The 459174-nt window shown below is 49.2% G+C and overlaps 3 protein-coding genes and 1 pseudogene across 6 annotated transcripts; 1 reads left to right on the top strand and 3 right to left on the bottom strand.

Moving 5' to 3' along the window:
- Positions 1-28905: 28905 nt before the first annotated feature.
- TLR4 (toll like receptor 4) lies at positions 28906-36322 on the bottom strand. The gene is made up of 3 exons (XM_010195927.2): positions 36166-36322; positions 35183-35349; positions 28906-33409 (listed from the first exon to the last, which is right to left on the bottom strand). The coding sequence occupies exons 1-3, from the start codon at positions 36268-36270 to the stop codon at positions 31150-31152; spliced, it is 2532 nt and encodes an 843-aa protein (XP_010194229.2). The 5' UTR covers positions 36271-36322; the 3' UTR covers positions 28906-31149.
- A 6638-nt stretch (positions 36323-42960) lies between these two features.
- LOC133627313 (uncharacterized) lies at positions 42961-124991 on the bottom strand (annotated as a pseudogene).
- A 225-nt stretch (positions 124992-125216) lies between these two features.
- ASTN2 (astrotactin 2) lies at positions 125217-444332 on the top strand. Its single transcript, XM_062011422.1, has 23 exons — positions 125217-125547; positions 177008-177195; positions 207226-207610; positions 224141-224290; positions 233294-233401; positions 246506-246652; positions 259374-259541; positions 269897-269981; positions 270122-270196; positions 270641-270778; positions 300409-300559; positions 312093-312259; positions 313550-313738; positions 330878-331002; positions 331353-331457; positions 332942-333121; positions 354790-355055; positions 361400-361533; positions 362657-362805; positions 415079-415220; positions 436514-436614; positions 437533-437716; positions 444095-444332. The coding sequence occupies exons 1-23, from the start codon at positions 125217-125219 to the stop codon at positions 444330-444332; spliced, it is 3906 nt and encodes a 1301-aa protein (XP_061867406.1).
- TRIM32 (tripartite motif containing 32) lies at positions 339258-347077 on the bottom strand. 4 transcript variants are annotated; one of them, XM_062011426.1, is made up of 2 exons: positions 347040-347077; positions 339258-344049 (listed from the first exon to the last, which is right to left on the bottom strand). In XM_062011426.1, the coding sequence occupies exon 2, from the start codon at positions 343979-343981 to the stop codon at positions 342038-342040; it is 1944 nt and encodes a 647-aa protein (XP_061867410.1). In that variant the 5' UTR covers positions 343982-344049; positions 347040-347077; the 3' UTR covers positions 339258-342037. The 4 variants fall into 4 exon arrangements, with proteins under 4 accessions (XP_061867410.1, XP_061867408.1, XP_061867409.1 ...); XM_062011424.1 differs by having other exon boundaries at positions 339258-345030; positions 347040-347070; XM_062011425.1 differs by lacking the exon at positions 347040-347077 and adding an exon at positions 345866-346899 and having other exon boundaries at positions 339258-345030.
- Positions 444333-459174: the final 14842 nt, after the last annotated feature.

Consider the following 459174-nt stretch of genomic DNA (forward strand, 5'->3'; position numbering starts at 1 on the left):
CAGGGAGCACCCAGGGTGAGGACACAGGGGTTTTGTTTTGCTGAGAAATGCTTCTAGATTTAATCCAAACCAAGAGGGACAAAGCAGGGAGAGGAGAGGAGAGGAGAGGAGAGGAGAGGAGAGGAGAGGAGAGGAGAGGAGAGGAGAGGAGAGGAGAGGAGAGGAGAGGAGAGGAGAGGAGAGGAGAGGAGAGGAGAGGAGAGGAGAGGAGAGGAGAGGAGAGGAGGGGAGGCAGCTGGCTCGATGGGGAATGACTGGCTGCTGTGGAACTGGGAGGGAGAGACTCACACTTAAAATACTATGAGATGATTATAGCCTGGATCAATATTCAGGTGTTTGTTTGCAATTGCATTCCCTCCTCTCAAACAGTTGCTTTACCCTACAGGGGAGAGGGCAGTAAACACAGCTTTGGGGATGGTGTCTAATGATACCAGCAGATCTTTACGGAGATGCCAGAGGAGTTATGGATTAAATCTCAGCATCTCAAGCAGCCACTGTGCAGCCCTGAGGACAAAGCCTAAACTTAAGGATCCCCATGGATCTCTGAGTGACACCAGCAGCAACACTGGTGCCAGAGCTTCCTCAGGCAGGGCTGTGATTGATGGGAGTGCTAGAGAATCTCAAGCCTCACCCTTCCAAAGCCTGTATTTTTCCAAGAGTTGATCAAAATCTTATCATTTTGGTCAGGGGAGCTATCTACTAACAAAATAGAGGTTTCCCATGAAAACATTTCATAAGGATATGTCCACAGTGCTGAAATTTATAGTGATGGGGGCAAGAACACCCCCAAGTGACTTATTTGAACAGTGTTTGCTCCAGTTCTCATTTTGATTACCTTCATTTTGACACGTATTTTAATATATTCATATTTTCATGCTTTGACCTTATCAGAAGGAAACGCTTCATTCCATCTAAATGAAGGGATTACAAATGGGCTGGATGAAACTCCTGCCTGTTCTGAATCTGAAAATGTGACAACTTCTGTTTCCATTGAAAAGTTCCAAATCTCAGCATCTCATACACATTCAAAGCAAACTCTGGGAAGAGTGAAAAGGTCTTGAATGAACACCAATTAAAAGTCCAGGACCACTCACCAAACAGTAGCCTCTTTAGGCAGGTTTCCAGCCTTCATTAAGGCTTCTAAACTCACAGCTAATTTTCATGCTGGATTCAGACTCTTCACGTCTGAGAGTTGGCTTGAATGGTGGGTTTTAAACACCTTGAAATCCAGTCCCAGGTTCTCCAGGCACATCTGATCCCACAGCCCTCAGCACATCTTTCAAAACTCCTTTTCTGGCTGGAGCTGGGGGCTTTTAGCAGTCCATTAGCTGTAAGCAGCTTCTTCACAGGGGTTTAAGAAAAACACAGAATGCCAAAATAAAACCTGTGCTTTAAAAAACCCAACAAAAATAAACAGTCACAGCAATTAGCATCCTTTCAAGTGAGTCTCTTAGGGCTGTGGCTATGTGCTGTGACAGAAGCCAGCCAGCCAGAGGGGTAACTGAAGCACAGTCTGAGAGGCCAGAAAAACACATCTTTAGGCTTCAAGTTTTTTGTATTTCCACAGATTGCAAAGGGATTCACACCAGTAATTCCCAAGGGCCAAGTGTGAAATAACTAAATCATGTACACATGCCAAATAGAGGGGGGAAGCATGTGTAGTCACTTTAATCTACTGGACAGATTTCTTGCCATCCAACATGACAATTAACTGCCTTATTTTCATTTTAAATTAATATGAGGGCACAGAAGCCAGAAATTTCAGCATGTGACTCCCAGTTCTACAATAAATGCAGCCAGATCCCATGTCTTGACTGGCTCCACCTTTTCTGATTTATGTGACAATTTGTTCTACTGGGAACTGTGACAAAACCTGGGCATCTCTGATGGATGGGATGTCACCAGTGAGCAAATTCTTACCTGGGAGCTTTTGAAGCAAGAAACACACACTTATTGTCCAACGTCTTCATCTCAGCTCCGTTGTTATGTCTTTCAAGCACTCCCAGATAAAGGCCAAGTGTACACTTAAAAGTTTGGCCAGCAAGAGCTATATCAGTTAAAAGGGTGAACAGCTTTTTTAATTTATTTTTGTTTTGGTTTTATGACTTAAATGTGGCAATAAAACTATTGGCCAGTGTTCTGCAGTTGGCTTGCTGAACCGAGAGCAAATTAAACCGTGAAAGCAGTTTGGTGTGTTTTTTCTTTTCCAGGGGAAGTTGGTAGAAGAGCTGCTTTCTAGGATAGCTGTCCAGGCAAACCTTTGAGCTTTATCCAGAGGGAGAGTTGGGACTTGTAAAACTGCTTTTCTTACCTTGGGAGAGACATCAACTCAGATTCTCTCTCACGCTGTATGAAGAAAAAGTCATCCTTTGCTGAAATGTCTCCTTCCAAGGAATTTAACAGATGACTTGGACAAATAAGCACAGAAACAGAGTTAGGAAAAGGTGGCATCTAATCTAAGGTAAATCTATTTCCAAACAGGAGTAAGAGTGGCACAGAACAACTGGGAGATTCAGGGCTCAAATGATGCATCTGGGCATTGAGTGTACACTTCTGAACATGGGGGGAAATTCAGCATGAAGGGATAATTCCACCCTGCCTGCCCATCTGACCCAGTAATCATAAAATTACTGCCCTCAGCCTAGGAAACCTCCCTGTGCTCTGCCTGTGCTGAGCTGTACGAGCATGCTGCTAATCATGGTTGGCTCAGCATGGGGTTTTTTATTTAAGATACATGAAATCAAGTCCTCTCCATCTAGTTCTTTCCTGTAGTCTCATTTGCACTTGAAACCAAGAGTTGTTGGTTGCATGAAGTAGGACAGCAAATGATGTGCCCAGGACGGTGAATACCTGTCTGTGGGCAGCTGCTTCCCAAACCACCCCAAACCTCCTCCCCACTGTAACACATCCCATCCAGGGCACTAACAAATAAGTTGTCCCAAGGCTTTGGGACTCTGGTAGGGTTTTTTCAGGATCATTAGCAGCAGGAAACACTCTGGAAATCCTTGTTATAAATGGTGGAAGAAAGGAAATATGTGTTCCGCTATAAAATGCATCTGAGTCACGGGCTGGTCCTTCCAGTAGAGCTGCAGATCTCCTTGCCTTAGGCAAAGGCTGTATCACAAACCCAGTGACCTTACAACAAAGATCTGAAGCCTCACTTACAGGTGAGAGGAGGCAATATTCCCCTATTGCACAAAGCTCTCTCCCTTTGGAGGTGGCACAAAGACTGCTGGTACCAGGAACCTTGCAAAACTCAGGCTACTGCATCCGGGAATACACTTTATTAATAACCATTGTCACAGCAATCAAACATTGCCCACAACAATGTTCTGTGGTTCTCCACAAACAATGTCAGGCCCTCACAAAACTTCTCTCTTAATCCAAGTGCCAGACTGCCTGCACTGGTGACTGGGTTTCTTACTATTTCTGCCTTTAATAGCTGCAGCTGATTAGATTGCTCGGAGTAGCCCATGTTCAGCAGTTTAATGGGTACCAGCCCAGACAGACTAATGGATCTGGAGACCAGGAAAGAGCAGGAAGGTGAGCTGAGTGGAGAATATTGAGGCTTTTAAGGCACAAAAGTAGCAGCTAGACATGGGGGAGCTGACTCCCAGAGCCTCAGTGGAGACAGATATCCTCGCTGATCGTCCTCAGTCATTCATCACACGGCGACATGCCCGTGAAACCCGGCCATTTCTGGAAACAAGTCACCGAATGCAAAGCAGAGATGGAAAGGGTTCCTAGGGCTCAGGGCCAGACACACAGACAGGTGAATTATTGTAGAGTCTGAGCTCATAGGCTTTTCCCTCTCCTAAAAAAGTGCATTTCCATTCCTGATGCCTCCAAGACCACCTGGGAGATCTCAGTGCCTCAGAGAAACCAAATGTCCTTGCTCCCTACAGTGTGGTCCTTTCCTTCTGGCTCTTAGTAGTCCAAACCAAGAGATACCTTCTCCCCTTCTCGTAACTATCAAACCTTAATTAAAAAGGTCTGCTAGGGAGAGACAAGTTTTTGATTCAGTCCTGTGCAGGGACTCAGCCAAAGGTGGTTTTAACCTGCACATCGTTGCTGGGAGGTGACTTACCAGGGCCAGAGCCACAGAGGACAAAATTCAGTCTGCTTTGAGATACATTTCTGGGCAGTGCTGTTTGGGTTCTGGGAAAAAAAACCCAAAACAAACCCACAAGTGTTTGAGGCATCTACAGAAACAGAGTAACTAGTGAAGGAGTTGCTAAAAATTACTCTCATGGACATTCTGTGAAACACTTAGGGTCGTTGTTTTGCTTTTTGGTAAGAGAAAATCCTGATTATATAGGAAGGAAAGAAGATAGAAGTCAGGGATATTACATGTTCTCTTTCAAAACTATTCATAGAGCAATATTTATCACCCCCACACTGACTGTGAAGTGGATGGTCCTTTGCCATCTCCTCTCAGGTATTAAGAATTCTGGGCAATGAAGAAGAGTTTGCACCAGCAGGAATACAAACAGGGAACACCTAGGAATCATTTGAGTCACCAGCAGAGAGGGAATTGCCTCCTGGATCTCTCAGTGATATGATGCAAGGGGGAGCTGGGAGATGTGAGAGTGTTGAGAACACATGGGGGATCTCATAATTAAGCAAAAGGCTTTCTCTAAAGTCCCCACTGATGGATATCTTCCTTCAGGCTGGGAATCAGCTTGTGTCATTTGGTTTTGTTCCACCAGACATAAATAACACCTCTCCTGGGACTTGTGAGCACGGTAAAAATGGCATTTGGCAGAAAAATTGCAACAAGGACAAGGATGCAATGGAGACCTTGAGTAAGGGATGCAGGAGTCAAGGCAGAGACAAATTGCCAATTTATCCTGACCTTCCCTTGGGGCATCCCTCCCCCGTTCCCAAATCTACAAAATGAGTAAGGCAGAAATCAATAACACAGCACAGTCTCAGAGAAGATGAGGAGAGCAGCAGACGGGCAGGACAGTAGATCAGGAAAGAAAACCTTGTAGGGAAACAAGCTTCCTGGGAAGGGAAGAGAGTGACAGTAGATGTTACAAGGGATGCTGTCACTGTGACAACACATGGGCAATTCTAAGCCAAAAGGTTTCTGTGCATGTTGCAGGGGGTGGCAAATCATCCTCTGGCTGCTGGAAACCAACACATAAGGAAAGGAAGATGTCTTGAGTCAGAAAGAAAAGCCCTGGGATTATTTAGGTGCACTGGAAATGCTTTACCTTCTCACTCATGCTGCTGGGTGTGCTGGTTTCCAAAGTCAGGCACCGAATTAGTCTTGGACCCAAAGGATGGAAGACAAATGATGCTGTTTAAAAAGTGGTCAGGCCTCTGGAAATCCCCTAGTCCTCCCAGCAGGGATGAAGATTTGCTGCACCTTGAGTTTAGAGGACAGGCCATGTCTATGGGGGCATTTGTGAGCCTCAAACTGCCCAGCTTCACAGATTGCCAGGAAGAAGTTGTCCCAGGCCCAGCATCAGTCAGCAGGTTTCTCACACAGCAGCTCACACAAAGTCCCCAGGTCATAGTATGAGAGACCCTCAACAGTCCTCATCCCTGGTTTACCACTCCTCAATTATGCCAACAAGTTTATTTGTGGGACTGTGAAATGGAATAGGAATTTGTTTAGATTATCAACTGGATTAAAGCCTTTATCTCAACCTCGATGAAAAACCTTCACGAGCACTGTTTCCCCCTCCATCACACACACAAAAAGTGGAGAGAAGATGAGCAACAACATTTCAGACACTGGGGAATTATATCAGACTTTGCAGTCTAGTGATGGGGTGAGCTTTCCAGAAACTCTGTCTCTTGGGGTTTAAATATTAAGTTCATACCTGCAAATGAGCAGTCAGGTTGCTGATGGGAATAATCTGCATTTCTGCATAGTGTTCCTTGGACAGAGAAGTGTCCCTTCCCCTACAGACCTGAACTTGGACAGAGAAGTGTCCCTTCCCCTACAGACCTGAACTTAGTCAGCTACTGCTCTACAACAACGTTGTGCACCTTTTCACTTTACTTAACCTAAATTGCATCTTATCCCTGGCAAATGTAACAGGTGGTCTGCAAACCCTCTGAAGAAGAGCCATGATAGAATTCAATTTGTGTTGACTGCAGGCTGGCCAGGATTTACAGCCACACTCAATCCCACACAATGCACTTGATTCTTTTTATAGTGCAGTCTGAATGCAATAGTGTAACAGTCACGTTAGAGGGAGTCAAGCAGAAGCTAAAGAACAGGAAAGGATTTTATAGGTACAATAAGATTTATGAAGAGAGATGTTTCTCTGGAGAGGGAAGTGAGGGACTTTGCAAAAGCAGCAGAACACCACTGCTCTTCCCCAGATGCTTTTAACAGTGAGAGGAATCTTGAGGGATTTTTAGCACAAAATAGAAAGGAACACAAAGTGTTGTTGTGTTCCAATGACTCAATGGCACAGAGGTGTCCAAGGGTTTAGGCATCTACACACCCTAATCCTCCTCACCATACACTGCTTTCATGGGATACAACTGCCTGCTCACTTCAGGGATGATGGGGATTAAAACTTCAGGTCTAGGAAGGGTATGGTGGGAAATCATCTCCATGGTTAAACTTAGAAGACTATGCAATGCAAATATTGCTGCTGCAGTTAATGGTCCCATCAGAAGATCAATGCCTAGGGCTTGTGGAATGTGATTGTCAGTGATTGACCACAGAGACTGGTTGTTATCTTAACTAGCAACATGAGTTAGCAGAAGGGGAAAACATCAGCTGAGGGTGCCATATCTAGCAGGGCATCACAGCACAGCTGAGGATGATTTTTGCATCTATCATGTAAACTGTTATTTTAACTGCAGTTAAATCCTCATTGGACTGCAGACAAAAGCCTGTGCAAAGGCTGGGGTAGCACAGCACTTCTTGCATGTCACTCAGTTTCCTCTAAAGTCAGGATGTTGGTATTTACCTGTGAAACCCATAAAGCATTTGGAGACTCTCAGATGTAAAGATATGTGTGCTAATGGACCTCTGCTAACAACTGCTAACAAAAAACAGAGAAGCCTCGTTAAGACCTCCATCGCAGGGGGTCAGCAGAATATCCACAAAGCCACAGCTGCCTCAAAGCACATTTCTGAAATGACAGGGAATTCCTGGGTAGCAAAGTACTTTTGGAGGCCCCCTAAATACTTCTGAGGCCCCTAACCCCACCCTGTGCCCCTCTGAGCTCGCACAGACCTTTTGAAGTGTCTCAGTGGCAGAAGATGTTGCAGTCCCGTTAATTCCTCACTGCCATCCTTCCCCAGCCGCCAGCCCCGCAGCAGCTTCACTCGCTCCAGCTGCGATTAATTGGAAGATCTCCCACTGATTCCTGATTAGCTGCTTTTGATTAGGGTTTAATGACTTCACTTGGTCCCTAATTCACAGGGATGAGCTTTGAAATGCCTGTGAACTGCTCAAACAGAATTACACTTTCTCCCACCCTGGAGCCATCACTTAGCTCTGTAAACAGGAGCCTCCCCTCCACCCCCCTCCCAAACCTGCAGCCCCAGCCCTCCTCTCTGCAGCCAGGGATGCCAAACTGGGACTCCCCATGGCTAGAAGGAGTTGGAATGAAGTGCAAACACGGGGATTGATATTTTAAAGCCACCTTGAGACCTAGGTCATCTATAAAACTCAGCATTTTGAAAGTAGCTTAGCCACAGAGGTAAAGCATGCCTGGAAAACTTGGGCTAGAGCCAGAATCATGGACCCTTGGGCTGTTGTGTACTATTTTAATCAATAGGACAGAATAAATAGTATAGATAGAATCATGGACTATCCTAAAGTATAATGGGATGTTCAGGGATGGCAGAGACAGATATATTTTGCACTTCAGGTCTTCAAGGAGTGCAAGAACTGATGTGATCTGGCCTTCAGTGGGGAACAGCAGTGACACTGCACACTGGAGATGGACATCTTCAAACTGCTGTGTCCAGATCCAGGATTGAATAGTGAGTAAAAGTCTCAATATCCGTATAGTCCTGCATCCTGAAGGGGTTTTGGTTGCTCTCTCCCCCTGAATTCATCTTCCCTCTCTCTTGCCTTCTCCATGCCAAAACTCTTGTTCAATGCCTGAAGGGAGTAGGCAGAGGTGAGGGAGTGTGCTGTGGCACAGAACAGAGATAAACCCAAACACAGCAGGGCTGACTGGTCTAGCCATGCTCCTGGGAGCTCTGGTACCCTATCTGCTCCTGGGGAAGTAGGATTTGCATCTCAGCTTGACCTTGGAGACTAAGCCGAAGGTCATGTCACACTGCCTGCCTTGTCACCAGCCAAAGAGGTTGTAAACACTGGTTTCTGAGGCTGCCTTGCCTTTTGAAGATCTGAAAGTGCATTTATCTTCCCGAGACATGCATTAATCTATTAACTACTGGTAAAGATAAGGGGTTGAAAAGAGGCTTGGAGGGGGAGGGAGTAAAATAGAACAGATTGAAATAAAATAAACAAAAAAGTAAAATGAAAATAAAATTAAATAAATTAAATAAAACCAAAGTAAACTAAAGCAAAATGAAATTAAACAAAATAAAGGAGCCCTTTTCATCTGTAAGGAGATGTTCACAGACTCTTTCACAGTGCCTGAGGCATGTCCCATCACACAGCTGCCTTATCACAGCTCTGCTCTGCACCAGACTCACCCCAACAGTGTGAGGTGACAGCTCACAAAGTGTCCGGGTCTCCTCACTGTGCCCCAAGCCCCACAGTTGATCTCTTTAATCACCACATCTCTGCGACAAGGCAGAAAAGCAACTCAGCTCCCAGCAAGACAAATCCAAACAGGTTGTTTATTTTCTCTACAGGCAGCTTCCACTCTGTGCCTGGGAAGAGCTGAGCAGGGCCAGAGCTTGGGGCTCTGCAGAAATAACCCCTTGGTACTCTGTAGCTGGACCTCAGATCCTGCTGTGGGAGGCAGAGATATTTAACAGAAAATACATCTAGGTTATAATCCCAGCCACACTGAGCAGATCACCTCCTTGCTCAGTTTCCCCAGCTGGAAGAAAATGAACATCATCCTTCCATGTTAAGGAAGTTGGAGATAAGGACATTCTGAGCTTTGTTTTGGATTCCTCTCTGCATTCTGCTGCTCTGCTGTCCTCCCTGCTGAGCTGCCTGCCCTTCCTGGCAGCAGCCTTGTAGGTTCATGACTGAAAGGTTGCTAGCAAAGAGAAAAAAAAGAGCACAAAAATGACTCCTTTTGGAAGAAAGAACACTGCTGCTGACAAGAGGGGAAGAAGGAGCTGGTTCCCCCTTAACCTTCAGGAGAGAACCCTCAAAACTTTGGGAAGGGAAGAGACAGGAGGGGTCCTCAGGGCCACAGCCTCAGGGCCTTCACAGCTGAGGTCTCGGGGCAGCATGGCCCAGCATCTCCAGCCAAGCCCAAGCATGAGCTGCTTCTCTCCTCTGTGGCCAAAGATGAAGGAGAAATTAAGGAAAGAGAGGGTGGAGGGAAAACGCTGCTGAACTAATAAAGAGCTTTGAAGGAGATGGGGAATTGAGTCAGATTCACATTAAAGGGCAAGGAAATGAATGCTGAGATGAAGGCACTTGCAATTTCAAATGTATCAAGCTGATAAATAAATAAAAGTTAAAAGAATGACTTTCAATTACATTTGGAAGAGAAAAGTAGGGAGAGCAGGAGAGAAAGACAGAAAAACACTGACAAACCCAGAGGCTGTGGAGCACTGGACCTGTCTTGTGGGACAGGACACTCCTCTCACCTGCCTGGGAGAGCCCCAGCCAGCCAGCAGCAGCAGCTGCAGGTCCCAGGAACATCAGATCAACGTGGTTTTAATGCTTCAATTAAGGTTCATTCCGTTCAGCTTTAAAAAGCGATTTATCCCTACTAAGCTGCACTGGGTCAGAAGCAGGGATAGATGGCAAATCTCATTTGGAAGCCAAACACATATGTTGCCATCATTAACAGTCCCTTCCCATTAATGAGAATAATATTGTTGGCTTATAATGTTGCTTTCATTTAACAACTGGAGAAGAATCAAATGCTTTCCCCTGATTTTGGTGTGGTGCCAGGAGCTGCCTGTAAAATCCAGATAAGAGTTCTCAGCACAAACTTCTGATAAGGGAATTAACAGGTAACCTTTAAACTTTGGGAAAGGAGGGGATGAGGAGGAGAGGGAAAGCATTTGTGATCTCTTAGGTGGTATTAGCTTGCCAGGCTGAATCCCACCAGACCCAGCTGCCATGCTCCCTGGATCCTCTTCCCTATGATCTGTCTATTCTGGGAAATTACCCCTTTCCATAGCTGAGACTGAGGCCTTGTCTCCTTAAGGAGTCTCCCTTTTCCTCCTCTTACTGTTTTTCACCTTCCCAGAGGCCACTCTTCACACTACTCCTAACATAGCTCTTAAGTGGAAACTAATTCCCCACCAAATCTTTTGGGATTCTTTCACCTTATTTTTTTAACATTGCTTTGCCTGGATCATCCACAAGTTCAGCAGAGCTAAAACTGGGTTCACTAACTCCACATACAGCTGCACCTTGAAGATTCTGTGAAGAAGAACACTCTGTCATGGTCAGGATGAAATTCAGTAGGTGAAATTCAATGGGTGAAATTCCCACTGAAGAAAGGTTTGTCCACATTGCCAGAGCTCACATTCATGAGAAGCTGATTCACCAGATACAGGAAATCCTGAGACATTTGAAAGTTGGAAGAAGAGGACGAGTCCATTCCTGTTAGCAGTTCAAGATATACATCCAGAGCACACTTAGTTTAGGAGTACTAAAGTTCATTCAGCTTTGGCCACCATTTGTCTGGACAGGTTAACTTCAGGGATACTTCTTCCAGCTCTCCTCTGTAACTACTCATTCCACTCCTGGAGAACCTGTGCCCAAGGGAGATTACATGAACAGCTCATGATTGTGGAGCAAATGAAGGTCAGAAGAAGAGCAAAGATTAGAGTATCAAGTCATATCTCCATCTAGCACTGAATCCTTGGAGTGGCTCCTGGCCAAGTCACTCTGTGCTTAAGACTTTTAAAAACAAAGGGATGATCCAGTCAGCTGGTAAACAAGAACATATCTGTGATCCTCCTAACAATGAAGAGAGGATTTTGCCTATACATCCCTATTGCCTTCTGGTGTTCAAAGGGGAGTAAGGCATGGGAGCAGAATGACTCCTCACCAAAGCACCAGGATTTAGCAAACTGCTCCTTCCTCCTTTCAAATACTGACATTTTCCTTCAGTAGCTGCTGCCTAAGCCAAGCCAACTAGCTTGTGAAGGCCAGGACAAAATCCAGAGGCTCAAGTAGAAATATCAGAGTTATTCAGAGGCTAAAAGGAATTTCATTAGTTTGCCCAATATTGCTGTTTCTGAGCTTTTATATCCTGAGAGGCAACACCAAAACAATATCAAAGGCTGTTCACAACAAACTTTTTGCTTGCACAGAGGCAGGTAAGCTGGAATCCCCCAGCTTTGTACCATCAGCAGCACGAAGGCACTGGTCTCTCAGTTTGATCAGGCCATCGAAGTCCTCAGAGTCTGAGAATGGCTGAAATCCTTGTCACCTTTGGATATGGCTCCTCAACATTTACATTCTCCTTTTTGATTGCCCCAAAAGTTCTGTCCTCTGCATTGCCATCACCACACACACTTGGCCCAAGAGTCATACAATCACAGAATGATGGGGGTTGGAAGGGACCTTTAGAGCTCATCCAGTGCAACCCCCCTGCAGAAGCAGGTCCCACCTAGATCAGGTCACACAGGAATGTGTCCAGGTGAGTCTTGAAGACCTCCAAGGAAAAAGCCTCCACACCCTCCCTGGGCAGCCTGGGCCACGGCTCCCTCACAAAGAAACTCACTGTTTCTTGAACAGCAAGAGCTGGGCAGGGATATCTTGCTAAGACATCTCTTGCTGTTTGAAGAAGGCTGATTCCTCTCAATTGAAATGCTTTGAAGAAGAAGAGCCAGTTTGATGAATTTCTTCTGTCGGGGGGGAAAAAAAAGTGAGACTAAGACAACCTGTTTTAACTTTTTATTCAAAGTAATTTTGTTGTGAAATTTAAGCTGATTATAATAAAAACATTATTTTTAAATGAAAAAGAGGTCACACATGAAACACTTTGATATCATCAAAATGAGGTGGTGCAGGCATTTCCTTTATTTTTTGTCAACTCACAAAAGTCTTAGCGGTTTTGACTTTTCATCCAGGACAAGGAATTTTAAGCCTCTCTGTTTCTTTGCCTGATAAGAAATCGTTTATTGCTCATTTCTAAGAGAAAAATAAAAAACCAAACCCAGAGCCAGCCTTTCAGTTTCTACTTCTGCTTTGAACTGAGACTGGGAGTTAACTAGAGTGATCCAAAGTTGTTAAAAACCAAGAGGAAAAGCTTTCATATTTCAGACTTCAATCTCTCTGTGCTCCCAGCGGCCAGAGAAAATGCCATTAGCCTTGGAGGTGCTTCTGGTAAATAAAGAAAAGGGGAGAAAGAAAAGAAAAAGCAAGAGAAAAAAAAAGACAGACAAGAGAACAGTCTCTATCCTTTATTTTTCTCGTGTCTATATATTATAAACCACTTTCTCAAAGGCGTGAAAGTGTCTCATTTCAGCCCACAGAGTCAGGGGAGTCTGAGTTTTTCAAAGTCGCGTTTTGAAAGGGACGAGTGACTTGAAAGCCCGTCTCAGCCGTGGTTTGCTAATACGGGGCAGTTCACGTGGGTCCCTGTAATGCCGTGCTCCCTGCAGAGATCCCTTCAGCTCTTCTTATTAGGATTGTGTGAGAGGCTGAAGGAAAACAGCATAACTCTGCGCTGGCTGGAAATCTCAGACACGATTTGCACATCAATAGGCAGAAGGAGGGGACAAATGCTTGCTTATCAGATCTCCCGGGCTTTGAGTTTCTCACTTCTTCGCTATTTATACGAAAGTATTTAAAGAGGGGCAGTTGTTCCAGGGAGGTGAGTAGATCTCAGAGCCGTCACTGCTGTCCATCACCGAAGGGATCTGAAGTTTCAGGACTTTTGCTTTTATAAAGGTAGAACTGCTGATATTTTTCAGAAGGGAAAGAGGAAAGGAAAGGAAAGGAAAGGAAAGGAAAGGAAAGGAAAGGAAAGGAAAGGAAAGGAAAGGAAAGGAAAGGAAAGGAAAGGAAAGGAAAGGAAAGGAAAGGAAAGGAAAGGAAAGGAAAGGAAAGGAAAGGAAAGGAAAGGAAAGGAAAGGAAAGGAAACTCTTCTTCCTACTGGTAAAATCTGAGTAATTGTGAAGTATGGCAAGTTTTGCATTAAAAGAAACTTGTTTCCTAGACTGTAAGAAGTGACAACTCTGATTCTGAGTAATGTCTTCTATTAATTCTTATTTTATAATCCACTCTATTCTAATAAAGAGGAACCTGTAGCAGGTCTCCTGCAGGTCCTGATAGAGCAGACAGTATTTCCCAGGTCACACACGAGCTCATATCTCAGTAACAACTAGAGTCTAGAGTCCCTCTCCTGGAGAGCTGGTCACAGGCATTTAAAGTGTTTTTAGGCAGCAGGGATTTAAGAACAATTTGGAAAGTAATGTTTGCTACAAGGATGCTACATAACCAGTCCAGGTGAAGTGCACAAGGTCAGAGTCACCCCACTTTGTGCCATGATGCAGGGAGGAAAGGAGAGGGTCTTGAGTTCTGCACACTGTGCTGGAGGAGCATTGTGAAAACGCATCACAAGTGAGACATAGCAAGATAGTTTGAATGCTTCCAGAGAAATGGTTCCCAGAGTGAGGCATCTGCTTCTGGCTCTCCCTACTGAGTTCCTTGAAATGCTGGCATCACAGAATTCAAATTTGAAGTCACTGGGAGTTTTGCAACCAAGTTGAGTGCAGTCTGAGATTTCAGCCTTTCTGAGAAACTCTTTGCAATAGGCAGTCATTGCAGCAGTGAGGAGAGCATGAGGGAGAAGGGAAACCACAGCACAGCTCAGTGGAGCAGGCAGGTAGTTAATGGTACAGTTGTTTTGCTCTTTAGAAAGCTAGTTCACTTTCAGTTAGCTGCCTCCAGAAAGCCAAGACTGGCAGTGCCACCAGAATCTATTTTGGGTGGAAAAAGCAGCACAATGATGCTTCTCCTCTGCAAGGAAATATGCAGAACAAGCACCTCAGGAAGAGCTGAATGATGTTGATTTTATTGGCAGAAAACAAGACACTGGGAAGCTGATTGTTATCCTTTGGGCAAAAGTTCTACTGGAAACTAGCCTAATGTCAGTGGTGGATACTGTTCACATTGCAGAAGACATTCCCAAATTCCAAGGACCCAGCTGCATGCCACTCCAAAACAACTGTGTCCAGCAAGGTGACCATCCAGCCACACACTAATTGCCTCCACTTCTTTGCTTTCCTTGGTATGGAGCACACGCCTTGATAATAGAGATGCTTCATTTAGAACCCCCAGGGAGTTGCAGCCCCTTTCATGAGTACAGACATCTGTGCAGAAGGAAGGCAGCTCTGGGGTTAGTGATGCTCCCACACTGCTGTGCTTGGGTGGCATTTCTGCAGATATTTACAGTTACACTCCTAGGGAGCCTAATAGTCCCATCTGGAAACATCAGAGCTCAAAGGGGGATAAAAGTAGTTGTGGCAATTCCAAGCAGCAGGAGATGGATGTATGGGGCTTCATAAAAGCCATTACAAGGATGTGACACAGACAGTCCCCCATCTCCCCTTGCATCAGAAACAAGGAGAGGTCACAATATGGCTCCTGAAAGAACACACAGGCATGAAGTGCCTGCATTGTGCCTGAGGCTGGAGTCAGTGTGCACCTCTCCTGCACATGTGTGTATATGTATGTGCACGTACAGAGATCAGAGCAGCTGCATCTGATCTCCTGAGTTCCTCCAAGGCTCCTACAGTGGGAATGGCCTGGAGGTCCTCATTTTACCAGGGAATTGCATTTGCAGGGAATAGGCTCAGCAATCCTCAGTGGAGTGTACCAGAGGCATTGCCTGCCTGATGCCAGGGCAAGGTGAAGAAGTGGGCGTTCAGCTACTGCTCTGGGCTCCCTTAGGGCTTTGGGATGTGCTGAGCCTTTGGGAGCAGCACAGACATGGGATGGCAATGCTTTGACTGTTTCCTAATCTCCTCTCTAAGATCATACTGCTCCCAGACATTGCTAAGGCTGACCCTTGCTACATTGATGAAGTATTTTATATCCCTGCCAAGCAAAAACTCTGTCAGCATCATCCCCTGTGATCTCCAGGAGTACTTGCATAAACATGCAGCTTTACATCCTCCTTAGGCACAAGTAGATACCTCTAGGCACATTTAAGTGCTAACTCCCTCAGCTCACATCAACCAAGAGCCAGAGACGGATCCTTCACTCACACCATCACACTGTACCTGGAGCATGTGATTGTCACAGGAAGACACATGTGCATACCACAGCACAAAAAGGGCTTGTTTCCATGTAGCCAGCCAGATCTCACCTTGCTTGTGACATATCAGACCAGGCTAAACTCCCAGTCACCCTCTGAGGATGGCTATCACACACAATTTCCAAGGTTTTGCTGGGATGAATGGAAACAGGGAAAGCAAGCTTGTTGCAGAATGACAGTTATCTGAAGATGCAGGTTTTGCCATCTCTGTCATTGTCTGATCCTCACTGCTGTGCAGACAACCATCAAAGTTGTGACTGTAGTGGCTTTGCCAGACCTCTCTTGCACAAAAGAACACGGTAACTTGTAAAGTGAGACTGTTCACTAGGACTGGTCATGGTCACGCACAGCTCCCAGTGCTGCACAAGGCTTTGGCTTGTGGTGTTTTAGGAATATCACCAAAAAAATATTTGAGTTGAAAGTTTTCACCACCCTCTCATGGATTTATTTGTTTTGCCATCGGTCCAATCCAGCAGCAAATCATGATTCAGAAAAGGAAAAGAGACGAAGGGGGCATTTGCTTTTCAGTAAAGTATGTGATAGGGAGCACCCTGGTGAGTCTGCTTAGGAGAAAGGAGAAGCTGTGTTTCCCAGGGAGAAAATCACAAGTGTTCATTCAGGATAAGAAAGCCAAGCAAAGCACTGCCTAAATAGAGCCCCAGCAGACCCTAAGTGATCGGTACTCCAACATGGTTCCCCAGAAAAGCTGCTCTTTCTGAAGCCCTTGCCATCTGCCTTCCAACAGCACAGGAGCCAGGGCCACCAGCAGGTTGGAGGGGCAGTGCTCTTGTGCTCTGCCTCCCATCCCTTCTGTGGTGCTTCTGTTTCCTCATCCTTTTGTTACCAGCCAAGGATATTGTGAAGGTGAATGCAGTATCAACAGAGAAGGGTTCACACATCCTTGGAGGGAAGGACTGAGGATAAATGGAAAGTTAAAAAAAAACCCCAAAAAGTAAAGCACAGCAATAGTATTGTTATGAACAAAGCAAATGAGGCCACGTTATTATGTCTCTGTACTGAGCACTGATGAGGCTGCAGCTCGAGGGCTGTGTTCAGTGTTGGGCCCCTCACTGCCAGAGAGACACTGAGGGGCTGCAGCGTGACCAGAGCCGTGCAGCATTGCTGGGGAAGGGGCTGGAGCACAAGGGTGCTGGGGAGGAGCTGAGGCAATGGGGATGTTCAGCCTGGAGAAGAGGCTGAGGGGAGACAGGAGCACTCCCTGACAGGAGGTTGCAGTGAAGCACAGGTTGGTCTCTGCTCCCAAGTAACAAGTGATAGGACAGGGTAAAATGACCTCAAGTTGTACTGGAGCAGGGGAGGAGGTTAATTAAACATTGGGAAGAGCTTTTTCCCTGAGAGGGTTGTCAGCCCCTGTGCCAGGCTGCCCAGGGACCTGGAGGAGTCCCCACTCCTGGAGCTATTGCAAAGCCGTGCAGCTGAGGTGCTGAGGGCCGTGGGTTAGAGATGGGCTTGGCAGGGTGAGGGATTGGACTCCATGATCTTGAAGGTCTTTTCCAACCAAAACAATTGTGTGGTTCTATGATTCTGTTCTGGGCAGGAACACAGGGCTGGGGAGCATCTGGCACAATGTGTCACTGTTTGGGATGCAGTTAACTGGGAAACCAGCAGCATCCTTCCCTGGCAAGGGCAGTCAGATCAGAGCTCCCACAGGCGGGAAGTCACAGAGGTGTGAAAGCAACAGCCAAGGGAAACAGTCTGGTGATGTGGCCCAGATGAGTAGAAGTGCTGGATTCTTACAGCTTATCTGCACAGCAAAGGGCTGTCAGGATGGCAATGCTGATAACCTGCTCTAGTAGGGACACAAAACATGGTGAAAAAGAGCTTCTTTTGGTGAAATACACAACACATCACCCCTCCTCTCTGTCTGGCACTGGTGCAAGCAATAAGAGTCTTTCTTTCCTATCAGTTGCCAGTGCTGGTTCTTGCCTTTCCCTGTCCCCATAGTCCAGCATCTCCAGTCCATTCCAGAGCTGCCAGGGCAACCACTCCTTGCCCCTCTTGCAGAGCACCTGACTGCCAGCCCTGAGCATCCTTAGCAGGAGGAGCTGGACACATCCAATACCAATTGTGCTATGAAGTAGCCCAACTTCTGTGCTTGAACAGTGAATGTGGTACATTGTCATCCAAAGCATTCAGATGGAAAGGGATGTAGACTTTGTGACAGCAAAGAATAGGGTGTGGAGAGCCAGTCCTTGCTAGCACAGCCAAATTGCTATTGTCAGGAGATAGTTTCCTCCCTTCCAACACCAGCTTTGTTTACCAGACTGTGGCAGAAGCAAACACGGGCAATTCCACAGAGAAATCACAGCCCCACACTGCCTTCAGTCTGGAATGCACCCAGAACTTGTGGGTTTTGCTGTTTCTTGATGCAAAATAAAATGAAGGGGGAAAAAAAAGTCAGCAAATTGGAGGGGGTCCAGGAAAAGGAGATAAAGATGATTAAGGGTTTAGAAAGATTGACCTATGAGGAAAGATTAAAGGAACTAATTATATACAGCTCAGATAAAGGATGAGTAAAGAGGTGATTTAATAACGGCCTGCAAATACTCAGGAAGGTGTCAACAGTAAGGAAGGGGGAGGAATTATTTAGAGTCCTTCACCAAGGAACAACAGGAGTGATGGAATGAAAGGGGAAGGTGACATGGGACACTGGCATAACAGGGACAAAACCAGAGATTTCTTTAGGAGCAGCAAGAGAGTTAGGAACACAAATACTCTGAAAACATTCTGGCCTTCCATCCTTAAGTGATGGAGGAAGGCATTGTCAAAGGTGTTTCAGTGCTTAAAGCTGCAAGGAAGTACTTTAATAGGATTTTCAGATGCATTTGAGCAGGTTGGGCAACAGATTTCAATAGGAATTGGGTACTTAAATAGTTTCATCAGTTCCATTATATGCATCTTTGCACAAAACAACTTGGAGGTGTAGCTCTAGGGCTCATCAGAAGCCCCCCATAGGAGAAGATTAGAACTGGATCCCAAGCTGCTAGAGCAGAGTGGAAGTGGACTGGCTGACCCGCAGGAGGACTTTTGTAGGAAACCATCTCGCCTTGGAGGTCATTGTGCATTGATCTGCAGAGTCCATTGGCAAGTCAATGAGATTTAGACTCACAGGCCCATTAAAATGAAAATTTAAAAATGCCTTTGGCACTTAAACACCTTGTTCAGTTGGGCAGGTCTTTGCTGCACAGCAGCTGTGGGTTATCAGTGCCCAAGGTGAACAGAGTCATGGTGAAAAAGCCTACCCAGAGCAGCGTGTTCTCCCTCGGGCTTCACTTGAGTGTGTCACCGGCTCTCTGTGAAACATGTCCCATATTTCCCTGTGCTGCAATTCAGTCCTCTGTTGTTTTCCTGGGAACAGGGGACATCCCCAGTAAGTGGCATGAACAATCATCTGGATGGAGGAGGGGTGGGATAACGTTAAAAGAGAAGAAACATTGACAGTGTAAATTGAAAGTCAAGGGGTTGCCAGGATGACAGCCCCACTGGAGTTTCTAGCTAAAAGCACTGTGAAACTACAGGGAGGAAATGGCAAGTGTGAGCTTAGAAGAGGATTATTGACCTGAAAGCTGTCTTCCCAGTACCCCATGCAGACATGAAGCAAAGCTTCAAGACCAATCAAGGAGCTCAGTCGACACCTACTTGGTGAGGCTCTCCAGTGTCACGCATCCACCATTGTACCCAGAACTATCCAGTTAACAAACTTGGTTGATGGGAACTCTGACCATGCTGGTCACAGTGAACTCACATCTCTGCCCCAAGCTCCAAAGAACAAAATTGCACAGTGCACTTGCTCTGTCATCATTCCCCAAATATACATGCAAATACTCCCCCAAAAAAGATAAAACAAAATAGACTCCAGAATTGACAAAATGTGAGCTTGCCCAAAACCCAGCCATTTGGCTGCCACAGCCCTGGCAGCTGCAAGTTTATATTCTGTGTGGGAATTCTGAACACAGTAATAATAGGAGGCAAGGTGAGAGAAGAGAGGTTGTGACTCGTTCTTGTTATCTCCCTGAAGGGTTTTCCAGGGCAAATATTTTACAGAAAGTTTTCATTAAACCACAGACTTGTCAATTTAGCCTAAAATATATATGTATGTATTTTCAAGTAATTGCTTAAAAACAGGGACATATTTGAAAGACTGGTTTAACCCTTTCACAGTACTTGAGTCCACTTGAAATGATGTGAAAGAGGAAAGTTAAATACAAAGATAAATGCATAAATGGCCAGAGTTGCTATGGAAATGTAAGAGGATGGAAATTGAAAGTCAATAGAGGACTAACTTACTGTTCAATTTTAAAAATAGTCTTTCTATACAGAAATGGAACATTTTTCAAATCTCTGTTGGCCTGTATTATACCAAATGGGAAGTGGTTTTGTGGCTGGGTACATCAATTTAATGCTGCGTGCTAGATCTGCAAACCGTACGGTCAATGGGATACACTAAGCAGGACCTTTTTCTCAGGTTAATGCTCATTTCCATCACAGCTACAGAGCCCTGGTGATAAATGTCAGCCATGAAAAGCACAGGTATGTGGGTCAAACTCTGTGGGATATAATGACAAATAATTTGTAGGGATTTCAGGTCAAGTCTGTTTACTTTTCTAACAGTTTCCCAAGGAAACAAAACTTATTTGATTGGGCTTGCTGGCCCACGGGCAGTGCATAACAGCTTTCTAAACCTGCTGGCCTGCAATCAGATTAGATGGAAGAAGAGATATCTCAGAGGAATTAAGTTCTAAGAAGCTTTATAAGGGAGGATATACTCAAATTAGCATTTCTTCCCATTGCCTTTCCACCTCCATCCCACTCCCAGGATGTGATATGAGCTCAGCCACTCTATCAGACACCAGAGAGTGCACATGGGACACAACCATAGGAAGCCAGGCTTCCTCTGTTTCACTGCTTGCAAAGAGATTTGTTTTATGAAGATAAATGTAACACAGGATTCTGATTCCATTCAGAGAGGGAGAGGGAATGATGTTTGAACAGCATAAAACTCCGTCCATGAACAGCATATCAAGTGGAAAGTGGGGCTGAGCTTCAAGCCATCCACACTGATGTTCTCTTCCTGTTGCCAGACTGTACTGGGGCTGCTTGTTAGATTTATTCATCTACAAAATGTTCAGTGCCATTTTGACCCTGGCAGCCCACTATTCACAGCTCATCCTGTTCCACATCTCAAGGACATGACTCTTTTAGCCCTTTATTCTTCTCTGCCTGTTTGCAGTGCCTTTTTTCCTCACCTCTTACTCTGCAGCCCTCAGACGCTGTAGGCAACTGACCCAACACACAGCCCTGAATGAGAGAGCAGAGCATCACTGGGACATGCTCCTGCTCATGGATCCTATGAAATGGAGCCCTGTGCCCCTCTCGTGTGCTGGACATGGATTCAAAGCACACAGGTCTCAAACAGTGAGCTTCTGACAACTGAAGGTATCTCAGTGACTTTGGTGCAGCAAACCTAACAAAAATTAGCAGATGTAGAAGATACTGAGGTTGAGTTTCCATTGCAAAGAGCTGCCACAAGCTCTCCACTTGGTAAAATAATTCTACCAGTTCCTTTCCCTTTTCTTCTAAGTCCAACTCCCCAGGCCTAGCTTCATCCTCTTCTGCAAGGGGTTTGGAAGAAATCCATGGCACCAGCAGGATTCTCACCAGCCCCATCTCCCAGCCCACTAGAAAAAAAAGCCTTTAAAAATAGCTACGTGCTGCTGGGTGGGATTTTCTTCTGCAGGTGCTGTGCATTAGAGAGCGAGATGAGATTCTAATCATAGCTCCTTCACAGGGGGAAGGGTTCAGAGTTTAGCTGCACAGCACCAGCCTCATTTTCACAGCAATAACTTTATATTCTCTGGGTGTCAGTGGGACACATATTGCTGTCATTTCCCTGTGCTGTGTTTGGATATCAGCTGCAAAGAGCAACAATGAAGCCCAGCTATCTCCACTTCATCGCTCTAAGCCAGAGAGCACATTTGGTGGTCTGCTATATCTGCTCTGAGCTCAGCCCCAATGGTGACCAAGGAGCTTTTGGCCAGCTCATCCCACAGGGGAGAGGGTCCCTGGCCTGATAGATGCTCTTCTCTCCAGCTAAAGGGGTGATAAAAGAGGTATCCTCATCTAAACAGTTTGAGGCTTCATTTCCCCAACACACACACAGATCCCACTATGTGTCATACACTCACTGAAGTGACTCTGAGGTCAGTGCCAAGAACTGTCTCTTCCCCGCCACAGCCCCATGCAGGCTCATCAAAAATTCCCCACACCACAAGACAAATGGTTTTCCCCAAAATTAGTCAAAACCACCAAATTTCTCTTACAGCAAGTTCCCACCAGCCTGCTCAAGGTGCACAACCTGCTTGACATGTGAGTGCACATGTTCTCTAGCTGACTATCTCACCAGAGTGCCAGCAGATGCACCTTCTGCCAGGTACCTTCACAAAAAGAGCTGTCAGTCCCCAGGAGGAGAAGGTCCTTGCCAGAGCCTCAACATGTGCATCTCTTCAACAGAGCAGACTGGAAACCTCAAGAAATGGAGGGATTTCTGACAAGGTCTCCCAAACTAGTTCAGGAAACGTGTCTGCCATCTGCTGAAGTTCACATGACTGAAATGCATGTGGGAATTGCATCATCACCACACAGCACAGGCAATAGCACCTTCTCCTTTCATTTTCCTCTTTATCTGGTGTGATCTCTACTGAGCTATGCCCACTGCATTCTGCCAGCTCATACAATTAGGGCTGTGGTAGCTCTGCAGTAGTACTGTCTTCCTCATTTCTCTCTTGTGTTTTCAGAAGTTTGAGTCTAGGCACTTACAATGTCTTGAAGGGGCACAAAGCAACATCAACTTATTTATGGTTAAAGAAGCTTTCTAAATGGAGGTCCAAGCCAAAACTCCACTCCCAGGACTCTTGCTGCCATGAATAAATCCTGGTAAAGCTCTGGAAGGGATGCATTTTGGCCCAGCATTCATATCCCTTGGTTGTTTTGCCTGTTGTTCCTTCCTAAGCTCCAGATTTTATGATGATGTTTCATTTTTAGCCTTTTGCTGTGAAATTAAAACAACTAGTCTTTATATTTTGCTTTGAGGGAGTGGAATCAGTTGGAATCAGGCCGGGTGCACTCAGACCAACAGCCTGGCATGACTTAGGGAAGGATGTGAACTTTTTGGGATATTTAGGCCAGGTCAACCCTGAGCTGGTTCTCTGGATACCCAATCTGGAACACCATTCCAGCCAGCATCTACCCTGGGTTCCTGGCAAATCCAACCAGGCTAATCTGTGCCTGGTCATTGCAGGCTCCTAGAGCAAAACCTGACAAAATCACGGTGGTCATTCACCACCTGCACTGGAGCAGCCACCACCTCACCCTTGAGGAGTTTTAAAATCAAACAGTTTACTGATACATAACTGTATCTTCATGTCACCCACAGCCAGAAAACCACAGATGACAGCAAAGTCACCCCAGTATGACCACGTTGCTGTGACATACCCTCAAATGCACACTTCCACATACACAGATGTTTCATCAGTTGCATGACAGAGCTGGCAAACCTCATCTCAGAGCTGCTTTGTCCTTACAAGCTGCAGAGCTATTAAGCCCCCTTTGCAGCCCCATATGCATTCACTTCATGCATTTATCCTGACAGCCCTAGTAAATTCATCCTGAAAAGAAAAGAAAACCCTTGTTTCCCCTCCTGCTGAGCTACTGCTTCTTGTTAAATGTCGTTAAAAGCAGAACCCACAGTAACACCAGTCCTTGCTGAAGGTTGAAACCACCTTGACTGTAATCCTGGCATGGCACTGGATGGGAAAAACAAAAAGCAAAATACTAGATACTCCCTTCCACTTCTCTGTCAGCTACACTTTGCATCAAAATCTGCTTTGTGTGTCACACAGTTATTAAAGTTGTGGATTGCAGTGGGGAGTGTGTGTGTGTCTCAAAAACTGGGTCACCCAGAGAGCACGCCATGAAAACTCTGCCCTGACAAATCCAGGCTGCTGAGACTCAAAGATACCCCTTATACTGTTTTTTAAGCCTCCCATAATGCTTTGAAAGGAACAAATAATACTACTTTCTCCTGTATTTTTGTGTCTTTTATTCAGCAGCTTCCTGAGGTAAATAACCTCCGGCGGGCAAACCTAAGGGGATGCTCCTATCTCACTTGCTGTCTGCTCACACTGGAATCATGATATATTTTGCTTTCATAAGGCTCTTTATAAAGCATTTCTGTGGTTTTTTTTTTTTTAAGAGCTATCAAGGAGGACAAGCAACTCCTCAGATTTGGCTCAGGATCTGATCTCAGCATCTTGTCGTCCTTCTCTCCCCCTCACAGCCCAGGGATACAGGGAGAACACTCCCCAGCACAGAGGGGACTTCCACGGGCATCTCCCAGGTCAGAGCAGAGGGCTGCTCTCCAGCCATGGCACTTTTTAGCCAGCAGGCACCTTCTTCTTTCCATCAGGGCTCTGAATAACACAGCTCAGGCAGTTGCTGTCTGAGGCTGAGGGGTAAATCCCATCACCCGCCTGCCCTCAGCAGGGCAGTGAGAGGCGGGGGAAACTGGCAGAGCTTAGAGTGGGGCTGGCCCAGCTCAGCACCAGGTGACACAATGGAGTGTTCCAGGGGACAAGTGGCAGGGAACTGAAACTTGTCAACTCTGTGCAGGTCAGAAAGACGTGAGCCACAGTCACAAGAGGAGCAGAGAAGGGGAAGACTGTAAGGTTTCTTATTAGCAGCTTGTTTTAATACTTACAGCATCAGTGAAGGGATGGCAGAAAGAAATTCCTCAGCAGGGAAGGCTTTACTGCTAAGGCAGAGCTGCAAAGAGTGTCTTGGGGGCCAAATACTGCTTTTTCTTGTGCTACTGTCAGTGCACTTATTTCACTTAAAGAAAGCAAAACTTAAGTGCCTGTGAGCAGGACTGGGGACAGGAAACAGGTTGGAAGGGTCTGACTTCAGCCACACATTTGCTGGCATGGGGAAGAGATGTAGAGAAGGATTTCAAAAGCTCAAGATGGAGGAAATGGAGTTGAGGAACAGAAAGTGCAGTTTTCATGGCCTCTGATCTAGGCTCTACCTCTTGGTGCTTCACTCCAGCAAATCACAGTGTGCAGGCTGTGATCCTTGTTTTACCGACAGAGAAAAAGAGGCAAAGAGAAGGCAGCATTTCCCCTGGAAGGGGGCTGAGCATTCAGAGGCAGGCAGGGATGGTAGTGTGCCCTTCCTAGCAGAATGTACTGCTCAGAAATGAAAATAGATTGCAAGCCAGATGCAGGGGAGGGGACACAGGTTCCACCAAACCCACCGCTGAGAGAGAGCCCATGAGAGAGGAGAGTGACTTTAAGGTATCACTTTGTGAATTCCCAGTGTGGGAGCTGAAGCACTGCAGAGCATCCCAGCCCTGCCACATCAGGCAAGTTTGGGTTTGTTTCAGGTTAGTAAAGAGGAGAAGTGCTCACCCAGGGCCCAGAGCCTTTGGTGATGCATTAAACCGGATGGTTGGGCTGTAGTGAGGAGAAGAGTCTCCTCCAGCCTGCTCTGTGTCCTCTGGCTAATGTATTCAGCAGTGAGTTTAAGGGATCTCAGGAGAATGAATTGTCAGAGCATTGGAAGCAAGTGATGGCAGGGGAATTACTGCTAATCCTTCTTATGGGACACAACACTCCAAAGGATTAAAAGACTGTCTTAAAAAATGGTTTTTTTAAGAAAGGACACCTCTCCTTTCCTACATTTTGGGTTGGTCACTTACTGCTGCCTGTGAGCTGAAACAGAAAAGAGAAACTTTAAGGAAAGGGAAAGGATGAGAGAAGGAAAAGAAAAGAAAAAGACTGGAGATTAGATCTGGAGAACAGCCTATCTTACCCTCTCTGGGAGTGTAGGCTGCAATTAAATCACTTTTGCTTAACAATACCCCATCGCTATTTGCATAGCACTCAAGATATGGTGATAAGGGATGAAGGAACTAGAAGTGGTTCTCTTATCACAGTGTTTATGGGCCCAAGCTTCAGGAAGGGGTGACCACAGCCAGTCATAAATGGGGCATAAGACATTCTGCTTGGAGGATTTGGAAAGTATAGGACCTGTGTATCCCTTCCCTGCTGCACATCTGATTTGTAAACGTTGCCAACACTTTACTTTCATCACCTATTCAACCCTCTCCTTAATTCACCACCTCAACTGCAGTCAGTGAAGGATGCTGCTGCAGAAGGGGCAGGGCAGGGTGCTGTGGAGTGCCTGAAGCCTTTGGGGAAGTGGAGTCCAGACTGTGTCCATCAGTTCACAGCACAGAGCCCCTGTGTGAGAGGGACTGTCTTGGGACTGTCTCTCCTCCTATAACTTTAGTTCTGTAATTGAGAATGACTGTAAACAGAGTGAAGAATAACAAACTGTGACCTGGAGGATTTTGTGTACATGCTGGTTCACTCCCTCTATATCTTGGGTAGCCTGTCAGGCACAAAGAGAGATCTGGGCTGGGCAGGGCTGTGGCTCTGCAGAGACGCTGAAGTGCTTTCATTCCAGTTACCTTGTCCAGCTGGAGCCCTCAAGGGCTGCCAGGCTCTGTGTGTCCCCTGCAGAACAAGGCTGGTACCCATGTGATGCTCATTTCCATCCCTCCTGTCCAGACCCACATTAGAGCAGAGTGAGGCCAGCAGACATACTAATACCACTGCTAAAGCTGAAGTGGTCCAAAGTTGTAGTTTGGTCAGCTGGTAATTACAGATGTACTTTCAGGTGCTAAAAGGAGAGGCTTGTTCCCTCCTTCATTTGTATTTAAATACATTTAGATGTTGACTCAGTTTCTCATCATCATTTTCATAAAGGTAGTGCTTACTGAGTCATCACAAAACTTCAGACTTCCAGGTGTTTTAGGCATCAATGCTGGAAACACCAAGCAACTTCCCATAACTGAGAGTCACCCAGCTGCTAAATTGTGGCCACTGTCCCCTGAGATCCTGCACCACTCTCTCCTATTCTTTTTATTCCTTTTTTTCTTATTTTTCAAGGCTTCTGACAGAGCTGTGTCACTAATGCAATGGGTCCATCTTTGAGCTTGCAGCAGCACAAAGAGGTCCAGGATGGCTGATTATCGACTTTGCCCTCTACACGACCTTGAAGCAAAGGAAGGTTAGTGCTGCTGGCAGATGGGCTCTTCTTCTGCAAATCATGCTTTGCTGTCATTTATCCCAATTCTCAGCCTGAGCTGCAATAGCAAAGAACAACTTGTTAAGGCATAGCTTCTTTCCTACCCTGTTCAATTGCTCTCGGTCTCCGGCAGCTCACATCGATTGACTGCATGTACTCAAGATGTTTTGCAAAAGGCACTTAGTGAAATTCATTCTGGTGATTCTTCAGTGATTTTCACTGTCCAGACTACTTGTGTGATACACTCAAGTGCAGATTTAACTTCCAGAGGCCCAGGGTAAGAGTTGTCACAGAAGTAGAATTTCCTTTTTGTCCAAAGTGTGAGCTTCCCCACAAAAAAAAAAAAGAGAAATTTGGGGCTTTTAATCGGGTAGGTGGAAACATTTTAGTTTTGTTTCAGGAGCCTTGTGAGATTATGGATCTCTAAAGGTCCCTTCCAACCCCTACCATTCTGTGGTTCTATGATCTAAAATTATATAAATAGAAATCTCCAAATTCAAAGGTACCCTGAGAAACAACAGCAGCAGCCTAAACCAACAGGGTGTTTTTTCAGTGATATTGTGGAGAAAATTAACTTCTACTTGAAATCCTTTTTTTCCATCCCCTTCAGAACATTGCAAAAATCATTGTTTCCATGCAAAGTGTGTGTTCCAAGACTACAACCCTGTGCAATGCTGAACCAGAAAACCTGCTATGATGACTTTTGTTCCCTAGAGTCACTAGGCTGCCTCATTAGATCACATGAACCACCTACGAAACGGCATTTCCCACAGGACAAGCACTCTTCCAGAAAAGTTTCAACCTGTTCCTGTCAAGTACCAGTCAATTCAGAGTAAACAGCTGCTTTTTCTTGTTTTGTGGATTTTCTAAGTGAGGCTGGAAGTCTGTGCCAATAGTTGGGGAGCAGTCAGGAGTGCTGCTCCTGCAGCCAGCCCACTCCAGGTGGGTACCAACGCCAATGGCTTGAGTTTTCAGCTTTTACATAATGTCCTTGCTACAGCATGGAGACCACAAATGCAATCATGTTAATGAGGGCATGCTCTTTCCACAGCCCTCACTGCAAACCACATCTTGGCAATGATGCCAGCACATTGTGACAGCCTGGCCCTTAGACATCACCCTCTGCAACATGGGTGAGACCGCAGCTCCATCTGACCTGGCATTTTGCATGGGTCAATGAGGCACATAGTGAAACCAGGGCACATCCCCATTACAAATGAAATGAAATAGCTTGGAGGCAGCAGCCCTTCAGAGCTTCATCTCCATCTGTTTTTATGACCTGGGTGAAATAGATGCTTTAATAACTGGAAGATGTTCAGTTATTTACATGAGAGATGGATGCAGACCTGTATGGATGTTTGGTTGGCTGCTCATTTATTCCCCTAAACAAGTAAATAACATCAAAGCTACCTGCTGCACAGTGAATGCTTTCAAACAACAATGCATGCCAATGTTTGGAGACGTGAGAACATTCAGAGTTTTCCTCTAGAAATTTGTTTTCTATAATGAAAGCAAACAGCTCCATGTGTCTCTGATTGAACCACAATATTTCCCCACTTACAGTGTTGGGGAAAAAGTTGCTTTGAGTCCTTCCAAAAATCAAACCTACTGTTTCTTTTCTGGGTAAACAGTAACAATATAGTTGCTCATACAGCCATTTTCCTCCCTGACTCATAAACCACAGAGTTAGGAGAAGGGCACTGGCAGGGCAGGGCTGTGACCCCTCAGGCTGTGCAGAGGAGAAGGCTGGGAGCCCCTCACCCAGCAAAGCCCATGGCTGCCTGGATGGACCATTAGAGCACATGGCTGAGCCTGGCATCAAGGGGTGTGGATGGCATCAGTTTGCCCTTCTGAGTCTTCTTGTGCCATGTAGCTGAAAAAAAAATATGTAATCCTGCTTCTGGTGGTGAAGGTCTTGGCATTAAAAGAAAACAGCTTGTGTCTTCAAAGCACTAACTACTGATGAGACCAAGAAAATCTCTGAATGCTTGGAGGGAAGCAGAAGTAATAGTGGCTGTGGGGCTTGCAGAGGATGAACCTCTTCCAAACTCCCTTGTCTGAATACTCCAGCCTCCAGACTCTCTCTCACTGCACTATCTCATTTTCATATTCAGAAGCTGTGATGGGTTTTGTGCTTTCCCTTGGGCAGTAAGAAAGTATGGGGCCACACAAAGCCATCTCTGCTGTGGAGACTTGGAACAGGAAGAGAAGAACAAGTGACTGGTTTCTTTTTAAATTGTACAGCCAAGATCCTCCTCTCAGCATCACCCCAGCTCTCCTCCTGAAGTTGCTTTGACATTCAACATTCTCTTTTTAAACAATACCATTCTAAACCCTTATTATAATGCCCAGAACCACTTGCAGACTTTATGAAACTCATTATTATAATTACAATCAAGAATCATAGGACTCTGTGCTTTGTGCCAGAAATACATACACATTGAATTGTTTGTAGAGGAGCTACAGAGAGAAAGAGAGGAAGAAATACAGCTTCAGTGCTGATCAATTCAAAAGCAGGAACTCCTACCCCATCTAATTTTTTCTCTTTTGTTTTTCAATTTAACTTGTAGCTGCTGAAATCCAGGGGCTAATATTTGCTTTGTTCTCCGTGTTCTCCTTTGGCCTCAATCCAAGGAGCCTTGAGCTGTGCCTTGGTTGACTGCACCTCACCTCAGTTCCAGCAGCCCCTGGGTGAGGAGGCAGGTCTGCTGGCAAGATGCAGTGCTCAGGACCTGACAATCACAGCAGAGATAAGGAGTACCCCACTTTGGAAATTGCTGCAACAGCACTTGGCAAATGCAAAACAAACTCGCTGGGTAAGTGAACTCAGTGGTGAGTTTAGTTTTATTAAAGCTTTGTCTCATGGGTCATGAGAAACCTTAGAGAGGGCTGTGGGGTTTTTTTTGGTAGTGTTATCCCAATAAACTACTGTCACAGCACACAGACGGAGAACTATGATTCAGCTTTTGCCAGCAGAAGCCCTGCAACTAGCTCTCACCTTTCCCAAATAGTGTCTGATGTTGATCTCACTTACCACGGGCTTCCAGGGAGGTGTCACTGACTGGTGCTTAGAAAAGTGAGATGGATCAGGCCCTTTCTTCTGAATAAATATCAGATCTGATTCACCACTCAATTGCTTCTGTTTTACTTCTGTGGAATGTCATTGATTACAGAAGGATTTGCGAGTTTAAAACTAGAGTAACTCAGTGATTAATCCCAAGCAAAGCCTTCCGTAAACAGAGAGCAATGCTCCAGCACCGTTCAACATTCAGCACATCAGCTCTGTGATGTGATCCAGTGGCATTTAGCCTTTCCTTCCCTTTATGCAGGACAGGGATGGGATACATGTAGTTTAGCTAACCCAGATTGTCCTCCCCTATCTTTTCTCCCTGCAAAATGTCAAGCACATTCTCAGTGAGCAAAGGCAAAACACCCCTGTCCAGTGACTGTCCTGTTCAATGTAGCAGCTGAGCCCAAGTAAAGGCTGACCACACGTGTTGAGATGCCCAGCAGGGCCAGAGGTTGCCACAGCATGATGAAGGAGAGAGGAAGAGGGATTCTCAACCTCATTGTTAAGTCCAAACAGATCTGAAGTCCATTTCAACCTACGTGCTGGAGGCTTCAACAATGAATAAAGGCTGGTCTGAAGAGTGGAAAAGCTGATTCTAGAACTGGTTGGTTGTAAACATCAAAGCACTTTGCTCAGGCTCAATCTTGCTCATATAAATCAGTCCCACATAATTATCTAGAAACACTGGATGAGGAGAAGTAGCTGGACCAAAGAAATACCTTGATTTAAAAGGTGTTAAGCATTCTACAAGTTCTTCTTGTCCCACTGATATTTGGATCCCACAAGAAAACCTCCAACCACTCTCTCAAGTGGTCTATAGTACGGCTAGAAACAGAGTTCCAGGTGATGGAAGTATTGGAGGGTTTCAACATTTGGTTTTCTTCTAAAGAAAACTAAAACAAATATAGTGGGGACGTTTCCTCACCAACAGCAACCTCTCCCCACACTGGTGACATAACTGCTCGGCTTCACTGCGTAACTGCCAGGTGGCCTGTGGCTCTAGGGAACCTCCTTTCCTTCTGTAGGGTTTTTTCCCTGAGTCATGGTGCCTAAGGAGGAGGACTCAAGACTTTCAGGATCCAAATCTTGCTTCTGTTCCCCAACACTATTTAGAGCCAAGAATCCTGTACCTTTGCTCTCCCATGGAGATCCTGGGGTCCACTGAAAGCAACAGACTCTGTGAAGTTACACTGTGTAAATGGTCCCAGGACCCAAATGTTTCTTCAGTTAAGCAAATGACTGTGAGAGTAATCTCTCTATCCACCAACCCACCAGAACCTTGTGGATTGCTCCACTAGCTTTGCCTGACAGCTGCAGACCACCATGGAGCTCAAGCACATGAAGCTCTTCTATCTGCTGTCACTCCAGCTTGCAGTTCATTTGAGCCCCAGTGGTGACCAGCAAGACAGGTATTTCTTTAGTGCTTTTACAGTGCCTCCATGGACTTCCTCCCACTCTGAACAGCCACAGAAGAACCAACTTCTGGGCACCAGCCATTAGCCAAGGCCAGGCTGGGAGACAGGAAAAAAAATGATCTCTCTTCACATGAGCTTTACTTCCTCATGATTCCACTTTTTGCCTTCTAGTAGGACTCCTGTCAGCTGCCTCCAGAAGATGTGCCTGCTTATCTCATTATTTTTCCACTCCAGATATGTGTTTCTCCTCAGGTATCGGGATAGCCCCAGCTTCTGCCTCAGCAAGGCTTTATTCACTTCTTCTAGTACAATCATGATGATTCCAGCTTTTCCTTCAACAAGCTGCCAAGACTGGGCAATATCAAACTCATAGCTACACCACTTACTTTCAAGAAAGTCAGGAGAAATGACTGCAATGACATTTCTGCTACTCAGAAAACCTTCTTGGATGATATTGGTGACAATAGGTACCCCTGGTAGGAAATCCCTGTAGTAAAGACAAAGCTGGAAAGGAGGTCTTCCTCCTTCTAAGGGTTCCACCAGCTCTTTTATCACCCAATCTTGGTCTTTGCTGGAGTGGATAACAAATGCATCGTAGGTATCACCCCGTTCTGCAGATTGCTTACACCCACTGAGCAGCACCAATGCATAGTACAGCTGGAAGTAGTACTTGTAGATCAGCAAGATGAACACCACTGCAGCAAGTAATGTGATCACTGAGAGTGACACCATGCCTGCCTTGAGTTGGCAGGAGGATGTATCAAAACTCGACAGGCTCACGTTCTTCATGTATGCAGGTGTGTGGCACAACATCAGCTCCTTGTTCTGCAGTAGCTCCTGCTTTTCCTTGATCCATTTCAGAAAGTTCAGGTACCCACAAGAGCATTCAAACAGGTTTTGAGAGATGTCTAACAGGACCAGATTATCAGGCAGGATTTCCAGGGCTGAGTCCAACAGAACACTCAGCTGGTTGTTGCTGAAATCCAGGGCTCTGAGGGCTTGGAGTGGCTTGTAGACTACAGGATCAAAGATCAGTAGCTTATTGTTGCTGATGTTTAGCTCTTTTAGTTCAGAGAGGGCATCAAATGTACTTTGATCCACCTGTACTAACTTGCAACTTGAAATATCCAAGGTGTGTAGGCGACTTAGGTTTTTGAAGCTGTTGGCCAATTTATTGTTCTCAAAGGAATTGCCTGCCATCTTGAGCACTTGCAAGGAGTTCAAGCCACAAAACGTACACCGGGACTCTACGTGAGTTTTAGTATAGGAAATGTCGAGGTAAATGAGTTTCTGGAGGGATAGAAAGACAGGGTAGGAGCCAGGACCAAACAATTTTGTGTGCTGAAAGTCCAAATACAGCAAATTCTTCACATTAGTGAAGTCTCCAGTCAGGCTGATTTCCGAATTGAAGCTTAGGTTCAAGTGTTTCAAGTTGGGACATTCCTGGAAACGAGAAGAGCAGCAGCCAGTGAAGGAGAGGCGATTCTCACTCAAATCTATCACCTCCAGGTTGTGCAGGCTCTTAAATTTCTGCCGGAAGCTATTGAGGTGTTTGCTCTTGATAATACGAAGCACTCTCAGCTCCTTGAAAAGAGACAGCTTCACAGCAGGTACTTCTCTAAACCTGCATTTCTTGCATTCCAGTTGTTTCACTTGAGAGCGCGCAGGAACCTCTGACACCTCTTCAAGTCCAAGGTCCACCAACCGAATACTAGAGACGTTGCCTATGCAATTAAAAAGAGTGTCTGTGTTATTCTTAAATCCTCTGAAAGTGATTAAGACAAACTCTTGCATTTGTACCTGACATAGTCCATTCAAGAGTCCACTCTCAAAGCTTACCAGTTTCTGCTTGTCATTGAATTCTCCAACTATTAGTCTGTTGACCTGTAAACCAGTCAGGCCTTGAAGAGAAGTGTGCATCACATGAAAGTTCCCAAAAGAGGACTTTAGAACCAGCTCACCAAGGTGAATCTTTCCAAAGGAGCCTGGCTCTATGTATTTTATATCATTCAAGGAAAGCACCAGTGTAAAGTTAAGCCTGTTCACTTTTCTTAGGGCATCAAGGTCTCCTTTGGAGATATATGTGATGTTGTTAGAGAGGAAACTCAGGTGCCTGAGAGAGGTCAGGTTGGTGAAATACTTGGGAAGCTTCAATGAAGCGATGTTGTTGTAGGCCAAATTCAGCTCCTGCAGGGTATGCAAGTGTCCAATGGGCAGGTCAGTCAGAGAGACTATGTTGGCTTCCACCAGTACTAATTTTTTCAGAGATGTTAGGCCATAGAAGGCTGCTGTCCCCAGGTACTGGAGGGAATTGGCAGTTAAAATCAAGGTAGAAAGTCTGTGAAGACCCTTAAAGGAATTATCTTCTATTGTATGGAGTTGGCACCTGTGGGAAGGAAAAGAGAATAAATCTGTGTGAAATATCATCCCTTTCATGCTCTCTAATGCCACAGCACTAAGCGTTGGTGCAGCAGTCTCAGTCTCACGGTGGGGGTTGATTTGGCTTTACTTCACTGGGCAGAGCTAGCACTCCTGAACCACTGAACCAATTAGGTTGAAAAAGGCCTTTAAGACTACAGAATCGCATCTGGTTAACCCAGCACTGGTTAACCCAGCACTGCCAAGCTCACCACTAAACGACATCCCTAAGCACCACATCTACACCTCTTCTTAGTATCTTCAGGGATGGTGACTCTACCACTTCCCTGAACAGTCTGTTCCAATACCTGATAACCCTACAGGTGAAAAAATATCTAATCCAAACCATCCTTGGTGTCACTGGAAGCCATTTCTTCTTGTCCATTCACTTATAGCTTGGGAGAAGAGACCAAAACTCACCTTGCCACAACATCCTATCAGGGAGTAGCAGAGAGTGCTCCTGACTCCCCTCAGCCTCTTTTTCTCCACACTAAACACCCCCAGCTCCCTCAGCTGCTCCTCATCAGACTTGTGCTCCAGACCCTTCCCCAGCTCCAGTGCCTGTCTCTGGACATGCTCCAGCCCCTCATTGTCCTTGTAACGAAGGGTCCAAAACCGAACACAGTATGAATTTGCAAAGGGAGCACTTTCACAGTAGACTTTCTCTCATCTCCTCCTCCTCCTTCTCTAAGACCAAAGTTCAACTGAAAAACAAGAGATCTTGAGCCACAGTGGAGGTCAAATATTCACTCAAGCAGCAGGAAAAAATTCTAGTTTTCTATTTAGATCAAAGTAACATCACAATGATCACCATTGATTCACCAGCACTCCCTTACGCCTTCCACCCTCACAGCCTTCAGGCTGTTGTCTCAGCCACATTGGAGCAGATCCAGTGGCACCATCATGATGCAGCAATGGCAAAGCTCACAGCTCTGTCAGCAGTTTTGTTGATGATATCTGAAAGGGAATAGACCCCAGGCCACGTTGGCTCTAAAGGAGAAAAGGAAGACTGGAAAAAGAGGACGGCCACCTAAAGATGGTTTAATTTGAGAAGACTCAGAATTTGAGATCCAAATCCACTCTGCAATAAATTCAAGCAAATTAGTTTTGGAATTCAGCTGGTGCCTTACAGCAAACCTGCTCTGCCACTCAGCCACTTCAGAGCTGTAACTGTGATGGGACTGAGCGACATTTTTCAGTGAAACAATTTATCCAGAGAAACTGTTGTCTCAAGTCAATGGAAATTATCCATCAATTCAAATTTGCTAATAAGCCTCCCCCATCTCCTCCCCCAGATATGTGAGAAGAAGGGAAAAAAGAATATGTTGATATTTTAAAGCAGCCTTTTAGAAAATGAAGGTACCTTCATTTTATTTTTTTAAACCCTGATGAGAAAAACAGCTCACCCCAGATGTTCCACTTCAGAGTTTCTGTAACAGTGAAAACTCTGACATTTTACTTGTTCAGGGAGAAGTTAAACATCTTCCTCCTCCTTCTCACATCCCAATCTACAAGATCAGGCTGACAGATTCAGCTTTGCACAGAGGGTGTGTACTCAGGGACCAGACTAAAAGCTGCACATCATTTGACCACAGGGATGTGCAGAGAGATAGACATGGGGATAAAGTCCCAAGTGAAAAAAAATGGACAGTCAAGATCAAGAGATCCCAACGACAAGCAACAATAGCAGCCCAGCTGGTGAAGCAAGGTTAACCAGTATCCATATAAAAGAGCTCATTACCTTGAAAGATCCAGAAGCTGCAGTTCAGGGACTGATGAAAAATAATTTGACCCCAGAGAATTCAGATTGCTGAAACTGAGATCCAAGTGCTGGGTGGTATTTGGGACTTCAGCAGGAACTCCAGAGTTGTTCAATCCTGTGCATCTGAAAGTTTTGTTAGGGATGACCTGTAACAGTGGCAGATCCAACCAAAGTCAACATCTGCTCTTCATGGAGTACCAGAAAACTACACTGTCAGGAAAGCAGGAGCAGAATGACTAACCTAATAGTTAATTTCTCAAGCAGGTGCACCGAGGTTTAGGAAAAAATATTATATAGTCTAACTTTCTTTTTTACTTGTGACAGAAACAGTCCTTCTCCCCAGGAAGAGCTACATTTCTTTCTGATTGAAGCAGGTACAAAACTACAGGACGGTGTTCCTTGAGGCTACGGATGAACCAGCAGCAACCTTTGAGAGAGCCAGCAAAACAAACATACAAGGATGCACTGTGTGTCCAGGGTCAGCTCTCAGCTCTCTGACACTGAGGAGAAGCAGGCAGTTCTAACCCAAGTTATTCTGCAAGTAATAATTGCCAGCAAAAGTTTGCAAAAGGCAGCTAATCAGTGCCAGGTACTTTGGGTAATGGTGGAACCACTCTACAGTATAAATCAGGCAAAAATAATCTATTTTTCAGAAATTATAGACAAGACTTGGATGTCTTCCAAGGGAAACATAATCTATTAGATTACCTGTACTACAGTAACCTCAGAGGTACAGAATACCAACTAGAAGTAACGGTGTATTGTGCTGGTTCTGTTTCTCAGATGTTGTTTGAAACCAGCACTTACTTAAAACAGTTCAATTGCCTTGGTAACAACCTTGGAAAAATAATGGGCTTTGTAAGACAAATAACACACAACAGACTTGATGTACAGATCTCCCAAAGAGAGGGGAAATCACCAGAGAAACAGAAAGATTTTGTGTTTGGTTAGAGATCACGTACCTCTAGGCAGAGACTGAGGAGGCAGCCTGCCAGCTGTGATGGGCCGAGCACCAGCTGCAGCAGCAACATGAGTGTCCACAGGGGAAGAATTCCTCTCCTGGGCATCTTCAGGAGGCCAAACGTGCAGGAGAAAGCAGCATGGGTATCACTCAAAGACCTGGGGAGAGAAACCTCCTAAAATGCCAAGTATCATGTTTTGCCACTCCTGCTTCTCGCTGCACGTCACTGAGAGTTGCAGCAAGCACGGAGGGAAGTGAAACTGCTAGCTGTCTGATTTCTAAGTTGTGGTCTCAGTGAATTGTTCTTGCAATTGTTTTTTTTAAAAGTTTTTAAAACTATAGGAAAAAATGGGAAGTAATGAAAGGGATGGTCTGGACTAGAAATGAAGTAAGAGTATGGGTTGTATCAATGTGTCACTTTATTGCCTCAGATTAGCTGAAGTCAAACTGGTACAAAGAAACTTTTGTGGAGTTCTGAGTCAAATTTTTGGAAGGTCATTCTTCACACCCATAACTCAAATGCATGGGATAGAGCAAATGACTCTCTGCTTTTGTAGCCCTGCCATACTCCCAGCTACACCATACTGGCAAGTAGTAGAGAAGCACTCAGCTGTGGCACATGTTAACCTGAGCCAGGTAACAATAGATTTCTCTATGGCTGAGCTCTTATGAACATACCTCTAGGTTTTATCCATCTGGTTGGACCTCAGTATTGCAATAATCACAGGGAAAATCTGCATGTGGCCAAGCACAAGGAGTAAATTCTGGAAAGCCATAGAGCAGCCTCACCCCTTCCTTGGGTGGGTGTGTTGCTGGGAGTAGCACGCTGGGAAAAGCACAAACACCCCAGCTAAGCTTGAGCTGCACCTGACCCGGTCGTGCCTCAATCTGTATTCGATGCCTTATTACAAAAGTGACTGCATCTCAACACCATCCTTAATTTACAGTGCAAACACAGCTATTGTTTCTGGAAGAGGCTTTGTAAAACCTCACAGTTGGCAATATTCATTTAAATCAGCTGTGAGCCTTCTAATGAAGCTCTCTGCCTTCATTCACTCTGATAAATGGTAGTGCATTCGTGTATCTGCTCCTGTCTTTCTGTAGATAAGAAAGAAGTGTTACTAGGGATCCAGCTATAGGGTTGCTGGGTATTATTAATACCACATAGAGAGGATGCAAGATGAGGATGGGACACCAGTCTAGAATTAGATGGAACAGGGAATGACTAGTCATGGAAGCCTGTGAAAATGACTATTAAATATAAGCTGCAATATCCGTTCAGTGAGCAAATCACTTCTAAACAAAAGCTTAAATAGGGCAGGAGAGGGGGAAGAACTGGACTTTGGTAGGTCAGTAAAGGGCCACTGAGAGATGGAGAAGTCCTAAAATAACAGACTATCTCTTCCATTTAAAAAAAACCCACATGGCAGCACAATGGGAGCTAAAACTGACACCCCGATGTGCAACCAGATAGTGCCCATTAAACCAGCAGACAAAAAGTTTGTTGAAATTGGGCAACTTCTACAAAATGCCAGTTCTGAAAAGCCTCTTGTGATTGCAGGTATTTCCTTTTACAGATGGAATCAAAAGTGAATGGAAACAATTGCTGGCTGCTTCTGTGCCTGGATTAAGGAAATTGGCAGCATCATGTGTCTGCAGAGAGGACAAATGAGTGCATCTTTTAGTATTCAATATGCAGAATGAAGCAATCCACACTTAATTTTTATCTAAAGCTGAGATGAGCCTGAAGTATGCTCTAGAAATTACCATTTCAATGGAGACTTACTGAAGATGCTGGAGAGTTTGGGAGCATCACAAAACCCATCCAACAGCCACGCTCAGGGGTCAAGTGGAAAGTACATCTTGAAGGACATTGAAAGAATGTGCCACTTCTAACACAAGGGACATTTTCACAATACACATTATAATTACTTCAAGGACAAATCCCATAGAAACTGCAAGGGATGAGCCACAAGCAGAAAACATGGAAGCTACCAAATCAAACCCAGCCACCAGTTTAGAAAGTCAATGCTGGTTAACTTCATATTCTTCAGCTTGCATACAACAATGTGCAGTGACTGTAGACAGCCAGAATGTAATTGCCTCTTTTGGTTCACAAGAAACAAAAGTTTTATTTGGAATCTTTTAAAGTGACAAGAATAACATCTAAACCAAAACATGATTCACTGTGCTGGGAATTTACTGGTGGGATCATCAAAGATCTCTTAGAAAGGAAGTGTTGCAGAAAATCTTTGTTTCTAAAAACATATGCCCAAGTAATCTTTGTTCTCCTGAACATTGTTGTAATACAGGTAACACAGCTGCAGTGTATACTCAGCTTCTGTGATCTCAAGCAAGGTATTACACAGCATGACAGCCACAAGACAGCTGGGCTGACAAAACAGCTTTTACTTGCATATATTTAAAAAATAATAATTTGGGAACTCCAGCCAAAAAGAAAAGTTAGCTAAACTTTTGGGCAACTGCTCATAGCCATGACAACAGATGGCATCTATGGTGATTTCAAGGTCACAGCTAACCCAGTAGCACAAATAGATCAACAGCTATCACCTGGAAGGGAGGATGTATTTGCCTCAGCATTCATCCTGAGCAGTTGCTCGGGTCTACCTGCAAAAGGAGGCTGAGGAACATGGCAAGAACTATTTCAACAATACACAAATGAGGTCTTATTTTAAGCGAAAGGATCACATGTAACAACTATTTTATTGCAAGCCACAGATCAGATGGGAGAGAGCACTCCTGAGATACACTTATACAATGCAGTATTTATAGAGCTAGAGATTGGGAGCACCACAAGAACTTCCAGAAGTAACTGAGAAGCTCAGGCATGTGATCAGACTACACCAGCGGACTCAGTAGCGCTCTCAGATTGGTTGCAGCACCAGCCATGTGTACCTTTCCAACTAGCACAGTATCAGGTCATATAATTCAGCTTAGCAGTCACTGTGGTGAATTAAGGTTAAATCACATCAAGTTGCAGCTGGAGTTGAGGCTCAGGGTGTGCAGACAGTTACCAAGACTGTGAGGTTCAGCTGACACATCACCAGTCCTTCTACTCAGCAAGTCAGTCATCTGTCCAAGCCTGGCAGGTTGTCTGAGTGGATAGGAAAAAGCAAAAGGAAATGTCTCAAAAATGTAACAGTATGTTGAATTTTTCCCCAGCCATTCTGGTGGGGAAAACAATTCATGTAAAGGAAAAAAAGAATCTGAAAATGGCTTTAAGATGCTGCTGTTGCAAATTCCACAAAGACATTGCTTCCTGGAACTGGTGAATCACTACCTCGCCTCACACAACCAACCTGGCAGACATTGGACAGAGTGCTGAACCACACACACCCTGCACCAAGGCTGGTGAAGGGGCTGAGAAACTGATTTCATCAGAACAGGTTCTCACTAATATGTCTTGATGCCTAAAACTCACTTGTGATGCTTCCCCATACAAAGTGGATGTAATAATCTTGCACTTGTTGGAAGATGAGTCTGGAAGACCCATTCCCATTTCTTCTGGATCTTGTGTCTTTGAAGAAGACAAAAATGTTCAGATTAAGAGAGAAACTATGTTTAGTTTGGGGTATTAGACAGCTTTGCTGTTGTCTGTCTGAGCGATGATTGACTCTAGTTACAGATCATTTACCTGCTAGTTTCAAAGCAAGGAGAATCAGTAATGCAGATTGCTTGTCATGTCTGTGACTAAGTGACAGGTAAGGACACGGAGGTGGAATCACAGTCAGTCTCTACATGCTATAATAGCACAGAGTAAGCCTCAGCCTATTGCAAATGGTTCCATCTAAACCAAACAGAATCCAGCATAGCTAAGGTGTTTCCCATTGCAGAGAAGTACAGATACTGGTTTGCAGAGGAAAGAAAAAAAGAAAACCAAAAGCTACTGTCCAAGTTAGTTTGATGTAAAGCAGCCAAGCCTACATTGAAGTAGGTAATATGTGTCATCAAATGGGCTATTCCCCAAAGCCAAGGTCATATGAATACCCCAGAACTATTCCAAAGCTATTAGGGAAGAACTGTGTCAAGTAACCGGGGACAAATACACAACCAGAAGAAGTGATTAATCAGTGTCAAGATAGTCACTATCCGTGGAAGCTTCTCCATATGGATTACACCAGGTCAGCTAGGAGCCCTACATTTTACTGAAGTCAGTGTTTAATCTAAATGGCTGGAATGATTTCAGACAGATGGTAGTGCCATCCAGATTGCTTGCCAAGCATTGGTGGACAGGCACTGACTGACAGTGGAGCTCCCTTTACCTCTGGAGAGAGGCAGGCTGGCACCAAACAGCCCAGCAGCTCCCAGCCCTTCTGCCTCAGATGAACCTTGGTTGCCCCTTGACTGGCCACAGAACCATCAACATGAGGGTGCTGGCAGTGCCTCTGCTTGGAGGGACTGCTATTGCCTTCCCACAGCCCTGAGCAAGGTGGATTTACCACCTCAAACCAATGCTTTTGCAACTGAAGCAACACTAGGTCTCATTTTCTTTTTCCTTTTCCATTCATTACATCCTTATTATGGTATCTCTTAGCCTAATTTACATGTATTTTGTATTACTTTGGCTTTGCATTATCCTGCTTGCTTCCCCCAGTTCTCTTGATAACAATGACTCTGATATAGGGTGAGGGTTTATTCAGACTATCGAACACAAAACGTGTGTAGGACCTGGAGGACTACAGATCTGAGACTTTTTAAACTGGACACAGGAAAGGTTGATTTGGGGATGCAGTACCAACATCAAAGCATTGCTCCAGTACTCTGAAAAAGTTTGAAACAAGAGACAGCTCTGAGTCGTGGCTACCTGGAGAGATTACAGAACCCCATTTTGAAGGAAAACCAGCAAAAAGCTGTGTAGCAGACCAGCTTTCTGCAAGTACAGAGAGCACTGCCACAGGCAGTGACCGATGTGAAGACTCTTGAGCCTCATGTGTACAGTTTCACTACCATGACTTGACAGTACATGACAGGAAAATGTTGCAACAACTGCAGCAGAAAGTTCAGACACAGCTCCTGTAAGCTGTGGCGGAGATCTTGTGTACACATTACCTAGAGAGAAAATGTAAACCATCTCCTGGGGTTAGTCCACAGCATGCTTTATACATCAGCTTTTAGACATTAAAATTTTTATGCCATTTTACTCCAGCAGGAGAAGAACACAGAATATTAATTGTCCACTGAGTTGAGAGCTCACTTCCATTACTTTCAAAGCAATAAATTCCAAAAGAGCAGTCGAGCCAGATCCAAATGCATATTTGGATGCATTTGGAACACCATATTTTTTGAATCTGCAAAACCTGTGTGGCTATTAGGTGTTATTTAGACAGCAAAGACTTATTTGTGTACAGACTAAAAGCTGAAACCGGTGTTTGGCTGACAAAGAGGAATTTATTAGAATACTCTTTTTCTCCTAAGCTGAGTTCAGTTCTACTTGCACATGCAAGATCAGGTCATTCCCTTTCAGCCTTCAAGTGACCTTTCTCAAACTGAGCTGCTTCCAGTTCTTCCACAGAGCAAGACAGCTTTGGGTGAGATTTGTCAGCATTTCTTTGCATGTACCAACTGGGACAAAACTATTCCAGTTTCTCATGAAGGAGGAATCATGTTGGCCAAAAAGACTAGCAGTGGCAGCAACATGGAAGACATGAAAGCTTTGCAGATCATGAGAGACAGGGTGTTATGGAAAGCTTTCAGAAGACAAGGCTGAGATACTAGAAGTTACCCAGCATAAGGAGAGGCAAATAGCACACAGACTGCCCTGAAAGCCTGGCCACGGCAAAGAGCAGGGAGGAAGGAAATGAGAGGGAAAGCAGAAGTTGTATGGGTATTGTGCTTGTGCTCCCACACCCCAATTGCTGCTGCTATAAGACAACTTACATCAGGCTGCATGTAAGCCAACTGTGCTCTTAAGAGTTTGCCCTCTAACAGCTAGGCAGCAGCGTGAGTTATTCTCACTTTTCCCAATGAGTACCTGGCTGAAGGGACTGCAGCAAAATAGTTGTACCACCAGAGCCATCAGCTTGTAAGTGGACCTAGAAGTGAAATGTGGGCATGAGCCAGGCACAGGTAAGGGGAGGTTTAAGGTGACTTCTGAAATGGGGAAGAACTTCAGCACACAAAGTAATACTTTGCAGGGTGGCTCCATGTTTAGGACAAGCTGGAAGAGACATGGAGAGCTCTGGACAACATGCTGAGGGCTAAAAAAAAAAAGAGGGGATTACATGGAGTCATAAATCAATGAGAAGATCTCAGAGGAGATGATCAGGTAATTCTCACCTGTCCTGACCAAAAATCCTCTTTCCACATGACAGTGCCAACTCCCTGAAACCAGAAGTGTGTTTATTCACAAGTAGAATAAAACAAATGTTTCATTTTTCCTGAAAATATTAATGTTTCCCAACAATTAGCAAGACACTGAAATCTCTAAGTGTTCAACCTGGCCCTTTTCCAAAGTGACAGGCATGACTGTCTCTCTTTCACTCTGATCTGCTTAGGAAGGAGTTGAAATCCCACGGTAGGTATTGCACCCTCACCCCCTCCCTTCTTCAAGGACTGAAGCCCAGCTTAGCATCTGCCTTTGGTGCTTTTCACAAATAACTTATGAGCACAGGATGGCCGCTGACAAAACAGGAGGGGGCTTTCACCCAAGGTGAAAAGGTTGTGCAACACTCCACACTCCATCATGGCAGTCAGCGGTGGAAACCAGAGGCCAACAGAGGAAACAGCAAGTGCTCTGAATCTCAGGGATTCATCTCTCACCCCACATGCAACCTGCTCAAAACAAGCTGGAATAAGAGTAAAGCCCAGATGGGATCATCAGTGGTGTCTGGAGGGGACAGCAAGCAGCACAGCCTTGTCTCAGCAGTTCTGGTCCTGGTAGGAAGGGGATGGCTATGTTAGCTAACACCCCATACTCAATCATTTCCAGCAGCCAGTTCCTCTCAGCAGTGACATTATGCTGAAAGAGCTGCAAGGACAAGTTACAGATTATTCCTTACAGTGTCTCTCATTCTGCCCAAATTGCACTGGATCCAACCCAATTTTGCCTGCAGCCCCTTGCAGGACTTCCACTACACAAGACCCTCAGCACCAAGCTACCACCATTGAGAGCTACCAGACCTCACAATTGCTTAACTCCCAGCTTTGTCCAGTAGGTTCCTCTATGAAGAACACCTGATTTTGAAGGGGAAGCACTTTCTACCTCCTTTTTCCATGAATGATCCATATTGTAAGTGCAGTGTGTAGTATTGTCATGGTTGCCAAGGTAACCAAAGCCTGCAATATTGACCTCTGGCCACATATGGAGGTCTAAGTTCAAAGCAATGATTCCTGTGGTGGCATATGTTTGGGAAGGGAAAAGAGAGAACATCTGTTTAGGATTTCAAACTCATACTTTTACATTACTGACACCACCAACACCTTGGTTGCTGGGACAAGAAGCTTCTTCTGCACTCAATATAGCAAAAAAATATGTAAATAGAACAGGACAGGTGCGTGGATGGTGCTCTCAAAGCTCAGATAAGGAGCATCTTATGAAAAAGTGCTGTAGAAGATGAGAGCTAATGAACATACGAGCTCTGGGTTGATGAAACATAGCTCCATGGAAATAAAAAAGATTAGAATGGAAGAAATCAGCACACTTTTTAACAAGTCCACATCCATGACACAGCTGTACCAGATCTCTGCATTTCTTTCTTTTTCTCTTTGTGTGCATTCCCTGTCAGTAGCCCGTGTGTGATACTTCACTTTTAATCTGTGTATTAAATTCCTGTCCCTGGCCTGTGCACTACAAAACTTCCTCCTGCTCACAGAAAGCCAACGTGGGCAAGTGCAAACTCAAATGCTGCCTTTAAAGCCTTGTGATTTGGCAGCACAGCCACCATGTTCACAAGCAGATGAACATGCTCTCTGGTCCCTTGAGCCCAGCCAACCACTTCACACTCCTCACCTGGATTGTCCCACTTTGCACCTTCCAAACATTTTAGCAGAGATATAGACTCTTTTTTACAGCATTGCTTCAGCAGTCAGGAGACTTCACATCTAATCTCAACATCAGCCAAGAGTCAGTGCATGACCTTGGCCAAGGTTATTTTATCACACCAGACCTTCAAGGCTCTCCTGCATTGGCTGTGGATTATAAACATCCTAGTAGTGCCTGGCAGGCTTAAAGTTAATTAAAGACTGCACAGCACCATCACAAAGATCATCAGGACCAAAGACAAAGTATCATTAGATTCATTAATGAAATAATCCTCTGTCGTGCAGCGAAGCGGAAAAGCGCACTCCAGAAGCAGTGGGCATAACAGGCAGCCTCAGGCCAGAGATCTGGGAGAACAGAGTGTTTTAAGGAATGCCAACAAAAAATCCTCCCATTTGACTCCAGTTAATTATCAACAACGGTCTTCAGACAGGGAAAGCACAGGAGCATGTATGAAAAGGCTTATATGGCAAAGCTGCTCGACAATCAGGTTTTCTGAGGGCTAGAGCTACGGACAGAAACTCCAAAGAGCGATTTGAATGCAAAATGGCAAAGGGTGATGAGGCAGCCTGGAATGAGAATAATGCTGCAGTGCTGTGACAGGTGGGGAAAAGTCTTCCTCTCCTGGGTAGGATCAGGGCCTCAAACCTGAAGCACCATGCTGTAAGAAAGGACTGCGTTTAGTAGGGGAAGGCACTAGCTAATCTCATGAAAAGGTTTTTCTTCCTCGTGCAGGGCAGTGAAGCAGTAAGGTACGAAGGAAGACACAGAACACTGATGCTCATCTGTCTGCTCTCCAGTGTAGTATCATACCTTACCTGACTGCAGCAGTTTGTACCTCATTTTATAGGTGTCATATGGGTTAAGAATACTCAGATGAGAGATGTTCCTGTTCCACTCCTGGGTTGGGCTGGCACCAAAACCCCACCTTTAACTGCAAGAAAGTTATTCCATTACCTGAGCTGATGCATCCTAGGTGTTATATTTGCCAGGCAAGAGAGTTAACTGCACATTAGTCAATCTCTGCTTAGTAAGGATTCAATATCTTATGATAATGTGGTCAAAGTCAATTATTTTCCCAACACACTGGCCGTGTATGGAGTAACAATTGCTCACCACAAGGCACCTTTGGCACCATTAGCTGGCAAAAGAGCAGACTGCAAGACATTAAGTCCTTCTCTGACAAGTGTCTCCATCAGGTTAGATCAGCATCCCCTCAGGGCCTTTTTGATGTTCCCAGGTAACTTCTTTGGTGTCCTCAGAGGAGCAAAGCCCTAACTAGTAGGACCCCAGCTGTTTCCTAGACAGATGAGTCTCACCTTAGTTATTATAAAGCAATACAGTGCCATCAACATCGTGAGGGATCTCTAGTTAGTCAGAGGACAGAAGACACTAAAGAAATCAAAAGAAACTCAAGTGAGGATGCCCAACAGACTAGTAAGAATGAGGGTAGGCCTCTGCTTAAGTCATGCAGTGTATTTTAGAGAGAAAGAATGAGAAGTAACAGAATAATTCCTCTAATGAATTGGAGGAAAGCAGAAGGGCCTAAATGAAATGATTCTATGAAAGCATTTGCCAACAGCTGCCACAGTCTATTTTGCTTTCTGTGCTCCCTGAATGCAGGCAAGTAGAACCAAGGGAGGCACCTGACTTCCCAAGCCCTGACTGTCACACTTGGGATGGACCCAATTAGAGCAAGAGAAAATAAATAGGATGGGCAATATTGAGAACAGAGATCAGGGTGTGACAGAAGTTATAAAGAGGAAGCTGTGATCTAGCAGCTTACGTTTATCAGTACAGGAGCTGCTTGAAAGGGCATGTGTAAAAGGGAGAAAAAGAGAAACCTACTGAGAGAGATGAACAGTGACGGGAGTGAGAGGCAGAGAGGGCTGTGAAGTTGAGCACTAAGAGACAGAACATCAAGTTGCTGCTGAAACCAGGGCTCTCAACCCAACTATCACTTCCCTCACATGCCTGCTCCCCCAGCACTCCTCTCCAGCTCAGCTTCATACCAGGCAAAGGATGTGGCTAACTCCTGCTGTGGAAGAAGCTGCAATGTGGTAAAAACAGAGAGAACTGGAAGACAAGAAGCTGAAGAGTCATCTTCAGGGAAGAAACCTAGCCCCACCACTGCCAATGAGCCAGCTCTCCTTTTAGTTCTGCTCTAAAGAGGTATTTCATCCTTTCATAAAGTGTCAGCACACTTTATATGGGGAAGTCTGTTCAAACAGCATTCTGGTCATACTCAACTGCCCAACTCTGCCCAAACTGAGGTATTTTGCCACATAAACGGCATATGCCTTTATGACCAGTGCTACCAGCAACCCAAGCTGGTCTGTAGCACCTTGCACTGGAAAAGGTAAAAAGGCACTAGGCATTGACTCACTTGGTATCTTCTCTCTGTTGGTAAGTTCCACAGCAGTTTCTCCTCCATCTATAAGAGAGGTGCTGTCAATTTTGCGGTCCCCAGCTGTATTTCCATCTCCTCTGCCCCCTAAGGTGGAGGCTCTCCAGCTGCACAGTGTCTGCCCAAAACATAACAATGCTGAGGGCAGAGCATTACAATACCTGAGCTCTGCAGTCCAAAAGGTAGTTCATGGAACCACAGAGCTTTTTCAAGTCCTCTTCTAAAAGGTCTGCCTATGAGCAAGTATAAGGATTTGCTGGTCAGGAGGGGCTGTCAGTGAGATTCAGACCTACCTAGAGAGGTTCAGAGAGGCAGCAGTTTAGTGATGAGTGGGGCAGTCACAACAATATCAGACACAGGGACTAGGGCAGCAGAAATAGGCTGCATAATGAAGAGCTTTGGAAAGCTACTGACCTATCCTGAAGTACTTCCCAGAAATGCCCCACCGTCCTTGCTGTGGTTTGTAATCCACTTTCTGAGCAGCAAAGTCTTATTTCCCTCCAGTAACGGCCTTCCAGTTCCTCTCCTTTTTCAGTCATTCCTCTTTCTGTATACATTTGGGGATGACTTATTCATCCTTTTGTTGTTTATCCACAAGAGAAGATAGGGGCCAAATTCCAGTTATGTTTCCAATTTTATTTATTCATTCATTTCATGAAAAAGCTCATGACACCTATGGCAGAGCCTTGCTGCACACTAATCAGTCCAACAGAGCACCTTTTCCTCTCTATTTGTCTTTCAGAGGACATTTTACACATGCTTCTGCTTCATATAATTCTGCTGTCCTGTTGGCTCACTTGCAATAGTGTCGAGATGCCATTGTGCAACAGTTAGCAGAACTTAGCTCCATTTCCCTTCCTGCATATCTGCACACAATCCTCAAGCTGCCAGTCTCCACCCATCAGCAACCACTGAGACACTGATTCATCTCTCAACAAAATTCCCCAAACAAATGACATGGCTAACAAACCTCCCAAAAGGCTTTTTCCACATATAGTGTCTCTGGCAAGTACCAAGATGCTTCCTGTGGAAGAAACAAGATTTATTTCCTCCTAGCCCTTCCTAAAGGCTTTCAGATAGTGGCATGCGAATCAATGATAGGTCAAGGGGTCACTTAAAGACATCTACAAATGTAGGGTTTTGAACTCATGACCATGTTGTCCTGTCTCCCAGTTCATGACCACTTCAGTCCCATGTGTAACCAGCACCCCTTGCCCCCAGCCCCTTTACCCAGAGGAATTTAGGTTTCGGTGGATGGCTAATGCCGTTATATCAAACTGTTCAGGACCTTGAACAGCTTCAGTTTTAGAAAGTCCTCAGCCTCAGGTAAGCCTTATTCATCACTCCACATAGAGACAGACAGAATAGCAGTGAGATGCCCACAAGGCACTATGGAAGTGACCATCAGCACCTGGCAGTCTCTGCTGCAGTCTAGCTGAGGCATTCACAGGCTCACTGGTGCTGCTTCATCCTGCTACTGCTCTGTCTGCCCTGCCCTCAAGTCACTGCCAGGCAGAAACACAGCCCTTCAAGTCCCCAAGGATTCAAATTGTTGGCTGAACTGTTTTTCAACCAGGTTTTATCCTGGGAGGGTGGTTGCCTCTTCTTTCCACAGAAATGAATTGTTCCTCACCACTAGCCCAGACTGCAATGGCACTGAAGTCAGAAACTGGAAATGGCAACTTACAGGATGTGATTTTGCCCTGAGTTCATCAGACAGCAGCACAGACTCTGTATGCACAGACCTGTGGGAGGCTGTGGCAAAGCAGGGACAGGAGCAGCAGCTGCCCAGCCACAGCACTACAGCTGAGACCACTCCCCTCTGCAGCCCCCAGGACCTCTCCCCACAGATAGCATCTCCTGAGCCCCTGCAGTCATCAGAGCTACAGATGAGCAGACTCGGTTTTCAGAGCTTGGAGCCTCCAAGTGGCTGTATTTGAGTTAGCCCCTTGCTAGCCAAAATTAAACAGAGCCTTCTGGTGATGAACCCTAGGAAATGCAGCATCCTTTCTCCCAGCAGCTAAGGACACCTGTTTGCAAGCTCAGGCCTCACAGCTCTCCAGCAACCACCCACATCAATCTGTAAAATGACACAGTGGCAATGCAGAGAGAGAAGGGGATTAAGCATAGCACTCCCTGAGCTGGTCCAGCCCTTGGCCCCATGACATGCTTGCTCCCCATGGGGTTGGCCTGGTTCCCCTTCCCTGGCACCCACAGCCCTCCTGGCCATCCTACTGCTGGGGTTTGCTGTGGAGTCCCACATCACTGGTGTGGGTTCCCTCACTCCTTTCTCTACATAGCAATCAGCTGGCTGCTCCTTAGGATGTCACAGAGGACAAGGGATTGTGAGGGTCATCAAACAACCCTTGTTGCACAAACACTGTTATCCCACAGTCAGGCAGGCAGTGGCATGCAGCTGCAACTCAGACTGTTGTTCTTGGGTACAAAGCCCAGAGGACAAAAGCCTTTGCTGAGGTCAGCAAAAGCTCATGGCAATAAGAAGAAATGTAGGTGCAGGAGAAATCCTCCAGTACTGGCCAGGGCTGTTTCTCAGGCTGAAATCGAGAGGTTCATGGCAGAGAAGGGATCAGCCAGAAGTAGCTCTGTAACACAGACAATAGCTCATCTGAGCAGCTCTTCACCTTGATCAAGGTGCTGTGCTGATTCAGAGTGTGAGCACAGCTCACCCCAAGTGAATCTGAGACTGTGGATGCAAAGGGAAAAAAGTCCTCTGCCATCTAAATAAAATTACAATGGGCACACCTTGGTCATTAAGCAGCAGTGACTTTTTCTGTGACAAACAACCAGTCTTTCAATGATGAAATTAGAATTGGGTTTCTTTTGCTCTTGGAGGGAAGTCACAAGCAGTCGCACACGCATGTACAGGCTCTACATCTGGATCTTTCCTGGGCCTCCTTCGCACACCACACAGAGGCTTTCATCAGCTGATTACCTCTGGGTTACTACATACATTCACACAGCACAGGTAAACACCCACCTCTGGACTCTAATCCTGCAAAGGTCAGAGCAGCATTTATCAGAGTGTGACTACTGGATGTCCCCCACACACAGAGGAATTTGTGCATGACACAAACCCTGCTTTAGCTTCCTACAGGCCTGTGCACATGTAGCACACACTGATTGAAGCCTGTGCCCTCATTGCTGATGCCCATGTGTTGGAAACACATATCAGCCCTCCTTATCTCAGTCTATGAGGACACCTAGGGCTGTATGTGTCTGATTCATGCATACATGTCTCCTTTCTCCCCTCTTCTGTCACTTCCCATTTTTGGATTCTCTCCAGTGAACCAGGAGGATCCCCCTCCTTCTCTATATCCCCAGCTCAGCAAAGCCCTAGTGCAGGGGGACATATCAGTGAGCACTAGCTGGGAAAGAGCAGGGCTCAGCATGGTTTTCTTACCTACTCAGAACCAAATCACCAGCTTTTTCCACTGGAAGAAGGCAGTCTTCTCCCTATAGATCTGGCATTCATGCTGTCTCCGTGTGCATCCTGCAAAACAGTGGAGACACAACCAGTCAAAAACACAGCTGATAAATTTTCACCTGGCACTTTTGTAGAGACTGACAGGCCAAGTGCCTGTTCCCCAAGCCCAGACTTCCCAGTGCCATGCCTCTAGCCCTGCAGCACTAGTTCCCCCACACTCTGTCTGCTGGCCCACAAGACCCCAGTGTATGGAGTACGGCATCTGTTTTGTTGGGTGCTCTGGCCAGCAAAGGCATTAGAGAAGCACTCAAACTCCCTTCCAGCAGGTCTCACCCCTGCCCTGAGCCCCAGAAGCAGGCTCTGAACCAGAAACAGTGATCAGCATAGTACAGCTCACCTCACCACCTGGACAGGACCCACAGTCACAGTTAGCATATCCAATAAGCACTGAAGGCACCTAAACGCTTTCCCAGGGATGTTTCCTTCTCACAATCCCATTGTTTGTTCCTCCAATAAGGGAAAAGAGAGTCCACAAAGTGCTGCTTTGACTGCCAAGCAAGAAAGTCCTGTGATCAGTCCTTGTAAGCTGTGAAGTCTGTAGCATTTAACTGACAGCCCTAATTATATAGGGACATCAACATGGCTCAAAGAGAAGATTGTTGGTTCAGGCTGGTGAAAAACAGGAATAATATGCCCCTTTCTTAGAAGGACCTTGTAGAAAGTGAGAGCTCATCTCACCCATCTGATGGTGATCATCTAATTATCCTCAATGAGCTACATACAAATCCCAGCTTAGCAGAGGGAAGTGCACTGTAATGCCTTCAATACACTCTCTCCTCCCTATACCCTAGCCTGACAGGGATAGAGAGAGAGAGATAGCTCATCTATTCTGGCTACTGTGGGCATGGGAGTGCATTGGTTGAGTGCCCTTCACAGACTGCTTCCTTTGCTTAGAAATACAAGGAAAGAGTTCTCTTAATGTTTTTCCTGCAGGAAAGCCTTGAGGACTCACACTGTACTCTCACTTATAAATAGCCTTTCTGTTTCTCCTGCTCTGTCAAAGTTTGCAGTCAAAACTAGGTGTAATGCTTTCAGTTTCCAGCTAGACTTAAGGAGAAAATCTTCAGGTCTGAGCAAAAATTTTGTATTTGCAAGTTCCCATCCCTCTTGTCAGTCCCTGGAGTTGACACCAGCCTGGCACATTTAGGAGTTTATTGCTGTTCACTGCTGATGTGCTTTCCCTAGGGACAAGCTAAAGCCAAAGGAGAGAAAGCAAGTACAAGGAGCCTCATGACCAAACAGAGCAACCACAGGGGAGTAATTCAATATTTTGCTCTTAAGTGAGGAAAAGAAGCAGAGCCAAGGTAGGCAGAGGATGCTGTTTCTTTCTTACTCCCAAGACACGATCATCCAAAACCAAGCCATTGCTTCTGTTCTGCATGCAGACTGGAGCAGAAGCTGTAGGAGGAGAAGCAGTTTGAGAAGAGATCTCTTGTTGCTTGACAAAAACGCAACTGGATTTCTTCATGTAGTTGAGACTCTCATCAGCACCTCTTTCCTTGCATTGAGCAAAATAGTCCCAAAAGCCTGTGTGGTATATGCAAAATGTGTCCTGGCTGCCAAAGGGCTTTGTTTACCCATTTCTACTTCTCTCAAGCTGTTTTGAATTCTTTTTACAGAGTTTTTTTTTTTTTTTCTGGGTAACGTTTTTCTTTTTCCTCTCACTTCCATTTTAATTAAAGTATTTGTGTCCCCAGCAGGAAATGTAAACCCTGCAGCAGGCAATCCTGATATCTATTTTAAAAGAGGAAAAATTATTTATCAAAGCTATTATCTTCAGATATGCACAGAAGCAAACACTAGCCCTGTTGCAAGATGCCAGGAAAATCAAAGGAAAAAAAGAAAAGAGCAGTGCTATTCCTTAAAAATCTAGAAAAAAAACAAAGTGGTGAATGAGGTCTTAATTCTGTGCCTAGAAATGAAGGGTCAGATTTTTGGCAAAGAAAAAACATTCCTCTTAGCAAATAGCAAAATGCAGGAGCCTTTCCCTAAGAAACTCCAAGAGCTGAACTCTGGAAGATCTGCTGCTGGGTACTCTGACTGATGAAGAGCTGGGTGCTCAGCAGTACTGAAAACCTCCTTTAGTCTAAGTTTAGTTGGAAACTGAGTGCTGCTGAAGATGTGATTTAGGTTGTGTGTACTGACTGTATCCTGGGCTTGGAAATCAGTCCTTAGTGCCTGTGCCATATGATGTTCTTGGAGATTTGAGGAGGAAAAAGACAATTTACTACTCTGTGCCTCAGTTTTCCCATTTACAAAACAGAGATTATCACAGTTCAGGCTACAAACCTGAAATCAGTGACACGGAGCAGCTGACCAAGAAAAAGACAAAAATACCTAAAGACATGAGATAGTCTCTATTTTTCAGAGAGCAATTGGTTAGTTGAGATACACTGTGATTTCTGTCCATCAGAGACTGCGAAGTTGGGAAAAAAAAATGGCCTAGAAAATGAGAATGTGTTCATGCTGATTTTCTTTCCCTCTTCCCACAGCACTCCCAGCCTCTGCCTCCTTTGCTCCAGAAAAAAAAAATACCAAACAACAAATAAATTAAAAATCAGCTTCTCTAAATATTGTTTCTCTCACATCAGCCCAGCAGGAGAGGCAGAAATCAAATTATAACCACTGAAATAACTATCAGTGCTTAGTGCCAGGGAGGTGGGTGGAGACAGTGGAACATTTTGCTTTAGGTTTCAGAACTAAAAAAAAAAAAAAAATCAAATCTATCTTTATTAAAATAAACAAGTGCAAAAGAAGAAACAGAAAGAAAATCAATCACTTGCATTTACATCAGGGAGATACCAAGCAAAGAGTGTTCCATCCAGAGAGACGGTTGGAAGCTGCAGAATCAGAGCCCCTCTATCCTTCTCCTCTCTTGGAAGAGGATTTTTACCCTTCTCTCCTGATTTTGTGCTTTCTCTCCTGGCTGTGCTTTGTATGTAGCTTATGAAAAAGTCCAAGAGAGAACTTTTTTTCCTATAGGGACAACAGAAGGCGGCAAAGCAAAGCCATTCGCCTTGTGTCTCCCAGATGTTCCAAGACAACCTCTCTGAAGGGGATCACACCGTTTGCAATAGCTACAGAATCTGGCAATCATTTCAGTAGAACTTGCTGGCTTTGTACCTCTTCAATTCTTTGCAGATAAGAACAGATAAATACCAAGATTGTCATATCCAGATATTTTTACAGAGTTTCTCTTCTGCAGGGATTATTTCAGGAAAAAGCACGTGCTATATGGAAATGCTGTTGCAGCCTTTCTGTTCCTTTCTACATCTCTTCCCAGTTTTTGGCTAAAGGATCGATAACTTCAGGAACCAGCAAACGAACAAATTCTCTCACTCTCTTCCAAAACTCAGCTGCCAGCAGGATATTATCATGCAAGACCTGATTCTTCAGTTCTGACCGGTGTGTATTTGAAGACCTCTCTGACTGTGAGCTCAGACACAGCAGCAACGAGGTGTGAGCGAGCTCAAGGCACAGGCAGCTTTCCTCATTACACACAGGCAGATGCATTTGGGGCACGTTGGCTTACAGGTGCTAGTGCCCACATAGCCCTAGATCTACCTGTCTTGCTGCCTCTCTGAACACAGACAATATCTTTGGGGAAGTTTTGTCTGGGCCTATGCAGAGAGGGAATGGTCTCAGGCACGTCAGGAAGAGAAATTCCCCATGTACAGCTATGAGGAACCACTGCACGAAGCACTCAGTGTGCATTTTGGAAGATGCCAGCTCACCAACACATGCTCAGGCCCACGTTGCAGCACTACATGTACTTGTGTCTCCTCCAGTCCCAAGGAGATGGGGTGATCCTGCAGCAGCAGCCAGCAACCCGGACTCAAGGCTTTGTCCTAGTTGGGAACAGCAGAGCATTGGGTGTTGCCGTCCCCTAAACCTCCCTCTGCACCCTCTCTCTGGAAAGTCGCTGCATCCGCAGCAGCTTCACTTCCACGCAGGGGTTAAAAATCCACTGGAGGTGCAGAGGAGGCTAAGGCAGTTTCGCGCTCCTGCAGTGCCATCATGTGCTTTAGGTACGCACTGCAGAGACACTCCTGGCTGACAAAACTTCCAGGAACTGGCTGACAAAACTTCAGTATCTCTGGGTGTCCCTGGAGGTGGCATGTCCCAGCATGTGACCACCACAGCCACAGAGGCAGTCACAGGGCAGCCCTGTGCTGTGACACTCTCTGAGGAATAAAATGTCCAGCCCCTCAATGTGTTTCTTGTAGTGACAGGCCCAAAACTGAACACAGCACTCAAGGTGCGGCCTCACCAGTGCCCTCATCCTTCCTAAAGCAAGTGGCTCCTGGGGCTGCTCCCGGGCACCAGGCTGCATTGCAGCACCTTTCACACTTCAGGGCCAGAAAGGGACCTTGTCCTTCCTCACCACCAGGTGGTCTTAGTCACAGTGGCCTTTGTGTCCCCAGAGCAACAGCTTCCCCAGGCCTGTCACAGCTGTGAGGCACCAGCGCCCAGCAGCCCCCTCAAGCCCAGCGGCCATTTTTAGTCCTGTACCATGTTGGCCCATCCTTATTTCTCTGTCCTTCTCAAGCACTGCAGACCCCAGGGAAACATGGCAATGGCAGAGATGAGCCAGGGCCACTCCCATGGCATGAATCCCAGCTCTGCCTCACAGCCAGCAGCACCTACCTCTACTCTGGGCCCCTCTGCCATTCCCTGGGCTGGGGGATGAAATTCTTGAAGACGATGAAATGAGCCCACAGAGGCGGGTGGCTGGGGGAGTTTGTTTTTCTGACAAGCTGCTTTTTCAGGCTGTGTACCTGCCACAGCCTTGGCAAGATGTTCCTGGGAGAAGGGAGGGTAAAGGGTGAATCACTGCCCCACCATATCACCCAGTGGAAAAGCAGAGGAGCGAGGTGGGATGGCAGGGGATGCTGTTCCTGTGGAGAAACTCAGCCAAAACCCTTCCTCCGTCAAAGCTTTTTTTCACAGAAATTTTGATTTTTTTAATACAACTAATGAGGAACTGAACTATATAGGCTGGAAGTGTTATAATTAGCTTTGGTGATGCTCCCATCTCAGCACCCAATATATTTCTGATTCCCTCTCACACGACAGTTCTCTAGCTGGACTGCCCTCACTGCAATGGGTGCCATTGGCTGGCCATGTTCGGTTATTACTTTTTAATTTAAAAAAAAAGAAGATATTTGGGAGACAGTAGGTTCTTTGCCATCAAATGATAAAGTAAAGGACCTGCCCAAACCAGATTCTGACAAAAATTTCTCCTCAGAGGAAATTTATGCCAGCATAAATGGATGAAAAAAGTTATTAGAGTGGAATCACAATATTTTACATTCATTTTGTAGCAGTCTAAATGACAGCAAAAACATAAGCAAAATTAGGAGTGTTCATATATTTTCATTTATTTCCTTTTTGCATTTCCTTACCTTTCCTAGCCTACTCCATCTGGAGGGAGATTTCCAGCCAGGCATCCCTGGCAAGGAGTCAAGGGCAGAGGGATGCTCTCAGCCCAGTGTCCAGCGCTGATTTTGGGCAACAAGAGAGAAAGAAAACAGGATCTATTTAACCTTATGCTCTTTGATAAAGCTTTATAGAAAAGCACTGTAGTAGAGAACTCTGACACTGCCCATCCCACAGACACCCTTAACCATGTGCCTTCTATCACTGAGCCAAAAACATCCTACAGCCAACTATACTCTCAGTCCCTTCTCTGCTTTGGCATATGTTTAATTTGAAATCACGTTGACAACGGCAGGATGCAAGCAGTTTTGCTTAGATGCTTTCCTGATGTGGGTGTCTAGCTACTGATCAGCCCTATCCCTTTTCCTTCCCCCACTTTGAGTCACACTTCCCATTTTTTTTGCTGGTGGTGGTGTCTATTTTAATAGATGGGAAAGAGATGCCTCTTCAGATTTGCTGTGCTGCAATCAGCTACCACCTAGCTAGGAGCTGCTGGATTGCTGCATTCTAATTGCCCCTTGCATGCCTCAAAAATTTGCAGCCAGAGGCACAATAGGAAGAAGCTGGTTTTCAGGTCCTCTACATGCCTGGAAAGGCAGCAGGCAGCCTCACATCTGCTCAGCATCCACTACTTCTGCAAGGGCCAAGCCTGTTTCAGTGTTTTGGCCCAGAGGCAGAGAAAAAACAATTTTGGTGGGAGATAAGCAGTATGTTTTCCATTCAGACCTTCCAAAGAGATATTAGACAGGATCAATGGAGCAAACTTCTCTTTAAACACCATCTGCAAAAGACAGAGATCCAGAGTTAACAGGGAAATGAGCTGTCTAATGAGAAAGTACTGTCCTTTCATTTTATCTTTTCCCCATGCCAAAGCAACCAACCCTTAGGAGCATAATGTGCCTTGGTGCATACAGAAGCATCCTTCAGTGGATCAGAGACATTGCACAGGAACTGGGGGGAACCCTTTTTTGTCCTAGAGCAGACTCATGGAGGGGAAGTCTGAAGCAGGAGTTTGCCATCACATCCTGGCTCCTGGCAGTGATGGGCATTGCTCCTAATCCCACTGACCCCTCTTGAAAGCAGGTAAAGCCCTTCCTGTACAAGTAGGAGCTTTTTGTTTCTCATATTTACACAGCATGTCTGCAGGAGGGCTAAAACAAACCACCAGAGCTGACAGAGATAACAGCTCTGTCAGATATCTCTTGGTAAATTGAGCTAAGATGCTGCATGACCCTCACTGTCAACTGGACACTGCTTTCCCACTACAACCAGCCAATCTCACCACGGATGTCTGCAGGAGCCCTCGCTCCCCACACGCTGCCAGGAGAGGCAGAGGAGGAAGCACGAAGGCACAGCAAGCAAGCTGCCAGCCACCCACTTACGTCTGCCAAACTTCCCAGCGCGCTCCCCCAGCCCAGATGAATAGTGTAGGTTTGGTCACGCCACTGAGGAGCGTCACCACTTCCAATCATGAGACTGACTTAAAATAATTAACGATGGCAAGTGAAAGATGCTTGCTTCCTCTTCACTTCCCCGGGGTTTAGGAGGGTTTTGCAAGCCTTTGGAAGTGTAGTTTTCAGGTTTTTCTGGGATGACTAAAAGTTTGCATTTGCTTTAGTGAAACCTTGTGACTCTCTTGTCATTAGAAAATCTGAAGAATAGGACATAGAAGTTAATAGGAAAAAAAAAACAAACCAAAAATCACTGTATTTGCAGTAAAGCCCACCAGAACAGGCTACAGGAAAAGAAACTCTTTGGTCAGTCCTGTGTATTTACAAGATTTTTGCTTGCCTGTGTGTTTGCAGGATTTACTGAAATGCAAGAGGAATGGATATAAACTGATACAGGGACAGCAATGTGGTTTTTAAGCTCTGTAAGCTACTCATATAACTTCAGCAATGGGTCTTGCTTTCTGTGCCACTGCAGCTACATCAGCTGAATCGGTGACTGCCACCAGCATCACCTTCCGCATTTGCAAAGAGATTGTAATAGAATTGAGGACTGTGGCTACCTGCCAAGCTCACAACTGTTGGTATCAGAGGCAAAAGTTCTCCATGGGCACATGCAAGCTGACATGCCCTGTGAAATCAGACTGTCCACAGTAGACTTACCAATTCTGGTCCCCTTTAGCCCAGGCATCTCTATGCTGCTCCCTGTTTTGTGAGCCAAACATATCCAAGGGATGGGAGGTGAAGAGAGAATGATTTTTCACTGTCTTTTTAATGCAAGAACCAGGAACATCAAGTTAAATTAGTAGGTGATTTGCTGAAAACAAAATAAGATGTACAGCTTCACACAGGAGAACAATGGGACTGTTTGAGTGAAGATTTTGTGGATGCTCAAAGTTTATATCACTTTAAAAAATGACTAGGCAAACTCCTGGAAGAAAATTCCAGTCAGAGCTTGAAACCACAAAGATCTCCCTGGGCTGCAGATTGCTGGAGGCTGCTAGAGAAATAGCACTACATGATTGACCTATTCCTACACATTTCCTGAAGCACACACTGTTGGTCACTGCTGGGACGGAATTCTTAGGTGGATGCACTTGTGCTCTGACCTAGCCTGGTCATTCTTTTTCCTTACTTATAGCAGTGTATCAGCACTTATGGGAGGCAAGATCTGTGCCACTGAGAAGCTGTTTTGCCGATTTTCTGGGAAAAAAAAAATCCTCCTCATCAGGAATCAGTGGTAGGACCTTAGGATGGTGAGTCAAGAGTCCAATGACTGTTTGAGCAAGAATATCCTCAAAACAATATCAAGGCTTTATTAATAAGCAGCACTGTCAGGTAGCTCGGATGGAAAAACACAGTCCTGCTCTCAGCTCCAACGGCTCAGCCTGGCAAGGAGTGTGACTGCAGATTGTGAGTGTCTGTTTCCTTTTCTTTGTTTCCTTGTTGTCTTTTTTAAACAATCTGCCAATTCATCATTAAGAAATTAAATATTTTATAGCTGCTGTGATGTTGATGACAGGTGCCAGATTGATTGGTTTTGGCAGAGGAAATTTGCTGCTCATTTCTTCCCTTTGCAGCAATAAGTTGTGTGCACAGGGGTAGAAAGAGGGAAGAGCTGAAGTCTCCAAGCTGTCCAGATCTGACCCAATAAAGAGTTTAAAAATAGGTACAATCTGGAAACATTTTGGTGCCAACAACAACAACAGCAACAAAAGCCCAGCTAGAGTGGCTGCATTTGCTAGTCCTTTGCACAGCGGGTGGAAAGGGAGAGTCTTTGGCATGGCTGGCAGAGATGTCAAGGTTGCCCTGACTTACAGGACCCCCAGGACAGAGCTCTCTCAAACCAGCCACGGTTCTCCAAAAGGTATAATCACGTAATTAAGCCAGTAGCCTTAGAGCCAGATACCTTGAGCTCTGTTCTGGCCTCTGCCACTGACTTCCAATACAGCCCCAAGTAACTCACTTTATCTCTCTCCTGAGGAAGTTAATGCACCTCTTTTTTCGAGCCTGGCCTAATATAGACAGCTTCTAATTAAGAATCAGCTTATCTGTACAGCACCTGGTACATCAGGGAAACATCAGCCAGTGTGTTCCAGCAGACCTCCTCTTCCTACGTACAACCTGCCTGTACTCAACTTAGCCCCATCCTGAACAGACCCCCATCTCATGTCCTGGGAGAAAGAGGCTTTGGGAAATCCATGCCCATCTTTGATTGCTTCTCCCTCCTTCTTCTCCACTGCCTTTCCCATAAGCCAAGTTCCCCTGGGGCAACCTGGTTTATGCAGCACTCTGCTGAGGAGACAGACGAGACACGTTCCCAGAGATGACACTAACAAGATTTACTACGTGACTGAGGCTTGCAATCGGTGGTGATAACTAGAGAATTACCCTGATAAATATTTGATATGATTTGGAGAGTAATAATAGATTTTTCTTTCCCACGATTTCCATCAGGTAGAAGCAAGAGGAAAGAGCTGCTGAAAAGGGGAAAGTAATTGTGGCATCCATCTTTCTGGCTGTGGTTACCTGTCCTTTGTAATAGATCAGTGGAGAACAGGGCAGGGGGAATGTGGAGGGGCAGAAGGTGACAGGGCATCCCTCAGCCCCACTGCATTCAAGATCTGCTGGCAAGTCTGTGGCTCTGGAAGGATTGAGTGTGGGACAGTGTGTGTGTGACAAGCCAAACTGAAAGATGGAGTGGGAAAAAGGGAGGCTAGAGAAAGAAAATAGTATGGAAAGATCCAGGGCAGAAATGGAAAAGGGCTGTGCTGGTGATGGGGAGAGAGAGCTGGGATGCAAACGGGAGCTTTCTCTGTGCTGTTGGATGTGACAGGATATGAGGGCTGGCTGCTGCTGCAAAGGTAAGGCATCCTTTTGTAAACTGTTTCAGGGGGAATGTCCATGGGCAGGTGTGAGCAGTCTGTCTGAACTCCACAATGCCCAGAGCCAGCCTTGGAACAGCCACTGCCAGGCCAGAGGAAGGATTCATGCCTGTGTTGATCAGCCTTGTTCTCAGGCTGCAAGGAAACCTGATCTAAGCTGCACCTTTTCTTTAATGAGAGTACCTCAACACCACCAAATCCCAATGAAATTTCAACTCATCAAAGCCAAGATATTTTGTTAACCTGTGCCTCAGAGCAGCAAATATCTCTAGCAGAGAAGGTCAGACACAAAACACGGCCTTGAAGAGTGTGAAAGCAAATCTTCCCCTTCTCCCACTGGTACAGGACAATCTTGGAGACCTCATAGTTTTTGCTGTCATCTGATATCAGGGCAGCAGAACCACAGTGCTGTCCCACAGTTCTAGGGCTCCTTGCACACCCTCAGCAAAGGTCAGTAGCTGGCATCTAAGGGTTCAGTTTTTGTCTTGCTGCATCTGCCTCGAAACTGTGTTTAAGACAATAGCTAAGTCCATAGCTTGTGAGAAATGACAGTTCCTCACACTGTCAAACACAGAATAGGGAAATCCTGCCAGGACTCTCGAGCTAAGGATCTGGGGTACCCAGCACAGCGGTCTGGTACAGTGAGCCCCTCTTCCTGGCTCTGACACCAACCCACTATCAAACAGAATACAATTCACTTCATCCCTTCGTGCCTTCATTTTCTCTCCAGCCCTTCCTCTGCCTGATGTAGCTGTTCCCTTTGGAGCAGAGGTTTGAGAGTACCTAGTACAGTGGCACCTGGATCTTCAGTTTCCAGCGGGATATAAATCGATGTGTCCTGATTTCCTGAGAGGCTGTCACTGGTGTAAGCAGCAGAAGCGATCTGCCTCTGAAACAGTGGGCCTCCTTTCACTTTGGTGCCCCATTTGAGGCCTCTGACACTAAGTGTTCATCTCATTCTTTATTCCTGTCCTTATTTTGTACTCAAGTCATTACTCAGGCTGCATTCAGTGACACCAGCTAAAGAAGATTTTAAGATAATGCGGGGAAAGCAAGTGAGAACAAAGATCACAGCAAGGAAAGTGCTACTTTGGCATGTTCACATAACAGCTACTCCGTCAGGTGGAACATGACAGTTATTGTAAGAATCTCTTCATAAACCCTAATACACACTCAATTATATACTCTTAAGATTCCTTTTTTGTTCAGTGCCATTCATCTAAAGAAGTGTCAGATGGAGAAAGGCAATAATCCACAGAGACATCAATTCATTTTATCCACATACTCAGGGATAGTTATTAATAGCAGAGCTGCTGGTTAATTGCACGTGTCCTGTTACAGGAGATCAATCACATATAGAAGAGCTTGAAAACAACTTAGTGTCATTTTACACAGAACTGTTTAGTCAGGGCTATGCTTGTGTCCTTGCTGGACTTGTACAACTTTTTGTGAGAGTTAAGATTTACTGTGGTTGAACTGTCATAGAGACATTGCTTCACCCTCTGAGTTTACAGCTAACTCTGGTCTATCTACACAAGCCTGTGCTATACCTTAGCACTGTAGTGTTGACACAGTTTGAGGGACCAGCACTTGCAATATTGATATGCACAGCCTTGATGTCTTCCATATTAAAAGACAACAGGAAAAGAAAGCTAAAGCCTCAGCAAGAGGCTGTGGACCAGGTGGTTGTCTCTTCTGCAAGCCAGCAGCAGGAAGAGAGAAGGAAATGTGCAGCACATAACAAACATAACTAACGACCCTGCTATTGATAAATCACCCATCTTTTATTTAGGATCACATAAAATTCCTAGGCAGGGATAGAGATCTTATTGCATGAGATGCTGCACACACATACAAACAAGACTTCAGGCTCTTCTAAATCTTTTTTGCTTTGTTTTGTTATATCAATAATAACAACTCCACAACAAAATGAAATGTGAAAAAGTGGAGGAGAGGAGCCCCATCAAATGCAAAGTTCATTTCCACCTCCCATCTGTGTCATCAAATCCCAGTCCAGTTTCCACCACTTCCAGCTCCCAACAATCTTCGTGGGCTCTTGAAAGGAAAAACAACAGCTTCCATCATCACATCATAAAGGTCAATCTCCCCTTCAAGCAATCACCTTCATAAGAATGACGAGTTTAATTTTAAGGACTGAATCCTAAACAATAAAGCTACAGCTTACACTGCTAGGCTGAAGACATTCAAACAAGGCTCTGTCTCCAACGATGGATTCATTCAAATCCAGAGAGAGGGAACTGAAGGAAAATTTGATAAAGCCTTCTTGATTTTTTCCTTCTCTGCCCATTAAGTTGTCACCAGATGCCTTAATTACTTATTATTATTAACAAGAACGTAACACACAAATTAAACCTATGCCATGCTTCATCTCATTTGGCCAGTAAAGTAATTTTACCCACTGTGTTCTCCAGAGGACATGGGATGTACTTAATCTAGTCTCCAAATCTCTGAAATAGCTCCGGCTCTGGGCCCCAATTCTGTTGTGCATTTGAGAAAGAGCCTTGCTCTAAATCTTGTGGGGTGATGAGACAGGAGCTTCACCGAGTTCAGACAGTTAGCAGAGATTTTCATGTCTCATTCTGAAACCAAGACATCCAAAAAGCATATGGAAAATGTGCCTGCTGAGATCCCAGACTAAATAATATTCCCCTTTTTCTCTGAGCGATACATCTGCAACCTGTTTTCACAATACTGATACAGAGGGGAGGTAATTCTTATCCTGTCATGGACTGAGATGTACACAGGCTCTGAAATGCAAATATAATTTAGCTTTTGCCTTTATTTCATGGAAATAAGTTAGCAAAGCATCTTTTTGAGGGGAGCAGCACAGTGAATCAGTTGTCAGTTCAGCTCTGCCCTCTCTCCACATTCCCCAGCAGTGGTTTGTGCATGACACTCAGAAGGACAGGCAACGAAATCCTGTTCCCTCTGCTTTGTAGCCTTGTGCCTGGGTGTGCAGGATGGATGAGAAGACATGTGGAGAAGTCAGATATGGCTCCATTTCTTATCCCTCCTGTATGGAGGTAAGACTCTCTAAGCACCAGAGAGGGGAAAGCAAGGCTCTTGGAGCATGATGAGAAAATGAGTCAAGTGGTTTCGCAGTGTACAGAGGAATTAGAGAAGCATTGTGCTGAGAGGGTTGACTGAATGCTGGTTCAAGCACTCCAGCACCACCGAAGTCACTGGCTATAAACCAATTCAGAGCAGCTGAGGCTGTAAATGTGTATGTGTTTGGGAGACCTGCATGTTCTGCCACTAAAACAGACTCCTAGAAAGGCTGCCAGCTGCCCTCCTGCCCTGGCCTTTCTTCTCAGAGCCACTTCCATCTGTCTGTGCTTTGAAAAGGTCGTGGTGCCACAGCCACGAAGTGCTGAGCATTGACCTTTTATGGAGGTAACAAATCCTGACAATTGGAGGTTCACCATCAACCTGCCAACATGGTGATCCCACAAGAAGGGGAGGAGGGCTTCCTAATCTGGTAGCTCAACAATGACAAGGGAAATAGAGCCTGACACTCTACATATGTATCTGAAAGAGGACTCAGGCCTTAGCAGAGCTCTCTTACCCATACAGACCTGCTCTAGCAAGAGCTCGTAAGCTGACAGGGCGAGGACAGGGGTAGGGGCAGGAGTGGGTGAGGGAGAAGCCACTGAGAACTTACTTGTGTGCTGGGCTCAGACAGCTCTGATGGAGTGAGGTAAGGATGCCCCTGTCATTCAGACTCAGGGATCAGATAACTCACATCTCAGGTCATGCTGAATAAAGCACCAAATGCAGAAAAACTCCTGGATACTTTTTACAGCTGTAGACACTGGCTTTGAACCACTCTCACTCCCTGTGCCTGAGTTTTCTGTTCTGATAAATACAGATGATGATATTTTTTTAGGAGATATGGCAAGAGTAGACCCAGGAGACCGTTGGAGCCACTCTGTGGACACAGAAACATCACCAACTGATGCAACTGGTGCTTGAGAACATAGCATAGGAGCAAAGGTGCCACTTGCTGCCCTAACTGCTTGTCCTTATGTCCTCTGAAGCTAAACCATAAACCCCCAAGCTAAATCCTGCCTACTAGCCCCTCTCCTGCCCTGTGTATGGAAAGAACTCAGGTTAAAGAATCTGGGAGCTGCAGGCAGGGAAAATAACCATGGCAATTGCAATTGAGCAGATTTTACAGGGGAGCACTTTCATCAAAAGGACAAACTTCCCCTGCATGTATGTTAAAGAGCTGGGGCAGACAGACATGCAGAGCCCATGCCAAAGGCATGATACAGTCCTCCACTCCCCTGCATACAGACAGGTTAGCATTTCTTTAAGAGGCAGCAAGTCACTGACAATCCCTAATCCATAGCTCCAGCTTCCTCTGGGCCCAACAGGTTCCCCAATGCCTGGTACCTGCTAAGGCAGCCATCACAGCAGGGAAAAAAAAAACTCTGTAAAAATTGCCTGAAGCATTTTTCTCCCCACCATGCATCTACATGCAATTACAACACGTGTGCTGCTAGTGCAAAGCTGAGAAGAAAACCTGCAGGCTCAACAAAGCCTTCCCCTCTCTTCCTCCCAGCCCCTTCCAGGGATATATCACCTTGATTGCTCAAATCTGACTGTTTCCCAATCTTTTTTTTTGTCTCACATTGACCTCTCAGCATGGCAGGCAACAATAATCAAAGCTGTGACCCATGTGATAGCCCCTGTGCCAGACGAGGCATTAACAGTTCCTTTAGATTTAAGCCCAGTTCATACCCACCCAGTAAATAGCCTTCCCAGGGAGCTCCTCCTCAAATCCATAGTCAGCTCATCAGACAGCACTTGTCCCAGTTTCACAAAAGGCTTGAAAATGAGACAAATATAAAGTAAAAGCAAAAAAATAAATCAAAACATACACTAGCTAAAATGACCTTAATACAGGAGCAATAGACAAGAGGGGAAAACATGCACAAATGGTATCAGCACATCTGATTCCAAATGCCAGCTTACCCTCTGCAGGCAAAATGCAGAGGTGATCGTCTCATCATTTGATATAAGTTTGGAGGAAAGTGGCAAGAACCCAGAGCTTTAAAAATGTGATAGCACAGGATAGCAAGCAGATCACCATGGCCCTGGACAGACAGCTTGTGTTCATACACCATGCTAACTCTTCTGTTGACCTCTTTTCCCTGATTTTGTTACCTGTTCTGGCTACATTAGACTTGAGATTTTTCTGTGTGAGCTGCAATTATCACTTTAGTTAACCATATAGATGTACTGACTCTCTGGCAGGAGTCTGAAGAGATTCTCAGGAGCATCAGGAATGAGAAAGCTGTCCAGAATACTAGGAGAGGCTCAAGGGGGAAGTGCCCTGCCTGGGAGCACACAGATATCAGGGACCTCCTAGGTTAGCAGGGCCAGTCTTGTCATTGCAGCTGTAAAAGGAAAAGCTCAGACCTCAAACCTTCTCTTTTGCTTCTGTATCTTCCACCAGCAGGCAGGGAACCTTTCCTCCTAACTCTGGTGTGGCTATGTTCATGCCCTGGTTGCTTCAGGAGCTGTATCACATCATCTTACTGAGCCATTTTACCTCTCTGTAACTTTTCCTGTGCCAATCTGTGTTTTACCAAATTAAACATGCTGTTCCTGACTCTTTTGCTCTCCTCTTTGTGATGTTTTCTGTCTTGTATGTCACCTTCCAGCCTCCCTTTGCATTCATGCAAGGTTAAGCTTATCCATCCTGACCTGAAGAAGCCAGACACACAGTCAATGACACCATTTTTTTGTCTATATTTGCTGAAATATTCCTCCTGATATCTTGAAAAATAGTATTTGCCTTTCTGTACCTGACAGTCAGTCTGCAGTCACTTAGACCACACAGACCTTGATCATTTGCAGCTCATCACCTCCTATATTATATCCGAGGTTATCACAAGTCCTCAGATTCGTGACCTGTCATCTCAAACTTGTTGTTTTCCATCTCATTTCAATCATTCTTATTCTCAAGGTCACTTCATTCTTTCAGACTCGTACTCTCATTCTCTTCTGCATTGGCAAAACTTCCAGTTCTGTGTCGCTGGGTGATTTTAGCCTGCTTCCACTGATCTTGCTTCCACTGTCGAGACCATCCACAAGCAGAAGAGATCTGTTCCAAAACTGTTCTGTGAGAAACTCTCTTGGTAAATTCCCTCCAGAGAGTGACACTTCACCTTAGAGTTTGCTAATCCTCCTTTCCTCCAGCTTCACTTCTAATTTCCCACATGGCACCTATCAGACCCCTTACTGAAGTCCAAATGAGATCAGCAGCATTTCCTTTGTGTAGAAAATCAGGTATCTTATCAAAACAAAGCTATCATGTTTGTCTGACATAATCTACGACTCCTAAACCTGTGTTGCAGCTTATCTCATTGCCCCTTTATCTCTGGGTATTTAATTGTTCTTTCCTTCAAAATTCACTTTGAAATCTCAAAGCAAGGTTAGACTAAGAGGCTTGTAGTTAACTGGATAACTTCTCCACACTTACTGCTTCCACTGTTCTCTGCTATTGTGGCATGACCCCCCACAAGACATTGTCACCTTTTCTGCTGCACCTACAACTTGAATGTACCTATTGCTTCTGACCTACAGCTCCTTGGAGCTCAGTTCACCCAGATGCAGTCCAGCTTTAAAGCCTGGTTAGGGGTATATTACAGGAGAAAGGAGCTGCCTGGGTAAACCCAGGCTGGTGGTGATATGTAACATACAGAGGTCTGTGGGAGAAGTATTTTGGGACCTGGGCTCTGCTGACATTCATCACACATGTGAATAGAAAGTTGGCTTTACTCCTGGTGCAAACAGGTGCTAAGGAGGTGTGAACAGGATGTTTCCTTTGTGAGCAGCTTTAAAAATGTTAGACTTATTAGCAAACGTTGTCAAAGTGCTGCTTGCAAAGTTGCCCCCTGTCACAAGCACTGCCAGAGCTTTAATGTTAATTGGACAGATTGTCTGGTTTTGAAGAGAAAGCTGTGATTAATGAAAACAACTGTTAACAAGGCTGAAGGAAAGCAGACCCTTCACCTTCCTTCTTTTGAGAGGAGGTAAACAACAACTGCCCTTAAGAAGTAGCTGGCTGAGGGCTGCCCTTAAGAGCAAGGCCAAAACCAAGCTGCAGCGACTGAGAGGTGTGAAGGTGCTTCATGCCTTCAGGTGGAGGCAGGACATCCACAGCCTCTCTGTAGCTTAATTCCTGGGTAAGCCTTCCTAGGTTTATCTGCGATTCAGAACTGACTGGAAAACACAGTCCTGGACCTGAGGTATCTTTGGCCCCACACAGGTTCTCATGGTCTTTTGCACTCTGGGACTTTGCTCTCGCCTGCCATGGGTGCAGTTTGCTCTCTTAGTTCAGAATGGCTTTTATGCCAATACTGCCTGCTGGGTTCCATATTTATACTCACACAATTGGCCTATTGGATATAGAAGCTGAACAGGATGAATGCTTTTCTTTACCTTTGGTTTTCCTTATACATGAACCCTTGATCTCTGCCTACCAGCCCTCTGGTGCTAACACTCTTCCTGAATTTCAGACATGGAGCTTAAAACAGACAGGACCTTCACCCTCCATTATACACCTCCCATCCAGGAAAGCAGTCCCTTAACACACAGAGGCTAAAATATTTCCTGTTGGTCTCAGAGGGAAATTCAATGATTGTGCATAGGGGTATCCAGCTTTCCTTTGGCTTTTGTTTCCAACTTTCCTTCTGCAGAAGAAGGTGGTAGCGTTTGGTGCCTGATCCCTACTTTCTGCTTCTCCAGTGAATTCACTGAGGTATCTCTATGGAGACATTCAGCCCTGTTACCAATACTTAGGTCTTAATCTTCCTCTCCCTATAGTCAGCAGCAAAACTTCAGGCTGACTTCAAGAGAACAAAGTTCAAGCCTCAAATTTCTGCCTTGAGCAGTGAACTAAGAGTTCTCTCCCCTCTCTCACGATGTGCTCTCACTCTGAGGTCTCTGGTCATTACTCTCCTTGCTGCCTCATTACCAGAATGTGCCATTAAAGTTTCGCTCACTTGAAAATGATCTCTTATTATCTCTCCATGGAAATTGCCCCGGCAACAAGCTTCCTTCAATATCTATCAAGCCAAAGAAAGCCATTAGAGAAATTACAGTGAGCTGCATGGATGCTCACGCCCCTTCCCCGGCAGGTAGGCTCCCCTGGCACACCACACCACGTCCACATGCTGCTCTGGCTCCATCATGAGGCCAATGGAAGAGCAGCCAAGTGTCTCTGTCAAGGACAGAGGATGTAGTGCAGGAGACGTGGGGTGGAGGAGTCCTGGAGCCCAAGCCAAAAGTGATAACAATTGAGGCGAGACCACTACTTACACAAAAGTTGATGTGCTGGGGGTCTGATCCTCTGTGCCCAGCACCACAGGTACTGTTTAATAGCTAAAGAAGAAGGGAATGACCCAGACTATCTGTACAAGGTTCACAAATAGTCATTTCTGATTGCTTTAATTTTGGAGTGTCTCCCATGAAATGCCTGGAGAGTCTCTTCATTCTGGACATCCACTGTGCTGTTTTTTCTGGCTTCATTGCACTGAGCTGCCTTTCCAGTCCACAGACACAAGAGTCATGTCAAGGGCATGATTCATTTCACCTGCTTTAGACAACAGCACAGGATGAATTGCACCCCAGAGGTATCTGTTTCTCTCCCCTGTCGACAAAAGAAGACAGAATAGCTCACTGCTGTGGGTATCTGTGTTGCCAGATGAAGCAGATTCTTAGTGTATTATTTCCAGAGGTGCCAAAGCATTTGGATTAGGGACCTTGAAAAAAATCAGTAACACCAAGTGATTATTTGTTTCTGAAATATAGCCCAAACCTGTGCAGAGAGAGGACTTTGTCTTGTGATACCTGGGTGTTTGTCAGTGGGAGGTATCTGGCTTCATCAGACTACTTGAGGCTGAATTTGATCTTTACAATGTTACAAAGCCCTGTGAATTCACATGGTGTGGCAGCAGAGCAGGTCCCAGGTCCTTCTTTATTCTATACACCCTCCCATGACTCCAAGTCACAGTGAAGGCACAGGTTTATTATTTTTATTTCTGTTTCTCTCCCTCAGCAGAACAACAGCACTGGCCTGTGTGCCACCTTTGACAACACCATAAGTATAAAACACTCAAGGCATTTTCAGACAAACAAACAAGAAACAAACTGTGGGAGCAGGGCCCTGCTCTGCCCTTTCTATCACCAGACTCTGCAGGTTGCATTTCCACACTTAGCAAAAGGTCTGATTTGCTACTTGCAGCCCTGAAAAGAGTGAAAGGAAAAAGAATAGGGGCATGTCTTCCTTGCTAGTCAGAGGTAGGATTTTACATGCATTATAGAAGTGCATATGCATTACAGCACCTCCTTGCCAAGCACTGCATAACCTAACTGCAACGTGTCTCCACTACCAGGGTTACATCTTGCCTTTAGTCAAGACATACTAGAAGGGAGGAAGGCAAGAGGTTACCTTCCAGGCTAGTGACAGGAGCACTGAGTTTGAATGATCATTATGCTGGAAGCATAGACTGATTCCCAAGGGTGTTGCATGTTGGATATCTTCTTTCCTCTAGTTGGTATTGTGGTTCTTTCCCATGCTGCACAGCCCTTTGCTGCCTGCATATTCTCCTACCTCTCTGTACATCTCTATTGTAAAAGCTGTACCTTCCCTGAAATGACTAAAGCTGCCTTGTCCCTCCTGCCACCACCTTTTGCAAATATAGGCCACTGAGCTCTATATTAAGCAAAAGCTAACACAGAGCTTTTTCCCTGAGGGTTGTCAGCCCCTGTGCCAGGCTGCCCAGGGAGCTGGGGGAGTCCCCAGCCCTGGAGCTATAGCAAAGCCATGGAGCTGAGGTGCTCAGGGCCATGGGTTAGTGGTGGGCTTGGCAGGGTGAGGGGACTTGACTCTATTGCCATCCATGTAGGACATTGACTCAGGTACCCACAGTCTGCCCCTGAACTGGATTATCTGCTTGGTGATGGACCCCATCATTCAACCTGGCTCCCCAAGGGCTGCAATTGTCACTGAAAAATAGCTCAAACTCCATGACCCCACCTTATTCCATTTGTACAGCTCCCCTTACCAAACTGCCTGAGCAAAGTGGTGTTATGGCTTAGCCCAGAAGAAAAGGGGTGAGAAAGAAAAAGGTAGATTGAAAGATAAATGGGAAATTAACAAAGTCAAAGTGTTTCTGGTACTGAAAAGCAAATGAGAGTCATGGGCAAAGAGAAGCAAACCATGGGCATGTGTCACATTCTTAGTCACTTTTGTTAGAGGACAGCAGTTTATTGCTAGAGCTTCTCAGAGCCTGCCTGGTGTGTAGGTCCCCAGGAAGCCTAATTTTTGATGCTGGAGCTCACTGTACTGTAGTGAAAGCTGTATGCAGGGGGAGTGTTGATAAAACACATTTGCATTTACCCTCATATAAATTTTATAGCCCCAGCAAATGTCATTGTGGTGATTTCTCTTGTTAATGCATTGAGATGGGTTCACTGAAAAAAAAACAACCAAACCTCAACCCAAACTGGCTAATCTCATGCAAGAAGGGACAGGTTTTGCTAAGCACAGACCAGAAAAAAGGTCTCTGGAGGCTTAAGCAGTGTTTATGGAACTTGGTTGGGAGTTTACAGCCTGCTCAGCTGCAGAAAAGGGATGTGGCCTGAGATGTTTGTTAGCTTACTTGGTCATAAAACAGCCAATTAAGCTTGATACTCCCATGAGAGGATTTCATCTATTTCAGCTGAACCCCCTATGTGCTCCCTTTCTCCAGCTGGCCAGCAGCCAGGTCTGCTAGAGCAGCTTTGGTTTTTCTTGTACCTGGAGAGGCTTGTAAGCACTCAGTTGGTTTCCACTTACACTCTGTAATAGAGCTGAAAATCAGGACTCCTGGGTTCCTTTCCTCCTTCTATCTCTGCCTCGAGGTATGGCTTCAAAGAAATCATTTCCCTTTCCTGTGCTTGCCATCTGTGAAACATAGCTAATGATACTCTTCTGCTCTGAGATTCTCTATAGTCACAGTTGTCCCAGACTTTCCCAGTTCAAAAATGGTTTCCTGAGATCTGATTGTGTTGAAGGCTGATGTTTGCTGATCTGAGGCAGAGCCACAGCTAGAGGGTAAAAGATCAAGAGATGGGATATGAGATGTCTTGGGTCAGCAAAGATGATAGCATCTGAGGAAGGGTATGAGGAACAAAAGGAAGGATCTAACTTGGTTAATATTACATCAGGAATGGTCTTTCCAATGTGTTCCTCACCAACAAGAGAGTAAATTCATTTTCTGCTCCCTGAAACTTGTTGGGAGTTCAGGTTTGATACTCCAAACCACTGAAACCTCCAGGATCATACCTGGGTCTTGGTTTGCAAAAATAGTCTAGCAATATATTCAACTCAAAGTAAATCTTTACTGGTTGGATCACATTAGATCCTGACAATTATGATAGCAAAGGGGCTGTCAAATGTCTCTCCAGGCACAGGGATACTGAGTAGACAAAGTGCAGCTCTAGAGCTTCAGGGAACAGAAAGAGATTTGATCTTTGGGAACTGGGATTTGAATTTTCTGCATTAGGTAAACAGCCACTGCCCATGTCTCCCAGCTGTTGAAGCAAAGATTTGGCCAAATTTAGCCTGAATATACTTAGCACAGTGTTTACTGGGTCATTTCACATTGGGGAAGATGTCAATGTTTAATTGAGACTGAAAAATTGAAGGGAAACAAAGGTGACTGAAGGCCTAAATGAGGTTTGTCCCTGACTACCCCATGTGGCTAGAATTCTCAGAAGGTATTTGGCCTGGGGAGGAATGTTAATGGCAGGAGTATTTTAGAATTATACAAGTTATAGTGAAAAGGAATTTATTGCTCTTCTTGCCTCGTCTCATAATATGAAAACTATGGTCTTATTCCATTAGATTAATGGTTAGGCCAATTTATTACAGGTTAAAATAAAAAAAAACCCACCACACCTGATGTACTGTGTAGTCACTTCATGTAATTCACTACTGCAGGAGGTCAGAGAGTGATATGCTGGAGTTGGAAAAGAGCTCTGTAATTTTACAGCCATTAAGACCATGTCATTATACCTGTGAATGGGAGAATGGAAATCTCAGACTTCAGAATGCAGAGGAAGAATAACCTTAAGAAAGAAATCTCCTCATCTTCTCCCATCACCTTTCACACTACTGGGGAGTTGTATTAGACTGGATTATTGCCATTACCCTTGGAATTGCCTGTGCAGCCACTGTAATGTATGCAGGTGCTCACCAGTGCAGTGAGGCACGTCAATGAACACGGGCTCATTCAGTTTACTGAACAGCACCATGTTTCCTTGCAGCCTCTGAGAACCCACTTGCTCTTTGGTTTAAGGAAATACTTGCTGCCTGTACCCTGAAGTGCAACATCCACACTGTTCCCCATAAGCAGATCTCCTCCATCTCCAGGGAGTCTGGCCAGCAGCAGAAAAGAAGAAATGCAGTGTGGTTTTGGTGGCACTTGGGTGCCCTTCAATTTACAGTCTTTTCCTCCAGAGGCTCCTTTGTACTGGATATCTCATGGTTTGAGAGGAAAGTGATGGGGATTCATCATGGCACCTTCCCCATGGAGAGTCAATTCCACATCAGCTTCCTAAAAGCAAGCTAGCAGGAACTCTAATTCCATGGAGACAAACACCAGGAGCAGCCAGAGGCTGCAGGCAAGTCATCTCACCCTCTAGATTTTCACAGACCCTTGAGATCAGATGAGCTGGGAAATCTGTGGCTCCTCTCAAGTGTTCCTTTTTCCCAGCAAGAACCACAACGTCACACTCCTACTGTCTGCACAAATAGCTCCTCAAACAAGTTTAGATGAGGAAGGTGATCATAGAGGGCATCCTAGGTCCTGGGAAGATGTCATGGATGTGGCAAGCACACTGTGAATAAATAGGAGACTTTCTTGGGTGATATATCTCCTTAGTTCATAGTTCAGGGCCCAAGCTTCACCTTCCTCCCCAGCAGCTAGAGACATTCTTGAGAATTAGCCCCAGGTGGGAACTCAGTGAATTTTTTCATCTGCCTTTAGCTTCAGAAATAGAATTCATCTGGATTTAAATTAGCGTTGTTTTCTGTGTTGTGTGAGAAACTGGGGCATAAATTCATGTTTCAGTCAGGTTCTAATTTGATAAGGAATTAAAGCCTCATAAATAAGGCACAGTATTTATTCAACATATTTGATGAAGACATCTTCCCTATAGCTCCAATACAATCTCTTTTATAAGCAGAACAGTTAAATGTAAAACATTTTGTATGCCATCAGTGCACAAAACTCATGGCCCAAGTGCTCAGCTGGTGCAGACTGGCACGGATTAGTGGCTGGCAATGCAAACACATCCACTGATCCTGCACAAAGAGGTGGCAGAGCTGACCTTTCTTTGCTCTTGCATTTCTCTCTAACACTGCTCCCAACTTGTGCAATCACACTTGCATCTCCCTACAGCTTCCCCATCTCCAGGTGGGAACCTTTGCCATCATGCTGGGTGTGGGTAAAGGGTTCACAGTACTGCAGTAGTGTGGTGTGAGTTATTTCCTCCCCTGAATTCTTGAAAACTTGCTGTGCCACCCTACTGCCTGTATTCATGGAGAGACACAGTTGGATGCAAAGCAGTGGAAATGTGCTGGAAGGTATTTCCTGGACTTAGGTGAGAGATCAACCCTCAAACCTCCAAAAATGCCTTAAGGCAGAAGCAGCCAGCTCAGGACCTGAAGCTAAATGTGGTTTATCCAGCCCCATGGCTTGCACTTCCCTTCTTGCTTCACTGCACTTTCTGGCCCTGCTGAGATTACAAGAGGAACACACACCTCTGCTCCACACACTCCTGCTGCTGGCTGTTGGACTCTCTTGCCAGCCACACCAGCATCCCAGGGCCCAAATGGCCTTTCTCCAGCTCAACTAATCTGTCACTGCTGAATCTGTCAGCTGGCAGATAATGTATGTGCACGAGCTCTGAGGTGGGCAGGGAGAATGGCATGGACCCAGGGCTTACAATGCACATGGCCAGTGGAGGGGGGGGGGTGAAAGCTGCAGACATGTTGCTTTCCCCATTTATAGCAGAAGGGAGGCTGGTGGTTTTGTAGAAGTTTTTTCTGATATTGAATTAATCCCAAATTTTCACTGTCTCCCTGCAAAATTCCCCCACCCTCTGAGCAACCTGCATGGATGACACCTGCCAGAAAATTAAAACCAGGGTATTTGGAGAAAAGCCAGGTTCTCAGAAGACTATCTCGTGGCCTCCTAGCTTGATTTGGAGAGTAAATTCCTCCCTGCCCTCAGTGCCTGCTGCTGTGGATGAGCAGATCTGCAGTCACAAGGTCTTCCTGTCAGATTGATCCGGTGATGTAAATCCACAAGCTCTGTGTGTGTGTATGTGCACCCCAGAGTCCCCAGCTAAGCCCCATCTGCACAGCAGAGAGGAGCTGCAAGACTGCAACCTGCATGGCAGGAGCCCAAGTTGGCACTGCTTCAGCTGGAGACCATCCACCAGTGACAAGCCATGTTAAGGCTGTGTTTCACAGCTTGTGAATCCCTGTCAGCACCTGGGTATCTCTGGGATCAATACAGCAACCAACACTCCTCTCAGACCTCTAGCCTTCATGTTAAACAAAGCTCCCTGTAATTAACCAGCTCCAAAAGTGCTGCCCCTTCACACACGAGCCATCATCCCCTCCCTGCAGGGCAAGCTGTTCCTTTCAAGAGACATGGGTCAAACACCAGGCAAGACTTTCAGTAAAACACATTCAAAATGATGCTATGGCAAGTCATTATGATGATTCCTGTGACCAGTCAGTGACCAGACTCTCAAAGCAGTAAAGCTAATCTCTTTGTATCAGTGGTAGGATGAATCTGAAGTCTTGCATTCATGTCCAGTTACCCAGGTCAAGTCCCAGACCCGAATGCATGGACCCAACATGCTCTAGAAAGCTGTGTGTTGGAGCAAGTACTGCCCAGTGCATAGGGCAGGAGAGCAGAAAGGCCTGACACTGTGCTGATGGACCAGACAACACATAGCATCACTGCAAATACCACATTGCCCAGGAAGATGGAGCGTGCCTCTGTAAGGCACACTCTAATTGCACAGGGCTGTGACAACTCTCATGGCACCATCTGAATTACTGTGTCAGCTGGACACTTAGCACCAAGAAAATAATAACCACTTCCAAATAGGGTACATCAGTGCTGTGGATGGCCTTTGATGGCTTGGGGACCCAACTGAAAGAGCAGGTGTTTCTACTTGATGCTTTTCTTGTGAAGCCAGAGAAGCAGAATCCCTGCTGCATGTTTCTGGTGACACAAGAAAGTAAACAGTAATTTACCACCCACTCTGCTCTCAAGTCCTTTCTAAAGAATTGGGACCTGACATTACATCCTTGAGCCTGACAGAAATCACTCTGTGGTAGTCAGGTTTTTGTAAAGCTCGCCTGAGGATCTCCTGTCTTATGTGGTGGCCCAAAAGCTGTCAAACCTTTGTGTCTAGTTTGGAGACTGGGGTGTGGGTTTTTTTGCTGATTTACACCTGCAGATTTGTTGAAGATTTTAGTATGGTAATTAGAGACAAACCTCATTTTCCTGTCCTTTACATGAAGCTTCCTCTGATCTGCACCCTCGCTCCAGTTTCAGCTCTTTGGAGCAGATCATCTGTGCATTTTCTCCTGGGCTGCCTCCACACAGGGTTAGATCCTCCATCAGAACAGGGAGAGCTGCCCCATCTGCTTGGCATGGTGATGCTCCCTCATGGGGTGCTCAATGGGATCGCTCCCTGCTAACTTCAGATGGACAGAAATCAAGCAATTAGTATAAACAAATTGTCTGGACTTTTTTCTATGGTCATTGGCATATCCCAGGACAAATTACTGCCATCATACCATGGGTGCCTAGGGAAGGAAGGGTTGAATTACCAGCTCATTAGGGCTATGCAAAACAGCAAGAACAGGAAACTCGCTTGATTTGGCTAAAAAAAAAACCTGATCTGCCCCTGGGGTAAGTTAGTAAAGCTCTTCTAAAGCATGCCAGCAGCACATTTGGATTGATCAATAGCCCTGGCTCAGCTATCCTTCATACACAGTAGTGCTCATCTACAGCAATTACCTAAAAGCCTGGGAAGGAGAGGAGATCAAGTAATTTCACAAGGGGATGGGGCCTTTGCATTGATTAAAAACCATAATGGGATCTTTGAGATGGCTTCAAAGTTGCCCCTGAGGTACTTCATCAGCTAGAGGCAGAAAGTCAGAGCACTGCTGGGGCTTTGCCTCTGTTCTCCAGCCTGGAGAATGAAATGTAGTCAGGGGACCTCTTTTAGGTGAGGACAGTGCTTCTCTGGGAGCCTTGTCTCTACAGCCCAGTTAAAATAACAGTGGATCAGAGACTGAAAGAGATGTGCCAGAGATTAGAGAGCATGGGGACAGGAAGAGGGGCAGGGCCAGCATGTTTAAATCGATGGAACAATCAGTCAGGGGCTAAGGCAATTTCAAGATTAGGCCTCCTTTATGGAAAGCAGTGATCTCTTTTTGATGAAAAAGCCATCCCAGCCTATTGTTGTAATCTTACCTCTGCACATGCAGTTTCCTTGTGTCTTGTGGCTGACCCACTTCCTTCAGCTCCTTTGCTTGTTTCCTTCAAGTGCAGTTTTAGCTCCAAACCACATAAACACCTTGTTTAAATTGCTTTAATCTTCAAGTGCTCTTTCTATTGATTTGAAACAGTTAAGCTGTCAATCAGCCCTTTCTCTTCACACTGTGGACCAGGGAAGAAGATTAAAATAACAAACAAACAAGAGACAGAAGGGCAGGGAAGTTAGTCTGAGTATCAGGTGGATGCTGACTCTTAGGAGCCTAGAAACAGGGGGCAATGAGGTCCTTCCAAAGGCTGCACTCTATAGAAAGGCCCTATGCAGAAGAGAGGAGAGGGTGCCATGCCCTGCAATGCCCTTTTCTTTCAGCTTATACATTCAGACAGTCACACTGCTAATGGAGGACCTGGGTATGTCTTCTTGCTAAGTGTTGTGCAAATAGTTCTAGGAGACAAACTCAGTCTCAGTTTGCAGCCAGCACTGATAAGAGACAAAGGGAAAAAAAACAGATAAGACAGGTAAATAGATGCACAGAGAGAAAAAGCAGTTTTGTCCAAGGGCAGTGCATGAATCCAAAGACTGTTCCTGATGAGGATCTAGCACCTCATCAAAAAACCCTCAATAAAAACATCCAGGGTGACTTTTTTTCACACAGCAGTGAGGGAGGGAATGGACCTGCACTCTTACAGACACACATGGCATCTGAAAGCCAGGCTGCTGGGCTGAAATGCCATTGAGGAAGGACGTTTGAGCTGGACCACTGAAGCTGCCGATGCTCTTGCAATCAGTGGCTATATCCCCTGGCACCTTCCCTCACTTGGATAGCATACCAGGCCATCTGCACTCAGGACAATCCTGATGGCAAGCTTGAAGCAGCAAGCTATTATTTCATCATTACAGAAAGGATAATGACAGGGCCAGAGAGGCTGATTGCTGCTGGAGAGGTCAATGGTCAAGGAACTAAAAATGAGAATAAAGATGAGGCATGGCACATGTGGCTTTGCAAGAGGTGTGCAGCTGGCTTAGCCTTGCTCTAGTCAGCATATTGATCACTAAAATGAAGCTGAGGGTCTCTAGTCAGAGTCTTCAAAGTGGAAAGCACTGAAGTCCAGTCCAGTGCTGGTCACATACTCTGAAAATCCATCAATTAGTCACATTATGCAAAGCCAATATTAGGCACAGCAGCACTCAGATGCTACATGGGCTTATTCTGCTGAGGAGAAACCCCTCTGGGGACCCATCTGTTTCTGACCCTCCCCATAAAAGCTTTTTTTTACAGCTCAATGAGTGTGATAAGGACTCACCCTCAGATTTCATGAGAGAGAAAGCAAATTTCCCAGGACTCTTCCCCTTGTACCCAGTGCAGAGGGGTTTTCAGGGAAATGCTTCTCCTGCAATGGATGCTGAAACCTTCTGAATGTCGTGGCCTGGGATGGACGGCAGACGAGGGTGAACACAACCCCAGAGAGGCTGGCAGGACCCAGGGGTGAGAAACATTGCTTGCAGCAGTGCTGTGCTTTCTCCAAGGCAGAGCTGCCCATCCCACAGCTGGAGCACACAGGGATTCCTGGGAAGGGATCACAGAACAAAGAGGCTTGAAATCGACTGAGTCATTCATTTGAATGTTTAAAATAATAATAATAAACCCCTCTCTTTGAATGGGTTTCTTTCCCCTCAAGCAATTCAAGCAGCTGCTCGATTTCCATTGGCCTCCAGATCCTTCTATTGATATGCTATAACAATTTGCATGTGGTGGAAAGGTTGCAGGAGAGCTTGCAGTGGGAGGGTCACACCTTTGTAGCTACAGGGGCTGAGAGGGTTTCACTTTCTTCTTCTGACTTTTGGGAGCAGAAGCAGGAATAGAGATTGGGGCAGAGAGGTCACAGAAGAACCAGAACAGATGAAAAGAGAAAAGATCACTGTCTGCACAAAATGAAGTGACTGTCCTGCAGACTACAGACTTCTATATTACATTTCACTGGTCCAGTCTCAAAAGGCACCAGTGTTAGATCCAGGGGAAGGTGCAGCTCCTGGGGGAAAATACTATGTGAAGAGAAGAATAAAGGTAGCATCATGAATTTAAATAAGGAGTGGATTTAAGGCCAGACAGACACTGGTGTTTCACTTCTGTCTGTACAAATACTTTCTGTTTAATCCCTTACTAATATTCTTTAGTCAAATGGCAGAAGAAGGGGAAGGAAGGCATCAGGAAGGTGAATGTGATTTTTGGCTGGGGGAAGGAAGCTGCTTCTGCACAGGAAGCTTTGGAAAATCCTGACACCTTAGAGCGAACCTTCTGGAAGCTGGAAGAAGACAAGTCTACACAGGGAGCAGTGTAATGTGGAGAAGGAGGGATGTTTGTCAGCTCTCCCTTTCTGATGATAAAACGAAGTGTCATTCCAGGAAAACAAGCAGATTTCAAGGAGGGAAAAGAAAGAGGCTATAAAACAAGTAGGCTTTTTAAATGCATATACACAAAATACAGAGACTGGATTGATTTCATGTTTTTAGAGGACTTCAATCCCATGAATAAAGATGGCTGTGCCCAGCTCCCCTCTCGCAGCCCTTCCCAGCTGGCTCACAGCCATCGGGCACCTCAAGAAGGGCCGGAGCACAGAATGAAGCAGCCAGAACCAATGTTGTTGGATGAGGACTAGGAGAAACAAGACAGAAAGAGGCCTGAGGAAGAGGTATCAACTAAAATAGAAAAGGACAGCAGCAGGGCCACAGCACAATGACTTAATTTGTGGATTTGTTCTGCTCTGTAGGGGCGGGCTGCTGTGACACCCACGCACTGAGGAACAGCTGGCAACATCTGCCACTGCTCCTCCTCTTCTCCTTCAGCTTTCAAACACTTGCTGTCCTCATCAGTTCTTCCTGCTTCTCCTCCCCTTGCACTTCCTGACTGCTGTAGTTTGCTTATTTTTAATGAAGTCCCTTATCGGGGCTTCAAAGAGGAGGTGCACAGGAGTAGGGAAGAGGAGGGAGTGGTGCCTTCCAGTCTTTCAGGTTAAAATTGCAAACACACACACAGATGCATATGCCTTGAAAAAGCAAAGCAAGGAGGGAAATCAATAGCCCTGGTCAAAACTAATTTTCAGATCTGAACGAAGCTTGTGATTAGTAGAGCCCCACAGAAGCCACTGTTTCCAGTCTTGATCTGATCCTTAAATGTCAGCCTTGCAGAAGCATAGAAAATTAGGGGTGAGCAGGACTTCCAGACGTCACCTAATCCATCTGGATTCAGTTGGGAGGGATGACTGTGTATACAGGAGGAGTAAATTCAGGCTACTCTAATCTCATCTCCAAAATTAGTGATTGTCATGGTTTTTTAAGCTCCATTTCATCGGATGACACCTCAGCACCACAGCCAATAAACAAGCAGTGATGGTGTGGGAGGGTGAAGGACCAGCCAGGGTAGATGGGGACGTGTGAATGTGAGAGAGAGGAAATGAGGAATATAACGCTCTGGCCACGTGAGCTCATTTCTGAAGGTGGACACAAGCGGTGATTAGCAAAGCTCAACTTAACTGCTATTACCTCCTCCCTGGCTCGTGATGTAAATGTCAGCTTCATGCAGCAGGGAGAGAGGAGCACTAATGGCTGCAGCAAAGAGAGGAGGGGCAAGGAACTTCCAAATGAGCTTGGCATTTTCTTAACCTGAAACAAAGGGAAGCATTGAAAGGCCAGGGGAGGAACCTGCTGGAGTGGCTGAGAGGGCTGTAAACGAGGAGCAAGACCTTGCTTAAACACAGCCACTTGTAATGGGCTGTGGAGCTGTGGCAGAGGGAGTTTGCATTGGGAGGGGGTGCCAAGAGGGTGGGTGGAGGAGCAGATGTGTTCACACTCCCTTTTGGCAAAGGGGATAATAACATTTGCCTTCTTTAAAGGGAATACTGATGAATAGTTAGGAAGCCTGAGCTGGGCTGGGCTGCTTTCCATAGGCTCACTGTCTTCTCTGAGGGCTTTTTATAATGGAGGATCTGAGAAGCAGAACCTCTCTACCCAGCAGGAATGATTCCTTTTCTTTCAAAATTCAAAGACATTTTTCATCCTCCTCAGGGCAAAGACGAGATCTCAAGATTTGGTGGGCAGAACTGGGAGGGTGAGCACAGAGACAGGTTCCCTCAGATGAGTCAATATATTGATGATCAGCACAGTCACTTAAGACATGGTAAAAGCAGATCTGAGTCTTTGCCTCAGCCTGGTTCAGAGTAAGGCTGATGTAAATCACAGCTCTGTCACTCTTTGGGTGACAGTCCTGTGTAACCCACCGCCCTGATTCAGCTCTGCATCTCTGTTAAACTCTAACTGGAGTAAGTCTATCTAACCTGCATCATTCACCCCCCCAAAAAAAACAACTGATGTCAACCCATGAGCATTTTCCAACACAGATCCACTTCAGGGAGATGAAGGCATAATGAAGGATCTGTGGTGCTGTGCCAGACCAAAGATACCTTAACCCTTGCCCCAGAGAGCAGACTGCAGAACTCCAGAGAGGATCTGAAACCAAGACACAAAGAATGGCCCTTTTCATCAGCCTGTTTCCAAAGGTTATGTCTCCAACTGCCTGTAGTTTGTGCCACTGGAAGAATACTTGGGCTTGAGGTGCACCTCAACCCACTAAATCTCCTGGAACTTTCCTTGAACCATCACAGAGCTGCCACATTATTTGTGCTGCACGCAGGTACATGCATGGCTTTGAAAAAGCTGTTTATTACTGGTAGATCATATTTTACCCCAGACCTGCTTGTAAGGTTCATTATTGATTTTAATGTACCTGTGCCAAGAGGCAATGACTGGCAGCTTTTTAAGGAGAAGGAAGGAAGATTAAACATACTCAATCCTTGTCACCTTAGCAAACATTTATCCATGCAGTTGGGTGTGATGAGAAGCCTCTATTCCAAAGAAGGAATTAAATTTTAATAGGACAGAAACATGTTTGTAGGGCTGTTGTGGCCCAGGATCAGAACAGACTACAGGGAAACACAGGAGGCTGATGGCAGAAGAAAACTAGAAGGTAACTTATGCCTGAAATGACTGTGATAGCAGGGGAGGAGGTGATGCAGGACAGGACTGATGGGGAATGTGAGAGCCACCGACTACAGAGAAACTCTCTGCTGAGGAAGGAGGCAGAGCAGCCCCAGCATGGCCCCAACTGTGGGCACTTGCTCACAATGTGATGCTCAGGTTAGAATGAAAGTCAGAAAATGCCAGCACAGACAACAAGGTTCCTCACTGGTTTACCCTCACTTCCATGGGCTTCCCCAGCAGCAGGGCTTACAAGTAAGCCCCTTCTTTTCAGATGCATTTTGCTCCGATTGGGGAATGTTTAATCCTTGCAAGTAATGCCAGCCAAGCTCAGTGCTAATGAGAAGGTCAATAATCTCCTTGCTTGGGTGGAGAAAGGCCAGCACAGCAAGTAAAACCTCTGCTGGGATCATCAGCTTCCAGCCCAGCGTGCTCAGGACCAGAGTGAAGCCTGCAATGAAACATGCACTGATGAGCTGGGCCAGGGGAGGCTGGCAAATGGCTCAGCCAGCTCACACCTCACTGGCCCTGCTCGGTGCTACAGAGAGGGCACAGCAGAGGTTGCTGCTCTCCCTCCATCCCAGTGTGCACCAAGGTTCCCTCCATGCTCCAGCAAAGCACTCACTTTACCTCGTACCCTTTAGTGGCCTCCACAGCTTCTTACTTCCAGTCATTACCAGACAAGGTCTGGATTTAATGAGGCCAGAGTTCACTGGATGAAATAAATGCAGGTTCCTGAACCCTTTAAACCAAAGCTAATGAAAAATATATGCTCCCTCACTCCTGCTCTCATTTTCACATCCTGCAAATTATCTGTGCTAATGCACGCAGGCCCCTGCTCCTCCGCGCCTGCAGATGCTGAACTTTGAGGCTTTGTCACATCAGCCAGCACCAAGTAATTCTGCACAGAAGTCTGACATTTCCAGTGGAAAAAAATAAATTGATTAAAATTCAACAGGCATGTAGTGTTCAGCTTTTAAAGGTCGGCAAATCTAAGGAACTATCAACTGTAAAATAATTCAGCGTTTAGAGGGGAGGGGCAGCTGAAGGGGGGGTCCTGGCAAGAGGGAGGGAGTGCAGAATGCTGGATCATTTGCTGCCTGTGTTTCCCCGTCAAGAACTTCATTACAGGCAGTTTAATTATTGTATAATGGAAAGGGCTCATCTTCCAGAGCATCACAGCCAGATTCCCCTTGGCCTCCCTGAGCCCTGGGTAGTGCTGCCATGAGGAGGGGACTCTGCAGCAACCAGGTGTTCCTGGGGTGAGTGTCTGAAAGGGACCTTGGAGAACCAAGATGGGTGATGTTGCTCCTGCTGCTTCTCATATTGGAGACTGGATCAAGCTCATCTACAGAAGACTTTCAGTTGTCCAGTAGAAGGATCAGGCTGTTGGGTGCAACAGTGGCAGAAAAATCTCTGCTGAGAGAACTGCTTTCACGTGGCAAGTCTGAATTTACCCAGGCACAGGTCACCTTTCTAGCACGCTGCTGTCAATTTGGTCCTGCATGTCTCCTGGGACTTCTCTGTTACCAGCAGGCTCCACTGAATACAGAAGCCAAGATGGACAAGTACAGCCCCACAAGTGAGCTTCAGACATGAACACTGACCCCAAAGGAAAACAGGTCAGGGGTTCAGGAGCTCATCTCACTTCACTGGAGGTCTTCCAAGACCCAAATCCCTTATCTTGAAGTTCCTCCAGTTCTGCCATCTGGATTTTACTTTTTGAGGTTTATACCACCCAGTTTTGAGTAAGACTAGATTAGACAAACAAGAAGCAAAGTTCCTTTGCACCAGCCTGGATGAACCACCACCATTTATGTGAACAAGAAACCTGGACACAGAACTCTTCAGCCTGAGCCTTCTTTGACAGGTTGCAAGTTACTAATTAGGACACTTTCCCTCCCTTGATTGCACTGCACATGTATAATTCATATTATCTAATGTTCTCCTCTTCCTTCTCCCACCCTCTTGTTAAAATCTTTGTGCCTCACTCTTTGTGCATGAACTTGAGACCAGCTCCTTCCAGCCTGGAATGTGCTTGGTTTCACTGTTAAGTCAAGAAATGCATCCCAGTGGAAACATTTCCTAGAGCTTAGGGGCAGAGAGAGCAGAGGAGAGTTGGAGCTCATCTGGGTGGGATTTGGAGCAATGACCTGTGACCAGTGGGCACTTGGCCTTCTGCTGGACCCACAGTTTTGCAGGACATAGCCAGTGCCTTTCCCAAGGACAGATCACAGCCTGTTGTACAATCCAACTGTGACCCCTACAGGTCTCTGAAAGGAGAATTACTCATCTCCTCAGAGGCAGGCACAGGGAGAGAGAGGAGGAATCTCTTCTGTCCTTACCACTCAGTGTCCCTGAATACCAAGGTACAGTTTATATGCCTGGGATTCATTATTCCTTCTAACACCAAACTCTGCCCTGACACAGGTGTCATGCCATTGCTTTTAGTGGGAACAGGAACACTGTGACTGAAGGGAAAAACCTCATCTATGAAACTACTGGAGAATGGTGTTCTCCAAGCCAGAGACCACCAGAAAGACTCAGCTCCAGGGAGCAAAAATAGATGTGAAAGGAAAGTAAGAGGACTCCTACTGCAAGATGGCTGTATGAAGCTTGTCCAGGGAAAACTGTGACTCAGCAACAGGCCAAACCAACCTTGAAAAATTGAAATAGGGGGAAAAGAAAGAGAAGGGCCAACAGGCACTTAGCTGTTGCTCCATCTATTGCCCACATGCTGCTGTGTGTCAGTACAAGAGAGGCAGAGAGGGAACATTGTGTTGTCTTCATTTAAAATATTCCCAGCCTAATCTTTGCTAACTCAGCTCCATCCCTGGGCCTCTGTCTTGCCTTGTCTCAACAGGAATCCAGTACAGCACATCCCTGGGAGCTCCTGGGAAGGTATTTGCATTACAGGAGAAGTCTCCCTGCCCTTTACCTTGTCTCATGAGTCTCTTTTGTAAGCAGTAGGACACCCACGTTCCCACACTATCTCCACCCATTATATCAGCTCACTAGAGGGATTCAGCACTTTCATCTCCACACACAAGACCTGGACTTCCCTTCTCCAAGAACACAAACAGCCATAGTCTTCAACATGCCCTGAATCATGGTGGGTGAAGCCCATCACGAGTATCATCACATCATGAGGCTGAATGGACACTTCCCCCCATGGCCAAGACTCTCCAGATCTTACCTCTTCTGTCAGGAAACCCTACAGCTGGAAACTTGTGCCAGGGGAAGAGGAGGAAGCCCTGCATCTCCACATCCCATCACTGTGGAGCTGGGGAAGGTGGGTATCACAACTCCCCTCCAAACAAGGCTCACCACAAATCCACAGAAGCCAAGCTGGCTGCTCTGCCTCCTTCCCCCTCCCACTGCTACACAGCAGCCAAAAAGCACCATGTTGATTATTCAAGAGTGGACTCTTAACAGCTCTAATCAGTTAATAATCCAATAACACACTCAGCTGAGCTGCACTCTCAGCTCCCAGGTCCCTGCCGCTGAGAGAACATTTACAGCTGCGTGGTGTTGATAATAACTGCCCAGCAGTCAGGAGGAAAGCACAGCAAATGACTCCCTGCTTACTGCTGCCTCGTGCTCCTCAGCCAGGCCAGAGGCAGAGGGAACCTTTCCTCCCAACTCCTCCTGCCTTGCCCTGGCCTCTCTCTGCTCACACTGCTGCTCAGAAGTCTGCTGGTGGGTTCCTGCCTTTTGCCTTCCATGCAGCCGTGCAACAGCTCCTGGGATCCTCAGGAAAATAAGTTGCTTGTTCTCTCAAGCTACCCCACTGGCAAAGCGGCTTCAAATGTAATAAATAAAAGGGGAAGCATCAAATGCATCACTCTGAGGGCATTTGAAATGTAAGATGCTAGAGACCAGCCAACACAGCCTCAGGCCTTTTCAGTTCTCCAACACTTCAGCACAAACTGTGAGCATTCAGCCTGGGTGGCCTGGAGCCAGCACACAGGGAGAGACAGTAAATGCAGAAATATCCCTTCCTCCACACCACCCCAGTTTTCCATCCCCAACCCCATCCTGGGGCTGGCAGAAAACCATTCACACCTGCTTCTCACTGCTTTCACAGCCTGGTTTCTCAGATAGAGAGGCTGTCTGAGACTCCTGGCAAAGTCTTCTCTCTTTGCCTCACCTTCCAGTCATCCATTTGTCATAACTCCTCCTGCCCCTCATCCCCTCAGGGCCCATCCATGCTGCTGCTGTTCTCACTCAGGGCCATGGGAATGGGACACACACATCCTGATGCAATAGGAATGCAGGGACCAAAAGAAAGCCCATTAAAATCCAGAGCCCAAACCTCCCTCTTGCCTGCTCAGCACGTGCAGAGGAGTTGGTTCAGTGTTTCCCCCTGTGCTGCTTATTTTGGCTCCAGCGCAGATCCTAATAGATTGCGATAGCTCTGATGGCACTCTTCTGCTCTATTGTGTGTGTAATCCTCTCTCTAAAAAATAGTACTGCCTGATTATATGCTTAGACAAGAGGCTAGAAAAACCCCAGGGACACTGAGATTCTCTGCAGAAGAATCTGGGAAGAGCTGAATTTGGGGAACTGAATACAAAGTGAAGAAGTGCCACTGGCTCACTTCATCCCTGCTTTACAAAACTCCTCACAACTATAATGCTGGGTATGGAGGGGGGTTGGGGTGCCTGCAGACGTGTGGAGACACCTTGTCTGGTGGAGTGGGCCAAAAGGATAGAGGAGCACATCTCCAGGGCTGCACAGGCTCTTAGAGATGCAAAATGCAGAGGGAGATGAAACCACACATCATCACCCCACCGGCAGTTTTGAGGTCCTGGTCCTTCACTCCTCTCCAGTCTTTTCCAATTTCACATGAACTGGACTGGTGCACAGCAATTTAGTTTGATCACTCTGGGCCATGGAAGAGCCACGTAGGTCTTGACCAGCCTCATTTCATGCTGCAGGCACAGGGCTAATCCACAGGGAACTGATTGATGAACAGCCTTCACCTCCCCTCTCCCAGGGCCAACCTTTCGGATACTTCTGGGGTTCATAGGACCAGGACCTGAGGGAGGTGAGAACAACTATCCATGCATCAAGACCAGCTCTTGCCAGCTGCTTCCCTGTACCAGAGCCTTTGAGCCCCTTTTCTGGGGTTTGGGAAGTGTTTTTAGGCAGATTGTAAGGAGTGAGGATGGGCAGAGCTGGGTACGTGGACAGATGGGCTGGAGGAAACTATGCAACATGGCACTTAAACATCTCCAGGGCTTCCTCAGCTCTTTCTCCACATTTGGCCCTTGATCTCTTTGGTACATTCACTCCACAGCCTTGACGAGGAGGGGCCCAATTAGTAGAAACAGCTTTACAGCAGAAACACTGGGCTGAGACTCCCCACTCATTTCACGTGTCACTGGGCCCTGCAAAGCCTTCAGTTGGTAACAGCTTTCAGCGCTTAGACAGGAGCCATCAGCCCTGAGCTGAAGGCTGTGTGCTCTGTTACAGCCCCCTGCACCCTGCCCCATCCCAATGCCACCCCTGTGTGCCACGGGCATCCCTCCCAGGAGGTGGTGAGGGGCACAGAGGTTTCTCCTGCTTGCACAGAGCACCCAGCCAGGAGCCCCTGTGCTGATTTCCCAGTGTGGTGAGGGATAAAGCCCATCTCTCCACAGTGGGCATCTCAGCTGAGCATTCTTTGGGGTGCATTGGCTTGAGCTGTGGTAATCAGATCCTGGCAGGCAGGAGCTCTTATTCAGGAGAGGCTGTGCTGGGAACAGGGGGAGGCTGCAGGCACATCCCTAAGGGCTGTTGCTCACTGCCCTCCCATTACCCATCACTTACTGGAGCTGGGGAGGGCAGCACTGGCAGAGAAACACCAGCCAGTTTGGGGAAGGAAGCACAGAAAAAGAATGCCAGCATAGATCAGGCAGCAGCATGGAGGTTTTGAAATAGTACCTCAGCCATTTGGGCAGTAGCTGGCACGATGAGGATCGACCATCCCCTGGGAGCCTCACCTCTTGTGAGGGCAGTGTCCCTGCTGCCATCTCCTGCGCTGCTTACAGTAGGGAACCCTGCAGGGACTCCCAGGCTGTCTCCTGCCCAGATTGAGCTCACACCTGGGCTGGGGTTTGGCATGACCTGACCCACTGGCACTGCCACACTCTGCTCTACCACCACACATCCAGGGCTCCCAAATCGAGCTTGGCGTCGCATCCCCTCGCTGCTGCTCTGCCCCCTCCTTCCTGTCACTCGGTGACATAATGGAATCAAATTAAAGCCCCATTTACCAGTTTTATTGCCTATTATTTATAATACTCCAGCTCCAAAGTGCTGTTTTATAGAGTGCTTAAGCTGCCATTGCTGGATAGAGTTTGCCATAAATGTCTCCACATGCACAGAACATAATGTCCTCGAGTCGTGCAGGAAAAGGGAAGAGATTATTCTCAATTATTTCATATAGTCTGTTTTATTGTCTTATTGTAATAAACTGTCATACCCTACAACACTTTAAAATCAATAGTTTGCATTAAAAGTAATGAAAAGTAGTTATTAATCCCGCTTAGCGCTTCCGCTCTTCCGCTCACCACGAGCCCTGCGAATGATTCATTTCCGATCAATAGCAGCATTTCCCAGGCTCCTGTGTGCCTTGCTGCTCTCACAGCCCTGCCAGTTAATGAGAATGGAAGGAAGGAGGGGAGGTTGAGGCTTGGCTATGCCTCAGTTTCTCCCCCCCACCATCCCTGGCCATGTGACAGAATGGTTTTGTTTGAGATTTGAGCTTTGGTTTAAATGCAAACAAAGCAGAGGAGTGGTTCGGTTTGGTTTGGTTTGGTTTGGTCTCCCTGAGAGCTGCCAGATTTATGGCACATGAGGGACTTCTCCAAACACAGAAATCAGATCCATGGTACAGGCTCAGGGCAGGTTTTTTGCTCATCACTGGACTAACTCAGCTAACATGAGGCTTTTCTCCTTGACCAAGCTGTGACTGAGTCCCTGCTCCTGAAGCACCCATCGGTGCCATCTCACAGGCCCCAGGTTTGAAGGGATTTATCTAGTTTTCTAGAGCCTCAAAACAGGCTCCAGGACACAGGACATGTTGTGGTGTCCACTCATTTACTGTACATGGTACGAAATCTGGATATGTTGGGACATAAAAGAAGCCCATGGTTAGGGCCCTGCATGCATGCTCACACACAGTGCCAAAGACCTTGTGAAGATTTAGGAGGAGCCTGGACCCACTCATCCCTGAAAACACAGTAAGCTGCATCCTGAAGCAGACCCAGCTTCTCTCCAGCATCGAGACACATCCAAACAGCCACCACCAGTGGTTTCCAGCCCCTGGTAATCCCCAACATCTCATGTTTAAGCATAGTTCTGAGACACAGACCTTACCTCCTGCAGGAACAACTCACATCCTCCATCCCTGGAGCAGGCTGGACCCCCACGTTCCTAAAACACACGCCCTGCATTGCTGTAGGACATGTAGCAGCCAGGGAAGGCAGAGCTGAGCAGGGCTGTGATTTTACAGCTGCTCATGGGCAGGGCATGACAAACATAGAAACAAACCAGTTGTGCTGGATTCCAGGTGTCTTTGGGATCCTGCAGTGCAAATCTCAGACCAACTGGACAAGTTGAACCACATTTGAGCAGATTTCAAGTGGGGTTTTTTTTCCCTATTTTTAATAAAGCTCATCTTCCCTCTTGTTTGTCAGAAACACTTTAAATGCTGTATGGGCAGAAGCAGGAATTACCTGTGTCTGCATTCACTCAGGGAAGAAGACATAACCAGGCACTTCCACTCAAAGCAATCAAGAGTTTCCTTACTTCAGCCAAACAGCTCCATTTCTGCAGGCCCCAAAGCATCAGGCTGCACACCCAAAGAGCCACAGCAATCAGGAGAGCAGCTCCAGGAGCTCTGGCTCTGACCCAGGCTGAGGGAAGAATATCAAACCACCAAAGCAATGACTTGCAAGAGAGGTAAAGCATCCTCTGTGTGTGCTGCTTCTCATTAGCTGTTAAGTATAGATATAGGTGTCTTATTTAGGAGTCTTTTGCATTTGATGCTGACATTCTGAGTGTTCCTAATGTCTGCCTGTTTCTGGCAGAGCAAGGAATAACACCTCAAATCAGCAATCCTTTCTTATTCTGCAGGGATCCCAGGAAGGGGGCTGGGGCACAGCCAGGCACAATGAGAAGTTCTACCAGTACTGTGTCCACCTTGTTCTTTAATGTCTGACTCAGCCATTCCTCACCTCTCCCAGCTTTCCACACACCCTCCTGCACTGGAAGCTCATTTCCCAAGTGTCCATGAATGACAGTGCCTCCCAGGTTCATCTCCTTTTCCCTAGATAAAGCACCCTGGCACTTTGCAAGCATCCTGGGCATCACCCATGGAGGACAGGAGGGCTCTGCTGCCCAGAGACAAGATCTGGGGAGGAGATGGGAGAGGGTGTCCAACCTCCCTTAGCAGTGTGCCAAGATGCCAGAGCATTTGAAGGGAGAGGAATGGCAGTCACTGTCCTGGCAGCTCAGTGAGATGGGTGGGAAGGATGGATCTTTTTTCCGCTACCTAGATGATAGGGCTTTAATCTGGCTTTGACATTATCTGAAATTAAAATCGAGCCTGACATGTGGACAGTGACAGAAATGAATTACACCTCTCTGCTGCCACATAATCCCCTTCTAATTCCCCCCCTCCCACCTTTATTCAGATGGGAGATGGTTTAAGGAGAGAAAGAGGAGGCAAGAAATCTTTTCCCTCTCTCCCTTTGCAGGCAGCATCTCTTTCAAGGCCTCTCCCAGCACACATCTGCCAGGGCCACACACCTCGAATCACCCACCAAACCTCTCCCCTGAGGAGCAGAACCCTCCTCAGCACCATGCACTGATGGCTGCTGACTTGGCCAATCTCAAGACCAAAGCAGAGGAAGAGAGTGCAGTGATGCCTCAGTGCAAAAGGGAGCAAAGAAACAAAAACCTGCATACTGGAAAAGCAAATGGCAAAGTGAGGACACAACTGTTAATGCACAACAGCTTTGTGTGTTCTCTCCTGCCTTTCTCCACCCCTCAGCTGTGGATCAAACCTGCACAACAGAACCTCATAATTTGTTCACCTTCTGAATTAACTGTGGCTGTGCTGGGGGTTGGGTCTCTCATTGCTCCCCTCCCCATCACTTCTGAACCTGCAGCCAGTTTTAGCCAATTTAACAGAGTGGCTAATGTAAAGCTACTGTGGTCTGACAAGTTGCATGAGAAATAGGTGGTGAAGTAGAGGAGACAGGAGCATTATTACACATCAGAGAGCCCACAAACAGCAGCACCACAGGAAATCTGGCTCCTTCCATCCTGCCGCCTACACAGCGAGTCCCTCACTGTGCCCCTGAGCCATTCAGGAGAGTTTTCCTACCCAATCAAACAGCTGTGAGCTCAAGGCACCAAAACAGAACAGAGTGAAGCAGCCACCTTTGCAGGCCAGTGTTCCTGAGCAGAGGGATGGCAGCCTCTCCACACTCTGTGCTTGACCAGTGATTGTCACCATGGTGAGGTGGCCCTTGTGCCATCCCCCATAAGCACCCAGGAGCCTTCCCTGCCCCTGGGCAGCTCTGTGTCCTCACAGGAGCTAGAGCAAGACTTTGTCATCTTTGAGGCCCTTCATGCTTCTCACAACAAACTGTTCCTATCACCCCTTCTTTTCCCTGTCTCTGCCAAGCTGCTGCCTTTGAGACGGGATGTAGAGGCTGATATTGGCCCTTGGTCATTCCACCCCCTCCATGCCTTTGTTCTTCCCCATCACACTCCCCCAGCTTGCTCATGCCCCAGTATCCCAACACACTACACCCTCTCAAATGCTCTCTCCTTCCCACCACCACACATCTCTGAGCAGCTGCAAATGAGGGTGTGAAAGCCTCACACCCCAAAAGAGACCAACTGAAAGACCTGGGAGCACACTGAGAGGAAAGCATGACATTGGGGATGCTGGTACCCTTTGGCTCCTTGCTGCAGCTCCAGAAGGACACTGAGAAGTGGAAGTGAGGAGAAGTGAGATTGGTGAGCTGTTTGCTCCTCAGTCATGGGTTCAAACCCATCTCAGAGCAGTACTCACTAAAAGCAGGGGAAATTCAGTGCTCTTAATGGCTGTACAGCATCTCTCCCTTCCTCAGCCAGCCAGCAGCCAGTGAATACACACTGACCTCCCCCACAAATCCCCATTTCAGCAGAGGAGGTATGACTGAGGGCAGCAGACAGCCTCACTGTTCCCATAGCTGAAGACCAGCTACTGGTGTGTGCATCAAGTCAGCCTGTCTCAGTGGGGTGAAGAGTAATTTTCAGTGTGGGTTCTTTGTCTAATGAAAGCTTCTACATGGGAAGAAATTATTTACAGAGCCCCTCCTTCCCCAGCTGGATCCCCTCCTCCATTCACACGTTCCTCTTCCCCAGATCTAATGCAATCCCTGGCTGTGAGTGAGCGTGGCTAAAATCAGCTACGGATCTGCAGCACAATTCAATTTCAGAGCCATTCCAGCCAATAATGGCTCTAAACAAAATAGAATATGTAATTCACATAGTAATATCACCTTAATTACATTTTTTTTGAACAGTCTTTTCTCTCTTGGTCTCTCCACCCTCCAGCCCCAATAAGCATCCCTAAAACTAGAGAAAGAAGGTCATCTATCTCTTAAAACATCACAAGGGACAGGAGGGAAATTGCACGAAGCACAGATTACAGGTGCAGGGAGTTTTGCTGGTTCTGTGGAGCAATGTTCTCAGCCTCACCTTCTCCTGCTGGGTAATTGACTTTCCATGGAACCTTTAGAGGGGCTTTTATTTTTTCCAATTTAGTTTTTTGCATTGTAAATTAATATAATGCCAGTGAACTGGCCCTGCACATGGAAATCTCCTGTGTCATCCTCTTAATAAGCATAGGAAAGAGACAGTGGGGCTGAGTCCTGATCCCCCAGTCCTACTGTGATGCCCACGTCCCACTCTATGCTGTGTAAGTGTTGAAGCTTGCTCATGTGTCTGCTCATGTCATGACCCATGGGTAGGAGTTTGTGAGGAGCTGCAGCCCTTGGGAAGGACTCACTCCAGAGGTTCATTAAGGAGTGTATCCCATGGGAAGGACTCCACGTTGGAAGAGGGGAAGAACATGAGGAGTCCTCCTTCCCTGAGAAGGAGGAAGCATCAGGGACTATTTGTGATGGTCTGACCATATCAGATGTGATGGTCTGGCCATATCAGGGAGGAGGTGGCGATGTGAGAAGCAGAGACCTGAGCCTGGGAAGAAGGGATGTGGAGAGGGAAATGCTGTGTGGGCTTAAACCATAACAAGTATAAGCTTTGGGAAAAAAAACAGTCATCCAGTCTTGATAGCCAAGGGTGGAAAAATCAAGGACTGGAAAGCATTAAATCTTCTACTCCTGCACCATGGAAAGGATTTTTGCAACAGCTCTCTACTACAGTCTTGTCATGACATGTCTGTCAGCAACAGTCCTGCATCTGACCAGAGAGCATGGGCACAGTCACATCCGACCCTTCTCACTAGAGTCTGCTGGGTACCTCATCTCCTCTGGCAGAGTATGAAATCCAGAGACAAAACTGCAGCTCTGAGTGGAACACCAATGTATTGCAGACCTCTGCATCATGAGTCTCCAGCATCTGAGCAAAAAGATGCAGCTCCCTTAGCAAAAGCTGTCAGGGGCCGATCAGCAGCTGCATGTGACCCATGCAGCACAGGGAGGGGGAATGGATTACATGTGCATCTTCTGTGGGAACAGCTGATCCCACCCACAGCAGCAGGAAAACAGCTCATAGCACCTGTTGAGTGAGTGCTGGAAGGAGCAGGATCTGACAGCACCTGCCACACAGGGACTATTCTCTTATCAGGGACACAAGCCATAATCTTGACTGAGATTCCCAGCAAAAACCTTACTGGGAAGCTACAGCTAACAATGCACACAGCTGTGACTTAGTAAGTAAGAGCCAAGCCAAGAGCAAGAAGCCATTAAGAGGTAATAGTGTGAAAACACTAATGGCCTAGAGCCAGATTTGAATTAACAGTCCAGGACAGAGGAAGCCTATCAACACTTCTTAGCTTCGCCTTTGGTTTGTTATAGGACTGCAGTGCTGTCAAAAAGCTGGGAGAAAAAAACTGTGGCTTATCCTGTCAAGGATTCTGCCCCCACCACTGAAGTGCATTAACCTCTGTTTGGAAGATCCTCTGCTCACTGGTCTTCCAGGCTGGGAGGCTAATGAAGAAAGGCACTGAACAGTAGAACAGAAAATTAAAGCCCATTAGGGCTTCCCATATGAACTTACAGACAACCTGAAAGCGTGTCACATCACAAAGACATCTGAGTGACTCGGGCTGAAAGCAGGTCCTACTGTATCCTTCCCGTTTGAATTACTCAGCCTGAAGCAATTACCCACTGAGTATACCAGAGAGCCTGTGCCAATGTGAGTGACAGATGAACATGCAATGGAGTCCACTCCCTGAGACCTCCTCCAGCATAGCCCGGAGTAAGCACCTACCACAACAGGAATCTGACTGACTTTGTGATGGGCCACAGGAGCTGTTTCATGCACCCTTTTCCTTTCCAGCTCCTACAGACCTTTCAGCAAGCTCTGGACTCTCTTCTCCTAGCCCCTGAAACCTCCTCCTCCTGCTTTCCACAGTGGTAGCCCATTCCACATAGCAGCAGGACAGGCAGAGAGTCCTATACTGAAAACCCCAATGCTCTAGCTACAGAAGCAAAGCACAGTCATCATGGCTCCATGCTGAGGAGCTGCTCCTGAGAGCCTGCTGTGGAGAAGCAACCTGGCTGGCCTGTCTGTACCCATGAAATGACTCTCTCAGTCACTGCTTTCTGCTGCTGGTTCCCATAAGCAGAGTCTCAGCACACCAAAGTATCAAACTTGCTTAGCTTTAATCTGTCTTTCCTTCCCCAGTGCTGGATGCAGCCCAGAGCCCAGCTCTGTGCTGGCTGTTATCTCCTCCTCGTGAGCCTAGATCTAACCCTCTGCAGCACGCACTGCTGATGGCTCCCTGGTGTGTTTTTGTGCCAAGCATGAAATAGGCTGCCCTTTGCTCTCATTTCCAGCCTCATAGATGAGGACAACAATACCCTTAAGAGTCAGCTTCAAATGACCTTGCAAGACACAAAGCATGTGCCATTTCTCTGGGGAGACTCTACCTCCCATCCCCTGTACACTGTGGGTCAAAGCTCCAGTCTACTTCTGCTCAGATAAATGCAAGCCCTGGGAAAGCAATCATGAAATGCCATTCATTATTGAGGGGAAACTGGGGAATAGGTGGAAATTACTGGCAAAATGACTTGAAAGCCCTCCCGGTTTTTTGAACATTTCTCTTTGGTTTCTTGCAGATTTAAAAGGTTGCTAGGAGCTAATGAACCTCAGATAGCAAAGCTGTCTCTTGTTTGTTTGTCATTTTGAGTTTTTCTGGTTGATTAAGATCCATGCTGGCAGCAAGGTATAAAACAGCAAGTTTCTGTGTGTATAGTGAGGTCACGTTTCCTACCCTGAAAAACTGCTGAACTTACCAGGAAAAGCTGTTAGTCCCAAGGACTAACAGACCAGCTCTCAGCAGAGGATGCTTCTGTGTGCTTCTGTTACCCACAGTTACCGTTTTCTTACTCCTGGTTCCACAGGCTTTCAGCATTCACCAAAACAGGGGTGCACCAGAGAACCTGCACCCCAAGACAGATCATGCTAGGGCTGCCATATATTTGGAAGTGGTTAGATGTGTCTTTTTGTCTCCGAGAACTTCATCTGTGGTGAATTTGAAGACTTTCTGTGCAGTGACAACAGAAATCCAAGTGTCCAGATCACTTCCACAGCACAGCTACAGTGAGTCCTGCACACCTGGACACGTCACCCCTTTGTCCAGATATGTGGTGCAATGCTTGTAAGCACCTGACACACCAAGCTGAAAGATGTGACATGCAAAAAGACCCATTGCTTGTGAAGCATTTAGCTCTGCCAAAAAGTCCTGCCTGGTGAGCCAAAAGCAGACAGGACGTGCTGGTCTGCACGTACTCTGCATGTGAACAAGAAACATGCCACAGCAGAGCTACTGGGATGTGCATACTGTAGAATCATGGACTCATTTTGATTGGAAAAGCCCTTAAAGCTACTGGAGTCCCAGCCCTGCCCTCACCCTGCCCAGCCCACCACTAACCCTTGGCCCTCAGCACCTCAGCTCCAGGGCTTTGGGATCCCTCCAGGGCTGGGCACTTCCCCAGCTCCCTGGGCAGCCTGGCACAGGGGCTGACACCCCTCTGAGGAAAAAATCAGCTCCAATCTAAAGCTCCAGTGGTGCAACTTGAGGTCATTTCTTCTTGTCCTATCACTTGTTACTTGAGAGAAGAGACCGACAGGAAGCTTGGTGACTCTTGGATCTGCCAAGTTCTTTCTAGTTTGCATTCATGCTAGCAAATGCTAACCAAATGTATGTTAATATCCCTATTTGCTACCATGACTGATGACTCATGCTAGTCCTGTCTCACTGGAGAGTCCTTGAAGGCTGCCTCTTGCTTTTATCAGTAGAATCATGTCTCTCCTCTTACAGCTCCAGTTCTGGACCCAAGTGACTATGGTAAAAAAAATAAATCAAACTCCATTTTCCTGCTTCTGCTCCCAACCTACTCAGAGCTAAAGGACAATTGCATAATTGTTCTCCTTCTTTTAATCTCCCTGCTCAGCAGAGCTGAGGGTTCACAGCACAGTGCTGAGCAACACCCTTTGTTCCTGCTGAGATGGCTGGAGAAGCTTGAAGGTGCCTCAGCATTTGCTGAACATTAGACCTCTCCCAAGAGCTGTGACTGAAGTGGGAACTTGCTGTTTCTCCCCATATCACAAGTGAAATAACTGGGGAGATAAATCTTTCTTGATGGAAGCCTTTCTGACTGTTTTGGCACCAACTGCACCATCTGTGTGGTTTTGCAGGCACTTCAGGGGCTCCTTCAGACGTACCATTGGATGCTCATTGTTTTGTCTCTTTCAGAGACACTGTAGAGTTACAAGCAGCCTAAAGCCAGTGGAGTGACCTTACAGACACAGCTTAAAATGTTTTAAGGGTTAATGGCCTTGTTTGCACCAGGCAACTTGGCATGCTCAGCCTCAGAGCTTGATATTGTCCACACCTACGTCCTCCTCATTGGGGTGAACAATTTGGGACTCTTACCATAAGGTCCCTGTGCTCACTTCTCACCAGTGCCACCCTGAATGGGCAGCACATCTCTGAGTACAGCTACAATGAGTTGCTATCAACCCTCAGTGTTATAAAGCTCACCATCAAAATATGGGAAAGGCTTGGACCAGAGCACAGCCAACATCTGGGCCAGCCAACAATGACCAGCTTGGATATACCTACATTATCCTGCAAAGTACTGGCTTTAACAGGCAGGGATGGGTATCCTGAAGGGAAACACCATCAAGAGGATGAGTTCCCCTGTTAACCTCAGCATCTGTTTATCATGGGAAGCCACCACCATCGTGTGACTTTGCAGCCTGCTCTGCACCCCAGCAGGAAGATTCCCTTTATCATCCCAGAGCTCAGTCAACCAGCATGAGGGTGTTTGCTCTCCAGTCCAGGCACAACAGAGGCTGCTGAGGAGCCAACCACTGAACACACCAAATTTGCAGCTTCTTTCGAAACTCTTACCTAGCCCAACACAAAACTGTCTTGAAATTCTGAAGCAGTGAAGACCAGGGAAAAGCAATTCCTTTTCCACCTACTCCATCAGCAAGGCATCAATACTCTTGCCTTTCCTTGCTGTGGGCAGAACTCTATTGAGTGGCATTAGCACCCCAACTCTCACCCTCCCACTGAAACGCTTCCCTGCTCCCACAGGGAATGGGGAGCAGATGTCAAACCACACTGCAGCACAACAAAGTGGTTCAGCCCAGAGAGTGAAGGTGGATTCCACACTCCAGTGAAGCCACAGGATGGATTTTGGTAGACAGAATGCAATTATCCAAATCATAATTACTCAGGACATAACTCTTTTGAAATAGTAACAACATTTAGCACATATAAAGCATTACACATGTTCAAAGCACAAATGGTAATGCTTATGCCAAAAGTGTTTGAACTTCTAATAATTAATAACAAGCAAGGAAATTGCATAGCTGGGAGGGGTTTTTCCAGCTTTAATTCACACAAGCATCTTTCTGCTTTCCCCAGGAGTACTTTGCTCAGACTTCTCCCTGTGTTCTGCAGATTCCAGCTTTTCCTCCCAAAGCTGGGTCAAGAAATAATGCCTTTAAGAAATAAATCAATCTCCATGCCATAAAAAAAGACTGATGAATCTTAGAAAAACAAAGAAAATGACATGAAGGTGGGATTCTATAAGTGAACCACTATTTAGAATTAAATCAGATACAGGTACCCACTTTCACATATATTTTACATATAAAGGAATCTTTACCTATAAAACCCACAAAAGCTCACACTTTGGATATGAACTTTTGGTCCAGCCCAGCTCCATCCAGCTCATGATGATGGAACTTACCTCATGGTGATGTTTCCTGTTTCCCAAGATGTGGGAGGACCAGGTTACATCACCCCATGACTCAAGAACCACATGGAGGTGGCTGTAAAATACATGGGTTGGTAAACTTCCCCTTCTGCCTCCAGCTACACCTCTGCTTTCAGAAAAGCCTCGGTGTCATTTGAGATCCACATATGGGATCAAACCTTGTACTTGTGGGAAGTGCAAAAGACCCAAACACTTATCAGCTGGTCAAAATGGACAGATTCTTCAGGCTACCCATGAGATTTAACCTGCCCATGCACAGCTTGTCTGCAAATCCACACCCTTCCCATGCAAAATTGTGTAAAGGGAATTTGCTTGCAGCCAAACCCATGCAATGAGCCCTGACTCTCTGAGCCTGGTTGGAGCTTCTCTCCCTGGAGCAGCTGGGAGAGTCTGGGATGGTTTTTGATGAGAACAGTAGGCATTGTGTTGGGGGAAAAAAAAAAAAAGCAGCCATGTCTGGACAAGTTTTGCAGCCAGAATTCATTTCACTCAATTCTCCTAAAGCATCAACAATGGCCAACATTTGGAGCACCAGTGGCACATTGGCGGCCTCACCAGAGCTCCAGGGCCTGCTTCTCATTTGGATATTTACATAAATTCCCATATGGCAGGGAAACACAATAAATAGAGGTAGGAATGTCATTTTGTAATTTTCCATGTGTTTGAGGGGTTGTTTATTCCTGCAAGTGGCCAAGTACTAACTGCCTGAATCAGTGCAAAGGGCTGAAGCCTTAGGTTTAGGTTAAGCATGTGCTCAGGGGTCTGGTGCTGGAATGCTGAGCCCCTGCACTCAGAGACAGCAAGAGCATCTGGATACATCATCTTAGAGATGCTACAAGGATATGAAGCTTGGAAACTGGAGGGAGAAAGTGCTGGAGGAACAGCCTGGGCCATGGTACAGAAGCAGGAAGATATCTTGTTGAAATGCAGTCCATGCCTGGGCTCTGGTTGTGCATAGCAAGGAGGCTGCAGCCTTGCCTTGATCTGGCAGGGAGCAACCCCTGTGCATACATATAGACACCCCCATACACTGCACACACACACAGCCTGGGTCTCTGGCTCCTTCTCATCCCTCAGCTTGTTTTCATTAACAGAGGATCTTGAAGGAAAACCTGCAGCATCCCAAGCCCACCTTCCAGATTGGCCCTCAACCTCCCACAGACAGGGAGGCAGAAGAATGGAAGATGATATGAGGCCTTCTGGGTGTGGGGAGGAGAGAGAGATGCAGGAACTGTCCTGAAATCTGTCTTATTGCTTCTTTAAATTACAGGCCAGGGAAACAAACAAAAAATCCCCCCAACCAAGGCACTAGCAAAGCAGTGACTGCTTCAACTGCCTTTGCTAGGCAGAATTAAACCAAGCAGGCTGCTTGAACTTTCCCACTGCAGGATTCTGGTGGCGTGGAGGCTTCCTGAACTCACCTTGCCCAAATTTCAGCCCTCTCTGCTGCTCAGAGCTAGAGGGGAGATTGACTCATTTGGTTAAATATAAAAACACTGCTATCTAAACTTTAATGGCTTTGTTTCTCATTGCTGCAAGCAGTGGTTCATATGTATTCCAAACAGCACTTTGACTGCAAATGTACCGTTTTGGAAGCTATTCCACCTGAAAAACAATATCTTTCATCTCTGCCTTGTGCTGTTGGGGGCTGGGAACAGACCCTTCCTGGCTCTGGCAGACACTGGGGAGGTGGTGGGGTGAAACAGAGAAAAGTAGGCTCTGTGTTGAGGATGCTCCATGCTGCATCCAGCCTCTGCTGTCCTGGAGAACCTGGCAGCAGCCTGCAGACAGGCTGAGGATGGAGAGTGGTGTGCTGAGGCACTGGAAGTGCTGACAAGAAGGACTTCAATCTGTGATGGAAAAGAAAGTACTTGAACTGTTGAGGTGGAGGGAATGATGCTGAGTCCTTCTGCACCCAGGACTTACTGAGGAGCCAGATCAGCACTATCAGAAGCTCTGTGGTCCCTGCAGCCTTCCCATCCATGGGCTACCCAGAGGCTCCCCCACACATCCAGAGCAGACCTCTGGCAGTTCCTCCCCATATCTCTTCCTCCTCCCTCCTCAGTGGCACAGGGGAACAGGGAATGGGGGATATGATCAGTCCAAACAGTCTCTGATGCTTCCTCTTCCTCAGAAGAGGACTCCTCCAATTGTCTGCTCACATTCTCCTCACACTCCTAGCTCTAATGTAAAGTCCCTCCCATGGTATACACTCCTTAATGAACCTCTGGAGTGAGTCCTTCCCAAGGGCTGCAGCTCCTCACAAACTCCTACCCATGGGTCCTCCTCCACAGCAGCAGAACTCCAGGCATATGCTGCTCCAACTCCATCTCCTCACAGAGTCACAGCCTCTCTGGACACTGTCACCCCCAGTGTTGGGTCCTCCACGAGCTGCCAACAGCTTCACCATTGCCGTCCATGGGTTGCAGGGGCACAGCTGCCATCTCACCACGGGATGCAGGGGAGTCTCTGCTCCAGCACATCTCCTCCTCTCTTCCCTCATTGACCTTGGGGTCCACATGGGTCTGAGTCACAGCTGGGGAAAGTTTTGAGGAAGTTCTTGGTACAGGAGCCACCACAGGAGCCCTGTAACCAGAAACAGCTGCACACAAACCCATGACAACTGCCCACATGCCACATCTTCATGATGCTGCAGAGCTGTAGCAGGCAGCAAATGCACAGCTGGATGCAGCTGGGCCAGCCTGCTGGGCTCACAGGCCTGCCCATGAGTGCACATCTGTTCCATTTGCCTACACAAGTGCCACACAGATCACAGGTTTATCTGTGTTTATGCAAGAGAACAGCCACAGTAAGGGCGGGGATAGGTAACTTCTGCAATTGTAATCACTTTAGCCCTTCCCTTTAAAAAGCAGCATGGTTTTGCTGGTGGCCCCACTTCTAATGTTGAGTTGCTCAATTTGTCAGGGTCTTTTTTGCCTAACCTTTGAGTGACAGTTCCCCACATCACTGCTGCTTCCACAGAAATTGCTGACGAACCTCTCACCAGTTTTTACTTCGTGGGATCTGGTTTAAAAGGGCCAGACAAAGCCATCTGAGCTGGGGGTCACAAAGGGACGGTCCAATAACTGCTCCTCCAAGGGGTAATGTATTCATCTCATGCATCTAATGACTTTGTGGTGTTACCCTAGCAACTAAAGCTCAGAGATGATGCAATCAAATTTGGGAACGATGTGATTAGAGATGACAGGCGAGGGGAAACAAAGGGAAGCAAAGTTGCTGTGGCAGCTGGGATGCAGTGCTCAGCATGGAACGCGTGTGTCGGGGCTGGGAGATGTTCTTCCAGGCAATTACACTAAATATCATATTCTATGTGCCAGCTAATTACAGAATATCATCCAGTGCCTGCCGTCCAGCCCAGCCCTGCTCTCCCCACTTTGGTGAGGCCCAGAGAATGGGACTCTCATTAATTAACCCATCTGCGTTTGATCTGCTCTTACGTTTTCACTTGGCACCTGCCCAGCAGCACGAGCTACTCTCTGCTTTTCCCTCCCTTCCTCTCTGCATAGTCCCTTCTCCACATCACAGCCCCACTCTCATCCAGAGACCTGCTGTTCTCCCCTGGCATTCCCAAGGATCCCTCTGAGGGAGAAGTCGTGCTGATGAGCATCTTAGAGGGGAATGCTTTGCACTGGGCTGCATGTGCACGCTGCAAGCGCTCAGCCAGCCTTTAACTCAATATGCAACAGCCCCAGTAGGCCTCTGCCCTCCCTGATGTCTAATAACTCCATAATACAAAGTAAAAATGTCATTCAGGTCTGCACTGCTCCAGCACAGCTGCCCAGATATTCTGCTGGCTTCACACACCCAATGATTTGACGTCAGGTGCATTGCTGAGCCATGAGTTGCACAGCACGGGGGGACACCCTGCCCACTCCCCAAGAGGCTCTCACCCCCTTGTTTGGTGGGGGGATGGCAGGGCAGGATGTCCACAGGCTCTGTCAGACCCACACTTCAGTCTTGGCTTCTTTACCTGCCATGGAGATGCACTCAGGGCTCTGCTGCTCTGCTCCTGGAAACAATTGCCCTGGAAAGGAGAGAGAAACAACTGGAAATATGGGACACAGGGACTTGCACTGTAAATATTACTGATGATTCATAATCTTTTGGGGTTTTTTTTCTCAGAATTTCAGGTTTCTTAACTATTATCCCTCTCACAAGAAGCCCTGGCTGTTCTTTTGACAGGTTTGTGTGGCCCAGCAGGCACTTCTCATTCATTTTCACTTTAAAAACAACAGATTCAATTCTCTATTGCTCAGTACCTGGCGGTGTCATTACCCTGTGCTGAGGATGAGGAGAGGGAAGAAGAAAGAAGAATCACTGCTGCTGTGAAGTGACACCTCTTTTGCAGCCATCCCTGCTGTCCCCAGCTGTCATATGTATCTGACAGCAACCGAGAGTCACCTCAAGGGTGCAGAAACCAAATGTTTCCAAAGCGGCATTGAGATGGACATGAAACCAGCAACACTTCTCTCCTGGGCCCTCTGGCCTCCTCTCCACTGCCAGGAAAATATAGGGTAGCTTGAATTGTGTGTTACCTGACGTGTTAAGGTCCTTGTGGGGACAGGATGCCTTGGGGGATGGTCAGGATGAACCAAGATGAACCCCACGTTGTCTGTGTGTGCAGAACAGAGCAGGCTGTTCCTGAGTTAGGGTTGTAATGTGTGAGTGAGCCACTAGGTAAATGTGATAAACCACATCTGCCTCTCACCATGTTGTCTCTCTGCTTTTGGCATCCCAAAAGGATCCTTCCCCTACCTCTGTAATAACTTCACCTCCAGGTAGGAGCTGAGGGCACAGAGAGGGGAAGGAGGTTTTGACTCACCTCATGTCTCATTTCCAGTCTCTCTAGAAAGCTAAAGAGAAGGCTCCACTGTCCATCCCCCTGGAAGGGCCCTGGGACCCTGTGCTGGCTGGGAGGGCTGAACCTCACCACAGCCAGCCCTGTTCCCAAAAGCCTCCCACTTCCCTTTCCTTCTCTTGAACCAGGGGATAACATCAGTGAGGTGCCAGAGGGGACAGTGGAGGTGGGTCCAAGGTTTGCGCTTCTGCTGCCATCTCAGGGACACCTCTCCAGCCCCACACCTGCATCTTTCTCCTTACCCTCAAGCAGGCAGCCAGCCCTGCTCTGCTGGGCTGATGCCACAGGCACCACCTGTGCCACAGGTCAGTGGGGAACCACAGAAAAGCCACTTTCTACAAAGCAGCACTTGAACTTAAATCTCCTCCTCCAGCCCTCTGGCTCATCCCCACCTTGCACCCAGGAGCAAGTTGTTTGAAATGGCAGGGCTGGGATGCAGTGAGCCCTGGCAGGTTGAGGAGCACCCTGGGCCTGCACAGTTCAGACAGATAGTAGGTTGCAAGAGAGGGAGAGCAGCTGAGAAGGCAGCAAATATAAGCAGGGGAGCTGCTATTGCCAGATGGGACACAGGGAGCCCAACTTAATTTGAATTGCTTGCAGGCTTAGCAGCCAGGCAGAAAGAAATCATCACAAATCCATCTAATGCAAACTAATGCTGGTCATTAGAAAGCAGGCTAGAAAAGACATTAGGAAGAAAGTTTCCGAGCCAAAATAGATCATCTCTGAGCAATTTCATCTTCATTTACTGTTGTTCTCCAACCTGTGGAAGGGAAGGTTGGTTTGTGGGATATTTTTCCCCCCAAAGAAAAGGTACCTCAGGATAATCTTGCTTGTACTGTGGCCAGCTTTTCAGCAATGTTGGGCAGAGGGCAACGCTTGTGGCTGTCAGCTAAAGGCTCAGTCACTCAACGGCACCCAAAAGCCAAGCAGTGCTTCCCTCTGCACATGCATCAAGGGTAAGACCTGCAATTGGGTTTATGCAGTTCTGGAATGGAAAACAGAACAGTCCAGCCCATGACTGGCACTGACCACATCCCCCTCCCCACGAACACAGCTGCTTTAACGAGAAACAAATGCTTTGTGATGACCATTTGTGAAAAAAACCAAGCTAATCAATAATTTCCTCTCAGCTGCAGACCTTGGATGAGCTCTCCCAACCCTCCTGGCTGCTAATGGAAGGCAGCAGCATGGCTGAAGGGACAGCACACCATTAAAATGTTACCTTTCAGAAACCTGTCTTTCCCCAAAACAGCCTCTTCTATTATTTAAAATAGCTTCAGTGTCAAGGCTGTTTCCAAACACTTTTCCACATTTGCTGTCTCATACTTCATTCCACTGCACAGGAGAATTTCTTAGCACTTAATATTGGGCATCAGTTGTCACATAACTTGTCTTACCAAAGACTGATAAGGAAAAGAAACTGTGCTGTAGGAAACAAGCTGCTCCCATCCTAACCCCTCTGTATGGTGGGATCAGGAATGGCTGTGGGAAGGCCAGACACCCACCCTGCAGTCTGCTGTCACAAGGGGGCTGGGAGCCTTGGGGCATCACAGGGAACAGGAGCTCCTGCTCCAGGGCACTCCAGTCAACTCACTGTGTACCATTTTTTGGAGAAAGAAAAAAACAGGCCTCTCCTGTCTGAAATTGCTCAGCATTAATTTTTTGCTTTCCTGAGTCAGGGTAAAAACTTTCTGCACGTCTCAAAGTATCAACCCACTGCAGGAGCCTGTGAATGACATGCAAAGAGCATCTCTTCAACACATCCCTTGAAGACAGACACTGTCTCATTATTGGAGATTAACTAAAATGGGTTTTAGGGAAATGGCCTCTTGTTTTGAGGTCTTGTCAGGTGGAAGAAGGCTCAAGTGAAAGAGACTATAGGATGGGAAGTCTTGGGAGCAAGTGCCTTCAGGGAGAGTCTGTGATTCTCTTTGGGACTGTTAGAAAATGAACCCCCTGCTGTTGCTTTCTATGGGCTTCCAAATGAGATTTCAATAAACTCTGTTAATTTTCTATGAAACTCCCATCAGCTGCCTTTGCCCTTCTGCAGCTGTTTACAGCACTTCTGCAGACAGCTCTGGGGAACCAACATCTGCCCCTCAGCCAAAACAAGTGAGACTTTCCACCAGAGCTGGTTCATAGACTGCCAGGCTGGACAAGATTGTCTCTTCCCCTGCCCAGCTCCTCCTATATTCTGAGACAAAGACATTGATCCTTTTTCTCTGCCAGGGCACATCTGACATCTCATCAGATTTACCTGCTTTGCACTGGTCTATTTGACCAGTATAGAGAGGTCTTGGTTTAAACTAGGTGACCATTTCTTCACTGCTGACTCAGCAGACAAGACAATCATTGTCACCTCTCAAAGAAGGAGGAATCTGTTGGGTGCTGATAGATCTTTTCCTTCATTGAATCCCAACACCTTAATGGAGCAGCAGATGCTCAGCAGTTGTTCCCTGCCTGAGCTCAGTCTCTGGAGACAAGAGCAACCAGCTAAGCAGAGGAGAGCAACCATGAAGAAGCTCACTCAGTGCCATCAGTCCAGCATGGGTCTCTACTGCAGTCCATGGGGAAGACAACAGCTGTTGTGCATTCATCTGAGCTCATTTTAAACCACCCAGCTTAGGCATTGGTGTGGCTGGAGTAGGAGGAGTGTCAGCAGGGGCTGTAGAAGCCAGGGAAGACTATGAGGAAGGTGACTAACCTTTGCTGAGGATCAAAGCACACTGCTTACAGTCCCCATGTTCAATAGAAAGTCTTTGTGATGGTGGGGATAGAAACAACTATTTTGCTGCCCAGAATGGGTGAGACCCTGAAGCTGTCTCCTTGCATAGCTCCAGGATTTGGCACTCCATGGAGGTGAGGCAAGTCATTAAGCAATGCTTTCAGATGATGCCTTTGCTATATATTAAAAGCAACCAATTTTCTTTCTAGGTGTTTTGTTTTTTCTTCCTCTATCTGCACTTGTAGTTATTTCTGTCCTCTCTCTTACCATCTTTAGCCTGCCTTATAATAATTTGCAAATTACAAGAGTTGCAGGTGGCAGAAGCATCATCTTTTGCTGGTTTTCAGTACAAAGTGTCATGAGCCCACCTGAGCAAATGCAGCAGAGGCTGCACATATACCAGCACACTGTGCCCTGCACACCCTGTCCAGGCTCTCGGTGAGGAAGGAGTTAATGTGTTTATCTTGCACAAGCAAGACTGAAGCCAGACTGGGCTCAGCTGGAGAGAATCACTTTATTAGGGGAGGTTATAAGAACAAGAAACTCTTAAAAGACTCTCTAGCAGAGTGTAGAGCTGGTGGGGAGTTGTGTTGTTTGAACCTGGGAGCAGGCTCTTGTTGTGAAAGCCTCTGTTGATGCCTTTTAGGGGCAGATTTCAGCTCTTGGTGTTGAGCATTAAAGCTGTGTTTTTGAAGGCAGTAGCAGGCAGGGGCAGAGTGGCACAGAGAAGGGACTTTGCAGTCACGCAGAACTTTTGATGTTGTTCAGACTGGGAACAGCTCAAAACCTCCATGTTCTTCACACAACAGTATTCCCAAAGTAGAGGTGGTTTGGGGTTGGTTGGTTGTTTAATTATTTGATAAAAAGTAAAGGTTGTTTTCCAAAGAGTTAATTAAATTATTGTATTTCTGGTCAGTCTGCAGGTTTAGTGTCAAATTAACAACAAAAAAGGAAATGTGTAGGATCATCTAACTGCTGTTTGACACTTAAACTGCTCCTTCCTGCCAGGTGTGGTACACATGAGCAATAGTTCTGCCAAGCACAAGATTCTGTGTCTTTTCTGACTTGGAAGAATTAAAAGTTTAAATACAGGTTAAAAAAAAATCCCTCCCTGGACTTGAGAAAGACTCAGACTGACTGAGACCAAGGCTGCAGGAAGAGTGCAGCCCAATTGCCTGCCTGGTCAATACATCAGGTGGAAAACCCTCAGGGAGTGTCCCAAAACACATGGTTGTTTTTACTGTGAGGTGTGGAGGCTCTTTCCTTGGAGGTCTTCAAGACCCACCTGGACATGTTCCTGTGTGACCTAATCTAGGTGGGAGCTGCTTCTGCAGGGGGGTTGGGCTGGATGAGCTCTAAAGGTCCCTTCCAACCTCACCATTCTGTGATTTCCCAGGGTGAGCACCAGTCCATGAATGTCCTGCCAAGCAACCCACAACCTGCTTGCAGCCCATGGTCTCTCCTTGCAGCCTTTACTGTCTCACCTCAAAACAATCCCACCTTCTCTCTCATCACATGGTTGCCCCAGCATTTGCAGGCTGTCACCAATCACCATCTTCAAACCTCATCCTTTTAGCACAGGATCATGCACGAGTGTTTTGGTTTCATCTGGGGGCATGTACTTTGTGACAGTTGTGCTGCTGCTGTTCACCTCCCCTTCATCCCTTCCCTGACATGCCAAACCCCCCCCAAAAAAAAAAGAAGAAAGGAGCTTAAACATATTTTGTGGTTAAACCACTTTTTTTCATGTTGGCTGGTTCCCACTGGGCTGAAAAGCAATAAAAAGTCAGGAAGAAGTATGGGCTCCCCTCTCAGCTTTGTCATATGGATGAATAGCACAGTAAAAAGAGCTGAATGCTATCGGTTAAAACGAACTCGCTGCTCTTCCAAGTACGTTTTGCAATGCTCTGATGCAAAGGGGTGGGGGATCAGATGGTGAAAAGCCTCTCCCAGAGATGGAGCCTTTGTCAGGCTAAAGATTTTTGCATTAAAAAGAAATTCTGGTTATAATCACTCTACACACAGCAACATTTTCAGTTGCCCCCCCTCCCTCTGCCCTCACCCCCCTCACTTTTCTGTTGCACTGAAATAAATCTCAAGGTAATGTAACTTGCAGCAAGGCTATCTTTGAGCATCTTGGAGGCTCTGTCAATAAGAGGCCAGGCAAGTAGCAGTAGAGTGCAAAGATCCTCTTATTATCTCTCTTTGCAGCCATTCCTGAGCATTTCTGTCCCCTGTGTTCCTCATCAAGACCATGATCATGCTGATAAGGGTGGAGGGAGGGAGAAAACATGGAAGGCAAATAGCAAAAGTAGATGACAAGACATTGTACTGTTTTGCATTTACACCTGGAAAATCCTCTGGTCTGGAATGTTAATATCTAATTGCAGATAAAAGTAGAGGAGCAATTGCTAGAGAATTTCTCATTAAGATACTCAGATACTTAGAAATCACTTCTCACTCAGGTTTTGATCTGCTATTGTCAGGCAAGCTGAAAGCAGTTCACTTCAGGCTCCATTGTGTGAGATCCCTTTCCAGCAGCGACAGCTGGACTGGAGTTTTCAATAAAATGGGTTTTTCTATTCCCTTTCCTTTCTCTCTGCCTCCCCCTCTCCCTTTGAATTGTTTATTTTTGAGTAAAGCCAACTTCTCAAAGCCCAAACCCAAAGAACATCCCCACTTTGATAAGATGGTTTAGCCTGGTCAAGAAGGATACATGACTAAACCCTCTTACAAGGGGACAGAGGCCCCTTGAACAGGAGATTAGCCAGGACTGCAGAGTGCCTGGTGCTCAAGCCACTCTGATGACACAGATGCTGTAAAGGTCAAGTCTCTGTTAGGTCAATCAAGAGTAGGGATTTGAATCTGTGTCCCTCACGTAACCCCAGTGACTCCAACAACCGTGTGCTGTGAAGATGACAAGCTTGTCAATGATCTCAGGTTCAGAATGGGCTGACATTTAAATTTTAACCAGCTTCAGAGATTGGAGAAGCCATTTTCTGCCCAAACCTACCCAGATCCTCTCCCTCAGGCTCTTCTCAGTGATGTCCAATGACAGGACAAGGGGCAAAGGGCACAAATCTCAGGCAAGTGTAAAATCAGTTGGTTTATAGATGTATCACCAGAGTAGTGGAAAGGGTCTTACTCAGACATGCTCCTGCCAGCACAAAGGCTTTAACTTGGGCAGCTATGGCCAGCCTCAGCCTTCAATAGAAACAGAGCAGCTATGCTCTGGTTGGCTTTGGTTATGTTTCACTGGGGAAATGTTGAAGAAAAATAAAGGAATGGAGTCTTATCCCTTGGTATCCTCACAGGGTATCTTTGTGCCCATCCCACTTCACCTATCTTTACCCTGGACAGGCAGAAAGAGAATGGGGGTTTTCTGGGTAGACTGGGAGTTTCTGAATACAAAAACACTGCTGAACCCTGGCACTGGATGCTGCAGGTGACAGCTGGGGCAGGAGGAGGTGAAAGGAGGAGCTGACCCTTCCCTTGGCAGCCTTGAAGAGGAGACACCAAAAGGAGGGATGTGGTGGAGACCTCAGCCTCTGCTGAAGGAAATGCTGCATTGCAAACCCAAGGGCTGAAGGGACCTTAGGAAGGTCCAAGCCCTGCTCAAAGCAGGTCTGACTTGGTCAGGCTGCTCAGGGGCTGGTCCCATTGAGCCATGAACACTTCCAGGGTTGGAGCTTCATCCAAACTCAGTCACTTGTTGTGAAAGGTTTTCCTTGTATCTGGGAGAAATTTCCCTTGTTGCTACTTGTGACAAATGTCACTCACCCTTCACCAAGAGAAGAGTCTGGCTGCTCTGATTACACTGAAATTCGGGTGTGAGGAAGGGTCTGACTTGTGGAACTTGGTGCTACAGAACAACCAAGGAGGGCAAGGGCTTCAGAGGATTGGGAGAGTGATGGACAGATAATGGACATCCATAGATAAGTGGATAAAACGCTCACAAGGGACATAATCCCTTCTGTTCCTGGTGATAAGCCAGATGCTGACTGATAGAGGCAAAGAGGAAAACCCTTCTGGGAAGGTTATTCCAAACCTGGTGAATTTAAGCCATGGATGCTTGCAGAACTGGTTGTGGCATTCTCAGGGTCATTAGGGGTTACCTCTGGAAGCACCAGAATATTAGAAAGAGACAAAAAACAACTCACTTTTAAAATGTGTTGGGAATGTTGGCAGAAGTGGGGATCTGGTTTAACTTCAGCCCATTAAATTATCCTATCTACAGGTATCTGGGAGGCGCCAAGGAGAAGAGTCTCTGTGACCATGGAATTGTCAAGGAGACTTCTTCAAACACTTCCATAACCAAACAGAGAAATGGATTGAAAATAGAACAGGTTGAGATTCAGCTGGCAGAGCCAGAAAGTGATGTGCCTGGGGATGATGGACTGCACAGGTTCAGCTAGGCTGGAGCTAGGCTTCAGTTCAGCAGGAAAAGATCTCAGGTTTATTTTGTTCCACTAAGTAAATATGAGTCAGTGATATCAAGCTGGTACAAAATGGCAAACATCACCCCAGGTTGTATAAGAAGGCAGATGATGCAGGAGATGTGCATTAATCCTAGGGACTGATGACACCACAGCTGAGCTCCATGGCCAGAGAGTCGACCACGTAGGAAGGAAGAAGTGGGAGTATGGGACAGAGATCTAGGGGAAGCAACAGAAATGGTAAGAGCTGGAAGAAATCATTCCCAAGGAAAAAAGTCATCTAGAAAAGAAGGAAAGCAGTACATCAGTTTGAGTAATGCAAGGCTTGCTGGTAGAGCCAGTTTTGGAGGAAGAAGTTGATGGCAATTTCTTTTATGCCTGAGTCTTGGTTTGGACTGAAATCTTTAGCCCTGGGCAAGGCAGCTCGGAGCAGACCTGGGAGAAGAGATCGTTGGACTGATCTGAAAATTGGTGGGGGGGTGTAAGTAAGGTTTAGGATACACCCAGGCTTTGTGTCTCTGGAAACTGCCTTGTGTGGCACAGCAGCAGTCTGCTGGGGTGGGATAACCAAGTCCTTTGGCAGCGTCCTGGCTGCTGCTGGCAGCTCAGCAGTGCTGGATAGGGAGGATGGGGAGATCTGAGAAGACAAGAGCCCTCACCCTTGGTTCCATGTGCTGCCTTTTGCAGTCTTGTTTTGAATTTTTAAGGAAAGAGATCCTCCAGCACCACTCATGAGTGCCACATCTCCCTGGTTTTCAGGGTCAGGAGGTGAGGGGGCACAAGAGAAGGCCCTCAACAGTCTGGCAGCAAGCCCAAAAGCAGCACCTCCACCAGAGAGCAGCAGATAGCAGGGAAAAGTCCTGTTGGACCATCCCAAATGGACCCCCAAAGACTGAATAGAGAAGCCTTCATCTGCAAGCAGTCTTCATAGAGCTTTTGCATCCTGGAGACTCTCTTTGATGAGTGTCTGGGAGAAATCAACTTTTTTCCCTTTGCAGAATCACTTACAGAGAAACAGGAGCATATAGTAGCTACTCAGAGATGGGCAGAAGAGTGGAGAGAAGGCCCAGCCCCACTGCTCTTCAGTCTGCTGACAGGACCAGTGCCAGACAGCCCCGTGCTGCTTCCAAGAGCCAGGCAGCAGAAAATGATTCATGTCAAGTGAGTGCAAAATGCTGTGCAGACAGTCAGCCTCCTATTGTCTGTGTCCTCGGATGGTTGCCAAGCCCCAGTGCTTCGGTGAGGGCAGGGGGAAGGAGCCTGGGTTGGTTGACATCTGCTCTGCTCAAGCTACAGGAAAGAAGAAGGCTACAGGGCTATGTGGTGTTCTCCTTCCCCTCAATCCATGGTTGTCCTCCCTTTGTCCTGAGAAGTTCTGGCATCCTGGTGGCAATTGGCCATCTCTGGTCATCCAGCAGATTGCAGCATGATTCAGTCTTAACCCCCAGTTGTCTGCACTCCACCACAGAACCCACCATGGGTGTTTGTAATCGGCATAGAGGATTGCAATGATGTTTGTGAGACACAAAGATGAGGTGCTGAGAGTCTTGGCTTAGTGGTGGGCTGGGCAGTGTGAGTTGAGTGGTTGGACTCCATCTTAAAGGTCTTTTCCAACCATAATGATTCCAGGATTCTACAGTGGTGTGAAATGCAGGAAGGAAAACTTTCTGGCTTGGGGGGTCCTTCTCCTCTCATGCCACTTGACTGGTGAGCATGAGAATGACCTTGATCTCACCTGGGAGCACAGTGGAAACCAGAAGAAACCTCTGGCAGGACTCAGAGACCCTGTAAGAGAAAGAGATAAGAGCATGGGGAGTTCTACATTGATGAAGAGGATAATATCAGTACTGACAAAAAAAAAGTGGCTTATGGCACTGTTAAATACGCTCTCCCAGCATATGCTAAGTCATCAAAACCAGGCCATTTTAAAAATATCCAGCATGCTTGCAGCAAATATCAGCCCATGTGATGTGCATGCCTTAACCCAAGGAGACTTGCAGTCTCATTTAGAGAAATCCAGGAAAGACTCTGCTTTCTGTCACCCAAGGGCAAGCCTCAGTATCAAAAGAGATAACATCCACGGCTATAAAACACTGTGTATATTTATCCAGACACTAAAGGCCATTTTTATAACTTCAATCTTGGTTTACTTTTCAATACTCTTATCTTTTTTGCCATGTTTTGGGAAATATATAAGGATTGGCTATTGAAACATGCAGCTTTGTGCAAAATATTTAATCGAAGCCCTTAATTGCGAGCTGTAAATGTAGCACCAGTGACAGACTGTAAAGCCAGAAACCATTTGGTCAACACACAACAGCTAACAGGAGTGTTTCAGGGGGGAAAAAAAAGCACGTAGGACAGTATTTTAGCAGAGACATGAGTTTTACTGCAGAGAAAATGAATAAACCTTTCAGAAAATATAGGAAACGGGCATGTAGGAATGTGCTATTGGATCCATGAGGCATATGATAAAAATCAGGCTGCTTTCTTATCTTTTTTTAACGAAGGGGGAAAAAAACCCTTTAAATCAGCCAAGAGCAGCGATATATTATTCTTACTGAAAGTAATTTTGCCTATAAAGACTTTCAAGACTTCAAACAAAAACTCAGGAGTGGAAAAGAGTCTCTGGAAGATGTTAGTGACTCCTGTTCGACTCGTGTTTCCTCTTGTCGTTGTAAAGCTTGGTTGATTCCTTAAATGTCTGAAATGACAAGCTTCTCCTGAGATGTGCAGTTGAGAGTGTTGAGCGTCTTGTGTACAGACAGCCACAAAACAACCTCCCTGCCGCATTTGCCACACGTCTGGTGAGATGCTTTATGTACAAGACAGCAAGGTCAGATGCTGCTGCAGTTGGTTACTTCTATAGCAGTAGCTGAAGCACAAGAGTATTTATATTAATTGGGGAATTAGTTATCTGTCGAGAGGCACCTCACTAAATGCTGTAAAGAAGAAAGGACAATAACTTCTTTAATGACTGCTCGAGTTGAAAAGCACTCTTTAAGAATTAATTAAATGAAGAAGGTTATTTTGAGAGCTGGAAGACTTTCATATATAAAAATAAGGTTGTTTGTACTTATTGGAAATGGGAGCTCAGTTGCTGTTAAACCTAAAACTAAAAGCATGACTCAGAAAACTGACTGAATAAAAGCAAAACTCTCTAGATGCTCAGAGGATTGCCCACAGCAAGAACAAAGGCAATTACAAGTGTAGTGCACAGACATTCAATGGATTACATATTCATAACACATTACCAGCTCCTTCCCCCAAAAAAGAGATGACAGCAGCCAAGTTTATATCGAATGGCATGTTCCCCTTTCCACAAAGCAATGGGATCAAGAAGGGTCTGAAAACTGAATGGAGCTGAAAGCCACATGTTTGTCCTGTCCTTTGCTCCCAGGGTCCTGACAGGCTCGGTGTGCAAGCAAGAGAATCCAGCAGAGGAGGGGAAGCACAGCGTGGTCGCTGTCCAGATGAAATGAAGCCATAAAATTCCACCACAAAACTTTCTTTGCATTTCTTGGGGGCTGATTTAAAAGGATATCAAAATGCTCTTACAGTTCACAACATTGAGAGCACCTCCAGTAAACACCAAATGGGTTAGAAATGCTTTGTTGTAGTGCACATTTGTGGCTAAATGTGTGTGATGGGCCAGGACAGGGGGACTTCATTCAGATGTAAGAACTTTGATATCCTTGGATATGCCTTTCTTCAGGCAGACCTTGCTATGGTTTCCTTTGAATAAGTGACTTAAATATTTGCACTGGCTTCACAGGGTTTACTTAAGATTATTCATGTTTCTTATTACTAGCTGTTTAGATTATCCCTGATATACCAAAACAGGATTTACCAGACTCCCCTCATACACATAGACAAGCCACATCTACGCCTTGGTTTTTATCTACCATTAAAACAAGATTACAACTCATTTTAGGAAAAAGGTACTTAGATTGCCTCCAAGGGTAAATTCACTCTTGTCATATATTATCTGTGTTACAAAGTCTCCTCAGAGAGAAGTGGAGAAGAAACCGTAACCGGAATAATCATCATTTATTGCTTCTGATCTGCTTTGGTTCAGAGTTTGCTTTTGCTTTCTTTGGCAATAAAATAGCTACACATCATTCACAGAAACTGTTGTGTTTGTTCTTTATGGAGACAACTTTTGAGGATGGGCTGAGTCATGGCATCACACCTTTGAACTTCCACAAAGGGCAATTTTAAAGATGAGGTCCTCCTGGTCCATGTCACTGAGGCAAAGTCCAGCGACTGGACATGTTGCATCTATTCCTGAGCAGGCAAAAAGGTCCCTTCCTCCTGCACCTGCTAAAAGGAGATATTCAATACCTAAGATTCAAAACCCTTCTCTTGCCATGGGGTGAATGTCAAGGTGTAACACCACTTTTCATGTTGGTTGCACCCTCAAATTCACAGGACAATGCTACCCAGAGCCCCAGGGCTATGCACAGCCACAGAGACACTTCCAAAGCCTGGTCCTGCCCCATCACAGGAATGATTGGTCTCCTTATTCACTGGAGATTGAGTTATGGGCATCATCTGCTATACAGACAAACATGTTCCCTTACCATGGGGCCAGGGCCAGCAGAATAATGGGCCCTAACAGCCTGACCAGTCCCACCTGTCCCCAGCTTTCACAGCTTTTTTGTATTTAAGCCCAGACCCAGGACTTGAGCTTCCTTCAGGCTGTGCATACAGCTCTCTACATCTGTCATGGGTGTGCTGCTTTGTCCCCACAAACCTCCCTGCTGTGATGTCCCATGCAGAGCTGCCCAGCATGTGGGAGACCCCATGTTGGAGCAAGGGAAGACTGGCCAGGAGTCTTTCCCCTCAGGAGGGAGATAAGTGGCAGAAGCCATTGGGAAAGGACAGACTGGACCCCCCCATTCCCTGCCCCTCGGCACAGCCTATGGGGGGAGGAGGTAATGACTCTGGGTGCAGGGCTTCGAGCTCAGGAAGAGAGAAGAGGTGGGGGGAAAACAGATCTTAAAAGTGATGGCTGCACTTTCTTTCATCATTTGCTCTACTCTATATAGATTTTTAGTGGAGAAGTCTTGTCTGTTTTGCCCCAAACCATAAGTGGCAGATGAGGCCTCTTTGTCCTTAGGGGATTCCCAAGACCTTTTCTACTTAATTCTGATTGTAGTCTTTTGTTCCTAGCTGGGTCTAAACTGCTACACTTGTGCTCCCTCTGCTCCTCTGCAACTTGGATGCTCTTAAAGCTGCTGACAGAGCTGATCCCTGCAGAAGGCTACTGCTCCAGCACCACTGAGGACCATCACATGTACCTTGGCAACGTGAGCCATGAGCAGGAAGGGCTATTTGAACTTGAGCAAAAACTTTGCTGTTGAGGTGAGGGAGCCCTGGCCCAGGCTGCTCTGGGAGGATGTGGAAGCTCCTTCTTGGGGGGTTTCCAACCCCCCCTGCACATGTTCCTGTGCTCCCTGAGGGGAACCTGCTTTAGCAGGGGGTTGGGCTGGATGAGCTTTGGAGCTCCCTTCCAACCCCTGTGATTCTGTGATCTCCCAGCTGGAACAGGAGTGAGGCAGGAAGGCTGCAGCTCCCTGCTCTGTACTGTTTGCTTCACTGTGCTGCAAAGGCCATGCAAATACTCCCACTGGGGCTCAGGGATGTTGTTTGTGACCGAGTGGACGTGCTAAGCAGTGGCTGCCATTTACTTTGTGTTCATAGATCAGACCCAGTGCTAAGGGCTGTTCCACTCAGCACAGGATAAACAGTGGGTGAATTGCATAGATCCGAGGGAGCAGCTTGTGCATCTCATCATATTTCTAAAAGGTGCCAACAGAGGGCATCTGCTGCCAGGCAAGCAGCCTGCAAATTCCCTCTGCAGCCCTCTGCCTGCCTTCACGAGCAGCATCTCACGGCTGTTTAACCCTCTCACACTTAGGCTGAGGTTAAGCTTTGTCAGAGATTTTAACCAGCTGAGCTTTTCTTTTTCAGTGGATGTTTTCCTTTGGACAATGGAAAAGGAAGGGGGCAAACAATAATTCACAGCTGCAGTTTCTTGGTCAAGGTAAGACTTTGATAATGAGTGTCTAAGGGCAGTCTCTGCACAGCCTGGCAGAGCAACAGCCACGTTCAAAGTGAAGGTGGATGCTCTGTTGTCCTGTGCAGCTGTAAACAAAAACAGAAGCACTGTTGTGTTGGTGTTAGGGGAGAGCAGATTTCATGACAAATGTCCTGGCTTTGGTGGATTTAAATAGTCAGTTTTATTTATAGGTGTTTATTCCTGGTGTTTAATCTACTTGTTTCATGCCTCTTGTGGACAGTCAAAAAGAAATCGAACTTCTAAAGCCTGCTGCTCCCTCTGGTAAATACATATTGATGTTTAGGCTGTGGAGCAAGCTCACTCTGAGCATGCTGTCACTCTTCTTTTTGTTAAAACTTCACACCAAAACATCTGAGATGTCCTAAGGTCTGGCAGCCCATCTGATGGCAAGCTTGTGAATCCAGTTTTGATTGGGGCAAGGGCTGGTGTTAGGGCTTACATGAGGGATGGAAGAAGTGTCTTCAGAGGCTTCCTCCCTGCACAAAACCATCAGCACGTTAATAGGTGTAGGAGCTAGGCAATTGTGCCTTTAAGCAGACTGAAAACAAAGGTCTGTCTGAGCTGAGTGAGGGCTGAGGTGTGAAGAGATTAGACTTTTTAGTAAAAATAAGGATAAAGCACAAGACAGACACTCTTAGTTGTGTAGTTCTCTTGAATTAATCTGAATGCAGTGTGGCCTCTTGAAGATCCTGCAGAACCTCAGCAATGAGGGCGCTGGTGATTGCTGGGCTCCCAGAACTATACTCTGTTCTGGAGTTTCCAGCTGCTTTGCACATAAAACATATCTCAAAAATGATGGCTGGTAGGGCTGGCCAGCATAGCCATCTGTTCTTAGGAAACACCTGTCTCTGCTTCATGAAGATCAAGCTGCTCCAAGCTATGCCATGTCTAGCCTGGTCCACCAGTGTCTGTTCTGGGTCTGGTTTAGCTCTTAGTTCAGCAGTATATATGTTTTACATTCCAAAAAGCACATATTAGACTGCAGCTTGAAATACATGAACATGATCTTTTTAGAAGAAGCGTTTCCTTGTGTCGATTATTTATCCAGGATGTCCCAACTGGCCACCCTACAAAAGACCTGTATGTATAGGTCATTTCAACTTCCCATTAAGCCTTGAACAAGGGCCAGAAACATACAGCCAAACTTGATTTATGGGCTGCCATAAAGATTTAAGAAATTTATGATTTGATTAATCCATCCCATATATCTCTTTCTTTATTACCAGTAATTCGTGCTGTGCATCTGAGCCTTCTGAGCAGTCGTTTGGCTGCCTCATGCATGCCAATGTCTCCTAAGGGTTAAATTCTTTGGTGCACCAACCAGACAATAAACTGTTGTGATCTGCTGGTTAAATATGTATTCAGCAGTACTGGAGTCTGACTTAGCCAATAGATTTGTTCTGGTTTACCAAGGGAGTATGTATTTAGGGCACATAGTATGTGAAGAACGTTACTAGGGGGTGTCTGGAAAATCTTTGCTGAAGACACTGATATTGCAGGTGACAAAAGCTTGTGGAACATTAACAAGCATCTCAGTGCTCCTAGAGATAAATGCTGAGCCTACAGAGAGGACAACCAGCCCTTCTTACACAGGGGGACTGATGGTGAGAGTCTTTCCTAGCAGGGTGAAGCGCCTCGGCAGCAGGGCTGGCTGCTGAGAACCGGTCCCTGCTGGCAATCGTTGTTTTCACTCAGAGGGCGGTGGGGGTTTGGCACAGGGCAGGAAAAGCAAATCAACTAATTAACTCAATGAGGGAATAAAAAAATAACATACCTCAGATTGAATGAGGATGTGACCTGGGACTGGAGCTGCTTCTGCTGCCAGTAAACGTGTTTTCTGGTTTTTTTCTGTAATGCTATTGACATTTTTAAATGATCAGAATATTTCAGAGCGCATTTAACGAGACAGAAGTACTGGATTTCAATACTGTCAACTGCAGAGAGCAGAAAGCAGGTCCTAAATTACCTTCAAAATCATAACAATTTCCAAAGTGGAATACTTTCTAATTTGCCTTCTGTTTTTTCCAGCTCCTCTGAGTCGGTTGGCTCGTCTCCTCCCCTGGGAGCAGGGCTTGGGAAAGGAGGAGGAGAGGGGTGATGCTGGCTGCATGGAGGGGAAGCAGCAAGCACACACCTGGCAGCCCTGGAGCACATTCCCTGTGCAGGATCCAGGTGTGTGAGCTTCCCCTGCCTGGCCCTGCTGTGCTGCCTGGGGGGCTGGGGGTCCCCTCTCCCCAGCCCCTGCAGTCCTTGGGCTCTGCTGTGGGGAGCTGGGATGCCACTTAGCAAAAGCCCTAGTTTCATCTGTGATGAGGAGTCCTGTCTATTGGGGACTGGTGAGAGTCAAGCATGGTTTCATCCAGCAGCCTTTAATAATGCCTCAGTTCTGTTCAGCTGCCCACAATTTCAGCCAGCCATCTCTTTCTGAAAAGCCCTGCATCTTCATTACCTTCCCCTCGAGCCATCTGGTCCCCCAACCTGACCTTTTTAAAAAAAGATTGGTTAAAAAAACTGGAGCAGTCCCTGGACAGAAGACCTTGTGTGTCACGTTAAAGCCCAGAGCAAATTTTTATGTCCAAGCTGTAAAACCTTGAAAATAAAGATTTATAATTGAGATTCTGGCTGAAGCAGAGTGAACAGAGATGGTCTAATTAAATTCTGTGGTGGATATAATTAACCCATTTATTCATTTATTACCCTTTATACAGCTTGTGCAGGCAACACCATCACCACTTGTTTATGAAGAACTTGCTACCTGGCTGCTTGGCTTGGGCAGTGCAGCAGCCAGGCCCATTGTGATGGTCTGGAGGGGCTGCTCATGCACTACAAACAGGTCTGATCTGACAGATGCTTTTTCAGAAGCCAGCCCAGCTCTTGAATGAGTCAGCTGAGAAGGAGCAGGTTGTAAGCAAAGAGACTCTGGGTTCTGCTTTTAGATTCCCAAGCAGAGCTGCCAGGTGACTGATCAAGTCAGGTGGTCTGAGAGAAAAGAGGTTTGAGTTTGGTTGTTTTAGAGCAGAGTGACTCTCTGGTGTTCTGCACACCCGGTACCATGGCACTGAATTCTCACTGTGCACTGTCAAGGGCTGCTGTAATATCCACATTGACATGTGTGGATTTCTGCTCTCTCTCCTTCATAGCTCAGTGTGGAAATGGCACTTGCAAACTTGTAAGGCAGTTACCTACTCACACATCCTTTGGGACAGCCTCATCTGACTAAAAGCCTGTCTGGCTTTCCCAGTCTTTCACCAAAGACTCATTTCTCTTCACTTTCTTGCAGCCATCCCGAGATGAAAAACAATGAATCAACCAGAGATTATTTTTCATGAAAGTTTAATCAGGCACTGTCCCCTTCCTCTGCCTCTGTGAGCCAACCTTGCTGAGCACGTAGGGCTTGAATATGGAGTAAAAACCATCTGCTTGAGAGGCAAGAAGAGCAGGGAAAATCCTTTGCTTGCTGGCATCTATCTGGGCAGGCTGTCCTGCTGCAGATGTGCCATTTGCAGTTCAGCCTCTGGGTCCCTCAGCCCATCCATCTCCTGAGCAGTGAAAGCCAATACCTCTCATTCCACCACTCTCCCCTCTCCTTCCCCACCCTTCACTGCTGCTTAATATTTCATACATCAAAGAAGTTTCACTTGTAGTGCAAAAACTGATTAATTAAGTAGAATGCAAGGGTTACATGCTTTTAAAGTTTCTTTCATCTTGAGAAGGAGAGGAGCCATGCTGGAGGCTGTTACTGTTCATGAAACGGTCAAGGGGTAGGTGAGGGGGCTATGTGATACTGATGGAGGGATGGGACAGCCTCACCCCCAGGACTTTGGCTCAAGCACCAGGCTGCTTTCCTGTTGTCCCTGGGCTCTTCTTTCCTCCTTAAGTCAACTCACTTGGCTGGCAATGAAGCTCTTTGAGGAGGGGACTTATAGCAAGTTACCTTCTGACTCTGGGTGCTTGAGGATGTGCCTTTTCAGTGTGGCTTTGGTCCCCAACATGCCTGTCATGCTGCTGATCCTGCACACAAGTGATATCTGGCTAAACTTCCAGCATGCTCCAGGGTGAGTCCTGGAAAGGGAGGTGATTCAGGATGATACCACTCAGAGCAAAACTAGAAGACACCCTGATGCCATGTTCATGGGCACCTGACCACAACCTTCCCATGTGGGTAAGTCAAGGCTGTTATTTGCAATGTTTAGTCTGTACCTTGACCCAAAATGCTTAATGGCCTTTCTGAAATGTGCAAATTGTGCAGCCCCCTGTTACTGCTGAGCCCAGGGACTGTTTCCCAGCATACAGCAGTGCCTCATGGCTATCTGGTAAAAGGTGAGAATCAACTGCTTGTATCTCAGAAGAGAGAAGGAAATTCAGCCACTGCTGGCTGCAGAAGCAGGGCAGCTAAAGCTAGCAGAGTTTCCCCTCAGGGTGCTGCTTTGGAAGTGGTCAGGAAGCTCCTAGTTTGATGCTGTGTCAGAAAGACAACATCTCCTGCAGCTTTGAGCACAGCAAGGGGTTGGTTGGCTCACTGTTAACCTAGAAGCAAGAATGTCACCTCCTGAATTCCAAAGGGCACTTTCTGCATCCCCTCGCTCTCTCTCTCTCCCAGGAGGTGTTTCTATGAATTGCTGACCCAGCCTGTCTCTTGCTTTGCTTGCGAGAGCTGACAAAAGCACAGCTTGAGCAACGTGGTCGTCAGCCACAGTCAGATGCCATATGGCTGTGGACCAGCACTCAAACACCACAGCTAAGAACCAACATTAATTCTGGGGTGTTTCCTTCAGAATATAAAAAACCTTTCTCACTTCTCCAGTGCAGCTATTGATGCTGATGTGACTCTGACAGGGTGAACTATAAGCCTGTGATTACATCATAACTCTAGGGCTGGCTTTCTCCTCCACTTGTGATATGCATTTACAGATGTAAATGGTTCTCTATATTGTTAAACACACTGTGCACTTTCCTGACTGCTGCTGCATGTACATATCTTTGGTAATAGGGCCAATTGAAAACCACTTGAGAAAGCTGCTATTGATATCTCTGCAATAACCCTCTCCTCCTTGCCAGCCAATAAAAGATGCATTACTTCTGGGTGTCCAGAAATCCACCTCAGAGGATTGAAAGTCGAAGAATGCTTCATCTGTGACCCTTTAAACAGGAATGACTTCCCCCCACACACACATCTTCCCTATCCTTTTTAAACTTAGATAATATAGATATTTAAGCATTTTCCAGCAAAGCACCAGCACAACGTTCTCCACAGAGATACAAACTCATGGGTTTGCCTGAATCCCACTTCAAGTACTGTCATACAAGAGAAAATAGCCCTGGGGCTGAACTTTTCTGCTTGGGAATGAGAAAGAAATTGAAGAGTATCTCAAAACTCCTGCTTAAAAAAAAGAATCCACTCAGGTGAAAACTGGGAATGACTGTAGGCAGATGCAGACATAAGGTAGGCCTAGTTCTGTGGAGCCAAGGTTCCTGGTTCACATGACACAACATATGCTCTGTCTGCTTCTAGAGGCTGCTCCACCTGATAACAGCCCACTACTGCTGCTCAATAGTGGAGAAACTCCAGCTCCTGTGCAGAATGTCTGTGCATTCTGTACCGAAAAGCCCGTGCTTGGCACTTACAGATGAGACTTCTGCAGGCCTCGGTATTTCTTTTCATCTATTATGGTGCCAACTCATTATTTTCTTGACTTTCTACATGTAAGAGAGGGCAGAAAAATCCAAGGGTAGGAAATAGAAAAGATTTGTCCCTCAACTGCACAGTCAGCAGCTGAGGTGAGAATGGAGCTGGTGTCTCCTGACAACCCGTGGATCCCCTGCCCGCCCCATCACACCCTACCCAGATGGGCCTTGTCACTCTAATGCATTTTCACTTGTAAGACATTTCCATTTTCATCTCGGAGTTTTTGCTAGGAATGGCAGTTTTTGCTGGTGTCTCAGCTCTGATGCTATTGAAAGCGATGGTCAGGCAGTCAGTGACCCCCCTGAGGAAAGGCTGAATCCACAAAGCAGAAGAAAAAGATATGGAAAATGGGTCTCCTGTAGAAGTAGAAATTTGGGTTATGGACTATGACATTGGCTTGAAAATCTGCAGTTTGCATGGACTTAAATACCCCAACATTTGCAACTTTAAGCAAACTTCTGTAAGTGTTCCTAGGATATATTGCTAGCCAGTGAAACTTTCTCTGTGTGATGGGCTTTACCCTGTTTATCCCGTTTACTTTTCTGTTGAATGCTGCTCAAGGCAGCTAATAGAACCCCATAATCTCAGGTGTAAACCAGGACTAAGGTGTTTCCCTTTGGTGGTGTTCAAACAGAGAAGTTTGTGTTTAGCTCTACTCTTTGGAACTAAAAAGCAGGTAGAATTTCTCTCCCAAAAATGAGAAGAGAGATTTGCCTTTACACCAGGAAGGATCTCTGCTAATTTGAAGCTGAATGTACCCATGTAAAGGCAGCAGTTAGCAGAACATTCCACTTTATTGTGGGGTTGACATTTGTACAGGAGGACTTGAAGAAGTCTCAGTGCTTCTGAGGAGATAGTAGTCTTTATGAATACAGACAGCAAGGCAAAATAGGATTGAATGATGTACATAGAGCTGCTCAGATCTTTGGGTAGGGGCACAGACAACAGCTTGTCCCTTCCAGGTCCTGTTTTCCACTTACTTGCCCAGAGTCAGTCAGTCAGCAGCAATGCAGGCATTTACAAGGGGCAATCGGTACAAGCTGGACCAGAAGAGGTTTCAAAGAATCATAAGGGAAAAACTTCTTCCTTGTTGAGGTGAGGGAGCACTGGCAGGGGCTGCCCAGATGGGCTGTGGAGTCTCCTCTGGGGACATTCAAACCCAGCTGGATGAGTTCTGTGTGCCCTACTCTGGCAGGAGGTTGCACTGGATGAGCTTTCCAGGTCCCTTCCAGCCTTTGTGATTCTGTGATCTGAACCCATGTCTCCTGATCATTGCTTTCTAGCTCTAAACCCCAAAAAACAATCACCTCATTGCTCAGTGGCATACGGTTGATCAGAGAAAATCTGGATACAGGTAAAACATCCTCCCTTCCAATTCAGCCACATCCACAGGGAAACTAAAGAAACCTCCACATCCTCAAGCACTCTGCCCAGAGCTGTGACAGCAGCAGGTATCTCTAGATCCTATTCCCACCCCAAGGACAATCCTTCCTTGCCTAATCCCTCTGGTACCCAACAGCAAAAACATTCTCTGCTTATGGCTGCAAGGAGATCTGAGTATCAGGCTCAGGGCTTTAGAAAGAAATAGATACTTTTCTTTTTCAGGGTTTCCACCCCAAACAATGTTAAAAGTGCACTTAGACACGCTGCCTTCAGTGAGTCATTGGGTGTACCTACTTGCTATTGTTTGTTTGTTTGTTTTACCTCGGAAGTATTTGCATAACTAGGAAAAAGAAACTAGCACACACTCTGCTAAAGGCTGGAAATTGACACACGTGCTGTAACAGCCTCAGCCAGACCAAAATATTTCCCCTTTAAAAAAGGAAAAAAGGAGGAAACTTTCCCCCCCTGCTATTACAGTTTTCCCAGCTGACATTTAGGGCTGCATTTTTGCTTGTAGTTTTGCAGCATGCCTGGAAACTGCATCCTTCCCAGTTAGGCAGAACTAACCTAATTAAATGTTTTCTTAGTAGTTGCCTGCTTGCTGGTGAGCACTTTCTGATTTCTCTCTGTTCCTGGTACTGGAAATAAACACGGTACTGCCTCTGACACCCTCACGGCAGGGGCTGCAGCTTGCTCAGGCTGAGAGCTGGAGCTGTGGCTGCTCCTGGAGCGAGGACGGACCCCCGGGAGCTGGGCTTGAGCTGTTTGTTTACTGGATTTCACTTTCTTTGCCATTCCGCCCTTGCTGTAGTTTTAACATTTGATGACCTAGGTATCTCAGAAGGCTGATTTGCCTCAATAGGCATGCGACGAATTGATCTTAATTAGCGTGTGGAAATAATATAAGCCAGAGCATTAAGCGCACTTTGTTAGGGTTTTGACATCTTCTTTTGTATGTATGTCTACAAATAAAATCAGGTAGATTAGCAGTCACTGGGAAATTGTTGTTGTGAGTCACTGCCTCAGAACTGCTGCTGGCTGCCTGTCTCCGTTAGTCATGCCCGACCGTGGGCAGAAGTTCACGCGGCTCAGGGCTGGGGTTAACCGTGGCCGTTTTGCCTGGAGGGATGGGGTTTGCCTCCAAGCTAATCCACAGCATTCCATCTTCCCTGTGTGACCAGGCAGTTGGCTCTGTCGGCTCAAAGCAGACTGTGAGCACAAGCTGTGGCTGTGGAGCTCACCTGGTTTGTCTTGAAGCCCTCAAGTGGCACTGGATGGATGGATATGGGAACTTGCGAGCAGACCTCAGCATCTGTTATTCCTCTGGCTCCCATTTAAGTATCGTTTGTTACAGATCAGGTCGAAAACGTGTCTGTTAAGTCACCGGTTTGTTTCCTCCAGGCTTGTCATTGGAAGCCATCCAATGCGTGCCCTGAACGCCGGAGGTGCCCGTTCACTTACGAGACGGTAATAACAAGTAAAAGCTCACAGGAAGCACATTCCCGTGCTACTGCAGCCCGGCCACTGCCCAGAAGGAAGGGGCAGCCCGCAGGTGTGCGTGGCCGTGAGCCAGAGCCCCTGGCCAGCCGCGGGCTCCGTGAGGGCGGGACGAGGCGCTGCAAGCCGAGGGCAGCGGGAGCGCAGGCCGGGCGGCGCGGCGCGGCGGGCGGCCCTCAGGGCTGAGCGGCCGGTCCGGATGCCCGAGGAGCCGCCACAGGTAGCGCGGGCCCGGCGGGAGCGAACAGCGTCCAGGTGGCAGGGCCCGAGCAGCGCGGAGCGCATCCAGCCGGGCCGCCCCCGCCGCGGGCAGCCGGCGGGCTCCAGCGGGGAGCGGCGGCGGGGCCCCGGCACGGCGGCGGCGGGCGGGGGGCGGCGGCGGGGCGGGGCGGGAGGCGGAGCCGGGCGGCGGCGGCGGCGGCGGGCTGGGGCGGCTCAGTGCGCCCGGCTCCGCTCGCTTCCCCTCGCCTCGCCTCGCCGCGGCTCTCCTGCGCCTGGCTCCGGCCCGGCATGGCCGCTCCGCCGCGCCGCCGCCTCGCCGCCGCGCCGCCCCCCCCGCCGCCGCCGCTGCTGCCGCTGCTGCTGCTGCCGGTGCTGTTGGGCGGCGGGCCCGGCGCGGCGGCGGCGCGGGAGCCCCCCGGCCCCTGCCGCGTGAAAACAGTCACGGTATCCACGCTGCCGGTGCTCCGGGAGAACGACATCAGCTGGAGCGGTGCCCCGCCGCCCGCCGCGGCCGCCGCCGCCGATTCCCGCTTGCTGCTCTTCGTCCGCAGCGAGCTGCCCGGCCGCGTCGCCGTGCAGGACGACCTGGACAACACCGAGCTGCCCTTCTTCACCCTCGGTAGGTGCCCGCCCCGCTTGCTCCAGCGCTCCCGTCCCGTCTCGTCCCGCCGGCCCCCCGGCCCCGGAGCATCCCGGCGCGGGCAGCCGGCTCCGGGCTGTCATCCTGCTGCGCCGGGGATTTCGGTCGCCCCCCTGGCGCCGTGCACAGCCCGCTTGTGGTTCGGAGCTTTCTAACCCTGTTCTTGCGGCACCCCGCTGTTTGTTGGTTTTCTTTTTCCTGCTGGGAAAGGATTTTTTAGCAGGGCCTGAGGACTGCTACCTTTTAAAAGCCCAGGGAGTAAAGCGTCTCAGCTTAGGCTGTAAAGTGATGGGTGATGCCTCTTGTGCTCCAACTTGAACGCTTAGTACCGGAGAAGGTGCCCCCGAGCCCTCGCTAACGGAGGACGCTGGGTTTTTATGCCAGAACCGAATCTTAAAAATGCTTCATCTTAATTCTCGAAGCTCGCTCTTGCTTCATGCCACAACTCCAGCGCCGGGCTCTGTGGCAAACGCCTGCAGACTTTCCTCTTCTCTCAGTTTCTGTGGGGAGGGGGATGGGTCTAGGAATAATTATGTTGATTTACTTTTATCTTGATGATAGATCGTGTTGTCTGACATGGGATGCCTGAGCTGCCTCTTGTCACTCATGCTTTTCTGCGCTCCAATCAGCCTGGGAATCCTCCAAGGGAGCTGTTCAGAATGGTGTATTGGCAGCGTGGTGTTTACTCTGCCAGGTCACTGAAGGTTTTATGTTGATCTCTTCCTTATCCACTAGCTTTCTTGCTTTTCGATGCCTGAACGTAGGGTAATTCAAGCACCTGCTTCAATTCGGGTGACTTAGGGTCTGAGATACTGCTTCACAGCCCTGGGTTGTGACTTCCAGCGCATCGCCCTGCCAGCACCAGGCATGTGGAGGCATCCCCGTGTGCAGGCTGATCCGGGAGGCACTTACCACAACTCCCTTCCCATACCTCGTGGAAGTGCCTGCCTTTCACTGCGTGTGATGTGCCAGGGTAGGAAAGTGATGATCTGTGTCTCCCCGTCCTGTCATTTTACCTTCTGTGAAGATTTGTTATAGCTGGTGCCTGTAATAAGTAAGTTGATGGTACTTCTTGAGCCTCTTGGGCTCTGCCTTTGCCACGCAGCTTTCTTAGACATGGTTGGGCAACTGCAAACATCTCAAACAAAACAGATACTCTGTTTCAAGTAATAAAAGTGAAAAATCAAGGGTTTGATACAGCAGGAATGACATTTACTTTGCAGTGATTAAAAGTAACAAGAAATTTCTTGGTTCACCGAGTTGAATTTTCAGATGAGAGCACAGTTTCTTCAGGGATTGGGTGTGAATTGCCCACTGATCTAAATATATCAGAAGGCAAAGAAACCCCTCTGTGTATAGCTGAGGTAATAGCTCAAGTTGGAGGAGAGAAATTTGTCTTGATAGATCAGAGACATGATCTTCTACAGCAAATCCTATTTCTGTGAGTGATGGCCAGTAAAGAGACTACGTCTTGATCTAAAAAATTCTCTTTTGCTTGTCTGGGATATTGGGTATGCATGTACTCTTGAATATGTAGCTTGCCTTGTGCAAAAAGTGTGGGTTTTTTGCTGTCCCTTCATGGACAAAAGACCCCAAAACACCCCCTCCCGTTTCCCCGAACCCACAGGCAATCAGGCACATTGGAAGATAAATGGAAGCTCTGCCCATGGTGGGATGGCTTCATCACGGTCCTGAAATTAATCAGCACGTTGCCTCCAGAGAAGGTAAAACACTTGTCCTTCCCCAAGGTCTAGCTCATGAATTGCACTGGATGCTCTGATATTTCAAATTTGTTGCATTTCTTCCAGTCTCCTGGTGTGGCAACTGAGTCTCGCTCACAGTTAACTCTTTTCTGGGTGAGAGCTGTAGATGATTCCTGTTGGCTTGTTTCACTAGTGCAGGCAGCGAGGCTGGAGTAGTCTGTAGTGGTTTTATCCCTCTGCATCGTTTTCTAAGTTCATTAGTGGCTGGGAACCCGAGAGCAGCTGCTGCTGCCGCTTTATAATGGGCTCTTGGAGGTGACAATCACATTGCACATAGGAGGTCAGTTGAATGGCTTTGGAGTGACTTGGGGGGTGGGAATTGCTTTAAACAGTGGCATTCCTATGCCAAAATCTCTGATAGCCCTTATCATTAGCTGATTTCTGGTGCTTATATGTATTTATTCATGTTGCTGACTATGTTTAGTGGCTGGCTGGGCCTGAGCTCAGAAAGATGCGTAAGAGCTGACGTCCTAGTGATTGCAAATGTGTTGAGGGCTCCTGAATGTCTTTGAGTGCAGGCTCCTGCTGCTAGCAGAGACCCCTTTAGGAAGACCTCCTAAAGCACACACCTCAGGACAATTCCCCTGATTGATGTACTGGAGGGATTTTTGAAAGCAAAAAAAAGAAAAGCATGAAGCAGGCAGAACTGAGTCCTGATGCTGATACTCTGGAGTGAAATAAGTTGGGAATAAATCGAAGCCATCCCATTCTGCAGGACTTAAAATTCTTTCCAGGCCTGGAAGCTCAAAATACAACATTGTCTTACTTGGTAGCAATGAGTTTGTTTAAGCAGGCAATCTGTAGTCCTGGGCCTGCTCAGCAACTCCCACCTCCTGATGCTGGAGCGGTTCCTGTGCCTCTCATCGCTCCTTTGCATTAAAGGAGGTGGGAGATCTGTAGCTAAAGGCTGGCAGGTGCCAGAGCCTTGTCTGTAGCACTGTGAATCTTGGAATCATAGAATTGCTTCAGTTGGAAAAGACCTTTAAGATCATCGAGTCCAACTGTGAACGTCACACTTCCAAGTTCATCACTAAACCACATCTCTGGTTCTTTTTAAGGCCAACCTAAGTTAAAATAGGCTGAGGAAACAGATGCTCTGAGTTGGTGGCTGATACAAAGCATATGCAGTGCTCTGTGTCCCTTTTCTTTAAAGGATTCCTGCTTCTAGGGAGGAAGCAACTTTTTCTCTTCCCTGACAACATGAGACTTTATTCCCTTAAGCAGATAAAGCACAAGCTCCTGGGGCTGCCTCCCTGCCTGCGGGGAAGCCTGGCCTGCAGGAGCTGCTGCAAGACTGAGAGGAAAGAGGAGAGTGATGCCAGGAAATCCCCACACAGCTCTGCCCCTCGCCCCACGGCACTGCTCATGTGTCTGGCCTGCGACAGGGTGGTGGGTGGGAGCCTGGCGATGCGCTGCTGCGAGTGCTGCCCACATCCCACTCCTGCAAGCAGCGGGTAGGTCAGCAGGGAACGGTGTCATTCTCCCCCAACAGAGACAGAAAACTTTGCTTTCTCTTTACATCCATCAGGGCCTGCAGCAGGGGACCTGCAACCAAAACACCATCCAGCAGCTCTAGTGTCCCATCTTTAGTGGGTGTCTCAGTGTCTGTGTTTCCTGTGTCAAGGTTTGTTTTTTTCTCCCTGGTGTTGGAGACAAGAAGGATGTTTCTGCCCTTACCCCCCGGTTCCATTACTATAAAATTACCTAGCAAAGCACAGTGGTGGCAGGAAGTGACAAATGTAACTTCACCACAGTGCATTGTGAATTGCTGCGCATCCCCTTTCCTGAGCAAGCACCTGCCCTTTCCTTCACCTTGGCTACAACCCATGCTTTGCACTAGGATTTTCTTTTTTCCTCCCCCTCTAATTCTTCTCGAGTTTTGCTGGCAAATGGTGCAGCCTGTCATTGCCTTTATTCCTGCACGCTGAGGTCTCTCTGAGGTACGGATCTTGATTTAGTCAGCAGCCATGTGTTGGGTACAATAGCTGCTCCACAAGCAGCGTAGCCTGCTTGAAGTGCAATTGAGGGAATGAAGCAGTTCGCTTCCGAGCTAATTTAGATGAGCTCTGCCTATGTGTGAGCAGATATATATAGAGGAGAGAGAAGGAAAGAAGCAGACAAATTTTCACCACTGCTCTTACCCAGTAGTGGCTTACATAACAACAGTTTACTACACACTTCTCCCAAATGGCTTTAATGGATGCTGTTTGACGGGTGTCTGCAGTGCCACAGGTTGCTCTGTTTCAGTGGTTGTCAGGAAAGTTGCTTGTGCATTGATGTTACCCGTGTCCCACCACAGCCCCTGTGCGTGGTTGATGATTGCCCCCCTCTTCTCAAAGCTGTGCAGCTCCTCCATCTCCTCAGCAGTTCAGTGCCACGGCTTTTTTTCTTCTGTCTTAACTTTTCCTGGAGCCATATTGTAATTTGAACTTCTCTTCGGTAGGGTAAGAACGCATTAAAGTGAGAGGAAGCACTTAGCTCCCTGCAGATGTTTGAATTTACTGCTTTTGCTGAAAATACTCCAGCGAGGTGTTGCCACTCTTGTTTTTGTCAACAACTCCTGGTTTTGCAGAGTGGGGGAGTGGTGGAGAGGGTTACCCAGGGGAGCGTTGATGCCACTGAAGCTTCTCAACACCTTCTCTTCTCTGTTAACTGCTTCCTGCTAGACTCGAAGAGCTGCATTGCATACCTGGCCAGAGAGTTGATTAATCAGGTGTTGGGGGGTTTTTTTGGTTGGTTTTTTTTCTTCTTCTGTCTGTTCCAAAGCTAGTCCAAGGGGTAAAGAGTCACATCTTCCGCCAGGAAAGTGGAGGGAGCTAAAAAGTGGTACAGTAAAGTAGTACAGTGAAGATGAGATGGATCACTGGGCTACTTGGTATAGGGACTGGGGGAATGTAGACTTGGAAGCTACTTCCCTTTCCCTTAATGCCCATCCACATCTCTGTGTGGCTGTGGGATCTGGGTCAGGTCCCTGATAGTGGAGGCTGCTTGGAGAGGGTGTAGGAAAGACAGAAAACCTCCTGGTAGCAATTTCCTCCCCTCCTTGTATAAAGCTATGTGATTGCTTAAGCTTTCCAAGCCTCTGATTTCTCTAGTTGGGAAGGGAAGGAAGAAGAGCCCAGCTTGGCATGGGGTGGTACTGCTGATGTGCATCCCTGCCCGCTGTGGTTGCAGGAGAGAAGAGCTCAGTACCACCCAGAAAGGCTGTAGGCATGAAGTGGGTCAGTGCTCAGCTGACTGCTTCCTTAAGGCAAGGCTGAGTATGTCTTGTCTAGCACGGGGTGGAGGGTGTGGGCTTGCTGGGATTTTGCTCTGTCTCAGGTATTTTCAGGGATGAAGATCAGAGTTAAAACTGGACTCTGTAACTGAGTGGCAGGCTGTGCTCGGAGAGCTGCTGCTTTCCAAGAGTACCCATCTTGACCAGCTAGTGGCAACAGAAGATTAACTATAGAGAGAGGAGCTGGTTTTCTGCAGCGTGTCAGGCTGGAGTAAAGGGAGGAGGCAGCCAGCTGGGGATCTCCTCTGCTCCCCTCTTCCTCTCCTGTGATGGCAGGAGGTTTTTCCATGATGTGCATGTGCCAGAGACCTTTATTGCTCTTTTGCTGAAGGAAAAAAAAGGACATTTCTTCAGATGTAGGTGAGGAGCTTGGATCTTCCTTTGGGAGCTGTGCTGGTGAGTGGCCTCCACTTGCTATCACACAGACACTAGCTCCAAAACCTGCTGCCTTTTCCTTTCTTAGCCCTAAAAGTGTGAACCCTGGCTGTGTGATGGACAAGCCTTTGTGCCTCAGTGATACAGTGCTGATGTGTGGTGTTGGCTGGCTGTGAATCCGGGCTGAACCCTTGGGCTTTCCTGTGTAACAGGAGTTGAGGCTCGGGACTGGCTGGGACAGGAGGAGAACAGATTGATGCCACTGTGGGAACAACAAGGCATTGATCTTATTTTACCTTGACATATATGTCAGCAGTTGCAGGTGGCTTGGGAAACACCTACCATCACACCAAAATGACTTGTAGAGTGTGGGGGTAGGCTGGGGCTGGAAAGAGAAGAAAATAGAAATGCCTTGATTGAAGCCTTTCATGGTCTGTAGCGCCCACAGCACAGCCCGTGTGGAGAGTGGGCTCCTCTGCTTGCAACCACTTGAAATGGGGAATGAGGAGCCTCCCCAGTGCTGCCCCTGTCACTCCCTGTGAGGTGGGTGATGGTATCGAGTGGGGATGATTCTTGTGCATAACCAGCTTAAGAAATGGGGCCACTTAAAAGAATTGAATGCTTGTGCTGCTGCTCGGGTCTCGGCTAATGCAGTTAACGTTTCCAGTGTCCAGACAGTATGGAGACACTTAATGGTATTGAAGAAGCAGAATGGCATGTGGAGGGGACAAGCAATGATCTTGGCTGCCTGCATCTGCACTGGCTGGGTGAGGCTTTCTGGTTGTCTCCTGGGAAGGAGACAGCTGGGATAAAAAACATCACAGAACAAATGATTTTGGCCCATCGATCCCTTAGAGCTGTGCAAGAAACACTGCTCTTGAATGCATCGAGAGTGCTTGTCCCTCTGTGGTCTGGGGAGGAAGGAGGAATTCCTTGTAGGAGGAGGTTGGGCTGTGTCTGCCTTCGAGAAGATGGGGAGATAAGATTTAGAGTCAGGGCTCTGCCTGTGGGCAGGGGCTGCTGGTGAGGAGGGAGACAGAAGTACGAGTTCCCCTCTGTTTCTCATTATCTTTTCCCCACCAGTTTTGCACTCCTCCCTCTGTGCTTCCACCTCTCCTGTCTCTGTGCAAGACAGAGTCTGTATGAAACCACAACTGGCTTTGAAAGCAGCAGCAAAAGGGGAGAAATTTTCCATTAGCAGCATCAGCAGTAAAAGAGATTTTTTCCCAGTCACCTGGTAACTGCTGTATTTAGGAAGATTACTGAGCTGATGGTGTTGCTCCAAGACATATGTATGGGAGTGATCCTGTTAACAGGGCTGGGCAAGGGCCAGCGTGCCTGGCCACAGGCAAGGAGGTGAGCTGCTGAAGGTTAGCTGTGCATCTCTGCAGGGAGAGGAGAGCTGCAGCGCTGAGAGGGTCCCGCAGCGCCTGGCACCTTGAGGCACCAGCCTTTGCTCCTCAGTGCATGAGAATGCAACAGCAGTGGCATCACAGCTGAGGGAGTGAGCTGTGGGGGGGAGTGGAGCAGGGCTGCCCGTTGCAAGGCAATACCTGGCTCCAGCCTGCCCTTGAGGACCCGCTGGGTATTTTGGACGCTGATGCCTTTCTTTCTGGATGCCTGAGATATGCCTATTGAGGGATGCTGCCCTGGCTGCAGAGACCCTATGGACTAGCTGGGTGTGTGAATCCCCCCTCCTCAAAAGCCCACAGCCCTGGGCTGCATGAGTGGGGTGCAGGGTCTGGATTGCCCAGGCTGTGAGCACGCTCGCAAGAACTCAGCTGTGCCCATACCTTTGAGGCTTTGGTTCTATTTCCTTTTTCCTCTCCCTTACATCTCTCTATGGGGTAGCCTCACCTGCAGCTGGAGCCCTGGCTGTGCTGGGTGGCTGGGCTCCCTGGCCAGCCTGGGGGCTGCTGCCTGCTGAGGCACTAACGGGAGCTGCTGTGGCAGACTGTGCCTGCGGCTGCTGCAGTCCCGACTGTGTCTGTCCCCAAGGCCGTTCACAGCCCAGATCCTTCCCTCCCTGCTCATTCTGGTTCCCAAATAACTGGGATTCCAGGGAGCGTGGAGCATCCCTGAAACGTGGGTTCAAGTGACAGACAATAGGAATTGGCAACAGTAGAGGAATTTATTGTTTTCTTGCCTCTAGCCCACTGTTCAGCAACATCAGCTTCCTGACGTGCCACTCCTGTGTCTGCAGCGTGCAGGGATGGCAAACACAGGGTGTTCTGTGCAGGAGCAGGGAGAACTGGAGCAGGGCATGTTTTCCACAGCCCAGGACAAGTCAAGGAGCACCAGGTCTGTGTGCCACAGCTGAAAAGCCTCCACATCTGCTCATGGTCACTGTGTTGGTATTGCTTTTGTTGCCTGGGGGTCTGACGGGAGCTGGTGTAAAAGCTGATGCCACTGGCCTAACTTGTGCAGTGTGTCCCCAGAGCAAGATCTGCTCTCTTGGAGTTTCCCACTCAGATGGGCTTCCTGGAGTGAAGGGGGTCCCGTAGCAGAAGCTATCAGTTGTTCTCACCTCAGTCTCAGTTGCTCAGTGCTGCCTTGCACAGGCTGCTCCTTGGGGGTAGAGGGATGTGGAAAACCTCTCACCTTGGCTTGCTGGGTCTGAGCAGTCCCCTGTGGGGTGGTTCAGTGTGAGTGGCCCTGGAGAGCTTTGGGGCTTGTTGGGATGTCCTGATACATCCCTTTCCTTCTACCTCTATCAGCTTTTTTTGTCCTTTGTATCTCTTCATCTATTTAAATTAGAGGAGTTTAAACTCTTTCTCCAGCCCTGTAACTTGTCCAGGGAATTCCTGCCACACTTCTCTTAAAGCCTTCTCATTGGCATCATGCATCTTGTTCCTCCAGCTCTTATGTCTTAGACAGAGGGAAGTGCCCAGGAGAAGCAAGATGTTGGGAAGGTGAATGCATGTTCTCCTCCTGCTCTTCTATGCCATCCACGCTGGGCAGCCCATGGTCAAGCTGTGTCCACAGGCTCATTTGTAGCATTTCAAGCATCAATTAGGCTTCCAAAAAATGTGGAAACTGATTTCTTCCCTTCAAGGAGCAGACAGAAGTTTGCAGTAGAGACAGCCTGAGCCAAAGCAGTGCACTGGGGTTTACCTCCATGTGCCTGGGGCTTGGGCTGGCTCAGGCTCAGTGTGGCAAACATCTCCCATCATCTTCTGTCTGGAGAAGCACCTTCTGCTTGAGGTGGGCAACTCAGGGTCTCCCTGGGGATGCCAGCGCTCAGTACCACTTGATTGAGGTAGGCTAAACTCACAGGAGCCTCCTGGCCCTCACCAGAGATGGCTTTTGGGACAGGGGCTGAGCAGAAGGTCCAGCTGAAGCAGAGGGGTGCTGTAGAGGAGCCGATCACAGCAGTGGCGTTTTGGGGACTGAACAGGTATTTTTGGGAGTGAGACACATTGTAGGCTGAAGACACATCCAGCAGTGATGGTGTTGGTCTTATCTGTGCAGGCAGGTCCTCGCCTGCTGCTGCTGCTGGAAGGGCACTGGCTGCTCCATCTACCGTGTTCTCATCAGGGGCTTCAGCATTTTTCATCCCCTGCAGAGCTGAGGGAGGGCTGTAGGGGTGCATTCGTCACCTGCAGAGCCCCTGGGCTTCAGCTGAACTTTGTGTTCTAGCAATAAAACCGTGCTAGAAAATGTGTGCTGTAACAAAGCCCACGGATATAATACATCCGTATCATACTGTACCTTTCATCTTGAAGGATTCCCAAGGAGCTTTACAAACTCAGTGTGCTGCAGCCTGCCAGGGTGACTGAACACTATCAGTAAAGGCTGCAGTCTAATCTCTGCTGTAGCATGTTCTCCCCCTGCTCCCCTTCGCAGGGGGAACTTTATGAAGTCTGATCTTGGACTAGCACTGCATGGGGTGTTTTCCTCCAAACCTGAGTTTGTCAGGGAAAAAAAAAAAGGAAAACCATGTAGCTGTTTGTTATGCAAAACCAGCAAAGAAATATTCTTCCTGGGGCAGTAGGAGTGGGTGGGAGTTACTTTTGTGCAGCTTTAACAGCTTTGGATCTTGGCAGAAAAAGCATTTGCAGGTGAATGTGCCCTCCATGCAGCCCCAAAAAAAGGGAATGTGCCCTCCATGCAGCCCCAAGAAAGGGGATAATAAAGTTTGAGTGCTTGAGAAATTGCTTCTGGGTGTCAGCAGGGTGACAGAGTTCAGCTGCTGGGCACTGGGGCTGCTGCTGGGGCAGCTCCTTGAAGGGAGACTGTAAATGTAAATGTGTGCCTGAAATACTTGATGTGTGAGAGTCTGTTGGCACCCACTGTCCCCTCCTGCCTGAGCCAGCTGGTGACCTGTCCATGTCCTGCAGCCTTTGGCAACATCTGGGCTGCTGCTGTCTCCCACCAGCTGCAGGGTGAGAGCAGGAAAGGGTAATGCAGCCCCTTGCCTCACTCACCCTTGGTGGTATCCAGCTCCAGTTGGGTTTATTTTCATCTGCTCTTGGCTTACCTGGAGCTGTGGAGGTGGTGGGAAGCATCAGAAACTGCTGTTGAGGGTGGCAGAGCCTAAAAATCAAAACTGGAAGTGTGATAAGGGCACTAAACAAAGCTGTCATCAGACGCATACGCTTGAAAAGCGGAGGTTAGCTCGAGTCTGGTTTTGTTTGGAGTGGTACACACTTAGCCTGTTTTGTTTAGCAGTTTGTTTATGGGATGTATTTTCCCATCCTGTGTAGCTCCTCAAATGTAGGCTATAAACAAACTGTAAAATCAAAAGCAGCCCTTACGTGCTCCCATTAAATGCATCCTGGTGTGCAGGAGATCCAGGGTGCGTGATGCTGCCAGGGCTGGAGTGCCTGCCAGCACAAGGGCCTCAGGTAGGGAGCAGATAACCCACCGGCAAGGGACGTTATTCTGTTGTGTTTTGAGCATGGAAGCTGCTGTGGGTGCCCCTGAGATTTGTTCTTGCATTGAAGGCTCCAAACCTTCTCCTCATTCCCAAGGAGTGCAGGTGTTGCCATCTGCAGCTCCTTTAGCTTTGCCTCGTTCCCTGGACTCCGTTGAGGTAGTTGCTCAGGCAGCATTGGGATGTTGTGTTGCCAGATTGGTTCATAGATCCTGGCCATTAAGAGCCTTCAATATTCAACATAAAAGTCCTTTCCAACCCCTACAGTTCTATGATTTCAAAAAGGCAAGAGATGCCTGTGGCCATTCCTACTGTAGCTGCTGCAGTTGCATGCCTTGGACTGGATTGACAGCCACAGGTTTCTTGCTTTACTATTTCTGAGCATGATCAGAGGGGCTCGAAGGGTATTTAATGAAATAGCAGCAGCCTTGTCTTTTAACACAATTGAAGAAACCGGATCTGCTTGAAGACACAAACTCCATTCCACTGCTTTACATCTTATCACATCCCAGCACTTCTTCCTCCTCTTCTGTTCTTTGCTCTCCCTAGACAAGCAGCACCGTTGTCCTGGCTGTGTGCTGGTTTCTGCTGCATCGGAGCAGAAATGCATTCCCCGGTGTCCTGGCAGCAGCAGGAGGCTGGGGACGCTGCCTGCAGGGGCTGCTCGCAGCCAGCTTGGGGTCTTGCTGGAACATGAGTCGCGTTGCTCCTCCTCCTTGTCCTCAGCTTGGCTCTGCCTTTGTGGCAGCGTAGCTGTCAGGCTGTTCCCTCGGTGTGCAGGAGCAGGGACGAGCCTTGGGATTTGGGCAGGATGAGCTGCAGGTGTGGAGATACTGCCAGCCTCCGCTTCTGTCCCCCTGGGAGTGTGTCTGCTGCCCCAAATCCTGTCTGCTGCCCGAAATCACACGTGCTGCCCAAAATCCTGCATGCCAGGGGCGGTTTTCTCCGCTGCCTGGGCTCGCTTTAAAGACTGTTGTAAAACCTTTTCCCTCCTTGCCGATGAAGGGTTTTACAGCATGTTGCAATGAGCCACTTAAACACAAAACAGGAAGGAAAAAAATCCTGTTTGCAGCACTCCTCTAAGCTGAGCTGGTGTGGCAGCCCCGGGGCCTGCTCAGGGGTGAGATACAGGGTGTTTGTAGGCGATGCTCAAGGAAAGCTGAGCCTCATGAGAGCTGTCCTTCTGCAGAGCAACTCAGGGGCGTTTCTCTTGTGTCTCTCAACTGCATTGCCTCTCCGTGTTCCTCACTGCTTGGCACAGGCTTCTCTGCCAGTTTGGGGTGTGCCTCAAGTCATGTAAACCCAATGTTTTAGTAGATTTTGGTCTCCAGCAGGAATGGTGCAAATTTGTCTGTGCATACCTGGCCCACAGCTGAAGCAGCTTTGTGGTCACCTTCCTGGCAAGATTGTCCCAAATTACCCCGTGTCCTGTAGCTCCTTTCTGTAGGAAAACACCTTTCTGCACAGTTAAAAACACCACCTTCCTTCCCAGCCCAAACCCCTTCCATTAGCTCCTTTCTGCAGAAAGGAGCTAATGGAAGGGGTTTGGGCTGGGAAGGAAGGTGGTGTTTTTAACTGTGGTTCCAAAGGCAGGGATTTTATGTGGATGTGGGGCTGTGGTTTTTAATCACTGCTTTTCTGATCATCTCTCTACAAAACTGCTCTGAAGGCACCTAAGGGCAAACCAGCAGGTGTTAATATTCTTCTCCTTTTGCTGTTGTTGGGCAGGAGAAGAATTTAGATTCAAGAGAAGCTGTTATTTGTAACGGTGCTTCTCACCTGGGCTGTGTGAGCTGCAGGGCAGGTGAGGCCTGGGCGAGAGGAGAGGTGCTCTGAACCCTCCTGGGGAACATGCTGCAGCTTTAATTTGGCTGGTAATGGCCAGGCAGCCTTTCCTCAGTCTTCATGCTCTTGTTCTTCCAACTCTATGCAAATATTTGCAGTGGTTTGGGAGCTGCCTGGGGAAATTTTTATTCCTGGCATGAAGTGATTTAGAGGGAACCAACCAGGAGAATGGTCTCACAGTGGGCACCATGATCCACCCTGTCCAGCAGCCTCTGCTGTGGTGGCCAGCAGAAGGTGAGGAATGGGGCACGTGTTCCTGGAGCATCCCATCAAGGTTTGCTCCTGTGTTCCCATGGGGTGCTTCATTGCACAGAGTTGCAATATGCATCTGTGTGTTCTGACTGAGCTGGAAGGCTCCCACAGCAGCTTCTGAGGGGGCTCCTGCTGCAGCTCCACAGCATTGGCCCCTCTGGGAAGCCTCTCTGTTGCTGGGGATGCTGTGTTGGTGCCCTGCACAGACAGTCTGCGGTGAGGGAAGAGGGAGGTTTTCCTTTGAGGTCTCACAGACACACCGAGTGCTGACCAAGGGCCGGCACAGAGGGAGGGACACTTCTGTTAATTAGCACTAGATGAAAGGAAAACTTGTCTTTATTCAAAGAGCAGCTTGTTCCAGTTTCATCACAGCTCCTCGGTGCTGAGCTTTAAAGTTCGGTGTACGTGTGAACAATAAGTTTGGGAGGATGTTTTGAAGCCAAAATCGCAGCATTGTTATGAAAATGCTGGAGGGGAGCTGTGACACTGTTCTGAAGATGAAAGTACTTTTACAATCTTAAATTGACATATTTATAAAAAAAAATAAGGAAAGAAAAATCAAGTTTGTACAAAAGACAGCTCTCAGCAAGGCTTCCCCTGGCCAAAGCCAAACGTGACCGTCAGTGGAGGCACTCTGAGGAGCTGCTGGCGTTGGCTCTCACACAGGACACCCTGTGTCCACTGTTGAGGTTACTGGTATGTGCTGGGCAGGGTGAGCTCTATGCAGCTCCTGCAGAGCAGAGGGAGCAGTGAGTACACCCCTCCCTTGGGTGCCTGCCTTCCCCCAGGCAGCTGAGGGATGAGCAGAGCAGCAGGAGGATGTGAGATGCAGAGATGCTGCTGGAGCACTGACACGTGCCAAGCATGGACATGGGCATTTCTGACCTCAGCAGCTCTTGCTGCAGTTGGAGTTGGGCTGTGAAAACACATTTTTCACAGTTGTTTAGGAAGCATCTGCATAATGGGTTAGCCAAAGAGCACCCTCTCTTTCATGAGTGAAGGGAGAGGCTGGAGCTGGCCAACTCCAGTGCCAGCTCTGTGCTGCTCCTGCTCCTCCGCCATGCCCCACAGCTTGGTCATTGCTGCTGTTTTATCTGTCTCTCAGGCACTGGGAAAGGTATTCTAGGGGGTAGATGCTGGCCATGAAACACTGTTATCAGGAGGTCTGAGGACTTGCAGCAGTTTGGGCTCTACCGCAGCCCATCCCAGTGTTGCAGCTCATCAGGTCAAGCTGCAATCCCTTGGCCCAGCTCAGCTGCTCCTTTGTTGCCTCCTGCACAGAACAGTCTCCTGCACCTCATGAAGACAAAGTGTACAAGAGGGTGTTCAGGGTATCTGATGAGCCTGTGCTAATTGCACTCCCTTTTGCTGGCTGCCTGCAGCTCCAGGTTGGGATGGCAAACAGCATCTTTGTCACTCACCTACCACCATTTCTTGGGATTTTCTCTTCTGTCACCTCCTAAATGCACCAGCTTGTGGTGATGAGGTTTTTTCCTTCCCATTAAACTCTAGTTTCCATTGCACTCTCTCAGATACCCAGAGGCCTCTGAGCAGGTGCCCTGTAATTAAAAGCAATCTACTGCACTGTCTGAGGGGGCTGTGCGAGCTCCAGGGCCACAAGCCCTGGTCTGCTGCAGAGGAGCTGTCAGGCAGTTCCTTCGTTAGAAAATAGACACTAAAAATTCCTCTGACACCCCCAACTTTGTCTTCCTGCCAGCCCTGGATTCCAGATTTATTTAAGGGTCTTTTCTTTTGGGCTCAGGTGGGTGTGGAGCATGTATTTTTTGCCATGTGAGTCTGACAAGCCCTTGGGGAGGATGAGTGGGTGTCTTGAAGTGTTAGGGAGAAACTTGGCAAGGGCTTCAGCTCCAGGGATCTCTTTGCATTTTTGGCTGCATCTGCTTTTTTATCCTGCTGCTCTTTAACTTTTCTGAACCAGCAAAGTCACATCCCAGCAGAGCTGCCATCCAGGAATAGCACTGCTCCTGTTCCTCGAAGGCTGGCTGCAGAGATTGGATGACTTCTGTGGTTTCTCCTGAGGATGCCAGTGCTGGATGGGACAGTCCTGGGCTCCCTCTGCCCAGCAGCCCTAAATCTAAGTGTTAACTGTGGATGGGGATGGTCTTACCTTCTCTTCTTCACAGAGCATGGTCTTCCACTCTCAGAGATAGGCAGGCAAGTGTTCAGAGCTGGCTGCACAAAGGGACAGCTGTATGTGGGATACCCATGCTATGCCTGGGTGTTTTCCAAAAGGAGAGGCTCTCCTGACCCTCTTCAGTGTGGTCTGTTTCTTGTTGTGTTGTATTCCATGCTCTCAGCTTGGATTCTGGCCATGTATATGGGATTTGGGATCTGGATTCAGGAGATTCAAGCAACCTCTTGGTTGTGCTGGATGTTAAGGGGAAGAACTTCCCTCCATGTTCTTTCTTGCAGCTAAAGGAAGCATGTGTGAGTGCACAGGTTCAGCTGGTGGAAAGCAGGGCTTTTGAGTCCTGGGATTCTCTTCTTGGCTTTGCTATTTACTCATGAAATGACCTTGACTGAGGGAGCACACTTTACTTGCCTACTGTTTGCAAGATCCTGGAGGGGCTTCATTTTTGCATTACTGAGATGGTGTAAAGTTCCTGTGTGGAGGTGGGTGGGAGGGAGGGAGGGACAGACCCTCTCTGCTCCTTCCCTGCCTGCAGGCTGACAGTGCAGAGAGGGCTGAGCAAAGGAGACCAGTGGAAGCACAAAGCCAGAAGTGGAAGAAAGTGGGTAGGTGGAGGAGTGATAAGTGCACTCAACAGACCAGGGGCTGCTGCTTCCCCAAGCTCCATCCACCCCATGGCCTCACAAGCAGCCAGGCAGCGGGACAGTGAGATGCTGCTCGCAAGACTGATGGCTGTATTGTCCCATTAGAATTGGAGGTTTTCTCTCTGCTTTAGTGTGCTAAAATGGATCTGCACCATTGGAAGTTCCCCTCCTCTCCCCCACGTGTACACACTCTTCTCATCTCCGCAAGAGTGACAGCTTCTCTAATTAGGCAGCTGAGGAGGTAACCTTAGCAACTCCATGCTGGTGCTGGGGACCATCTCCAGCTACTCAAGGAGATGGAGTGTCTGGTGTTCAAATGGCCTCTCATGTGGACAGGAGAGCTCAGGCTGCCTGTATGCCCATCCTCTGCCCCTGACACCATCTCACATGGCTGGTGGTGTCTGCTGTGCTAAGCGAGAGCCAGCATGGGGAGGTAACTGTGTCCCATTGCTGCCTGCACTGTTCTGGTGATGCACAGGCTGGGTGCACTACCCACTGCAGCTCTGGAGAAGTGCTTTGGTATCTGTGGGCACTACTGGAAGGGAACTGGTGCAGGAGGAGGTGCTGAGACTACTTCTGTACTGGTGCTGTCTGTGCTGCAGTGAGTGGGGGCTTGGAGCTGCTTGGAGATCCAGGAGAGCAGGAACCTGCCGTCCAGGAGCACTGCATGGGGCCTGCACTTGGCTTGTCCATCTGCTTTGGTTGCAGGCGGTGGGAGCTGACACCCTGACAGCAGAGCAGCACTGGCAGGGGCTTGGAAAGGGGTTGTGAGAGCAGGAAAGTCTGTGCTTGCTGCAAAAGGACTCATGGTGCCCTGAGAGCCAGAGTCCCTTCATCCTCCCCATCCCCTCCACCTTCCCCATCCCTCCCTCAGGCTGAGGAGGTGATTGCAGCACTGAGCACTCCCTTAAAATCTGAATGTACCTCCTGCCCCAAGGGCTGGAATGGGCCTGGACTACTCAAAACAGTGCTCAGAAATACTTTTTTACAGCAGCTGGGAGCGAGCCAGGCCAAAAATGAGCTGAGGCCGCTGAAGGGAGATAAGCTGAGACGTAAACTGTGATTTTCTGCCCTGTGAGCCCTATGCATGGATTTCATCTTTTAATGGAAGTGCAGTAAATAAAAGCCATTTTCACAATAAGCTGAGCAACAGGTCATAAGCGTCTGAGCCACTGAAATTGATAGAAGCGAGCTAAGCGTAACAAATCTCCCAAAATTGCACCAGACTCCACTTGTATCTAGTCCCTTCCTGCATCTCACCAATTATAGCAAACCACAATTATTTCTGAGCCAGAGCTTTCTCTGAATAAAACCTCAGTCAAACTGCAGATGCTTTATCTTCTTTTCAAATAGATTTGTACCGGAGGAAAAACCCCCAGTGGGGAGAAATCCCATTTGAAGGGGCTTTCCCTAGCAGTGTTTGCAGAGACAGTAGATGCTGGACATGCATGGAGGTGTAAATTTGATGGATCCATAGTTTACTAGCTCTGGCTGAGAGAGGGATTCGGGGAGATGTCAAGCACATTCCCTTTTAAGTGTCACTTGTGTCTTTGTTAGGATGAAGCATGGCCTGGGGATGTGCTGGCACCAGCCGCTGCAGCAGGACCCACTCGCTTCTGGGATGCTCCTCTTGATGGGGCTTTGTGGACCATTGACTTTTTCTTCCTCTTCCAGTTATATCCATTGACTTTCTTTCCCCAGTCCTCATCACAGAGCTCTGTGCTGATACCTGGCAATGCTTCTGGAGTATAAAGCAGACTCTGAAGTCCGCACTCAAAACGTTAATGCTTTTGTCCCATTTAACCTCCATGGGTTGTTTGAATTTATTTGTGTTTTTAAAAAGGTGCTTGTTTTATCTGTGGAGATATGGCACCTCAGGTTTTACCTGCTCAGCTTCCAGTTCAAGTCAGAAGCCTGGACTTCACCATTGTTTCTGTCTTCCTGGTGTCTGAGCAAGTTGTCCCCAGTGCCATACAGAGCGGAGGGCTCACAGAGGAGGATTGTGCAGGGGGCTGTCAGTGTGTGTGTGGTCACTCCTTGTCTGAAAGGCTGTGCTGAGGCATCAGGCACCTCAGCTCTGATGTTTTTCTGTGTGTAGGAATTAATTGTGTTGCTTGGGACCTGTTGGAAGTGTGCCCCTACTGTTAGATGCTGCTAGAGATGCTGACAAAGAAGTGCCACAAGATAGCGGGTGTATGAAGCTTAACTGGCTTTCTGATTGATGGCATTAGTGTTCCCTACTGAAAAATCCCTGGGAAGCTGGACAGTTTCTGCCTTTGGATTTCTCCAGAAGGTTTAGCTGAACAGCTTCTCATAAAGTACATGGAGGCTGCTAATGTGGCAACCTCCTGGGCCCATGAAAGAAATGACAAGGTCTTAAATTGCCCAAGGACTAATTTGTCTCTCATGGTGATGCCAGTGAAGTGCATCACTTGGGGCATTTTGCAACGCCTGGAAGCCTGTGGGATGGGCCAGGGAGGCTGGATTCCCTGCCAAGGCTCAGGGCCCTGCTCAGTAAGGCTTTCCTTGCATGGGGAAGATGAGAAATCACCAACAGGGAGCGATGAGCATTGTTCAGTGATGCATCCTCCCCTGTCACGGTGGGGCAGAGTTTGATGGATTTACTCTGTGTTAACTTTGCATGAAGAAAACTGTTGGGTTTGTTTTGTTGGGGTTATTTGGTTTTTTTAGCTTTAGACTTGGGAGTGATTTTTTTTTTTTCCCCTTGGAGGGTTGTTAATGAAAAGCACTGAACCAACTGCTCTTCAATTTAATTTGCTTGCATGAGCTGGCAGCCCCCTTCCAAACACCTCCCAAAAATGTATGTCAAATATTTGTTGAGACTCTTCCAGAGCTGCCTCCAAAATGGGCTGCACACAGGATCCTTCCTGCAGATGTTCTCCATAAACTTTGCAGCTTGATGCTTACAGGCAAATACATGTGTGGAGGTGTGTGTGTGTAGCCAGAGTCTTCTTTTCTAGTTTGGAGGAGCATGTGTGTGTGTGTGTGCAGTGTCCTCAGCTCACGAGAGCTGCTGGGCAAAGCAGCCCTTGGAGTTGATGTGAGCCCTGTTTCTCTGCTGAGGCAGCAAGTAGAGGGGGGGGATGCATTGAGAAGCTGTGAAACACCATTATTTCAGATCTCTGTTGGCAGCATTGGAAGCAAATCAACTAAAATACAGGATCAGAGTGGTTATTCGGTACATCCCGCTTCCTCTGGCGAGGGTTCAGTGCGCAGAACATGTTCATTTACTCGCCTAAACAGGATTTCATCGGCCACCCCCTGCCGTGTGCAGTGAATCCAGCCCGAGATGCTTGGGCTCTGTAGCAGCAGCAAACCAGAGCTCCCCAAGAACCCTCAGCAAACTTGCTCTTGCTCTCTGCTTCTTGCAGCCTCTCTGGAACGCAGTTGGCCCCCGTGAAGCTCCATTCAACTTGGGAAGCAGTGCTTTTGTTTCCTTTTGCCTAGCCAGCTGTAATCCCTGCCTGGCTGTGCCCCTGACTGGGTAGCCATTTATTTTCCTTAATCTTTTATGAAGCACTTTTATCATAAGCTCTCTGAAAATCCGCTGAAATTAGACCCTTTAAATCACCTTCATCTATTTTAAAGGCTTTCTTTTGCAGATAATACTGCCAGGTTGCTTAGCATGCCTCTTTTCCACCATCCCTTAAGGAAGTTGCGTTGCCTTGACCTGTTCAGATTATACTTTGCTGCCTTTCTGTAGTGTCTGACCTCTAATTAGACTGCGAGTGAAGTTCTTGCTCTCCTGCAGTTTGGTATTTAGTTCTGTGGTCCTGGAGCCGTGGAAAATAATGTAATAAACCCAAAAAATAATACCACAGCTGCCTTAGTGTTTGCACAACTTCCAGGAGAAGCATCCACAGCTTGGTGGAGACTGTGGAAGTTACAGCAGCATTCAGTACACCCCTGTACCTGAGCTAAGAAGCCTTTTTGGATTCTCCAGGATGCACAAGTTTTGCTGGGCAACCACAACTTTTGAGAAACATCACCCCTCTGAAGTAGCTTTTCTGATGATTCATGCCAGCTTTGATTTGGAGGGGCATTTTTTCTTGGAGATGCTGACCCCCATGAGATGGGGAGAGCTGTGGATGAGCTGGCTGCCCACAGACAGGGCTCTGAGGGAGGAGGGAGGCTGGTACCCAGCCCAGACTGCTTGCTTGCTTGTGTGCTAAAAGCCCATTCACTAGGCCCATGGCTGTGGCCTTTCCCTGGTGTGGAAGCTTGTGGAAAAATAACATTGGTTGACCAGCTGTTTGTATTTATGAAAAGAAGGCTATTGAGAATAAAGCCCCCCATCCTGCAGGCTCAGGTGTAACTGCATCCAGCAGCTGAAGGCTGCAATTGGACAAATTCAGGCTGAAAATGGAGCATAAATCTTCAAGTGAAATTAGATGCCCACTCTCTGGTGTGGGGGGTTGTGCTTCATGATTGCTGTGGTCTCTTCTGCCTGCCTATGTCTTTGAGAATAGCTGGTTTCTGGAAGGAGCTGCTCACTTGTCAGCTCTCTCCTGTACTCCAATTGCTAGAAGGCTACAACAGGTCCTAATATTACTCTTTCTTTTCTGTGTCCCACAAACAAAGCAAGTGTCTTCCCACACTTCTCAGGAAGGATAGGACACAGGAGGGATGTCTTTGGATAGAAACATCTGTCCTCCCCTGCATCCCTCCTCCTTCTCCCCCATCCTCTCACTCCATTCTGCAAGGTTAAATGCCACAGCAGAGAAGGAAATTGAGTTTTGGTGTCTGTGCTCCCAAAGGCTGCTCTCAGCTGGGGAAATGCATCATCCCACTGGGCTCTCCAGCTAATCTCCTGGGATTGCAGGATGGAAGGCAATGACAAAGACCACAGGGGCTGCGACTGGTGCTCCCGGTGCCCTCGGGTCAATGGGATGCTGGTTCCATCGTGCACTTACAATGGAGTGGGTATCTCCTAGAAGCAAGGATTTATTCACTGTGTCTGGCCTGGCAGGGGTGATTTGGGATTGTACAGAACAAGCAATCAGATTTCCATTTTCTGAGGGCAATGCCAAGCACAAATGTATGAGCTTATTTCGTCTTTTTTTTATTGTTTAGAAGAAAAGAAACGTTGCAGCCTGCACAGGGGGCGAGCTGTGTATTAGAAATAGAGGTTAAAGTCTGGGAACAGAGCTACAGGAGCCTTGTAGGAAAGAATCCAGGATATTTTCCCCATTAATCTCAGGGTGGAAGAGCTACTGACTCCAGGACGAGCTTGTAGAGAAGGGAAAAATCACGTTGTTCCCCATGTTCTCACCTCCAGTCTCCTTTCTTGTAGAATCATAGAATCATTATGGTTCGAAAAGACCTTTCAAATCATTGAGTCCAACTCCTCCCCTCACCCTGCCAAGCCCATCACTAACCCATGGCCCTCAAAACCTCAGCTCTGTGTCTTTTAAATATCTCCAGGGATGGGGACTCCACCACCTCCCTGGGCAGCCCCTTCCAATGCTTAATAACCTTCTCAGTGAAAAAGTTCTTCCTCAGCTCCAATCTAAACCTTCCCTGGTGCAACTTGAGGCCATTTCCTCTTGTCCTATCATTCATTACTGGAGAGAAGAGGCTGACACCCACCTCACTACAACTCACTTTCAGGTAGTTGCAGAGAATGCTCGTGTCTCCCCTCAGCATCCTCCAGACTGAATGTTCCAAATTCCCTCAGCTGTTTCCCATCAGACTTGTGCTCCAGCTCCTTCCCCAGCTCCACTGCCTGTCTCTGGACATGCTCCAGCCCCTCAGTGCCCTTCGTGTAGTGAGTAGGGCTCAGTGAATTCTTCTCTGATTGTTCAAGTTGCCATCAGCTGATGGGAGACTTGATCTCCTGCATTCACTTGGCAGGGTGTGGATCAGGGAGAGAGCCACCTGCTCACATGTTACATCTTGTGCTCTGCTGACGAAGGACCCTTCAAAGGTTTCAGTGTTTATACACATGTATGTGTGTATAAAAAGGCATATTTAAACATACTGGCTAATACATTAAAAATAAGGGTTATTGGTTGCACAAATTGCTGACAACATTGCTGTGGCTGTATTACAGCCTAACTTTTCACTTGATTGCTACCACATAATTTTTAGCAAATAACCACAGCATACTAACTTAAATATTGTCACAGAATCCTTTTAATAGGCAAATGAGATAATTATAATCTCCTTGGATAATAGGATAGTTTCTACCAACTAACATGCATGTAATGCATTTTGCTGATTTCAAGCAGGCTTTGGAGATCTGCATTTTCTTTAGTGGTAGTTCTGCAAAGCCTGAAAAAGACCTTTCACTTGGATCAACAGCGAAGCCTGCAAATGAGCAACTGTCCTGGTGCCCTTCTTCCTGCTGAAGCTGTTGCAGGGTTGCTTTTGTCTGGGAAGAGTTTGTCCATGGCAGGGAATAAACTTGGAAGTTACGTGCAGACTTTAGCCCTGCTCTGAGCACACTGGTGCTGTGGTTCTGGGTTAAGTGGCTAAGCAGAGCTTGTGGCTAAGCAAGTGTTTCTGGCATGGTGCTGGCTTTTAAAAATGAACTCCCAATCTCTTGCAGCCCCCAAACATGAAATCTTCTCAAGGTTGCCTCCCAGCTCTGCAAATTGAGTTTTGTGTCTAAGGAGCGGCAAGCAACTGCAAACTGATGTGATCCTGGGGTCTGCAGGCAGCTGCTGCTGGGCACAGGCAGGGCTTGGCATTTGGTGCCCACCAGCTCTGTGGCATCTACTTTGTCTCTTTCCCCTCTGAATGCACCCCATGAGTATTCACACTCCCCATGAGTAGTTGGGTGCATGGGAAAGGGCAGGAACCGGAGGGGTTTTTGCTTCTATCTTGTCTGCATTAAACTTTTCCTGGCCCTGTTGGAGGTTTGCAGTGAGATGATAGAAGTGACTTTGATCTTGAATTGTTAGAGTGAAAGCTGGCAGCTCCACAGTCATTTGCTCTGATTTCAAGATGAAGGGATGGGTGCTGGGCTCAGCTGGCGGGAGCTGTCGCTGTTGGGTGCAACTCCAGGGAAAGGATTTGGGATGCAGAAGGTGCCTGGGATGGAGCTGCTGTGCCTGTGTGTGGGATGGCTGGCTGCCTTCACGCTGCCTGTGGAGGGTCACAGCCCAGGGGGATGTGATGCACACAGGAGAGTGAGTGGTCACAACATGCACATGGCACATTCATCCCCTGCAGCATCTCCTGCTCCTCCAGTCTCAGAGGCCAGTGGGTTGGCAGGTCCCAGGGAGATCCAGCTCTTGCCAAAGCAGCATTTCACAAAGCAGTGGCTCCTCTGTCCCCCCTGATCTCTTTGCTGCTCCCTGTCCCCTGTGATGGATGCTGATGGGGAAGGAAATCACAGCTGCAGATTGAGCTGTGCTGCTGTACCTTGCCATCACCTAAGCTATACTTTTTTTCCTGCTCTCGCTTGCACCCTGCCTCGGATGATTGTAGTGGGGAGAACGCCTTGATTGCTGACAGCTTCTCAGGAGTTGCGGCACAATTGAATCAGTTCCCTTTCAGTGCATAGAAGCCCTTCAAATTGTAATCACAGGCCATTCTCCATCTCTGCATTGTATTCAGCAGGCAGCTGCAAGCCAGCACTGTCCTCCTCCTTCCCCTGGAACCCCCTGGGCCGTGTTGGCGCTGATCCCCTCGCTCTCACCCCCATCAGGGCTGCTCCTCAGTAGGTGTTTGCGTGCCCACTGCAAATAAAAATTGTGATGGAGTGGGTTGGGATGGTGTGGCAAAGCCAGCAGGAGCAGGTGAGGTGGCTTCTGGGGACAGCCAGCACCAGCTGGGTCAAGGGCTGTGGGTTAGGGATGCTGTATTTGTGCCTCTGCATCCCTCTTACAAGTGGAGGGATGCAAAGTCTTGTGTTGGAGGCAAAACGAAGGTTCTGTCAGGCTCCTGTTCTGCCTGCCTTGAAACCTGAGGCAAATGGTCATGGTGCTCGGAGCCGTAATGCTGACTTGACTTCAAGGTGACTCTTCTCCTGGGAGCAATCTGCTGTTTTTTGGGGAAACCAGAGGCATGAGCTGGGGAGAACCACCTCCCTCTGTCCTACCCCACCAGCCAAATCTCTGCTGCTTTTATGCTCTTCTTTTTACTTTCTCTTCCCCTAACCCATCACTTTCTTTGTGTGGAATGATTTTTGCTTCCCTTAGCTTTCACTGTTTCCCCTCAATGTCTTTATGTTCCCTTCAGAAACTTCTGTGTGGCTGTGCCCGTGCCCAGGAGGATGCTTCTCCTGCCCCTCAGCTCCGAGTGCCACCTGCCCAGTGATAGCAAATGCAGCAGAGGGTCAACATGTCAATGGAAAATTGAGTGTGGAGAGAATTAGGGCAGCAAGGCATAATAATAAAACCTATTGCTGTTGAAACCAAGCCAGGAGAAGCTATAGAGAGTGGGCTGGGTGCCAGCTCTGGGGGAAAAAAAGTATGATGCAGTGTGGCCCAGAGCTCATCTATCTGGAGGTTAGGACAGGGCTGGGATAAGTTTTTGGGCATGGAGACAACAGAGCTGATGCTGGCTGTGGCAGAGCCTTAGGACCACCTCCCTTTAAGAGCCCTGCTCCTTTCCCCACAGTTCCCAGTGCTCACCATTGGTGCTTACTGGTCTGGCTTTGGTCTGACTGCTGCCAAGAGTTCTTCTGAGGGGATGAATCTGGAAAGATAGTAAATACTTAGTGGGAAAGAACAGCTTGAATGTGGTTCTGTGCTTGCAGGGAGCAGGTTGGGGAGAGAACAGGTTTTGTCCTGCTTGTGCTTGCATCACACACTTTCTCCAAGGGGAAAACCTAAAACTTGTTAAACTTGAAGGGCTCAAAGTCCTCAGTGTGCAGCGTGACAGGGGAGTAATCACTGTGGTCTCCTGTAAACACAGGCCCAGTATGTGTGTGCATTTGTTGTGACAGGAGCGTGGGTCCCGGTGCAGCAGCGCAGCTCAGGCACGTGCTGTGCTTGGCTTTAAGCACCGGTGTTGCAGAGGCTTCAAGCCAATGCTTTGCTGAAGAGGAGCTGATGGGCTCAAGACACTGTTTGCTTTGTTGTGATTGTGTGGTTTGGTTTTTTGTTTCTTTTTCATATTGGGAAGAGGAACTATCTGAAGGTGGTGGCAGTCAATTAAAAACCCCAGACCTCATCCCCTGGCTGCTGTGATCCTTCCTTCCCCCCCCCACTATGCCCCGTGGGTTCCTTCTGAATGCAGAAGTTAGCAATGCTAACAACGTCCTTATCACAGACCGTGTCTTTAAGGCAGCCTGGTTTCTCTCCAAGGCTGTCAAACTTTCTTTTGTCCCAAGAAGTCAAAGCAAATGGTAGGCAGCCAGCTAGAACATGCATTCCTGGGGGATCTGCTTTCCTTGCCAGAGAAGCAGGCTTTCTCTTACGAGGTCTTGGCATATTCCTGAGCCCTCTGACTGTGCAACTGTCACCATTATGTGCTGCAGTGTGGCACGATGGGATGTACTGGGAAGCCAGGTCAACAGCCAAGGACGTGCAGGCATCCCGTGTACATCCCACACCATCCTTGCTCGACGCTGCACGGCATCTCAAGGCTTCAGTGCCTCATAGGAGCACCCAAGCCTGAAACACAAGGAGAGGGGACCCTTTGCCATGGGACAGCGTGACCTCCAGTTTCACACATGACTTTGTGCTGGCAGGAGTGTTGGTTTCCCCAGGAGGATGACCAAAGCTTAGCCCATTCTGGGATTGCCACTTCCCATGTCATAGCCAGGAAACAAATGGCCCTGGCTTCAGCTTAAAGATTGCAACCTCACATCAGCTGGGCTAGAGCAGCTCGTATATTCTTGTTTCCCTAAATGAAGGATGCACTCAAGCAATTGAAAACAACTTGTGGGCCAATCTGGTTCCATTATGTCTAATGGAAGCGGCTGTACGTGGCGCGTCGCGTGTGCTGATATCTTAGAGAAACAAAGAGGGATTTTCCCATTATTCAGAGAATGGATGAGACGTGAAATGAACTCCTCAGAGGCGTTTCAGTTTGTCACAATAGAGCAAAGTGAGTCACGTTTGGAGGATTTGGGAACAAAATGTGTGCCATTTCTTGTATTCCCCTGTTTATGTGCTCCCTCCCTCTTCTGTCCCGCTCCTCCCTTTGCTCTTAAAATCCATCAGCAGAAACCCAAACTCAAAGCACTCTCACTTATACTCTTTTGAGTCATCAGTGAAGGTCAAACTGCAGCCCCTGCTCCTCCCTGGATGGGGCTGCAGGAGAGGACTTGGTCAGCTCAGCTATCAGTAGAGGCTCCTGAAATGGAGTTTTATTTGTCATTTTGCTTCTGAGCCCAGAAGAGACATTTGCTTGTGTCTTAAAAGCTGTCAGTGACCATGAGGAGTAGCTAATCCAGTGAGCCAAGAGCATCTCAGCTCTTTCAAATGTGGTACTTGGAGCATTAAGAAATAACCAAGTGTCCTGTGAGCTGGAATAATTAATCTCATATTGATAAGTAAGCTAATGGATTCAATGGACTATGGAATGTTGTATTTGCAGCTCTGGGGCTGCGTGATGCTTCCTAGCCAGACAGGAGCATCCAAAACTTTGCTCTCGGCTTTCCCTTCAAAAGATATGTCACAGAAGTGTGAGGGGTGAGGGGGAAGGCAAAGGAGGAGCACTTAATTTGCATCCTCCAGCTGGCTGAATTGGGATGAAAACTGCCATTTTACTTTGAAGTGCTATTTCTCATGGCCGAATTGCAGGTTTAGGATTCTGCTGGACAGGTGTCCTGCTTCCAGCTCTGCACCGTCAGAAATGAGGGATGGAGGAAGCTGTTGGCTTCTGCATAAACCCAGTGAAAGCATGTGGCACTTGCTCAACAGCACTGCCTGTTCAAATGCCTTTTGCTGGCACTGCCACGTTTCCAGAGGCCAAATGGTACCACCCAGAAGGTCTGTCCCAGCTCAGGCAGGGGTAGATACAACCTGAGTCCAGGTAGGGAGCAGCACAGTGCTGTGCTGTCCCATAACATGGGACCTTGTGCCCAGCCCTGGGTCAGCACTTGCCAGACACCTCCCTTTTTCTGGTTATTTATGCTTTTGAGGTAGACTTTTCTTTCCAAAGCAAGGCAGGGAGCTGGTGTCTGGATGGTGATGTAGAGGCTGACAAGGGCAGCAGCTTTCCTTGGTCAGACTGTACAGATTTTGAAAGGGGTGTGAATTCTTTCTTTCCTGGCCAGCATGAAATACAGCAGTTTGTTTCTCCTTAAGCAGTGTCATTTAATTTTCTCCTGTAAAAATGCTGTCGAAAAATAAATCCTTTATGGGCAAAACTTAATTAGAAAGCCTTGGCTGTAAATCTCTTGTGGGGCTCTTGGAGCCTCTCGGACTGCAACCTGGCCATGGCAAGGAGGGGAGAGCCCCACTTTCAAGACCTTCCTCTGGAGTGCTTTCTGCCTCTTGTTGAGCTCCTCTTAGCTGCACCTGAGTTGCTGATTAAGAATTGCCTCAAAAAGGCATCTTCAAACTCTTGAAGGACTGTTTCCCAACTTGACAAATCAATGCATTAAGATCTATAAATATTTAATCACTGTTTGCCCTCCAGTGAGGCGGGCCCTGCCCCTCTCTGCTCACCTCTTCACCAGTAAGACCCTTCCCTGCAATGCCAAGGTAATCCATTTGCTAATGATCACTGTGTGACTGTGCCTCTTCTTCCCTGGTAGCACGAGGTCAGTAGAAGCAGCAGTCCCCAAAGAGCATGGGAAAACCTTGGCAGGGTTTTCTGCTACAAGCAAACCAGCAAGGTTGAACCATACAGCTTGTGAGGGTGAGGGATTTTTACTTTGCAATATTCTCCCTTCTCTCTGAGGCACCTGCCAGTGCCAGTGTGTGAGGGTTTGGAACTGAGCCTTTACCAAATCCAGGGTAAGCTGGAGGCAGGGGGTGTGTGGCATTGGGAAATGAGGGGCCATCAGGTACCTCAACTGAGAAGGGGTGATGTTGGCACTGGTTTGGCAGCCATGAGCCTGTTCCTCTGCCAGCTGTGGCCCTGAACTGCAAAATACAACCCAACCCCAAGCAAGCTCTGGAGCTCTCTGGGAAGGAGCTGCAGGTAATGTGCCTTGGGAAAAGGTTCTTTATCACGCTCAACATCTTCATAATTATTTTTTTCCTTTTTTTTCTCCACACTGCAATTAAATTCAAGGTCTTGTATCATCTGCTGTCATCATTCACTGGGAGAAACTGTGGATGTGACAGCAGGAGTGTGTTGGGAGGAGGAAGCCAGGATGCACCCTGAGCTGGGGAGAGGTGGGAGGGCAGTCTGCGCTGAGTGCTGTGCCCAGAGCCTTCTAGGGGAGGCTGCAAGGGGCTCCTGGGACGTGCTGCCCGAGCTGGGCTGATGTGCAGGGGGCAGAGGTGCTGCTGTGGTGCTCTGCAGGCACGAGGAGCCCAGTTTCTCAGCAGGACTGGTGAGGCTGACACTTCCAATGGGGTTTTACTGCACAAATCTCGCTGTGGGAGGGGGAGCAGGGCAAGTTACATGGGGGAAAAAAAAAGCATTTAGGCAAAAGCTGATAGCAAAGTTTGTAGCAGAGAGGGAGGAAAACTCCCAGCATGAGCTGCAGGGTGTTGCAAGAGCCTTCTCCCCACCCTGCTCGGCAGCTTGATGGCTTCTCATTGTGCTGTTGCATACCTGAAGTGTTTGTGTTTTCCCCATTACTTGTTTGGAAGATTTCTGGGGCTGTTGTCCTGAGCTATGGAAACAGGCAGGAGCTGGGGCAGCTGCACTGCTGGCTGTACTGGGGCTGGGCCAAGCTGGGCACAGGCTGCTGCTTCCCAGGGAAACATCCTCCTGCCTCTCTTCCCAATCTGTTAGCCACTGCCTGTCTCCAGAGGTTTGGCTGTTCTTGCCTCCTTTCCTGGAAAGGTGACTTGTGAGGGGCTTGAAGATGTTAAAGCCTTAAACTGAGCAGGAATGAGGACGTGAGTGCTTCCCCAGACCAGCAGCCCTGTGCACAGGGGTTTGGGCAGGGAGAGCCGAGCCCTGCCTTGTGGCTACCAGAGCTGGATGTTACTGGCTCAGTTTTTGTGTGCTGTAATTCTGAGAAGCCCTAGCGATGTTGGTTGGCTTCTCTGCATCCTTGGGAGTAGGTATGTGCCCTGAGATGCAGTGCTGGATGCCTGTTAGTGCCTTACCAGCAGTGCTGGGAGCAGGAACAGGTTGGATGGCAGCTTCCCCTGTGGGAACCTCAGCAGGGTGTCCCCTCGTCACTTGCTGTAAATGGCTCCATCTGGAACCTGCTTTATTTTCATTTCTGAAATTGAAAATGAGAGAGAACCAAATCTGTGGGGTTGGCTGGCACTGTTTCAGGGGCTTTTGAGAGCCCTCCATCCAGGCGGTGGCAGGAGCCATCCCGTTCTGCACACAACGCAGTGCAGAATGTCTCCGTTCCCCACAGCCCTCCCTGCAGCGGCAAGGAGATTCCAAAAACCCTCATCATGACAACTCTGACACTTCTGTTCCCATTTGCTCCAAAATTACCTTTCAAATATAGTTCAGTTCTCTCCAGCAGAAGACCTGTCAGAGAGACTCTTCCAGAACAGCTGAGAGAGAGAAAATACTGAAGCAGCATCCGTCCCTGCTATCTTTAAAGGAACTAAACGTGGCACATTTCAGCTCCCGGTGCCTGTGCTGTGCTCTCTCCTCCTGCAGCATGAATCCCAAAGGGAGACAATGTTCTGAGTATTATAATTTGATGATAATAATTCAGCATTTACAGAATCTTCTATCTCTGAATAACAAAGCATGTCAGGAAAAAAATGTTATCCCTAGTGACAGGTGGGGGGATGAGAGGTGAAGTTGAGTGAGTTGAGCTGGAGATCTGGGCATGAAACCTGGGGTTTCTGACATCTGAGTTGGAGGGTCTGACTTTCCTGATGCAGGGGATGTCACCCTGAGGATGCTGATGGGATGCAGAGGTGTTGGTGAGTTTACAGCCCTGTGTGCAGTTTGGTGTCCCATCTTCTCTGTGGCGGGCTCAGCTAAGGGCAAGGTGCCAGCAGTGGGGAGAGGGTGTCCCAGAGCTTTGGAAACAATGGGCACACATTTGCATGCTTCCAAAAAGGATCCTGATGCCATAAGAAGCTGCAAAGCTTCAGAGAGCAGGCTGCTTTTGCTGTCCTGCCCTTGAGGCAGTATTCAGACATCTATATGAAAGTGATGTCCATATTATCATTATACCTAATTGTCCAAACTCCTTATCTGCACAACTTCACGTCTGAAATGACCAAATGAGAGGTTGAGGAAGAGAAGGGAAGGCGGGGGGGGGGGGGGGGAGGTCTGCAGTAGTGAGTGAAAACCAGGGATTAGAACAGAAATTGTCTTATAATTAAAGTTGTGGAGCTGCTGCCGCCGCAGTGTAATTGCTAATGGGGATCAGTGAAGCGCAGATGAGGAAACGTAAGCTCCTGCCTTTGGGTGAGCAGCAGAGCAGGGGTGAGGAGCCAAAATGATGCTGCTTGGCAGGACAGCTGGGGAATGAAGTTAGGACATGAGCACTGTGGAAGGAAGGGGATAGGGGAGTGATGCTGTGCTGCTGCAACTCTTGGAAGTGGTTCAAGCTGGATTCATGGCATGAGAGAGTCTTGGAGAGGGTTGTGAGTGCTGTCAGGTACGGCAAAGGCAGCTCACAGCCCCTCCTGCCTGCTGCTTCGCTCCAAAAGCAGCTGACCTGTTGTTTGTGTGAAGGGAACCTTTTATTTGGTGAGCACTGGCCTCTGCTGCTTCATTTCATGCTCAGTGCTTGGAGATCAAGAGCTGTTTCTTTCCAAGACCTTTATTAAATGCTCCTGAGTTAGTGGAGCTGGGTAGTTAGCACTGGAAGGGAGAAGGGGGAGCGTTTTCTCTGGTCCAATACCTGTGCTGTTTTGTTGCATTCCTCTGCCTCTTCCATGTCCATGCTGACAGTTTTTCATTTATTAATGTTGGCCAAGTGTGGGTTTTTGGGAGGGTTCTTAATGGTGACACAATTAGAGCTGTGCATCCATAAAGCACTCAGAAATGAGCAGTTATCCGTGTCTGCTCCCAGCAGAGGCCACCGAGTCGCTGGCTGCTGAAATGAGCTTCAGTGCCCCTGGTTTGGCTCTCACGCTCAGGGTCAAAAGGAGTTGGTTTTATTTTTGCCTCCTATACAACTGATACCATCTCTTCTCATTTGGAGGCTTTTCCCACTGACCTCTCTGCCCAGTTGCTGCCCAGGGGATGGAGGACGGCTGCATGTGGCTGTGGTACCAAAAGGCACTGAGAGCCTCCTCATCCTCCTCCCAGTGCAGGAGCATAGGATAAGCTTCTCCACCAGCAGAAGTTAAACTGGTGACAGCAATGACTTGTTTCCTGTCATACTGGGGAGAGTTAAGGTGGAGAAATGTTTCCTGCTGCTGTGTCCTCTGCACCTGGGATGGGGTAGTGGGGAGTGCCAGGCTGCAGTAACTAGTGCTAACGAGCTTCCCTGCAATATGCGAGACACTTACAGGAGCAATGGGAATTTCTGCCTGACCTCAGCTGGTGTGATCAACTGATGCCCTCAAGCATGAAAATAAATAGCTCTGACTCATAAGAACAAGTGGTGCAATTACTTTAGCTAGGATAAAATATTTGTAAGTATCTAATCCTTCTCTGTACCGTGTGCAGAAGCGAGTACTTATCTCCCTGCTGCTCCCTCTTCCCTGCAGCAGCAGCACAGCTCCATGCATACAAGGGCCCTCTAAATTCCTTGTGTCTCGGTGCATCTGTTCCTGCAGCCATTGCTTCAGGCTGAGGTGATGAGAGGGAGGTTCAGCCCCGGGGGTTGCTGTGAGTGGAAGTTGTATCTCTTAGTTTGGGGTTGTTTTCTGGCTTTGTCTTAACAAAACAGGGCAGGAGAGAGTGCTTGGAGGTCTTCAGAAGGAGCAGGAGGCAGTGTGGTGAAGCCTGAGAAGGGTTCCCTGGCTCTTGGCTGTCTATGCATGGTGGTGAATGCAGACACTAGCAGCTTTAGGATTTCTCCTGCAATCACTGGTGCAAAGAGAAGGGGCTTGTTCTGGCTCAAAACAGGGTGTCTGGCCAGCAGTGGCAAGGGCTGTCTGCCAGGCTTGGAACCAGCTACTTTCCTTGCCTCTCTTGCTTGGGAGCAGTGGAGGGGAATGGGACTCAGTCATCTGCGGGAGGTTGCTGGGGAGGCAGTGGTGAACCCTGTTCAACAAACACATAAAAGGTGGAGTCAGATGTAAACTTTACTTCTTATTTTTCTCCATGGCATTACCCACAAGCTGTATCTCTCCTGGATTTGCTCAGTGTTCCTTTGTGCTTTGCTGTGGATAGCTGATCACTGCAGCTCAGCAGTGGAGAGCCCTCACCCTGCACGCCTCATCCCTCCTGACCTGCAGGTGACAGGAGCTTGGGACCAGCCTTAAACAGCCACATCCTTGGATGCATGGACTCAGAAAAGAAACTGCTTAATAGGCAGGATGCTGGAGTGGTGCTGGGGCTGCTGCTGGCTGCAAGCAGCTCACTTTGCCCAGGTCTTGGCGTGCAAATGCCGCCTGATGGATGCTGAGGTGGGAGGAGGGAGCAGCGGTGGGATGTGAGTTGTGCTTCTGAAAGGGCAAGGGCAGCACCATTCCTTCCACTGGCCAAGTTTGGGTGGCTTTCCCTCTTTCTGTCCTTTGCAGTGCCCCGGGCTTGTTCCCAGGGCCAAGGCTGATCCCAAAGCAGAGCTGGGCTTTTTCTGACTCAAGCATTTATTCATTTTATTTCTTTATTTGAAACGGGTTTGAACCAACAGTGATTTAATGACTTTTTTTTTCCCCCTAAAATGTAGGGGTTTTGGCTTGGTTTCAAGCATTCCCTATTTCAAAACTAATTGTCAAATGAAGCATTAAGTTCACTTTAAGGTTTTATTTCCTTAATGCTTTCAGCAAACAGAAAAATGATTTAATCCCATTGCAGTGCCCCGATGTCCAATCTGCCTTTGGTACTGCTATATCTGGACAAATGTATGTGGCAATACATTCCTCTTTTTTTTTTTTCCCTTCTTTTTTTTTCCCCCCACCGATTTCAGAGTCAGCAGGAAAATACTCCTGACTTCAGCTGTACTCATAGAGCATTAGCATCTCGCAAGGACCTGACCCAAGCAGCTGGAGGTGTGCAGGTTCCTGCTGTGCACTGCCTGGCGGCTGCATCTCCATGTACCATGACCAGGGGAAAGGACTTCTTGTTGAAGGAAAGCTCTGTAGCACTGGACAACTGTGTTCAAACTGCTCCAAGGCAATCTGAGTCTAGCTTGGAGCAGAGCTAAAACTAAGGTTCAGGATCTGGGGTCCAACATTGCTCTCACTGCTCTTTCCCATCCTCTGAATCCTGGTGCTGCTGGGGGCTGTGGGTTTGCCCTCTCACTGGCATCCCCAGGCCATTGTGAGCCTGGGTCATGGTATCACAGAATCACACAATCTTAAGAGCTGGAAGGGACCTCGAAAGATCATCCAGTGCAACCCCTCTGCCAGAGCAGGATCTCCTAGAGTAGGGCACACAGGAACTCGTGCACTTTGGACCAGATGAGCTCTGCCTGAGCTGGGACTTCATCTCTTGAGCCTGGGACAGTGGGGTGAAGTGCTCCCAGAATAATAGGTTCTGCTGTGTTTTAAGGAAACTAAAAAAAGCCACTTCTTGTAGCTGCTTGTCTCTGGAAGATGTTTTCCCATGGAGGGGAAAACCCCAGCCTGGAGTAACGGCAGTTTTTGGATAGCAAATCATTGGTGCAACAAAGCCAGTGTTTGAGACCTTGAGGACAGTGTTACGCCTGTTCAGCACCCACCATCAGGACTAAGTCTCTCCAGAGCACTCACTGCCCAGCAACTTGAGTATTCCTGCCAGGTTCCCTGAGCAGGCCTTGAAACAGAAAATGCCTCCAATGCACACAAACTAATTACCGCGGCCTGCCCCTGGAGAGCGCGTGTGATTTGAGCTGCGAGTCCTGTATCTTGATCGTTCCCTGGGAAAGAAACAAAAACAGGCTTGTACCCACGATCCCTGTGGACTTGAGAAGATGTGTGACTCTGGCTTGATTGCATTTCTCTGTCTGCCACCGTGATATTAAAAACATGTAATAAACACGTTGGGAGCGCGGGTTGCTGCGCCTGCGCCGGGCTCGCTTTGACAACCGAGGGCTGGAGTTCACCAGGAAAGTTGCTTCTTGCAGCAGCCCCAGCATCATCTGGTCCAGGCTGTGAGCTGAGCTAACACCACAAGTCACCAGCTTCCCAAGGGAATAATTTCCTGGACCTTAATGCTAAAGGCTGGCCTGGAGAAAATTGGGCTGTCCTGTCACCAACCTCCAGGCTTCCATGCTTCTGAGCCCTTAGAACCGAGAGAGAGACATACTTTTCCTTCTTTTTCCCCTTCAGAAGGGGGCTGTGTTGATCCACCTATCTTGTGCATCACAAAGGCTGTGTTTTGCAGTGTAGTGGGTGTCTCTTTTTCCTTGCCATCTTTCTCATCAGAAGTGACAAAAGCCTCTCCTTGGCACCCCACAACCTTCCCACTGAAGTGCTAACACCCCGGGAAGGCTTTGGCTTGAGCAAAGCAAGTGCTTCTGATGGAAACCCATTAGCTGCTGTGTTTTCTTTCCTCTTCCTCTCTTCCTTGCTAGAACCGAGTGCTTTGCATCATTTCCCTCCTTGTTTCAGCCAACAAACACGTTTGTTTCTCCTTAATTACTTGGGTGTCAATGGGGTGCTTCATCACTGTCTCCCCTCAGCCAGTTCCTGGTTCCTTTTCATTTCAATATGTAGCAGGTAATCAGAAGCCTCAATTGCAAATCCTGCAAAATCCTTCAGACACCAAACTGAAAAATAACCCAAAAAAGACCTTGAGATGACTTTCCATGTCCAAAGAAATTAAAATTAACTGGACTGATTTGACTGGCCCGAGGGGAAGAAGGTATTTAAAAACAAAAAGCCCCAAAAACCTGACAAATGAGCCAGGAGAGTTTCGAGTGTCTCAGGTGAACGGGAACATGAGAATATGTATTAGTTATAAATGCTTGGTGCAGGGTGCCTAAAATGGTTATGGGAAAATAATCTGTGTGTGTGCATGAGGAATGCATGTGAGATGTGCAGGGCTGCAGTAGGAACTGGGAGATGGTATTCCGAGCTCGGGTCACTTAGCTCGCTCTTGTGCACTTGGCTGCCTGCATGAAGATTTATTTTGGTGGTGCTGGCAGCTCAGCCCGAGCCTGACCCTCACTTCTGCTGTGTATGGCAGAAATGCAGAGAGCTGCGGGGTCTGCCGTGGAGCAAAGGGATGTGGGGAACCAGTGTCAGTGGTCTGGTGGCTGTGAAGCACAAAGTGGCTTGCCTGAGGTTGTGTGGGCTGGTTTTTGTGGAGGTTGTGCTTCAATCCAGATCCCCTGAGCTGTCACTGCTGCATCTCACCTATGAGACATCTTCCATGTGGGCAAACAAGCTGATGGATGTGGGATGGAAGGTGGGTGGAGATGTGCCAGGATGGTCCCCATGGGATTTTGCTTTGAGCAACCACATTCCCAGGGCAGTTGCACACTGCTGTGACACCAAGAAGTGTGACCCCTCCCGTATGCTGAGGAGATATGTGTCCCATGACAGCCCAGTGGAAAAGCTGACATCTTCTGTCTACTGCTTGAGCATGCTCCTTGTCTTAGCTGGTATGTGGGGACATGAAGAGACTGGGTGAAGGCAAAGTGGCCAAAAGCAGTGTGTCCAGAATGGGGAAGGTGCTGAGTGTATGGACTTGAAGGAACTTACCATCTCACTGACTGTGCAGGTGTGCTGGGCTTTTGTAGCAGCCTTCATTCCTCATCCTCCCTGCACTGCTCCAGGGGGTAGTGGAGTCATGAGCAAAGAAGTGTGAGAGCAGCCTGGTGGATACCAGCCAAGGTTAACCCGCCTTGGACAGCAAGCAGCGTGAACTGTCACCCAGCCCAGGGCAGGGTGCCTGTGTTGAGGTCCTTGGGATTGTGTGTTAGAGGCTGATTGCAGTCCAGTGCTGCAGGAGAAGGGATCCCATGTGCTGCAGCATGAAAGGTCTGTGCTCTGTCACCATCCAGCCCTTTGCTGGGTCTCCAGGACTACTTGTGTTTGCCTGTGGACTCGCTTGTCCCTTGTGAAGTTGGGCAGCAGCATTATCTTGACAAGAGAGAGAGAGATTTAGAGCTCTGTAATCCATGCTTGTCCATCCTAATTACTTTCCTTATCAGCCTTCAGGAGAGTAACTTTACAGTGGTAATTAGCCTCTTCAATCCCACCCTATCTTAGTAATTAACACATAGTTAGAAGGGGAGGGGAAAACCTCTGTTTTGGGCTGAAAAGGATGTTCTGGGAGGAGAGTGGCATAGATTCCTTAAGCAATCAAACGCAGCCCGGAGAGGACAGCCTTGGGGATGGCACCAGGAGGCTGTGTGCTGAGATCCTGTGAGACAATGACAACAAGTGGCAAGCAACGTGAGCCAAAACTGTGTTTATATAGTGTGAGTTTGGCTGTTTAATTAAAGGAGCGCTTGGCAGGCGCCGGTGATGCGGTACCAGAGCGGGGAGCATCAGCCGTTTGCATGGGCTTCACCTGGAGCTGCCAGCATCCAGCCCTGCTGAAAATGAGCACATTCATCATCTGTAGTGTTTGAGACACAGCACAAAAAGGGCAGTTTGACCTAATACTGCCCTATAGCAGCTGCAATTACTGGAGTATAATTCATTTCAAATGGATCCAGAGATTTCTTTCCATTAACATCCAGAGTGGAAAAAAAGTAGAGAGTGGGCAGGATTCACAAGCCAGACAGTGATCAGCCCAAGAGCCATTGCAGGCAGGGGATAAGTTGCATTTTGCAGAGGCAAAGGCCAGGACTGGACCTAGCAGGCCTCCTATGTGCTGCTCCGGGAAGATATTGGTTTTCATTTCTGGTGTTTAAATGAGGATCATAACCCTGAGTACAGGTAGCAATATAGTGTGTGATGGGCAGATCTCTCGCAGGAGGACTTGATGCTCAACTTATTCCAAGTAGAAGGGCTTTAGTTCACGAAACTCAAATCTCTTTGGGGTAGTGTGTTGGGCAACTACTCCATTCTCATATGTTTTAGGACATGTTGCTGGGACAAGAGACTGTGTTATTGGTTTGGACACTCAGTGCTGTCTCAATTTGAAGATCTTGCTGTGTGTATCAAGTCTTGATTCAGTCATATTATGTGCCCCTTGGAATGCAGCTGTTAATCAGCAAGGTGAGTCTGAGGAGCAGAAGGTGCTTTTGCGTGCTATGCTGGTTCTGGGGATGAATGCAGCTGGGGCACCCGTGCTCCAGAGCTGACCTGTGTCTCTGAGGAGCTTGTGAGTAAATGTACATAAAGGGAGGATGGAGCTGAAAGCTTTTTTTCAGCTGCTCCTTTAATTTTCAGACATCTTCTATCTAACCTGACTCTGGGAAAAAACACATCTTGGTTTTTATTACAAGCCCTGAAGGCTCATACTAATAGGTTGGTTTAGAGCTGTCAGTAATACCTTCCAGAAAGCAGAACTATGTGAAGGCTAAACTCTGCCGCTGCCTTCTCAGTATCTCCATCCCCGCTGACTTTTTCCATTGCTGCTCCCAGCCCGTTCCCTTGTGCTGGAGCTCCAAAGATTTGCTTCTGCCGGATCAGCCTGTCCAGCTCGACCATCTGACATGGGCAAGAGGATCTCAGGTCCTGGTTCAGCCCAGGTTTTCAAGTAGAGGTGCAGGGATATGGAGGGAATCACCTATCCAAAGAGCTTCCCTCCTTTCCCAAGCCATTGCCATGAAGATGTATTTCCCTTGTGTTTTTCCAAGACAGATTCAATCCCCACGGTGTGAGTGGTGCCAGGCAGGTGTCAGGGTGATGGATGGGCAGAGGCACTAAGCAGTTGGGTAAGGATCCTGCTTGGTTGTGCCCCTTGGCTCCCTGCCCCGCTCCTGTGCTGGGGACATGGCCTCTCTGTGGTCCACATTTCCCTTCCATCATCATCATGCTAAACTGAAGAGACAGCTCCATTCAATAATTCAGCACCTCACATTGTCTTTGTAATAATTAAAGAAGGGGAGAAAAAAAACCCCTTTGTTTTGTTCTTCCTCCAGGCTGGAGGGAGAGTAACAGAAGTGATGGAGGCTGTTGGGTTCCTGGGGCAATGCTGTTTGTCTGACCAGATACAGAGATGGGTACAAATGCCTTCTTGCAGCCAGATGCAGAGCTTCAGAGAGGCAGGGAAGTGGGGCAGGCAAAAGCCCTGTGATGCTGTGAACATTGTGTTGGAGAAGGCTTTGTGAGCAACCTGTGCAAGGGCCAGAGAGAGTGACAGCTAAGATTTTACAGTTTTCTTTGGTTTTAATTGTGTTTAAGTGATTCTAATGCTCAGGTCTGGCTTTCAAGTGGGATTTGATCATTCAGAAACTGAGTTGTCAGTGCAAACTGGCAAAACTAGCTCTTAAGCAATTGAACGGTTCCCTTCCCATCCGTGTAAAACTTGGCCTCACAGAATGAATATATATCATGGTTCCTTTGGCTGTAAGGTGGGATGCTGGATTTATCTTCCATCTATCCAGGCATATTTTCATTCTTGTACAGACATTTTTGGAACCTGAACAGAGGGTGCTGTGCAAGTCCAAAGTGTTTCATTGTTTAGAAGTCACCGGAGTATCTTGTGTTCATTATTTTAACAATTGGAGAGAGGGTTTTATTTTCTCCAGAATCATAAACACAATCTTCAGTGTGTTTTATGAAAACAATAAAGCTAAACTCTAATAACCACACATTTTCCTTGCTTTATGTGCACACATCCTTGGGGAACAGGGCCTCAAGGACTCATCTTGCTCTGCTTTTAACAGAGTTTTAATGTGCTCAAGTTGGTAAGTGGTGGAGAGCTAGATTATGAATTTGCTTCGGTACCTGAAGGAATTTTCTTTGCCTTTAAAAATGCTCAAGGTGGGCAAAAAAAAAAGGCACCTCTGGAAGAGAAACCCAGTGACGCAACGTGAAGATTCTAACACAGAAAATCAGGCTTCATTTAAATGCTGTGTATTGCAAACTCCTCTGTACAAGGACTAATTAGCTTTCTTGCATCTCTTCCCTAGCCTGTGAATAATACTGTTTTCTTTTAGAAGAGATCTGAGGCTCTCAGAGGCAATTTATAAAGCAGGATGCTGTGCTACAGACGGAGAACCGGAGCAGGGAGATGAAGGGATGCAGTTCCCAAAGTATTTAGCCACCTAATGGATTTTTTCTTTTTGAGTGAAGAAGTAGGTTAGGGCCTGAGCTCTGTCTGTGGTGGTGGTGTTTTGATTGAGAACTCAATTAACGAGAGAGTTTTCATCCAGGAGTATTGAGAAATGCAAAATACCATGGAGATGCTCCAGTTTTGAATCCTTTTTGGGGGAAGGTGCAGGGGAGAAAATCCCATCTTTTGGCATTTCTTCAAAGAAGACCATGTGGCCAGGTGGGTAAGTGTCCATGTGAGCTGTAGTCATGCTGGGACAGCAAATAGCTGTGGGCTGGGCTGGGCCTGGTGCTTGTCTTTGACCCCTTGATTGTAAGCTATGTTCCTTGTTTATGGAAGACATAGATGGAGAGGTTATTTTCCCATCTCCTTCATGGGAAAACTTCCAAATGGTCTTTTTGTTCCACCACAGATGAGGATAAAGTTCAGAACCTCAGAAAAGCCTCTGGAGCAACTTCTCGATTTATTTGGCTTCATTGTGATGCGAGTTTGACTTGCAGGCTGTGTCTGCCCTCCAGAAACCCCAACAGGGCCCAGAAGATCCATAAATACCTGAATTCATGAATTTCTCTGGGGTGAGTTGCAGAGCCAGGGGTTGAATAGAGGGTTCTTTGATCTCAGCTTCAGTGTGGCAGGGATGGGCACTGTAAAGGAACTCCATACTGCACTTATGGCTCATCCTTTCAAGCACCATGTACCAGGAGGAGGAACCCCAATATATGGGGCATCAGGAGGAACAATCTGCATCTGTAGATCTAAATGCCAAAGGGCTTCTCTGAGGAAAGATGGACCTGTACACCCAGTGCACAGATGAGCTTGGAGTGGAAAATTGTCAGGGAGGAAGGAGGAGGAAATGGAAGGTGTTACTGCTGCTGACAGGCAGAAGATGGTGTTTGAGTGCAGGCAGGTGCCTCTCCTTGAGAGTGGAGAGCTTTGAGCCAGCACTGTGTATGGACAGTGGGCCCCATGCCTATGGTCCTGGGTAGCAGGAGTTAATTAGTATGGGCTCTAACACAGCAGTGCTGGCAGCACCGTCACCTTCCCAAGCTACCGTGGAGTTCTCACGTGCAAAGTCCTTTGATGCTTGTCTGTGAGTATCAGGGCTCTCTGGTTTCCAAAAGGAGCTCTCCGCAGAAGAGTGATAAATGTGTTTAATTTTTGCAGAGCTTGTAGCCTGGTTTTATCCCAGGATCCGTCTCTTGAGGTTTTATTAGCTGATGGTGTCTGTAGGAAAAAGTCAAAGTGACTAGACAGGAACAGCCGTGGAATTGATGTAGGAAGCAAGAGCATGTTTTGGAGATAATGTTTCTAATTCTTGCCCTTGCTACGTGCTGAGTTTAGGCACTGCCTTTCCAGTTCTGCTGTAGTTTTACAGCTGCTGCCTGCTAAAAAATCCTCCTTCTGGTCTTCTGCTTAGGCAAGGAGCAAGTTGCATGCTCTGACTGTGATGGGTCTCCTGCTGTGCTCCATGGGAGAGTCCCTGGGGCACAGAGACCAGTGACAAGAGAGGTGACAAGAGCCCTTCTTCCCTGTGTGTGGCTATGATAAACCTTGTGCAGGGGAAAGCTTGGCTTGGCTTGTAGAAAGCTCCAGGTGACAGGAGGAGTCGGTTTGCTCCAGGTGTGCTGGTGTGGGGAGATGATCACCCTGCCTTTGAATCGGGGAGAGAGACAATTTGCAAACATGTGTTGATGCATTCCTGTAGGAAGCCAGGCACTAAATCATCACCTTGCAGCTTGCATGCAGATTCATCCAGGGAACCTATTTAATTAGGGGATAAATTTAGAAATCAATTATTATTTGCCGAAACAGTTTCTTTCCCTCTAATGAGGCTGCAAAGATTCATTCCCCTCTATCTCTTTCCCATGACCTTTGTGTATGCAGATCAAGGGTGGAAACGCTCCATATCTCCTCTTTCTCAGTGTAGTGCCTTTTGGGACAGCTGCCACAGGGCTTTCCCTGAGACTGTGTTAGGACAGCAAGTGTGGGTACAGCCATGAAAACATGCTGCTTTTGGTGTGGCAATGATGGGGGCACCAAGTGCACTGTTACAGGGGAACATGCATTAGCTGTTCCTAAAGGGACAGGGGATGGGCAGCAATCTGACCTTGATGGGAAGGGAAAAATGAGGGTGAAGGGCTGGAATGGGGTGGTAGGGCTGTTGTTAATGGTGGGAGGGAAGGATGGGGGCAGGAAAAGCCTCATGAAGCATTTCCAGTGGTGGGGAACACTAGGCAACCTGTGTGGGGAAGGAGTGTGGGTCCGTGTGGGTGGTGGTGAGTTGGGAAAGGTTCTGCAAAGGTTAGGGCTGCAGTGCCAGCAAAGCTGTCTGTTTGAACAGATGTGGCATTGACAGGCTCGAGCTACCACCAGAACTGGAGAAACATCTGGGCAAGTGCAATGGCCAGAGGCCTCTTTGTGCACTGCACACCAGCACCATCGCAGGCCATTCCCCAGCCCTTGCCAAGGGCTGGCACCCCTGCACAGTGATGGGGTCTTCAGCAGCCTGGCACACCTCCTAGTGCCCAGGATTGCTGTCTTACTGCAGCAGGCAAAGAGCTTGTGGTGAGACATGGCCTGCACACCTGCATCTCCAGCTGCACTGCAGGAGAGAGGGCTGCAGCTGGTGCCAAGCCAGGCTGGTGATCCTGCTTATGAGCACAGTTGCTGCTTTGGGCTCTGCCACTTTGTCACTTCTAATCTCTGACAAATTGCTTAGCTTCTCTTTTGCCTTGCCCACTTTCATATGGGGAAAAGTTATTTTGCCCCTGGGCTGTGTGAAGCCTCCATAAATTTGGTTCCTTTTATTATTTTGGATATTAATGCCTTCTCATCTTACAACACCACTTTCTGAAGCCTCCAGCAACTTCTCTCTGCTCTTAGCTCAGCTGCTTTGAGTCCACTTCATTTCAGTGTCTGTCAGTCCAGAGAGAGGTGAGGATTTTCACAGCGACATCTCAGTAAACCCTTTTGCTTCTGGGGCTGAGGCTGCCTGGGTGGTCTGTCCTGCTCAGGGGGGTCTGGCACTGCAGGATGGCATCCTTGGGGAGCCACAGCCTGCTCTTGCATTGCCCTTGCTGTGCTGCTCTCTTTTCCTGTGGAAACACAGTGATGCTTGGCCAATGTTGATGTGCCCCAGGCTAATGGCATCCCTCTGGGGTAGATAAATATGCAGGTTACTCCTGGATAAAAGTGTAATATTGGTCTGTCAGAGAGATGTGAATTTCCTTTGAGATTCCAAATAATTGTTTGTCAGAGCTGAATCTGGGGCTTGTGTGTAGCCAAGACAACCTGGGTGCTTGGTGGTACCTTGGAAACCTGGAAGGCTTTGGGGGAACTGGAGGAAGCCTCTCCCAGAGAAGGGTTCATACCTTTAAATCATTTTTGGTCATGGTGGATGTCTGCCTTGGCAGCAATGGAGGAGACCCTGTTTTAGGAGCCCTGTTGTGATGTACATGGAGGGAGTGCAGCAAATGTCCATTCCTGGTAACTGATATTTTTGCCTTTTGGGGCAAGAATATACCCAGAACTTTCAGGCTTCTTGGCTTTTGCTGCACCCACCTGGTGCTCCAGGTGTCACATAGACTGCAGAGCCCCAGTTACCCATTGCCTTTTTTTTTCCCTTGAAACTGCGCAGCCAGCAGCCAGCTCCTCACCTTTGCACTGCTGGCTCCTGCTCTGTGGAGAGGGACATCCAGCCATATCTCAGGAGATGGAACTGTCCTAGTGTCTATCTCTCTAGAAAATGGCTTCTTCCCTCCTTTCTTTTCCTCTGCTCATCCCACCCCATGCATGGGGAGTTTCTGCTGGAACCCCCCAGTGCTCAAGAGCTTATTGAGAGGGGAAGTCTGTGGAGGAACCAGGCTAGAAAAATTAGTTTGCTTCACAGTTTGAGCAGTACCCTGAGCTATCAAACTACCTTATCATTTTATGAGGTATGTTTCCCAAAGAGAGGCATTTAAAAATGCATAGAGGTTATAAAGCACTTGGCTAGTTTTAATCAAGCTCCAAGCACTGCTCTCCCCTCGAGGCTGGTGCTGTTGGCTCACTCGCTCCCTGGTGTATGCTGTGCAGAGCTCTGGGTGCTGTAAAACCAATGCAATTCTCTGTGGTCAGCTCTGCCTTCTTGCAGTGCTCTTCAAGTCACCTGAAGAGATCATGTTGCCCTTCTGCTCCTGCCTCAGCTTGCAGGGAGGAGACACATGGTCCTCACTGCCTGACCTGTCCCTGCCTGGCAGCCCTCTGCCCCTCAGTGCTCTGTTCTGCTGCCAGCCCTCAGAAACTCAGTCAAAGAAAAAAGTTACAGTCACTGCTGTCATCTGCACAGGGAGGAGTCCACAGGGGTATTTTTCCAGACATGGCATGTTTCCCTTTTGCACAAGCCTTATCTAGTGCCATGATGTTGTGTGCCCATTACCTGGAGGAAATCAAAGACATTGATTTCTTTAACAGGAATTAATAGTTGGACCATCAAAAACTGGTTCTTTGCTTTTCAGATAGACTTTTTTCCCCTCATTTGTCAGGTCTGTCTCTTGTTGGTTTTGAGGATCTGCAGTAAGTGGCAATAGAAGACTTTTGCAGCTTTTCTCATGCATCTCTACAACAACTTACGTGGGCCAGCAGCTTTCTGCTGTTACAAGAGGAAAGACTCATCTCGTCCTTCTTCCTCACACCTTTGAGTTCACTTTTAAAAGTGAACCCTGTGTCTCTTTTGAGTGAGCCAGGAGAGGCTTCAGAGAAGTGCAAAGCTTGAGCTATTCAGTAAAATCCCAAAGCCACCTCCAAAGCAAACTCCTGTGCCCTGATTGAGGGGTGAGGGTTGGGGAAGGAGAGGGGGCTGCTAAACAAAATCTGCATGAAGGCACCGTGTTTACACCCATCCTTCTTGCAAGCTTGCCCCTTCATCTCTGCAGGTGATACAAAAGGGGCTTTGAGTCTTAAAGTTGCCTTTTCATTCTGGCTGCATCAGCCAGGTGGACAGTACCACTGAGGGGCTACAGCTAAACCCTCCCAGTGCTCCTCCAAGCCTGCATGTCTCATCTCCTCAAGGAAATTGCACCCAGGAGCACTCTGCCACCTTCTCTTCCAGCATTCTTCTTTCAAGCTGAGAGGCCCCATGGTGCTGAGCTGTGTGTGAGTAGTTTCTGTAGGACCAGCTTAACGTGCCGTGGCGCCGGCTGCCTGCACAGTTGGCTTCTGCTGCTGGTCAGTGGGAGTCTCTGCTGACAAATAAAAATGGAATTGAATGGAAGGGAATTGAAAGTCAAAAGGGCCCTGTAATAATTTCAGAGTGCCTGAGGCGCCACACAGAAGCCTTGGCATTATAAATAAGGGTAATGTACTAGAGACTGAATTGCAATCAAAGCGGCTGCAAGAACGTGGAGCGTGCGCTGAGCTGCTTTAAGGTGCGTGGAGTCAGATTATGATCTGTGGGCAGAGCAGGCACATCAATATCTGCTCACTGACAGATATAGGGACCCTAAAGCCTGTGATTACAAAGGCCTAAGGGATGTGGGGATGGTGTAGAGGGCTCCAGGAGTGAGAGATCTGTGTTGGAGCAGCCCGACCTTCCGCTTGTCTCAAAGTGTTTCCAGGAGCTGAGCCCTGGAAGGGGCTGAGCTGACTCTGTCCTTCCTGACCCTCTGTGTGATGATGATGCAGTCTGCTGACCTCTTGCTGCATTTCATTCCAATAACATCTACCTCAAATACTCTCTTTTAAAAGAACACAAACACAAACAGCACGTTTGTGAACAAGGTTGGTGAGATGAGACGAAGAATCCGAATGTCGTGGCTGAGTTCACTGCTCCTGGCATCAACTGGAGTAAAATCAGAGCTGTCACTGGGCCCACAAGTGTAACCCCAGCTCATGGCAAATTGCATGGGCTGCCCTCTAAGGGCTGGAGCTGGGCTGTGAGGGTTAGGCAGGGAAGTGTAAGGGTTGGCATTGGTGCCTGCTGGAGCTGGGCAGATGCTGTGGGCCACGCTTGCGACAGCTGGTGCAATTGCATGGCTCTGATAGCTCCATGGGGAATCATGAAGGCAGCAAGGAGAGCTCTTCTTGAGTTGAGGCTTAATGTCTGATTTCAAGAGCTGGTGGCTGAATTTACCAGCTTGATGTGTTTATTCCTTTACATCCCTCTGAGCCACTGTGGGCTCCATGTGTCCTGTGCCACATGCAGGATGGTAATCCCCTTTCCTGCAAAGGTGAATGGGCTTGGGAAGAGCACCAGGTGAAGAGGTGCCATGTACCTCTGTGATGGGGGTGCAGATATACTGCCAAACCTTGCTCCTATCAAATTGCAGCCTGAAAGGGAGAGTTTTACTGGTAAATGGGTGTAAATCTGCAAGCTGAGATGTATATGGTAGGCTTCCAGGTCTTGGAGCAACTAGGGGTGCTGATGTTTGTTAGGGAAGAGTTGCAGGGATGCTTGGTGGCTCCTCATTGTTGCTGCAAGCATTGACAAGCCAAGCCTGGGAGTCATCTCTGCATGGGTCAGAGTCCAGGCAAAGCCCTTCTCAGTTGTTTCTGAAGAGTCCCTGGTAAGGAATTTTGGCCAAGGCACTGTGAAGGTGGGAACAATACTTTCTCCTTACAGTCTTCTATACTCATGATGCTCTGCCAGCAGCATGGGACAGGGCTGTGCACTAGCTGGCACTGAAGGTCAGATGTCCTGGGACTGTATGGGGGTACTTGTACTGCTCACAGAGGTGACAGAGCAGGTGGTTGTGCTGCTGGTGTGTCTGTCACAGCCCTCACTAGGTGGGATGGGCAGGAGGTACCGACTCTGCTGTCCCTGGCCAGCACCAGTTCTCCTGCAGCATGGAGAGATGCTCTGCCCCAGGATGCTCTGCCCTTACCCTTGCCTCTCCACCTGTCCAGCCTGGCTGTGGGGAGAAGCAGGCTCTCCATCCAAACTGAGGAGGCTTTCTTGTTTTTTGGGTTCCTGTTGAGTGTGATATGTGCCCTCACCTTCAGTTGCACTGCTCTGATTGTCAGGGATCCTTTGGTGACAGCTCAGATCTTACACATCTGTGTGGTCTTAGAGGTAGCTGGTCCCAGGAGTGTGCCCAAAACCTGTGTGCTGCTTGTTGTCCTTACAGGTGGTTTGAGCATAGCCTTAAAAATAGCCCAACTGTGAACCCCATCATGCCCATCCAACATCAGGCAGAGCAAATGAGATGCAGAGGGAGCCCCCCAGCCTGCCCTCAATGTTGGATGGGTGCCCCACAGACTCCCCCAACACCAGGGCTCCCCAAAGCCCTTCTCCATCTAGCACCAGCCCCAGACACATGCCATGTCCCAGCACATATGCACAGTGCTGAAGCCCCCCTGAAATGCCCTGAAGGTAGAGCCCTGTGTTCCTCACAGACAGGAGCTTTGAAAAGGGATGATCAGAGAGAGCTTGTCATCTTTTTTTTCCCCCTTTCTTCAACTTCTGAGCTCCTCTATTGCTTTTTACAGTCTGCAGCTGCGTTTGTGTGTTGCCTTAGGGAGTGCTGAGGTGGGAGCTGGGGAGTAGATGTAGAAGGGAAGGAACATGTTAAAAAATGAGCAGAGGGGAAGGGGGGGGTTGGGAATGAACTGAGCTAATGATTGGGATAAAAAAACCCCAACCATATTGCCACCAAAAGACCCAAATCCTTAGAACTGTTAGGGCCTGTTTGACTGCAGAATAGTCCCCTGGGGAGCATGGGGGAAGCCCCACTGCTAAAGTCGTTTTGCAGCTAGTCTGCACAGAGCTTGATAATCTATTCTGCAGGGAGCAATCCTGTGCTGGCAAGGGCACTGGGGAGAGCTCTCTGTTTATGACTTTCTGCATAAATTTGGTTTATTAGCATAAGTGGTAGCTAGCACAGAAGAATCCATAAACTAACACTTCACTGGAGGTTGGTGCCTCTGGAGAGCATTAACCCAGAAGAGCCTCTGGACTAATGGCAGGAGAAATGGGTTTGGCAGGATTGGGGGTGACACATGGGCAAGGGGAGGCCGACACAGTTGTCAGTGCTGGTTTTTGTGCAGGGTGGGATGGTGTTCCTGAGTTGCCTGCTGTAAGTGGAAATACAATCACTAACCAGATCTCCAGCTTTTCCTCTGCCAAGAGAATGGAGATGATGAGTTGTGCAGGTGAGCTGATGGAGGGTGCAGGTCCTGCTGGGACAAGGAAGGTGGTGAGGAAAAAGGAGGAAGGAGCCTCGATCTATGCCCTGGGAATTACTCACAGGCTTCTCACTCATCACACCAAGGATTTGGTCCTTATAGTAAAAGCGACCAGCAGATCCCAGGGGGCTGAGCAGTGCTGGGGAGCAGAGAGGAGGGGAAGTGCAAGGAGGGTTTGGTTATCCAGGGGTGGGGGACTGTGCAGGGCTGAACTGCCGTGAGGAAAACGGCTTATTTGAATAATGACCTTCAGGAATTAAATAAAAATACAATAATCATGGTAGATTAGCAAGAACAAGCCAATTAAATACAAAACAGGCTTTGTAAAACACCGTGACAGATAAGGCAGGGCTGCAGCTTCCCAAATAACTGATGAATGTTGAAGCATTGCATAAGGTTGGGGGTGAGGGGCGAGCTGGGGGGAGACAGTGAATATTTCAAGCCTGACAGCCTGCCCTGGAGAAGGCAGAGGTGAAAAGGCTATCTCTGCCTGCTCCCTGCCCTCGGTAAAACAGAATGGGGGAGAGGAAGGGGGGAGGTGGGTAGGGCAGCTAGGAGCCTGAAGGCATGGAGTAACAATCCTCCAACTTTAATATCTGCTGTTTCATTTTATATTCATCATGTCAGCATAATCTGCTTTTATGGGAATCGTCTTGGTTCCCAACCAAATGCATTTAGGCCCTTTTGCTTTTAAGTTTGATTGTAATACGAGCTGAAGACTCCAATGAAATGTTTATATGTAAGGACTGTAGCAACAGTGAAGGGAAAAATAGAATCAGAGGGTGGGTGGGAAGGGGTTTTGCTGTGGTCACTGCTGTCCCCTGCCTCTCCCCACCCTGTCATGGGAGGGTGACCCTACGAGGGGCACGAGCCTGGGTTGGGGGCTGAGCTCTGGGAAGGGTTTAGTTTGGATTGCTTGTTTGGTTTCTAAGGGAAAAGTGGAAATTGTAGGTTTATGCAACCTAGAGCTTGAGGGAAGGCAGAAAAGGAGGAAATGCTCTGTGTAGCCTTTTCTCAGGTGGAGGCTGTAAGGTGATGGGGCTGTGGGGATGAGGCAGTGCTGCCCCTGGGCTGCGTGATGGAGATTAAGAGCAGGTGTGAGGAGTTGGGAGCAGGCAGCTGGGGGAGGCTGGAGAGGAGACATCTTTGCCCATATTCCAGAAGGAAGAGGCTCCTCAGTTCCTCTGCAATGGGATGGAGAAACTGGATTGCTTGCAGGCTTTGGGTGGACAGAAGGGGTCTGGCTGGCTGCTGCAGGGAAGGAGGACCCTCGCCTTTCTCTGGTGTTCTCTTTTTGAGTGCAGTGAGCAGGTAGGAAGATGGCATGGCAGATGTTTGATGGTCTGTTGGCTGGTTTACTTGGTGTTTTGCTTATGAAGCTGTGTTTGAACCCTGTCTGAGAACTCCCCATCTGCTCGATGGCAAGATTTTATGTAACTGTAGGTGCGGGTGCTTTTTCCATTGCTGCCTGCTTAAACCCTCCACTCTATCTCATTCTGTTTTGGTGCAGAACACCTTTAATTTGCTCCAAAAGCATTTGAATGCTGTGATAACAGGCAATCTTGCTGCAGACTATCACATCCTTTCTGATGGACGGGCTATCGCTGCTGTAACTACTGTGTAGATAGTGGAGTGACAATGTGTGTCCAGTGAAACACGGGCAGGGTAATATTCACGTCAACTATATGAGGCCAAGAAACTTGCCTGTGTTTGGATACTGAAGGGTTCAGTAGCTATCAGGACTCAAAAAGAGTGGTTTCTCTTTTTGAAAGCAGGGAATGTGATTGAAGGCTCATGATGTCCTGGCAATGCTGGGAGCAGTAATGGCCAGGTTTCCTGCACCAAGGGCTGCGGGGGTGAAGAAGCATCCAGGTATTTATAAATGTATGGTAAATGGTACCCAGGCAAGGCAGCTGGCATCAGAAATTGCCTTGCTGCTGGGTTTGCTTAGAATTGTGAAATGAATGTTAAATTGAAGTTTCTACTTTTGGAAGAGACCTTTTGAAAATGAAACAGGCTTATCTTCAGTCTAGGCTAAAATCCAAACCATTGCCTGTATCTCAGAACTCCCCAGAAATATGCCTGTGATCCTTTCAGACGTCCCATGTGAAAATGTGTGCGTGAGGGGCAAAAGTCTGGAGACAGATTGACCATGGAGTTCTTCTCCCTGCTTCCCTAATGTGATGTAGCCTTTGGGAACCTTAGCAATGGGGTCCTGGTGGTTGTGCTGTTATCTGAGTGATCTCACCTCCATTCCTGAGCTCTCTTGGGAGGGTGTGTGGCAGAGACGTGTGTGTGGTGAATGTGTGATGCCATAAGTCCTCCTCCTCTACGGTGACTGTCCCTCTGAAGATGGCTTTGCATAACCAGTGTCCTACCTCTTGATGCTTCTGTGCTGCACTGTGGCCTGTTTGCTTCTGTGGAAGAGCTGATGATACCTATCCCAAAGCTGAAGTAGTTCTTGTGCTCCTGAAAGTAGCATTTGTTACCGTTTTAATTAGACAAGGAGACGGTTTTCAGTGCAGACCTTTGAAGTATTGCTGGGAAGATGACTGCAATTAAGGAGCCCTCATATTCCTCTTGTTTTGTTCCTTTAGGATTATAAAAAGACTCATGCTGCAGCCTCTCTGGAGGTGAGAGACACAAGACTCATTTGGTTGTATCCCCAGGTCTTGTGCAGGCTGCTGTCCTGCAGTGTGAGCTGCAAGGCTGGCTTCATTTACAGGGTAATGAGTGCAAGCAACACCTCTTGCTGCTGATTTACCCCAGCAAAATGCTGCTTATATTAAAGGAGGGAAGGGATTGTTAGGAGTGATCTCTCAGGAAGGACAGAGATGTGACAGGGAGTTGATGTGTCCTCTCTGGGGTGTGTGGGGGGGAACTTGATGGACCTCACTCGTGGTCAGGAGCTGTTGGGTTTTCTCCTTGGAGTGCTCAGGTGAGCGTAGAGATTGGGGATAACAACCAGCACTGTGCTCAGGAGGCAGAGATAATGAGCACAGCAGCCAGCTCAGGTGTGTCAGCAGTGTAATTAGTGAGGTGCTGAATCAGGGAGTTGGCAGTAACGGGGTAACCTTGTCCCTGCCCTCAGCTGGGCTGTGTGGTGACGGGGGATCCAGCAGGACCAGGGGTGTGATGGGGACTTTGTGGTGAGCTCTGTGGTTGGCTTAGTCCATGATGCAAGGCCAGGAGCTTGCTCCTAGAAAATGTCTTGATTTCAGGGGTAAGAAACATTGTTCCTGAAGGATGGAGAGGTTTTTGTGCTGGCTTGGGATGTGGGTCTGTAGGAAGTGGTCTTATAGCCTATATGTCTGTTCATGAGCCAGCACCCAAGTGTCTTGAAGCATCTTGTCCTGGAAGGTGTGGGTGACTTCTCAGGATAGCCTGAGCCAGACTTGTTCCTTCCTTTGTCCCCACTAGAAGCTGGAACTGGATGTGCTTTTGCCCAGCTGGGTTCAGGAAAATGAAATGCAAAATGCCACCAATGCTTTGCCCACAGGAGAACAAGCCCTGTCCTTCCTACTGACCTTGTGTGGCCAAGGTGTGGAGGAAGACTCCATCTTCCCTCCTACTATGGTGCCAGGGGAAGCTGAACTGGTGCTGTTGGCCCTTCTGGAGCAGCCACATGGTGCAGACTGCAGGTCACAGGCCATTGGAGCCCCTCACTCTTCCCAAACAGGAGGGGATTGAATTTGGTTCTCCCACAAGGTGGGTGATTGCTGAAGCTGTGGGCCCAGTGACCAAGAGACCCTGGTTTGCTTCCCATTGCTTATATTGTGAATGGAAAAACAAACACACACAAAAGAGGTGGTGGAAGGAGAAATATTTTGGCTCATTTTGCCTGACTATTTCTTTTTCGGTTGTGATTCAGCTGCCAAACTGCCAAATCAGTTCTTTACTGAGATCCATTTGAAACTTGATGGGCAGCTGTGGAGCTGTCAGCACTCCTGCCTGTGTCTGCTGCTGCCTGGTCAGGGCAGGAGTGCAGCTGAGCCTTGGGGCTGCTGGCCTTGCTTGTGCTGTAATCCCAGCTCCCAGGGGGCTTAAGCTGTACATGGGATGGGGATCAAGTGGGCAGTAAAACTAGCAGAAGGCTGCACAAGACCAACAGACATGCAACCCCAAGGTCAATAGGTATTTGTCAAGCCTGGTGATCATTTCTTCTTGCTGGTGTTCAGTAGTCTGAGCTGGAAATGTCCCTGTGAAATACAGCTGCAGTGCTACCTCACAGCCTGGAAGAAGGTTTCTGTTGCAAACACCAGCAGCGTGGGTACCGGTGTCTGGGCTTGGGCTTGCTTGGCACCAAGCGTCCTTCCTCCCAGTGCTGAGCAGCAAACCTCCCTTGGGCTTGGATGCTGATTTGTAGGAGTTTCTTCCATGTACCTCATGTGTCGTGCTATTTACTGTTATTGCCTTCCTACCCTAGACTTTGTGACCCCTTCCTTTTTATTAAGGAAGACAGCTGTTACAGTTTGTATCATAGATACATAGAATGGTGGGGTTGTAAGGGACCATCCAGTCCAATCCCCCTGCAGAAGCAGCTCCCACCTAGATCAGGTCACACAGGAACGTGTCCAGGTGAGTCTTGAAGCCCTCCAAGGAAGGAGCCTCCACACCCTCCCTGGGCAGCCTGGGCCAGGGCTCCCTCACTGAAGCACTGAAATAGTTTTTTCTTATGTTTGAATAGAACTTTTTATGTTCCAGCTTCATCCCATTACTCAGGCTCATCCTGTAGCTCAGAAGCAGTACCAGGGGTGACAGAAGTGCTGCTTTCCAGGATTGCTAAGAATACTACCTGTTAGTATCAGAGAGAAAACTGATCCTCACTTGTGTGTTCTGTCCCTGCAGAGATGTCTGGGACCGTGGCTGACATTTCTCTGGTGCACTGGAAGCAGCAGTGGCTGGAGAATGGCACCTTGTACTTCCACGTCTCCATGAGCAGCGCCGAGCAGCTCTCCCGGGCCACCCCCCCAAGCCTGCAGGAGCCTTCCGAGATCGTGGAGGAGCAGATGCACATCCTGCATATCTCAGTCATGGTGAGTCAAAACTGCCACTGGCATGGGAGGGGACAGAGGGCCCTGTGGGATGGGACAGCAGCTGGCAGCCAGCTCGTGGTGGGAGGGTGGTGATGAGGAGCAGAGTGGTGAGTCTGGTTTTGCAAATGTCTGTGTCTCTTCTTGGTTGGGCCTCCAGGGAGGGAGAGATGGGTTTGAATGGGCCAGGAAAGAAAAGAGTGGTTGGTCTTTTAAGAAAAGGAAAGAAAATATCAGACTATAGGGGAGAAGCTGTTGGGAGGGTGACAGGGAAGCTTGTGGTTGCTCCTGCCTCTGCTGGCAAGTGCTGAGGTGTGTCAGTGCAGTATGGCTCCGTGGTCTTGCCTCTGGGCATGTGCAAAGGCAAGATTTTGGGCTTGGTGGTTTCTTTCTGAAGCTTTCTGAAACAATCTAGTGATATTGTTTAGTGATATAGTGTATGCCACCATAGATATACAAAGTGATATAGTGATATTGCATCTAGTAACAGGACAAGGGGTGATGGGATGAAGCTGGAATGTAAAAAGTTCCATTTAAACATAGGAAAAAAACCTGTTTTACAGTGAGATGAGGGAGCCCTGGCCCAGGCTGCCCAGGGAGGGTGTGGAGGCTCCTTACTTGGAGGTCTTCAAGACCCACCAGGACACGTTCCTGTGTGACTTGATCTAGGTGGGAGCTGCTTCTGCAGAGGGGTTGAACTGGATGATCTCCAAAGGTCCCTTCCAACCCCACCATTCTGTGATTCTATGAATATTACCCATCACATGAATATGGGCTGTAGTATGATCCTTCTCTTGCAAAGCATGAGCCTCATCTAAAAGGAAAAAGATGATCCAGGTGCTTTGAATGTTTCCATCTCAGGTGTTTGTGTGGCCTTTTACTAACAGATTGTGGATGTTCTCTGTTGCCTTTTAAAATGCTTATTTCAGTACCTTATGAAGTGGTTGCCCATAGATTTGGATCTGGTTCACCATTGTCCTTTAGAGCTCCATCTGTAAAATGGGACTGTATGTGTTGTCCCTTAACTCCTGTTGGGATAGCTTGTCTCATCAGTAAAAGAAAGAGAAGGCAGGCTCCTAAATGCTGTGTATGTACATGCCATCTGTGTGCCCAAAGAAAGTATTTTCTAGCATTGGGAATCCTACTGCAGCAGCCCTTTGCCAAAGGTGAATCATTCATCCCTTGGAACCTGTCTGCCATCTCCACAGCTTCTGTCCTGCAGTGTGGAAGGGGAGCAGAGCCAATGGCTGCACAAAGCCTTTATTTTTTCCACTGGAAAAAGGTAGCTATTGGGATTTTACAACTTAAAACTGGTTTGTTGAGTGTCTCAGCTCTTATGTAAAGCCTGTGGGCTTTAGATTGGGCACTGAGTGCACATGAGCACAGAGAGAAGCTTTGCATTAAGGCTGTTGGGCAAGATAAGATGCAGTATGATAGCAGGATGGCAGAAGGGAAAGGAATCAGGGACTGCAGCTTACTGGGTTCACTAGGGAATGTTTTTATGTCCTGCTAAAAGTGTCAGTGTGATGGAGTACTGGGCTGAGAGGGAAGGTACAACTGGTGTACTTAGAAAATGAGCCTGAAAAAATAAGTGAGAGACAGAGCAAGGAACGAAGACAGCAGAAGCTAAGTCTGGGATGTGAAAAGCTCCATCCCTGGTTTGGATTTGGGCTTGCTTGGCTACTGTGAGCAAACAGGAGCCCTGGAGAAGTGACCCATGGCTGTAGGGAGATACTGCCTCTGGAGCCTGGTAATTGCTTCAGTTGCTTGAAATCCAGATTTTCATTCAGTCCTGGGCCTCAGACCTCACTGAGGCTGATCTGAGACAGATGATGATTGTAATGAACTGATGATGATTTGGAGAAAAAAATGAGTTTCTTTGAGAAATTCCTACCCAGAGCCTTCATCTACTGTGCCCTACAGCACAGGAACAGCGATGACGGTGGGCTGGAGCTCCAGACATCACTGTGCGTATCACAGAAGAAATGTTCTTACATTCCGAGCCTGGGTTAGCATGTGAAGGTGCCCTTTGCTGCATCTCCCTGCAGCTGATAGCATGAGAGCATCTGTGGCCTTGTCAGCCTTAGCTCACACCCTGAACCTCTCCTGCCCTTCTGCAAAAGCAAGAGGAAGACAGGAGAGAAACGAGCGTTCCTCCTGTGCACAGAATGAGATGTAATTCCACTTTATGAGTCCTGATACTCCTTGGAAGTGGAGCTGAGGTCCCAGGCAGGGATGTGGCTCTGGGCTGCACATGTCTCTGTGCAGGCAGAAGCTCTGGGTGTTTGTTCCCTGGGTCAGGATTGCTGCACAGGCTTGAAACTTTGCCCAGGCTTTATTTTTGGGTTTTTTTTAGAAGAATCCTTAACCCTTTGAGTGAACCTGAGCCAAATCTTGAGTTACCAGCAGAAGATAAACATGTGTTTTGTTGCTTCTCCTCTGGCCAAGACTACATGGAGTTCTGTAGCTAAAATAAAAGGGGGTGAATGTCTTTGTTTTTTGAGTGAAGTATTTCATTGGAGTCCCTGGGCTCTGCTCAGGCTGCTTTCTCATGCCTTTATGTTCCTCCCTGACCCCAGCTAAACCCCATCCCAGACAGCCTTCATCCCTGGATCCCTCCTGCTTCCTCAGCAGTGGGGTTCCCTGGCTGTGCCATGCTCAAGGCTGTCTGGTACCCCCCTTCAGTCCTGGTTTTCTGTATCCCTCCTCCTGGCTCAAGATACAGCTGGACATCCTCACATCCTCCTTTCCAGCTTCTCAAATACTTTTTCTACTGCTTCCTGCCATGTCTTTTGGGTGCTCTCTACAGACTAAAACACCATTCTGATTATGCAGGAGGCATTTCTGCCCCGTTCACTGTCAGCTGGGCACCCCGCTGTGGGGAGCAAGAGGAGACAGGGAAAAGTGCTTCCTTCCACCTCCTGTAAGGAGCTGTAAGTAACACTTTTACCTGTCTCCTTGCCCTCTGGCTGAGTTGCAGAGAGCCAGGGAGGTTTATCTGGGGAAGCTCACAGTCCCACTGGGCAGCGAGACATCTCTGAGCTGAGCTTCCTCTGACAGGAACGTTGATTTGGATTTCTGTCTATTTATGACTTGGCTGGTTGCTCCTACTCTGCCTCTAAAGCCAAGACCCACTCTGTGCTGCATAGGAGGGTGTAAATCCCAGGTTTACTCCTCCTTCCAGTGATTTTGGCTGTTGGTGCATGGCTTTCTGGTTTGAGGTGAATTTGCTTCCAGTGCAGCAGGAAAGGGGCCGTTAGTGTCCACATGCCCCTGGGGCCACCATCTCCCCCCAAAAGCCCTGAGTGACTCTCTTCACAGCTCCCTTCCCAAGCTCAGGGGTGTCTTTGACACAAAATAATATTTGATTCTTATTTTTTTTCCTTTACTCACTGTTTTTTCTTAATCTCTCCCCAATGAGACATAACATTAATTACTGCAGTTAAAGGGAATTGAGTCTCCATTACTGTCTGCCACCCCTTTCCTCTTGGCTTCAGCATCTGAAATCTGTCTCCCAAATGAAAAGAAGGAAGAAAGGGAGAAAGCAAATATGCAAATGCAAGATTTTATTTATTTACCTCTTTTTTTTTTTCTTTCTCTGCTCAGTGTCAAGTGGAAAAGAATCAATATTTTTGTCATTATGCCTGTTGTGTTTTTCCCCATAATCTTAGCTGTCATTTGGGTTTAATTGTGTTGTTTCCTCTTGTGTGGAAGTAAATCTTATCTGTTTTGGATTAAAATTCAATGAAGGTCACAGCAGCTCGAAAACTTACCAGGCTGCAGCAATTAATGTTCATTTGGCTTTGATAAATTGGAATGTTCCCCACAATAGGACTGGAGTGGATTTCAGAAGCAATAATTCTTCCATTAACTCAATGATTCCCCACGTGATGGAGCATCTTGTCACTGCTCTGTTTGTCATCTGTCACTTCAAGGATCTGGGCATATGCCTGATATGATTTATCATGATTATTGGGGCTGCTTGTGTCAAAACATTTTAAACCACTAATTATTCCAGCCTTGTAAATTGCTGAATTTAACAAAACAAGATATAGTTATTTTTCCTGTTGTTCCCAACCACCTTGTGTCCCTGTTTAACTACTGCTCTGCCTCATGCCACCTTCAGACCTGGGGCCATGTGTGTTTGCTGTAGATGGGGGCTTATTTGCCAAGCTGGTGGAGAGTTGGGCATGAATAGGACAGGCACGTTTTATCTCTGCATCCACCCACCTCCCAGACCTTTGGTGGTCCATCACATCTCCTCAAGGGTGGCTGTGGTGTGGTGGGACCATCACGCTCAGCATCTCCTTGAGGGTGGTTGGGGTGCAGGTTTGGGAGGAGGATGCCAAGCTGCATCCATGCTGCTGGTGGATGGGTTTGCTCCCTTTGTGAATGGTGCTGGGAAAAGCCCAGGCTGTGGGAGCTGAGGGCTGTGTGCTGCCTCTGCTCCCTCACCAGCAGAAACAAGGTGAGCTTTTTCCAGCACACTACACAAGCAAAAGCCTTGTTTCATCTCGTAGCATTGCCCTACAAGGGAGCATTTCAGTGTCTGGGATAAAAGGTGACCAGCTCTCATCAGGCTGCTTTTTTTTATATTGTTATTTTTTCTGTTTAATGCCTGCTGTCTGCTGCCTGTTACTGCCAGCACACAACTTCACTGCTGATTTCTAGGTCTCCCAGCAGATTTTTTTAGCTCTTACTTACACGAGTTTCCTTTTTGCCTTCTTGTTCTTATGCATCCTGATGTTTCCCTACTGATCAGCCACTGCTGCTGTGCTTTGTGTGCCTCTGAGCTGGGTATAAAGTGTGCTCTTAAACACTTCACTTGGATTTAGCATCCTGCTGGGAAATGGAGCCGGGAGGGTCCCATGAGCCCGATCCTCCATGCAGGTGGGTCCTGCTGAGCGTGGTTTCTCGTGGCTGCCTTGGGCTGGAACAGCTCTCCAGATTTTTAAGTACTGCAGGAATATCCCAGAACAAGCGAGGTTTTAGGAGCTGCTGCTGTCACCCAGGGTGGACCATAACAAGAGCATTCATTTGCCTTTCCTCCCTCCTCCTTTGCTGTTATTTGTAACCCATATAACAACTCCTCCTCCATCCTCCCCTGTTTGTGTTTCCTCAGGGAGCCTGCTTCTCATTAGACTCTTGACTTTCAGCCTCATGGGTGGGTGACATCATGCTTGTCCTGCACAGTCTCTGGGGTGTGATGGCAGCAATAGCTTGTCAGGATGAGCCCCTCAGTCCCTTGGCTGCCCTGAACAGAGCATCCATCCATCCAGCATCTTTGGACAGAATGGGGAGACCTTCTCCAAACTGCATAAGCCTCATTGCCTTTCTATCTGCAGGTGGTGGCAGGGGCTGTTCTCCTTCCCATAGATGGACATAACATCCTACCAGTGCAACTGGGCTCATCCTGGTGTGCACAGGAGGGAAGAGGAGGCTGAAACCCTTTGCAGAGCTGGGATAATTCCCATCTTCCCAGCAGACAACTCTTGGAGGGATTGCTCCAAGTCCTGTTGGCTTTGGAAACATCCATGTGCAGGTTCCTTGAGCTCTGGCATTTCCCTCTGCTTAGCTGTTGCTTGAGTGGTGCCTCGTTTCCTACCCAGCAGTATTTTGTCCTCCTTGATGCAAAACCTCCAGTGGATTTACTTTCTTCTCTCCTGTATGCTCACAGCTGGCATGGCAGTGTGTCCTGTGGGATGGTTGGCTGCTCCAGTGAAGCAGGTGCTCCAGTGAATGCAAAATGCTGCTTGAACCTTACTCTGGCTCCTGATGTCATGCTGATGGCAGCAGTGGAGCTCCTGTCAGCCAGCTCAGTTGTGGAAAAAAAATGGTGCAACATGAGTAATGAGGTAGTGAAGGAGGCACAACATCTGTGTCATCATTTCTGCACCAGGAGGTCAACCAGATTCATAAAACATGCACTTCCAGCTTGTGGTATGTTTAGGAATTAATTGAGGTAGGGAGAGAATTGCTGCAGCAGCAGATTTCTTTATCTGAAAGGTATTAAAAAGCTAAATTGATCTCCCATTAGCTGTTTTTATTAAAAACCAAAACCAAAAGGCAAAGCCCTACAACTCCAGATCTTGGGTTCAATGGGCCCCTGTGTGAGAGTCACATCCCTGATGACATGTGGGGAGAGGAAAAGGAAATGCCACCCCAACGTGTGCAGATGGACTGAGAGGTGGATAGGAGCTGCAGACTCAGTGCTGATGGCAGACCAAGCTGTAGCACCTTCCCCAGAGCCATGTCCTCTCTGCAGTCCTCCCTGGTCTGCTGAAGGTGACCTGAAGCTCTTCCATGAGCTGCTTTGAGGTTGCCAAAGAGTCTGGTGGGTTTTTCGCTGGATCTAGTGGCCCAAGGCAGTTGGGCTGAGCACTTGCAAGCTCTGTTGATTTGAGGCCTAGAGCTTAGCACAGCTGGAAGCTGAATCTCACCCTGATAACCTTTACCTGCCCTGTGCTGTCCTGAGCACCTTTGGTGACAGCAGTGAAGTCATGCATGTGCTCTTAAACTGGTGTGGGGATGTTGCTGGTGGGCAAAGCTAGAAGCAAGCCTCCTGCTCCTCTCCCCCTGACACAGGTTAGGGATGTTCTTTGACTTCAAGTTTCATTTGCATACTATGTCATTAACCAACTTTTTGTAGCCTGGGAGAAACTGCCTCTTTCATTCACCCTCTCTCTTTTCCCCACTCTCCTCGTTTGCAGAGACCATCTAAAACAGGGACTACATGTAGTTAACAATGTGCTCTTGTATTTAGGGAATTGGTTTTGGAGGGTTTTGTCTTTAAAGTGTCACTTTTGTGACAGTGACACCTGTTAGGTTAATAATTTTTCCCTAATCTCTCTCTGCTCTCTACCTTAGCTACTGTGAATACATTAGACTTTACAGCTTTCTATCTAGCAGCATCCCCTCCCCCCCCACTGTGTTAAAATATGTAACTGGAGTGCTTAATTTGCATCTCTGATCAAGCACTAGGCTGAATAAATACTCTATTAGTTCATCTGAACTGAGCAGCAAACTAACTTTCTTATGTCATCCCCAGAGCACTTCAAGTTGGTAGTGGGGGAAAAGCAGCCCTAGGAAGCGTTTGGGAGGGGTTTGCTTTTTGCAGATGGCATTAAAGGCGTGGGAAGGATCTGCAGCCTTAGAAAATTCCCAACCTCAGCGTGCTGAGAAGAGAGGATGGCTGGAAGGGAAGAAGTAAGAGCTCGTGTTGGAAAGGTGACTGGTTGTAGGGTGCTAGAGCTGGGAAAGGGGTGCTGAAGTTGGTGAGGAGATGGAGCAAAAGTTGGAAGGAGGGGTTTGGAGATGGAGGGAGGAATATTGGAGTGGTGGTGGCTTTTGGCTGGAGGTGGGACAGGCTGCGAGGCACTGGGCCCCATGGGTCCCCCTGCACTGCCCTGCTTGGGTCTCCCTGCCTCTGAGCTGAGTGGTTGTGCTGTGTGCTGGGCTGTGGAGGGCACAATTTGGGATTCATGTCTTGAACTTGTTCTCTTCCTTTGTCCTCCTCGCGCTTCCCCTTCTCACCATCTGTCTGGGAGGAATCCTTGTGCATCTACAGCACTGCAGGGTGTAGCTGGGAGCTCGACCTTTCCTCAAGGCTCTTTCTGTCAGCCTGGGCAGAGCAGATGGAAGGGCCAGGCTTAGCCAGGCTTTGGGGGGTAGCTCTGCCTTGGCTCCTGTGTTGCAGAGCAGTCAGAGCGGAAGGAGCATCCCTGTCCCACGCAGGTTGGGTCTTGCTGAGCTGCCTGGCCCCTGCAGACAGCAATTCCACACGAGAGCCCTGTGCTAACCCTGCGTGTGAGGTGCCCCAGGAGCATTTGATGGGTGCCTCTGGAACATTGACGTAAACACGGAAATGCTTTGCAGCTACCAGACTGCATCTCATCGCTTCAAACTGCCAGGCTTAGAGCTACATATGGTGTTCACATTGTCAGGAAATGTTAATCCAGGAAAACTCCTGTGGATGCTGAGTTGCCTGAGAGGTGCAGTGGCTGGGGGTGGATGGCCTGAGGCAGGCAGCTCAAGGTCTGCAGCCCAAGGAAACTCCATCACAAGCAATTACCCTCCATCATCTTTGCCTCTCTGTTGGTACAAGGCAGATCCTGACCCTTGGGACACAGGGGGCTGGGTGATGCTCCTCACCCTGGGGTTTGTTTTTTCTGTTTGAGCTGCAAGGGAGAGCCTGTGGGCTTGGAGGCTGGATTGGCCTTCAGACAAGGAATAAAATACCTTCTTGCCTCAAACCTTTTGCTGCCTGCAGATCTCTCTTGGTAGTTACTCTTGTTTGAAGGCAAGTTAGAAATGGCTGCCTCAGTTAAAGTGTTGTGGGTATCAGGCATTGGCTCACGTGAAGGTGAACTGTGATGAACCTGATGCAGAGCAGCTTAAAGGTGGCTGTGAAAGATTTTTCCATTGCAGCACTACAAAAGACTGAATTTCCTTTTGATTGGCAAATCCCAAAGATGGGAGTCAGTGTTAACGACAGGATGAAATGCAGCATCGTATTTGTCCCCAGGAATATGATGTTTGCTCTCCATTTGGGCTTTCCCCCCCCCGTTTAAAAATAAAGCGGACTCAGTTTCACAAGGCAGCGTTGTGCTGTGGAAAGGCAGAGTGCTTTTTGTTCAGGGAAGTGTCAGAATGAAATGTTTCTGCTCTTCAACACTTTCCATATCCTCCCCAAAAGCATTTGTGCTTTAGTTCAGGGAAACTGTCTGAGCAGATAAACCATTCTATGAAGAACTTTGCCAAGCTCTTTGTGGAGTAGCTGTGCCTAAAGCAGAGGCGATGTGGTGCTGTGGGGCGAGGTGGTGTGGGGCTGAGGATCACCTTCTGAGTGCCTGCACTGCCTGGCCTTGGTGAAGGGGATGCTCAAATACCAGCAGCGTGAAGTGGGCAAGAAGCTGATGGCTTTGTTTTTTCTCTGACCATCACAAGGCTGTTAATGGAGCAGAGGACCTTTCAATGTGCATGTCTGGATCTTGCTGCTGTAGGAAGCTGGGGCAAAATTCCCATTGGCTTAATTGGGACTAACATCAAGACAAATGTGGTTATTTTTACCTGTCACTGCTCCCATTCCACCTCCTTCCCCCCAGACATGGAGTGAGCTCTGTTTCAGCCTTTAAAAGGTCTCTGCCAGCTCTGAGCAGCAGCATTGTGTTCATGATCTGCAGCAAAGGAAAAGGGGAAAAAATATATAATTGTGCTTATTGAAAAAATCCAATTATCTAAACCTGCAGGGTGATAGTTATTCTTGAAAGAAGGCATTGGAACTGGCTGGGCTTTGCCCTGGGTGGGAGCTCCAGGGGCCTGGGCTGGATTCATGATGGCAGTGACTGGAGAGGGAGTGAGCATCAGCCCCAGCTCTGATAGGAAGTGCTCAGCTTTCAGGGCTTTGGCACTTGTTGTGTTGCTCTTTATCCAAGTAAGAAACTGGTTGTTTTTCCTTCTAGCTTCCTTCTTTCTAGCTCCTTGGGGTACAGGACCCCACTTTTTACTTTGGGATGGGAAGGGAAGAGACCTGCCTGCCAGAGGACAGCAGCAAAGCCAGTTGATGCTTTAGCAACATCAGGTATTTTCATTTCCCTTCCCAGAGGCAGATCTGGTAACAAACTTGTCATCAGATACCCCTTAGGCAAGCCTGAGCTGTTATTTTCCTGGTTGCCTGTTATTTTCCCTAGCCTGTTATTTTCCTGGTTGCACCAAGGTCATGAGGTCAGAGTGAAAGCAAGGTGGTGATGGCAGCACTTGCTGGGGGAGCAGAGAGCAGCCCCAGTGCTGAATTTGCTGCTGCTTTTGCAAATGTTGGAGTGTTTTGGGAGCATTGTTCCACAGAGGTCTGTGTTGGAGGGGGTGGGTTTGATAAGGCAGCCTCTCAGTCTCCTCCAAGCTGTGGGGATGGTGAGGGCAAGGCAGCCCCTTTTGCCACCACCCTTCCTTAGTGTGGGGGTCTGGAAGGTGTCCCTGTCCCCTACATCCCCTCGGAACAATGCAGGTTCAGGCAGGCCCCTTGGAAAATGGTCCTTGAGCTCTGTGCAGTCTGTGGTTGGGAGGTAGTGTGGGATGAATGTTGGAGTGTGTGTTGGGGAGGGTGCTGGGGGGTTGGAGTGGTGTGCTGTCAGCCATCCGTGGAGCAGGATTAGGGATTAGGCTCATTTACCAACTGCAAACAAAAGCAATGATTGCTGCAAGGCTCAGGGAAACAAACAGAAATGAGACAACAGCTCCAGGTACATCGACCTATTGCTTGAATTAGTGCCAAGGATTGCTCTGGCCCAGCAGCATCCAGCTAACAAGGTGTGAGATGCCTTTGGGCTGCCTGACTGAGGATCCAGTTACCAAGTAAGGTTTGTGCCTTAGGCTGAGGTTGTGGTAGGGGATGTGATTGTGCCCTCCCTGGTTGGGGGAGGATGGGAGATGCCAGTGAAAGCTTTTCTGCCCACCTCAGATGCCCTGGGAGGAGGAGCTGGTGCTGTCACTGCCTGCAGCTCCCAGGGTGACACAGCCAGCTTGTCACTGATCTTGTTTCACACCAAACATCTTGAGAATCAGTTGCCTGGGCATGCTCATTGGATTTAACTTCCCCTTTGAGGGCTACCTTGACCTTGTCTCAAGGCATCCTCAGTATTGGTTTGGGGCCATCCTTTCCCAGATCCACCTGGGATGCTTGTGGCTTGTTCTGGAGTGAATGCTGCAGCACTGATTGTAGTGAGGAGCTGTTTTCAGTCTTTCTCTCCCTCTCTGTGTACTTGTACTACCTCTGCCAAACAGCCCGGCTCATCCTCTGATTGTCTGAAGGCCAAGGGGAGAAGGAGTCACACAGATTGCTGTAGTAGCTGCTGCTGAGTCCTGGGAATTGGGGAATAACCTTTTCCAAACCAAAGGAGTGAAGTGGGGGAAGCAATGTGTCCATATGGGCAGGCTGCTCTGCTCCCAGGGCTGGCTTCAGCTCTCCAGGTGCTGCACAGGGTCACTGAACCTGCAGAGGTACGTGGTTCTCAGCTCACCAACATGATGCACAAGGATGGGATGAGTGGCTTTAATGACAGTCATGTGCTGTGGTTCTCTTTGTCAACCACTGCTTTAAAGTGACTGCATTTCACCTGACTGTGCCTTGCCTGTGGTCTGGGTGTCTCTGCTGACATACAGGCTCTCACCACGCTCCCTTTGCATGCTGGGGTGCTTTCCCATCACAGATCTGCTGCAGGAGATGGTGGGGGCTGTATGTCCCTCCTTGGGTAAACCCACCCTGTTGAGCAGCCCCAGAGCTGTCACTGGGCAGGGGTCAGTGTGCATGCACAAGGTGGGAGTTGCTCCTGGGCTGGATAGCTGGGGTTGTTCCCTTGCTCTCCTGATTGATGTCTTTCCTTTCTTCCCACTTGAAGACAATTTAACATTGGACTCACCCTGTCCTTCCCTGCAAAGCTGCTGCTCCTGCCTGTGATGCTCCCTCTGTGCCCTCTGGGTGTTGGAGAGCTCCTTCCTGCTGCAGCATCCTCAGCAGGGCCATCACCTCCTGGGGACTGCTGTGTATGCCAGGAAGGAGAGAGGAGCCTTCCCACCACACTGCCTTTTTGGGTCATGACACTTTGTGGCAAAATCCCTCTACTTCACCCCCATGAGCTGAAGCCTATCAGCAGAGCTGTGTACTCAGCACTGCTTATCTCTGGGCTGTCTGGGGAGAGGGCACTGGGATGGGTCTGATGCCTCTTTGATAGGTGAAGGTCCTGTTTTGGGGGACTCTGTAGAGCAGTGTGGGGTGCAAGGGGCTGTACAAAATGCAGCTGCTCCTTCCTATCTGTGAAGGAGGCAGTGGGAGCTCTGCTTGCCCTGTGCTGCCTGAGGGGTGTGGGGAGGGTGATGATTTTGTCCTGGCTGCTGAGCCAAGCAGTAGCCCCAGGCTGCATCCTCTGTCCCCTCAGCTCAGCCATGTTTCCCTTAGCAAAACAAGTGGTGTAGGTTTTTCTTTCTTTCCTTTTTAAATCACTACATTTCACCTTTTTTTTTCTCTCCATGCTCTTCCTCCTTGGCATGCAGGTCAGCAGGGGGAGGGAGCCTTCAGCCAAGCTCTCCATCACATGTCCCTTGTTTTTTGTACGTTATTTTTTCCCCACTGCTGCCCTTGCCAAGGGAAGGACATTGTATAGCTGCTGAGACTGGCAGGGGCTGTAATGCTGCCTGCCAATAGCCTCGATGTCTGAAAAGGCTTAAGGAAATCCAAGCTCTAAATTAGCTCCCAAATCTTCTTCTTCCCTTTCTGTGGTTGGAGCACCCTGCAGAGCCAGCCTGAGCTCCCCTTTTGTGCCTGAGCATCCCTGGCGTGTGGCAGCACTGGGGGCTTTGCCTGGAGAGCTCAATGTGACTAACCCACGGGGGTACTGGGTGCATCCTTGGCACAGTGTGGCTTGAGGAAAGCTGGAGCACCTTAGAGTGAGGTGGAAGGCAAATTTATGGCATCCCTCCATCCAACTTTTGCCACCCCCTGCCCTTGCCCAGCTCCCTCCGTGATAACTGCTGTGCAGGCGTGTTGGGGTTCTCAGCTGCCATGCTGGGGAGAGCAGGAGGGGAAGCTCAGTGCTGGAGGATGGCTGCTGAAGCCTCCCTGGGGAGGTGGGAGGGAGGCCCAGCCTGTGCCTGGCCCAAGGATGCTGCCAGGAGCAGCCAAGGTCACGGCATCGCCGGCAGCACTGGCAGCCGGGACAGCTGGGGCCAGATGAAGCTGGAGGAGGGGAGCAGGAGGCGTGCTGGCCTGTGTCTGTTAGAGGAGGGGGCAACCTGGGCCATGTCCAGCTCTTCCTCCCCTCCAGCACCTCATTCCTGCCCTTGCCAGGTCGCTGGTGAAGGCAGCGGCTGCTTTTGCTGCGCTGTGAGACGGGAGCAGCAGCAGCTCCGTGTCCCTGCGCTTTGCCTTAGCAGTGTGTGCAGGGCAGCTTCCTCCCAGGGCCCTGCCTGACGGGGGTTGGCAGAAGCTGAGTATTGCTCACAGTGCCGTGGGCTCTTGTCTTTTGCTTCTGCTCACTTCTCTCTCAAGAGAGAGAAGCAGAAAGGGCTCAGCTTTACCGTCTCTGCTGGAAATTCAGGTTTCAGCTCTGCAAATGCCTGGCAGTTCAGCACCCCCACTGGCACTCCAGCCTTCGCCACAGAATACAAATTGTTCTTTAAATGTCTCCAACAACTCTCTGTAGGTAGCTTTTGGTGCTCAGGTGCTGCAAACAGAGTCCAGGCATCACATCTGATACACTCTCCTAACCCCAAACCGCCTCAGAAAGGGCTCCCGTGCCTGGTGCTGTGGGGCCATGGGCATCTCTCCTGGTTCTCCCTGCGAGTGAGGAGGATGATGATACTTCCCTGGAGGACTGAGCAGTGCCAGAGCACATTTCTGGGGCTTGGAGAGGGAGGTGGTGAGGCCAGGAGGCAGCGAGGCCAGGCTGCTGCCAAGAGCATCGCTCCTCCCGTGGGCCCTCCGAGGTGGCTCGTGCGTGGGAGAGAGCACGAGCTCTGCAGAGCAGCCTGGGGCGGTGAAGTCTGCCTGTTCATCCTAGTGCTGGGTACCTGGGGACACAGCAGAGGAAATTTCCACTTCTACAACCATGTAACTTGTTTTTTGTAGTAGCGTTTTTTTTAAAGGCTCAGTTAAGCTCCTGCTCTCTCCCCCCCCCAGTCCCTGTGCTACGCAGCCAGCGCTGAAGCAGAAGCGATATTTTCTGCCAATGCAATGATTAGCCTTTCTGCTAATGACCCAAGAACAGTGTCCAAAATAAATGAGCCCAACCTGCTCATCTTATTAGCCAAATGATTGCAAAGAAAGAGGAAATATCTGCAGAACGCACTTAGGCAGCTGGAATTGGGAAGCGTGGTGGAGTCATCGCTCCAAGTGTGGAGAGCAGCCATATGGCTTCAAAAAGCTGCTCCTCTCCTGGAGCAGGGCGAGCCCCTTTGTTATTGGGGTGGTTCTGCTCACCCCCTGCTCCCCCTTTTGTGAGATGCCTCTGTGGTATCAGAATTGGAGCTAACCCCAAGCTCTGTTGGTTCCTGGGGCTGAGAAGTTAGGGACAGGCAGATATTTCTCCTCCTGTCTTCTTTGTGTGGTTTCTGGCTTGCCACGTGCTTCGGCTGCCAGCAGCAGCACTGGGAGGTTGGTCAGGAGAGCAGCTAATGCAGTAACTGGGACTAAGTCATTCTTCAGTTGTTCTTACATCCTTCAGGCTTTTTGCAATGCCCTTGTCAAGGTCTTGGAGCATCTTTGTTTTACGTGGGGAGGGAAGAGGAGCAGAAAAGGAAGAGGTATAGAGACACAGGAGGGTTTCTGCAGAGAAGAGAGGTGAAAGGGGGCTCTTGCAATGCCCCTCAGAGATCACAGTGATGCTCAAGTAAAACAAGGGTTCACCTTGGGAAGGGATTTCAGGCTTTGTGTAAATGTAGGAGAGAAATGAAGCTGGGTGCAGGAGAAAGGGGTGTCATGAGTGAATATGTGACTAAGCTGGAGGGTTGAGTGTGACAACACCCCTGGTTTGGGAAACAGCCTGACCTCTGTGGGGTGAACTGGATATGAAGGGTGAGTGATCCCCTCACACGTCTCCAGTAGGTGTCCTGCCAGCTGAAAGTCCTGATTCAGTGTGAGACTTGACAGCAGTGTGGGCAGCCTGGAGAAGGGCTCTGGAGGCCGAGACAAGCCCTGAATGCACAACACTGAAGCTGTATCACATCAGAGGACACGCCTGAGTCTCATGTCTCGTTTGATAGCAGCCCTCGTTCCTCTTGTCCCCTCGAGCGAGGGCAGAGGGAGACCTGACTCGTGATGCCTACTGCATTGCTAAGGAGAGAGAGGTCATCCTCCTTCCAGCACCCTGTGTGTGCCATATCACAGAATCTCAAGGGCTGGAAGGGACCTCGAGACATCATCCAGTGCAACCCTCCCTGCCAGAGCAGGACCAGCTAGAGTAGGTCACACAGGAACTCGTCCAGGTGGGTTACCCTGACCATGGCACAGCCAGTGCCTGTCCCCTGCTCAGCACCACAGCCCCTGGGCATGCACAAGGGCTTCTTGGGGGTCTCAGCAGCCCTTGGGCACCACAGTGCTGTGCAGCCCCCCTAGACCCTGCAGCAGGCAAATCCACAGAGCTGACATACGACCAAAAGCACCTCATGCATAGGATATGTGTCTCAGTGTGTGCATATAGATGAAATATAAACCTCATATAGATATGTGTATATATATACCCACTGGGGCTGGGATCTGGAAGGTGCAATGTACAGAAATAGGAACCACAACTTGTGCATCTTTTGAATTTAACTGCATTCATCTATAGCTGGTTGTTTGCTCTTTTCTGGTTTATGTAGATTTAAGTTGTACCTTATTCTCCTTTTGCTAATTGATTGGGAATTTCTAATAGCATGGTTTTGTTCTGAGGCATTTCAGATTTAAACAGTTATTTGTGCTGGAATACATCCTGACAGTGCAAGTACTGAGAACTCACACACAAAATGGAGAAGCAAATGACCCTTGCTATCTTTGCACCCATCAATGTCTTTCATTGCACTGAACCTGCCTGGAAAGCTGCCTTGGGTCCCTGGGCTTTGGGGGTTGTGTGAATGGAAGCTTCACCTGCACGCCCCGGGCTGCATGAGTGTAGCTGTGCTAATTCTTCATTGTCACTTTCTTAAACAAGTTTTTCAGGTTAATGCTGAAAGGATTTGGCTTTGGTTGGTGGAGTGTTTTGTGACTGCAGGGTGGGTTTTGGTTTGGTGTTTCTTGAGGGAGGCAGTTGCTTTTTCCTTCCACAGTGCCTACCCCATGGCTGGCACTGGCATCTCTGGGGATATTCTGGGCAGTTCTGCCTTTCTCAGGGATTTTGCCCAGTGAGATTACTTTTCCATAGGATCTCTGGAGTGGAAGGGATTTGGAGAGGTCATTAAATCCATCTCTCTGCCCTCGGGCAGGATCAATAACCCTTTGTCATCAGTGATGGATTCTTCCCTGTCCTGTTTTGCAAGAGTTCCCCATCCCCACAGGCAGTTGTTTCAGCCTGCACTGTCTGACACAGATTTGGACTGTGCCTGACCTGGGGAGGAGCAGCCTTACAAATCCCACTGCAGCACACTTCCCTTCAGCATGCTGCCTCCAGCCCACCATTTCAAACAACTTTTACAATGTTTGGACTGATTTAAATAAGCAGGTGGTTTGGAAGTGATTGATGGAAATGCTTTTCCTATAAATGTTTTACTCTGAGGATTTAACTTCAAATACCTTGCTGCCAGTAGCAAGCAGGAACGCAGCTGACATCCTTGCCTTTCTCTTGCCTGCAGCTCCTGGGTCAGAGGCCACAGACATGCATGGGAGGGACTGCCACTGCTGCTGCTTCTTGAGAGGAGAGATCCAAGCACTTTGATTTTTCTTCTCAAGTTGTCTGTTGAAAAATGAGATGTGCCCATGCTGCATGTAGCCAGCTCTGTGGCTCCTGGTCCAACAGCTGGTCCCTGCAGGGACTTTGGGGTATCTGGGGCTGGGGTGGTGGAGAGCTGGAGTAGTTGCCCATGTGATGGCCAAAGGCCTCCCCCAGCCCTTCATCCTGGGCTTGCATTCCCGAGGGCTCCTTTTTTTTGTCTCTGCAACATGTTTGATGCCTGGGTTTAAAACAAACCTTTCTATCTGTCCTGTGTGAGAGGAGGAAAATAAGGGTGGAAGTGTGAGGAGTCATGGGAAGTTCAGATCCCCTAAAGCTCAAGATTTCACTCTGGCAAGAGCCATCTGTGGTGGACACATTGTGCTGTGGACACAGGGCTCAGGACTCTGTGACACATCTGTCCAGAGCAGCCCTGCCTGCTGCTGACCCCACCAGCCCTCCTCTTCAGGATTGCATCCACACTTTAAATACCCAAAGAGGGTCTGTAAACCCCTTGCAGACTGGCCTCAATCCATGGCACTTACAGACTGGGTAGGGATACAGTCCCCAAATGTGTGACAGCTCACTCATTGCTCTTGGGATGGGCTTTTCCTTGCCTTGTTCTATCTGGGGCTATCACACTAAATTGCCAGCTGCAATTGCTTGGCCTGATACATAGATTTTTATCTCCAGTGTCCTTTGGAAAGGGAGCCCTGAGCTGTGGCTGGGAATGTTAAAACAATACATGTGGTTTTGTACCTGCTCTGGGGGCTTCTGGGGGCTGGAGGTAGCTCAGGTCCTTGTCTGTGCCCTGGGATGAGTTAGGGAGAGGGGCTGTGGTGGAAGTAGAGCTTGGTAAGGTAGAGGGAAGATTGTGCTGCTGCCTGAAATGCTGTTAAAGGAGAGGGAACAGAGCCCTGTGTCTTGCTTTCTTAATTGCTTTCCTATATGCCATGATTCTGGCCCCATTTGGGTTCCTGATGTCCTGTGTGCATACTGGAGCCTGTCCCAGCCCTCTGCTGGGGCTGCCAGGAGAGAAGAGCTTGTTTTGAAAACTCCTTGATGGAAAACATTTGCCTGCCTTGGAGAGAGAGCTGCCACACTGTGCAGGAGGGGCTGGAGGAGGCCTGTGCTCATGCTGAGGAGCATCCTGCACAGGGTGCTGGTGCTCAGGGGGGTGGCTGAGCAGCTTCCTCTTCCTCTCAGGTACCATGGCACGTGGGGCACTGATTTCACTGGGACTCACACTCAGGTGCTCTCCAGCCATGGGAGAGAAGGTTGCCTTCACCTCAGGGTTTTGCACATTGCCTGGGTGTCCTGGGCTCCCTGAGTTGGGCACTTGCCCAAGGACCACAGAGACAGGGACCAGAGGGTTGAAACAAGTTCTCTGTCTATACAACATGTTAGAGATGCTGCTCTTTCTTTTTTGGCTTACTGTGGGAGATTACCCTTTTGTGATGAAAGCCTGAAAGGAGGCTGGGTGTTGGAGAACATCAGCTGAGCACCTGAACCCAGAGGTTCTTTTTGTTTGGAGCAAGGGGAGGGTTTGAAAGAATGAGGAGCCCATGCAGATCCATGCTACCTCTCGAAGGGCTGCTTCTCTCTAGCTGGGAGCTCTCTCCTTCTCTGCCTTCACCTTGCCACCCCGCTGCTCTGGGAACTACAGCTGTATCTTCATCTCCCCTTTATGCTTTCCCCTCAGGCAAAGTTGTTTTGTTTGCAGGAGGCCAGGCCTCCTCTGAAGATGGCAGCATTGCATGGGCTGGGCTTAGTGTAGGTTACAAGTACACCTGTGAGATCAGAACGGGCACCACAGTGAGGTGAGCTGTGATGGACTGGGCAGGAGGTGCTTTTCTTCCTTCCCAGAAGCTAAAAACAAACAATTTGGGGGATGTATGAGCATGAAGGTGAGGGGAAGCAAACCAAAGCTCAATACCCACTGCCTGCACCCGGAGTGGCAAATAGAGTGGAAAGGTGCTTTGGGAGCCCAAAGGTGCAGGTAGAAGGGCTTTATTAGCTCCGTCTGAAATATTTCATCTCCATCCTCATTTTGCAGTGGAATCTAACTTTATTTCAGCTTTAAATTTAGATTTTCAAAACAGGCCTGTCAAATTAGTAAAAGGAAATCTGATTAGAAAATGGCAGCAGGATTGAGATCTTTGTTTGTCACCACACACAGTTTGGCTCGGAGATCGCTCGTAGCCAAAAATACCCCGTGGAAAGTGTTTGTTAGTTCATCAACAATTTCCAACTGGAAAAAAACAAGAGCAGAGCTGGAAAATTCCTGCCACTGTCTCCCCAGGTAGTGGCTGCCCCTCAGCAAGGACCTGGAGGGTCAGACTGCAGGTTTGGGGCTGCAGTGACCTTAGGAATGACTTGGGGACTGGAGGGATCAAGGAGCACAGAAGAGGGTGGGATGGCTTTGTGCCTTGCCCTGTCCTCTGCAGTGCCCTCCAGCCCTAGCCAGGGGGAAGGGATGGTAGCTGGTGACCTGCCCTGCAGGGTATGGCATTGATCCTACCTGCAAGGATGCAGGGAGAGAAAATCCAGCACCTTGATGAGTGTGTGGCACAGTGAGTCCACACCAGCTCCCCCAAACCCTGCCCACACCTCACAGATGCTGCTGCTGCCTGCTGGCCTCTCCTGCTCCAGAGCTGGGTGTAAGGACTGCTTCTGGTTTTTAAGAGCCCAATGCAAGCTCATGGTTCTGCACAGGTCCCTTTGGATGACAGGGAGGCAGCTCTAAGCCCTGCCGTGGAGCAGGGGCTACATTTAGGTGCTTCTCAGGGAGTCCCTTCAGGTTTTCTCTTCCCAAGTCTTGCTCTAGCAAGGGAGAGGGGAGTTAGCTTGGTGGGGGGCTCAGAAATAATCACAGGCTTTCAAATTGTGTTGATTTAAAATAGTCACAGGCTTTCAAAATGTGTTGATTTAAATCCAAACTGTTGAGGATGAGAGGGCTGGACTGGACTGCCCCAGATTACCATTCCTTCCTCAAATTACATAGTAAAGGTCCTTTTGAAAGTGCCACTTCTTGGTGCCTGTTCCAAGTCTCCCTCCAGCAGCATCATACAGGGGAAAGATGTAGGTAGGAGTCCTGGTTTCTGCTGTCTCTTCTGCTCTGCTTCCATCACCTTTGATGTTCTGTATCCATACAGAAGAAGAGGGACTTGAAGTGCAGGTGCCTGTTGCTGCAAGTGCTTTGGGATGGGGCCTGTCCTTTGGGTGTGCAGAGTTCTCCAGAGCAGAAGCTGCTCTGGCTGCATCCTGGGAGTACAGAGGGCTCGTTGACCAATGCAAACTGCTTTTCCCCTCCTAGCAGTGGGATGCCCTGAGCTCTCCCTGCTTGCAGCTCTGCCTTCCTGGTAAAGAGCTCTCTGGCATTGTGCCCTTCAGAGCCACTTGCAAACAAGTGAGCAGAGCTGGTACATTCCCATACTTTTGGTACTTTAGCTGGGTGAAAGAGTGGTGGGGTTTCAGTGAGATGGCTTAGCATGGTCTGATGTGCCCCATACCAGAGAGGCTTCTGTGGACTCAGAAGTGTGTAAACAGCAAGTGTGGGAGCTGTCAGCAGGAAAGCTCCTGTCCCTATAGGTGTACCTTTCCACTGTGCCCAGCCCAGAGGTTGGTTGGAGGCATCACACCAAGGGCTGGGCAACAGGAGCTCTGTGATCTGGGGCAGGAGGATAATAAAGCCCTGAAACACTTGATACATTTTATGTCTTGTGCAAAGTCCTGGTGAATCTAGTTGGAGTTGAGTGCTGTACTGAACTGGACTCTTCAGCTGGTGGGAATAGCTGTGGTGTTTTGGGAGAGGTTTATGGACTTGCTGAGCTTTCTAATCTTTCCTTTAAATCAAAGTCTTGGATTTACCTGCTCTGTGATGCACGAGGGGGTCAGTGCATTTTCAAATTGCCCTTGTGCCAGCTGTTGAAATCTTTGTTGTTTTCCTGGTGTGCCATGCCCCAGGTGCTCGTGGAGCCTCTGCTCTGGGCAGGGGCTGCAGCCTGGGGTTCCTGCAGCACTGCTGCCAGAGTTGCAAAGATGCCAAACGCTCTGCAGACACGTGTGTGGAGCTTTCATCCCCCGTTCTGTGTTTGAATACCCTCCCTCTGTCTCTGGAAAGTAGAGGTTTGTGTTGCTGCTTTTCAGAAAGATGTTCATTATGCTGAAATATTTGCACTTTAAATATGGTGAGGCAGTTGGGGTTTTTTTTCCACAATAGGCTGGATCGCTCCCAAAGCAGCTGCCAGCTACAAGCTCAGCAATAAACCTTTAAAGAAACCCCCAACAACAAAAAGAGCTCTTTTCCTCTGTTCCTCTGTGCACAGTACCACATTCCCATCAGCTCCTTGCTCCATAAATTGTTTTGAGATGCCCATAAATAAACCTTAAACCCATTTTCCAGTGTCCATCCCACGTAGAGCAACACACACATCAACACAGAGGCAACATGGCCTGTCAGTGGAGCTTGGAGCTGTTGGGCTACTCCAAGAAGTCCCTGTTCCTTAATGCTGCAGTGATTTTTTCTTTTCTTCATGCTTTGCCACCTTTTCTGGACAACTGTCCAAGTTCTGGCAGCCCCCAGAAGCTGGCTGGTTAATTGAGCAGAAAGGATGCTGTACCGTGTCACTCAGCAGCGCTTGGAAGCTGGAGGCACAATGTGACTCGTGTTGGTGTTCCCTCATCCAGAGATGTGCATCCCTTATTAGATTAATGTTTTTTTTAATATATGCAGAATATACAGTGGGAACAGCATTAATTCACACTAATGCTTGAGAGATCCAGTAGGAATTAAATGCATTTTTTGTAAATTAGTGAGGGAGCGGATAAACATAATTATTAAAAATCCAGGAAAGGTACTTTTGCAGCAGCAGTACATGTTACTCTGCAGCAGCAGTACATGTTACTCATTTATCTGACAAGTGTTCTTTACTTTTAATTATACTTCATTGCTTGCTAGCAAATGTTCTGCTGGTAGGTACCGTATTAATCCTAGCAGTTGGAGTCTTCACTTGAGTATTCGTTAAGCCTTTGTTTGGAAGGGATGAGAAGCAGCTGGGCAGTTCAGGGATGCCACTGGAGCTGTGATTTCAGGGGGCCATGTGGGAATTGCCCCATCGTGGCTCTCAGAGGCCCCAGCTGGTGCCTGGGTGCTGCAGAGATAAGCTGTGTACACGTGCTGAGGGAGATGCTCTCCTGCACTCGCTATCCAAACAAAGCAGATAAAGGCAGGGCAAAGGCAGGACCTGCAGCGTGTTGTGTGTGGGGGGCAGTGCAGGTGCTGAGGCTTGTGGGTGGTCACTCAAGGAGGCTGAAATCAGTCTGAGGCAAAGGCTCCTCAGAGATGTGCAGCTTCTCTGAGTTTTACCTCAGATGTCACGTTTAGCTGCATCCCTCCTTCATCATGCCACTTCCACGTGGCTTTTGCTGTGACTGATACCCTACTGCTCTGTCCCTTGGGACCAACTGACCAGCAGGCTGGCTTCTCCATTAAATGCTAAAATGAATATTCTGCATTTTTATGTGGAGGAGAAGACAGTGGCTCAGGCAGAAGCTGTGGAGGCATTTTTGGGTGAAGCATGAACGTGATGAAAGTGACTGCAGAGGAACACAAGGTGGTGTGGCTCAGGCCAGTGCAGCCAAGGGCATCATGCTGATGCTGTGCCAGGCCAGAGGCTCTGCTGGCAGATGGAGCACTGACGTGGGCAGAGCTTAGCCCACAGCTCAGGGCAGCAAAGGCTGCAGAAACCCCCCCAGATGTTCCCATAGGCAGCAGCATCTGCCCCCAAAGCAGGAGGAGTAGCATGTAAGGTGAGGCTCGTTTGGGCTGCTGTGGGACCACTGTCATCCCCAGGGCTGTGCAGGTGCAAGGTGCACATCTGCAGGTCTATTGGAAGGCTCTGGTTAAGAGCAAGCCCCAAGTGACCATCTGTGCTGCGAGATGGGAAGCTCTGGAGGGAGGAGAGGTGAAGCAGTCCTCACTAGTGTCAGACAAAGCAGGCACGTCAAGATCATGTTCTGGTGATTCCAGTGAAACCAAGCCAAAAACTGAGCCTTGGAGGACTTCATTGCTCTTCTCTCTTATTTAAAGAGGTATCAGGACCATGTATCAGGATCATATGCAGTCTTTTGGTGGTCCTCCTTCTGACTGAGTGGATTCCCATTTGTCCTTTCCCTGCAGAGGCTGCTCTGTGGGAATGTGACTGCTGCCTGTTGGGATCCTCCTCACCTGAGCCAGGTCCCTGTGAGCAATTGGGGTTTGGGCTCTGGTCAGAAGGTGGTCCAGAGAGGGACTTTGTATGAGTGGTGGCTCTGCACTTGCTGGTTTTGAGGCACTTGTCTTTAGTCTCACATTTAATTGCAAGGTGCTTTGTGAGTTGGCACAACCCTGGGCTCTCTCAAGCTGCAACATGTGGTGTCACCTGCCCTGGGAGAGACTCACTGTGGATGTGGTGATCTTTTTCATTTAAAAGCAAGGCTGGTTGTTTTGAACTCAAGTGATTTATTTTTCTTTCTCCCCTTTGGAATATGACTAAAACACAGTTCAGGTATTGGGTGTAAATGAGCTGAGCAGGATGAACACGTGCAGGAGCGTCTCGGAGGGGAGGAGGGATGGAGCTCCCTAACTGAAACTCCTTGGCAAAAAAAGAAAAGCTTTTGTTTTTGTCTCAGCTTTGCACTCAGCTGAGCTGCCCACATTAGGGAAACATGAGCATGAGTGCACAAGACCTTCTGCATTTTAAAATCTTCCCTCTCTGAGGGCAAGCTCTGGGTTGGTGGGTCAGCGACTCAGGTGAACCGTTTAGCACGCATTAGAGGCACATTTTATGCAAGCTATGCTCTGGCTTTAAAAACAGCAAGCAATCAGGTGCTTAATAAAATCACCTCCAGCTCTCCTCTTTCAGTTCACTGCAAATAAATGCTTGTTTTGTGGTGGGGTTTTGTGTTTTTTTTACATCATAAAAATGGATTAGGGCTCCTTTTGCATCGCTCTCCAAGCAGGATGTGCAGCTCGGGCGACGCTGGCATGTTGGGTGTGATTGAGGGCTGTGTGTTTTGGTGCTTGCATACAGCTGGTGCCTGGGAGACCATTCAAATAAACATTTACTGGAACGTCACACTGCATGTCTGAACGGCACAGAAAGGCTGATTGGCAGCTTCTCTCCTTCTTTTTGTTTCCCTTCTCGGATGAAGCAGCAAAACAAAATTCAGCGTGGCTTAGGAAGGAATGAAATTCCATGGAAATGGGACTTTGACTCGTTATTTTTTGGAACGCAGAAGAGTCAGAGATCTTAAAGTTATGGTTCCCACAGCAACTGTAACTCTCATCTCCCGTGCTGCATGTGTTATACTTTTGCAGGTCTGGCTATGCTGTTCAATTCCTGCCCCAGGCGTGTACGTATGGCACGGCCAGCAGAGCAGCCACGTGTGACCCATCTGCATGGGCCTGATCCTGTGGGAACCCTTCCTTTTAAACCACTGGGCCACATCCTGCTCTCCTTTGCACCAGTATAAGCCCTTTGGGAGAGGCTGGGTCATAGGTGCTGTCAGCTTTGGATAGAGTTAGGTGATAACGCTTGTGATAGCAACAACAGAAGACGGTGCCCCATCATTACCTGAGCTTGGTGATGATGTGAAAGCTGTAGGGAGAGGAACAAAAAGACAGAATGCAGTTCTCTTTGGGCCACAATTTGAGCAGCCATCCTTACTCAGCAAAGCACTGAGCCGTGTGCTATAGTCTCATGGACTGTAATGGGAATTAAACACACATTTCAAGTGAAGTGTGTGGTTAAGCACCTTGGTGAAGCGGTGCTCAGGTGGGGATTTGAAGCATACAGGGAGAAAATGCTGCATTTTGTAGTAGATTAGCCCTGTATCATTGCTATCTGTTATGGAGAGGTGAGGTTGAGTGGTTTTGACATCAGGACAAGACCCAGATTGCTCTGGATTTATTTAGGAGTGGGGTGTTTTTTTGATCCTGATGTTCGTCTTCCTCACTAGCCTTCACACTGGCTTTCTGTCCCTCCTTGGTCTCATCTTGTGCCCTGCCTCAGTTTCCCTACCTGATTTGGGCAGGGGACACCAGTGACTGAGATGTCCTAGCTCTCCTGGGAGTATTGTGCTTTTTGCCCTTATATTTCCTCTTGAATGATCCTTAATGCAAGTCAAGCTCTCAACTTCTTGTGCAGTTGGAGCAGGAAGAGAGTAAGCATCTTTCCAGCCCTGGTTTATGTTGGCTCATCCCTTCTGCTGGCAGAGGCTGTGTGAGGACTGAGCAGTTTTGGCCAGGTCTGTGCCTGTGGAAGCATCTCCAGAGATGGGATCCAACGTCTTTCTGAGCTCCAGGGGCTGCTGCCCCATTTCTATTCATGAGTCCTGCTTTCCTCTTTTAGCAGCTCTGACTGGTTCTTGTGAAGCCTGTTTCCCAAAGCCCTGTTCCTCTCCTCTCTCCTCTCCTCTCCTCTCCTCTCCTCTCCTCTCCTCTCCTCTCCTCTCCTCTCCTCTCCTCTCCTCTCCTCTCCTCTCCTCTCCTCTCCTCTCCTCTCCCTCATTGTGTGCATTCAGTTGACTCCAATAACTCCTCCCTGCCCTTGTGTGTGTTAGTGGATAGGGTGATCTGGAGTGTCTCTTCTTTGCTTAGCTCCTCTTATCACAAAGCTGAAAGGATGTTGGCATTTCTAGACTTCTTCAGCCTTTCAGATTTGATTGCAATGGACCAGTGTGTACAGGCACAGGAGGGAGAGGTAGAACAGAGGTGCTGTGGATGCAAACCCCTTGATTTTGCAGGAAACAGGCCAGGCTCCTCTAGTATGAGGATAACAGCCAGAGGCTGGTGGTGTCAGTGCTCTAGGGAAGTGCAAACTATGACATTCTTTCCCCAGCCCTCCTATTTCTTCATGTGCCATCTGCCGGTACGTCCTGTGCCCCGAGAGGGTGAGGAGGCAGCAGGGAGCACAGGAGGTCGTGATAAACAGCAGTGTGCAGGAGAGGAAAGGCTCTGAGAGATGTCTGCAGAGATCAGCCTTATTTTTCATTGTTAATGATCTGAAAGAAGGTGCAAACAGCATGTTAATTAAGACTTGCAGAAGAGATATTTAAATTGAGAGGTGCAGCAAACAGAAAAGAGCAATAAGGCAAAGGAGTCCTAGGGAGAAGCTCTTGTGATGCAGAGGTTTGATCTTGGAAAGGGAAGAAGCAGATGCATCCCAACATGTTATCCTGAGCACAGCTGGGTTGGGAGGTGGGTGAAGTGGTCCTGGTGTGGGATCTTGCCTGGCAAAGGGACCAGCTGCAGAGCTGGGGGGGACAGGGTGGTCAGGCGTGAGGCTGTCCCCCAGCCACCCAGGGCATTCATGGGTGTCCTCCCAAGCTGGGCTGCAGCGGAGGGTTTGGCTGACAGCATTAACAGCCAGTGTTCTAATGACTGATGTGAATGTGGTGGTTGTTCACCCTTGGGATGTGGCCTCAGAGGATCTGGGCCCAGGACAAGCCTCTGCCTGGTGAGATGGCATTTGTAGGGTCTCTGTGCTGCCGTTGGCCGTTAGTTACACTAATTAGAAAGCTGTTAGCTCGAATTACAGCGTGGCTAAACCTTATGCAAATGTTTGCTACACCTGCTCACGGAGAGCTGCTTTATTAGAGACCTCAACAGTGGCAGAGACGAGCCAGGAGAGGGGTTTGTGTGCTAAGCTGTAGAGGCTGGAGGTTTGGGCCATGCTGGAGGCATCTCCACCTCTGGTGGGCCCTCTGATAGATGTGCTTTACCTGCCCACTCGTGTCCCATGGGGCTTTCTGCAGCTGGGTTGACCTGGGAAGAGATGAAATGCTTCAAAGAGAGGTAGGATGCTTATAGAGTTGAAATGTAGGAAAGGCACAACTAGGGGAGAAGTGAAGAGCAGAAGGGGCTGTGGGGTCACCTGCTCTGCCCTCCTGTGCCACACAGGGCACAAGGACTCCCTGGAGCCTTTATTACTTATTTGAAGTATAGCATCTCTTTTCTAACAGCATCCAGGCTTGATGTAACACACATGCACAAAAAGTTGACAGTGATGGATAATCTATTACAACGCTTGGTAAATTGTTCTAGTGTTTAATTACCTTCATGGCCAAAAAGGAAAGAAAGGGAAAAGTATTGAGTGTGAAGGGCTCTGAGGACTGTGTGGTTGTTACTGATTCCTGTTTGCCTGCTGTTGTGCACGGGTGTTGCTTTGATCTGTAGGAGTGCTTTGGTGTAACCCAAACTGTGTTTTCCTCCAGCCTGGGGTCACCTCCTGGGACTTGAGGCCGTGTTGGCATGGTGGCTGGTGGAGCATTGGGGCTGGCCTCCATGGCACAGGGGTTGACTGCAGAGCTGTGGGGAGCCCACCCCATGTCCACCTTGCTGTGAGGAGCAGAGCTGGCTGGGCAAGTCGGGAAATGCTGGAGCCTTGTGCAGGGAAGCTTGTCCAGACCTCAAAGCAGCAGCGAGACTCATCTTTCCCAGCTTTGGTAGGGAAAAGGTACTGGTTGGTGTTTGAAGAAACATCTCAGATGCCCAGCAGTGATCACCCTCCAGGCTGGCAACCCTCATCATTGAAGAGTGCCCAGTCTCTTTGGCTTTGAGGTGGCCTCTTTTAACAGTTTTCCTTCTGTGCTTCAACCAAGTCCCAACCTTGCTGCCTTCCACCTTCAGCTGAGGTGTGCTCCAGCACCACAAACCCTGCAGTTCTGCACACACATGGGTTGTCCCTACCAGCCCTCTTCTCCCTCCTCCTCCTCCTCCCATCCCTCCTCCTCTGCCATGGGTCTCAACCCTCCCGTGCCCCGTGGCTCTGCTGGGCTGGCGCAGGGCACGCGGGAGCGTGGCAGGAAGGACATTATGCGGGAGAATATGCATGTTCACAGCTCAGAGGATTAAAGGCCCGTGTTCTTATCACTGCAGAACAGAGTATTATAAATCCAGCCTTAGAATACCAAATCCCCACGCGGCTCGGCCATTGTTTGGGAATATTAAAAAGCTCAGAGACAGAAATAATCAGTTTCCGAATGACACATTGTCAAATAAAACATTTCTCACATTATCCCTTCCTTCCCCTTTCTCTCTCCCTCTCCCTCAGTTGGATAATTTAACATGAAAAATAGATTAAAATGAGGCTGGCTTGAATGCCTCCTAAGTTTGTCTCTTTTATTTTTTCCCCCCTTTTTCCCCCTATTCCCCAGGAAGCTCTCCGGGCATGTGTGCTGTGGTTAAACAAGCACGGGGCAGGGACAGGAGTGTGTTGTAACTGAGCTGCCTGCTGGGAGCCCATGAGTGCCCACATGAGGGGCTGGCACGGGCACCCTGGCACTGCCCAGGCAGGGAGGGAGCCACTGTCTCGGTGTCTGGCAGAGCAGAGACCAACAGCTCTTCCCAAAAGGATGCGGGAGCTGTGGCCAGGCTGGACCGAGGGGCCTCGGCTTCCTTGAGCTGACCCCGTCGTTTCTGAGCCATGGAGGGGAACAGCACGCTAATAACCTCTGTGCCTCTCTGCCTTTTTGTAATTGCTCCCAAGCACAGAGATCTTTAATTTGATACACTGACAGGTTTATCTGCTCAAAGCCATTTCGCGGTGGCAGATGCAGGTGAGCCCAGCCAGGCAGATGCACAGCCCCAGCACTGCCACAAGCGGCCCAGACCTCCTCCCTCGGTCCAGTTGGCAAAGCTGCTCCTCGTGCAGTACTTTCTCAGTCACTCTGGCCTTGGCTGAGCATCTGGGTTGTCTCTGCTTATTCTTCTCCAGGGAAGACCTGTGCCTGTGGGTGTGAAGTGCTCTGCCCTGCAGCTACTTTGCAGTTGCAAAGAGCACTTGGGCATGAGCAGCATCCAGCTGTGTGGCTCAGGGACTTGGTGGTGAGGCCTTGGAGAAGGATTTTCTCAGTAGTCCCATCCATGGGTATTGTTCTGAACCCTCCCTTAACATGAGAGCCCTTGCTTTGCTGGGAGGAGGACTCTAACCTAACCTAAAGCCCTAACTAACAAATTGGACCTGGGTTTGTGGTGTTGTTCATCATGTTGAAGTTCATGGCCCTGCTGTGCCTTGTCACCGGGACTCCCTGATGGAGGCTCTGATGTGCTGTAATTTCACTCCTGCAGAACAGGCTTCCAAGGAAGCGGCCCTGCTTTAGTGCAGGGGGTGTGGGTGGTTCTCACACTGGTGAGCTCCTCTGATGTTCTGGGGTTTCAGTGCTTCAGGTGCTTTGTAAATCTGAGGAAACACATTTCTGCTCTTTCTGACTGAAGTGTCCATGCTGGATTTTTGCTTCTGAGCATGGAAGGCCAAGCAGGATCCTCATCCTTCGGGCTCTCCAGTACTGCAGGGCATGAAAGTGGTCAGCTCAGTGAGCCCTGCCCATCTCCCACACAGACATCCCTGCAAATCTCCTGGACACTAAAGCACCTTTCCTGATGGTCCTATTCCTGAGGCCTCCCTCCCCACTCACCCATCCTGCGAGCTGCAGTTTTCAGTGCTGCCTCTTCACAGCTGCTCCTGTTTATGAGTCAGAGCTGTGCTCCGGGAGCAGCACAGGGTCTGCGGCGAATGCAGATGAAAGATTGTGTTGTTCCTGCACGCTCTGTAAAGTTCTGGGCTGTGGCATCCCTTGTGCCAAAGAAACACCTGCCCTGCCCTGGCTGTTCCACACAGGCTGCAAAGCCCCAAGTGCTAAAGCTGCTTCTGATTTACATGCCTTGCTTTGCTTGTTTGCCATGGGATAAAATTGCTCTGACGCTGTGGAGATTAAAGAGGCTGGAAGCTGGAATGTGCAGAGCTCCTGCCTGCAAGGGGCTGAGTGACTGTGCCTAAGTTTAACCTCCAGTGCAGCTAGAGGCCCTTCCTAGCCCAGCTTCTGTGGGAGGAGAAGCCTCTTCCATGGGCACAGAGATTGGGTTGGGTTTTTTGGGAAAAAATTGATTTTTTTAATGGTGAATGTATTTGGGAGCTGTACAGAATAAAATTTGGAGGTGGGGGAAGAGGAGAGCTTTGCAGAGAAGGTCTGGATCTGGAATGTGTTGTGCTGTTCCTGTTGAAACCGTAGGCAAATCCCCAGCAGCGGTGGTGGGGCTGGGGTAACGGTGCCCTGGGGAGCAGCAGTTGTACGGTGCCGTTTGTTGCACCATCATTTGTGTGAAATGTTGTGTGTCTGCTGAGGCTTTACTGCTCCCATGTTGGCAGCTGAGTGGTTTTAATAAGGCTTTTTTTCTCTTAAGTGGTAGGATGAGATTGCTTCCTTTTCCATCTCCCCATGCAGAGCAGGAGGGGAAGCTTTGCTCACTTCAATCCCTGTGTGTGGGATGGGGGTTGTGGGGCTGGGGGACAGTTGAGGAATGTGTGGTAAAAACAAAGTTCCTGGGAGTGTGGGCAAAAGAACTTGGGCAGAGTGGAGCTGGGGGTGTTACCTCTAGCCAGAGGCCACTTGGTGATGTCCTGCCTCCGAGGTGGCTGCTCCATGAACCCACCTGTGTGTGAGTCATTGATGGAGCATCAAGGAGAGGTTTCTCTGGGAAGAGGAGAGGGCCTATGGATGCTGGCTGCAGCATCTCCTGACCCATCCCTGCACCTTCTCCCTCTCATCACCCATCCCCGTGCCCCCTGCATGTCCTGACTCCACCTTTGCTGTCCCGCAGGGTGGGCTGATCGCGCTGCTCCTGCTGCTCCTGGTGTTCACCGTGGCTCTGTACGCCCAACGGCGCTGGCACAAGCGCCGCCGCATCCCGCAGAAGAGCGCCAGCACCGAGGCCACCCACGAGATCCACTACATCCCCTCCGTGCTGCTGGGGCCCCAGGCCCGGGAGAGCTTCCGCAACTCGCGCCTGCAGGCCCACAACTCCGTCATCGGGGTGCCCATCCGCGAGACCCCCATCCTGGATGACTACGAAGACGAGGAGGAGGAGGAGACCCCGCGGCGGGCAGAGCCCAGCACCAGGGAGGATGAGTTTGGCAGCCAGGTGACACGGACCCTGGAGAGCCTGGGCCGGGGCGGGGAGGAGAAGCCTGACTATGAAAAGAAAGGTTTGTGGCTTTTCTCTGTTCTCTCCCTCTCCCATTCCCTGCCAGGGAGTGTGTCTGGTGTGGTGTCACCTAGAGAGGATCATCATACATAGCCTCTGTGGCTGGTATTTGACTCTCCAGGCTTTGGTTCTCAGCTTCATCTACAGGGTGATTTGCAGACCTTGTCCTCCAGCTGCCCTTGCTGAGAGGGAGATCACCTCTGGATGGTACTCGGGAAACTGAGGCACCGTAGCTGTGAGCCCTCATCTGTCATTGCCAGCCCTGCAGACCAGGTTCCCTGGTCTTGGAGCCTTCTCTGGCTGTGCTTTTCTCATGCTTCAGGTGCTGTAAGACTGTGTGAACTGTGTGCTTGGGAGCTTCACAGAGATGTACAGTCACAGGATTTGTTTGACCCGTCTCCTTTGTAAACCTCCTATTCCAAAGCCCACCTCCTGTTTCCAATGTGAGCCTGCCCAGCATGATGAGATGGAAAGCTGATGGCCCTACTTTCAGGCTGGGTTGTGTGTCTCGTCTTAGCAATGGCACACTGCTGAGAAACCCCAGTGGGTTAGGGAATGCCTGGCTAGGGGAGCAGAGCTGGCATTTCCCCAGGGAGGGGAATTGCTTTTTGCTGTAGGCTTGGGCAGCACTGTGCACAGGGCAGCCTGGAGGAGTCATTGCTGCTGCTCCAGCAGCACTGAAACCTCTGTCTCCTCAACAGGATGGGAATGCTGGGACTCATCCTGACTTCTTGCCATGGGCAAGTGCTGATGTGGCCATCAGTCAGGCCAGGCTTTAGTCTCTAGGTGGCAGAAGTGTCCATTGCCATGCTCTGGAGTAGAGCATCAGTTGGTGCTCTGGGGCCCTGCAGCGCCCTTGTGCTCCTTGCAGAGCTGTTCCACAAAGCTCCATCAGCAGCTAAACATCCCCTGTGCTATATTCTCTGAGCAGACAAACAATCCTGGAGTCACCCACAAACAAAGTCATCAGGGCTGCAGGTTTAAAGCAGGCACACAGTAACCCTGTGGAGAGGTGGAAAGGGTAGATCAGAATATTCTCATTGTGGGAAGAAGCTCAGAGCTGAATCTATGGGGATCCAAACAGCGTTTCCCACCCGTAGTGTTTGGTATGGCAGGTGGAGTTGATGTATAAGCATCTGTAGAAAAGCTGGGAAAGAAGCCTAAACCGTTCCACTAGTGTGGGTTCTGTCTGTTCTGTCCCTATGGTGCTTGTAAGGTACTATATTGGATACTGCCACTGTTGTAAGGTGTAAATCCTCTGGTAGAGGCTGTGGGGAGCTGGGCAGTGAAAGCTGGGCTGAGTGTCTGTTTCTGAGTAGATGAGGTGCTGTAGGTGCTTTGTACCTTCCCTGAAGGTGCTGGGCTTGGATTTAGAGGAGCTCTGTTCCCTTTGGTGTTTCAGCTCCCCAAAGCCCTGCCTAGCTCAGAAGACAAGTAGTGGTGGAGTCCCTCTGGGGAAAGCAGTTTGACAATGGCATAATCAGTAGCCAAAGGTCAGACACAGTGGGACAGACAGTGAGGGTGCTCCGTGGTCACAGTGTACATGATGGTGTCTGTGGTGGCTGCACATGGGCTTTTATGGACAGGCCTTGTCAGTGCTGCTGCACACTGAGCAGCTGGGGAGGGACCCTACTGCAAGAGGAGGAGAGACAAAACTAGGGGGACAGATGCTGGTGGTGACTGGGACTGCCTGCTGGATGACTGCACTACTGGGAGGCACAGGGGAGCTTTGGGAGGCCAGTGCAAGGGCCTCTATAAAGCAATCCAGACTGCTCTTTATTTAGTTGTTCTCCAAACTGCAAATAAAACCATGTGGTTCTGCACTTGGAGAAGCATGACTGAGAAGGGCAGGCAGGGGACAGCACAGGGGCAGCTGCCTAACTCGGGAGGATGTTTCTCCTGCGCCAAGAAGGAGCAGCGCTTTCCCCAGAGCATTTGGGCTAATGCACACTTGATTGCCTGCATTTTTAAAGTCTGCCTCTCAGAAGCTGCAACACCCACCTCTGCTTACTGAAATGACATTAGAAGCTATTTAATATTGTTCACCTGCAATGCACAGTGAAATGCATTTGAATAAACAAAAGCAAAGTACATTAGTGCTAATTGCTGAGTGAGTCGGCAGCAGCAAGGAAGGGATGCACTGGCTGGCTCTGTGCAGGGAAGGGGCTCTTGAGGTAATGCTGGATCATCTTCCCTTTCTTCCCTTGAGCGTGTAGGATTCCAATAAGGACTGTTGGAACAGCTGTGGTGACAGGGATGTAGGTTAAGGCTCCTCTGGTCCATGGAGGAGTCTCCTGCTCTGTGCAGTGCAGCCAGGGAGGACTCAGGGGATGCACCAACTCTGGAAAGTGGGGTCCCTGCCCTTGTGATGATCCTAAGTCTGAGACTGGTGGCTGAGGCTGAGTTTCTTACACCTGTAAAGTAGTTTTTACTCTTTCCTGTTCTAAACAAGGTTTGATTCCCATGTCTGTGGATACAGTTGCTCAAATGTGGAGGTGGCTGGGGATCCATCTGCCATCCTCAAGTGCTGATCCAAGCATTCCTGTGGGCATCCCCCTGGGTGTAGGGCTGGCTGCTACCAGCCCGTGGTGCTCAGAGCTGTTTCCTCAATCCTCTGCTGGGTGAGAATGAACAAGTGAAAGCTTTCATATATTGTAACTGAGCTACCTTTTTATTCTTTCATATTCTCTTCTTTGTTTTGCGTTCCTATAAATTATTTAGAGTTGTGTGAGTGGGGAAGACAGCAGTAACTGCATTTCAGTCCTCTTCAAAACATAATAGTAAACAAGATCTAGGGCAGAATATTAAACTATCCACAGGCTTCAGGAATTGGCAATAAAGAACTTCTTATACTGACTGAAAAATCCCCCCAAGCCAGGGCTGCAAGCTGCCTGCAGGGCCAGGGCTACCCCAGGCTGTGAGGTATGTTCACAAATGCTCCCACCAGTTCAGTTCGTGATGCTGTCAGGCTTTGCACCTTGGATCAAGGCAGGTTTGTGCCTTGCCTGGTCTGATCCTTCTGAACCATGCTGGTTCACGGTGTTTTCTGTCTTGGATGAGGCTTTGCTCAAGGAGTCAGGCTATGGTATGCACTAGTTTCTCCTTTGCTGAAGCTGGTCAGAGCCTGGATTGCCAGGGAGGAGGTGGCTGTAGTTAAAGATTTCTAGAGTGGAAATATGTGAGCTTTGCACTGTGACCTGGTTTGCACACGTCTGGAAAGCAGGATGGCACGGAGGTGTTGGGTGTGCTGAGCACACAGCAGATGCAGCTGAGAGCCCCACAGGGATATGTGGCAGGTGGAGTGGAGAAACTGCAGTTGGTGTGAGCAGACACTGCATACCTGGAGATCCCCAGAGGCTGGAAAGCAGTTCTGCTCAGGCACAGGTGGATTGAAGATGGATGAGTCAAAGGGAACCCGTCTGGAGCATGGCCCTGGCTCAAGGACAGGGTCTGCCTTCCCCCAGTGCCTGGCTGCAGGGCTGGAGCCACCATGTTTCAGTGGGATGGTCGGGGCTGGGCAGGGAGCTGTGCCCACATCCAGGGAGCCCATCGGTACCCAGGGGAAAAGCTCTTCTGACTGCTCCTGCAGCATCACATTGTGATAAGGCATCAACCGGGACTTGTCAGCAGGCTCCAAATGGTATCATCACTGGAGCTGTCACTAGAGGCTCTTTCAAGTGTCATTTCCCAGCATTAATTACCAGGGATGGCAAATCCAATGAAGACAGAGCATCTCAGTTTGCCCTCTGCCTGCCCGCGCCGCTCTCTCTCCCCATGTGCCGGGCACTGATTGACGTGAGGTGCCAGATCATGCTGGCAGCGGGCACTTGCCATCACTTGGGATCTGTGCACCCTGTGCTGTGCAGCTTTTGGGCTCCGTTGCTCTTTCCATGAGGAAGAGTGTGGGATTTTTATTGCCCAGCATGGGATGTGTCAGGTCAGGCAGGGAACTGTGCCAGAGAGCTGTGCCACGAACAACCCTGTGAGAAGAGAGAGACGGCTCAGCCCTGGGGGATCGAGCAGCACAAATATTTTTGCAGATCACGGGGAAGCAGAGCACGGATCAGCGAGTCAAACTTTCCTCCCAAGTCTGAGGCAGCGTTGTGGATGGGAGGGCTGCTCCTGTGTGGTGCTGGAGCATCTGAAGTGAAGCCTGGCACAAACAAAACGCGGGCGCAATGTGCTGAATAATGACATCCAGCAACAAGCACGTCGGAGTGATAAAGTTAATGAAATTACAGGTTCTGACCTGATACCAGGCTCTGCTGTGGGTAGATAAACAGCAGGGCAAAGATGAGATGTTTATTTCTCCCTAGCTGCAGTTGTAATCTGGATGCGCTGTGCAGGGCCATTAACGTTATTACTGTTATGCAAAATCATTTTTGACTCGGGGAAAGAGGAAAAAAAAAAGAAGAGAAGGAAGGAAGCAAAATCCCCCAACTCTCTAGAAAATGGAAAACTGACAAAATTAGAATTGCAGCAGGAGCACAAACTGACCTGGTGACATTGCACAGAGCCCAGATGAATTCAGACGGAGGAGAATTCTGAAGCAGTTTAACAAGAAGAGTAATTTTTATAATTGATATAATAAAATGAAGCAGAGCGAGGAGGGAGGCAGGAGCCTGGCAGCACTCATTAGCCAAAAGGATCCCTTTGTGCTGGTGTGGAAAGAGGGCTGGGCTGTCTGTGGCTTTGGGTTATCTCCGACAATGAGATCTCCAGGGGGGTCGTGGCCCATGAGTGTGTGTGTGGTGCCACGAGGGCTCTGCTGGTGTGGGTGCAGTTTCTGGGGGTTTGGTCTTTCCTGGGGAGACCCCCATGACAAACCCATCCCTGTGTGTACACAGCATTCTGCCATTAAGGGGGTCTGGGTAAATTCATGCAGGTGATGCCAGTGTCCTCGCTGCCTCTGCCCAGCTCATGCCTGCATTCTCTGGGTAGTTTCCAATCTATGCCTCTGATGATTTCTGCTCTCTCACCTTTCCCAAGCAGATGGCCTCAAGTTCCAACCCTTTGGGAATTCCTAACTTGCTTTTAACTTACCTGTCACTGTTCCATACCAACGTGGCTTCATCCCACAGCAGCAGGAGCCCTTTGCTTCTGTCCATCAAGTGCAGTCTGAGAGGCTTTGGCCCCTGGTAGCACCACCACATCCCTATGTGGGACACACTGGGTTCACAGAGATGATGGTAGCCAAAATCCAGCAAGCCTGAATATGTGGCTACCCATGAGCTGCCCAACCAGATTTTGCCAACCCAAATCTCCTAAGGATCAGTGAGATGCAGAACTTCTGCCTGGAGAAAACTGAGGAGAAAAGAGATGTCAGACTTGAAAATCGAGTATCTGCAATTCCAGTCCTACAACAAAGGACCCATCTTTATTTTCTCAGTTTCTTTCATGTTCAAAAAAAGAACTTTTCAAGCAGGCCTTTGTGCTGGCTTCAGAGACTCTGCAGTCTGGGTTTGGCCTCCAAGTCTAGACAGGAGACAGGACTTATTACCGATGGTTCCGATGATTAATACCGTAGGCATATCAAAGGTGTGGTTCTGCAGTCATCTGGAATTCATATCTCCTGGACTTTCTTCTCACCTGCTGTGTTAACTCAGGTAAACCTCTGAAGTTTCTCATACTTAATCCATGGATGCTTTTCTCTGTAGTGATAGCGAGAGGCTTTGGAGCCGGCCCGAGAGATGGTGTGGCACCTAGAGTGAACGTGGAGATGTAGATCCAGCTCCACCCTGCCACTGGCTGCTTTGGTAACCCTGGTGTCGTGGTTGAACACCTCTCTGTCCCGGCCAAAACCAGCACACCTGCTCATGTCCTTGAGTGGTGAGTTGGAGGGGGAAGCCAGGCCAGGCAGCAGGCAGGGCAGCACCAGGAAATGGGAACGCTCATGTAAAGGGTTGTAGTACCAACAGCCTCCAGCCAAACTGCTTGGGATGATGCAGTCTGGGAGAACTATGGGGAGACAAATGGCTTAGGTCTGAGATAACACCAAAAGGCAGACAGGGGAAGAGTCCTGGTAGTAAAGAGAGGGAGCGTCCTGTGCCACCCAGCAACACTGGAGCAGTGATTGTGGTGGCTGCGTCTCAGTCATCAGCTTCACCTCCCAGAACAGACTGCTTTAGGGGATGGGTAAGGCAATGCTCTGGGCAAAAGTCACAGTGTCAGGGCTGGGAAAAGGGACATCTTGGGTGCTGAGATGTGGAAGGGAAAACTACTATTGAGGTGAGGGAGCTCTGGCCCAGGCTGCCCAGGGAGGGTGTGGAGGCTCCTTCTTGGGAGATTTCCAAGCCCACCTGCACATGTTCCTGTGCCCCTTGATGGAGGAAAACCTGCTTTAGCAGGGGCTTGGGCTGGATGAGCTCTGCAGGGCCCTTCAACCCACACCATTCTGTGGTTCTGTGATTTAAAGACAGGGTGTGAGTTGGAGGCAATGCCCTGATCAGTGAGTGATGGTGTTGCCCTTTGTGATGGAGAAGATAGAGCATATGGGCAACCAGAGATGCCCAGCCCCATGTTGCCATCCTGACCTACCAGCCCAGCATGCTTGATGGGACAGGGGTGCCTGACTGGGCTGTGTGGGCTGCAGAAGGGAGATCCCCACCATGCCAGGGCAACCATTCATCAGCTGCTGCTCACGTAGGCAGCTGCAGTGCCACCCTGAATCTGAGCATTAACCAGAGGCTTTCTAAGCCTTTAATAAATAAAATGATGGCTTAACATTTGCTGGGCCTGGAGGCTAAAATGGGACAGCACGTCAGGCCAGCATCTGATGCATCTTGAGGCTCCGTCTTCTTTCCAGTGACCTGATGGGATCGTGACCCTCTTTGTACGTGATCAGCTTTTCCCGGCTCTAATCCCCGCCAGCTCCTCGCGTAATTTCCAGAGACCTTTGGAAATGTATATTCACGTAGGCTGCCAGGGGAAAGGGGCTTGTGCAGCCCGCTGCTCCTGCCTGGCTCAAACACCCAGCTGCAAATTTCAGCTTTTAAGAAATAAAATATAAACAATAAGTTGGACCTGACAGGGTAGGAATCAGGTCTCAGTTCAGGAAGGCACTTGAGCACATGCTTAGCTGCTGTCTCGAGTTATTAGAGACATTAAACATGTTTTTAAGTCCAATGTGCTTAATTCCAACTGATTTGAGTGTGCTAATGAAGAGAATAGAGGCCCCAGTTGTTACAGTTGATATGCCATTGAGTCCTTCAGTCCCATGGTGATGCCAGCTCTGACTTTAATGCTGATTTGAAGATGTCCATACCTGCTAGGGAAAAGTTTGCTTTCCAGAGAGGTAAACAGTCATAATTAATATGTTGCCTTTTGAGCTTTAAACAGAGAGCTGCCAGGCTGGAGTTTGAGGTTTATTTTGATCATCTCATCACAATGAACTGTTTGCCTTCATCTCAAATTTGGGTTGTCCCCACCAAAGTGGGGGGAGGGGATGATGGTCTCTTGGCCTGGTGAGCCTCCAGGGCATGCTCCCTCTCCTTTACACCCTCCAAGAAAGTGGCCCAAGGCAGCACCATGGATGTACAGGAGCATGCCCAGGGGATCTCTGTGTTGGGACCCACATCCAACATGCTTCCTACCTCCAGCAGCCTGGAAGAAGGGTTGGAGAAGCTCTCAGGGGCTGGTGGCCTCCTGTGGTCTGGCATCCCCTGGCTGAGTGAGGTCCTGTGCTGGCACATGCTTAATGATTAATTAAGGCTTAAACATTTCAGACCAGGCAGGGCTCTTCCTGGCTCACAGCAAGTGGTGGTGTTGAGAAAAGGCTGGTGGGTTGGACTTCCTCATGTAATCTTTCTTGTTTTTCTCCCCTCCCTTCACTGTATCCTACCCACTGATTTCATGAGATAGGAGGGAAGAAGCAGATGGAGAAGCAGCTTCTGATGGTGCCGTAGGGAACGGAAGAGGAAAGGGGTGTTTGAATTTGCCAGCATTTTACTGAGCATCCTGAAGGGATGGTAAATTTGTGCAGACCCTCTGGTTTATCACTGCCTTACAAGGCTTGGGCTGATCTCTCCTTTATGCTGGATGACATCCCATGTGAGAAGTACCCTTGCTTATCTCCCCTCTCCCAGCCACAGCCGGGTGACTCCGTTAACATGGGATGGGTTTTGTGGGGCTGCTGGTGCCTGCTGGAGATGTTGTGGCTGTTTTGTGTGCAGTAGCCCTGATTCCCCAGATGTCCAAAGTGCTTTTCATCCAGGCAAAATCACAGGCTCACAGAAGATAAGCTGTGAAGTTCTGTCTGTCCGAGGAAAACAAGCCATCAGGAGCTATATTTATACAAATGTCAGGCGCGAGTTGTTTGTCACTTTGTGCATCACTATGAATGTTTGATAAAGTGCTGCATTATTGAAGGCTTAGCTGGCTTGTAGGCCAGTTGTTGACCAGGATTAGCTTTGAGATGATTATTGTTTTGTGTGTTTGCCTCGTGCAAAATCTAAAAAACCTCGATATGGTGGTTGTTCATTCCCCTTGGGAGATCCTGGGGGGTCCCAAGCATCTGCCCCTCTCCTGAGTTTCTGTGCTGGCTTGCACCTTGCAGCTATCAATGCAGGATGCAGAGGAGCTGGGAGAGTTTCAGCTCTGCTCAGGGCTGTCCTTCCACAGTGTCAGCATGGAGCAAAAACCTGCCAGATTTTCTCAAGTCAAAATGAACAGAAGAGGGGACAGAGTCTGGGATGAAGAAGAATCACCTCATAATGTTCCCAATTTCTGTTGGAATTCTGTAGATAGTGGACACTCGGGATGGATAGTGGACACTACAGCCCCTGGGATGTAGTGGCTCAGTGCTGAGGCTGCTCCAGATCCTGTTACCTGCATGGGAGGGTTCCTCTCAGTCCATGATGCTCAGTGCTCCTTCATGTTGGCTTTTAGTGGCATTGTGGCTCTGTGGGTTGGCATGTGTGAGATGTTCTCCCATCACTCTCTCCCGGGCTGGTGGGTTTGTGGGAGGGCAGCTGCAGTGCTAGCCCTTCACTCTCTTTGCAGATAGATCCCCTTCCTATCGGTTGTGTTTTACCCAGCTATGGTGCTGAGGCAGTTTTGTCAGCTGGCTCCTAAGGAAGATGGATTGAGGCCAGGCACCTGCACTGATATTAGGTCTGCAGGCACCTTCTAGCCCCATTTATCATTAGGCAGTGACCTATCTGAAGGACTGGTAGGAGAGGAAACTTATTAACAAAGGTGTTTCAAATCAATCCTGCGTGACAGCACCTCTGAGTTGCAGCATTTGCTGCGCCTCAACACTGGCTCCTGTGGGGTTTGGCCACCTCAGCCACGCTGCCTCACCCAACTGGCTTGGAAGTGGTTTGCTTTTGGTAACTTGGGCCCTCTGGGCATTCCCTCAGCTCCAAGGCTTGTCCTGAGCCAACAAACCAGCTCTCAGCTCCATCTTTTCTGCCTGTACCCTCGTGCTGCAGGTCAGCGCTGTGCCCTCTCCCCAGCAGCTCTCCTCCACACTACATTAGCCTGGGCCGCTTCCCGTGCCCATTAGCACCAAATCAGGAAGCTTTCTCCAGAGTGTTCTTATTTAACTTCTCAATTATTTTATAACTTGAGGAGCATTAGCTGCTACTGAGAGTTTGCCCATCTTCCCTGCTCCTCTTTGATCGCCACATAAGTGAAAAAATTATGGTGTCTCATAAAAAAAGGTAAGTTAAGGGGTTTATTACGGTGGAGAGGTGGAAAGGGAAGTCTCTAGTAGCCTGGATCTTCTTGGTACTGGGGCAAGGAGACATGAGGCAGCATCCCATGGCCTGTCAGAAGGAGAAGTGGAGTAAAGGGACAAATCAGAGGATGATTTGGGTTGGAAGGGACCTTTAAAAGTCATCTAGTCCAACTCATCTGCAATGAGAAGGGACATCTTCAACTCATTCATGTCACTCAGAGCCCTGTCCAGTCTGAGTATTTCCAGGGATGGGGCATCTACCACCAATCAGGGCAACCAGTTCCAGAGCTTCACCACCCTCATGGTAAAAAGTTTCTTCCTTATACCTAGTCAGAATCTCATCTCTTTTAGTTTAAAACCGTCACTCCTTGTCCTGTCCCAACAGGCACTACAAAAAAGTTGATCCTCAGCTTTCTTATAAACCCCCTTTAAGTACTGCAAGGCTTCAATAGGGTCTCCCCTGGGCCTTCTCCGAGCTGAACAACCCCAATCTGTAGTGCCCTGTAGATGTCAGGGGAAGGGGATGCTAGAAAAGTCTTTGCCTGTAGAAGAGCTGAGGGTTTCCTAGTCAGAAACAGCTCCAGGGACAGCTGGTGGCAGTCCAAGGAGAGAGCAGACACTCATCTGCTTCTGCAAGACGCTTGCAGTGCAAAGGTGTGAGGCAGAAGAGGGGACCATTGAACTGCGGCTCTTAAACATTTGATCTTTCACAATGTGTTTATAATTATGTTGCATTATCTTAATTACCAACATGGGAAAGTCAGGAGCATGGCAGGGGAAGGGAAGGGAGGAAGGCAGAGAAGTGTGGGGTGACGAATAGCTTGCAGCCTCTGTGGATGGGGCCACGGTTGTGGTTGGAGATGGAAGCGATGCTATTAATACAATGCTTATTCATTTCCTATAATAAAAAAAAATGGAAGTGCTTTGCAATTACCCAATTCTGAAGGAAATTAACATTCCGTGGCATTTTGCAGTAAACGGTTGGTTTGCACACATGAGTGGAGGCAATTAGCTGGGAAGCGATTGAGCGCCGTGACTGGAGAGAGGATGAAGAAGGGTCAGGGCAGCTGGGGCTGGGGTGGGCACTGCTGTGGGCTCCTTCCTACTGGGCTGGGCATTCCCCCCAGGTCCTGGCAGTTTGAGGAGCAGCTCACTCGGCTGCAGCAAGGACAGGAGCTGCAGTTGTTACCTCTGTAGATGGGGGAGAATGGCAAAGCTTTGCAATAAAGAGGAAAAAGCAAGGAGTGGATGTGTAATTGGAAGGATTGTGGGGTGTTCTGGTGTTCCCTGGGGTCCCCATCCCCATTGTGGGATGCTGACCCAACATAGGTCTTCCCTTTCACTGTGTACACCAGCCTCTCCCAGCATCCCCCCTTCCCCTTCACGCACCCAAAGCTTTGTTAAAACCCAATGGAGACTTTTTTGCTTTTTTCAGATCTGTTATACTACTGAAACTTCTGATCCTATCAGGGCTTTTTTTCCCCTGCCTCGTACCAGATAAGGACTGTGCTGGCTCCGAGCCCGGAGCTGAGGGTGGTGGAGAACGGGGTAGGGAAGCAGTCATCTCATGAATATATGAAGGAGGAAAGTACATTTGTTCAGTTTCCTTCAAAGGAGACATCTCAAATAAAGTTTTATCTCTTTTTCTGCTACCCTCCCCCTCCAATTTGCAATTAAAATCACATCTTTACGTATAAAAATCTATTTTTGTAGCAGATGTATTAATACATATAATAACCCGTTAATATCTGTGTATGAATACCTGTGTTAAAAATGTGTATGTTCTCTATTTTAAAACTGAACACAAAGGGCTGAGAGAAAAAAAGATAAAAAGCTGAGATGGAGTACAAGTCTGTTTTCAAAATGCTCCTGGATTGCTGTATCCCTGTGTTGCTGCATCTGAACCCCTCTCTGTGTAACGCTCAGAGAGGAGTTGCAGCTGTGCTGGGCAAAGCCCACCCTGCTACGTGTCCTACACCCCCAAGAGTTCCCCTAAAGATGGCTTGGAGACATGTGTGTCACAGGAGGAGCTTGTCCCCTTGATGTATGGGGGTGTGTGGTTATTTGTGCTGTGTTTGGATGTGTTATACATGTGAAATATATACATATATATATATTTATCTCCTGAGCTGGCTGTGTAACACAGGCAGCAGCCTCCCAGTGTTTTGTGGGCACGATGTACCTACACGTGGCATATGACGTGGTCTGAAGGAGAACAGGGGACCAATGAGGATAGAGGCCCTCTTGCTCAAGAGGTAGCAGAGGGATTTGCTGGCTGGAGAAAGAGATGTAGAGGTGAAGTTCTCAGCGTTTCTCATGTCTTTGCCACATCCACCATGCTCCGTGGCAGGACATCACTCGCCAGATGTTTTCATCCCAGTATGTGTGATGTGTTGTACAAATCTCTCCCACTGCCATCATACAGGCATTGGTGTAATTGCCTAATTTTATGCTAGTAAAGCACTCTGCTTTCTGGAGCTTAGCACCTTCAGGGTGGCACTGTTGAAAATCAGTCCACATCCCAGTTTCTGAACAAACACCATCGCTTATTTCATGCTTCGGAAAGCAACAAACACCCATTATTTAGAGCTGGGGAGAAAACAGGGTTTCCACCATGTGGAAATCTTCAGTATTGTGAAATGTATGCTCACCCCAAATAGGATCAGAAAGTTGATATCTTGAAATACTTTGTGGAATAGAAATTTCCAAAGGATCGATCCAGAGGCGTCACAACGAGCTTATTGAAACTCAGGGGGTTGATTTGGAGGAAACAATTATAACGTTATTAACCTGCATTATGGGCATAATGATAATGACCTTTAGAGACAGTTCCCAGGAGGGCACCTTCCCCTGTGCCTAGAAAAAAGTGGTTGATGTGTGAAAAGTGCTAGAAGCAGTTGGTGAGAGGGCAGGAGGGAGTCTTGAAGAGCTAGTGTGTGAGACAAGAGGATCGTGTCCTACACGTGGCCACGCGTGCTGTCATGGATGCATTCACAGGTCAGGAGCTAAAAAAATCTCACTGACCTTGGCTTCTAATTATGCCCGAACTTTCCATTTAATCCTTGATTGAGTTTGACATGTTCTTGTGAAACACTTTGATTCCAGCAAAGCAGCATGCTCAGTTGAGCAGCTCTTGAGCTGCTCTGTGTGTTACTCCTTTCTCCATTTCAACTGGTAGTGGTGAGGAATCAATAACTTGCTCTCTGGCACTCAGGAATCAGAGGGGTGGCAAAATCAGAGGCTGATAAAAATGTATTTTTTAAAATGCATTTCACTCCATACCTAGCATGGGAAGCTCTAATAGAAGCTGCTGTTGTCTTCCAGTCTTTTCCCTGCAGCTGAAGGAGTGCAGGTGTTGTGAGGAGGACAGGGATGCTTTTGTGGCTCCAGGGGCTAGAACTTTAAGCTGAACACTAAAGGCTGGGAGATCTGTGGAAGCTGATGCCTTTGCAGCCCTTAAGACTCATCACTCTTTTAATAAGCTGCAAAACCCAAGCTGTGGGGCTGTCCAGCTCTGCCAACCAGCCAGTGGCAGCAGGAGGTGTAGAGCCTGGTTCGGGGAGAAGCTGCTGCCCTTCCCGTGCCCCACTGAGCTCTGGTGGGGCTGCCAGGTACTGGGTGGATGTAGGGTCTCTGTGAGCTGTGGGAGCATTGGCTTAGGCTGAGGGCAGTCCTCCATTATGTGGTACAGCTGCTCCACTGGGCTCCTCTAGGGACCACATCTGAAGAGCCTAAAATATCTCAGCAAAGTTGAGGCACAGCTCTCCTGACCGCACTGGGGTTCCTGTGAGAGCTGGAACAAGCTCTACTGCTTCCCATCTCCCTTGCAGTGTATATTATTACCCAAACATCACTCATGTTGCTCAGTTGACAACTTTTTCTTGTTGTTGTTGTAATTTTTAAACCAAACAACATATTTTCCAAGTGCAATTTCTGCCAGCAAAAAAGGAAGGAAGAAATAAAGGCTCTTGGTAGGAATTGTTTTGTGAGAGATGTGCATATGAATAGGGGAGCCATAAGGAGAGCAAATCACTTTCAAAATAGCATATGGGGGTGGACAGGAGGGAGGTGTGTGTTGGGAACACGTATCATGCTTTACAAAGGTACAGTGACCTTCAGCTGCATCCTTAAATCGCTGCCAGAGATAGAGGCTGCCTTTGCGGAGGCTGAAGAGCCTCGTGCTTCCTCTGCCTCAGCCTGTTCCTGGGCACATTATGCTGCTGAAGACCCTTGCTAAAGGACAGGGTGAGACTGACATCCTAACGTGGTGCCAAACCTTGGGGTACATCTCACCACCTCTGCCAGGCTGGGGAACATGATGACGAAGATGTGAGCTCAAGAGCCCTGATGGATTTCTCTCCTGGAAAGCAGGAATGAGAGAGAAGGCAGTTTGGCAGGCTTCACTCCAGGAGAGGAGGGTTCTGTTGCTTCCACCCAGCGTCATGTTGAGCATTGTTGGGAGGAGTCCATGGCCACGGGGCCGAGGGCAGCAGCATGTGGGCAGTGCCTGGAGCTGTGGCTCAGCCCACGTTTGGCACTGTCAGTCCAGGTGGGTGGTGGATTCCTACCCCTGGCTGTCCAGGCTCAGAGGGCTGCCTGTGGGAAAGCCCAAGAAAGCAGTTCAGGGGAGGCTGTGTCTTGTATGGATACGATGGACACCCCCAGAGCCAACAGGTCCTAGAAACCTCTGTGTGTGCGCTGTGCCTCATCGTGTTACAGTGCATTGGTTTCGTCTCTCTCCCTTTTGTCATGGTTGGTAGTGCGTGAAAGGTCCTTCCTTCATCCTTGACCCCTGATGCTCATTCAGTTGAAGCCCAGCTACCTTTCATTTGTCAGTGAGGGTTTTCTCCGTGTTGAGTTCTGCTGGCTGAGATCATGTTGACAAGATCTGGTTTCTTCTTGTTTTTCCCCCCTCTCTCCTTTTCCTTTTCATTGCTCCAAACCCCCAAGCTCAGGGGCACGGAGAGGCCAAGCATGCGCTGGCACGTGTGAGCTGTGCAGCGCAGGGAGCTTGTAGCATCAGCACAAACAGCCGGGGCTGGCAGGGACTGTCTCTCTCCCCACAAAGGAAATGCCTTCCCCTGCTTTTGGTGTTTGCTCCAGCTCCGAGTGTGGTGAGCAGATGCCTCTGGATGGCTGTGCCGAGCGGCTGCCAGATGTGCCGCGGTGCCGCTCAGCAGAGCAGGGGCTGCGGGGAGCCACGACTGATGCCGCCAGAGGCACAGCCCCTTCACACCCACCCCCTGCTCTCCTTCTGGCCTCCTTTTCGGTAACTAAGCCTCAGCAGCGTGGCTCCTGAGCTCCCCATGGGGTGTTACACAGCCCTAAGGTTCAGATCACTGCCATCTGTTCCGAGGAGGCCCCGCTGCGGCTGCTCTCGCAAAGGAGCTGCAGGGCTTCCCCTCAGCACCGGCACAGCCGCTGCATCCCTGCCCTGCGCGAGGGGGTTGGGTCTGACTCTCACCAGATGCTCTTTGGAGACCTTTCCCTGCTCTTGTTTAGTTTGTTTCCCCCTGTGATGCTGCTGGCTGGGGCATCTGACAGCACAGGATCTGCCCGTGCCTGCTGTAAGCATAGGGGAGCTCTACCTTTGATCTGAGCTGCCTATGGGAGCCTGGTGTGGAATCATTGGAAGATGCATTCAAGTCAAATCCTTGTCTAGAGTTACCAGTGTCGAATTACCAGCCTTGTCCTGCATGGCCACCCTCTCATTTTGCACTACAATGGGCCCTGCCACAGGCTGTGAAGTGAGTTAGGTAGAGTTACGCACTCTCAGCTCGCTGCATGCCCGAGCTGCTCCGTACAGATCCCGTGTGTCTCTGACTGCAGGAGATGGGGTGATGCATCAGCCTCTAACTCGTGGCAGGCTGGAGATATCCAAGATGATCACTCATCCTTTATCAGAGGGGTGTGTGGGGTTGGCTATAGGGCCTGGCAGCCCTGCACAGGCACGCTGCAGCTGGAGGGAGCTTCAGGAGCTAATTGGAGGGACGTCGTGACTCTTGAAATGGAGACAGGACAGAGGTTATGTTTGCTAATGAGTTTATTCAAGGAGTTGACAGAGGCCAAACCATTTTTTAAACCTGGGAGACCTCTGTGGCCTGCAGGAGGACAAACCTTCTGATCCTGAATTTCATCTCTGCTCTTTGTGAGTGCTCTCCTGATTTCCCATAACTGCTCCTTACGTGGGCAGGTGGTGAGTTTCATAGGAGAGTTCTGTGGGGGTTTTGGTTTTACTGGGTAACGGGGTGTGTGGGAGCAAGGACAAGAGCTACTTAAACATTAACAAGCTGTGATATACTGTGGGGTGCTGCAGCAAGCCAATTCCTGAGCTTGGGTGCTGCTGCCCGGTGTGTGAGCACAGCCCTACATCATTTGCCCAACTGCCACCCCAGCCATGCCCACCACCTTGTAGCCTCAGACTCACCTGCTAGAATTTGACTGCGAGCTCCTGGGGAAGAGTTAAACCCAACCCAAAGCCAGCTCAGTGTCTGGGGTGTTCCTGTGTGTTTTGAACCCTTCTGGCTGTAACTTGGAGGAGGGCACAGAGCCCTGTGTGCACACAGGGGAGAGGCGAGGAATAATCCAAAGCACTGGAGATCAGTGTGGAAAATGTAGCTTCCATAAACTGCCAGTTCTCTAATTTCTGTGACTTTGGTAAGACTTGGAAAGCATGAGATGGGTCCCCACAGGTGACTTTGGAGGGTGACCTCAAGCTCTGTCCCACTTCAGCAGAGCTCCTGCCCAAGGACTCAGCTTGGGCTCCCGCTGTCCTCTGCATGGAAGGGCTTGTACAGGCAGTGGGGACGTGGTGGCCCACTCTTAACCACAGTCCCTTTGCTGTTGTTGCAGGTCCCGAGGTGACGCAGGAGACGGTGGAGTCCCTGATGCAGAAGTTCAAGGAGAGCTTCCGCACCAACACGCCCATCGAGATCGGGCAGCTGCAGCCCGCGCTGCGCAGCACCTCTGTGGGCAGACGGAAGCGCCGGAGCCGGCCCCGAGGTAGGCTGCTGCCATCCTTCATCCCTGCACTCGGCTTCGATGAGGCTGCTGTGTCCAGTTCTGGGCCCCTCTCTGCAAGAAGGACATTGAGGTGCTGGAGAGGATCCAGAGCTGGGCTACCAAGCTGGTAAAGGGTTTGGAGCACGTCTCAGTTGAGGAAGGGCTGAGGGATCTGGGGCTGTTGAGCCTGGAGTAAAGAAGGCTCAGGGGAGACCTTCTCACTCTACAACTACCTGAAAGGCAGCTGCAGCAAGGTGGGGTCAGTCTGTTCTCCCCAGTAAGAAGCAATAGAACAAGAGGAAACAGCCTCAAGTTGCAGCAGGGGAGGTTCAGGCTGGATGTGAGGAGGAATTGCTTTGGTGCCAGGGCTGTCAGGCATTGGAAGGGGCTGCCCAGGGAGCTGCTGGAGTCACCGTCCCTGGAGGGGTTTCAGAGCTGGGTAGATATTGCACTGAGTGCAATGGGCTGGTGGGTGATAGGGCTGGGACAGAGGCTGCACTCCATGGGCTTAAAGGTCTCTTCCAGCTGAAATTATTCTATGATCACCAGCTGCTCCTCCACTGCTCTGGATCTGGCCACATCAGAGAAGCGTGGCTGGGAATGAGGGCAGGAGCTTCTCACTCTCACTGCTGAGCACTGGGACATCAATGCTCCTCGGTGAAGGGGTGAAGAGGAGCAAACCCCTGCAGCATCCTCTGGATGGTCTGGTGGAGCTGCTTGGGGATGGTGTTACCTTCCCCATGGGTTTCTCCAGGTGTGCTGCAGCCCCTGACAGCTGTCCCAGCTACCTGAGGCTTGGTGGGAGTGAAGCATGGTTTCTTGGCAAATTTTCATCTTGGAGGAAGGGATAAAGTTCTCTTTGGTTGTAACTCACATCACCGGGACCTCTCTTTGTTGCACTTTCCCAGTGCTTGGGTTTTCTTGGACTATTTTGTTAGGGGCCACACAGAGGGTAGGAAGGATGTTTCGTGGCTGTAAAAGCCGCACTGTGCAGAGGTGTCAGAGGGATGCTGAGTTGTGTTTGTAGCCTTGCTGGCCATTGCCAGCTGCAACAGAGCATGGATGGGAGGTTGACTGGAGCAGCCCTGGGAGCAAGACTGGCCCTTGTGTGGCCTCTGAGCAAGAGAACCCACCTCCTCCCAGTGCTCTTGCTGCTCAAAGCAGTGCTGGCTGTGGGCTGAGTGGGGAGTGCTGAGGCTGTGTTGGGGGAGGTTGTGACCAGATTTCCAGCTGGGGAGGAGGAGGAGTTACTGAGATTCTTCCAGGGATGATGGGCAGTTGGCCATGGTGTACCCTGCATGCTGCAGGTCTCTGTGGCAGTGCCAGGAACTGGCAAGGAAATACTTTTCTTTCTGTTTACTGTTGGTTTTGTTTCTCATTTATTTATGAGTCTGAAATGTGATCTTTTATTCTGGATACATTTTCCTGCAACACAGGCCTGGAGAGGGCTTTTTTTATTATAGCTCTGTCCATAAATTATTCACTTAGTGTGAAGAAAATGTTCTGACTCTTTAACTGGTTTAAATTATTTGGTTTGTTTTCTAGTAGTTATTCAGATACGTGCATTGGGACTGTGGTGTGGGGGTGGGGGTGCTTTGGGGTACACAGTGACCGGGGTCTGGTGAAGCTTCTCTGACTCCTTGCTCCAGCCTCATTTTTTGGGGGTTTCATTTCACTTTGAAACCACCTGAAGGCAGGAGGTATTTTTGGTCACTAATGGAGTAAGTCAATTAATCCTCACAGCCAAGCTTAGGAGCAGACACGATGCCCAGCTGCAGGCAGAGCCTCTGGCTGCTTGGGAGCAGTGTGACTCTGAGACAACCCAGCCTGTCCCTCATCCCTGGGGACACCTCCATCCCCAGCCTCCCCAGGCTGCTGCTTCCCTGCCTCCAGAGCATGCCTAAGGTCAGGGAGAGGCCTTCCCAGCCCTCACCCCATCACCACTGTCCCCCATTAGTGGCCATGGGAATAGTCAGTGGAGACCAGTACAGGGGAGCCCTTGGTTGTTCTCCCATTTCTGCCCAGGCTTGTGTTTCCTCACAAGAGCTGGAGACCAGCTTGTACCCAACATCTGTTTGAGGTGAGGAGATGATTTCCCTCCCTGCTGTGACCACAACATAGTGAGTCCTCAGCCAGGTGCAGTTGCTGCCAGGCTGTGGGAGACAATTTGTTTTGTCCAACACAGGTCTGGCCAAGGCTACTGCTGGGACTCTTGTGCTGTTCTTGTCAGGGAAGGGACCCCCTGGGAGCCTGAGCATGCCCAGGAGTCTGGCCACTGATCTCCCCACTGTGCCCCTCTCTGCCTTTTGCTCTCCAGCCACTTCCCAAGTGCTGAGTGTGCAGCTCGGGGCTGCCAGGGTGCCCATTCCAGCAGCCTCACACCAGGCAGGCTCTCACACACTCAGCTCATGGGACTGGGGAACAGCTTTAAGGGCAGGGGAGGTGATAGGGAGGAGCTGGGCATGGGCACCTTAAGCTGCTCTAGTCTTGAGCTGTTTGCAGTGGTCCCAAAGTTGCTGCAAGATGGGTGGGAATGTCTCACTGCACCCTGTGCTGCAGGGCTCAGCTCTGGTAAGAGTGAGGAGGATGTCTGGAAGAGCCTAGGTTAGCTGTGAAGGTGCTGCCGTAGCTGTTGCTTTGTCTGCACTGGGAGCTGGATGGGTCCCCATGGTGCTGGTGTCCAACCTGCTGTGGTTTCCTTGGGTCTGTTTTCCTCTCTGCAGCTCCTCAGTGGATGGCTGCATTTCTGTGTCTGTCTGGCCTTAATTGCCTCAGGCAGAATCTACCCATGGGCTTCAGGAAGGGACTGTGACTTTCTTTGAGTGTCTCCACCTATGGGGAAAAAAAAGGCTTTGAAGGTCTCAGCCATCAGAGTGAGTGAGAAGCCCCAAAACATGAGCCAGTGCCAATGTCTGCAGTGGAGATCTCACTCCCCACATCCCCATCCCATCTTCTTTTCCTTTTAATTTAGATTTGGACTAGATGATCTCTAAAGATCCCTTCTAACCCATACCATTCTGTGATTCTATGATTTCTTTTCTCTTATGAAAGCCACAGCTGGATGCTGCTGAGCCCCTGCCCATCCCTTCCCTGCCCCCATGCTGGGGGTTGGTTTCCCAGCCCATGTCTCATTGCCATGGCAGGTGAGCACACTGAGGCTCACCAGCCATAGCCCAGATCTCCAGGTTTGCCTTGTACATCCAGCTGCAGACACAACCCCTTCGCCTCATTAATCCTTTGCGATCCGTGAGCTGCTCCTTTTTTCCCCTTTCCTCCCCCTAAATGAAATTGTCCATTTGGGATGCATTTATTTCCATCTAACAGCCATGTGACAGTTCTGCTGATGGAGTTTGCATCCAACTTTGTTACTGGGTGGTGACAAGTCGGCCTGACGGATGCATGTGTGTAATTATTTTCTCGCAGTTCCATTTAATTAATGCTTAACCTCATCAGAGCCCTGCAGCTGGAGCACTCCCCCCACAGGAACTGCACACAGCAAAAGGATTTCCTCCTGTATGGAAAGGCTCTGAAAGGGCTCTGAGTGCTGCTCCTGCAGAAGAAGGACCACATAAACCAAACAGGGCAAGCAGCAGCCCGACACCCCAGCCCAAAAAAACCACTCCTGGGATAAGCTTTGCCTTACTTCCCTGCACTAATGGCACTTCAGCTGCTTCCTACTGCTTGTTATTAGAATCATAGAATCACAGCATGGTGGTGGTTGGAAGGGACCTTTAGAGATCATCCAGTCCAAACCCCCTGCAGAAGCAGATCCCACCTGAGCAGGGGCACAGGAACATGTCCAGGTGGGTCTTGAAGACCTCCAGGGAAGGAGCCTCCACACCCTCCTTGGGCAGCCTGGGCCAGGGCTCCCTCACTGAAACAGTAAAATTGTGTTTTCTTGTGTTTAAATGGAACTTTTTGTGTTCCAGCTTCATCCCATCACCCCTTGTCCTGGTGCTAGATACCGTAGAAGACAGGGATTAGAGCTGCTTCCGTGCTGAGTGTTTCTAACAGCTCCAGGAAAGGTCTTATTTTGCACAGCACCCTCTGCATTTACAGTGCCATAGAACTTTAGTTCCTCTAATGCCTTTTCCACACAAACTCTCTCCCCAATTGCTTGTATCCAGTGAAACGCGGTCAGAGTTTATAAATAACAGAGAGAGAGGGAGGCTTGTACCAGCTGTGGTGCGAGAGGGAGGCTGGAAGGAGGATGGATCTTTGCTGAGGGCTAGGGTGCTGTGTCCCAGCGGGTCTGGGTTTAGCGATTCCCAAAACGCAGCCATCCCAGCCTGGCTGCACCTGAGCGCCGCTTGTCCGGGGAAGCCGTGCGCGGGGGCAGGCGGGGAGAGATGCGGGACCGGCAGGATGCGGGGCTGGGAGAGATGGGGGAGCGGCGGGATGCGGGGCTGGGAGAGATGGGGGAGCGGCGGGATGCGGGGCTGGGAGGGGATATGCGTCCCGCGGGATGCGGGGCTGGGAGAGATGCGGGACCGGCGGGATGCGGGGCTGGGAGGGGATGCGGGTCCCGCGGGTTGCGGGGCGGGGAGGGGGCCGGGCCGTCCAGGAAAGGCCGATTTGCACAGAGAGGGGGTCTGGTGCCCTCTCCTGGGGCCGGCCTTTAAAAGCACCCTGGTTTGAGCATAAATAAGCCATTAAAGGGTGCTTCTGCCCCAGCCGGGATATGCCGTTTCTCGGGGCCGCGGCTTCTTGCTTTAGAGATTTTGGCTGTGCCTTAAATTAACCCAAAGTGACTCTGTTCGGATGAGCCACGGCTCGGCTGGGCTCGCCCATGGTCTCTGCTGCTGCCGGCAGCCCTCTCTCTGCCCCCCTCACCCCGTCCCACAGTGCCCATGGAGCATCACCTGTAGCTGGTGAGGCTTTTTTGAGGTTCAGCTGGGAGCTTTCACCTCATCTGAATCCAATGGTCACATCCAGCTCCTTGAGTTGGTCTTTGGTAAAAATAAACCCCTTCACAGCTGTGCAGGTGATCCCAGTTGCCCCTGATGGAAGCTGTGGGGCCATCACCTGGTTGTTATACCACCCTCCCGGCCCCTGACACCACCCCACTGTGGTTTTATGGTCATAGGCAGAAGGAAAAGGGAAGATCAATGAGGAGGAAGGATTTTCCTTCCCCTGCTGCAAGGCCAAGCCACAGCAGAGAGCTTTGTTTGCAAAGGGCCTTTCTTTTTCTTGATGCTTTTTTTTTTTGCATTGACTGGATACATTTCAAAAGAAAATGTTTTGTGTCATTTTTGTATTCTCCTTCCTAAAACCGTGTCTAACGCCCCTTATTCTGTCCAAGTTTGGTTCTTCAATTGATTGCTGCTCTTTTGGGGGGGTAAATCAATTAAAACTAGCAATTTCCACCTAGCTAATTGCATAGCTCTGCACCAGCCCTCAGTGCATGGGTCTCAGCACAGTGCTGGGGAGATGGGGATGGGGCTCCTCATCTGGTTTGTGCTGGGAAGCCTGGGAGCAGAGGGGCTTAGTGAACAGCCAGGAGCCTGCACAGGGCAGGTGAGTGTGGAGGTGGAATGAACTGAAGCCAGTCGGGCAGAGAGGTTGTGAGTCACACACCCTGTGGTGTGTGCAAGGTTTGACCCTTTTTCTGAAGGGGAGGGATGCAGAAGATCCTTTTGCATCAGCAGTGGGGCAGTGGCTGTGGGGTAGAGTGGGTGCATGGACACTGTGTCACTGCTGGGGACAACTATGAGCTCCCACTTCTGTTAAAACATCCAGCTTGGAGGGACTGAGTGTCCCAGTTCAACCTGGCCTCAGACAGGAGTTATCCAAGTAGCTTCTGTTAGGTATTTCTTTATTTTAACCCAGTTTTGATTCCTTTTGCATCCACAGTTGTTTCCCTGAGATGCTCTGTAACCTCCCGGCGTTGGGGAAGAGATTTAAAATGTCAGGCTTGCTGCTTTTCTGTTTCTGTTTAATGACAAGAATGGCCCTTCACATGAACACACACAGCTCTAGCTAGCCAAAAGCCTTTGGGGATGAGGCAGCCTGTGATTCCTGAATTCTGTCTCCTTGGTCCCCATTTAGCTTTAACTTTACTCTCTTTAATTACACAGCAAAGAGAGATATTTGCCTTGCCCCTCCCCCACGTAGCTCCCTGACAAATTAACAAGTGCCCTGCCCTGGCACGGGGCTGAGCCGTGATCTGTTTGAATGGATTAATGAACTTGTAAATCTGCAAACAGGATTAGAAGTGAGAGCATCCCCCATGAGCTCCTCCCCTCCTCGCCTGTGCTCCCGCCTCCTGCCCCACCGCCTGGTTCCCAGGGCAGGAGGGGGAGCACAGGCAAGGGGGGAGTGAGGGGGAGCTTGTTTTTTTCCTCAAATCTAAAAATCAGGAGTAAACTGGGTGTAAAGCCAAGGTGAGCTGCCTGACACCACAGCTGGCTGCTGGAGCTGCTGCCAAGAGGCACTGCCCCACGCGTGAGCATCTCCCAGGGACGCCTTGGCAAGACTGTGGGGCCAGCTAAGACTCTGGAGAGAGGCCAGTGCAGGGCCACCAAGATGCTGAGGACACTGGAGCATCTTCCTTATGAGGAAAGGCTGAGGGACCTGGGGCTGTTTAGTCTGGAGAGGAGACTGAGGGGGGAGCTCATTAATAGTTACAAATATCTCACTGGTGGGTGTCAGGAGGTTGGGGCAGCACTTCTTTCTGTTGTATCCAGTGACAGTACAAGGGGTGATGGGATGAAGCTGGAACACAAAAGGTTCCATTGAAACATAAGGAAAAACTGTTTCAGTGAGGGAGCCCTGGCCCAGGCTGCCCAGGGAGGGTGTGGAGGCTCCTTCCTTGGAGGGCTTCAAAACCCACCTGGACACGTTCCTGTGCGACCTGGTCTAGGTGGGACCTGCTTGAGCAGGGAGCTGGGCTGGATGATCTCTAAAGGTCCCTTCCAAACCTACCATTCTGTGATTCTGTGTGATTAAACATGAAACCAGGTTCACACTGGGGTCAATTGGGGATCAACATTCCTTCATCCTACAGGTTGCTTCAATCAGGCTCCAGGACCCCCCAAACCATCACCGAGATGCATTTCAGTGTCGTTGGTAGCGTGTAGGGGTAAAAGTGCATCCCTTGCAGCTGTTTCTCAGCCCAAGGCTTGTGTTCCCATGCTGACCTTTGCCACTGCATGTTGGGTCAGAGGAGACGTTTCCTCTTTGGACTGGGAACCTGTGCTGGGTCTCCTGACTCCTGTATTTATACATCCTGCGCAGTGCTGGGTAATCAGAAAATGCAATATTGCTGTCACCAGCTCTCTGAAGACATCCAGCCTGAGTAATTTAACATGTCAGCACCATCCATCACGGGGACGCAGCTGGCACAGCAACGTGGGGCAGCCGGAGGGGATGGGCTGCTGCGGGCTGAGCGGCGGCTGCTGCCAGCTCCTGCCTGCTCGCCTCGGTGAGTGAGCACCCCAGACCACTGCCCCTGCCCAACCCTGGCCCTCTGCCTGCACCAGAGCAACCAGGGCTGGCTCGTGGGAAGGTGGCAGAGGGACAGGTCTCATCTTGCCTGTGCGGGCAGTGCCCAAGGCTCTCTGCAGGGCAGAGGTGATGGCTCTGCTGAGCAACACAGGGATAACCCTCCCATTGCTGGTGGCTGTCTCCCAATACCAGGCACTGCTGGCAGCAGAAGAGCCCTGGGCAGCTCTTGCTTCGTGGGAGAAGAGGATGTGCAGCAGAACTGCAGCCCTGGCTGGTTGCCCAAGGGCCTGTGTTAGAAGCCCAGGTTAATTAAGATTTTCCTTGCTGATGTGAATAAGCTTTATTGGTTTTACTACTCTGCTGTGCCCTTCAAAACCCCAGTCCCTGGCTGTGGGTGTGTCATGACATGGGATGTTTGCTGTGATATGAGGGTCTGAAGAGGATCTGAGGGTGAGTTATGTTTTGAGGTGTGAGTTTCTGAAGCCCTCAGACCCTATATCCAAACACTGACCTCTCCTGCTGCTGTCAGGAGAAGAGGAACCGATGGAACCTTTCCCTACCCCTGTGCTGAGCCCCCTGTGAGGCCACTGCATGGCCAGGTTGGGGCATGGATGGGGCAGGAGCCACGTGCTGAGCTCTCAGCATCTCTCTGGTTCCTGCCAGCCACCTCTCATCACGGTGATTAAGGATTTCAGGGGGCAGAAGGCACTGCTCATTTTCTGTTCTCCTGCCAAGAAGTGGGGAATTTGTGCTGCTGCCTAGGATAAAGGATTTTTTAAAACCAGTAAAATATTTTAATGGCAGTTTAAAGGGCTACTGTCAACCCTCAGAGGCCTCTTTTCCTTAAGCTCTGAAAGGATGGAAGGACTTCTGCCAGTTAGAGTCTGTGTCGCTTTTTAAGTGTCTGTCACTCCTTGGTGTGATCAGCAGAGGTGAGAAAGGCCCCTGTGGCATCTCCAGCACCGGGAGGGAGAGGCTGGGCAGACTGGGGCAGCCCTGCTCCTCACCAGAGCTGTGGGTACTGGCCACTGTGAGGATGTTTTGGTGAGCTGGTGGAGCAGATGGGCCCAAGTGAGTGCTGAAAGAGGGCAGAAAGACCCTTGCTATGCCAAAGGGATTGGAGTGCTTCCCAAGTGCTGTGTGCCCTCTGTGCTGCTTGTCTCAACTGGGTTTGCTTTGAAGCAAGCAGCTGAAATTCCCTTCCTCACCGTGGGAGTGTCCTGGGGGACAGCAGCTTCTGCAGCCAGAGCTTCTCTTTGAAAACACATGGCAATGCATTTGTACAGCACATTCCTGGTGGGGGCAGAGAGCATCTTCTCACATGCATATTGCAATGGACCCCATGGGGTCTTGATTCTTGACAAGGGCAATGAGGAGGCAGTGAAACCACGAGGGGCAGAAGTTGCTGGTCACTGCCCGTGATACGGAGCAGAGCATCTCCACCAGGAGCAGTGGACATGAGCCAAACCCGGTGACTCTTCCAAGGGGCTGCTATCTCCCCATGCTGTCCTGCAGCCCAGCTGACAGGGATGATTTATTCCTCTCTATTGCTTGCAGGTGGGATTGGGTTTGGACGTGCCAAAGGAAACTCTGGCTCAGAGGCAGATGACGAAACCCAGCTGACCTTCTACACCGAGCATTACCGGAGCCGGCGGCGAAGCAAAGGTACGGAGTGACACGGGCAGTGGTGATGCACGGGGGTGTGAGAGGGAAAACAATGGTTGAGCACTTCAACTGTTTCCATGGGTGATGCTGCCTGGTACCATCCAAGCCTGGGTAAGGACTGCAGTAGCTGTCTGTAGCAGTAAGGACATCCCAAGATGTGCTGTTTGTGCAGTGCAGTGCTGTGCAGGAGCCATAAATAGCATTTCCTGGTGATGTTGCTGAGGTTCTGGATTTCTTTGTCAGCTTCTAGCATCAGTTACATTACACATGCCCTGGCACTTCCCTAAAGCTGCACTGGCAGGTGGTGACTGTGTTGGTTGTCATCCTGGTGCCAGTGCAGCTGTCGGGGATGGTCACCTTGGACATTCCAAGCTCCTGTTTTCTGCCCTTTGTTTCCCATGCAAAGCATCCATTGGACAGGAGTTTCCCAGCCTTCCTCTCAGCACAAAGGCAATTAAAAGGAACAAATTCAAAATGAGAGCTGGGGCAGGGATTTGTAGATCTGAGTCCCTTCAGGCTTTTATTTTAGTGAGTTAGAGGAGCTTAGAAATGGAAATATCCTCCTCAGTTTGAAGGCATTGTCTGCATTTCCCCCACATCACATCATTTTTGCTCAGGACCCTCGGACCAAGCTCTCTGGCAGAGGACAGGCCAAGCCTTGCTGCTGCTGCTGCATTTGAAAAATGGCTGTCAGGAAATAACCACATTGGGAAGCAATTTAAAAACTGCACAGTGGGTTTGCTCCTTCCATTTGTTTTCTATATTAAGCCAGGCCTCGGCAGAGCCCAGCACGACAGAGAGATGCTGCTCCTGCCACGCACACGGCCCCGCTCATTGCGGTGATTAGACGTTCCAATAACCACTCACAACGTGTGTGTTTGAATGTGAAATTGCCTCAACACCTCCCATCAGCCTGGTGACTGCAGAGGGGAGTCAACACACGTGTGCACAGGGGTGGATTGCATTCATTCCTGCCCAAAGGCAGGGTGTTCTATTCTTTTTTTCCCCCTTTTCCCTGCATTTTTGAACCATCAGACATTCTGACCGAGTTTAAAGTGAACTTTTGATGGAAAGCAAAAGGAGAGAATTCCTTAAAGTTACCTGTTGCAGTACAAATGTTGAGGGGAAAAGGATGTGTGAGAGAGGGAGGAAATTGATTGTGTTGCAAATAAGGACAAAAAAAAATGTTCCCAAAAGCTCACTGCTGCAGGAGGAAAACTTTCCAAGTGTTTTTTTTCAATGAGTTATTCAGAAATCTTGGGCTGGGCATGAAAGTCCTTGGCTACTTCAGAAAAGTCACTGAAGTTTGGATTTTCTTCAGGTACCACAAGGGAAAGGGGGAGACAGTGCATGAGCAAGGTGTAGAAAACTCTCTTTTAATGAAAAGTAGATGAATCTCTGCGTTGCTGCTGCCTCAGCATCATTCCCCATGAGGTCAGGTGCTCTGTCAGTCTCTGGGAACACGCTCGTGCTGGATGCTGGGTACAAAGATATTCTTATTGACATATACGTTGGCTTTGGGTTGTTTGTTTAAGTTTCCTTGTAGGGCAAATATAAAGGAATAGATAAATGGGAAGAATTCCTTTCTTTTCCTTTGAATAAGCTGTTGTTCACCTGGGCAGCTTTGATGGCTGGATTTGAAGGGAATTCAGGAGGAAGAGCTGCCTCACACAGTGTCACAGAGCTGCCTCTTAGATCTATGTTAGTGTTCAAGTGATGTCGCCAGAACCTGGTTTGTTCGTGTTCAGTGGTGGGTAACCGAGGGAATTGTCTTGCATAAAGTCCCCATTGTATTTCCTCTCCTGTCTAGCTAAATTTTACCATCGCTGCGTCCTTGAAAGGAATTTTCCATTATCCCTTTCATTGACTCTTTTCTCCCTCATGGAAGGAAAGCAATAGCTTAGTGGGAAGTCACAGTACCAAACTCGTAATTACAAGTTCAGCAAAGATCCATAATTGGACGAGATCATAACTTTAATAGAGAAGGATGCGTCGTCAGATCCAGTTAATTCTTACAATGATGTTCCTGTATCGATTTCTCCATGATTGTGTGTCATTGCAGGTGCCATGAGGTAGTTATCAGGTCCAAGGAGAGAGGTTCCTTGGGGGTTTCTCTCCTCAGATTAGGTTTTGCAGGATTGAGCCTCATTACTGATACTGTCGAGGCATCGATAGCAGCTGATGCGATGGGAAGTGCTCACGTAGGGTTTGGTTTTCCTTGGAGCCTCGTTGAAGCCAGATGGTTAAGTGGCCGTGGGCTTTGTTTGACCCTGTAGAAGAAAGACTGCAGGTTATAATAGTGCCTTGGCAAAGTATATTAGAGGGACTTTCCCATAGGTAAATATTGAATGAGGGAGAGCTTGTTCTGGTAGCTCAGGAGCAACAGACCTGTTGAATATCTCATTTTCATTGCTACCATAAATAAATGTGATCAGTCCAATGTGGTGGCTTTAGTCCTGACTGTGTGCCAGATGCTCACCAAGTCGTTCTGTCACTCCCTCTCCTAAACTGGACACAGGAGAGAGAAACATAACAAAGGACTCATGAGTCAAGGGAAGGAGGGGGAGATCACTCAGCAATTACTGTTGCAGGCAAAACAGACTCCACTTGGGGAGAATTGGTTTGAGTGATTAAAAACCAATCAAAACAGAGTAAGGGAATGAGAAATAACACTGAATAAAAACACCTTTCCCCACCCCTCTTTTCTTCCTGAGTTTCTACCTCCTTCCCCAAATGGGGTGGGGAATGGGAGTTATGGTCAGTTCATTCCAGTTGGTCTTCCTCTCAGGGGGAAGCCTCCTCACACTGCCCACCGTTACAGTGTGGGGCCCTTCAACAGGAGATAGTCCACCATGAGCTTCTCCAACGTGGGTCCTTCCCACAGGCTACAGTTCTTCACAAACTGCCCCAATGTGGGTCTCATCCATGGGGAAAACAGGCCTTCAGGAACAAGCTGCTCCAGGGTGGGTCCCTATGGGGTCACAAGACCTGCCAGCAAACCTGATCTGGTGTGTGCTCCTCTCTCCGTGGGTTTCCAGGTCCTGCCAGGAACTTGCTCCAGCGTGGGCTTCCCAGGGAGTCACAGCCTCCTTTGGGCATCTGAAGGAAGAGCATACCAGTGTTGTACAGAAGCTAATCCACATCCCCAGCTGCCTATTGTGGATTATATCAAGTTCTGATACTTACTCACTTCCTCTCTTCTCCTGAGCAGTGTGGGATGTGTTCAGTCAGATCCCCCTCTGAGTTCAAGAGGAAAATGTTAGTAGAAAAAAAAACCCAAGTCAAGGAGGCAGAGCTTGGTGCACAAACATTGCTGGCACAGTGCATTGCCCCTGCTCCACCTCCCTTGCTCCAGGGTGGTGCTTCCCTCCTGCCCAGCAAAATGTATTCAGCAACAGGTCTGACTTAGCAGCCTTGAGCTCTCCATGTTGTGTGTGATGCCTGCCTGATGGCTTTTCAAATAAAAAGAAAGATGAGGGAGGGCTGGCCTCCATTCCCTGTGCTACCTGGCTCATCATAGTCTAACAAGCCCTCCAGCTCGCTCAGGGGAGGGGGATGTGTGAGCCCCCCCTACCTCCATCTGCTTCCTCAGACCCTGGAGCAGCAGCTCTGTAAGGCAGAAACATTCCTGCTCATTTAAAGCCCCTTCTGGGAGAAGGTTTCTAAGGGATATGTGAAGAATAAATCAGCATCATGTCTGGCCTGCAGGGCAGATGCTATGGAGCTGCCTGGGTTGGGGGAAACTGAGGCAGGGAAAGGGAGACCCTGTGAGGGGCTGAGCATACTGACCCTGTTTGTCTCAGAGACCCAGAGAGCCTCTGGCCCCTCTTGCAGCTTGATTATTGTCTGAGCCCCTGAGACCTTCTGGGAGTCTCGTGTCTGGGCCTCTGGGACTTGCTGGGGATCCTCACTGCTGGTGCTGAACCTCTGGGACTGTGGCTGATCTCACTCCCCCATAAGGCAGAAAGGTCAGATACAGAGAGTTGCTGGGAACGTGGGTACAAAGCAGAGAGCTGGGTGCAGGCACAAAGTGATGCTGTGGATATGGGTATGGCTGAGATGTGCTGGAGAATGCCCAGTACAGTGACCCTGCTGAGATCTCCCAGCAAACATTCTCAGCTGGCTGCTGCTCTTCAGGCAGGTTCTGGCATCTGCTTCAGCCCAAGCCAGAGCACCCCAAGGCTGCTTCTCCACGCTCAGTCTGGGATCGCTTCACCCCTCTCAGCATCACCTCTGTTGCTGCCTGTTAAAAGAGGAGGGGGGAACATCCCACCCTGTTTTCAGGCGTAGCTTTTGTTGAAGTGGTACCTTCCCATCCCAGAAGAGCTCCCCAGCACTTGGGAAAGGGAGGCTGTGGTTTTAGAATGCTACTTGGCTGAGGTCTCCGTGAACAAGACACCTGGCTGTTTCCATAGCGTGTAGTGATGGTTTAGACAAATTAGCAGAGTCCAATTATGTACCTTGGATCGGTCTCAGCCGTGTGTGTGCGCATGTGTGTGCCTTGCTGCCTGACAGAGTCTTCTGAGGGCTGTTAGAGAAATGAGAAGCTGAGCTTTGATCTGCCTCTGTATTTGGTGTTTAAAACAAGGCCTTTTATAAGGGAATATTAGGTATTCGGAGTCTGTTACATATGAGGAAGCTTTGCTTTGATCCTCTCCTGTCTCTGGAGGCAGCAGACACTTATTATTTCATGGGGAACTAAACGAAATGCAGAATGAAATCTGGGTTCTGTTCTCCATGTTCCACTGGGCTCCCCGAGGAACTGCAACCCCACCACGGCAGCAGCCTTCAGACGGGAGACAGGCTGTCAGGAATCAAATGGGAGGCCAAAGGCGATACACTAAACATGTTTGCTTGGGTTGCTTACAGTAGGAAGAGGGAGTAATGGGTCTGTCTGTGCTGGGTGCCGTCTGTGTGTGCTTGGGGAGCTTTCTCCCTCATTGCTGGTAGCCCTGTGCTGGTCTAGCTGCTGGCTGAGCCCTCCTCCTATGGCCCTGACCCAACTGCCTGGGGAGGGGACACAGAGCTGCTTGCTGCTGGGATGGATGGACAAGTTGGTGCTGATCTCTGGTGCACACCAGTGGGGTCATGGCCCCTGGAGCCCTGCTGCTGTCTGTGAGGCCAAGGAAGGGCAACCCAGAGGGGACAAGCAGGGTCCCGTACGAGTTGCATGTCCCCAGATCTCTGGGGGTGAGGTGCCTTCATGATCTACGTCTTGTCTTTACCTCCCAGAACACCAGGGAGCATCCACCCCACAGGCTGCACCCTCTGCAGTGCCCAGGGTCGTTGTGCCAATGAGGAGCACTGTTAATTTCTAACCTTTCTTGGCTTTCAAAGCTCTGCCACAGATGCTGTTTTCCAAGGGAGCAAACAACTGTGGTGCTTTTACACAATATCTTCTTTCCTGGCAGAGCAAGCACATGACAGCCACCCCAAGCCCCTCTCCATCCCTCTTAGACTTATCTGTGCGGGGAAGCCCGACAAGGTTGCTCCACAGCATCTTTGATGCTGTGAGCTGTAGGTCTGGCAGTGCAGTTAGGAGACTGTGCCCAGCGAATGAGCTTCTGGGGAGAGGGGAAGCTGCGTGGAAGCGTGAGGCGGCGAGCAGAGGGCCCCGCGATGGAGGCGGTGGCTCGGCAGCCGCACCCCAGGCTGTGCTGAAGATAAGGCCTCTTACATCTGTTCCTGGAGGCGGGGCAGGGCTTCCTAGTTCTTTATTTAATATATTTTTTTGGGGTTGTATCTGATACAGCCTCAGCGAGTAATTGAGTGTTTGAGAGTGAAAAATTATCTCTCCGGCTTGGCCCTTATCTTGACAGCAAAGCAGCACTTTTAATTTAATTTTGTTCAGAGCATGTGGGTAACAAATTCCACTAATCGCTCTGCTGCTGCCCTCAGCATGGTAACGAGCCTCTTGTTTCCCAGGAAGCGGAACAGAGCGGCGGGAGGAGGGCGAGGGCTGGGGAACGCAGCCGCCTGTCGGTGCCGACGCTCCGCGCGCTCCTGACAGCGCTGGGTTTGTCTCCGGGGCTTAGTGGTTGGACTTGATGATCTTTAAAGGCCTTTTCCAACCGTAATGGTTCTGTGGTTGTGTGGCTCTGGGGGAGTAGGAGGAAGGAGAGGGTGGTGGGTGTCATCCCATGCTCATCCTTGGCTGTGAGGGAAACTGAGGCACGGAAAGGCTCCCCAGCCGTGGGGAGCTGTTTGCTGCAGAGCAGAGGGGTTTATTCTCACTTTGTTGGGTCATGTTGCATCTATTCAAAAACTGTTGGAAGGAGGGGAAAGATGGTTTGGGGATTGTGTGTTTTAACATATCTGGCTTTGGAGAACCCAATCACAGGCCTGTGGGATGGCTCTTTGGGAGCAGACCAGGCCTGGGGGAGGTCCAGCATCAATGGGCAGCTTGTGAGGGGCTGAGGCATCTCCTGCTGGGTCCTGAGCCCTCCCTGACAAGCCTGGCCTCATCACTGCTCTCTCTCCAACTCTGAAATCAGTTCAGCTGTCTGACCAACCCTTCACTTGCTGAGCACAATCCTCCCTGGGCTGTGACTCAACATGAGCTATTTCATAGATAATGATTACTTTTTCCCCCTTCTTTTCTTTTTTTTTTCCTGTAGGAATGATGTTTTCCCTACACTGTATTGAAAATTGCTTTCCCTCCTCCTTCAGATGAAGCCTTGCATCAGATTTGCCTATGTGTTTGTACATTGTAAAATTGAGACTCATTTGGAGCTTAAAACAAAAATAAGATCAGGCCTTAACTCCAGGAGAAGTGTTTCCATTGATTTGCATGAAAGAAGATTCCAGTGCAGGCAATCTCTGCCTTTAAATATGTAACTGTTTCTTTAATATGATTTTATCTCAACCCATTCAGCACAGAGAACACGAGAGCAAATCTGACTTCATTGATTTTAATTGTCCATGCCCAGAGAAATGCAAAAAAACATCACAGCACCAGGGGAGCAAATTGGGTTTGCACTAATTCTTCCCCCTTTGCTGTGCCTGGGGAGATCTGAGACATGTGGGGAGGACACCCTGCCTGTGGTGATGGGGCTGGAGGTGGTGGTTGCTGGAGGTGGATCAGCAGAGACCAGCATCTCAACCCGTGCCACCTTGGTCATCTCCCTCCTCCTCCCTACCGTCCCTTCCTTGTCCAGCCTTCAGGGCTTTTCCTTCCTCTACTTCCACCATCCTCCTTCTCCTCCTGATTGAAATTTTCTGGCAGCCTCTCCCTGTGAGCTACAGACCCAATGTTTTAAAGCGAAGAGGAAGCACAACTGGCAACTGTATAAATAGGAAGTAAATACATTTATTCAGTGCACGAGGCATTAAAACTCCAGGAGCACGTAAAGAGCAGAGACTGAGGCTGCTGGAGGAGTGTGAGGGGCTGGCTGGGGGGAGCAGAACAGGCTGTGGGTCAGAGGGCCTCAGCCACTGAGCCCTCAGCCTTGCCACGGGCCACTGGTCCAGCCCTGACCTTGCCATGGTAGCTGTGCCACCCCTTGGCATCCTCCTCTGCCTGACCCGCCCCAGGGCAGCCTTTGCTGCAGCCCCCCGTGCCCTACCAGAGGACACCTCGGCTAATTGCTAGTGGGTAATTCATAAATGTTAATAATATTAATCTGATGCAGCATGAGCTTAGCAAGATCAGATGCTCTATAAATCCAGAAGCGTCTCCTGCTTCACAAATCCCTTCTGCTGCACAACACAGCTTTCTTCCTTGCTTCCCTCAATCCCTTTTTGTATGCTCTCTGTCTTCTTGGAGGTGGGAAGAGTCTCTCTGAGGGTCTCTTCTGACACAGGGGGAGCAAAGCCACTATTCTGGGGCTGATCCCCACCCTGCTGACTCTGGGGATGTGGCTGGAGACAGCCCTCTGCCCAAGCCCTAAGCTAGATCCAGACTGTAGGTGTGAGCACCTTCACTTGGGATTGGTCCAAGGCAGCGGTGGAGAAGGTGCCTGCTTGAGTAGAGGCTGAGGCCCGGTGTCATAGAGAGGGCATGCAATGAAATGCCTGCTTGGCCTCTCACCACACTGCTGCCCTGGGGGGTTCATTGCATCAGCATCTGTTCCCTTCTGAGGGAAGTGGCTCAGAGGCAGAGGGGTCCATGAAGGCTGTGTGGGGCCCATGGTGTGGGAGAGCTGTGCCTGGCAGGAAGGACGGTGTCACATCCCACCCCTGACGTGGGAGATGTGAGGGGATCCTGGTGCAGGGCTGGGAGGGGAGACAGGCAGTGCATCTCCCTGGCATGGGGGTGCTCCCTGGCAAGAGCCACCTGCCAACACCACTGCTCCTCTTAATTGGCGTTTGATTTGATTTGACATGATCTCCCGCTTGTAAAACACCTTGAGATGTTTCTGTGTGTGAGGGTGTCCTGGAAACGCTGTTATACTGTATTAATGAGCCTCTGCTGGAACATAAAGAAGGATCATTAGGAGCGTCCAACTCCTCTGACATGCCCGCAGCAGCAGTGCGTGGGGATGCCAGGGCTACAGGATGGGCTGCCGTGGGCTCACTGCTCCCTGCACTGCCAGGGGGATGCTCACCCCACGCCAGGCCCTTTACCACACAATGTGACATGGCATGGCATGATATGGCATTGCATGGCACAGTGTGACACATCATAGCATGGCATGGCACAGCACAACATGGCATGGCATGGCACAGTGTGGCATAGCATGGCATGGATGGCATGGCAGTGTGATACAGCATGGCATGGCACAGTGTGGCATGGCATGGCACTGTATGGCACAGTGGGGCACAGCATGGCATGGGACAGTGTGGCACAATGTGGTACAGCATGGCATGGCATAGCACTGCTTGGCACGGTATGGCATGGCATAGCACTGCTTGGCACAGTATGGCACAGTGTGGCACAGCACAGTGTGGCACAGTGTGGTATGGGACAGTGTGGCACAATGTGGCATAGCTTGGCGTGACATGGCATATTGTGGCTTAGCACAGCACAGCATGACACAAGGCACAACGTGGCACAGCGTGGCAGAGCAGCCAGGTGCTGGCATCTGCCCCACACATTGCCAGGCTCTCAGGCAGTAGGTGTCATGCCACTGCTTCCTCAGCCCTGCCTCAGTGTCAGCAGCGCGTTTGAACACCCGAGAAGCCGTCGCACGTTCCGTGTGATGCCGTTATTGCTGGGGGGGGGGTTGGGGAAGATTGCAGAGCACTTGGTGTTTAACACCCACATATGGCCAACACCATGGGCTGTGTGCTGATAAAGATGGGGTAATTAAAGTTTATTTTTTTTATAGACTAATCTCCCAAGCATGTATTTATGAGCCTGATTTAGAAACATCATATTACCGGGAGCGCGGGATATTTGTGTTGCTCGTAAATCCATACATGTTCTGAACACAGCCTTCTTTTTTTTGCCTTCCTAAATTTAGGCAGCACTGCCAGTATTAAAAGAAATTAACTCAGAGTTTTGTTGGGTTTCCCCCTCCTCCTTTGTCCTTTAGGTGGGCAAGGGAAAGTGTACAAAGCAGCAAGCAATTAACTGTGCGAGGAAATGATATTTCAAAGGAGACACGGTGCGTTTAGAGGGGCTGTTTGCAGAGTGTTTACACCAGTGGCTTTGAATTTATCTTCATCTTGCAGCAGGTGCAAAATCTGCCAGGGTACGTGGTGCTTTGCAAGCTGTTTCTGAGCTGTCTGCAGAGGGACCCGCATCTTCTGCAGGAGGCTGGGGCTGGGTCAATTGGCACCTGTGTTTAAGGAGAGGAAAAAAAAGTCCTGAGTGGGAAAGGTGGTGGTGGCAGGAGCCCATCTGATCACAGCCCTGGCTACAGCTCCTGTCGTTCAGTCTAAACAAACTGCCATGAATTGGATCACTAGCAGGAAGCATCTCGGGTATGATTCTGCCCTAAAGCAGAGCAGTTTGCCTTTCCACTTCTCTGCTCTCACAGGCTGAGGGGAGGGATTACTTCTCCCCATTCATAAGTAATTAGTTCTCCCCATTCTTCTTCCTCACTTTGTGTCCTGCCTGCTGCTCCTCAGCTCTGCTGCTCTTTAGCTCTGCCTCCCCCAGCAGCCCTCACAGACCATCGCTTTCCTTGCAAAACAGCCCAGCTGAGCACTCAGGCACCCACACACTCTGTTGCAACCACCCAAAACGCAATAGAAACATGTTTAATCTGAATATATGAAGGATTTATTAGGGTAGAAGAATCTGGGGAGCAAGTTTAGTCTCAGCTGTGGCTGGTTTCCACCTTTCTCTTGGGCTTCTTGGACCCTGCAAGACTCAAATGAAGACTTGTATTGGGTGCTAAGGCTCTTGGGGCTCCTGAGTGCCATGAGTCCATGCCCTGTCTTGGTAAAGAAGGTTGATAGCAGCTTGTTTGGTGGACCTGGATTTTCAAATCTTGACACCTCATTGAAAGCCTCAAGGTAACAAGGAGAAGGGAAGAGCAGGCTCAGTTCAGCCAGGTACAGCTCCCATCTGGGTTATGTGGTGCTGCCTAAGTTACTAATCTCTGTTTGGATTCCCTCCCTAGGCCAAGGAAGGAATGAGTCCTTTTCTCCTCTCTTGAACAGTGAACCTGGTGAGCTTGGTTTGGTTAGCAATGACTTGCTAAGAAGACATTTTATTGTGCTTTTAGAGGCCTGGCATGAAGCTGTTTAACTCCAGATGGGTGTTTAAACACAGCACAGGAGTGCTTCTGCTGGAGCATCAGTGGTCTGAAGAGCAGGCAATGGGATGGAAAACAAGAGCCATCTCCCTCTCTTTCAAGAATGAAGGAAGGATCTGCTTTTCCAGCAGCCTCCCAAACCCAGCAGCAAACTGGCTATGAGCAATAAAGAGCTGAGCTGGAAATCCAATTTCTGCTTAAACAGAAGACATGTTGTTTTGGTTCAGTTGGTCAAAGACAACATCAGGCAGTTCTAGAGGTCAATAATTAGCACCGTGATGGAAATGAGCAGGGAGCAGGAGGCAAGAGAGCGGGGAAAGTAGTTCCAGGAGACTTGTAGCACATTGTCCCATTCTTTGGGCAGCCAAGCTCAAACACATTGAGCTGTAAGGGGCTTTGTTCTGTTTCAAGCTCCTCTGCTCCTCTCCTCTTAGTCACAGGGAAAGAAGCAGCCCTGTGAAGGAGTGAGGATGGAAGCTCCAAGATCCTAATTCCTCCAGCTCCACTCCAGCTGCAGGATGGCGAAAGCTGCCGTGGTACCTGTGATTCAGGCTCTTTGTGAAGAGGGGATAATACTCATCTAACTCACACAGGATTTGTGATTTAATATTTGCAAAGCACTTTAAGACCCTGGATTGAAAGGTGATTTATAATGGTAAAATCCAGTGTTCTCTGGGCTATTATATACTTGGCTGTGTCCAATTATCCTGACAGAGGCTTTTTTCCTTGTTTCTTTCTTTCTTGTTCCTTCTCTTTTTGCATTCATGTAGGAACTTGAAGCAAGCGCAGGGTTTGTGGCAGGCACAGTATGCCCAGTGAGAGGCTGAGTTTGCCTCCCAAGGAGGTGCTAACTTCTGCTGATGGTATGAAAAAAGATTGGGAAGGAAAAAAAAGCAGGGATTGCAAGGTGAAGGGCACAAGAGATCGGCAATAAAGCTGTGAAATAGGGGTGAGAAGGCTGTTCAGATGATGCATACGTAAGGAGAGTAAAAGATGCTTCATAAATAATCCATCTGCATACTCCAGTTGGTCACAGTGATGGGAATGTTTTCCATCAGGCACTTGTGTAAATGCTGGTTGGAGCATCCACTGTGCAGGCAAGGGATGCTTTGGTGGGACATGCTGGAAAAGGCAGGTCGTGGCACCAGCGTCTCCAACAGCAGCTTCAGGCAAATGACGGGGTGTGCGAGCACCAACTTGCTGGATGTTCAATTTTCAAACTGCTGCTTTTTAAATCTCACTTTGCTGATGAGATGGTGAGGGCTGGAGAGCAAGGGGAGAGAGGCTGGATTGGCTTCCAAAAATAAATGTGTCCTTGCCTGAATCCTGAGCAGGGAGGCAGTCAGATGTGCTGGGAGCAATGCCATCTCAGCCACCCCGTAACAGCCCGTACAGCAGCTGGAGTTAACTGCCAGCTGTGCCCTCCTGGCAGTGCCATGCTTCCCAAGTGGCTTTTTATCAGCATCCCAAGCACCAGAGAAGGACCTGTCATCAGTTTCCAGCACAGCAGAGTGCTGGTGTGAGGTGCTAGGTGTTTGTAGGGGCTGTGGTGCAGCTGGACCAGCAGTGGGGCAGCCCCTCTCACCCTGGTCCAGACAGAGTGGACAGGGAGGAACTAGGTGTAGTCCAAGGACACAGGCTCCAGGGCTACTCCCTTCTTGCTGGTGAAGACCTGTTTATGGGGTAGCAGTGGCTTGGGGACACTTTCTCCTAGTGCCCAGGGAGGGTGTGGAGGCTCCTTCTTGAGGGGTTTTAAAAACCTGCCTGGATGTGTTGCTGTATGACCCTGCTTGAGCAAGGGGATTGGACTGGATGATCTTCCAACCCATACCATTCTGTGATATCTCCTGCTTGTCAAAAGTGACTGGTTCTGTGGGTCGCGTTGTTGTTCACTGCACTCCCCTTGTGATGACTGGATATTCACATATTGGTGTAAATAATGAACACTCCTTGGTGCTATATAACATCTACAGGTGTAGATTTCTCCTGGCATTAAGGGATAGTGAATGATGCCACAGTGTAGGCAGATTTAGCTTTTGTGACTTGACGAGATTTGCCCAATAAACCAAGGCAGCTGACAAGAAGTGACAGTGGCTGTGCCAGGGGAGCCTGGCAGGGGTAGTGAACAGCTCTGGGGAGGAGGAGTTCCCAGGGAGAGGGTCTGTTCAGGGCTGTGAGCAGGTTTTCTCTCTCCTCTAGGAAAATATAGTCCCCAGGATGGGTGTAACTCAATAAGCAAAACACCATGAGTGTTAAAACACAGCCAAACAAGGCGTGATGGGAATGATGGGGTTTGCAGACCTCAGGAGCTCATCCAGAGCTACTGAGCTGCCGTCTTTGTTTTCAAGGGCTGCCCTTCCCTGGGATTGGCTGCAGCAGTGCAGGGAAGGGAGAGGGCCGAGCAAGCCTCTGCTACAGCTTTGCCTTTTGGCCACTCACCCCTCTCTCTGCCTTCTAGGTTCCATGAAGAGCCCCGTTAACAAGACGGCACTGACGCTGATCGCCGTCAGCTCCTGTGTCCTGGCCGTGGTGTGCGGCTCGCAGCTCTCCTGCCCGCTGACCGTCAAGGTGACCCTCCACGTCCCCGAGCACTTCATCGCAGATGGTAAGACCCTGCAAGGGCTCAGACCCTGCTCCCCTGGGCGTGTTGGGGGCAGGGGAGGTCCCTCTCTTTGGGGGATTGCCTCAGCTGCATTTGGATACAGAAATCCCTTCACAGAGTCTCCTTCTCTGTGGATGTTCAATCCCACCTGGACAAGTTCCTGTGTGACCTACTCTAGGTGGTTCTGCTGTGGCAGGGGTTTGCACTGGATGAGCTTTCCATGTCCTTTCCAGCCCTTCAGATTCTGTGATTCTGTGATCCCCTTCCTAGAGGAGTGAAGCACAGCAGCGAGCCCCTGGCCAAAATCTCCATCACGTCTTTTATTATTATTGTTACTACCACCGCTGATTGTGTGTGATGGTTATTCCCATTGGCCTCCAAACTCTTTGAGAAGCCTGCACAGGCAGACAACCTCCTGTCCTAGAGCAGCAAAGCTGCTCCTCCCAGCCCCTTACAGCAGCATGGAGTGAAATTGGCAGGGTTTGAGCAACGACAGAGATGTTTCGAAAAACTAGAGGAGGGCAGCTGTCACTATTTATTGCTTTCTTCAGCTGGGCTCCGTGCAGTTGTTGTGTTTCACTGACCTTTTCTTTATAATGTGCAGTGAGCGTCGAGTGCAAGTTTTGGGTAACATGAGGGCAAATTTCATTTTCTTCCAGCAGACAGGACCCATTATTCAGTCAGTTCCAATTCCTCAGCTCCTGCACTCGTCGCACTGCCTGGGGCATGGAGAGGGGGCACTTCTACTGTGGCAGAAATGAGCTGCATGGAGCTGGTGCCTCACCAGATGCTGGGCTGTACTGGCACAGCCAACTTCTGTACAGCCCCCCCATTCTGGGGGCTGGGATGGAGGACAACTCTTGAAGGGATTAACATTTTGGGGGAGGTAGATGGTTGGAAGGTGATGGAAAGGGGTTTAAACCATCACCCTGGGGTGGGGAGAGACTCACTGGTATGTTTGAGGTGGGATTCAGCCTTGCTAAGAAAGGCTTCATGGCTGTGACAAGTATTCATAGGACATTATCTACACCTTCTTAGTGTTCTGAGAGAGCACATTCTCCTCCTACTGACCCTCACTCCCTCTTTAATCCCACTTCTGTGTCTGCACCTAATGATGCTTATGGAATGGAAGTGTGTGCAGTGGATTGATGCTCCTGAGCTGCTGTGTGAGGCTGCCTCTGCTCTGATCCCTGAAGATGCTCCTTAGCCACTGACTTTGGAAATTACATCCCAGTCCCTGGATATGTGGGCTATCCCAGCAGCAAAAGCTTAATCCTTAGAGGAAAGAGAAGAGCAGCTACTTTGTGGTCTCACATTGAAGGAATTGAACATCAGTGGAGACATAATAAAAAGACATGACTTGAAACAAAGGACTTGTCTACACTTCATGTTGTTTCTAAAAGGCTTTAAGGGTTATCCAACCTGCACATAAATACTCTGAAGTCTTCACAGATTGTTATTCCAAGTAGCTGGGAAACAGAAACTCTTTTTGCACTTGGGATATGAGGTTGCTTATGTCCCTTGGAGATGGGCACTGGCCAGTCCATCACTTGCAGTGTGAGTTCACAGCTGGTTTTGATACCTGCTGAAAGTTGGACAGGAAGGCAGGGATGGAGATAGGGCCTTGGCATCCTGCTCCCAGCCTGAAGTTCTGGCCCAGGGAAGGCAGAAAAAGGAGAATAAAACAAAATGCAATGTGACTGTGTAGAATGCAAGTGAAAAGCTGAGCCTGTGCTTGCCACTGGGAAGGAGGTGACAGTGCAAATTATGCAAATATGGAGAACACTCAAAAGGAAATGACAATGAAATACCAATAAAACAGATTAGTATCCTCGAAACTGGGGGAAATGGGATGATCTCCAGGCCTGGCTTAATGACTTTTCTGAAGAGGAAGTGGCAAGAGGACTGGTAAGAACAGTTTGGAGCTTTAAAGTGAGCTTTGTAATGAAACTGTAAAATATAATTACAAACTGCAAGAACTTTTTGAATATTTTTATGAGAAACAGTCGGATTCCTCACACAGAAGCAGCCAAGATGGTTTGCAGTGGCCATCACTTTTACTGAAACCTCATCATTTCATGCCATGGCAGAGTCACTTTTCTGGGCAGAGGAAAGCTCCTAAAGTTGTCCCTTCTTTTTGAATAACAACAAATCCTGAGGCAGCACCCAACCAGCAGCAAAACCTTATAAAACATTTGAAGGCATCACAGAACTGAGCTGATTTGGGATGTTTTATGATACCCAGGAACAACGTGGCTGGCTGTGTTTGCAGAGCCTTGGCACCCAGTCTTACGCTGATGGAAGAGAGGGGACTCCTCCCTGCCAATCTCCTGGAGGGGGTTTAAACCTGCTTTTTGCCTGGATGCAAAAAGGGATTGGTGTGGGCAAAGTGACTCCGGAGCTGATGCCTTTGGTCCATCTGTGGCTGAGAGCTGTGATCGGCCTTAAACCAGCCCCTCACCCAGTGACAACACGGACTGTGCCATGTAAATGCTGCTGTGCCCTTCAGCAGCCTGATTCCCGAAGCTGCTCTCTCCTGTGTTTGTCCTGAGCCCACGACAGGCTGTGTGAGAGGCAGCTTCATGGGAGCTGTTCCCAGACGAGAGGAGTGCCCTCTCCTTCCTGTTTGAAATGTGGAATTTCAGTAGATACCAGCAGCCAAGGAAAATCTTAAAGCAGAGCAGCTCCCAACACCTCTGCAGGAAAAGCCAAACACAGACAGAGGCTGAAAGAAATCCCTCTCTTAGCAGATGAAAACTTGTCTTTGAAGAAACTTTAAATAGACGCCAGCCAGCTCAAGAATGCCGGGAGCCAAAGCCAAGTTGGGAAGAAAAGGGGGGTGGAAAAGCCCCACCAAATGTCTCCAGCCTTGGCAGAAAGCAGCTTTCCCCTCTGCAGCGAGCAACGGTGTTAGAGAAAGAACCTCCAGAGCCCACTGGAGTCACAGAATGGGAAAGGAGGAGGGGAAGGACTGGGACCAGAAGCCAACTGGCAGCAAATGTAGAATAGGTTCCAAGCAGCAGTATTAATAACCTGTCTCTGTTGCCCTTATTTCTGTGTCTTGGTTCGTTTTCTTCCTTTTGTTCATTTGATGGGGTTCCCCCCCACCGCTGCTCTCCCCTGTGAGCGATTATTGCCTGGTTTGTACAGCTGCTCTGCCTTCATTTCATGGGCTGGTCGAGCCCAGGGAAGCCTGGAAGAAGTTGCCGTGCTCTTTGCTGCTGTGGCTGGCAGGGGAAAGCTGGGGTCCTCCTGCCTCTGGGAGATGGGTAGGTGCCTGTAAGTCATCTCTCTGGACGTGATGGTGGGAGCATCCTCTCCTCCCTTCTGCTGCTCCAGGCCATCAGGCTTTGGGGCAGCCTCTGCCCGTGCTGAGCAGAACATGTTGTTCAGATTTCAGAGACACCGCGGATTTATGGAAGGACTTGCAGTGGCTTTTATGAGGCTATGGAAATGCAAGGCATTATTTAGAGGACCCTTTAGCAGTGTCAATGAGGGGAAGGAAGGAGAGAGTCCCTCCATCTGAGCAATAAAACCCCTTATGAATATGTGAGACACTCATCTCTATACATTCAATACTTGTTTGGTTTTTTTCTTTCTTGTAAGTAATCACTCAAGAAGTGGAGGTGCAGCAATAGGAGCAGCTTACAGAGAAGGCAGGGCTGGAGAAAGATACCCTGGAGGCCTCAGCCTGGAGTATGTCCTTGCTGCACAACACTTTGAAATATAGTATCAATTAAAGCTTCCCATTTTTACAGCCTACAAAGAGCTTATATACGGTGTGGGTGGATGTTTGTATCTGGGTACTTTAGTGGGAGAAGGTAGGTGAGATCCTCGGTGTGGACAGAGGGAAGCAAGAGCTACATTTAGCTGGGGGCTTGTAGGGCTTCATTTTATAAGTGGAAATAAAGTAAAGGACATAAAGCAGGTTTCTGTGACTTCAAGGACATCTCAGGGCATTTGCAACCTTGGGCCCTTCTCTTCTGCACCGTGTGCCAGGGGAGATGTGGTGGTCCCTCCGTCTGAAGCCATGCTGGGGGGCAGATGGGGTGGTTTCTGTGTGTGTTTTCCCTCCTTGAAACATGGGTGAGTTCCTCCAGGATGAGCACTGCCCTGCAAGCAGCAGAGTGAGGAAAGCAAACCCAGTCCCACCCATGCAAAGCCAGGATTGCAGCAGGAGCTGCAGTTGCTCAAGACCATGCTTTGGGTTGCAGCATCTGACCTGAGGGCAGAGCTGGAGGAAGCTTCTCTTTCTATTACCTTTAAGCTGTGTGTGCCCATGTGAACAATGGTGTCCTGTGACTGTTGTGCAGCTAATCAGTAGTTGTTCCATCTGAAGATGATTTCCTACCTTCCCACTGCCACTGTTTGCTCCAAGATGCTGGTGGCCTTGGATGCTGCTCTTAGCCACTCGTGTTAATTTCCCCTGAAGATTGCTGGAGCTCTGCCGGTTCCAATAGTTGGACTCACAACTTCTCATTTCAGTTTTTAATTAAATCTGTTGCTTTAAATTGTTTGCTTTTGACATCTCCTGCTCAATCTTCTGCAGCCCTTGGAGGTGACCGGGCATTAGTGTGTGTCCTGAGGCACTTCCCATGCGTGTGCTCAGCACGTGCTGCGCATGCAGCCGCGGGGAAATGAGCAGCGGGAGGTGGGGCACTGGCTGCCTCCTTGTTCCTTTTTACAGCCAGGAAGAGCTGGAGCCACTCTGATTTTCATGTGAAGCACCCCATGTTTATACCAGAAGGATGGAGAAAGAGATCTGATATCTAAGGTATATCTCTGAGCTTTCAGAGAGAGGCTGCCATTGGGGTCCTCCGTACTCCCCAGCTGGTCTCAGCCCCACCAACCCTGTATGAAATCAGCAGAGGGAATTTACTGGCTTGAAATAAGGCTTTTCTTGTGCTGTTTTCCCTCTTCCCCCACCAAGCTGTTTTGCTGCAGAGATGCCTTTTTTGCTGTATGGAGGCCTGGGTCAGGGCTTTGGCAGAAGCAGTGGTTTCTCATTGCAGTCTCAGTGGCATGTCTGTCTGCCTCCAAGCTCGTGTGTTTCTGGTAAGATGACTGTATTTGGGGGCAGCTTTACAGATTGCATTGAATTCCATCAGCTCTTAATCATCAGGTCACCTCTGTGTCTGCTTTACAGCTCACTCATGTTCCTGTGCCTGTTTGGCTGCGAGAAAATGTGAGCAAAAGGCTGCAGCGTTACCAGACATGAACCCTAAATATTAACATCAATTTATAAACTGTATCAGTGTGGATCAAAGGGATTCCAAGACAGTTTTACAGTGCAAACGCTCTTTGCATGAAGAACTAATAAGATTCTGGAGGCTGAAGTACATCATGTTTTTATTGTGGCTTTGACAGGCTTGTGATCCTGTGCTTGGCTCATCCCTGTGTCAGCCTGGCTCCACCAGCCACGTGCCTGCCAGAAGCAAATGCCTCTCCCCTTCTTCTGTGCAGGATTCCTCAGAGCAAAGCTGGGGTGATGGGTGTTGATATTTGGGTGGTGCCAGTGGGGGCTGGTTTGGAAATGAGGGTTGTTGCATCCTGAGAGAGGCAGGATGTGCCCACCATTGGAAAGATGGCATCTCCCAGCAGCTGCTGAGCTTCTCCCAACACGATCTGCCCTCAGGTTTGGGAGGGATGATGGGAGAAGACTGCAGTAATGTCTTTAACCAACTAACCGATTCATTCCATAGATGGAGAGATGCAAACGTTTGACTTCTGCATCTACAGGATGAGGCCCTGCCTGCTTGGAACATGCTGGCATGTTGGTCGTGGGGAATTGTCTTTAGGTCATGCTTTTAAACAGGAATTCATGGAGTTCCTGCAGCAGCAATGTAGCAGCAATGCAGTGGGGGGTTTGAGAGGCTGCATAGCTAGGAATGTACTGCTTCTTAGAAGAATTGGGTTTGAAGGGACCTTTAAAGGTCATCTGGTCCAACTCCCCTGTAATGAGCAGAGACACCTTCAGCTAGATCAGGTTGCCCAGAGCCCTGTCCAACCTTACCTTGAGTGTTTCCAGGCATGGTGCATTCACCACCTCTCTGAGCAATCTGTTCCAGTGTTTCACCACTCTCATTGTAAAAGAATTCTCCCTTATACCTAGTCTGAATCTACTCAACTTTATCATTCCCCCAACTAGCAGTGTTGCTGATGTGCAGTCTCTGAGTGAGTGGGTGATAGCTTGCCTTTGTACGTGCTGGCTCTTGGTTATGTTCTCTGCCATCCTGCGAGGATATTTGGTCTTAGTCCTGGTGGAAAAAATCTCCACTGACACACTTTTTATGTCTTTTAAAGCTTATCATAACTCATCCGTCATATGCTTTGTGATGTGATTAGATTTAGGCTGGATTTCCTCAAACCTATGTCCAACATCTGGAGAGCCTCACTGAGAAAGAGCCCCAGGGCGGAGTGTGGGAGTTGGGAGATACAGAGCATTAAGGAGAAGCTTTTCTTTAGGAGTCTAATTTCCATCTCAGCCATTGCTGGCCCAGATGCCTCCAGAGGACTGAGATGTGCTGTCACTAACCCCTGTGCAGTTGTATTGTCTAACAATGCCACAGAAGGTCTTGTCACTGCATGAGCTTGACCACAAGCAAGGCTGAGAAGACAGGGTTTGGGAGAAGAGGGGCAAGTCATCACCTGCTGAATAAAGTTCAATATGTGTGTTACTTGTCAGAAGTTCAGCCCTGGTGAAGTCAAGACTGACTGCCAAGAAAACCCAAAGAAAGAGTCTGACAGAATTATCAAGAAAGTGCAATTTAACAATTAAAATATAACCCTGCTTCTCCCACAGGAAAGATGCTTCTAGTCTGAGCTGTAATTACACATAGATTTGTATCACTCATTTGCCTCTGCTTTGCCAGAGTGAGAAGGCTCTGGCAGGACTGGCAGCATTTTGAAGGGCTGGGCTCTCTGGTTTGCTCATCCACGAGCTGGGGAGCAGTGGCATCAGCAGCTACAGCTCTGCCACTGCTTTGTGTGCTGAAAATACATCCCTGAGTTGAGCTCTGTGTGTGATATGAACTCTGTGTGCTTCAGCTGACAGAGGAGCAAATGAAAGGCAAGTCTATAAGGCTTTTGCTGTTCTAAAAGCTTGCTATCATAACTCTCTGTTTAGGCATTTCATCTTGTTCAAGAGAAATCCCTTGAAAAAAGAAGATGAAGTGGATTTTAACCTGCTGTGACACTATCCCTGGATTCAGATTAGAATAAAGAATTAAGAGTTTGAGATCTTTAACTATTCCAGAATTGCCAAGTTTTGTGCTGAGCAGGAGAAGGGTGGTAAAGCTGTTAGTGTGTGGGTGCAGTCCTGCACCAGGCCTGGTTTGGTTGCTTAGGTCAGTATGTTTGTGCTCTGTGCATCCCATGTCAGTCTGGTTCTTCTGTGTTTCCTGGAAGAAATTTAAGAAGCAGAAATTTTCCTTCCCTGGGAGCAGGACAGGAGAGCTGATCAATGGAGGAGCTGATAGGGGAGGAGTTGTCTCTAGGAAATGTCCTTTCAAGTTGAACAAGAAAAAAAGAAGATCTCTAAAGAAATCAAATGAGGTATCTAGCAACAGGACAAGGGGTAATGAGATGAAGCTGGAACACAAAAAGTTCCACTTAAATATAAGAAAACCTATTTCACTCTGAGGTGAGGGAGCACTGGCACAGGCTGCCCAGAGGGGTTGTGGAGGCTCCTTCCTTGGTGGTCTTCAAGACCCACCTGGACATGTTCCAAAGCGACCTGATCTAGGTGACCCTGCTTCTGCAGGGGGGTTGGACTAGGTGATCTCTAAAGGTCCCTTCCAACTCCTACCATTCTATGATTCTATGATTTATTGTACCTCTAGAATGGAGCAAGAGGGATAATCCTTCCTTTAGTGGTAAAAAAAAATATCATTAGCAGGATTGTAATTGCGTGACAGCGTAGGGATGAGCACACTAACAGCAATCTGTAGTATGACCTCCCGGAGCTTTCCAACACAAAACACTAATTTTAGATGAAAAGGAGTTTCATTGGCCAAGAAACAGTGAATGGACCAAAGAAGACAAAAAGACCAGAGGGAGAAAGACAGAAAAATTCTTTAAAAAAACCCAAAAGTGGATTTTTTGATCTTTTCCTTGAAAAGGAGGGAGAGAAAGGAAAAGCCAAACCCTTTTGGCTGCCTTTTGGCTGCCTTTTGGCTCTTTGTTCTTTCCCCTTGTTAGATTTCTCTTCTGAGCTGTTTTATCCTGTTGTGTTCTGGAAAATGATTTTTGAAATGTCAAAACTGGAAGCCTCTTTTGTCAAGACTTAAGCAATTCCACTGAACTTTGAAGGAGACCTCAGCGTGAGACACATGAACTTTTGATGCTGCCTTAACTGATCTGGCTTTGATCGGTGTTGGAGAAGGGGGGAGGGAGGGAGAGAAACACACTCGTACAAAACCCCAAACAAATCAATCCCCTGAAGCGCTGGTGGACCTTGTGGAGCCAGGAGGTGGTTGTGTAGCTCTGTACTGCTGCTCTGCATGGCACTGCAATGCTGCTACATGGCATAGGCTGACTTGTAAAGCCAACGGCGCTTGAGGGATGGGTCCTACAACAGAGGTTCCTGAGAGGAGGTGGTGATGTGTGGAAAGCTGCCATTGCATTGTTGTATTCCCTTGTTGGGTTGATGGTTGCTTCACTCTGAGACCTAAATGTCTCCTTTTAAAGGAAATATCATTTTGGTTTTGAATGGGAAGCTCAAAATGAGTGTCTAAGAGTGTTTAGGATGGGGTTGACAGCAGAGCACAGCAGGAGAGATAGGACAGTCTCTCTGAGTGTCTAATAGGATCATGGAATCATAGAGTCGTTTCAGTTGGAAAAGACCTTTAACATCATTGAATCCAACCACTGCCCTCACCCTGCCCAGCCCACCACCAACCCACAGCCCTCAGCTCTACAGCTTTGCAACAGCTCCTGGGCTGAGGACTCTCCCACTTCCCTGGGCAGCCTGGGACAGGGGCTGACAACCCTCTCAACAACAGTTCTGCCTCAGCTCCAATCTCAACCTCCCCTGGGGGAACTTGAGGCCATTTCCTCTTGCCCTGTTACTTGGGAGAAGAGACCAACCCCCAGCTCACTCCAGCCTCGTTTCAGGGAGTTGCAGAAAGTGCTCCCTTCAGCCTTCTCTTCTCCTCTAGCTCCCTCAACTGCTCCTCATAAGACTTGTTCACCAGACCCTTCACCAGCTCTGTTGCCCACCTCTGGACACATTCCAGCACCTCAGTATGTCTTTCTTGTGGTGAGAGGCCCAAAGCTGAACACAGCACTTGAGGTCTCACCAGTGCTGAGTACAGCGCACAACCACCTCAGAGACTGTCTCTGCTGGGGTCTGCTCCCTAGGGTCCACAAGCAGCAACTGTAGATGTGCTTCAGGCTGAGTGAAGGTGTAGGCACTTCAGTGGGGTCTGAGATCTTTGAGGCAGATTTTCGGGTGATTGAGAGCAGGGTCTTCTCTGCACTGCCCTGGCCATGTGAGCCTGTCAGGTTCCTCATCACCTTCTTTCCCTCCTCCTTGACAGGCTACACAGTGAAAACAAGCCTAGATGATGCTCCTGGTAAGCTAAAGATGTTTGAAATGGCTCTTAGCTAGAAAATGTTTGTTCTCAGTAGTTTCTAAAAGGATTTGATACTCAAACTGCCCTTTGCAAGCTTTTCAAGATGATTTTGATAAGTGACTTTTGAAAACCATTTTCTATGTGTGGATTCTTTGAAAATAAAGAGAAAAACAGTGTGCAAAGGCTTTGAAATTGTCAGAATTTTAGCTTTCAAAATATTTGGAAAACACCTTTTCCTGTTATTTTTTTTCCTCAGGTAAACTATAAAGAACCCAAGGTTGGAATGTTCCTTTGTTTGTATTTGCAATGGGAGTGAAGGTGATGAGAGTGTCTAAAGTTCTTACCAGCTGAGCTGTGACACACTCAGCTTCAAAGCTGTGAGAAGTTGGTTTTTTTGCTGGTTGTCCCCTCTTTCCTCCTAGGAAGGGAGGAAAGTGTTTACAATTAACTAAAATCATCCTTTTCCCAAGGTTTTTGTTTTTGTTTTTTTTAGCTGAAGTAGAAAAGCCTCTGGTTTAAACTGAGCTTGGATTCAGGGATCTGGGCTCCGAATGTTTTCACTTCTGCTGTTTTTTGAAAAGGTCTTTTTATATAGAAGATGATTTCTCAGTCAGACCTACTAAAATCAAAGTAAGTAATTCATCTTGAGATAAACAGGTGGTTTTTATCTGTTACAGTTACATTATGTTTGGGAAGATCTTTGGGCAGATCTCCATCAATTGGCAAATTATTTCAAGCTTCCTAAATTTGTGGTTTTGCACGGACAGACTTCTGCTGAAACAGAAGTTGTTGGCTCCTGGCCAAGTGGCACGTGTTGGTCTTGATTTTGGAGGTACTTCTAGAAATAGATAGTTTTTGGGGGGTTTATACTTCCAGTGTAAACAAACAGGCAAACTCTGCAAACAGGCAGAGTTATCCATAAAAGGTGGGAATTAGTTAGCAGGGCCATGAATGTGTTTCCTCGTCCTGGAGGAGCCCAGCCTGTGGGGAAGCTCCAGGGACCACCTCTCCATCGCCTGCCCTGACCATGGAGTTCATCCTCTGTGTAGCAGCTCCTGAGTCAGGATGCTCTGCCAGCTTGAGTCATTTTTGTCTTTATGGATGCTAATTATATGGCTAATTTATGTCTGATTTGCTTTTATTACCTGTAGACTGGCTGTATCTTAACTAGAAGTGGGGTTTGTTAAGTAGGTGTTTAATGGAGAGCCAGTTGTTTCGCTCTTCCATCTGTGGGTGCAGAGAGAAGTGTCTGTAGCTGAGCCTCAGAACATGCTGACGTGCCTCCCAAGCCTTGCTCTTTATTAGGGACCTGCCAAAATAAGGAAGAAAGCAAGATTGACAGGTTACTCCGTAGACACATACAGGGACATAAGTAAACACTCCCAATGGGTTCATGATGCATTTCTGCTTGGTAAAATAAACCAGCAATAGTTATGATTGGTATTTAAAGGTATCTTTAAATATTCATGGCAAAGAATGATAATGAGCAATAAAATCTCGTTGCTCTGAGCTACCTCTTTGTGCTGAGCGTTTCGATGCTTTCTGCTGCTGCTGTGGAGTTTGCCCGGCAATGCGCCGCTGCCCTGTGTCTGATTGAGATGTATCCTGCAGCCCTGGTGATGCGTGCTCCTGCCTTGCTGTGTCTCCAGAGCAGCTGGATCCTGGATGGATGATTTTCCATTGCTTGAACAGTCAGTAGCTTGGCAGGCTCCGTTGGCTTGGAGCATAGAGATGCGTCTGTGAATAGGTTTATGGTATATGGACAGTAGAAGTGTAGAAGATTTGAACTTGTGTGAAATTAGGGGCCAGATTTGTATGGTGCTGAGATCTCAGGGTGCCTGAAAACAGGATCACTCACTAGGATGCTTCACTTCAAACTTTGCTGTTTTCATTCTGTGCATGAATAATGTGACATGGGGTGATGTTTAGAAGGGCTCCTTCTTGCCAGAGCATCACTGTTTCTCTTCACAAGGAAATCAGGAGTTTGTGTTCAAGCAGGTGTGTGTAGAGTGGTTGCTGCTTTGGGGTTTTTGTCCTGTTTTTTTCAATTGCTTGGCTTTTGTTGACCTAAGACCTTAGAGAAATAACATCCCAGTCCTTTATTAAATGATACAAGCTCTAAAGTCACATGAAAATAAACCCTGGCTCTATAGGCTTGCCAGCCTTGGATGATTGAATCTTCAGGTAGTGCTTGCAAGTTTTGTTCACATTTGCATGTCCTGGTGGTTATTGGAAGGATGGCTTTGGGTTCCTGGATACTCCTTGCCCACTCCTCTTTGAAGGTATCTTCTCTCCTGATTTGGGAGGCTTTTACCCTGATAACTTCTGCAATACACCACTTAACGGCAGAGGTTTTTTGGCTCCCCTCTGATCTGTGCAACACTATTATGGAGGCAGTCTTATAATCAATGTAATTGAAGATCAGAGTTAATGAGGACCTCTGTGCCTGCAAAATCCCCCAAGCGATGCTGGGCCTCAGATGTTAGATAAGGAAATGATTGGGCTGAACTGAAAATCTATTTGGCTAATTAGATGATGCATATTCCCAGATGCCAGTGGGGAAAAATACATTTCACAAAATAAAGGAAAGTAAGATTTTGTAAGAAGAGATTTTTTTGGCAGGAATTCACTTATAAGTCTCAGGAGGGAGGGGGTGAGGAAGTGGCTCTGATATGAAACCACTCATACAAGAAGTTGTGTGTTGGGCCAATTCACTCACCTTCAGCTAAGGAACTACTGTGGGAGCAGCTCGTGCTCCCACTGCTCATCCCAGTCCTGAGCCTGGCATCCAGCTGTCTCATGGACAACCACCTGTTGCTGGGGAAGTGATGCTTTGGTCTGAGGAATCTGTGTTTCTGCAGAGATCTGGGAATTAAGTCCATTATCCAGTGATGCTGTGTAGGGTAGGGGTATGGTATGTCTGGGCAGAGGAGTGTCCCAGCTGGTTGGGGCACATTCGTATCAAGAGGAATGGTCAAATTAAGTTCTTTAGGTCCAATTGTTGGTGAACTCCGTATTATTTTGTCGGTCTTGACATCACAAAAGCTCCTGAAGAATGGAGTGTTCTGATATTGGGACAAAAGAGACATTTGGGATCGTGGGTTTGTAGTTTCTACACTCACTTAAAGCACTTTTTTCTTACCCTCCAGGCAGCAGCTTCGTTGTGAGCGAGGGGAGCTACTTGGACATCTCTGACTGGCTTAATCCAGCCAAGCTGTCCCTGTACTATCAGATCAATGCCACATCACCCTGGGTGAGAGACCTCTGTGGACAGAGGACCACTGATGCCTGTGAACAACTGTGTGACCAAGAGACAGGTAAGGGAGGCTAGGGGAGAGTGAAGCCTGCAAAGCTTGTACATGCAAGGGAGAAGGTCTGTCTCTGGGTGCTTTGGTGCCCACTCAGCTCACCTCTGTGTCAGCCTGGTGTTGGGCACAGAGGACCAAGAGGTGCCAGCAGGGTCACACAGTGCTGGACCCCTTCAGCAAAGGACAAAGAAAGACACTGCTCCCCAGTGTCTCACCTTGGGTAGGATGGCTTCCTAGTGGCATGGAGATAGGTGACCCTGTTGCTCCTGGCATGGGTCTGCATCGAAAGAGCACAGAACCCTCAGTGTCCTCACAGAGAAGCAGCGTGCCAAGGTCAGCTGTGGATCTCTATGAGGCCACTTCCCTCCTCTCTTAGCAATGAAATCTCTTCACTATGTGTTTGTGCACAAGACTCGTGGCTGTGAGTAGCAGTGTTGGTTGCTGGTTTTGCCAGGGGGTTTGGAGAGGAATGGCTCACAGAGGACAAGGTTTTTTCTAAGCTTCCCACTGCCGTGAACTGTGTCCTTAGCACATGGCTTCTTGAGAGGAGGAATTCCTGTGGAGTCAGGAACACACTGTGGGCTGTTCTTACCCCTCCCCCTACTCAGCTGAGATGCAAATATTGAACTTGGTCTCATAAATCCATTTTCTGGTCAAAACAATGTTCTCCTCTTAGTACTCGTGTACCTCAAAGCTTGTCTACTCAGAGGCACTGTCAGACAGCGCTGCAGCAGAATAATTACACTGGATGTATTCCCTGTGCAGATAAGCCCTGGGCATCACTTGCAGTCTCGAGGAGGGCTGGGAGGTGACAGCAGCCACCCTGGCAGATGGAGATGGTGCAGGAGGAGGCTCTTCTCAAGATGTCACTGAGCAGAAGTATCATTTCAAGCATTGCCAAAATGCAGCCACCTCTGTGAGAGAGGGAAGATGCATTCAGCTGTCAGAGCAGGAGGAGAGAAAAAACTCTTCCCTCCAGCAGAAACTGTGAGGAGACTGTATGGAGCCAGCCCGTGACTTCCTCATTGGAAGACTCCTGTGACTCCCCTTGCCAGCTCCGTGCCACCCTTGGCATCGAGCAGGGCTGGTTTAATCCTCTCATGGCCTCTGGGGCAGGCGCACTACTGCCCCTCTGCATGCTCAGCTCGCCACAGCACCATGTTACTCTTTCTGGGTGCCCCGCGCCTGAGCAGGATGTGTCAGGTCTTGTTTGTGGGGAAGGCAGCGATGCTCGTTAGCTCAGGGTGTGCTCTGCTCTGGCCAACCTCTCCAGCTGCTCTGCTCCATCCCTGCTCCCCATCCTCCCTGCAGAGCATCCTTAAACTGTTTAAACTTTGAGGTTCCTCACCCAAAATCTGTCGATTGCCTCCTTTCCCCTCTCTCCAGCCTGGGAGTTTGCACTTGGATGAAGCAAAACTTTCTTCTACATCTATGCAGGACTGGCACATATGGCTGCTGATTTTCAGAGCCTAAATCTAAGATCCCTTTAAGAGATCCAAACTTCACAGCAGCTGAGCAACCACTCACTGAAAATGAGGCCTTTGCAAGTCCCTGTTTGACACCTTACCCCATGACATAGGCCCAGGCACCACTTCCATTCCTCACCCTTGAGCACCCCTCAGCTGGTGAGACGTTTCAGTGCCAGGCTGGGGCAGATCATAACTCCATGATGCACTGCATGGATTTTTGAATTTATTTTTATTAATGTCATTCTATTTTTAAAGGTGATTTATTTTTATCACCATGAGAGAAGCAGACCTGTGGTTTTACTGTGGAACATAAATCTTGCCTTGATTTCAACCTTTTCAGGTCAGGGATTTTATCGTCTCTGTGAACAAGAGCTGGGTGCTGGGGGCTTTCCCCTGTCCTCTGTCCTCTTGGTCTGGGCAAAGTGTCCATGAGGAGGATGAAAGCCTTAAAGATTTCTTCTGTGAAGAGCCAGCTCTGAGGTCCTCCAGCACATTTATAGCTAATCTGCCTTCAGCCTTCCCCTTGGTGCGACTCTCCATGGCAGTGTGGATACAGCCTTGTCCCAAATGTTCCTTGACCCAGGGGCAGGACTTGTCCCCAGCAGTAGTGCCATGGGCTTCCAGCACACATTTGGCCAGAGGCCCTCAGGTCACATGTGCTCTATCTGGTGATACTTGAGCTCTTGTCCCTTCCCAGCACTGAAGACATCTTTTGGGTTGGAGTTTTAGACAAGATCTGTCTGTACAATATGCTGACTCACGACTCCAGCCACCAAGCACTACATCAGGATGAGTAATAATCCACACTGAAAACTGAGGCTCTGAAACACTAGGAAATACCAAAATACATATTTTGCTTGCCTGTCCTTAATTTGCCTTCCCTTGTGCCTTTGCTGTGTGACTCACTCTTTAATGAAATGATTGCTGTTCCTCTGACAAACTTCAAACCCGCATTGCAAAGCACCACCTCATCAGGGCTTTTCAGAGGGAGCGTTGACATCTACACCTGAGCAAAATGCCATCTTTCTCCTTCCCTCCCTGCCTTGGAAATGGCCAATCTGGTTGTTTTGACATGACTGCTAGTACATAAATAAATGGATGCTGCTGAGTGTCGTCCCCCTGCAGACATGACAGATGCCCCAGCTGCTAGGAGCTGCCACGTTGGATGGGGTCAGGATGTGATCCTCAGCTGGAGAGGTGCAGCCAAAATGCAGGTGCTGACTGTGATGCTTGAAGCAAGAACAGAGAAGGTTTCTCCTCTTCTGGGAGTTACAGTCTCCTCACTCTCAGTCTCACAGATGTGCAGCATGCTGGCAGTGCTGCTGCTCACACCCTGCGCTGGGATACCTCCATATGAAATTCAGGAGTGCTTGACTTTCCCATGGCCTCACTTACCAGCACCACTAACAGTTATGAGAGCACCTGTTTTTTGGCAGCATATTCAGGTCCTGATCTGTGAGCACAATTACCTGCTTTGTACATGCAAAACTGATTCATTTGCACGTTCTGTGGGCATTGCTTGAGAGACCTGCTAGAGAATTAGTCCCTTAGGGTCAAATGCTGGAAGAAACAGCCTCTGATTTTATGCTGTCAGGCTTAGTGGAGCAGTGGCATAAACGAGATGGATAGCTACCTTGATTAGCAGGTGCAAATGTGTCGAATTTCTTTTTCCTCTGTCAATAAATCAGGCACTACTCCATCAAAGTTCTCTCCTTTGCATCCACAATTCATGGCACCCCCAAAGCAATAGGCACGGGCTTGTAAGGACCAAATGAGATGTGGTACAGCGAGGGGTCTTTTCTGGAAATTGGCATGAGGAGAAGAAAACAAAAAGGATTTCCATCACCTTCCAAATGGGCTAGTTTGTCAGCAGGGCTGCAGACGGTGTTCCTGTCCGGATAGGACAGGGATCTTGTGGGCAGGAGACAGATGAAAGTCATTTTTAAACAGAGGTGTTTTTTAAACGCAACCTCTTAAGAGGATTTTGAGGTTGCAGAGCTGAGCATGTAAATCAGGAGATGACCAGCTTTGGAGAGAGAGTATTTGTGTTTATGAAAACAGCCGTTTTCTCCGATAGTTCAATTTAATATCATGCAGCTTGTGTGCACATCAAGTGATATTTGTTTGTTCTTGTGCACTTCTGCTATTTTCGCTGTTGGAGTATCCTAGTGTCTTTATTGACTTAGACTTTTATAAGATGAGGTTCTGTCTCTCTAAGGTATGTAGTTTAATAACTTGGTCAAAAACCATGTAATATACGATTTCTTTTCATGTGGCGGCACAGCTTGCCTCGTGCACCAAGCAGGGCAGGAGGCAGTTAACTCCCAAGGTAATTTAGCTGCAGGCTGAAGTGTTAGACATAAACAGCAATGAAAATGCATGCCTGCAAGGGGGCTGAGTTAAGGTTATCTGTGCTGTCTTTACACTCTCATTTTCTGCCATTAGAGTTTTTAATCCCGCAGCTAATGTTCTTGTAATGGCATTTCTGTGCTTGTCTAAAGAACATGGAGAGGAGGGGACAGGAATGAGTTTTGTGGTGTGGAGCTGCTCCTAGACCCATGTCCGTGGCTTGACCCATCTCAGCAGTACTGCAGGAGATGGTTTCTCACCCTGCCTTGGTCAGCTCTGGGGCATGACAACATCCACGGCACATTGGACCACCCTTGGCCCAGCCTCAGGACCTCTGGCTGCTTCCTTGCATCAGCCACGCAGGTCTGCTCAGGGACATCATCCACAGTGGCTCTGTGTAGGAGCTGAGATGATAATAAGAATGAAGTCCATGCAGAGCATGTTTGCAGTCCTTGGACCTTAAGTGCTTATGCTTATGTGCTGTGGTGGATCTGAGTGGAGTGTGACTGGCAGTAGGGGGTGAGGTGGGATAATTGCTGAATAAACTCCAGGTTTTCCATCTGTACTCTGCACCAGGTCAGACAGGAAGGAGCCACCTTCCTTGTCCCCTTCCTCAAGAGCTAAAACTGGTTTTATGAAACTGCATTTTTGGGCAGGATGAAGCAGAGAATCAGGTTTGAAAAGTGCCAGCCATGAAGGCCAGGGACAGCAGATAGCAAGGGCAAGAAGAGAAGGTTTTCAGAGAGCTTCACCAGGAGCCAGTGCTGCTGCCATGGTTGTTGAGGAGCTATGGACTCACAGAATCATGGAATCACTTCATCTGGAAGAGACCTTTAAGCTCATTGAGTGCAGCCTTTGTCCCAGCCCTATCAACCACCAGCCCATTTCCCTGAGTGCAACATCCACCCATCCACAACAGAGCCCAGGGTGCTCTGCAGTGGTGAGGGAGAACAGCCTGTGAGAGATGGCCACAGAGCCAGAGTACATGCTTCAGATGGCTGAAGGACAAAAGGTTTGATTTGCCCTCGTCAGACTTCCTGTGGATGCTGGATGAAGAAGTTGTTTTGCTGCCAGGAGCTCAGAAACCTTTCACAAAGGATAAATTGATGCAGGGCTTCCTCCAGACATGGACGAGACTCCGAGGCAATAGCTTCATTACAAGAGGTTGGTGGCCTTGGACATTGATGGATGGGGTGACTTGTGTCAATCTATTGTTGGCTTGTGCCATGCAGCTGGTGCTCAGAGCTGTTGCTGGTGTTCCTGGGCATTGCCACCATCGTGAGAGGGACGTGTCACGGGACAGCACAACTGGGCACAGAACAGACTGTCCCACATGCTGGCAGGAGGCAGCCCATGAGCCCAGTGTGGCAGCACCCAGATCACCCCTGCCCCGATGGGAGCTGCTGGGCAGCAGCTGCTGCAATGGACAGTGGTGCAAAGGGGACTTTGCCCTTGCCAAGCACTGGACTGGTGGCTGGGACATTGGCTGCAGCTGCCTTTGCTCCTGGTGATGGGATTCAGAACATGCAGCTTGAGCTGCTGATGTGGGCAAAGGCTTTGCATCCATGCAGCAGGGAAGGAGGGGGAACCCATCCATCCTCCCGCCTTGGAGCAGACCGGTAACCCTGGAGATGGCTCCGTGCTCACCCAGAAGAGAGGGGCTTTGTGCTGCAGTGAACACTGGTGCAGTCAGGGCTGGTGGGGGGCAGCTGCTGCACTCAACAGCAGGCTCTGTTCCCCAAAAGATGCTCAGCCTCAGCTTACAGCCCGGCACCTACTGCCCTCTGCAGCCCCTGCCTCCTCCCTTACCAGGGTGGGTGGAAGGAGGAGGAAGCGAGAGGCCATGGTGAGGAGGCGGCTGTGCTGCAGCTCGCCTGGTGCTGGGACTCTGCAGGGCAGGGAAGTGGGGCTGCAGTTTCCCTTCTCACTGACACTGAGGGTGCTTTGCTGGGGCTGCCATGTCCCCTGGTCTGTCTGTGTTCAGAGAGGAGGGGCCTGTAATTGCTGGGACCAAGCTGTGCATCACTTTGGGTGAGAGAGGCCGCCCTGCAGCATGAGTGAGTACATGCAATGCTAAAAGAGGGCAAAAGGTATGTGTTAGTAGCCCTGCAGTCTCTGGAACAGGCTGCCATCTCAGCTGGGGTCTGGACTTGTCCCCAGGATGGTGCCTTTGTGACTGGGGCATGGCCCTGGCACAGCAGGGCATCCCTCCAGGACAACAGTGAGTGCCAGGGATGGAGGTACGGCCATGGAGGAGGGAATCATGGACACTGGCAGTGCCAGTAGAAGGTTGACAAACCACAGGTTTGCTCCACCACTGCAAAAGCCCCTCTGAAAAACAGCAATGCCAGCAAAGAGCATCTTGCCTGGGAGCAGAGAACTCCAGGAACCTGCATTTTGTGCTGAGCTGGGTGAGCAGATTAGGGAGTTGTGGCAGCATTATTGCCACAAGCTGCCCCTCACCCTGCTGAGGCTGCCAGCGTTGCCCTGGCATGCTGAGTTCATCCTGCAGCCCTGCCTGCTGCTCTCCGGGCACAGTGCAGGGCCAGACAACAACATGTAGGAGATTACCTCCTTTGCCCGTTCAGGAGGAGCAGCAGCATGGTGTGGTGGGTGAAGTGGAAGACTAGTTCTGTAGCTTCCAGCTTGGATATGAAAACCAGAGAGCTAAAACCTCCAGCTGAGCTGGCCTGGTTGCAGCAGGAACTGGAGGGCTGTTTTCCTCCATGTAGTTGGCTTTGCACCATGCCTGTGTCACTGGAGGTGATGAGCTTGAATGTGACTTGTGTTAGATTCATTTCCTTTAGGCACGAGCAAGTCTCAGTGTGGGCCAACCCTGAGCCAGAAGCTATGTCTGCTAACAATGGCTGCAGACCTGCCCTCCTGCAGCTCCAGTGCTAAAACCAGCATGAAGCACAGGCAATGCAAGAAGCCCTTCACTCAGAAAGAGGCAGGGGAAGTTCATGTCTGCGTGTGGAAACCAAGTCAATTTGTCCATAGATTTTGCCCTTTTCCAAGAGGTCAGGCTTCAGATCCCTCTCCTGCAGCTGAGGGCAGGGTTGATGCCTGTGACCCTCACACCAGGCTGGAGCTCACAGCTGTGCTGCTGGTGCTACAGATGGGGCTCCCACTCTCAGCTCATCGCCCCTCATGGCACATGGCTCTGCGTGGCACTTCAGACTGGGCTACCAGTAGTCTCTTCCACCAACCTCCATGAAGGTGAAGGCACAACAGGAGGGAGGTTGCAGGTGAAATGTGGCTGCAGTGTTTGGGGATGTCCTGCTGCTTCAGACAGGTTCATCCTTGCTGAGCAGTAAGTGGCACAGAGACTCCATGTGATCTGTTATAGCAGCACGGCCTGTGATGAGATGTGTAAGTGTGGAGCAGGGGAGGATGGAAAGCCTGTGTTCCCATGGCCTCAGCTCTTGCCTCACCCTTCCACATAGCTGCATGTGTTGTATGAATAGCATTTTCTGAGCCACTTGCTAGAACTATGGTGCTCCGTTTCCTGGTTTATGCCTCTTCCCTCAGTAACAGCAGAGGCATTCCCTCCCCTCCCAGTGTTTTATTTAATAACACACTGGAAATGTAACATGAGAACTCCAGAGCTGAACACAGGACTGAGTGAGCAGCAATCCTTCTTTTTGCTGTAACAGCTCCAAACTCACTATGGATTTTCTGACCAGATTTGTGGGATTATGAATCCAAAGGAGGAGAAAGGGCCACACACGGCTGTGCTTTTCCTGTGGGCAGGTTGTGAGTTGGTGGCGGTGCAAATAGGATGCTTGTCACAGCGGTTCATAGATCCTGATTCATTTGTCCTCCCACAGCAGCCGAATGCTGGGCAGAGGCATGTGCAGGACCTGTAGAAATTGCATCTGGCTGCAGGTGTGGTGATTTGTCAAACTTGGTTGTTTTGGTTGACTTTGGCTTGGAGCTCAGGTTGAATCCTAACTTAGCCCAAGTGCTGCTGAGCAGATAACTGTGTCCCTCTCAGAAACACGTGGCTTCTGAGAGCAGCTCTGGCACAAGGGCACTGTTGTTTTGGCTATTGGTGGTTTGGTTTGTTTTAGCAGCGTGTTGAAATCAGCTCTTTAGAAAATGCACTTGCCCTAAAGAGAAGTTAAAGGTGCAGGAGTGCTTTTTCCTGCTGCTCTGGGGACTTTATCAGGTGCTTCTCAGTCTGTGAGGAAACACCTGGCTGGCTCAGCATCTTCCCTGGCTCAGCATTGTATCAGGGGAGGATGGTTTTGGACAGAAAACAGAGTAGCTCGAGGGGCCAAAGAAAGAGGGTAGATGCTAATGGGGAGAGAGTAAAAACTTACCAAAACCTGTAATAGCACAACAGGTTGTGCTGAGGCTTTTTGGAAACCCTACTAGTTGCCTGGTCATAGTCCTAGATACAGAAATAGATCCCAAAGCATCTGTCCCAAAGAGATGGAGTCTCTGCTCCTCCAGCACATCCCTGGAAAACCCGTGGAAAGCTGGTCTCAAGTGGTCCTGGTAGGGACAGGGACTCCTGGTCTCTGTGTGCCTTAGGTAGCTTCCCCCAGTGTCTCTGCCACCTTGGATCTCCTCACAGCTGATGCCACCATTTGCCCTCTCACTTACTGAAATAAACCTCCCAATAAACCTCCCAATAAAGCCTTGAGCACCGGCTGTAGCTGTTGAAACTCCAGGATTGGAGTCGATAAAATCAATATTTCTGCAGGTTGATAGAATTTCTCCTTCCAACGCCAAACTGATGGAGCAGTAAACAAACGAGCAGACAAAACAAACCCTCCTGCACCGCGGGAAAGGGCTGCACCGCTCTGGCACCTCCAGACGTCGATGAGGAGGGAGGCTGTTTGATGCCAACCTCTGTAGGTGGTTTTTCGCTACTTGCTCTAATTTCTGTGGCAGGAGCTGAGCGGGAGCCGGTGCCCCAGGACTCCCAGCTCTGCTTCGCAAGCATTTTGAGACGCCTCTCATTTGCAGAGCATATATTTGTTATGTAATAGGCGCCAGGAATTAATGATCTGTGGCACAGCTGGGGAAACTTTGCGTTCTAAGCACCCAAGGAGAAAAAACAATAACTTCTCCTTTTTTCAACTCACTGATGGAGCCATTAGGACCCGTGTCTCCTACAGCCAGGCCTTCCCAGCCTGTGGGCACAGCTGAGCCGGAGCAGGCTCGAGCGCTGCCGTCTCTCCCTCAACTCTTCCCCGTCGCAGCAGCAACGTTCCTGCCGCTCTCGTTATGAATCATGAGGTTAGCAGCTTTTGACAGATCATAAATCAGTGCTTCGAAGTTGCTAGGACAAATCCCAGGACATTTAATCTTTAATATTAGATGTGTTTAAGTCAGTGAATATTTCATGAAGGTGCTGTTGCATTTTAGCACATCATTAGCTGTCTCTTTCCCCCCCCCTCCTTCTCTTTCTTTTTTTACCTCCTCCCACTTTCCAGGCATCTCTTCCTCAAAAATCTCAGTGGCTGAACCCCTGTCTCGCTCCCTCCTGACAATAAAGCTCTTTACTGTAATCCCTGCAAGGCATTTTCAGAACTTGCTTAGGATCCCGATGAGCATTCAGGTAGCTGTCAGTCTGCATTACCGCTGCAATGGGGTATCCCCTCCAGCATCCTCTCCAGGTCCCCACCTCTGCTGGCATTTACAGCTCAGCCTGCTGCACCATCAGGCACGATGGGAAGAGGAGAGGAGGGGGGCAAAAACCACTGGCAGCAGCTTGTAACAGAAACTCCACGTGCAAATCCAATTAATCTTTTGATTTTGCTGTTTCTTGCTCCGGGTTATGTATTTCTACCAAACTAGGAATCAATTTGAGCAAGCATGGTTAGGTTTCTGGTGCAGGAAATGTCTTCTCCAGCTGTCTAAAGGGTGTCACAGGGTGAGCCAGCACCCAGAGAGCAGAGGGGAGCAGGGCCAACATCCCTTTAGCTGCAGGATGGGGGCACAACATGGACAGAGTTAGGGGTTTGCTATCTGGGCTGCAGGAGACTGGAGGTGTGAGGTGACAGGAGCAGAAGTGGGAAGGGAAGGTGGCCAGCATGGACTGGTTTTCTCTCTTGGGGGTGGGTGCTGACTCTCCTCAGGCGAGGTTGTGATCCCTGCTGAGGAGTGCCCACGGGAGGTGGGCAGGGCTCTGCCCAACCAGGACAGGGGCTGGATCCATGCAGGAATGTCTTTGTGGGGAACATGAGGCATTCTTAGAGGCCATTGGGCAGAGGTTTGCTGAGCCTGGGCTGCTGCAGGGCTGTACAGGAACAAGGGTTAAGGAGAGACCTTCTACATCATGAAATCCCATACCCAGCTACCCTGGGTGCTTCATCACATAATACCCTCCAGGAGAGCTGCATGGTTCTTACAGATTTGCACATCTCATCTTCTCCTCATCTCCTGGAGGTTTCAAAGGAGTCAGGTGCTCCAGACACATCAGGGACCAAGAATGGCTATGAGCAAGCAGAGATGGGGCAGCAGAGGAGGAGGGCCTGATTGCTAACATGCCTCTGGGGCAGAGAGGTCTCATCTCCCCCTCTTCCCTTTCAGGAGAGTGCAGCTGCCACGAAGGCTACGCCCCAGACCCCATCCACCGCCACTTGTGCGTGCGCAGCGACTGGGGACACAGCGAAGGGTGAGTGCTGTGCAGTGGTGAGTTTGCTCTGCTCTGGCTCCTGCCTTGGAGAGGAGCCCAGTTCTCATCACCAGCACCAAGCCCCGGGCTGGGATTGTGCTGTGTTCCCTGCTGAGTGATGCTCCCTCTCTGCCTCCCAGGCCGTGGCCCTACACAACGCTTGAGCGAGGATACGACCTGGTGACAGGAGAGCAAGCACCAGAGAAGATACTCAGGTGAGTCAAAGGAGTGTACAGCTTGGACATTTGGATGGGGAGAGCCAGGGATAACATCCTAGCAGATGCAACCTCTTGGTGACCCCCAGATCCATCTTGTTGTGCTGGCTAGGAGACATGAGTTTGCCTTGGTTTCCCTTTGATAGGCCTGAAAGATTTGTCCATACATGGGGAAGGGTTTTCCTCTTGTCCCCTCAGGTGGACATGGCTCAGCAAAAGTGAGGACAGTGCACAGAAAGACACCTTGACAAAAAATAAGAGCTTGACCGTCCCCATGTTCTCTCTGTCACATCTCTGCCTATTCCTTTCTCATTTGGTTTTCAGGACCAGACCGAATGACTAGCTTATCCCACGGTGGCACCACTGCTCAGACTTCAGTGGCCAGCTGCTACAGAGGACCACCATTCCCTTGGTTCCTTTATGACATGTTGCTCCTTATTCCAGGTCCACCTATAGTTTGGGGCAAGGCCTGTGGTTGCCTGTCAGTAAGAGCTTCGTGGTACCTCCCGTGGAGCTTTCCATCAATCCTCTTGCCAGCTGCAAGACAGATGTTCTGGTGACAGAAGACCCAGCAGATGTCAGGTAGGAAGCACATTTCTCGTTTTCCTCATGCTTGAGTGACTACACTGCTCTTTAAATTGTTATTGAGGATGCTGTAATTTCTATGGTGATAAGTTTGATTAATTTTCTTCCAATAGGAAATCTGATGTGATAGCTCTCCAGGCTCTTTTGGTCCTGATGGGTCTAGGCCAGGCCTGTGCATATAGCTCTGATGTCTGCCAATCCAGTCAAGTAAATTAGTATGAACCTGTGTCAAGGCAATTCTAAAGTGGCTTAAATCTTACATTATCTTGCACAGCTTAAATTGATGTGTTTACCAATATGGAGATGCTGTCATCTTTCAGAAACTTGTATGTATATCACATTCCCCCAGCCCTTGATAGTCTGCTGTGGTGCTCCAGAGCCTGGTGAAAGGGCATGTTGCTTGTATAATTATTAGAGAATTAGAGGAATTTATTCCTTTCTTAAGCTCAGTAAATGCCTGGATATTTCACTGGCTCTCCTGTTTTGGCTGGCTCATATTTTAAACAGATGTCATTGGACTTGTGACAGTTTAGTTCAGAAGTGGGACCTAATTGGACACTGGAGGAAGAGAATTGTCCCTCTGGAAGGAGAGGCAGGTTGCTGGGAGACCAGGCTGAGGGTGGGCAGAGCAGGGTCTCTTGGAAAAGGAGCCAGGCAAGAACTGTGTCCTCTGTGTCCTCCATGCCCTGTCTGGAAAGGGAGCAGCAGACTCTGCCTCAGAAGAAAGAGATGGCAGTAATTGCCCTCCTCTGTCTGGCTTATAAAGGTTTAACTGTAAACTATAAGGATTTCATTCTTGAGGTGTTTAGTGTTTTGTGTGTGTATTCCCCTCTACCCCATTAAATTCAGATGGAGCATGCGCCTGTTGGGTGCCAGGGAGACTCTGTGATCACTCTCTCCTTCTTGCTGCCTTCTGCTGTTGGCTCAAGACACAATTTCCCAACCTGAAAATTCATGTCTGTGTTGTAAATCATCTTTCTGGGCACTGGCAGGACCCTTGTGTCCCCCAGCCTCTCCTGTCTTTTCCTCTCCCAGAGCGACAGGAAGATGATGGATTTCCACTCTTCTGTTCCATCATCTTGGCAGGGCTGTGGTTGGAGCAAGTGCTTACAACACCTGTGGCAGAGCCAGGACTGGCATCCAAGATGCCATCCAGGATGCCATCCATGCTCACTTCCAAGTGGGATTTTGCTGCTCATTAGTGCTTGTTTTGGGAGACCACAAAAAGAGTCTGATGGCACATATCTGTCACAATTTGGCTCTCTTAGGAGTGTTGTTTTTCTCAGCTGCAGAAGACTGCTGCTTTTCATTTGAGAAGGTGAAGGGTCACTTTGTTGTGTGTTAACATTTTCCAAGCCAAAGTGCCAGAGAACATTCTTTCTTTCCTTCTCACATCATCATTAAAAGTACCTTTGTGAAAGTAGAGGCTGGAAAGCCTCCTGCTTTCTGCTCTGGTGTGGTAATTGTCTCTGGGCACTGATCCCTGTGGGAGAGGCTTGGTTGGGAAGGATGGATGCCAGACAGGAGGAGGCTGTTGCCTGCTTCCCTCGTAAATGGAACCTGAACTCACAGAATCACACAGAATCCCAGAATGGTGGGGGTTGGAAGGGACCTCTAGGGTTCATCCAGCCCAATCCCCCGATAAAGCAACTTCCCCTCCATCAGGAGGCACAGAAACACATCCAGGCAGGTTTGGAAACCTCCAGAGAACGAGGCTCTACATCCTCCCTGGGCAGCCTGGGCCAGGGCTCCCTCATCCTTTCAGTAAAGAAAATTCCAGGTATAAATATTGGAGTGAGCCAGGTAGAAGAAGGGAGGTGAGCTCACGGTGCTTGTGTCTGACACACGGGAGATGCTGAATTATTAAAACTTTAATAAACGTAATAATAAATATTTGATGTTGAATTATGGAAGGTTTTACAGATACAGTGAAAACCAAAAAGCCATCTATTATTTCTGCATTAGAACTTAAACACCTCTCTAACGGGGATCAGACTGCAAGCTCAGGGTGCTGAGCACCCCAGAATGGATGAAAACCAAGGTGACCCCACCTGAGCAGAGCATGGTGGTGTGCAGGAGCTGTGGAAGAGCTGATGCTGGGGCTGGCCAAGCCCTCTGCAGTGGGGAGCATAGAATCACAGAATCTCAAGGGCTGGAAGGGACCTGGAAAGCTCATCCAGAGCAACACCACTTAGAGTAGGTCACACAGGAACTCACCCAGCTGGGTTTGAATGTCTCCAGAGAAGGAGACTCCACAGCCCATCTGGGCAGCCCCTGCCAGTGCTCCCTCACCTCAACAGGGAAGAAGTTTCTCCTTGTGTTTCTTTGGAACTTCTTATGTTCTAGCTTGTAGGCTTATGTTCTAGACCTTGCTGTGTTTGGTGCCCACGAGCATGACATTGGCCTGTCTTCCAGAATCTCTTCTGAAGTTCTGGGTGCTTTCATACAGTGAGAAAGGTAGTTTTAGAGCTGTTTATCTTGTAACTCATTGCTTTGTCCCTCTGGGCTGAGATAACTCTTGGTGGGTTTTCCCAAGACCAGTAATGCAGCAGTGTTGGTGGTTCAGCTGGTCTGATGATGACTTGTAATATCAGACCTACCACTGGAGGTGGACACATGCTGTCCATTGTGTAGGTGTTCAGGTGCAGGCATCCCTCTGAACAGAGGGGACTTGATCCCCAGGCTGTGAGACTGTGGTAATGCCGCTGTCCCTCCTTACTAGCAGCTCCTGCAGTGCTTGAGCTCAAACGCAGTCACGTCCCTGTGCTGAGGGGCAGATCCTGGGCTGGATCACACCAGCTGCAGCTGTGTCTCAGCACCTGGAGTGCCCTGTTTGCTGTCCTGTAATGCTGTGATGGTAGCTCAGCCCTGTGTCTCTCCCGTGTCTTTAATAACGAGCGTGCTGCATTCCTCCAGACCGTTCATTAGTCTGACACCTTTTGGCTCTGGGGTCACTTGTCTTGAGGAATTTAATGGAGGGAAATTGCAGAAAGCTTGGTTTGGAGAAAACAAGTGATGAAGTCTTTACAACTCTGAGGGTTAAAGGTTTAAATGTGGTCTTGTGTTTTTATGAAGATGCTCGAGACTGCAGCTCTCTGGAGAAATGCTGATGCCCTGCTGCTTCTCTGGGGGCTGATGCCATGCTGCTTCCCTGGTGGCTGATACCCTGTTGCTTCCCTGGGTGCTGATACCCTGCTGCTTCTCTGGGGGCTACTGTTCTCCACAGGTCTCAGCACCGAGCAGTGACACAGGCTGTACATGGTGCTTTGATGGAGGGGAACAGAGGGCCCAAGTATCCTGCTGCTGCCCCAGCTGAGTCACTAGAGAAACTTTGTAGAGACAGGAGCTGAAGATCCATATGCACACATGCCACAGGGATGCTCCGGTGTGTGCTGGGGCTTGAGTGGGTTCAGGATTTTGCATGCAGAGCTCGGCAGTGGAAGTTTTAGGGCTGTGTGTCATGCATTAAGCACGAGGGTGCTTACAGTTAATGAAGCTTCCATGTGTAATTTAGCAATAACCATACTGAGCATCTCCTCAGCCCTGGAGTCTGATCCTCCACACAGGATCACATCAGTCACGCGTCTGGGTCGTGGCAGCCGTGTGAACGGTGATGTCTTTGTTCATGTGAGGTTGGCCAGCAGTGCTGTGGGGCTCTCCCTACACTGGGCAGCCTCTGACTTGGGCTGGAGGCTGGGTCCTAGGCTGGTCAGGCTGGCTCAGCTACACATACCCTGCCAGGACAAAAAATACCTCCCAGTCTTACCTTATCTTGCTTGTTTCCAGGACCTCTCTTCTCCCCGTTGCTCCCATCTGTTATTTCTTCCATAACCTGGTGGTAAACACAGTAGTCCATATTTTTCTTCCCTGGACACTTTGCCATCTCTGTTTGGCCCTTTAGGAGCTACCGCTTGTCCTGTGGGACCAGGAATGCCAGTAATTATGGCAGCATACACTGCTCTGCCCCCGTCATCAGCTCACAGGGAGGATCTGCATCTGCAGCCCCCAGGTTCCACCACCAGCAGCCCCGAGCATCCCTGGGAGGGATAATAAAGCATCCCTTGGGGCACAGATGGCTTTGAGGGACCAAGAGGAGAGACAACCTGGGGGGCAGAGCATGGCACTGGCAAACACCCGGAGGTCCTGGTTCACTGTGGCACCCGCTCTGCAGAAGGGTTGGTAATTTCTGGTGAGCAGCTATAAATCAGAGGTGCGAGCCTCAGCTGCTGCCTGACATGACATGTAACTCTATCGTTATGGCAACCACAGAAACAAATAAAAGCCTTGCCTTCACTTGACAAGCCTTTGAGATGTCCTGATGGAGAGACAAGTGTTCAGCAGCAGAATGAATTCTCTTGAACTCGCTGTCGATTCATCTTCGTTTTGCTCCCAAGTGAGCCCCTTTGCTCTCTGAGTTCTTTGCCAAAGTACAATCAACTGGATTTTTTTATTGTTATTTTTTATTTGTTTGTTATTGTATTTCCAGTTCCCTCAGCAGCAAAGAGCTCTGCTCCCCATCCCTGCGCCCGCATGCATCCTGTCTCATGTTGAGGACTGGAGCTGGACTTTTGTTCCTTGCCTGTGGCTTTCCCTTGCTCAGCCCTGCCATGCCCTTGCAACACCACTGCTGCCCCAGCCTTACAGGGGGGTTGCAGTGATGTTTTGCAGGGGTTTTGCAATGATTTGGGCACTCATGATTTCACAAGTCCATGCTGAGCTCTCTAGTGTGAGGCTTCCTGGGTGCAAAGGAGGATGAAGAGCAAAGTGGATGAGAAAGGCAGAGGGAATGTGGGCTAGGAGAGGGGAAACAGCTTTGCCAGGGCAGCCACAGCAGAACTTCTCTGTCCTCTGACTTAGCCTTGTACCTTATCTGCAGGAGTACAGGGAAATGGGTGCTACTGCAGGTGGGCATTGCTGAGGCTCAGGACTGGGGCTGCACTGGGCTGCCAGTGGGGTGTGAGCAGAGAGCTCCCTGCCAGCTCTCTTGCCACTCGCTACAGGAGATGCCATGGGAACGAGGCCTTTTGTTCCTCCCTCCTTCTCTTTCTCCTGGAACAGAGAAGCCTGTGATTTCTAGATGCTTGATGCTGGAGAGACCCTCAGCCAGGAGGTCAGGGGAGAGGGGAAAGCAGGCTGGATGTGGGGAGCTGCCTGCAGGGCCTCTTGCTCCATTGGTGCCTGGGAAGTGCTGCTGGTGCTCGGTGCTGTGCTGAGGGGACGGCTTCATGCGGTGGAGCAAATTGCTCGTTGCATCACCAGGCACAACTTCCTCATTTCTGCAAAGAGAGCAGCTCATTACACCACTCAGACACTGTCATCCCCACAGATGAGGTCCCTGCCTCTCTGGCCTGGGCTTCTCATCACCCCAACTTGCTGATGGCTCAAAAAAAGTGGTGGAGAAGCAGTTTGAGTGCTTAAAACCAGGATAAAGGCAGCCCTGTGCCTCATCCTCTGGAGGGGAAGGACAGATGCTTTACAGAGGCAGCCACCAGTCCCTGCCCTGTATCTGTCAACTTAGCATCATCCTGCCTGGTTACTGGGATTTTTCTTGCTCCCTGCCTCCTGTTTTGATTTATGGTAGCAGGTTAGAAAAGTCAGGGACATCTCACTGGCTGTGAGGTGACTAAATGGAGATGTAACCTTGCAGCAGCCACCAAAGGGTGTGAGCAGCAGCATGAGAGGAATGACAGGAATGGTCTGATGGGGAAATAAGGGAAGAGAGGAAAAGAGGGTAAAAAAATCCCCAAAACTGAGCTGAAATCACCCAGGGATCATCTAGAGAGGGTCAGAATTGAAATGTGGGTCCCCCAGCACCTCTAGGAGGGTTCGGGGACCTCACTGCCCTCAGCCTGCCTCTTCCTGGTCCATTGCCAGCCATCAGTGACCTTTCATGTCCAGAATTCAAGGGACATTTCAGCCCTCCCTCTTTGAGGGCTTTTAATAATCTCTGCTATGATGAAGCTGAGTTTCTTCAGTCCTGTGTGTGAACCCACTGTATTTTTGAAGTCTTGATGCTGAGCCATAACACTGCACAGAAAATAATCAAACCTCTTAGGGATGGGGGATGCAGATTTGGACCTGGCTCATAGGCAAATCCCTTGCAGGGAGCAGCAGCAGCATCTACACGTTTGGCAGCTGAGTGATTGTTGTTCCTCTCGTCTGTGGTGCCCCAGAGCCCAGGAGGGAGAAACAACCCAACGAGCGAACAGATTTTGTTTATATATTTATTGAGACAATTAAAAAAAAGCCACCAACGCTCTCTAAATCCACAAATGCTGTCTCACACCCAGAAGCAGAGTGAGGTTTGGTGCTGGACTCTGTAGCTGCACCTTGTGCCAGACCTGCTGCTGTGGCTGTGTGTGTGTGTCTGTCCATGCAACACCCGGAGCAGGGTCTGTGCTGGGGCAGGATGCTGCCCACACTGAGCACTCAGGGTTTGGAGGGGGAGTAGGGGCTCCAAGATGCTGTGGTGGTGTGTGTGCTTAGCAGAAAGGGTGATGTAAGGTGATAAAATCAGAACCTGTGTTTCTCTGATGAAAGGAGTTCTCCTGTGCCTGTTGGATGGTGGTTTTATGTCCCTGCCTTTGCTTCCCGTTAAACATCAGCCAGAGTGTGCTTTGTAGCTGGCTGTTCAAAGTGCAGCCCCATGGCCTCTCTCTTTATCCAGCCTGTCTGTACTGTTTTTCCTGAATTACATTGTTTTTTCCCTCTATTTGAGTTTTATTACCTTTGCCTTTGAGTGCATCTCTTGCCTGTGAAAGGCACTAGGAGGTTTGCAGCTGGGAGAGGGACCCGGTGGTTCATCCCCTGGCCTAGATAGGAGTGGCTGTGTGGCAGCGTGGTGTTGGGACAATGGGATACGTGCCAGGCTTGGGACAGAGAATCTCTGCTCTCATCCTCCTCCTCACTGTGCTCTTCCTCACTGTGTGGCATCTGCATATCCTCTACCCTTTGCCTCACTCTGCCCAGGATTTGTATCGTGGCCCCTTTTTATTTGTTTATTTGCAGCTCACCCAGCTTCTCCCTTTCTGATTTAGATGCTGATAAGTAGCTGTCAGGTCTTTTTCTGGTCTCCCCAAGTCGAGCTGCTGACTACAGGGTGAAAGCAGAAGCTTTCTTGACTTGTTCCTTCTGCTACCTGTGTAATGCCCAGAGATCTGGTGGGCAGTGGGGCTTTCTTGGGCACTGTGTTGGGGTGCATGAAGCAGAACATTGTTTAGAGAGAGTGACTTAGAGCAGTGCAAAGCTGGAGAGGTTTGGAAGGAGGGCTGGGGAGTGAGCAGAAAGGGAAAGAAAAAAATCAAGAAAATTAGGTGGAGCCTTGCAAAAAAATAATCCCATCTTGGGAATTGCCCTGGTTTTATTGCCTGAAGAATTACTGTGCCATAATCAATTCATCTGGAGACGTTTCCTGCGGTGTTTCTGATATAATGAGGTGCTGCTGGCTGCAGCCGAGTGCCTTTAATCGTGAGGCAGATGGGTGCCAGGAGGGACCCGCTCAGGGCCATGGGGCTGAGCTGCTGTGGGGGCTGTGGGGCTGCAGGGGGGCAGCACTGGCAGGGAGGGATGGGAGTGAGGCTCATGATAGACTCCAGGGTCTGTACATCATTAATAGAGCATGTGTTTCTTCTCCAGCAGAATGAATGCAGCTGGTGTGAAGCAGGTTTTGGAGGGGAGGCAGGTGAGGGGTGAAAAGCAGCCAGTTGCATACAGGGCAATTGGGGTCTGTTGGCACTGTGGCTCAGTTGGTTTTAGGGGAGAACACATCTCCTGCAGACAGGAGGTCTGGGCATTGCACTGGAGATTTGTCCCAGGCATCACATAGCCAGGTTACTCGGTGCTGGCTGATGTTGTAAAGCAAAACTGGTCAGGCTAGGGTAGTGTCCCCCTTGCTGCTCACCCTCCTGGCTGCTGGCTCTGCTGTGGGCTATCCCCCTGTCACTGCCTGGCCACATCCTGCCCTGTCCTGCCCTGTTGCAGCTCATCAGGAGCCACGCTGAACCCAGCTAATAGTTCCCCGCTATTGCAGAGGGCTTAAAATGACATAAATGAAGCAGCTGAGAATTAAGGCAGGGTACTGTGCAAATATGTACTGAGCTTTTGCAGTGAGAAGTCTCTTTATTCAGTTCAGTCCACATTTCCTTTTTATTTTTTTAATCAGTGCATATCAAATAGAAATGAGCCAGAGCTGGAGGTGTTGGCTCTGAAACGTGGGCCTGGGATTTGGACCCACGTTAGGGCCATGGCTGAATAGTTTGTAAAAGGTTAGTGATAAAGTTGTGTGTGGTTTAATAAAGGGCTCCTGGCCCAATAAGAGTCCAAAGGGTGAAGATGTTGCTTATAACCATCCATAGCAGGCACAATCTTGATGTGTAACAGGTCCCTGTCGTGTGTCAGGGCTCTTCTGCCTGGGTCAGTGCTGTGGAGCAGCTGTTCTGCATCACCTCCCCAGGGGGATGCCCTGGAAACCCTGTGGCAGTGGATGGAGTTAACCCACTGTGAGGCTCTGGATCTCAGCCCCCTCTCTGTTCCGTATATGCTCATGTGTACAGCCTGTAATCTGCTATTAACCCTTTATTAACTCACAGCCTGCCCTAATTTGGAGGCAGGACTTTTAAGCTCTCAAGCACCACGGCTGTCTTCCTCAGCCACGGGGTCTGTTGAGGCTGAGTGCCATCTGGGCAGGCAGGCTGGGCAGCACTGCCTCCTGCCAGCAAGTTTTGGTAGTGGCTACCAACCCACCTCACAGCCCAGCCATGCCCCAAGGGCCCTGTGTAGGCGCTTGGTAGGTGCTGAGTTGTGGTACCTGGTTTCTTATTCCATGGCAATGACTTCCTTCAGGGAAGCTGTGGGTTTCTGCTCACCTCCTGCCTACAGCCACTATTTGTGGTGGCATTTTACCTCTAATTTGTCAATATTTGAGTCCAAAGGACATTACTGTTGTTTTACTGACAGCTACAAAGAGCCCTCTTAGACCTGCTCCATGTAGTTGGGATGGGCACCACTGCAAGTCAAGAGTATTTATTGTGGATGGACTATTCAGGATATCCATCTCCTTAGTTCTTCCTTACCCATTCTGAACAGGTGGCTCCTGTTCTCCACTCCTGCAGGCAGCTATTGATGGCTCTGGTTACCATGCTGCATCTCCCTGTGGGAAAGGGGGCCTGAAGGAGGCAGGATGAGGGACTCTGCTTGTTTGGTCCGAAAAGCCAGCACTTTTGTGTTATGAGGCTGTGGCCTCTCTCTGTCTTAGTTCTCCTATCATAAAATCAGGACTTTTTTTAGTAGGATTACCTCTGTCTTGGCCAAGACAAATGGTCTCCTATGAGAATGCTAGTGCAAATATCAAATAGGATCAGTCCCCAAAGCGCTTGAGAAATGGTTCTGGAAGCTCCCTGTCACATCTTCCAGCACAACTAAAAGGTTGCTCCTGTACGGTCTCTAAACCACCCTGCAGATTCAAGTCAATCCTTATCCTGGTGGCTTGGCTAATAATTTCCCTGCATCACTCCCTGCATCAAGTTACCTGTTGTTGAAGTCCAGATGGATCAGGTATTTCCCTTTCCTTTTCAAATAAAAAGAATACAAATTCACTTATCAGAGAAAGGTAAGGGATGAATCTGACACACCTCAGAGTCAACAGGTAGACACAGAGAGAGGGGACAGAGACCAGTGTGTCAGGCAGGAGCTGGCAAGCTGCCCTTGGCACCCCAGCTTCAACCAGCTTGAGGCTCTCCTTGGCTCAGCCCATCCCAAAGGTTCTCCCTGTGTCCCCTACCAGTGCAGAATCTCCCCCTACCCTCCTGGAGCTGCCCAAGACAGAGGGGTTCCTGTCTTCTCCTGGTGACAAAATCAATACCAAGGGGCCTCCATTAATATTCCAGGAAGGGGAGCGAAGATTGACTGCCTCATTAGCAGGCATCGTGTGAAACTCTGACAATAATTAACAACTCAACGGTCTTATTTGCTGGCCTATCACAGAAGTATTCAATCAAAAATGTAATTTGCTTGACGCTCCCATCTACCATAAAGAGAATATTCCTTCAAAGTTTTAAATAGACTAATTAAGGGGGAAGAAATACAGGGAAAAAATTATTAACAGTATAGTTTTAATGGGAAATTACTGGAGCGTATTAATAATGCAATAACCATTTTTAACAGCTGTCTGTCAGTTTGTGGGCTGGGGTAATTAAATTAGTCACTAAAGGGTTAGTCAAATTAGGTGTCGGAGAGCAACGCTGGGGCTAACGAAGGCACGTCAGGCTTAACGCTCCGGCACACGAAAGAGGATGGGATGAGGAGGGATGGGATGCTGAGGAGGGATGGGATGCAGACACTCATGGGTGGATCCCTCCAAGGTCCCCAGGACCTGTGCAGGGTGTAGCCCCTGGTCTCACATCTCCCATCTCCTGCCCTCGCTGTAGATGAACTCGCCGTGCCGGGTGATGCGAGGAGCAGGGCAGAGCCCTGCGTTGGCAAAGGCTGGGTTGTCTTCAGGAAAACAATAAGAAGAAAGAATCTTATCTGAGCATGAGCATGGCCCAGGGTGGCCTCTGTGACGTCTGCATCAGCCTGATGCTGCTCAGGTTTTTAATCTCTTTCTGAGAGCCAGAAGGCAGCTATGTGGGGGCTTTTTGGCAGTTTCTTTCAAGGCTTTTCTGTTCTGTGCATTTCAGGCTCACATTCCCCCTTCCTCCACCCCTTTCACCCCTTTTGAAATGAATCTCAGTTAATTTTGGATGTTGTTGAGCCTGAAAACACATTTTTCTTGCCTCCAGCCTATTAAAAAATATATTTACAGCTCCATAAAGCAAAGCCAGCTGTCAAGGTAACATCTTGCTGACTCCCAGGTGTTCAGGGTGGAGACTAAGGATTTGGAGAGGTACTTGTTTGTGTGATCACAGTGAAGATTTTAAGCCCAATGGAGAGGTTTCTGTCTGAGAAAATCCTAGTGTCCAGCCTGGGGAGGTGTTGGTGGAAAGCACAGTGCCTGGGGTGCTTGAGTTCCTGGCTAGGGGATGCTGCTGTGATTCATTTTCCTTCTGTCCTCCTTAAATCAGGCTACTTGGCCTCAGGGGCTGAGTAGGAAAGGATTACTCCTTCCAGTGTATGTTTTTAAGATTTCAGGTACTTTCTCTGTTTTTATATTGAAGTAGGACCTTTACTATAATATGTCAGTGTGGACAAACAAACCAACACAAAGCAGTGACCAAATTCCAGAGGAAAAACCCTCACCCATCAAGAGGTACCAAACAACGTGGTGGTTGGAGCATTGGGAGGGCGCAGAGCTCTCTGAAACCATGGTCTGAATCATGCAGAGCAGGGACATAGATTTCCATATGTTGTCTAAATGTCTGGGGTTTTCTGGGCAATTTTCTCACTCTGAATTTACATTTGCTCTCGAGATTTGTAAGTGCTAGAGGAGATGGCAAAGCCTACGTGTTCCCCTGAGAAGTTTCAATTTCCATGAATCACTGGGAGGTTTTTTGTGTAATTTCCATCTCCCATCACCCCCATTTGAAATTTAACTACAGACACACCTACCTGCCTGAAGAGCTTGGGACTTTGTGCTGCTATTTTTATATCATTAAGATAGATGTAAAGCTTGCAGTTGCTGTAATTGGGTGATTTGGGGGGGGGGGGGGGGGAAATGAGCTGCACACGGCATACGGGAGTCAAATAAATACCCAGCGTAAGCAGCTCTGGTTCAACTCTTGGCTCCTGAAATTGCTTCAAGAGGAGAATCCCAGGAGAACAGAAACAGCAAAACCCCCCAGACACACCAAAACATCTGAATATCCCAACCACTGTAAAAAAAGGAGCATTCCCACCCATCCTGCAGCCCGGTGGGCACTCAGGTGGAGGCAGGCCCTCCCCATTCTCACGTGTTGGAGAATTACAAGCCATATAGATTATTTTAATGGCCATATTACTTCCAACTGTGCCTCCACCATCTGTTCTTCCCCAATTATGGATGCAAAAACCCAGCGTGTTTCTCCATTCCAGCAGTAGAGAATGAAATAGAAGCCTTGTGAAAGGGTGTATATATTCTTTCAACAACGGAGTTGGCACCTGCGATGTTTTGCTCAGGCTTCTGACCCGCGTCGGTCGGACTGTGCTGCCTCATCCCTCTGCACCACTCCTGCCCGTGCCTGGAGCCATGGTGGCAGAGGGAAATGATGATAAAAGAGACAGGATGGTGTGCTGCATGCTTTGCCCAAGCCATGCAGGGGCAGCTGAATTATTAACACTGACCAAGCATCTAAGTGCTACAAAACTCGACAAGAACCTCTTACCTCCGGCACAGCAATAAACAGGATTGAGGCACAGTGGGAGGGAGGGAATTAAGACAGGACATCAAAGACTGGATTCTGTCAAGTAAATCATGCCATTGCTTCAGTAAAAGAGCCCCTAAATGTTTTATTAGGGATTTTCAACAACTACCAAAATTAAGATGGAAGGGATGAATTATTAAAAAATAGATTAACTAAACTAGTGTCTGAATTAAAGATGAGAGGTGGCTGTTGGGAGCCGCCGTGTGCGCGGCCATCCGAGCCCTGCAGCTGGGCAGGGTGCAAGCAGCGGCTGCCTGGGGCACTGAGAGCTTCACACCGCTCCATGGGTCCCTTCTCGAGTGGCCGTGTGATCTGAATTTGCTGCTGAAGTGCCCTTGCAGTATGGTCTGTCCTGGCGTTACACGTGCAGGGCTACAGCAGCCCGTGAAGGTTAAAGCACAGGAGGGAAAGAGGTGCTGTTGTCTCTGGTTTGTTTTGTTCCAGCCCCCAGGAGGCTGGGAGCATTGACTCCAGGTGCTAAGCACAAAATGTGATGAAATTCCTTGTTTGTTCTCCCTTTCTTTCTTCTTCCCCAACATCTTCAAAGCTCTTAACGTGCAACTATACAGTCAAACTCCTGTGAATGCCAGTGGTAGTAGGGCTGCTGGGAACAATTCACAGTGTCTACAGCAGCACTGCTTGAAGGGGCATTCTGATGGAACAGGCTTCATTCATAACAATAATAATAAACCACAATTTTGCAGTTATAGGCTCTTTTCATCTTCACAACTCAAAGGAGCATTAATTAACTGCATGGCACGGTGGGAGGTAGGTAGCTGCTGTTGTCCCCGTTTCTCAGATGAGGAATCTGGAGCGTTGACACATCCTGTGAGCTGCCAGTGGTAGTGTGGTAATTCACCAGCCGAGTCTGCAGCCATCCCAAAGTGCCAGCTCCCATTCAGGGCTCTGCTCCTGGGAGGACTCTCTGCTCATCTTCAATGGCAGATCAGCCCCTCATGAGTTTTGATGTCATCTTCATTTCTTTAATCCAAGTTTGGTTTTGGATAGCCAGAGCGAATATTGGTGAAGTGAAACTGAAGTCTTCTAATGTGAATGAAGCCCAGTGCTGAAAGCCCCTTTGTTGCCCTGGGGCCAGTGACTGGGCAGCGTTTCAGCTTTCATCTACTCCATTGAGAGAAAAACCTGGAGAAACAAGTTGAGCTCACCCTGTGCTGTGATCCCCACTCTTTGCAAATGTGTGTGGAGAAGCCTGTTGGGGTGAAATGGTAAAAATACACCAACCAACAGACTGCCTTCTTGCTCATAAATCCCCAGGTTTACCCCTCTGCTGAGCTCTGCCTCCAAAACCCTCCCACCTCACTTTTGTTCCAAGGGTCACATTCACAGAGGCTTTTGCTGCTGTGTATTGCCTGAAAAATCAATGTTTTGGCTTTCATGTGTGTAACTGAAGAGGAGTCTTTGCATTTTGGGAGATAGTTTGCCTGAGAGGCTTTGGGTAACCCTCATCTCTCCTTGCACACAGTATCGGGTCAGCATCTCTCTGTGCGGCTGCAGCATGAAGTGAGTCAGGCTGAGGGATCACCTGGTGAGGAGGAGCAGGGTTCAGGCTGCCGTGGGCTGGGGGTGGGATCAGCCATCCCTCACCCCCACCTCCTCCAGGAGCCCACACAGTGATCCTGGCTGTCCCTGCTACTCGGAGTTACCGGCTGCCACGGGCTCTGACGGATGCTGCTGGCAGCTGTCGTCTGTTCATCCCTTGCTCCCTGCCCTGGCAGAGCTCATTTGTGGGGCCCATAGTGGGACCATGGAGGGACATGTCTCTGCATACATGTCTGGTGCTTTTCAGAGGAAGCAAATAGTACTCTGAGCATCCTCCTCAGGGGCAGAACTTGGACTAGCATGGAAGCTTTTCCTTTTAGTCTTCTTAATTAAGATAGGCAGTAAAATAAAAGCAGTGAGTGAAATGTGATGGAGAGGAGAAGGAGGGTGGTCCTGCAGTGTGCAAATACTGCTCTTGTCTCTTTTTTTTCCCCCTTTCTTTTCTCCTGTCATCAGTCTCCTGTTGCTAAACATGCAGCTGGAGAGCAGGTTCTCTGGCAAACTTCCCCTGATGGGTTTTGACAGATGTAATCAGGCAGGAGCAGTGACGACCATGTCCCACGCTCCTGTAAATTGCAGTTCAAACTGAATATCTTTCAGCATGCACTGGCAGCTGAAATGACCCAGATGGCTGAGATCTGGCTGGCCCAAGGGGAATGATGCTCCCATCCTGTGTGTACCTACCTGCAGCTCCCATCATTGTCCCTAGTGCATCCCTCAAAATCTCTCCCATAGGACATGTCTTTCCTAAATGCCTTTGGTATAGGTGACAGTGCAATAATTGAGCTCAGGGAAGGATCTGCTGGAAGTCTCTTTAGCCTTTAATAAATGCATATATTCCTTATATTCCACTTGAAAATGCAGGAGTGCAAAGGTTTACAGACAAAGGGAGGATGTCTGTTCTGGGATGTCTGGCATCAGAGTGAGGAGCCAGAGGAGCTCTGAGTTAAACTTTGTGTTTGTGTTCAATGTTTGTGTGTGAACATGGTGTTGCCATTGGTTTAATGTGTCATCTGTGCTTTAATGGTGCTTCAGGTGAGCTCAAGACCTTCCCATTCCTCGTAAAGACAAAATAACAGGCTCCTTCTCTCATTGGCATCTATTGCAAGTAGTTCCAAGATCTGCAGGCTGGTACTGATTTGACTCTGCTTGGGAGTAGCTTAGATCATCCCTAGATCTGTACCTAAGCTAGGCCAGCAGGCTTCAGTTTCTAATCAGCAGAAATCTGGTCCCTGGAGCTCAGGTCACCATTCAGCTCTTGCTACAGTCCCTGAGCACTTCAGGGCAGGGAATCATCCCCAAAATGAGTTATCTTCCCCAGTGAGTTTGAAGGGAGCCCTAAGTGACCAGTCCTATGTATGTGCAAGGTTATCTTCGGATGGATGAGCTGAGTCCCACCCTCTGTCTCTCTGGAGCAGGGTTGGTCTGGCCACTGTTGGCCCAGCAGCAGTCAGGTGTCAGCCCTGTGCAGGCTGTGCACCCACTCAGGGAAGTGCCATTGTCACTAGGAGATGCTCATCTGCAGGAATGCAATCCCTTCCAGTTGTTTCTTGGGATTTGAATCTGGAGTCTTCTGTTTTAAGCACATCAGACCCAGTCCCACATTGCAGACCCAAGCCACAGTGAGACCTGTGCCCTGCTTCAGCCTGTCTGCCTTTAACCCTCTCTCTTAGGTAAATGAGAATGTTTCCTGTGCCACATTCAACTCCACACTCAATTTATCTTGTTTATTGACCCAAGCAGAGAGTCAGTGTTTTCTTCATCTGCCATTTGCTTTGCTGGCAGCCAGTGTGGCTGAGCAGGAGCTCAGAGGTGACTCGTGGGTGCCACAGAGCTCGGTGCCAGATCTTTCTCTTCGCTTTTATTTGTGTTTAAAAAAAAAGAAACAAAATGCTGATTATCCCTTTTTCTGAGCACACCTGGCTCTGGACACAGCTTGGCAGCCTTTGCTATCCAGAATGGCTGCAGGCAAGGCTAAAAGTGTGCAGCAATTACCCCAGGAGTGGGAAAGCCAGGAGGGAGCCCGCGGGTCAGCTCGTTACAGGCGGGTGCTGCTGCAGCCGCGCTGCCCACTCCCTCCTGCCAGCTGCCATTTGCTTGGGAAACGTTGGCCTCTGGGGTTTTCATGTGCATTTGAAGCTCTGTCTCTTCCTCAGAAGTCTGAAGGCGATGCTTTGCAGCCATTGCCTGGATCAGAGATTTGCTGTGGGCTCCCATGGGCTGTGGTTTGCGATGGGAGTGTTGGGGGGGGATGGGGAAAGGTTTGCTCACCTCTGTGCTGGGGTATTCATAAGGCTGTGAGTCAGGAGAGGTTCACTGGAGAGCACTGAGAGCTGCCCCAGGTGCAGGGTTAAATCCAGCTTCTACCCCAAAAAGTTTGCAGGTTGGGGACAGCGTGTGGCTGCTTTGAGGTCTGTCCAGGCAGCACTCACTGCCACAGTGGCTTATCTTTGCAGGGCAGGTAGAAGACAAACCCTCCTGGCAATGTGGATCCAGTTTTAGGTCACAGCCAAGGTGATTTAGTAGGATGTGGCTACTGCAGAGGGTGGTTCTGGCCTTCCACCAGCCACCAATGCCCGTCACTTCCCGTGTGCCAGCAGTGGCATATCTCCGATCCTGGGCTGAGATTGTTCAGGGATTTAAGTCAGAAGAAAACCCTTTTTTTTCCCCTCCATGGTAGGCAATTATTTGCTCTTAAGTGCCCACATCTCCAGGCAGGGATGAGATGGGTCCCTAGCAAAGGCAGCAGCAGCTTGGGATGCTCATCACCTCTGAAGACCAGACTCATGGAGGTGCTTGGTATCCTCAGGAGGGCTTAGTGACCAGTAGCTTACCAAGGAGGACGCTGCCCTTGTGACAAAGCTGGCTGTGCTCCAAGGAGATACTAGTGGATGCTGGGCACCTTGGCAAAACTGTCTGCATTGGGTGTCTAGGTAAGAACCGAGTCCCTTTGCAAAATCTGCCCATATGGATGGAAAATCCCTATGCAAATCTCTCCCCAGGTATAAAATTAATTGGATTCCAACTTCAAAGAGTACTTCTGGAAATGAGCTGTAAATAATCTAGTTGTGCCTCAGTTCCTCTGTCTGTGGACATTCACCTGGCTTTTTCAAGGCCAGCGAGTGTTGCTGATAGAAGGTGCTATATATAGCAGCAAAGCTATGCATATATGTATACATATCCATAAATGCATCCCTAGTAACTGACCCAGGTGTGTGGTGTTTTCTAAAACACAGCTCATGGGTTTGGTTCTCCAAAAAGCTCTAGTGCTGCTTCATACAGGCTCTGACCCCCTTCTCCATGAGGGTATATGCACCCCCATGCCATGGGATCTCCCAGTGCCATGGCTGGGAGCAATATGCTCAGCTCCCCAGGTCTGCAGGGAACAGGGGAGTGGACAGGGTCTGGTGATCCCTGGAATGAGGAGACATTTGGGAAGGTCACTCAGCTGTGCTGGCTTTTGAGGGGCTTCAGCTGCAAGGAGCTTTGTTGCAGAGCCTGGTGTTGCCCCTGGAGCTGCCTGGGAATGCTGAGCTGCCATGGTGTTCAGGGCTTTGGGCTTCTCCAGGCTGTCCAGCAGCCTGTCAGGGCAGGATCTCCAGGCTCAAGGCTTATCCCTGCCCCTGTGAAGGTGGTTCATCCCCAGCACCCAGTTTCCCAGGAGCTTGGTGCTGTCTGTTCCCAGCAGATCAATAGGAGCCTGTGAATGCCTGGCTGTCTGATCCTGCAGCTCTGGCTGTTTCCTATTTATCTAATCTAATTCTATCAGCATTTCTAAAGTGTTTATCGCCACCACATCTGAGCACTTCATATGTATCTTGAGAGGAAAAAAAGCCCTCAGCTGGTGTGTAATGGAAGTGGTGGAGGCTGAGATGTGGCTGGGCCTGCTGCCTGTGCCCTGGTGAGCACTGGGGTATGGAGTCACCTCCTCTCTCTCCCAGTTTGCATGCAAAGTCTGTGTTTTCCTGATGGCCCTCGTGAAATGCTACAAAGTCAGATCCTGAAGAGTCCATTAGAACAGAACACTGGCCCAAAATATCCTTGAAGCCTGTAAAAGGGAAGGAAAACCCCAGAGACTCATTTGTGCCTAAGCAGATGCTGAAGTCTGAGCCCCAGTCTGGGAATTTCAAACTTGGCATTGCAAGGCATGATGGCTGAAGGCAGATACAGCCCTCCATGCCACGCTCTGTCCATCCCCAGCACCCGTGGAGCACTGTGGGACTCCGTGGGGCTAGGGCACAGGACACAGAGCTGGGGTCATTCCAGCTCTCCTCTATCTATTTAGCCCCTCTAAGTTCCCACCAGCGAGCAAATTCCCAATTTCTAGGCTGGGAAAACAGGGTGCAGAGAACTGCCACAGCCAGGCTCTCATTTGGGCTGGAGTATATGTCTGTTGTAAATGGGAATCCTTTAGCTCATCCCTTTGGGATGACAAACGAGCAGTGACCTGAAGTCTTGGCTTGCTGGTGGCTGACTATTTTGAAGAGCAAAGGCAAGGGAAGGTGTCTGGATCCATTTTTTCACTCCAGCATCTGATTGGGTTTGTGTCTGGAGTGGATACAGGTGAGGTAGTGAGGAGATGTCCAGAGCTCATCGTGGTAGTGAGATTAATGGCATTTCTCACCATGCCACATAGAGTCCCTGTGAATCTGTGTTTTCTTTGAAGCAGCCCAGGCAGGGCTGCAATCACTGCCTGGTACTGGGGTGGCCTGACCCATTTCATGATGTTTTCATCCTTTAATAATTTAGGACGAGAGCTCCCAGGCCTTCTGTCTAGGCTTTTGCTCATTTGCTTGTTTTCCTAAGATTTCTTTTTCTCCCCCAGGCAAAACTGTTGCAGAGGATTGAGGCAGACGTTTTGTGGAGGGTCTCTCTCTAACAAGCAAAGAGCTGCCTTAATTTGGCCAGCTTAAAAGTGCTTTTGAAAAACTTGAATGGCTGCACACGGCATGAAATCTTGTTTGATTTTAGCAGCAAGAGTCATCAACAGTCTGTGTGCCTGAGCACGGATGAGCATCCCTGCTCTGAAACGCTGGCCGAGGGTGTGAAGGAGGGAGACAGACACTGGACAAAAATACCCAGTTTGGGGCTAGCAAGGAAAGGGAATGGGAGAGAGGAATGGGCTATACTGGGACAAAAGGGGAGGAAGATGGTGAGCAGGCAGGTGATTTTACCCCAGGGAGAGCTTTGCCTGCCAAAGGCCGAGTGCTGCTGCATCCTGGCACTGCTGCTGAAAAATGACCTCTTTTCCCCAGACTGAGTGCCTTCCCCTTCCTCCCTGCCCAGAGCAAAACCCCGATTAGGGTCCTCTTCAGCAAACATTATCAAGTTTGCAAAACTCCAAAGCCAGGAGGTGCCAGGGTCAGTTTGCTGTGCAGCCTTCAGGCAGCCCCTCTGTGCATATGCATTATGAAACCCTCCTTAATAGCATAATCATATCCTAGTTTTTTTACCTTTGCCTCATTCAGCACAGCCGATGAACCTGCTCTGGGAATGATCTGCATTAATGTGGGGCTGTAAAAACTTCAGCTGAAGGCAATGAGAGCTGTGCTTTGAGCAGGGAAAGTGTCATTTAATGCTAAGCACTCTGAAAAATCAAGTCTAAATGTCTCAGATTCGGTGCATGTAATGTAGTGGATGTTTTTTACATTACCATGCCTGGGCCTTAGCTCCCCATCTGTAAAATGGGGATGATAACAGGGTGATTGGGAACTTAATCACTTTATTGGTTGTGAAATACTGCTGCTTTTTGGTGTTGAGAAAAGGATAAGCAAGCCATGAGGAGCTGAGTAATTGTGCATGCAGAACAGCATCTGAGTAGAGTACAATAAAGTAGGAGCGATGCGTCCTCCGACAAAGAGAAAACAAGATACTGAGGAACTGCAGCTGAAGTTATCTGTAGGGTGCTGAGAAGCCTGCAGATGTTCATGGATACCCAGGGGTGGGGTTTGTCCTGTTGAAAAGCTGAGCATTCCGAGCATTTCCTGCACCCAGACCCTGGCTGCAGCTCAGCACCATCACCTTTGGGGCGGATGGATCCTTCAGATAACCCTCTTGTATGTGATCTTGCAATCAACACCTTCATCAAAGCACATAATTACCAGAGGCTGCATTAATGTTGCCTTGGCAACCTTACTGCTCACATTTTCTTAAGTTTTGTGTATGACATTGCAACCTCAGTGATTCCCTTGCTGACACTTCCTCGGTGTGCCAGAGCTGCCTGTGCCCCTGTTATGTGGCACTGGCTCCCGTGCAGAATGTGCCTGCTGCAGCTCCATGTCGTAGTGCCCATTGTGTCTGCAGTCCTGCTAACATGGGCTTTCCTTGGACATTTGGTCTGGGTCAGTGTTGCAGATCATAGAGTCATAGAACTTTTTTGGTTGGAGAAAATCTTTATCATCAAGTCCCAGCCCTGCCCTCACCCTGCCCAGCCCACCACTAAGCCCTGGCCCTCAGCACCTCAGCTACACAGCTTTGGGATCCCTCCAGGGACGGAGACTCCCCCACCTCCCTGGGCAGCCTGGCACAGGGGCTGACAACCCTCACAGGGGAACAGTTCTTCCTAATCTCTAATCTAAACCTGCCCTGCTCTTCAGAATCCCTTTGCCAGTGGAGAGCCCACCATCCAGGCAGAGATACAGGCTGGATGCAGCACCCTCCACAGAGGGTGCTCCCTGTACATTCAGCTTGGGGTGCTGTGTTTGGCAGCTGTTTTCAGTTTGGGGGCAGGGCTCTGGGAAGGGCTGAGTTGCATGCAAGCAGTCAATTGCAGAACCAAGGTGGAGATGATGGAAGAGCCTGTGCCACTCTCCTGCTGAGGCACGATCCCAATGGAAGATCTAGTGCCAGGCTGAGCTCTCTTGTCTTGTCTCCTGGGTCCCTGACCTTGGTCACAACACACGGTTCTGAGGTCAGAATGCAAGATTAAATCAATGTGAGACCAGATTTCTCCCCCCAGCCCCTCCTTCTCCCACAATGTGATGCATTTTCACTCCATCCCCCCGGATTATGCCCACTGGACTCCTGACCACTGCCTGCATGGTGCCAGGGTCAGGGTTTGAATTGGTAGGAGTGTTACAAGTATTTCAGGATGCCTCCTTTCACAAGCAGCCTGCAGAAAGCTTTGCCTCCCAGCATCATCAGCGAGGTCTGGCGAGCCATGAGCTCTCTCTGTGGCCTCTCACTTCCTCTTCTGCACTCATGTTTTTTCCTTCCTTGTAATCACCACCTTGTCTCATAACAAACATCCTCCACCTGCTTTGTGCTTCTAAATTGAAGCCAGGAATGTATTTTGAAGTTCGCTATTTTGTAAATGATGTGTTGAGAGGACGGGGTGGAAGGAATTGCTGAGCAAACTGAGCTAGGAAAAATATTCATTAGCACAGAGAAATCATTTGATAATATTCATTTATGTAGTCTTTAATTATGAATTGCTGCCTTTCCTGATAACCCCCATGCCAGTAGTGTGATCCGTTTGGCTAGATAAACATATTACTCTGTGAGCTAATTAGTGTGCAATTGCTATCAGTTAATATGTACTACTACTACTGATTCCATGTTGAACAAGCAGATTCCACTACTATTAACTGTTCAATTATTACTGTTTGGAGCAGCCTAGAGCCCCTCACCCGAGGTGTTGGTTGGTAGTTGCAGTGATGTGAGGGGCCAGGAGGCTTCTCACTGAGCCTGGAGCTTCCTGGTGGTCTACATCCTATTTGTTTTTATAATTTAATGTCTTAAAGATGATGAATCTGTGCTTTTCCTGACCTCCTGCTTTGCTGTCTTTTTAGATTTCACTAACCTATTTTGGGGCAGGTGAAGTTTGGAGTAGCTGTGCAGGGAAAGGGATGGGTCAGGCTGATCTGGGATGACTTGGTGTGCTTCCTGACTTAATAACTAAAGTTAATGAAACTGCATTAGGTGCGTCTGGCTCTGGCTGGTGATGTAATCAACAGAGGGAAATTAGTTCCTTTGAAGCTGAAACCATCATAGGGAGTGTTAGGAGCAGTTGTGGTAATAGCAGCAGAAATCTGGGGCTGTGCAGTTGCGTGGAAAAGGGGAAAGTAGTGTCAGTGCTGGACACCTTTGCAATGGGAATAGTCCCATCCCTGCTGTGAGGAGTTGGATGCCATGGGGCAAGTGGGAGATCTGCAGGAAGGGAGACATTTACCCAGTGAAGTGTGATGGTGCTGAACCCTTGCGACCTGCTAGGACATGGCAGTTGGGGCTCCAGAGAGATATAAGACAGGAGAATAAAGCTGGGACCTAAAAAATGACTGGGAAAGCTGCATCTTAAATAAATGCAGGTCAGGGTGGTGAGGTTACAGAACAATGCCCATTGCTTTCACTGTGATGTGCCAGGATGGAATAGTGCTGTTTCTTTGGTGTCTCCAGGTGCTCAGTGCAGGTTTTCTGTCCCTCCAAGGGCACTTGCTGTGCTGCAAGCCTCTGTATTGTTCCATCCCATCCCATCCCATCCCATCCCATCCCATCCCATCCCATCGCATCCCATCCCATCCCATCCCATCCCATCCCATCCCATCCCATCCCATCCCACATTTTACTGTCCAAGGACAGCAGGGATCATCCTGACAGTGCTACCACTGGATCCATCCCCAGCCATGGTGGAGCAGCCATTGGCAGGTGACTTTTCCAGCACAAAGGCTTGGAAAAATACTGATATAGCCTGGGCTTTATCATCCCTGTTAAGGCTCATTTGCTTTTTCTCACCCCCTCCAGCACTGAGGTTGCCTGGGAGACTGAGCTGGCATTGCCTGCATCTGCCTTTGGCTTGCACAGGGCTGAGGTGGCAACCATGGCATTTCCCTGAGACAGGGGCAAAAATGCTCAGGATGAAAACTCACTCACTGATCTCATCTGTGCCACCCTGGTCCTTAGTGCAGCAGAGCCAGACTGCCTCTGAAGGGGGCTGCAGTGGGATGAGGGTCCCAGTGAGCCCAGTGTCCCCAGGATGAGTGCTGTGTGTGAGGTGGGTTTGGGTTTGCTTTGCTGTAATTAAATTGCTGGCCCTTCTGCTTGCCGAGGTGAGCTTCAAAACACTCTGGTAGAGCGATGGTTTTGTTCAGCCTCTAGCAGATTACTGAAGTGTGGTAGGGAATTTTTCACACTTTCCACCTCAGGTTTTTGGGAGAGCATTTCTGTGAGTGTTTGTTCCAGTATTACCACGAGAAGTGAGACGACCCAGAAAATTTATAGTAAGCAGCTCATCAGCAGCAGTGTGTCAGTATAGCTCCATTGAAGTGCCTTCTCCAGCATCACTCAAGTAAGAATGATTTCTTCTAGTTTAAGACTTTGGAAGATGGGTTTTTCTCCAAACCTCCCAGCACTATTAGAGTGGTTGAAAAGTGTCTGTGGGTGCACTGGGAAGAAACTCATTTTTTTTTCCTGTGTGAAATAATAAATGTGCTGCCTGCACACACATCTTCAGGCACTGCACTGAGGAATCTGAGTGAAGCCTTGAGCTTAAGCATGCTGAGACTTCTGACTGGGAAGTCCCTGAGTTAGAAGCTGCCACTGCCTCTTTGGGTCCTCCAGCCCCAGGGCTGCAAATTAACTTTTCCAGAGCATCCCAGTTTGGTCTGTGCATGGGTGGACTTGCCTGGGAGACAGCTTATGGGTTGGTGCTGGGGGAGGTGGTTGCTGCCTTCACTACAGACATGGTAAATGATGTTCTGGGTACAGGAGAGGACTGCAGAGAGAATGGTCTCTTGTTGCAGGCAGAATAGTAATAATAATAAGATTGAAATCCTGGGGAAAAAAGCCCTTATTCTATTGCTTTTAAATCAGAAACCACTCTTCTCAGGTGGCCATTTATTGCATGTTCTTCGTACATTGGGTGTTTAACTGCATGAACAGAACAGCTGAGCCTGTGGTGCAATCAGACTCCCTTGGAATTGTACTGTAAGCGTGGGAAGTGCTAAAAGTACTAAAAATAACATTGAAAGCATCTCCAGTTGGACATCTGACAGTGGTGAGCACCTTTAGTCCTGGTCTCTTGTTGCCTTGGCTCCCTGACTTAAGCATGAAGAAAACAATACCCAATACCAATTAGTCTAGTAAGTGCAAACTAATGTTCAGGAGGTACTGGGTGTCCTGGGTAGTGAGTCCTTGGGAGGAGAAGACCCCAGGGGAAGGGATGGCTCTTTCTCTGCAGGTGAGGGGAGATGCCATGTGATGAGAGGGTGCTGGGGCTATGGGTGGTGGTACCTCAGTGTCCTTGTTGATCTGGGTCCCAGCCTGCTTGTTGGTCAAACCCCAGTGCTTCATTTTTGAATGCTGGGCTGTGCAGATGCAATTTGGTTTTCTGTTGGTGATATGTACTGCTTTTATAAAAGATGTGATGACCAGTGTTGCAGTACAGCCCCAGCTGGGGTTCTCTTTTCCTCAGGTGGGCAGCCCCTTCCTGCTCATTGCTGTGGTGGATTTTGTGGACATGCTGAGCTTTTCCCAGCCTTAACCAGTCTAAGTGCTGGAATCTGGGGATGAAGAGCTGAGTTAACTTTCCTTCTGCTACTGTCCATAATTCTCCCTCCAGTTTGATATTTCAAGCTTGCATCTGGCAGCATCTGCCTGTCCCAGCTCACCATCTTGCACCCATCATTTGCAGGTTGTGGCTGGTAAAAACAATTTCCAACCCACTTGTCTGCAGAAAAAAAAAAACCCAGGAGGCAGAACCATTCACACAGCAGAGAAGCTCATGCAGGGCCCACTTCCACCAGTCCCATTAATATCTTTGAGAGATTTGCTCTGAAACTCGAGTTTCAGCAACCTCACTAATGATTTCAGTGCTAGATGGATTAGCAGAGGAAAATGGGAGTTTAGTGAAGGAAAAAGAAATGTGAGGGAGAAAAGGAGCAGAGGAAGACAGGAGTGGAGTAGGTGAGAGTACAGGGGATGCTCAGACAAGAGCATTTGCTGGGAAGAAAATAATAACCTCCCCACACTATGGATGGAGACTTGAGCTGTCACAGGTCTCAGGCTGTGTTTGGGGACTCCTCAGAGGGATTTCCCCCAGAGTTAGTATCCAGCTCCTCCGCAAAACTGTCCCAGAGGGATGGGTGCTTGGCTTGAGCTGCACCCTTGGCACATTTTGGGGCTGAATCAGGTTGTGGTAGGGTCTGGAAGGGAGAAGCAGCTCCAACACAGGCATCTGTGAGGCAGAGGATGAGTGTCCCTCTGGCTGAGGGAGCTGGGGGTGTGTAGTCTGGAGAAGGCTGAGGGGAGATGTGATCAGTCTCTGCAACTCCCTGGCAGAAGGGTGCAGTGAGGTGGGGGTTAGCCTCTTCTCCCAAGTAACAAGTGATAGGACAAGAGGAAATGGGCTCAAGTTGCCCCAAGGCAGGTTTAGATTAGAGCTGAGGCAGAACTTTTTCCCTGAGGGGGTTGTCAGCCCCTGTGCCAGGCTGCCCAGGGAGGTGGGGCAGTGCCCAGCCCTGGAGGGATCCCAAAGCCATGGAGCTGAGGTGCTGAGGGCTGTGGGTTAGTGGTGGCTGTGGCAGGGTGAGGGGAGGGCTGGGACTGCAGCAGCTTCAAGGGCTTTTCCAACTGAAATGATTCTATAATTCTATGATCTGATGGGGTGGGGGAAAAGGGTGAAAGGCAAAGGATATCCAGGTTTAATCCCTGTCTTATCATAACAGGAAAAGGGCATAAAGTCTGCCCAGAGGGACATGTCTCTGGTGGGCTCTCGGCAGTGACACGAGCCCTTTCTCAAGCCTCGCAGCAGAGCAGATGTTTTGTGGCCAGAGCTGGTCAAAATTACACAGGCAAGCAGCTGCTGGGATTAAAAATTCAGAATCTGGGTGCATCTTGCTCTGTACTGTTCTGCAAGTGCATCAGCTCTTAAGTTCCCTGTCGAGTGGGATCTCACCAATGGAAGTAGGAAGCAGCACAAAGACACGAGACACTTTGGCTGAGCTGTGCTGGGTGGCTTTGGCTCCCTGCTCTGTAGCAGACCCTCCTTCAGGATGAAGCTGCAGGTGACACAGCATCATGCTTTATGTTGCTAGTGGGCCCTGTCTCTAGAAAGTCATGCACCTCAAATCTTCCCGTGATCCCTCGCCAAACACAGCTCAGGGAGCAGATGGTAGAGCAACGCTGTCTTAGTCCCCAGCTCGCATCTTTTTCTTTGTTTTTCTCAGTGATGGTTAACTTTGTAAGACACTGAAGTCTTTAGCCATTAGCAGGCAATAAAAAGGGGCAGCTGAGTTGGATAACACTCACTAATCCCCTTCCAGGATGAGCTGGAGAGAAGAGCCTCTGCGAAGCTCAGGAGCTTATTCTGAGATGAGTGCTTTGGAGGCTTTGAGAATTGCATGGTGTTGGTATTTCATGAATAAATAACCTTCAGTTATATTTGTCACCAAATCTGCTTCATTAGTGAGGGCCTGGAACAAAGCAGGAGGCTGGAGGAAAGTATTTCCAAGGGAATTGAGGCAAATGCAGGTGATGGGAGGTGGTGTGGGGCTGGGTGAGGATGAGGCTGTGATCTGGCAGGGAGCCCTGCTGCTCTGCATCACACTGACCGTTTGTGGCAATGGAAGTTGTTAGCAAAGGGGGTTTTACTGAGGCTGTGTGTCATCAGTGGGTCCTGGGAGAGAAGGTAGTGTATTTTGTTTGTAAGTGGATCATTTGTGTGTGTCTTTAGGAGGGCTGCAGGGTTAAGAGCTCGTGCCTGTGTTCACAGACATGTGTGTGCTTGCAGAGAGAATCTGGCACCAGAAATCAGGTTGCTTGCTCCAAAATGCCCTTTTTGAATGGGACCTTGCATCTGCTTCAGGGTGGTGGGGAATTGTCCCATCCTCCCATTAGACCAAGTGCCAAGCCCTGCCTGGGCCCTGTGGTTCTGGGGCCTGGCTCCATCCAGGGCCACTGGCAGCTTCCCTCGTGTGCTCCAGCAACAGCGTGAGCTGTGGAGCCCGTGTTACCCATCCTGCCTTGTCAGAACAGATCCTGGGCTTTCTCAGTGAAATGCAATAGGGAGAGATGGAGAACAAGAGGAAAGAACTGTTCTTTTGCAGGCAGCTTGTTACCACAGGGAAAGTGACTCATCCATCAGGGCTGGTCTGATCTGTGCCTGGGTGGTGTGGAGGGATGGCTGTCTCCAGCAGGCATCGACCAGTGGTGGCCACATGCTTCCCTTGCTCCTGAGGCGTCCCCTGCCCTGTGGGCACTGCCTGCTCTCCAGGACCAAATGCCTGTGGGCATCTGGGGCCTGGGGGCTGCAGGCAGGGAGAGACCAGCAAGGCTCACTGCTGGAGCTGCCCAGGTGCAAAGTCAGCGGCTCCATGCAGCAAGTCACTTATCCCATGGTCACTGTGGGAGATGGGTAATGAATTATTGCTCTTCCCCTCCCATCATTCAAAGGAGCCTCTGAGGCTGGCAGTGCAAGGGTTCAGCAGTGCCTGCCTGCAGCGAGGCTGGCTCTGCTGGTCCCTCCAGAAGCAGCCAAAAGCAAAGTTTCCTCCCAGCTCACTCGCAGCGTGGCCTCAGCCCTGTCATCTGCTGACACCCCCCTGGCAGCTCGCTGTGCTGGAGCGATGCTGCTCTCATCTAACGCCGGCCAGTGCAGTGATGGGCCAAGCAGCCTCCCTCTGTCTGCAGGCAGAGCCGTCTCCCTGCTCCTCTGGCAGGTGACATTTGAACACTTCCCTCCAGCTCTGCTGCCCCACCTTCCAGCAAGGTTAATATTTTATTACTCCGATGGCTCACTGCAGCCCGGCAGCCCCTGCCCGTGCTTTGCCAGGGGTCATCCATTATGCCAGGCACGCTTTCAGAGAGAGAAGTTCCCGTTCCTGTCCTCTGAGGGCAGAAGGTCAGTTTGTGCTTCCAGGTTTTAATTAAAAGCATTACGAGCTGCCCCTGGCATCTCCAGCCCGAGAGCATGATGCCATGCAGGATGAGATGGCTTTTCCTGCAGCACTGCATCTCCCCAGAGCTACCCCAGCCAAGGATCCAGCCTCAGGATCTCCTTCCCACCGAGGCAGCTGTAGCTCCTCACCTTCTTCCCCCAGGGCCCTGGGAGCTGCAGGAGGGTCTGGTTGTTTGGTGACCAAATGGCAATGCCAAGAGGGAGGACGGGAGCACAGCTCTCCTTGCAGTGCACCTACAGTGAGAAACCCCTCGGGAGGACCAGATGGGGCTGAGCTTTCCGTGTGGGCACTGGAGGAGTTGTCATGGTTTGTTGGGGTTTTTTATTTCACTAATTCTACATTAATAAACAGCATTTTTGGTTAGTAAATAACATGCCCTTTCTCTCCTCCCTTCTCTGCAGCAGAGAGACGTGCCTTGATGTAATATATTCTCCCTTTCTCACTCCCTCACTTCGGAGGAGCTGCAAATTCTGGTGGGAACAGAGTGCTAATAGAAAAGGGCTCTAAAGATATTTGAAACATGACCAAGAGAGGACAGAGGGAGATTCAGCTTCAAATATGCTGGAAAATCTAGGAGATGGGCCAAGAGAGGGGGAATGTCGGAAGTGTGATCGCCAAGAGGGAAAAGTTAATTGGGAAGCACTAATTGGGGTGAAAGCAGGCAGTGCAGACATGAATCTGCTACGTGGGGTAGTGATGCAGCCACAGGCACTGCGGTGGGCACAGAGCTGCCCTGACACTGGGGTGACTTATCCACCCCAACCCATGGTAGTGGGGAAGCTGCCCTCCGTCTCCATCCATCAGGGATGTGCTGATTTACCAGTTCTTACCGGTTCAATGGTGTTTTTTTCCTTGTTGAAAGTCCCAGCTTCTGGAGTCTCATGATTGCCCGGAAATCTGCAGCCTGCAGAATTGTGTCTTCAGTACTCCACAGGGCTTTATTTCTTGTGTTTGGTCTCTGCATCGTTTCTAACCCTCAGGTTTACAGGGGAAAGCTCGACTGTGCCCTAAAGGCTTAGAAAGCAGAAGGCAAATTTAGGGGAGAGAAAAAAAACCACCCAACAAACTACCCAGTGATTGATTTATTTTTAAGATCTCATCATTTTTATGCCAATGTCATTATATTTGTTTTAATGCCTGACTCATGATTTTTTGGAGCCTCTGGTATTGGCAGGGCTGTGTGTGACAGTGTGTGCGTGCAGGGGCCCCACTGACAGATAACACAGTGCTAGCTGGAGACAGCAGTACTGTGGTCTTCCAGAGCTGCTGAACATTGCCTGCAACCACTGTTTCATTGCCAAGCATATGGTTTTCAAATAAATCCCCCCCCAAAAAAGAGAGATTGGCATTGGGCATCGAGTCATTATGCGGCTTTTTAGGTGCTGATGGAACAGCAAGAGGAGACACTAAAGGGGAATAAACCCCTCTCTGTGACTCCTGGTATTGCCTTAGTGGAGATTTTAAGGCCAGAAGGGTTAGTGTTGCATTGCATCCTGTGGAGGTCAAATCCATCACCATCAGTGACCTGTTCTGTGACCTTGAGTGAATCACTTTGTCTCTGGTCAGGCAGAGGGTGATGGGCTCTGATCCCCAGATGGGCTGCAGATAGCAGTTAACGTATCAAATATGGTTTGAAGATAGTAGTACCTTGGAGATACTCAAAGCTCTTGACAAGCATCTGTGTTCCCTTTGCAGGCACCCAGCAGAAAGTAAAGTCCTAAACACGTTTCCTAATCAAAATGCCACGGTTTTGCCAGGGCAGGTTTCTCTGTGGAGTACCCTGCCCATGCCACGTGCTGCCCGCTCCCTGCCAGCCCTAACGGTGCCTTTTCTCTCCAAGGGAAGAAGCGATGCTGTCCACCTACTTCGAAACCATCAATGACTTGCTGTCGTCGTTCGGGCCGGTCCGGGACTGCTCCCGCAACAACGGGGGCTGCACCCGCAACTTCAAGTGTGTTTCGGATCGCAAGGTGGACTCCACGGGCTGTGTGGTAGGTACCATGGCTGCTGGGCCCTGGGGCTGATGACTCTTTTGGGGATTAGATAGGGGATATGGCTTGCTTCAGCTCTGGGGATGTGGCCAAGGGGATGTGTGTGCAGGTGGTGGACTCCTCCCATCCCTGGGGCCTTTGTGGCATGGGCCTTAAAGAGCTTGGGGAAGGAGCCCCAGGGCACGGGTGAGCAAGAGAAAAAGGCTTGAAGCTGATGGTCATTTTCCTGCTTGACAAGAAAGCACAGGCTGAAAGCAGTCTTGCTTTTTCTCCTGCCTTTTTCTTCACAGTGTGGGAGGAAGATGAAGCATCTCCCCATCCTCTGCCTCTCTGACACCCTCAGAGGTTTGGTTTGTTTCTGAATGTGTTCACTTGCTGGACAATCTGCTGAATCCCAGGTCCTCCACAAGACCCTTTAGACCCTAGTGTTAGTTTTGGATAGATGCTCTGAATTGTTCCTAGATATCAATGCACAGAGGGGTTTTGCTGTTCTTCCAGGTGGCAGCAGCAGAGCTCAGCACCTCTCCTGCTCTAACCCATCTCCCCCAACAGCAAAGTCACCACTTCCCTGCGTGCAGAGCCTGTGTGAGTCTGGAATAACACACAGGGATGTGGGGGCAGGGCCATGGGAAAGCGGCGGAAACCTGAAGCATCCCTCTCATCTGTCTTTGTAGGATCTGTCTACCTGCCAGGCCCTGAGGGGATCCAGAGCTCCTCACCCTCTCTGCCTGCCCTGCAAACACATGCCTGTGCCTGCAAAGCCCCCTGAAGCCCCTCTGCCCCTTCCCCATCACCACAGGCAGAGCCCCCGCTGTCCCATCCCTCCCATCTCAGCAGAAGCAGGAGTTAAGTGTCTCTTTATTTATTGAAGATGTTTATCCACAGCAGCAGGGAAAGGTCAGGCTGGAGTGATGCCGTTCCCAGGGCCATGTTTTCATTATCCCAGTCTCTGGTTGCTTGTTAAGGCCACTTACACGACAGCTTGATGTGTCACCAGCAGCACCTGGTGCCATCTCCCCCTTTGCCACTCCTCTCCCTTTCCTCCTTTCTTTTCCCATTGTCATTTTCTTTTGTTCCCTTTTCTGGGGAGCAGCTGCCTTTCCAGTCTTTGGGGAGGCTTCCCCCCTTTTTTCGGGTGTTATTTTTCTCTGAAAGCCAATGTGCCTCCCAAACACCATCAGAAGCACTGGGGACTGATCACCCTGTGCCACTGGGAAGAGATGCCTCTTTTTAAAAGCCAGGATCTATTAAGATTGAAATTGTCAATAAATTACGGGCCTGGCTCTTGCCAGGCACACAGAGAGGCAGGAATTGATAACTATAACCCACCTGCCTCTGTGATGCCTAACTGAGACTTGAGGCAAAGAGAAGGAAGCGTGTACAGTGGGCAGTGGGGGAAGAAAGGAGGAGCAGTGAGAGTTATTATCCTGGAGTGCATCCCCTCTCTGATAGCTGTGGGTGAGAGGTGACACACATGGACCACAGGACCCCTCAGCCCCTGCGTCACGCTGGGCTCACGAGGCCGTGCATCCCATGGGGACAGGAGATGGCTGGAGAGATGCCCATCTCTCATCCCTCTGCTCTTTGCCTCTTTTTCTCCCCACTGCAGGAACATGGTGCTGCTGTGCCCCTCTCCACTGCCTGCAGTCATGGGGTTAAGCTCCTCAGTCCCATCCTGCTGGTCACACTATTTCTGAACAGCAGAGCTGAGCTCCCTGAGGAGAGTTTAGGGATGGCTACTGCATCCCACTTCCCATCCACACCTCTCCCTGCTTCCCATCAGACTAACACCAGGGTGCAGTGTCCCATCTCTCCCAGTGTCCCAACCCTGTGCAGTATTTTATGTTCATCATCTCCCTGTAGGTCCCCAGCAAAGGCAGGGGTGTGAGCAGAGCTCTGGAGGACACCATCCCATGTTTCTCACTCCAGTCCATGGCCATTGCCTTGGAAAAAGCCTAATGAGAGGGCAGGCAGTGCTTCCTTCAGCCCTGGGTCACACTCATGGTGCTGAGTGGGGTCATGGGTGATGGGAGCTGAGTTTTGAAGCTCATTGCAGCCGCAATGTGTGACCTTATAGCACCAGTCCCTGTGCTGGGTGACACATCCCCTCCTCATCCTGCCCCTGGCATCTGATGGGTGAGAGATGGGCTTCCAGTGTGAGCAGGGATGGGGGCACACGCTGCAAATTTGCAAGGAAGTCAGTCAGCTTTAAAGCTGAACTGCCATGAACTCCATTTGCCAATTTGGTAAGTGCTGTGGGCAATATTGGGATGTAATTTAATTAAGCTATCCCCTTTTGATAGAGTTCAGGGAGCATTCGTGTACTAATTTTAGCACTAGGTTTGCTTCAGCTTTACTCTGGACACTGTTTCGCAAATCATGACGTTGTTAATCTTTACCAGTCAACAGTTTATTAATTTGCCAGGGACCACAGAAGTATATAATCAGAGGTTCATCAATCAAGGCTAAATCCAACAAATGTTCCAGGCAGGTACCGAGCATAAAATATACATGCAGCCTTGTAAGCAATTAATACACAGCAGAGCCAGAGCCTAGCAGCTCAACCAGGGAAGAGCACAAATCTCACAGAGTTCTTATTCCTTTTATGTATAATCATCATCTGTTACCACTTCCTCTGTGCCCTCAATACAGCTTCCAGTATTTCTGCCAGGACTGGGGTGCAATTGTCTTCAGCTGTTTCAGTGGTGTGGACTCTGCCATTAACTAATTGTTTGGCCTTAAAAGGACTCGGTTAAAATGTCAAGGGCAGTTTGCTTGCAGCTCATGGTGTAGTCTCCCTGAGGAGAGACAGTCTGCTTTGGGCTCACAAATGACAAACGAGGACGTTGCTTTGCTTAGTTAGAGGTGTCCCATGGAAGAGCCCAAAGGCTCTGCAGTGGGGTCATAGAATCACAGAGTCTCGAGGGCTGGAAGGGACCTGCAAAGCTCATCCAGTGCAACCCCCCTGCCAGAGCAGCACCACCTAGAGCAGGGCACACAGGGACTCATCCAGCTATGTTTGAATGTCTCCAGAGAAGGAGCCTCCACAGCCCATCTGGGCAGCCCCTGCCAGGGCTCCCTCACCTCAACAGGGAACAAATTCTTCCTTGTGTGTCTTTGGCACCTCTTCTGTTCCAGCTTGTGCCCATTGCCCCTTGTCCTACCACTGGCCATCAATGAGAACAGCCTGGCTCCAGCCTCCTGACACCCACCCTTTATGTATCTGTAACCATGAATGAAGGTCACCCCTCAGTCTCCTCTTCTCCAAGCTAAAGGGCCCCAGCTCCCTCAGCCTTTCATCACATGGAGAGGTGACAGCTCCTCAGCCTGCATCCCACACTTACCATGGGGCCCTTGTTTCTCCTCCTCTCTGGGCTTTTGCTGTTTTTCCCTGTACCCAGCAGATGGCACCACTGCACAAAGGCTCTCTGCAGTTCTTTTCTTATCGGAGGCCTTTTTTATTTGGGTGATTTTAAGAAGCATGAGCTGCAACCTTGCTAAGACCTTGGCATTGCTAAGGGGAGCCTTGCCTTTGAGCCTTACCTTGCAACATGACAAAACAGTCTCTGTTTCCATGCTGCTTTTCCTTATTGCACCCTAGAATTGCTGCCAGGTCTGAGGAAGCCACAGACATTTCCCAAGAAAACAAGATTCCAGCAAGCTTCCCTAAATCTGGTGGCTCTGCTCTGAATCCAGTGTGAATTTTGTACCATCTTGTAGGGATCACAGCAAACCAGGAGAATCTGATGGAGGAATAAGTCAGATTATTGCCAGTACAGTGTATATGTATCAAATAGGGATATATATTGCTGATCTACCAGCGTGGTGGTAGCTGCTCAGTCCAGATGGAGAATGCTGAAGGAGAGAAAGGGCTTAACCTTCATGTGTTGGTGATTTATAATTTGAGATGAAAACCTGTGAATTGGCCCTGAGGGACTGAAGGAAACACCTGTAATTGGGCTTAAGTTCAGATTTCCCCAGGTGTCTCTCAGTTTGGCTGTGCTCACTGATACCAGCCCTCTTGTCTGAAGCAGGGAGAATCAGGGTTCCTTGTGTCTGCTGCCCCATGGCCAAGCAGCAGATACAAGCAGCAGCAGAATTAGGCCCCTGTTCCCCTGCTGTGTGAGCAGCTGCAGTGCCACTGCTGTGATGTACTCTGATGGTTCTGCAACATCTGGGATGCCTGCAGGTGTTGGTGAGTGAGTCTTTTAAGTCAGAAGAGAGTGGCTGGTGCTATGGAGACCAAAGATGTTGCACAGGTGATGTGGAAGGGATGATGGGGTGGCTGCACTCCAGGATCCATCCCATCTTGGGAGAGGTGTGAGCAGGAGACAGCAGAGCCCAGCAGTGAGTACTGAAACCCTGCTGATCATCACCACCTCCCTGCCCATGGGCTGAGGCACCTCTAGCACAGATTTCTTTCCAATTTGACTGAGAAAAAAGTATAGTTTGCCTACAAGGATGATGTGAACTGTTCCTTTCCACTATCACAGGGTCGGGCCATCAGGCAGGAGGGAGTTTGCCTGGCTCAGCAGTATGCAGAAGGGAGAGCATCTGCCAGGGGGTTGTGGCCCACAATGACACTGGGGTGGTGTCAGTCTCTGCCTTTTTAGATGTAAATTTGGCATGGTCCATGCAGGCATACAGGCCTTAGCACAGCCTGTCTGGAGCTAATCCTTCTCTTTTGCTGTCTTCTACATCAAAACAATGGGTTGTTCCTTAGCTGCCACAAAATGGGGCAGAGAAACAGGTTAATCTAAGAGTGGAACCATGCCAGGGAGGAATGGGATTAGAAATGAAGGATCAGGGCAGTGCCTGCTGTTCTGGTCTCCTCTTTCCATCACAAGACACCCAGAGGTGACTTGGGGACCGTGGGGAGTGGGAAAGCACTTCAAAATGAAATAGGTGATGCTGAGAACTTATATTCCTGGGGGGAAATTAGGTATTTGGGAGTTTCAGCCCAGCCCAAAATGCTGTGAAGAAATCTTCCACCTACGTGAAAGTTCCAAACATATTTTGGTTCAAATCATCTCCTTTCTATGAAGGAGGGGGAGATGTTTCATTCCAACATCATCATCTGGAGCATTATGTTCTGTATTGCATTATCCTAGTGTTCAGCCTGAAATAAAAACAAAATGAGGCCTTGGAAACCAAAACAATTCAACCTTGTAAAAAGTAAACGCTCTCCTAATTTCCCAGTGACTTTTGAGATGTAATTGATGGAATCCCACAAAGCACTTTAGCTTCATCAAATCTGCATTTTTCTGACAGACAATTGTTCATTGAAAAATAAAAACTCCTCGGTCCCTGCCTGACGAGGCACAGAGCTAATTGTGTTAGAGATGCACACACCAGGGAGGGAGATGGGAGGAAACCTTCTCTTCTAATCCCTTCAAAGTTTAGCTGGCTCCTTGAAGCAGAAGATGCCTCCTTATGCATGTTATGGTTGGAAGCAGAAGCCCCCTGAGCAACACAGCAAGCCCCCCGGAGCCTGTGATTTTGGATTTCTCTCATTAAGCCAGGTAACTGCCTGTGAGGAAAAGGGGATTTGAGGAAGACAGAGCAGCAAAGGATGTGAGAGACACTGGAGTCGATAGCCAGCTGTGGCAGGGAGTGGAGGGGCAGGTGGGGAGCCCATCACCCCCTTGCCTTTGATTTCAGTGTTGCAAAGGGGTTTGCACCATGTTGGTAAGCAGTGGCCACGTGAAAAAGCAAATGGAATAGCTCAGGAAGCAGCAAGGTGAGCAGGAGGTCTCTGCCTGTACTGGGAAGAGGTAGTTTGGGTGATAAAAGCTCCATTTTCTCCAGGATTGGCTTTTTCAGTGGTGTTCCTTGGGGAGCTTGGCTGGCACCAGGCTTGCCCCTCTGCCTCAGGCAAGCTAGGGTGTTTCATATGTTGTGGTCACAGCTGGGTTGGGTCTTCAGGTTTGGTTTAGGTTTCATAGGGTTTGGTATGTAGTGTTTTGCCTGGGCAGCAGTTGGATTTCTGGTCTCTCAAAGGTTTTTGGATGTGCCAGGCTCTGCTGTGGCTAGGGAGGGAGATGCTTTGATGGGCTGGAGGTGCAACTGCACCCCAAAATGAGCTGTTGGTAACTCCTGATAGAAAAGCAGCTGGGGGGCTTCCACTAGCTTGATTTCCATGCTGCAGCTCTGAGCCCTTACTGTCACTCCACCTGTAGGGTGAAAGGTAGGAGGAAGATTCACCCAATGTGAATCCAACCAGCTGCTTAAAACAGGCCCATCCCACTTTGAATTGAGATTTGAAATACACAGAGTGGCTCATCCAAGAGAGTCCACATGAGGGCTGTGTGCTTGCCAGAGGAGGGGACACACTGCCTCGTTGCTCAGAGCTTTGGTGTCCTCCATGGACACCTTTGGTGCCCCCTGTGATGGGAGCATGGAGCTGAGGAGCTTGAGCTATCACAGTGTGTGCTCAGAGCCTGCAAGACAGATGGGTTTGATTTTTCTGAGGCTAAAATAATGATTGATGATCTTGAAAGGGAAGAGGAAGCGGAGGGAAAGGAGGGAGGGGAAGAAGAGTGGGAAGATAATGACTGTTATTTCACAAAACAGTTGTAATGTTTCCCTCTGGGAAGGATGATTCCCACAGCAGGGTGTCAGAGGGGGCTGCTCAGCCAGGGTGGTGCTGAGGACACAGCTGCCCAAGGAGGTGAGGTGGGGGAAGCCCTGCAGAGATTGCCTGTAGCCGACAGGCACTTCAGTGACCAGCTTTTTGGTTCCTTTTACCAAATATTAGGAGAGGAGGGGTAAATCTCACCTGTAGAGGCTGGGCTGTGTACAGCCAGACTTGGGTCCTGCTGAGGAGCTCCTCCAGAGCCAAGGAAGCGAAGGCAGAATAAGCTGAAGTTGTCTGAATATATATATATGGACACGGAGGAGTTTACTGCGTTTGTATCATTTCTGAGCTCCAACAAGCAAATAAAATACATGCCAGTGCATAGTTTGGAGCTCATTAAAATGCTGGCACTTGCTTGTGCCTCAGCATTGCCTGAGATTAATGTTTTTGTCTCATGCTGAAGAGGTTCCTTGGTGAGGAGTGAGGATGCCTCTGAACAAAGAGGGTCATTAGGGCCCTTGGATGTTACAGGCTGTGCCTCTGCCCCACTGAGCCACCACCTGCATTTGCAGCCTCAGGCCAGCAGTGCTGGGGATGCAGCTTGGGAAGCTGCACTGGGCACGGGGCTGAGGTCCTGGGTGTCACCTCTGGAGGTGTCCAGATGTGGATGTGTAGTACCCAGAGTGGCACCAGGAGCAGGGGTTGGTGGCAGCTTCCCTGTGTGGTTCTGGACAGGCGAGGAAGAGCCGAGCTCATCTGTGCCCAGAGCATCACCTCTGGCACCCCAGCGTGGGAGAGGTCTCTGACAAAAAGAAGGCTGCTCTTGTTGAGAAAACAGAGCAGAATAATAAAAAAGGGCAGTTTACTCTCTACAGAAATGCTTTATTAAATATTCTTTTTTTAAAAAGACTTGAAGAGAGGAGCTGAGCTGAGAAACACTGTCAGGAAGCTCAGATGGAGAGCTGCTGGCCGCTCATCTGGGAGATCCATGTCAGTAATGAGACTCTGGGTTTCATTGCCAGTGACCCCCTCACCCATCTGGCTGCTAATGAGCTTTGTAAATGAGAAAGTAAGCAAAGGCTACATTTTTTTCCCCCTAACACAGACAGGGACTTGTCCAGATAGTTATTTTCCTAAGACACAACTTCTACTGTGTCTTTTGGCAGGTGCTTGCTTTATTTCCCCTTGAAGATGATCTTCCCATTGTGCTTGCTCTGGCTGTGCTGGGGGTGGTGATGGGGGGCAGAGGAGCTGTGCCTGGTGCTGGTGGCAGGAGGCCCCATGGTGTCACACGCTGTGCTGAGGTGACAGTGATGGGTACAGGCAGCCTATTTTGTTCCAGCCGCTGTCCCGGTGCATCGGTGAGGCTCTGGTGGCATCCTGAGGGTGGCAGGGGCATGTGGCATCAGGTCCTGCCAGCTCTGCCACTCTGTTTCACCTTGGTGATGTCATTTAAAAGGGAAAAAAGACTTTCTTTTTCCAAAACCCGGATAAAAATAGCACCTTCTTATTCAGCATATCCGCTCCCCCTGTGTACTTGGAGGCTGTTTGCTGACTGACGACACCGCTGAAGCCCAGGGTGCTCTGCAGCAGGGCTGTGCCATCAGCCAAACCCCACCGAGCTGCCTCTGCGACCCTGAGGGCAGCAGCAGCAGGGCTGGGGGGCTGGAGCTGTGTTCAGACTCCAGGATCTGCAGTATCAGTGTTAATGCAGGGGGAGATAAGGAAGTAACTTTTCTTTTCCAATCACAAGAGCGATTTTCAGGGCTGGCTGTTGTCACGGAGAAGCCAATTCTCTCCTGCATAGATGGAGGGGATTTGCAAGGCAGAGGAATTACATTTGTATGGTAAGGGTTTCTCCCTGGCTTCTCAGAGCAGAGAATGAGCTGGAGTCTCCCCCTACCTCTCTTTTCCTCTCCGTAGCATGGATTAAGTACCAAACCCTCTTCCCAAGCTCTGAGATGTTTTTGTTTGTCAGATCTATGGATGAAGGATGGCCTGGGAGTTTGAAGTGAATTCCCAAGCAGTGCAGGTCTAACATGGCAAACCACAAACAGCTTTTTCTTCTCAGTTGGTGGTCAGCAGTTTGTGGGATCCTTTTGTCTCCCTGGTTATGTGGATCCATCCCGTATCCAGACGTGGGGTGTGCAGAGGAGGTTGCCTGGGGGCTGCTGGGGCTGGGGCAGCATGTCTCACCAGCTCTCCTCCCATCAGGAAGGGACGTGTCACCTATGATTGCCCAGACAGGTTATTGACTGAGCTGCTCATTGATTTTCTAATCATTTTCTGACCCAGCCCCCCATCCTGTGTCACTGCTGAGGCCGATCACAGATTGAACTGCAGCTGAATGGACGGCTCATTGATTAAAACTCACCGTAATTATTGGTTCTCTGCTGCCCAAGCCAGACAAATCAATGTCAGCAATAACAGATCTGGTCCTTTGTAAAAGCCCAGCAAACACAGAGCAAGCACTGGTTTTGGTGAGCCCAGCACAACCCCTCAGCACTGCCTGGACAGTCAGGATTAGCACCAGCAACCTTTTTCCTGGGTCATTTGTGTCCAATCTGGGTGAGAACATAGTTGCACCCACATGAGCTTTAGTTTTCCCCCTGGTCTGATCTGTTTGTGGGAGATCCTGCTTGCAAACCCTCTGCTGCAGGCACAGGGAGATCTGTAATGATGTTTCATTGTGCCCAGTGTTGCTCCATCACCTATTCATCCCTGGCAGCCGCTGCCTGCCTGCTGGTTCTGCTGCCTGGCACTGACTGCAGAGCTGGCCACCTCCGCTGGCAGCCCTGGCCCACCCAGCCCCACTGAGCAGGGACATCTCACATGTTTGTGCATTGGCTCCCAAAGCTTTCTGTCCCTGGAGAGCTTCTTGCTGCAACACAACGTCTGTCTGGAGACTCGGCTGTGTGCCAAGCTGGGGATGGGTGGGGAGGAGAAGGGGTGCTGGGTTTTGCAAATGTTGGCTGCCATAATTAAAGTACATTAGGGTGCTTAATTACAACAGAAAGGAAGTGCCAAAACTGGAGGAATATCTCAAGGGTAACCTCAAGCAGAGTGGGACTAAGGGAGGGAGGGCTTTGGTGACTGGCTCGTGGGAGCCATCATCTTTGGACATGTTCCTGTGTGACCTGATGGAGGAGAACCTACTTTAGCAAGGGGGTTTGGCTGGATGAGCTCTAGAGGTCTCTTCCAACCTCCACCATCCTATGATTCTGTAATTCTGATTTTATATCTTCTTCTGTGGGCTGGGGAAGATGCTGAGCTCAGCATCCAGTTGCCTTCAGAACCTTGGAAGGTCCTTCAGGAACTCCAGAGGAGACTTGGGCAGAGTCCCAGACCACCCCATCACGGTTGGCATAGAGAAGGCAGCAGAGGAGTGGATGCACTGCCACGGAGGAGAGGGTGCTGTGCCCCTAGTCCTCCAGGGAGATGCCTTTCTGCCAGTTTGCAGAGCTCTCATCCTTACGGTAAGGCAGGCAGAGTGGAGGAGACTGCAGGAAATCAGTGTTGTATCTGCAGATTCCCAAACACACTTATCCTGCTCCTGTTTCCCAGACAGCTTTGTAGTGAAAAGCACATATTGCTCTAAGTGTCCTCTCCTCCTTCATGTTTATTCTGTATATGCAGTTAGAAAGCTTCTCCTGCTCATTTCTTCTGCTGCTTTATGCCTAGGCAGGGCTATTTCCCAAGCTGCCTCTCTAGGACCCTCTCTGCTCTACAGAGATGGGCAGCGTCCTGTTCCAAAGCCCTTTGTTGCCAATAGAATCATACAAGGGTTTGGATTTGAAAGGACTTTTAAAGGTCATATAATCCAACCTCCCTTCAATGACCAGGGACACCTTCAGTTTCAGATGAGATGAGACAGGGCTCTCTAAAGCATCTTCCTGGTGTCCCCTGCAGGCAGTTTGCTTCTTGAGTAGCCAAGAGTGAGCGAGGCCCAGCAGCCTGCCCAGTGTCAGCCAGTGCAGGTCCAGGCTCTCCTGAACTGTTATTAATATACACAGCATTTTGCTCACACAGAATATTGATTTTCTTTTTGAGGCACAAAGTATAGCAGTTTTATAACCTTTTCTTCTGTTTGACAGAGGCCATTTATAACCTGCCTTCATCAGTACCTGCACAAGCTCCAGCCTAACTCATCTTTAAGAAGTTTCATAATACATTTTTAATTGTGAGCTGCTCCTAGGGAAGATTCTACTACTTTCTTGTTTTCCTGAGGATTGGCCTTTTTGTTGTTGTTTGTGTATGTGTGTGTTTGGCAAAAATATAAATAATTCAAGTAGAATACAAGAGTGTTTTGATCTGGAGGACAATTTGTTGATGGCATTTGCTATCTGATGGCTTTTATCTTTTGGGACAAGGAAAGGCAGCTGGGGATCTGGAATTAAACCCCAGAGGCAGGTCTCCAACTTGTGTGAATCAGCAGTGTTTCCTGGGCTTCAAACCTGTCATCTCCCAGTCCTGCCCATGACTCCATCCTCCCCTGGGAAGCAGCAAGATCCTCTGGGGGAGGATGCCAAGGCCCTGAGCATTGGCTTGCCTGGCATGAGTTGAGATGCTTTTCTGGGGCACTCCCAAGAGCTGAGATGGTTTTCTGGGCTGATCTCAGGGACTGAGATACTTTTTCTGGCTTTCAGCAGACTTCCCTGCATCTTGGAGGACCAGCTGGCAAAGGCAGAGGGTCCCTGCAGAGGGAGGATGGGGAGTGAGGCTTTCACAGCAGAGCAGGTCCTTATCCCTTCCCCAGAGGCTATGCAGAGTGGTGCAGAGCCCCTGGGGCTGCCCCATCCCTCACTCAGGACAAATCCATCTGTTTGAGATACAGACAAAGCTCAGCAGCGCTGGCTCTTGTGCAGGCTGTGCCCTGGGAGGGCACCCAGTGGGCTGTGGCTCCAGGGTAGGTGAGGACCCACAGGTGACCCACCCACGTTGCATCTCTCCCTGCAGTGCCCCGAGGATCTCCGGCCCATGAAGGACGGCACCGGCTGCTACGACTATTCCAAAGGGATCGACTGCTCCGACGGCTTCAACGGCGGCTGCGAGCAGCTCTGCCTCCAGCAGACCCTCCCTCTGCCCCACGACCCCTCCTCCAGCACCATCTTCATGTTCTGTGGGTGAGTCTGTGCAGGGCTTGTGCCCTGTGCCATCCCCAGGGCGGTGTGCCCAGCGAGGGAGCTGGGTGCCCAAGAACGAGGCTGTTTCTGGAGCTGCCTTTCAGCAGGGAACAGAGGCACCTGCTCTGCCCGCGGGCAGGAGCGTGCAGGAGTGCGAGGAGCAGGGTGAGCAGATGCACATTCTTCCTCTCCCCCACTGTGTGTTGGACAGTTTGATCTGTGGCTCACCAGGAAGGGACCCAAAAACTGTGCAGTGCTTGTTGGAGGGGGAAAGGTGGACTATTTGTTTAAAAAATACTACTTTAATATAATTTTTTCCCTTCCCTGTGCCTCTCTTAAAATAGAGCTTCATCCCTGATTTTGGCTGGGATCCTGTAATCCTACACAATTTAGCATTTTCTCTCAGGAAAAGCTCCCTGGCTGCTGCATGTTCTAAAAGGAGCTCAGTGATTATCTGGCTTTACGCTGCACAGCTGCAGCCAGGAGCTCTGCCTATCCCATCCCTCGACTGCTTCACACTCTTGGGCATAGGTAGGAACACACTTCACATCCCTGGGGGAAGAATTAGGGTAAAAGAGGGGAAAAGGAGCACTTTTGGGAAGGAAATATCCACAAGTGTGAGGGGGACTAAATTCCTCAGTTACTCTGAGGAGCATCCGTTGAGTCCCAGGCTGTGGGTGCAGCAGAGCCATCATGCAGCCCTGGCTGCTGGCTGCTCCAGGGAAGAGCAGCCCAGGGAGCCCTGGCTGTGTCAGCTTCTCTCCTTTTTTATCCCTTTTTGCTGTTTTGTTGGTTCTGTTTAGCAGCACAGAGCAGTGGAATCACTGAGAGAGCACAGCACCTTGCCTCACCAGGCCTGCAGGAGGGGCTGGGATCCATAGAGGCACAAGCAACCTTTGTGAGGAGGATCTAGACAATCTCAGGATGTGGTCTCCATCTGTACCCACGCAGGGAATCTGCATTTCAATCTCCTGTCCCCAAGGACAGAGACAGTTTCCTTTTGGGGTGGTTTTTTTGCCATAATCTCTTTTCAAGGCAGAGCTGCCCTTTGGGAACAGACAAGGAAAAGTGTGACAGACGGGTGGGAGTTTCTCTTGCAGCAAATGCAGCAGAGGAATGGGAGAGGGCAGCGAGCCTGGCTGGAGGTGGGACTGCTGGTAGGGGAGCACTGTGGCTATGGGATGGAAGGGGCAGGCAAGGAACAGGGGGTTCTTTGTCATTTTGCTGCCTTGGTGCCCTGCGGTGCAGCCTGTGCCTGGCCCAGCTCAGGCAGCTCGTGGTGCCCCACAGGTGTGTGGAGGAATACAAACTGGCCCCAGATGGGAAGTCCTGCCTGATGCTGTCTGACATCTGCGAGGGCCCCAAGTGCCTGAAGTCAGATGCCAAGTTCAATGACACCCTCTTCGGGGAGATGCTTCATGGCTACAACAACAGGAGCCAGCACGTCAACCAAGGACAGGTCTTCCAGATGACTTTCAGGTATGGCCTGGTTCTGCTCCTAGTTTTGGGAACATGGGGATGGTAAGATGGGACCAAGGGCAGTCGGTGCAAAGCCAGCACCTCTGACACATTCACTAGAGGGAGGGAGCAAGAGGCCAACGAACATGTGTGGTTTCCCTACTCACTCATCCCTCCTGCAGGCAGCAGCATGGGACCCTCCTGGGCCAGTGCATGTCTGTCAGGTGAGGATTTAGTTAGTGCCTTCAATGGGCTTCTCTCAGCAGTGCTGCCTCATCTCTCTCTGAATGCTGGTGTCTTTCATCCCCAGGATATCCTGTGACAATGAATTCTGCTGTTCTGTTGTGTGTAGTGTGAAAGAGCATTTCCTGGGGTGTGTGTTCAGCCTCAGCCAGCTGGTTCTGCTAGTGATCTCGGTTCCAGCACTGAGAGGAGCTGGGCACAGCGTGATAATAACAGAAATAACCTGGAGGCAAATGCCACACCAGAGTGCAGAGAGGAGGGGAGGCTGGCAGGCTGTGTCCCAGGGATGTCAGGAGTGCCAAGGGTCAGAAGTGGGTGGTGAGAGTGGGGTCTGAAATGCCCAGTGCAGTGCTCACAGAGGAGAGCTTGCTGATAGTTGCTGAATTCAGGACTAGGAAAATGAGTTGATTTATTTATCTTCCTTTTCCCTGCATGCTGCCATATACTGATTGGTTTTCAACCAAGGTGGGTGTGTGGGTGTGTGAGCTTCAAAGCAGCAGCACTGATCATGGTGAGGAGAGGATCCAACCCACATCCCACCCAGACCCAACTCTTCTTTACCCAGCATCTGCCGGTGCACTGAGGGTTTCTTTCCTATTAAGGCACTGAGAGCTCATTGCTGCCTCTGACTTTAGGTGGAGTTGTCGGTGCTCGTCCACTGGTTTCCTGGGGTGGGCTCTAAGGGCTGCTTCGTTGCTGCTGGGAAGCAAATGCATTCCCCATCCTTGGGGCTAAAGTTCAGCCAGAAAGCACACAAGGCTGTCTGGGCATCTGTTTTACCCTGGGACAGGTGGCTTCTCAAAGGCATGCCATCTGAGAGCATCCTGGGAATGGTGGGTTTGGGCAGCCCTCGGCAGGACCAGGGGCAGTTCCTCGGCCTCTTTGCTCTCAAGATAAAACACCCATGGCATTGGGATGGAAATTCCAGGGGTCACAGCCCAAAGCGCTGCCAGGGACTCTGGCTGAAGGGTTAGAAACATAAAGGGCTGTTAGTGATCTGTCTCCTTCCCCTGGCTGCCACTGGAAAATACGTTGATTTATTTATTCCTCTTCATTTTCCCTGCCATGCCACGGGAGCAATGGCCGGGCTGCCAGCCAGGGGAGCTTCTCCCAGGGGGTTCTGCCTAGCCAGAGACCAGTGCTTTGCACAACCTCACCACCACAAACAGGGTTTTCAGTGCCTGGTGCTGACTGTGGCAAGAGTCTTGGGTCTAAGAGCAAGGAGAAAGCAGGTCTGAAACAGGAGCAACCTGCAGAGCGTGCCCCTATGTTTTGGGGCTGAAGCATGCGATGCGCTGGCTCGGCAGAGCTCAGAGCCTGGCAGTAGACAGCACAGCTTGCTCCAGAAATGCTTTTGGCAGCCTGGAAGGTCGGCACAGCCACCCTTTGCTGTTTGAATGTAGCCTGTTGGCTGCAGAAGCAGCGGGAAGCGATGAGCAGGGCTCACTTCCACACACACACACCGTCCTTCCCCACGGCCAGGCTGCCCGGTGTGTCGGGGGTTATGCTGGAGAAGCACCATTACATCATCTCCTAACAAGGGAAGAGAAGGAGGTTAATGGAGAAGAAATTATTAACTAAAAGATATAATTTGCCTCTGATTTTCATAGATATTCAAGAACCTCTCTGAGCATTAAGACACCAGCTGTTAGAGAAGCCCTTAATTTGGTGCATTTGAAACATAGCAGGAAGCTGCCTAATACCAGGGATTAAAAGCCTGTTTCTGCAAAGTAGGAGCAAGAACCTGCTATCAGAACAAGGGGCTGAGTATTTTAAAGGGATTTATAACTGCTGGGATCCTTTAGCTATGCAGATGTGACAGTCCTTTGAATGGTGTCTGCTTCCCATGTCGCCGCATCTTCAGTGTCTTTCATAAATAGGATATTCTCAATTTGCCAGGCCTGTCAGCGTGGTGTTGGGAGGAAGCCTTTGTGCTGGGAAAAGCTGTCTGGCACACCCTGGCCTGGGCAACACCTATCAATTCCAACAGTATTTCCATCCTGTTGAGGTTGGAGTGGTCTCTGCCACCCAATGGTCTGCAGTGCTGATGAGAGCCTCTACCCTTGCAATGGCTGAGTGGGCCAGGCCATGGCTCAGCACAGCCCGGGGATGGAGCTGGTGGAGCACTGATGGCTTTACCCTGTCCAGCCTGCTCGAAAGTGCAGCAGGTACCTTTGGGACACAGAGTAAGGATGGTGTTAGATGTGAACACGGGGCAGAGCAGGCTGGTAGTGGGAGAGCTGTGCAGCTTTGGAGGTCCCAGACCTGAGACCAGTGTGTGGTTCTAGCCTGTGCTGCTTCAGATTTTGCTTTTCCTCTTGAACCCACATCATTTTACCCAAGGGGGTCAGGCAGCACCAAGCACTTTAGTGGCATTACTGAGGAGGTGCTGTCACCTAAGGGAAGGATGGAGGAAGCAAATACTGACTGCTGTGACCCATATACCCACAACAGGCTGGGCAGCAGCCAGAAGGGTTCACACTGTGTGTACTGCATGTGCTCCATAAATACACCAGCACTGTGCAACACCTCATGTGTCACAGAGCCTGTCCCTGCTCACACATCCCTTTGTGCTGATGCCAATGACCCTTTCCCCAGCCATCAATGACAGCAAAGCCACAGCCAGGCAGGACGTGGGCACTACAGCATCCCTGTAGCTCAGCTGCTGTGAGTTAGGAGCCCTGCAGGCAGCTTTTTCTGTGCTGAGATGTCTTAATAACCACTAATTACCATTGTGGTGGTTGGGGTGCTCGGTTGACCCATTGGACAAGCCAGCATTAAGGTTTGTGCTCACAGGAGTGCACTGTGTCATTGCTGCTGCTGCTGTTTCATTGCAAGGATTTAAATCAGAGAACATCTCAAACACTGTGTCCAAATCTGGACCCCTCATGACAAGAAGGACATTGAAGTGCTGGAGCGTGTCCAGAGACTGACAGCAAAGCTGGGGAAGGGTCTGGAGAACAAGTCTTATGAGGAGCAGCTGAGGGAGCTGGAGACATTCAGCCTAGAGAAGAGGAGGCTGAGGGGAGACACGAGCACTCTCTACAACTACCTGAATGGGAGTCGTAGTGAGGTGGTGGTTGGTCTCATCTCTCCAGTAATGAATGATAGAACAAGAGGAGATGTTTTTAAGTTGTGCCAGGGGAGGTTTAGATGGGAGCTGAGGAAGAACTTTCTGACTGAGAGGGTTATTAAGCACTGGAACAGGCTGCCCAGGGAGATGGTGGAGTCCCCATCCCTCAAGACATTCAAAAGACGCAGAGATGAAGTACTGAGGGACAGGGTTTAGCGTTGGGCTTGGCAGTGTGACATTAGGAGTTGGACTCAATGGTCTTAAAGGTCGTTTCCAACCACACTGATTCAGTGACTCTCTGATGCTTCTCAGGTGCGGCCCCTTGCAGGCACTTTGGTGGGGAGCAGGAGAGGGATGTTTCATCACACACCAGCTTCTTCTAGGCATTCTTCTCTTTCTTTTAGAACAGGTTCTTTTCTTGGTGAAGCGCTGTCCGGTGTTAATAAACAGAGGGATTGGAGCTGATCTATTCCAGTCACAGCTCTTGCTCTAGCCGGGGGGCTCAGTGGTGGATCCAGCTCGCTAAAGACTAGATTAGAGCGATTTTCCCCCCTGTTGCCTCACGGTGGGGCAGAGCCCAAACTCCACGTCCCCAAATCACCAGGGGATTATTTTCCAAATGGGTTGTTTGTTCCTTCTTTATCTGTTTTGTTCTGTCTCTTTGCCACGAGGGAATAGAGATTTTTGTTTAAGAGCTGTTTGCAGTTTCAGACTGTTGCTTTTATGCCATTAATATGGAGAAAACCCAAATTACTACCCGTGGAGCCAGCTTTACTCACTGGATTATTGCTACATGGCAAACGAGATGTTAGAGCAATGTGTGGCAGAGCCTTCCCCAGGGAGCAGCCGTCTGCCTGAACCAGGGTCCTCTCCCATCCCTGCCATAGCCTCTGCCCCTTCTCCTGGCTCTTGTTCCTGCTTGGCAAAGCCTCAAGACATGGGAACACCTCTCCCGGAGAGGAGAAGGCTTAGAAGGGACCTTATCAAAGCTGATAAACATCTGAAATCACAGAATCATAGAATTGTTTTGGTTGGAAAAGACCTTTAAGCTCACAGAGTCCCAGCTCTCCCCTCACCCTGCCCAGCCCACCACTAACCCATGGCCCTCAGCACCTCAGCTCTTTGGCTTTGCAACAGCTCCAGGGCTGGGCACTCCACCTGAAGGTATTAAAAAAGTTCTTCCCAATCTCCAATCTAAACCTCTCCTGGTGCTGCCTGAGGCCGTTTCCTCTTGTCCTATCACTCCAAAGAGCAGGCATTGAAATGATGGGGCCAGACTTTGTTCCGTGGTGCCCAGTGACAGGACAAGAGGCAACAGGCACAAGCTGCAACACAGACAGTTCCACTGGAAGAGGAGGAGAAACTCCTTTGGTGCTGAGGTGAGGGAGCCCTGGCCCAGGCTGCCCAGGGAGGGTGTGGAGGCTCCTTCTCAGGAGGTTTCCAACCCCACCTGGACACGTTCCTGTGCCCCCTGATCGAGGGGAACCTGCTTTAGCAGGGACTTGGGCTGGATGAGCTCTGCAGGGCCCTTCCCACCCCCACCCTGCTGGGATTCTGTGGGTGCACCCTTCCCTCTGCAAATCAGTCTTTGCAGGATGCTGTTCCTTGCATCCACACCTCTATAACAGGGCTGCTGCTTCTTTACAGCCTTGGGGAAGGGAAAGAGAGGGTTGGAGGTGGTGCCGAGCACCAGCTGGGGCTGCTGAGCCCAGCTCTGAGGTGGCTGGGTGCTGGGGCACGGGTGCTGCTTGTCCCCAGCGCCACAGCCGGGCTCCCTGGCTGCTCCCCAGCGACACAGCGGGTGACAGAACCCACGCAGGGAACTGCCATAATATTGATGGGCAGTTTGGCAGGTTAATTTTTAACCTGTCACTCTCTCCCCTCACCGCACCTCAGCCCGTAATAAACTCGCAGGGCGAGCTGACAGCTCGGTGCCATCCCTGCCGGGGGCTGCTCTGGGGAACATTCCCCACCCCTCCCCCTCCCCTGCGCTGAGGACCCCTCATTCCAGCTGCCCTGAGGCTGGGGGTGCCCCCGGGGATGCTGCCAGGGCTGGGATGGGTGCTCAGCCAGGCCAATGGGGATGAGAGGCTGGGTTGGGGCTTGGCTGGTGCAGCACATCTTGGAGCTTGCAGGCAGCCTGGGTGAGACCGTCCTGCCTCCGCTGTGACACCCTGAATGTAACATCTGTAACTAGTGAAATTAACACTATTGATTTGTTCATATTCTTTCCCTTCTCCGTGAGAGCTCTGAGCACAGAAGTTATAATTGTGCTGTTTATTATTCCAGCCGGTACCCTACGCCCTGTTTACCTATTACCCTTCAGGCCAGGATAACGGATGGATCTCTTTTCCAGTGGCTGACTTCCATTTCATTCCTCTTTTTATTATTTGTTGCTGCAATTCTATTACCTGTTCACAACTCTGAAGCCTCAGACATACTAGTTGGAAGCAATGATATCTTTCCAAGCCAGGCTAACGCCGCAGGCCTTGGACGTCGGTAGCAAGGAAGGGGGATGTTGTCAGTTGAGCAGGGGAGGGGGCTGTTAGACATTTAGCAGCTCTCTGGAGCTGTTGTGGGACAGAATGTACCACTCCCTGCCCTACTCCTAGTATGTGCCACACCAGAGCTCTGCCAGGGATGTGCCTGCCAGGCAGAGGTGTCCTGCTGCCCGCTTTGCATGCCACTTGCAAAGGCTTTGCAGCCCCCAAAGGGCCCCATCCAAGCTGCTTTTTCTCAGTCCCAATCTTTCCACCTCTCAACATAGCATCGAGGACATCCTGGCTGCTTTCTTTAGTCCATCCAGCCCTTTTCAGAGCCCACAACAGGCTGTGCATGGACACAGGACATGTCTTTTGAGTGCACCCTCACTGCCCGGGCTGAGCATTGAGACTTGATCAGTGTATCAAAGATTAATGCAATTAGCACAGCACTCAGTCTCTTGGGTTACTGCTGCATCCTGCGTGCGCCAGCCCTGCTCTGTTTCAAAGTTAGTATCCCATTGAGAAGGGTCTCTTTAGCTTGGAGAAGGCTGAGGGGTAATCTCGTTCATGTTTACAAATCCATAAAGGCTGGGTATCAGGAGGCTGGAGCCAGGCTGTCCTCAGTGATGGCCAATGACAGGACAAGGGGCAATGGACACAAGCTGGAACAGAAGAGGTTCCAAAGAAACACAAGGAAGAATTTCTTCCCTGTTGAGGTGAGGGAGCCCTGGCAGGGGCTGCCCAGATGGGCTGTGGAGGCTCCTTCTCTGGAGACATTCCAACCCAGCTGGATGAGTCCCTGTCTGCCCTGCTCTAGGTGGTGCTGCTCTGGCAGGGGGGTTGCACTGGATGAGCTTTGCAGGTCCCTTCCAACCCTTGTGATTCTGTGATTCTCTGATTCTTTGTGGTTTTGAGTGTTGTTTCCCACAGTCTGCAGCCACATGCTTTTGCAGCAGATTGGGAGCATTTCTTTATTCTCCTAGCAAGACAAAGCAAGGCCAGGGCCAGTGATATCCTGAAGACAACACAAGGACCAGGGAGAAAGAAAGATTCTTTAAAATATACTGAGACATTAGTAATAGAGATATGTTAAGTACTAGAGGTTTTCAGACTCATTCTGCACCTGATGTGAGTAGGATATAAGCAGCAGGCCGTTGTATCCTTGGTGAGCCTTGGCATGGCCATCACAGCCACCTCCTGCTCCCTTGTCCCTGCTCCAGATGTGTCCCTGAGCTGCTCTGTTTCATTCCAGTCTGTGCAGACAGTGAGGTGACCTCACATGGGGTCAGTCTCTGCTGTTTTGCCATTGCCAGGGAGAGCCCCACTGCTCACCCCATATGCATGAGCCCTGGGGAGGAGGATGGCCAGGGTGAAAGCTGCTACCACAGGCACAGCCCAAACCAACTTCACATCTCAGCCCCCCCAGCAGTGCCAGGCGGTGTGTAAGGATGTGCTGGTACAAAAACATAAGTGAGTGTTAAAAAACACAACCTCACTCCTCACCTTTATCATGAGACCAAGGAAAAGCCAAGCAGCTTTCACAGAGCAGCGAGGGGTGCTGGAGGCTGCTCCCCCAGCGCAGCCCAGCCCCTGCTGCCCCGGCCCCAGCAGCACGCCTGTGTCTGCGCAGATGTTTGTGTTCTCTGCAGCTGAGGAAAATATTCATTATCTTGTTAGCTGCTGTGGCGGAGGAAGTTCAGATTTGCATTCCCACAGCTAATCACGCGGTGCACACAGAGCCTGTCACCCAGCAGCACACTAATTGGGCAGAGCAGCCCCGTGCCCAGGCAGGGAGCACTCTCCATGCCCTTGCCACCCCCAGCGCTGCTGTGCCGGCGGGGAGGGAAAGGGATGGTGCTGGGGCTGTGTGGGTGCACTGGGGAGGTGAGGAGGACTCAGGGGGGGTTCTGGGAGGTGGAGGAAGGCAGTGGGTGTCGAGACTGGAGCTGTGTGTGTTGGCTGGGCAGTGAGGAGCAGTGCTGGTCCCTGGGCTGGAGGCAGCAGGCACTGGTAGCCCATCAAGGACACTGCAGGGTGACATGTGAGTGTGTGTGTGTGGAAGGCTGTGTCTACTAGAACTGGGGCTGGGAGGTTCTCATGGGACAGGAGATGAAGGGTCTGGGGGATGCTCATTGCTTGGGGAGCTGGTCTGGGACATGGGCTCTTCCTGCAAGGAGCCTGCCCTGCTGTCATCAGCCTGTGGCCCTGGGGGGACACCCATGTCCTCCCATGCAGCTGTGGGGCTCAGTGATCTCTTCAGGGTCCACCCTGTGAAGAGCTGAAGGTGACATCCATGTCTCTGGTTCCGAGTGTGAGGAAAGAACGAAGGTTTGAGAGAGGAGACACGGACCTGCACAGGAGAGGAGGGACTGGAGGTCAGCACTGGGCACTTGCAGAGCCCTCCTGGCTTTGGCAGAAGTGTTTTGATCCGTGCCATATCACCTCATCAGCACTGCCTTCATGGTGCCAGGCACTGCCAAGCTGCCTTCACCTCTGTGAGCTCTATGAAAGCACCTGGCTGACCCAAGAGCCTTCCCCACCCCTGACTTTTATGATACTAATTATAACTGGTGTTATTGCATAGTTAATCTGCATTATTAAGAGATGTGGTGGAGATTGGTTTTAGAATAATAACAGCTCAGATTTATAGAGTGTCTTTCCTTCCAGGGGGTCCTTATTGGCTTTATAGCCTTGCACTGGTATAAAGGCGTGCAGAGAGGAATTCTTTCTCCTCCTTTCCTCATCCAACATGGGGTGCAGCTGCTCCTGAGGCATGGAGGCTCTGCACCCACCCAGGATATATCAGAATAAGGGTTATGTTCAGTTGAAGAGTGAAGCAGGAGAGTTTGAGGCAGTAGATGGTAATTGTTTGAGTTCAAGCCACGATAGCAGGGTTTCCATCATGCCATGGGCACTTCTTTGATCATCACCAGTAGCATGGGCTGTGTGTTTGTGCTGCTCTCACCCCAGACACCGCTCCAGCAGCACCTCCAGGGACAGGCCTGACACTTCCCAGCCTGACACTGCTCATCCTCACTAGTGCCAGCGCTGGTCCCTGAGATTTCCCATCCAAGGACTAAATCAGCTTGACATTGACTCAGCAATGCAGATCCTTGCTCCAGGCAATGCAGTCACGAGCAGGCACCAGCGTGGGGATATCTGAGTGCACAGCAGCCATGCCAGCTGTCGAGCTCTACCTGCTTCTGACTTAGCAGCAGGGCTTGGATGCAGTTCTCAGTGCAGCAGAAAAACTTGTCTTGCTCTTTCCCATCTCAAGTGATCTCTCCAGAGATGGAAGATCTGCCCTTCTGTGTGTTGCAGTGTAACTTGTGACAGCATAAACCTGAAGGCAAGAGCTGGGTTTGGGCTTAGGCTCAAGCCCAGTGGTAGTGGACAAGCTATGCTGGGAGCCCTCCCATCCTCTGCTCCATCCTACCAGTAAGGCACCTGGGATAACCCATATCTCCTAAATCTTGCACTGCACCTGCGGCATGAGCTGCTTTGGATGCTGGAGCTGTGGCTCAGAGCAGATGAAGGCAGGAGTGAGCAGTAGGATCCTGGCATCCCTTGCCCTCCCCGTGTTCCCCAGCAATGCACACTTGCTGTTGTGCCCTCACCTTGCCCAGATAGCATCTGGGAGAGGAGGAGCCTCCCATGAGCTGCTCCCTTCCAGAACAATTTGTCTGAGCTGACACCTCAGGCTGTTTGTGCTGGTTCCTTTCTCCCCAGCACGGGCCAAAGGCGCCTGGTGCTGCCCTGCTTTCTGGGGGATGGGGCCACTCACCAGCTGTGCCCGTGGCCCTGGGCAGCAGGCGAGCTTCTGGAAGGTGTGATGGCACTGCCACTTGTCAACCAGGCAGCTGTGCAGCCCAGGTGCCATGCCTTGCAGAACTGAGGGGAGGGAGTTGAAGTAGAAGGTGCCCCCTGCACCTCTCTGACCCTGCAGGTGATTCCTGGGGGGTGCCATGGGTTGGGGGGGATGCGGGTGCAAACCCCCCACCCTGGCTTGCTCTGTGTGTCATTCCATGCATGCAAAGGCCACAGGTCCCTGCCAACTCCCCAGATTCCCCAGCCTTGGAGGGGTATCTGAGCATCCTGCGTGGGCACCTTGGGCTCACGGCAGCTGCCTGCAGCGGGGGGAGCGCTGGCTGAGTGGAGATGGCTTTGTCGGAGTGCCAGCGTATGAAATGTGTGGTGATATTGCAGCCCTGCCACTGCCTGTGGCTGTTTTTCCTCTGCTTCTAATGACTAATATAGAGAAGACAAAACAATTTCTATTAGTTTCTCCCACGCCGCAGTGGGTTTCTTATTTTCCAAACCTCATTAGAGTTTGTAATACCGTGGTGGTAGTCAAGAGCAGTCCGAATCATCCCCGGGGGTGGAAAGAAGAACCGAAGAGATATGGTGTGCAGCCTGGTATTAACACTGCTCCTGGCTCATTTCCAAGGTCCCTCCTGATTCCTTTCCTAACTCTTGAGCCTTATCTCTGTCTTAAAGGTTAACGATGAAGCTTAGGAGAGGAAAAAGAAATGTTTAAGATCCCAAATTGTTAAAGAGAAGGGATGTATGTGTGTGCTGAGCAAAGAGCTGAGGCTGCATGTACATTGCAAAGGCAAATATTATTTAAGAGACAGTGCTTGTGATTCCCAGGGTGTTGTAAAAGGGGGATGGCTTTCGCTGGGAGAGCTGCTGGTGTGAGGGGCTGTGGGCGTGCAGAGAGGCCAACAGCTTCAGGTCACTGTGCCAAAACCCCCTGGGAACTGAGTGCAGGTCAGGCACCAGCCAATCCCTTGGGTGCCAATCCCTTGGGTGCCAATCCCTTGGGCAGGCCTGGTGTCAGTCTTGGCTCCTCTGAAGTCAGTGGGAGTCTGTTGTTTGCTGCCTCATTACAAGTCATGCTCATGACAGCAGCAGACAAGTAGCTGCTTAGGCAATGCTCAGGAAATGATTGTAACCAGCACCCAAACAAGAGGACCCACAGCCTTGGCTTAGCCCATCACTGAAATGACTATTCTGAGGTGTCCAGCCAGGCTCTGGGTCACTCAGGCACAGAAAAGCTGTTCCCACGGACAAACTGTCCCAGATCATCCTTTTAATATCTCAAGGGATGGAGACTCCACAACCTCTCTGAGCAACCTCTGCCAGTGCTTGATCATTCTCACAGTAAAATGTTTCCTGATGCTCAAATAGAACCTCCTGCATTTCAGTTTGTGCCCATTGTCTCTTGTCCTGTCACCTGGGAAGCCCTAAAAAGATCTGGCTCCATCTGCTTTACACTCCCCCTTCAGGTATTTATGTAAATATAAATCTACAACATTGATAAAGTGCCTTTCCCTCTCCAGGCTGAACAGTCCCTGCTCTTTCAGCCTTTCCCCATAGAAAAGATGCTGAGGTCCCTTAATCGTCAGCTCCTTTATGAGCCTCTGTGAGAGACAGTGCCAAAGGCCTTACTGAGGTCCAAGTAGACCTCAATATCCATTGCTGTCTCCTCAACAACTGCTGTTGTGAGTTAACCCCCCAGCTCAGACCCTACAGCCCCTTGCTTGCTCCTCTGCAGTGGAATGAAGGAAAGAATTAGCAGGGTGAAAGTGAGAAAACTCATAGGTTGAGATAAAGACAGTGTAGTAGGTAACACAAAAGCTGTGTGCACTAGCAAAGCAAAGTCATTCATTCATTACTTAGCACAGAGCCATTCAGGGAGGGAGCTTTGGACTATTTGCTCATTTGCTCTGCAACTGCAGAAGGAGGAGATACAGATGTGTGTGGAAGGGCTAGTTCTGGGTGATGATGCATCTGAGTGATGTGATGCACTGAGGTGATGAGACACACTGAGGACAGTAGGGGACAGAGGGGGTGGCAACTTTAAGATGGACAGTGTTGGGTCAGAGTTTCACTGGGTCACATTTCATCAGCTTCCTTGCTGCCTGATGTTGATGTGAGCAGTCCAGTGAGTGGTAAACTTGGATCCTGCTTTGTCAGAGGGAATGGACTTGTCAGTGGACTCTGGTATGTTGGGCTCTGGTCCTGATGCAGCTGGGTGTTACCTGCTGGCCCAAGTCCTGTCTCCCAGCTTACATGCATTTGCCTCCTGAGGGATTGGCTCTCTGGAAGTGGTGAATTCCAGGAGCAAATTGTGCCAGATCACCAGGCAAGCAAGAGACAGGTTACCACTCTCCTCCCTTTCATGTGTTGGCATTTCATCCTTACCTTCTCGCTGTAAAATGGGGATTTTTGACTTCTTCAAACTTCTTGCACAAAATCATGTTTAAGCTTAGGTTAAGCACAGGAAATTTCAATCCCAAAGGGAATAATCTGTATATTTGCCTAGTTCTGTAAAGGACTGAAAACTACAGCTTTGCATGAGGTTCCTCTTGCATCCCCAGCTCCTTAATTAAGGCATAAATCCAGCCTTGCCTGTCTGCACGCTGCCTGCTGCACGGGCACCAGACGTTGCTGTGGGAACCACAACTTCCCAAATTTGTCTTTCCTCAGCACTCTGGTTCAGCCTGTTCCCAACAGGCACTCTGGGGGAAGAAAGAGCCACAGCCTACCGCAGGATTTCACCCACAGGAGACACACTTTACTGGAATAAATAAATAGCTGTGTAAATGGGATGGAGAGAATAGATGGGGGAGAATAACAAAAGCTGATAAACAAGTGTGGGCTGAGAGCCAGGGGCCAGTGTGTCCCCCTGCCAACGGCCTGCACTGGGGCTCACTGGGGTGCAGGAGGGAGATCTCAGCTTCTATTACTTGCAGCTTCTCCATCTCCTTGCCTCAAAGCAGATGCCTGTGTCTTTCTTTGAGAAACAGCTTCATGAGAGGATGTACTTTGTCTGTCTCTGCACCGTCAGTGCCACGGTGGTGGGCACCATTGGCTGAGTTTTCCTGAGTGCTTGATGCCATCAGTGGGGCTGTGTGGACCCAAGCAGTGTTTGGGGGATGTTTGGATGCAGGAAAATCAGGTTGGAATGGTCTGCCTTTGGAGGGACATGGTGCTGATGGACATGAGCACACGGCTTCCAGGCTGGAGGGAGGGTCCTGCTGCTGCCCTGGGCTCGGGCGTGGGCAGTGTGGAGAGTCAAGTTATCAGTCCAACAGCTGAGCTAAAACAGCATCATCAACATGCTTTGGATGAATGAAGGGAGTTTGATGTTCTGATGTACTAAGAATGGGAAAGCAGTCACAGTCTCTGTTGAGACTTGCCTTTGGCTACTGGGGAGCTGCAGGATCTCCCCTAAGGCCGTGGAGGTGGTGGCAGTGTGGTGGTGGCAACTATTGATCTTCCTCTGTCTATTTTGTATTGGAAACAAACCCAGAAATCCCAGGTTCTGCAACGGGTCCAAGCACAGTTCAGCTTTGGATCAGCTGAATTCCTGTTTTACAGGGAATAAACTGTTCACCAGGGAGGAATCCCCTTCCCTGCTTCTGCTGTCTCACAGGGAGCAGTGCTCCCTCTGTCCAGCTGTCTCTGCTGTCCCAGGTGTTAAAGCCCCATGTCTAACTGTCATTTGCTTGCTGTCACCATCCTTGTGCCACGGCCTGGATCCCTGCACAGCACTGCACACCCAGTGATACAGGCATGCTGGGGACACATCAGGAGACACAGGCAGTACTGGGATAGGTCTTACCCACAGCACTGGGATGCTGAAGGGATGGGGCAATGGCTGTGACCAGCCTTGGGGGAGTTGGGAGACATGGGCAGCTCTAGGTTGCTGCTGCCTCTTTCCTTGCAGCCCTATCCAGCCACACATCACTGCAAATGGTGGCTGAGGATCTGGAGAGAGCTTCAACACCTGGCAGCTGGTCTCTTCTTTATATCCTACCTCGTTATACTGGAGTCGGACCTTGCTAAAATTAATAACCAGTAAATTTGGAGTAAGTAACTGCTCCTTGAGAGGGTTTGTATTAAGCCTTTATAATTCACTAGTGCCTGAGGTCACCAAGACATATGAGGGAGATTTACAATGTGCTTACCTTCTCCAAAGTGGCTGTGGAAACAGCACACCCTCTTTTCTGTCTCCTAGTGACTCTAGATCATTTTTTGGGGGGGATGATGACAAGCTAAAAAGAAGCTACTTCTGAATGTCCCTGTTGATATGCAGGCTGGGCTCTTGTGAGCTTACAGCCACCCCAGTGGGAAAGGTTCTCCAAGGGAAGGTTGGGTCAAAAGCTGGCACTAAATAACCTTGAATCCATCCTGTTCTCCCCAAGCCATTGTGGGACAGAAAGACATAATATTAAGCAATGACTCTTGCCAGAGAAGGCAGCCTCTCAGACCTGAGCAGCAGAAAGCTCAGTCCTCACATCGTCACTTTGCTGAACATAAGCAGGCTGGATGATAATGTGATTAACAATTGTAGCTGTGGCGGCCCAGATAAGGGTAATTAAATCTCACGCTTCAGGGCATCAGCTAATCACTTGTGGGGTCATTTTAAATATATTTCTCTTTCCCCCTTGCTGAATCCATCTGCCTGGCTGCTGCAGAGCAGGGTGCATGGCCGCTGGCAGGGCAGGATGGAGGCAGGGAGCCCCATGCCAGCTCCTGCTTGGATTTGCAGTGGGAGCACACAGGAGCACTGAGGGTCTGAGAAGGGGTCAGCAGGCAAAGTCTGGCCTCAAGGCCATGTGCTTTGGGGGCAATGTGCAAAGGGAGGAAGTCACAGCCAGTTGAGCCAAGGAGAATCTGCTCCTTCTCCCCATGGTGCTGCTAACGGGAAAATGAAATGCCTGTGAGTCACCAGCTCCTGTGGGCCACTGTGAGCTTGGCCTTGGCTTTCAGCAGTCAGCAAGAGGACAAGATGACTCAGGGCTCAGGAGAATTGTGCCATGGATCAGGACCTGGCAGCCATGTCTCCATCCAGGAGGCATCACAGCACTCCAGCTGCTCTCCAGCACCTGCATCAGCCCCTCTTGCCTCTCCCCAAACCCCTTTTGCTCAGGGGTGCTGTGGGATGCAGGGTCTTGGAGGGTTCCCATGGGCCGTGTGAGATGCCACCAGCATGGCCAGGCACAGCAGCACAGCCCAACACTGTGCTGTGCCATGGCTGCATTGCATGACCTTGGGTGAATTATTTAAGGTCAGATTCCTCATAAACACCTCTAGTTTGTGTATCTAGTTTCAAAAGGACAGGAGAGCACAGGCACAGCGGGCTCCTGCTTCCTGAGCCCTGCTGCTGATACCTGAGGCACCGCTGAGTGCCGTTACCCAGCACCCTGGGCTGGAGGGAGCTGCTGTCTGTTACCTGTGTCACCTGAGGCATTTTGTGACTTGGACAAGGTAACACAAAGCATCCATCAGACCCAGGATTTTGAACTCAGTTAAATCCAGGCAACTGCCTTTCTTCTCAGCCCACCCTGCCAGTGTGAGAGCTCAGTAAAGCCTTGGGGCATCTGACCTTTCCCAGCATCCAGACTTGTTCGTTTGGAAGTCAGCTCCCTCCTGAGGCAAGGACGTGCTCTGGGTTGGATGCTACTGGGGACCAGGGCTGTGAGGGAGAAACAGCATTTTCCTGGTATAAGGGCTGAGTTGTCTGCAAAATGCCCCAAGAGCTGTGCAGCTCTCTTCCAGGAGTGCTGTGACCCGCTGGGTGAGTTCAGTGTGCATTGTGCTGGAGAGAGAGGCTGCTCCTGTGGGTATCAGGCATCTGCTTCTGGCCTGCCAGGGACGTGTGGGGGACAGAGCAAGAGACCTCTACTCTGTTGGAATTGTTCTCCTGGTGCCAGGGGGGCTCAGCAGAGCTGCATCCATCTGCCTGAGGTGTCATCAGGCCTCTGCAGGGCTTTGGGATTTGGCAGCACTGATGTTTTCTCCCTTTTCTGCAGAGGCAAAGCAGCAGAGACACCAACACTCTCCTTCCCGTGTTCCCTACTGACTTGCCTAATTTTGCAGCCCCTGCTTCCCACCACCCACACGGCTCCTGGCTCTGGCAGTAATTGCAGTTCCCCATTTGCATCACTGAAACAGCAAAGGGCTCAGAATAGCAAAGCACTGCTCTGTCATGGGGATGGTGCCAGCGTGATCAATGGGAGATTTGTGAGCACATGTGTGAGCAAAAGGCTTTTCCTCTCAGACAAATAAACCGCTTTTTCTCCAGCAGTGCCTGAAGTGAAGCTCCTGAGACGCAGTCAGGTGCCAGTGGCTGGGAAGGCTGCTGCCTGGAGACGGGGCTGCCTGCACAGCCATGCTCAGCTACACTCCTGTGTCCCCTGCTGCAGCTTCTCATCCCACTACTCCTTGTCCACCTCGGGGCCAGGAGCACCCCTGGGCTGGTTGCAGGGGTCTGCAGCCTCCTGCTCACCACCTGTACATATCCTGGCTCCAGAGCAGTGGGAGGGCCCCAGGGAAGTGCTCTACCAGCTCAGCATCTTTGTGCAGCAGGACCCTTGGAGATGGCCAAGGTGTCCCCAGTTAACAAGATGATGATGGGGCGTAAATGGGGAAAGGGGAGTGAAACCAGCAGCTGTTTAAAGGAAAACCTATTCAGGGCAATTGCAGCTAGGGCAGGCAGTGCCAGCCTCAGCCTCTCCCCAGCTCCTGGGGCTGACCTGATTTTGCAGGAACCTCCCTTTTTTCTCCTCTGCTGCCCTTTTGTCTCTGCACATGGAGGACACAGAAGCCTCCTGGCCTATATTTTGGCTCTAAGATCAATATTTAAGATCCCCCCTCCCGTTTCCTTTGCGCAGGCATCAGGCATTTTGCTTGCTGGGGGAGACCTGTCTCCCAGAGACTTGTCTGTTCACTGCTTCAAATAACTTCCCTGGTATCATTGTTCTAGAAACAATTCATTAGGGGCCTATTATACAGTGTTATACCTGCCAAGGTTAGAAAAGATCCTGCATGTGTGGTAAAATCACACGGTGAACTGCACATGCAGGTCTCTTTTTTTGGTGTCTGTCTGTACATGTACCTTTTCCTCCCTTAGGAGAGATCTGGGGGCAAAGCCCTGGGGATGAGGATGCTGCCTGGGCTGGAGAGCCCCAGCAGGGCTTGGCCTGGTGCTTGGTCATGATCCCATGCAGGGAAGATAGGGGCAGTTTTGGGGTGCAGCAGCTGTCTCCTTGCTACTGTTTGACTCCTCTCAGGAGGCACACTTTGAAAATCCAGGACAAAACCAGTGGCCAGGTCCCCAGGCTGAGAGCAGTCCCAAGTTGCTGGAGAGCTAACGGAGGCACAGTCCCTGGGGAGCTTGTTAAGCACCACCTTGGAGGGCTGCAGACCCCATGCGTTGTTAGGTCTGTCCTCCTGACAGATGTCCCTCTCCCTCCTGAGCCATTGTCCCCGTGCTGCTGGGGCAGCTCAGCCCTCCAGCCCAGCCCTGGCCTGCATCCTTGCTTTGCAGTTGTCTTTTTCTCTCTGCAGGGAGAACAACTTCATCAAGGACTTCCCGCAGCTGGCTGACGGGCTGCTGGTGATCCCGCTGCCGGTGGAGGAGCAGTGCCGGGGTGTCCTCTCCGAGCCCCTTCCCGACCTCCAGCTTCTCACTGGTACGAGCTGCCCCCGGGCTCAGCAACAACCCCTCCTCCTATCCTGGATCCCAGCGTGCTCAGCACCCTTCACAGCATCCCTCCTGTGTAGCTGGGGCACAAATAGTGTGTGGGCTGAGCCCAGCCCAGGCTGGGAAGGCAGCGTCTCCACACCGCGAGCCCCAGGCAGCCTCAGCCATCACATGCTGCTGCCAGCAGCCTGGGGACCCCGTGGCATGACTGCCAGAGCAGGCTTTTTCATCCCTGCTACCAGCTCACTTCTCAGCCCTGCAGCACGTGACAAAGCTGAGGCTTTCCCCCAGCGTGGCCACGGGCTTGGCAGGGGCTGAGCATTGGCTCTTCCTTTGCAGGGGACATCAAGTACGACGAGGCGATGGGCTACCCCATGGTGCAGCACTGGCGGGTCAGGAGCAACCTCTACAGGGTGAAGCTCAGCACCATCACCCTCTCTGCAGGTGAGGGCTTCTAACAGCAGGGAGACCACACATCTACATGGGCAGGCAAGCAGTCAGTGGTCTTCTTCCCCAAGGCACAGTCCTGCCCAGCATCTCACCAGCACTTCCCACCTCCAGGCCCTGCTTGGGCAGCAGCTGATGCTCCCATCAGTGCTGCAGAGAGGTTTTCCCTCCTTTTTATGTGGGAGAAACTGAGACAGGGAGTTTGTGAGGCTCAGTCTCACAAACCAAGAGCCAGGTCAGAGCTAGGATCAAGCTAACAAGCAACCCTTTGGGGAGGATTTGTGCGAGGGTGGCTGTGTCTACATGGATGTACAAAAAACAGTAACTTCCTAAAAAAGCATGGTTTCCAGAGGACCCAAAGCACTCCTGACTGTGGGTCATATAAAGCAGGGAGTTGCAGATGAAGAGGGGTGGGCGGAAGGAGCCTGCAGACGTCAAAACATTTCACTTCCCCGTTTTTATAGCTACACATTTTGTTTCAGAAAAGCTGAAACGTTTTGTTATGACCTGAAATGTTTTGCCTTTTCGTTTCAAAACAGCATTTTTTTTGTTTAAAAATGAACCTGTTTTTTAAATGGAGAATAAAAAACAAGACTTAGTGCAGTGAGGCTGCACAGCCCCAGAAGGAAATAACCTGCTCAGAGCTGAACAAAATATTTGGGTTCAGCTCAAAATGAATTCTTCTAGCTTTTTTATTAAACCAGCCTTCTCTTTCAATCAACCAACCACCCAGCCAGTTAACCTCATTTTGCTGACAGTTATGATGTGGTTTTGTGCAGTATGTTTTCATTTCTACCGCTGAATCAAAGTGATATCAGCCAGCTCTAAATGATGCCAAGGTGCTGTATGGTCACCAATGCCTCCGATATCACTGCAGAGCAGTGAGGGTCCCTGTCCTTGTCCCATGCCAGCAGTCCTTGCTGTCTGCATGGGCACTACAGAGCCTTGCTCAAGAGATACCCCAACCCTTGAGCACCCATGGAGCTGCCATCAGACCAGCCCTGTGTGTCTCTCTGAGCTCTCTCCAGTTTTCCTAAAAGATAGTTATGAGTTGTGCAAGGTATTTACCCTGGGGATGGTCTGCAGTGAAATCTGTCACAAACGTGTCCTTATACCAGGAGAACATCTCTGGTTATGGTTATTGCAAAGCAAAAGTCAAGCACATCCTTTGGGGAGAGCATTGATGACGTGCCAGCAGCCTGAGAAATGGGCTGGAGCTGGCAGGAAGGTGTTTGTGTGTGTGTATTCACATGCACATCCCTGTAAAGAACTGGAGAAATCTCTGAGGGAGAGGAATCACAGAAGCATGCCAGAGCCCCAGCCCAGGGTCCATAGCAGGCTGTGCACTGTGCAGGGTCACATAGGCCATGAAGACAGAGAGGAGGAACTGTGCTTTGAACCCACACGAGGACCTGCATGTCTTGAGCAGGGATCTTCAGCTACCCTGGCTGACCAGCCCATTCCCTGCCTCCCTCCCACAGGCTTTGCAAACATCCTGAAGATCCTGAACAAGGACAGCAGCCGGGAGGAGCTGCTCTCCTTCATCCAGCAGTTTGGCTCTCACTACATCGCAGAGGCTCTGTATGGCTCTGAGTTCAGCTGCACCATCCACTTCCCCAGCAAGAAAGTCCAGCAGCAGCTCTGGCTCCAGTACCAGAAAGGTGAGGAGGGCGTCGGGACGGGCAGGGGCACAGATGCTGGTTATTACTCGTGCTGTTTTCCGTCTGCCAGCCCCTCTGCCCCATGCACACACCGTCACGGTGCCGGTTAGCAGGCACAGGCAGGAGACCTGTCCCACACTGAGTGCCCAGCAACAGGAGACACTGACACGTGTCTGTGAGCAGCATCCTTGAGCCAGGTGAACCCCTCCTGCCTGCTCCTGCCTTCAGCTGCCACACAGGCTGCATCCTTCCCTGGGGAGACCCACTTCACCCCCTGCTTGGTGCTCGGCTGTGCTTGGGGTCGGGTGATGGAGATGTGACATAATTGAGCTGTCTCAGAATGGCTTCATTTTATTGCTTGTGACAATGATGGTCTTTAAGGAAGTGTATTAAATCAATAGCAGACTCATTGTGCTACACCATAAATAACGAGACACATCATTAAACAGGGCAATAAACTCCAGGACTTTGAAGTAATACAATTAGGTTATGTTTATAAAAACTCCCTGATCGTCGTGGCCTTCCATTTGCCTTCTCTCCTCCAGGGAGTTGGGGATATTCCCCAGGTCTGATATTTTTCTGTTAAAAAACATCTGTGGTGTTTCATGTGGCTGATGGTACCAGAGGAGTGTCGAGGCAGTTGCCTCCTGCCCGAGGGCTGCATCCAGTGCAGCCTGTGCTCAGCAGTGAGCTCCTGCCCGACGCCTCCTCTCTCCCTGCTCATTTTTTCCCTCTGTCTTCCCAGTGTAGCTTGTCTTGTAAGCGCATTTATAACACCCTGTACTCATTTGTTTGGGTTTTAAATAGTGATAAATGAAGTTTGCCACAGCAATGCCCCTGTTTAGCAGGAGAAGGTGTCGTGGAGATGTGTTGTTTACATGCCTGTGGTGTTATTAATCATTCGGGTGCGCTCCCTGCAGTCCTTGGGCAAACATGTCGCGGGGAGCAAACCTGGAGTGGCTCCGTGGGCCCAGCCCTGTCACCACGGTGAAGGGTTTCTCTGGAGATGAGAGGCAGTTGCTGCAGTCTGAGCCTGGTGTGGGCATTGCTGCTGTTCACAGTGCCAGGGCCAGAGGGGAGATGAACGGTGGCAACACTCGACCTGGTGGGGCAATATCTCCCATTTGTGAGCCACTGCCTTCCCCCTGGAGCCATGTTCTACAACATCCTTCCCCACCAAAGCACTCATGGGACCCAGGGATTCCCCAGGGGTTTTGCATGTAATGCCTGGACATAAGCATTTGTAACTTCAGACCATGCAGTATTTAGACGTGGGGTGCTGGCTCCGACCTCATTCTCTGTGCGTGGCTCTGTCTGCAGCTTTGGCAGCTGATGAGGGTGGTGAGGTTGAATTTTGGGGCTGTCAGTACTTCAAGAGGGGACCAGTGTTGCACTTACCTCTTTGATCATCAGAAAACACTCTTGGAAGGACTTTGAGGCTGTTCAGGTACCAGAGGAGATCAGCTCTGTGGACAGAGACCGTATCACAGGAAACTCAGGGCTCTTTCCCAGAGAAACCCCAGTTAGCTGGGAGAAAGATCTTGCTGTTTATGATAGACAGATTTTATTCCCAGCTTCTCTACTGATTTACCCTCATTTTGCCAGTGACATAAGGAGGATCAGAATAAATAGCTCCAGCTAGACAGTGCCGGATGCCTCCTCCAGTCAGAAACAGCTCTGGCCTGCCGGGCTCCCTGCTGCTAGCCAGCCCGTTTCTGAACTGCTCAGAGAGAACACACATGTTTCATCTCTGAGAAATACAAAGGTAAGGCCAGGATAACTGTAATTTGCTAGTGAATAGAGCAGGTCAGAAGAGGAGGGGGAGAGCAGTCTCGAGTTAATTGGAACGGCACCAGATCTGATCCAAACGCACGTTGCGGCGTGTTTGCAGCAGCACACAGTGATCCTAACGTCGTAATCAGCTCCATAAATCAGGCAGCAGCCCTCAGGAGGAGGCCTCTGCCAAGGCAGTGCACAGTCTGCCTGTCCAGCCCTAATTGAAAACGTGGTCTCAGAGAAGAGACTTGGCCCTGGCAGCGGGACTGGGCGTCTGGCCTGGCCTGGCCTGGCTGTCTGTGGGCTCAGGGCAGCCCCACACCTGCCTGCAGCAACCCTGGGGCCTGGGGCAGTGTCTGCACTGCCATGCCTTTGGCCAAACCAGGGAGAAAGTGATCCAGCTCTCACTGGGGACAGCAGAGTTGGTGCTTTTTCACCTCCTGGAGCCACTGCCCTGCTGGGATGGGATGGTTGGGCTGCAGGTATCACTGGCATCTCCAGGCTGCTCTGCCTATAGAAATACAAACTGTTGCCCTTCTTCCTGAAGCAGTTGTGTGCTGGGAGCAGGCAAAGGAGCCTCTCACCCTCATTCCTCTCTTAGCCTAGAGAAGACTGAGAGGGGACCTTATCAATGCTTAGAAATATTTAAAGGGCAGATGCTGAGAGGATGGGGCCAGGCTTTGTTCTGTGGTGCCCAGTGACAGGACAAGGGTAACAGACACAAGCTGGAACACGGGAAGCTCCACTGGAACAGGAAGAAAAGCTTTGGTGCTGAGGTGAGGGAGCCCTGGCGCAGGCTGCCCAGGGAGGGTGTGGGAGGGAAGTTTCCAAACCCACCTGGACACGTTTCTGTGCCCCCTGATGGAGGGGAACCTGCAGGGGCTTGGACTAGATGAGCTCTGGAGGTCTCTTCCAATCCTGACAAGAGACAGAGAGGCAGGGAGGCACAGCTGCCCTCACAGCACACTCACACTGTGCTCCTCCCTGGGCAGACATAGGAACAGCTCCCAGGTCTCTGCCTGGGAGCCTCCTTAGCCTCAGAACAGACTGAACCAAAGCCCAGTTTTATTTCATGCAGAGTGATTAAAAGCCCATGTTTTGACTGCTTGCTCTGGCTCTGTGCAGCCAAGCAATGCTTCAACTCACTGGAGTGGCCTCTGAGCAGGGACCCTGAGATCGACCCAGTCATTGATCTGTGCCACAGGAAGCCCACCTTGGTCTTCTCCCCTGTCAAAGGAAGCATTTAATGCTGATGGCACCTCATTAACTTTGTACCAGTTGTGTGAGCATCTTCATTTGGCAGCTGGGGCAAACATGACCCCTCCAGCCACTTCCTGTTACACATGAGGATGTGCTGCCCTGGCTGGGATGCAGTGATTTGGCCTCATCACAGTCCCTGTGGTGCTGTGCTTTGGGCTTGTGCTTAAACCAATGTTGGTAACTCCAGTGTGTTAGCTGCTGCTGAGCAGTGCTTGCACAGCCTCTGGGCTTTCTCTCTTTCTCCCTTTGTGGCTGTGTTGGGCAAGTTATTGGGAGGGGACCCAGACAGGACTGCTGACCCAAACTGGGCTGTTCCACACTATGTAATGCCATGCTTAGTGATGAAACTGGAGGTAGAGGTTGGAATCAACCCATTGTAAAGAGACTCACAAAATGTACAGGAGGGAAGACAGTGATCCCTCCATCCAGCAAATCTACCTGCCAGGGAGCACTTCAGTCACTGCCAAAGGTTTGTCAGAGATCTCTGTTCTCTGTGGCCCCTTGGTCTGGCTGGACAAGGAGGAGGAGGGGAGCTTGGTTAGGGAAAGGGAAGAGCTGCTCTGGTAGCAGTATCTGACAGCCCCAGTGGGATTTCTCCAAGAGCAGTTCCAGTTTGCTCATTCCCATTGTGATACATAAAATACAGAACAAATGTCTGTAGATGCACTGAGAGAACAGAGGTGTTATCAGCAGTTACACAGAAGGTCTTATCAAGTGTTTGAGTGAGGACTCTCCTTCCATCACATGATGCAGAGCAGCTGAGCCTCCGCCTGGCAGACTTCAGTTCTCCAGCTGGAAACAGTTGGGAAAAGAAAAGGGTGTGTTGGTGGGGGGCTGAATGGAGGAGCACACAGGCAGTGGGAGTTCCTGTCCTTCACACCCAGGACCTGGGAGATGTGCAGCTGGGTGAGTAGAAGGGTGCTGGTGTACAGGGGTGGAGGAGATGCAGAGGGTTTCACTGCTCAGCTGTGAGGTTGCAGTTGTGCTTTCTGCCTGCAGTCAGTGAAATGTTTGTTTGCTATGATCTCTAGATAGTTTCCTTGGCTGAGGTTACCCACTGTGGGGTGGGAGCTCAGCAAGCTGAGACTTGAAAATAGCTGCTACAGATGTGAAAGATGTTCCCTCTCAGTGACAGATCATTTATCAAAGGGCATTCCCTATGGCCTTCTGCCCACTGGCCTCTCCAATGCTTGCTCTCTTCTCTTGGAGCACACATTATTGGTTGCATTTACCTGTAAGAGGTTGTATTTTTTGTGCATTCTTGTGAACTCAGCAGTTTAGACAAAAAAATCTTCCTAAAATACAAGTCACAGTAAGGGCACAGCCTCAAGCTCTGCTGAAACAGCAGTCCATAGCCTTCTGAGTAGGGTCTGTGGATCCCTTCTGTCCTCTCAAGGTTTCATTCATCTCCGTTTAGGTCTGATACTGCCATAACACAATTAAGATTGAACCAGGCCATGGGAACCTTTAGTTTTCATTTCCCAGACACAGTCAGGTGCATTAAGCAAGCTGTAAGGCAAGCTTTGCATCTGTTAAAGGAGATGGTAGCTTTCCCTTCTACCTGCTGCTCGGTCAGAAGTGAAGTGTATAGAATTTCCCCGTCCTTGAGATGCATTCCTATAACCAAGTGCTCTATTACCTTTGTAACACTCACTCACCTGTGGTTTATGTCAATATGTTTATTTAAAAACCTCACATTTCGACATTTTGTTCAGAGGAGGCAAACCCAATCTAGCTGGTTGCTGTGAAATTTAGTCCAGACTCAACTATGTGCTGTGACTCTGTCTGCTGAATGACCTCATGCACCCACTGCTGATTGTGAGCCCAAATTGCCAGGCAAGTAGAGTAATTAGTTGTGCAAAATGAAATAACTTTAAATCCTTGCATTGAGTAATGACCCAGAAAAATCACTTAAGCTATACAATAGAAAAGACTCAAAGCATCTGCCTTTATTTTCACTTTTGTGGCTCAGCCCCCTTTGATTAAGCAGCAAGCCCTCCCCCTCATCCCTCCACAGCCCCTGTTCTGGTTGCTGCCCAGAACAAATGTTTGTGGCTCAGTTGCTGCTACCCTCAGAAATTATAACTTCTTACAGAAGGGCAAAGTGTGACAGCACCAGCACAGCAGATGTTCTGCAAGGATCCTGTGTGTTTGATAAAACAGCTCCTTGTATCTGTTTGAAGAGCTGAGTCCTCTGAGGTGGGAAGAAAAGCCTCACCCAGACCAGCAAACCCAGCTGGGTGGCAGGACCAGGGAGGACCTGCTCACACTGGCCATGTGTTGATGCCATTCCTTAGGTCTCCTTTAGCTCCACACAAACACATTCTTTCTAATACAGTTTTTGGTAGCATTTATTGAAATTATCCAGAGTAATAGATGAACCCTCAGAGCAGCCCTCCTACCAGCCCCAGCAGATATGTCACCTCTGCAGTGGGGCAGAGCTGAGCCAGAAAGACCCTCGATGAGCCAGGCAGGTGGGGGATGAAGTTGCTTGGGGAAGAGGAGACTGAGGGGTGAGCTCATTCATGGTTACAAATACATCAAGGGTGGGTGTGAGGAGGCTGGAGCCAGGCTGTGCTCAGTGATGGCCAATAGTAGGACAAAAGGCAACGGGGACAAGCTGGAACAGAATTTCTTCCCTGTTGAGGTGAGGGAACACTTGCAGGGGCTGCCCAGATGGGCTGTGGAGTCTCCTGCTCTTGCAGGGGGGATTGCACTGGATGAGCTTCCCAGGTCCCTTCCAACCCTTGTGATTCTGTGAGGCCTTCAGCCAGGCTTCCTCATCCCCTTACCGAGCACTCTCTGCCAGTGAGGTTGGGACTAGACCCTTAAAAACATCAGGTGTGGGCTACAGGGAACAGTAAGATGTTGCCCTTGTTGGAGTATAAATGGAACTGTGGCATTTGGTTGTGAGGTGGGTAGGGAGGTGTCAGATAAATTACATGAGACCTGCCAAGGAGATCAGGTTTCTCCTCCATGGAAGGAGGTCAGCATGAAAGGGGTCTCGTAGCCATTGTGTTCCCAAATCTAATCCCCCTGACCATAAAAAGCAATCTGCTGCCAAAGGGAGAAGATGAAGTGTTTCTAATAAGGAAATGAGCCGTTTGCAATGTGCTTTTAATTGGATCAATTTTTCCTTTATTACACAATCTTTACAAACCCAAAACACACACACACACACGTATCACCACACAGGCTCTTTCTCCAGGTAAGAGAGCAGGAAACTATTTCATCACAGTCCCTAATTACTCCATTTCATCTCCTTTGGCAGATGATCCCAGCATTGTGTGGGGGCACCACGGCAGGAATCAGCTCTGCAAATCCCCCCTGGCAGGCAGTGGCACATTCTGCCAGGGGATGTGCACATCCAGGGAGAGGGACAGCAGGGATTTTTTCTCCCAAAACCCAAGAGCAGAAGAGCTGCAGGTGCTAACCCCTGGGCACTGACAGCAGTGTCCCACCAGCACATCACTGGGTAGCGTTGTTTTTCTTGACTCTGAGTGAGAAACAGATGACAGATGCTTTGTGTGAACTGTGTAACCAGCAACAGGCTGGGGTAACCAACTGCTCAGTTTACTAGACCAGCTTTCATGTGTCCCTTCAAGCACTCCAGGAAATGTTATTGCTAGTAGTGTGATGTTTATTGCAAAACAGAAATAATCCATTGGAACAGAAAATGACAGAGGTACATATTATCATAGATAATATTGCTTCAGTTATTCAGGGCCACAGTAGCTTCCTGCTTGGAGATCTTAGAAACAGGAGAAAGGTTTTGGAGAGATTAGTAGGAGAGGAGCTGCTGTTACTGTAACACTGGAAAAACTGCCTAGAGTTACAGTGTAATTAACTGCAGAAGGGTCCAGAAATAGTCATCATCTCCCAAGATGACATGCAAGATGAGACCAGCTCCCCAAACCCCTGTTAAATACCTTGGGCCACTCTCCCTTCCCACCCCAAAAAAAAGAGAAGCACAGAATGTAAATAACTGTGCAGGTTGGTGGCTTTGGCAAAGGCAGGGAGCAGCTCAGGAGGGGAGGGGGGCTCAGTTCCCCAGGGCTCCCTCAGCACCAGCTCCCCCGCTACTGTCTCAGCTCCCTTCTGCACAAGCTTTTCCCAGGGAATTAAAAGTGAGAGAAATAGGAAGTTATGCCAGTGGAGGGGCAGGTCCATCACACAAGGTGGTGGTTGTGCTGAGCAGAACAGGGAGAGGAGAAAAAAAACCCCAATCCCACCAACATCAGCTCCCAGCGCTGCTTCTGCACACCCTGTAACTGCCAAACAATTGCCCGGGGTGGCAGCAGCTCTGAAGCAGGGTTTACTTTGCTGTTTCACTGGAGGAAAGTGTAGGAGAGCTTAAAAAAAGTCACCTGTTGCATACATGTTGTAGCACAAGTAGCAAACAATTTGCCGTAGCATGGCAGCCACCATAAAATCAGTGTTTATATTGTCTGTCATGTCCCCAAATTTGCAACTACACTGTTGATAGCAACAAATAAATGCACTGCAGTGTAACTATTATCTGTGGCAGATTAACATGCTACCACTGTGCCCTATTTAAATGCATCTTTCCTTCAATGAAGTATTCTAGGCAAGCAGCACCACACTGAGGTACACATTTGTCAGCCAGGAGAGCAGCACTGTGGGGGCCGTGGTTCACACAGCTGCAGTTTTGTGCTTCATTTGGCCCAAAGCCATGATGAACATGAACTCTGGTGCCTGCTGGTGCCATGGAAGGAAAAAATTATCAGAAGAACGTTGTGTTTTGCTGTGCAAGGGGAAAAACAAACGGCAATGCACTGATGGATGTGCTCTCAAGTGTTAAAAAGCTAAAGGCAAAATGGTCCCCCCTCCCCATCCCCACCTCAGCAGTGAGGGGCTTGCATGTATGAGGTGCAGGTGAATGGAACACAGCACTGGAGTGGTGTGCAGGCGAACATACAACACATTACATTTAATCATATTTGCTACAGTCTCCCAGTCTTATTCCCACAGCCCTTCCTCCCCCTCCCCAAGAAACATCAGATACCAAACACCCCTTCCAAAGACAGTTTCCAGGACACATGTAATTATAAGACAACAGTAAATACCAAGAGTAGGTTTCCCCTTATGGGTTTTTTTTTCCTTCAGCCCTCTCTCCCTTTCTCCCTCCCTTCCACCCAACAGAACTCTTAGCAGTGATAAAACCCTGTTGGCACCCGAGGGCAGTTCTGTGGCTCAGCTCGATTTCCCCATGATTGCACAGTACTCACTTCACATTGAACAGACACGGTTCACAAATGGCACTACAGGGGCCATCTCCAGAAAAACGGAGAGAAAACCCTCCCTCATCAGTCTGAAAGTAAAGCTCCATCTCCACACAGTTTAAGAGGGCTATTTCGTTTTATGCAGTGCTGCAATCAGAAATTGCTGTCTCTAGTAGTTGCCCAGACAACTGCTACCCAGTTCCTTGCGAGTACCACAGCAAGAAGAGGATTGCCTCTCTAGTCCTCTAAGGGGAGGTGATTTAGAGCAGTCAGTCGGTGTTTATGGCACAAAGAAAGACACAGTGGTTGAAGCTGGAAGTGTAGCTGTGGCATAGAAGGTGAGGTTTATGGAGTGACCAGTCATTTAGCAAGGAACCAATACTCCAGAGGGATGGATGCTGTCCCTCGTGGCTGTTCTTTTTTATTGTATGCATTTTATATCAAAGGGAAGAAGAGAAAGCAGACCACCCTCATATAGGCTATTTTGTTTCTGAACACAAAACATGAGAACTTCTGTGCCAGACCCTCTTTTGTTATAGCACAGACTTCCCAAATGCATGACACCAGTTCCCATCAAGACTGCAACGAGGTTGGAAGAATCTCTGCTACCCAAAGGGGCTTTACTAAGGATGTGCCTTTAAGGGGTGGAATATCTTCTCAGGTGGTAACTGTAGATCTTAATGCAATGATCCCAACAGTCCAGCACCAGCAGCTGCCCTTTGGGGGTGATGGCTATGCCCACGGGACAGGTGAGACCCTCCCGGATTAGGATGTTGTAGCCACCTCCTTTAGGGAAATGCAGGATTTCTTTACGGCTGCTGTCAGCAACAATGAGATCTCCCCTGGCATCCACACACATCCCAGCAATGCACCTGAAATCCTCGTTCTCGGAGAAGAAGTGGCTGATCTGGCGTCCCAGCTGCCCATCGGGGCCGACGGAGCCGATGGAAAAGCCTCCTTCCAAATGGTGCTCGTACTGCCGGTTCTCCAGGTTGAGGCCCAGCCCCTGGGTGAAGTAAATGGTCCCTTCGGCGTCGCAGGTGACGAACTTGGGGCGCACGGCGCTACACAAGCAGCTGTACTTCACCACCCCCACGCCACGGTCCACCGTGAAACACCACAGCTTCCCTCCTTCCACGTCGGTCACTACGAACTGCCCGGAGGGCAGAGCCGTGATGCCCCAGGGCTTGCTCAGCTGGCTGCGGTGACACGCCACGCAGTGACCGTCCATGGTGTAGACCTTGACAGAGTTATCGTAGCTGTCGGTCACGCCTATCAGGCCATGGCAGTTCATGGTGACAGAAAGGGGAGTCAGATTGGGCAAGTCTGCTCCAAGGAAACTCAGCACAAAGCTGTCGATTCCGCTCGGGCTCCGGCGAATCTCCTTCAGAAAGCCCTTGCGGGTAAAAACCTGGATTCGGAAGTTGCCCCGGTCTGCCACAAGCACCTCGCCTTGCAGGGTGATGTGGAGGCTGACGGGGAGATTAAACATCCCCGGCAGGCTGCCCTTGGAGCCTATCCTCTTGATGAAGTTGCACTGCTGGATGCTGGTGGCTGCTTCAGGCATCCTTGGCTTGGCTGGTGAGGAATCGGGTGTGCTGCTGGCCTCCTCTTGCTCCGCGTCAGGCTCCCTGAACGATGCCGATGAGGATGCTGCTGTTTCCATGAGCGATTCCTCCACAATAACAGTCCGGGGCTTCTTCACCACCTGCCCAATCTGCAGTGGTCCCACGTGGCTCACTTTCAGGAGTTCAACCTCCTGAAGAGTCAGCTCCCTTGGGAGACTGTTTGTCAGTTCTGGTTCTTCCTCATCTACTGCCTCCTCCAAGAGAGCTATATCTCCCTGCTTTATTTTGGCAAGGAAATAGTCACAGCGAGACATTATCTGCACTTCTGCTAAGTTCAGCAGATAAGCTTGTTCCTCCATGACCTGATTATTTACCTTCTCCACTTCAGACAAAGAGGTGGTGAAGAACTTGCGTGACCTTGCCAGTTCCTCGTGGATCTTGTGTTCTTCTTTGCTGTAATCTTGCAGAACTGCTTTGTATCTAGATTGCAGGTCTCTTGAAACACCCTCCAGAGATGCCTTCCTTTTCTGCAGATCACCCATGAGCTCCCGAAGTCTGGCAAGCCTCGTCCCAAATTCCCTCCTACGTTCTTCAGCAGCCTCTTTGATAGGAATGACTCTGTGTCCTTGAGGCATGTGTGATGTCTCCTTGCAGGGCTCACATAAAACCAAGCTACAACTCTTGCAAAAGTGTCTTGGCAACCTTCTCCCACAGACCTTGCACATGAGAAGACCCACCACTTCCCCGAGTCCGGCAGTGTCTATGATCTTCAGCACAGTAAGATTGTCAGTCAGCTGAGCCAAGCTCGTGATGCGTGTGATTTTGCTGCAGAAGGGGCAGCGTATCCCATTGATGCTGTTTGCCAGGAGCTTCTCCAGGCACTGCCTGCAGATGGTGTGCCCACAGTGTAAGAGCTTGGGTCTCAGCTGCTCCTCCGTGAAGGATTCCATGCAAATGGGGCACTCCAGGACCTCTCGGAGCGCATCTGAGTTGAGATGAGGGGCGGCAGCCATGGTTCCCCAGGCAGCTTGAGCTGGTGCAACGTGTCTCGCACTCACATCTATTCCAAGGTGCTCTGATTCTGTCCAGAAAGAAAAAAAAGGGAACTGTGATTTATGTCATCACCTGCAGTTACACATACATGCAATTTATTTCTGATTTATCACCCAACTCTCGGCAGAAAAAAGAAGCCCAGTTAGCTTTTCCACATTTGGAAAGGATGGATTAGTCATAGCTAATCTCAGAGTGGGCAAATTCTAAAGCTAACTTGCAGCTCCTGGTGTGAGGAATTATTCACTTGCAAAATTTCTAAGTAGAACTGAAAGAAGTGTAATGGCAGCAATAAGGAAGCCCAATAGATATTGATGACTGAATCATCTCCTCATGGTGCCCATCTCCTGCTGCCAAGCCTCCGAGTTTACACAATTTACTGAAACCCAGGGAGATTAAACCAAGCATTCAAAATGTTGCACATCAAAAGAGGAACCAGATGGTGCAACGCTTTAGGACATTAATATATCACCTCTGGAGACCTGCATTCAGATGTGACATCAGATACGAACAAAATAAATGCGGTGGGTTTACTCTGCTTTTTAAAACAGCCAAAATAAATTTCTCAAGGTTTCATACATTTGCCAGAAAGTGAAACTGGAAGGAATGATTTGTCAGCTTCCACTTGTTCTGGGAGTGACTGTACATCCCGAAAACGCACAGGGAAGGTTTTACATCGCTGTGTCTCGTTAAGCTCTGCCGTGCTGCATCATGCTACAGCATGCAAAATAAACCCAGCCCGACACAGCTGTGTTCCAGCAGAGATCAGCAGTAATGGACTTAACAGACAACTGCAAACATTCCTTATTAGATACCACAAGTGCTCACTAGTAGTTCTTGAACTTAGCTTAATTGCATATAATTTCTCCTTATTGCACAATCTTGCAGCCTTGACCTCATTTCTCCCATCCTGGTTCAGTCTGACACAGCTCTGGTTGCCGTTCAGCTTCAGTCCAGGTTTCTCCATCCTCCCATCCCTCGCAGCAGGGAGCAGGTCCCAGCAGCTCTCTTGCTAAAGCAGCCATCCATTCAAATGGAACAGAACAGGGTTCAGATCATTAAGTTATTATTCAGTAGACTGGGTTTCAATACCTCTGCTATTGCATTGCTTAGCCATTAAAAGAGATGAGGAAGAAAACATTTCTTCTAGGGGGAGAGGAGGAGAAAGAAGTAGTTAGTCTTTAAAATGAAGAGACAGTCACAGAGGGATATGAACAGACAGCTTTTCTGAAATAATGGCTGCTGGCAAGCAGTGTGCTTGCTTCCCTGCTGGGCTCACTGCTTCATCCTTGGAGCATTTCAGCCAGGAAGGTGCACTGTATTTCAGTTACTGTTTGCTCAAGTGGAGGAACACAACTGCAATGAAGGAAATTTCTTTATGTTCATACAGGGAAGGGGAAAAAAATCATTTAAATATATCAGCTGCAGTTCAGAGTGCTTTAAATAAAGCCCAAATTTCAGGAAGGGATTCAGTGGTGTAGCAGAATCAGTGATGAAGTGAATCAGTAGTGTAGCCTGGTACCAAGTACCAGGCTGGGATCCGATCCTTCGCACAATGAGTGTCCCGTCCCCGGTGCAGGGAGAGCGGCAGCAGGCCAGGCACAGAACACACCTCCCTCATCCTGAGCACAGGCTGGGGAAGCAGAAGCTTGGGCACTGCCACGTAGATGAGAAACCTCCCTCTGAGGGATGGGAAAATTTGTATTCTAAAATGATTTTGAAGAATGAAATGCAGGATCCCATATCCATTATTCTGTTTTTCCTTGGAAATGTGTCACAAGACTTGCTTAGGGAGGGATGAGGGAGCACCAGAGACACCAGATACTGACAGTTATATGAAAAGCTACCTTTAAAACAAGTATTTTCATAAAAAGGACGATGGCAGAGGGGGTTTTGCTTAGTTTTGAGTTAGTTTCTGTTTTTAGAAAGATGATTTATATGACATTCTTTCCATCTAGGTTCCCCTTTTATTGAAATACCAGCGCGAGCCTTAGTAACGTGGCATAATTTCTGTCGCTTCACTTTCCTCTTTATCTGGCACTGGGATGGGCCTTCACGGAAGTTTCCTCAACAGCGAGTCGTTCTTGTGTCAGTCCCTCCCAAGGCTGTTCCTCTGACGCAGAGCAGGGCACTGCAGAAAGCCTCTGCTGAAGGTCCAGCTGTAACACTCTGTCAGTTGTGGGCGTTTGGTTTTCTTACAATCAGAAACGCGTCCTCCTGTAGTTTAACGTCTCACTGTAGTTCTTGGCGTGTGGCGTGAGACAATGAGGCTCACTGTTTTTAACAAGCTAAAAGACCAGGCTGGAGCTGCACAGTCTCCCTTGCAACTTCTTCCTACAGCACGTATCAGCGTCCCTGGAGGGGTTTGGGAGACAGGTGGATGTTGCACTGAGAGAAATGGTCTAGTGGTTGATAGGGCTGGGACAAAGGCTGCACTCCATGAGCTTACAGGTCTCTTCCAGCTAAAGCCATTCTGTGATTCTATAATATTCCAGTGGCGACTGCAAAACCACTGCGACAGTCCCCGGGCGCGGCGTGGTTGTGTCCCCGCCCGAAGCGACGCGACCCGGCCCACTGACCCCGCGGCGGCTCTCGGTGACAACGCGCGGCTTACGCGGGCCCTGCGCTGACAGGACGCTCGGTCGGGCACAAGCTGCCGCTTTCAGCGCCGGGACGAGCCCCCTCCTGCCACCCCGCCCCCCGCCGCGGCCCCGGCTCCAGCAGGTGCCGGGGCAAGGCCGCGGGTCCCAGGGGGCTCGGCGGGGCGGCCCCACCGCGGCGCGGCCGCCGAAGGGCTCTCATCGGCGGCGAGCGCGTAAACTCCCGAGCCGGCAGCGCCCGTCCGGCGGAGCCGCGGCCCGGCGGGGCTCCAGGTGGGGCCGCCCGGCCCCGCCGCCGCTCCGCCGCCCGCCGAGGCCGCCCCGGGACCGCGGCCGTTGCGAGGAGTCCCGCCCGCCGCCGCCCCGCGCTCCCGCCCCGCCTCCAGGGGGCGCCGCCGCCGCCGGACCGGGCGCGCCCTACCTGCCCGCCGCTCCCGGGCCGCGCGCCGCTCCCGCCGTGCCCCGCGCCGCCGCCGCGCCGTGACGTGAGCCGGGCCGCGGAGCATGGCGGGAGGTGGAGTCCCGCGGGCCCGGCGCGCTGCCGGCACACGGCACGGCACGGCTGCCTCTGCGGGGCTTTGTGCTGGGCCTGTCCAGAATGTGTAGCCCAGGCTCTCTGTGTTTCCCTGGCTTTGGTACGTGCAGCTCGGGCACACGCAGGTCGCTCCGAGCCCTTTCACCTCCCCTCAGCCCCTGCCCGTCCCTCCGGCGGCTCCGCAGCTTCTGATGGCTTCTGTGTCACCTGCGGGAAACGTGTCTTTCTCGTTCTCACGGGCTACCGGGACAAAAGGGACTGTTTGTAGGTAGAGGATAGCAAATGTGATCACTTGATGGGATGATGCACATAAATAGCGGCTGTGAACAGACAGGCAGTTGCGGCTGCTTGAGCAAGCACTGGCTCAGGACATGTCCTGGTTGCCATTGGTTCCCTTCCCACAGCGGCCTCAGCTCAGGCCGGTGGTCACTGGTATCGGCAGCTCATGGGGAGCAGAGCAGTTACAGGGTTTGCCCTCGATCAGAGGAGACCTTGTGTTGCCCAGTCCTTCAACTCACCTGCTCGTGCCTGGAAGGCAATAAAGGGTGGCGTCACTGCCAGAGCTGTGCGGGCCTAATGACTGGAGTCGTTAATCACAGAATCATAGAATCAGTCATTTCCCTCCTCCTCATCCCTCCAGCCTTTATTTCTGACCTCTCTGCCCATCAGCTGGAGACAGGGCTTTACCCACTGAACTGTGGCTCTGTCCAGCCCGAGTGTTTCCTGGGGTCATCCCAGTGCAGGGGCTGTCAGTAACATGGGTGCCACAGCTCTGTGGCCAGCAGCAACACTGGACCCACATCATAGGGAATAAACGTTGAACCAGGGAGATTTTGTGAGGGCACCAACACACGAAAGTGAACAGTGTGAGGAAAACATAATGGTAGGAATAAAGAAATCGGCTTTTCACGCATCCTGGGAAGAAAACAAAAGGCTCTCTGGACTTGGTTAGAGATGATACTGATGAACCAATGATGTTATCCAGCATGTGAGAGTATGGGGACCCTGTGCCTTGATGGGGAGACTCTTCAGCCCGGGATCCCCCTCACTCCAACCCCAGCCATCAGCTGTCAGGGAGGGAGCCTGCTGCAGATACAGGTCTTACCAGCGATTTGGGAGGTCATGGAGCTATCCTTGTAGGGCTTGGAGGCAGGGGAGTGAGCACTGAGGTGCTGTCAAGGGTTAGATGACCAGGGCAGGATCTTGGTTACACTTCCTCAAATACTGTGTTCAGTTTTGGACCTCTCACTGGAAGAAAGACATTGAGGTTCTGGAGCCTGTCCAGACATAGGCACTGGAGGTGGGGAGGGGTCTGGAGCACAAGACTGATGGGAAGCAGCTGAGGGAGCTGAGGATGTTTAGTCCAGAGAAGAGGAGGCTGAGGGGAAACATGAGCTCTCTGCAACTGTCTGACAGGAGGTTGTAGTGAGGTGAAGATTGGTCCAGTAATGAATGATAGGACAAGAGGGAATGGCCTCAAGTTGCCCCAGGGGAGGTTGAGATTGGAGCTGAGAGGGGTGTCAGCCCCTGTGCCAGGCTGCCCAGGGAGCTGGGGGAGTCCCCAGGCCTTGGAACTATTGCAAAGCTGTGGAGCTGAGGTGCTGAGGGCCATGGGTTAGTGGTGGGCTGGGCAGGGTGAGGGCAGTGGGTGGACTTGATAATCTTAAGGATCTTTTCCAACCAAAATGATTCTAATTCCATGACTCCTGAGAGCCAGTGCAGGCAGCAGGGTGGCAGTGGGGCCATGCAGGGTTCTGCAGAGTTTGTTCCTTTGCTAAAACGATCTCAGCAGTGGTGCCCGACCTATCCCCTTTTACAGAGGTTTATCAGTGGTCTCTCAAAGCTCTCCTGCCTTTTTTCCTTAATACCACAGGCTTTCAAATCTGAAGCAGAGGTTACCGCAGAGCCTGCCTGTCCCAGCTGCAGGCAGAGGAGATGGTTGGGCTCTGCAGTCTCCCTGCCAGCAACCTTCGGGCTCAGCCCCAGGGTGGAGGGGATGCCGCAGGCAGGGGTCCCGCGTGCCGCTGGGTTCTGTGTTGAGCTGGGGCGATAGGCTGGGAGCGGCGGTCGGCAGGGAGAGGGGCTTTGCGCTGGGAGGCTGCGGGGCAGCGGCAGCAGGCGCGGGCATTGCGGAGCCGCCACCCTCACACGCTGCGGCGCGACTGGCGCCGGACTCGCCTCGCCGGGGCGGGGGGTTCCCGGAGGATGGGACACGGCGGTCCTGGCCCAGGGGCTGCGGCGGGGCCGTGGCAGAGGGAGCTCCATCCCGAGAGCCATCCTGCGGCGGGGCCGCGAGAGGGCAGCAGGGCCTCACGGACCGGCCGGGCCGCGGCAGTGACCGAGCCCCACGGCATGACAGGGTCGCACGTCGTGGCAGGGCCTCACGCCGCGATAAAGCCCCACACCGTGACACAATCTCCTGTTGTGACAGGGCCCCACAACCGCCCCACTAGCTGCTTTTGGGGCTCGGGTGGGTGTCCCACAGGCAAGCACCTGCAGTCGCATGCCCACTGCAGGGGCCCACTCTCCCGTGCTGTGTCCCTCGTGTGCTGTGCTCCTGCCTTCACCCAGGCTTCCCACGCAGGACGCCGTGGCACAGGACAGCTGCATTCACCAGGAGATGGTATCGGTTCCTAGGTGAGCTCTGCTTTGTCATAGCCCACATGTGAGCCTGGCACACCCGGCCTGAGCCGCTGCCTGTGCAGCATTTCCCAGGCAGTGTGTGCCAGTGGATGCAAATGCCCATTGCCTTAGCTGTGGTGACACTAGGTCTGTCCGGCCAGAAGCTGGTGTAAAGGGGAGGTGGACCAGAATTAGCTCTTCCTTGTACAAAATGCAAAACCCAGGTCCTAAATCAGCCCCAGCTGAGCAGCCCATCGGTGTCAGCGCAGTTAACCTGCCAAGCCTCGAGGAATCTCTACCTTGGTCTGTTCCTGAGTTCCCCCTGTTGTTAGCTGGAGAGCCTTCTCCTTGCTCCAAGCATTTCTGCTGTTGAAGGGCTACCACATCCTACCCCTGATGTCCTGATGTGGCTGCATTCTTGTGGTCAGTGGAGTGATTCCCAGTTTTGGAACGACTAGGGATCTCTTGGAAGAGGTGCTGTATAAAATGCTGGACCACTTGCATCCTGTTGTCTCCTGGGAGCTCTCAGGACCGAACAGCACTCCAATACAAAAGAATTAGGTATTAAGCCTCTGTTATTGCTATAGTACTGATGTTACAGTGCCTTCCTCTAGGAGGTGCTGCTGGTAATGCTGGAAGCGTTTTCCCACATCTGCAACTGCTGCCTGCCGAGTAGGGACCTCTGTGCACAGCTCAGGCACTCACACTGTGCTGCGGGGGGATTAAATCCTGATGGAGCCAGGCACTCAGGCAGGCGAGCGGTGCCTCTGCCCTCTGCACCCCTTGCCCTCCCTTACTTACACAAGAAGAAAGGCTGCCCTTTACTTTGATTTGTTGTGTTACTGGTTGTTGGGATTTGTTTTTTTCCCAAAAAAATACATATTTCAGACAAACAAACAAACTAATAACTCCCACAAGTTGCCGTGATGCGTCTAACCACATCCGCGGTGCTCCGCTTCCAAACAGATGGAGCCAGGAGTCCACTGAGTCACCAGCAGCGTTAGGGAAAGCGTGCTCAGATGCAAGGGCTGATAAGGAATCCCTCTGTCCTCGCTGCTGCTGCAGCCCGTGCAGCCCAGCCTCATCCTCCTGCCAGAACGTGGCCTCTGGATCACCCTAGCAACGATCACCTGCAAAACCCTTCCCAGGGAATGAGGCAGAGGCTTTGCAAGAGTGCTCCGAGTGCCCAGGGAGGTTCTTCAGTTCTGCATGGGGCTGGTGCAATCTGGACCTGAACACTAAAGCTGGTTTTACTTATTCTGAGCTGGACCCAGCTTGCAGTGAAGATAACAGGAGCGTTTCTGTTGGCTTCACTGACAGCTGGAGATGGCGTTGCAGAATCAGATGGTTCTGATTCTCTCCAACAGCAAGAACTTCCCTTGACTTCATCAGGAATTGGGTTGGGCCGTCCGTATCTTCGTTCAAAAAGCAGCCAGTCAGCAGGTCCTCAGCACTGACGAACACTGGATGGCAACTGGGTAATAAAACCCAGACCGAGCCTCTGGGAACATGCAGGGTTTCTCCAGTTCACTCCTGGGATTGCCAACCCCAATCCATTCTCCCTGGGCTGCAGTTGCAATGTTAGGTACAGGAATAAAGGAGTATGTTTTGAGAGAAAATACCTCCCAGATCTGGATAACTGCTCTGTGAGGTGCCGTGAGTGGTGGGTGATGAGAGTGGGAAGAGAAGGAAACACAGTCTCTGTCAAAGAAGTCACCCTTTCTAGGGATGGAGCACTTGGAGCTGATGCTTTCCACCCCCCGAGCAAGCAGATGAGGACAGCAGTTCTTCCTCAGTGTCTCTCCCTGGCTCTGGAGGAGCTGGCTCACAAAAGAGTGCGCAGCTGACGCTTTCAAATAAGTTTAAATAGAAGAAACGGGCTAATTAAATTTTTACCACTTTACTGAAACCCCCAAATCTCATTCCACAAAAGCTACCAGAAATTGCTATCCAGTGCTGATGACTTCCAAGTGCTCGTCTGGATGAGAGCTGGCAATTTGGCAGTGAAGCCCGTCTCCCTCTGCTGAGCCATGTCCTACTTCATTTTCCTCCTTTGGAGTTGTACCCAGAGCCTTTTCTGTAGAAGGGGACACTGTGGACCCCTTGCCAGCACACTGAACCAGTAAGCTCAACTACAGTAACCCCTCACATCTCCAGGAAGCCTGTCTGCAAAGAAATCCTTTTCCCCAAAGTGACTGGGGATAACTGTTATGAAGAGGATGAAGTGCAGACAGCTGTTTCCACCTTACCTATGAAGTCTGCTCTTCTGACAAGTCTGCTGCCAGTTAATCTGCTGCTGAGTGCATGGCTGCTATGGAAGGGGAGCTCTGCCACTCACACAGACTCCTATCTTACTTTAATTGCAGACCTCTATGCTCTTCCCTGTGCAGCTCTATTTGATGACAGCTGCTCCTGAAATGCCATTGCTCTATCTGGGTTTCCTTCAGGAGAAAGGAGGAACTCTCACTTTCATGCCAGCACCTTTGGAGAGCTCTTGAAACCACCACCTCCACCACTCCTGGTTAGGGTGCCCTTTCCTAGTGAAGGAGGCAGAAGTTCATACAGGATGTGTTGGATGAGCTCATACTCATTGTCTTTTCTTGCTGAGAGGGCTGTGTTGGCAGGGTGGCTGCTGAAGGAAAGCTCTCCATGTCTAGCCCACCTTTTGCAGCAATACTGTGTCCTCTCTTTCCCCACAGTGACATGTCTGGTGGAGCACTGTGGCACAGAGCCTCATCTCTATTTCTAGATGGGACAACTAATGCAAACATTTGAATCTAAGCTGTTAGAGCTGCAGCAGTCGAGGGTGTCCCTCAGCACAGGATAGTGCAGGGAGATGGGAGTTAGCACTCTCCTGCAGAGGGAAATTCCTGCTCAGGGGTTTCTTTTGCTCCTTGCTTGCTATGGCTTGCTCCTTTCAAACACAGACTGTGACTGAGGAGGACCAAGGCAGGTTGCTCTTCCTGCTTATTCACCTGTCTCCTCACTGCTTGTTTGTACTTGAGGAGCACCTGAGCCCACAAGCACTGTGTGCACATGCATTGTGTGCCCTGTGCTTCAACAAGAGGGGACACCAGGGGAGAAGCATAGAGCGGTTTGCTTCGAAGGGAGCCTCCAACAAGTCATTCTCTGGTAGCTGCACATCCTGCAGCCATACTGCACATCCAGCCTGGGCTGTCTCCAACTGTTGGTGGAAGCCTATATGTGTGAATTTGCACAAAGCCTTTTAGAAAGGCTTGAAATTGTGTGCTGCATCTCCAGACAAGCCTTAGCTAAGCTTAGGTTAAGCCATACCCTGTATTAAGGACACATCCAAACATTTGATGCTAGTGATCTAATTCTTAAAGATAATAATTCAGGAAGGAAGGTTTGATAGCCTATTGACAATCATGAGATAACTGATTACACTTCTCCTTCAGTTCTGTGTCCATGTTTTCCCTTAAAGCATGGCTTCAAAACTTACTTCCCCATGGAGGAACTCTGAAACAGCTGCTTCAGCTCTGGCAAAGAAGCTTTGCAGCCCAGAAGTGTCATTGTCATCTCCTTCTTTCTCTTCTACATGTAGTTTAGTAGCAATGTTTAAAAAAAATGTTAGAAGTGAGAAGAAGCTTCTGGAATCACCTTGTAGCTTCCCACTTTCTGAGCCACCCAGCTTATTATGGCTTCATGGCTTTCCCTTAAGAGGTTTGAAGTAGCCTGGTGCTACTTTTCTAGAAAATAATCTCTCCAAGATCCAGATCCAACTCTCATTTGCCATGTCTGAACACCAGTGTCTCCCTAGATGCTGAGACATCTTCTCACAGCCTTGTTTTAGTTTCTCTTAGCAAGTGCTCCCCCCACTCATTCCCCTGAAAGATGTGTTGGTTGGAGTTAGCTTATTCTTCCTGTGACAGCTTTGATCCTGTGCACAGAAGTGTTCCCTGACAGCCAGGCAGCAGGGAAGGGCTGTCCCTCACCTGGAGGGCTTTGGGAGTCGTGAATTAATACTGTGTTTACTTGTATTTCTAATTGACTAGTGCCTTGCCAGATCAATTGCATGTCACTGCAAGCTGAGCACATTGAGACAATCCTTGTTCCTCCACAACTTCTTCTTGGGACTGGGAAGTTGCTGCAGGAGGCAACAGTCATGCAGCTCGTGGTGTTGGAAGCCTCATTTGGGCACAGGGTGAAGAAAGGCTTTTTTTGTGTGTAGGTCTGTCACCAAGTTACAAAAGTTGGGCCTTCTTGGATCAGCCCAAGAGAAGTGTCTCTAGCTAAAGAGTTTAAATAGAAGTGTCCTGTCTCCTTTGCTGTCAAAGGTGTGACATTTTCCTTGTCCTGAGTGAGCCTTTGGACCAAGGCAGAACAAAGTGAGGCTCTCTGGGTTTGTTGCCTGTGGTTAAGACCACGAGGAGGTTTCACAATGGGTTTCAAAGACCTGAATTTTTCCTAAAAGCAGAGTGTTGAGTTTTGGTAACGCCTCCATCTATTCCCTGTGCAGTGAGATTGTCCCAGTACTCACTCCCTCTGCCAAGGGGCCGCATCCCACAGTGTAGTTTCTATGTAGCCTCCTTTGAGTCCCTCTTGGTGCCCTGGATAAAGTGGTACTCAAAAGAAAGAGCTAAGGATCACAGGGACTAGAGAGGGCTGGCATTGGGGCAGGGTTGCAGGCACTCAGCTCTTTGGCCTGGTCCTTCTGAAGAGATTTCTCTCCGTCAGGGAAGATATACTTAGGTGGTTTTGATTCATTTTGAAGTGCAGCAGGTGAATATGCAAGTTTCAAGAAAGGAGAACATGGTCAGTTCTGCTGCTCTACAAGTCCTTCTTTGGAAATGCACTTTCTACCTGCTCCCAAGCAATGACCAGCAAGTCCTGTTTTTCTCTTTCTCTCCTTGACCTTTCTGGTTTCTGGCTCCCACCTGGCTTACACCTCCAGCAGCTGCGTTTATCCTGGCTGCAGTAAGGTTTGGTTTGGGGTTTGACTATGCTGAGATTTGTTTAATGTTGTTTGTTTTTTTCCTTCTCGCTTAACCAGAAACAACTGAGCTTGGGAACAAAAAGGAGTTGAAATCCATGCCCTTCATCACCTATCTGTCAGGCCTGCTGACAGCACAGATGCTGTCTGATGACCACCTCATCTCAGGTGTGGAGATTCACTGTGAGGAGAAAGGGCGCTGCCCATCCACGTGCCACCTGTGCCGGCGGCCCGGCAAGGAGCAGCTCAGCCCGACGCCGGTGCTGCTGGAGATCAACCGTGTGGTGCCTCTGTATGCCCTGATCCAGGACAACGACACCAGGGAGGTGAGTGAGGCAGGGACGGGCCAGCCCCACCACTCTGGGTCATTCTGGCTTGTTGCAGCAGGCTGCAGGGGCTGTTTTGCCTTCCCTGGCCCTCCTCTTTCCCGGCCATTCCTATTTCCTCAGCATGAATCCCTTGTCTCAAAACAGCTATTTCCCCTTCTTGCTCACTTCTTAAACCTTCAGCTGATCTGCTGCCCTGCTCCCTTCATCTCTTCCTCCCCATATTACTGTCACCCTTCTCTCCATCAGGTGTTCTCTCAGAGGTTACTTCTCTCTCTTTCCTGCTACTGCTGCCCTTGGTCCTGGTGCCTGAGAGCTGTAACCTGCTGCTGCCCTCGTGGCACAAACCCTGGCTCTTGGCTGGGAATCCACCCTGCTTTGTGAAGACTGGGCTCACCGCTGCAGCTCTCCAGCCCCTGGGCAATTCTGAGCTGAAAGTATTGCTGGTGCTGACACCCACATACACCCCACATACCCCTCTTTGGTGTTGACCTTACCCTCAAAGGGCAGAGCTGATAAAAAAGAGCACACTGAGAAATCCAGTAGCCCAGGAGCCTGGCACTGCTGCCACAAGATCGCTGCCATTGCAGCAGGAGATTGCCTTTGTTGGGCATCACATCTGCTACTGGCTTTGAAACCATAACTGTGCCTTGGGGAGGGTAAACATTGTCCTATGACCATCCCAGTTCAGCCCATAGGGAAGCAAGTTTGCATAAGCAGAGACATCCCTGGAGGAGATCAGCCCTAGGCTTGAGGAGGACTGGGAGAAACATGAGCCTGAGAAGGAGGAATGGAGGAACTGAGGCAGAGGCTGGAGAAGCCAAATTAGGACTCATTTCTCAGGGAGGAGTTTGGCTGTACTCCTCGAATCCCATTGGAGAGGGCAGATATCTGAGCCCTTCCCATTGCTCTGTCTCTCAGGACTGGTTCTCCTGATGTCCTCTCCCCATCTAGGCCTGGCAGGAGAGGGTGAGTTTTATGCAGGATGCTATGGGGACAGGGTGAGAGGCATCCCTGAAGCCATGGGCTTGCTTTGACCCCCCTGTAGCACCTGATGCAGGAAAGGCTTCTCCCTGCCCATACATGGCTTCCCTGAAGTAGTCCCTGAAGGTGTGGAGAGTCAGTGCCAGGGATTTCTTTTTCCACAGCCAAAGCTGACAGGGAGCCAGGGAGAACAGGGACAGCTTTTGTATTGTTGAGGTGCATTTTTTTTGTATTGGTCTGGGGCGTGGGGGTTTTTTTTGCTTTGTTTTGGCTTTGTTTTAATATCTGCTAATTGGCCCTTGTCCTCCTCCTCACACACTCAGCATCCTACTGCAGCTCTGGCCCCCATCCCGCTGGTATTCCAGGGAAGAATGGCTGCATTGTAGCTGCCTGCAGTGCTGTAATGGGGAGGGAGCTGGGAGCTGAGGTGTGAAAGCAGAGTCGGCGCCCGCGACGGGGCTCGCGTCGCAGCGCAAAGGCTTTTATTTCCCCTGCTGCCAGGTTTTAGTGTCCTCTGCTGCTCCCTCAGATCCCATAAATCACAGAAACCAGGATGCCACCCACCCTGGGTCCCTTCCAGCACCCTGACCTTTCCAGCAAACCGCTGTTGTGCCTTCCCAGGATGAAGTGCTGGTGATCCTGCTCCCCGGGGCCAGGCAGCCGGAGGCAGGCAGGGTGTGAACAGCACAAGATGAGATCACCTGCCAACAGCAGTAGGGAAACTTCATCCTCCTTTGCTGTGAACCTGGAGCAGACTTTCAGACGCGAACTGAATGATCCTGGAAAGAGTCTCTGGTCTGGGAAATCCTTAATTTTCCTCCTCCTGTTTTGTGGTTTGGGTTTTTTTTCCTTCCCTCCTCCTCCCAGAGATGTCTAGACTAAGGAGCAGTGTTTATCTCCTGTGAACAGCACTGAGCATTGCTGTAAGGGTATGGAAGGCTCTTCCTCCAGCTGCTCTGTCATCATGGTAGCATCCCATTCAGGCTGTGAAATCTCTGCTTGAGGCTATATCCCATATTCTTTCCCTTGATGAACAGTCACTGTTGCTGTCTTCAGATTGCTTGGAGCACAGCAGTGTTCAGGAGCTCTGGTCAGTGGCCTGGTTGTGTCAGGCACAGTATGGGGTGACATCACTAAGTGACTGGGTTTGCTGGTGAGCAGAACAGCCCTCTGCCTCCTCTGGTGGCAGCTGTCTGCACAGAGGGAAGGTGGTGGGGGTGTGCAGTCACCATCTCCATCCTGCAAGCAGCACAGGACAGAATGGCTCTGCTGGCTGCTCTGTCCCCGGACCTGTGTGCTAGCATAACCCAGCTTGTTTCCACTCTCCTGCATTCCTTCTACATTGAGAAGAACAAGCAAGCAAAGACAAGGAAAAGCAGTGCAAACCCCCAAATATACCAAATGCCCAACTTCTAGATCATCTCAATTATCTCCAACACATCTCTGTCCAGCCTGTGTGCTCTTTTGGGGTTGTTTTTTATCTCCCTGTTCCAATTTATTTTTCCAGAAACTGAGGTGTGTTAAAGAAACTTAAGCTCAAAGAAACAATGGAGCCAGGATTTCATATCCCTGTCAGCATGGAGAAGACCAGGTGTTCAGGAATAAGCACCCAACACATGCCCTTTCCAGTATCCCATCTGCAAACACCAGCCCCTGTGGTGCAGGCTAAGTCCTGCAAATGCTGATCTGAAAGGTTTCCTTCATGTCCTGTAATTTTCCTCTGTGGGGATGTCAAGAGAAAACCCACGGTCAGAATTAACTTAATGCCTCTCCCTCCATCAGCCAGGTCTAACAGAGGACAAAGGAAATGTTCTTCTATATTCTGCTGCAGAGCGTCTAAGCTATAAAATGGGGCCATATGGCCTCCCCCTGAGCACAAATAACAACAGGAGAAAGATCCATATGCAATGGAGTGTAGGATAAATGTGCTTTGGTGATCATTCGTTTCCCTAATATTTTTTTTATGAATAGGCTTAACTTATGGTAAGATGGGACTTTATGGTCCTGTAAGTCTTGCTCGTGTCAAAACAAATGAACTAGCCATCCTATGGGGGAACTATCAATCCAATATATGTGTGTGCATGGGTGTGGGGAGTCAGACCTATTATACCTTTAAGAGCAAATTAGATGCTGTTCCTATGATTCATAATGCTATATATCTAATGGCATGAGTCGTCATCTAGAAAATAAACGTTTCGAGCCAGTTTCTCATCTCATAAATTTCCCCTTTGGCACTGAAGGACATAAACTAAATGGGCTGACTCACAGGGAAACAATACAATTTGGATACTTTTAAATGAAAGATAAAATTGCCTGAGGGTACAGAGAGGTGTTGGGATTCTGGAGAGTTGGGGGCTGCTCTGCCATCCCCAGCAGGCTCCTGGGAAGCCCTTTGCTTGCAGACGCCGTTGGGTTTTCCAAGCTCAAGAGGCTGCTGTGGCCACCCTGGCAAAGCATCCAATGTGCAGATGCTCCTGGTGGACATGGTGTTCTTCTTGTACCTGCTGACTCCTGGCAGGGAGGAAAGCATTTGCTGCAAATTCCTAACCATGGCACAGGGAAGGACAGGAAATGGGGAGGTGCCCACTCCAAGGCAGGTGGTTCTCAGTCACCACAGACCAGGAGGTCCCTGCGCATTCCCAGCTGCAGCTCTTCCAAAGGCTGCAGCTGCCCATGGGATGGGTCTCATCCCCTTTGCTGCATCCTTTGTCCTTTGCTTTTGGTCTTCCTATGCTGTTGGGCTCCTGGTTTGGGTGGCAGCTGCCTTTTCCCTGGGTTTGTGTGAGCAGTCCTGTACCTCCCAGGCTACACTGTCAGAAGGAGAAAGGGAAGGAGAGGTTTTCACGTGGTTGCCATCAGTAGAGGAGCATGTGCCTGCAGCATGCTTTTGGGGCTGGACTGGTTAAAGCTATTGCCTTTGCAGGGGAAGGCAACTTCAGCTGCTGATCTCTGCAAGAGCCTGAGAGCAGGCTCTGCCACTGCAGCCAGAGGAGGCAAGGGAAGGAAGGGTGGGCTGTGTGTGAACTACAGCAAAAGCTGTACCTAGCTTGAGGGCTGGAGGACCACAGAGTCCTCAAAGCTCACAGAGACCCTCTGTTTTTCCTGAAGTTTCTGTGGAACAACTGTGTCCCCCCACAGGCTGGTGTTCCTGTGGAGGGTGTAGAGCCTCCTAAATTGACGGTGAACATCTAGTTGGGGAGCTTTATCCCTTCTTTCTGCATCACCAATTTCCCTCTGTCAGTTCATTCTTGCCACTTCCCCACCTTTCAACACACACTCCCTGACACCAGTGGGAAAAATCCTGGAAACCACTGTTTGGAAATCCTGCTGGAAAGCAAGGGAAGGTGGCTCCTGGCTGTCCAGCCACCCCAACCTGGCTGCTGGCCACAGGGGGAGCTGTGCCCGAGGAGCCCCGTTAGTGCGCGTAGGCGTGCTCGCCTTAATGAGCACAGGGGAAGGGCAAATCCATCAGCCAACCTCGTTTGTGTGAGGGCTGACACAAGGCAGATGACAGCTGGGTACCTGCAGCATCTAATTAAAATGTATGTGAGGCTGGGCAGGCAGAGCAGAGGGGATTGCTCAGCCAGCTTTGCATTTACCAGCATTAAAAAAAAGAAAACAGAAGGAATTGACTGATGGGTTTGGCTAAAGGGGGGGATTTCTTCCCAGGGTTGGGGATGTGCAGGGGGGAGCAGGGATAGGGGCCAGGGAGGGAGCATACAGAGCAGTGGGGTCAGGGCTGGGGGACTGCAGAGCAGTGCCATTGGTGTGACAGTGCAGCTCTTCTAGGGATCACCCAACATTTGGCTTCACCCACAGTGCACATCTGTGCACACGTGCACCATGACATGTGTATTTATCCTGCTTCCTAGAGAGAACACACAGTTCCTCATCCATCTACCTGCATCGTTTTCTGTTTCTATCCTGCACAGACCTTCTGCTCCCTACACAAGTGTAGCTGCACCCATTTATCCATGTGTCAGATAAACTCCCCTCTGCCTTCCTCGCTCTGCAATTGCTTTGCAATGCCTTTTCCAGCCCAGTGCTTCAATTACATCCTAAAGAACAACAACAAAAAAATAACATCACATTTTCTGTGTTTCACATGTTTTTTTCTTCCTTTTTTTTTTTTTCCTCCTTCTGGAACAGTCCCAGTTTGTAAATGCCTGGAAGCAGAAACTGTTTCAGAGGGAGAGCCTCGAGGCGCCTCATAAAGGTGCTGGGGAGAGCGACAAAACCCTGGACAATGGGAGCCCTGACGTCAGGCTCTATTTATACCTCCTCTTTTCAGAAACCTCCCCAGGATGGCCTTTTTCCTCGAGTTTTCTGCTAAATGCTGCAGCTGGAGCCATCTCTGTGCCCTTCAAAGGGCACCTTTTATCTTTGAGGCGTGCCCTGGCAGCGCGGGCGGTATCACAGGGGCCAGGCATCCGTGGGCTGGGCAGATGGAGCTGCTAGAGCTGGGCTGTGTGCAGGCTGGCAGAGGCTACTCTGCCTGGGCCAGCACCCACCAGGGTGTTTCAGTCCTCAAATCTGCCTTTTTAAAGGTCAAAAGCATTACAAAGAGGTTTGATTTGGTGTTATTGTTATTCTAGCAGGGTGTTGTGGGTTCGCAGGGTTGGGTTGAACCTTGGCTCTGTGTGTGTGTGTGTGTGCAGATGCTGTCTTCCAAGCTGGAGGTTGGAGGAGGCATGACAGGCAAAGGGTAGTGGGAGACTGCAGGGTAAATCACAGAATCTCGAGGGCTGGAAGGGACCTCAAAATGTTTATGTTTTTTCTTCTGTTACTGCTGTTTTGTTAGTGAGTATCCCTTATGCCAGTGTGTACAGCACAGTTTGCTTGCAGGAGGGGAACTCATGTGAATAACAAACCTGCAAGTGTGCTGGAAGTGGTCTGTGTTGTTGGGGATGTAGGAAGTACTTTAATTCTTAGTGAGGACAGAAGTAACTACTGGATGGGCACATGGCAGAGTTTCACTGTGCACAGCAGCAGTCTAAAGGCACCCTACATATGATGTCCAATGTGACAAGCAGGCTTGTGTTTGCCCTTCCTCAGGCAGCTCTATCGCCAGTCCCTTCTGTAGCATCATGTAGACCCTCCCCATCCCCACTCCAAACCCAGGGCCACAAGGGATGGACCAGCACCGCTTGATACTTGGAAGTTGAAGCACAGGAAAGGGAAAGGACTTGCCCAGAGCCGTGCAGAGGGTTCCTGGCAGAGCTGCAGAGAACCCCACTGTGTTTCCCCATCCGGACTGTGCTCACACACAGCCCTGACTCTCAGCACCACGCATCCGAGCCGCTGGCTGGGCTTCACCAAGTCTTTAACACACGTGTTCATGCTTTTTGTTCTCATGTCAGGCTTTCAAGGGAGCCCTGATGAGCTCATACTGGTGCTCGGGGAAAGGCGATGTTATCGAAGACTGGTGCAGGTGTGACCTCAACGCCTTCGATGAGAACGGGCTCCCGAACTGCAGCCCCCTCCCTCCGCCTGTGTACGTATCACTGTGACCCCCTCCCACAGGCCACAGTCCCAGCACCAGCCCCTACCCCTCAGGCTCAGCCCACGGGCACCTCCTTCCTCTCACCTTTGAGCCCTGGGGCCACAGACCAACACTCCTCACTGTGTGACTGATGCCTTTTGGATATGCTGGCTCCGGCTGTGGCCCTGGAAGGTTTCCTTATAGATTTTCATCACCTGATTAGCAGGGCTTGTAGAATGGGATTTCAAATGCTGAAAGAAATGGAATTACAGTGCAATTCATTGTGGCTTGTCAGAGCGAGAGCAAATCGGGAGCAAGCTGATGGGAATTAGCTGAGAAAGCAGGAAGACTGGCTCCAGGGAGCCACGAGAAGCAGAACACCTTCTTAGTGAGCCAATATCCTTGGAGGGGATTCATTTCCCATCCTGAGTTCAACAAACACACTTGTATGTTCAGAGCTGGTCTCCTTGGAGCCCTGTACTTTATGTTGTCATTTACCCCAGTGCAAAGCACTATCTGGGCCAAGAGCACAAGGCTGCTCTACCTTCTCCCCTGCCCTCGTGGTCCCTGCTCCAGGCAGAAGCCTCTGCACAGCTGCCCTGCTTTAGCCTTTACTCCCTCCTCAGAGGCTGGCCCATGTGCAGGAGGTGAAGTCACAGCCACACCTGCCTGGCTCTCCCTCCCTCAGCTTCCTGGCCAGATCCTCCCCTCCTCTACACTCAGCCCCCATGGGTTGCACGAAGTTTAAGCTGGATCCTCCCCTTCTCTTTTGCTCCTGGGCAGCTGGTCTTTGGTTCCCCAAGGGGCTGCTGAAGTTTAGCCCTTCTCCCAAGAGATGAAGGCTCCTTAGATGGCCTTTTTGGAGTCATATGGTTGTCTGACCTGTACTTTTCCAGGAGCAGGCAGAGATAAGGACACATCCTGTGGCAGGCTGAGCCAAACTGACCTTTAACTGGAAGTCCTTCCATTCTCACCTACCTGCTGTCTCCTTGTGCCCCCTGTCCTTTTGGGTCTGTGTGTACATCCCCATGTATGAGTGTACGAGTTGCCTGGGGTTGGGGTGCTTGTAAAGGTGACTTTCTCCTCAGAAAGGGCCCTGATGTATCCTTTGGTTTCTTTGCTGTCTCCTGCCCAGCCTGCGCCTCTCACCCAACGTGGAGCCCTCCAGCACCGTGGTGTCTCTGGAGTGGCTGGATGTGCAGCCTGCCATTGGGACAAAGGTGTCTGACTATGTCCTGCAGCACAAGAAGGTGGATGAGTACACAGACACAGACCTCTACACAGGTGGGTGTAGCTGCAAAGCTCCTCTTGGTGCAGAGAGTGTGTGTTGATGGATCCCTGTGCCCTGCCTGGCTGGGAGCTGATGCTTCTGTGGAGAGCAGTGCATGGGGCCAAGGTGTTATATCAGGTATCAAAACTGCTCCATTCAGTAGAGGTTTCTGAAGGTTTCTGTAGATGTGGGTATCCTGAAGGTAAAGGGAAATGTGAACACACAGTGCCAGAAGAAAATGATTTGCCCTTTTTGGGTAGGAGAGCTGTGAGTTGGAGTTTCTGACTGAAGCAATTGTTTGATCTGATCAGCCTAAAATGCTACAGGATGGTGGGTGTGGGAGGAAGGTCAGCCTTCAACAACTCCAGGGCTGTGCTGCTCTATTCCACTGAGTAGTGAATTGCATGCCAGCCTCCTTAAGGTGCCCTGCACACACCTATCAAAGGAACTTGAAATCTGCAGTATTTAGGGAGACCGTTTAAGTAGCACAAAACTACGCCAGGGGAACCTGAAACTTCCCTGGGTTGCTTTGATTCCCAGCTCAGGCTTGCACTGGGCGCTCTGTCTTGCGAAGGCTTTGTCAGCAAGTTCAAGCCGTGCTGCAGAAGCTGCTGGGCAAGGTGCAGAGGTGTGAAGGATGGGGTTTGATTTGGGTGAATCAATGACATATTTCAGAAAATAACTCGAGACCTTGAGTGATGCTACTGCTGCCTGGAAAGCCAGGCAAAACCTCCTCTTGCTTTTTGCTCAATGATTTTGGATGTAGTTTGTTAAAGAAGCTCGTATATCATGTCAGGGGCAGCCAGTGGTGTTGACTGAAGCAGCAATATACCTTTGTATGAAGGCTCCTTCCCCTAGATGCTGTCAGTCCCCAATTTCAAGCTGCCTCCCCAGGCAAGAAACCACAGGAAGAAGGTAAACACCTGTGCTAGGAGCAAAGCTTTCATCAGCTACTGCTTTGGGTGGTTAAGCACCTCATTTGTTTCAAAGTGGAGCTTGATCAGCTCATGTGAGACATGTTTGTCCCTGTGGGGACAGGGAACCAGCTGAAGGTAGGACAGGGTTGGTGTTTGAGCAGAACTGTGCTGCCCCGAAGCCTTGCAGGGCCTCCCTGGCATCCTGGCAGGAGGTTTGTCTGAGTTCCTTGGTGGGAAGGCAATCTCAGGAAGGTCATTCAGAGGAAGATGGGGAGTTGCACAAAAGCAGCTCTTTGGTGTTGGTCAGAAACTTGCTCAGCTTGTGGTGGTGACTTTTTTTCTTCTCCTCACTAATTTTGTTAAGAGCCTCTGAGCCAACCCCTCAGCTGCCATGAGCTGCCACAGAGCAAACTGCTCCAGCTCAGCCACAGGGAAGTTTTTCACCCTCTCTCATCTCATTCTGCTTCTACAGTTTCTCTTACCACCATAGCCAAAAGTTTTGTGCTGCAAAAGCTGGGCTCTTCCTGCTGGAGAGTGCCAGAGCCCCACGTCCTGGGGGGTCCCTGTTTGTGGAGACCCCTGTGAGAAGGAGCTCTGGTTCCTGGCTCATGCAGTGGTCCTGTCCCACAGAAGCTTTCCCCTGCACCTTGCAAGCATCCAGCTCCAGCACTGCCTGATGTGGCTGTGGCCCCTGGGTTATGTCTCTAGTTTTCCAGCATGGAAGAAGGCTTGTTCTTTATCTTGGAGGGGCACCCTCCAGTAATGGAGAAAGAAAACAAGCCACCAAAGGAAAGGTTTTGTTTTGGATGGGGATTCCAGATTGCTCACACATCAGTCAGGTGAGGCCAGACCAGGGAAACATGAGGTTTCTGCTTTGAAGTGGCTGGATCTTTGCCTGCCAGCCAGAGTAGGAAATACAGCTGATGATTATTATTATTGTTATTATTTTCATTTTATGACTGCCATGTGTTTGACAGGTGATTGAATTCACTGTGGGGAGCTGCCTTCCCCTCTCCCTGCTCTGGGGGACTGTTCAGGACAGAATGACCCCATTAACAATTAAAGAGAAAAGCCAACCCTAAATCTCTCTCTTTTTTTTCTATGTTGTTTATAACCAAACAACATTCCTGCCTTCATTCCTTTCTTACCCTACAGGCCCCTAATGCCAGATGACTTGATTCATTCAAATACCTTGTGTAGGTTTGCAGAGATGCTGACTGCTACAGATCTCAAAGGCTTTGCTTGGTCTTGTGCTTTACCCAGACAAAAACCTTGCTGTGGATATCCCCTCACCACCATCATCGTACTGCGCTGCATCTCCATCACATCTGAGCAGCAGCCACAACAATGTCAACCCCAGAAGGGGGAGACTTTGGGAGAGGATGTGTGGGATATGCAGTTTGATGGCTTTTGATGGATACTGGCAGTTCTTCCTTCCCCAGTGGTTTCCCAGCTGCCAGCAGACAGGAGCAGGTTGCTGCCATTGCTGAGGGGTGTACTGTGGGTATCTGCAGAGTGTGGCAGCACTGGGCCGGGCAGATCCTGAGAGCTCAGAGGGCTCTTGAAGCTGCTGCCATTCATGCCTTGCATCTGTTGAGTTTAAATGTACAGGTTATTTGTGCTTGCACAGGAGGATTGGTTGTTTTGTTACAGTTGCAGCCATTTCTTACTGGGATTCCTGGAGCTGGTTGAGGCTAAAGCTCTGCCAACCTGCTCTGCAGCTCCATGGCAAGCTAGATGGTACCTGTGCCCTATCTAACCTATCTCTGCCTTCTTCCTGCCCTGCAAAAGCCTCAGATACCTCACCCTTGCAAAGCTTCTCAGTCTCCCCTTTACTTTGCAACTGGAAGCTGTAGCTTTTCCCTTGAGCCAGAAAATATTTGCTCTTCTTGGAGCAGTCAGGGGCATTTTGAGGCAGACGTAAGGTGCATCCCCTCTGCTCCCTGCTGGGCTCCGCACGGGGCAGCGATGCTGTGGGACGGGGGCAGAAGGAGCTGGGAGCTCGTGTGGGTCAGCTGCCCCCAAGCTGTATGTGTTTTTTAAAGAAGGTTATTACTAGTGCTTAGAAAAACACAGCCCTTGGACCATCTGAGGCTAACAGGAGGTGAACTTGTGTGCGAAACAAACCACGCTTTCAACAGCCGCGCGCGGGGAGCGAGCGGCTCTGCGCTCAGGAGCCAGCAGAGAAGACGGAGAGCAATTACATCCCAAACTGTTTATTAAAACTTGTGGAAATTACTCATAACTCCATGTGTGTGATGGCTTTGTAGTTGAGTGATGCTCTTTGTTTGAACATGGGGCTCTCGAAGAGGGCGCGAACGCGTGTGTGTGTGTGTGTGTGTGTGCACGGCCGAGCCCGCCAGCACATTATGTCATGGACAAAGCAGGCGCTGCACTTGAGAGAGGGAGAAGGAGAAATGTGTTTTACAGGGTGAGGTACAAACCGAAATGGCTGTGAACATCTGGAACTGATATTAGGCTTGGAAAATGTTTTCTGTCACTCCAACACTCCTCTGGAGGAAGGTTTCTGAAGTTAAGAAGCTCTGAAGGGGATGAGGGGGAGGGACAAGGGGATAACATGACTGTGGCACAGAGTGCTTTTTACATCTCTGTTCTGCCAGGGCTGGGACACAAGCTCTGCTTGTACCAAGGTGGGCCTGGGCTATGGCACTTGCTCACTGGGGTGGTGCTGGCTTAGAAGGTCCCGTGGATGAGCCGAGCACCACTGACAGCCTGTATGGGGAGAAGGACAGAAGAATCCTCACCCTAGTTTTAGGGCTGGGAGGCCTCACCTGAAAGATGAAGGGTGAAATCCTGGGGTGGGGACAGGCAGATCGATGCCTAATTTAAGACCACCTGGGTCATCTCTGGGGCCCACCTGGGACGACAGACCTGCCTGGGGCCGGTGCAGGGTGAGGTGGCTGCTGTGAGCATACAAAATGCAAGGCTTAAACAGGAAAAAAAATACTTTGAAAGTGTTTATAGCATGTGCACAGCAGGTCTGGGGATAGCTGAGGGAGGACTAGAGGCTGGGCTTTCACTGTGTGATGGATTGGGCTCCAGGGCTTGGCAGGGGCTGCATCACTCCTGGGTTGGTGGCTGTGTCGCTGCTGTGGTACTTCGCTGCTCTGAGCTCCTCAGTCCTTTTCTCAATGTTTCTCTCCCTGGTGCAATTTTCTTCTCCTCCTGTCCACATCTCTGCTTGTTGCTGGCTGGGTCTCTGAACACACATCTGGGGGTAGATTGTGGTGTTTGCTATGTGCCTGCAGAGGGGATGGTGAGGAGGCCTGGGGAGGTTCCAGTGTGTAAGCTGTGAGAATATCTCAAAGAATTTTGCTGGTGGTAAGTCAGGCAGACCTTGCACCCTCTCAGGTAGGAATGGGCTCTCCCTTGCTGTGCAGATGGAGAAAACGAACCAAGACAGAGATAAAACACATTCCATGAGGTCACAAGAGCCAGGCAGTGAATTATCCTCAGCACATGACCCTCAGCATTGAGTGGTACTCACCTCTGAGGGCAGAGAGAGGCAGGTCCTGCAGACAGAGCCTCTGCAGGTTCTGCATCCCCCCCAGCATTCTGCCCTGCGTCAGACCACTGAGCTGCTCCTCCCAGGCATTCCCACCCACCACCAAGGTGGTCAGCCCCGTACCCTTGCAAAGCACAAAGCCTCCTGCTTGTACTTCCATATAAAGCTGGGTAAAACCAGGAAGATGCAGAGAAACAGAGTCACTTGCTGTCACAGTGGTTGGGGGTAACAGCGAGTGCCATGTAGCTGTCGTGTGGTTGGCTCTGTGCTGCTGCTCTGTGGCTCTGGCCAGGTGGTCATCATGTTTGTGAGAAGAGGTAGCCCTCATCCAGAACAGCTTGTAGTCCTCAAAGAGAGGAGGAGAGCACAAAGAGCCTGCTGAATGAGCTTGTTGGAGATCACGTAGACCTCAGAGCAGGAGAAGGCAGATTCAGCTTGGTCTAGGGCCCTCTATATACACAACTATGGCATAATACTCAAAGGGCAGCTGGGCAGGGTGTCTGAAGAACAGGCTGGGAAGAGCATTGCACAAAAGTTGGAGGTAGGGTCATATAAAGCCTGTGTGTGTCACCACACCAGCATTGCAGGTTTGCTGGAGCAGTGCTGTTCTGCAGAGGAGTCTGAGTATGCATCATGACTGAAAAGAAAGTGAAAGAGGTCAAACCTGAAGGCTTGGTGTTCTGTGTGTTTGCAAGTTGTGCTCCGAATTGAGGCTTGAGAGTGTCTTATTTATAACTTCGCTCTGTTCTGTAAAGCATCATTCTGACGTGGCTGGATGGCTGGGGCTGTAGAGATATAGCTATGGCAACTGTCACTTCCAGCACTCTCTCTTGTGTGCAGGCTGTGCTGCTACTTTCATCTGAAAACCAGCAGTAGATCGGAAGAAGAAGGGAAGAAACTATCTGGCCAGAATAAATAACCATGCCTGTCAGTAAGGAGTCAGTGCAATGTCTGTACAGCCAGGTTGCACTTCTCTTACGTGCCTTCAAATCATCTTTATAGAATCCTGACGTCCAAACAGGCTGGGCACAGGTTGGGAGAGTGGTAGAAGTTGCCATTGCCCTTAGAAAGCTGTAGGAGCTTGAGGTGCAGACAGGAGGTGGATAGATAGATGAAGATACAGAGTTTTAATACGTGCCAACAAAGTGTGAAGGCAGTTAAAGCATCAGTGTTTAAACCAGTCAGAATCACAGAATGGTGGGGCTTGGAAGGGACCTCTAGAGATCATCCAGTCTGTTGTTAAAGGTGCTAATGATCCTGAGTGTGGGCAGTGGTCTTGACTATCTCTGCAAAGCTCTCTCTGTAGAGAGCAAGCTGTGGCACCTGTATTAATAGAAGTGTCAGTTTTGTAAGCTGGCCCAGGGGATATAGGCTCTGCAGCTGGTGGGTCACAAACTGAGACTTGGAAAAGAGACCACAGTCTGTGTTGGTTTCAGGAGAGCAATTCTTTTGCTCTCTACCTACAATACCAGACTGCTGCTCCTGGTGCAGTGATGCTGGTGATCAGGAGGGTTAGTACTCAGCCTAGGAGTGACAGATGGCTCTTTCAGGGGCCATCTGTCTGTTTAACTCATACTCAAAGAGCTCTTTGAACATCTCTGAAGTAGAGGAGGACCTGATGGTGGTCAGGAGCTGGTGACCCACCACTGCCAGTCTTAGGCTTACTGCTTGGTTTACTTGCTTGTTCCTTAGTGATCTTCCTGGTGGATCTCAGCTGGTTTATGAACTGTTTGGCTGATCACAACCACCACTTGGTGAGGACGAGCTCTTTTATGTGCTGGGGACAGAAATGCATCAGAGCTTCACCTGCAAATGCCTGTGTGCAGGGAGCCTGGCCAGGGCAGGGCTGCTGCGTGGCTGCCGTTGCTGGTGCCTCTCCTGTGACTAGTACATGGGTAAAGATGTTTCCAACACTCAGAGCACCCTTCTTGAGTGTTGAATCCATTTCTCTTGTTAGCAAAAGGAAAGATGATTCAAAAAGAAGCCTTTGAAGAGAAGGTCAAGTTTTTGGATGCTGCTTCCTGGGATGTGTTGTGTAATTGCACCAAGCAAGTGCTTAATTTTGGCCATTGCAGTCACTGCTGAAGCACTGATTTCTTTCCCACTGGGACAGCTGTAGTTATTTCCACCTACCGGTGTCATTTTTGTATCCTGGAAAGCAGAAGGGAGGTGGAGGGTTCTCAGCTCTCAATTAGGGTTGAGTCAGTTGCTGAAGTATTTCATTAATTCACATTTCCATGTGGTTGTTCCAGGTTTTTGATTTTTATCTGCCCAGACACCTTTTGAACAGAGCTGGGCATTATCTCTGCTTTCTCCCAAGTCACTTTGTAGGTGGAGAGCTGGGACTGTCTGCCCGTTCCCCACTGACTGTGGAGCAGCCTGGATGGTGCCATGAGTTATGTCATGCACTTTCAGAGCACAGGGTTTGCCAAGGGCTTTGTGCTGCCTTTTCACAGCTACCTCTGCCTCAAGGACACAGCTGTAGATGCTCCTTTCTAGTTCGGAAGGCTCTGAACTTCTGACGTGGCAGTTAATAAGGGTAGTCATGGCGGTTTTTTACTAGCCTGTAATTTTATCCTCCAGGATTAAGTTTCTCTTGATCTGGAAGAGTCAAGGCCACAAACCCATCTTGTCAAAAAGCATCAAAACCAAGTGCTGCTAACACAGGCAGACAGATTGTGGCATGTGAGTGCAGTTCAGTGGAACGTTTTCGTAGGAGCCTTTATTGACTAGAGAGGCTTTTCTAATCAAGAGGTTGTGGCTGGAATTCAGAGGGAAGCTCAGTCTGTGTTTGCAAAGCTGAGCCTTGGCAATGCAGCCCTGAGCTGTTTGAAAAATTTAGACTGTGGGGCATCTGTGGGTGCAACACAGCCTTGGTCTGGGAGGAAACTTGAGTGTGCTTGTTGAGCAAAGTGCACGGGTTTTCCCTTTGGATGGGCTCTGAATGATGCCCAGACTGGGATTCTCTGCCAGGCTGGGATCTTTCTGGAGAGTTTGTATATTCCTCTCATTCCAGTCAAAGCCTGAGATGAATTCCTGAACAGGATGGCAAATCTGCTTTCTGTTCCTCTTGTTGCTGAAGTTTACCATGTGTTCAGCTTTGTCAGGTGGCTGAAACATGGAGGGATGATAACTTTTTGGGTTGTGCTTCTCTGGAAGGAAATAAGGATAGGAAAGGGGTCCAAGAAGGTACTAAGGCTGCCCTGGGAGTTTTGAAACCTCAGCCCCAGTACAGGAGGTACTCTGGAGACATAGCAGTTGGTCTGGGTCTGTGATCCTGTCTGTTTCCTGGCAGCATCATGCCCACCCTAACCCACACCATTCCTCAGGCATGTCTATGTTAAATGGCACATGATAGTACTTAGCCCTTTGTCCCTGAATCTCCCAAGCTGGGCTGTGTCACTGTGTGTCCTGAGGACCATCATCCTCTTCCTCCCTCTTCACCAAGGCGATGGGGGCTCCTCTTGTTGGGCAGTGACTCAAGGTGAGGTATGTTGCTTTGATGTGAGGAAAGTTAGGTAAAAAATAGAGAGGGATTAAACCCTGAGTCAGGGGATTTGCCAATTAAAATAGCTGCTCTTCCTGCAGGTTTCATATGATACAAGGCAGGGAGAGACCCTCCCCATCTCCCCCGTGACCCCTTCCCAGTTTGTTCAGCTTGCTGGGGATTGAGATCTGACTCTTAGGAGCAAGGGGGCAGCTGGGTCTAGGTTACATTTTCTGCTGTTTAGATAGGATAAACCTTTCCTCCCTGTAATTGGGTGATTGGACTTGTAAGCTTTCTAAGATATTAATCTGGAGACCCTAGAGGGGGTCAGATTGGGTTATGGAGACATAATAGGAAGTAGTGCTGTGGCTAGTTTGGGTTATGGGGAATTGGGTGGGTATTGTGCACCGGTCCCTGCTGGGTTCCCACTGAGCCCTGTGTGGTGGGGTCAAGGAGCGGTCTTATCTCAGCACTGAGTTCACTTGGCATTTGCTGGGAGTGACTGTCTCTGAATTCTTTCAACCCCTGTAATCCTGCTCTTCCAGAGAACAGTACCATGGCCTCTTCTTTGTAGAGGAGGGTGTGGGTGTTGCTTATCTGCTGCTGGGCTTGTTCATAGAGAACATCTTTTCTCAAATGGGCATCACCTCAGCAGGAATACTGGGGTACAAAAGACTTCATGTTCTGAATTGCTGTTGTTTGAACCATGGAAGATCTTCCTCCTTGCTAGCCTATCTCATGCCAGTCATGGGGAAGGGGTTGATACATCCCAGAGGGGCTCATAGAGACCAATGAGCATTTAAGTGCATGCTTTCATCTGTTCTATGGGAGAGATGTGTTTGAGGAAGAATGTCACGCTGGTCCAGTCAGAGCCAGTGAGATGAGCTTGTCTCTGGCCAGATGAGTGTTTCATAGCAGTACTGGTTAGAGATGCTGCAGTGAGGCAGCATGTCAGTGGGTACTGGAGAAGGGAAACCCACATTTGTGCTGCAGACCTGTTTGGTGTGAGGGTTAATACCTCCTCCTGCTCCTGTGTGCTGTTTCTGGGAGCAGTTGTGCAGTGTAGCTGGACATGAGTTCTGCTCCAGGCACTGATCTGCTCCTTCCAGCCCTCCTTTCTTTTTATTAACAGTGAGATGACAGATAAAGGAAGGTCATTAATTTAAGAAAGGAGGTTTCTGATCATGACCACAGAAGCAAGGCCCTGTGGGTTTTTGTGGTGGTCTGGTGACTCACTCAGATGAAATACCTCACTGGAGCTCAGAGCATGGCAATGGCCCTTCCTACGTAGCAGCCAGGCTCTGTTTGGGACTGACCTCACCAATATGAGCATTACGCCGTTGAATTTGCTGGCTTTAATGAGGCTCACTATTTCTGTGGCCTTGAGTGCCTGATGATGGAGTCAGGAGTGTTGAGGTACGGCTGAGGAACCCCACTCTCCATCTTCCCCTTTGTGGCACACTCACAGGTGTGCACACCCATGAGGACACTGAGGGCAGGAGTGCAGGTGCTAGCAGCATGGTTGAGCTGTGAAAGGAAACTTACACAATCACAGGTAGTGCTTGGTGTTCCTTTGTCCTGCACTGACATCTGTGGACATCAGCAGCTCTCACCAGCTTCATTGTGCAGCCTGAGAAATCAAGACACTCGTCAGTGACAGCCAAAAGTTGTGTGTGCCCCCTAAATCCAGAAGAGCCAGTTAAGAGAAAGGAGTCTGAACTCATGTACAGTTAATGTTTACTCTGCTCACTGTTCTCAAGCCTCAAAAGTTCACACTTAGCTGCAGTTTATTTTCAGGTCTCAATTTTTGGTTGCTCCAGAAAGCCTTGGTGCTGGCTTGGCAGATGGAGAAGCTGAATGTGCCTGTCCTGCTCAGGCTGAGGCGAGCAGGAGTTGATCGCTGCTCCTGGACATCAAGTGCACAGCTCTTGTGGCAGATGCCCACCACATTTGGCTGCCCTGGGATGTGCCTGACCTCATGCAGTACCTGTAGGGTCTCTTCTCCCTTGGTGCCCTGACTTTGACAGGAATCCTCCTGCAGCTAATGGAGCTTCCTCTGCCAGATCCCCTCCCAGGACAGTGTGACGGTGTCTGGCAGTGCAGCCCCATCTCACCACCCTGCTTTTTGGGGACAAAGGTGTGAGATCACTTCCTCCTCATTAAAGCCACGGATCTTTCTTTGAAAGCTCCCAGACCTTTTCCAGTCCTCGAGGATGAGCTCTGAGAAGCAATAGCCACTTAAAATTGGATGCTGAGGCCCCTAGACCTGGAGAGAGGCTGTTTGTTCCCCTCCCTGCAAGCTCGAGGACTTTTGGTGCCTGCTCTGCCTGGCCTCAGCTCGCAGCCTCCTGAGAAGAGACATGCTGGGGCTTGTTGGGAACCGGGCTGGAGGGAGGAGTGTGTGAGCTGCGAGCAGCCCGTGATGCAGGACGGGGGGAGCGGGGGGAAGCGGGAACGCCGCCCGGTTCATCTGGGCAAGGCGGGAGGCGAGTAGCCGGACAGGCGCTCCCCGCTCGCCCCAGCTGCGCTCGCCAGGGTCGTCCCAGCATCTGCCTGTCCTGCAGCTGCAAACAGCTGGCGCCTGCGGCGGGAACACGCCGAGCTGCACCGCGGCCGACCCCGCTCCGGCACGGCCGGGTCAGGCACTTCCCCTCCCCTCAGCTCATCCTGCACCCCAGGGCTGCGGGGCCTGTGGGGAGGGTGGGCTCCTCCCGGGTACCCCCCCAGGCAGGTGCTGTGGGGGGACACAGGGCCATGGGCATCAAAGCACAGTGGATGCAGCAGCGGGCATGGGGATGGGCAGTCTTCCCCCATGCTCATCAGCCAACCTCCAGCATGTGCTGGGCTCCCTTTATCTGCTAGTATTAGCCATAAACAATCCAGATCTGTCTGTAATCCTGTTAAAACCTTTGACTCTTGCTCCTGTGACTCCCAGCAGCTCTAATTACGGGTACCCATGCTGGTGATTAATGACTCGATTCATCTTCAGTGGCACTGGTTTTACTTGTGGAGCCCACCTTCGCCCCCCACAATGATTTGTGCAAAGGGGAAATAACCCCTGTTAAAAACCAACAGCACAGAAATGTGGCGTTGGCATTTTGCCTTCATCTGGCCCTTCTGCATCCTGTCCATCCTTTCACTCATCTCCCCTCAGCCTTTCATCTCGGAGAGAACGACCCTAATTGCCGCGCACTCTAATTTGGCTGCTCTGTAACCCATAAATCACTCCCAGCACACGGAGCATTTCCATGCTCCTTGACAAAAGGAGTGGGGTTTTCTCCTCTGCTGTGTGTTTTACAAGTGACTAATTGCATCAAGGCACCTTTGAAGCAATGACTTCATCAATTGCTCATCCTGCAGGTTATGTATGCCTGATCAGAATCCTACATTTATTAGGATTAATTTATTCCCCAATCATTTTTCTTCCGCTGCAAGGACAGGAAAGTTGAGTGATGTTACTTGCTCAGCTACGTAAGCACGATTTCTTGCCTCATTACTGAGCCTGAGATATTTTTGTTACATGCTGAAACTTCTCCAGATGAAAATGAGTAATGCTATGTCTCGGACAGAAGTGCTCCTGGGACATGAGAGAAATAAAGTTATTTCAGGGTGCCTACAAATTGGATTTAGATCTTCATCATCTTCCTTTCTAATTTTGCCCCCTCCCCCCCCGTTTTATGCCCCTGTGGGAAACATGTCTGTGTGAGTAATAGCATGCCTTGGGGCTTCATAGAAAGGGGGCCAGGAGTGGGTAAGAGTCTCCCAAATAGAGACAATCCAAAACGGGGGCTTTCTTCATCCAGGATAGCAAATCTTTCTGAGGCTGCTGGCAAATTCAGTGGTGTGTGGCTGAGCAGGAGGGGTGTGGAAGGGCTGGCTGTATGAAAAAAAAAGCAGCAGTGAACACAGGCTGAGCATCTCCAAGGAGGAGGCATTGTAACTGATGAGCACAGAGAGCAGTAAACACGGGCAAAGTCGCACATTCTCTTAAAAGCTGTGGTCGAACTGTTTTGCGGCAGTAGTGGCTGATAACAACTGCCAGAAGCCCTTGACTCAGCTGCTAACCTCCCACCCCAGGAAGACTCCTCCTTTGGGAAAGATGGAGCTTGTTTGCATCCAGGCAGGAATTTTGCCTCAGCTACTTCCAGTCTGGTGTTCATCTGCCCTTAATTCACTGCTGGCCACAGCAAGTGCTTGGGCAGGGGGACTTTGCAGCGTATCTAATGGGCCAATTGGGATTGTTTAGAACCAGAGCTGGGTTTAAGGCTGTGTTTTGGGAGAGCTGGAGAGCCTCACCTGGATGGTATGTAGGGCTGGGGTAAGGAGATGCAGGAGAGAGGATGGAGATGGAGCACTGGGGGTGGATGGTTTCCTTCTGTTTTACTGCGAAGGAATGCACCCTGTAACACAGGCTGGAAAGGTGCTCATGCAGCACTGGGGAGCCCAGGTTTGGCAAGAGACCAGAGAAAAGTAGGTGATTGCTTTGGAGGGGTTGGAGAGAGGGCAGCTCTGGACCTAGGAGACATACTGAAGGCCAGAACTGTACAGAGGTGTGCTTGTTTTACTTTGCCAGCAGCAAGCTGGCAAGAGCTCAGCTGTTTGGATGGCAGATCTGCTGGATGCCCAGCCTTGTCTCCTGCCATGTGTAACGGGACCAACTGTTAACGAGCAGCAGAGCAGAGACTTGATCTCTGGCTGGCAGAGCTTTGCAGTTCTCTCTCCTTTTGGCTTGGTTTAGGGTGGGTGAAGATGGGGATATTGCTGAAAAAAACCCCAACCCATGTCAAGAAGTAGGGGATGCTGATAAATGTGGGTCTTTGCCTACAGAGGGGGCTCCTGCACTACCCAAGGCCGTCTGGGCTGGGAAGGCAGGAGAAGGGATGCAGCGGCTGCCAGCTGACCTTTCTCAAACAGTTCATGGGTTTCCAGAGCAGCCGAGGTGTCAGCGGTGTAGAGCAGTCACAGCTTCCCAGTCGCTGGAGGAGGAAGGCAGGGGGCACTCGAAAGGGGAGGAAAAGGCTCCGTCCTGGAAGGGTGGAAACCTTGCAACCTATTAACTGTTTCTCAGCGGAGACAGAGGGAAAACAAACAAGGGTCTGCTTTTCTCCTGCACTGTGCTCAACCACTGCCATCCTTTCTGTCCTCCACTCTTCCACCTTTCCCTTCTGGCTGCTGTGAAGGCAGGACCTAGGACACTGGGGATTTAGGTGAAAAGTCATCTCTGCCTCAGCAAGCTGAGCAGATCTAACCAGGGCAGCATGCTGGAAAGCAAAGCTTGCCTCTGCACTCAGAGCCCTGGCAGTCCCTGTGGCTGTGTGTCTGTGTGGAGCCCTCTGCTTTAACAAAGCCTCAGCAATCACACTTAGTCAGTAGGCAGGAACCCCACAGAAACCCCTCTTCCAGCCCTTTTTTAGCCACCATTGATCAGGGTGCTCTGTGTTGTCAGATAGCTTTACGTGCTGAAAGCACGTTTGTCTCAAACAAGAGAAGGGACTGGATTGCTCTGCAGCAGCCTAGAACTAAGACACTTTGGCTCACGGATGACAAAGCTTGGTAGTAAATTAACAGGCAGAGTCTGTGAAAGGAAATGTTTCCTTAAACGGTTCCATAAAAGCTAATTGGCGGGTGAGAGCAGCGTTACCTGTGGGGCTCAGGGCTCGGGAAAGCTATTCCTGGCTCAAGTAATCATTCTCAGTGTGACTTTGAGCAGGTCATTTTAGTTCTTTGTGCCTTGGTTTCCCTGTGTCTGAAATGAGAAGAATACTCCCTTCCAAAGCACCGACAAAGTTTAAGTACTAAAATTTTATGACTCGGTTGAAGATCCTTGGCAGAGGGACATTATGCAGATAGAAGGTTAATGATGATGATAGGGAGAGAATAAAAGAAGAAATTGCTGTTTTATTTTTATTTTGTTCTTTAAATGATGTTTAATAGCCAGTTTTCAATTCAGAAATAAAACTCAGTCCTCTGTGACCACCAAATTATCTCACAAATGCTGTTCTGCTCTTAAGGCTTGCAGGGAAAGCGAGGAGCATGGCCCTTCTCTGCTCCTCGGAGCAATCAGCAAAACATGTCTCCAGCAGCTGATCTCCAGTGACAGTTTTTCTTTTCTCAATTAGGCAGCTTGTCTGGATTAATGAGTAATTAAGAAAGCACTTCCCTAGGGTCCTCCAGCCAGAGTTGTGGTCTGTTAGGGGCTGGTGGTCCCCACTGGAGTGACAGCCCCGTTGCACTGGGCATGGAGGGTTGGTTGTTGGGGCTCAATGATTGAGGAAAGGGACAGAGGGACCTGCCTGAGGTTGGACATCAAGCAGACCAGGCAGAGAGGACTTCAGCTCTGCCAGAGTGAATTAAAGGCTGAACTGAGCCATTACCCCCACAAATTAACACCATGCCTTTCCAGAATAATCTCTAGACAAGGGTGTTCCACCTCTGTGATGCCCTGGAGAGCAAAGGTGCCCGTTCCAGGAGAAGAGCCCGTTAGTGTTCGTGGTGATGCTGCAGGCTGGGAGAGGTGGCTGCAGGGTGGCTGCCCAGCCAGCCCCTCGCTGTCCCCACAGCCCTGCCCGTGGCACCCTGCCTGGCAGCAGCACTGCCCACCCTGCTTTGTCATCCTCCCCACAGGCCCCGTGGGCTGGAAATGCCAACCACAGCGGAACCGGGCTCCGTCTGCGGCTGGCTGCTGGCTTGTTTATTTCCCTTTGAAATTGTTTTTTTCACAAACATTAGCCACGTCAAGAAGGCCATGCTTGTCACCCCCAAACTGTTACAAAAGTGAAGGTCAAATTCATGGCATAGTTTTGGCTTGGGGAAAAGAGCAATATAGATTCAGCTGGTGGGTGAAGTGTGGGGGCTGGAGGATGCTGTCTCCTCTTTTTCCGCTGGTTGTGGACAAGGGTTTCCCATCCCAGTGGCAGTGTCCAGCTGTGGGGCGGAGGCTGCATCTATGAAGATGCAGTCTGGGTGCTTGTGCTCTCTTCTTCCTGCTGAATTCCACTTCAGAGAAATACTCGGTGTGACATGTGCTTTATTAGGGGAGGTGGTATCTGTTTTTAGGCTAACTGGTATGCCTGGAGAAGGATATAGGGAAAAAAGGACCAGGTTTTGGACAAACAGCCCTCAGCCTCCAACAGAGTCACCAGCTAATCCCAGACACTGTTCCCCTACCCTCCTCGTGGTCTGAAGGCTTGTTTGAGAGGTGTAAGACCTCTGCCCATTTTGGTTCTCCCTCCTCTCCCCACATGCTCAGCAGCAGCCTCATGCCTTCTCTGGGATGTCCCACTGCACTGCTGAGCATGAGCAGCTCCAGCCAGGAGCCTGCAAACCTTCTGTGGATGTCAGTGCAAAATACACCCGAGGCATTGCTTTTTGGTTCCTCACGCAGTTGCATTTGATTGCAGCCTGTTTCTCTCTCAGCTCATCTTTGCCATCTCTCTGCTTGGGAGGCTGCATGACATAACTGCAGCAGTTCTCTGGTTTTTGTGCAGTGTCTCATTTCTAGAGCAGACACCACCTAGAAAGCCACCTTTAGCTGTGGCATTCTCAGAGAGGGTTTCTCCACCCCAGTTTTGGCACTGAGCAGAAGCCCTGCAGGTAGTAGCCTTGTAAAACGTGGTGCAGCTGTCTGCTGAGTGGCTAAAGAGAGTGGCCAGAGTCTTGAGCCAGGTCTGAAGACCTTATCAGCCTTTATTGAAAAATAATGTTCAATTACTGGAACATGATTTTCTGTGGCCTTTACTGGCAAATACTCTCCAGTGGATCTAAATGTTTCCCTGATGAAGCAGATCCAGCTCTTTGTTCGCTCTGGCAAGCAAACCAAAGCCAAAATTGCCACAGCCACACCAACTGGTCATTCGTGATCCTTTAATCCAACACGATGACCAAGTGTCAGCACAGGGGGGAAAAAAAATCACGCTAGGGAGATGAAGAAAGAAACCAAGTAGTCTGTCTTTATCGTTCTTCTCAGGCCTGTGACATGAGGCTGTCCTGCTGTGTCTCTCCTCGTGGAGACTCTCACTGGTAGGGTTCAGGTGCCTCTTTGCTCTCTGCCCGTGTCAGGGACTGAGGACTTGGGAACAGGAGAGCCTGGGGCTTTTCTGGGAGAAGAGTCCTCCTCCTCCCCCAGTCTGTATTCAACCCTAAGGCCATCACTTTTTCCCTTTTCTGTTGGCCTCTTGAAAGTCTCTGGGTTTCTTCCCAGCACTTAAAATTTTATCCTCTGTGTAACAGGCTTCTAAACAAGGATCCTTGCACTGTCCCCATCCTCTTGTCATATTTGCTCAAAGCTCTTCCCAAAGCTTTCCCAAAAAGCTGCTGTGTGTATAGACAGCTGTTTTTCTTCTCCTTCATTCCTCCATCTCCATCTGGATTCTCCTGCCTGTGTCTGGTAGAGACTCAGCTCTGAGTGCAGGGTGCAGTGTCTGCACTGGGGAAGGGAAGGGGTTGTGCTTCCATTAGCCCTCCTCCCTCAATAAATACAGCCATGATGACTTTGTCGAAGACATGGGTTGGATTGGAGCTAGGTTTATTTGTCATCTGTGTCTGTACAGAGCTAATGTGGTGACAGGTCGTGATGCTGACAGTATTTCATAGAACCATAGAAGCTGGACCCTTAAGGATCATGAAGACTCCATGAAGTGGGAGTTCTCTGCCTGTATGTATGTGTCTAAAATCTCTCCCAACAACACCCTGATCTCTCTTGGGATCTCAAGGTGCTACTGAAAGATGAAACAATTGAATACCACTGCCCAGCAACAGGTCACGTTGCATCAGTAAAACTCATCTTTGTAAAGAAAGGGAGCTGGATCTGTCTCTCTGTTTAAGAGCCAGGCTGTTTGGGTAGCTGTTTTACCTGGCAGATGATGGGGAAGCACTGTGAAAGGCTGCAGGGGAGATGCTGCAAGGTACCAAGGTAGGGTTTTGCCTCCTGCCACCTTGCAGCCTCCCTGCCTGTGCTCCAGGTCCTGCCACTCACTTGGTGCTTATTCATACCAGAAATAAACCCAGCCCTTTTTTGACCTTAAGTGGTGTTTTAGGATTTCTTTTATTTGTGGACCTTGGCTTGGCCTTCTGACGCTATTTGTCTCTCCAAAAAAAGGATTCTGCTCTTTCAATTTCTGCATCCAGTTTGGAGGGGGGAATATTACCAATCGAGGTCAGTAAATAGCTCATCTGACTTCATAATACTTAGCATTTAGATAGTGCTTTCCACTGTCAGAGCCCTCTGCAAACTCCCAGTAATCCTCCCAGCACCCCTCGAGTTAGGTAAGTATAACTAATCCCAAACAAATAACTTCAGCGTGGAACTAATGTAGAGAATGCAGAGGAGTAATTTAAGGTTTAAAAGAAAACTAGTGGGTAATCTCACAGTGAAATTAGAAAAAAAAAGGGCAGAGAGAAGGAAAAAAGCCCAAGTTGTTGAATGTGAAAGTTGAATCAGGCTCGAGCACGTTGTTAATTTGCATTTCAAGTAGTCAGTTTGGCTGCAAATGTTACAACTACTTAGTGTAGGTCCTGCCATTTGGAGGTATAAAGGAAAGAGCTTCAATAACACATAAAATAATTGCATTATAAATGCCTTCAAGGTTGGCCTTTTTGTGCATGTTAGACCTTGCCAGTTTTCCTTTATTCTTGCAAACAACACTGAATTTCACCTTTTCGGTGTGTTTCTATCTAACAACTGTATTTACATATTAACTTACTGAGTTCATGTCCCTCCTGCCTCTCATCTCTGACTGGGAACTCAAGGAGATTTGCACTGAATCACAGAATCTTAAGGGTTGGAAGGGACCTCGAAAGATCATCTAGTCCAACCCCCCTGCCAGAGCAGGATCACCTACAAAAACACCCTCACTGGTTAAACAGTTGCATTTGGTCACCAACAGAACTCATTCTGTGTTCCATTTGGGATAAATTTCTGAGGGAAAGTGCTCAAAACCAGACTCTCTTTGGGAACTGAGTGCCTGGGCTTTGTTCTAGACAATGACCTGAGTTCTTGTGAATGACCTGCACCACATCTGAGGGGCTGATGAGGAGGAAAGCTGCAATTAGAGGCTTAGGATTCCAAATCTGATGGCTCAACAGGCCATCTGCTGTCTGCTTTCCAATGTCAGCTGTGGGTGCTGGACCAGGCCTAGGGCACCAGCACACCCAGTCTACTGTGAGAACTGTGGTGCAGTTGCAGCCAATCACTGTCTATGTGGGGTGCTGTGTGATTGAGCAGGGTTTTCCAGAGTGATTTAGCTGCAGGTGCTCTTGCAAATCACAAGTGGCTGTAGAAAATCGTTAGATGGTGGTGATCAATGGTGCTGAGTGGAGTTGGAGGCCTGTGGCCACTAAAGTTCCACAGGGGTCAGTTCTGGGGCCACTCTTATTCAACATCTTCATCAACCACCTGGATGAGGGGACAGAGGGACCCTCAGCAAGTTCCCTGATGGCACCAAACCGGGAGTACTGGCTGATTCCCCAGAGACTTCTGGAGAGAGTCTGGTTGAGGGCTGCCAGGATGCTGAGGGGACTGGAACATCTTTCCTATGAGGAGAGGCTGTGAGACCTAGAGCTGTTTAGCCTAGAGAAGAGAGGACTGAGAGGAGACCTTATCAATGCTTGTAAATACTTAAAGGGTACTTAGGTGTTGAGAGGATGGGGCCAGTCTTTTTTTCTGTGTGTGGAGACAAGCAGGACAAGTCATGGGTCAGGCCAGTCTAAGCTGTGTTAGCAGAACACAGAGGATGCTCTCAAGGTGCTTTTCTCCCTCACACTCACCTAAATCCAAACCACATTACCTCATGCCCCAGATATTTCTAAGTATTCATGTATTTGCCTCAAACTATTCTTCCCCACCATCCTCAGCTCCCTGTTTTCAAAAGTGGGTAATAAAATGTACCTGAAGAGCACCAAGCATGAGCATTCATTGCAGAGATGAGGCTCAAGAGAGTCAGGCAGGAGCCCTCCCCTCCCTTGTGCCCTCACCCTCTGCCCACTGTGCCCCTCTGCTGCAAACTTGTCAAGAAGAAAGAATAATAAAGGTTTGGCAGGTCTATTCACACAGCATGAAATTGAATTAGTGGAGGTATGTGAGGAACATGGCTCGATTTTCCATGGGGATGAGGAGATCTTTATCACCACCCCCCCAGGATTATCCCATGCAGCACAAAGCCACTTTCAGTGCTGATGGGTGGGCATCCCCCTGTGAGCCTCGTTGGGGTAAAATCAAGGTGATGTCTGAGTTGGAGTGGACTTGCTGGGCTGGGGGACAGCTGGGGCAGCAAAGGTAAAGGGGAGAAATGAGCTCAGGGGAAGTCAAGGTGAATGTCTGCAAAGGTGCAGCCTTGAGATCAGGTGAGTGACTGGATCTAAAAACCTCCCCTGTTGTTTTTTATCCCCTCTGCTTTGACAAAGTTCAGCATCTTTTGATGCTGTTTGACAAACCCACAGAGTTTGAGGAGATCCTGAGCCATGTCTGGGCCAGGAGGGACTGCAACAGGGGCAGGGGAAGGCAATTGGAGGAGATTGTATCCTCATCCTCAAAATAACATCACTGCTTTCTCTGTGCACTGCTTATTAGCTCCACCTCCCCGTGTTCAGTGGCAGCTGAGAAAGTGTCCAGGACATGACCTGTAGAGATGTTTGTCTTGCTGCAAAGGGATCATCATCTGTCTGTCCTAGAAAGCCCTGCAGCTCATGCAAAAGCTCTCTCAGCCCAGCTCACCTCCATTGAACCTCAGGGAAGGGCTTCAGCCTCAGGATGGACGTGACAACATTAACGATGAGGGAGCGATGGGAAAGCAATCCCATCTTGCTGGGCCTACAGGCTCCACATTTGCTGGAGTGAAAAGTGTAAAATGGAAAGGAAAAGTGAGAGGGAAGAGCCCTCTTTGCACACACACCCCTGCACAGTCAAGCCAAGCTCAGGGGCCAGGAGCAGGCAGCCTCTTTACTTCCTCACTCTCCACCCTGGAGGGACGTGGCTGGGTGGAGATCTGGCCAAACCTCTTGTCTTCTCACTTGCCAGCACAGCTGAGCTGGGGCAACTGGTATCTAGCAGCAGGAGAACCACTGTGCATCCCATAGTGCAGTGAGGGCCACAGAGGAAGTCCTTCAGTTGGCTGGGAGAGTGTGTGGAATGAGTGTGCTGCGGCTTTAGGATGCACAGAGTTCCTCTGTGTCAGGTGAGAAGTTACCTTCTGATTGCATGGGCAGCATGGAGATGGTACAGGGCCATGGGAATGGGGCTGCTCGGGGCAGAAGGGCTCCTGAAAAGAGGAGAGCAGGGTCATGGGCACACTGTGCAGCATCCCCTGGGAGAGTGAGCCTGCCTGGGGGCTGCAGGGCAGTGGGATCCTGCATGGGCACCTGATGGAGCCAGGAGACTGGAGAAGCCACCAGCCCTTTGCTACTCCCTTTTCCATCAGCGGATCTGCCACTTGTGGCATCTTTTTCCCACCTTGGAGTGGTTTCTCCTCTGCTTCCTGCAGGAGGGCAGCAGCCCAGTTCTCATGATCAGCCTTGCCAGCACTGCTCGATGAGACCTGCCCTGCCCAGCCTGGGAAAAACAGGCCCAAAATACCATGTGAAGAGCAGATGTTCCCTTTGGGTTGTTGCCCATCGCAAGTATCACAGGCCAGTCTCCTTCAGCACTGCCCCACGTGCTACAGTGCTGACAAGCCTCGTTTTTATAGTTTGGGAAAGCCTGTTTCCTTTAGGTCTGACTCTTCACTGTCTTAAAAGTGACATTCCTTACTTTCCAGACACTTGGGCACAATCCCTGTGGCTGGGACTGTGCTTGAGTGAGTCTGACCCCTTAGGGCCTCTTTTACACCTCTATTGTTCCCCAAAATGCAACCAGGGGCTCTAAATGCTGACGTTTCACTTTTGCAATGAGGAGCTGCTGCTTTGCAGCATGTGTAGCTGCTGGTAACCATACACTACTCCTGTACAGCATTCCTGTGCAAGGGTTATCCTGAACTTGACATCCAAGCGTCCTCCAGAATGGGTGAGAGGTCTGTAAGGGGCATTTGGGGAGCTGCTGGGGACCCCCTGCCACAACACTTCACCTGTTGACCAGCTTCAGCAAGACAGGATTAAAGTAAATTAATGTGGTTCTGCATGTTTAGGGAACGGGTGCTGTGGAAAAACAGAGCAGCATTTCGCCCTATGTACTCCTTTGTACAGCACTGTAGCTGCCTCACAGCAGAGCCAGAAGCACAGCTCCCTGCTGCCTTTGGGTACTGCTGGGTGCTTCTGTCTGAGGCTGCCTCCCGTGTGTCCTGCATCAGTGCAGGGCCCCTTCTTGCTGCAGCACACTGGCTCAGGTAGTGACGTGAGCTTCAGTTTCCAGGCTAGCAAAGGGTTAAGACCAACCCTGTGCATGGGCAGGGTGCTGCTGCCCAGGGGCCCCTTGGTGCTGAGTTGGGCAGGATGGGGAGCGTGGGGGCTGCCTGGCCACCATGCCAACTCAAGCCCTTGGCATTTGCCTACCACAAGCCTTTGCTCGTCCTGGCAAGCAGAGCCCACAGCCCTTTTGCTTGTTTGGTTTTGCCCTGCAACCAGCCTGTTTATTGTTCTGAAAAGGTTAAATTGGTCAGGGAAAAAAAAGGATAGATTTTTTTTTCTTCCCCTTTCTAATGAGAGTCTGGGGACCTTTTCCCTGCTGACGTCAGAGTCGTATCCAATAGCCTTTGCAGTGAGGCCTGATTTGCAAAGGACACCCTGGGGAAAAGCAAAAATCTTGGTGAAACCTTTAAAAAGAAAAAGCGCCCTTTGAGACTGTTTTCTGCTTCTTTTATATCCTGATTTCACCTTCTAATTATTAAGTCCTTCTTTCTTTTTGTCCTTACCCTGTGCCCGAGGGGAGGTGGGAGGGGAGGGCATCTGCAGCCCCCTGTGCACACACACCCTCCCTGTCTCTCCCTGCTCTTGGCTTTCCCCCCCAGCTGCCATGCAAAGAGAAGCCAAGCCTGAGCAGCTGGGCTGCTTGTCCTGCCTTGGCTGGGAAGCTGAGGGGGCCCCGTCTGGGTCGCTCTGCATGCAGGCAGCCCCAGCCCTGCCATTCGCCGAGCCCTTTCCTTTCCTTTCCTTTCCTTTCCTTTCCTTTCCTTTCCTTTCCTTTCCTTTCCTTTCCTTTCCTTTCCTTCCCTTCCCTTCCCTTCCCTTCCCTTCCCTTCCCTGAGATTCACACAGTATAAACTCAACCAAAGTTTAGTTCTGGGTCCAAACTTCCTGACTATTCTCTTCCTCAGGACTTGAATCTTTTCCTGGTCTGAACACATCCAGACTTTGAGTGAGCTCAGCTTCTGCTCTGGCTCTTAAGCCAAGCTTTGCAGATTCAGTCTCTCTCTTTTCTCCTGCTTTGCTCTGGATAGTTGTCAATACTAGGCAGAAGATCTCAGTCCATCAGTTAAGCTTTCCTTGTCCTCCCCAAAGCCTTTCCTGTCCGACAGCAGTCAAACCACTTGGGTTTTGTGTGCTGAGCCCAGTTTAACTTCTTTATTGTCCTCTGGTGTGTGGGGCTCCAGGCACAGGGTGCCCAGGTGTCTGCCAGTTGCACGTTACTGATGCAATTAGTGGGACTTGTTATGAACCTCTCTAATTAGTGTCTTGTTGCTACAACCATGCACCCAACTAGCTACAAACACTGGTTTTACAAACGTGCTTGTTCCTCTGCTGGGTGCTTGCAGTGGGGAAATCCTGCTGGGAAAAAGCATCACCTGGAAAAAAATTCCCTCTGTACCTTGGTACTGGGAGGATGTATAAGCAGGTCTCTGCATGTGACTCTCTGGCAGTATCCAGAACTCTCTTTGCACTGTAGACCAAACACCTCTGCAAGAAAGCAGGTACTCATGCAGGGTAGAAGGAGGAAGGAGACTTCACAAGACACAGAGGACAGGGCTTTCTTATAATGAAAAACAGCTCAGGATCTCATGTGTCTATGTTGGAGTAAGATTTGTTTCACCACTCTTCAGAGTGATTGAAATAAGTGACTGGCTGGGGGTAGGTGTGTGATGATGAAGGACCTAGAGGCGATCTCAGTGTGTTTCATGCTGTGTGTGGTCCTGTGGATGCTCTTTTGGGAAGAGGTCAGGTAGCCATGAGCAAAGAGTATGACCTGTGGGGAAAGGCAGCTCAGCCCTGCAGTGGCTTTGGTGCACACCGTGCTGTGCTTGGCCATGGCAGCAGCTCAGCAGCTGGGGACAGGTCTGGGGACAGCTCCATTTGCACCAGGCAGCTGAGGGCTGCAGCCCCGATTGTCCTCTCCCTGTGCTTCTCGCTGGAAACCTGCTGCCCTGCCAAGTTTGTCTCCGAACAGCCGCGATACGTTGGGAAGGTTGGGAGCACCCTCCAGCTGCCTCTCCTCCTCGTTCTCCCCTTGCCTCCTTTTTTTTCCTTCTTCCCTTGCCCTATCATCGCTTTCTGCTGCTGCTTCTCACTTTGGAGTTACCTTCAGCAAACGCTGCTGCATCCCACCCCAGCCAGGCCAAAAAGCAGCTCCAGCCTCATGGCCAAATGTAGGCTTAGAGGCACAGCGCAGACACAGCCCCATTAAGCCAGGCTGAGCCTTACGGGAATCATTCCTGGCCTAGGCTTGAAAAACAAATATAGCACGTTGGTTTGCTTTGGCTGCGCCAGGAGGGTCACACAGGGACACAGGTTGTCTGTTCTGATGGGAGGCAAGGTCCAAAGAGCAGCGTAATAGGCTGGAAAGCCGTGGAAATGGTATGTCATTATTTACATGTCAGGGCCAGAGCCAGCAAAGGCTGAGGATGGGCTGACAGGAGCGCTCCGGGTCTGTGCTCACGCTCGGCGTGTGCGGGAGAGATGCGGGGCACGGCAGAGGCTGGGGGGTGTCAGCCAGAGCGGGTCCTGCTGAGCAGGGACGGATGGAAGCCCAGCCCTGTCCTGCAAAGGGAGGCACTGTCCCATCCATCCCAGCTTGCACCGTGCCTCTGCACCCAGTCAGCTCTTTCAAAGCACCACAGCTCCGCTCTGAGTCAAAGCACTCAAAGGTTTGCTGGGTTTTAGCAAAGGTTTGACAATGACGAGCTTGCCTCAGGCACGTCTCTTGCCTTGGGTGCAGCAGCGGGGCTGGCAGCAGCGGTCCAGCCCAGGAAACGGAGCCACCTTGAGCACAGGATTTAACCTGCCCCTTGCCACACAACCTGGGTGATGAGACTTTTCTCTCAGTTTTGCTACATCTAAACTGTTTAAATTGCCAGTTCTTTGGGACAGGAATTATTCATCCATAAAGCATCCAGCATGTGTTGGTTATTATTTGGATATGTTACTATGAGTCAAATAGGCAGTAATAATTTATGCTGGAGCTGGAGCTGACCTTTGTACACCAGGGAAACCAACCTGAAAAGGGAAAACAGTGACGACATCCACTGTGTTTACTGACATTTTGGCTTTTTACTGGCACGTTTTCAAACGCTAAAAAGAGTTGGTAAGTGGGTTCTCTGTAAGTACACATAGATGTAGTGTATAAACACGATGTACAAGCACAGGGTTGAGTTCTGTATCTTGGAGAGGGGTGTGTGTTTATGTGTTTCTATACATAGGAAAACACAGGCATCAGGTTTGCAAAATTAATCTCAAAATGGTTTTCTGGTTGCGTGCTTTCTGTTTGTGACCAAAACATAACTTCCCTTTTCTTTCATAACCCAGCATTTCACTGCAAACCAAAGAAGTCATAAATCTAGATTATATATATAAAAACTTCTCATATCATCTGAAGCCTACACTAGACTAAGAGGAAAAAAAAATGCCTTCAAGTTAATTTACCATTTTTATTGCTGTGGTTGGGGCAGGGGAAGAAACGTGGCCTAGTACCAAAATTCAAAGTCTTTGATTTTATTTCTTCTCTTTACACCTCCTCTGGGTAATTTCAGTGCTGGTTGCTAGCCCCATCCAGGAGTGGGCATGGACGTGCCTATGGGCACGCACACGTATGCACACAATCTCTCTCCTCTCTCTCATGCTCACATCCAGCCCAGCCCATGCAGACGGCTCTTCAACTGTTCAGTCATCACCTTATAAATAGCTTTTCCTTCACGTCCTTGGCCAAGTGCATAATGCAGTGAGTGATACCCAGAGCTCCTTGGATTCTGGTTGCAGGTTTGCCGCTGAACCCCTGGGGAAAGTTGAAGCTGCTCCTTTACCCCTTAGATCTTAATTCATCCTTTGGTTTGCTCGTTTGGGATCAGGAATTGCCCAGGACAAGGCTCGTGTCTCTATGCCAAGCAGGTATTAATTACACCTGGACAGGGCTTGGATGTTTTGTCTAAAGGGAAAAGAGATGTGTATGCATACATGCATGCTTATATATACATTTAATTATGACCAAAGGGAACTGTTTCCTCTCTTTCCCTCCTACAATAATTTGAAATATTCCATTTAAAAAAAAAAATCTCCCCTTTACAACCCCCTGCCTCCCCTCCCTGCCCCCTCATAAAATCTGCTTGGGGTTAATTTTAGAGGCTTTGTTGAGTGAAAAGTTTTTTGTCTTCCTGACCTTTTAAAAACTTAATACTTTTAACCATCGGTGGCTGTCTTTTAAAAAATCACTTTGAAAGCTAAAACTGCATTGTTCCATTCAAAAAATGTTGTAATGGGACAGTTTCAACTCTATCATAGGGCTTGCCTCACTGTGTTCCCCCAACCCAACATTTCTTTAACCTGTATGCCTGTTTCTAAACCTGTTCTTTTTAACCAGAAGGACTTTTGCAGACGACAGCTGGCTTTGGCCTAATGCTCCTAACCAGTCCAGATTGATCTCTTGGAAGTTCACTATGGATGGCCCAAGCCTTTTGTTGCAGGAGTGTGGGGGACACCAGTTTTGGGACCTTTTGCATTTCCCACCGAAACTGCAGGAGTGAGCAGGGAAGTCTCTTGGGCTTGGGCACGGCCCCTGGCAGGGTCCCACCACTCACACGTGGAGCTTCCGTGTGATGTCCTCTCCTAACTCAAGGGAGGGGTGAGTCAAACACCACTGAGAGCTTGTGGCCTCCAAGCACAGACTGGGAAGCTCCCTGCACTGTTCCAGACACAAACACATGTGTGCAGGTACATGCTCATAACCTCGATTTATGTCTCCACAAGCCCTGAGCTTCCCCAGGTCAGCCAAGAACATGTCCTTCTCCTTCTGTACCACAGCTCCCCGTTGGCTTGGCTCAGTGGAGGGTTTTCATGTTTGCTCCTGTGGTCTCTCAAGACAAAAGGACTGGGATTGCTCCAAGCCTGGGATGTTTTTGTTTTGTTTTGATGTCCTTTTTTTTTTCCTCCTTGCAAGGTGAGCTGCTCCAGCTGACAGAACAGGCTTCCAGACCTCTCCTCCTTCCCCACCCATTCCTCATGTGGAAGCCTCGAGTGTCTGCAGGCTGCAGGAGCCCCTCTTGGCTATTCTGAACCCTGTACCATGAACGTGCTCAGAAATAGCTCCAGCAGCACCTTTCTTAAATCATGTGTGTTGCACACAGCCTCGATGTTCGTTGGGAGGCCACTGGAATGGCTGGGAGGGATTTACCAGGTCCAAATTCACTTGACAGAAAAACAAAATTCCAGCGTAATTTTAACCAGCTGTGGTGGGAGAGTGAAAGAGAGAGAGGCAAGGAGCAGGAAAGCTCGGTGTGTGTGGGGAGCACATGGGAGGGGAAGCAGGAGGGAGGTGGTGCTGCGGATGGGCTGCCTCGAGCAGCGCGTGTGTGAGGAGGAGGCCTGAGAGGCCACCACACCGCGGGCTGGGGATGGGGACTCAGGGCCTGCTCTTCCCCACACTGTCTGTGGCTTCTTGGCTGCCCTAGGAGATGATAGCAGTGCCATAGAGGCAGCGCTGGGGTTGCTCCATCCTGCTGAGCCCTCTTGGCATCGCTGCTGTTTGCCTGTCTGGGCTGAGGAGGTGATGTGCTTTCCCACACAGGGCAGGACGAATACCTTATATCCTCTTCAGTACCTCAGTGGAGAGCGTGTATATAACACCAGAAAGATCACCTGAAATCCAGTTGATGTATAAAAAGAGAAAAAAAAAAGTCCAAAAGGAGCTCCATGAGTTCAGTATCTAGCTGTTGTATTCTTTGATATTATAGAATGAGGATTGCACGTCCTCTGGGGACATATGGCAAACGAATACACTCAGCTTCAGCATGATTTTAATTTTAAACTTCATTTAAATAATGTAAATATATCTTTTATGGTGTAGTAACATATTTTATACATGTATATTCCGTGTGTATTTTGTAGGTATAATTGGAACAATGCAATTTTAAATTAAATATGAGCTACTTTCAAGTCTGGCTTTGTAAGAAAACACGTTGATGACTTCAAAAGTCAGAGAACTTGCAAGGAGAGATTTTTTTTTAATAACCTGAAATGTTTAAAGACATTTTTATTACATTTTATTATGTTTCCCATCCCCTGTTTCCATTTTAGACTTCATGTACCGTGAGTTAAACATCTGATAAATCTAGGGACTTCTGTTTGAACCCTATTGCTAAGTAATAATTTTTCCACATACATAAAACATAAGTGCAGCTTCAAGCTCTTCAGCAAGCTGCCAGTGAATAGCTCATTGAAACCAGGGAGATCTCAGGCATACACAGCGCTGTGCCCACGTTGATATTTTGCAGAATCAGGGCTATGTGTTATGATGCATAATTGTTAAAAATGAGTTCTTGCAGGACGTAAATAGAGGAGAACATTCACACCATTTACAAGAAAAAGCCACAGTGTTCATGCTGGTAAAAGCACCCAACTGAATGTTGTCGTGTGGGGGGGACATCCTGCTCACTTGAGAAGAAATTCCTTGGAGATAGGTGAGCTGAGCAATCTGAGCTTCCCAGTGATAAATTCCATGGAAGTATAACAAGTATTTTTATTTTATTGTGGTTTCCTTTCAAGAAGTGTAGCACAGCATTGTAGCTCCGTGCTTGCTTTTGTGAGGGATTCCATGTGCACCAGGCCCAATGCAGGCAAGAAATAGCCAGTGTGGTATGGTTGGGCTGAGGCAGGAGGGCCATGCAGCGAGGACAGAAGGTTAGAGAAATTGGCTTAATCTCTGGTGCAAAAGAGGCTTTTGGAGAGTACTTGTCCTAGATGTCCTACAACACATGAGGGTGGCTGAGAGCCTTGTTCCTCCTGGTCTGTCCCCAGCAGTGGTGTCCTGCTTCCCCGATGTTCTTAGGGCATGTGTGGTATGAGACAGTTGTTTGTTCCCACTTGCAAGTGTAGATGTGGCTGACGTCCTTGGAGCTTCTGAAAACCACAGAACACCTGTGTGTCCCCTTGACTATGTGCCTGCCCAGCTTTCTCTGTCAAATCCTTTCCCTCTAAATGTTACAGTTTTGTGAAGGCAGTTGAATGAGATGGGGTTTTGCATCTTCTGGAGATGATTCTCTTCCTGCTCAGGTGCAGCCTGCAGAGTAGCTCTGGCCAAGCTGTAACCCCAATCAGTGGTACAAACTTGACAGAAGTCAACTGTGTGAAAGAGAAACCCTGCTAAGTAGAAGGCAACTGGTTAGAGTACAGTTAAACAATGTTCAGTGTTGGTATGATCCCCATTTGTGTATTCATATGTTTTTTGAGAGCCTGAATCAAAAGAGGTAAGCATTTAAAGGAGCTGTGTGACTGCTCAAGTGTCATCCAGGTAAAAGTCATACCTTCTCTTCCTGAGACCCTAAAGGCTGCTCATTCCATGTGGTCTGAGATCCCTGGGAGAAACTTTTCTGCCTTAAAGAAGCCAACACTTACAGATGGCATTTGGCACACAGCCTGAAGGATGTCCTCTGGGCCCACTTTCCATAACCACTCTGCTGACCAAGTAACACAGAGCTGCTGGTTGACTATCATTTGTTCCCCTGGACTGGGTGCTCTCACTTCTCTTTGCAGTGCAGTACAAAGTTTCTGTCAGAGTGAGTGGCCAAACCAGGCATCGTAGGATTAGGTTTTACCCCAGTCAGCATGACTGATTTCACAGAATCCCAGCAGGGATTGGAAGGGACTTCTAGATTTCATTCAGCCCAGCCTTCTGCTAAAGCAGGTTCCTTTCAATCAAGAGGCAAATGAACATGACTAGGCAGGTTTGGAAACCTCCAGAGAAAGGGACTCCACAGCTTCTCTGGGCAGCATGTTCCAGTCATCCTCACAGGAAAGAAGCTTTTCTTCATGTTCAAGTGGAACTTCTTCTGTTCCAGCTTGTGCCTGTTACCCCTTGTCCTGACATTGGGCTTGGTTTCTATCAGCTTCTTCATGACTAGGGAGGTCAGTAGTGAACCTGAGGGGCCCGAGGAGGGCGGCTTTGTCATACAGCAGACTGTAGTACTCAAGAGGTTAGGAGAAGGGAGATTGAGAAATGGCAGCAAATTAGTTGGGATGTTGGTTTCCCGTTGGCTTATGGGGTGCTGCTTTCCTCTGGCTGTCGTGGGGACGTTGACATCACCACTTCTAGAGATGCTTCTGTCTTAAGTATGATTTATTGTGAAACAACTGAGCTTAGATGTAACATGTGTCTTAAAGGATATACCTTCCCCTGGGAGCCCAGAGGTGTTGACTCTCTCTGATCACTCAGTCCTGGGCTCTCAACCATGGATAATTACGTTCTTCCGTGGATAATCCTGAAGGCCAAGTCCTGCTGGACTGGGAGGACTTGCAGGTGGGCAGCGGTCAGCTCTTCAACTCATGCTTTGTACAGCTGTTGCTGCAGATACTTTTTGGGTTTCTGTCTAGGGAGGGTTGGAGACAGGGAAAAAGAAAACCTTGACATAACTGTCCCTCCCTTCCCTATTCGGTAGCAGCAGGGAAATTCATGATCCATTCCTGTTGGCGATGAACTACCCTTGATGGCTTCTCACAGGAACACTCAGGACTTTGGCTCAGTTCAAGGGATGATATTAAGCAAAACACTTAGTACCTCAGCCCATAGTGATCTCTAGACTTGGAGCCGGGCTGCTATGGTGACAGTCTCCCTCGAGATGCTGAAATCAATTAGATGGGGACACATCATCTCTGGTCTCTCGACTTTTTCCCTGTTGCCCTCCCCCATCCCATCTAACTGCAAGTTCTGTGCAAGATACCTACCACTCCCAGCCGGTAATGACTTCCACATGGGGTTGGACCTTGTGGACAAATCCCCTGTAACAATAGGAAATGTTCCTTGGTCTCTCATTGTGTCTGTCTTTGGGAAGGAGGAGAAGGCGTTGACGACAAGCCGAAGAGCTCTAATATTCCTCCCGGACAGCTGATTAATTCCATCCTCTGCATCCGCTCTGGACCATCCACCCCACCCCACGCCTTCTGCTTTTTATTGTTCTCTCCACCTGGCTCCCTCTGGCAAGGAAACCAATGGGAATTTGTGCCACGTAGAGCTCCAAATGGAAAACCCTGACAGCGAGAGCCTGTGCTCCCCGCCACGGTCCAGGCGCAGTGGCTCTTGCTTTAGGAGGAGAGGCTGCACCTTCCTCGTAGCCAAGACCAAGCGCTGGAACAGGGATGCAGCATTCCTCCCCAGCACGTCTGCTCCCGCCTGGGAGAGATGAGACCTTGCCTTTTCCCACTCCCTCCCCCATCATCAAGGATAGTTCTTCTCTTTGCACATAGCTGCAGACTCACTCTCCCACTCGGACCTTCTTCTTAAACATACCTCCACCTTCCTGCTCAGAATCAGCCCAGGCTCCTGAGGGGATGTGCCGACCCGTACCCTGAAAATTGCCTGCTTATTGCACGCTGCAAAATCCCCTGTGCCCATTCCTTCCTGTGATCTGTTCACCTGTGAGTGCTGGTGGCAGCTCCAGCAGGCAGCTGTGACCACACGTGTGAGCTTTGCACGCTCGCTCGCACGCAGCCCCTCGCCCATCTCAAGGACTCACCATTCCCTCGCCAGACGCACGCTCGAGCCTCGTTGCTCAGCTGTGAGCCATGGAAGAAGGAGGGAGGGAAAAGAGAGACAAGGGCATTTTGATTATGATTATGGAGTTGATTTATTAGAATCATTTTAAAACACAAAGCCATCTGTGTGCCTCTTCCTCATCCAAGATTTATAAAAGATGAAACCATCCATCTGACCCTCAGCTCTCCCTCCCCTCCTTTTCCCCCGCCGCATCCTTGCCTTCCATTCTGCTCTGTGGCTCTCTTGCCAAAACACTTGCCCATACTTAATTCTTCTCCCAGAGAGACAATGCTTTGCATTCTTGTATTGAAAGCCAAAAAAAAGAGACAATTCTATTCTGTCTCTGCTTTGCAGCTTGGTGTGCTAAGTTGCTTTCCCGAGAGTCTGTGTTTAAAATAAAGAGAAGATAAAGACAAGTTGGTGCTGAAAGGTGCTGGAACATGATCTCATGGGGGTAACGTTTTCATTCACTCCACATATCAAACAGCCATTGGCAGCCATCCCCAGGCAGAGCGAGGGAGACTCCAACCTGTTCCAAAGGACTCACCTTTAGGGCAGGAAGACAGTTTTGGACTCTCCCATCCTTCCTTTGCTCCCTTTGAGGGCCTTGGCTGAAGCCCCAGTTTTCGAGGGCTGAGGTGTGCTGACGGATTCTCTGAGCAGGATGAGCCCATGGCTGAAGTACAGAGCAGGAGGAGAGTGGAGGTCCAAGTTTCCTGGAATCATGTTGTGACAAGCAGGAGGAGGCTCAGCCTTCCTCTTCCTCACGGCTCCCCTTGATGCCGATGCAGCCTCCCTGAGGTGCTGACATTAGAAGAGCTGTAATGATTTACACCCTTTGAGGATTTGCCTCTCCCCACCATGCCAAGTCTTTTCACCTCATTGTGCCTCCATTTTTTCCAGATCTACTATGCTTCAGGCATTTCTGCAGTCACCAGAAAAACTACCCCAGCATCACCAAGTAGCAGTTAAGGGTTTTGACACTATAATACTGTCACCCTTCTCATGAAGTAGGAGGGAGGGAGCAGATCTAGAGCTCTGGATCTCCTGTCTTAGATGAAAGGATAGCTAGAGGGAGTATGAGCATGCAGTTTGTGTGAACTCGAAGTGGTCAAATGGAGTTTGGGATTACCTAATGCATGTTTAGTTTTTTTCTTATTTACACATCAGGGAAGCATTTTCCTCAGTTTCAGCAAATTCATTTGTAGCTAGTGTCCAGCATTCAAAATCACCATGATGGTGGCAGAAGGTCACGGGTGATGGTGATTGCAATCCTGAACAGCAATGTTTTGACTTTGATTTCATTTGTGTGTGCTTGGGTACAAACAGAACCTTTCTGGGTTTTGTAACTCTTCTTTTGAACTTCATCTTTCCATATAAATCTTATTTTTATGTTGTTAGTGACTCCCATATGAGATCTGACATTTGTTATTTGATACTGGCAGAGGAGAATGAAACCTATTAGAGAAGGCTCACGGGTTCAACAGGATCCCAGGGAGTAAGAGCTAGGCTTGTGAAAAGACCTGAGGATTTAGTGTCACTGTCATCTGCTCAAGCTCTTGAATCTCTTTACTGACCCTTTTCTAGCCACAGAATTGTCTGTCTTCAGTTTCCTTGGTTCCAGGTGTATATTCATCGAAGCTGATGACTTAACCACTTTGTTGCACACTAAATCACCCAAGTGCTGAGTGTCCTCCAGGACCTCTTCATGATTCCCTTATGTCTGCTTGGAAAAGCTAGGCATAATCTCATGCATTTATCTTGGAAAGAAGGAAAAAGGGAGTTTTACTTTGAGCACAGAACTGCTATGGTTCTCATGGCACCTATTTGCACCAAGGTCCCTCTCATTCCTCTTCAGGAAAGATGTTTTGTAGAGGAAGGACATTTTGTAGAGGAAAGACATTACATAGCTAGCCTAAAATCTATTGGGAATCTTAGGAAAGGGCTGGAAGTGATGGTCTTCCAGGCCTGGTGCCAAATAACCCTGCTTAAACCAGCCGTGACGAGGGTCTGACCAGCAGCCTTCCCAGAGCATCCACATCTGCACTGACATACCCAGCCGTGAGTGGCCTTAAAGATGACTCTCCAGTTTATGTGTCCTTAAATGAGTGAGGCCCGTGAACAGCCAAATCTCATGGACTCCTCTTCTCAGGTTCCAGTGCCAAGGTCCCTGGTCTCTCAAAGAGTGCTGACCGAAGAAAGGGGATTTCCAGTCTGTATTCCCCACGCTCTCAGCTTCTCCCTTTTGATTTCTCTTGGCCGCATCGTACATCTCTGCTTCCCGTCCAGCGCTGCTGTATCATGGTTTAAACAGCTGCCACGTTCCACCCTCGAGGCAGCTGTGTCTTGGGGCTGTCTGGGGAGCTCAGGGCTCCTCGGTCCCGCTACCCTGCAGCACTGAGGGCCATGGAGCGCAGGGCTGGCTGGTGGGACAGGGCAGGATCATGCCAGGCCATCTCCCTATCTTCCCTCATACTTTGCAGTCTGGTGCAGAGATGCCTTTTCTCCTCATTTTTTTTCCTTCCTTTTTTTTTCCTTTCCATTGGTTGTTTGGATTAAGGGGCCTTAAAGGGGCCAGACATTTTTTGTGTTCTCTCATACCCTATAAATAACCATCACCTCTCCAAGTGCTCCAACTCCACCCTCCAGTTGCAGATTCCACTGTCTAGCTGCCACCACTCCGCATGGCCTTTCACACTCTTCCTTTCTGTTTAATATGGAAATACTAGTAAAAATCTTGCTGTCACCAATTCTCCAAGAGGAGGGAGGGGGGAAAAGGGAGAGAGAGGTGGGAGGCGGGAAGGGACGACACAACCAGCCAAAAAAAGTATCCAAAGGAATGTTCTTCTCCCTCCCAGGTTTACAGCAATGCCTTTCCATCCAGAGTCATCTGTTTTGTTTTCCTTCTCCCTCAGCCCAAAAGTGCTGCAGCATTATCATGTAATGTTGCTTAATGTGACCAAAGGCTTCCACAAGTCGCCTCGGACCGCAAGCATAGCCCAGATTCCAAGACAGCCATGCCTGTGGCTGTCTCGTTAAAGCAGAGGACTTGCAGCCCTCTGTGTGTCCCATGAATGGTTGTTTGAAGGGGTTGTTTTTTCCTTTTCCCTTTTTTTCTTATCCCCTTTTGTTTTTTCTCCAAGTGCCTGCCACCACCGAATCTGGGCAGGGATTTTGTAACAGTGCCGGCATATCTGGGAGGTATGTGTGGAATCTTTCAAGTGCTTGGTCAATCCTCTGTGGTTTCCTTTGAGCAACTGCCCACCCTGCCAGCTCCCACCACCCCTTCCCAAGCCCCCTGACATGCAACCAGTTGCGCCATTCATGACAAAGTTTCACATGACAGTCGTCTCTTCTGGGTTTCTTTCTGTTCCTTCCCCCTGGCACATTTCAAAGATGCTGGTGAAGGATTAGAGGGTGGTAGCCCTTGAAGTCTGAAGCAGTCTTGAGGAGCAGGCAGAGATAAAAGACAAGCTCTTATCTTCCCAGTGTCCCAGCCCAGTTTAGGGAGTACCATGTAAGTCCTGCTCAGTGCTAGATGGTGTTAAGAATTCAAGTGAGGGAAGTGGGATGCTCTGTCACATGAAGGTCTCACTTCTTACTCTGCCTGAGATGTTATTACATCAGTGTTTTATAATGTCTTGTGATTTGTCACTAACCAACTCTGGGCTGGAAAATTCTTGTTATTCTCATTTTATGAAGGCAAAGTTGAAGCACACAGACCTGGAGATAAAGGGTGGCTTGAGCAAGGATGTTTGCCCGAGCTTTGCAGCCCAGTTGGTGCGCGCTGGCCAGAGCGATGGGCTCAGCCTGGGAGTGCCAGCTCCCATGTGCCTATAGGACAAGAGGAAATGGTCTCACGGAGGAAGGTTGCCCCAGGGGAGGTTGAGATTGGAACATGAACTTTTTACCTGAGAGGGGTGTCAGCCCCTGTGCCAGGCTGCCCAGGCAGCTGGGGCAGTGCCCAGCCTGGAGGGATCCCAAAGCCGTGGAGCTGAGGTGCTGAGGCCATGGGTTAGTGGTGGGCTGGGCAGGGTGAGGGCAGGGCTGGGACTGAGCAGCTTCAAGGGCTTTTCCAAACAAAACCATTGGATGATACCAATGCACATGTGGCTCTGCACAAGTGCTGATGGGTTGTGTGGGCTGCAATTTTGATCAGAGTATATGAGATAACATGGATGGAAACATGGACCTGTGGGATGGCATTTCACTGTCCTCCTTTCTGAAGCTCAGCCCGTGTCCCCATTTCGATTGTGCTTCCTCAACAGTGAGTCTGGTAGAAGAATCTGACTATGAGAGTGGTTGTTTCCATGACAGTTTAGCTGTATCCTTAGGCTTGAAAATGTTTTCAAAGTCACTGCTATTTCCCAGTGCATTTCTGCAGGAGATATGTGAAGCCCCTTAATTCAGGTCCTTTGCCATGCAGTGAGATCTCATGCATTCGCCTGTGGTGGCCTTGCAGAGCTTTCAAGACCCAGCACAAGCATCAGCTGCAGCCACTGCATGGCTTCCTCTGCCCTTCCTGCATTACTGTTGCATTAGTGCTTAATGCATGCACTGCCTCTCCCCTGGGCTGCAGCTGGGAAGCGTGACACATTTTTCAGTCCTAAGTAGTGATGAAGCAATGGGCTGCTTGTGACTGGGGCACACTAACCCACTCCTTGGGAGGGATGTGTATGTGGTGTGGCCCAGTGCAGGAGCTGTGAGGGGCTGGAGCATCTCATGGAACTTGGGAGCAGTCCGACAGCCTCTCTGTGGAGTGTGTGTAGTGCTGCCAATGTGAATGACATCTCTACAGGGGCAACAAAGCTGTGTCCTTAATGCAGTGACCACCTTGTCTGCCACATGCCAAGTCCCTCCTCTGAACACTGGGACTTCACAACAGAAGTTGCAAGTCAGTTTTGGGGTTTTTACTGGATTTGGGGTTTTTTTAACATGAAGAAAACTGTATTTTCCCCCCTAAGCTGCCTTATTGGAATTGGCTGGAGTTATTTTGTCTGAAACTTTCCAGAAGAAATCCAGCCTGAGGCAGATACCCAGTGTGGAAAATTTCAACCCAAACAGTTAAAGTTTGGCAGTGCTGCAGGAGCTGAACATGAAGTGCTAGGCCAGCCTGCTGGGGCTGTGCTACCTGCTCTGCTTCGGAGGGTGTTATCATGGATGTCCTCTGCTCAGGTAGCTGAGCACAGATCTGGCTTCATCAGAGATGCAGGAAGGGATAGAAACATTTATTGTGGGTGAGGGAGTCTGCATGCTGACCATAAAGTCACTGTTGATGGTGGGACCCAGCCCGGTCACCTTCACAGAGATGCTGCAGTGAGCTGAGTTGGGGGAGCTGGATCACACCTCACTGCTGTCAGGGCAGGGTGTGCATGGGGTGGATGGTCAGGGGAAGGATGGGTTGCCTGGATAAGGAGAGGAAAACTCTCTGGTCCATCAGCAAACTGAGGGTGACACCAGCTGCTGACTGGTGGTATTAACCCTTCAGAGCTCACATCTGAGATGTAGACTCATATCCCACCACACCCATATGTGTCTGCTGTGCTGGCAACTGGCTTCTGGCATGGGCACCAGCCACCCCAAAGGTGCTTTGTGTTCCCTCCATGGCATCAGCATCAAACAGAGCTGTGATTTTGCCCATTTCTGTGCGAGCTGCTTCCCAAAACCTTGTGACCCTCCACCTCTGTGAGCCCCAAGACTCCTCTTACTACACTCTTGCGGTTGGGTTCAGAAGTGTTTGTGAGCCTAGAGGGGTTTTTTTCCTGCTACCATTGTGTTTTAATGAAACCTACAGGCCTTTTGAGATAGTGGCTAATCATGTAAGGGCCTGTTTAGATTTCTCAGTGTGGCAGCATGTGTTGGGCATTTAATTCACCCAGGTCACCTGTGATGGGGCAGGAAGAGGGACTCTTCTCTTCTCTTCTCTTCTCTTCTCTTCTCTTCTCTTCTCTTCTCTTCTCTTCTCTTCTCTTCTCTTCTCTTCTCTTCTCTTCTCTTCTCTTCTCTTCTCTTCTCTTCTCTTCTCTTCTCTTCTCTTCTCTCAATATCCCTGTCTCAAAAAAACTAAACATAACCTGGAACCAAGTGCCAAGCTTTCACCCTGCAGATGCTCACTGGGTGATCACCAGGCACCCCACTGCCCCGACAGCCACACGGGGATGGCCACAATGTGCTGCTGCCAGACAGCTCGAGTGAGGATGCTTAATTAAGCTCTCCTTCCTTCCCTTCCTTATTCTTTTCTACTTCCACCCCCAAAGCGTGGCAGGAAGCAACAGCCGCTGTCAGATGTGTCAGACAGAGTGACATCAGCTCCTGTCCTTTCTGACTGTGTTTTATGTTCTGGCTGAAATGTTTAAGGTCAGTTTTCATCAAATGAGTGGGTAATAATTTGCTACATCAGGCTCTGAACTGCTCAGTTTAACAAACTGATACTTTTTTCCCCCCTGTTTTTAAAAGAATAAAAAGAAGCCCAGTTGAATGAAAAATGACCAGCCAGGTTGGACCAGGCTGGATGTTAATTGCAGTTAGGTGTCACCACCATCTCTCCAGTCATGCTTTAGTCATGGCTGCCTTTCCCTGTTAATGAAGCCGGTGTGTCAGTGAGCGTTAGAGGTACAAACTGGAGCCGTGATTGTTGTTTTGCTTTTGCACTGGTGCTTTTGCAATGTTTGTTTAGTTTTCATTCAATGCATAAAATATGAAGGGAACAAGAAACTCATGCACATTGTATCGTGTAATTAGACGAGTGGCCAGATGTTAATTAATATATGAATATCGGGTTTATTTCCAATCGTCTGGCTGTGGTTTGAGCAAACCTGTGTTCCCCAGCTGTTGCTACATGAGATGCAGGCAGAGCAAAAACAGAGCTAGAGTTCAGCTGCTCTGATCCCAGAGCACAGACTAGTACCCCAGCTGAAAGAGGAGGTGCTTTTAGGATGTTCTGACCCCAGGGGTGACACAGCAGTGTGACATTCTCCTTCTATCCAGTGGAGGGCAACAGGGGACATGCTCACAGCCCTGTACCTCCCAGCCAGGACCTACCTCAGGAACCAGCATGCTGGGGCTTTGAAACCTTGTGGAAATGCATCCAGGTCTTTCCTGCTGGACAACACAGTCCAGTGGGATATCTGCTGCCAGGCAGTGAATGTTTTGTACACCAGCATTGTGGCTCCTGGAGGGGTCCCTGTAGATTTTCAAAACTCAGCTGGATAAAGCCCTGAGCAACCGTGCCCTGGTTCTGAAGTTGGCTCCACTTCAAAGAGGTTCTGTGATTCTCTGATGGTGAGGCAGGTGGTGGACCACCACATTCAGCCTTCTGCTGTCAAAGGATTTGATTCTTCTCTGTTTCAACTGGAAGACCCTTTATAAGCTGATCCAAAAGCTTCCTTTCCTTTTCCAGCTCTTCTCCAGCAGCAGCATGTGGCTGTGCTGTGACCAGCCAGTGCATCCAGGCATATCTCCTCTTCTTCCTTTGTTTTTACCTACAGAGGTTCCTGCTAACAAGAGAACTATTTTAATGTCCATCTTTAACTTAATTTGCATCATTAAATAGTACAATTCATTCCACTTTTATTACTGTAGCCCTCCAGATCCTTTTGTTTCCTTGGACTGGTCCTGTGCTGTCCTGTGCACTAGTAATGCAACCCATGTCATCAGTGCTAACATCATTGCTGTATTTCCAGTGGGAAATAAGATTGATTACAAGCCTGATCATTGGGGAACTCTGCTAGTTATAACTCAGTTTCCATCACTTTCTTCTCAGCATAGCCTATTTTCGTTTGTCCATTACTCAGTGCCTTACCTGCTATATAATTCTTCTGCTAATTCCCATCTTTGCAAGCTTACCTAATAATTACCCATGTCGTGTCATGGCTGGTGCCTCTTGGTACCCAGATAAATGAGACTGTGTGCCACACTTCTTGTGTCTAGAGAATGAGCTGTCTCATTGAAGAAGTACATCTCACACAGTTTACTAAACCTGGGGTTGCCAGTTTATTCTCCATGTCATTAGTGATTCCCTCCTTTGAAAGGAAGAGAAATAAAACCCCACAAGAGGTCTCCGTATGAGATCATTTTCTCTTTCAAGGCTATACCTGTGCCTTGAATATCAGCAAGGAAGGTTGAGCTAGTCAACCTCTTTGACTCGTCACGGTCCATAGATGCATAAACTTTCTCAAGGCATCTCGTCTTCTGCTAAGGTGAAAGCCCATGACTTTCTCCAAATTGCTTGTGAACTCCTTGACACTCTGTCTTTGTTTTTTCTCCTCTTCTCCCTCCCCACCAGTAGCTGGCACGAGGAGAATAACAGTGGAATCTCCCACATTGCTGTGGTCTGAACAGGTTTCCCTCACATTATGGCTAAATGAATATTAATAAGAAAAATGGAATAAGAGCTTATTGACAAATGCGGCAAATATTTGCTTCAGCCTTCCCTTCCCAGCCACTTGGCTCCTGGAGGGGAGTTTTGCCCTGTCTCAGACCAGAGCGTGCAGGAAATAAACACTCAGTTTATTTTCTTGAAGGAGGAGGAGAATGAAAATAGCATTATAAGGCCTGAAGGCCACATCTCACATTTTGTGTGGCTGGAAGCAACTCCAAACTGCCAGCTTGAGCAATGGCTTTGTCTGTGCCTTCAAGTGACAAGTTACCACAGGAGTGGACAGGATGGGCTTGAATGCTGCCCATGACTTTAGTTTGATGACCCAGAGTGCTTTTCTCCACCCTTGGAGGGTCTGTGTATCCTAAAAAACCTCCCAGGAAAAAAAAAAAAGAGTCTTCAAGCCAATTTTTGCACTTGAGAAATGGAAACCTTGGGTTTAACAGCAGCAGGGGGCAGGAGGAATAAAGAGGGAGAAAAGCAAGGATGGTCACAGTGCTAGCTCCCCAGGGGACATGGCTTAGGCAGCTGTAGCTGTGGTTGCTAGCGGAGACCCAGGGCATTGTCTTTGGAGACAAACTCCTACCTGGGAGGTGGCTTTTGTGCAAAGCTGCTCGAGGACTTAAAGGGTGCAGAGGCACACTGACTTCAAGAAATTACTTCAAGTATCAACTCATTTTTCCTTGCTGTGATTTGGCTTACTGACAGCTTGAGCAAAAGCTGTGTTGCAGAACGAGATGACAAAATTGAGGAGATTAAGACCAGACAGTTGTGTTGTTGCAGTGCAGGTTTGCAGTTGACCTTTTGGGAGAGTTTGCATTTGTTCCTGCCTTTTCTTTGGTTTCTGAATAGAGGACAGGTTGTGGCTGGGGTAAACAAGCAGGGGAGGTAAAGGCAGGAGGTGGTGGCTGGTTCTCAAACAGCTGGAGTGAGAGATTGAGGTTCAGGTAGCTCTTTGGCCTTAATGCCATCCACAACATGTTGCAACTGGCCTCCATGATCCCAGGCAGAGGTGAACAATATTTCTCTACAGAGGAGGAACTGTATCTCCAGCAGCTCAGTGCAGAGGCTGGCACGGGGTAAGACATTTGCAACACCCCTTTGGGGCTGACCCGAACCCACAGCTACATGGAGGAGTGGACTGTGAGGGCTGCTTACCTTCCTACAGAGCAACATGGTGGTGTTCACACCATAGGCCATCTTCTGAGTGCCCAGCTTCAGATTTGCTCCAATTGCTGCCAGCATAGAGCTGCCTTTCAGACAGATACATCCTTGCCTGGCACCTGGCCATGCTGGCGTGGTGGCCAAGCTCCCAGCAGCTCTTCCAGCTCTGCCTCAGCCACCTCCCTGCCATGGGGCTTTACTCCAAGTGCTCACTGGGCAGTAAGAGGACAAAAATTGTTCCTGGGATACAGTATGGTGGCATTCCTTAGTCCTCCAAGGATGGAGCAGTGGATCCCACCATTCCCTTAATGAGACTGACTAATTATTTATTACAAAGGAGGTTGCAGGAATCTGGAGTGGAAGCTGCTTCCCAGGCCAGCTATGTTCACACCTAAGCAAGCCAGGCCACTTCCATAGCAGAGCACATGCTGGAGCAATCAGACCTGCTGCTGAGAGGCTCGTAGGAGTGGCACCAAGGCTATTTTGTGCATATGTGTGACTGTGTGTGTATATATATATGTGTATAAAAAATGTGTGTGTGTGTATTTTACTATGTTAAGCTATAAACTGTATGGGTTAGGTATGAATTAGAACCTTATAAAAAGTGTTTACTCATTCTGTGTAACTCAAAGCAGGGATTAAACAGTAGGAAAAACTGACCAGGAGAATTTTCCAAGCAGAAAAAGTTTTACAGCTCTCATTGTGAACTTGAAAGGGAGGACTTATTCTTTTCTTTTTGTATTTAGGTTTATTTCAGAGCAAGCTTTTTGTCTTTGAATGTTTCTGGTTATTAAATAAAAGGGGAGGATGATGGCTGAGAAGGAAGGATGACTGAAGGAATAATAGGAGAGCATTCTGGCAGGCAGCGTTCTCCAAGGCACCTGAGCCCCATCTTCCTCTCCATCTCTTATGACAATGTGCTTTCTGTGCATCTAGGAGGGCCTCTCTAAAGCATGCCATGCTCCTAAGCAGGCTCTGCTTTTCTCATCTTTTATGGGGAAAACGGTCCCATAATGCTGCTGTGGTTAAAGGAATGGATGTGGGAAAGGAGAGGTGGAAGCAGAGGCAGCAGTGGGCTCTGTTGAGCATCTCAGAAGAAGAAGAGCAAGAGGAGCAGGGGATGGGAATGGACTGAGATCTTACAGTCTGTTTGCCCTTCTCATAAAGACAGGCTGGACAAAGCACCAAGGGAATAATCTCACCAGTATCAAGTGAGACATCCCGAGTCAGTTCCAGCTGAGCAGTGTTCCATAAAGAGCAAGGTGCATGCAACCCAGAACTATTCCATTTCTTCTTTCCTTCTCTTCTTGGATACAACTTTCTTCCTGCACCCTCTTTCTGGTCTCTTCTACCTTTCAATTCTTACTGCCTTGGTGAATCATCTCCGCAGGACTGGTGACCCGTGCGCAGTTAGCAGAGCCTGACTCACTCTTCTCCTCTACATGTTATTTCCATAACCTTAGGAAGCCTTAGGAAAGTTGGGATTTGGTTGGTGGGATTTGGGTTAGGTTGGTTCTGGTTTTTTCCACTTCACTTTATGAACATTTTCCAGGGGACCAGGGGAAGGAAGGAGAGAAGAAAGATCTGAGAGGGTTTATTGTTTGGGTGATTTTCCCTACTGCTAAATGTCAACGTCTTATACTCGATGCTTAGGACAGGGAGTAGTGGGGCTTCTATTTCAGGCTTTGCAAGAGATGGGAGAGACTCACCTTATCTCTCTAACACGGCCCAAGCAATGTTTGGGTTCTATTTACGGATTTGTAGAAAAGAAGGAAGTGATAACTTCACCATGTGAGCTCTGGGTTGGCTACCTGGCAGTGGCTTCCCTCGTCAGCACAGATCCTGGAACAGCCCTGGAATCCATTTACCACTTGGCTTAATCCTGCCCTGCTCATTCTGGGAATCTGTTTTTTGTCATCTGAGTGGCAAGATGTTCCGCAGTTGCTGGTGATGACATGTCTCCAGCCAACCATCCTAGAGCCATTGGTGATCCTGGGGATGGGAAGCATGCCCAGAGACGTTGCTTTGCCAAGGACATCTAGGAGTCAAACAACTGTTCCCACCATAGAGGATCATTGGTGAGATGGGTTCCCAGGGGACGTTGTCCATTAGAGCTGTCCTGGCTGCTAACAACTCCCTTTTGCTGTGGATGCCAGCATTGAATTGTCGTGGTTTCTGGGAAATGTGGCTTCAAACACAGAGCAGAAGGCATTCCTTGCCTGCCAGCATCCTGCTGTGCACTCACGGCAGGTATCCTCCATGCCTGGGGTGTGCTCACTTGTAAAAGAGGGTTAATAGTCTTTCAGAGACAAAACCCAACTATTAGTGGTTAGAGATCTGGACTGGGGCTCTGGGTTACAGCCTCAGGTCTGCCTTCTGTCTGCTATCTTGGAAAAGTAATTTCCTCTCTTTGTACCGCTGCTCCTTTGTCTGCTGCCAGTCCCAGCACTGCAGCCTTCTGCCATGCAGGTGTGTACCGTAACGGAGCACACGTCTTGGCAGAGGGATGTAAGTGCTGCCACATTGTCAGAGGTATTAATGCCCTTTGTGAAGTGTGTTGGAGTCTCTGTGTGTCAGGCTCCTTATAGGCATGTGTTTTGTCCTCAGGGAAACTAAATCAGCTCAGTTTTAGAAATCAGAGATGGCATTCTGTCCTTGTGAGCAGCAGGACAGTGCAGTGGGGCAGGAGACCCTGTCTTACATCGTAGTCTTAGTGGAAAAGATGGAATGATTACTGATATGATGATGGATGCTGAAATAGACTCCTCGTGGCCAAGAGATTCCCAGCTCTTTTTCCTCTTCATCGATTTGTGTCTTATAAATTAATCAAAACTGTGAAGAAAAATGTTAACTTCATTTTGGGGAAATTAATAAGTAAACAATTAATTAGTTGTGTTAAGAAAGCTGTTGTGAACATACTCTGGTAACCCAGGTGCTTCCTTGTTCAAGAACTGGTGTCAACTCTTGCATACTCAGTCCTGACTGAGTGTGTGTTTTCCAGCCTCTGAGTTTGGTCAGATAATTGCTTGTTTTCTCAGTTTTACCCTGATACCACATTTGGCTTCTCTTGTGATACCTGCTTGTATAAATGGAAAGTTATGAAAAGAGACACAGTCAAATGACATGCCTGAATGTATCTATAAAAATATTTAGAGCTCACTGTGTTTGCACAAGTTTTAACCTGAGTGAACATGAGTTTATCTGGCACATGAGTGTAATGGAACAACTCGCATGAGTAAAGCTAAACATGTGTAAATGTTTGCAAGATATGGGTCAATAATTCTTTGGAAATCATAGCAAACCAACTCTCTGTTTTCTTATGTAGTGCTATTCTTCTATCTGTCTCAGACAAGGGATCTGAAATATCTGTAATAACCATTATGGTGTAGTTGTTCCAAATAGCTCACAGCCAGGATGCGGAAACTCAGCTAGTGTAAATTGTTATTGTTCCATTGACTTCAAGGGAGCTACAGGAGATTTTATGAACTGAGGATCTTCCCCCACATTCTCAAATGTCCAAAACTGCATATTAGGGCCAAGTAAGAGGTCTGCTTCCATGCGGGACCCTCCATCAGGACCAATTTCTCTAAGTGTTCGTTGGCTAACAGGCTGCAGATCTGGCTGCACTCGTGTATGCTGAGCCCTTCGGAATATACTGATCCAAAGTCTTCTCACTCCTTCCTCAGCATCTACACATATTACCTCTATTTACAATAAATAGACCAAACAAGGAATATTTTCTTTAAATTGGTTGCCACCACAGGTAGTGGTTTGGTTCAGTTTCCATCACTGAGCTGTGAAGGGTGAGAAGGAACCAGGAGCAGGGTCAGGTAACAGTGGCCATGTAGAAGAAACTGGCTGATCTTACAAGTCCAAAAATTCCACTTTCCCAGTAAGAGTAAGGAGAAGTGAAACACAGAACAGCTGATGGCTTTTCAGCATAAGTTTACACTTATTTGATTTGACAAATCACCTGAGATCATTATGCTTTTAGCTATTAATTGCACACCGAGTTTCTTTCTAGGAAATGTTCCTTCTCCCTCCTGCTAGTCTGATGTTTGCATATGTGTGTAAGGTTTGATCTCCACTGGATTTGAGTCAGCTAGTGGGGTTCTATGGGGCATTAAACTATTGGAGTATTTGATCACAAAGAGATGAAAATAAAGGTAAGAGCCTGCTTAGTAGAGCTGGAAATGAAGACCTGACTGCTGTTTGGCAGGTCTCCCATTGCCTTCTTCATAGACCATCTTGGACGAGGCTGGTCAGGAAGTTTTTGTACAAGTTTCTATGCCAGACATGTTGGTGTCAGCAGGGTGTGCTTGGGCTGGCCAGAATCACCTTGTTATCGACCTCTCTTGTGTCCTCTGACATGTCTCCAGGTGAAAGCTGCTCCTCTTCAAGTTTAATGATCTTAATCTCAGAAGAAGATGGAACCTCCTAGTGCTCTGGGCTGGTGGAACTCAGATCCTTGGTGCCATCTTTGAACCCAACATTTGGGGTTCATTTTCAGACAGTAGCTTGTTCTCCTAGGAAAGAATGAGAGCACAGTAGCTTTGTACATTTAGGAAGGAAGAGGTTGATACAGGTTGCTGTATCTGAAGTATCTGATGCATCAATTTATGCTGTAAAGAGTGTCTCTGGGGCTGTTGCAGAGCTGATGGGATTCCTGGTGAACATAAGGCTCCACACAATCCTTTTATCTGCTACAAGACTGCTGACCGTGGGCCTTGGGGATCACCAGGTTGTTTGGACTACTAGTCCATTGTTTAGAAATCTCTAATTTAAGAGAAGCTAAAAATGAAAGGAAAGCAAGAAAGAGGGTGGGGACTAGATATGTGGTGATGGACAAAACCTTCTGCCAGACAAGAAGTATCTGAGGACAAAGCTCATGTCTGTGATTTGTGTCTGCACAACTCCCAGCACAAATGGCTTTCCAGTTTGCCTTGAAGTCAAGTAACTGTTTTAACATGCTGCAGAGTGCAAAACAAACTCCAAGGGAAAAGATAAATTCACTTGGACTCTCCACCATGCAAATACATACCTTTGAGATTGGAACTGGCTCATGCCTGGATGGCTCCAAGCATAGCAGAGTCAGCTTGTGTCTGGCGGTGGCTGACCCTTAGCAACCCAGTGAACCTTGAGAAAAACTGGAGGGCTCATGGCTCAGAATGAAATGCTTTAATTCTCAGTCTCCTCCAGCAGCATACTGCCTCGGGGGAGGTGGAGGAGGTGATGCAGTTTGACATAGTTGAAGCAGGGTTTCTGAGGTCTCAGATAGTAACTGTGAAAGATCTGTGATAAGCAGCAGGTGAAGGAGGAGTGAGTCCTGTTAATGACCCTAAAAGAAGAATACACCCATGAGTAGCCTTGTGTGTCATGTTTTTAGAACATTGTGGCTCCTCCAAATTAAGACTATTTCCTTCTGCTGGACTGACTGCTCTTGACAAGAGCAATGCAAGACAGCCCATCCTTCATTTCCACATGGTTATTCCACATGCAGCAAGTTCTAGACCTGAAAAGCACCAGCAAATCCATTCAAGGGATTTTTATGGCACTTCTTCCATCAGCAGAAGAACTGGGAAGCCCAGAGGAAAGCTCTTCTTCAATATTAATGTACCTAATAGGATATAGACATAGGAAGCAAATTCACCCAGAATTCATGACGGAAGAAAGATGAAGCCATTCAGAGAGGTGTTGCCATTTGCACCTTTGTACAAGTTGGCAAGTGAGACACAAACTGTGCCCGAAGTTACAAAGTATAATCATTGGCTTTTTCTGTTTCAGCCCAGACAACTTGTGCCCAGCAAGCAAGATTCCTGATGGATGTGTCTTTGAGAAAAGTCAGGACAAAGAAACGATTTCAGAGGCTGCAGGCTTTCTGGGCGTGGGGTTTAGGCTCCCCTCTGACACGAGGGGCTGGCATGCATGGATGCTCCCAGAATGGGGACAGAAGATTTTGTAGTAATAACTAGGCCTTTTTATTTCTTTTATAATCTGGCAAACCATGTAGGGAAGGAGGTTTTGACATCTTTCCACCAGGATCAGTAGGGATGGTTTGCTTTTAATGATCTAGCCAGTGAGACAGACCATCTGCTGATGTAAATCAGAACAGCTCCATCGCCTAAAGTTATGTTACACTAATTTAAATCAGCTCATCATCTCCAAGACAAACCACCTTTCGCTGCCTTCTCCCAACAAGTGCCAGATTCAAAGCACATTAAACCCATGTAAAACCTGGTTGTGAGGGAACCTGTAAACCCGTGCTCCCCATCTACCCATCCAAAACCCCAGTCTAAGCCTTCTGCTCACAGCCCTCCTCTGAACTTGCCCTCCTTAGAGGCAGAGCCCTGGAGGAAGAGGAGTTTGGGATGAAGACCCCCAAAAGGTGACAAACTTGGAGGGCTGAGCATGCCATTTGTTCCCTTGTTTCAGGAACCAAAACCTGGCGAGAGCAAAGCGGAGGAAGGTCTCTTTTTCCATCTGCTTCACTGGCATTGCTCCTGAGGTCACTGCCGGGGACATCGGTCCTTGCTGGGCCCCATCTGCCTTCCCTGGGCTCCCTCATTTATGCCCACTTGGGCCTCTGACATTCTACTCTGTTTTTCTTTCCTTGAGAATGGATGGGGAATTGGGAGCCGCTGCGCAGGAACGCGCCTGTTCCCCATTACAGCTCCACCGGGGCTGTAACACGATCGTGCCTGCTCCATACCCACACAGATATTTATTTATCCATACAGGCTTTCTCCTTGTTTTCATTAAGTTAGGCAGAAAAGGTTAATCTTTCTTCTGCTAAAGCTTCAAAACCAACCAAGCTAAATAAAATATGATTTCTTTCATTTCTTTTTTAAAGGACACTCTCTTTTTTTCTTCCCCCTCCTTAAGTACCAGAATGAGGTCACAGCCAGAGATGCCACAAGAGTAAATTGAAAACAGGTTGAAAAAAAAGCAACAGGGAGAAAGAGAGAGAAAACCACAATCAGAAGAAAGTGACTGGTAATGTGGCAGAGTTGGTTGCATCCAGTCTAGTAAAGAAGCTGTCGTAGCAGAGACAGTGGTGCCTTCCTGCTTTCCCTTCTTCACTCTTTCTAGGAATCTCAAAGGTGAATCACAGCAGGGAGAGCTCCTCTCATCTTCATTCCTGCTTTGGTTTGCACTGCCTGGGTTTTGTCCACGCTGCTTTCAGCACAGGGAGATGGGCTGAAGGTGTGGGAAGGCCTGTGAGAGTCCCAGAGCTGCTTTTTGCTCCTCTAACCTCCTGGAGGCTCCTGGCCTCACTCTCTTGTTTAGTCTGGTTGAACTCAACACCAGAACTCGTGTTGTCTTCTGTGGGATGGTTAATAGGTGATTCAGTCTGCCTGCTCTTCACAACTGCCGAGCACTGGCACGGGTTGTGGTGGAAGGACCGAGGCAAAGACTGTTGAGTGCTGCAAGCAAGCAGTCTGAGCCTGCTTCCGTCCTCATTCCTGCCCATCTGAGCCTCTTGCCACTAGAAATGGGTTTGCTTAAGAGCAGATTGCCAGCTCAGCCTTGCAGACAGGCAGGTGAGTCAGGGCTGTCCTCTTCCTCCTCAAAACCAGACATCAAGGTGAATTCCCAAGTGGTTGTCCCAGGGTCATCACCAGTGGGTTGATCTCTGTGCCTTGATGTGGTCAGTTGTGGCATGGCCAGAAGAAGTCAGCAGAGCTTCACAAAGTGGGACTAACCCTCCTGCAAGCTCCAAGTATGCTGTTATTTTCTGCTGGTTTAGAGAGAGCTCTGACTCACCACAACACCAGAATCAGTCTAAGATACGTGTTTACAAAGCCAAAAACAGGAGGTTTTGCCAAACTCCACAGCCATGTCTGTGAAAGTGGATGAGGCAGTGCAAGGGGCTGCACTGGAGAGAGAAGGAAGATGCCACCTGGAGAGGGCTGCATCCTCCTGGCAGTCATTAGTAAAGCAGAGACTGACATTCTAGAGCTGCCTGGGGAATTGGATGGTTTAGGGCAGATCAGCCCTGGGAAAGCAATGGCACAGAGGGTCTGGCAGGGCTTTGGTGTAGAGTTGGGAATATCAGTAAGTGTGCAGCAAGTAGCACTTTTTGTTCTGTGCACATCACTTACCATAGAGATACTGAGCTCTGGTCTGAGTTTTTTTGCTGCTGAGGAGTGAATACAGGTGAGGCATCCTCACAGGGGCTGGTCATTTGTCCTTGATATCTGTAACAGCTTATTGCTTTATTTAGCTTGACATCAATTATTTATTGCTATTAATGAAGGACACAGATGGCTGTCTGGTCAATAAAATATCTCCTACTCCACAAAGATGATCTGCTTAGCTATCATTTACTCTGCAGAGAACCTTTGGATTCTCTCTGAAATTTAATAACACAAGCAAAGGTACTACAGCAATCCAGGTTTGTGCTTTGGGAGGCTGAAATCCTTCTTTATATTTGCTGGCGGGATGTTGAAGAACACAAGTACAGACAGAAAAGAGAAGGCCCTTTGCTTTCCATCACAAACTACTTATCCACATAATCCCTTCTATAAAGTGATCAAACTCCTTCTTAAAAGATAGTTGGGTTATTTGCCCTTCTCAGGAGTAGACCATTTATTCCCATCCAATTTACTTTCTCTTCCCATTACTGCCCATTAGCCTAAATACCTTTTTTCCCTCCAACTGCCTGCCCTGTTGATGTATTCACAGTCATGGATCTTGACTTGGCCTTTTTATGTCTCTGCTTGTAGAGTAAACTAGTCTGTTTCGTTATTTCCCTGTGAAGCTGCCTCTCATTGCTTTCTCCATCCCTTGTGCATTAGCACAGATGAGCAGTACTGTGCCCTGGGCTCTCACTGTGGCCATGTGCAGTTAGGTCAGTATTTCTCCATGGCTACAAGACCACTTTTCCTTGGTAGGGCAATGTTAGTGGTCCATCGTTCTCTTGCAATGCCACCACAGGCACCAGTTGCCTTGGTTGCATCCCACTGACAAAGTCCCAGTCTGAATCTTGGGAATAACTTGTCTTCTGGTCCCAGGGAAAGCTTAGGAAATTTCACTTCAGCTGCTGTCAGGGCACCACAAACTGAAGAGTGAGATTTCTCTTGCATGATATGAACAAATACAGTTGCCACGTGGTCTGCTTTCCCCAGAGGACAGCACATGAGTGCAACTCCTGCAGATTGACAGCTCTGGTAGCTGGTTTGTCCCTGGGGTGTCCCTTATCCCACTCTGTCTTTGCTCTGTGGTCCATGCAGTCTGGCACCACGAACAATCTCACTGCTGCTTATACAGGTGCAGAAAGACTCCAGCCTGGGGCTGAGGTTTCAGCACCTTTACTAGCATCTGTTTTGCTGTTTTCATAACAAACTCTTTGCTTTTGTTTGATTGTAGCAGGGCCAAAGAGAGGGGAAAGTTCTTCAGAGGCTTGGGATTGAACACAAAGCACCCTCTTGCTGTAGGGATTTTATTGCAAGTGTTTGGGTTTAACCCAAGTTGACACTGTGTTGGCAGACCCTGAGAGCTTCATTTCCTGCTGTACAGGGGAACAGAAACACACACTGCAACTTAGGCAGGCCTGATTGGACTCCATGGCAGACCAGACCCTTGTGTGACAGAGCCGTCGCTGTGCTTTGAGACATTGATGGCTGCTAGCCTGCTTCTCTCCCCTCACAGCTACACACATCATGAATGACCTTCCAAAGACGAGCACTCAGAAATTAGTGGGTGCCTAAAGGAGAAGTGTCTGTGCAATTTTAACACACTCTTCAATTCAGTGGTTGCACCTGATGCTTTCCATCCTGTTTCCAATCTCCTGCAAGTCTATTTTCACTCTCTGCATCCGCTGTCTCACCCCTGTGTTTTTGTCTTCCAGCCCATCTCTTGTACTCCTTGGTACAGATGGCCTGACTGAATCTGCTTGTACCCTTGGACTGCCAGCCCAAATCTCCCCTAGGTCTTACCCAGTTGCTTAGCCCAGTCCCTTTGCACAGCTGTTTTCTTTGCTAGCCTTTGTTATCTGTCTCTCAACCCTGAGTGAGATCCCAGAGTAGGCACGATCTGTCCCTTCTTGGTTCAGAGGTTGCTTGATGTCCAAAGAGGCTTAAAAGCTCTTGCTCTAATTCAGCAACACAAGCTGGTCCTGCTTCTTCATTACATGTCTGTGAGTCATGTAGCTTGCAAGTCACAGCAGTGTCTGTTCCCAGTGACTTCTGGTGATGGGGAGTTCCCCAAGTCCAGCCCCATGTCAGATGAAAAGAGACAGAAATGAAAGTTGGAAATGAGCAATAGGGTTTTGTTTGTTTAAACCATAAAACCAGAGCTAAGGGGCTTGCTTAAGGCCATTCAACACTCATGACTTCCAAGCAGTGATTTTACCACTGCCAACCTACCCATTGAGTTGACTTGGGGGTTGGTACAGACCCAGCGCTGGGAACTGGGTTAAGCTCCAGACACCAGTGACAGAGCTGCTTGAAAAAAAGTTTGGAAAGAACAAGTCATGCTGGGAGCATTAAAATGAATAATTAAGGCTTGGATTCCTTTAGGGAGGAAAAGAATTTATTGCTGCTCTTTTCTCTAGCCAAGGGGGACATTTGTTACCGAGTTGTATATTTTGAGACAAGACGCAAATGCGGTTTGGAGGGGCTGTGGAGAGGATTTGTCCTTCTACCTGGTTAATCCAGTGGCACAACGAGACATTCTGGGCTGGTTTTACCACTGGGTTATTTCTTACAGTCTATGTCAAGAACCTAGACTTGTGCTTCACTTCAGGAGTCCTCAGTCACTTTTGGTTTTAGGAAAATAAAGGAAAATGCTGAGAAGGGATTTTTCCTCCTCCCTCTGCTGCGGTGTCGTGACATTTACTCATGCACAAGGTACCTGGCACAGCAATCTGGGTCCAGGTTTGCTTATACCAGCATAACTCTATCAACTGCAGCAGCCCTTTCTCCGATTCAGTGAGAATGGGGGCATGACCAGGGCAGCTGCTCCTTTTTTTTGCACTGCTTGGCACCTTGGGCTTTCAGTTACAGTGCTGTAAAATGGGAATTGAATGCAATGAGCTCTAACTGATGGACAGCCTGACCACTGCAAGGAGACAGGTTGCATGGCAGTGGATAATCAGGCTCCAAAAGCTTAGTAAATGGAGCATTTTCATTTTCAGCTGTGTGTAATGATCTAAGTGTATATTAAGCTTTATAAACCAGAAGACAAAAAAGAAACCCCAAACATTTTTTCAGCATTTTAAATGATTTTTTTTTTCTTTGAATGCTTATATTTTCAGCACAGATGAAGGAACTCCAGTCAAAGCTCCATGAGCTGGCAGAGAGCACCTGAAAGGGAATGCAAAGCTACTGATTTTCATTGAATTAAAAACCCCACAGCCATGCAGACAGAAAAACCAGCACATTGACAGCAGTTCCATCCAAGCTCTAAAAAGATCTCCTTTCCTGATAATCTCACATATCAGATAGACATTTCACTTTGAAAAAGACACTCATCCCTTTAAAGAAGTAGAAGTGCAGTGAAGGCAGGTGAAGCCTGTTTAGCCAGGCAGGTGAAGCCTATTTAGCCAGACAGGTGAAGCTTATTTAACCAGGCTTCTAGGCTTGTTGGCTCCTGGAGCCTGCCCTTGCTGGTGGACCTGTGTGTGGGGTTTGTGATGAGGCCATGTGTTGCCTGGATGCTCTGTGAGTGCACCTTTCTGCTGGCCAAGCAATGGTTTGGCAGTGCCCTGGGTTTCTGCAGTGGGTCACCCTGCCAGTGATGGCTCAAGTGTGTTTTCTACCTGCTTTGTCTGTAGGTGATATCTTCCATATAGACCCAGGGCTATTCCTACCAGCCACAGCCAATGAGACTTTGTTGATGTCTGTGCTATGTAGGTGCAGTCCTGCAGTGGTTTTTAAATGGTCACCAATAATGTTGCACCTGTATTGATGTTTTGGTCTTACTCGTCTCTTTGCTCTCCAGGAGAATCCCTGAGCTTTGCGGATGATTTGCTTTCTGGCCTTGCAACATCCTGTGTGGCAGCGGGTAGGAGCCACGGAGATGTCCCTGAAACCAGCCTCTATTCAGTCATTTTCAAGTGCCTGGAACCAGATGGTCTGTACAAGTAAGGAGAGGCATGTGGGGAGGTGCTGGGGACAAGAAGGGATCTCCAATGCTGTAGAGTTATTATGGACCTCTTTGGTCAGCCCTGTGTTACCCAAGACACTGGACAAATGATGAGATTCTTTTTGTTGCTTTGAGTGCTAAGCTTAGCTAGTGAAATGGAAAACCAGTGACTGCCAGTACAGTGCTGGAGGCACTGGGAGTCTGTGGGAGACTCCACTGAAATAACTCAACTCACTTCTTTAGTATCCTGGGCTTCCATGTCCTTGCCTGGTGGCAGACTTGTGTCTCATGGGTGAACTGAGCTAGTCTGGTCAGACTGAAGCAAGTTGCCAAATGCCCTGTGGACTGAAACAGCCAGATGTCAGAAGTGTGATGGGTGGTGTTTATGTAAGTTGCTGTTTATATTTGTAGGACCCATATAGCAGATCAGAGAGACACCACATGTGTCTTCCACTACCCAGCTACCTCTGTAGGGGTGACTGGCCATGGCCGTGCTGATGTTCTTGTTCACTGGACTCTTCTGTGGTATTCTTTGGGCACGTGGGATTGGATTTTTGGTTTGAATCCTGTGGAGTAATCAGTGTCCAAAGCAAAGCACTAATTCCAGGACCTGAATATTAACTTCTTCATTATCATTTGGAGGGAGTCTGGGCTTTTGAACCTGTCTCATTAGCCAGGGCATTCTCTGTCATGAGAGAGGTCTCAGGAGTCAAGACAGTAGGATAGGAAAAAAAATAAGGAAAAAGAGAAGGAGGTGGAGGAGAGGCAGAGTGAGCAGGAGAGAAACACCCAGGGCTTAATGTCAGAGCAACTGTAATAATTAAAACACATTTTGTAGTGAGCAATGAAACTTTTTATGGGACCACAAAAGCATTTAAAGTGAGAGCTGGCAAATGGTCTGTCAGCAAGAACTTTTTAAGGTCTTGATTAATACTTTCCCTTTGCCTCCCTCTCCACCACCCCCTGGTTAAGTATGTTGACAGCTTCTGAAGAAGAAGCCTTTATTGCTCATCTCTTGAGCAGGGCTGTGTCCAGGAGTGGGCTCCAAGTGATGTCTCTTGCTATTTAATAATTGTAGATGTTTTCTTGTTAAATATATGTCATGCATAAATATAATTATTAATATCTCTGGGAACTGAGCTGCTCTGTAAAGGTGCCAGGGAGAGGCTGGAGCTACCATAGAGCTTGCTAAGAACCTGCTGGCCATAAAGTCAGCCAGTTGTGAGCTCTCAGCCATTGTGCTTACAGCTGCCAGGGGCACTGGGAGAGGGAAGAGCCACTGGGTTTTAAGAGGAGACTGCTGCTGAGGTCAATGCACAGAGCTGGGAGCCAGAAGGTCTGGCTCTTGGACAGCCTGGGCTGCCAAATCATCTTCCCTGTCTGCAGAGACGGGGGTGGTTACACTCATCCATTGCTTTAGGGGCTCTGTGATCTAATTCCTGATGGGTCAGACTTGGGTGGAAGGCAGAAAATTTTGTCCAGGGTTTTGTCATCCCTTTGGTCAAAGCCAGGCTTCTGACTCTCAGTGTGAGGCACACTGCCATGGAGGGGGTACAGAGTCAGCAATGCCCTGTGTCCTGGGTGTCTTTGGGCAGCTCCTGCTCTGAGACTGCCTCTGAGTAAGGGACAGCAGCTTTCTATGGGGAGCCATGGCTGTAGGCAGACAGCAGTCTCCTGGCATAGAGAAGGACCTCATCCTTGTGTGGGAACAGACCCTGGGGTTAACACAGTGTTGTCTGTGTCCCACAGCTAATACTCAGCAGGGCTTGGCACACCTTTCCCAGGGCTTCCCACACTTAAGAGCATATGTATGGACACATGTTCATGTTGGAACCTGTGATACATGAACCCACACAGCTGGGCATCCAAAAAATGTGTGTACAGAGTACAGCAGACCCTCCTTGGCATCAGCTCCAATGCTCCTCCTGCTCAGGGTGCATGCACAGCCAGCACACACACACACACCTAACTCCAACCTGGGACCCAACCAGTACATGTTTACTTGGCATCTGTGCATTCTCAGATTCACAGGCACACACATTAAATATTCCTCCTTCAGATGTCTGTACAGTTGCAACACAGCATGAAGAAAGCCAGAGCAGTGAAATGCGAGGCTGAGATTCTGTTCTGAGCCCACACAGATGTAACAACAGCAGAAACACAGGCATGAGGTCAGTTCTGAAATCGAATTTCTTCTACTTGTTTCATTTCTTTCTGTGGAAAACCAGTATCTGGGAAGGCTCTGGGTATGATCCTGATTACAGCCACTCGGCAGGGACCTGTGCTTTTCTCTGGGCTGTTAGGTGTGCACACAGTCTGCAGCATCAGAGTGCTTCAAAAGCAAATGGCTTTGCTTGATGAGTAGTCTGATGGTATCCTGTAAACCAAGAGAGGGGATCCTGAGACCATGGAGGTCTCTTCTGCTCTGTAAATGTCAGACATCCTGCCCCTTTTCTTCTGTAGTACCTGCAGCAATTACACTCTGCTGTTGACCGTTCATTTGGAGTGTTACCAGCCTGAGATCAAAGCTGGGCTTGTATGAAAAACAAACCCAAAAATGTTCTACAAGCAAACAAATAAATTGATTGATTCCTCTGCTTCTGAGACTTCTGTAACTTCAAAACATAAACTAACAAAAGAACTCATTTCTTTGTCCTTTGCGATTTCAATCTGACAAAAACATGTTGCCTGTCACCCCTTTTCTTCCTCTTGCCTGTAGCACAGTGGGGTTGGAATGCAAGTCCCTGCACAGAGGGTTTTCAGAGGGAAAGTAGATCATGTCAGCCAAGATGCTTGTGCTCCATGGGCACTCCTGCAGGCTGTCAGACAGGAGTGCCCATCTGTGGGGAGCTGTGCTGCAGACGTGTGAGGGCACTTGTGTCCATGCACACAGAGACACTGAGGGTGGTCCTTGAAGGCTGTCAAGTTTGGTTTAAACTTTTAAAAAACAAAAGTCTTGGAGTTCTTGCACAATGCATCACAGGAGAAGGGGTTGTTCCCCTCTGAGGTCTGCTAGACCAGAGCAGTCTGTCAAGCTTCCTCCCAGGTGGTTCTGGAAGAGGATAGGATGAGGAAGGCAGAGGGAGAGATGTCTATATGTCTGTGAAGTGCTTGATTTGCAGGCACCAGCCAGCCTGGCCAGCAGTTAATGCCAATCAGACTGAGGGTTTGGGAGCACCATGCTGTGACAGGCAACTTGTGATGCTCTGAGCACCCAACAACAGTCAAGAGAAAGGGCTCTGGCTTGTCTCAGAGGTCGCTCAGCCTGGAGGACTGAGCTTACATTGCTCATGGCCCTCACATAGCTCAGCACCCTACAAAGCCAACATCTCTTCACTGGAGATAGTGAAGACAGAGCTTCTCTTGTGCATCCCATTGCCTCTCTGAGCCCTCAGCCCAGCTCATCCATCTCAGCTTCTCACCCTGTCATTCCTCGAGTGCCTGGGGATGTTTCTTTGCTGAGCTGTACCTGATCGGCTGCTGGAAAGCAGCTCTGCCAGCTCAGCACGTTCATTTCAAATACTTGGGGAGACACCAAGTATCCCTCAGCCAAAAAGGGAAGTTTTGGAAAGGGAAATGAAAACCCCCTCCAGCTTCTCGATGGAGCTGCAGTGCAAACACACCAACGACTTCCCTGCGCCACAGATACTATAATTATAGATTAGATTAAATCCCAATGTTTCATTTTATTTACATTCCTGACCCAGCCTATTCATTTCCGATGTTTGTGCCAAGAATCAGCACAAAATTTACTGGAAATAATATGGAAGTCATCAGGATCCTTTCCAGAGCCTTTCCTTGGAGCGTGTTCATGTGCTGAGAAGGAGCCTCCGCTTTACATTCCCTTTGCTGGCTCCGATAGGGTTTCCCCAGGGTGATCCTGAACCAGCCTGAGGGCTCTGGAAGAGTGTATCAGGACTGTTGGAGAAGTGGAAACCCCTTCCTAGGAGATGAAGGTCAGCCAGTGCTATCAGATGGAAGGGGATTTGGTTAGACCTCAGGATAACTCAAGGCTCCCACCTGCAGCCGAAACCCATCAAGCCCTCTCCAGCCAGTGCCATCCCCTGTAGAGTCTGGAAGCCATTGTTGGCATGGTCAGGCTTAGCCTCTGTCATATGCTGCCTAACAGTGAACATACTGTTTTTTTAGTGAGCTTAAGGAAAGGGGCAAAGGTATTGAGTGGGGGGAACCCATCAAAGCACAGAGAGACAGCGATTGCAGTTCAGCAAGCTAAATGTGCTGAAGGAGCTGGCCCAGAGCAAGGCTGATTAATGTTGACTGACCTCTGCCTTGTGCATAGCTGGGATAAAAAGTGGAATGGAAACCCTTGGTGCTCAAGAGTGTGCTAATGCTGGCAGCAGTCTGCTGCTCCTTATATGATACTAATTGTTATTGTTGGGCTTCCATCAGGAAGACACGTGAATGAGTATTGGAGCAATCGGAGGCAAATCCCAAATAGCTCAGTGGCATGGATTAAAACACATCTGTTACAACCCTTGGCCGAGTCCCCTGTGTGCACAGGAGCTGTGCTGCTTCACTAAATCCACCTCTTCTATTCCACATGCTCCCCAGCTTCCTGAAGCCAAACAGCGTGTGGCTGTAGTTTCTTCTCAGGCATTTCTGGCTTGCGGAAGCTCAGACAAGGCAAGTCAGGAGTCAAACAAGTGCTTGCTAAATCCCAGGCCTGTGATCTAAATGCAGGCTCAGCTTTCCTCAGCAGTTCAGGGTTGCTTCAGAACCAGGCTGCCCAAATGCTGAGTCAGATGTGGTGTTGTTTTTGCTGACCTCAGTCCAACACTGAGCTATCTGGGCTATGTGCAGGTCACTACAGTAGAAGGGGATTGGCCTCATGAAAGATGGTCTGTACAGGAAGGCTAGGGGTTCAGCAGAAGGAGATAATCTCTCTTTGTGATGGTATTAATGAGGTCTCGTGCATGGAGGAAGGTTGGGCTCCTGTTGGTTTCCACAATTAGGAGGACACACATATAAAAGGAGACATTCATGCTTCCTTCATGGCTGGTCAAGGTGCTGGAGGCTCTTCCCAGCTTTACCATTTGCTCCACTGAGTGATTTAAGATGCCTTTCATCGTCATCCGTTTGCCTGTCTGTTCTAAGCTCAGGTTTTACGTTCCCTCTTGCTGTCTCAGCGTACAGGTGAATTGGATCAGGGCCTCCAGGTGCTGCAGCAGCAGCATTGCTACAGTGATCCTTTGCCATCACACTTCTAAAAGCTGGATTTGTTCCTGAATCCTCCTGATCTGTCTCTGTCACAACCGTTCATCCACCTGGGACAGATCTGGAATCAGGAGATGCCTTTCCACTGACCTCAGTAGAACCTTCTTCCTTAGTATCTGCCAAGTGTATGAGCACCTCCCTCCTCCTTTCTGGAAAGACCAGGTTATCCTCCCCAAATTCTCTGCTTCTGAGGCATGGACAGGTCATTATGTAGGGGATTGCAGCTGAGGGAGTGTGTGAATACAGGATTCTTCCTGGAAATCGTTACAGGGTGGAGAGGAGGAGTTTGGCCTCTTTGTTGGTAGACAGATGGACCTTTGCAATTCCACCTTTTCCCCATCACCAATCCCCTATCACCAGCCCTTTACAGTTAGGACTTGGAGTGTATTCTTATTTCTGAGTGTGTAGAAACCTAATGCCACTAACATAGATCCATCCAAGTCTTACCTCATTGACTAATGGGAGAGTAAATACAAAAGATGTGATATAAATATCAGCAGAGGCCTTGCTGGCTTTGATTTGCCTCTGAGCCAGTGAAAGCTGCATTGTGCTACTGCACTGGAGTCAGTTCTTTTGTTCATCAGTTCTCTGTGGTATGGAGCACCTTCTTCCTGAAGGTTGGGAAGCTGAGGGCTGTGTTGATTTGACTCTTACAGCAGGGTTTGAGCCCCCACCACTTCCAGTACACGGGGAATTCACTGCTTGGTGTGGATGTTTCTTTTATCTTGTAGGGAAGAAATGGATCAGAAGAAGGGAAAATGTTTTTGTTCTTGTTGGCCATGTCCTAGCTGGAGGTGATGTGAGATGCTTGATGCTCTTCAGTGGGCTGGAGCTGAGCAGAGTCAAGAGATGCCCTTGCTCACCCTTCACATAAGCCTCACTTCAGAAGAGCACTTCAGGGAGTTGATTTTTTTTGGTCAGAGGATTAAGCAATGCCCCTGCACAAAAATATGGTCTCTTCTTCCTAATTTCTTCATGCAGTCTGGCACCCAGGTACCTGAGAGTACACAGCCACCTGAGCCATGCCCCTGGCTGGCTTGGTGTCTCATGCTCTCCCTGTTCTTGTTCTCAGTGTATTAGTGAGGATTTTTCCCAGCAAAGCCAAACTGGCAGCAAAATGAGGGTTTTTTTCCCAGTACAGGAGGCAGTGGGTGATGCCACTTTGCCAGCTGGAGTTTCTCCTCTGTTGCCAGAGTGCAGGTGAAGCTCCTGTCACCTCAACTTCTTCGTGGCTTGACACAAGGGTGATGCTTGCTTGCCTTCCCTGGGGCAGCACCAGCGCTTTGACACCAAGAGGCACTGTTATATCTCAGCTGCAGCTCCAGGTCCTACTTCAAGTCTTGCTAGGCTGCACACAGCCCAAAACAAGCTCTGCCCATACTGGTCCTGGAATTTAAGTCACAGGCAAGTGTGATGTGGAGGGCTCCAATCCTGCCCAGGCCAGACACAGCCTTATGTAGTATGGTGCTGGTGATGTTTTCCTGCCCAGGTCCCTTCTAGAGTGACTGTCCCCTCACTGTGCATTGTTTTGTGGCTGGACAGCTCTGCTACACCCCAGACAGACTTTATCTCTGAAAATGAAGGTTGGATTTTCCATGTGTGGGTTCACACATCACTAGCCAAGACGTTGATGTTTGGGTGGGAAGTTTCTGCCTCCTCCTTTGACTGTTTCCCTGTGACCAGTAGCGGCTCAACCTGATGTTTGCAGACAACTCAAGCTGTTGATAGGCTAAATCTAACTTCAAGGAGTGGCCAAAAGGGACTCAGTTATATAGAGAAATATACCCCAGGATGGATGTGTCAAGCTGCACTGCTGCCCAGGTGTTCAGATACTGCTGCACTCACAGGCCTTATCTGACCCTAGAGCCATACCCACAGCCCATGGAGTAAATCAGCTCTCACAGACTCTGGATGGGACCCCAGGTCCTCAAAGCTGGAGATATTTGGCCCAAAAGGAAATGCTTATCCAAATAAAAAGATAAATCACAAGCTAATCCTTTTTGCCTATCTTTTTCTCCACACTCTAGAGGCAAATTTTGGATGCTGTTACCTTCAAGGTCTGTCCCAGCTCAGACCAGCAGTGTGCATATATCTCATATATGATCTGCAAGTCCATAAAGCTGGTTAAACAATGTTTTGTTTCATTTTCCAAAGGACACCTGCAGCACATTCCATCCCATCCTTTTCTTGTAACAGGAGCACAGAGTCCCTCACCAGCCTTGCCTCTCAGAGAACACTTTGTTAGCTTCCTTTTTCCTTTTTTCTTCTTTTGTTGTGTATTTTTTTAAATCTCTTTTAATCTTTGGCTTGCACAGAACACCACTTGTGTAAACACACACCTCCTGGTCCTGCCACACCAGAGTTCATCATCACACAGTGACTCCTCCAGCTCTGCCACCCCTGTTTCCCCTCAAAGTCCCAGGACAAGGCTGGTTCCCAGCTGGAGTTGTGTGGGAGATGGAGCCCATACACAAGTGGCTGCTGAACTCAGCTGCTTCCCAGTAGCTAAAGAGAAACCTTTCATTTATTCCTTGGGTTTTGGGCTTGTTTCCCCACCTGCAAAAGAAATTTGCTTGTATTGTCCTAGTTTGAGGATATTGAGTGATCTGTGCTTTTCCATGATTGTCTTGTCTTTAATCATGGGGTCTGGCCAGACCATGTTGCAGTTGGTGGGAGCTGTTGCTCATGAGATCTCAGGTGGCCTCAGGTTCTGGTTGATGGAGGAGGAGTGTGGTAAGGCATGGCCTGCAATTACTCCACTGCAACTGCTCCTGCTTAATTCCCTTGCTTAAAAATGGACTTTTCAAGAGTGCCCACATTTTGGGACCTTTTCAGTTGTATGTCCTTCAACTTCAGATGTTCACAGCCCTCGTTGCCTGCATCAAGTTATGTTAGTGCTTAGATGGCCACGTACCTGCTGCAAAAGTAGCCAGTGAATTCAGACATCTCCATTGGGAGAGCAGCATCTTCCAGGCTTCACTAGCAGAGCCACAGTTGTCTTGACTTCAGTGGAATTTGCACCAGAGTAGGTGTAAAATGGAGACACTCAAGGTTAGCAAGTAATCTCAAAGTAGCTGCTTCTTCCTGACTTTTCCCACCTGTCAATTGGAGCACTGGAAGGGGCTGCCCAGATGGGCTGTGGAGTCTCCTTCTCTGGAGACATTCAAAACCCATCTGGATGAGTTCTTGTGTGACCTGCTCTAGGTGATCCTGCTCTGGCAGGGGGATTGCACTGGATGAGCTTTCCAGGTCCCTTCCAACCCTTAGGATTCCGTGATTCTGTGTGAAATGTATTACAAATGACCTACACCTTTTGCTTGGTTTTCTGTACAATGAAGAGAACAGCGTAGTAAAAGAGAAGAGAAAGCCCAGAGGCAGCTGCTTGGTTGCAGAGGTGGCATCGACATGGTGAGGTGAGACTTGCTGTGGGTGATTCTCCCTGCAGGAGCTCTGGCCCACTTGTTCTCTGCTTGTTCTCCTCAGTCTGATGCCATCTTGTACTGCCCAAGGATACTTGCCCTGAGTTCCTTTAGAGTGATTGCTCCCTGCACACATGCCCTCGTTGCTCTTGATCACCTCACACACACACATACACTCACTTCCTCCATCAGGAATGAGATAAATTTGATTATACAGCAATATGGTTTCTGTTATGAAAAGAGGAAAGAAAATACCCTGCCCTGGCTTTTGCTGAAAGCCCTTGGAGCCAAAGCTTATGTCATAATTTAAATGTTTCTAAAAAAAATCTGAGGGTTGCTTTTTGTTCAGGAGGTGGTGGTGAGGGAGAGCCCTGTCTTCACTAGATGGGCTGATGGAGCTGGGTGTGGAGACTTGCTGCCCTGGCAGAAAGGAGTATGAAGAGACTCTCAATTCAGGGAGTGGACCTGGGGAAATGTTTGCTCAAGGTCTGAGGCCACTGGCCAGGCAGCTCAGTTGAGGTGGGCTTGGGTGCTTACCTTGGCCACCTTGACTGATGCTTACCTAATCAGGGTCTGTTGCTGGGACACCTGACTTTGCTGTGAGGCTTTCCCATACCAGCAGCTGGAATGAGTACCTTAGTGCTATATAGCCTGTAAACCCACTATCCCATAACCTCTGTTCCATAGCCTGTGTGATGTGAAATCATGGACAGATCCTGCTCTAAATAACCTCTGGGAATGCAGATGTATTTGAGGTGTCTGTGCACTTGTGGTCATGTCTGACTGACCCCATGCTCTGGCAGGTGAAGCAGACCCCTTACACAGGGATTTTCACATCATTGCAACCAAGAGCACTGCAGAGACCAGAATACCCTAAACACTGCTGCAGCCCAGGGAGGTGTTGCACCTTGAGCTCCCCTGGCAGTGTACCCCTAGCTCTGGCAACAGCTTCCAGCCATATCCCCACGGCTCTTCCATTACCTGTCCAAACACACTTGGTTGCTGCGCCAGCTGAGCTATCTTGATGCTGCCCACCCCGTGATGTGATGCCCACCTGCATCACCCTACACCCACCTGAGCTCTCACAGGCCACCTCCAGCTTTCAGCTCTGTCCCTGGCTTGTGCTTTCTGCACTGCCACACGCTGAATTGTTTTCCAAGTGGAAACATGAGTTGAAGTACTAACTCCACAAGGGCCTTTCTGTGCAATGCACCAGGATTAAATATTTATGTTGGCAAAAGGCATGTAATAGGCAGCTCAAGATCAGAGATAATGAAACTGAGGTGTGTGGAGAAAGAGGAGGAGGCAAGGGGGTTGCAGGAGCAGAAGGGAGAGGGACCCAAGTGGGTTGTAGTATGTGTGTATGGGCAATTGCTTTTGGTTTTATTACTACCCCACCTGTTTGTGGGGGTCCCCCATCACCGGGAGTTCTGCAGCACATGAAGGAGTGCAGAGATCAGCCCTGGCAGCTCCCTGCACACACAGGCTTGGCAGCACTAATTGTCACCTGGGTGACTTTAATTTGGAGCTGTCTGAAGGGAGGTGGGGCAGGGATTGTCCTGGAGAAGGTGGCTGGGTGGGGATTAACAAGGGATGAGACTCTCTCTGTGTCATCTGCAAACAATGTAGGATCCTAAATCATTCATAGCAGTGATATAGGATCCCTGGCTCTTCCAGAGCTCTGCAGTCAAGGTTATTTACTGGTGACTGTATCCGATGGGGCAGCAATGTGGTTTGGATTATACGGTGGGTTCCCAGTCAGGTCAGGAGGATGCTCATCACAGCAACCAGGGCACACGGAGCAGGAGGCCCTGTGCAAGCCTCCATGGTGGGTGTCAGCAAAGAACCCTGCAAGGAGGGGCAGCAGGGTGGGTGCCCAAGGGCAGCGGCTTGGGGTGCAGAGCAGGGGGAGCCGCTCCTCCGCTGCAGGAGGGGAACAGGGAGTGCATGCAACAGCAAAGGGCACTGCTCTCTTTCAGTTCATTATCTTTATGAGGCAGCAGCAGCTCTCTCCTTCCACCCAACAACAAATGTGGAAGGCGGCGCATGGGGGGCGCGAGTCCTGCGCCGTGGGACAGCAGCCAGTCACACAACCCCCAGGGAGGGATGAAACCAGGCATGAATGGAGTGTTAGGAGAGAATGGAAACTCTCCACTGGCTCCCAGGCCAGCTCTCTTGCGGGGGGTCCCTTGCTCACGGTGACAGAGCTGCCTCTCATAAACACGCATTTCCTCATCCCCGTTTGTTTCTCTCTCTTGTGCAATCTCTTGTACCAGACGGGAACGGGAGCGAGTCCCAGTGGTACTTGAATGCGTTACAGAAAACCTTCCCACCCTGCCACCAACGAAGTACTGAGGAATAACAACAGGGGTTGGAAGAAAAAAAACCCAGAGAAAGAAAAGATGGGGGGAGCCGGATGGATTTGCTGCTGACCATGAGTTATTAGTGAGTGTAAACTCAAGGGCATGGCTGTGCTGGTAGTGTGCAGCATCAGCCAGCACTCTGAAACCCTCACTGTGCTCCGTGCTGTGCATCCCTCTGGGAAAGGGGAAATTCCTTCCCCATGTGACTTTCCTGGGTGAAAAACATGGGACAAAAATAGGGGCAAAGTAACTTGGCTGAAGTCACAGAGTGCTCAAACCAGGAGATGGTCCAGCTCCAGCCTGTCTGCCCAGCACTGTGCTCTGTACTGGGCTGTCTCACTGGGGAGTATGTGCAGCGTGGCTGCTGCCAGCCATGGGCATCAGGCAGGCTGCCCTTCTCAGTCCACGAAGCACAACTGGGCTGAGGTGTGATGCTGAGGGGCAGGAGCAAGGGCAAGTCCACCACCAAACACAGCAAATCTCCTGGACTGATAGTAGTAGGACCTGGACTTGGGCTTAGTGGAGAGGGATGGAAGATCCTTGTGTTGACTCTAGTTGCAGAGGAGGAATTGCCACTGGGAGTTGTAATCCTTCCATACAGAGGGGAAAGCAAGGGAAGAAACCTGCAGGGCTCAAGGCCTCTGGAGCAGCATTTGAGGTAGAGCAGGGCTGCCTCCACACTCTGGGCACTCTCAGGCATGGCCACTGCTGTGATGAGCTGCTGTCCCAAAAGGTGGGGCAGTGGGTCTCTGGTCCCACTGCTGGAGGCCTGCTGGGGCTAGCAGGGCTTGGGGCTAGTCAGCTGTGCAACCATCATTTCAATAAAGTAATGATTAAAAGGGGGCAGGGGGGGACAGAAGGAAAAAACCCAAACATCTGTTTTACTTCAAATCAGAGAAGATTCCTTTGCTTGCAAGGAATGTGTAAATCACGCCGGGCTGGGAGATGTACATAACCCTGCCTGAAAGCTCCTCTGCACTTCAAACGAATTCTAACGTGCTTATTGGGATTTTGTTTTTATTATTTGTTTCAGGAGCCCCCTCCCCTTGTCCTATCCTCCTCCCTCCCTGTCTGCCTGCGGAGCTCTGAGAATCTCCCGCCCGTGCCCCTTCTCCCCTTGATTCAGAGGCCTCAGGGCACGGAGGGAGAGGCCAGTGGGCAGCAGTGACTGTAGACTTGGCTGGTGTCCTTCTGCTGGGGTTTGCTGGCATGAAGCATCCCTGCCTGGGCCACCAGCCTCCTGCCTGTACCGATGCTGCGGGGCGGATGCAGGGACCCATCGGCTGCTCCTGGTGCAAGGTGCAGATGTCTCACATTTGAGTCCTGCCTGGGATGCTGCAAGCGCAGCAAGAGGAGGCTTCCCCCTCCTCCAAGCCCTTCTCTTGTGTGCCCTTATTGTTGTCGTGCTTTGTTTTGCTTTGTTTCATGCAGAGGGTGAAAGCTAGGGCTGCCCTACGGTGCTGAGGACAAACCCAACAGAGAGAGAGATAGAGAGATAGATCAATCTACAAGCCTCTGCTCGTAGGGGTGCACAACCGCCTCCCCATGCTGACCTACTAAGATGACTGGCCCTGCACCCGAGACCTCTCCCGGGGCCAAGGACAGGCTCAGCTCCCTGCGGTCGATGCAGCCCTTTGCCTTTCTTCTAGGCTGTCGAGCAGGAGGGCCCTATTGTGGTGGCTTATATAAGAACAGTCAGCCATCGACTCGCTTGACACGGACCACCCACTACTCCTCAGATGACACTGTCCTTTGAAGTCACTACCAGCCTGGGCTGGATTTCAACCAGCAGCCCAGATGGAAGCCAAGCCCCTAGGAGGGATGAGAACAAGCCCTACGAAGGGGTTCTCCTGGGGTAGCAAGCTGTGGAGTGTCTGGTTCTTGTTTAGAGCAACTGTGAGGTTGGGAGGGGCAAACGTTTCCCAATTTGCCGAGGGTCACAACCTTCCTCTCCCCCTTTCTCCCCAGGGCAGGCGATGGCCCAGCCTAGCAGAGCGTTGGGAGGTTGAACAGCTGGCATGGTTAGCTGTGAACATTTCCATTGTGGAGCTCACTGCAGGGGTCCAGGGCCTTGCTTGGCTCTCCTTTCTCCCTGGCACAACTGCAGGAAGAGTTTGATTTATTCTCTCTCTCCTCTGAACAACCTTCTCATCTCTTGCAGCCACATCCTTCCACAGCCCTGCTGTCTCTTCATAGAGGAGGACAGCAGCCATCCCAGGAGTAGCCCAAGAAAGGTACTGGAGTGATGTGTCTGTCTTGGGAGACCCACCCAGCACTCAGGACTAATGCTTTCAGAGAAGGCTGAAAGCCACCCACCCATAGATCTGTGTGAAGACAAGCAAAACCTGAGTAATGACTTACCCCTAAACACTGACCTTTGCAGAGCTGGAGGCTTCAAGGTGTCTGTGACTGAGGGAGGAGGAGCAAGGTTGTCCCAGACCTAAGAGGAGAGCAGAAAGTATTGCAGCAGGAGAGAGAGAGGGAGAGGATGTGGGTGCTGCCTGGGATTACCCCAGTCTTGGGAGTAGAGGGGTCCTGGGCGGTTTGTGGAGAGCTGAAGGGATTAATGGGCATTGCAGTGCCTCTGTGAAGGCTGTGCAGGACCTGAGGGCATGTGGAATACAGAGCCTGGGGAAAGGTCTCCTCAGCCATACTGTGCCCAGGACAGCTCCATCCATCCTCAGCACTCATTGATGCTCTGCAGCCAGGCCCAGCCCAGTCCCTGAGGTTTGCAGCCTCAAGTGCCAGTGGGAGCCATGGCATAGGGATGATCATTCCAGCAGCACAGTCAGAGACAGCTTGTTTGGCCTTTGTCAAAGGACTGTGTTTAGAATCTTGACAGAGCAAGGACCCTGGTACTGGACAGACTGATCCAAGCTGCTTTTGCTTCACTGCAGACAAAAGCACCAGCCCACAGTGGCTGAGCATCACCTCTTTCTGGTTCATCACTCCACCAAAAGATGTTAAAAGTCACATCCTGGGTGAGCTGAGACCTTCTCTGGCCTTGGCATGCAAGGACAGGGGACCACCTTGTCCCAGGCCATGAGACAGGCAGTGGAGATTGTGCCACATTCTGCATTGCCTTTATAAGCACATCTGTGAATCTTCATCCTCACAGCCAGCAGGATGAAAGCAAGGACACAATTGCCAAGAAATATGGACTTCAAACACCCTCTGTCCATCCTCCTCAAAGCTGGTAATTCCTTAACAATCCTGCTTTTTCTGCCACCATCCTGTCCTCAGAGTTCAGGGACCACCCCTGTGGGACAGCCTAGAGAGTCTACTGGGCATCTTCAAGGTAATAAGACTCTTGCTTCTTGGAGCCTGTTTAGGAGCTAAAGCCCCAGGGCTGCATCATCAGCTGTGTTATGTTATCTCTTGTCAGGGCAGCTTTTTTGGGTGTGTTGTCCTACTGCCATGCCAAGGAGCTGTTCTCCAAATCACATCTCCCTCAGAAGCTTTGTGCAGTGCAGCGGCCCCTCTCTCCAGAGAAGTTTGCTCTGCTTTTCCATCATCAGTGCTGCAAAGCTGCTCCTGAAGGGATGTCCTGTGAGTGTGAGCCATGCACTGTGGAAACAGAAACTTTATCAAGGGTGAGGGATGAGGGAATTATTAACTGCCTCTTGCCAGTGGTTGCAAGGAGTGGAGGAGACAAAATCTGTAAGACAGAGGGATAGGAGACACTGCTGGTGCTCTCAGCCCTGGGATGCTGAGGATGCCCTGGGGACATGGTGTCCAGGAGGGCTGCAGTGATGGTGCTGCACCTTTTGGTCGAAGCTCTGGCCCTGCTGAAACTGACTGACATTTTTCTCTCGTTTCCAGTGAAACACGTTTTTGCCTAAGGCAGTCTTGGCACTGCTGCCTGCAAGGTGTCTGGCTGGCAAAGGGGCTCCTTGTGGGATCTTGGCCCTCCAACACAGGTATCATTCAGAAGGAAGGCTCTAGGGAACAGAAGGTGGCCTGTGTATCAAGGCCTTCTTTCACAGCCATGGCAGTACTGGGAATCGTTGCTCTGGTGGGGTTTATTGACAGGGTTTCAAGGGAAATCTTGGGAAAGTGAGACGTTGCAGCCAAGGCTGGAAGGTGAACGTGCTGCTGGGGATTTCACTAGCAAGGAGGGAGTCGATCCAGGCAACAGCAAGAAATGCTCTGAAGGTACTGTAGGAGGGTAAGGATTAGTCTCACAGCATTTGCTGTTCTGGAAAAAAAGGTGTGAATTGTGAGCAGAGTTTATTGACAACCCCTTGTATTCATGTAACAGCAAAGCTTTGATACTCTGGTGTGACAGCAGCATTGCTGCTAACCTGTTCCTCCATCACCCTGCTGGGAGCACAGTCAGTTGTCACAGAAGCCCACTTGTAAAAGATGCTTTTCTTGAGTGGTAGAAGTGTGAGGAGAGCTTTTTAGAAGATGTTTCATGTCAAGGTGATGCTGTACACCGTTCCTTAGTGCAGTGTAGGCTCTGCAGAATGGCAAAGCTAACAACAATGGCAATGCACAACAGGAGTTATGGATCCTGTTGCAAAAGAGGTCTGATACACAGGCAGCACTTCGCTCAGTGGTGGTGGCAGGTTGGAGTCACTTCCCTCAATGCTTCTCCCTGAGCTGCTCAGATACTCCTCTTCTTCAATGAGCTGCCCTCCTGCGTTGGCACAGCCTGAGGCCACAGCACAGCTCCTTGTCCCCAGCCCTGCCCTTCTGACAGGCTTAAATGCGCTAACAGGAGCTCCTGATAGTTGTAATACTTGTGGCACTGCCAGCCCCGGCCAGGCAGCACAGGGATGTATGTCTGCTGCCCTGTAAAGGCTGCAAGAGGCCTCTGGCAGGGATGCAGCGTGGCCATGCCCTTGCCAGGGTACCAGCCCACCTCGCTGTCTGGCACCATGGACACGGGCACAGGCCACAGGCAGCGCACAACAAGTAGTCCAAGAAATCCTCTTCATGCAAAAACCACTCCCTGCTCATTGTCTGCATGGTATTTGCTGCAGCGACTGAGGAGGGTTGTTCTAATTTACCTTTCTTAATGATTTCAAATCACAGAGTTGCCAATAAGCTCAGCTGCATTCCTGTGGCTTGTGCTGATGGGCTGCTTTTTATTTGATTTGATTTCTTTTTAAATTGTAATGGTTTCTTTATTGGGAATGCTTGCACTCAACAGCCACCCCCTTTCCATTCTTGCCCAGAGTGCTGCTGGCAGATAAGCCGCTGTCCTGCTCCATGGCCATCACTGACTGTGCTTGGGAGGCTCAGCAGGAGATATATGAGCCCATGGTGGGGGGATGAGAGTGGGTGGGTGGATGCCCAATGGCCCTGTGGACCATGCACACCCCATGGCATGCAGCAGGGATAAAACACCTACAGCTCTGCTCCACCCCATAGCACCCCTGCTCTCCCCAACCTTGAAAGAAGAGTCTTTCAGGGAAAATGATTTACTGATGTTTTTACCAGCCAGGAGGTACTCAGATGAAGGTGTACAGGAGAAAGAAACATGCACACACAACCAGCCTCTGGGCTTCCTCCAACAAGCCCCTCACTTTAGGTCTGGGAGCTGAAGGTACTAAAGGTCTGGGAGAAGGCAGCGTTTGCTTGTGGGTCTCCAGAGCACAAGGATGTGCACATTGCTGCATGTGCCTGAGTCTGGGCATAGCCCAAGTGGGTCGCTCATGCCCATCCCTGTGTTGAGATCATCAGGGAAGGGGGATGAAGGATTGCCAAGCCTTGTGGCCACAAGAGCAAGATGCTGAGCCCAGGTTTATCAGCCATGCTAAAGCCAAACCCTACTGGCAAGAGCCTCTTGTGGTTGCACCAGCTTGGAAAGGGTGAGACTGTATTTCTGCATGACTTTGGGCTTAGGAGCAGCATCTCTGCCCTGTCACCCATTTACATGGAGCAGGGATCTCCTCAGCACAGCCTGGGTTTGCCCCACAGCCATTGCTTTTGGATGCAGCCAGCTGCTTGTAGGCACTCAGTTCCTTAGCAGGGGTGTTTACCAGCTGTGAGACTGCTCGTTGGACTCCTTATCAGACTTCTTTCTCTGCAGCCCATTTGTGGTACAGCATCTCACTGAGCAGCTACACAAGCCCAAAGGCTTTGAGAAGAGCAGTGCACAAGCCTTCAGAACAGAAATGCCTGTGGTATCTCTGTAGGATATAAAGAAATCAGCTGCTGAGCTAAGGAAGGTCAGACACAGAAGTCCTTATCTCCCTTCCCGCAAATAAGGATCATGAGTAAAGCACTTAAACATCACGAGCATCATGAGAGGGAGTTAAAAAGGCATGAGCCAACGTTGTTGTCTATAAATAAATAACACATTCTGGGGGTTCATTTGGGTTCCTTTTTGCTCTGCATTGAGAAAGGAATTTTCTGGTTTTTATGGGTTGTTTTAAACGCAATTGATGATCTTCCACAATCACTGGATTCTGGGAACTGAAGCTTTAACACCCCCTTCCACTTTCTATTCCTCCCTCAAGAAGCATCTTGAGCCTAGTGATAAAATCCAGCCAATGTTGGGTGGGGTATCTACGAGGAAGGTGTTGTGACATTTCATGAGGCCGTATGTTAATTGTTTTCTGACTCTCTCTGAAAGTTCCTTTGGATCCAAATAGGTTTGAATTTACTAGTAAATATTTAAGTGACATTACTTCATAGGACTTTGTGTGCTGTGTTTTGCTGCAGAGGTGGCAACATTTGGAGATATGGAGAGCATATGTGCTTCCAGGGGTGAAGTGCTCTTTGGAACCTCTTTGGACAAAATATATCTTAAGCAAATCAAGTGTTCAGGTGTGATCTCACTGCAGGCACAGGTGAGAAAGAGCATCAGCTGTGAGATAGTAGCAGGTAGCCTCAAGCTCCTTTGGAAAGCCCAGGGAGAACATGAGCAAATGTCACAGGGCAGGTTTATTGCTAAACAAAACACCTCCAGGTTATGAAGGAGGCTCTGCTAGGTTGTAGCTACCATATGGCATTCCAGGTTGTCTGACGTGGTTTCATGCACTGAGTGTGGGTCTGGGACCTTTTCATTTCTGACTTTGACTTCACCCCAGAGATCCTCTGCCTTGGGCAAAACACTCAGAACCACTCTTTGGCCTCATTATGTTTTACAAATTATCCAGCTTGGCATAATCAGGTGCAGCTCAGTCACCATGGGTGATTTCTTGGCCTCAAACACTGTGTGTCAATATAAGTGTGGCAGGAGGATCTCCATGTAGTGTTGCAGACCTGAGCACCAGCCCACCAGCTGCTCTGGGCAGCTCCCTCCCTCTCTCAGGCTCACTTTGGTTTTCCCATCATTTGCCATGCAGATGGCCCCATCCCTCCTGGTTGCCCTGTTCATAGCTTTTTGGGTCCCAGCTGGTCCTGTCCCTGCTGTGGCTCCTTGCCTGTATCTGCCCAAGGTTTCTCTTAGATGCAACTAGCAAGATACACCCGTTAATGCTGGGTTTATGCTGAGCTGCATATCTTTGCACTATCTCCTCTTAATTGTCTGTTTCTGGGAATAAAAGGAAAATCCTAAACAACAGTACTGTGGGCAGTGCCACTGACTGACCGTAGAAGTGGTTTTGCTGCTCAAGTGGCTTCAGAACAAGATGGAAAAGCATCATCTCCCAGGTTTCCAAACTGTTCATGACACGGAGGCTCTGCAGGGCACAATGCTTCACCTCCTACGTCTCTGTTTCCCATCAATAAAGCAGAGTTATGAATGCTACTGTGCTCCAGGGGAATCTTTTGGACTTCAGTTAACGTTGAAGCCTTTGGAGAGCTTTGGCAGGAGCTGGGGAGGGCAGGGGCTGTGCAGTGCCAGGGCTGTCGGCTTCCCCCAGTGCTGCTTTTATTGATGCTGATTCCAAAACATCTCGTTCAGAGTGAATGGAGGTGAAAAACTCACCTGTAAGGTCCTTGCAAGAGGATTGCTTTCAGGGGAGCTCAAGTGGTTACTTTTTTCGCTCAAAGGTTTTTTGACCAGGTCACAATCACTTTGATGTTTTTTTCATTTACATTTGAGGGGAGGAGGTTCTTATAGAATCTGAAAACGAATGATGAAATGAGGGCTTGCTTGTTGATGTATGTTTTTTAGCCCAGGCCTGACCAGTACAGATGCTCGTGCTCTTGACAGCTGAGTGACTTTGTTTCTGTGTGTGCTGGGCAGAGGGAAGAAGTGCAATTGGAGGACTAACAAAGGTCTTTAACATTGCCCAGAGGGGAGGATGTGCTTTAGCACCCTGCCAAGCAGAGATGCTTCCTACTGACCCCACTGGCGATGGAATAGGTGATGTGGGCACTAATTGCTGGATATTACAATTGTGTTTTGATAAAAGTCTGCTGTTTTTCAAGGAAAGTGCTCGGGCACTGATTGCCTCAGAGCTAATGGAGCCTTATTGACTGAGCTGCTATGGGCAGATCAGAGGTTACACATTAGCTGTGCTCACCCATTTCAAAAAGAAAACACACCACCACAGTGGCTGTGGCTCAGACAGTGACCCCAGGGTGGGATGGAGGTTGGTAACCTCTTCTTAAGCCTTCTTACTGCTTGCTGTGCTCATGCTGCTGAGCAGCAGAGCATTGCCTGCTGCTGAGTGCCTGGTCAGGCAGCAGGACTCCTGGCTCTCTGCACAGCTCCTTGTCTCACTGGGCCTGAGGTCCCCTCACCCAACACTGGGTATCCCTATTGCTGGTGCTTTCTGGACCCAAAAAGAGGGAGATTCCTGCTGTCAGGCTGGAGAGACAAGTGCCTTAGCTGCTCAGAGCAGGAGAGTCCTCACCTTGAACCCCTCCGCTCTAGAGGGAAGGAGGGATGGTGGCACTTCCAGGCAGCGATGCAAAGCCCTGAAGTTAGGCTCCTGCCCTGAATTTGTGATTACCCTATTACTCTGTTGCTGTCCCTTAGTTATAGTGGGAGAGAACAGCCTGTGTATGGTACTTGTGAAGTTGCAGAGTGTGGATGTCCTTCAGGAGATGCTCCCACTCCCAGCAGCGTTCCTTGTAAATTAAAGAAAATGATGTCACACCAAAGAATTAAATAGCATCTCCTTGGGTGAGCCCAGCCTGTGAGTCCCCTACGTGCCCCAGCTTTGTGAAACTGGGAGTTGTCCTTACACACAAGTGGGTTCCTTGGCAGTCTGCTGGCATCCTTTCAGACAGCAACTATTGTTAAGGAACTAATGCTAATTGCTGGGAGAGACTATGTCCTGTACTGGGAATTGCTACCGTGCAAATGTCAGCTCTTATCGGCGTGTGTGGGGTGAGGAAAAGCACTGCAGAGGATGCTGAGGAGGCAGGACCATTCCTGAAGTAAACATACCTCAGGGTCTCAATCCCATTTAAGCTTCAGCTGCTTTTGGTGTACTCCTTGCAGTCATTTGTAAAAGCTGCTTGCTTTTACCTTAGGATAAAGAGTGGAGCTGTGTTATTTCTCAGGAGCTGGGTACCCTGCCACCAGGCATCTCAGACCTCTGAGGGGTTTGAGGCAGCTTTTGCACTTTGTCAGAGGCAGATTGAGTTTCCATGCCTGGCTCAGAGAGAATAAATATGAACTGATGTCTTTTGGATGGAAGAAGATTGTCACCCCTGCTGCAAAGAAGCATCCTCATTTTAGTGCTTTGACACTCTGACCAGGAGTCAGAGCTCAGCATCCCAGGATATCCCATGCAGCCACAGCCTGTTTATTCAATGCTCATCCAGCACAAAAGCCATATTTTACCATCAGATGCTCTCCATTAGCTTCAAGTGTGAAACTATCATTCCCAGCCTTCTACCAACCCCACCCTGGTGAGGAAATGAAGGAGAAAACAACCTCAAGGGCTGCTCACAGGATGTGTACGAGCTGTCACTTGTCAGCACAGAGCCTGCTTACAGCAGGAATTACTGCTCTGCTCTCAGGAGGGCTGGAGAGGAGCCCAGCTTGCAAATGCCACAGCGTTGTAATGCTCGAGTCGGCGCAGGGCAGAGCCACCCCAGTGGTGTTTGTGTCCTGTCGCAGTCAGGCATCTGCAGGGTGCAGCCCCACAAGACTCCCAGGGATGGTGAGGGGCAGAGGAAACACAGCCCCACAGATACTGTGTGGGGACACAGTGGCCTGTCCCCCAGCCCTGCCTCCTTTCCCTGGGTGCTCTCCTGATCTAAGCCCGAGGTCATCTCACATCTCCTTGACATGCCAGAACTGACCAATAGCCTGGACCCCATTTTGCCTTTCCCCTGTGAAGGCTGGTTCCCATAACAACCTGACTGTGTGGAACTGAGGGATAAAGACACTTTTCCTTTTCCTTCCTGCCTTCCAGGTTTACCCTCTATGCGGTGGATACACGAGGGAGACACTCAGAGCTGAGCACGGTCACCCTGAGGACAGCCTGCCCGCTGGTAGATGACAGCAAAGCAGAAGGTCAGTGTTCAGGCACCTCACTTCCCCCAACAGAGACAATTGCTGCTCATGGTGCTTCTCCTCTAGTCACAGTACTCCTGTAAACCCCTCCAGTCTCTCCTCTCGCAGCGGGGAGACTCCTATAACGTCACCGATGGGCAGTGAGCGGTGTGGGGCACCATCAGCTCTGGGTGTTCGAAGGACACTGGTGGCAGGTGCTTTGGTTCCGAGACAGAAACAGTGACAAAAGCCTTTTGAACATTTGCATTTTCCAGTTTTGAAGCCAATCCCATTTGTTCTTATGCCCAGAGCACTTGGCGACTCCCCTCACTGAAAGGCAGGTTACCTTTTTGCTTGCTCCTGTGCAAAGCACACAAAAGACAGTTTTGATTGATGCCTTGATGCCTTGTTATTGATAAGCATTCCCTGGAAAATAGGCAAACAGGAGACTAAAGAAAAGGAAGGAAATGGAGCTTTTGTGCATTTTTCATTTCCAGAAAGAGATCCTTTTCCCCATCAGAGAGTGTACCCTCTTGTTTAATCCATTTGTGCTGCTCTAGCAGATACCCACAATGATAACATGCTGCATTTCTGGCTGATGTTCTGTCTCAGTATCCATGGTGGTGTATTCTTCCTGTCCTTTAACATCATAGCTTGTGATGTGGAGCTTGCCTGTCCTACCTGGGAGGATAAGGCTGCCTGTGCTGGTCACTCTCCTTCTCTTCTCCCATTGCTGGAGTCCTTATAGTCACTGCAAGATTAGCCTGAGGAGCTGCTAAATGCTCCCAGGTCACTAAACCCTGCTGCAGGAAGCCCCCCAGGCCTGGCAGCCATCCCAGCTGCCCGCCTCTCCTGCCAGCCCTGCCAAAGGCCTTGCTCCTCCTCCCGCTGGGTGATCACTTTCTGGCTGTTCTAATCCCATCCCCCAATCCTTTCCAGAGATAGCTGACAAAATCTACAACCTCTACAACGGCTACACCAGCGGGAAGGAGCAGCAGACAGCCTACAACACACTCATGGAGGTCTCTGCTTCCATGCTCTTCCGAGTCCAGCACCACTACAACTCCCACTACGAGAAGTTTGGAGACTTCGTCTGGCGCAGTGAGGATGAGCTGGGGCCCAGGTACCTGTCCCTTCCCTGTGTCCTCCCCAGGAGCACCCCTCTGCCTGGCCTCTGTTGATGTCACCCTTATTGCCTTCTCCTCTTAGCTGAGAAGTCCTCTTTTGGTGTTCTCCAAGTTGTCCTGCTGTCCCATAGGGTCACCAGGTCCCACACAGTGTTTGGATGACTGCTTATGGGACACCTGGCAGCTGGGTGGTCTTTGGATGAATGTTTGTGGAACATCTAGCAACCAGCAGCCTGATCTGGTTGGGCGATGCTGCAGATGAGCTGAGTGCTCTGGAAAATCTGGGAGGTGGAGGCAAAGGGTGTAAATTGGGCTTGGGACAAAGGCTAAACTGGGCCCAACTGCAGTCTTCTTCAGTTGTAGAGCCATGGTACCATGGTTAGAGCCATGAGACCATGACTGTCCTGGGGTTCCAAGACACCCTGACTAATTGCAGAGTGGATGAATGGCTGGAAAGGGTGACTGAGGGAAAGGAGTGAAACTGCAGCAGGTATGTTTGTGCTGAGCAGCGTGTACAGTGGCAAATGTTAGGTATCAAGATCTGCTGTACAGGGGCAGCTGTAAACATCAGAGGTATTTGAGGAACACAGGGCAAGTCTGCCCTTACAGTGTGAGTTTGTGCATGACACAACCAGGTAAGGAGGAGCAGCAGAATTCCTCCTGGGCATTTTTTGGTGGAGCACAGTGGTGTCATGGAACATGATGTGGCCTCCACGACCACCCTCCATCCATAGTGGGAAGGATTCTGCACCCAGGGCAGGTCTGTTCTACCATCCTGCATTTTGTCTGTATATACCATCAGAGGGGTCAATGATTGAGCAATCTGTATGTGGTAAAGTTGGCTCTTCTAAGCAATGTATTTCATGGACATTTCCTCCTATTTGTTTATTTCTCTATCAATTTGACTTGACATATATTCTCACAGTGATATGTGTAAAGTAGACAGAAGTAGACATATTCCTCTGGACATCTTAAAGTCTCTTACAGGATTCAAATAGCTTTGACCTGCTTTGAAGCTTTAAGGCTCAGTTCATCCAGCATCTTCCTCTGAGGAGCTGCAGCAGAGGAATGGGATCCTATAGCCCACGAGTAACTGGAAACAATTTTCCTTCTCTCCCCTCTGCTCCTATCTGCTTGTTTGCTCCTATCTGTTGGATGTGGCTGAGGATCTGTCCATAATACCAGGATGACAGCTCCTCACAACAATTTACACCCCTCCTGGACATAAATCCAAGCTGCCCTGGGGCTTGCCTTGCTCCAGAAATGACCTTGGTCATAGTTTCTTTGGGTAGTTCATTAGCCCCTGGCACAGAGCCATTCTCATCCGTCCTCCTTTGATGACACCGCAGACTTGTTTGTCCTTTTCAGTTGTTCCTCTCTCTCTAAATCCCTGGGAACAATCACCCTCTTCCTACACATCTGTCTTACTTGAGATCCAACACACTTACTGAAGGATGCACAAAGCCATGAGATTCACAAGGTGACATTTAAACTGCCTGACTGTACCAAGCTACATCTGGAGTCAGGGCTCCATTCAGCTGTGGTCTGTCTGCCTCATGGGAGCTCAGAGGAGCATCTCACAGTGCTCATATGCCCCTGGTCTGTACTTGGGGAAATATGTGACTTGCAGACAAGGGGAAGCACCTATAAAGGCCACAGCAGCCAGTGCCAGGCTCTTGGCAAGGGCAAAGCTCTGCCATGCAGCCATGCTCCTCCGGGAGCTGGGAGAGAAACAGAGTGGGAGGCGACGGAGGCTTTGCCAAGGGAGGCCATCTCTTAACACGGTTTTAATTGGCAGAGTGTTCTCCTTCCCAAGGGGACGTTCATTTTCGTACCTTGGAATGTTTATCAGATGAGCCTCAGCTTCACAGTAAATGTTCACTCGTAAAACTGAGCGACAAGAGGGAAGTTGATTGCCTCTGTGTAATAAATACATCACACTGGAGTCCTCGTGAGCCCAGTTTCCATGAAAGCCACAGGTTACTCCAAACAGCTGCTTGCAGGAAGACACACTGACAGCCAGATGTCCCAGCCAGACCGTTTACATTAAGGAGACATTAAAAACTTAGCTCATAGGTGGCCCTAAACCAGGACTTTCTGTGGTCAGCAGCATCTTGGCACCTGGCTTGCCTCATCCTGCTAGTCTCCTTTAGTAACAACAACCCCTTTCCTGCTCCCCCTTCTCCTCTTACAGGCATCAAGCGAATCTCACAGAGTTAATTTGTGCTGACAAAACAGGAGAATCTGTCTAATCCAGTGAAAGTTTAATGCTACTGTGCATTCAGAGCTTTGGATCCGTGCAGCCAGAGCGCTTCCTGACACACAGACTGGGACATTTCTCTGTTTTTTTCCTCTTACTGTGTTTTCAGGATGGTTCTTATGACCACTGCAAATGGGGCTTGGCTTCTAGGAGGAGACAGGACAGATAAGTTAGAAGCTTCCTTCCATGTCCCTGCTTGTGGCTACGAGCAAGAGTGGATGTCAGGATGTGGCATCGACTCAGCTTCTCCTGTGCTCGAACAACTTGCCCAGGCAGGGACCTCAGGCAGCAGGGACGGCCACGGGAGACAAAGTGCATCTCCAGAGCAGCTGCCTTCTGGTACTGAGGGGGAATGCAATGTACTGATGGGAGGCTGTGATAAGAGGCCATCGAGTCCTGGACTTGTTGTCCTCCCGCACGAGGGTCTGACAGACCCAGGTCAGTTCTCAGTAGAGTGGAAAAATCTGAATTTATGACAAAATAACCCCATATGGGAACACAGCAGCCAGGCAGCCACCCTCTTCCTGCAGCAGTCCTGGGATCTCATCCTTCGCTCCAGCCCAGGTATCATTTCTTCTTTGCTTTTTAATGCTGGTTCATTCTCTTTTAGTGCTTTCCTCCTAGGTGAGATGGGGCAGGCTTTTGCTGGCTCTGGTTATGTTGTCATCCCACAGAATCATTATGGTTGGTAAAGACCTATAAGATCATTGAGTCCAACCACTCACCTCACACTGCCAAGCCTATTACTAAACTAAACCATATCCCCCACCAGCTATCAAGGTGAGTGATTGTTGTCCCCCATGTAGCTGAGCAACAAATGCCTCAGCAGGGCCACCTCAAGAATGAGCAGGGCAGGAGGTAACGTGTCTCCTGCTCTTGGGCACATCCTTGCAGAGCTGGGGCTGGTGACCAGCGACCCCAGAGCCCTGTCCCTGTGCAATCCCTGCACTGCACGGCCTTGCAGTGGGGCTGCTGGTTCATGCACGAGCCCTTGGAAGGTGCCTGGGCAGCAGACATCCATCCATCCCCCCTTTCCTCTCCCCCACCACGCCATGAGGTACAGCAGAGGGAGGCAGACGTGTAGAGCCCTCACTGTTTTTAAATCCCCCTCTTCATCATTTATGGCTGTGGCTGTGACCTCCTAAACCCATCACAGAAGTGGAGCCCAGAGTCGGTCCCTGGCTGGCGCCAGCTGGAAAGCACAGCCCCTGCTTCGGGCCCGTGGCAGGTGGGAGGGCACCATCCTCCTTGCCTCCTTGTTGGTGTCAACCCCATCTGGGCTATGGGGTGAGGGGGAAGAGGGAGTTGCTTCATCTCTTTAGGGGCTGAGAGCTTGGGGTCTGACCACAAGCAGCCAGGAGACTGACTCCCCCTCGCTCGCTCCCCTGCTGTCCTCTCCCCATTCCTGCCCTTTAATAAGGCAATAAATCACAGTTTCTGGCAGGGATGGAGTTGGTCAGCATTTAGGAAGATTTCATTTCCAGTATTCGAAAAGGTGGTCGCTCTGACCCAACAGCCCTCCACAGGGAGCACTTGGGTAATACCCAGGGCTTGATTTATGGCGTTAAATTGGCAGCCCAAGAACTGCTCCTGTAATTTATTACCCAGCCTTCCCCAGAAAGCCTCTCTCTCTCTCTCTCTTTCTCACCCCTCCCCTCCCCGACTCTGTCTCTCTTTTTCCTTATTTTTTTTAAGAGGGAAGAGCTGAGAGCTGAAAGCTAAACCTGACATTTACACATGGCTTCATTGCCCCACGGAATGAAATGACTCAAAGTGGTGAAACCCATCAACGCTGGGGCTCTGGCACTGGACACAGAAAGTGAGGGGCCTGATTCTCTCCATCCCCATCATCCTGTCTTCTCCTTGACCACAGGACAGTGTGTTTTCAGCATCTTTGTAGGACCCCACCCTTCAACACCAGTTCTTTCCCAGGTCTGACTGTGGGGACCAGCTCCATGACGAACACAGCTCCAGCACATGGAGATGTCAGCAGGTCTGGATGGTTTGAGCCCTGGACTTCTTGCCAACCCTGAGCTCCTCCTCACACGTAGGAATGTTTGCCTGGATAAGAGACCTGAGTATTTGTAAGGAAGCAAGGACAACGTGGTGCTTTTTAGCAAAATACAAAAGATCATGGAAGTGTGATGGAGCAAGTCATGAAAATGGGTAGGAAAAGCCGAGGAAAAGGAAGCCAAAGGCAGGTTGTGCAGGAGAGAAGTGAGAGGCTGGTGAAGAAAGCTATGGAAGGTAGGAGAAGGCTGAAGTAGTGAGAAGGTTGGAGAGGAAGAGAAGAGTTTGGCAGGAGTTTGGGTAGGTGCTTGCTGGGGAGTCCACTCCTGGTAGTGTTAGGGCCAAGTCATGGTTACCCATCGCTGGGGTTTGCCTCAAGGGCTGGTCATGGCCACTCACTCAACTTCCCCATGTTGGTGCAGTGTTCTAGGGCTGGGGAGGGGACAATGGCATCCTTGGGTAGCAGGGACTATCCAGGATAAATAAGGCTGACCATGGAGCTGTGGCCTTAGAGACATTATAGATATCTCTAATTGCTCTCGTCCTGAGCACTGTTAGCTCACATCAAAGTCCCTCCCATGAGCTGACTGTGGAGCCTGTTCTTGCTCAGCCTTCCCTGAAAAAAGAGGGAGAATCAGCACAAATGTTAAGAAACAATTTGTTAGCATTAGGAGGGGTGAGCACTGGAAGGATCACCAGCTCTTGGCTCCAAGTCAGGCTGGACAGATGCTCACCAGGGCATGGTGATCCGGGCAAGGAAATAGCACAGCTGATGCCTTTTGATCCCTTGCAGCACCAGTAACTGATTTGCTGGAGTTTGTTAGCTGTAGTGACAGTCTCCACGGGCTTTGTTTTGCTGCTGAGCTTAGCTTTAACTCATCAGTCTTTACTGGAAGCACCTAATGCCATGATAGAGTTCTGTAGCTTCTTGGCAGCAGGCATCCAGCAGCACAGGACCTGCTCTTGTTGCCTTGATGTGCAGTGGGAGCACCAGATGCTGCAGAAGATCCAGGAGAGTAGCATGAGTATTAACTCTGTCAGAGCTGGGCACATGACATGGTTATTGTGTATGTGTGTGTATAGCCAATGAGGCTCCAATTGCCTCCTCAGGCTTGTCTTTATGGATCGAATCAATCCATGGGTACCACGTAGTGTTGTCCAAGAGGAGACAACTACCCCTGCTCTTCCCTGCCCTGGGAAAGCTGACCCTGAGCCCATCGCCCCCGGGGAGGTGTGGGGAAGTTGTCCATGTGCAGCCCTGAGGAAGCAGTGGTTTCCTACAGCCTTTCATCCACTCTTCCTGCTCTGAAGGGAGAGCTCTGTGTCTGGCTGGGGATGTCAGATGCCCTCTCCCCTGCTGCCTTCTGCTCTAGCACAGGGTGACTGTGACCAGCCCTTCCCCAGCGTCCCGGCCCCGGCTGCCTCCGGGCGTGTGGCTCATCAGGCTTCCAGTGCTGCCCCCCTGTCTGGGGGCTCACAGCCCGGCCTGAGACATCACTCAGCTTTCCTAATCAAATAATCCCCATGTTTATGCCTCGCTGACTGACAGCACTGCCCCTGACATGTCATTATCGGGAATTTACATTCCTGTAGGAGCTGTGAAATCCCCTAACCCCCAATCCAGAGCTTTCCTGTGGCACCAGAGGGAGAGGAAATAATCTCTGATCTTGAGACTTTCAGACCACTGAACTAAACCCTCTTCCCCTCCCTTTGTTTGATTTAGCACTTTGCAGACTCCCATGAGGCCGTTCTTGGTTTCTTACGGGTTTATTTTGTTTTGTCTCAATGTGTTGTGCAGTGTCAGTCCTTTTGCCTGCAGGAAAGGGAGGTCTGGGCTCATCAGCTGGGAGCAGTAAGGTGCTGAGGGACCTGCCAGGGTGCATGGGGGCCAACATAGGCACCGGAGCCTGACAGGAACACATAGCAGTGGGGGTGACATCAAGCCAGGGGCAGCCAGTGTCCCCAGCACAACATCTTAGGCAATGGGTCTCGTCTGTTCTCATCACAAGACACAGCTGGTGGTGCAACGCAGAAAGCCTGGCTCCTAGTCTCCTCTTTGCATCGCTGGCCCTGCTCTGTCTCTATCTCTGCTTGTCCCCTCCAGGAAGGCACACCTGATCCTGAGGAGGCTGGAGAAGGTCAGCAGCCACTGCTCCACGCTGCTCCGCAGTGCCTACATCCAGAGCCGCACCGAGACCATGCCCTACCTGTTCTGCCGCAGCGAGGAGGTCCGGCCGCCCGGCATGGTCTGGTACAGCATCCTAAAGGACACCAAAGTCACGTGTGAGGAGAAGATGGTCTCCATGCTGCGCAACACCTACGGGGAGTCCAAGGGGCGGTGAGGGAAGGAGTGGGCCTGGAGCTGTGGGAGGCAAAGGGACTCCGAGGAGTCGAGGACTCGTGATGTGCTGAGAGGCTGGTGGGGTTTGGGGTCGGGTGGTGGTCAGAGGGGGTGGAAGGGGACAGCGAGGCCAAACAGGACTTTGTCACGCAGGTGGCAGAGAAACAAGAAATCAGCAAGTTGGACTTTCAATTCTTTTCCTTTTTTTATTTTAATTTTTCAAGAGGAAAGAGAACAAAGAAATCACCTAATCTGACTCAGCATAAAAGCCTCTCCTTTTTAATCTTTTCTTACTGAATTTCCTGGACTACGCACTCCAAAACCCTGAGAGGAGGAGATACCAGCTCGAGGCCAGGCCAGGGCAGAGGGGAGCTGCTGGGCACATGCTGACCCCCCCATTCCCTGCCTGCCCTGCCACCGGGCAGGAGCTGTGGGGCCAGGGACCCCGGTGCCGTGGTGGCTGGGGACACCAGGAGAAAGTGTCACGGGTGGCTGATGACACTGCACTGCCAGCAAAGGTCCCTGAGGGGGATGGCAGGCGGGAGCTGGGACGCTGCAGGGACGCTGGGCTTTTGTACCACTGCGAGTCGAGGGACAGGCTCCGTGCGCAGCCTTCGCTCGGAAGGCGCCCGGCAGCTCGGTCTGTGCATTAAAGATTCATATTAAGTCCATCGTGGCTGCCTTGGTAGTGTTTCTTCCTGACACCCTGGGTGTTCATAGGGTTGCAGGATGGTGAGGGCGTCACTGACAGCCATCCCCACACCGGGACGGGCCTGAGGTGAGGAGCTGCATCTGGGAAGTGGTGTTGACCCCAGGAGGGGAAAGTGCAGCCTCTCAGCAGAGAGTCCTCTCCCTCCTAACACCCAGCTCGGCCACCGGCCCCGGTGGGAGCGGGAGATGTGTGGGAAAGCCAAGAAGGAAGCCAGGGGCTAAAAAGACATGGAGAATCTGGTTTGTTTTAGTGTCAAATGTGGGTTAGGCTGGGCTGGGATCCCTGTGGGTGCTGGGTTTCTCAGCCTGGCAGCCAAACCAAAAAGTGCAGGAGGGTGAGGAGGGGAGGGGGGAAACAGGCGAAAATCAGATCAGCTCAAATCTGTTGCTTTTTCTTTTTAAAGCAAAACAACAATCGTGAAAGGGGGGAAAGGGAACACTGTGGATTGTATGAATCAGTTTAGTCAGCCCAAAGCAAATAGTTTTGTTTAGTTTTTCAGGTTATTTAACCCTTTAAAGTAAAAGCAAACAAGCAGGAGGTGAGTTTCAAAATGAAAGTGTTTTGAAACCAAACAAAGGTGCAGGATTTGATTTGGAGGAAGTTCAGCCAGAGACCTTTTCCTTCTTGAACTAAACTTGTTTGCCTGATTTGCACCCACTCAAATAATCCTGACGGTTTCACCCAAACTGTTCTGTTTTCTCCCTTCCCTTTGGTTGCGTCTCCTCATTTGTCATGAGACGTGTTGTTGTTGCACATTGGGAAGTACCTGGTCCAAGTCCTGCTGGACTTCACAGGAAGCTTTGCCATGATGTAGCAGCCTGTGGAGCAAACAGCAAAGAATTGCAGGTGGCCTGAGGTCTACATTTTTATGCTTAATCTCTTTTTCTGATGGGGAAGGGGACAGTGACACTGGGGCATCTGGGCTAAGGCCACGGTGTCACTGAGGCTTGTACAGCAATGAGCATGAGCACTGAGAATGTGCAGCACTCAGCTTTGGTGAGGCTGTACCTCCAATACTGTGTCCAGTTTTGGGCCCATCTCTACAAGAAGGTCATTGAGGTGCTGGAGAGGATCTAGAGGTGGGTACCAAGCTAGGAAAGCATTTGGAGCATTTCTCAGTTGCTGAGGGATCTGGGGCTGTTCAGCTTGGAGAAAAGAAGGCTCAGGGGAGACCTTCTCACTCTCTACCTGGAAGGAAGCTGCAGCGAGGTGGGGGTTCATCTGTTCTCCCCAGAAACAAGCAACAGAGAATAGAACAAGAGGATATGGCCTCAGGTTGCAGCAGGGGAGGTTCAGGCTGGATGTGAGGAGGAATTTCCCTGCTGCCAGGGCTGTCAGGCATTGGAAGGGGCTGCCCAGGGAGGGGCTGGAGTCACCATCCCTGGGGGGGTTTCAGAGCCGGGTGGGTGTTGCATTGAGGGCAATGGGCTGGTGGGTGATAGGACTGGGACAGAGGCTGCACTCCATGGGCTGAAAGATCTCTTCCAGCTGAAATGATTCTATGATTCTATGATGAGGGTCATGGAGGGACCACGATGCTGCTTGTGTTAAAATCTCTCAGCCTCCAGCACTGCTGCTGCTTGTTTTCCATCCCTTTGCCCCTCGGAGGTGGGCGTGGAGTCTGGTTGTGGGGACGAGGGAGATGACTGCGACTTGCTGCAGATGAATGTAGACTGTGCCTTCCCTTTGCTGGAGCTGCCAAGTGCCAGTGCAGCTCTCAGCACCCATCCAGCACCCTGAGCACCAGGCAAGCCTGAAGCAGGTCTGGGAGCCTCAGAGACCAGAGTCCACAGACCCTGCCCCTCCTGAAATGGGAGACACTGGTGCAGGAGGAGGCAAGGCAATATTTGTTCAGCTTTGCTGTTGTGTAAAACACAGCAAAACCCTTGAAGTGCAAACGTGCAGGTGCTCAGCTGGTGCCCAGATTGGTGTTTCTGGCACCGCGTTGTTACACTGAGCTGCTCATTTCATGTGCTGCCATGACCCACTATACACACTACTGAGAGGAAACAAACACCTCTGAACCTCCCTCCCTTCAAGGCCACCAATGCAGATTGAGCAGGACCGATGCCTGAGCCTCCCAGCACTGCAGAGTGGCACACGCCAGGGCTACCAGGGCCAGTGGCAATCACCCAGAGCCCAGCGGATCCCTGCCCCACAGCATGTTGCTGTAGCATTGGAGGCATCTCCAGGTGCTTGGGAGCTGTGGTGCTTTCTCAGGGCTCTGGCTGGGCCTTTCTGTGTGTTTCATTCTGGTTTTGTTTGGTTGTGCTCAGGGGTGATTCGTTGGTTTGACAGCCCCATGCAGGCTGTGCTGCAATGGGGAGCAGCTCTGCGGTGTCGCTGCAGGCAAGAGCCAGTGTTGACCAGCCTGGGGGACAAACTGCCTGTGTTTTCTGTCACTGCTGGTGGGGCTGGAGGCAGTCAGAGGTGTCACAGGACTAATGCTACTAGTGGGATACCTGACCATCGTGAGTATGCTGCTAGGTGTTAGGAATAGGAGATGCCAGCCAAAATACAGGGTAGTTGGCTGGGTGCCCTTCGGTGTGTTTGCTCCACTCTGATACAGTTGAGCTACCCAAAAGTGGTATTTTTTGCACCTGGGACACCCACCCCAGCAGCCTCCCTCAGCAGAACTGGGTGGAAGGGCCAAAGCCCGCAACTCAGGGCTGTTTTGCTGCAGGAGACCTTCAACTATCAACTCTAACTTCTGCTGGGACCAAAACACAAGCAGCACAGGCACAGGTTGGCTGTCCCCCTGGCCCCATGCTGCAGCTGTGTCCACTGCAGAGAGCAGGGGTTTAATTCTTGCTGCTTACCTTGGAAGGGGTTCTCTTCACATCCTTGGTGAGGCTGGCTGTGGCGTGTGGGTACATATACAGAGTGAGTTGTGTGTAAGCCTGTGTTAATATGTACACAGCAGGTGGAAGAGTCTAGACTCTCGGGCAGGAAAGGCTATTAACCTGTCGAGAAGCACACCTAGCTCCCAGATCAAAGCCAGAAGAGCCTCTGGCCGGTGATGCTACCCAGCACAGCGTACCCAAGCCAAACAAAACCGAGGAATTCGTCGAGGTTACACATCCTCCAGCATGCAGCTGAAAGGAAGGGTCTGTATTTTCTCCCTGGAAACTTTGGAGAATGTAACCCTCAGGCTTTCAAGATAAACAGTTGTAGTCACAGCCTAGCGATGCTGGCAGATGGACCCCTGCCCCGTAATGTGTGCACACACACCCACGCCAGCCCAACCGTTCCTCTGGCTCCCTTAGAGAACAGGGATCCTTGCTCCAAAGCAAGTTGCTGCAGCCCCAGAAGCTGCTCCCTCTTGCCAACCTGTACCCTGACTTTGCTGTGCCAGTGGCCAGTCATTGGCAGACCAGGGGCCATCATCATCCTGGGTGGGGAGATGAAGGGGTGGATGAAACATGAAAAGTGAGTGGGGAGAGGAGCAAAAAGGTGCTAACATCCAGGCTTCATGAGAAGCTATCCACATCCATTTGCAAAGCTGAAATTATTTACCTGAAGGCATGAAGCAGACAAGGGGAACCTGGCACCAAAGGCTGCTAGATGGGATCACCAGCTTTAGGCTGAGTTCAAATCAAAAGGAGTGACCTCCTGTATGTGCCTTTGCACTGAGTGCCAGTGACAGCACAGTAATGCATAATGACAGTGTGCAGGGTGACTACTGCTCCCTGCACAGCCTGACCCTACTCCCACCACTCAGGCATTCCCCCCAGCACCCCATAAACTCCAGCTCAGCACCAGGAGGTGGTTTCTCTGCAGAGGCTGTCCACTGTTCACACTCTTCCTTCCTGCCACTTTCAGCATCCCTTGAACATCCCAGCAGGAGAACACCCTTCTTAAGGGCACCCAAATCTGCCACGTGTTTGGTAGCTGGAGGCTGGTGACAGCCACAGGTCTCTTCACAGGGGTTGCAGAGGACTGTGCTCTCCCAAGGAGCAGAGCAGCCCTGAGCAATTCCCATTGTCCCCATGCCATTGTTCCCCACAGCTGCAGCACTGACGGCTGACTGGTTGAGTTGCTGTGGCACTGGTGACACACTCTGGGATGGCTGCTGCCCACAGCAAAGGCCTCTGAGTCAAGCACTTCGTTGATTTGATTTCTTCTTTTTCTCTTTTGTTTGAATTTTTAGTTGGTTGGATGAGTCAGACACCGCTGAGGCTGGGGAAGAAGCCAAGGGGGTGCCAGAGGATGTTCAGCATGGGCAGCCCAGGTCTTCTCCAACGTGGAGAGCTCAGTAATGCTAATGACAATGGTCTGCAATGTGCTGGATGCCTCAGTGGCCTGTGAGCTCACACTTTCTTGCACTTTGCAGATCAGTTTGAGTCTGTACGGTGTGTCAGTTTTGGCAGTCCATATGGTGCTACTGGGGTCAGGAGGCTTTAAATGCTTGAATGGAAAGTTTGAACATTGTAGTATTAATGAAGTATGCAACAAAAAGGATTCTCTTTCCCCTTCCTTGCTCTTGCCCACCCTCCCTTCTCTCCAGGTCTGTTTAGCAGCCGCTGTGGCATGAAGACTTCATGCCTTATGGACACACAGTGGTACCAGGGCTCGGAAAGACCATATAATTAGGGTGACATTTTGAGAAGAACCTGTCCTACAAGGTGAGTGGCCAAAGGCAGAGCTTTGTAGTACAGCCAGAACCATTCCCATATTTCAACTCTTTCATCAGAAATGCCAATGAACCTGAAGCGTGTGTCAGTTCAACCCTGTGAGCAGGATGATAATAAAGGGGAGCAGCAGCAAGCTTAGCTACAGAGTTCTGGGGCTGCTTTAGAAAACTGTATGTGTGAGGAAGCAGTTTAAAACCAGGTAAACTAGAAGGTGATGTCTTAAAGGCAGGACAGGGGCTGGCTAGAAGTGACTATGTTTCTCTTTGGAGAAAGAGAAAGAGAGTTCTTCATTTGTCATAAGTAAAGCAATCAAACAGTTGGGAATAACTTTTTCTTTGGAAAAAAAAAGATACTAATTTTGTGAAAGCTGTTTTTAACCACTAACAATCCTCCCCAGGCCTGAGAGAGTCAGTCAGTCAGTCAAAAGATACTCAAGACCTTTAAAACTATTTTGACACAGTATTGCCTCACTTGTACTTGAAAGATATTTAAGACCCTAGCCCTTTGCCTGCATTTTATCAGAGAACTTAGTCCAGTTGTTGACTTGAATGATGAAGGCAGCTGTGATTCCAATTCAGGGCAGAGGGAAAACGTAGGGCCAGCGTAGTTGTGGCAGTTAATGAGCAGCAAAAAGGAGTATTCTGGCCTGGGAGCTGCTTGCTTTTCTTCCCTTCCCAGGTGTGTTGTCTTAGAAACTGAAAAACTGAGGAAGTGGTATGGGAAAACCTGGGAAAAGATAGTGATGGGCCACAAAGCATTTGATGGGTCTGGATGTGTGTGTGTTTGTGTGTGTCTGTATGTGTAAGCGAGCACATGGGCACACATCTGGCAGAGAAAGCACCTGAATGGCCACTTGATCTTTAGATGCCCTTGCTTACATGGAAAGAAGATTTGTTCTGTATTTGTGAGTTGTTTCCTTTGTATTCCAGTTTTTCTACAGAAGGTTTTTTTAAGCCTCTGTGTCTCTTTTTTTTTTGTCCAAATTGTTCAGTGTTGCTACAGCAGCTTCATTTTCCCATTACCACAATTACCAATGCCATACTTGTTTGAGAAGCTGTGGCTTTCAGCTGGGAGAGGACTTTGCCATATGCATTCAGAGCAATTTCCCCAGCTTTCATATATAATTAATGCAGTCATCTCCTTTTGATTTAGTGCAGGCAACAGGAACCGCATCTGGTGTCACAAGGGCCTCGCAGTCCCTCCAGCACATGGGCCTCTTGGAGAGGCTGGTGGCCCAGTCTGGGTGTTTTGAACTGTGTCATGGGACTCTCTAGGCTGATCAGTGCCCAGCAGGGTGACCAGCATCACTGCTTTGGGGCTGAGATGGTAAAGCTGCCTTCCTGGCCAGGTCTCAGACAGATTTAATATCTGCTGGTGGCCACGAGCCCTGGTCTCAGTAGGATGGCTTCAGACCCTGCTCATTGCATGTATGGCTTATATCTTTTTCCCCCCTCTCTCTCTCTTTAGTGAATGACTTCCAGTCAGACAGACACATAAACTGGACATAGAAGCTGTTGGGTTGACTATGTTTCAGCTGATGGAGCTCAGGTGGTTGTGCACTCGTGGGAGGGTCAGAGCTGAACCCTTGTCCCAGCAGGAGCAAGCTGCCCACCACACGCTGCCTTTAGGGGCTGCTCCCATCTCAAGGGCCTTATTCATGCTTAATAGATATTTCAACACAGCCAATTGGTTTGTGTATTGCTATAGAATCATACAGCAGTTTGGGTTGGAAGGGACCTTACAAGGTCTTTAGTCCAACCCCCTGCAATGAGCAGGGCCATCAACCCAATCAGATTGCTCAGAGACTAACCCAATGTAGGCACAACCCATTTAATACATTTTTTATCTCCAGAATGTTCTATGGAAAGGGCTGTGATGTGTTTATACCCTGCTAGTAATGCATTGACCATAGGCAAGGATGGTTCAGGAAGCATGGTATGCTCTTGCTTATGCTCTGTCCCTGCTCAGTATACTGGAGTGGATTTTGACAGTTAAAATGTAAAACATTTTTTTACTAACTCACTTATACCAGTGTAAAAAAAAACCCATCATTCAGTTTATTCTCATCCTTCAGTCTGTTGCTCCCAAACGTCCCATGGGTTGTGTGGTGTGGAATTAATTGGTTGTTCAATCAATCGGGTATTATAGCCCAATGCTGACTAAAGCAGATGCAAAGGGAAATGTGTAACAGGGAAAGCAGAGCTGATATTTAACATTCCTGCTCCTGTGCACCCACCCCTTGTCTTCCCAGCCTCGCTGTCTTACCCAGGGAGTTAATGAGTGTGGAAGTTAGCTGGATTACAAATGACTCTCTCAGTAAATGTCAGGGTTAAATGGCACCTATCCTGCCTGCACGTGCACTCTCAAGGTTTGGAGGTGTCGATGCTGAGTCAATACAGATTTCTCTGTACAACAGCAGTGTCCCTTTCACTACCTGCCACAGGGAGCTGAGCAGGCAGCACGTGGGTCCTGCCCAGTGGCCCCATCACCAGGTCCCACTTGAGAAGGAATGGGGTAGGGGTGGCCTTGGCAAAGTGGGCAACAGCACACCTGGGACCAAGGGGAGGGAAATCCTCAGAGAGGAGAATCTGCAGAGTTCATGGGCCAGAACAGGGCCAAGGGACTTTGTCATTAATGATCATCAACTCAATTGCTGCTTTTGACTGGGGGCACTTTGATTGCCTTTGACTGCTGAGCCTTGGGCTACTGCAGGCTTTACTGGAGCTGCAACTCCTCCAGGCTACCCTCCTCTTCACAAACACATCATGGCAACAGAGCCACACCTGTGGTGTTAAAAGACCAAAGATTTCTTAATCCAAGTCAGGTAATTTCACACATTAGCAAGAACTAACAGCCCTGTGATATGAGGACACCTCATTCCTTTTGAACCTGGGCATGCACAACTGTCTCCACCACCGATGTTATTGGGTTGCAGGGCCTCATTCTCCAGGAGGACATGCATCTTCGTGGCAGGTGAGTCAGCTCTGAGGATGAGTGGGGACAAGCTATAACATTGCATGTGTGTATGTGTTAATACTGGGCATGGGGCTTTATCATCATGTGTGAGCTCACTGTGCATACCTTACAAGGCCTTGGTCTGGTTGGGGGGGGTCACTGCAAGTCCAGTTATCTCTTGACCACCAGAGACTGCCTGGATGTCTTCTTGTGCATCCAAAGGCTTTGTGCACCAGGATGCTCAGCTCTGTGGATGCACAGTTAGCTTTCAGCCTTCTTTCCCTCCTAGGTATTACTAACTCAAGGCACATTCCCTTCAGTTGTCATTTTCTGGATGCCCATGTGTATGATGGAGAAGGTGTGCAGAGACCATGGACAACTTTACAAATACCCCAAAGCATCCAACCTTAACACTTCCAAGCCTCTCTCACACCAAAACCCACACTAGGCAGCAGCCTGCCCTTGGTGAAGCAGGACCTGAACCACCTTAGCAGAACCAAGCCCACTGGAGGTGAAATGAGCTCTCAGGCTGACATGTGTCCCTGGCTGGTGCTGCCTCCCTCCGCCTGCTGCAGCCCTCTCCCAAAGTACCGCCAAAACACCACGATTCTCAACCCCCTGCCCAAACCAAAGCACTGGAGTTCAGTAAGAGCAAGTGCCCAGGGTGGCCCATGCAGCTGTGCAGCCAGGTGTGGGACCCCACAGCCAGACTCAGCCTCCCCCCTGGGTACCCAACAGTGTTTGGGGCCAGCTCGACCGAAAGCAAAGGAGACGTGGCAAGAGCAAACATTCCAGTTCAGAACTCTTTAATACAAGCTTATATTGTTTGTGTTTCTGTTTCTCTGTTCTCCCAACATCTGGGGACATTAACCCTCATATGTGTGTGAGCATGTGTATGAAGATATATACAAAATCACACAGTTAAATATTTAAGCATACAAGGTATTATATATTTATATAATATAGAACTTTAGGGTATAGGAATCAACAATGGCAAAATATTTCTGATGAATCTGACATAACTTTTTTTTTGAGTGAAACATGACCTGTTTTTTTGAAAGACCAGAGGAAGTTGTTGCTTATTAAAAGAAAGAGGGGGGAAAAAAAACCAAACCAACCTGTATAAAGAAATTCTGTGAAAAATGATTTAAAAAACATCATGAACCAAAAGAAAAAAAGGACAACTGTTAAAAACTGTAATGAAAAACAAAATAAATTAGATGAACAATTGTGTAAATATAAATTAAAAAAAAAAAAAGATGACAATCTTAATAAATAAGCTTTACTATTTACATCTTTATATATTGCTTGGAGACTTAAATTAGATCCGTTAAAAACAAACGAACGCAAAATAGAACCCAAAATCGGAGCAGCAAACGTACAGGCATGAGGTACAGAATTAAGGGTTGAACTGTATTTTGCTTGTTTCTCTCTCTCTTTTTTTTTTTTCCTTTTTTTTTTCTTTTCTCTTTTATACAGTAGACCAGTAGAATTCTTGTGAAAATAGATCCTCAGCACTTCATTGGAGTATTGGTTGACATGGCTTCCAAAAGGTGCCAAGAAAGATTCCATCATCATAATAATAATAGCCATAATAATCATAATAATTATAACAATAATAAAAAGATACAATATGATACATAAATATGGAAGAGCAGTTGGTAATATGAATACATTTTTCTCTAGACGAGATCACAGTTTTATTTGTAAATATTACACTGATATATATATATAATATTACACATATAATATTATATATATATCATATATATATTTTTATATATATTTATATATATAGTAGGGCTCAATCCTGCTCCCAGTGAAGTCAACAACAACAACAAAACCCCCTGTTGACTTGGTGGGAGCAAAATTCAGCCTATCATCTGCAGACAGGTAAGTAATTACAGAGGCCGTACAATGCAAACTGCGCAACGGTTCCGATTCCCTCTTTAATTGCTGGTGAAATGTTTCGTTAAAGCCCTGGTTCTTTGCACTCAGAAGATGGAAACTGGTGGCCTCACCAAACAAAGGAAAAAAAACCCAAAAGACCAAACCAAGCCAAACCAGGATGGGAACCAAAGATGACTTGGACTCGTTAGCTCCGCATCTCAACCCAACAGGGCTACTGCCACCACCAAGTAGCACCAAGACTCCTCATCTAACACCTGAAGCCAACCCAAGCTCTTGTTTCTGGCCTCAGAGGAAAAGATTATTATTCTTAATGAATCTCAGATGTGTAGATCAGGTGAAATGGAGAAAAGTCAGTTTGCCAAACTGACAGAAACAAAACGTTGAAGCCCCTCTTTGCTCCTGCTAAAACACGAGGTTATGAACACCGGCTTCCTGGGTGGCAGGAACAGCCCAACACCGAACCCCTATTACCCATACTGACCCTAGCTCCAAGGAAATTCATCTTGGGCCACCTGTACCTGGTCCTGCTGATGTTTTGGTTGTGCTCCCACTGAACTCAGTGGCCAAGATCCTCCAGTGGAAAGGAGACTGTTCCCAGAGCTCCAGTGTGACCAGTGCACAAAGTCAGCTGGAGGCAGGGGCTTTTCCATGTCCCCAGCAAGGAAATGGCCTTCCTCAGATTATGTGGAAGAAATGCAAAGCCACTCAGCATAATTGTACCACTGAGACCAAAATGGGGCCCACAACCATAAAGATAGCAAGAGCATATCTAAGCTGGGCATCTAGTCCTCTCCTAGTGATATGAACATGCCCATCAACTCTCACTGGGGCATCCAGGGATTGGGCAGGGGAGAGCAAGACACTGATGAAAGGCTGGGAGTTTCCACGGCGTCCAAAAACAGTCCAAAAGCCAAACAGCCAGCTCTGAAACCCCTGTGAGCTCCTCAGCCTTGGCTAACCTGATCCCATCCCCTCCTGTCTTCTAGCTTGGCCTCAAATGGAAACCACGGGCTGGAGTGCAGGAACCCCACTTCCCCCTCAAGGGAATCACCTGTCTGCTCACGTAGCAGCTTTCTCCTTCCCCCCACCCACCCTCACTCCCAGTCTCTCGCAGCTCTTCGGGATTCAGACACTGCAGTGCTTCTGAGTGCAGTAATTAGAGCACAGTGAAATACTGGTTAGATGCGTATGTACAGTTGGATAACATAAAAATCAAGCACAAAGACACACTTACAAAAATAATCTGGAAAAAAAAAATAAACTCCACTCCCCCCCTCCCCCCTCACAAACAACAATATACCAGGGGGAAAAAATACCTTACCCTTAGTTCCTGGACTTATCACAAAGCACAAGGAAAACAAAACCAGACAATGTTATAAAACCTCACGGTACTTCTAGGGAAATCTACACTTAAGTATCTAGCTCTCTACTCAGCTGGCAGAATCTGTGTTTTCCTTTCAAACACACAAAAATAGGCTTTGCTCTTCTTGGATTCGGATTATGTGGGTTTTATTTTCTTTCTTTTTGTTGTTGGGTTGGGTGTCTTTTCTTCCTCTCTGAAAGTCACGCTTGTTATCTTTTTTTCCCCCCACTTGAATCAGTTGCAGCAAGAAACTTTTGATGGCTATTGGGGTTTTTTTGGGGGGTTTTCTCTTTTTTTTCCTCTCTCTTTTTTTTTTTTTTTCCCTTTTTTTTCCTTTTTGTTTTCCTTAGACACAGGTAAAAACCTAAAACAAACCGACAGTTACAACCAAGTGAAACCGAAACCGGAAGGGAGGTAGCTGGAACCTGACTCCAAGAGTCCTCTGGTGCCATCCTCCTTTCTCAGCCTGGGTCGGGGAAGGGGGGGGGACAGCAGATGGTGCAAGAAAAGGAGGAGGACACCAGCTCAGCCTGTCTTCAAGAGGGTGGGGAGGGAGAGGGGTAGCAGCTGAGAGGATTTTCCCACCCCACCATGCACCATTCACTGCTTTCTGCTCTAGCCATGGACCCACAGCCAGGAGGCTGGCTGGTACCCCCGGGGAGAGTGCAGCCTTGGCTCACTACCTGTGACAGAGAAGATCTTGGCACTAATGTGACCTGAACTTTATGAGCAGCTAAATTTCATCAGCATGAGCACCTTCTCCTGTTCCCCCTAAACTTCCTGTTTGATGTTCTACACCACTGGCTCAGTGGGTGGAGGTGGTGGGTAACGACCCTGTCACTTCTCTTCCAATGGCCATTACAGTCATGGAGGGTCTTTCCTAGAGACTTTAGAGTGGTTGCAGCTGCAAGGCCATCCAGCTGGCCTTGCCCCAGGGTGAGAGCACAGGAGACAAGAACTGAGCAGGTGTCCGTGCCCCAAGTCTCCCCTCTCCACAAGCCCCTGGTTGCCCAGTACAGCACCTGAAATGCAGAGGGCAAAGCTTTGACCCAATGCAATCTTTTCCCAATAGAAGAAGGCATTGTATTTAACTTAAGTCCCAGTTCTGTCAGCCCCGTGGGAGGAGATGGACAGTACCAACGTGGCTGTTGGAAAATAAATCAAATAGCAGCATAGAATGCCTGCCTGTGGGAAAGGGAGCTCGGTGACCCCGAGACTGCAGGAATGAAGCTGAGGTGTGAGGCTGTGCTGGCAAGAGGCCACCATCTCCCCTGAACTGAGAAGGACTCTAACTCAGTGAGTTTAGGCTGGCCCTGGGTGGGCAGAAGAGCTCAGCAGATCCTGAGCTCCTGGGAGCCCTCAGCAGCAAGTTGCAATAATGCTTATACAGATCTGTCTCTCCTGGGCAATATCCTAGCTGGGAAAAGCAGATGGAAAAAACCACCTCCAGCTGCACTGAGAGGGGATTTTGCAAACTGAGCTGTCATCAGGATGCATGTATGACCTGAACTGGGGCTCCCTGCTAGGATGAAACTCGGGGTAGAGAGGAGGGAGAGCATGCCAAGATGCCTTAGACATCAAGGACGTGATGCACTGACAGTATAAAAGGCTTTTGAGGTTGTGAGCTCTTCTGATGGGGTGGATGGCACATAAACTGCCAACACAGAAAGGAGGAGGAAGCGACCAGAAGGAAGCAACCTTTTCACAGTTATTTACTTCCACTGTTAATTAGATGACAAGGGGCAAAGTGGAAGTTTTGCCCAGGCCTAGTTTTTGTCCCTGCTCTCGACACTGGAGGATATTCAGCCTGACCTCAATGGCACAAGCCCAGATCCCGCTGCACCTCTCTTTCCCCTACATCCTCATCCAATGGGGACAGAGTCACCCACACAGCTCCCATAGCCAGGTCTTCTCTGGGAATAACTAGGAGCTTCACAACACAGAGTTCTTCACCTCCTTATGACAACCATCTCTCCAGTTATCTGTATTTTAGCTCTTCATATGAATCTCTGGTTTATCCTGACAGAAACAATCCCAACAGTGGGTGACAAGAGCCAATCTCCTTGCACCTACAACTCTGACAGTTTTCCATTTCTGGTTCTCCTACTTATTTTCACATCCATCTCCATGAGCTAAATGGCCTCTCCCTTTACCCTTCTGTCTTGCTCCAGTGCCTAAATGTTCAATCAAGCCAGAGTAGGAAGAAAATCTTTCCAACCTGTCCTTACCCAGCAGATTATACACGTCAAGAGAGTCCCAAGGAACAGACAGACTTAACGCTTGGAAGGCAGCTCCTTTGGATGTGTGTTCTTCCTAGCAGGAGACTGAAGCAGCAGGAGACAAGCCCTAGCTGCACTGGAAAAGTCTCTGGGATTTCTGTGGAATGGGTTCTAGCAGCAGCAGCAGCAGCACTAGATGCACTGGGCATCTCAGTGACTCAACGTGATGAAATATGTTCCCAAGGATCTGGCACAACAGGTTCCCCTCTGGGTTAAAACAGGAGGATGGAGCTATAGGACAGAGAAGTGTGAGGTCTGCTGCAGCTAATGCCCTTCTGGAAGATTACAAGCAGATACTCTCCTGGTTTATCAGATGTGTCCAGCCCCACAGCCTGGCAGCTTAATACTGACAAATATGGCCAGAATTCTAATACTGTCTCCTGTGGTCCTTTCCCCATAGCATGTGTCTCCTCTTTGCCTCTTGAGAGAACAGCAGCATGAAGCAGTTGTTAGATATAGATCACTGTAAGAGGGGGTAGAGGAGGTCTAGAGAACCACTTAGCTGGGTGGAGACCAGAAAGCAGATCCCTTGGGCTGGCTGGTGTCCTGTTTTCTTGCCCCAATGCTGAGGAAGAGACCAGAGGGTTTGAAAGGCAGGTTGTAGGTAAGCTTTAAGGCAGACTGTTTGGTTGCATGGGGTTGTTTTTCACCCTGTCCTGACACAGTAAGGAAACTAGTTGTATGGGACATAGCAGCAGGAGTAGCAGCAGCAGACATGCTCAAATGACAAGTGCAGGCGCGAGTTAACTCTCTGCTCCTCAGAAGCAATCATCCACATTCCTCAATGCCAGTCCTTAAACTCCCCACTCTCTGACTGACTCCACTATGGGACACTTGCCCATCTCCACACAGAAATGCCCCAGTGGCCCTGCAGCTTTCAGGCAAGCTACAAGGAGACTTTGTTGAGCTTTTTTTAGAGCAGGGGGAGAAGGAGGAGCTGTACAGAAAGGCCACTGCAGTCTGCTAAGCTCCCTGTTTGGAAGTAGCGT

Source organism: Colius striatus, chromosome 19, assembly GCF_028858725.1.
Source record: "Colius striatus isolate bColStr4 chromosome 19, bColStr4.1.hap1, whole genome shotgun sequence".
Taxonomy (NCBI): Eukaryota; Metazoa; Chordata; class Aves; order Coliiformes; family Coliidae; genus Colius; species Colius striatus.

What these genes read in the sequence shown, in the direction of transcription:
- TLR4 (XM_010195927.2), bottom strand. Translation starts at nt 36,270, where the DNA reads ATGCCCAGGAGAGGAATTCTTCCCCTGTGGACACTCATGTTGCTGCTG. An exon ending in TCCTCAGTCTCTGCCTAGAG is followed by an intron (nt 35,350 to 36,165) that starts GTACGTGATCTC and finishes CCACTGTTACAG; the next exon opens with GTCATCCCTAACAAAACTTT. An exon ending in CAGCTTCTGGATCTTTCAAG is followed by an intron (nt 33,410 to 35,182) that starts GTAATGAGCTCT and finishes TCCTTCCCACAG; the next exon opens with GTGCCAACTCCATACAATAG.
- ASTN2 (XM_062011422.1), top strand. Translation starts at nt 125,217, where the DNA reads ATGGCCGCTCCGCCGCGCCGCCGCCTCGCCGCCGCGCCGCCCCCCCCG. An exon ending in GAAGACCCAGCAGATGTCAG is followed by an intron (nt 270,779 to 300,408) that starts GTAGGAAGCACA and finishes TTTCTCTCCAAG; the next exon opens with GGAAGAAGCGATGCTGTCCA. An exon ending in GAGGATGAGCTGGGGCCCAG is followed by an intron (nt 437,717 to 444,094) that starts GTACCTGTCCCT and finishes TGTCCCCTCCAG; the next exon opens with GAAGGCACACCTGATCCTGA.
- TRIM32 (XM_062011426.1), bottom strand. Translation starts at nt 343,981, where the DNA reads ATGGCTGCCGCCCCTCATCTCAACTCAGATGCGCTCCGAGAGGTCCTG.